This window comes from Odocoileus virginianus, chromosome 7 (genome assembly GCF_023699985.2).
Source record: "Odocoileus virginianus isolate 20LAN1187 ecotype Illinois chromosome 7, Ovbor_1.2, whole genome shotgun sequence".
NCBI classification, from domain to species: domain Eukaryota; kingdom Metazoa; phylum Chordata; class Mammalia; order Artiodactyla; family Cervidae; genus Odocoileus; species Odocoileus virginianus.
The window spans coordinates 25,862,614-26,277,289 of record NC_069680.1 but is presented as its reverse complement, the minus strand read 5'-3'; the positions used below and the strand labels follow the sequence as shown (position 1 = coordinate 26,277,289).

Here is a 414,676-nt window from a genome sequence, read left to right as displayed (position 1 = left end):
TCTGGAAAATTCAGAGAAGGAAGTATTAGGAGGGCAGAACTAACCTAACCAGGTATTAAAGTGTATTACAAAACTAGTAATTCTAATAATTTGTTTATGAGGCTGTGAGCTCATTGACTGAAGGGTTGATTCATCTCTGTGCACAGTGCCATCCTGGTGAGAACAGGGACTTGGTAAATGTTTGTTGAATGACTAACTGAATGAATGAATGAGTGACATGATTAGGAGAGATGAAAGAAATGTTGTCAAGAGCCTCCTCTGTCTCAGGTGCTTTACATGTGTTCTCCTTTTATCTCCCGTTTTTTTTTGTTTGTTTGTTTGTTTGTTTTTTTTACTGCCAGTCTACTCCTGAGCAAATAGGCTCAGAATTGTTGGGCCAGGATACTCAGCTGGTAATGAGGGGTGAAGCTAAGATTTGGGCTTGATTGATCACCCACCAAGCTCCCCAGAGCCTTGGAGAGGCCTCCCCTGTGGTTTCTGCTAGTCTGGCCCAGGCCTAACTAAAGCCAGGGCCTGTTTGAGGCTGGGTCTGCACCTCCAAGGGCTTCCCCGATGGCCCAATAGTAAAGAATCTGCCTGCAATGCAGGAGATGCAGGGGATTCCAGTTCAGTCCCTGGATGGGGAAGATCTCCTGGAGGAGGAAATGGCAACCCACTCCAGTATTCTTGCCTGGAGAATCCACATGGACAGAGGAGCCTGGCGGGCTCCAGTCCATGGGGTCTCGAAGAGTCAGACAGGACCGGGCGGGCAGGCAGGCAGGCAGACCCCACCTCCAAAGGTGCTGCAGAGTGTGACTTGGGCAAACTCTGCTGACAGACAGGGACTGGATCCTCACCCAGGAGCCTGAGGCCCCAGCTGTCAAGGGGAGTAGTGGCCATGACCCGGGTGTGTGTACATGCCAAGTCACTTCCATCGTCTCCAACTCTTTGCGACACTATGGACTGTAGCCCGCCAGGCTCCTCTGTCCATGGGATTCTCCAGGCAAAAATACTGGAGAGGGTTGCCATGCCCTCCTCCAGGGGATCTTCCCGACCCAGGGATTGTACCCACATCCCTTACGTCTCCTGTGTTGGCAGGCAGGTTCTCTACCACTAGCGCCACCTGGAAAGTTCCATGCCCCAAGAGGACTCAGGAATTTCTGTGGCTGCACAGAAACCTCATGGGTCAGTTCTGGGAGTCACAAGACACCAGGTCTCACATGGGCATGGACTAGGGCTAGGCAGGTGGGGTTCTAACCCAAGCCCAACTGCCGTGCGTCTCGAGCAAACCTTTACCCTCTCTGAGCCTCATCTATACACTGGGGATGTTTTCCTTTATTGAGGTAAAATTTACAAACTGTTGAGACTTAGAAAACCTGTGGTTAGACTTAGAACTTATGGTTACTGGTTGGGGGGGCCTGGGGGGAAGGGATAGTTGGGGAGTTTGGGAGCAACATATACACACTGCTACATTTAAAATGCATAACCAACTAGGACCTACTGTATAGCACAGGGAACTTTGCTCAATGTTATGTGGCAGCCTGCATGGGAGGGGAGTTTTGAGAAGAATGGATTAGTGTATATATATTGCTGAGTCCCTTTGCTGTCCACCTGAAACTATCACAACATGGTTTATCGACTATACTCCAATACAAAATAAGAAGTTAAAAAATTTTTACAAACTAGGAAATGCACAGACTTTTCAGCACAGTTCCGTGAGTTTTGATTAAGTAGAACCAAAACCTGAATCAAGATACAGGACATTTCCATCACTGCAGAGAATTCTCTGAGTCAGTTCCTTGACCCTCAACCCCTCAGTGCCTTCTTGGACTTCCTATTAATGAAATCATGTAATTTGTACTCTTTTGTGTCTGGATTCTTTCAGCATAACACATTTTCCAGATTCACCCATGTTGTTGCATGCGTCAGACCTATCGTGTGAACATACCACCCATATTCACCCATCTACCCAACTATGGACCCCTGCGTTGTTTCTCAGTGGTGATTATGTTGAAGTTTTGGAGGATACATATTTCCTTTTCTGTTGCTTAAACACTTATGTGATGCAGAAATACGCTGCTCATCCCTCCTGGGAGAGAACGCGTTGCTGGGGGCCCAGAAGGCTGACACCCCAGGGCTGCCCCTCTGAACCCACCTCCCCCAGCTGCTCCCAGCCAGTGACCGGGCACAGAAGGTGAGGGGTGATTCGTGCCTGCCCGTTCCTGCAGGGTGCGGGGCTCCCCTTCAGCCTGGCCCAGCCTCTTCGAAAGCTGCACAAGGTCCGAGGCTTTTCTGAGCTCTTACGGGCTTCAGTGTGTGCCCTCAAATCCGTACGTTGGAGTCCTGACCCCTGTACCCCATAATGTGACTGCATTTGGCGACGGGGCTTTCAAGAGGTGATTAAGTTAAAATCAGGTTATTAACCTGGACTCTAATCCGATCTGCCTGGTACCTTCATAAGAAGAGGCGATTAGGACACAGATACACACGCACACAGGAAAAACCCTGTGAGGACAGAGCAAAAGGGGGCCACCTGCAAGCCAAGGAGAAGGCTCAGAAGGAACCCGGACTGCCCACACACTGAGCGTGGACTTGCAGCCTCCAGACCTGGCCGCTGAGTTCTGCTGTTGAGCCCCGCGGGCTGTGGCATTTGGTCTGGACAGCCCGAGCAGACCAAGACGCCACCCAACCTTCCTCCCGGCCCCACTCCGGGCTCAAGGCGGCAGGCTTCCTCCCCCTCATCCTTGCAATAAATTTCTGCAGGTCTGACCCTGTCCTGGGTCTGCTTCTGACACAACCTGCCGAAGCGCCACCCACGTCTGGGGGAGGTCGAGGAGCGAGGCAGAGCCTGGCAGGGTCAGCGAGGTTCTGGACCAGCAGGTCGGGGAGGTGGGCCCTGATGCTCCCTTGCAGACTGGAGATGAGGCCAGATCCCTCCTCTGGGGCTGAGGCAGGGCGCCCCGCGGAGGGGCAAGAAGGCCCTGATTGGGGTGGGGGGGTTGTCTCCTCCCCTCTGCCGGGATTTGCCCTGGCAGCCAACCAAGAGAAGCAATTCCTGAGCGGGGAGGGGCCTTCGGGGGGAGTCTCTGAAACGTGGGGAAACTGAGGCCAGGGTGGCGGCTCTGTGATCTAGGTCGTCAGGCACACGCCCCCCGCCCCCGTCCAGCCTTGATTGACATGCGGTCAGACGGAATACCCCCAGCGGCACTGCCAGCTTGAATCTGAGACGCCCCGTAGGTGTGTTCAGCTCTGTGCCCACGGCCGGGCTGCTTGAGCGAGGCCTCACCCTCACCCGCCGGCCTGGACCCTGAAGGCTGGGGGTGGGTTGGGGTCGGGGGGCTTGTCTCGAGGCAGGAAGGGGAGGTGGCGGGTGGGCGCCGACCAGCGGGCTCTGCGGGGCTGGCGAGCGGGGAGGGAAGGGGAGAAGCAGCCGCCGCCCCCAGCGGGGTCCTCAGGGGCCTCCTCTCAGGAGGACCCGGCAGGCAGGAGGGGCGAGGTCTGGGGGGCTTCGTGGGAGAGAGGAAGGAAGCAGGAGGAGAGGAGGGAGGAAACGCTGACAAACCACCGTGCTCGTTACAGGCCGTAAAGCGCGTTCCCACACCTTCGCTTTTTGATCTCCCAGCCGCCCGGTGAAGAAGGCAGATGATTATCCCTGTTTAGCCGGGCCCCCGCGAGGGAAGGCTCGGCAGCCTGTGCGGTCACAGGGCGTCCCCTCAGGCCGTCAGGCCTCCGCCTGGCCCGGTTCCGACCCGGCCTCCGTCACACGCACCCCGCCCGCACCCCCATGTGGCCGCTGCTCACCCCTGCGGGCTTGACGGGAGCCCCCAGTCCCTACGGGCCAAGTTTATCGGCCGGGCTTCGCAACCCGGGGGTCCCGGGCCGGCCCCAGCTTGACAGAGGAGCCCGGAACACCTCGGGCACTGAGACATTTCTGAGCTGGTTTGCAGCCAGCATCCTGCAGCCGCTCCGGGGGGCCGTGGTTTCCAGGGCTGTGGCCCAGCGTCCGGCCCCGGCCCCTGGTTCAATCACCCCTCTTGAGTCCCCACTATGCACCAGGTGTTCTGCCGGGTCCTAGGAGCCTGTGGAGATCAAGACTGGGTCCTGCTGTGCGCGAGGCCCAGGGTCACCACATGGATCCCCCACTGGGCAGTCTTATCCAGACAGACTGCCCTGGTTGACCCTTGAACAACATGGGTTTGAATTGCAAGAGTCCAGTACATGCAGATTCTTTTCAATAAATTGGCAACTTTTCTGGAGCTGTGCAACAATTTGAAAAAACTTAGACAAACAGCCTAGCCTAGAAATATTTTTAAAATTAAGAAAAAGTTAGCTGAGTCATGAATGCATAACATGTATGTAGATATTAGTCTATCCTTACATAGGGTAAGTGATATTTCATAGAAGATTAATACTGTTAGTTTTCTTACTATTTTATAGCTTGACTTTTCAAGAATTACCTTATCCTGCAGTATGCCTCACTTGTAATTGGAGAAACTGTTTACCATCCTGTTGTCTCAGATAAGTGGTTTTTTAAAAAACATGTAACAATGTTTCCAATATTATATTATGAATGTCACTGTCATACTGCATGCTCTAAAAATTTTATAAGTCATTCGTTAGTGTATAATCTAGGCTACTGTGGACCAATCATATTGCTGCATTTTTATTATCAGTGCAGGAACTGTTGTACCTCTAAATAAATTTGAAGTTCTTTTTCATAGTATCTTTTCACTTTTGATGTCTAGTATTAGTAACATGTGGAATGTCTGCCTTGTTTTGTATCATATAAGACAATTTTGATGTAGGTACTGATCCAGCTTATAAACAGATGACATAAACCTAAATGTCAATAAATACACTACAGTGCTGCAAATGTATTTTCTTTCATGATTTTCTCAATATTTACTTTCCTCTAGCTTACTTTATTGTAAGAATACAATATATGACCCATTGGTGACAGCAGACATGCATCTCATTCATGTCCAACTCTTTGAGACCCCATGGACATAACTCTTCAGGTTCCCTTGTCCGTGGAATTTTCCAGAATACTGGAATGGGTTGCCATTTCCTACTGCAGGGGGTCTTTTATTTTTTCATTTTTATTTTTTTGCAGGGGGTCTTTTAGACCCAGGGACCAAATCTGAGTCTCTTGTTTCTCCTGCATTGGCAGGTAGATTCTTTACAACTGCATCATCTTGGAAGCCCATATAATCCATATAACATACAAAATATATGTTAATTGGCTGTTTATGTTATCAGTAAGATTTCTGATCAGTAGCAGGCTATTAGTTAAGTTTGGAAGGAGTCCAAATTTATATGTGGGCTTCCCCGATGGCTCAGCTGGTAAAGCAGGTAAAGAATCTGCCTGCAATGCAGGAGGCACAGGAGAGGTGGGTTCGATACCTGGGTCAGAAGATCCTCTGGAGAAGGAAAGGAAATGGCAAACTACTCCAGTATTCTTGCCGGAAAAATCCCGTGGTGTGGACTTTTGACTGAGGGGGTGGGAAGGGTCAGTGCCCCTAACACCTGCATTTTTCCAGAGTTGACTGTATTTTGACAGATACTGTCACTGCCTTGAGACAAAGGACCAAGCAGGCTTAGACCCCCAAGCAGGTGGGAGGGAAACACTCTGAGGCATCATCTTTTCCAGCCTGTTCCAAGTCCTGCCACCTAGGAGCCTGACCAGGCACTTCTGCAGATAGAGGAGAGGTGCCATCTATAGAGACCAGACCGGACCTTACCCTCCCTGTCCCTCCTAACCAAGGTTAATAGTGGTCATGTGGTTATGCTGACACCAAGGATTCCCAAATCTAGAATTAAGGACTAAGAGGAAATGCACGAGCATATTAAGAGTGTTTGTTTTGGGAAGAATCTAGAAATGATTTCTTTTCTATTCCTTTGAATTTTTCTAATTTAATGCATGTGTATTTCTTTTATCATGAAAAAGCTTAAAGCTATATTCTCTTAAAGCTATATGACATTAGAAACATGATTTTCCAACTTTTCTCCTTTTATCTCTATATTCTACCAGTGTTTAGCTGATGTAGTTTTTAACCAACTAGTCATACCACGTTTGTTTCATTTGCTGATATTCTTTAGGAAGTGTTCTTAAGCTCCTCATCTTTTATTTAGCAATCTTTAAAAGCTTCATTTATCAAAATGACACATGTTTATTATTTTAAAAAATAAAGAAACATTCCAAGAAGAATGTAGGAATTGTTCCAAAATTCCAGAGATAACCTCAATGATCATTTTGGCAAATATCTTTGGTTTGAATAAACCCAATCATTTTAAAATTTATTTTTATTATCTTTTAGTGAGTTGTTTTTTTAATTGGTTTTATAGTCACAAAGTTCAAACTCAAATTTCAAAATATGCAAAAGAAGGTAGGTGCGAAACATAAAAGGTATATCTTTGTTAACAATAGATCTTACTGCATTTCAGTAAGTACATGGTATTTCTGGTTCTTTAGAAAGGTGGGACCATATTCCCCAGCATGGAGGTACCATAATTTATTTAATGCATCCTGGCTGAAGGTCATTTTGCTGAAATAGCTTTACCACTCCCTGTGACAGCCCACAGCAGAAGAGGAACTCTCTGAAGTACGCCTTGAAGCCTTTGCTTTTATTTTTCTATTTTTTGGCTGCACCATGGGGCTTGCGGGATTCCAGCTCCCGGATCAGGAATTGAACCCGTGTCCCCTGCTGTGAAAGAGCAGTGGCCTAACCACTGGATCAACAGGGAAGTCCCAGAGGCTTTTGCTTTTAAACTGACCTGAATGGTAACTTCTCTCGGTCCAATTCAGCCCCCACTTTGCTTCATCAAGCCTGGCCTCCTGCATTTTAATGAAATGCGATCTTTTACAGGACCTTGATATCTGTTTTCCAATGTTTGAGAAATAAGTTGGCAAGGAAGAAAAAGTTCAGGGTCTACACATATCAAAGGTTTTTTCCTTTCCCAGTGCCTTGCCTCCCCATGAGGTCATGGCCCTTACCCTGTAAGACCCAAAGAGCAGCCCCTCTCACTGGCCTTGCAGATGGTAAGAGACAGTTGCATCTTGCAGGTTCATGACAAATGAGATGGGGAAAAAAATTTACCTGGGCCTGTGTATGCCTGAAATTGTTCAGACATCTAACACATTAGTAATGACCTTCTTTGGAATGCTGGCTCCTCTTTTTCAAAAAGAGTTGGCATGTGATGCTGTAGTTTTGTCTTTCTTTACCACCACCCACTCCCGGAAGTAGCAATCTCAAGCCTGTTTCCTTTCTTCCTCAGGGGCACATGTATCCACACACATTTGTATTCTGGGGCTACTCCCACGCTGGGGCTGGATTGATTGGGGTTTGTTTGTTGCTCAGTTGCTAAGTTGCGTCTCTCTGCAATCCCATGGACTGCAGCACCCGAGCCTTCCCTGTCCTTCACTATCTCCCCAAGTTTGCTCAAACTCATGTCCATTGAGTCAGTGATTCCATTTAACCATCTCATCCTCTGTCGCCCCCTTCTAGTCCTGCCCTCAATCTTTCCCAGCATCAGGGTCTTTTCCAATGAGGTGGCTCTTCAAATCAGGTGGCCAGAGTATTGGAGCTTTAGCTTCAGCATCAGTCCTTGCAATGAATATTCAGGATTGATTTCCTTGAGGATTGACTGGTTTGATCTTGCTGTCCAAGGGACTCTCAAGAGTCTTCTCCAACACCACAGTTCAAAAGCATCAGTTCTTCGGCACTCAGCCTTCTTTATTATCCAACTCTCACATCCGTACATGACTACTGGAAAAACCATAGTTTTGATTAGACGGAGCTTTGTCGGTAAAGTGACGTCTCTGCTTTTTAATATGCTGTCTAGGTCTGTCAGAGCTCTTCTTTCAAGGAGCAAGCGTCTTTTAATTTCATGTCTGCAGTCACCCTTCACAGTGATTTGGGAGCCCAAGAAAATAAAATCTGCCACTGTTTCCATTTCCACCCCTGTCATTTTGCCCTGAAGTGATGGGACCAAATTGGGATTCGGAAAGATCCAATGAGAAAATAAGAATGATAATGTGAACAAAGATTTCTTGAACTTTCTGGAGCTGATAGGAGAACTGAAGGGGACTTGGATGCCAAACAAGTTCTCCCACGAGGCTGGCAGGGGAGGGGTACCCTCAAGTCCATGGACAAGACGAAGGGCAGGGATACAGTTCAGCAACAAGGGCCCAGCCGAGGGATAGGAGGCGGTAGCCACACATCCACGCTGCCAACACCAGCGATGTACTCATGATCCCATCACTCACACTTCCCATCCAGGCAGTGGGCATTTTTCAGAACAATCTCTTTCAGAGTCACAAGGAGAAGGACAGTGCATGGGTGATCCACCCATTTTAGAAGGAACTGAATGCTCAGGGCACACGTTTCAGGAAGGCAGTGAAGCAGGACTCAGGGGATACCTGGTCTGGGGAGGGGACAGCGTGCTGCTCTGGGGAATGTCATTTCCCAGCTTGAATCACCTTGTGTTTCTCAGGGCGGCCCCATGATTTGGACTGAACAACAGAGTGGTTAACGACACAGGCTTAGAGCCAAGCTGTCAAGTTCAAGTCCTGACTCCACCCTCCACTTAGAAGTCCTATAGCCTGAATTCATACCAGTTACCTAATCTCTTGGTTTCCTTAGCTGTGCAGAGAGCTAATGATGGGCTTCCCAGGTGGCTCAGAGGTAAAGAATCTACCTGCCAATGCAGGAGATGCCAGAAATGCAGGTTTGATCCCTGGGTCAGGAAAAGCCTCTGGAGGAGGGCATAGCAACCTGCTCCAGTATTCTTGCCTGGGAAATCCCATGGACAGAGGAGCCTGGCAGGCTACACACACACAGAGCCAATAATAGTAGTTGCCTCCTCGGCTATTCTGAGGGTTAAATGAGAAAACCGCGTGCAGCCCGCATGCAGCTCCCCATAAGGGATGTTAGCTGTGGCTGTCATCTGGAGCACACCCGGGGCCGGCCAGACTTGTCGTCCTCACAGCATGGCAGGCTCTGAAGGGGGCACGGATCTCAGGTCAGGGTGCTCTGCAGTCCGGAGTGCTTCGCTATCCCTCCAGACACAGAATGTCGGAGCTAGAGGGCCTTGGTAGCCAGCTGGCCAGGAGATCAGAAGAGACTGAAGAGTGTAAAAGGCCAACAGATCCACACACTCCCAAGGTGCTCCTGATGGGTGGCCAGGCTCATGGGTGACAACTTCAATCCCCTCCCTTCACAGCCGGGGGACTGAAGGGGCAGGGCAGGGCAGCAGCCAGTCCCAGGTCCCGTGGCCGGTCAGTGGCCAGGCTGGGGCTGCGATCCTGTCCTCAGAGTCCCCAGATCTCTCCTTTCCCTCGGGGGCTCCCAGCAGCCGTGAGGCCACGTGGGAAAACCAACAAAGAACGCCTCGAGTTTGTCTTTGAAGCCTGTTTTTTAAGCCCAGAAGGTAGACTAGTGCATTTCCTGTCAATATATTTAAACACAATGTATTGAAAGCAAGGATTTTCCTGGCGGTCCAGCAGTTAAGACTCCATGCTTCCACTGCAGGGGGCATGGGTTCAGTCCCCGGTTGGGCAGGTCCTGCATGCCATATGGTGCGGCCAAATAAAAGATTAAAAGAAAGCAAACTTCATGATGGTCAGTGTGCCTGAGTCTGAGTGGGATCCTTCACCTGACTCATGGACGGAGGACTCACCAGTCAGTGGGCTGCATAGAGAACTGTTTAATTTAGAGGACCCTTTCTCTGCTAATCAAGAGGATGTGTGTTCAGCCGTCTGTTTAAGAATTCACTCTTTTCAGAGGATAAATATCAGTCTGTCGTTTTGAAAGGGAACATATGGGCGTCAAATGACCACCATTTTCTTTTAATGGCAGACATGTGTTCATGAATATGTAAACGTCCAGAGGTGAGGCTGGAAAACTCCGCTCTCACTGGGCAGGATTTTGTAGAAATAGTTTTTGCAGGAGGACCAGATGGCGTTTGGGCTTCCAGAGACTGAGGGTCAGAGGAACAGTATTCCTTTCCCTCTCCTCGCCCTCCAGGGGCCGCCCCAGGGAGGGGCCTTGTTGTCTGACTTCTGTGCTCGTGGGCCTCCCCAGGAGGAGAGGTCAGGGAGACTCATGCAGGCCTTGGTGTGGGGATGTTCCTCACCCATGTTGTTGTTAAGTCACTAAGTTCTGTCCGACTCCTTGCGACCCTATGGGCAGCAGCATGCCAGGCTTTCCTGCCCATTTCTACTAGCTCCTGGAGTTTGCTTAAATTCATGTCCATTGAGTCGATGTCATCCAAATATTGTCTGACTCTTTGCAACCCCATGGACGGAAGCATGCCAGGCTTCCCTGCCCATCACTACTTAGCTCCTGGAGTTTGCTGCAGCAGCAGCAACATGTCCATTCAGTTGGTGATGCCATCCAACCATCTCATCCTCTGTCGTCCCCTTCTTCTCCTGCCCTCAATCCTTCTCAGCATCAGGGTCATTTCCAACCAGTCAGCTCTTGGTATCAGGCAGCCAAAGTACTGGAGCTTCAGCTCAGCCACGTGGGCCTCAGTGTCATCACCATGGAGTGTAGATGATGCCACCGGTGTGACATGGGTAAAGTGCCCAGACCCTGGCAGACCCTGAGCATGCCATGGGTGACAGTGGCTGTGGGCACCCAGCCTGGACTCCGCCCACCATCCTGACCTGGTGTGGGTGGAGATGCTGGCTCACTGCCACGCTGTGCTCTACAGGGGGGATGCAGGGTCGGGTCACACCGCAGAGTGGCCAGGCTCCCCGTCTGCCACCGCATCCTTACCCACACAGGTGTTTCTCCCAGCCTGGACCAAGGTGCCCTGGGCCCTTTGGCCTCAGTGGGCCGCACACACGGACTGCTTGCTATGATCACCAGCTGTGCTCTTTAACTCTGCCAGTGGCCCCAGCCCCACTCCAGGCCAGTTAGATGAGAGCCCCAGCAGTGGGGCCTGGGTATAACTGATACCCCCAGGAGATTCTACAGTGCCACCAGGGTGGAGAAGCACTGATACAGTTGATGTGGAAACATATGCTAAGATCATGGCATCCGGTCCCATTACTTGATGGCAAATAGACGGGGAAAAAAATGGAAACAGTGACAGATTTTATTTTCTTGGGCTCCAAAACCACTGGGGACAGTGACTGCAGCCATGAAATTAAAAGACGCTTGCTCCTTGCAAGAAAAGCTATGACAAACCTAGACAGTGTTTTAAAAAGCAGAGACATCACTTTGCTGACAAAGGTCTGCAAGGAGTGGGACGTGATTGAGTGACTTAATAACAAATATGTAAAACAGAAAGCCAGCAGGAATTTGCCCTGTGACTCAGGGAGCTCAAACTGAGGCTCTGTGACAACCTAGAGGATGGAGTGGGAGGTGGAAGGGAGGGTCAAGAGGGAGGGGACATATGCATACCTATGGCTGATTCATGTAGATGTATAGCAGAAATCAACACAATATTGTAAAACAATTATCTTTCAATTAAAAATAAATAATAATAAAAAAAGAGTTGATAGTCTGGACTCACAAGTCCAAGGCCAATGGTGTTTAGGTGTGAATTCAGCAGAGCTGTGCCAACTAGTGCCGCTGCTGCCACAGGGCCAAGTTACTGGCTGTTACAAAGGTGGGACTTCAAAGCCCAGACAGCAGCACCGCTACCTGGAGTGGACCAGGTGGGACACTGGCCCAGGTGCCTGTTGGGGTCAGAGGTCACGCGTAGCCTGGGCTGTGATCCTGGTGTGATCCTGGCACAGGCCCACACCCACAGGCTGCCTCTGAAAGGATCCTGGTCCAACAGCACATCTGCCCATGGCCCAGGAAGGGCATCACCCTGGGGGATGGGACCAGCCTCTTTCTGGCAGAGGGGGCCAGCCAGGCAGCAGCCTCACCCCTTCTAGGCCCTTGGAAGTCTGCGAAATGCTAAGGACTGAGGCTCGGGCATTTGAATGATAACAATAGCAACTTCATTACCATCTGTTTCTTGAGGGCTGCCTCAGGCTCTGGCTCATTCTACCCACTTTGCATGCATTGTGTATGCTCATTCAGTCATGTCCAACTCTTTGCAACCCTGTGGACTGTAGCCTGCCAGGCTCCTCTGTCCATTGGGTTTCCCAGGCAAGAAGACTGGAGTGGGTTGCCATGCCATCCTCCAGAGGATCTTCCCAACCCAGGGATCGAACCCTAGTCTCCTGCATTACAGGCAGATTCTTTGCCACTGAACCACCAGGGAAGCCCTTCACTATTTCATAGATAGAGAAGTAAACTTGGTAACTAGCTTGAGGTCTAACCAAGAGTAAGCTTGCTGAGATAGAATTCACACCCTTGTCTGATGGGCCCAATTGCCCTAGATCCTTCTGCCAAATCCCCTGCCCCCTGCTCCGCGGGGGAGCTGAGACTTCCGGGTAGACAAGCCCACTGCTCAGACTTGCGTCTTGACAGTACACGTGAGGCTGGGGTTCAGGCTCTTCACATTTCATTCACTCAGTCACTTGAGCAAAGCTCAGTTTGAGAGACTGACAGAGAATTCTGCTTCCAGCCACAAGGCAGGAGCATTTTCTCCACTGAAAACAACTAGAAAAACTGGGTAAATTTCTCTTTCTCTCTCTCTCTCTCTCCAGGAACATGTGGCTTCACCAGAGAATTCTCTCAAACAATTTAGGAAAAAGTAACTCCAGTCTTACAAAAAACAAAAAACAGCACTCTTGCAGAGAATAGAAATAAATGGAACACTGCCCAACTCATCTTGTAGAGCCAACACGACCTTGATTTAAAAACCGGATGAGGATATGGCAAGATAGGAAAATTACCAGAGAGTCTCTTTCATGAACACTGATGCAAAAATCCCTTAGTAAACTAAGTCCAGTGATATATGAAAAGGATAAGACAAGAATGTTTGCTCTATAAATGATTGTTTTAACATGCAAAAAAGAAATCAAGATATTTTACTACATTAAACTTAACAAGGGGTAAAATCATACACTTTAGATAATATCCAGTAGTCATTCATAGTAATAGAAAGAAACTCTCAGAAGACTAGGAAAGAAGGTTATAGAAAGGTAAGAAAACTCCCTCAATCTGATGGAATATCTGCAAAAGGGCCTCTTCCTAATTGTGAAATATTGAAAGCCTTCTCCTTGAAATCAGGAATAAGACAAGATGTACTTTATCACCGCTTGTATTTAACATTATATCATTATACTGAGCAAGAGCAAAATGTCAAAAGAGGAGCAACTGGTGCAAAGAATGGAAAGGAGGAAATAAGACTGTCATTATTTATAGAAAACATGATTGTATGCATAGAAAGTCAAAGTAATATGTAGATAAACTCTTAGAATGAATAAGTGATTAAGCTAGATTGCTGAGTACAAGGTCTATATCAATGAACACTGGGTTCCCATATACTAATGACAAACCAGTGAATAGGAAATTTATAAATATTACTATTTATAATAATATATGTGTTCTTTCACACACCTCTCTACATGTACACACAACCCAGATTAAACTCTTTGGAATAAAGCTAAATGAAAGATATGAGAGATCTCAACACAGAACACAAAGTTTTGAAGGAAATAAATAGAGCCTTAAATAAGTGGACAGATATAACTGGCTTATGGATTGGAAAACTCAATATTGTAAAGATGTCAATTCTTCCCAATTGATCTATGGATTCAAAGCAATCAAAATCTCAGGAAGATTATTTGGAGAATGTGGAAACTGGCGATCTGATTCTGAAGTCTGCATGGAAATGCAAAGAGCCAAAAATGGGCCACTCGCAAAGCTCGAGGAGTCATACTACCAGATATCAGCAGTTATAGTAAACCTTTGTCTCAAAAAATCAGCCACTAGAACAAAAGAGAATTCAGAAACAGACCTGGCTTCCATTTATGACAAATGTGACAATGGGATGCTATGGGGAAAAGGATTATCTTTAATAACTGGTGCTGAGTCAACTGGATAGTCATAGAAAAAAGACAATATTGATCCTTAGGTCATATACAAAAATTTTGACAGTTTATTTATACTATATGCAAAAATAAAAAATGAAATGTAAAATAATAAAGCTTCTAGAGAAAACTGAGTAGAAACTTTTCATGACGTTTTAACAGGGAAAGACTTCTTGGGTCTTCCCTGGCATCCCAGCGGTTAGGACTCCATGCTTTAATTGCCAAGAACTTGGGTTCAATCCCTGGTCTGAGAACTAAGATTCCATAAGCCAAGTGGTGTGACCAAAAAAGAAAAAAGATTTCTTAAACCAAATGCAAGAAGAACTACAAGGGAAAACAATTGATAAGATAGATTAAAATTTTAAATTTCTGTTCAGCAAAAAACACCTTTAAGAGAGTAAGAAGCCTTTGAGTTGGGAAAAGAATATCTGCTGGTTACACACATATGTGTGTGTGCACGCATATAATATAGGCCTTCCAGGTGGCTCAGAGGTAAAGAATCTGCTTGTCAAGCAGGAGACACAGAGTCAGTCTCTGGGTGGGGAAAATCTCCTGGAGAAGGAAATGGCAACCCACTCCAGAATTCCTGCCTGGGAAATGCCATGGATAGAGGAACCTGGCAGGCTACAGTCTCACGAAGAGTCAGACACAACTTAGTGACTAAATAGCAACACACAGCATCCATACAACATACATACATGTGTATGTACACACACACACACACACACACACACACACACACATATGTATTTCACTACTATGTGGAATCCCTGGAGAAAAAAATGGTAACTCACTCCAATACTCTTGTCTGAAAAATCCTATAGACAGAGGAGACTTGCAGGCTACAGTTCATGGGGTCACGAAGAATTGGACACGACTGAGTAACTAAACCACCACTATATGGAATACATATGAACTCTTAGACAAGTCAAAGAGAAAAAGGCAGACAACATAACAGAAAAATGGGCTCAAACAAGAGCTTCACAAAAGGAATTATTCCAATGGCCAAAAACCAAAGAAAGGTGCTCAACATCACTAATTTGCAGGCAAGTGAGACTTCAGTTAGCAATAATCTCGCCTTGGATAAACCTCGTTGACTAGACACTGTCACTGTGCAAAGCTTAGGGGCTTTAAACCACCATGATCGCCACTCACACTAACCAGAATTGCTAAGACATTCTAAACTGACCTTACCAAGCGTGGGTGAGGATGAAGCCCCTGCATTCTCATACCTGGCTGTTGGGAGTATGAACTGAGGTGACAACACAGAAAAAGTGTTGGCTCTATCTACCAAAGCTGAACAATTACACACCCTATGGCTAGCAATTCACTCAGATATGTCCCCAAAAGAAATATGGACGTAGGTCTACCAAAGCACATGATGAGAATCTTCCACCCTGCATCATCTGCTGCCCAACCCCCAGGAAAGTCTCAAACACTTATCCACAGTCAGACAATTGCTTTTGTTGCCCTCAACAACATAGATGACTCACAAACATAATGCTGAGTGAAAAAAGCAGAGGCGTTTATAAATAGAAAAAATTAATTTATGGTGTGTGTCTTAGCTTGGGCTGCTGTACAGAACACCATAGACTGCATGGTCTATAAACCACAGAAACACATTCCTCATAGTTCTGGAGGCTTATGTCTGAGATCCTCTTTCTGGTTTGCAAACTCTCGCGGCTCCTTTTCGAAGGACCCTAATTCCATCATGAAGGTTCCACCCTCATGACCTGATCTAACCCTGATTGCTTCTTAAAGGCCCCACCTCTAAATACCATCCCACTGGGGGTAAGAGTTTCAACATATGAATTCTGAGAGGACACAAACATTCAGTCCATATAGTAAGTCAGGACCATGAGAGTGACATGGAAAGGGGACTTGAAGGGGCGTTCTAAGGCATGTTTTTTAAATTGAGGTGTAATTGACCTATCACACTATATGAGTTTCAACTGTTCACCATCATGATTCACTATATATACATACTGGAAAATGATCACCCCAATATGAGTATTTCTTGACCTTTGTGTTGATTTCACGGTACATTTGCTTTGTGAAAATTCAACAACCACACATTTATAATTGTGTCCTTTTCTGTGTATACGTTGTTGTTCCGTCACTTAGTCTTGTCTGACTCTTTGTGACCCCATGAACTGCAGCACTCCAGGCTTCCGTGTCCTTCACCATCTCCTGGAGCTTGCTCAAGCTCGTCTCCATTGAGTGGGTGATACCATCCAACCGACTGGTCCTCTGTTGTCCCCTTTGGTTAAAAATGTAGTCAAACAATAGAGAAGGGAAGGGGAAAGAGGGAGGGGGTGGAGAATAGAGAACTAGAGACGGAGGGAGGAGAGAAGAGGCCGCAGTCCTCCCCCAAGGAAATGGGGCTGACAATTGGTCCCACCAGGTCTCCAGGAGCCTAGAGCACAATTTCCCAACATCGGCTGTGGCAAAGCACACTCAGGCTGGATCTGGTGAGGAACAGATGGTGCAAGAAAGGTGCCAGCGATCTTGCACCATCCCCCTTCTCCTGGGGGCTTGGATGTCACTCAGCCTCACTCGTCACTCTGTGCCCACTCTCCCTGGGTGGGTGGAGAATTGAGTGCCAAATGCCGGATAAAGAACAGAGATTAATTTGATCCTCCACCTGGGTACCTCTGAGTCGGCAGGCCTAGGGTACAGGCAAACGGGGTGTGCGCGTGAGCTCCGGAGATGTGGCTGGCTGACCTCCACACCTTGATCCAACCTTCCAGTCCGAGCTGGGGCAGGGAAGGGGCGCGTGAGGATCAGGAAAGGGCCGCTGGGATGGCAACTGCACAGGAGATGTCCCCGGACCCCTGCCCGGCTTTGATCGGGACACCGCAAAGGGCACTGCAGGCTGAGCCGAGGACAGCCAAGCTTCCTGAGCTGGGTGCCAAGCCCCACGGGGGCTCCGGAGTGAATGCTCGTCTGTTCTTTGTTTCCTTCAATCTGGGACAAACCTTGCCCGAGATCATCTCTTCTGGCTGACATTCAGAGTCTGCGAAGGTCTGGAGCAGACAAGGCTGAAGGAGGAGGCAGGAGTCCCGGGCTCTGGTTCTTTCAGGGGCTTTGTGGCTGGGGGCATGTCACAGGGCTGCCCTTGCCCCAGTTCCCTCTCCGTAAGGGCTGAGCGTCCATTGCTGCCCAGAATGGCAGCTGCTGATCACGCAGCATGTGGCTGTTTAAATCTAGACTTCTATTAGTTAAAATTGAACAACCTTTAAAACTCAGTCTCTTTATGGTGTCAGCCCACAATGTGGCGAGTGGCTGCTGTATTGAACAGCGGGGGTGTAGAACGTTTTCATCGTCACAGAAAGTTCTATCAGACAGGGTTGGGAGAGAGCAAAGAACCCGCCTGCAATGCAGGAGACTCAGATTTGATCCCCAAGTTGGGAAGATCCCCTGGAGGAGGACATGGCAACCCACTCCAGTATTCTTGCCTGGAGAATCGCGTGGACAGAGGAGCCTGGGTTATTCCACAGGGTCACAAAGAGTCGGACATGGCTGAAGTGACTGATCATGCTTGGGTGAGACCAATGTGTGACTTCATGACCTTTTTTATTACCCAAAGATCACTCTGAAAGTGAAAGTTGCTCAGTCGTCTCTGACCCTGTGACCCTGTGGACTTCTCCGTGGAATTCTCCAGGCCAGAATACTGGAGTGGGTAGCCTTTCCCTTCTCCAGGGGATCTTCCCAAGCCAGGGATCGAACCCAGGACTCCCAAATTGCAGGCAGGTCCTTTACCAACTCAGCCACCAAAGGATAAACTGAGGAAGAGGGAATCAGAGGCCCCCGAGGTTCTTCATATCCCACAGTGGTTCCCAGGCTCTTCCATAGGGCCCGTCTGTGCAAAAGCACCCAGCACCAGTGCCTGTAAAACTGTGTATCAGGTACTGCTATATGTTAAATGGATCACCAACAAGGTCCTACTGTATAACACAGGGAACTCGGCCTAATGTTATGTATCCAGAATGGGTACATATATATGTATGGCGGAGTCCTTCCATAAACTATCACGACATCGTTAACCAGCTGTTTTTGTTTAATTGCTAAGTCGCGATGGACCCTTTGCAAGCCCATGGACTATAGCTTGCCAGGCTCCTCCGTCCATGGGATTTCCCATACAAGAATACTGGAGTGGACTGCCCTTTCCTTCTCCAGGGGATCTTCCCGACCCAGGGATCCAACCCGAATCTTCTTGCACTGGCAGGCGGTTTCTTTATCACTGAGCTACCAGGGAAGACTTGTTAATTGGCTATATCCCAATACAAAACAAAAAGTTAAAAAAAAAAAAAAACTGCATGTCTGGGATGAAGATGTAGTTTGAGACAGTAATTGCCACAAGGTTATCAGTATTTGCTGCTTCCTAGGCTTTGTTTTCTGCATGTCGTATATTCTACCTCACTATCTTCCCCAAAACGCTATGAAAAGGTATTACCATTCATCTCCATCCACAAGTGAGGCTCAGAGAGGTGGAGTAACTCGCCCTAGAGCACATGGTTAAGGAATTCAAATGCCAGGTGATTCTGATTCCAAAGACCACCTCATAGCGCTGCTTTCAGCTGCCTTCCAGGCCTCGGAGAGGTGGGCAGAAAGTCCCTGAGTTCATTGCTCCATGGCAGCGGGTGGGGAGGTGGGATGGGGGTGGTGGTGGAGGTCCCTCCAAGGGGGGCTGGGGGTCCCTCCATCACCACCGGGCAGGGAGCGAGTTTGTGCCGAAAGCCCCAGTGCTTCCCTGGGACAGCTGGTGTGCTGAGGGAGGGGGCTCAGGAGAGAAGCCAGGACTGAATGGACGGGAAATCCTTCCAGCTGGACCAGAGCTGATGGCCTGGACAGGTGGTGGGGAAGCGGGCAGCAAAGGGTGCAGTGCAGAGATAAAGGCTCTGCTCTGAAAGGGACAGGAAGGTAGGGGTCATTCTGGAAGAGCACCCCTCGGCAGGTGGGGCGGCCCTGATGACCTGGAGGGCCCATGGATATGAGGCACCCCATGGAGGCCAGGGCTGTGCACCTTCCTCCCACCCACCCCCAGTGCCTCTCTCACCTTTGGTCTTTCTTTAGCCCTAGGTCACTCTTCATCCAGACATGCTTGTTTCTTCTCATCTATATAGCCTACACATGAATATGTTCAACGTGGAGTTTTTACAAGCCTTGATTGGTCCAGGATGCAAACAGGCTTTGCCAATTTTCCCCAGCAGGATCACACTGTTTAAGTAGGTTGAGGAAATCACTAGGGATTTGTAGGGATTGGTGACCCTACAAAATCACCAGCTCTTAAAGTCATTTGGATCCTTGAGTTCAGTTTAGAAACTAGGGAACTAGATCCCACATGCTGCAACTAAGACTTGGTGCAGCCAAACAAATAAATATTTAGAAAACAAAAAATGAACAAAAAAACAAGTCCACTGAAATACAAAAGTGTCTTTTTGGAAAATTTATAAATGAAGGCAATAACATTGTAATCTTTATTGATGAACTTCCATATCTTATATATAGAAATATCTTGATAGTTTACCTCAAAGTGAAATCTAAGATTTCAATATTTAGTGGTTTTCCTTGCTTCCTGGAACAATGTTTGGAGTAACATACTGAGCTTTAGTTTTTATGCTCAAGAAAAATTATTCTGCTGAGAAGACTTTACAAGTAAACATGATTGATTTTGTGTGGATGGTGTCCATGTAATGCTAGTTAAGAAGATCTAAAATTCTGGCCAAAGATTAGAAGATTTTCTGGATGACTTAATTTGATACTTAGTGGATATATTCAGTTATACTGTGAATTATGCAATAAAAGATGTGAAATAAATAAACTTTAAATCTCTTTTTAAAAAAGCATCCTATTTACAACCACATCAAATATATAACATAAAATGAAATAATATATCTTAGGAGCTGAGAAAATTGAAAGTCAGGAGAATGTTTGGATCTCAGTGAGGTGCTGGAGCTACAAGGGTAATCTGGAAATTGAATTGAGCCTTCAATATTATCTTTATTAGAAATTATAAAATAGTAGCAGTTAACATTTGGAAACTGAAAATACTTAAAGAGATTTCAACAAATGATATTTTAACAGAGGTGTGAATACTTTAGTTCTGCAAGAAAGACATATTTTGGTTCTCGAAGCTGATAAAGTATTTGACATATAAAACTGATAATGGAAACCATGAAAAGAATCAGAAAATATTAGAGAAGCAAAGAAATATGATATATCTTATGAAACAACAAAGTGATAATTCCTAGAAAAACCTACTAAATTAATAAATTATATGAGAACACATTTGCTGTTTTATGATAAAAGTAAACAAACAGAATAGACTTTAATGTCTTTTATTTGATCCTGAAATTGGGCCAACTGACATTTGCAAAGCTATGTGGATTCTTGTTTTTTGTTTTTTAATCTCTGGATTTTAAGTAAACAATAATTAATAAAATTCAGCCATCTTATACCACACTCTAACAAAAAATTTTCAAGACAGTTAATAATAGAGAAACTGGCTATCTAAAAATGTTCCTACCATAAAAGCTAGAAAAATTCCAAATGTAGATCCTTTGGGTTTAGCTGAGAGAGATTCCAGTGTGCAGAGTAAGTTGTTGATGAGAGAAGTGATTCTCTATCCAGGCCGTGTATCACTCAACGTTATGAGAAACCCATTGGAAAAGAAGTTTGATGTAATTCCTAAGTCAGACTGTGGCCCAGATAGGGGCGCCATTTAGCTAGTGATGGCTGTGCTCAACAAAAGATCACACTAAAACTTTCTAAAGATCAAAAAATAATTTGGAAATTATTAGACTAAAGGGGTGAATTATGTAAAGTACAATCATACCCTTCCATTTTATATATATGAAATAGCTTTATATATTTTAGGTTTTTTCAAGAATAAAGGGAAATACATTAATTTTTTATTTCTGTATTAATTTATATTCCATATCAGCCATTGAATATTTTTAATATCATCCTGCCTGTGAAAGAGTGAAGTAGGAGTTATCATCAGCCCTGTTTTATTTTCATTTCCTCCCAGCTTTTATATTATGTGAACTTTCAGGCACACAGAAGAGTAGAAAGAATAGTGCAAGGAACACTCACATACCCATCCCCTAGATTCAGCAATTGTTAACCTTTACCATATTGTCTTTCTCTGTGTATGTGGGTTTTGAGCTCATTTGGGGCTCCCTAGTAGCTCAGATGGAGAAGGAAATGGCACCCCGCTCCAGTACTCTTGCATGTGAAATCCCATGGATGGAGGAGCCTGGTGGGCTGCAGTCCATGGGGTCACAAAGAGTCGGACACGACTGAGCGACTTCACTTTCACTTTTCACTTTCATGCATTGGAGAAGGAAATGGCAGCCCACTGCAGTGTTCTTGCCTGGAGAATCCCAGGGACGGGGGAGCCTGGCGGGCTACAGTCCATGGGGTCACAGAGAGTCAGACATGACTGAGCAACTAGCACTTTCACTTGAGACATTTGCTTGTGAGCTGCAGACATCGTGATTTTTCACCTCTAAACATACAGATTGAATTTCCTAAAACCCAGGAGATTCTCTTACCTAACCATGATATTATTGTGTCTAAGAAAACCCACATAAATTTGTAATATCATCTAACTTAGTTCCTATTTAAATTTCTACTAATGTATAGTTTTTTAATTTTTTACTTTATATTGTAGTATATTTGATTATATTGGAGTATAGTATTGGAGTATACTGGAGTATAGTTGATTTAAATGTTGTGTTAGGAAACTGTCCATCAGTAAATTCCTCATAACAACAGCAGCTGGACGTTTTACTAGTAACCTCTCCAGAGAATAATCTCTGTCTTCCTGTCTAATTCTTCAGGAACTGGTATCTCTATGGGCAGTTTTATTTGGGTCCCTCTCTTTTCAGTCAACATTCCAGCAACAAATATTTATTGACCCCCACTCTGGCATCATCGGCTCAATGGACATAACTGTGAGCAAACTCCAGAAGATAGTGAAAGACAGGGAAGGACACTAAATCACACAATTTAGTGACTGAACAACTTTTTGCCAAGCTCTTCTGGTGCCAGGAATTCTGAGATGCCTCAGTCCTTTTCCCGCCCCTGAGGGCCACACATCCTACTGGAGAGTCAGACACACAACTTATAACACCATACAATGTCTATCCCCAAACATGTGCTATCCCCAAACATGTGCTATCCCCAAACATGTGCAAGGCAGCGAACAGAGGTGTGAACAAGGTACTCAGGTTGCACAATCCTCCCAGGTAAGTCCGAAAGGTTTCCTAAAGGGGGTAACATTTGAGTTGGGCCTTAAGCAGTGAGTAGGATTTTGATAGACTGAGAAGATGCAGAACTTTTTTAAGGATTCACATTGCACAAAGTTGGTCCCACTTTCCATCTCACATGAGCCAGGGATGGTCCTTGGATTCACTACAGTCATCCCTCAGTATCTGCAAGGGATGTCTTGGTGTCTCCCACCCCCCCACACCTACACCTGAGGATGCTCAAGTCTCTTATATAAAGTGGAGGAGGCGGGTATTTGTACATAACCTGCACACATCTTCTCCTGTACTTCAAATCATGACAGAATTCCAGTTGAGTTATTTAAAATTCTAAAAGATAATGCAATTAAAGTGGTGCACTCAATATGTCAGCAAATTTGAAAAACTCAGCAGTGGCCACTGGACTGGAAAAGTCAGTTTTCATTCCAATCCCAAAGAAAGGCAGTGCCAAAGAATGTTCAAACTACGGTTGCACTCATTTCACATGCTAGGAGGTAAAGCTCAAAATCTTTTAAGCTAGACCTCATTAGTATGTGAACTGAGAAATTCCACATGTGCAAGCTGGGTTTTGAAGAGGCAGAGGAACCAGAGATCAAATTGCCAACATTCACTGGATCATGGAGAAAACAAGCAGATTGCAGAAAAACATCTGTTTCTGCTTCATTGACTATGCTAAAGCCTTTGACTGTGTGGATCACAATGAACTGTGGAAAATTCTTCAAGAGATGGGAATACCAGACCACCTGACCTGCCTCCTGAGAAATCTTTATGTGGGTCAAGAAACAACAGTTAGAATTGAAAATGAGCAATGGACTGGTTCAAAATTGGGGAAGGAGTACAACAAGGCTGTATATTGTCATCCTGTTTATTCATCCTGTTTATTTAACTTACATGTAGAGTACATCATGTGAAATGCCAGGCTGGATGAATAACAAGCTGGAATCAAGACTGCCGAGAGAAATATCAACAACCTCAGATACACAAATGATACCACTCTAATAGCTGAAAGTGAAGAGGAATTAAATAGTCTTTTAATGAGGTTGAAAGCAGAGTGAAAAAGCTGACTTGAAATTCAACACTCAAAAAACCAAGATCATAGCATTTAGTGCCATCACTTCACAGCATATAGAAGGGACAGAAGTGGAAGCGGTGACATAAATTTTATTTTCTTGGGCTCCAAAATCATTGTGGACATTGACAGACAAAAAGTTATGACAAACGTAGACAGCATATTAAAAAGCAGAAACATCCCTTTGCCAACAAAGGCCTGTATAGTCAAAGCTAGTTTATCCAGTAGTCATATGCACATGTGAGAGTTGGACCACAAGGAAGGCTGAGTACCGAAGAGCTGGTGCTTTCGAACTGTGGTGCTGGAGAAGACTCTTGAGAGTCCCTTAAACAGCAAGGAGATCAAACCAGTCCACCCTAAAGGAACTCAAACCTGAATATTCATTGGAAGGACTGTTGCTGAAGTTCCAACACTTTGGCCACCTGATGCAAAGAGCCGACTCATTGGAAAAAACCTTGTTGCTGGGAAAGACTGAAGGCAATAGGAGAAAGGGGCGGCAGAGGATGAGATGGTTGGATGGCATCACCACCTCAGTGGACATGAGTTTGAGCAAACTGCGGGAGACAGTGAAGGACAGAGGGGCCTGGTGTGCTACAGTCCATGAAGATGTAAAGAGTTGGACACGACCTAGTGACTGAGCAACAACAAAGTTTACTTACGATACCTAATGTAATGTAAAGATGATGTAAATAGCTGCCAGTGCATGGCAAATTCAAGTTCTCCTAGAACTTTCTAAAAGTTGTTTCTCTGATGATTTTTCAATCTGAGTTTGGTTGAATCCAGAGATGCAAAACCCACAGATATGGAGGGCTGACAGTACTTCTAAAGACTGGTTACTTCTTGTCCCCAAATTTCCCCAACACACCCTCTGAAACTGTCTGAAAGGTACTGTGGATGATTCACATCTTAGCACAAACCAACCACATGTGTTTGTAATCAGTCAAGAAAAATGACTAATGCCCCTGAGGTCTATAAAGCAGTACCCACAGCCGGCCAGCCACGGCTAATGTCCCAAGCAAGCACATATTTGCTTTGGAATCAAACACCTCTCAGTCTTGTATGTGAATTGACTATCACGGGGCTACACCTCCTAACAGGTAACATGATCTAAGGCTCCCACTGCAGGTAGTGCACCATACTAAAGAATAACCACAAGCAGGCTACACGAACCCTGCAGAGAGTTATCTGCAAGATCTAGGAAATCATTCTTCCATACTAAGGCTCCAAATATCCACTTTGTAGTGAGCACTTAAGCCTTAGAGAAATATTATTAGTAAGTGCTCTAGTTTTGAGTCAGTTTCAATCTCAGAAAGCATTTCTTAAATGCTTCTTGGTTATTTGGGAAATGGATTCCGAGCTAAGACAAGTGGAATTGGTTCTGAATTGATTAGGGAAAAAAAAAATCATTGTCAATGCAAAACAAAGCATAAATACAGGATTTCATCTGGGAATAAAAGTTGAATGCAGGGAAGTCAGCAGCATCAACAAGGCTGACCTTACATTGGCCACAAATCTAAAAAATTGAAGTGTGGTGGTGAAGAGACAGGGAGTCAAGAATGTCTCCAGAAGTACCTCGTGGGTGGCGTGCATGAAATAATTCATGTAGCCAATGACCCCACATTTCTGAAGTCTTTTATTAAACACTTAATGCAGAAATATGAGAAAACGCAGTAAGTGAAGGATGGAAGACCTGCCACAATCTATGGTCAACACTTGTACTTGGTGACTATCCTTCTAGATTATTTTCTATCAATAGGAGTATTGCATAAAAACTTCTCCCCCACAAAAACCAAGTCATACCTACAATACTATTTGGAAACCTGACTTTCTGCATTTATCTAGAAACATTTCCATGTCAAGAAATCTTTTTGATCTCTACCTTTAGTAGTGCTGGACCATTTCTTCTGTGGGTGTACCAAAACTTAACCATTCCACTGTCATTAGCATTAATTTACAGCTTTTTGCTATTGAGAAATGCTTCAGTGAACTACCTTTTGCTAAATCTGCATGAACAGAAGGCCACTTCCAAGCGCAGAATTCTGGACCATGTGTAGCACATGGCATCCAAGGGCACATCTCCCTGTTGATGTACCAAGGCTAGAGGGGCCCCTCCCCCAACCTTCAGGGGTCAGAGCAAGCCCAGAATAACCCAGTAGATGGACACTACATCCGGATTCTTCTGCCTGACTTAGGACATCACAAAAATCACTAAAAAAGAAGGCAGCTGAGCTAAATCCCAGGATTTGTCCCAAGTCTGTTTGTCATCAAGTTGAAAAGTAAACATTTTCCATTATTTATTAGCACCACATTTACAGAAACAGTTGCCTCAGGCTCCGTGTCTAGTGGAATTCAGGTTTGCCGTGGGAAACGATGAAGCAGAACCTTTTAAGAGTGAAGATCTTTCAGTGACTGAAGTGAAACCTACAGTCAGGGCAAATCAGACCCAGAACACAGTTAATAACCATCACTTCTTTCTATTGTATCTTAATTTTATATTCCTCAACTCCTTTAACTTCCTTAAAATACAGATTCACAAGAAGGTCCATTTAAATGTTTTTATTAAAGCAGTTATGGTTACTGTCCCACTGTGTCTAGAATTTTAAAGTATATATCCTAAAAAAATAAATAAATAAAATATATATCCTTAGGGTTTGAATGTTTGGGGATGAAATTTCTGTTTTTATGTTTTGATCTTTCTCCACAAAAGCCAATTACAGCATGTTATTAAGCATTTCCAGACTTCCAAGCAAGTTAAAAAAATCCAGTCTTCTTTTCTCTAAATTAGTTGGAAGAAACTAAAAGCTTACAGACCACATTTTTAAAATCCTACTGAAAACAGACTGTCACCTTGGATGCTGGAAGAGATAATAATAGCACTAAACTGGGATGGCCCCCACAGAATCCAGAATAAACTTTTTAGCCAACAGGCACTCATTCTAGGTGATTCTAATTCCAAAGACACTCTAGGAGCCCCCAATCCTATAGCATCTCAATTGTTATGTGACTTGGCTGAGGTGTCTCTTCAAACAAAATTAATTATGTGAAAGGTGTCTTTTGGGAACTAAGGTCCAATTTTCTACTCAACTGATACTCAGATCTCTTGATAACCTGATATTCAACACATTCTTGAAATCAACAGAAACCTTTTAGTAAATTGTATTTTTGGATTTCCCCTGAAACCAGCCTGATCAATTTAAAAAAAAAAAAAAAGTATGGAGATGAGTTTTCATGACTTTTAAAAAAACTGTATGAAGCCAACTAAGAACGGCCAGGATGGGTAAACTGAGGCAAGACCCTGCCGGGTGTTGAGACATACATTAAAACAATGGTACCATGATTAAATAAGTTTTTATTGTCACATTTAACTGCTTTGTCAGATATACATTGTAGGTTTCAGTATGGCATAAAAATAAAAATATTTTCCTGAATGTCAAAATCTGAACAGAGGAGATGGTGATGGCACTTAAAAAAAAAATCCACACTGGTGCTGAAGCTGCTAGAAGGTAGCTGATAAACACTGGAACACATTTGCAGATAAAGCGGTCTGCAACATTTCCAATCAAACGGCAGTGGTATAAGGCCAACAAAACTGGAGAGTAGGAAGATACAGACCCCGCTGAGTAGCTATCTGAAGGACGGCAGTCTGAGCACTTAGTTTCCAGTCAGACTAAACTTCTTGCCTACAAAATGATACTACTTTTTCAGAACCTGGATTTTAAGCCTCCTTAACAACTTCCTTATTCTTACAGGTCGCAACTAGTCCAAAGAAAGGCAGTTATAATCCATGGCATTAGCTTCGTGGGCTGACCCTGCCGTAAATGGGGGAGGAGGGGTCTTGTCATTTCCAAACCAGGAGCCTGTCATGCTCTTGAACATCTGTAGTGGTTTCACACATCCTGGGCAAAACTAGAAAACAAGCAGTAATTAAATAAAAATGTTAAGTGCATCCCCAAGGAAAGTCTACACACATTCCACAGCTATATGCCGAATGGTAACTTAAAAAGTATGGTTATTCCGATTGAAAATGAATCTCTATTCAATAACCAGGCTTCCCAAACAGTTTATTAAATGTCTTTCTTCCACAAATAAAACTAACACTAGGATTTGTCAGAAGATCTACATGAATTATCTCCCTTACGTACGAACTTGGCTAAATCCGCTGTGTCTGGAGTCTGTTCCTCATAAAACTCAGGTCTGGAACATAACTCCTTTCTGTTATACTGCTGTGTGTCCTTCATTTAAGACTCCAGAACAGAGACCGTAAATGTGGCTAGTGCAACATAGCAGTCACTGGAATTCCCCGAAAGAAAAATAAGTAATTTATTTTATGACGTACTTATTTGGATGATTACTTACTGGTAATTAGTATTTCTACTTTTTTTTTTAAAGGCAACCATTTTAAGTGACAATACATATCAGGCTAGTAGAAAAAAGTGGAAACAAAGCCCTCTCTTTTGATCTCACAAAGTCATGCAGACAAAAGAAGGTACATCTGATTTGTTCCAATCTTGGAAATTATCAAAATTTCTTTTCTGGCAAAGATGAATTTGGCTCATCATAGAAAGAAGGTTCTTTGAAGGCTGCTGCTTAACTAGTTTCCCTTTGAAAAAGTAAATTCCAAGGCATGATAGTGCAAGAGGTAAAGTTTTGATTTATAGAACATTTATAGACTAATTGTGCTTAGTCTCTAATTTCCAAATTATTTTAAAGAACAGAAACTATGTTGATAAGTTTATCTTTGCCTAAATTTACCAGTACATCCATGAATCGCACCAGAATTCGGACAATTTGATTATCTTAATGACTCTGTTGTGAGCCCTGCACACTGCGTTCGCAGGTGAGGACCCCCCGCATGTGAGGCTCCTCCAAGGTCTGTGCCCAAAAACTCTTGTCTTGGGGAGTCCAGGGGCCTGAGAAAGCAGTTCTCTCCACCAGAGGAAGTCCTCAAACACTCTCTCAATGAGCGATTAAGAAAAACAGTGCTAACTGGAGAGTCCCTTGCGTTCAGTTAAATCTGGGAGGTCTGAGTGTTCCTGGAGCCCCCATCGGGGTGTGTCATGGGGCGAGAATCCCTTGAATGTGAGTATTCGCTGTTAGGGGGCTCTGTAGGGTCAATCAGATTTTCATAATCACTGTCGTCTGACTCCTCAGCACTGTCTCCAGCTGCTCTGTGGGAAGGAGGGGCGTCCGCTCCACTTCCAGGGTATTTCAGTCCAGCACTGGTGGAGGCATAACTGGAGGAGCCCACAGCTTGAGGTCGAGGCATAAAGACGCTGGTCTCCATGCGAGAATGGCTCAGAGTACTTTCTTGATTATTTGGGTGAAGATCAGAATAAGGCGGAGGCGGGTCCGAGGCCTCTGCGTCTCCAAGAGTACTTCGGCCTTCCGCTGTGAACCCTGGATAGGGCATCCGAGGGCTGAAGGTGGGGTCCACGCTCTCAGATGGCATCTGTCGGCTCACCATTGCCTGCTGCAGTCCTGGGTGGGAAGAGGAAGGAAACTGTCACACACTCCATACTGTCACAGCTTTGCATGTCAACATGTTCAATGGTCGACCTGACTGCTCTGAAAATGGCAACAAAGCAGTGTAATTTACCATTACTGTGAATTACTGTACATTTGCACAGCATTTCATAATTTTCAAAAGCCTCAGAACAGCTCTCTGAAGTACTACCATCATCATTAATATTACCATCTGTTATGCAGGCAAAGGACCAGAGGTCAGAAAGATCAGGTGACTTCACTAAGAGGACAGCTAGAAGTGGGGGCTCTGATACCCAAACACAGGTCTCTTAACTCCAGATCCAGTGCTATGACCCTCACCTGCTGCTCACTGTGCCCGGAGACCGTGGGGACAGAGGACGAAACTGATCACTGTCCCTACCCCTGGCGGTCATCTGAATGTGAGTTTTTTCTTAATAGACCTCACATCAAAAAAAAAAAAAACCAAAAAAAAAAAAACTTCTCAACAACTACTTGTCACAATATTCTTAAACATCTCTTCTCCTTGAAAGTTCAAAGCCCTGTGACTTCCCTGGTGGTCTACTGGCCAAGATGCTGCACTTCCAATGCTGGGGGCCAGAGTTCAATCCCTGTCCAGGAACTAGATCCCACATGCTGCAACTAAGAGTTTGCATATCGCATGAAGACTGCATCTCCTGCACGCCACAACAAAGACATGGCCCAACCAAAGAAACAAATATTAAGAAAAAAAAAGTTCAGAAGCCAATACAACACTGTAAAACTTTTTTTAAAAATTCGTATTAAAAAACAGGGAGTTCAAAGCCCTGTGTTAGGTACTAGGCCATAATTTTACTGCATTTTTATGGTGGTAAAACTGAAACAGCCACACATCTATGAGTCTATGGCCTTTAAATTGTTTTCAAGTACATTTAAAAATATAAAAATGATTTATACAAAATCTAGAAAAGAAAAAGAAATCACCCACAATTCTATCACTCAGATAAAACTGCTAAAATTTTGATGAAAAAAGCGAAAGATTTGGGTTAAAAGACACACACCTCAGGTGTCAACTGAGGTGACCCCACTTCTCCAAATGCCAGCTCTATCACCCAGCTCTGTGTGTGTCCATGTTTTTTATCTTATTTATTTGGCTGCACTGTGCAGCAAGCAGGACCTTAGTTCACCAAACAGGGATGGAATCTGTGCCCCCAGCAAGGGAAGGAGCCAAAGTCTTAACCTCTAGTTAAATCTAGTGGGTTTCATAAAAAAGAATGAAATAATGCCATTTCCAGCAACATGGATGGATCTACAGATTATCATACCAAGTGAAGTCAGACAAATACCACTGATATTACTTACACATGGAAAAAAAACAAAAACAAAAACGGTACAAATGACCTTACTTACAAAACAGAAATAGGCTCACAGTCATAGAAAGCAAATATGGTTACCAAAGGGTTGGCAGGGAGGATAAATCAGGAGTCTGGGATTAACAGATACACACTACTGTACGTAAGACCGATAAACCACAAGTCCTACTGGATAGCACAGTGAGCTATAGTCAACATCTTGTAATAACCTATAATGGAAAATAATCTGAAAAAAAAAAAAAATATATATATACACATGCACACACACAGCTGAATTACCATGCTGTACTGAAACTAACATGACATTGTAAATCAACTGTACTTCAATAAAAATAATATTTTAAAAAATCTGGTGGTATTATAGCATATGTGTCTGTCACCATGCTGGAGTTAATAGATTCTTGGGCCTAATTCTCATTTAACCAGCTGGTTCCTTAACATAATGGTATCTGGCCACCCACTGCTATCAAAAACTCGACATTTAAAGTCTTTGCCGAGACCCTGCCCCGTGAATCAAATATAAAGTTAACATAATTTTAGGTAGCTCTTTTATGAGGCCCCAGTGAACACAGGACACAGTTCCTATGTCCTAGGCATGCCAGGGTTAACTTGGTAAGAAACATCACATCTACTGTACACAGATCATATCACTTCTTGGGAATTATTCTAACTTGCGTCAGCCTTTCTACCATTGGTCTTTTTTCTTCCACTATGAGACTTGAGAAGGATACCATGAAAAACAGTACTGCGCTTCTGGAAAAGTCTAAAGACAAGGGAATGCCCTGTCCCAAGCAGCCTAACTTGGGGCCTGATGAGTGTAGAAGAATGCATGTAATTTATCATATAATTCGAAGTTTAAGACCAGACATTTCCCTGATACTCAGGAGTAAAATGAATAGGAAGCTCACGTCTTTCTTGTTCCTTTTCATTCTTCCTCTGAGTGATCTGTCTTCTTAATTTGTTCACTTCTGCCTGACAAGATTCAACAACTCGCTCACTCTTTTCCACGTCTGCACACACTGCCTGAGGGAAAAATGACAACAAGAACAATTAGTTTCACATCCAAGTATGAGGCATTTCATAAAGACAGCATCGATTATGACCCTAGGAAAAATCTGTATACTTTATTACGTTAAAAAATAGACATTTCCCTGAGGTACAGAACAAAATCATGAAGGCCCAAGAGACCAGTACTGCTGTTACTCACTGAACTGCTTTCTTAGTTATGTTAAGATGATTATACTACTTAGCTTATACATTCTTGAATATGAATCTTTCTCTTGCTTACTCATCTTTATTTATATGAAAAGGGAATTTTTGGTATCAGTCTAGCATAGGGTTTCCTAGGTGTTCTGGTAAAGGACCTGAGTGCCAGTGCAGGAGACCTAAGAGACTTGGGTTTGATCGCTGGTTGGAAAGATCCCCTGGAGGAGGGCATGGCAACCCACTGCAGTATTCCTGCCTGGAGAATGCTATGGACAGAGGAACCTGGCCGGCTACAGTCCACAGGGTTACAAAGAGTCGGACACGACTGAAGTGACTTAGCACAGCACAGTCTAGCATAGGAGGATGAACAAAAGAAAGGAATGAGATGCTTTCAACTTTTATTTATAATCAACAATTAAGCCTCAGATCACACAGATTTATTTAACAGAAACTACAACTAGGAAAAGTTGAAAAAGAACTTGACTTTGAAACTTATTTTCTTTTCCAACTTCCCCTCGTCAATGTACTTTAACCATTGCTATCAGGGCATGGACGTGACACTGGCGTTTGCAGAGCAGGCCTTAATCAATAGGCAATGAAATGTCTAATACATGCCACTTTGAAGTCTGTGAGGCGGCACTGACAGTCTGCAAAGAGCATGGTCATGAATTCCCGATAAAAAGCTGCTTTTCACTGAACGTTCCTTCCATAGCAGAAATACCAGAAATCTCCAGAAAGTGGGCCAGTCAGCAGTGAGCGAGGCTGGATTAAGTTCCCTGGGCTGCTATGGGGACTGTGACCCGGATTTGGAGCCTGACACTGGGATCTGCCCACTGCATGCCTCCCCTTGGCCGCAGGCTGAACACAGACTGCTCTCCTCTTTCTCAGCAGCTGCCCGTGCCCCTCCATTCCCTGGGCCCTTCCTCCAGGCCCGGACGGCCCCTTCAGCCCTGCCCCTCTTCTTCCGGTCCTCTAAGGCACTTTTGTTCTCAGGGGTTCAGAGCGAATTTCCCCTAAGAACACTCGGGCTGATGACAAGAACGTGGGAAAGTACTGCTAGCACCTAGCTCAGAGTTGGGCTTGCAGGAGATATTTCCACAGATATTTGTTGCATGACTGCCTAGGAATGAACAGGCTCCACTGCACCCTCCCATCAGTGGAGGCAGCTGCGGGCAGAGGAGAGAATGAGAATCCGGAGGCCGAGCAGTCCTCAGTCACCACGGGTGCCTGCGGGCGCGGCCTCTACTTAGAGGCCAAGGGATGCGCCAGCTGTGTCCTGAGCGGCCCCCCCTAAACTGGGCATGCGCCCCTCTATGGAGAATGCTCTCATTAAGGAGGTCGCAAGTATGTAAGAGAGCGACATCGAAACCCCACCTCAGTCTCCGTGGCGGACTCACAGTGAGTGAGGCAGGCTTCCGTAGGCTGGCGTGAGCAACTACTCCACACATCTGATATCGTTTGGGAACTGACTTTTGGGCCACAATTCATTCGTCAGTTAGGAGATTATTAAAAATTAAAGTAGAATTTAAAAAGCGTTTGGGAAATATAAATATGATGAAAACTAGTAAATGCATCAGTTACCTGCACTTTCTCCTGAAGCGCATTATAAACCTGATAAATCGCCCTGATGTCTTTCATTACTCCGTCCTTGTCAAAAAAGTCAGTACTAGAAGACAGACAGAAACAAGATTCACAAAGCGATTAGAATTACAGTGGACTGGAAGGCACTTTCCCGTCATTTCTACCTTAATCTGTTAATTACTTGAATGCTGCAACCCCAGGGTGACAGTGTTTCAGCAACAATGCCCATGTCCCTAGGGTTACAGAAGAGAAAGAAGAGAGAACCCCTGTTGCCAAGACCACTGAGAAACAGTAGTTATTTTTTCCCTTACCCTATACATTTTTCAGGGACCACAGTTAGCTTTCAGAACCTCAGATACATACATAATCTACTCACATTTTTGCATCAGTTGCAAAAAAAGAAAAGAAATTGTGGCAAGTGATTAAAAAATAAATCTTGATAAAAGTAAATTTTCTTTTCAATAAGCATTCAGATTTTGGTATACAGTAGTGGTAGTCTAGAGAAAGAGAACTGCCTTATTGGATTTTTCAGTGTTAATCATATCAAATGATGTCACATTTCTCCACAAGCATAGTTAGCAAAAGAAAGGAAACACATTCATTTTACCTTTCAACTTACCCATGTTCTTTAATAACTTTGGCATAACTCTGAGAAGTATTTGGCACTGAAGACACTTTATACTCTTGTTGGCTAGTATTGCCTAGATTGGGAATAGCAAGGGATATCCTTTGATTATACCTGTGGGGGATTGAGAGAGAGACAGAGATCATGTTGAAAGCACTCCTCTACTTAAGGAATGGGTCTTGCCAGCAGGAGCTCGAGTCGCTGCACTGAGAACTAACAGAAGATCTCACAGAGAACCCACTTCCACAGACAACCTAGGGTTATGTTAATTAGAAAAGTTTTCACTTCCCTTAAAGTAGAACTCAATTGTAAACTCCCGAAGGCAGAGGTTAGCTCTTCTACATTTTCACAGCAACTGACAAGAGTGCTCAGGTGGTTTTAGGTGCTCAAAAACCTACTGAATAATTAATGAAATCTTAGGAGTGGCTATTTAACAACTAATAATTATTTTTCACTGATGCTGATTTAATTTATTCTACTATAAATGAACTTCTGTAGGAAACCTTTCGGTTGTTTACCGACATACAATGATCTTTCTTTTTGCTTTAACAAGTTCCTAATGCAAAACCCTCATTAGCCAGTAGGTGGATCAATTTTACAATTTTGTCCTTGAAATCTAGGTTTTAAAATTATAATCAGATTTACAGCACAATAGAACTATATTTGTATATAATGGATTATGGAGAATCAAATGATGATATCCAGCTGTTTATTTCTGTAAGAACTGATGCATCATGAATGTCTTCCTAATGCTTCTTGACTCAAAAACTATTTTAATTTATATAATTAACTGACAGGAAAATACCTTCTCTATCACAAAGAAAACCAGCTACAGGACAGTTGTAAACACTCTTCTTGAAAGATGCTATAAAATGCTTATTTTCAAAGGCACAAATCTCAAGTACTTGTATCAACATCTTGCCTCTTTACATGCGGCTGAAGGGAATGCTTTCTTTACCTTCGATTTGGTCTAAAGAGAACATATTCTAAAGCATGGGTGGAGTTGTTGGCGGTGGAGATGAAGCTGAACAGGAGGAAGACGAGGTCGGGCGCTCCGAGGATGCGGGTGAGCTGCTTGTGGATCACCTGCTCTCGGTACGACATCTGCTGCTGCGTGTTTCGCCGGAATCGGTACCACCCGATCACTTTCTGCAATGGACACAGAAGAAGGAAGTATTAAAAGTTGCATGAAATCCCACAAATTTCATTCTGAAAGCATCCGCACAATCATTCATACCAAATTTATGCGCAACAGCTCAAAAGCGAAAACCACTCAATTGTCCCATCAACAGGCGAATGGATAAATAAAAACGTGGTGTATGCACACACTGGACTTCTGCTCAGTGACACAAAGGAAGAAACACCGACATACGCAACACACATGAATCCCAGTAATTACACTGAGGGAGAGAAGCCAGAACAATAACAACAAAAATTATCATCATCATAATAGCATAGGCTACACGATTCTTTTGGGTTTTTTTATTTTTTTGGCCACGCTGCACGGCTTGTAGGATCTTAGTCCCCCAACCAGGACCGAGCCTGGGCCACAGTGGTAAAAGTGCCAAGTCCTAATCACTGGACTGCCAGGGAATTCTCAATCTAACATCCGAAGGCATGTAAAATTCTAGAAAATGAAAATGACATAAAGCAGATCAGTGGATGACTGGGGCAGAGGTGAGAAGGAGGGATCAGAAAAGACCATGAGACTTTGGCAGGGACAGATATGTTCATTATCTTACTCTGATGGTGGTTTCATGCATATATACATATATCAAAACTTATCAAAGTATATGCTCTAAATATACACAGTTTACTACATGTTAATTATACTTTAATACAACAATTTTAAAAGGTTAGCTTTGTCAGTGCTGACTATACCAGAACTTAACTTGGTATGTAATTTAAACTGACAGGCTCTTTGGAAGAACATTTTCACAATGTGATCTGCTGGATGTATGGAAGATGGAAGGCCTAAGGGACACCTGGGAACTTGCTGGGCCCAATCCAAACCTGCAGAATAGGAGCTTCTAAAGCTGAATTTAAGATAAATTCTTAAGTTTTTTCTTATGTATAACTAAAGTTTGAAAACCTCTGTTGTGGAGACACTAATTCTTTATAGGAAGAATAATCTTCCACAGCTTCTTTCTTTAAAACAAACTCTTTGAGTGAAAATCCTGTTTTAAGAAATGAAACTAGTTTAAAGTTGTTAGTGTCGTATTAAAATTAACGGTAAATTTAGATTACATTTTGGAAACTTTCACAAAGGAAGGAAGTCAGTCAACCTTTACTGTTACAATTATTTTCACTAATTATCACAACAACCCTGAGAGGTGAGTAATGTTCTCTGCACAGAGTTCATATCACATGCAAAGAACTACAGGGAGCAAATAACACTGCCTGCTCTTAAGGAGTACTACTGAAAACAAAGCACAATTCTAATTATATTGAGGCAATTAATTCTGGTATTCTTTAAATGTAAAGAAAACTCAAACACCTCGGACAGTATAAATCTTTACAACAGAGTGAAAAGTAGTTTTCCTTAAAAAAAAAAAAAAAAAAAAGCAAGTAAGAAAAATTATCAACTGGCTAGAGCTACTAGTATCGAAGAACATGGCATATTTTACTCTGTGTCTCGGCACTTTGAATTTAACTTGGGATTAGCTCCTCTGCAGGACTGGGTCATGTCTCACACCCTCTGCACCCCTGCAGAGGTCTGAGCAGCGGTCAGCACACGGCCGTTCTCATGGAATACTTGCTGATTAAAGAATCAAGCCAAGTGGTGACTGATGGATACCAACACTTTACATTTACACTGACTCTACTTGTTTGATTCCATTTGTACTTTCTGAGAAGCAGAAAGCCTTGTAAATTTACTGTGGATATCAATTTATTCATTTGATATTTGCTAAAAAGATAACCCTCTTCATTCTGATCAATGAGAGATAAGACGCCAAAATAATTCACACTGGTGACAGGTACGATTGTACCTTTCACAGCTAATAAGCTGGTTGCAAGGCTATTGAGAACCAAGGTTACTGATGTGGAAGAGCACATTTTTGATAGCTATTTTTGGGCCATGATAAAAAATTATGAATGTCTTTCCCTAAAACCTTATCTCTGCTGAAGCTTCAGACAATATTTCACAAAGACTCTCCTCTCTACTCTCCATGCTAGACATTCACTTACATTTTCTGGAGCCAAACAATTATCCCCAATACTGAGCACATTTGTCATCTTTAACCTGTGTTCTTTTTGGCCTTATGATAATATTAAGATGGCAGTTATGTTTATCATTATCTGTTTCAGAGCAGATGCTTTGAGGAAGGCAGAAATCCTCCTCTCACTTGCTTTTTTTGGCCTGAGCCCAAAACCTGAGGCTGGTGGAAACTTTGTAAACATAATATGGCTTCTGCCAGGGCAGTAATTGAGCAGGCAACCAGGCTGCACCTACAGGGGAATTTCTCATATGAAAAAACATAGGCCTCTATCTTAAATCCAACTTTTTTTAAAATTTAGCAATGTTGTAAGGTTCCTATATTTGAGAGCCACATGTTTCCAGTAAACATTTTTCTATATATTTTATATATTAATTGGTATTGTGACAAAAATCTTTATTAGGTTGTGTATTCTAATGGATTGTTTTAGGACTCAAGAAACTTTTAAAATTACTACATACTTATTTTATGAGTTCAAATCACTTAACTTTCCTTTGTAGGATTTTTCTTTCTATTTTTCGGTGTGGGGGGGGTGCTCCCCTGCTCCACTCGTAGGATTTTGGCTCCCCCACCAGGGACTGAACTCTGGCAGCCCTCAGGGCCCGTGACAGTGAGAGCGCAGAGTCCCAACCACTGGACCACCAGAGAACTCTCAGTTCAGTTCAGTTCAGTTGCTCAGTCGTGTCCAACTCTTTGCAACCCCATGGACTGCAGCATGCCAGGCTTCCCTGTTTATCACCAACTCTCGGAGCTGGCCATCGAGTCATGCCCATCGAGTCGGTGATGCTATAAAAACATCTCCTCCTCTGACATCCCCTTCTCCTCCTGTCTTCAGTCTTTCCCGGCATTAGGCTCTTTTCCAATAAGTCAGTTTTTCACATCAGGTGGCCAAAGTACTGGGGCTTTATTTAGCTTCAGCATCAGTCCTTCCAAAGAACATTCAGGATTGATTTCCTTTAGGATTGACTCGTTTGATCTCCTTGCAGTCCAAGGGACTCTCGAGAGTCTTCTCCAACACCACAGTTCAAAAGCACCAATTTTTTGGTGCTCAGCTTGCTTTATGGTCCAGCTCTCACATCCATACATGACTAGGGAAAAAACCACAGCTTTGACTAGATGGACCTTTGTTGCCAAAGTGATGTCTCTGCTTTAAATATGCTGTCAAGGTTGGTCATAGCTTTTCTTCCAAAGAGCAAGCATCTTTTAATTTCATGGCTGCAGTCACCATCTGCCATGATTTTGGAGCTCAAGAAAATATAGTCTGTCACTGTTTCCCCATCTATTTGCCATAAAGTGATAGGACCAGACGCCATGATCTTAGTTTTTTGAATGTTGAGTTTTAGACCAGCTTTTTCGCTCTTATTTTCAGTTTCATCAAGAGGCTCTTTAGTTCCTCTTCACTTTCTGCCATAAGGGTGGTGTCATCTGCATATCTGAGGTTAATGATATTTCTCCCGGCAATCTTGATTCCAGCTTGTGCTTCATCCAGGCCAGCATTTCACATGATGTACTCTGCATATAAGTTAAATAAGCAATGTGACAGTATGCAGCCTTGACATACTGCTTTCCCAATTTGGAACCAGTCTGTTGTTCCATGTCCAGTTCTAACTGTTGCTTCTTGACCTGCATACAGATTTCTCAGGAAACAAGTCAGGTAGTCTGTTTTTCCCATCTCGGAGAATTTTCTGCAGTTTGTTGTGATCCACACAGTCAAAGGCTTTGGTGTAGTCAATAAAGCAGATGTTTTTCTGGAACTCTCTTGCTTTTTCGATGATCCAAAGGATGTTGGCAATTTGATCTCTGGTTCCTCTGCCTTTTCTAAGTCCACCTTGAACATCTGGAAGTTCTTGGCTTATGTACTGTTGAGGCCTAGCTTGGAGAATTTTGAGCATTACTTTGCTAGCATGTGAGATGAGTGCAATTGTGTGGTGGTTTGAACATTCTCCGGCATTGCCTTTCTTTGGGATTGGAATGAAAACTGATCTTTTCCAGTCCTGTGGCCATTGCTGAGTTTTCCATATTTGCTGGCATATTGAGTGCAGCACTTTCACAGCATTATCTTTTAGGATTTCAAATAGCTCAACTGGAATTCCATCACTTCCACTAGCTTTGTTTGTAGTGATGCTTCCTAAGGCCCACCTGACTTCGGACTCCAGGATGTCTGGTCTAGGTGAGTGATCATACCATCATGGTTATCTGGGTCATGATGATCTTTTTTTGTATAGTTCTGTGTATTCTTGCCACCTCTTCTTAATATCTTTTGCTTCTGTTAGGTCCATACTGTTTCTGTCCTTTATTGTGCCCATCTTTGCATGAATTGTTCCCTTGGTATCTCTAATTTTCTTGAGGAGATCTCTAGTTGTTCCCATTCTGTTGCCTTCCTCTATCTCTTTGGAAGGCTTTCTTATCTCTCCTTGCTATTCTTTGGAACTTTGCATTCAGATGGGTGTACCTTTCCTTTTCTCCTTTGCCTTTAGCTTCTCATCTTTTCTCAGCTATTTGTAAGACCCCCTCTGACAACCATTTTGCATTTTTGCATTTCTTTTTCTTGGGGATGGTCTTGATCTCTGCCTCCTATATAATGTCACGAACCTCTGTCCATAGTTCTTCAGGCACTCTATCAGATCTAATCCCTTGCATCTATTTGTCACTTCCACTGTATAGTCGTAAGGGATTTGATTTAGGTCATACCTGAATGGTCTAGTGGTTTTCCCTACTTTCTTCAATTTAAGTCTGAATTTTGCAATAAGGAGTTCATGATCTGAGCCACAGTCAGCTCCCGGTTTTTGCTGACTGTGTAGAGCTTCTCCATCTTTGGCTGCAAAGAATATAATCAGTCGGATTTTGGTGTTGACCATCTGGTGATGTCCATGTATAGAGTCTTCTCTTGTGTTATTGGAAGATGGTGTTTGCTATGACCAGTGTGTTCTCTTGGTAAAACTCTATTAGCCTTTGCCCTGCTTCATTCTGTACTCTAAGGCCAAGCTTGCCTGTTACTCCAGGTATCCCTTGATTTCCTACTTTTGCATCCCAGTCCTCTATAATGAAAAAGACATCTTTTTTTGGTGTTAGTTCTAGAAGGTCTTGTAGGCCATCATAGAACTGCTCAACTTCACCTTCTTTGGCATTAGTGCTTGGGGCATAGACTTGGATTACTGTGATATTGAATTGTTTGCCTTTGAAATGAACAGAGATCATTCTGTTATTTTTTAGACTGCACCCAATTACTGCATTTTGGACTCTTGTTGACTATGATGGCTACTCCATTTCTTCTAAAGGATTCTTGCCCACAGTAGTAGATATAATGGTCATCTGAGTTAAATTCACCCATTCCAGTAAACTTTAGTTCACTGATTCTTAAAATGTCGGTTTGCCATCTCCTGACCACTTCCAATCTGCCTTGATTTATGGACGTAACATTCCAGGTTCCTATGCAGTATTGCTCCTTACAGCATGGGAGTTCACTTCCGTCACCCGTCACACCCACAGCTGGGCGCTGTTTTTGCTTTGGCTCCATCTCTTCATTCTTTGGAGTCACTTATCCACTGATCTCCAGTAGCATGTTGGGCACTTACCGAGCTGGGGAGTTCATCTTTCAGAGTCCTATCTTTTCGCCTTTTCATACTTTTCATGGGGCTCTCAAGGCAAGAATACTGAAGTGGTTTGCCATTCCCTTCTCCAGTGGACCACGTTTTGTCAGAACTCTCTCTCAAGGAACTCCCAGGGCTTTTCAATTAAACATTAGATTTGAAGCCTGCCTAGCAGAGAATCAACTTTTGAAATGCTTCCATTAGTACTTTCTTGAGGAGTTGATGTTAATTAAAAATAATTTTTTATATCAGATACTGTTTAAAGTACATATGTATTTTTAAGCCGAACATTTTAAATTTAACTGTGTAGGTACTACTATAACCCCTTTGAAGTGAAAATGTAACTTTGTACCATTTCTGGGGAAAAATCCTCATACTAGAGTCAACTATACAGCTTTTCAGTCTAAACATTAAGTATCATCTTTTGTTTGGAGGCTAGAAATTTGGCTTCTTGAAAAAAAAACCTCCAAGAGTTTATATTATGTATAAGGTGTCATAGGAAATACAATGAACATAAAATACAGTCCCTGTCTTTAACAAATTCCATGGAAAATAAAACCTAATTTCCAAGTAAATTGAAGAAACAAATTCCTGTCTTTTAATTGCAAAAGAAAATATAATCGTTAGTTTTAGCACAAAACTTTAGAAAATCAAAGCTGAAGATCAGCTTTTTGAGAATCTGGGCCCCAAGAAAAGCAAAGATAATTCCAGGTAACAATCTATATTGTTCTTCTGTGTCACAAAAGACCAAATCTGATTTTATTTATTATTTTTTAAAATACAATATGACTATATTTTAATACATACTGAAATACAAAATACCATAGTAAATTAGCAAATCCAATTTAAAATCCCCAAATTAACTAAGAAAAGTGTCTCTGTTTACTACTGAAAATGCTACATGGTAGAGTTCATTTCTTTTTTTCAATTAATTTCAATATAAAATATAATGTAAAAAACTTTATTACATAAACTTTCCCCTCCTCAGCAACATCTTTGCTCCCTTTACTCAGAGTAACCACTTCTAGGTGTGGCTGGCTTCCTTCTGGATCTTTCTCTGTATATCCTCAGACTTTTGTTTTTATAAAAAGCAGGCTCAATTTCACTTAACTTCAAGAACTTTCTAAGTCATTCATAAGAACCTCCCTTATCTTTTTAATGGCTGCTTCATATCCCATGGGCTTCCCCGGTGGAGCAGTGGTAAAGAATCCACCTGCCAATGCAGGAGACACAAGAGACATGGGTTCAATCCCTGGGTCAGGAAGATGACCTGGAGGAGGAAACGGAAACCCACTCCAATATTATTGCCTGGCAAATTCCATGGAGAGAAGAACCTGGCAGGCTATAAACCATAGGGTGGTCAAGAGTCGGACACAACTGAGCACACACAAACTGTCATATTCCATAGTATGGAGGCACCAACAAAATTTACTTAACCATTCCTCACTGGTGGACATTTAGATTGCTTTCAAAATTCTCACTGTTAAGCAAAGATGCAACAGACATCTTTGTTTGCTGCATTCAAAGGCCAGACTGCTGGGTTTAAATCTTGGCACCAACATTCCTGCTTATAACCTTAACCAAGATATTTATCCTTAGTTGTCTCAACTGTACAATGGGGGTGATGATAACAGCCTTATGTGGTGGGTGCAAGGATTAAATGTGTCAGTACCTGGAAAGTGCTTAGTATATGGTCTGGCACAGAGCTAAAGTGTTCAATAACACAAGTTAACACACCTTTGTGCCTATTTGTCTCTGTTTCCTTGGGCCAGACTTCTGAGATGGAACTCTATATTTAAAATTCTGTTATTGCAAAACTCTCTCCCTAAATGTCTATATCAACTTACATTCCCATCAGCTGCAGCTTCCCCACTCCCACAACCTTGCCGACACTGGATATTAGCAATCCTTTTATGCTTTTGCCAACTGGATGGACAGCAACAAAAACAACAACAGTATTATGTGTTCCAATTTGCATTTCCTGATGAGAATGAACATTTTTTCCATTTATTTCTTGACCATTTATAGATTTCTTTTTTCTTTTGTGAACTTCCTGTTCATATTCTTTATTTCTTTTTTCTACTTCAAATATTTTTCCTCTACTGAAAAAAAAATCCTGGTTATTTAATTATAGTGAGGGTTCTAGATAAGTGCTTCAGTAAGGATCTTCATGAAATAAATTTTAGTTTTAGAGAGTATATAAAGCTTCATTATTCAAAATGTGAAAATAAATGGAATGAGGAGGTAAGGCGGTGGCTGGAGAATGAAGATGCTCCAGATACCAGAATGTACGCTTCAGGGAAATCACTGAGAATGGAGGAGTTGGACTGGGATCCCTGGGCTGCACTCACCCACTTCCCCGCACCTGGGCAGGCGACCGTGTTAAGACTCTCTGCCAACACTGTGCCCTTCCTGAGTCTGTCATCACCCACAAAACCTTGTCCCTTCCCCAGACCTATCCCCACACTTTCTATGTTTCCTTTCCCCTTACCTGATTCTCTTTCGACCTGTGCACAGACGGTGGTTCTGAGAGAGCCCCGACACTGGAAAGGCTGCTCATCTACTCTAACTGCTTCTGAGGCCCTTCTTCGAACACCTGAGATGTCCCACACTGATTATTTTTATGCACAGGTAATCTGTTAAAGGCTTTTTAATAATACATGCTTCTAAAGAATGGCATTTTATTTTCTCTTTAACAAGTTTTCACTTTCACTGGTACTTTTCCTCTTCCCGTGGTGTTTTAGTGGCTGATCTATTTTTCGGGAATCAATATACCAAGGTAAAAAAGTAAACCCAACACATGGTACAACAGACCAAATTATGAATGAGACCATCACATAGCACTGCAGCAATAAAACCTTGGCTCATTTTCAATTCTATTCAGACTTGTTTACCACATATATACACAAGCAGAACATCATATGCATATGCTTACAGAAACAATAAACATATGACCTTTTGGGAAAACATCTATGTTCAATGTGAACTGAACTTGAAAGAGCAACACATCAAAAGATATTTGACTGCAATCTACATTCTTTAGGAATATTTTCCCTCATTATAAAATTAATGCAAGTGTAGTAAACGTTGACAAAATTATTTTTTAAATTACCAAATAGGAAAATTAGAACCACCCAGAAGGAACTATTGTCAACTTTCTGGATTACAGTTCATGTTCTTTTTTCTCCTTCTGACTTTTACATAATGGAATCATACTCTAAATATCTAAATTTTGTTTTATTTACATACTGTAAACATTGTTTCATATCTACCGTTTACCTTTAAAATCTACTTAACAGAATTCTTACATATTAATAACAAATCTGTTTCATTTTACATTCCTTTCTGGTTTTAAGTTTGGGTGTTAAAGATTGATTTCCAAATCAGACTGGGTGACAAACAGAACATACCTTTCTCCGATCTTTAAGAATCCTGTCCAAGCTCTCTTCATTAACTTTGCTTGCATAGTCATAAAAACTGTTTTTTTAAAGAGGAAAAATAGTTTATTAAAATTACATAGTATTTTGACAAAAATATGCTTAGCAATTTGTGTCTATGTGTCACCTAATCCTAAAAGTTGGCAACAAAGCTAAAACTGCTTATCTGCAATAGGTATATAATGGCACAGTGGTAAAGAACCCGCCAGTCTATGCAGAAGGTGCAAGAGATGCAAGTTCAATCCCTTGGTCGTGAAGATCCCCTGTGGGAGGAAATGGCAACTGACTCCAGTATTCTTGCCTGGAGAATGCCATGGACAGGGAAGCCTAGAGGGCTACAGTCCATGGAGTTGCAAAGAGTCAGACACAACTGAATGACTGAGCACACACACACAATAAGTATATAAAGAAAAAATAATCTAAATGTTTTGCTGGTATGAGGTATATTTTGCATCAAAGATTACTCAAGAGACTGCTACATTCAAAAGGTATTACTTCCATAAGTGGAAGTGCTGATACCAAGTAATCACAAAATGTGTGGTTTCAAATGACCGTGACATCTTTTCCTTGTTTCTAAGTGTCAATTATCTATGGGGGGAAAAAAGAACACAGAAGCGCATATTCTGAGAAATGAAGAAGGGAAATGAATATTTGTTGAATCCGCAGTAAGACACTCAGCTGCCTGCTTACTCATGTTAATTCATTTCATTTCTGTCTCACTGCTGGGAGGTGTTCAGCCCAACAAGTCAACACTTTTTTTCCTCCCTTTTTGTAGATAAAGATACTGAGGTTAAGTGACTTGCCCCAAATCATAGAACTGGTGGACTGAACAGCTGGAATTTGGATCTATGTCTGGCCAGCTTCAAGTTGAAGGCACTCACCTTTAAAAGAGATCCATCTGACCAGGACCCTGTGAAGAGCAGTTCAGGCATAATGATGTATGACCTTTTCTATCACTGGTCCTGGTTTCAGGAATCCCACATCCCTCTTCCCCCCACCACAAGCCCAGGCCTGACAGGCAGGAAGGAGTTCAGGTTACAGCAAAAACACTGAACTGGAAGTCAGGAGATACCAGCTCCAGCTCTGCGCTGCTCCTCTCTGTATGATTGTGGGCAAGTCACTTGAACCTCGCTGGCCTCCACTTTTTTTCTTGTAAAATAAAGAGTTTGGAGCAGACATATGATTTCCATGGTTTCTTTCAGTCCTACGAATGATGAGTCTATGATTTCAATTATGAGTCTGTGGGTCTACGTCCCGGGTATTACTTTACTGACAGTGGTTTAAGGAACTCCTGAGAAAGACAAGGCAGGGCACATCCAGCAAAGTCTGAGATGGTCAGGGCCAAACGACAGGACCCTCTCCAGTCCAGAGCAAGCCTGTGCGTGGCCCAGGGCCTGAGCCACTCACTGACTGCCGCATCAGCAGCCATCGATCTCACTGCTCTGAGATGCCTTTCAGAGCAGCTGCTGACTCCTGGTCTGCTTTCTGCTCCTCTTCAGTTACATGTGAAGCCAAGAGTGAGGTTCGCAGCTATCGTGGGGCTTTGTTCACAGGTAACAATCCTCTGAAAAAGGGGGAAGTCTGTGTGGGAGGGGTGGGGATATGATGGGTAGTGAACACAGTGTAAGTCTCCAGGGTTCTTGGGTGCAGACGGGTTGGAAGTTTAGGTCAGCTGAGGATGCGAGTGGAGTCAGGGTGAAAGCTTCCGCGAACACACGGCAGGAACAACCTGGCACAAGGGGCTGGCAGTGTCAAGGCAGGAGGTGCCGACCCAGAACGCTGAGGCCAATTGGCATGGGCAGAAGTGCAAGGACGGGACTGGCCTGGCTTTTCACAAAGGAGAAGAACAGGGCCTCAGGGAGTTTTAAGAAACACAAGAGTGGAGGTCATCATATCTGTCAACAGGTGGAAGGGCTAGGGGCTCCGGACAGAGGCAGAGGCCTGGACTGCAGCTTGGGGAGCAGAGGTCTGGTGGAGGTGACATGCTGGTCACTTTCTCGCTCACCTTTGCCTCCATGGGTGTCCCTGTCACTTACTTTCTCCCTTTGAATGTCTCTCCTCCTGTTTCTTTCTTTCTGTCCTTTAGTTGGTCATAACATGCAACTGGTATATATTAAACTCAAAAAAATAAGCTTTATGTTCCCTTTCCTTACATTTTAAAGTTGTACACTGAACAGTTTTTATCCCTCTTACAATATGCTTTTATCTCTATGTGATCCGTGATGAACTGCTTTCTATATGGTTGATGAGTCCGTGCCAGAAAGGCTGGCAGGAAGGCTTCCATTTTAAACCACTGAGGCCAAGATTTATCTGCCCTCCCTTCCCCTTTTCCTAACTTAACACAGTGCTATACACACACATCTGGCACTCAGTAAATCAGTGAACTTGGACCCCCTCAGTTATACTTAAAACACTACAGCCATAATCAGATACATGTCTGAGTTCATTAGTTTTCAATCAATTAATCTTTTAGTAAGGATGAAAAGCTACAAAGAAGGATGTGGCTTACCTAAAAAGTTTTGAACAAGGCTGATGGTTATGGATTTCTGTAATCAGAAAGAGGAAATACATCTCAGTTAATCATGTAAGATACAGACAACTATAAAATAGCTCAGGATTTAAAAGAAACTTTAAACCCAAATCTCAGACAATAAAAAGACAGTTTTCCTCTCCCAAAGAGTGTATACACTAGTGAAGGCAGTGTGTCTCCTTAACACTTAAACTCAGGGACACCCTCTCAGGACAAAGTAAAACGGCAAATGACGGTTCTGGGTCCATCTGTCGGCGTGCGATAAGCACACGCCTGAAAGCTTTTATTCAGGATCACACAGCTATTGTGTGCTCCTAGTCAATCTTACCTTTTTCCAAGAGGAAAAAGGAACCACTGATTCAAAGTATTTAATCGAGGTGGATAAAAGCTGTCAGGACAGCTTGAGGAAAGGAGGGCCTTAACCACTCTGCCATCAGTAACCCACTAACAATGCAGGACAACTGGGCCAAGTGTTTTGAAGGGGAAGGGTGAAAACTCTGGAAGTTTATTAGCCCTTTCAAAGCTTTTCAGCACAAGGGAAACAGCCATTTATAAGGCAGAGCCAAACAACTTCTGAAAAGATTGCTGTGATTTACTGTAGTGAACCATTTCTTCATCAGGGGGCTTAGGGTCTGGGTTGACGTACAAGACCATGGGACTAATTAACCACTCAATTCTATTAACAACATTCTCCTGGCCAGCGACTCATCACCTGCTGCTTATAAAGCCACAGCCACAGAGTTCCAGGCTGCAATTTTAACTCAATTAAAATGAAACCACAACCCTGAAGGACACTGGGCTATGCCCATTAGCTTCTGTACCGATGAGTGCTGCCAAAACACAAAAATGCCAGTACTTCCACAGGGAAGAAAAGATTATTTGCCGAGTATAACTGTCAACATAGTGATGCAAACTGGAAAATCTCATCTAGAAATCCTCTCTTTTTATTACCAAAAGTGATACAGTATACCATCAGAAGTTATTTCAGAGATACTGTCAGTAAAGTAATTAGACTGCAGAACATCTGTAGTAAAAATGTTAACTAGAGTTCAGGGGAATGAAAAAAAAAGTCCTCATCTTCTACTTGAAAGCAAAGAATATTTTGTTTAAAAGAAATCCCTAGAGTAAATTCTGAACTCTGAAGACACACTCCTGTCATCAATCCACCCCAGCAGACTTCCTTCATGATTTACAACCTGGATGAGAAGCATACTGAAGATATGCTCTAGATACCACACTGTATTTTCTACAGGGTCAGAGCTTTCTCCTACAAGATTCTGCAATGCCTAACTAAGCACTCCGTGGAGAAAGCAGGGTGATGCTTTCAAACACGATTAAGCTGCAGACTGGTGTGACGCTGGCGGCCGTGACAGCTGCTAGGCAGACTTCTGGAAGCAGGGGAGCCAGGGCAGCCTGGCCTGGGATTGCAGAGTTCTGGAGGCCTCCAGAGCTTGTCCGCCTGGTGGAGCCCTCTTCATACGTGCACGGTGCTTTCTGCACCTCTGTGAACATCCCCACAGGGACGCATTGCTGGGCCGGCTCATCTTCCTGTCGCTGCTTCTCCTGCTGGTGGGTGGGTCGAACAGCCCCTCTCATCCCCGCTTCCATCTTTCCAGGAACTGCTGCTGCCCTCACCTCGTTAGCTAAGGGAGCTCTCGCGTTGCTCTCTCCTCCCGGCCACTCCTGGCCACTCCCGGCACGAGGGGTGGATAGATGCACTTCAAGTCTGTGAGCACCGCTTTAAAAATGAATGTGTTCAAGACGGGTGCTCCCTCAAAGCATGGCATTTCATATCAAGTCCTCCTTATTGTGCAGAGTCAGGGAAAGGTGTCCATGCGTGGATTCAGGCATTTTCAACAAATACGAAATTGGGTCAATTTATTATTTTAAAATATGCTGGAGGTTAAACTATCCAGAAAATTTCTTTGCACTAGTGGTTTGAAATACCTCTCCTGGTACGTTCGTTATCTAACGCTTGGTCCTTTAATCCAGGTTTTCCAGGGTCCCGGTTTACATTTTCTAATATTGATATGTGTTTATTTTTAAATGAAAAACACCACTAAAAAAAGAGAAAAAGACTACAATGATAACCATACATTTAATACTAGCAAATACTCTTGAGACCCATGACTGTTTCAAACAATAAACTGAATGTAGCTAATAAATTAAACATTGTACAGCAAAAGAAGGTCGTCATCATGGCCCTGTATTACCTGGGTCTCTCTAGCCGCTGGCACGTCTCTCTATCTGTAATACCATGGGAACTGGCATTTATGAATCAAAGATAAGAGTACACTATGCTGGAGAATTTAAATTACTTTACTATTCTGTTTCCTCAAAGATAAATAAACAGCCAGAACACTCACCAGAAATGCTACTTTTGTGATCATGCCAGGCAAAAGCTCTTTCTTGCATGGTGTGCCGTCAGGTCTTTCTGGCAAACCCTCATACACCACATTAGTTTTGAAAACCCAAGTGCAAACAATGAATAATTGCACAGATGGCCAATGAAACTGAGTTCTCTATTTTAGGGTTTTTTAAAGAGTTAAGCAAGACAAAACACAAAAATAAAACCTCCGTGAAAGAGCAGCTACACCACAGCATGTCAAATATCAAGTATTTATTTACCAAGTCAGTATTGTGGGGAGTGGGTTTCATAGTTTTGGATCTTTAGGAGACAGCTATCTCTTGTGTTCCCTGACCCTCACCACCTGAGTCCTCACCCTGGCCCCAGCCCAGGTACTAGAAGGCTACGAGAACAGGCCGAAATCAATGCTTTGGCCTCAGCATGACCTAACCTCCTAGCAGTATATCAAAACACAAGCCACTCACCTTCACAGAGTCTGTGTTCTAGTCACACAGAAACAGGCCAGGCTCCCTGCATGTTTTATGCACTCCCTGCCCTGAGGTGCCCTGGACATACCACTCACTGGCCCTCAGCTCATCTCCCTCATGGTGTCGTTACTGATTTAACCCAATGGCATTTTTCCCCCCAACTCAGGAGATTGTCTTTGTTCCCCTCTGACAGCACTCAGCCTGCATGCGCGGTATTTCTGTAAACCTGTCTTCCTCTTCTCACAGTCCTGGAAGGCAGAGACGCACTGGACATTCCTCTCACTGCCCAGCACACGTCTCATGCACTGACGTTTTTCAGTGATTGTTGGTGGCATAAATGAATGAAACAGCCCTTGCTCTGTTTTCAGTATCAGGATATGCTGTTTGGTGATGCGCATCAGGTGCAGTTGCAAAACAGTATGATCCTTATTTATCAAAAGGAGACTGATCCAAAGAGCCATGCACCCACAAAACACCTTCCTTTTCCCCAGTAAGCTCCCCCAAATTGACTGGCTTATTCCTCAGAAAGCTGTGTGGGTCTGACAAATATCTTCTCTAAACAAGTGTAAACATCTTTGCCAGATCCCTCTAGGAAGGACAGGCACAACACGTGCTTTCATTATAGTATGAGGTGATGCTGACAATGGGCACAGCCCAAGGTGCACACTCGGGGTTCACCATGGCTGTGAAGAGACGTGTGTAATTCCACACAGCCATTCACAGGTCAGACCACTTGGGTCAGGGACAGTGTCACAAAACACCTGAACTTACAGACTCACACTGTGGGTTTACGCTGACTTACAAAAGACATTTCATATCATTCCTAGTGAAAATAATTGGCTTTGTAATATGAGTGGCTTTCTATGTACTCTTTAAGTCTATTGTTAGGTTACAATCAGTCAATGGCCAAAGAACAAAACAGGGCGCATATATACAAGAACAGTATTTCTCAGGTTCGTGATAAGCTCTCTTACCGATTACTTGCAGAAATTCTGTGTTGCTGATTTGGGAGTCACTGATGCTGAAGGTTTCTTCTTGCCTTACCTCTCCCAGCAAAAATCCTTCCTGAAAGCAATGGAAGAAGAGAGTTGCAGCTAAAAATAAAAATGATTTTTACTGGAATTAAGAGGAATTGAGGATATTACAATTTTATAATAATTTTAACAATAATCCAAATAAGCTTGTCATGTAAACTACCATTCCACAAACCAACAGGTATACGGCTAAAGTACTTTGAGACACAGCTATTAACTGAATCGTTTGAATACAGGATTCCATGCAAGATGAAATATTATTTTAACCCCTTCCCCTAAAACCCTGTTTTTCTGAAGTGAAAATAAGTAGAGTGATTTCATCACCTAAATCCCACTAAGTGTAGCAAGCAACATCAAAAAGCTCAGGAAGCAGAAATATTCTAGGCTGCTTTCTTGAAACAGCATGTAATTTATTTCATTGTTTTAAAAACTCTGCTAATGACAACAGGGTAAAGAAAGAAGTTAATACAATGCACAGCTGCTCCTGTACGGGATGGCAGGAGAAATTGGGATTCCAGCAAATGAATTTTTCACTAGGTCAAAGTTTTTCCCTAATAAATGCTGAGATAAAGTGATTTACTCCTTTGAGAACACACACCACCATCGATTCTGGATTACTCAGCACATAACCTACTGCTTGGGCATTTGCTATAGAGTTCAGCACAAGCACTGCTGGAGGAGAATGTACACTCTAAACGTCAAACAGAATCCCTGCGGGTGGTGAACTAAGAGGCTGTCCCAGACTTCCCCTCCCTAGGCATCCAACACGGCTTACTCCTTCCCTCCATTTGGCTCCTCACTCAAATGGCACCTTATCAGAGAGGCCTTCCCTGGAGAGTGGAACAGAATCAAGAGTCGGCCACACTCTGTTCCCTTTACCCTGCATCCTTTCTCTTCTCATATTTTTCTCGTATTTCATATTTACACGTACTGACGAATGCCTGCTCTGACTAAAACATGAGCTCCCTAAGAGCTGGGATTCTATGTTCACTGTGTACTTCAGCACCCCGCACGGTGCCCAGCACACAAGAGTTGCTCAGCAAAGAGTGGCTGAAGACATTTGGGGAAACAATGTCCTTTCTATTGTAGGTTGATTCTTCGAATAAATTTCTTAGTTTAAAAAGTCCCAGTTGGAATCTGTGGGGGTGAGGATGGAGAGATAGAGGCTTTTCAGCATAGCTGAATACATACATAACTCGATACAAAATATTGAGTTAGAGGAGTGGAGTGTCATAAAAATCCCAAATCAGGCTTCGCTGGTGGCTCAGTGGTAAAGAATCTGCCTGCCAATGCAGGAGACACGGATTCAATCTCTGGTTCAGAAAGATCCCACGTGCCGCAGAGCAACGAAGCCTGTGCGCCGTTAAGCACTGAGCCCGGGCTCTAGAGTCTGGGAGCTGCAACTCCTGAGACCATGGGCCACAACTACTGAGGCCCAAGCACCTAGAGCCTGTGTTCTGCGACGAGAAGCCATTGCAATGAGAAGCCTGTACACTTCAACTAGAGAGTAGTCCCCGCTCACCACAACTGCAGAAAAGCCCATTCAGCAATGAAAATACAGTAAAAAAAAAAAAAATTATATATGTACTAGAGAATCCATGACTAGTAGTCTGGAAAACATGGACTAAAGAAGCTTGTTTTATCCTAGTTTCATTATGAGTTCTTACTACAAAAGACAAGCTGTGCCTTTGTAACAGGTTAGAAACATTTTTCTTTAGTCAAAGTGGAAAATAAAATTGAAGATTCCTACACAACTTTAGACTTTAATATCTACATATTCCTAGTGTTCCATGGTCCAAGGTTGCCAAATTTAGCGAATAAAAATGCAGGATACCCAGTTAAATTTGAATTTCAGATAAATGATGGATAATTTTAACGTAAGAAATGGGATATATTTATACTAAAAAATTATTTACTATTTATTTAAAATTCAGATTTAACTGGGTGCCTTGTATTTTATCTGGCAGGTCTTAGTTTGAAAAAGTCAACAATGACATCAAAACATTCTAAAGCCAAGTATAACACGGATGCTTATTTATCTATTGGTTGGATTATCTGAACAACTGTTCCTTTATAAGAGTAGGCAAACTATAGTGTGTGGGCTAAATCCAGCCTAATGGCCGTTACTGTATGGCCTACAAGCTTAGAATAAGTTTCTACACTTTTAAATTGCTGAAATAAAAGAGAAAATGGGAGTAATATTTCATGATGTGTGAAACATTATATCAAGTTCAGCTTTGCGTCCACAAGTAAAGCTTTACTGGAAGCAGTCATTCTAATTTATTTGTCTATGGCTGCTTTCTCCCTACAACTGCAGGGCTGAGTAGTTGCTACAGAGGCCACAAGGCTCAGGAAGCCGAAAATAATCACTGTCTGGCCCTTCACAGAAAAAGTCTGCTAACTCCAGCACTACAGAAAAATGAGTGGCTTTAAACTAATTTCTTGCCAGGACAAAACAAGAATATACTACAAAAACAAATTCTTGGCTCTTCAACTTAAAATTATGTGAAATTGAAATTCTTTTAAAGTAGTCTACATATGAAACTGTGGCAAGGTTAATATAAACAGGTATCCTTGTAGAGTATAAGATACAAGTTGCAAACTATTGCCATTGGTAAAAATTTCTATGAAGTCTGGCACCATGCCTGGCATAGTGCAGACACTAGAGAAATATCTCTTGAATCAAGTTAGTAACAATCTAAGTAACATGGCCATCTCACTGTAGACTGTAAAAAAAAAACCTAAAATTATTCACTTTTCAACAGGTTGCTTAGAGTAATTTTGCTTTATACATAAACTGCGATATTACTAGGCACTCCAAAACTAGAAAGGTTAAGAAAAAGGACTGAAACCATATTTAACACTTCCATGGGACACGAGCAGGATCACAAATTACCTGTACAAGGAAATGCATTACATTACTAAAGAGCTGGCTGCAGTATCAACGGCCTTAGTGTCCAGAGACAGGAGCTGCCTCTGGAAAAACCCATGTTGTGTATATTTCTATAGTTGATCTCTACCACCCATGTTGTGTATATTTCTATAGTTGATCTCTGCTACTGAACTAAAGCAATGGACGGTACAACACTTTAATGCCATCCAATTTACTGATGAAATCACCTCTCTACGAAATCAGTTTTATTGATGGAAGCTAGGATCGCAGACATCAAACCAAACCCAGTTCCCTCTTCTGCAGTCTTCTCATTTTGCTTTGTAATGACAACACCCTCCCTCCCACTACATTTATTTAGTGAACTTAAATCATTCACTACTCAAATCATTTTAACACAATCTCAACTTGGTGGGCAAACACGTAAAGATAAAAATTATCTAATGTCATAAAAGAATTTCCATCCAGAAGCCAGGGACATTAAAAATGCACTTCCGATCACTCATACGTAAAGGCCTGTCACTTCCCTATTTTCACTAAGACTAGTTCCCGGGTCTTAGAACATTCGCCAGGGAACTAAACGTGCAACGGCAAGGCCAAAGTAGACCCTACACCGAACACTCCTGGTTACATCTGCAATTTTCATCGAGGCGAAGAAAACACACACTCGCATCTAACAAGTAAAGAGTAGTGATAGCCATGGTAACCCTCGTCGCACCCGACAACAACCTGTCAGACCAGAGGGCGCGGCTGGGAGCCTCCGCTCCTAAACTGAAGCGGGGGTCTCTCGGTTCCTTCCCGACCCTGGACAACCCTCACTAGTCTCGAAGCCTGACTCAGGGAGGGGCAGGCGCTGGGTTTCCAGGACTAAGCGACTCCTGACACTGTCGGTGGCCGGCCGGGAAAGCCCTCCCCACCGGGAGACTGCCGTCCCGGGACGGCCCTGCCGAAGAAAGGCACCGACTGAGGGGACGCCTATCTCGGGGCGGGGGGCGGAGGAGACCCGGGCAGCGAGAGTTCGCCGGCGGCGGGAGCCTCCCGGGTCATCAGTTCCTACGGCCAGCCCAGGGGGCGAGGGGCAAAGGATCCCGGCTTGGCCACAGGCGTTGGCCTGAGACCGAGGCCGGAGGTCCGAGCAGCCGCGGCGGGTTGCGGGGAGCGGTGGGGGGCCCAACACCTACGTGGTCGGCGTTGCTGTTGGCGCTGTGGAAACACACAGCGCTGAAGGTGTAGCCCGAAATGGAAGCCGCCATGATGGAAAGCTCCAACTCCCCCATCATGCTCCGCGGCGGGCACGGAGCCTTCCGGCCAGCGAGCCCCTTGGCATGCTGGGAAATGAAGTCTTCGACCGGTGAGGCCAAGGGGCCCGAGAGCCCCCGGAGTGAGGGGTGAGAGGTGCAAGGTGTGTCGCCTTCACCACCGATTCCAGCACTGCATCTTCCGCGTGCAGTCTGGCGCTCTGCACATCCCAGACACGGCGCCTTCTGGTCTTGGTCGTTCCTCATACAGATTTTTCTCTTTGCAAGCGAAACTTTTTAGTATTAAAAGCCAGCATTTGCCATGCTCAAGGATAAAGGAGGGAGTTGATTTAGGCACTTGTACGGTTTGGGGTTGACGCAGAAGTAACATGATGTGACTTCAGTTTCCACGTGACCCCTCTGGCTGCAATGTCCAGGACATAGTGGCCGGGGAAGGGCGCCGTTACAGTCCAGACGCTGGGTGCTGGTTTGGGGGTGGTTAGAAGTGAGATGCTGGTGGCACTGGAGGTGTTAAGAAGCAATTGGATTCTGGGTATGAAAGAAGACAAATATAATGAAAAATCCATGGGAATAGGATAAAATCAGCATAAATAATAAATAACAGTGAAAATGAACTACAACTAACCTCGGGGAAGAAAGTAAACTTTCTAATCATTATTCTTCAGTTTGTTCAGTCTTGTGGGTTCAAAACTGAGATTGTAATCTCTCACAGAGCTCCTCCTAGCACACTTCTTTCAAACTCAGCAAACTGAACTGTTTTCTGACAGTTGCACAGGCCAGCAACCTTGGAACATTCCTGATGCTCCCCTTTGATCAGTCAACATAGTTTTCAAAAACATATTGAGAATCCTACAACTTGCCACCAGCATACCCATCACAGTGGTCCAAGCTATCCCAGATCACTGTGCTGCTTCTGCTAAGTCGCTTCAGTCGTGTCCGACTCTGTGCAACCCCATAGACGGCAGCCCACCAGGCTCTCCGTCCCTGGAATTCTCCAGGCAAGAACACTGGAGTGGGTTGCCATTGCCTTCTCCAATGCTTGAAAGTGAAAAGTGAAAGTGAAGTCAGTGGTGTCAGACTCTTAGCGACCCCATGGATTGTAGCCTACCAGGCTCCTCCGTCCATGGGATTTTCCAGGGGAGACTACTGGAGTGGGTTGCCATTGCCTTCTCCCCCGGATCACTGTAACAGCCCCTAATTCAAGGGGTCTGAACTGGAGGCAGTTTTGCCCCACGGGACACCTGACAAAAATGAGACATTTTTGGATGTTATAACTGATGGGGGTGGGCTGGGGAGGGGGTGTGGGGTGCCACCTGCATTTAGTGGTGAGAGGTCAAGGAGGCCGCTAAATATCCTACAACGCATAGGACAGACCCTCACAACAGAAAATGATCCTACCCCAGTGTCCTTTGAATGAGGATGAAAAAGGCAGTGTGCTCCCACTTCTGCCTTTAACCCTCTCCCAACCAAATCTGTTCTCAGCATTATCAGTCAAAACTGTCACACCAAAGCTTAAATTTAAGTTTTGTTGCTTCTTGGTTAAATCCCAAACCTTACAGTGATCTGACTCCTTCATTTCTTGCTGCTGTCTCCTTTGTTCCCTCTGCTACAGCTGCACTAGACTTCTTTCTGCTTCCTGGATAATCAGGGCCTTTGCACTCACTGCTCTGTTCACCTGGAATGCTCTTCTCCCAGAAAGCTGCAAGCTTACTCCATAGTCTCTGCTCTAGATGTGGTGATGTGTGACCCAAACGTCCCCTTGTAAGACTGATTGAATTATTCTTCCAGGTGCTGACAGCTCTTTCTTGGATTTATCCTTCGTGGAATTCTCATTGTCCAAGCTCAGTCCTCTTTTCCTGGGCAAAAAAGCATTCGAGGTCTGGTCAGTGTATCCACAGATGAATAAAGGCCCACATCCTTTAATCCAACCTGAAAATTCCAAAGGATCATCCCAGCTTCACAGTGTCCTGTCAAGGGAGAGGGTGTTAGCCAAGGCTCCGTTGTGATGGTACCCCAGCCTGACTACTTCCTCTGTCCAACCCTGCTTCTCTCTTTTCCCCAATAGGTGGTGATCTTGAGAGCAGTCCCTAATTTCTTCCATGTTCATCTCAGTCTTATAGTCTGCTTCCCTGGGGACACAGCCTGTGGCAAACTCTTTTAGCTTTTCACTCAGTGCTACCCTCTCAGAGAATCCATCCCTTCTGACCCTAACCAGGATCATCTGGAATCTGACTGTTGTTTTGTCAGTTGGGCAGCATTTGAGAACTCCTGAAAGCACAGTTTCAGAGAAGCTGTAGGTAAGCAGGGGTCCAGCTGCAGGGACTGGCAGAGTGAGAGGGCCACAGGCAACCCAAAGTACACTCAAGGCCTCCCTCCTGTCTTGTGTAACTTGCACCTGGCAGAAGGAACTGTGTTCCTTGGCACATTCCAGTTTCTCCCTGGTGATGGGCAGCTCTGCTCTGATCCAGCTTCTCCATCCCCCCACCAAGAACGTTGTCCTGGGAGATCAGAGGTGGTGCCCCACTCAGGACTCAACACTCAGAGTAAGCCTGGAGCCAAAGAATGAACTCTGTATAAATCGTGGTTTTTTTTCCAGGGCTCCATACTAACAACTGTTTACAGCATTCATCACACAGAGCAAAAACATCTTAAGTGTTGGCAAGACATCAGATTGAAGAAAGCCTTATCTTTCATGGGCGTTTCTTAATTAGAACCTAAAACCTTTTAAGACCCACTCAGTCACATTCAAGCTCACTCTCTCCAGCATTGAGCATCAAGTTTAGAAAAGATCAAAACAACCATTCACTCAGGGTAGCCCTAATTGACTGTGGCATCTGGTGGTTTTATTACTCTGTAATAAGGTTACTTATGCACTTTCTTGAGTTCTTTAATCACTATACACATAGATTCCCATCTGTCTTTTACTGTATTCTACCACCAGCACTTGCCTGAAGATCTTGGGATGTCTTGCGTCACAGGGTATGCACATGCGGTCCTAACTGGGATTTCTGTGAGCTGGAAAAGCAACTGTTGATGCCGCTCACCTCCAGGGACTTGTTAACAGGCTTCTGTCTGCCAGGTCAACAGAAACGTGGCCTAGGAAACAGGCATTCTGCTTGGAAGGCAGCCTTGCTAGGAGCCTTTGAGATTCTTGCTTAGGATATAGGACTAGCAGTATTTCATGGCTGCTACAGGTGTGCCCCCAGACCTTTGGCCCACAGGATCTCTGGCATTATGCTGCAAAATCCCAAAGGAGCCTTTGAAATTCTTGCTTAGGATATCAGATTAGCAGTATTTTGTGGCTGCTACAGGTGTGTCCCTAGACCTTTGGCCCACCGGATCTCTGGCATTATGCTGCAATATCCCAGCATCCGTCCCACCAGGAGGTGGCTGAATCTCAGATTCACTGGTTAGGAGCAGTCTTTCCCCAGTGATGTGCTCCTGCGGAAGCTGAAGCACACGGAGGTTAGGGGTCTTGGAAAGGGCCGGGTGCCTGTTTAGCAGCAGAGCAGAGACAGCATCTTGACTTCACTTAGAGCTTTCTTCTCACTCAGCTCTCCTGATACCCGTAGTTGGCTTACTTGGGCGGGAGGGAAAGGGTGGGGGTGGGGTACCCTAGGGCATTCATTTCACCTGGCATAAAGTCCTTCCTCCACCAATGACGTCAAGTCAGAAGAGGCCAGAATGCTAATTTTCAAGGCAGGATGCCAGCCACAAATGGAATTAGCCTTGGGCAGGAATGCCAAATACTGCGTGGTTCGTCCCACCCATTTCTCAGATATGCCCACGACGTGGAGAGATGAGGTGATCTGTACATGTGGGTTGTTGAACAGCGTCAGCTTAGTTATCTGGTGTGGCTTCCCCACCGCCGGGCTTTTTCCAAATTGCAATCGCTTGAACAGTCCCTCACAAACAGCCGTCCCCATATCTAACGTGCACATAACGCCGGGCACCCAGAAGCAGTGGGTGAGCCTGACGCTGGCTGGAGCGAGGGGGGACGGGGGCGAGGCCTAGCCCCATGTACTCCTGGGCTAGGGTCCGAGGCGGAGTCAGGAGGAGCGCAAGACAGCCGACCCCGCGGGGGCCGGGAGCAGTAGAGAGGGCGGCCTCCCGCCTCCTAGAGGCGCCAGCCCGCCCGTCCGCTCTGCCCGCGCCGCATCTCTATGGCGGCCCCAACGGCCGTCCGGGGCGCGGAGCGCGATGAACGAGGGAGCGGACGACGGCGGCGGCGGCGGCGGCGCGGAAGGCGCGGCGCGGTCCCTAGGGTGCGGCCGCGGAGGGGATGGCTTTGTCCCGTCTGCGCTGGGAACCCGAGAGCAGTGAGTGTGGCGCGGGACAGGGGAGGATGAGCGTGGCTGTCTGGCCCGGGCCCCGGGAGCGGGGACGGAGACATGGAGCCCTGACGTGGTGTTGGTGGTGGTGGTGGGGGTCCCGGAAGATGGGGAGAGCCTGAGGGGGACGTGATGGGTGGAAGCCGCAAGGGCCACCTTGGGAGAGAATCAGGGGGACGTTAGGGATGGAGTCCGGAGGGCCACACTGTGAACAGACCTTTCAAAGACTTGGACGTCTAAGGGGCCCGTGGGGGTGCGGGGCGGGCCTTAAAGCTCCTGGGTGGGCTTTTTTAGGGGGTCTTAAGCTTTTGGGGGTAGGCTCGAGGAAAGGGTGGTGGTGGAGAAGACTCTTGAGAGTCCCTTGGACAGCAAGGAGATACAACCAGTCCATCCTAAAGGAAATCAGTCCTGAATATTCATTGGAAGGACTGAGGCTGAAACTCCAATACTTTGGCCACCTGTTGCTAATAACTGACTAACTGGAAAAGACCCTGACGCTGGGAAAGATTGAGGGCAGGAGGAGAAGGGGACGACAGAGGATGCGATGGCTGGATGGCATCACCGACTCGATGGACATAAGTTTGAGCCACCTCCGGGAATTGGTGATGGACAGGGACGTCTGGTGTGCTGCGGTTCATGGGGTCGCAAAGAGTTGGACACGACTGAGCGACTGAACTGAACTGAACTGAGGAAAGGGAAAGAGCTTGGGTCTGAGAAGTAGGGCTGGTGGGCAAGGGTAGGAGGCTGGGCGACAACTGCCCGGCTAGGGACCTGGGAAGGTTCAGTGGAGGAGGGCAAGGACGTGGAAGCTGGGAAGGTTGGAATCGAGGATGGTCTAAGGAGGAAGCGAGGAGACAGTGGGCATCTTGGGGTAGGAGAAAGCCATCTGACCCAAGCGGACGCTCAGTAATCGTTTAGTGGGTTAGTAGATGGATGAATGAGTGACCCTGGGGAAAGGTAAGGATGCGAGGTAACTGGGAGGCACACCAGGCATTCTAGAGACAGGAAGTGGGAAGAGGCGGCCATCTATGGGGAGGAGTCCTTAAAAGGAGTAAGATAAGTTTTAAACTTAAAGCTAACTTTGAAGCGGAGCTTATCTTTGATGCATTACATTGTGAGTAATCACCTCTAATTCTTGTATCTCTACACCTGAGACTGAAATGCACTGTAATGACACTGCCTGTACAGTTTTGGACTTGTGTTTGGGACTTACGGATCCTTGGACGGATACTCCTTTGTATTTTTTAAGCTAAACCACCGTTTTTAATGTTAGGCATTGTTGTAAGTGCTTTGCATGTATACATTTAAACAGGAGAATGTTAAGAGATTGAGCGATGTGCACATGTCAACACTAATAATGTTTTAAATTTGTCATAACTATCCCAGTAATGTATGAGAAATATACATTGAATTCATAATACAGTTTAATTCAATAGTTTGCATTGCATTTGATTATTTATATAGTTGGGATGCTGTCTATAAGAGAGAACTGCAAACTTTCCAAGAATACGGAGATACAGGAGAAATCTGGTGAGTCTGAAAAAGTACTGGGATTATGATCCAGAAGGTTATGTCGGTGTGTGCGTGTATCTTTTAAGTGCTTATCCCAGAGAAAGTAAAAATCTTGGGAACCTTGGACTGAGTCTGGCTTAAATGGGTAGATTTAAAGAATCACTCTCTTTTCTTTTTTAATGGCCTAGGTATAAATTTGATGACAGTCTTAGGAAATGACCCTGATTCTATAATTGTCTGTTTTCAATAAGCAATGCAGTTTTGAGCCAACAACATGTACAAATGTTAATGCTGATGTAGAGAAATGTTGATAAGTAACACATCAACCTTATCCATTCTGTTCTGTTCTTGGGGGTGTTTTCTGCTTAATAATAGAGATGAAGATTAAGTTTACAGATAGTATTTCTTTCAAAAAAAACCTTAATTGAGCATATTGAATAAGCTGTGTAGGTGGGATATAGCTGTAACCTTTGTTCTCTAGCCCTTGGTAGTTTGACTGATTCTCTCTTTCTAATAGGTTTGGAGAAGAGAGTATGACTCGACTAATAAGGTGGATGCAGAAACACAAGATTCCATTGGATGCTTCAGTGCTTGATATTGGAACTGGAAATGGTGTTTTCCTGGTTGAACTTGTTGGTACTATTAATATTCATGTGTTAGAGCCAAATTTAACAATGAAATTAGGAAGAAAAATCTTGCAACTAGGGATACTAGCAGGCTAAGTCTAAAGTAGTAAAGCTGTCATGCCACGTAGTCTGAGAGTCGCATAGTGTGAAACGAGACTGAATGGGTTGTTAGAGAGCACTAAATGAGAATCCGGGGGGTCTGAGTTCTAGTCTTGGTCCTTGCTGTAGTCTCGACCTTGAACAAGCTCTTTTTTTCTTTTCTCAGCTTTAGTTCTTTCTTAAAGATTTTACCTATGGGTTTACTCTATGGGTTTCTTCTAGCTCAAAACTCTGGAAATCTGTATGTATTGCAATATAAAAGGAAGATGATTTTTTGCACTTCCAGTAGAACATGTATCCCTCTTCTCAGGTGAGCACATGGTTTGAAGGGTGTTTTGCATATGGTTTGAAAAGAGCATTTTGTCCATGGAACTAAGTTTTGGTGCAGGGTCTGCTCCTAGCTAAACTGTCGCGGTTACATGCCTCTAGTGCCAAGTGCTGTGGAGGAAGTGTAAGACAGGCTTCATCTTTGACGGTTTTACTGTCTTAGTTTATAAGGATATATACATAACAGTCAAACGTATTAAGTGACTGCTACCTGCCAAGCCTTGTGCTGAGCACTGGAAACATGAAAATTTAGACCTTGGTGCTTGAGTTGTTCACAGTACAGTAGAGGATAGACTGATATAGATATAAATAACTAATGCTACAGCTTGGTCTGTGCAATAATATATATGCTGAGTACAGGAAAGAGAGTGATTAAAGGGAGTGATTTGGGGAAGAGGGAAGAGAAAGGGTCTTAGAGGAGCTAATATCCAAGATTGGTGGAAATTGTGTGTTGAGTGTGAGTAGAGTGTGAAGAGGGAGAGAATTTTGAGAAGTGAAAACAGTATCTAAAGCCATGAAGGTTTGAAACAGCATAACATGTTCTGGCCCTCTAAATAATTTGGTAAATTAGATTATAAAGTGTATTGTGGGATAGACAGAACAGAGGATTAGATTAAAAGTAGGAACCATATCATATGCCATGCATAAGAGCTTGGATTTTGCTTTTAGGCTATGGGGAGCCATTCAAATGTTTGAAGCCATGAAATACGATTAGAAAAATTTGTAATAATTTTTTTGAAACGTTGGGGTGTTGCATATGTACATTAAAGTGTGCAAACCAAATGAGTATGGCTCAGTGCATTATCACAGTGAATAGATCTATCATGCTAATTAAGATGTAGAATATTACAGACTCTAGAAACCCCCCTTGAATTCCCTACTAATCCTCTCAGAGTTATTCCTTCTTCCTCTCTAAAGGTTATCACAGCATAGACTAATTTGCCTATTTTGGATATATAAATGCAAGTCTTCAGTGTGTTCTTTCCAGTGTCTTTCACTCAGCAGTCTGTGAGAGTCACTCAACTTGTTGCTCGTAGTAGTTCATTCATTTTTGTTGCTGTATATGATTATTTGTATGATTATATCACAGTTTTACTTATTCATTCTGTTGTTTACCTGTGGATTATTTGGATTTTAGTAGCTTACATGTAGAGGCTAATGATTTATCCTTTGAGACTGATAATTTAACTATAGGTTCTGTTATAGACTGAAAGACTAACACACACACACACATATAATTGTGCAAACTTTAAATAATGGTAGTTTTAATCTTTTCTTTCCAATCCTTTGTAATTTTTCCCCCTTGTTACACTGGTTGGGATCTTTGGGAGAATATAAAAAATTAGTTGTGACAGAAGACATCCTTGTCTTTTTTTGCCCCTTTCAGAGAATACATTTGGTGTTTCACTGTTAGGTATGATGTATCTTATAAGTTAGTTTTGTAGATAACTCTGTTATCAGACCAAAGCTTCCTCCTATTTCTCCTTTGCTAAGTATGTGTGTGTGTTGTTGTTGTTTAAATGTTTTTCCTGTATCTATTGAGAAAATCATGTGAATTTTTTCCTTTATTCTGTTCAGTTTAAATGCATTTAGAGAATAAATCCAACTGATATATAGTAGATCAGTTTGAGAAGGATTTACATCTTTATAATGTTGAGTCTCTGAATCCATGAACTGATGAATTCGTCCATTTATTTAGTCCTTAATTTTCTCTCAGTAGTATTTTATTGTTTTCTCTGTATAGATCTTGTGTATTTTTCCTTGATTGATTCCTAGATTTTTTGTCATTGTAATTGCTATTGTTACGCTTTTAAAATTTCATTTTCTAATAGTTTATTGCTATTACGTATAAGTACAACAGATTTTTATATTGATCTTGTATCCAGTGATTTATACATTCATTCCAATAGTTGGTTTATAGATTCTTTTTTAAATTAAAAAAAAATTAAACTTTTTATTTTATATTGGAGTAAAGTTTCAGGTGTACAGCAGAGTGATTCAGTTATGCCTATACATGTATGTATTCTTTTTCAAATTCTTTCCCCATTTAGGTTGTTACATAATATTGAGTAGAGTTCCCATAGGGATACAGTAGGTCCTATAGATTCTTTTGGATTTTCCATAAAGACTGTAATGTCATGTGTAAATAATAGTGGTATTTCTTCTGTTCCATTCTTAATGTTTTATTTATTAAAATGCTGTGTATTCTTCAGGTCATCGTTGAATAGAAATCATGAAGGCAGATAGCCCTCTAACACTGCCTGTTATAAGAGGAAAGCATCTAATATTTCACTGTTAAATATGATGTTCAATTCAGTTCAGTCGCTCAGGCGTGTCTGATTCTTTGCGACCCCATGAACCATAGCACGCCAGGCCTCCCTGTCCATCACCAACTCACGGAGTTTACCCAAACTCATGTCCATTGAGTCAGTGATGCCATCCAACCATCTCATCCTCTGTTAGCCCCTTCTCCTCCCGCCCTCAATCTTTCCCAACATCAGGGTCTTTTCAAATGAGTCAGCTCTTTGCATCAGGTGGCCAAAGTATTAGCATTTCAGCTTCAACATCATTTCTTCAATGAACACCCAAGTCTGATCTCCTTTAGGATGGACTGGTTGGATCTCCTTGCAGTCCAAGGGACTCTCAAGAGTCTTCTCCAACACCACAGTTCAAAAGCATCAATTCTTCAGCACTCAGGTTTCTTTATTGTCCAACTCTCACAGCCATACATGACTACTGGAAAAACCATAGCGTTGACTAGATGGACCTTTGTTGACAAAGTAATGTCTCTGCTTTTTAATATGCTGTCTAGGTTGGTCATAACTTTACTTCCAAGGAGTAAGCGTCTTTTAATTTCATGGCTCCAATCACCAAATACAGTGATTTTGGAGCCCAAAAAAATAAAGTCTTTCACTGTTTCCCCATCTATTTGCCATGAAGTGATGGGGCCAGATGCCATGATCTTAGTTTTCTGAATGTTGAGCTTTAAGCCAGCCTTTTCACTCTCCTCTTTGACTTTGATCAAGAGGCTCTTTAGTTCCTCTTCACTTTGTGCCATAAGGGTGATGTCATCTGCATATCTGAGGTTATTGATATTTCTCCCAGCTGTCTTGATTCCAGCTTGTGCTTCTTCCAGCCCAGCGTTTCTCATGATGTACTCTGCATATAAGTTAAATAAGCAGGGTGACAATATACAGCCTTGACGTACTCCTTTTCCTATTTGGAACCAGTCTGTTGGTCCATGTCCAGTTCTAACTGTTGCTTCCTCACCTGCATACAGGTTTCTTAAGAGGCAGGTCAGGTGGTCTGGTATTCCCATCTCCTTCAGAATTTTCCACAGTTTATTGTGATCCACACAGTCAAAGGCTTTGGCATAGTCAATAAAGCAGAAATAGATGTTTTTCTGGAACTCTCTTGCTTTTTTGATGATCCAGTGGATATTGGCAATTTGATCTCTGGTTCCTCTACCTTTTCTAAAACCAGCGTGAACATTTGGCAGTTCACAGTTCACGTATTGCTAAAGCCTGGCTTGGAGAATTTTGAGCATTACTTTACTAGCTTGTGAGATGAGTGCAGTTGTGCGGTGTTTTGAGCATTCTTTGGGATTGCCTTCCTTTGGGATTGGAATAAAAACTGACCTTTTCCAGTCCTGTGGCCACTGCTGAGTTTTCCAAATTTGCTGACATATTGAGTACAGCACTTTCACAGCATCATCTCCAAGTGTTTCTTGACTTCCTACTTTTGCATTCCAGTCCCCTATAATGAAAAGGACATCATTTTTGGGTGTTAGTTCTAGAAGGTCTTGTAGGTCTTCATAGAACCGTTCAACTTCAGCTTCTTTAGCGTTACTGGTTGGGGCATAGACTTGATTACCGGGATATTGAGGGTGCCCAGAAGGTGCTTTGGAAAGGAACAGAGATCATTGTCGTTTTTGAGATTGCATCCAAGTACTGCATTTTGGACTCTCTTGTTGACTATGATGGTTACTGTATTTCTTCTAAGGGATTCCTGTGCACAGTAGTGGATATAATGGCCATCTGAGTTAAATTCACCCATTCCAGTCCATCTTAGTTTGCTGATTCCTGGAATGTCAGTGTTTACTCTTGCCATCTCCTGTTTGACCACTTCCAATTTGCCTTTAGGTCTGCCATTTTTATTATTTTTTTCCTCTTTGTTACCTCTGTTTTTCATTCTTCCTTTCTGCTTCCCTGCTTATTTTGGTTAATTTGACCATTTTTTAGTATTCCATTTTAATTAGATATATCGATGTAAATGTCTCTGTATAGTTTCTTAAGTGGTTGCTCTAAGGATTTGACTATATCTCTGGCTTTTTTAGTGGTTGCTGTGGGTTGGGAAGATCCCCTGGGGAAGGAAATGGCAACCCATGCCAGTATTCTTGCCTGAGAAATCCCATGGATAAAGAAGCCTGGCACGCTGCAGTCCATGAGATTGCAAAAGAATCAGTCACGACTTAGTGACTAAACAATATTTAATGTGTTTGGAGCTTTTTTAGTACAGATTTTAATATACATTATTTACACAATCTTCTTAGAATCAGTGTTTTACTGTTTCAAGTGGAATGTGGAAAACCTTACAACATTTGAGTTTTTTAATCTCCCTTCCTTTATATTGTAGTTGTGTTAAACATTATTGTTACATATGTTGGAAATCCTGTTGGATAATGCTGTAATTATCCTTTGTGTTCTCCTTTCAAAGGAGAATAGTAGTTAGTAGTAGTTAAGTAAGTAAGGATACTTTTGCAGTTTTTTCTTCATTCCTGATCTTCTGAGTGTGTGTATTTGTTTGTTCTGGTATTAATATTGTTTACTTTCTGTCTAAAGAACTTCCTTCAGGGATGATTTTTAGAGTAGCTTTGGTGGCTAGAAACTTTCTTAGTGTTCCTTCATCTGAGAATGTCTTCATTTCACCTTCATTCCTGAGGGATGTTTTTGCTTAATATAGAATTCTGAATTAATTGTTCTTTCAGCACTTTAAAAATGTTGTGTCACTTCTTTCTGACCTCCATAGCTTGTTTTTTTGGCTGTGCCGGCTCTTCGTTGTGGCCCGTGGGATCTTTGATCTTCCTTGTGGCGTGCAAGATCTTTAGTTGTGGTGTGTGGGATCTAGTTCCCTGACCAGGGAGATGAAACCCAGGCCTCCTGCATTGGGAGCATGTAGTGTTAGCCACTGGACCACGAGGGAGGTCCCCGAACCTCCATAGTTTTTTATGAAAATTCTGCAGTTGTCTGAATTGTTGTGTTCCTATAAGTAATGCATCATTTTTCTGGATGCTTTCAAGATTTTTTCCATTTTCTTTTTGCTTTAGCAGTTTAATTATGATGTACTGTGGCTTAGATTTCTTTCTGCTTATCCTGTTTGGAGTTCACTGATCTTTTTGAATCTAAGAACTTATGTCTTTTGTCAAATTTGGGATGTTTTCAGGCTCTATGTGTTAAAATCTTTTTCCCCCTCAATAACATTCTTCCCTTTTGAGAGTCTGTAATTATCAGTTAGGCTTCTATATTTATTGTCCCACAGGTCCCTGAAGCGCTGTTCATTTCTTTCCAATTATTTTTCTCTCTGTGGATCAGATTTGATAACTAGCATGATGTGTCTTCAAGTTCATTGACTTTTCTTCTGTCATTTCCATTCTGCTGTTGAGTCCATATTTTGCAGTTGGTTGATAGTCTCCTAAGGCTCTTTTAAATTCTCTGTATATTGTTTGTTTATTTAACTTGGTGATTTATTTGTTGTAGAAGGTAGTTGATTAATCCCAATGATTTTCCATGGTGTGGACTTTCTAATTGCATCTTTTTTTTTTTAATTAGAAAATGAATTTATTAGATATAAGGCCAGAGGTTGAAGCCACAAACAAATATGCAACATCACTGTGGGGCAAGGGGGCTTCTTTACTGAAAAGATTTCTGCCACCACTAATGCTCAGGGCTGGACCACAAATTTCCCCGCTGTCCCCTCCAAGGAGAGCAGTGACGTTGGGGAGCGGGGTGAGGGTGAGGTTGCAGTGAAGAGAGAGGCAGGGTTCTGCTGAGGAGGGTAGGCTTGAGAAGGAAGCAGAGGAGACTCAACTCGCTCAGAAGCAGCCACAGCGAAGCCCCGTGTGGGGCCTCCTAGGGCTTCAGCATCTCAGGGAGCACAGTTGCCGGACTCTCCTGGGCCCTGTTGCGGCCACCACAGGTGCTGATACACTCCTTCTCATTCAGGAAGTTGTTCTGCTTCCTTCTGCATCCGCCGTAAGTAAAGGTCTGGCAGAGCCCGGACACGGTGTTGTGGAAGTACCTGGTGAGCATGACCGTGCAGGGACCGGTGTGTGGAGGCTGCAGACAGAAGGCAGGGCGCAGGCTGTCCTTGTTGCTGTCGTCACCCTCTGGGTGACCGGCCACCAGGGTGCCCAGAAGGACAAGAAGGGCTGCGGAGAGGCAGAGCCGGCTCATCTTTGTGGCCTTGCAGGAGGGCTCCTCTAATTGCATCTTTATAGTACCATTTAAACATATTTTTTGTCTCCTGTGTTTTCTGTAGTTTGGAAGTTAGATCCAGAATAAGACTCAGCAAACTATATAATTTATGAGTCAAATCTAGGATTCCCCTGTTTTCATAACGGGGGTACAGCTATATTCATTTATTTACATGTTGTCTATAGTTGTTTCTTTGCTACAGTAGTAGAGTTCAGTAGGTGTGACGGACTGTGTGAGAGGCCAAGCCTAAAATGTTTATGCTCTGTACCTTTAAAGAAAAGGTTGGTTTACCTCTGATCCACAGATTTTATCAAATTCAGTTTTTAAATAAGTAAATTTAATAGGTGGTATGTAATGTTTGGTTTCCTGTATTTTTGTGATGCTAATAATCATTGCTCATATTTGGTGCTCTTTGCAGTGATCACCTACCTTTCTGATGGAGATATGTACGTGTGTGTGTGTGTGTATACACACATACTTTTTTTTTGCTGGGTATGTTATTTTAGATTGGCATTTTCCTTTCACTGTTTTCTGGCTTCCATTCTTTGACTTATTGTTAGCTTATCAGTCTTATTGTTAGTCTTTAGAAGGTGATCTGTCATACTGTATCCCCCACCCCACTCCCTGAATGATTGTGAGATTTTTCTGTTTTATATATCAGATATATTATACTATTTGTATATAATATAAATTATATATTGTGTCAGATATATATTATACTGTATTATCTTTGTCTTTATCTTCCCTTGAGTTTATAGTGCTTCTTGAATCTGTGGTTTCAGATACTTTGTCAGAATTAGGAAATTCTCAGTCATATGTCATTTTCTCTTCTGCCCTATTTTTATTTCCTCCTTTTCTAAGACTCCTATCATATATATTTAGATCTTAATACTCTGTGCCATATTGTATCTTTTATGTTCTTTCCTATTTTTAATTGTCCATCCTTCTGTCATTCTGTGCCTAACAGTGGTATTTTCTTCTGACCTTTCTTCCACTTCAGTATTTTTTGTGTTTGTGTCCAGTCTGCCATCTATCCCACCCTTGAATTTCTTAATTATTTCATTTTAAATTTCTCTTATTTGTATGGCTCTTTGTTATAGGTTTCAGTTCTGTTACAATCCCCCAGATTGTCATTTATTTCAGTGTTTTAAGGATTTGTTTCATTCTTTTTTGTTTTTTGCTTTTGACTGTGGCATGCGGGATCTTAGTTCCCCTACCAGGGCTTCCGCCTGCAGTGGATGTGCAGAGTCTTAACCACTGTACTGATAGGGAAGTTGCATTAAGTATCTGTTTCTGATCATTCTTTTATTTGAATCTCCTTTGGGCCTTTTCCTAATATAAGTTTTTCCCTCTTAGTTTTTGGTCATTTATTATTTCCTTGAATGTCTGCTTATTTCTCACTGAGTGCCAGAAATTGAATGTGAAAAATGTTGGCAATAGTTTGAGAGTGAATGTTCTCAAAACTTAAAATGTCTTTGTATGGTTCTTATAAAGTCTAAAGGAAGAGTAAACAAGTGTGGAGAAGAAGGAACTGGTTAGATTCAGTTGATGGAATCATCCTGCATTCTAGGTCTGATAGAGAAGGAAATGAGGGAAACTGGGAGAAAATGAAGCTGTTAAAGAATATGGATTGAGATCACTGAAAAAATAGGAGGTTGGCATCAAAGAAGGGATATTAGATTCTTTTGTTTTTGATATTAGATCTTAAGACTGAAAATAAAAGTGATCAAAGAGGAAAAAAGTGCTCTGTGGAAAATAATTGTTGGATTGAGTTTAGACTAGGAATTAGTCACTTAGGGTTGAAAAGTCTACGTAAGTCTTAAATGACTGGTAAAGAGCAGGAAGAGAATTTCAGGCTACACTTTACTTTGCAACTTCTTTTCTTCTTCAGATTTCCTTTGAAATTGCCTTTAGCCTGAATGGTCTGACAATGTTCAGCATAGTTAGGGCTGAAGACCAGAGGCTATCATGCTTTTTCTGCCTTAGGCTTCTCACAACTCGCACCCTTACATGGGTTAATGTGGTTAGTAAACAGCTGGATTGCAGGTTCAGTTTCAAAACTCTTTAGTTCACTGAGCTTTCTTTAACTCTTTGGGGGTATTAATACCTGCCCGGTATACCACAGGTTTTTTGTAAAAGTCTATTGGAAAGTGTGAACTATTTTAAAAATGAAAAACAATGTACAAATGGAAGGTGGTTAATAATCACATGGTTGGTGGAGAATTACATGATTTATAATTGCACTCAAGGAAATATTTTAAAAGCAAGGACTTACTACGTATGCATTTAATTTATTCATGTAACTTAATTGTGTTAAGAAAAATTTATGACAGATTTTTGTGTGAATTGGAGCATATCAGCATTGGAAATTAATACTACCTTTTTCTGCTTTAGGACAGAAATGTACATATATTCTCATTGTCTTTGAGAAAATGAATTTCTTTTGAATAAGAAATCAAATATTATAAAAGCAAATAAATTGTCACATTATATGAATTTAAACTTTTAGTTTCTATTTAGATTCTATAATAAAATTTAAACATGTTATACTATTAGAGGGCATATGTCATTTGATATATTAATAAAAGAAAACAGTCTGGGTCCTAACAGAATATTTTAACTCATAGGTAAAACAGTATTTAAAATTTTAGAAAACTAAAGTATAAAATTATCTGTCTCCAGGCAAAATTTGGTTTCTCTGATGTTACTGGAATTGATTACTCTCCATCTGCAATTCAGCTTTCTGGAAGTATTATAGAAAAAGAAGGTTTATCTAACATTAAGTTGAAGGTAATTATTATTTATATTGCTGTTATTTTTATTTATAAAAAGTTATAAAGTTTAAATGTTTCTGATGTGTTAATTTTCTGACATCCTTAAACTCATAAATTAAGGATCAATCATAAATAATCCAAAATGATAACTTTTTAAGTAACAGTAATAAAATTTTCAGTCTAGTCAGTTTGGGGAAGTTATTTTCTCCTCTTCCTCTTGTGTTCAGGTATGTTTATTTTGCCTTTCCGTCTCTCTTTTTTTACAAATACACACAAATAATAGCTAACTTTGGATAAACCAGATCAATTTGTAAATGCATAAAATGGTATAATGCCCCAAAGATTACTTATTTTGCCTTCTGATCTGTGAGGAGATGATGCCACTTGCATTTACATTTTTATCCCAGGCTTCTCCTCTGAACTCTGGAATTATAGAAATGCTGCATATTCTATAGTTCCACTTAGATAGTTAATAGCCTATTAATTAGTCCAAAATGAAACTCTTGGCTTCTCCCTTAGCCTTCCCACTCACTCCGATCCCCACCCCACTCTTTCCTTTTTATTTAATAGCCAGGAATTCCCTGGGGGTTCGTTGGTTAGGACTTAGTGCTCCCCTGGGTTCAGTCCCTGATTGGGAAACTAAGATCTCAAAAGCTGTGAGGTGCTGCTGAAAAAATAATCCTAGAGCCAATTTTGTTGGTTTTATCTTTAGAATAATTGAGAAAATGTGTCATTCCTTGATATTTCCATTGCTGCCTCCTAGATCCAAGCCACCATCAGCAACCTCTTACTTAGCCTTCCCATTTCCACTCTTGCCACTCTGCTGCCCGTTACCACAAGGCATCCAGAGTTATTTTATATATATATATATATATATATATATATATATATATATTAAGTTTATTTTATTTTTAATTGAAGGATAATTGCTTTACAATATTGTGTTGGTTTCTGCCAGACATCAGCATGAATCAACCCTAGGTATACATATGTTCCTTCCCTCTTGAACCTCCCTCCTACCTCCCTCCCCATCCCACCACTCTAGGTTGTTACAGAGCCCCAGTTCTGAGTTATTTTTATTAAATGTAAATCAGCCTCCAAGCATTTCCCCATTGCATTTAGAATGGAATCTGAACCCCCACCCAGCCTTACAGAGCCCCTTGGTTTTTACCCCTTTCCTTCTTTATCACCAATACTCTAGTCACTCTGACTTTCTTTCTGCTCCTGATACGTTTCAGCCTTTTTTTTCTCCAGTCTTTATTCCTGCTGCTCTCTGCCTAGAATGTTCTTGCCCCAGATGTTAGTTTGTTTGGCTCATTCTCATCTTTCTGATCTCTTCTCAAATATCACCTTCTTAAAGAGGTCTTGCCTGCTACTTTTTCAAAACATTTTTCTTCCTAATCACTCACTGTATTTTTTCTCTTCATAGCACTTTATCTGAAATAATTTGGTTAACTTATTTATTGTTTGTCTCGTCTTTTAGAGAATATGAGATATATTCTCATACAGAGATCTTTTGATTTGTTTGCAGTTATAGTCCCAGGGCCCGAAATGTTCCTATATGTCATAGGTGTCTATGAACTATTTGTTGTATACATGAATAATTTTATACAGGCATTTAGGATAGAAACTTGTCCAGACTTGACTCTTATGAGTGGTAGTCATTATTTTGCCTCAGGTGTAATGATGTGGGGTGGGAGTGGGAAACCTATGTTTGAGTGTATGAAAACATACAATACACATTTTAAAATCAAACAATAACGAAGTTTTAGATAATACACCATTTATAATTATTTTGTTAAGTTTATATGAATAATCACAAACTAACTGCTTAATTTTTCAAAGTAGCTTTTCAGAATTAATATTGTTGGCAAATTGTTTTGAATATTTTATGAAATTGAGGCAGATCACTATCCCAGATGCTTCTGAAGTATCAGTAAGTTATTGAAAATGAATGAGATGAATGATACATGACTTTCAAAATCTGAAATGCGTGATATTTGAAAAGTTAGGTAATTGCAGTTTAAACAGTCCTTTAATTTCTTAAGCTTTGTACTATTTGTTGTAGCTGCTTTGCAAGCTGCTGAGTCAAGGCAATACATCTTTTGATTTACCATGTTTACTTCAGGTCAGACAACTAGTAATATCAGCTAAAAATCATCATATTTCCAGTGACCTATTTGAGTTCAAGATATTTTTTTGTCATTTAAAAAAATATGTCAAATAGTCTGCTTTTCAACAGAAATAACTTTTTCATAAACCGGGCTTGTGACCTCCATTATGTGCTGGTATTATTAGGCAGTACACCTGGCTTTGATTTGTTTCCAAATTTGTAGAGATTTGGAATGTCCAGGAAACACTGTCAGTCTTGCTTACTAATCTTAGCTTTAATGATATTGGAATGAAGCACATAAAAGTTAGCTGTGAAGTTGAAAATATGTTTATTATATGTAAAATGCCATTGTAATTAATTGCTCCTTTTATCTATCACTTTTTATAGATTGTTACTTAAATTCAGTAAAGATTGTGTGTGGATTGTTTCACATAGACGTTGATTTTTAATATAGGTAGAAGACTTTTTGAACCCTTCCACAAAGTTGTTTGGATTTCATATTTGTATTGACAAAGGGACTTTTGATGCCATAAGCCTTAATCCTGACAATGCAGTTGAGAAGAGGAAACAGTATGTGAAATCTCTCTCCAGAGTATTGAAAGTGAAAGGCTTTTTTCTAATAACCTCATGTAATTGGACCAAGGAAGAGTTGCTAGATGAATTCAGTGAAGGTAAATGGCTGTATATTGTTTAAATGTGTTCTAACCTCATGTTGAATGCACTCAAATAGGTTTTTTTCCTGGTGTTACATTGTTTTACTTTTCTGTTTGTGGGAGTTGCCTGCTTTTCTTCTTTGTTAATAACCATGGCAGTACTTTTAACTGTATATTCAAAGAACAAGGAAATAATATTGGTTGAGATCCAGAGTCCTTTGTAAAATTTTCCAAGAAATTCTGGCAGTTAAGTACTAAAATTTATGAGTCTGTAAAAATTCTTTATTTAAGCTGTATAATCTCTTATTTAGAGAATCAAAACAAAGAAAGCACATATATTGTGCTTCTGAATTCAGTGCACTGATATACCAGTAATTAGTGATAATAGTAATAATGCAGGTGGTATTAGTGTTTTTTAAAGTCTTATATGGTGAGAGTTTCAATTCTGTGGATGCTAGTGGTCATTTACGTGTATAGGATTTTTCTTCTTGTTTTCAGTGTATATTTTTTTTTTTGACATTGCATAGAAGCAAAACATAGGCATTTAGAAGAATTACTGCATATTAATTCTTGAGGAAATCTCTACTTTTTTGCAAGATTTTGGTGCCAAGATAGGAACTTTTCCCCCCACCCCTCGATTAGCAAAGTATAATTAGTACTCTGTCTACTAAATGGGAATCTTGTGAGAATCTTTAATCCATACGCAAATACTTTGAGCTTTGGCAGACTGTTCCTTGCATGGTTGAAGGATTATTTCACCTGTCACTTACTCATGCAGTACACAGGCCTTTCTGGAAAGTACCTTGAGACTTTATAGCTAGATGTTTGCTTGTTTTTTCCTTACACTCCATTTCAGGTTAGTATTAAGGGTTTTTTTTTAAGGAATGGGACGAATTTTCAGGATGGAGTATGAATAAGTGACATGGTAGTAACCTTGTGGTTAAATTTTGAACTGCAGTTGTCACAAGCTAGAGGGAAATGGATTTATAACTGTACTGCATGTGCTTCGTCTCAGAGTTTGTTTTCTTTTTGGTAGTGAGGGAATAGGCAGCAGGAGGGAGAACACTTAACACATGTCCTCTGTGTGCGTTCGATGGCTTTGGCAGGTTATATAATGTAAAACTTGAAGTGTTTGAGGCTTGAAATGTGAGCTTGAGGCTTCATTACTGCTGCCTCTGGAAAACAAGAATGATGTGATTTATTGTCTTTTATTTCATGTCATTAATTTTATTATCTTCTATGTTAGATTTGTTTCCTTTAGAACTGTTGAGGCCCTGTACCAATAGTCTTTTTTCCTGAAGCTTGACAGTTTTAATAAATGCTCAGCACTACACTGTGTAGGGCAAGTTACTTTCCTGGTTTTTAAATACAGGTGTTCTCTTTTACCCTTGAAACCACCAGACAAAAACATATTTGTCTGTCTTTGATAATGAGGAACAGACTTTAGCCTGGTAAAGAGTGCTTAAAAATCTGTCTCTGAGAACCACTAAGTAAATTCTTTAGCTTATGTTCAGTTTCAGAACTTAATGCAGAATTTAAATAAGCGAAATGCTGCCACAGGAAATGTTAAAGAAATAATTATATATACTGAAAACATTTTTCTTCTCTTAGAAAATGGTTTTTGGAGTTAGACACAGAACACTGCCATGCATCGCTGCCGAGGGGCTTCTCACTGGGGTTTAAGATTGGCTTCTGTGGTCCTTTCGCACAGAATAAAGCTTGTTTCACTAATTTTTTCAGGTTCTTTGCTTCTTTCCTAATTTGAAATGTAAATGTTCGTAAATCTGTTAAAATGAATTTTTCCTTTATAGCCCTATTATATAAATATTTGGTGGTGGTATTTGTTTTGGTTAAGATTGCTTAATCATTTGCCAGACACTAGGATATTCTAATTTGATGTCCAAGGAACTTGACTTTCTTACAACTAGGGAATTAAAACTCGGAAACCTATCTTACAACAAAAGTAACCCAGATTTATTATGAAAAACATTTGAAAATATCAGTAACCCCAACACATAAGTATATAGATTAAAACAATTACAATTCATTTTCTCTGGTATTCAGCCACTTTTAACACTTTGATGTATTATCTACTGAAATATAACAGCTTAAATTCTGTAGTGTTAGTCCAGGGAGTTAAAAGATTAGTTTTAGAAAATTTACACAGAGAGCTCCATTTTCTTTTGAAAATTTTTTTTATGAAGTATTTGAAACACAAAATGTCAGAAAACAGATAGGGTCGTGTCCACATGTACCCACCACAGTGGCTCCATTTTTTAGCATTAAAATATATTATTTAAAAGGCCTGACCTTCTTTGGGAAAGTTTTCTTATGGTTAGTTTTTTTTTTTTAATAGTTAGTTATTAATTAGCATTTTAATATCTAGTTATTAAGATTTGGTGACTTTTGGTTAAGAATATGAACTATGAAGAAAAGTATAAAAAACCAATTAATACAATAGTATATATCCTTTTAAACATTTTTTTCTGTTTACAAGAGTTATATGAGCTTTAGCTCAGGCATGGAAACTTAGAAAATATAGGCATCTCCTTCCCCAAAAGAAAAAAAAAGTTCTCCCAAACTGCTAGTCTCATCGTGAGAGGAAACTATGGTAAACTGCCACCTACCCTTATTTGTCTTAGTTTTTAAAAACAGAATAATAACACATTAAATTTCTGTTTTGTTTTATAGTTTAGGAGAACACCACATTATCTTATTTTGATCTTCACAAAATCACTGGGAGTTAGGTAAGGCAGTGATACCTATAACCTCCTTGTGTAGAAATTGAGGATTCTGGGTGAGGTAAATTGACCTTAACCTAATAACCTGCCATCTAGTAAGTGGTGGAGGTGGGACTTGAACCAGGATGTTTGAATCCACGTTAAGTGAGGGAAAAAAAGAATGACCCTGCACTACTTTGGCAGTCACTACTTCCTTGTCTTCCCAAGTTGAGTTCAGTTTGGGTCTGGATCTTGGGTTCCGAACCGTTTTTTTTACTGTTGTAAAATATATATGACATAGAATTTACCATTTAACCATCTTTAAGTTTACAGTTCTATGGCCTTAAGTACATGGTCATTGTTGTGCATCGCTGTCACCCCCATCCATCTTCAGAACTTTGTCATTTTTATTTCCTCATTATTTAACTTTTCTATATTAAAGTGCTTTTATATATCTGACATGGATTAACTGAATTATATGTAGAAAGCACTCAAAACAGTACCTGATGCATGGTAAGACCTCAGCGCATGATAAGCTGCCTACAGCTGGATGGTAAAGGAGGCTGGTGGAGGGGCAGGGTTTGTGCGCTTAATGGATGCGGTGCGTGAATGCTTCGTCACTCGGTCCTGTTAAAAGCTTTGTGACCCCATGGGCTGTACCCACCAGGCTTCTCTGTGGGACTTCCCAGCCAAGAACCCTGGAGCGGGCTTCTATTTCCTCCTTCAGGGCATCTCCCCAGTCCAGGGGTTGAACGCGCGTCTCCTGTGTCTCCTGTATTGCAAGCAGGTTCTTGACCTGCTGAGCCATCGAGGAAGCGCTATGCGTAGTTGAAGGGATGATGAAAAGGAAGTGGAGGAAATGAGGGATGGATGGAAAGCTGCTTTTCTCCAGTTTAATTTTGTCTGTTGCTTGTTGATGTCAGTGTTTTGGAGTGTATATACGTATACACATAGAGTAGAATTGAAAATCATAAAGTGAAGTTTAGTCACAATTCAGTTTGGAATCATGTAGCTTTATGAAAGGTTCAAACGTACTTTGTTAATACAAACATCCCTTCACTGTGGGAGTCAGTCCCTAATGAAAGTGTTTTAACTTTGGCAGGATTTGAACTTTTTGAAGAGCTGCCCACACCCAAGTTCAGCTTTGGAGGCCGATCTGGAAACAGTGTAGCAGCGTTGGTTTTCCAAAAAACATGAGACTTTTCACCGGACAGATTCAGTTAGTGTCTTTTTAAGAAGCTCTGCATCAAAGTAAACCTGACACAGAAAATGCAAGTGCAGGTAAATGTTTAGTAAGTACACAGGAGGCACATTTCGAGTAGAAATAATGGGTTGGTTAAAAATAAAATCATGAGCATGTAAGTGGTTGGGTTTTAGAGATCAACCAAGAATAATTTTAAATTTTTCTTTTGTATTTGAGATGTAAATATTTCTCTTTCAGATTAAAAAAATAATTCCTGTAACTGCTGAACAGTTAAAACTTTAAAGCAGTAAATGAATTTACAGAAAGCTTGCATCCTTGATTTTTGTGCCTCGGTAAAGATGAACTGAATATAGCTATTTATGAAGATTTGATCAAGCTATTCCAGGGTCAGAATAATAAGCCAAATGATTTTCTTAATTTTTTATTAGACTATTATAAAACATAATAAGTATGATATTTTGGGTTGAATGGTGATTAAAAAAAAAGATTTAATATCAGAAAATGTCTCAGCCCTTATGTGTGTAATTAAAATCAGATAAATGTATCAGTTGATCAAGAAATATTTACTGAACTTTTTTTTTGGCTGATGGTTTTCTGTACACTGTGGTGGACAAACAGTATAAGGAAAGACATCTAAGAGACACTGTTATATGCTGGCACTGTGTTTAGTTGTATTATCTTACTGAGTCATTGAATTCCCTCAGTATCTTCTCCAGGCGTATATCACTTATTCCTGTTTGCACACATCAGACAGCTAGTGCAGGATGGAGCCAGGGCTCCTCTCTGGGTCCGCCTCTGAAATCTTGTCTCTCGTCGTTTACTTCCCAGGTTGAAGCCCTGCCATAATGGCATTTACGGTTCACTGGGGGGACTAGGCCTGGGCACCGAAAATTCTGTCAGAGGAGCTGGGCAGTTATTTTTAGGGGTCTGCAGCTCCTTGTTAGTGACTGTTGGTTGGTGGACTGTGAGAATAGTGAGTCATCCGTCATTTATTTTCACTGTCTCCCTGCTTGTCTTACAAGACTTGCCTAATCAAGAACTGAATTGTGTCATTCTTTTGTCAAAGGTGGTGTAAGTTTTATATATATATACATCCTCAGGGCTCTGGGGACAAAGATGTTCTAGTTAGGCACTGATCAGCAAGAGAAACAGTTTATTTATGATCATTTTTGAAAAAATAAGTTTTATTAATCCTCACTGCCATTTTGTCTTTGGGCTGATGTTTTAATGTTGGCATCATAATACAGGTTTTTAAAAAGTGATAGTAGTTTTTATGATTTGCAGCTTTTGGGTCCTGTTGGGTTATAAAACAAACAGAATTTTTGTTTAGCAAATGCTTTTCCAGTACTGAGCAAGTCTAGCATTACGCCCTTTCTCTTTTCATTTTTGTCCGGAGGGAGACAAGGGGAAGAGAAGAGTAGTTTGGTTTAGATCAACATTAATCAATCATTAAGATAACTATCTGCCTTGCACCGGATAACTGAAGACATTTCCATAAACTTTCAACACAAATAACCCTTTTGGAAAAGCTTTAATTTTTAACATGAAAAAGTGAGAAATAAAATAAAATTTTATTATTAAAAATTAAAATTTAATTTTAAGAATATGTGTGAAAATGAAAATTTAAAATTTAAAAATTTTAATTAGAAAAATTAAAATATATGTGATTTAAACATGTAAAATTAATTGTGTTGATGTTATAAACTAGACTCGGGATCTTAAACCATAAAAATAGTGTTATATAATTTACTGAGGTGATCTTGTCTTTGTTGTCTTCCACATTACTATTAATATGTAGGTACTCTTTTAGAATTCTGAGTTGTTAAGTTTATGCTATTGTGAAGCATCAGTGGAGCAAAACAGGCTTTCTGTGAAAACCAGACTAAGACATTGAGTTTGATTCACTGATAGTTGGAGAGCGCCTTTGTTGAAAAGCTCCTTGAGTCACTATTGTGGGGGTATGTGTGTTCTGTTTGCAGAGATGTAGGATTTTTGGCAGGAGAATCATGGAACTGTTCATAAGGTTAGGAAAGGGGAGTTGTCATCTCTTCTTAGAAGTTTAATCCTGCTGGAAGCCAGCCTCTCAGAGATTGAAATCAGGACAAATGGAAGGTCCAAAGATGCTAACAATAAATTATTAATATTTTCAGATAATACCACACTTTCAAAACCAGGCCAGTAAATGTCCCCAAGTTATTGAAACAAGTCATAAACACGTTATTATCAAACTTAGTTTTGATATGTCATACAGATATGTGGGTAATTGCAAAGGAAATCATGCAGTTCTAAAAGGGAGCAGTAGCTTATGTAGTGAATGCTGTTTTATTTGGACAAGAAGTTGGAATTGTAATTTTATTTCATCAAAAGACACCCGTATTTTGAGAAAACTTGTTTGAAATGCAAACGAGATTGCTCTCTGGAGCCTGCACAGAATTGTTGCTTTTCATGATGATGTTATTGCTGCGTAACAGTCCACTTCTGTGTGTAGGAAGCGCGTGCAAGTCCAAAGGGATTGGAGGCCTGAGTGGGTGAGCTACACCAATTAACAAAGGGAAAGTTTTCAGCACGTTTTGTTTTAAGCCAGGTGCACACGTTAGAGTTGCTTTTTGGGCCTATAGCGTTTATGTATCTGAGAATCAAACCTGACACTACTCTTGGCAGCTAGACTAAAGCCATTTTAAAATAAGTACAAACTGTCCTTGAATGATTTTTTTCCTTTATAGTGGCAGTGTGTTTGCCTTTTCTTCATCTGTGACATGTGTGCGATTTTCTGTTTATTTTGGGGGAAGGAGGGAGGTAAACATACATGAAAGACTTTTTTATTCTTTATATAAATAGTGTATTTCAATTCATTTATTTTTAAATTTTCTTGATACTGTAACACATTACCTATATGTTGACTTTCATTCACATTCATCCAGAGTATAAATAGGAACCTTAATTTTAAAGAACCCAAATGAGTAATTAGGTTTTATGTGGCTTTGAGATAATTTTTCTTAAACTGATATGCAAAGAAATAGAGTATCCCAGCCAATGTGAATAGACTTTGATTTATGTTCTCTTAAATAATTTTATTTATTTATTTGTGTGTGTGTGTCTGGAAGCCTACAATGAAAAAGTATATGAATGTGAAAATTAGCTGCTCTCTGGATCAGCATTCTACCCCTGTGGGGACACTTGGGTTTGAGTCCCTGTTGTTAGCCCTGTGAGCTAGATAGAAGGTATGTGCTCCAGAGACAGCCTTCTGCACTGAGAGCAAGAGACCAAGTGTCTTGTGTTCCACTGTAGTAACCTCTTTAGCTAATTGTGTGTGTGTGTGGAGGAGGAGGGGTGCCGAGGGGGTGTTGCTGGGGTCTGAAAGCAGTCTTGTCTAGTCCACTTCACAGGAAGGAGGCTGCCTGTGACCTGGAGTCTGATTGTGGGAGGTGAGGAGCTTGGTAGGTTGAAGGACAATTGAATCGTTGGGAAAAAAATTGGAAAACCCTGTCATTTCTCTTGGCTAGGCAGAAAACAGAGATGTCCTTAAAGAAGGGGGGAGCACATGAGCATGTTTTATTAACAGTTAATAGAAGAAAATTAATGCTAATTTATTCTTCATACATACCATGCAATTTGTTAGAAAAGTAAAAGAATAGTTTGAAATTCTTTGGTCAATTGATAGATTCCTATGTTAGGGGCATAGAAATGAAACTCAACATTAAGCAGACAAATACCCAAGCCCACAGGCTACATAAATGCTGAATAAAACGAGCTCTACAATGGAACTCTGAAAAGCGAGGGGTAAGAAGCCTAATGAATGATTGAATATGACCTTAGCAAAATCCCTGGAGTGTTGTTGAAAGATCATTCATTTCCAGCTTAGATGTCAAGATGGGCTCCAGTAACCAGAAAAAAAAAGAGAGCTTGAGTCGGTACTTACTGAGTTTTAAAAATCTTTACAACACAGTGCATTAGACTAATCATTAAAAGGACTACTTCTCTAACTGCATTTTAAGCTGTCACTGTATGGACCTGTGGTTTAGGCCCAGGGAAACCAAATTAAAAAGACAGGAATAATTCTCAAGACTTGAATGTATCTCTGTCCTGCTTTTATGGAGTAGAACTTCAAAAACTGGGGCGTAGAGGCAGGCAGAATGTACTTTTGTCATGCTGATACCATTGTAAGAAAGACTCGACCAAGAGATCAATTGTGCCTTAAAGTATTTGCCAGTTACTTGCCTAGTTTATTGGAGTATGATATAGAAAAACGAATGAACTTACTTTTTTCATTTTTTTGTTTACTTTTTTCATTTTTAAGTGATCCTTCCCAAAGAAGTGATAAATTCTTATATTTACATTTTTAAATATACTTAAATATATTTATATTTAAAATATGTATTTTACTGCATCAGGAAATGGTATGTTATTGAGTGAGCTTCATTTTGCATGCTATCCAGAAGCTTTTTAAGAAAAGTGAATCTGACAATATATTTGTTTTCCCAAATACCTAAAAATTTTCACATGAGCCAGCAATTAGCATACTCTGGATATTATCTGAGGAGCTTAGAAATATGAAATACTCTGGTTGAATAAGAGGGCCAGGAAGTGTATTTATCACTCTTCGTTAACAGAGATGAAGCAGTGTATCATGATGTGATTGTAGCAGAATGGAAGCGCTGTTGGGGTGGCTGGTGGCTCCCCTCCTCTTTCATTCTTTGCTGCTTCAGAGTCGGGGGAATAGTCAGGACAAAGAGGCTAAATGTAGGAGAGAGTGGGTGCTGCACGTTCACATTTTTCTCCTAACCCCTCCTCTAATATGAAAATGTCAGTCCTTTGTTCCCATCTAATTTTAGTACATCCTGGCTAAAAAAAATGTTAGGATGATTTCCAACCATGGAACTTGGAGGGGCGGGGTAGGAGAGGGGCAGAGTGGAGGAAAGAGCCGTTTACATTCCACATCCGTCTGCCGTTCTGTGACAGCATCTCGCCCCTACTCTGTGGATTTTCATGATGAAATAAATTTACATGCACTGGAGCAGCACTAATTGGGTTTTCCTTCCATGTCCTCAGTAAGAAGTCTCATTGGAGTCTGAATGGGGAAAATCCTAATATGGTATTTAATAAAACATACTGAGCTGAATTAAAGAGCTTTTTGCAAATTTTGGGAGACAGGCCCGAAATTGTGAGTAAAAACTACATGTTGTGTGATTTATAAATAGAACCTTCGTGATTCAGTGAAACTGCTTGTATGCTATTTTTTGAAAGGGAATAATATTTGTTGATTTTTGAGAATCAGTCATAAGCAAGTCAGAGTTTATTCCCTCTGGATTATGTTCCACAGTGGATTCCATATATTGAAACTCACATTGGAATAAGCCTGACCTTTCCAAAAGTTTGCTCATTTAGTGAGCTAAGGTTTCCTTGTGAAATCTTTGTATGATAAGGACACCACATAGCCAGAATTGAGAGATCATTTTGTTAAGTGTTCTTTGAACTCGAAATTTGTTTTTGTTTTCATTTTACAATAGCATATAATTTGTCTTTAAAATCTATTAACTAGTGGAATAACTATCAGAAATGATTTTTTTGTAATACTAAATTTTGGGGGGGGGAAAGTGAGTGGAACCTAGGCAAGTCACTTTCCTTTTCTGGGCTTCAGTTTTTCTTTTTGTGAAAGAGGGGTGTTCAGTACGTGATATTTAGTTCCTCTCTACCTCTGTAATAGCTGGGATTGCCATGGACTGGGTGGCTCAAACAACAGGAATTTATTTTTCATAGTCTGAAGACTGGAAATTCCAACATCAAGGTGCCGACAAGGTAGGTTTCTTTCTGAGGTCTCTTCTCTTGGCTTGGCAGCTGCCATCTCCCTGTTACATTCATGTGTTCTCTTTGTGCGTGCTTGTGGGGAGAGAATGTGTGCAGTGAACCAACTCCCTGCTGGTTCTTAGGAAGTTCTTGAGTGTTTCTTCTTGTAAGTGCACTAATCCGAAGGTGAGAGCCCCACCCTCATAACTTCATCTAACCCTAATTACTTCTCAAAGGCCCCACTGCCACATACTGTTTCTTTGGTGTAAGAGCTTCAACATAAATTTCTGGGGGACACACATTCAGTCCATAATAACTTCTGAAATTGATCTAAGGTTTAGAGAAAAGTTAACAAAATAGATTACCACTATGTATGGGGAGTTTAAATACTCCATTAGCTAAATATCAGTTGTTAGGTCACTTTATGCTTCTTTAAACCGAAATAGCTATTCATGTATCTGAAAAAATATGTGTACATATACTAAAACAGTTGAAGCCATCACATGATTTTCAGTCTAAAAATGTCTGTTCATTCATGGGTAAACTTTAGATTTGAGTATTGATTGCCCCTGATATTCAGTTTTTGTTCACTTGACACAGATGTTTTATATGAGAAGCTCAGAAGTTTACATCTAATTTTTTTACTCCTACCTTAATTTTATTATCTTTTAAACTTTCTTAATTTTTAAAACTTTTGGGCTGTGCTGGGTCTTTGTTGCTTCAAGTGGGCTCTCTTTGGTTGTGGTGAAAGGGCTTCTCCTTGCAGACGGCTTCTCCAGCCAAGGGCTTCGGTGGCTGTGGCTCCTGGGCTCGGCGGTGGCCGCCCTCAGCTTCCAGAGCTCGCTGCGCTGTGCGTAGCCACCCAGTCGTGTCCGACTGTCTGCGACCCCTGGGCTGTAGCTCACCAGGCTGCTCTGTCCATGGGATTCTCCAGGCGAGAGCACTGGAGTGGGTGGCCACGCCCTCCTCCAGGGGGTCTTCCCAGCCCAGGGATGGAGCCTGGGTCTCCCGCATCGCAGGCAGATTCTTTACCTTCTGAGCCACCAGGGAAGCCCCTGGAGCTCGAAGCCTCAGTATGTAATAGTTGTGGCATGAGGGCTTAGTTGCCGAGCGGCATGTAGAATCTTCCCAGGCCAGGGGTTCAACCCCTGCGTTGGCAGGCAGACTCCTAACAACTAGACCTAACAACCAGACCATGAGGGAATTTCCCCACCTTAATTTTGATAAGGTGATAAATAATTTGATAAAATTATGATAACCTCAAGAATCTCCCTAATTTGATTCTTCCCTATTTCAAACACACACACTACACACTCAGAGATGACTGTTTATCACTTGAAAGCCCTGGGTTTTTGAGATTTCTACATTCTCATGCTATACAGAGTGTAGTTCATGGGTCTGCCCTTCTGCACTTTGTACCTCTTTGAGGCACTGTCAGTCTGTTCTGTAACTGCTTATCCCCGTCAGTGAAATTGAGCTATTTTAAGGTACTGGCAAAGTGCCTAGTGTATAGTAGATACTTATTTCGAGTTGGTTACCCTTCAGTACATTTCTTTGAAGCAGTTTGATATAGTGGAGAGAGAAGCAGTTGTGTAGACTATACATGATAGGGTAGTGAATATTAAGTGAGAAAAATAAATGTAAATCATCTTAGCATGATTCCTAGCACACACCAATGCCAAATAAATATTCTTTTCTCCAAGGAAACCTTCTTCCCATTGGAGCTAATGTATTGAATGCTTCAGGATTTTAACCCTCAGTGCCACTGAGTTAATATATTTGGCTCCATCCTAAGGCATTGGTGTTCCAGGAGGGATGAGATGAGTGAGGAGAGGAGGATGAGGGGTAGACACGTAAGAGGGAAAGACTGGGATAGGTGGGGGCCTTTCCAGATATCTTAGATCGTACTGCATAGCTCCCTCTTCAGTCTTTAGATGGGGCTGGTGCTAAAAGCACCTTTTTATTTAATAAGAAATGGAGACCGGATATCGTAATGCTGGATTTTCACGAAATGCCCTTTATAATGTGTTTCAGCAGGAATCCCCCTCAGGATTCTGATCGTTATCTGTTTCAGAGGTCAGTAGGTAGTAATAAGTGTAGGTGTTGTGGGGAAAAGGTTACTGTGGATGCTTCTGAATTGAAAACAAATGGCCACAGATATGGTACATTTTCCTCAGGTTTGAACTCCAAGACTTTGTTTCCAGTGACCACTAACGAGGGACCAGACCAGGGTCCCCCATGTGACCTTGTGTGTGTGTGTCAGTCTCTCAGCTGCGTCCGACTCTTCGCGGAGACCCCACGGTCTGTAGCCTGCCAGGCTCCTCTGTCCATGGAATTTCTCCCAGGCAAGAATACTGGAGTGGGTTGCCATTTGCCTCTGTAGGAGGAGATCTTTTCAACCCGACTAGGCCACCTGGAAAACTGGACTAAGATTTTTATCATTGATTTCCACCTTTCATTATCTAGGTTTGATTTCTTTGATCAGTGAATCATGTTTATTTTCTTTGCTGTAAGTTAGCAGCTATTCACAATGGCATTTTAAAGTTTGATGTTGGGCAGTACTTTAAGCAGTTTATATGATTTGACCTTGGTTTATATTAGAACTAACAGTATAAAGTACAGTGAATCAGTTGTTTAGTGCTAGTGTAGAAAACGCTTGGTTTGCAGATTTGTTTACTTATTTAACCTTTTTATTAGTGGTTAAATGAGTAATGCTTAGAGTGCTTAATATTACTATAGAAATGCTGGCCAGAGGAGTGTCACTTTCTCTAGGTAACTAACCTCTAAGAGTTTTTAAGTCTGAACCATTTTAGAAGAAGCTCTACAGAGATGAGGTGAATACAATATGATGTATGTCATCAGGATAGAACATAATCAGTTTCACTACTTTCAATTAGGTAAACATTACAGTGGTTGAATAACTTGGTTTGATCAAGGTGTTTTTTGTTTCTATGTGAAAATTAAAAGGAGATGTAAAGTAGTATTTAAAATTGCAAGCCAGCTTCTCATTCATATCAGTTCTGTTTCAGGTCGGCTGCAGGGCATGCTAGGACAAAATAGGCAAGGCTGGCCGGCTCTCTGACAACAGTAATGGGTAGGGTAAAACGAAATGTCTCTGCTTTTGGTTAATAGAGAAGACAGAGAGCTGAGTAAGGACATTCACAGGCTGGTAGAATGCGTGCGGCAAATTTTCCTTTCATACGGTGCCCAGGGGTGTTCTTCCACTGGAACCAGAGACCAGACTTTTTTTTCTTGATATTTTATTTTATTTATTTATTTAATTTTTTTTCTTCTTCTTCTTTTTTTTTTCTCTCTTGATATTTTAAATCCAAAGGATTTAGTCTTAAGATTGGGTATTTAAACTCTATGAAATCACAAGCTGTATCTTTCAGTTTCCTGTATACCTAATGAAAATGAAATTCACTCATTTCATTTTCATGGGTAATAGGCAGATAGTGGTAGCTTTGCGCATATCACTAGGGATGAGTTAAAAATAGATTTTTCTTGAGGCAGTGACTTATATGACGGATAGAGTTGATAGAAAAATTAAGTTAAATTTTGGGCTGAATATCATACTAAATCTGAATTCCACTACAGAATATTTGAAGCAAAAAGTTGAAATGATTTTCATTTAAAGATGACATAAACATTGAGTGTGCTGTTGAGATATTTTCTAGATTAAATTCAATGTGTAGCAATATGAAAATACTATAACTTGTTTTTAGCTATGATTTTGGTAGCATGTACTGAGTGAGGTAGACTAGGTTATAGGTGACTAACCATGTTATAGTGATACTAGTTAGTGTCTGTTTCAGCTGAGATCATATATAGATCAGGGAAAGGCCAGGAATTGATTATGCTTTTAAATCTTAGTATTAAAATAGTTTAAGTAGGTTTGGTAAGGTTTACATATGTCAGTAACTTTGAATGTAGATTTACTTTGCCATATTTTTACTTATTTACCATGCATAAACTTTGCAGTGTCTGTTTTTCCATGCTTGAGTTTTCTTTTAGCACATAATACTATTAATTTTGCAAAGAAAAAGTAATATCAAATTGAAATAAGTTTTAACTGTTGCTCTGTTCTTTTTAGCTTCCTTTACTCAGAGCCCTTCCATGCAGTGAGTTGCAAGCGTGACATTTGCTGTGTTTTCAGCACCTGCCAACTTGGAAACCAGGGTTTGTGCTCAGGACTTAGGCTTACAACCCACACTTTGTGGTGCACAATGCCGTCCCAGCTGGCATGCTTCGTACCTCAATGGTGCTAGACGTTCAGTTACAAAGCTGTGCAGATTCACATGCGCTGATTTCAATAGGCAGTCCCCTTCAAGCTGCTTTCAACTCTTATTTTGTATCAAAAGAGTTAGATTGGTATCATTAAATTCACTGCTGTGCTTATTTTTCAATGAAAATAAATTCATTTTCTTTAGCTCCTGAATAAAAAAATGACTGTCTTCGAGAACCAAAGTTCCTCTTAAAAAAAAGGTGGATGTCTGCAGATACGGGGGATAGATTTATATATCTATATGAGACTCCAGCCCGGGCTATAACTCATTGTCATCAGTGGAAAGGTTTCAGAACAAAAGATAAAAAGAATAGAAAGGAAAGAACAGAAGGATTAGTGTGTTGTAACATGCTTATGTAGGTAGGGCTGTTAGTTGAAGCTGGATCATAGGCATGGGGACGATTATAGAGCTTATTTTTCTGAATAAGAAAATCGCCCTCACAGTAGGCTCAGATTTTGGCTTCCACTGATAACCAGAAACTTTCCATCATTTCAGAGCAGTGTAGTTTGCTAATAACTTGCTTTCAGTAGCCAGTCTCTGAAAATGTTTCAGGTGGACTTGGTGATGTCTATCTTCCCATCATCTATTATAAGCGATTTTAAAAGGTTCTGCTTTTATAAAGATCTTTTCAAGTGTAGAAAAGACAGTGTGAAATGTGAATGACTGGCTTTTAATACAGCACTTGTGACAAAGAAGCAGTGGCTTTGGGAAGCTGAATAAAGGGGTTAATACACATGCATCTGCATACTGCTGTTGGTTCCAATGTATAACACGTCTGATGTTTGTTTCACTCCCATTATTAGTCTAAAAAGAGTGTTATTCTCAGAGACAAACCAGTTTACCATCTTTCAGTGGTCACCACTCTTTTTACAGTCGTAGGTACGGATAAACTTAATGGGAAAAACTGAACAGTATTGACTGCTACTTACTGAAATATCAAAAGCTTAGCTCCCTGTTGTTTGAACATCATATTTATCTGGTTCTAAAGACACAAACATAGAACACCCACTAACTATCAAGGACATTTCTTAGTACTTAATCAGAACCCAGTCTTTACCCTCCTCTGCACAAATGTGCTTAGGTGAATAGTTTTATTAGCTTGTTGATACAAGTTATAGTTGGTTACACCCTTTCTTAGTAAAATACACCCTTATTGTCTCCTGTTGCTTAAGAGCTTTAAACTTGGAATGGGAGAACTGTCTAGTATAGAAAGCCACTCAGTTTCTATCTCCCCAGCAGTGCTGAGTGGACATGTCATGCATACCACACACACAGGCATTCCTTCATTTGCAAGTTCTGCTTTGAGGGGAGCCAGGAGAGCCAGTATTGACTGTGCTTTTTCCCTGGGCTTCATATGTTGGTCTTGGAGTGAGACTGCATGTAATCCCTACAGTTTATATTTCCCAGGGTGTTCTGTGCCTTAACCAGGTTAGTGTTGGTTGGAAAAGTTACAAGTGATCATTTTTGGATTATTTTATGGATTTATTCCTAAATTGGCCCATGAATTTGCATTTAGGTTTCTGGTTGTATTCTAAATCTGGTTTTGATTTGGTTTTGACCTTTAAGGACTGAACAAAGGTAGACAGCTTAGCCCTCCTACCCCCTTCCCCTGACTGCAGCTTACATTGTTTTAAATCCAGTTTGACTGAGTTTATATTTACTCTTTTGAATTAAGAAACTCTAATATACAAACTTTTGGGTAGGACTTTTTATAATAAAGGACTGTGTAGTATGGCCCTAAAAAGCGGGACATCATTCTATTCTATAGTCCTATTTATAGGACTTTATTACATGATGTGGGACAGTCCATAGTATGGAAGACTAGTGACACAGGCCTTAATGTATGTATTTTTAGTCCTTAGACATTCAAATTAAGTAAATAAGAAATAGCTATTCATTGGTTAGTAGCACAACCCCTGAAGCAGATAGTTTTTAGTTCTCTACACTTTTAAGAAAGCCTCAAAACCAGAAAAACAGGCTGCTTCAGGCTGGAAAGGAGGCGCTACAGCAAAGGAGCTTGCCATAAGCACAGTCCTTGGAGTTTCGGGGACTAAAATCATCCCGAAAGCAACAAGAATAGTGGTTGCAGTAATCGTTTCCAGGCTTGGGACCCCTGAATTTTGTTTTTTAAGTTGACCCCATGAACTAGTAATTGCAGGAATAAACTGAATGTTTGCCAGCAGGAGTCACTCTAGGCCTCCTAATAAAAAGTAAATTAAACTATATCCGTAAAGCTCTCAAAGGCTGAGGTGACACTGCATGCATACGATGGCTTGAGGGCAGTGTCGCAGCATTCTCACATTATCCCTGTGCCTTTCTTGGTTCAATCTAGGAAGACTTGGTTTTTGCTTCTTTCAAAATTGGCCCTTGATAACTTTTCTTAAAGCAAAGTTTATAGGTAAGGATATCAGTACCATATTCTACATATTAATTCGGTTTGGCTTGGATGAATTGATTGTATCCCACATCATCTACTTGAATGAATACTCACATCCTTCTGGTTGTGCCTCTCAGTCTTGCAGCAGAAGTCACTGGCGTGAACTGTAGTTAGTGTGAAAGGAGATGTTAACTCGTGGTTTTCTGCAAAAGAATGGGTCCAGTGTGATGGGAAACTGAAATATGTTAGCAATAGCCATGAAATATAATAGTTTCCCAAGTGCACACAAGCTCAAGAAGTTAATTGTTCATTTATGTTTGATACTGGGATTGAAACATTGGATTAAAACCAATTAAATGTTCCTAGAAGCAACAGAAAAAGTTTCCTGATTTATGAATAGAACCATTGAAATGGCGCAGACACAATCCATGTAAAGTAATGAGGTGTTTTGTTTTTTTGGCAAAGGAGAACACAAAACAGGCATAGGGAGTTCTTTTAAAAAACCTTCTCTTTAAAAACATCTCTTTTTGGATACAAGGTCAATAAAATAACACACCAGTAGGAAGGCCTAATGGGAAATCTAGGGCTTCACTTCAGAAGGAAAACAATCCCCCTCCCCCAGGTGAGCGGCACAATGAAAATACTCTGCTTATTCTATCAGGGTTACATTCCTGAACTTAAGTCAACATCCTAAGTTACAGAACTAAACATGCTCCGCTTCTGCTTAGCAACCACAAGTCCTTCCTTCACCAGTTGCATACATTTTGGATGTGGCTCCCGAAGTGCACATTCCTTTATTTCGATCAGCGCCCCGAGTTAGGAAAGGAGCGCTTTATTTTCCAAAAGCGCGACAGACGACACTCACACGGCTCCCCCCGTCCCCTGCCGCCCAGCACGCCACTGAAGCGATGGTTTCTTTAAAACCTAAAAAAAAAAAAGAAAACCACCCCAACAACCCGGAAGCTGGACGTCTGAAGTCCACGCGGCCCGGGGTTTTCATCCCGGCTCGTGCGGGGGGCGGCCCCGGGGTCTCTGGCTCGGGGCCCGGGCGGCGGCGGTGCGGCCCGGGCCCGGGGCCACTTCCCGCGTTCCGGGGCCTCCCAGGCGCGAGCGCGGCGAGCGGCGCGCGGCTCGGCTCGCAGGACGCCCTCTAGCCCCGCCGGCGGCGCGCCGCGACCCCCCCGCCCCACTCCCCGCCCACCGGCGGCTGCGCGCAGTGCACCCTCGCCCGCTGCAGCCGCCGCCGCCGCCGCCGCCGCCGCACGCCGCCCGGCTCCTGCACGCCGCCGCCGCCGCGCCGAGCGCCCGGGCCCGCGACGCCGCCGGCAGAGCGCCGGACCCAGCGACGAGCAGCCGCGGTCGGGCGGCCCCGCGGCGGCGGCGGGCGCGGGCGGGCGCGGGCGGCCTGGCCGGGGCCGGTTAAAGGGACGAGTTGCAAACAGTTCAGGAAGTGACAAGTCGATTTCCTCCTCCCCGGGAGCAGCTCCGTACAAAGCGCTCGGCGCCGGCAGGAGAGCGTGCGCGCGGCGGCCGCGCGGCGGGCAGTCCGGACGACTCGGCGAGCGCCGGCGGCGACTGCGCGGGGGCCCGCGGCCGGAGCGTCCCGCCGCGCACAGTAAGCGATCCCGGGCCGGGCGGCGGCGGCGGCGACCGGGGGGCCAGTCCCGAGTGGAGGTCCCTGGCGAGTGCGCCCCGGCCGCCGGCGGTAGGGAGCCCGGCTCGCGGGGTGCACTGGCCTTAGCCCCCCCTTTTTTTCTCAATATTTGTGTGGCTGATTTCCTTTTGGTCCGCCTGCCTGGTTTCGTGTGGGGCCGGGCGGTTTCTCGGGGCGCTGAGTGCCGCCGCTGGTGCATGCGTGAGACTTGTCAGAGCGCAGCCAGGGGAGAGAGCCAGCACGGCCCCTGCGGAAAAGTCTGCGCTTCCCCGGGGCGGGCGCGGGCACTGCTGCGCCCTGGGGTGTCCCCCCCTCTCCACGTCTCAACTTGAGCCCCGGCGAAGGCGCCAGGGACCCGGGCGTCCCCGCGCACCCCGAAGTTCCCGCATCGTTTTGCAGACAACTCTTTTGTTCGCGGAAGTTTGCGTCCGCCACCCCCGGGATGCGGGCGCGCAGCGGCGGGCTCCGCGGCGGCGGGGCCGGCCGGAGAGGTCACGCTGGGGGTTGGAGAGTGTTCTGTCTGCGGCGGGGGAAAGCCCCCGCGGAGGCCGCGGCCGCGGGGACTTGCGGAATGGGGTGGGGGTGGAGGGCCGTGCCGGCGTGGCTTTTGCACATGGCGAGAAGGGCCGTCCAGCACAGGGCACCCTGGCCGAGTCCCATCTTTGCCAGTCTTTGATTTGCAAGCCCGTGGGAGTCGGCTTCCCCGCTCGGGCTTTCTCTTGGTGGGGCGGGCACGAAGAAGGGGAGGGCGCCCAGAGTCCGGGGAGGCCCTGGGTTTGCATTGCCCCAAGTGCTTTCTCGGCCACCCCCCCACCCCAGCTCCCCACCGCCGCCCGCAGACTTGAGGAACAATGCTTGTGGCTCAGTACCGGGTGGCGGAGCCCTGTCGACTGTCGAGAGCCGGGTCCCTCGCTCCCGGACGCCCCCTGAAGCCAGGCTCCCTAAATCCGAACGCCGGGGTTCATTCACACGTACTGTACTTCGTACGACGGTGAACAAAGAACAGCTCTTTGCAGCATTTGATGAATGGGATTCTGCCTCCTATAGGCCACACTCCGAGTCTTCCATACGTTACAGCCTCCGGACTCGGGGGGGTGTTGGGCAAGTGGCCCCCCGCGCTGGGCTGCGCCCGGGGCTCGGGGACCTGGGCCGGGCGTTTATGCCGCCGCCTCCGCCAGCTCGCCTTGCCGGAGCGGGTGCAGATGGAGCCAGGCTGACGGTTGTTCAACAGGACCAAATGTTTGTTGAATTGTTGGATGGTGGAGACAAGGGACTGTTTTCTATTGACTGCTGCAGGAGTTGGAATGGCATTGTTTATTGGCCTGGGAAGCCAGGCAAGCGTCTTGTGCAGCTTACAACATATTAGCAGACTTCCAAATGACATACTAGCATATGTGTTCCCAGCAGTTCCCACCGGCTGGAGGGGGATCCTTCCTTGATCCAGAATCCTGGACTCTGGGTTATTACAGTAAGACGCTACTAGGTTTGAGGACTTGGAAAGGAATGGAGTTGGTAGACAGGGTGAAACTCAGTGATTCTGCAGTTGGCCAGGTTTTGGTTTCATTTTAATTTATTCACTTAACAGTAACTTGTCTCAGTTACAGTTTTGATACTGAATTGCCGATCTGTAGTTCTCCCCCCCCCCCCCCCCCCCCATTTTCCTTAGCTAGGGACAGCTCGATAAACTGCAAATAGCTACTTGTCCCAGTTGATAGGCCCATGTTAGTGGGAGAAGGTTTGGGTCTTAAGTTCAGGCTTGGTAACCCTTGACCCAGTGTCTGTTCTTGGCAAGGGCCAGGATGCTGCCAGCCATGGTCCAGACCGAGGAGCCAGCTCCCAGGGTGCTGCTGCAGTCCAGAAAATGAAAGAGGCTTGGGGCAGGTCTGCTGCTTTCTCCCAAATGCCCCCCTCCAGAGAACAAGGCAGTTTGAAGACCAGTTCCAATAATTCTGCCCAAGGACTTCTTTTCCCCTGAGACGTGATTATTGCAGTGCAGTCATTTTAACATGGAAAGCAAGTTTTAAATAAAAGCTCGCAGCATAGCATGCAGAAGTGGGCTTGCATGTCCTCAGGCTCGCAGGAGGAGTAGAGCATTCCACTGTTTTGATTGATGATGATGTTTTTAGTCAGTTTCTCCCTCCTGTTTTCAGCTCAGGGTAAGTCGCATGTAGCAGTAGTGTTTTTGGAAGTGCGTAAAATTCTTGGAGGAAACACGGCTTTAAGATACCGTATTGTAATCGTGGCTGCTGCACTTAATTGGCATTTTATGGGAGAAAGCCCTGTGGTTACCTCTTAGGCTCTTTCCCACCACGCCTTTTAGCCTTTATTCCCCTGTTAATTCCTTCACTATCGCCCAGCCCCTCCATCTCCCCTGTTCTCTGGGAGCCTAGTGGGTTGGGTGTCCTTTAAATGGGTCCAGGGAGCAGGCGCCTGATCCGTGATGGAAGCTCAGTAAAGGCCAGCCAGCTTTCTTCCCTCTGTGGGAGGCTGGAGAGAAGAGCCTTGCGTAGACTCTGGCATCTGACAGCAGAGGGCGCTGCGGAGCAACGTGGTGTATCTTTGCATTGCTCTTTGAGAAAGCACGCCCTTCTTTACCCACTGCTGGATGCAGTGGGCGCTCAAGACTGTGCCTCGGACCCACTGTTGGATTGTTGCGTTGATGTTTTACCCAGGCAGTGTGACTTTTTTTTTTTGGATTGCATAAAGTGTGTGGAAAACTTTGTTCTTGCCCTTAAAAAAAAAAAAAGGACTGAAATAAGCAAATACTCAGATCAGCACAACTCCCATCATTACCACCACTCCACACACCTCTCTGATGTGTAATAAAAGAAACTTGCGGGCGTAATTTGTTATGTAATACGCTGATAATACAAGTTTCGGTTTTCGATGGAAACCAGATGTGGAGGGTCTCTCTTTAATTGATCCAGCAAGGGGGACACTTTAGTAGATTCACTAGCCTTTGTAAACCGCAGAGGTGATTTTTTTTTTTGGGGACTTGAGAGGAGAATCCCAAACACGGGACTTGTTCGAGCTTTTTGCCTCTTGGCTTCTCATCTTGCCGCAGCTGTCCTTTTCGTCAGACTCTTCCTCTCTTGAAAGAACCGGTTTGTTGCCAGCATGAAGCACATGGCCGGGTCTGGCAGGGCTCAGCTTGGCTTAATTCTGCTGGGCTCCACTCTCCTCTTAGCCTGGTCCAGCTGCCGGCCTGCCCTCCACCCTCCACAGCAGAGCCTGGCCGAGGGACTTGGGTGCTGTGAGGAATGCTGACTGCTTTCCCCCAGCTCTTTTCTGCAATGTCTGATCATCCAGGGAGAGCTGCTGTTTAAACTTGCCCAACGAACAAACTTTCCAAAATCATTGACTCTCCTCTGATTAATTTCTGTGTTTGTTTCCTGCCTAACTTTATGAGGGTTCTTTCTACACGACTGAGTCACCTTTATTATGGCCCAAGGTCGGGGACTGCACTGTAATAGCTGACCCCATTAACAGCAGTTTCATTGCGTGCCGGGGATGTGAACTTTGGAAACAAACCCAGAGGCTTAGATATGCTGATGTGCCCGGAGACTTGCTTAGAAAATTTTTGTTTTAGCTCAGTTTACATTAACATGATTAATGACCCCAGCCACTGAAAAGTCTATATTCAAAAGCAATTTTACCATTCCCGAGGGTTCTTCTTATGGCGAAGTAATTTTCTTGGCCAAACAACTTTGTTGTAAGGTAACTTCTTCTTTGATGTTTAATCCAAACCTCCTGTGCACACGGTTTTGGATCAAGGTTTGGGCTTCGAAAATTGCGGGTTGTGGTTTTGGTGGTGCCGGTCTTAACCCTCCCGAACTCTGGTCAGGAGGCACCCCGGTTCTTGTCTCGGGAAAGTTCTCTGAGATCCGGAGCATCAGCAGAGAGGGGAGGAAACCTTCCAGAGGAAACTTGGCTTCGGGGTGTCCTGGAGGAGGGATACAGGAGGCTGGAGCGGAGGACAAGCTTTCTTTTTCTTTTTCTTTTCCCCGTTGCAGCGATGGAAGATACTTGAGCGTTTTCAAAAAACAGAGACGTCTTTGCTACAGCTGCCTCCTGTTCCTCCTCCTGCTGCTTTTTCCTCCTCTTCTTCTTCCTTTTTTTTTTTTTTTGTTGTTAAGTGTGGGTTGATTGAGAGGGGAAATGCTGATGGGTGGGTCTGAAAGCAGCCTTAGGAACCCAAGAAAAGAAAAACACGTTTGAAGGACTCTGGAAGATTTTGCATTTCAAAGCGTCTACCTTGTAGAATTTCACATCACGTCAGGGAGAAGTGTGACAGGCACCCGGCTTCTTTTCGGTTCTCCTCTCCTGCTGCGGGGTGGGGTGGGGGGGTTGCTGCACGGGACGCTGCTTTTTGCAGGGGGGAGGGGGGCAGCCTGGCCAGACTGTGCAGGAATATCTCACAGCCCCACCACCCTGCCCCCCTATAAGCAGCTGTAGTCTCTGGAGGGACTTTTTCCACCCGGCTCCCTGCTCAGGAGGTGAAAGCAAATCATGTTGGTAAAAAGCCCATTTGACCCCGGAACGCAGGAGCAGGCCAACTCCTGGCTGTTCTGACTCTCCCACTAAACAAAGAAACAGATTCTCCTCCTGCGGTGATATCATGGGGTTCCCAAGATGCAGGCCCGTGCAAAAGTTGGGTGCAGCGGGATTTAGCTGAAATGGGTGTGGGCTCTTTCAGAAATAATAGTGCCCACTGGTTGTGGAGGCTCACCCTTGCCCAGGGGCTCTGCATCCACTGTCTCTCAACTCTCAAAGCAGTCCTGCAGTTACGGCTGAAGAAACTGAGGCTCAGGGAGGCCCCGGGACACACAGCTGGAGAAACGAGCGTGTGGGGCTCTGTTCCATTCTCTCTGCTCCACAAGCCTGCCCGTGCTCTATACACTGTGCCGTCTATCAGTTTGATCATAAGATGTGGAGGCACCGAGTTCTGTTTTATCTCAAAGCATAAATTTTGTTTAGTCTTGTTAACACCACAGGGAAACATAGAAATTTTAACTGGCTCTTTCCCTTGCCCCTCTGTTTTCTGCAGTTTTTTTTTATTTCTTCCCCCTTTAAAGGAGTGATTGAATTCTATTGCTGTATCTGCCATAGGACCAAAGGCAGTGCCTCAGTTGGGGAGACTGAAATGTTTTGCTTTGTTTTTTACAAAAGACAGATTTACAGGAAAATATGATTATTCCCAGTGACCTTCTGGGGGAAATGGGAAATAAATCTGGCAGCCCATTAGAACCATCACCATGTATGCAGATCCCATTTTCCACTCAAAGAGATTGTTAAAAGGATTTCCAGCATTTTTCTCCTTTTTTTTGTAGCTGAGTGAGATGTTTCAGAGTAAATCATTTTGTTGTGCTTGCCACCCCAGGTTTGCACAATATCACGTTCTGTTTACATGCCCAAAGTAATCGAATAACTCAGCACAATTGTCCATCCTCCAGTGTGTGGGCACTTGGTATGCTCCAGCCGGGGCTGGACAGAGGCCCTGCGTTCTGTCTCAGACAGATGGCTCTTTGCAGGTTGATCCTGGTTTGTGTGTGGGGGTGGAGGCGGGGAGGGGGCAGGGTGAGGACACCCATCTCCAGCAAGGGCTGCCTGACTGGGTCTTCTGGCCTTTCTGCTCCTCAGGGCTTTGTGGGAGAGGCCTGGGACCTCCATTGACTGAGTTTTTAGCATCCACAGAGGTGGTCCTCAACCTTAGCTACATGTTAGAATCACCTGGGGAGGTTTTAAAAAAAAAACTCTGGATGCCCAGACAGCATCTCGGACCAGTTACATCAGGATCTTGGAGAGAAGGGGTGGGACTCAGTGTTGGTATTTTTAAAGCTTCTGAGTTGATTCCGTTGCGCATCTAAGACTGAGGCATGAGGACTGGAATAGACCCTGCATATACCTCCGTCTTCTTCGTAGGGGATTAGGGCCTTCCTGTTCAGGAGTGGAATAAACCTATTGGAATTTTCCATTGCTGCCGCCATGTCTCAGCGAAGGAGAATCTGAGAGGTACCCACCCCTGGGCCCCGTGCCTGCTGCAGGCATCATCCAGGTAGTTCCTGTTTCAGCCCGGCCCGGTGTTCGATGCGCTGCCCCTCACAGAATTTGGTGCAGCCCCTCTGAGCCACCTCCTTTCTGGAGGGAAGAGGCCAGGTTTTATTGAGTCTGTTGTCACGAAGGCCCCGCGTTCCTTCTGGAGGTTGGGCACATGGTGTCTATGTGGGGCCCAGGGGCGGGAGGGAGCAGTTTTGTCCATTGGTGATTCTCAGCCGCTGGTCCTTTTCATCTTGGTTTGCAGTGAGTGTCATAGTGACAGCCACCTAAGGGATCCTGACTGCCCGGAACCTGTCCTTCCACATACTTGGGATCACGTTTTTCGTAGAGCTCCATTTCGGGTGACCAGGGGCTGGGAGAGCAGGAGCTGCCGTGGCCCGCTGATGGAATCTTACGGAAGGTGAATCCCACCACCAGAGACGGGGTGACTTTTTGCCTGGTCATGTGGGCCAGTGCACAGAGAGACCAGAACCTGTGCCCCCCTCTCCCGCCCCCGGGTCCCCTACTTGAGCGCTGCGTCCTCTCCCGTGAGACCTCGGGACACTGTCTTGTTCGCGGGACAGCGTGGTCCTCGTCCAGCGCTCTTGAGCCTGGTGAAACACGCCCTCTGACACCCTCAGTCCACTTGGGCCGTCCATCCCAGTTTTCACTTCCTCCCCGATGTGGGGGCAGCAGGCCTGCCTTCGGTCGTTGAGGTTGTATAGGGTCATGAAGTCCACTGCTGCCCACCAGGGAAACTGAGACCCAAGCGGAAGTGCCGAAACCTCGGGCTTGATCAAAAGGCCTTTGGTTGCCTTGGCAAAGGTTTGTCCATCTGCTCTTCTGGGCGCTGATGGTGGCGCATAAATAAGGGCTCTTTCTCCTCCACTAGGAGTTGGGTTCGGGCCTAATGAGTTGGTCGGGCGGGGGCGGGGTGTAGGCTGTTCGTCCTGCCTTCATTTAGCAGACACTGATTGGACACCTGCCGGGCATCTCTCACGGGGCTGGCTACTTTACTTCATTCATTCACTGAGTTCTCAAAACAGCCTGTGGCTGAGGGACTCGCTCCGTTGCTTGCTGAAAACGCCGCTGCTTAGAGAAATGACTTGGCCTTGGGTTCGAGGGACAGTGACCACCCAGCTCTTCGGGATGGCCTCCATCCTGTCCGCGCCACCAGTCTCCCTCTTGGCCCAGTGGCTGTCCCCGGGGCAGCAGAGATGCGCTTCCTGCCATGAGCAGGGGGCGTCGTCAGGGGTTGGTCCCTGGCGATTAGAGACTGGGCACGGAGCTGCCACCTCTAGGAGGGGCCCAGGTGGCCGCGCGCCAGGGCCGGCCGCGGGGCCCTGGGGGCAGGGTCTCTCCAGGCCTCTGTGTGTCCCCGCAGTTGGAGCAGTTCCCCCGGGGGGAGGGTGTGGCTTGCCTGGAGAGGCCACCCTCCTTCCCGCTGCCCTCTGGCTCAAGTGCCCTGACGGTCCGGCCGGGAGAGGCCTGCGCCGCGCCTGGAATTCCCCTTGCTCTGGCCTTCAGGCTGGCCTGGGGCCTGGGAGCTCAGGGAGGTCCCGGGTGCCGCCTGCGAGCTGCCTCTCTGCTGGTTTGGAGGTGGAAGGACACAGGTCTCCACGGCCAGCTGCCTCTGCACTCAGGATGGGGGGTGGGGTGGGCGTGGGGGTGTCTGTGGTTCTGAGACTCCAGGCGGGGTCTGGGATGCAGGCCCCCCCCCCCCCCCCGAAGGCGCAGAAGCAGTCAGACGGTGGGATTCCCCGGAGGAGGGTGGCGGGCCCGCGACGGCTCACTTGTGGGACCTGGTTTGCTGTGAGACCCCTGTGGCCCCGCTCTCCTCTCGCCCGCCCTGCCTCCCAGCGCTTTCAGGGTTGGGTTGGGGGCCTGTCCAGGAAGCCCCCCCTGTGAAGGGTGTGGTGCTGCCCATGGGATGTAAGCTGGACTGGGTGGGCAGAAGTTCTGCCAGCCAGACAACTACAGAGGAACTTGGGCAGGGAGGAGGGGAAACCCAAGGGCAGTTTTCAGCTCTGGCATCAGTGCCCAGGGTTTGAATCCCAGGTGTGCCCTCTGCTGACCGACTGCTCTTAGGCACGACTGCTGCCTGGGTTGTCTCATCTGGAGTGTGGCCAGGCCGACGGCACCCAGCCCCTGGGTTGGGGGGAAACCGAGGGAAAACCACAGTTAGGGACACTCAGCCCTGTGGACGTCGGGGTGCTGGCAGGCACGTGCTGTTGGGGGGACAGATGAGGGGAAGGACCGGGGCCACTGTCCCTGTGGCCAGTGGGCGACTGGACGAGGCACAGAGCAGTGGGGACTTAGCTTAGAGCTGGACCTGGCTGGCCAGATGAGACTAGGTCAGGTAGAGAGCCTTTCTTCACCCACAGGCCCCCTTGGTGGATGTCTCATGATTTAGGGGGAAGAAGGGTTGAAAGCCCATGTTATGATTTAGTTTGCAGTGTGTCTCTCTAAGAGTTAAGATGGGCGAAATCTTTTAAGCTTTTTTGCTTGGGAAACAAAATCTCTTGTTTACCAAAGGTGATTGAATTTGGTCCTGAGCATAGAACATTGGATGCGTGTCATGGTGTGGCTGCAGCATCTTGGCTCCGCCCTCACCACCGTCTGGGAAGGAATTCTGTGGCCACCTCCTGGCCCCACCCCTCTCAGGACTGAGGGCGGCCGGTCCTTCACTGTCTTTAAGGTCCTTTGCAGACTCTCCACCACTGATGTCTTTACTTTGCCCCTCCCTTCAACTTGCCGAGCTGCCTTTCATAACTGCCTGTGTCCTCTTGGGTCAGGTGAAGTGGTTGGAGCTGGGGCATTTGCTGGGGCACCTTTCACCAACTCCTGGGGTGCGAGTCCACTGCCTCCAGAACCCCTCTGGCCCTCCCGGATGTAGCAGCAGTTTCTCCAGCAAGAGCTCATCTAAGCTCATCGGAGCTTTTGAAACGAGTCCTTGACTGGGATGATGGAAGGGCTGTCCCCTCCCCAGTGATTGTAGGCCAGTGGTCCCTGGCGGTCTCTACTCCCCACGTCTTCTTATTTTTATCTTTCTGCTTTGGCCACTCTGCGCAGCCTGCGGGATCTTCGTTTCCGGCCCAGGGATTGAACCTGCGCCACCCACAGTGGACGCATGGTGTCTTAACCCCTGGACTGCCAGGGAAGCCTTCCTGGTGTCTTCTGAGTGTCCCCTCGTCAGCCCCAGCCTGGCCCTCCTGTGGGGTGAGCAGGGTGGACAGTCTTAGCCAGAGAGGTCGGTGCTCTGCTTCGGACAGCTTTGGGGAGACCCTTTCCTGGGGAGACCCTCTCCTTTGGGGAGACCCTTTCCTGCAGGGGTGTGCAGACTATTGACTGAGTCTGGGCAGGTGTCCCGACGCTGGGCTGAAGCCACCCCTGCCCTCAGTCTGGCTTGGGTGGCTGGGGCTGGCTTTAGAGAGCTCTCCTCGTAGAGAACCCACCAAGGTGGCCAGCCTGGGGTGACCTCGAGACAGACCCTTTTCCTCGACATCACAAAGCTGGGTGACTGAGGGGCAGTGTGAGGGGGTGACCAAGACATCCGGGCTGCCTCTGCCCTTGCTGGACACGACAGAGCCTGTCATCCCTGCCCTGTGTGCCTCTTCAGATGTATGGCTCCTTCTCTGGTGACCACAGAACACTCTGCATGCTGGTTCCTCCCTGCCCCGCCCCACCCTGCCACAGCGCTGTTCAGTCAGTGGCTAGGAAGCGCCTACGGTGCGAGTCAGCGTCTCTGAAGAATCCTGAGATGAGTGAGCCGAATCCCTGCCTTTGAGGAACTTGTGGACTTGAGCCGCAGTCAGACTGCACTTGGGTTCACGCACTTCCCACCACGTGCCTGGGCAGTCGGTGTAGTGGACGTGTGGGTCCATGGGGCGCTGGTGAGCCCCCAGTCCCGTGGGAGTCACGGGGGGGGGGTGGTCATTTAAACCGAGCCCAAGGGAGCAGGGCTGAGCAGGAGGCTTGAGGAAGGAGCAGGGGTTTGGATGGACGCAGACTGCAGGGGGGAAGGATGCGTGGAGGCGTGGCAGCCGGAGACCACCCCACGTGGTGGACGACGACCTTGGCTCGAGGGTGGGAAGCGCACCCCTGGGCCCGATGCTCAGCCGTGAGTCAGGATGGCGCGGGTGCCTGACGGAGGCGTCCGGACTTTATTCTGGTGGGCTGGGAGCTGGAGGCACTTGCTGATGCTTCTCTCTCTGGGAGGCTTGGCGCTTGGGGAGCGGCACTGCAGAGTGGGCTTGGAGCAGACACCTGGGAGACCACAGAGGGACCCAGGAGAGAAGGCAGGGGTCAGGGCCAAAAGAGGTAGCGATTGGTTAGTTGGACACTTGCTGGAAGCTGGCGAGGAGGCAGCTGGGAGGAGGCGATGGGAACAGCCTGCTCTTTACCCGGGGGCCCCTTCTGGGAAGACTGCTCAGGGGGCCCATCCGTTTGACCTCTGAGTGACCTTCCAGGAGAGCCCAAGACTAGCCCCCTACACTGGGAATTGTCACCAAGTGGCATCTCCTTGCCCAGAGGCATGTGGTTTGTGTTGATTTTAGTTGCAGCTCTTGCTTTCAGTGGGGGCACTTGGGATTCCCAAGACCTTCCAGAGTTCCTTGCCTGCACCTGCAGTGGAACTAAAGGAATCAAAATGAACAAAGCCTTTTGGCATTGCATGAGCTGGAAAAGTCTGATTTAGTGTAAACCTGCCTTTTTTTTTCCTTTTTCTTTTCCCCTTAAAGGAAAAGAAAGTAACCACATTGGTGTGATGGAAAAAAGAGTCTGGGTGCCCTTTGGGCTCTGCTGTAGCGTGTTCTCGCTGGTGATCTCAAAGGGTGGGGAGTCGCTGACACAAACTCGCGAGAATGTTCTGCATGGGTCACCTGGCGCCTGGCACTCCTGTGGACTCCACACCCTCAGATGCCAGCCAGGATTCCAGGCCCCGGTGGCTGCATGGCACGTGACTCAGGCCCTGAGGACGATAATGAAGGAAAAGAGTGAACCCCCGAGGCTGGGCCTTGCAGCAGCCCGTCGCGGCTTTCGGGGTGTGTTTTCCAAGCCCTGTGGGGTGTTTTGTACATCAGCATTTAGTCTCGAGGAGAGAAGTTAAGTAAGCTGGCTACTCCTGTTCATCTGATTCCCAGGCCAGTTAGCAAACGCCCTCACCTGTTAGAAAGAAAAGTAAGAGAGTGGTCAGGCCCGGTGGAGGCCAAAAGGGACCCCAAAGGTGAGCTGCGGAGCAGAGGGGAAGCCACGCCCGTCAGGTACCTGGGCTGCCGGCTGAGGCATGTAGGGGACGGCCTGTCGCAGGTGATTGGGTTCTAACTTGCTTAAATGGAAAGTGTCCGCTTTTTAAACCTTTTGTAAAATTCAGGCATGTCCTTGAGGGCTGCAGAAAAGACCCCAGGACGTTTCTGCTCTAGTGTGTGGCCCAGAATCCTCGACTCAGCCTTGGAGGATCAGAGCCAGCCTGGCACGGGCTCTGGGGCGGCCCGACGGCCCCTGGCCTGCTTGTGCCCCCCTTGGCTTTGAACCTGTGTGTGGATGCCTGGCCGGCCCTTCGCCTGCACCTGCTGAGAAAGAGCAGGCTGGCTGCTTCTGCACAGGGTCTGGGTGAAGCTGTGGGGAGACCAGGTGAGGGCACGGGAGGTGGTGGGTGTAGACCGTATGGTCTGCAGAGCTCAAGATGTTTGCTGTCCAGCTTTTTACAGAAAAATAACAAACTGACCCACTCCCTGTAAGGATGGGTCTGTATGCCAAACCTGTGCCTTTCAGCGTGGTAGCCTCTAGCCACGGGTAGCTGCTTAAAAGTTTTTTCCAACTTCATTGAGGGAAAATTGACACAATTATGATGGTTTAAATTTAAAACACAGTGGAACTAAGAATTCACTTCTTCACCTGCACTAACCACTGATCACGTGCTCAGTAGCCACGTGCGGCTGTTCACGGTCACGTTGGAAGGCACAGATATGAAACAGCCCAGTTGCACAGAACATTCTGGGGGCAGAAGTGCACTAGACCTAGTCTCTTGTACATGTGTTAAATTGTGTCTGACGCTTGCAACCCCGTGGACTGTAGCCCACAGGATCCTCTGTGCATGGGATTTTCCAGGCAAGAATACTGGAGTGGGTTGCCATTTCCTTCTCCAGTGGATCTTCCCGACCCAGGGATCGAACCTGAGTCTCCTGCGTCTCCCGTGTTGGGAGGTGGATTCTTTTCCCCTGAGCCACCCGGGAAGCCCATACCGTCTCCAGTCTGTGAGGGAAACGGAAATATAGAGGAGGCACTCCAGCGAAAGAAAGGACACAGACTTCCCTGGCTCTAAAACACAGGGTGCAGAGTTCATTGACTCGGAGATGATGGAGACGTGTGTGATGCGACAGAGGGGGCCTCGGCCTGGAATGGAGAAGCTGCCCCCAGACCTTCCTTCTGTGTGACTGTGGGCAAGCCCCTCACCCCGCAGGCCATGGTGCCCAACTCCAAGTGAGCAGTGGCTGCTCGAGGATCCCCGTCAGTCCTGCTGCTCCAGCCTGCGACCCCAGCTCCTCTACCCCCGGCTGCTGGCTCACCTGGGCCGGGGCCACGTCAGCTCTGCAGTGCCCAGCACTTTCCCCCGCTTGTGTGTGTGTATGCACATGTGCAGGGTGTGTGTACACACGCGGGTGCACACACACACACACACACTGGGCTGTGTGGAAGTCCACAGAAACCCTCCCCTGCCTGTGTTCTGATCACCCTCTGCTCCAGAGCATCTAGACCCGATGGGTCGTACCACTGTTCCTTCTGGGCTGGGCTGGGCACATTTTTGTCTTGATGGAATGGCCATGTTTTGCATGGGCAACAGGTAAGGAACTACTTTATTCATTCAGAATGGTGGCTTCTATGTAGCATGAGGAAGGAAGAGACGTTCCAGGCCCCGCCACTAGCCAGCATCACATGGCTTTCTCCTTAAGATGCCATCAGCTGCAGCGCTGGGGCAGTCTGTTGACTAGCTGGGAGCTGGGCAGAACTGTAGCTCTTGTCTTGCTTGGTCCCCACATTCACTGACTCCCAGCCCCTTTGGAAGCTAGTTAGGGGTAGAGTCCTTCCGAGGTGGATCAGCAAATGTGGAGCACGTGGATGTGAGTTCTGTGCGTGGGCCCGACTGTAAATGCATCGCTGCTGGAGCCGTTTCCCCGCATTGCTGGGCGCTGGTGGGATCTGAAGGTGGAGAAACGCCGTGGGGTTGAACACTGCTGAGCTGTCCTGGGCGGGGGCTCACTGCTCACGAGATGCTGCATTTTGTCGGGAGTCCGGGCCACGTGTACCCTCGGGAGCGGCTGGGCCTGCCCACATTGGGTTTCCGTGAGTCCAGTGTGCTCGTGTCACCCAGCTTGGTGCTTACTCCTGTTGCGTCAGGATGAAAACATCTCCAAAATGGAAGTCTGAGATATCAGGAGAAGCTTCCTGGACTCTGGGCAAGAGTGCAAAAGGGAGAAAACCAGAGAAGCCTGGTGAGTTTAGCCATGAAAGAAGTGCTTGGTGAGGAGGAAGTTGGGGTTAAGAGGACACGTAGCAAGAACCCTGGAAGCCCAGACTTGATGCGTGCCTGCCTCTGACACCCCGCTTGCCTCCAGGCAGCCACTCAGGATGGTCTCCGGTGCCGGAACTCTGTAGCATGTCGGGGCCCGAGAGCATTGGCAGATTGGGCTGCGCCCAGGATTGCTCAGTGCTGGTCTCACCACCCAGCAAGGGACAGTTTATGTGCCCCCAAAGAACCCTGGCACAGCACGTTCACCGTGGAAGTGGCTCATTACCTGGGGAGCTGGCGTTGGGTGACCACCTGCTGTGTGCCAGCCCTGTGCCTGGATTTTGTGTGATGGTCACCCAGGCAATTGGCTGTTGGCTAATGAGCCCCGCTCCACAGGAGGGAACTGAGCGCTGGTAATATCTCTGAGTGCAGGCCCATCCTCACAGGCTGGACCCCAGTTCTCCTGTTCTAAAGCCTGTCTCTCCTCCACACCCCTGTCACCCCCATCGTGGACCGTGCCACCATTTGCAAGAGGAGTCTCTTCCTTCTCTGGACAGCAGCCCCGCCCCCCCCCCCAACCATGGTCTTATCACGGCCTGCGGGCAGAGAAGTAGGTTGCTCTGTGGGTTGACATTTAAGAAAGCCTACTTGATGGAGCTGTCCCTCCGAATGTGTGGTTGTGGTACAAGAAGGCTTCGTTTGTCCCAGGCTGTTTTGAAATCAGAGGCAGGAAACCCCCGTCTCATTTCTGTATCTTGCATAGATGTCATCAAAACAGAATCCTGTGTTCTGTGCGGGAGTCGTGATCGAGGAAGCCAGCCATGTGTAGGTGTCAGGGCTCCAGAATCGTCTCTTCCGTCTGCTGGCTTTACTTGGATTTGTTTAAAGAACTTGGCGTGGAAGCTCCCCTTCCCTGATGCCCCACTGTGGGAGAGGCTGGAAGGGAGCCCTCCTGGTGAGGGTGGGGCAGACCCGGGCCGTCCTCTGCTCCCAGTAAGGCCGCAGCTCGCCCACCTCTCCGAGCACGCGGGTGGGAAGGCAGGCCTCTGCCGTTAGGGATTGCAGGCGTCACAGTGCTACCCTGGTGTGCTCAGGATTTCAGATAGACTGCGCTTTCTAGTCCTTTTTAGGGCTTCCTCTAACTCAGAACCAGCCAGGAGGGATACAGATGGATATGCGTGACTGTGGGGTGCTCAGGCGAAGCCGCCGGGCTCTTCAAACCGAGATGAAGTATAGTTGTCTTGAGTAGTCAGCATCCTTTAGAGCAGAGGCTGTGTGCCCACCGTCTGGGGGCCAGATGTGGCCCCCTGGCAAAGTTTGTTTGACCCCCAGGGAGCTCTAGGCACTTCTGCATTTCTTGACAACATTTAAAAGCTGGGATTGTACAAAGAAGTCTAGATTGTCAGCTTTTTCTGACACATCAGAAGATCTTTAGTATTATCCTGGGTCCTCTTCCCCCCTCTCCCCTCCACAGCCAGGCAAGGGTAGCCAGTCATCCAGCCCCCTGGGGGCTCCCTGCTTGGCATCACAGTTCCTGCCCATTGGGCTTCACTTGTTTCTGTTCTCTGCTTAGCTCTGGAAGATGTTTGAGATCGCTGGAGCGGACATGCCGTGCAGAAGACAGATTTAGGGTTTCTGGTCCCCCGGGTTGTGTGGTTCAAGGTGCGCAGTGGTGGAAATGCCAAGCGCACAGTCATTCCCTCCATTAACTGGCTGCTTGTGCCACCTGCAAGGAAGCCGACAGAGATGAGCCGGGGAAGTGCTTTGTTCATCCCCGTGGGGCCTCCCTCTGGCTGCTCCCGCTGAAACTGCCCGCTCGACCCCCAATCAGCTCCGTGAAAAATGACCCTTGACTCTTGGAAGCCAGTCTCCACCCTGGGGTTCCCTCCGGTTGCCCTGCAGATCGTTTCTGTCCCCCCCCCCCCAACCCCCTACAGTCACACTCAGTTGCTTCACCCAGTTTAATCTTCTTAGTTCAAAAGTGCTCCCATGATTTTAACAGATGATGTAGGATTTTCTTTTTTTAAACAAAGATTTAATCTCTAAATTATCTTGACAGGCAGTCTAGCTGCCATGTATCAAGTAGATAACTTCTGCTGGTGGTCGAAAGAGAAAAAATTTCTCAGGGTAAATGAGAACACGCTTCTCAAGAGTCTCTCAGCTTATTCTTTTCGACAGAGACTCAATGAACCAAGTGGAAGCAGAGAGCCTCCAAATGGCAATTTCTATTCTTTTTTTCCCCAGGAATTGAGTTTTTCTTCTCTTATTCCTCCAGGTATTTAGTATCAGTCACTCCTTTCATTTACTCTTTTTTCTTCAACCCCATTTTTTTCCTCCTGTTGTGGCAAATATTCTGCCTCCTCCTCCCCTCCCAGCCAGTCCATTCCATGCCTGTGGGCTTTGTCCAACCCTTGACCCCCCCAGGGCCAAGACTCCTGAGAAGGACACCGAAGGCCCTGCCCCCCCTGGAGTTCTTGAGAGCATTCTAGGGGCTGCTAGGAACTCATCAAGGACAAGCAGTGGGTCGTCATTATCTAAAGTCCCCAGGTTCTGTCCCAGATGAGCTGCTGGGGGTGGGACCTAGACCTTCTACCCTTCTGACCTCATGGACATTTGCATGAGACTCAAACCAGTCCATCCTAGAGGAAATCAACCCTGAATATTCATTGCAAGGACTGATGCTGAAGCTCCAATACTTGGCCTCTTGATGAGCCGCCTCATTGGAAAAGACCCTGATGCTGGGGAAGATTGAAGGCAAAAGGAGGAGAGAGCAGCAGAGGATGAGATGGTTGGATGGCATCACTGACGCAATGGACATGAGTTTGAGCAAACTCTGAGAGATAGTGGGCTTCCCAGGTGACGCTAGTAGTAAAAAACCTACCTGCCAGTGCAGGAGACATAAGAGACACGGGTTTGACCCCTGGGTCAGGAAGATCCCCTGGCGAAGGGCATGGCAGCCAACTCCAGTATTCTTGCCTGGAGAATCCCATGGACAGAGGAGCCTGGCAGGCTACAGACCATAGGGTTGCAAGAGTCTGACTGGTCTGAAATGAGCTAGCATGCATGCTAGGAGATAGTGAAGGATAGGGAGGCCTGGCGTGGGCTGCAGTCCGTGGAGTCACAGGGTCACATGACTTAGGGACTGAACAGCAACTTTGATGGACCCCATTTTTTTCATCTGCAGAATTGTCCTCCCCTCCCAAGTATCAGGGTTCTAAGGACCAAATCAAGTAGAACATTGGTTTCCAAATTTTCAAGGAGCATCAGACTCACCTGGAGGGCTTGTTAAAGCCCTGATTGCTGGCCTCTGCTCAGAGTGCCTTTGTTTTACTCGGGGTGGGGAGTGAAACTTAGCATCTCTAACAAGTTCCCAGGTGGAGCAACTTGCTGCTGGTTCCGGGACCACGACTTTGAGAACCACTGCTCTGGTAACCATGTTGTTGAAGGAGGCTCCAGCGTCCACCCCAGGAGGGGTGTGGTTCCCAGCCAGCGACTCCGATGCCTGCCCTGCTTGCGATTCTGATCCCCCTCTTACTTTTTTGCTTTGCAGAGGTACACACAAAGCTTTGTATCTTTAAAAAAAAAAATTGATTTATTTTGCGGCTAGATCTTAGCTAGTCGTGGCACATGGGATCTTTTGAGTTTTGGTTCCCCAGGTGGGTTTATTTTACCCTCTCTCATCAAGGAAAGGCCATGCTTGGGTTGAGCTCACATCTGCACGGAGACGCCGGGTAACCTGCCTCCTCGCGGGTTGTTCCCTTCACGGTGCGTGTGCTCGGCACCTGCTTCCCATGACTTTGCAGGTATCAGTCTTGAGGCGGAGGCGCCCTTTGACTCAGGTGTCCTGAAATCAGTCTTGTTGTCAGTGGCAGCTGCCTGCCTGCGAAGATGGATCTCATCTCATTTTTGGTTTTCAGTTGTCCTGAGTGAAATCTGAAATCACTGCCTGTCTCCCAACTTTAGCCGCAGATGGAGTAGCTGGAAGTGATGGCAGTCACCAATCTTGCCTCACTTTGCGGTTTTCCATGCAGTTTTGTTCTGCAAAGGAGTGTCCACTCCCCCCGCCTCCGCTTCCACCCCTCGAGGACCAGGGGGACAATAAAGCAGTCATGGTTTTGAATGAAGCGTTTCTGTGCTGTGTCTGGGACTCGCTTCTTGCTGCCCCGTCCTTGGCTGTCCCCGGACCCAGTCCCCCAGCAGCTGAAGCACATGGGCCCTTGTGCTTTTGTGCTTTCATAGGCACGCAAACACGTGGTGAGCGCGTGCTCGGCACATGCCTTGATCACATATTTGTGACTCGGGAGTCCGGGACGGTCGTGATATTCTCACATGGGGCAGGACGTGGCCGCTCCCCCTCCCCCGGGAGCAAGCACAATTGCCGTATTGTCTGTGGGCGGCCGGGCTAGCCGCATGGGTCGGTGCCGGGCTGCCAGTGTGCTGGGAGAGGGGAGTAGCTGTTTTGCCCTGTGTACCTTCCTGCTGCCGTTTTATGGAAGGGGGTGGCATGGGATGCCCTGCCCGGCGGGTGCCCCTCGTGGCTCAGCTGCTGGCCTGGTGTTCCCACCCGCCTAGAGCTGGAGGGGTGGGGCCAGGCCAGGGGTGGGGAGGCCAATGTGGCTGAGGCCACCCCTGGATAGCGGAGCCCCCACCCTCCAGGGGCTTCAGAGGGCTGCAAGCATCAGCTGTGCCCATTTGGGCAGCATGGGGCTCCTGCTGCCCCCAGCGCCCTGACATATTGGATGTGTCACCAGTTGGTCACCTGTCTCCTTGAAGCCTGACTCCTGCCGTCGCCTCTAGGACACCTGCCCAGACTTGGACCTCCCTCTCTGGGGCCACAGCTCACTCATGTCCTGCAGCGTGTGTCTGCCGCGGCACTCAGCGTTGTTGTCCAGTCACTTAGTTGTGTTTGACTCTTTGCGAACCAGTGGGCTGCAGCACACCAAGCTTCCCTGCCCTTCACTATCTCCCGGAGCTTGCTCAAACTCGCGTCCATTGAGTCAGTGATGCCATCCAACCATCTCATCCTCTGTCGTCCCCTTCTCCTCCTGCCTTCAATCTTTCCCAGCATCAGGGTCTTTTCCAATGAGTTGGCTCTTGGCATCAGGTGGCCAGAGTATTGGAGCTTCAGCTTCATCATCAGTTCTTCCAATGAATATTCAGGGTTTATTTCCTTTAGGATGGGCTGGTTTGATCTTGCACTCCAAGGGACTCTCAGAAGTCTTCTCTAGCACCACAGTTGGAAAGAATCAGTTGTTCGGCGCTTAGCCTTCTTTATGGTCCAACTCTCACAACCATACCTGACTCTTGGGAAAACTGTAGCTTTGATGAGATGGATCTTTGCCAACAAAGGGATGTCTCTGCTTTTCAATACACAGTCCTAGGCACTGTGTATTGTCATAGGTTTTCTTCCAAGGTGTGCCTTGCGGTATACCTCTGAGTACCGGGTGGTGTGTGAGGGCTTGGCTGGGTCCCTCCGCCTTCCTCTCTCAGCCCCTGGCACGGCCAGCCCCTGCAGCGTGGGACGGGGGACGCGGCTCCTGTTCCAGGAGGAGGAGGCACAGCGCAGGGTGTGTGTAGGACCTGCCTGTTGAATCAGCCCCTCAGAAGCTGCCCTTTGTTCAAGGGCACAGCGTCACGTGCACGTCTGACTTCTCCCCGGCGGTCCTGCCCCTTGGCCCTCCTCTCTCACTGTGCAGGCTCCCGGGCCTCAGGCCTCCAACTTCTCAAGGGACGCCGGCATTTGGGGGTGCTGCCTCCCTGCTAGCCCTGAGTGCACTCAGGTGCTTTCTCCTAAAAGCTGAACTTGGGGGAAAAAAAAACCACAGGGAAGGACCCTGGGCTGAGGTTTTCCTGGGATTGGGTGTGTGAAGGGCCGCCTGCCAATCTGCTGGCCCGCCCAGGGAGCCTCCTACTGGGTATTTGCAAGCTTCCAGGAGGTGAGTGGTATCAGAGAGAGTGATTCTGTTCCGACCACATGCTCAGCTCCTGCTCTGCTGTCGTGGAACCCAGACAGCTTTAAGCCTAGCCTCTCCACGGACCAGGAGAACGTTGGTGCAATGCTTCGAATTAGTGTCAACAGCCCAATTTTGAGAGCTGCAGGGAAACCCCACGAACAAGAGAGGTGTCAATAGCTTTTGGCATCAGGAAAGTCGTAGACACCGACTTAACGGAGCAAATGTGTGTTTTTGGTTTAGCAAACGTTTCCCTGAGCAGCTGTCCGTGCAAGGTCCTACGACTCGGGGGACCGTGGTGTGTCCTCGCCCTCCCGAAGCTCACAGTCCACAGGGCAGACGGGCACGCTGCCTGTTCATTTCATGCTCCTTTGATTCTCCGTCTATGGGGTGGGCGAGGCCTTCCTGGAGGAGGAGACACCTGAACTGAGTCTTAAGAGCGGAGGGTTGTGAGGTCAGCTGGAGGTGGACGAGGCGAAGAGGCGAGCAACCAGAGAGCCCAGCGTGAGCAAAGCTGGGAACACGTGGAACCATGGGGGGTGTTTGGGTAACTACTGGCAGCTGTGTGTGTGTGTAATTTTTAGGAATGGACAATATATACACTTGGTACAAACTCAGCTGTGTAAAGGAGCTCTCCCCTCCTCCATCCCTGTCTCCCTGGTCTGCCTCTCCTCTCTCTGGAAGAGCTTCTGTTGCCTTCTTCTTGTTTATTCTCCCAGAGGTATTCCATTGATATGCAACCATATGTAAATATATACAGAATTTTGATTTTAAACATTTTTTTTTTTTGCATAGGACACACCTTCAAAGTTCAAAACATGCAAAATGGTATTCCTTGAAGAGCCTCCTCCCCACTCTGTTCTCAGCCGCCCTCTTGCTCTCCCTGAGGGTCCCTGATATAGTTTCTTTTGCATCCTTCTATCTTATGATTACATTTATTTAGTTTTGCTCAGAAAGGAGCTTGCTGTGTCCACTGTCTTTGCTTTTTCACTTAGCACTAGACTGGAAGATGGTTTCCTCTTGGTACCTATCAAGTCTTTTGAAAAGCTGCGTATTGTCCCTAGCATGGATGTCTGGGCAGCTGTTTATCCTGTCGTTACTGTTAGGCAGTTAAGTTGCTTTCTGTCCCATCTATGCTGAAGATGCATGTTTTTTGCACCTGAGCAGGACTAGTCTGTAGGGCAGATTAATTTGGCGTCTGAGGCTCAAGGGGAAAGACCGCCTTGTTGACAGTAGCATGGCACAGATGTTTGCCCAAGTTATGTTTTTGCTCTTGTTCCGCTTTGTGGAAGGCAGGTGACTTTTAAATTGGGTTGTGCTGAAAGTTTGGGGGAGAAACTTTGATTCTGTTGGTGCCTCCCGTATCTGACCCCTCTGAGAAGCGGGACCCACTGTGGGTGTGTGAATGCCACTGACCCCCGGGTGAGGCCACACCAGGGGCCCGCAGAGCGGCTCTGCCAGCCCTGGCTACTGGGGCCTGGGGGGTGTGAATGCCACTCTGGGCATGCGATGGGCTTTGTGCTTCATGAGCATCATTGCTCTAGCGAATGTTCTGTTGATTTATTAATAACTGATGTAAACAAGAATCTGCTCAGGAAGAAAACCTCCCCCCGCCCAGGGGTGAGAGGGGGGAGACGCCAGCATGGCTTTGCATGCACCCCATAAAGGTTGTGATGCCCAGTTTTGAACTCTGGAAGGCCCAGTTACGTTATCTTGTCTTAGGGGTGAGGGGGGGAGACCCCAGCACAGCTTTGCATGCACCCCATAAAGGTTGTGATGCCCAGTTTTGAACGTACCCAGGTATGTTATCATGTCATTTGTCTTTTAAAATGTACTCCGCCTCTTAGTGCGTTTTACTTTCTATTTCACTCATGCATCAGTTAATAATATTTACTTCTCTGGACAGAGGGCCTGTGGCTTACATATGTTTTTGTCTTCAATGCCTGCAGACACCAAGCAATCACTGGACAAGGGCTTGTGGAGTGCAAGAGCACAACCCTGTCCCAGCCGGCTTTCCCAGGAGGACTGCCTGCTGTTAGCCATGCACCCAGCGCACCTGAAACTTGGTTTTGGTGTCCAAACGCTGACCTCTGACCAAGGACCTGTTAAATTTCATCCAGTCTCATCTTGTCCTCTTACTCAGTCTGACAACTTTTTTTTTAAAAAAAACAAAAGCTCTATTATTGTTATTTATAACTGAGCACATTGATGATTTACCCTCACCTCCCCGGGGATTCCTCCTGGCCTAGGAGATGGGCATTGCCCCTTCCTGCTCTTGCCCGCTTGGCATCTCCTCCAGAGGAGGCTCCTGAGCAGGGCCAGGCCCCTTCTATGTGGGGCGAAGGCCAGCCCGCCCGCTGGTGGGTGTGGGAGGTGCTCCGAGGCCTGGCTGTGGAGTTTAGCTGCTGACTTAGTGAAATGCGCTTCCTGAGGGTCAGACAAGCCTGCACCAAAGCCTGGTTCCGCTGGCCCCGATAGGGGATGAAGACAGTAATGTGACAAGGACAGCAGCTGCTGGCTTGTCTGGGGGTTTTCAGGTACTTTAAGTGTATGTTGTGGACAAATGTGGAACGAACCTGTGTTTCTTCCCGGGCCCAAGCCATTTCTGACAAAGGAGGTGGTCTCGTCACCTCTGGAGGTTGGGTTAAGTCTCTCAGGGCTATTGGAGTCGCCCTTAGAGCTGTCAGGATACCCCAGAGGCCCTGCAAGAGTTCAGCAGGGCTTCTTGAATCGGGTTGGCCCTGCCGCTTCCTCTTTAACCCCCTCGAGGACTGTGCTCTTGAGGCTGGTGGTCACATCCACCCAGGCGCTTAGAGGAAGTGGAGATGGGTTTGCAAATGAGGCGCCCCTCCCTTCCCCTGCCCCACGCCCTGCCGGAAGGTGAAGCAGGAGCCGAGACCAAGGCGCCTTGCCTTTGGTCCCTGAGCCATTCTAAATCACTCAGAACCGAATCTCTGGGCTCTGCTGTGAATTCGGACCTCAGCCCTTCTCCCACCTCCTCGAGAGTCTGGTGTTGCCTGTGCCGACCAGTGGCTGTTGTTCACAGGCAGTGGCTCTCTCCGCCTCGTGCTGATGTCAGCTTCATCTTGGTGGAGTTGGGCCTGCCCTTCGGAAGCCCCCCCGGAGGCACCAGAGGCACGGCTTGGAGAATGTGACTGCGAGGTGCCCCGAAGTTCAAGGGTACCTGTCGCGACGATGGACCCGGAAGAGTTTTGTCTTGGCCGCTGACGGCGTTCTCGAACGTGTGGTGGCGCCCTGCAGCACTGGGGGAGAGGGGAGGGCGGCAGCCTCAGGGTAGATCGGTCAGCCAGGCTGATTCATTTCTGCACCACACCCTGTATCACCGGTGGGTTCAGGAGGGTGGGGCCCCTGGTCCTCGAGATGAGGTCAGGGTGTGACCTCTCGAGCGGGCGGCAGATGGGAGACATGGTTCTCACGTCCCTAGCAGTCCTTTCCCGTTGCGTCACCTCCCGTGTTCCGGGGTGACACTTGTGATACCGCAGGGGGCCCCTGAGATCGAGAGGGGCTGCCTCTCAGCTGTGGCCCCAGTGCCGGCTGCTGGGGGCGGGGGGGGTGGACTCTGTGTGCCCCGCTCGGCAGCCGGCGATTCTGTGAGGGCAGGGCTGGTGTGGCTGGAGCGGGTCAGGACCGCTTCTCCCTGCCCCAGCCAGTCCTGGGCCGCGCCAGCTTGGAGGTGTGCATGCAGCCTGGCTGGGGGCGGGTCCTCCAATCCCCCCCAAAATCCACAAATATTTTGCTGAGGGGGAGACTATTTCTTTGCAGAAGGTAAGAGACCAAGGTGTGAAAACTGGTGAGTGACTTAACTTCCTGGCCTGCCAAGAAACTTCCTTTATCCCCGAATGTTGTTAACGTCACTGAAAAACACCAGGTGCCCCCACTGTGCTTAAGGACGGAGCTTGGAAAATGCGCTTGTGCAAACACCCCGGTTTGTACCCGTAGATCCGGAAGGGTGGGACCAACCCCCCCTCCCCAGCCCCAGAACCCAGGCGTCACTGGCCCCTCAGGGAGTATTGGGGTGGCTTCCTGCTCCCCATTCAGCCATGCAGAAGGTCACGGCTCAGCCTTGCAATGGCAGTGAGTGAGAATTCGGCCTTTGCTGTTGTCTGGGTTTCCCAGGATCTTGAACGCTGGAGGTCGGGTCCCAGCAGGACTGGAAAGGCCGGCCAAGGCCCGGCTGCCAGAGCGTGACTGCAGGGCAGGTGTCAGCCCTTCCCGCCTGCCCCCAGCTCACAACGCACCTTCAGCTTCCCTGATCGAGTCACGCACTCCCCTGGGCTCCCGTTTTCATGATGCGGGGGAGGAAACTGAGGCTCAGAGAGGTCGCGGGACCTGGCTGAACCACACAGCTGGGGCTCACTGGGCAGACACGGAGCCCGCGTGGCCCAGGCTTCCAGGCGAGAGGACCAGGGCCACGCAGGGGAAGTGAGTTGGCAAACGGGCTGGGCTAGAGGCCAGGCCGGAGCCCACGGCGCCCGAGCCCCGCCGCCTTCAGGAAGAGGCCACACTGCTTGGGCCACTCTGTTCTTGTTTCATTTTTTCTTTCTTTCTTCTTAACCCCTCCTCTCTCGTTTCCTTAACCGTGGTTTGATTACATTCACTGTACTTGTAAATAGGTCTGAGCAAAGAACAGGTCATGTTCGTCTTAGGCTAAGTGGCTTAACATGCAGTAGCTTATCTCGGGGGCTCCGGCTCTGTCTCCCTGTCCTCTGTTCTCTGCCTCGCCCTGGTCTGGAGGAGAAGGCGGTGTCTAGTCCGTGCTCCCTCAGTAAGTGCTGCTCCTCCACCCCCTCCCCCGCCTCACCCAGCCTTCCTTTTCTTCCTTTTGAGTTTGCTCCTCGGACTCTAGTCCATAGGTCTCTCTCTCTCTCTCTCTCTCTCTCTCTCTCTCTCTCTCTCTCTCTCTGTCTCTCTCTCTCCCTCTCTCTCGGGCTTGGCGGGTTAGAATGACTCCAGCAGTAGTGAGGATTGCGGGAGTGCTTATAGGAGACTGGCCTGTCAGTTATTTCTCATGATGAATGAGCTCTTGACAGGTCACGCATGCAGCTGGCTTCAGTTTCAAGAAGCAACTCAGGCTGTCTCGTTCCCATGTTCAGATTTGTTTTGGCTCCGGGTCTCAACACTTTCATGTCCCTGAATAATGTTCTTCCTCCCCCTCCTCTTGAAATGCTATTTGCTTAAAACAAAACAAAACAAGAAAAACAGCAGATCCCTCCAGCGCAGTGAGAGTGACTGTGTGCAGTCCCAGGGAACGGAGTCCCAGTTTGGTTCACCAGCTCATTCAACCAAAGCAAGGGTTTTGCTTGCTCTCCATGAAGACAGCCTCACGAGGGGGCCTGGGCTGCTTTGCTCAGCGCAGGGCACGGGGTGGGTCCCTCTCCCGCTGGGTGGCGTGGTTGCCCATCCTTCCCCCAAGACTAGGCCTTTGGCGGCTTTTGACTACCTGGAGGTCTAGTTCAGGGAATGTTAATCACCCTAGTTACTGCAGAAAACACCCCCAAGGACACACCTTACTCTGGGAGGAGGGATCAGAGATGGGGCGAGCATGCTGTCTCTAAGGACAGGAGGTGCTTTATTCTCGCTGCTCAGCCCCCAGGAGCCCCGGGCAGCCATGAGTCAGCCGTGTGGTGTGTAGCCAGGCCGTGCTGCCTCTCTGAGCCGAGTTTCCTCACCTGCCACAGGTGGATGGGAGCCGGAGGGACCCTGAGACTCAGTCATGGATTCGATTATCCGGCCACTGCACCTCCCAGCGAGGTGAGCCTGTTCTGTGACCTGGTAGCCAGTTTCCACGCGTTGGAGGAGGGCCCCCTCTGTGTGTGAACCGTGCTCACCTGGGAACCTTGGTCCTCGGGGCCCCTCTTCAGGGGCCCCACCGTGCAGACCCTTCCTTCCTTAATTCCCCACTCGAGGGGGCCAACTTCTTACAGATCACAAAGCTTAGCAAAGTCATACGCACGTCCCGGGTGCCACGGCCTGCCTGGGACTGAGCCGGGAGTGATTCTGGACCTTGCGTCCAGCACTCGTCCCCCAGCGTGTTACTGCCTCCACGAACACTGATCAGGTTCCTGCTGTCGGAGGCGCTCTGCTGAGACCAGAGGAGGCCACAGGCAGGTCCACACCTGGACGACGCGCCTGGAGGGGAGGGCTCCCCGGAGCAAAATGGACTTGGAGAGAAGGGCAGGGTGGGCCATGGGAGCCTAGGGAGATGGGGGCCGATGGACTCAGAATCTGATGTAGCAAGGAGCTGGCACCACTCCTCCAGACCTGGGAGCACCCTGGCTTTCCCCAAAGGCTCTTCACCTCCGCCTGGCACCCGGCACTGCTGCACCTCCATCCGTTTAGGGCGGGGAAGCAGTGCCTGTATGCTTTCACCCCCACCTTCCCGCCTCCCCACTCCCTGCCTCAGTGGGACCCCCAGTGCCAGTTCCAGCGTTAATTCCAGAAGGTTGAGGTATGGCCTGGGGCACCTCGGGAAGAGCTTATGGAGAAGGGATGTCTTGCCAATCCAGCGTCTGTGCGTCAGTATCTGGTCCGTTTGAGAAATCAAATATTTGTGGGATAATCATGATAAATGTTAACAGATCCTGGAGTAGAAGCCTCGGTGGTTAAGACAGAGATTTTGGAATCCATCAGATGTGCTGGAGTCCTTGTTTCACCCTTCACAGCTGGGTGACCCTGGGCCTCAGCTTGTCTCTCTGTAAAATGGGAGTGCCCACTCAAAGGGCTGCTCTGAGGACGTGGTAAGCCTGGGGGCCTGACTGCTCTGGTGGTTCAGACGACAAAAGACTCCACCTGCAGTGCAGGAGACGTGGGTGTTTCCTGGGTTGGGAAGATCCCCTGGATGCGGGCATGGCAACCCACTCCAGCATTCTTGCCTGGAGAATCCCATGGACAGAGGAGCCTGGTGGGCTACAGTCCATGGCGTCTCAAAGAGTCAGACAGGACTGAGCGATTAACATTTTATTCATGCTCTGTTAGAGGTAGACCCCACGTCACCTGTTAATTTCCACAAACACAGACCAGGAAGCCACTGGGAAGATGGTGGATAAAAGGTTATTTTTTTGCTGTCTGTTCCCTCTGCTGTGGAGTTGCCTTAAATCAGTGATGTTTGGTGTCGAGCATGTCCTTGGTGTTCAAGTATTGACGTAAGAGGTTTCATCTGTCTCTGTTTTTCTGTCAGCACATTGCAGGTGGTGAAGGCCTTGCTCTTTGATCGGTCATTTTTCAGTAGGACCTGAAGACTTGGGAACCTAGGCCAAGGGAGTTAGTTTAAGCGTTCCACCAGCGTCTGGGAAACACATTCTCTGGGCATGTCCTCTTATTGAAACTGCAGACTCTCTTTCCAGTATCAGCTTGGTCTGGGAAAGTATAGGCTCTTGATAAAAGTTCCTAGGCAGCTTTTAACTTTTTTTTTTGCTTTTAACTTTTTATCCTTAAACTCAGATGCCTTTGCTACACAAGCCGCAAGCGAAAGGCCTCCCCAGGCAGATTTAATTCCCTTCTCTTGGCAGAGGTGGACCGTGACTGCGACCACAGGATTCAGTCTCTCCTCTCCACCCTTCCAGGAGTTTGTCATGGGATCTGGCAAAAGGCCGCATGGCCCCCCTGAAAGATGCACTTCCTCAAACGTTCATAAATTTGCTTCCAGAGCCTGCCCACAGATTGCTTCTGTCATACCAGCAGCTGAGAAGTCACCGGAGTTGAGAAGAGCACGCAGCCTTCTCCAGGGCCTTGCACAATTGCTGTTTCTCTCCCGTTTCCTTTGGTTAACGGGAGGGGGAGGGACATGGAGCTGTGAGAGGAACGACTTGCTCAGGCCATCAGGAAAATCACTGTCAGCGGCCAAGGTTATGTTTAGGTTTTGCTCCGAGTCCTGTGTTTGGGGTGGTGAGATATTCTCCTGCTATAAAACTAACTTGTACATGTAGTAAACACAGGATAAGGATGTTAAAAGAAGGAAACATTTAATTGGGCGAGTTCCAGTGTGGTCAGTTTCTTTTCAAAGGGCAGCTCTTCAAAACGCATTACAGAAGCATTTGGTAAACTCCTATAATCTTCTGAAGAGTTATATAGAATTTGAGAGTTTACAGAACTTTGTGCGTGTGGAAAGGAATTTGGTGTGCACCGGGCGGGGCTCCCACTCCCCAGAAGCTTAGCGTCTCCAACCACAGTGACATCAGACAGCTGGGTTCAGGGGCTTGCAGACGCACAAAGGCACATCGCAGGTTGCAGAACAAAACCAAGAGAGTTGCTTGTTAGGAAAGGTTCATGTGACAAAGCCAACTCATCCCCTGTCCGTGAAGCGTCCTGAGGAGGCAGACCTGGATTCACATCTCGCCATCACCCCTTCTAGGCTGCAGGATCTTGGGCAACTGCCTGATTTATTTTCCCAGAGCCTTGGTCTTCTCATCTGGGAAATGGGAATCATTTCCCTAACAGGCAGCAACAGCTGTTTGTGGCAATTAGATGAGATGAGAAGCGCCCAGCCTGTCGTGGTGCTCTGGGAGCTGGAGGCGGGAAGCACAGCGGTGAAGGAGTAGGTGGAGGAGGATCTGTTTGAGGCCTCTTGTGGACTCCAGGCAAAGTCACTGGGTGCCCGTTGACCACCCGTGGGTACCCTGGGCAGTGGGCACCGATGTCTGGGGTCCTTCTCTGTGCTGCGCTCTGTTATGTGCCTTTGCTTAACCTAATTCTCCCGGCAGCGCAGAGCAAAGGTGTTCTCACTTTGGTTTTAGAGATGCGGAAACTGGAGTCAGGTGACTTGCAGGGTGATGGCGAGGCGTGCCCAGTCCCTCAGCACACGTCCTGGCCCCACCCTGCACATGTCCTGTGCAGGGGCCACGTGGGCCCCTTAAAAAAATTTTTTTTTATATGCCTGTGCAGTGTAACTCACTCTTTGGTGTTTGGTTTTATGAGTTTTGATAAATGCGTCGATGGAGTGGGCTTTTTACATTTGAAAGTGTGACACCAGGAAGGGACTTCCCTGACTGTCCTGTGGTTGAGGCTTGGCCTTCCAATGCAGGGGTTGTGGATTTGATGCCTGATCGGGGAACAAAGGTCCCACGTGCTTCATGGCCAAAAAACCAAAACAGAAGCAATAACAGATTCAATAAAGACTTTAAAAAAATGGTCCACATTTTAAAAAAAAGCCTTTAAAGAAATAAAATTTTGACACAAGAAAACATTTCTTTTTCTTCTTTCATTTTGTATCTCTACGAGATGATGGATGTCTTCACTAAACTTGTGGTTGTCATTTCATGATGTATATAGGTCAGACCATAATGCTGTACATCTGAAATATACACAGTGCCGTGTACCAATTTATATCAATAAAACTGGAAGGAAACATTTCTTTTTAAAATTTGAGATCATTGTAAATTCACATGTAGCTGTAAGAAATGGTAGAAAATGCTGTGTATCATTCACTCAGTTTCCCCCAGCAGTTAACATGTTGCAAAACTGCAGTGCAAATCGCAAACAGGAAGTCGATACGGATGCAGTTGAGATGCAGAACATTTTCATCACCTCGAGGGTCTCCACCCTTTTCATAAGCACATCCTCCTCCCTCTCCCACCCGCCTTCCCAAGCGCCCATCCTGACTACCAGCAGCAACTAAAGCTAGCCTTCCATTCTGTCCCTTTGTCATTTCAAGACTGTTACATAAATAGAGTCGGGCAGTAATTAACCTGTGGGGACTGGGATTGTTCATGCAGCATAATTCCCTGGAGATTCATCCAAGTAGGTATCAATAGTTCGTCCCTTTCCAGTGCAGAGGGGCATGTCTGTTCCGCAGTCTGTTTAGCAGTCACCCGTTGAAGGACATCTGGGTTGTTTCCTGGTTTTGGCTGTTATGAATAAAGCTGTTATAGGCACTCATGTGCAGGGCTTTGTGTGAACATAAGCTTGCATTTCTCTGGGTTACGTGCCAAGGAGTGCGCTCGCTAGGTTGTATGGGCGTTACTCGACGGGGCTTTGAAGGATGCATTTGGGATGGAGAGGCAGGTCGGGTGGGGCTTTGCTGCAGGCGGGCTCCAGTGGGACACACAGGCTCGGGAGCTCACCCCTGAGACCCTGGGTGGGTTACTTCATCTGTCTGTAAACTGTTATTAGTTACATCTGTCGTGTAACTGGTGAATACAAAGCACCTGGTACTCAGTCAGTGCTCAGTAGATAGAAGCTGTTCTTGATATGGGCTCAGAGAAGACCGAGCAGGCCAGGGTAGGATCTGTGCCCCACAGATGAGCTCAGCAGGTCTTTCCCTTGTCGCTGGACTCCGGGGCACCTCCTCCTTACCTCGGGTGGAGCTGTGCACCCTGTGGTCCCTCAAAGGTCAAGTTCCTGGCCCCTTTCTCAGACTGGGCTCTGAGTCCCTGGACAGGCATTGGCATTCCCCAGTGAGCTTGGCCAGGCCCATGCCACGGATCAAAGGAATCCCAGGGAATTCCACATGGTGCCAGGCTCTGCTGGTCTGGATTTGCCTCACAGGGTCTGAGAATGTGCCCAGATTATTTCAAAAGTTGCTACGATTCAGCCTGGTTCCAGAAACGTGTGAAGCTCTTGGTGTAGTCAAGACACCCTGCTAGGTGTTGCAAAGGGTTCAAGAAAGCAAACAAAATGACTGTTTCAACAGATCAACCACATCAACTCCCAACTCCTTGGGGACCCTCCCCTGGCTGCAAGATGGAGCCTGGCATCAGCGCGTTTGGTCTGGTGTGACTCTTGTCTTTCCAGCCCCTTGTCCCACTGCTGCCCTTCCCCACATACCCTGTGTGCCACCAGTGGGCTCATGGCCCCCGCCCCCACATGCAGGCCAGGCTGCCAGGCTTCCGCCATACTTCCCTCTTCCCAGTTGCCTCCTCCCTTCCTCTTGAAGTCATACCTGTTCTTTTTAATCAAGAAGGTGTTAATAGGCTTACATGCACTGGATGAAATACACAAACAGCACATGCGTGTGCGTGTGTGAGGCTATACACTCAAAGAGTGGCTTCTCCCCCTCCAGGACCACGTGGTTATGGGACCACACTGTACTCCTCTCCTTGCTGTTTTCGTTTACAGTGAGTCTTGGAGGGAGTGTCATGTCGGCACCACTAGAGTCGCCTCGTTAAAGCTGCGGTGCAGGTGACGTGGTGGTGTTCGTTTACATCGCGGCCCTGTGATCTCTCTTACCGGCCGCCTGCTGGTGACCGTCTGGGTTGTCCCCACTCCTGGCTCCTCCAGCTGTGCTGCCGTTGGCCCCTGTGCAGAGGGGTCTGTTTATGACTCAGCCCTGCCCCCTCCGCTCCCCGCTTCCTCCTGTCTGCCTCTGGTAGCTGTGCTGCCTGTGTTCCCAGTACTGTCTTTCCACGACTCCTCTGAGGACAGGGCTTGTGCAAGACCTTTTTCAGCCTTCCAGCGCCTGCTGTGTTTACTGACTGCCCTAGTTTCCAGGAATACACGGTCCTCTGGTATTCACCGACCCTGCTGCCTCTGTGTGCTCCGGCCTTCTGTAGGGGCTCTGCTGGGAGCAGAGACACGAGAGCCAGGGTACCTGTACCACCACCTCTGTCCAGCTTTGTGCTTCGTACATAGTAGCGGCATCAGATGGGGTCGCTTGTTTCCATGGTGATAAGACTTCCACAGCATCTTTCTTACTGTTTTCACCACAGGGATCGACCATCATATAGCCAGTCCCCTCGAGATGGAACATTAGCTTTGAAAAGTTTTAGCTGTAAAATTCTGCCTTAAAAAATTTTTTTGAGAGGACAGATGGTTGGGTGTCCATTGCTGAGAAGAGATCAGGACTCACGGGCTCCCACATGAAACTAGTGGCTGTGGCTACTGTTTATCGAGTCGTTCTTCAAACGAGCCAGGGCTTCTCACCACGCAAACGGCTTGAGTTCGCATTTTCTCCTGGTGCAGCCGTCTTCTGAGGCAAGCTCTGGTGGCAGTCTTCTATGGCGAGAGGAAATCGAGGTTCAGAAAGGAAGTAACTTGGCCAAGGGCACTCAGCACATTTTAAGAGGTGGGATTCCGGGCTCAGGTGTGCTCGGTTCAGGACTTGAGCTTATAGCCAGTGAACCCTCTTGCCTTGCTAGGAAGAAGGGCCTGGGGAGGGCGGGTCACCCTGGGCCTGGGGTGATGGTTGGCGGCCCCAGAGCCGAACTGAGGTTGCACCCGGAGAGGAGTCGGCTGCCATCAGGCCGGGTCTCCGACTCTGAGCTACACAAAGGGTCCCTTTGACGGGGGGTGGGGGGGTCCAGGGCACCCTCCGGGTGCTCTCCTGCACACATGCCCCCCCCGCCACCAGCTCCCAAGCCAAGTGTCCCGGGGGCTGGCGGGCATTCCTGGCTCGGCTTCCTGGCCAGACTCGGAGGAGTGATCTGAAATTCTTTGCTGGGCCAGATGATACTTGGTCAGAACGTGTGTCACTTCTAGATGGATGTGGCTTTGAAATAGGTCTCCTGGTGTGACCTGGGGACCCCGCCGGGCCTCCCTCCCCAACAGTCAACCCTTTGAAAATGTATTGATTTCCCCCCTCCCCTTCCCTGCTTTTGCACTTTGGATGAACCTTGTTTTCGAAGAACAGTAGAAGGTAATTTTCCCATGCTTGCCAGCTGGCCCGTAATTGAGCAATTTCAATAACACCCACTGTAAAGTCTAATCGAAGTAAACAGGAAAATATGATTTACGATCTGGACAGCAAGTAAATACCAGGGTGCAATTAATTTTTACACAGAGCAGCAGATTCTAAAACATTTTCCTGCGCTGACCAGTTTGTTTTTAATTATAGATTGGAGCTGCTTTTTATGTATTTATTTTGATTTTTATTGGGTTTTTTTTTTTTTTAACTTTTTGATGGTGATCTCTTTTTGCTTTGATGGTGATGGTTCCATGGATCTCTGTGACTTTCTCTGAAGGTATAATCTTCAGAGGGGTGGGATGGAGACAGGATCAGAGGAATTAATTTGTAAGGAGTGATTCTCCCAACGTGGCTGCAGGCTGCACCCTTTGGGTGTTTGCTTGGTGGGAGATGAGACTGAGTCGGAGAGATATTCTGGGCTGTGTAGAATGATGATGAGAGAGGGTCCCGCACCGCTGGGAGCTCAGAGGGGTGTGTGCAGACCTCCCCCCGCCCCCCATCCAGGGCTGTGGCGTGTTCTGGCTCATTCTGTGGAAGGAGACAGGTACAGAGGCGCCTGTGCTGCCCACATGTCACTGTGGAAACGTGATGCTTCCAAGGACGGGAAGCACGTGCCCTCGTAGTTCTTCCAGTAGCTTCTGTCCTGGGTGGAAAACAGGAGTCACTGCTGGCTGCCCAAGGGCCAGTGGCATGGGCTTTGACTGTGGGCTGGGTGTGCATCTGACATCAGTCAACCTCGGGCTCTCTGTTGGGCCAGCTCCGCCTAGGAGGTCACAGGGCTTGAGCACACTTTGGGGGTGCAGCCCTGTGACCAGCCAGACCCCGAGGTCTGTCTTAAAAAGGTGCCACAGCTGAGCTGAGTCACTGCTGTGCCCACCAGGGTGTTGGCTTTAGGGACGCTCCAGGGCCGGCATGGGGACTCCCAGGAAGCTGATTCTGGCCTTCGTGTCCCTCCACCGACCCCCCCCAGAAAGCATCTCAGTTCAGTGGTGAGGCAGTTCCGTTCCCCAGCAGGGTCCCCACTTGGAGGGGAGGGGCTGTGTTTCTTGGGCCCCCCGTCTAACGTGGTCCTGAGTCTCTCTGCCTTTCTTTTATCTTCCCAGAGAGCTGACCTCACTCTGCTGTTTCCTGGAGGATCCCCACCCCGATGGGGAGCAGCCTCTGCTGACGTCATTGCCCGGGAGACGCCCCAGGAGGTCGCCTCTGCCCCCCTCCGTCTGCCCACCTGAAGATGGCTCGTGCCCACCCTGGGCTGGTGCCCAGCGCCTGAGGTCCTTACCATGGTGATGATCCTGAGTCAAAGCCTCGACAAGCAGGGAGCCGACCCCGTGGCCTGCAGGACCTTCAACCCTGAGCCGGTAAGGACCTGGTGGCCTCGTTTGGAAGCCCGCTGTCCCGGTGGGGCTGTGGACTGAGCAAGCAGGCTTGGCAGACTGAGTCCAGAGGGCCCGCAAGCAGAGCTCTGGGAGATGTGGCCACTGGGGCGGCGGGGTTGGCTCACCCAGAGCCCGGCTTTGTCCTCGCCAGAAGTAAGTATCTGGCCCAGGTGGAGTCCTCCGGCGAGCGGTGAGGGGAGGCCATCCCCTCACCCCCCGGTGAATAGTGCCAAGCGGGGCTTTGCCGCCCCTGCCAGGCCAAGACCCACATCCCTCCTGGTCTCCACCCGCTAAGTAGGTGGTTTCCAGCAGGTGGGGGGGGGGCAGCAGGATCAGGCCAGACCTCCAAAGTGCGGCTGGAGTAAGAGCTGCCATCTCAGAGATGTCAGGAGCGGGAGCTGGTGGAGAAGGAGAGTGTGGCCTGGGGGCCCAGGTGGTGGGCCCAGTGCTGGCCAGCCTGCGCAAGGTTCTTCTCTGACCAAGAGAGCGGATGAGCTGGAGCAGAGAGGCAGGGAGCCCGGCCTTCTTAGACCAGGAGCAGCACGGCCTCCTGGGCCTCTTTCCTGCCCGGCTTCCTCAGAAGCGGGTGGGCTGCACCGTGCCGAGGAAGCAGGAAGCAGTCCCACTCGGGCATGAACACTCTTGCAGTGGTGGGCTTTGCAGGTGGTCCGTCCCCAGGCCTCTCTGCCGCTTCTGTGGGCAGGGCTTGGGGACACCCCTCCTGGCGCCTTCACAGCCCCCTGTGAGACCCCGCATTAGCGCCTCTCGTGGTCGTCCTCCCCCGTTACGTCCCCAGCACCCACTTCGAGAGCGGGCAGGTGGGTCTCAGGTCCTTGTAGCAGCTTGTGAAAGCCACCAAGACCCGCATCCACCCCGCAGGGCTTCACTGGGCACTGTGGCCGGAGGAACTCCGCAGGATGAGCCGATGTCCATCCGTCACCCCTGCCTTTTCCACTTTGCTTTGAACGTGTCTCTCCATAGACTCGCTCCCATCATTCCCGCCGCTTTGCCTCTGGTCCCGCCTGCGTCCTCTCTTGCCCGGACTCTCATGGGAGCTGGCCCCTGCTTCTGGCTCCTGCAGCCTCTTCAGCAGCAGCAGCAGCTGCAGGAGATGCAGGTCAGAGAGGCCCTCCTCCACTCAGACAGAGCCTTCCACCAGCTTCCCTCCTCTCTGGCCGAGCAACATGCCAGACCTTCACTTGGATGGATGGGGCTGGAGTACCCTGGCCCCCGTGGCCCCGGGGATCTCTCCGCCACTTCCCCCCCCTCAGTCTACACACGCCTCTCTGGGCTACGTGCCTTGGGGCCCGTGCGCTTCTTCTGTGGCCTGGAACACCCCCCCGAGCAGGGCTCCTTCCCTTCTTCCCGCCTTTTCTTGGGCCACTGCTCCCCTCCCTTCCCACGTGGCCTATGTCCCCTTTCCTGGGGCTTTTCCCTTCCTGGGCACCACCCATCTTCTTCACGTTTTGATCTTGCTCACTGAGTTGACTCCTGCCCCAGAATGCGAGCTTCGCCAGGCAAGGACTTGTGTCTCTTTGGCTCCTTGTCGACTACCCCAGTGCCGGGACCTGGGCATGGTCGGTGGTCAGTGCTCCAGGGACCTTGGCGGAGGGAGGGGATGTGGGTTCATGCAGCCAGGTTCTCAACTCAGCTTTGTTGAGTCCCTTCTCCGGCATTCAGCTTCCTAGCTCGTGGGGTGCAGGTATGCGTTGCTCCGTTTTCTGCTCTGGGTGCGTGTTTTCCTGGTGAAATGAAAGCACCGTGTGTGGAGTAGCTGTACCCGAGATGAGACGGCTCTCAGGGTGCAGGCCTCCTCGAGGTCCCTGGGGACCCCCGTTCCTCCCCCCGTTCCTCCCCCCTGTTCTGGTTCCCGCTGTGCTGTTACTTCAATCGCCGCTGAACTTCGTTCCATCTGGAGGTGGGCCGGCCTGGGCTTGGCTGTGGAGTGGGTTCCGGGGCCCATGGGCCTGTGGTCAGCTGGGCTGCTCTTCCAAGAGACAGGGCCCGAGCCCCCGCCAAGGAGGAGGGCGGCCTCCCAGCCCTGGGCTGGGGAAGGAAAAAAAAACTCTTCTCAGAAAAAGAAAAAGGAGCGACGAGCCAAGGGGAGCAAACGGCCACTGAAGGGGGCCCAGCAGTCGCTTTTGCAGAGGGGCCTCCCGTGTGTGAGCCCGCGGGTGCATCACGGGCCTGCCGGCTTCTGCCCTCACGGTGGGGTGGAGGCACAGTGAAGGCGAGGGGGCCAGGGCCTGGTCTGTGCGGGGCGCCCGCTGAGGTGCCCTGCTGCAGGGTGGGGGCTTGTCTGGCCTCCACTTCCCCGACCGACAGGGAAACAGGGGGCCCAGGGGCAACAGGCGAGCAGGACGCAGGCTTCAGGTGCAGGCCCCATCCACCATCAAGGCCTGCACACCTCCCCGCTGCCCGCCCCCGGAGCTGCCGCTGGCCTGGACGTCCTTGGGAAGAAGCATGGGCCGTAAACAACCCAAGAACCCCCCAGATAAGACCAGCCGAGCGATGACAGCCTCAGAACGTGAGATCAACTGATTAGAATCCACTCTGCCCAGCCTGCCAGGGCGAGAGGATGATGGGGGGTTTTAGCTCCGACTTCCTAAACAGGTCTCATCATCCTCGGGCAAATACCATCAAGATAAGGACAGGAAAGAGGGAAAGGCTTTCCTCTTTTGTTTTCTAATCAGACTAAGAAGATACCAGAAGTTGGGGTTTCAGATTTAAAAAAAAAAAAAGGAATCATGAATCACCCCCAGGCAGCTTCAGAATTAGGGAAGCAAGACGCCCTGCAGTGAGGTCTGAGCCTAAAAAAATAGCTGTAGGTGAACGTCGCCTGGGGGCTTGGAGACAGTGGGAGAGGAGAGGCTTGGGCGCCCCCCGCCACCCCCACAACCAGTCCCCGACCTGCTTGCTTAGAGGGTCCCCGACACGGTTTTCTGGTTCTCCTTTTTTCTAAAAACTAAAATACTGGTGACAACGTGACCGCCCTACTCCCCAGGGAGGTGGGAAGACAGAAGAGGGACTGAGCATCACGGTCTCTCCTATCCTCCACCCCCCGGGGCTGGGGGGCGGTGCAATGACTAGGTTCCCCTTTCCCCCACTCCGCCCGGTTGCCTTCCTTTCCCCCGTGAGTGGCCCTTCCTCCAAGTGTGCTAACATTAGCTGCTGCCGCTGGAAGGCCGCCCAGACATCTGACCTCGGGGCCGACGTTCCCCGAGCTCCTTCCCGCCCGCCCACGCTCCGGCCGAGGGCTTGTGGTCCCTCCTCCCGGGGCAAGCCTCCCGGCCCCCTTCTCGAGTCTGGAGACCAGAGGGAACTTGGGGTGCCCTGCTCCCAGCAGGATGGGGCCGCGGAGCAGTGGGGTTGCAGGGGGACAGAGGCTAGAGGGGGGCTCCAGGCCACCTCACTTTCCTCAGCCTGGAGGTATTTCCGGCCACAAGAGACACTTGATGTTTTTGGAGCAGGTCCTTGCTTCCACGCTGGTCAGATTAGGACGCCGAGGGCCTTGCCCAGGGGCCACGTCAGCTTCCTCGGGCACCCAGGCTCTTCCCCCGTCCTGCTCACCTGGAGTCGGCATCAGGCCCCGACGGGGCCCCAGCCAGGGTCCTGAAATGCGCGGAGCCCGAGGCAGTCCCAATCTGCAGCCCCACCGTCCTGGGCAGCAGCGACCACCCCCACCCCACCATGGCTGACCTGCAGCCTGGGAAGCCGGGGCGCCCACCCCGTGTCCATCAGCCTCCACCCCAGGGTGCCTCTCCCTTCTCAGCTTCTCTTTCCTCCTCGGCCTGGCTCGGCCTCCTGCTTTCCGCCCCCCAAGGCCTCACCCTGTTCCCTTCTGGAGGCGGGAGCGCTGCCCTTGTCCCCCCGCCCCAGGCACGTGAGCATGGCCCATCCGCGTCGCCCCGAGGCGGCATCAGCAGAAGGAAGAGTGACGTCATTGCCCTAGTCAGTAGTCTGCAGAAGGAAGCCACGGAGACGCGTGGTGATGGCCAGAGAGGAGCTCGGCCGCTTACTGAGCTGGCTCCTCATTAAGTGATGACCTGAATTGTGTCTTATTTAAGTCAGGGCTTCTCAGTCAGACGGGTGGCCCCTGGAGCCTCCGTTTGGTCTCCAGCTTCTGTCTTTCCTCTGGAAGATGTAGTTCCAAGCCTTCTGGGCTGATGCAGACCCCAGACGGTGCCCTGGGGGGTCAGGGGGGCCCAGGAACAGAGAGTTCGGAGGAACAGCCCCGGGAGCAGGGCTCGTCCTCCTGTGGACACAGCCAGGGCCCCGGGCATGAACTTGTTTGCGAACCCTTGGTGTCTTGTTAAACCTCAGATGGTGAGCACTACCCCCCCCCACCCTGGGGGTCTCTTGGGCCTCACCACATCATTGTCCCCAGAGCAATGGGCTCATCAGCCTTCGCACAGCGGGTACAGAGGGCTTCTGGGGGTCGGGGAGGCTCGCTGCAGAAGAGCACCAAGCAGTGGGGAACAGACCAGCCCTGGACACCCTGGAGTCCAGGGGGGAGCCTTGGTGCTGGGCCAGGGAGCGTGGCCAGCGGTCGGTGTGTGCACGGGGCCTTGGGAAGCGGTGGGTTATGTGATGTCCTGGCCTGCCCGCGCAGCCTTGTGGACGGGGCTCAGAAAGCGAGTTGGGGGCCCTGATTTTTTTTTTTTCCTTTTTTTCTTTACCCTGACAGGAGGCAGAAGCCCAGGGGGGAGGTAGTTAGCTCATACCTTAAAATTGCCAGCGTCCTGTTAGTCAGCATTTCTCTACTGCTACTTTGATGGGGTTTGTCTCCACGCACAAACCAGTTTGAAATGTGCATCACGCAAAGGATGAAGGGAAAGAAAGACAGAAAAGCTGCATTTTAGGTGGGATGGGAGGGCAGGGAAACTCCATTGCCCTCTACGTATTTTGGCCAGTTTCCTTGTATCGTTTTAGTGAAGCAGGTTTCACTGACAAAGTATGCTTCCTTGTAGTACTGGAAGCCTCTGCCCAAACACCGCTTTGAGCAGTTGCGTGATATCCCTTCAAGTGGCCGAGCCTACTTCCCCCATTAGCCTTCTTGAAGACCCCCATGAAATCGGCCAGGGTTCCTCGGATGTAAGCAGCTGGGGCCACCTCCCGCTGATGCACACACCAGAAGAGAATCCACTGGCACGATCGAGAGAAACATGGGAGAAGAACTGGTGACTGAAGTCCCCGACAAGGGCAAGGACAGGCCAGCTGGGAGGATTGTGGAGGCGGGCGGGGGGCTCCCCACCTGGAGGACTGGCCCAGCACCCCTTCGGTCCGGGGATCAGAGCCCCAGAGCAGGCATGTCTGGTCAGCCAGGCCCACCCTGTGCGGTGCATGGGGTGGGGTGGGGGTGACATCCCACCAAGTCACTGCCCAGTGGGGAGGGGAGGAGCCCCAGTGCCAAATTGGGGTGCTGTTAGCAGAAAGAAGGGCATGCATCCCCTGCCATGCCGTTTCACACTCAGCATGGCGGGGAGCGGCAGTGGGGGTTGTCCCCGGATGGGACCCGGAGAAGGTGTCCCTTCTTGTCAGCTCTCCACGCAAGTGGTGGCCGATCCCCCTGAACCCCAGGCACAGAGTCAGAGGCTGTGTGTGTGGGGGGGAGCCAGGCGGCCCGGGGTGGGGGGATTGCCCCCGACTTTATCCAGCTGATGCTGTCCCTCCCCCTCCCCCGCCGAGTTGCGACTTGGCAGGAGGGCAGTGATTTGGGAGGGTAGTGGGTTGCATCCAGGGAGAGTCTGTTTCCGTCGGCCCTGTGTTCGCCAGGCATGTGGCAGCAAGGGCAGGCTCGGGCTGACCACGGGCCGCAGTGGCAGGGCGGCAGAGAAGTCCCGGGGCGCCCGCTCTGGGCGGGAGATGCCGTGGACCGGACCGCGGCCTCAGGGAGGCTCGATCTGAGGGGCGAGTGGAGTGTGAGCCCAGAAACAAAGCAAACTGATGCGCCCGGGGTGGAGGGGGGCAGCTTTCAGCAAGGTCCCGTGGAGAAGAGCGCGGGTGGGCCAGGCGCCTTTCGGCCGGGGAAGGCCGCCAGGGAGGCCACGTGACAGGAACCAGCCGCAGAGCCAAAGGCCTGGGGCGGCAGCGAGCTGGACTGTCCCCGAGCGGCGTGAGTGAGGCCGGGGTGGACACAGGCTTGGCTCACAGGCATCTGGTGGGCGGCAGGGAGGGGGACACAGCCGGATTTTATCCAGGTTGTTGTGAGTGGGGCAGCCACATGGGCTGGGCTCCCTGGGTCTGCGTGGAGGATGGATGGCGCTTGACGAGCCCAGGGCTGGGTCAGGGGCTCATCTGGTCCCTTGGTGGATGACGGTGGGGCTTGAGCCAGGTGGCATGAGGAGCCAGAAGCAGTCATATCGCTAGTGTGTGCGCCCCCCAACCCAGCAAGCAGGTCCTCGCTGGGTGAGTGAATGAATGACTGAATGAATGAATTTCGAGGGCCAGGGGTGCCCTGTGTGCTAACCCAGTGGCGCCTCTCTGGTGCCCGCTAGCAGGCCACATTCCCGGGGGAGGGGACCCAGGTGCCCCTCTGCCTGAAACACGCATGCTGAGCGAGAGGCCAGTGAGTGGGCAGGGCACCCCTGACGGTCCGCAGTCAGAGTGCCTCCCACCGCATCTGTAAACCCAGGCCGCTGGTGGCCCCGGCGTGTGCCAGGGTGGTGACACACGACTCCCGCCTCCTTGCACCACCCAGCTCTCTGTGGCCCGCCCTGCTCCGGGTTTCTGTGGGCCTCCAGCCTGCGTTAGGGCCCCATCCCTGCCCTGCATGGGGGTGCGCTGAGGTGGGTGGGGCCGTGGTTCCCCGTGGGCGTTGGCTCTGTGCTCTTAGGGCTCCTGCCGCGTCGGGGCCTCAGCCAGGCCCGCTTCTCTCTCCCCTGAACCTTCCCTGGGTGCAGGGCCTGCCTGGCTTCCACAGGTGCGCTGCCTGGAGGCAGGGCTCTGAACGTCTGTCACTCACTTTCTGCTCAGTGACTCTGGGCTGAGCCGGACGGAGGCAGAGGCAGCCCATCTTTAACTTTTTCCAGGTATTTCCCTGGAGGGCTGTCGATGGGGTGGACCCTGAGGAGGGAGACCTATCCTGAAAACATAAGGATTGTCTTTAATCCAAGGTGGGGGACTGGAGGAGGACAGCCCAGCCTCCCTTTGCGCTCACCCCCCCCACCCCATAAGTTCCTTCAGGACCATCTCCCTTTCCCCCAGGAAGCCCGCCCTGACCTCCAGCTCCCAGCACCCGTGGCCTGGCCCGGCTGCCTCCAGTCCTGCTCTCTGTCTGGACTGGTTGTGTGACCTCTAGAAAAACATGAGCTTCCGTGGGGCCGAGGCCGCGTTCTTCACCTCTGTGTTCCAGGCTGGTCAGGACGGATGGACCCTTAAGAACCTGATCAGCAAACACATTGCTGACCGAGGGCAAAGGTCCCCGACTCGGGCAAGCTGAGGACAGGGGTGGGGAGCCCCTGCCAGACGCCTGCTCCCCTCTTATCTGGGGGGGCCAGGTGTTCACTGGTGGCCGCACCCTCCCTGTCCAGGCTTGAAAAGAGCCAGGGCCTGCGTTTCCTGCCCCCCCCCCCCCCAACTCCTGGGACCAACAGCCAGGCACGCGTCCCTGTTGCTTGGGGCTCAGCTCAGAAGTGAGAGCCCCCTGTGACCGCTGACCCCTCCAGAGCCGAGAGCTGCTTTCACCGTCGCGCGCTCCACCCCAGCACAAGCCTGCACGTGACTTGTTGCCGGTACACGTTTGTTGAGCGAGTGGATGAATGAATGAGTGAAGGGAGGGATGAGTGAGACCCTGCTTCCTGGGGCCCCGACGGGCGTGGAGGGTCCCCTCCTCGGAGGTCAGAACCGGCCTCTTGGTGTGGGCCTCGGCTAGCGCACGAAGCCCCGGAATGTTCCAGGCCCAGGTTACCACGGCGCCGTGGAGCGAGTGCCTGGATGCAGGGTTCTTCTGGGCGCCCCCCACCCCGCCTTTAACCCCGTGACCACAGCGGGGCGAGGTGTGGGGTGAGAGGGGAGGTGTGCAGTGTTTACAGGGGACAAACCCTTGTGGAGATGTGGCGCCAGGGAGTTCAGAAGCCAGCGCTGTGTGTTGAGACCAGACCCAACCCCTGAGTTTCTGTTTCAGTTCTCGAGGGTGTCTGGGGTGGGAGGGGGCCCTCCTGGCTGCAAAACAGCTTCCGAGCCAGGGCCACCCTCTCGAGCTTCTTCACAGAGATGGGAGAGCCGTTCTCCTTGCATCCGGGAGGGAGGGCTGGGGTGGGCCTCTGCCCGCTGCTGGAGGCTTGTCCTGTCCCTGGGGATAGGAAGCAGTCCTCTGCCCTCCTCCCTGCCCCGGGCTGTGGGGAGGCCACTCTCCAGCCCCTCCCGCGCCCTGACTCCGCATCACTCGCGTGGACGATTCCCCTAGCGTCAGGAGTCACGAGGCTCCCTGTGTGTTTTTAAAGCCCGTTAACTTGATGGACTCCATACTCACCCGAGGCTCCAGACAAGAGCCCAGACCTAATTATGGGCAGATGTCTCTTTTAGTACTTTTTTTTTTCCCCTCCTTTCCCTGATCTGACGTTTCTCACCACCGCCCCCCCCCGCCCCCCTCCACTCCCCCCCCCCCACTTAATTGTGACTTTAGCAAGGGAATCAGTGCAGAGTCATATGCAGACGTGCTTCTTATGACTTGAAGAGTGATAGCTTTTCTGGTTGTTTGCAGCACACGCCAAAGAAGATGAGTCAAGGACCGACACTTTTCTCTTGTGGAATCATGGGTGAGTAACCAGGTGGCTGTGAACAGTCCTCCTCCAGTGCCTTCCCCCAGGGCCCGAGTCCTCCAGGGGGAGACGCTCGAAGCCCTTTCTGGACGCAGGCACGAGGAGCGCCCGTGGGGACTGTCTCCTCCGTGCTGGAACTGCCTTGGTCTCAGTGGCTCTGGAGCAGGGCAGGGGCTATGGGGGCTGAGTGAGAGGCCGGGCGCAGGTGCGTGGTTTATGAACGTCATTTCCAGCAGCTGACACCGTAAGTTGGTGTCTGATCATTGAAGTGACCATGTTCATTTCTTTTTTTTTTTTTAATTCAGAAAAATGCACCATAGTGTGAAGTACAAAAATAACAATCTCTCACAGCCCCAGGACCCAGTTATAACTACTGTCAATATCTTGGTGTAGTGTATGTCCTTTGCAGTTTTGACACAGCCAAGCCCTTGATGAACGTATGATTATACAAAATTATTTATTAAAACTTTTGTTTTTGCTTTTTTTTTTTGCATACTAATAATGACCCATCATTTCCCTGCAGCATGAAAATTGCCCATCCCATACGTTGTAATAAGCCTATAATATTGCCTTGTGAGGATGATTCAAAATGTCTTCTAAGGAGGGAACTCGTTTCTCGGTTGTTGGGTAGGACTGTTCTGTTGCTCTTGTGACTGACGGTGCCTCAGTGTCTGAATCTCCTCTGCCTTTCGATTATTCCTTAGGGTGGTTCCCAGGAGTGGAGTAGAGAGGCTGGGGGCAGGCACATTTTCATTCTTAAGGCTCTTGCTTTGTGTTTCTGACTTGCTTTCCAGAAAGGTTGCCCGGGAGCCCTGTTCCCACGCGAACGTTAATTACCGTTGTCCGTAAGGTGGCCGAAAGGACGACTGTATTGACCGTATTGATTCCTCTCTGCTCCCGGCGATCGGGCTGTTCTCCTTGCGCCCTCTCCCCTGGACTCCTGCCCGCTTCCAGGACATGGCTCCTGATGAGTTTCTGTAAGCCGGGCTTCCGTGGCAGGTCCCCTCTTTGGGGGTTTCAGGTTTGCCTCCGCAGGACTGTGTTCAGTGTCTGTGGCCATCTGTCCTGGCCCTTTTCCCTGGGCACAGCGTTTTCTTCTGCAGGCTCAGTTCCCGTAGGTGGAAGGTGGGGGTGGTCCTGGGGGGGGGGGGTCCTCACGTGTCACAGTGAGCGTGGTGCCATGCCGGGTACCTGAGGTGCAGGGTCTCCTTGGACTCCACAGCTGCTCCAGGCAGCAGGTGGGAGCGCTCCGCTCACATCTGGGGTGGCGCGCCAAGGCCCCTCCGTGGGCAGAGCTGGACCCCGGGGGCGGGGAACGACTGTTTGCTTCTCACTCTCAAGCCGCAGCTGTGTGGGAGAGCCCCCGGCGGCCTCCTTGGTACTTGCCTCCGGGGAAGTGGAACCAGGGAGCTCACCTGGCCTCGGTTTACCCGTGTGATACACTTCTGAGGCCTGTCCCCACAGGAGGCTTGGGTGCACACCTTGGTTGTGGTTAACGGCTTTCAGCAAACCCTCTGTGCCTGATCTACGGGGCCCAGAAGCCCTCCTCCCCGCCCTCTTCCTGGGCCAGACCCACAGTTGGGCTGCAGCTGGGCCCTCTTCCTCTGTCATGTCCAGGAAGGGGAGTGAGCAGGGCTCCTGGGCATACCCACCCCTCTGCCCAGCTGCCCCGCCCCAGATAGCTCAGAATTGGGCCGGACTGGTGACCTGGATGGTGGAACCCTTGGTCTTTATTTCAAGACCCTAACCGTCAGGCCTCCTCGGCCTTCACTGCGAGCGCATCGTAATAAGTTGGAGCTCTTGAGGGTTCCTGATGGTGCTGCTGGCCCTCACACAGTCACTGTGAACTGTTTCCCTTTTCCAAGCCTCAGTTTCCTCATCTGTGAAATGGGTGTTGGGACAGCACCTGCCTTGCTGTGAGAACTCCAAGACACTCGGAAGGAGCTTGGCGCAGTGTGAGCGTTGTACGTGACAGGTGGAGAAGCCTGAGCTTAGAGTGAGAATCCTGCTCCTGCGAGAGGCCTCCACGCCCCCAGGGACCACCTTGGTTTCCTTGGTGGGCGTTGGTGGGGGGGGTGCAGGTGCAAGTCACCCTTGTGGGGAAGGTGCTCAGGCCTGGGGACCGAGGCAGAGGCGAGCGGGGGCGGTCTCTTCCCAGAGTCCCAGCGGAGTCCACCTGAGCCCGCCAAACCCAGCAGTCTGCCTTCTGCGGGGGGTGCCCGGGGCTCCAGGACTGTGCTGCTGCCCCTCGGGGCTCTGGTGCGCAGGGCGGCCCCTCAGGAAGGGCGCCCTGGCCCATGGCTCTTCCCCTCCACGAGGTCTGTGCCCTTCTGCTCTGCCAGCTGGCGCCAGAGCCCTGCCAGGCAGTGGAGGACCGTGGGGTCCGTGCAGTTACCCCCATTGCCCCCGCCGTGGCTTCTCTCTCTGTCTCCCTTGTCTTCATCTTCCTGCCGCCCTCAGCCCTTCCTCTGATTCGGGAGATCCTGACCTGCCTGATATCACGCACTCTCAGGGCGTTTAGAAAAGTCAGCCCCAGGTCGGTTCAGCATGCCTTGCTCTGGTCGGTGTTTATTGAGTACCTGCTCCGTGCCCGGCGGTGGGGGCGGGGATAGAGCCAGGCAGCCCCTGCCCTCGAGGGGGCGTCTGTCTAGTGGAGGAACAAGGCCAGGGAGCATGGGTTTCCCCTGGATCCACGCTGTGGGCACTCAGCCCATCCTTCTGGGCCTCACTGTCCGCATCCTGCACCTCGTGGTGTCTGTGGGATTTAAGGAGACAGCAGCGCCCGGGAGGCGCTGGCTTGCACCCCACCTCCGTCCCTTCCCCGCACTTGCTGAGGTGGGTGTCAGGCGTCCGAGGCCCTCCCCAGGCTGTGTGCTCATGGAGGCTCTGGCCCGGGATTTTATCTCGCAGTGCCTGGTTTTCTGTAGGAAAGAAGAGGACCCCCGGGGGGTGGGGGCACGGCCCTCAGCAACCTCACAGCATCATAATCACCAAAACCCCCTGCCTGTCTCCCGAGACAGAGGACTCCGGTTCTGGCCCTGATTAGTAGAATTCTCCCATGAGAGCTGGGGACAGCGTGGCCCTGGGACTCAGGGCATTTCCCTCTCAAGCCCCCATGCAGGGGTCCTCGCTGGACACTGGGATGAGCTGGGGGGTTTCGTGAGTGTTCTTAAGAAAACCCAGGCAAGTGTGTTTGGGTGGGAAGGGCCCCGCTGGCTCCCTTTGGAGAAGCCACCCTCGCTAGGAGCTCAGCCTCCCCTGCACCCAGGGAGATAAAATGCATTACTAACATCATCAGCATTCGCAACAGTGTTTTGGCTTTTAAATACTTCCCACTCAGTTATGGTGAGCTGGATTGCAGGCCCCCCGCCCCGTGCGGGTGGTTCCCTCCCTCCAAGTTTGGGAACTTGATACAAAGAAGTAGTTTTGTCCTTTTCCAGTGTGGGGGTGGGGAGACACAGGCAGTGTGACTGTGGACAGGAGAAGCAGGGTGGAGGGGAGCCAGGCCACGGCAGGCCTGCCCTGCCAGGGCTGAGTGCCCGGCCATCCTGGGCGCCACAGGGCTCCTTCTGTAGCAGAGGCAATGCCGTGCCTCTGGGTTTCTCTTCTTGCCTCCCAGACCATCCTCAGCACGCCTCCTGGGCCGAACCGGAGCTGTCTCTGCAAACGGCTTCTCTGGGGAGAGCCGTGTCTGCCCAGGGAATTGTGTTCTTGACACAGGAAACCTTGGTCAGGTGGCAGTTTCAGGGGTGTGGCCCGCCCACCGGTCAGCTGGGCTGACTGGCAAGCCAGCCCCGTTCCTGGCCGTGATTGCTCATGGGTGCACACGGGGGCCTGGCTGCGCCTGAGAGGACATCTCCGAGCCAGGGCAGGGTGGGGGCAGCGCCAGGGAATCCTCGGCCCTTGGCTCCCTCCCCGTGGCTCCCCCACCGATGGCCCGGGAGGTGCTTCTTCTCGCTGACCCAGGGTCATGTGTGGACGGGTCAAATCTCTTTCCGTGAAACAGGATAAGTTGGTGAGAGGGGCTTCCATTCACCACCCTGGGCTCGGCCCCTTGCGCTCCCTTGCACGAGTTCCATGTTGCAAGGACCCTGGGCTCTGCCCGCTCCTCTCTCCTCAGCCCTCGGGTGAGCAGGAGACCAGGAAATCAAACAACGTGAGCAGGCACGTGCAACACCAGCTACTTCCGGAAGGTCGCTAGGAGAAGGTGTGTGAATACAAGTCCGTGGACGGGGAGCAAAACAATTCAGATGCTAAAAAAAAAAAAAATGGGGTGGAAACCCATAGTTACTTTGGGAGTTATGGTAATAAATTATTTATTAATGTAAATTATCTCACAGGCAAAGAGCGTAGAGGAAACTTGAGCAGAAAGATCATACATTATGTATAAAAAGGAATTGTAAAAATATTATAGCAGCCCTCCTTGTGCCACTGTGGTTTGGGTTTGTCAGCATTTTAGTTATCAGCCCTCACTTTCCATGTTTAATTACTCGGCTGCCAAAGTCTGCTCTGTACACAGAAGGCTTGCTCCCGGGGGCACCCCCTGTGTTAGTTTCTGCAGGGTACTACAGTCGGCTGCGCTGAGCCAGGCAGGAGGAAGGGGCTGCACTTTGAGATCGGGTAGCTTTTGGTCTTTTCACCCTCCCACCATCTGTCGCTGAAAGTGGACTGTGATTGCAGCAAGCGGGGAAAAAGCCAGCATTTGGAGTTTGAGCATTTCAGGTTTCCAAGAGCAAACAAACACACGACTGAAACAAAATGAGCCATAGTGATAACGAAGCCAGAATTTCTGGCCTCTGCCGCTTTTTCAGTCTCTCCGAGATAGCCACGCCGCACATCATCCTTGGACCCAGGGCCTCCTATAGGAACTGATTATTAGCCAAAATAAGCTAGTACAAAAAAAAAAAAATCCATAAAGAATGCCTATGCTTGATTTTTGAAAACTCAGCTTTTAATGACTGCTTTTATTTATTGTGGTCATTGGTGTGGTTTGCCCGTCTCTAAAGCGATATAAGGTTTGTCCATGCAGAATGCTTTCAGTTTTTCCTTTCACCACTTACTGGTTTCAGACAATGTTTCTGGGATAAGGTACAGACAGGATGGGATGTAGGTACAAAGTGTAGTTGGCACATGATGGCCATTGACCGTTGAAAACGGAGCCTCCCAGGCCACCTTCTCACCCAGGCTGGCCTGACATGATGGGAGGGGCAGGGGAGCGCCAGAGGTGCCAGAGGGCGGGAAATGGCAGCTGCCAGGCCGGCCGTGGGCACACACGCCCCCGCCCCCCACCGTGTGGTGCCTTGCCAGGCTGCTTCCATGTGGAGAGATGGTCGTTAGGAGGTAGCCTGGCCCCGCCGCAGGAGCACGGCCTCAGGACTGCAGACTGCTGTTGGCGAGCGGCGTGTCCCCAGGCGAGACGTGAGGCCATCCTGTCCTGGAGTTGGTCTCCCCAGCTGTCACGTGGGGGAGCTCTCTGCTGCCCTGCAGGATGAGAACTGTGCTTGGGGTACGCACTGAGGCTTTCACTCAACTTCAACAAGGATCCCACTGCGGCGTGGTGGGGTGGTGGTGTTTAGCTAATTAACAGTTCATGCAACTATATTGATAGTTCCCTGAAAACCTCCCGCAGTGGCCAGTTTCCTGGTCTGAGTCTCGGTGCCCCGCTTTGCTGTGCACGTGCGTTTGGAGTTGAGTCCCTGGCCACTGCCCATGTCCTGTGCCCTGTGCAAACACGCAGCCAGGGTGGGAAGCCGAGGGCGACGGATGGAACGGACTGCTCTGTCGCTTCAGAGTTTTCGTGGCCCTCGTCTTTTTCTGTTTGTTTCATCTTTGGCCCACGCTGTGCAGCACATGTGGGATCTCGGTTCCCCGAGCAGGAATGGAGCTCTGTGGCCCCTGCAGGGGAAGCCCAAGAGTCCCAACCACTGGGCCGCCCAGGGGGCGTCCTGCCACGTGAGTACCAGTTTTCCCTACAGATTACTGGAGGTTGGGGTGCAACAGGAGGTCCCTTCAGGGCGGGAAGGGCCATCACAGGGCCCCAGCCCATGCTTCCTCCTACAGATGGGAGACTAGCCCACGCTCCCAGCGCCCAGTCTGCAGGGGTTTACACCTCTTCACTGCCTGGGGGTCCCCACTGGGCCTCTTTCTGTCAGAGAAAGACCCCCCACAAGCAGTGGCCGCTGCCACGGGCCACCCTCACCTGGCTGGTGACGGCAGGAGCCCAGGGACCCCTTGCACCCACTGGCCTGTCAGATGTCTCCCCGGTGCCCTTCCAGCCAGCCTGCCCTGGGTGGGGCCAGGGGAGCGTTGTCTCCAGCCGTCCTGGCCCTTTGTCCTTGGGCCCTAAGCTGAGTTGCTTGGCATCCTGTGTCATCCCTGAACCTAAGATGCATGGACATTCTGATTTATTGCAGGTGAGGGGGGGCCATCCCCAGAGGCTGAGGCTTGGGCAGGCAAAGCCCAGGAGCCTTTTCTTCCTGGGCCAGCTCTGTGTTGAGTCTCCATCCTGGTGATTCAGGGAAAGAGGTGCTCCCGTGGGCCAGGGACTCCTGAGTCCATTTAAAAGTGCACGATACTGTGTGTGTGTGTGTGTTTCCACCTGTGTGTGCTCTTTTCATAAGACCGATGTAATAAAGCAGGCTCCAGAAAGACAGCTCGGTTCTCCTGAGTTTCCCACTGAAAGGGTTGGTGAGCTTCTCCTCGCCCCAGATCAGGCAGACAGTCCTTGCAGCCTGGAGGCCAAGCTAACACAGCCCCAGCCCCCAGGGCAGGGGAAGGGAGGCTGGTGTCAGCACTAGCAGACAGGTGTGAAATCCGAGAATGAGTCAGCCTGCCCGATCCCACTGAGGCCTGCTCGCTCGGCCCCGGGCGGCTGCAAGAACCTTCCGTATCTTGGGGTCTGTGCTTCAGGTGTCTAACCTCGTCTAGAAACCACATTTTGTTGTGGTTATGTCACCGTAGAGTGGCCTCCAAACACGGCATGAAGATATCCCAGGCTGTCCTGTGAACATAATATGAAGGCTTGTAGTCCACTAAGAATCCGGGCCCCCTGGGAATTTCCCTCCCAAGTTTAAGGGCAGAAATGGAAACAAGAACATTTGAGGTCACATGCTATTTGTGTTCCTCTGGGTGTTTTCTTTCTCTGAGCTAGGAGAGCTGTGCACGCAGCAGCCTCTGCCCTCCCCAGTCAAGGGCTTCCCAGACCAAAGCCTGGGAGTGTGTGTGTGCGTTGAAGGGTTGCGGGGGGCGGGCAGATCTGAGCTCCTATCCCCCAGGTGTGGCCATCAACTACTTCTGTGCTTCCCAGAAACTTCAGGCTCAGTCGTGGAGCCTCAGCTTGGGAAGGTCCCTTGGAGGTCAGCTGATCAAGTCTGTCTGTGAGGGAGCTAGATGGCTTGTGTGATTTGTGTGTTTGCGTGGTTGGCCCCCACCCTCCGTAGAAAAAGCCCCGGGTGTGTGTATCCTGCACACACACCCACACACTCACTCCCGTATATAAACCTCAAGCTTGTGAAGATTGGCCCAGCGGGGAGATGGAGAAAGCTGAGCTGCCCCTGAAGATTGCTGGGGCCACCGAGAGCTTAAGCGGCCGGGGCCCCTGTCCTCGGCCCATACCGTGTCCGCTGGGGGCTTGGTGCTTGGACCATCCCTAAGAAGCCGCAGGCCACAGCGCGTCTCGGCGGGGTGGGGGGCCCTCCCACTAGTCCCGTCACGTGAACGGTCAGCCTCTCAGGCCTTTCCCACTGGCTCTCCATCCAGAACACCCTGTGCAACTCGGGATCCCCACACCCGTCCTGTGAAAAGGGGACCTCAAGGTACTCTTAAGGACAAAGTCATCCTTCTCCATAATTCTGCCTTCTCTTGTTGCCCCAAACAAAGCCAGTGTTCAGTGATGTTCTGAACACAGGCTTGTAGAGACCGGCATGGTCCACCCTGCAGAAGCTTCCTGGTGTGGCTGGATGGTCTGACTGGGCCTCCATGGCGATGTTTGAAAGACACCCAGGCCCCTGTGCAGCCTGCAGTCTCAAAGAGTGGTTCTCAACCCCTTCACATGAAAATAACCCGAGGAGTTTATTAAAAGGCAGGTTCCTGCCCCGAGAGGTTCTGTGTATCACAGCGGGGACTGGGCCTGGGAATCTGCATTTTAACATGCCCAGCAGATACCCCTCTGCTGCTCCCGAAACCCCTCTTTGAGAACACCCAGGTCCCCGTTCCAGACACACCCCATGCGGGAGGGCTGGGGCTCCACTTCCCGAGCTGCCTCCAGTGTGGTCGTGGTCACACTGCTGTCTCGCGAGCCTGTCCTGTCCTCGCGGGCCCTGTGCGAGCCGACGGTTCCATTCTCAGGGGAGCTGTGTGCAGAGGTTACAATCAGTCCCCTCATTCTATAGATGAAGAAACCGAGACTCGGAGAGGTGAAGTCACCTGCAGATCTGAGGCTCGAACCCAGGTCCACAGCCTTCCCACCACACCAAGTCCTCCAGCTCAGCGGACTCCCCGTGGCCACGGCCACCGTCACTGTTGAAAGAGTTACAGTTGTTTGTGCAGAGACGGTGTTGAATGGAGGGGCGGGGGCGTCCGGTGTCCTCTCCTTGGAGCCTTCCCGAGGCCTTCTGTACAACGTGACAGCGTGCCCAGCGCTCAGGGCGGTTTGCCATTAAAAATTAGCTTCTATTCCTGTTTCTTTTGTTTGGTGACCTGACCCAGCAAATCGCCTTCTGTTCCCTGAGCAAAGGGGGAAAACACATGGGCTAAACATAGCCTTGATTGTTTTTACTTTTCTTTATGTTGTACTTCTTGAAGTGATAAAGATAGAAACAATTAAAATATTATCTGCGCCGCAGACAGAACAAGTAGCCACCTGGCTGGTGTTGACGCACAGAAGCAAGAGCTCAGACTTGGGCAGGGCTTTGTCTTTTCAAAGCGCCATGGCCGCTGCCGGGCCAGCCAGCGTCCCGGTCAGTTCCATGCACGACCATCCCTGGCCCCAGTGGGGTGGGGAATTCATGGCACAGCCCAGGTCGGACCTGCTCGGCCAAGGGACAGTTGGTTCCCTGTGCCAGGGACAAGGGATAAGCGAGACCAAGTGAGCACCCACGGTGTACCGTGTAGCGTTTATCTGCCCTGTATCACCCTTCCCTCCCTCCGCACCACACCAGCTGAGGTCTGCTGTGTGCCAAGCCCTGTGCTGGGCGCGGGAACGTCAGGCGGGGACCGCCCTCTGGAACTTGTAGCTCAGCAGATGAAACAGACACGTAAACAGATAACTGAGGTTCAGTTGCCGCGAGACCCGTGACTGAAAGTTTAGGCAAGGCGATGCGGGTGCCCATAGGCTTGTGTGGGAAGGGGTGGACTGCAGAGGAGGCAATGTTTGAGTTGGCTCTACCATGGGGAGTAAGAGGCTGGTGGGAGGATACAGGCAGGAGAATAACATCCTGGGTCTCCTCCCTCCTTGGAGGAGGAGCTGCAGATCCATGGTGGTCACGTGGCACCCACATTTCACCAGTGGACTGATCTGAGAACTGATTCTGTAAATCCTCCCTACAAGAGACATTTTATGTGTTAAGGTCCTATAGAGGCTTACTGTTTAAAACAGGAGTAGTGCCTGTGGGGGGCGGGGTGGTAGGAACGTGTTTGAATTAACCACCCAACGCCAGTTCCCACTGGGGATTTGAGAGTTAAATTCAAAACAAATCATATGGGGGACTTCCCTGGTGGTCCAGTGGTTAGGAGTCTGCCTTCCAATGCAGGGGACACGGGTTCGATCCCTGGTCAGGGAACTACGATCCCACATGCCGCGGGGCAGCTGAGCCCCATGCACCACGATTGCTGAGCCTGCACACCTCAGTGAAGACCCAGCACAGCCAAAGATAAATAACAAAACAGCGACAACCACAAAAATCATGTGCATACCCCTCTGTACATAGACGTTAGTTGCGCTCATTCCTGCAATCATTCTATTCAGTTCAGTTCAGTCGCTCAGTCCTGTCCGGCTCTGCAACCCCATGGACCGCAGCACGCCAGGCCTCCCTGTCCATCACCAACTCCCGGAGTCCACCCAAACCCATGTCCATTGAGTTGGTGATGCCATCCAACCATCTCATCCTCTGTTGTCCCCTTTTCCTCCTGCCTTCAGTCTTTCCCAGCATCAGGGTCTTTTCAAATGAGTCAGCTCTTCACATCAAGTGGCCAAAATATTGGAGTTTCAACGCTTCAACATCAGTCCTTCCAATGAACACCCAGGACAGATCTTTAAGCTGTAGTTTTATTGGCTCTTCAGGGCTGTGGACATGAAACCAGGAGGAGTGGGCCTCAAGGGCTGTTTGAGGGATTTTCAAGGAATGCCTTGGTCTCCCTGATTCCTGTCTGACTTGTGCCGTGATGGGAGGTTTGGCGCCTGCAGTGCGGGCCTCCTGGGGAGAACACACGCAGGCGGAGCCTGGACGCCAGGCTGGGGTGTTTGCCACGGGAAGCCGCTGCAGGGGATGGACCGTGAACACGTGTGGGCCTCAGAGAGCTCTCCGGAGAGAGAGAGAGAGGAGATGGGACTGGACTCGGGAGGCCCCGGGGTCCAGGAAGCAGCGAGATCACAGGCGGTCCCTGCAGAGCCGAGGGCCCCGATGGGCGAGAGAGACCGGCTGTCCACGCCTAGCTGGCTCCTCTGCCTTCCCCTTCTCTCGTGGTTTCCCAGAGATGGGAAATTTCAGGCTGGTGAAGTGAAAGGGGAGCAGAACGTGGTGTCTTCTGAGGACAGAATCCCTCTCCTTGACTTCCCGGGTCTCCCAGGGCCTGTGTGAGAGACCGTCTCTTGTGGGCTCCTGGCTCCTCAAGTTGAGGCCATGGTGGCGCCATCTTGGAGTCCTCACCACCCTTGGTCGGCTCCTCGGTTCCCTCCTTAGCCGGCCACTGGCCCGCCTGGCACCTCGCTGCCTTGTCCCGAAAGAGAAGTCCGTGGCAAGCATTGTTCGGTGAGGACTTCCTGAAAGACTGAAGGAACGAACCCAAAGGAGGATGGGGGTCCTAGGCCCCGGCCCTCCACGTATTTGTCCTCACAGAAAATGTAGAAACTCCAAGAAACGAAAAGGAGAAAAATCAACCAGCTCTCTGCCAATTGACTGTGAACGTGTTGGCATGTTTTCCTTTTCATCTTCCCGTATAACGTATGTGTTTTACTAAAGAGGAGTCATGCTATCTCTATGGTTTTATGTCCTCTTTCTTTATGTTTAGTATTACATCATTAACATTTCCCCACATCATTAATATTCTTTGAAACCTCTTTTTTCACGTTCCATGTTATTCCTTGATGCTTTATTTAACCATCCCTCTCCCCCATAAGACCTTTTTAGTTGTGTTTATCATTTTGCTATCACTCATGTAATTTTGCGGAGAAGGCAATGGCACCCCACTCCAGTACTCTTGCCTGGAAAATCCCATGGACGGAGGAGCCTGATAGTCTGCAGTCCCTGGGGTTGCGAAAAGTCGGACACGACTGAGCGACTTCACTTTCACTTTTCACTTTCATGCATTGGAGAAGGAAATGGCAGCCCACTCCAGTGCTCTTGCCTGAAGAATCCCAGGGACGGGGGAGCCTGGTGGGCTGCCGTCTATGGGGTCGCACAGAGTTGGACACGACTGAAGCGACTTAGCAGCAGCAGCAGCGTGTCATTTTGAAGAACATCATCATAGAAATCGCCACTCTTTTTTGGAGGAAAAGTTTTCTTCTTCTCAATCAGGGATGATCATGACTCAGTCAATGTTTGTACTTTTTTTTAAAATTTTACTACTAGTTTACTGAACTTTAAACTGTTGATAAATGCCAAATTGAACTTTTTTTAAAAGAATGGTGACTACTTGAGGAATAGTGTATAATGAAGACCTATTTTGAACAATGCATGCATGCTAAGTTGCTTCAGTTGTGTCCGACTCTTTGCGACCCTGTGATCTACAGCCCTCCAGACTCCTTTGTCCAAGGAATTCTCTAGGCAAGAATACTGGAGTGGGTTGCCATTTCCTTCTCCAGGGGATCTTTCTGACCCAGGGATCGAACCTATTTCTCTTTATGTCTCCTGCATTGTCATGCGGTTCTTTACCACTAGCACCACCTGGGAAGCCCATTTGGAACAAAGTAAATGCTATTTGCAAAAAGGTAAATTTTGGTAATGCTCTGTCAACTTGGTTTAAAGTAACATGTATCGAGACTGGTCATGCACCAGGGTCCAGGCAGACTTCAGAGGTGAGATGAATTGGACAGTTAGCATCGGTCCTGCTTTGTTCCCAGTTGGTCTGACTAGGCAGGTCTCTCTCCTGCATCTCTAACTTCTAAGCACCATGGCCCCTCCCACACATGGGAATAGCCTCTGGACAACTTATGCATGTCCCCTGCCCTGGGTCCCAGCCCCTCAGGCTCTGAGTCCTGTGGCTGCATAAGGGGTTCTCAAGGAAAGAGCACACACTGAACCCCTTTGGCTTTTCCCCGGCTCGTGACGCTTCCCCAACAAGCAGCTGCTGGTCGTGACATTCAACGTGGGCTCAGTCCCTGCCTCGGGTGCGTCTCTCGGGCCCTTTGAGGAGACGGTCCTCCAGTCCTTGCCGCACTCCTGTAGGTGATGTCACAGTTTCCTGAGCGGTGGCTGATCTTGCACGACTGGTAGACTCCTTGAGGGCAGGGCCGAGGTGGGATTCCCTGCGGGTGCCTCAGTGCCACTGTGCAGTGAAGAGGGCAGAGGGCTTTGGGTCGGGCCAGCCTGAGTGTGCATCTCTTCACCTGTTAGCTGTGGCTTTGGGGCCACTTACCCCCCCTCCCCAAGCCTGGGTGCCCCCAACTGGGCAGCGATGGTAGCCATCGCTGGTTACACCCACCACCCACCACCCACGGGGTTTGCACAGTAGTTGATTGCAGTGCTGAGAATCGGCGTGCGTGAAATACCTGCTGACTGTCATTTCAGGTTTTACTTCTTCTACCGATTGACTGACTCAAACCATACTTTTCTCTGTGTTCACCTTTGCAGAGTTTATGAAGATGTGGAGATTAGAGAAAAACAGAAACATGTTAACACGTTGATTCCCAGCAGCACAGCATATTTCTTAACTCTGCTTTTGTATTGTTAGCCTGAATACGAGAACTATGTCAGATTTGTCTTCGAGCTCCTCAAATTCTCAGCACAGGGCCTGATTCCATAGTTCCTAGCAGGGTTGGCTTGTTTGTCCATGTGTTCTAGGAGAGACCCAACACGTAGGTTTAAATTGTACACTTAGGTCTCTCTGCACCCCAAAACTTGCTTCTATGGACTTTAGCAACCTTGTCCTGGATTTTAGCAAGTGAACACTGGCAGAGTCCTCAGTGATTGGCAGCTGTTGTTGTGGTTGGCTGTGGGGCATTTTGGTGGAGGGGATGTAAATCAATAAATATCCCGTTTCTATCGTCTGCCTTGATTTTAAAGATGGAGCTCACGTCAACTAACCTGGCAGTACCTCCAGCCACCAGCCACTCTGGGGGTCCCAACAGCCTCAGCTTTGGTCATGGTCTTCCCCCAGGCCTTCGAGTCCCAGCCCCGGAGCAGAGAACCCTGGGACGGGACGTAGCAGGCAACGTTATCCCTGCTCTGCTGCTGGCCAGGGCAGGGGCCGGGCAAGTTGGTTTCCCTTCTAGACGATGAGAGGCCTTTGGGGCGAACAGTAGTGCTTCAGGCTGTCCTGGGAGCCTAGGGCTTCCCTGGCTCAGTGGTAAAAAATCCGCCTGCAATGCAGGAGCCGCAGGAGACGTGGGTTCGATCCCTGGGTTGGGAAGACCCCCTGAAGGAGGGCATGGCGACGCTCCTCTGTATCCTTGCCTGGAGAATCCCAGGGACAGAGGAGCCTGGCAGGCTACGGGTCCATGGGGCGGCAAAGAGTCGGCCGCCGACTGAAGTGACTTAGCGCGGGAGGCAGTGCGATATGTTGGAAAGAAAAGCATGTCAGGAATCCTGGGGCTGCCCCGCTTTTGACTCAGCACCTCGGGACTCATGTCCGTCCCTCTGAGCCTAAGCTTCTCATCTGTAAAGCGAGGCCGGACTGGATGGCTTTTTTAAGGGCCTATCTCTACCTCCTGTTTAAAACAGGTTCTCGGTGAGGTGAGAGAGGACCGGTGCAAAGGCCCTTCTCAAAGCCCCGTTTCTCTCTCTCTCTCTTTTTTTTTTTGTCATTTCCGAACCAGAAAATGACAGATGGCGAGACCTGGACAGGAAGTGCCCCCTTCAGATTGAACAGCCGAGCGCCAGCATCTGGGAGTGCCTGCCGGACAAGTGCCAGGACAGCGCCCTGTGGCACCGGGAGGCGGCCACCGCCTGCGCAGTCACCAACCTGATCAAAGACCTCAGCCTCAGCGACCACAACGGGCACCCGTCCGCGCCCCCCAGCAAGCGCCAGTGCCGGTCACTGTCCTTCTCGGACGAGATGGCCAGCTGCCGGACGTCGTGGAGGCCCCTGGGGTCCAAAGTCTGGACGCCGGTGGAGAAGAGGCGCTGCTACAGCGGGGGCAGCGTGCAGCGCTATTCCAACGGGTTCAGCACGATGCAGCGGAGCTCCAGCTTCAGCCTCCCGTCCCGCGCCAACGCGCTCTCCTCGCCCTACGACCCGGCGGGACTTCACCCACGGCCTGGTGGCCCGCCTGGCCCGGGGGCGCCAGGCCCGGCTACCTGCGGACAGGCGGGCGACCTCTGGGGCCCCGCGGCGAGCCCCGTGGGCGGCGGCCGGCTGGACATGCAGCGCTCCCTGTCCTGCTCGCATGAGCAGTTCTCCTTCGCGGAATACTGCCCGCCCTCAGCCAGCAGCACCCCAGCCTCGACGCCGGAGCCAGCCAGGCGCTCGGGGGGGCTGGCCCGCAGCCGCTCCCAGCCCTGCGTCCTTAATGACAAGAAGGTGGGCATCAAGCGGCGGCGCCCCGAGGAGGCGCAGGAGCAGAGGCCCTCCCTGGACCTTGCCAAGATGGCACAGGTAAGAGCTCCCCTCCCCATGCACCCGCCCCGGGGAGGCACTGCAGAAGCCGCCAGGGGCGTCTCGGAGCCTCCTCGGCTCCCGGTCCAGCCCGGGCAAGGGCAGGGTGCCCGCGTTGAAGAGGGCCAGAAAGCGGGTTCATTCGCTTGTTCTTAAAATCTGATGCGATGAAAGATGAAATCAAACCTCCCTTTTAAAGCCATCTTCATGTCACAGCAGAAATGCTCTCTCCCGGCGCTAGCAGTGCTAGTGGTGCAGGAGCAGAGAGCTGGGAAGAGGCAGGCGCAGGCTCACAGACGCTGGGGGTACTCCTGGCCCTCCTGGCCCTTCTCAGGGGCCTCCCCCAGGAGCCCCCGTCCCCACAGCTGCCGTAGGAACTGCCCGCACAGGCAGGGGTTGAGTGTCACTCGGATCATGCTGATCCCGAGGTCAGGGCCGTGAGTGACGGTTTCAGAGGACGAGAGAACAGGGGAGGCACGCACTCTTGTGACTGAGCTGCCGAAAGCATGTGTCCAGCCAGAACTGGCGATCGTCCTCGCTGTCCCTGTAGGTGCGGCCTCTGGCCACGCATCCTGTCGCTTGTGCGTCATCCTCTGTGTCTCAGAGCCCTGGCCACCCTCATGCTTGGTCTTGGGTGTTGGTTTGAGTGAGTGAACTTGGAGTTAATACGCCATCGTCAGAACAGTCTCCAAGCCTGAGAGCTGCCTGCGTCGGTCCTCACTGGGGAGTCCCAAGGGTTAGAGTGTGAGGGTGAGGCCCAGGAGCAGGGCTGGCCCCTCAAGGACAGATGCGTACGGTGAGTTCTGTGTCCAGGGGGTGCTCAGAGCCACGGTCGGAGCCTCATCTTTTCTAGTCTTATTATGTGAGCATCAGTTGTGGCTGGGCTTGAGGGAATGGAGACCAGCTTGGTGGTGAGAGGTTGGCCTTGCTCGTGAGCATGTGGCCACGTCCAGACGGGCAGGCTTGACGTGTCCACACCTTTCCAGGCGGGCCTCACTGCCTTCCTTCAGTGGCCAGCGCTGCCTTTTCACCAGGCCTCCTTTCAGCTGAGAATGAAAAATACAGCTTCTGCTGATGGCGTTTCCTCCTCTCTCCCTTAGTCCTCCGTCCCAACCTACAGATCCCCACCCCCCGCAAAAAAGAAGAGAGGCAGGTATCTCTGATCCAGAGCCCCCACCTGGCCCCCGGGTCCAGTCTTTCTGGCCACCTTTGTCTGAGAGCCCAGGCCCTGGCTCTGGATCAGCGGGCAGTGCCCCCCTTTCTCTGTGCCCATGAGGATCGCTTGGGGAAGACCCGAGGGGAGGACCCGGCGGGACCCCTGCCCCAGCCCTCCCATCGCCATTTCCCTTCCTCCCTATCGCCGCTCCAGGTGTGTCCGAGCTGATCAGCGGTCTAACACGTTTGTTCAGGTTGGACAGGCAAGTGGAATTTTCCTTCCTGGAGAAACGTAAATAGGTAAAAATGCTGGAAAGGTGACAGATTTGGGCAAAGAAAACTTCTGAAGAAAATCCAGAGCCATGAGTTCTGGGTGCGATAAAACAGCTTCAGTTAAAATTTTTAATGCTGAGCTTATTTTATTAGCTAATAAGCTAGATAGGTAATAAAAACAATATACACGTATTATTATATTTTACTGGCCACAACTTGGAATAACACCACGGGCATCGTTGGAGACATTTCCCGCCCTCACTTGGGTAAAACCGTTTAAAAATACATTGCTCAGTTGGGCTGTGCCCAGATGTATAGATTGCTTCATTGGCTCCAGGCAGGCCTCCAAGATCCTGAGGAGGCTGCCCTCTGTCCTCCTGTCTTTCCCCAGCCAAGGCCTGGGGAGGGCAGAGTCCGGGGAGAGCAGAGAAGGGGCCCCTGGGAGGCATGTGGGCCTAAGGGCTGCGGCCAGAGGCCTGGAGACTGCTGGGCCCGAGCCGCCCCCCGCCAAGCCCCTGGACCCAGCCGGCCCTCTTCCCATGGGGCGGCGCCTGCTGTGACTCCCCGACCAGATGATTCGTGGCCCTGGAAAATGGGCTTTGCTCCTCCGGGAGCCTCAAAAAGCCAGGCCCAGCCTCAGACAGCCACCTCTGTGCATCTGAAGAGCCTTGGATGCAGTCTGGAGCCTGTAGGACCCAGTGTCCTGTACCCTGGGGGCCTTCCTGCCCCCAGACCCTGTCCTCCGCGTGGGCTTCCCCACACCAGTAGCCCCCGGGGTGTGAGCAGGTCTGCGCGGTGGTGGGGAGGGCGTCCTGTGCCAAGGGTCGGCATGTCCTGCTGTCGTTCCCTCCACTGGACCTCAGACCCTCTTGTGGGCCTTTGGATCTTGGCTTGTACGTTCGTCTGCCTGGCGGGAGGGATTCCAGGTGAGCACCGTCCTCCAGGAGCCCCTATGTATGTGGGCTCTGGGCCCAGGAGCCTGAGAGACTCGGTCTACAGGTGCAAAGCGAATGCGCTTCGGTCGGAATCTCTGGGATGACGGGCAGCTCTGAGAAGCCATGGCCCCCCCAGCAGCACTGACCGGGGCTGGGACTTCCCCAGGGGTCTGTGTGTAAGCCCCCAGGGGCACCCCGGAGCCTCTCCAGGCTGCTGGTGGAAAAAGGACCAGGGAGAGACCCCGAGAGAGGCAGGCGGGTGGAGAGACCAAACGCTCTGAGGTCCCGGGCTGCCTTGTGCCCACAGGGAGCCAGGGAGCTGTTGGGTGGGCCCCACTCTGAGGGGCAGGCTCTCAGCTGGAAGCCTAGGGCGTGAGGGTAGGTGTGATCTCGGGCCAGGACCCTCCCAGGCCCCCCTGGAAACAGGCCCTTCTGGAGTGTGATGTTCACCTTTAGGTCCTCACTGGGGTGGGGGTTGGGGGGGCGGACAGTGACAAATCAGACAGTGTCACAGATGGGACAGGAGGCTGGCGGCCCCGGGAAAAGCGCTTCACATTTCTGTATAGCAAATAAATACCATGCTGACCCCCCACCATCAACGTAGGACTGCTGGGAGGGACAGGAAATCACCTGTGTGCGCATGTGTGTGTGTGTGTGTATGTGTGTTGAGTAGATGTGTCCGCGTATATGTTTGTGTGTAGTTTATGCATGGAGGTCTGTGTATAAAGGTCTGTGTGTTTCTGATTATCTGTTGACACACGTGTGTGTCTCCATCTACACGTCCATCACCTGTGCTCCGGCACCCCCCCGCCCCGGGGAGCTAACGGATGCTGACCACCGTCATGGGGGTCCCAGGGCTTGCTCTGGGCATCTCCAGGGGCAGAAACCGGCCCCGAGGGTGATGTCCTGCAGACTCCCCTCTTCATTCTTCCATCTCGTTCCTTCTGTTTTCACCCCCACCTTCCGTCCTGGCCACTCCCCTCTTCTTGTCGGTTCCTCTTCTTGCCTCATCCTCGGCTTCTGGAAATGGGAAGGAGGCCTGGCCTGCAGCTGCGCTCCGCCTGCAGTGACTCCGCGAGGGGGGCCAGGGGTCGTGAGATGGGGGCGGAGTCCGAATCTCCACCTGCCCGAGGAGGCGGGTAGTCGTGAGCATCCTCGTCTCACCTCTGTCACCCGTGGAACCAGGGTGCAGGGGACTGCGGGAGCCCGCCAGGCGCCCTGCCCGCCCAGCCGGGGTCCGGGCACAGCCATCCAGCTGTTGGCAACGGTGGCTTGGCTCCCACAGCGGTGGGGGCCGGTGGGGGGTGCAGGGGGGTTAGCAATTGCTTTCAGACTGTCTTTGCTGCTCCTTTTTTAAAAATTCTGAATATAATTTTTTTCACTCTTTATTTTGCATTGGAGTCTCACTGATTAACAGCGCTGTGCTCATCTCCTGCGCACGGCAAGGTGACTCACCCATACATATCCACGTGTCTCTGCTGCTTAAAACCTACATGTCCCGCTCTTGGGCAGGGGAGCTGGTCCCGAGTGGGGGAGGGTGACTGCGGGGAGGAGGCCCTGGGGGGAGGATGACGCAAGGACCTGGCCCCGACAGGCCCTCGCTCCCTGGAACTGCAATTGCAGCTCGGTCCACAGAGCAAGACGCTCGGAAGCGGCCCAAGGGTCAGTCCTGCCTTGTCCGAGCCAGGTCTGACCCTTTCCTTGACCTCCCTGAGCTGCTTTACCTACCACCCCCTTCCGCCCGGTGTTTTATATGAAGCCTCAGCCTCCCTTTTGCAAAATGGCAGCGTGTGCCAAGGAGGGCAGGGCCCAGCCTGAACACATGAGTTGTTTATTAGCGGGACTTTCGCTGACATGATTCTTAGCTCTTTTTGAAACCTAGTTTGACCGCCCAGCATTGGTTGACTCCCAGCAAGCCCTGGGCTTCACGTGGCCACTCAGACCTGGACCACGTACGCAAGCGTGCTTAGTCGCTTCCGTCGTGTCCGACTCTCTGCGACCCCACTGACCGTGGCCTGCCAGGCTCCTCTGTCCATGGGATTCTCCAGGCAAGAATCTGGGAGCGGGGTTGCCTTTTAAAAGCAACAGTTAAAGATTACCCGCTGAACGCCGTGCCCTGGGTGGGTCTGCCGTGTTTTTTAAGTCCAAGCTGGTCATCTTGAAAGAACAACAAATTATATTTCTCACAGTGCCTCCGACAGAAGGGAGACGCTTGTGAGGAGGGGTCTGGGGGTTGGAACAGAGCTTTGATTGATCGCAGCTGCCCACACACTGCGGCCCCACACCTCCCAGCGCAGGCCTCTGAACAGGCAGCAACTGTTGTGTTAGCAGATGTTGGAGGGGCCTGTGAAAGCTGGCCAGGGGGCAGTTTGGGGTAAGAAAGAAGCCTGAGTTGGAAGCTATGCTGAGAGCCGTGGCCCACAGACGGGTCCAGGAGGGGCGGGTCGGCCAGGGCCACGTGGGCTCTGGCGGGGGAGGGCTTGATGCGGGAAGTCGCTGGAAGGGTCATCTCAGAGGTGCGTCGATAGCTCGTGCCACTCTGCCGGCAGGGTCCCTGGGCGAGGCGGCTCCTGGCTGGCCCCCTGCCTGTCCTCTGTGTGCGGCAGGACCGCCTTCCCCGAGGGGTGGCCCTCACCCCACCAGCCGCACTCCTTTCTTGCTCGGGCCGCCTGGCAGCTGCAGGCCAGCTGTGCTTTCTCTTGGCAGGGTCCCTGGGCCCAGGCCTGGTTGTCCAGGCCTTTGCGGCCCTCTGTCCCCTTCTGCCAGGGTTGGCCACCTCCCCGGCTCCAGCTTCCTGCCACATTGCACCCTCAGCACCCTTCCCGACAGCCTGGGGAACCCTGCGGATGGCAGGCAGAGGGATTCAGAGGTGGGTCACCCTCTGCAACGCGGAACGCGAACAGGTGCGAAGATCTTAGGGGAACAGTCATGGGAAGCCCTGGGATTCCAACTGAGATGAAATAAACGCTAAATAAGAGTTAAGGCCTGGGAATTCCCTGGCAGTCCAGTGGTTAGGATTTGGTGCTTTCTCTGCCATGGCCTAGGTTCAATCCCTGGCCAGGGAGCTAAGATCCTGTCAGCCGCATGGCATGGCCAATTTTTTTTTTTTTTAAGCCAAGCCAAAAGGCACTGTGGATACATGGGAATGGTTGCTTCTGATGAGGGAACAGCCTGGGTCTGAACAGAGGAAGAGGGTCCTTGAGACCTGGGCCGTCAGAGCCATGGATGCCCAGGGTGGCAGCCCCTTCTGTGCCCAGGACGGGCATCACCAGCCCCGCAGGCAGTCCGTCTGGTTGAACTCACAGGCTGTCTAGAATCTTCCCCCGCAGCAGTCTTCGCAGCCACTGCTAGTTGGTACGCCACCTCTGCCCTTGTCCACCCCTCGCTTGAGAGTCAGGGAAGAGTTGATGAGTTGCCCAAGGCCGCGTGGCGCTCTGGAGGAGGCTGGGAAGGCCGGGTTCGGGGCTCTTCCTGTGCGGCCATCCACCCCCGCGTGCCCTTCTCAGGTGGCGCACGCTCGCGGGACTCAGAGGGCATGGAGGTGAAGCGATGAGCTCTGGGGTCAGGGGGGGCTCGGCTCCCCATTCTGCCCCTTGTTTGAGCTCTTGGTGCCCTTGGGCGGGTCACCTCCGTAAGCCTCCGTTTTGGTTTCTGGAAAGCGTGGGAATGACCGTTTCCCACGGGTCTGGACGGGACTCTGGTGGTGTGGGTCCAGCCAGGGCGATGCTGTAACAGCGGAGCCTCTCCCCACGGCCTGCCTCCTGGCTCCAGCCGTGAGCCAGGCTCGTCACCCCTGGCACAGGGGTGCTGTGACCCCGCGGCCTGGAGCAGGGTGAGGCCAGGGCAGGCGACCAGTTTCAGCTCTCTCTAGTCCTTCTTTTCTCTCCGTAACACTGCAGTCCTTCTTTTCTCTCTGAAAATACCCAAAAGGGGTTCTCAGAATTTGAGGAAACCCCTTGGATCCCTCCTGTGTCCCCAGGCACAGCCACCAGGTTGCATAAGCAATCTGCTTAAGGTCACTCGGATCAGGGCCGAGTGTTGACACAATGGCTTTGATCTCCCAGGGAAAAGAAAAATAGAAGGAGTTCAACTGGGGACATGCCAGGGAGGCAGCTTCTAATGCCACTTGGTGATTTTCCATGCTTTAATCAAGAGCCTCGCCGAGCCGAAGGGTGTTTGAGGCGACAAAGCTCTGGGGGGTTCTCAGGAGTTGGGGGGCCCCTGCTGCATAAGCTAGGGGCCCAGATGAGCCAGATGCACTCAGGGTGCCCTCGACTCGCCAGGCCCTACTCTGGTGCCAAGCACAGAGGCGGCCGCCCCGCCCTCAGGAGGTCAGAGCCTGTGGGCAGGTAGAAAGCACATCCAAGGACATCTCCCCATCCTGCTCCGTGAGAAACGTCTGGACAGCGTCTCATATGTAGTGCTGGGCGTTTCCCAGGCAAGTCCTTGTGCACGGTTGTTCTGCGTCCTTGCTCAGTGGTCCGAGTCCTGTGTCGGGCAGCAGGGTGAAAGACCAGAAGCCCAGCGTGGCGGTCGGCGCCCTGTCCAGGTTAACTGCGTGTGCGGGGCTGTCTCTGGGGGCATTTAAAGGGGCTAGGCTTCTTGCGTGTTCTCTCAGCGCCTTGGAATCATGTGAGCAGGACCGTAAGCCATGAGGCGGTTCTTGAAGTGGGTGCACGGGGGATACTGGCGGAAGCGCGCGTGCAAAGGTTGGAGTCAGGAAGGGGCGGGGAGGAGCCCAGTGCGGCTGGAGCAGGACCAGGCGGGCAGAGGACCTGAGCACAGGGGGCCTTCTTGGTAGGTCCTCTGAAGACGCTTGTCTGTTATTCCGAGTGCAGTGGGGGGAGCCTTAGAGAGTTTTAAGCGGGGGAGTAACAGCACCCCCCCACGCTCCTGGTGGCAAGGAGCAGCGTGGACTTAAGGGTGGGGCCGGCTGTTGGCAGGCATGCCAGCGTGGACCAGCGTGGACACACTCAGCCTTGTTAGGGGCTCAGACATCCTGGAGGTGCGGCCAACAGGCCCAGTCAGGGGATTGATCTTGCGTTAGTGTCCAAGTCACCGTGATCACACACCTCACCCACTGGGCCGAGCATCCATCACCCTAATCCCCAAAGATGACGTTCTTTAAGCTGCTGTGTTCAGATTTGGCTGGCGGTAAGGCCCTGGTGTTGTCTCGCCTGGAGCCCTCACGTTGCCCGTATTTCTCCGTGATCTTCCCTCAGTAGCAGTGACGTGTAGCTGATCCCCGTGATTCACTTTGTTTCCACACATGTCCTTGGAGCCATCCCGCCTGAAACCCTTTATGCATCAGTGCTTTGCCGGCCCAGGCTCCCTCTACCATCCCCAGAAGCTCGGTTCCTACCCTTCCAGTCACCCCTGCCTCCAGCCTCCAACTCCTTTGCTGAAGTGTCCCTGCTCTTGTCCACTTGAACCTTGGTCTCCTCTCCTGGCCTCGGCTGGGAGACTCAGGGCCACAGGAGGCTGTGCCCACAGCCCTGCAGGCTCATCCCACTGGGTTGCATCACATGGGTGCCACGTTGTGTCTGTTTACCTTGGCTAGAGCAGCATCTCCGGAAAATGAGAACCTACTAATACAGCCCAGGGACCCCCTCCCAGCCTGGAAGGATGCAGGGGAAGGGGCCGCTTGACAGAAACCCGAAAGCATTTCAGCACTCCCATCCTATTCCTGCCTCCTCATCAGGGATGTTGGGGTCATGCCTCCCGGGAAGGCGTTCTACGCCCTTGGGGAGCCTGTGGGTCAGCCCCTGGGAGGGCCAGAGACCAGGAAGCATGGAGCCATGTCCCTGAGACAGACGTGATTAATGACAAGCCGATGTGCCTGCTGCCTGCCCTTGCCTTCATCCTGTACAGGCTGCTGGCTTACGTGCGGACTTGGGTCAGGTGAAGTTAGGCCCTTTGGTAACACAGTCCTCGGTTGTCCTCGAGCATGGCATCAACCTAGACTCCCTCTAACATTTTTGCGGAATCAGCTCTCCTGAATTCCTGCCCTCTTCTTGCAGCCTCAGGCCCCCGTCGAGAACTTCAGAAAGCAAATGCCACACAAGAGGGCCAGCCCTGCACTGTGTTCCCGAGCCGGCAGGAACTGGGTTTTGCCTGCACTCGGGAGTGGGTGTTAATTGCCTATTTATGGCAAGAAGATTAACAATGCCTCCTTTGAAAGTTAGGCATAGTAGAACTCTTGGATAATTCCTGCTGGGGAGGGAGAAGGGTGACTTTTTTTTTTTTTTCCCCTGCCTTGGAAAACAAAAGGAATGGTTGGTTCCAAAATATAACAAGTCACCACGAGCTTCATCTGTGAGCAGTAGCAGTGAGCTCACGTCGTCATATGTCACTGAAGGTCACCAGGCCCAGCCCCCTTCGCTGAAACAGTGTAGGGGCCTGTCCTATGTGTAATCTCCGTGGACTGGGTGGTGGCTATGGCGGGGGTGGGGTGAGGGGGGCAGGGAACGCTGCAGCTGTTTCCTTTCCAGAGCCCTGTGTCTGGCTGCCTGGATTAGCTGGGACCCTCTGCAGGGGGCGGAAACCATCCCGTGGGTTGGAGAGTTCGGTGTGGACGACGGTTAGGCAGGTTCCTGAAGATCGAGAAGGGGAGATGCTCCCACGGGTGAAGGCCACAGCGGAAGGGAACTGCCCTTAGTAAGGGAGGGCTTGGCAGTGTGGGGTCCGCAGGCCCACCAGGGCTGAGGACAGGGTGGGCCGTGAAGTGGGTTCTGTGAATGTTGGAAAAGCTGCAAACTGCAAGCAAGTGCTGTGCATGGATCAGACTGCTCCCGAGGGGTGAGGAGCAGAGGCAGCCGTAGGAAGCAGGCGAGATGGTACTCCCTCCTCCAGTCAAGAGGGCTCCCCCAGCCCTCCCGTGGGCACAGCCTCTGGGGTGCAGGCACAGATGGCAGAGCCCCACCCCCAGGGCAGAGTGCAGAATGGGAGAGGGCCTGGAGCTGACCCTTGATGCGGGGGGGTGCTCTTCATCCTAGGGCCCGGCCGTGGGCGGGCTGTGCAGACCCGGGCAAGCCCTGTGCCCTCGGTACCACCCGGCGACCTTGGCCAGGGGAGCGCAGGGCCTGCCCCATTCTCTTCTTCACTCCGCACCACCCTGTCTGTGCTCAGAGATGCTTCCCTGGGAACCGCTGGGCGCCTGGCACTCAGGATGCAGTCCAGGGGTGTTTTCTGCAAGACACACACCATTGTCCCTTTTGTAGCAGATACTGTCAGGAAAGGGGTGGATAATACGCAAGCAGCTTAGCACCGACTCCCTGGATGTGAGTTTGAGCAAGCTCCAGGAGACAGTGTAGGACAGAGGAGCCTGGCGTGCCGCAGTCCGTGGTGTCGCAAAGAGTTGGACACGGCTGAGCAACAACAATAATAAACCAGCACACAACAGGCAAGAAAATTTCCGATGGTGATGCGTGCTACCAAGAAACTCGAGCAGGCCGGTGTGGTTTAGAACACCAGGTGGGAGAGAGGAGGTGGAAGGGACCGCCTCTGGTTGGAGGGATGGGGAGGCCCCCCCTCTGAGGAGGTGACCGAATGAGGGGACGCCTTCAGCCTCCACATTTTCACCTACCAGCCTGGCTGAGGCCCTGGGGAGCGGGGTCCTTAGTCCTCATTGGACCGGCCTGCGTCCGTAGCAGGAATAGGAGGGAATTGGTCGTTCTGACCCTCCACCACCAACCACCCTCCCCATCCAGGGTGTGGACCCTTTTCCACCCAGAAGGGTTCCTCTCCTTCACCTTCAGGGAAGAAAATTGAGTGGGCTCCCTGCTCACCTGCTGAGTTGGGAGACCACTGACAGATGCCCTGGTTACTCCTCGGCCCCCACGACCCATGGGCAAGACCTCCCCGAAGGGCCCCTGCCAGAGTGGGTCCTGCAGCCCTTGCCAGCCAGGGGCATGGGCGAGGCCGGGACGCAGGCTAGGCTTTAGGTTCCCTGCAGGTGAGGTGGGGGTGGTGACATCTGGCCCAGGGCCTCAGGACGTTCTCAGGAAGCATGGCTGTTCCTTGTCTAATCCACTAGGCTCACATATGGATGGAGGTTCCTCCTCAATGTTCTAATGTCATCCCGTCTAAACAGACTCATCCTCCCAGCCCTTGGGCAGACAGGCTTTGCATTTCTTTCTTTCTTTTTTTACTTTTGCTCATACCATACAGGCAAAAGGGGTAAACTCTCCTGGAGTTTGCTCCAACTCTTGTCCGTCGAGTCTGTGTTAAGTCGCTTGCGTATTATCCACCCCCTTTCTCGACAGTAGCTGATACGAAAGTGACAGTGGTGTGTGTGGGATCTTAGTTCCCAACCAGGGATTGAACCCTCATCCCCTGAGTTGGAAACGCAGTCTTAACCACTGGACCACCAGGAATGTCCCAGCTTTGCCTTTCTCAAGTTGTGAGTTTTCTGGCTGGAAAACCAGGACACTGAGGTTTCAGCACCAGGGCCTCCCTCGGAGGCTATTTCCGCTCTGCCCGAGGACTGCAGCACAGCTGTCGTGATTCTTCCACAGTATCGGGATCCAGATCCTTCCTCCGTGCGGGGCTGGAGCACACAGGAAACGGGCCTTCGGTCTGGCGCTGCCATGCCCAGGGGAGGTCCATGAGGTCCTCCGACTGTCCATGATGTCCCACAGGTGGACCCATCCCTAGTCTGAAAGCGTCCTCCTAGCGCCCGAAGCAGAGCCTTCGTTATGCGTTCCTGACATTTGCTGGGGGATCTCTGAGCCCTTGGCCATCGCCATCCCCTCGTCCCCAGAGTGACTCGTCTCCTGGGAGGGGCAGGCGTGGCAGCCAGTCCTGCACTTGCCCCAGCCTCTGGCCTGGCCGGCCTGCCCTCTGACCCCCAGCCAGGCTGTCCTGGACACAGGCCCCTGGCCACTCCTCTTCCGTCCCTCTTGGAGTCTCACTCACCCTCTGACACAGTGGGCAGGCCTGGGCGTGGGGAGAAGGGGCCTGAGAAATTGGCCTTCTGTGTCCCAGAAGGGAGGTTCCTGGCAAACTCCTTCCTGAAATGACTTGGCCAACCAGGTGCAAGGTGGCGTTGAGGGTTTGCTGTGCCGACGGCCCGGCCCGGCCAGGGCTGTGCTCACACTAACAGGAGGGGCCCTTCTCGCCCCATCACCCCGATTCCTTGTCTGCCCCTTCCTCCTGTGGGCACCCCGGGAAGATCCCGAGACCAGGGCAGGGCCCTCATGGGCCGCCTGGGTCTTCTGTCACAGGTCTCCTGTGGAAGGTCGAATCCTCGCTGGGACACAGGTCTAGTCTCACAGACACTGGGTCCACCTCTGGGCCTGCACACCCTCCTGCAAACCCTCGGTAGTTGGGACCAGCTTTAAACAGGCCTAATCCACCTGGAGAAGTTCCGGCTCACGTTAATCTGGAACAGTCTTGAACAATGCAAGTTTCCAAGTATTGATGGCAAATAGAAGCGGGAACAAGTATGCAGGCCGGGGAGCCAGCAACAGAGAAGACCCCTTTTTGTTGGGTTTAGAACTAGCCCGGGCAGGCGTGGCACAGCGTAGTATGTTGGGGGCGAGAGTTTCAGCAGAGATAGGCTGATTATGCAGCATCAACTGTTTGGCGAGAGGAGGGACATGGCATCTGAAAACATGTGAGGTTGGTTGTGTCACGCAGGAGAGATACCAGAACTTCAGCGTGATGCACGTGGGGAGCCCGTGAGCAAAGACTGTGCCCACATTCCCCCCCCCCCCAGGCCAGGGGGCGGTGGAAGGGTGGGTCCTGGACCTGGCGGGGCATGTTGGGGCAACCCTTGCCAGCTGGGGGGCCCAGGGCACGTCACAGTCTGGCTCTGGGCCTCCATGACCTCTGCTGTGTGCTGCAGGCTTTGAAATTGTGGGGACACCGGGAGCTGGCTGGATGCACAGACACCCTCCAGAGGTGCTGGCCCCGGATCGGTGTGGTCACCCCTGTCATCGCTGTTATTTCTTTGACTTGTTACTGCTTGTGACCTTGAAGTCGTCACCATTAGCTTGATGGGCAGCCCAGAGAAGGAAGCAGCAGGCTGCCAGGAGGCCTGAGAGGGGCCAGGAGGCTGGAGTGGAGGGCGGGGAGGGCAGGGCGGGTGCTTGTGGGTTACCTGCTGACTCTGGGCAGGTGAGGTGGGAGCAGGTGTGCAGGAGAAACTCACCCATCTAACGTTCTCCTCAAGACATCCCCGTGAAGTCGACACATCTTATCCAATTTAGAGGCTGTAACTGAGTCTCAGCTCCAGTGCAGTGGAAACAGAATATGAGCTGCAGAGATTATTTTAATTTTCAGGTTATTGTTCAGTCGCTAAGATGTGTCTGACTCTGCCTACCCATGAACTGCAGCACACCAGGCTTCCATGTCCTTCACCGTCTCCTTGAAGTTTGCTCAAGCTCATGTCCTTTGAGTCGGTGATACCATCCAACCATCTCGTCCTCTGTCGTCCCCTTCTCCTGCCTTCAATCTTTCCCAACATCAGGGTCTTTTCTAGTGAGTCAGCTGTTTGCATCGGGTGGCCAAAGTATTGGAGCTTCAGCTTGCATCAGTCCTTCCAATGAACATTCAGGACTGATCTCCTTTAGGATGGACTGGTTGGATCTCCTTGCAGTCCAAGGGACTCTCAAGAGTCTTCTCCAACACCACAGTTTGAAAGCATCAATTCTTTGGCACTCAGCCTTCTTTATGGTCCAAGTCTCAACTTGCTAGTATCCACAGTTAAAAAGAAAAAAAGAACAGGTAAAATTAATAAAATCTTTTATTTAACTCAGTGTATCTAAAACAGTGTCATTTCAACATGCGGTCAGTAGAAATCAGTCATTGGTAGAGATGTGTGCTCATTTTCTGTACACTGAGTTTCCAAGCTCAGGACGTGTGTTACGTTTGCGACACATCTTGGCTTGACTGGCCACATGTCCAGTGCTTGGTGGCCACAGGTGACTGGTGCTTCCTGTAGCAGACAGGGCACTTGGAAGGGGCCCACCTGACCCCCCAGTACTCAGGCCGGGGGGTACAAGGGCAGGTGTGGACCGGCCCAGGGGCAGAGTGTGGGTCTCCTGACCACATTCTTCCTAGCAAATTATATTTGTGGTTCTAGTTTGCATCCCCCTGCCAGGAAGGACCTATAGGAAGGTGGGGCCTGTAGCTTCAGCAGCCTGGGAACTTCAGAGAGGGTCCCGCCCACCATGGGAACCTTCTGGGCCCTCAGGCTCCAGGCAGCAACAACCCTGTGAGCTGATTCCAGTCAGCATGCACTGAGTGGGTGCCAGTTCTGTACAAGCGTCTGGAGCAGGGGCTCAGGGGAGACCAGCGTGCATAAGACCCCGGCCTTACCTTTAAGGGGCTTGCAGGCTACAGAAGGGTTAGGTGGCAGCAACTGTGTCTAGGCAGCCACCTGCAAGCTGGTGAGGTAGTTGTGTCCTCAGGGGGTTTGGATTCAAGTTCTGGACTCATCTCTTCATTCAGCCACCACTGACCAAGCTCCTGCTGTGTGTTGGGCCCCTGGAGACTCTAGGACTGCAATAGGAGAAAGGGACCCTCTGCCCCAGCCTTCTGGAAGTCACAGCATCAACACTTGATCATGTAGAAACCTGGAAGGTTTGACCGGCGCTCGTAGCTCTGCCCTCTGTGAAAGTGAAAGTCGTTTAGTCCTGTCTGACTCTTTGTGACCCCATGGGCTGTATAGTTCATGGGATTCTCCAGGTCATAATACTGGAGTGGGTAGCCTTTCCCTTCTCCAGGGGATCTTCCCAACCCAGGGATCGAGCCCAGGTCTCCCGCATTGCAGGCGGATTCTTTACTAGCTGAGCCACAAGGGAAGCCCAAGAATACTGGAGTGTGTAGCCTATCCCTTCTCTAGAGGATCTTCCCGACCCAGGAATCGAACCGAGGTCTCCTGCATTGCAGGTGGATACTTTACTAGCTGAGCCACAAGGGAAGCCCAAGAATACTGGAGTGGGTAGCCTACCGCTTCTCCAGCAGATCTTCCCGACCCAGAAATTGAACCGGGGTCTCCTGCATTGCAGGCGGATTCTTTACCAGCTGAGCTATGAGGGAAGCCCAGCCCTCTGTGCCTTGGTCTTTTTTTCTGGTTAAATAGGATCTGTAGTGGCTGTTGCTGGGCTTAAACAGGACAATGACCACTGGACAGACCCTCTCTGGCACCTGATGTGCTCATCAGCGTGCTCTGGGAATCTAGCAGTCAGGACCAGGGGCGCCTGGTGGGCTTGCCGTGACACGTGCAGGGCTCTCTGCTCCTTCGCAGGGGAGCCGCGATGCTCCCTGGTGGGCCTAGGCCTGGCACCCGAGCCCCTCCTCAGAGCGTGGCTCTGCTGGAGGCAGAGCAGAGATGGGGCCCCGAGATGCTCCCTTGACCGGAAACCGACCCGTGTGGCTGGAGCTGCCGTTGGGATAGTGTGTGGAGGGTTGGGACCTTGTTCTGCGTGCCGTCGGGAGCCAAGGATGTTTCTGAACAGGACGGTGAGGTTTTGAGGCTGTGTCTGGCTGGGGGTAGTTTTGCAGGGAGCCCCCAGGGCAGACAGAGAAGGCTGGTGCCTGTGTATTTAGTGGCCCTCATGGAGATGGGGGGCTGTTGGAGTCCCAGTCATGCAGAGTGAACTGCTTTGGGCCCAGGGCCTTTCGGGGAATTCCTTGCCTGGCTCCTCTAGGCCTGAGTGTCCAGGGCCTGGAGGAGACAGGGGAGTCACTGGCTGAGTTAACCTCTGCAAGGCCACCCAGTGAGCACTTCCTCCCCCGCCCCCGCCAGACAGGGAAGTTCATCAGGGAAAAAGGAGGATGACCTAGTGTGTCCTTCGGGAAGTGAACTGAGTCAGAAAGGGCTTCCCTGTCCTCTCAGGAGCCGAGGGGGCCAGAGGCGCCCCTCCTGAGCCGTGAGATGCTGGGACCTCCTGCCTCGGTTTGGGCCACCTGTCTGGTCAGACTGCAGTTCCTGCCGTCCCTTCGTGTTGAGACCCATTAGCCGGAGCCCTGCTTGTGTGGCCTGAGCCCCGCCCCTGGAAACTTGGGTCCACACGCTGATAACTCGCTGTGTGCCGCAGGGTGCTTGCACTCTGCCCTGGGTTCCCGTGCTCCGCGGACCAGCAGGAGGCGTGTGTTCATGTAGTCACGTGGTGTCGTGATTATAGTTCCAGAAAGGGAAGATGGCTGTGCCCATTTTGCAGAAGAAAAAACTGAGGTTCAGAGTGGCAGCCAAGCTCACACGGTTAGACGTGGCGGAGCTGTGCGGCCCAGGCTTGTCTCACGTACTGGGGGGCCCAGGCAGGACTCGGGGTACAAGGCCCGTTCCATCATCTCAGATGTCCACGGCAGGGTCAGGGCCAGCAGAGACTGCAGCTAGGCCTGAGTCTTTCCTCCTTGGCTGTGGTGGGCCCATGGGGGGACAGCCTGGCCCTGGGCGCTTGGGGCTCTGCTTAAGGACAGGGCAGTGGCCAGGCCCCGGGGTCAGGGCCCAGTTTTGGGGCGGCAGGTGGGATCTCACGTGGCGTCTTGAGTGAAGCCTGACCTGGTCCTGATGTGCCAGCTGTTGGAACTGTCTAGACAGACTAAGGTGACAGTTGTCACCATCCTAGAAGAAGTAGGCTAAAATTGGAATGTCACCGAAATCTGAAACTTCAGATCGAAGTCATGGCTCTGAGCAAGTCCCTAGGCGTGGACACTAGTGGTGGCCTTGATGAAGCCCATGGGCCTGCAAGAGGAGCCCCAGGCTTTTTTTTTGGCTGCACTGTCCAGCATGTGGGATCTTAGTTCCCTGGCCAGGGATCGAACCTGCCCCCTCTGCACTGGAAGCGCGAAGTGCTAACCACTGGACCACAGGGAAGCCCCAGCGCTAGGCTTCTGAAGAGGTACCTAAGGCTTAGTGTGAGAGGCTAGTGTGGGGGGAAAAAGACAGGCCCCCCGGTTCCCTGTGCCTTCCTGACTGCCAGGGCCCTTGAGCTTCCCCGCAGTGCAGGCTGGTGCCGGTGAGACCCGTCCAGAGCCGGCCAGCGGGGACGAGGGGCGATGCGGGTGGAGTCGGTCCTTGACCCGGGTCTCAGGATTCCCCGCAGGGCACCTGTGGAGGCCGGGTGTCCAGGGCAGGGGGCCTCCCCTTCGTCCCCAGCCTGCCTGGGTTTCTCTTCTTTCTGTGGTTCCAGGGGGGCAGAGGGCGGTCCTGAGCACCTCTCCGCCTGGGCCTTCCCGACCCTCAGCCTTTGACCCTGTGCCAGGGTGTTCTGAAGGGACCACCTTTGTCCCAGAGCGGGACCTCAGGGGATTGGAGGCCCAGTGTCTGTCGAGTCCTGTGTGGGATGTGACTTAATGCTGCTGCTGCTGCTGCTAAGTCACTTCAGTCGTGTCCGGCTCTGTGTGACCCCATAGACAGCAGCCCACCAGGCTCCCCCGTCCCTGGGATTCTCCAGGCAAGAACACTGGAGTGGGCTGCCATTTCCTCCTCCAGGGATGTGACTTAACGGTTTATAATAATAGATTTGCTGTTCTAACTAGCGCTCTGCCGAGAGCACCCCTGGGATGCTGAGGATTCAGTGGTGCCCCGCAGTTAACGGCCAATGCCTCCGGAGTGCTAGCAGCCGTCACCTCCAACCGTGAAGGCCGAGGTCAGCAAACCACCATTACCCACTTTTGCAAATTGAGTTTGAAGGGCGCACAGTCATGCCTGCGGCCTGTGGCTGCTTTCACGTCACAAGAGAGACCACATGGTTCTCAAAGCCAGCAGCATCCACTGTCTGGCCCTTGCTGAGACTGTTAACAGCCCCTAACGGAGATGACCCCATGCCTCAGTTTCCCCATTTGGAAAGCTCGACTAGCGTTTGTTTGGCAGCTTCTCGCGAGAGCAGGTTCCCCGGGAGGGCCCGGCGCTGTGATCGCGGTGGTCAGGAATGTGAGGGGTGATGTCAGGCGGCCCGCCCCGATTGTCTCAGGCCCTGCTGGCTGCAGACTTGGCCCCTGTGGGGCCCCTTCCTGTGCCACTCACAGGCCATGAGAAGGAGCCGCTGGGAATCTCCTGGTGGTCCAGCGGTTAGGACTCTGTGCTTCCACTGCTGGAGCCCGGGTTCAATCCCTCTATGGGGAGCTAAGATCCAAAATCCACGCATGGCTGAAAAAAAAACCAACAAAAAAGGAGGTGCTGGCAAGGGAGTTGCCAGAGCTGGTTGTTTCTGGCTCCCCAGGGCCCTGCCGTCAGGACGAGCCATCGGGAGTATCTCAGTGCACAAAAGCATGATACCTTTTTAAGAAAATGCCTCCTCCCAGCAGTGGCCTGGCTCTGGAGGCTCTGGCTGGGTCCAGTCCCCAGCGCTCCCGTCTCATCTCCTCCAGGCTGCCCTCCCGTCTCTGCTTAGAGAGCGTGGGGCTGCGGGGAGGCTGGTTCACTTTCTCCCGCTTTCACTCCCTCCCCCAGCTCTGTTCTCGTCATCCCTTGAACGATTTTGGGTGAGGCCTTTCTGCCCAGGTTGGTAGGACACAACTCAAGATGCAAGGGGTTCTCGTCCCTGAGGACAAACCCCTGGATAGTTCATGCCGGCTGGGGACACAGCAGCCTCCCCGTTACCAGATGTGTCCCGGCCCCCGAGGCAGATAACCAGCTCAGAAGTTGCTAGAGGATATTAGCTCTGTGGCGACAGAACTTGGCCCGGTGAGGTGGGGTCTGGAACGGCATTGTGAAAATAAGGGCGGGAAGGCTGGCTCTGACGTTTAAGGGCCTCAGACGGCCGCGGTTTCCATCCTGCCCACTACCCCCCCCCCCCACACACACAGGCTCAGTCAACAGAGGCCGGCCTGTCCCGGGGCCGCCCCGCGCCTGAGAAATCCGAAGGCGGCCCTCGGAGCCAAGAGGCCGCGGCCGGGGCTGGAGTGCCTTCGGGGACTGGGAATGTGGTCGGAAAGTTCTTAGCGCGACCAAGAGCCACTTCCACCACCACGGCGGCTGGCATCGGCCCTGCTGTGAAGCCAGCCGGGCACGAGCAGATGGGGAGAGGCAATTTCGGCAGAGGCGCTCATCTCCCTGAAGAAGCCGCTCTCTGAAAGTCCCCTCGTCCCCCAGCTTGTCCGCAGGGGCTACCGTGCAGTGAGCAGCTCGCCTGGACTTGGAGGGGATCCCTGGTCGAGAAGCAGGAAGACCGGGGTAGGGGTGGAGGGGGCTCGCGATTTTTCCCAAGAGTTGAGCTTCACACACTACAAATTCTGAGTCTCAGCCCCCTGAGCTGAGCTGCTGCTGTGTCCGGGATGCTGGGGAAGGGTGTGCATGTGGCCAGCAAGTGCAGCCCCTGCCGGGGAGAGACAGACACATCCGCAGTCAGCCGGCATGAGGTACCTGCTAAACTGAGGTCCCAGGAGCATCCCGGGCTCCTCCCTGGGAAGCGCTGGGTGGCAGTAAAGAAATGACTTCATCAGTCTCTGTGTGCCGGGCTTGGCTCTGGATGCTGTCGGGGTAGGAGCTCCCTCCCTGCTCACCCCAGCTCTGGAGGTGGATGCTCTTAGCATCATGTCCGGTACTGCCAGGGACCCAGGAGCAGAGACCCGAGGAGTGACTTGCCCCAGGCCACAGAGCCAGCCAACCCCCCCACTCGCCCCCACCCCGCCAGGTGTGGGGTTTGAACCCAGGTGGTTTGGCGGGGAGTGTGAGCTGAGCTAGTGTGCGCCCCGACTCCGGAGGTGCAGGGAGGGGTCCGAAGGCTGGAGGTTTTCTAGGTGGAGCCAAGCAGCGGGGCGTGGAAGGGGAGGAATGCAGCCCTGGAGTCCTGCATAGGCGGCCCGTGCCCTTGCCTCCCTGTCCCGCAGCCTCTGAGGAGCACGTGCGAGCACCTTCGTGCCTGTCTCCTGGTGGGCCCGCGTGGACTCTCGTCCTGCCAGGCTTGTGCAGGAGGTTTTCAGAGGTCCAGCACTTTTGGACAGGTCTCACGACAGGGAGCGTCTTCCATCCTGAGCTTGTATCTCCAGGAGGTAGAGAAGGCAGCCGTGTGGAGCCAACCCCCTGTAGAGCAGCCTCGAGAAGCACCGTTACTGTGTGATCAGGGCTGGACATACGGCAGCGGGCAGGAGGGGACCCGCTGACGTCTCTTCCAGGGTCAGTGCCCTGGGACCCCAGCAGAGTGACCCTTGGTTCTGGTCCTGAGCCTTCCCGGGGTGGCACATTGTCAGGCAGCACAGAAGATGACCAGGCCTCCCTGCTTGCCCAGTAGGAACCCCCATCTCCAAACACTCCAGTGTTTTCTGCAGTTTAATGTCTAGCAAAGCCCTCTCCCCAGACTTGTGCCGACCTGCCCCTTTCCCTTGCTCTGGACAGTCTGTGATTGAGGGTGGGCGCTGACCTGGTTCTTTTCAGACACCTCCAGAGTGCCCACCCAGTCCTGTGGTCTCGAGATTAGTGATTAGAATGGCAGCTGCTTTCAGTGGCCAGGCAGAAAAAGGGGCAGGTGGGAAGGAATCCTAAAGTCTGCCAGAGAGCTGTGGAGCAGGCTGGCTGTGAGCGAGGCCTTTGGAAGTAGACAGAGAGCTGGGTGTGGGTCTATCTATGGGACCCTGAGCCTGTCTCCTCATCTGTAAAATGGGTGAGGTAATAGGGAGTTCACCGAGATGATGTCTGTCTTGCACTGAGGACGTAATGGCACGTAACACTCAGTTCATGTCACTTAGCAATATTCCTGTTGGAATGGGGGTAAACAGTTGTCTATCAACTCAAGTAATTTCCAGATTCATTATTTATTGTTTCTTGTGGTTACAGAATTGATGTGTGCATGTATTCCAAGTTGTTTCAGTTGTGTCCCGACTCTGTGCAACCCTATGGACTGTAGCCCACCAGGCTCCTCCATCCATGGGATTCTCCAGGCAAGAATACTGGAGTGGGTTGCCATGCCCTCCTCTAGAAGATCTTCCCAATCCAAGGATCGAATCCACATCTCTAGATGATGTATACATGTAAAAAAAATTGCAAGTTGAGAAGGTAAAAAAATTACAGTCTAGAAATGTAAACACACAGAAAGTGAAATTCCTCCAACATCTACCCTCAGAGATACCATCATTGAGTGTAGGGTGTAGATCCTTGCAGTCCCTTTTCTAAACAGCCGTAACACTGAATGGAGACCCTCGAGGCCCCTTCCAGCCCAGGAGTCCATGGATTCCACGGGTTCACATACGCTGCCTATGCAGTGATGACAGGAAGTGAGCATGTGTTCCTTTAAAAGAGAGAAGTGAAAGGGATAGTACTTACTGAAACAGAAAATCCACGTGCCTCGTACTAGTTTTTCACTCTGTCCAATAAGAAAAGCAGACATGGTCTCCAAAGGAAAACAGAACTGAATCCTTACCAGGGCTGTTTGATCCAAACCCCGTGGCCAGCGTGTTGATTCTCTCGTGCCACGCATCGGTGGTGATGCCACTCTCTGTCTAACATTGCTGTGACAATGTTAGACGTGCGCTGGGACACCACGCCTTGTGTGATTTAATCAGCCCCGTCGTCCATACCGGGGGCCCACTGTCTTGGCTGCCCTGAGTGCAGCGTGGCCAGCTGGTTTCCAGCCCGTCCAAGGCCAAGAGTCACTTCCAACATCAGCCCCGCACCGCAGACTTGGAGCCGGCCTGCCAGTGGGCCGGGGCCCTGCCGTTGTCTTGGTCTTGCTCCTCGTGAATAGTTCGTACATGAGCCCAGGGAGCTGGTTCGACTGTGTAACGTTGTCTAACTGAACCATTCCATTCTGGGGCCGCGGTGCCGAGAAACGCCCGCACCACAGCCGTGCTCCTGGGAGCCCCCCTGCCACCGCCACGCTCATTCGGGACACACTTCTTTGTGGGGCCTGTGGTGCATCTTCCGTGCCGGCCCTGCAAGGTGAGGGTGTGCATTTGATGTGCAGAAAACCCCAAAGCGCTGCGTTCCTTGTGTCTGCGTCTCCCCACCTATGCCCCCACCCACGGGAGAAGCTGGCCTCCTCCTCCTCAGTTGGTTTTTGCTCCCCGTGTAGGACCTACGTTCAAGGGGATCTGTCACCATCTGTTCCGTCCAACACCTCTCTCGGGGGACCTGCCGTATTCAGGGTGCTGTGCTGGTGCTGCGGAGTAGGAAAACTAGAAGCAGGACCCCCATTCCCTTCAGACGGATCCCATGCATTCTGGGCCTGTTGCTGGGTGCTGTGCACCGGCACTGCTTTCCAGAAACTTCCCCTTACGTGGGCAGATGGTCAGCAGGAGCAGAGAGACCACGTCAGAGCCAGTGCTCAAGCCCGAAAGCATGCGTAGCAGGGCAGAGACGGCTGGGCAGAGAGGCAGGATGTTGCAGGGGGGTGGTGGCACAAATGGCCACCCCTGCCCCCCTGAGGCTGGCTGTGTCGGCCGGAGCCGGGGGGCAGGGGCAGGCACTCGCGCCCGGCCCAGCCCCAGCTCTGCCAGCGCCGGCTCTCATCTCCTGGAGTGGCCGTCTCCCCGAATCCCTGCTAAGCTTCTCGCCACTCCCCTTTCCCCAGCACCTCTGTCCCGTATGGGCCTCGAAGTGCCCGGGGATGGAATGTCTCGGTGGGGAAAGGTGTCCAGTTCAAGGAGCCCCTGGTTTTCCTACAGACATCCAAGGCGGGCTGTGACCCTGGGGTTCCTCAGCAGCCCAGCGAGTCTTGGCGCAAACCCTGAACTCACGTGGAAACACCCCGCTTCAGAATGGGCTGCCTGCCATGAGGTGGGGCATCGCCCATGGGGTGGTCCTGGAGTGTGGCTGGGAGATGGGGGCTGACTGTGTCCTTGAGCTGCTCGCAGCCCTGTCAACCCACACATGGCAAGACACGGGGACCGGTCTAGTTGGGAGTGTCCAACGTGGTGGTGAAGTTATGAATGGGCCGCTGGACCGAGGGTCTGGGGAAGCAGTCCTGGGCCCCGGAGCTCATCTTCTGTGTCACCATCAGCAACCAAAAGATTTCCAAAAAAGCTATGACCGCTGTGCGCCTTGGGCTCATGTAACCCGGGCTGTCTGGGGACCTGTGGCTCATGTCAGTCTTGACTGTTGGCAGACAGATCTCTGTGCCCCTTCCTGTGTGTCTGACTTTTAAGAGCAGCCAGTATGACCCTGGTGTGAGCCCGCTTGCAGGGCTCCTCAGGACAAACATGGGTACATGGGTGGGCATACCGGGCTGCCCTCTGGAGCGGCTGGCCAGCAAACCCGGGATTCAGAGCAGACAGCATCATGTCAGAGCCGCAGGCAGACCGAGTCACCTGTGGCCCCAGCCACAATGCATGCTCCTCCGGCCCTGACCCTGCTGGTAACCGGGGGCCATGGGTTCAAGCCACCCTTCTTTGAAGGCTGGAAAGGCGGCCGCTCCTGCATATGGCAGGACTTGGGCTTTCTCCCCCAGCACGTGCGTCACGTGGGGCGGCGGGGCGGGGCGGGGTGGGGGGGCCCTCGGGGCAGATGAATCAGAGTCTGCCTTCCAGTAACTCACTTCTGTTTGTTCTGCTGCAAGTGGAAAATGCACTCTCACCGCTGCGTTGCCCTGGCCGCCATCCCCACGCCCTTCCCCGGGGACCAGAAGCCTGTCTGCAGGAGCGCCCCTTCCTTCCCACCAATCCCTGCAAGGCCGTCGACCAGACACGCCCCTCTCCCTGAGACCCAGCGCCCCTGCGATCCTTTGGGGGTTACACTGTGGAGGGCACATTACTGCGGAGACCCAGGACTTGGGAGGGCCGGGCACCCCAAGACAGTCCCTTCCAAGATCTTTCTCTGAGCACCTTAGCGCTGGGTGCCAGGCACAGCGTCTAGCTCCCAGCGTGTTTTTATCTTTGAATGCTTCGTAAATATTTCCTTTGGTCACGATAATGAGCCTTCTGTTTTAGGATCCACACCCCAGAGTTTCCTTCTTTCCAAATGAGGGAGACGTGGCAGCCAAGCTAGTGCCTGGGGTCCCAGGGGTTCCTTAGAGTCTCTGAGCGCCCGTGTCTGCTGCGTCCACAAGGTGACCCAGCACGCTTCGGTCTGGGATGGGTATTGACGACAGGAACAGCAAAGAGAGCCTGCCAGGTGGAACCCAGCCCCTGTGGTTTACCAGCCAAGCCTCAGGCCCCACTGCTGGTCAGAAACACAAGCTGAAGGATCCACTGGCACGGGCACTGACCAGATGACAGGCGTTCCAGACCTGCCTGCTCTGGTCCCCTCCCGCCCAGCCCTTGAGAGCCAGACTGCACCTTCATGCATCTTGCCTGTCTCTTCCTCGTGGGTCCCTCTGAGGTGGGTTCTGCTCGCCCCGCTGAGGGGTGGGGAGGGTGGGGCTCAGGTGGTGGGCCTGCCCACGGCCACACGGAGTGGGGGGTGCCCAGGTCTCCCTGGCTCCCTGCCTGATGCCGCTGCCCCAGTGGCCCCCTAGTGCCAGACCCACAACCCATCCCCGCCCTGGCCATCGGCCGAGCCACTCCTGTGGCTCAGATGGTAAAAGAATCCGCCTGCAAGGCAGGAGACCCGGGTTCCATCCCTGGGTCGGGAAGATCCCCTGGAGAAGGAAATGGCAATGCAACTCCAGTATCCTTGCCTGGGGAGTCCCACAGACAGAGGAGCCTGGTGGGCTACAGTCCACGGGGTCGCAAGGAGTCGGACACGACTGAGCGACCAACACTTGAAACCAGAGGGCAGGGAGGGAGGCCTGGCTGCGGGGGCCCCGGCAGTGCCCAGCCAGTTTTGGTTCCGCTGATGCCCCGTTCAGTCAGCATCGGGGCCTTCTTGCCGCCCCAGCCTTCCCAGCTGTAGGCATGCTCTTCCTGAAATCTGGAAGACATCCCTTCCTGGCCTTGAGTGTGGGTCTTCAGAGAAACTCATCAAAACCTGTGTGATCCAGAAGACGCCTCTGCTCCCAAAGCGGGCATAGCGATCATCAACCTAAGTAGTTTCAAGGAGCAAAACAGGACCTTGTACGTGGGATATTTCAGGTGCAGACAGGCGGCCTGTGAGACTCTTTCTAGCTGAGTTCTCTGCAGGGCCCCAGGGGACCTGGTTGGAAAGTGCTGTCCTGGCCTCATTTGTGGGCCCATGGCTCCTCCCTCTTAGAGCTGCCGAGGCAGTGGGTCCCCCCAGGAAGGATGAGCCCTGTTGCCCACAGTCCCTTGGAAGCACCGGGTTGGGGGAGCCCACGCTCACCTAGGGCACCCATGCCTGTCTGTGGGCCCTTGAGGGTTGGAGGGACACGGGAGGGGCCCGGGGATTCATCCTGCAAGTCTCAGCTGGGAAGGGCATGACTCCTTTCAGAGCTGCTCCCCCGCCAGACCCCTGCTGCTCCCCGCATGGAAGAACTCGGGGCCTCAAGTTGGGAACCAGAGAGGCCGGGGGATGCTGCTGCTTCAGCCCTGCGCCCCAGTCCTTCCTTGTGGCTGTGTGGACACACACCGCTCTTCCCCACAGCCCCGGACTCCTGGACACCAGACCTCGCCCCCGCCTTCAATCCCGTGACTCTGTAGGCAAAGCCACGGAGGCCCCGGGGAGGGAAGCGACTGTTGCCACAGTCACCCAGCGGCCCGTCGCCAGGGCTGAGAGGCTGGGACCGGAGCCCGCGGCGGAGAGGCATGGCCACAGCCTCTGCCACCGGGCGGTGGTGGGCACTGGGTGCGTCCTCCTCCGCCCTGGGCAGGATGTGGACGTGCCGTGCGAGCGGTACACCCCCAAGCACTGTCATGGCTCCGACTGCTGAGCAGAAACATCTTGGGAAACTGACGCTTTCCCCCTCTGCAGGGACAAACGGGCAAGTCTCGGGACCTCGGTGGAAGAGAGGGCTGGAAGAGAACTTAGAAAAGAGTTGTTCAGCCTTAAAAAGAGTTCTCATTCGTACTGTGCTTTGAGTCCAGATTGTGCTGGGTTTGAATTCTCTTGGGAGAGGGATCCTGGCCGGGGGTGGGGGGTAGGGACCTGCCCGGCCAGGCCTTCAGTCCCTGGAGCTCAGGACAGCGCCCGGCACATGGTGGGTGCTCCACGGATGGGGAGGAAGAAAGGAACCGGCGAGCGAAGACCCCCTGGGTTGAGGGATGTTCCCCACGCTCAGGTCATCCTGACACCGGGGCTGGCGTGAACGTTCTGGGCTGGGTTGGCAGGGACCGTGTGAGTCCAGCACTGGGGAAGCTGGGGTGCGGTCTGCCGACCTGGGGCCGGAGACCCGTGTCCACGTCAGGGCTCACCAGGGTCTCCGTGGCCTCGCTTCTCCAGGGCGGTCAGGCCATGGGGCAGGAAGTCAGCTGACTGTCTGCACCGCGCTGCCCTGAGGAGGAAGCAAAGGGGCTGCTGCTGGGCTAGGTTGTCTGTCGGGAGCCCAGCCGAAGAGGTGGTGAAAATCAGGGTCTGGGCCCCAGGGCCTGTCGGGGGGTCTGTGCCTTCATCCAGCAGCTGGACCTCCCGTCGTGGTGCCCTTGGGTTGGGAGCGAGACTGGGGTGCAAGCTTCCGCCTCTCCCTGTGGCCGTCCTCCTCAGCTCCACCCCTGCCTGTCCTGTGCAGCTTGGAGGCTGAAGGAGACCCAGAAGGACCCCAGGCCCAGCCTCCAGCACCAGAGGAAGCAGAACACGGGGCTGTGAGCTGGGCTCAGACCTTGACTCCGGGTCGCAGGCTGACCGAGGCCGTCAGAGGCTCCCGGCGTGGATTGAAGGCTGGCCTTGCGGCCTCTTCCTGTAGCGCAGACGCAGAGCCAGGCCAGCAGGGACACAGGCTTGCTCGGCCTCTCCGCCTCCTTCGCTGCCACGGCATTGACTTTGGGGTCATTTGAGGCCGGGGCAGGGGGCCCTTGGGGAAGGGAGGGGCGTGCCCCCCAGCGCTCCCAGCCCCCCAGAAGGCCCCAGAGCCCTTCCTTCCCCGGCGCGCTTACTGCCAAGGGCGGGAGAGGGCTTGGGGTCTGGCGCACACAAGGTCCCCTCTGGGACAGGTCCGCTCCTTTCAGATAAGCCTCCCTCTCCGAAAACACATGCCGGCAGCTAAGGGAGCTTGGCTTGATAGGGAGATGGGGGACTTTTATTCTGGGGAGAGAGGCTGGAAAGTGGTCATCAGCAGAAGAAACGGTTTCTCATCCGGACTCGATCCCTTGGGGAGGGATGAGGTAGACGCGGCGCCGTGCCTGTGGAGGTCTGTGGGTGAATCCTGGCCTCACCACTCTCTAGCCAGGTGACCCCTCTGAGCCTTGGGTTCTTCAGCTGGCAAACGGGGTGCATCACTCACCTCACAGGGCTGGTGTGAAGATAATCACGTAAGCCACAGGGTGTAGAGCATCTCACACATCCGGCCCCTGTAGTGGCTGTCGACAGTATCACCATCATTGCCGTTACCTTCGTCCTCACCCCTGGTGTTGCCACCATCCGTATCGGCACCACGACCACCATCACCTTCATCACCACCCCCGTATCACCGCAGGCATCATCAGCATAGTCTTCATCACCACCCCCTCTGACACCTGCATGTCTCCACCGTCACCATCTCCATCACCTTCATCACCACCTTCAGCATCACCACCCTTGCCTTATCACCACGATCATCCCTTTCTTCATCCCCATCTAGGAGGCAGAGTCCAATCAGAGCCCTTAGAAGATTCGGCCTCGTGCCTGGCTCTCTGAATCGTAGTGGAACGCACTTTTCATCTCTTGGGTCCTGCAGTGACCCGGGTTTCTCTCCCTCTTCAAGATGGCTCTTTCACCTTTGGCCCCTTCCCACTGGGAGAAAGTTCTTCCTTGTCAGGAGAGGTCCCAGGGTTAGTTGCTGTCTTCTTAGGACATACTCTGGGAGCAGGGCAGAGCCTACAGTATCTTACAGTTATCCCGTACTTAATTATATTAGTCAGAATAAGATATTCTGGCTCCATTAGGGAGAAAACTCGTCTGGTGGATAATTATGTCATCTGTGCGTGTCACCAAGGCATCATGTTATGACTTGAGCTCTTAATGCTTTTACTATCTCATGTGACTAGAGCTCTCAATGCACATGGCGGGGGAGCTCGGCCAGGAGGAGGGTCTAGAGGTCAGCCCCACCTCTGTCATTCACTAGGCGCAGAATCCTGTTCAAGGGACTTTGTTTGAGCCACAGGGGTTTTTTGGTTTTGTTTTGGTTTTGGGTTTGCCTTTCCTGAAAAATGGGGCTAACAATACTGTGCTTTGTGGAGGCATTGTGAGGACCAGAGATGTACGGCATCGTTTGTGGGACAATTAAGCATCCAGTCCCTGATTGCTCCTTTGGAGCCTGAAGGACTAGCAGGGGTGGAGTGCACACTTTCCAGCACGTGTCAGGGTGCACACGGCACCGTGAGACCACGCTCTGGGGGGCAGCTCCCTGGCCCCCAGTCCTGCCACCTTGCAGCCGGGCACCTCACGCAGCAGGCGTCCTGCACACAGTGGGGCACACGCAGACTCGGAGTTACTCGGGAAGTTTGTTTAGAACTGGCGTTGGCCACATCTGTGCAGTTGTTGGGAGTTTGGCAAGACTGCCTGGTGTGCAGTGGAGAAAAAAGTCCGCTGACTCACACGGAGGCGGGGCCGCTCGTGGGCCGCCTCCTGCTTCCTGCCGCGGCCTCTGTGCCTGGGTCCACGTGCCGGGCGGCACCCTCTCCACCCACCCCCTGTCTTGGTTGGTCAGGCGGGTGGTCCGAGGGTGCCAAGCTGGTCCCAGAAACAACTCGCAGGCCTCCGTCCAGGTCGGTGTGCTGGGGTCCACTGAGACAACAGCATCTTCCTCTAGGAAAACGGCGTGCAAACTTCTAGTCCCCAGGACTGGTTTCTCTGCTCCCAGCTTTGAGGATAAAGAGATGCAGGCAGTGCTAGTTGGCACCCATCATCCTCTGAGCCTGAAGGGACCTCCGTCTGATAGTGTCTGTGCCTCTGGGGGTAAAAGCAGGCCCCAGGGAGCGAGGCCCCTTGCCCAGGGTCACACAGTGAGCCGGCTGCCCCTCCCCGGACTCGGTCACCAGCCCTGGCCCTTCCCCCAGCTTGGCACCTTCCCCAGCAGGCCTGCAGCTGCTCCTGCACATTGGCAGGATGGGGCTCTCCTCTCCCGCTGGCTTCCTCCTGACTCCCCGGCGCCTCCCCGTGCCTCTCCTGTTGTGGCAGGCACTTCCCACTGCCTCCAGTGACGCGGCACATTCCTCCGGGGCCTGGGGTGCTGTGCTGCCTTCCCAGGGCATTTCTTCCCACGATCGCTAATCCTAGCCAGGCCCTCTGAGCGGCCAGAGGAGCCCGGAGCAGGCCGGGCGGGCGCTCGCACCCGCGTTCCGGTGGCGGGACCACGGGCAAGCCGCCGAGCCTCTCTCTCGAGTCCGCTTGCTCGTCTGCTCAGTGAAAACAAGAAGGGCATCTCAGGACTTGCTGCTGCAGGGGGTGTAGGCGCGACCTGCTGCTGCTGTTTCTGCGGGTCCTCCCCTCCCGAGCCTCAGGAAGACCATCATCCTTGAGGTCTGGTGGTCATCCCGTCAGGCGAGCTAACTGGAGAGAGACCTATGATTGCCATTTCCAGACGGGGCGATGGAGGCTCTGGGGAGAGAAGGTGATGGGGATGGCTTTATGGCAGGCTAGGTGTAGAGCTCGGCCAGAACCCAGCAGGCTGGCACTCACCCACCCTCCCCCAGGTACCACCCCTGCTCCCCGCCTTCCTCTCCATAGAGACTGTGGGCTCACGGCTGCTGGGCATGCTGGTCTGAGGGCAGCCATGTTATCCGTCCCCCTCATACTTGGGGGCTTCCCGCAAAGGCTTCCAGAGCCTTCCGCATCTTTGCTTCTTGGAAGCTTCGATGCCCCTGGTGCCCCCAGAAAGAGGGCCTTCTCAGGAGGCAGGAAGAGTGCACCATTTGGCCCTGAAGAGGCAAGCGGGTTTTTCAGTATCCGAAGGAGAACCGAGAAGGCAGGAGTCCAGGGGAGGCAGCCGCTCACGGGCACGTTCCGCGTGTTTCCTGTTGACGCTGCCTTACCCACACCCATTTCCTCTCCAGCCCTCACCCCCCACCCCGATACCCGGCCGGCTGACTGGTAGCCGAGCCCAGCTACCAGCCTGCTCCGTCGTTGGCCTCCCTGGTGGTCTGGGCGCTGGCGGGGAACCGTGGTCCCAGCACAGTGCCATGAGCCTGAAAGCTCCTCCTTCGCGTCTCTCTGGAAGCCTGAGGCCTGCACTTCCTTGGCTCATCCCGGGTCTGCCCTCAATGCCTGCAGCCTGGTGCCCGGGTTCTGCTGTGCCCCGGCTGGGACACCGGGCAGGTGCCCTCGGCCCACCGCCGTGTGTCCGGGCACTCACTCGTCCTCTCGTAGCTGGCTCGGGACTCGGCTCAGTCCCTGATGGGCTTTCAGTTGGCCACCTTCCCTTCCTTCTCTGGCCCGCTCGCCCGAAGGGGCACCCACCCTGTTAACTCCCCCCACCCCCGCCGGCCTCATGAACAAATTGGCATCCAGCTTGAGGCTCTGAAGCGCTGGGTTGTCAGGGGTGGGGTTAGGATCAGGAGAAATGGCCAAGGCCTGGCGGTGGGGGTGGGCCAGGGCAGCTGCTTGGAGGGGGTAGCCAGCTGTGGCTTTCCGCCAGCCATTCATTCCCGTTACCAGGGCTCCGAGTCCCCATTTATAATAATAAAGTCGAGTCTCTCGGGGAAATGGACATTAAATGAGATGGTATTTCAAAGGTGCTTGGTAGATCGCCCGGGCCCAGCCAGGTGCTCAGCAAACGCTGAGCCTGGCTCCTCCATCCCTTACCAGCCTCGGCCTGCCCCAACTGGACTCCTCAGAGGCCAGGCTGCTCTCCTCCTGCTCTGCTGGGCCTGATGCTGGCCAGGAGGTAGACCGTGTCATCCTGCCACAAGCCCTGGGGCACCTTAGACCCAGAGAGAACCGTGTCTGTGCCCTGGCTCTTTGGTTCTATGCTTATCACAGGCCCTCCTCCCATGGTGGGGAAGAGACATTGGCCGTTCGCCCCAGTACCTGCTTCCAGCCTCCTGTAACCGTAGGAGTCACCCCATGACAATTCAGAAAGAAATCAGGTTACTTGAGGGGAGCGGGTGCAGACTGGTCTCCCTGAAGCAGGAGGAGATTTGGAGGAAAGGGCCGTAGAGTGACCGTGGCCCACCTGGGCTGGAGGGCAGGGGTGAGAGTCCCCATAAACCCCTGTGTCCCTGGTGGGCCCAACCTCGTGCCTTCAGCCCTGGGCCTGACATCCCAAAGGCCCCGGGCCTGTAGCAGAAGGGCTGAGGGAGGAGATGGAGATGGTGGCGTGTCAGTGGGAGAGCCCCGGCTGGGGCAGCTGTTTGTCCTCGGAGTCCTTCTCTGCATGGCTGGAGGATGTGTGTACTTCCTCGCCTCTCCCGTCAGGCACCGAAGATCTGGGGACGAGGTTTGAACCCCGTTTCAGGGGCCAGAGCAGATTTAGCTCATCTGCCTGGAAGCCAAAGTGGGAATCATTCTTTAAGGTGCCGAGCGGATGCCTCAGAGGAAGAACGCCAAGCGTCCCGAACAGGGAGAGATGCTGTGCTTCCCTAGGGCTGTGTGTCCCAGCTCCGGCCGCGTCACCTCTGGGACTCGATCGTTCTCCCGTGGAGGGGGCGGGTGGGGGGGGGTGCCGTTCTGCGCTGGAGAAGCCCTATCTGCCCACAGGTGCCCACGGGTTCCCCCCTTCCCTCCGCTCCAGCTGGGATGGTCCTCTAGAGGTGACATTGTTCAGGGGAGGCTGCCGACCGCAGTGAAAGAAAAGACCTTGCCCTCCCAGGTGGCTGCAGCCCTGGGGGCCGTGGTACACGCTCTAGCCGCAGCTGGGAAATCTGATCCCTCTGGACCAGGCAGTGGCACAGGAGAGGTGCCTTTCCGGTGCCCACTCGGGTCAGGTGCCCTGCAGGGCGGGTGCGGCTGGGCAGCAGGCGTCCGGTTACTGGAAGACATAGGCAGCACGGGCCTGCCTCCCCCCGCTCGCCCCCAGGACGGGTTCATCTGCTTTGTTCTTCCCATCCCCGGGGAGATGGCCCAGGAGCTGTGAAGGACGGTGACCCTGTCTGATGGCTTCTTGGCCCACGTCTCCTGCTGGCTCCCGGACGATGCCAGGGTCTCTCTCCACCTCCCGCTACCTCCGATCCCCTCCAGGGAGTCCAGGCAGACGGGCACTTCGCCAGACAGCCGCCCGCAGTGTGCGTCGCTGCTTTTCATCAGAAAAGGCGCCTGAGTCCCCTGCCAAAGCCTGAGCCATCTCGCCCATTAATCAGGATTTCAGGATTCTCAGGGAGATCTTAGCAACTGCCTGGCACAAGCCCGACTCGATTTACCATCACCTGTCTGCCCTCGGAGCTGGCCCTGTCCACCACCACACCAGGGCCACCCCTGGCCCTGGAGCCTGTCTCAGAGGCCAAGACTGAACTCTCAGCAGGGCCTGAGGAGCTGCTGGGTTAGAATTAATGTTACTTTTATGCTAATTCTCAAAGTTCCTTTTTTTTTTTTTAACTTGAAAGAGAGGAAGCCAGACCGTTGTCCCAGATATCCCCAGATATCTCCAGGTTGAGGCCTGGAGAGGAGAGGCCACCCAGTCCGCGTGCGTGGAAGCCTCTGGAGCCCGGGGATGGCCCACCCAGCGACCTCTTCCTGCACTGAGGGTTTCGCCTGGCTGCTTACAAGGCCACCCTAGGGCTCCCCTGGTGAGACCGGGCCTCCTCCTCGTTCTGCAGCTGCCCCTGGGGGCTGACTTCTGCATGCAGACCACCCACCCACACAGCTCCTTGCCTTCTCATTCGGGGAAGAGCATGAGGGACCGGCCCCAGGGTTCCACCTGGAGACAGATGCTCTGGGCCTGTTGGGTCTGCCGCCGAGGGGCTGCACTCTCCACACCCTCTGTCTCCAGCCCCTCAACCAAAGGCGGCTCTGGCTAGAAAGGCCGGCCAGGCTGCCCTCCCCAGCAGCCCCCCGCCCCACCATTCCCATCACCGCCACCTGCCCTCTCAGGTCACTTTCTTGGGCCTCGGGGGTCTCTCCAGGTGCCCCCTCCCACCACCACCCCCATCTGGGAAACCACAGCTCCCCTGAGCATCCCTGGGAGGTCGCCCCTGGCCTCTGTCTATGCCAGAAACCTCTGAACGGGGCCTCTTGGAGACATTCCCGGGGGGGAGGACCTCGCTCAGCCACCAGGATACCCGGGTAATTTAGAGAAGGGTTGCTGAGTGCCACGCAGGTCAGCTGGAATTAACGCGCATTTCGTTGAGCGCGTTGAGACTTGCCACCCACATCTTCCTCCACTGCTGGGCTGGGAGCTGTCCTGGAACTCTCAAGGGCACTGGAGAAGGAGGGAGGGGGCAGGGAGGAGCCCCTGCCCCACTGCTGGGGGTTCTGATCTTGCCCTCGTGGAGCCAAAGTTCCCTGTCTTGCTGGCAGAAGTTCCGAGGGGGTGGTGGTGGGCACTTGGTCGTGTGTGGTTAGTGGTCACAATGCTGGCTGTCCCCGGGGGCGGCTCCGTGTGGGCCCCCCGCTGTGCTCGCGCCTCAGCTCTGCAGGGTAGCCTCCGTTGTCACCGCTTTCAGCTGAAACAGGCCCAGAGGGGTGGAGAGGCCAGGCCTTGGATAAACAGCTAGAAGGTGATTAAACCCGGGTCCCTTCTTCCCCTGACGATGACTGTCTGCATAGTCAGTGACCCCAGGCCGGCCAGCTTACAGGCATGGGGGTTGAATTTACCCCTGAGCAGAGCTGTGCAAGCTGCCCAGTTCCACCCACACCAGGTTCCTCCTGCGCAGATTGGAGGGGGGGGCCCTCTGGTACATATAGGGAATGCTGGAAGGTTCCAGAGGCCCCAGGGGCCAGGCTTTTCTGGGGGCTGGTGCCCAGGTGGGCCCTATTCCTTCCAGAGGCCCTCTGCCCCTGAGGGTGGGGTGATGGTCTGAAGAGGACCAGTCCTTGCAGACTGCCAGCCGCCCCCGGAAGAGTCCAGCATTCACAGTCAGGCCTTGTCTTCCGAGGCCTCCCTCTCCCTCAGGAGCAGCCTGGGAGGGACTCTGCTTTTAATTAGCCTCGTTTGGGAATGGCAGCTCTCAAACCCTGGGAGGCGAATGCGGCCGCCTCGCTTTTGGAACCTGCTGCCAGTGGACACAGTTGTAGCTGCAGGAATGAAAACGAGGAGGAGAAAGGTCCATGGGCTTGGGTTTTTAATTGGCAACCCCCCCTCGCGGCCCCGCGCCCTCCCGCCAGCCCTCCCGGGGCTCTGTTTGGGCGGCCAGGCCCGGCCTTCGAGTGATGGAGCCTTTCACAGCTTCAGACTGGTTTAAGTGGCCCCGTGTGGGTTCCTGCAGCCCTCACTGAAAGAGCATGGCACGATCTCCACGCTGATAAACCCTGGGAAATTGATCGGCCACCTGCGAGTGGTGAATAGTGGTCACCGCCGGGAGCCCTGCAAGGCGGCCGGGCCGCCCAGGGCCCCAGGGTCCTGCTGGAGAGAAAGGATATTTCTAAAGCTGCAATTTATTTTTTTTTTTCCTGAATCACTTGGAAGTTGCTCCCTTGTTTGGAGCTGGGAAAGTGGGGTGCTGGGTTCTGTGCTTCTGTGTTAACCCGAGTGCTTGACCGTTGGTGGCTCCTCTCCCTCTCCGCCAAGCACAGCTTTCTTTCTCATCAGCCATCGAGGAAGGGACTTTTTTGTTTGTGTTTTGTACATGTCTTTCTGTCGTTTTTCTTTCTCTGAGATCATCTCAAGCTAACAGTGAGAAGAAAAAAAAAGGGGCATATGTGAGCGATTCCGCCTCGACAGGTCCCACAATACCTTCAGGAATGTCAATTTTTCTTGCTTTCACGAAAACACTATGAGGTCTCACTTCGAGGGGACAATGGTGGAGATTAAAGCGGGAGGCAGCGTGAGGGCAAAGGGCAAAGGAGAAAGGCAGTTGGGCTGCCTCTCGGGAAATTTGTGCTGCAGTTGAGAGGGTTTATTCTGGATCCCCCCCTCTGCCGGGACAATTTGGAGGTGGGGGGCAGAATTCCTAGCTCATATTTAGTTTTGCAGTGAGGCCCCCGTTTTAAGTGCAAAAGACAAAGAAGGCCGCCCTGGTCCCAGGTTTCTGTGAGCGTACATTGTGTGTGTGTCTGTGGGGCTGCCAATGTACAGGGCTTCGGGGCCCTTGTCCCCTTGGGGGCTTGGTGACCACGGGGCGTCGGCCTGGTGGGCATCATGCAGTGGGGGAGGCCTGTGAGCCTGCCCGAGTGCTTGTCTGTTGGGCTGCCAGGGGTCCCCCACCCCAGGCCGGTTCTCCTGCAGAGAGGACGTGCCAGGCTTGAGGAGGTGGCCTCTAGGGCCATCTGGGCTCTGCTGGGCAGCCCTTCTGTCAAGGCAGAATCTCTCTGCCCCCTCCAGCCCCCCTTGAAGCTGGCCTGCTTTTGCCTCAATGGCCAGGAGTGGTGTTGGCACGAGGGATCACCCGTCACCGTGGGTTTGTCCACATATGCAGTTCTGACTCTCACCCCTTCTCGTCTGGAGCCCCAGCCTCGTTAGCGCCCCTGGCCTGCTTGCCTGGCAGATTGCGAATGAGCCCAGGCAGGGTCCGTGTCCTCAAGATGGAGAAGAATGACCGCTCTGTGCCCTGAGCCCACCGGCACCGCCCCCGGCTGCAGCCATCATGACCTGCTGGTCGGGCCCCCCGAGCTCGTTTTCCCTCCTAGTGTGCAGGGCTCTGTGTGTATGCACTTGAGCACGTTGCACACGCGTGTGATCGCCTGCACGTGCCTATGCCATTTTGTCCAGAGAGCAGCCCAGGGCGCCCCATCACTGGGTGACCTCGGCAGGCTCCTCAGGCCTCATTTTCTTCCTCTCTGCCGCGGGAGCCCTGACACTTGCCTGCGAGGGGTTCTGGAGAAACGTGTAGAAGGCAGGCGCCCAGGCCAGGGGCATATGTTATCAGCTGTCTTTTCGGTAGTATGTATCCCAGGTGGTGCTCGTGATGAAGAATGCACCTGCCAATGCAGGAGACCAAGGAGATGCAGGTTCGATCCCTGGGTCGGGACGATCCCCTGGAGAAGGAAATGGCAACACATTCCTGTATTCTTGCCTGGAGAATCCCGTGGACAGAGGAGCCTGGGGGGCTACAGCCCATGGGGTCTCTGAATCGGACACAACTGAGCGACTGAGCACACACGCACACTTTGGTAATAAGCCCTGCCCATCTGCTTGAAAGACAGAGGGTGGAGAAGGGGCCTTCATCCTGGGTCCACGGGGCAGGGATTCAGCCTGCTCGTGGCCAGCCGGCCCCAGGGCTGCTTTTCTTTGAAGGCCCTTGGGGCGTCTCCCGTGGGGATTTGAGAACCTCCTCTCCCAAAGCTCTGCTTTCTGAGTGAACTCGGGCTTCAGCTGATGACCCACAGCGTCTGGCAGCTCCTTTTGGCAGTAGCCACTTGCAGATGGAAAGTTAGGGACTTCCCCATGGGTTCTGTGCTTTTTCCAAGTCATCAGACACTTTTACAAGAGAGAAGTAGGCTCATTTCCTGACTTGGGCTCAGCCAATGATGGTCTTAAGCTCGAGGCTGGGGCCCAGACCCGGAAGCTGAGGTCTCCTTTGCCCCTCTCGCCCACCTGGCTCTGGGCCTGGCCCCACATGGGGTCAGCCTGGGCATACCCTCCCTCTCGCCCCTGGCGGGTACCTGGAGGGCACCTCGCCTCCCATAGGGGCTCCGTCACAGCTCACCTCAGCCACTTGGACCAGGACAGACACAGAGAGTTTCGAGTCCCATTGACTCCATGAATCATCAGTCATTGTTGGAATTGAAGCAGCTTGGAGTGCGGTGTGCACACACTTACATGTGCATGAATTTATATCTAAAGGGAAGAAGCGAGTGAGGGCCAAGCCGGGACCCTCAAAAGATGCCGGATGTTGTGTGCACCCAGGAGTTGTCTCCGGGCATTGACTGGTTTCTCCTGCTTTGTCGTCCTTGGTGCTGTCAGCATTTCCCCTGACGCACCATTCGTCACCCGGGGCTGACTCCAAGGAAGAGTAACATGCTTGCGGCCTTTGCCCCTCTCTCCCATCTGGCTCTGGGCCTGGCCCCACATGGGGTCAGCCTGGGCATGCCCTCCCTCTCGCCCTTGGTGAGACTGCTGCCCCGATGGCATCCGCCCCATGGAGACCCCAGTCCTTTCCCGCTGTCTCTCCTTCCTGCACTCAGGCCTGTGGTCCCAGAGTCAGATGCCAGGGGTTCAGATCCTCCCCACTTGCTCCCTGGGTGGCCTTGGCAATTCCTGAGCCTCCAGGGACGATCAAACCCCCGTCCACATGTAGGGGCTTGTGCAGTGGGACAGCTCCGGGAAGCTCAGGGAGTGGGCTTAGTGGACATTGGTCCTGCATTCGTCAGAGGCTGCACAGATGTGCGGACATGAGCATGCACCCCCAGAGACGCCCTGACTTTGTTCCTGGAACAAGGCAGGATTCCAGGGATGACGGGTGGAATTTACGGTAGCTCAGCCTCGTGGGTCGGCTCTCTTTATGTGAAGGAGCATCTGGATTGGAGAGTGATTTAGGGCTGCTCCAAGCCCTGCACATTCCTCGGGGGGCCATCCCGGAGCCCTTGTGGTCATAAGGGTCTTCAGCCATCGTGGTTGGGAATCTTCACCAAGTCGTAGGCGAGACTGGCCGGGGGTGCCTGTAGGGTAGAAATCGGGGTGGGTTTCCACTGTCGATTCATGCATTTCTGGCGGCTGTGAGGTGCAGGGGTGATGAGTACGGGTGCAGACAGAGCTGGGGGTGAACCTGGCCCAGCACGGGTCCCCTGGATCTCTCCACCTGTGCGTGGAAGTGCTGGCTGAGCCGCCTCTTGGGGTTAGATGCTGAGACGATGGAGCAAGAGGTTCACCCCGTGTCCCCTTCAGGTGTGTTCGCTTGGACATTGAGGGCTTTGGGGTGCTTTGGGATGCCAGTGCTGAATTTGCATGTCCCGTCCAACGATGAAACAGTGATGAACAAAAGGGAAAAAATAGAAAAGGAAGAAAATAAGCCCATGGGGACATTCACAGTTGTATTGAGGTGTGTCCCTGGGAAAAGCAAAGAGACAGGGACCCGCCCTGGCCGGCCCTTCCCTAGCCTGTAGTCCGGCCTCTAAGCGGGGAGTGTGTTCTGTTAGTTCACTGGGGCTCCGAGCTGGGTCTTCCACGCGGTTGGCATTGGGCTCCCAAGGGGGTGAGACTGTAGCTCACCCCAGGGCACTGGGGCGGAGCTGGGACTCCAGGGCTCCTGGCCGTGTGCTGGGCTCCCATCCTGGTGCTCAGGTCCCCCCCCGCCCCCGACACGTGGGCCCTACCCTGCTGCAGTGATGGATGTGACCGGAGAGACGTGACTTATATGGGTGAGAATACAGGCCATCCCAGGAAAAGTGCCTGGTGGGCAAGAGCCCAGGGTGAGTCTCTGCCCAACCCTTCCCGTAACTAAGCGTCCTGTCTGCCTATGAGACGATGCCCCCAGGACAGGAGGTCCTCTAGCAGGGCCTTCAGGGCTCAGGAGCACCAGGGGCCCATACAGCGTCCCTGCCACTCAGCCTGGGCTCTGCAGGGGGACAAGGCAGGGGGCGGCCAGGCCCACAGGGGCGGAATGTGCCCAGGAATGTCCTGCCGTACCCGCTGCCAGCGGGCATGTCTGTGGCCACCTGCCCTGCCCCGGGCATGCTGGGACACGCTGGCCGAGTCCCACTGGCCACCACCTGCCCTCGCCCCCACGGGGCCCGGTATCAGGGACGGGCCAGCGCGGTCTCGTGTTTCCCAGCACTCCTGGGAGCTCTGCTCTCCCGATCACCTCCGGGCAGGATGGAGGCAGCTGCACGGCTGTCTGTCCACCGCGCCTGCCCGAGCCCCGGGGCCAGGGCTGGCCCTCTGCCCCCCGTCCTGCTGCACTTGGGCACCACGAAGAGGTGGGGGCGGTCCTGCTGAGCCCCGTTACCGCCCCACACGGGCAGCTGTATTTCTCCATTTTGCAGACAGGGAAGAGCAACTCAGGTTGCACAGGGAGGCCCTCGGGGAACAGCAGTCGGTCATGGCCGAGGCGAGGCTCCGCCTCACGTGGGTGCCCCTTCTGAGCCCTCCATTCAGCCTCTGCCCTCGTTCCCTTGCAGACATCAGGCCCGCAGCGAGCAGACTTGTTCCCTGGCCGAGCCCCCCCAGAACGCTGCCCGCCAGTCCGTGGGTCGGGGCCGGGTGTCTCCACCAGGGCTTTGTAGGGGGGCGGGGAGGGGAGAGAGGTTTCTCCAGCGGGGCGATCTTGACTGAGGTGGGGGTCACCCCCCCCCCCGGAGAGCTTGGTGCATACAGTTAGCCTGAATGGGCGGGGCAGGGCAGCCAGGTTCACGCAGGACCAACGCCTCCCTCGTTGTGGACACGGGCCCAGGACCTCCCCGGGACACGCCCGGTGTGCGACAGGCTGGGGCCAGGTGTCCACACCCTCGGGGCGTCCTGGACGCCACACAGCCCTTGGGGCTTGCCCGTCGCCTCCCGCCTTCTGCAGGCTGGCGCTGCACCCGGAGCCTGTGGGGCTCACCGTCCCTCAGGCACGGCACCTCCGGGGCGGAGGGGAACCGTTGCCCTTGGACCCTAATCTTAGACCTGGTCGCAGAGCAAGGGAGTGGGCCTTGCGGCTTGTGACACGGCCAGCTCTGTGGCCGGTGAGGTGCCCCTCTGGGCTTGGCCAGGGAACCCTCACCTGATGCCATTAGAAGCGAAGGCAGTCAGACACTGTCTCCTGGCCTTCTGGGACTTCTTCCCAGCAGCCCTGCTGTGCCCAGCTCAGGGACGTGGGCAGACCAGGGTGCCGAGTGGGTGGTCCGGTCAGCGGGGACAAACCCCCTCCCCGGGGCCCTGGAGCCACCCCATTCCCCGAGCCTGCCCTCCCAGCCTGGTGACATCCACGGGCGCCGAGTGCGCGGTGAATGAATAGTGGTGTCTGGGACCAGCTGGGGTCCTGGCTCCCTGGAGTTGAGGGGTACTGGGACGACCCTAAGGTGGTTGGCGTGGGCTCCCTTGGCCTCAGGTTTGCCTGGAGTTCAGCCCGGCAGTAGCAAGTTTTTTTTGGATTTTCCAATATTTGGCCTCGGGAGATGGCCACAGGAACAGACAGCAGACACGGGGCGTGCGTTTCTTTTTCCTCCGCGGCCCTCTGGCCTGGGCCCGTTAGCTGGGGGTCAGTGCCACGTGGCCGTTGCTGTGAAGTCCAGTCTTCCTCCAGGGCCGTTGGTGTCAGTGCGGACACCGCCGGAGCCCATGGTGTGGGATGGATCCTGGCTATACAGGTGGCCTCTGGGCCCTACTCGGACACCGTCCTTCCTTAAGTTGGGAGCCAGGGGCCTGGAGCTGCAGAGCTTGGAACGGAGCCAGAACCAAACCAGAGAGGGTGGGAGTGTGAGCCCAGGGCATCCTCTGGGGGTCCTTCCAGTGGGAGGGGTGCACTTGGTCCAGTCTGTAGAGGGCATGGCGGCGGCTCACTTCTGGAGTTTTCCACGCCGAGGCCTGTTGGAACAAATAAACCAGCCAGTTGTGTTTCCGCAGGGTTTGCCTGCCTTTCTTTATGATTTATATTTTATTGTTGAGGAGGAGATCTCGAAGAGAGCCTCCCCTCTCCCCACCAAAGAGAAAGGAAATCCAGCCAAATCAGACACTTTGAACTTAATCTGTGCTTCTCATCTCTTTGCCAGGTGTGGAAATACGACGACAGGTGGCGGGGTGGCGGGGGGGGGGTTCCGTGTTCACACGCGCCGCAGCTCCCGACCCCTGGCCCACACGTCCATCCTCAGCGTGTGTCCTAACCCTCCGTGGGGACCCAGGCTGTCGCGGACCCCAGGGGCCTCCTGCCCTCGAACCACTTCTGATGGACAAGCAGCTTCCTTCCCGCCCTGCCTCAGGGCGGGACCGGGCAGCCACTCTGAATGGCCGACACTGGCCCATTTGGACAAGGCTGGCGCAGGCTAAGAGACGGGCCTTGTCCGGGGAAAGCTGGGCTTGGGGCACAAAGCTGCCCCAGTCGCGGCCTGAGGTCACCCACAAAGCCGGGCAGTGTTCTCCCACAGAGCGAGAGGAGCCCCCCAGGCCAGTCCCCACCTCCAGGCGGGCGGAGAGCCCTGCAAAGCTCTAGAACAACAAGATACTTTCCAAGGGGTTCCCCCAGCCTGCGTCTGTGAGCGCACCCACCAGCCCCGGGAAAAGGCCCGCACGGCTGACCGCCCACGTGCAGATGGCTGGCACATGTGTGGGCTGTTTGCCACTCGAGGGGCGGCCTTCCTGATGTGTTCCCGTCATGAGCTTGTGAGAAACTCAGATTTAATTTGGTGATTATTAAGTGTAGGAACCCTGTATGGGTTTTTTTTTTTTTTTCATCTGCACAAAGTACCATTTTTTGGTAATGCATAAGCCTTGTTTCTGCCAATAAGAGAGAAGGAAAATCAAAAAGAACTTTGGTGGAGAAACTGGAGATTGTTGCAGCCCGTGGGGAGGGTCTTTTTTTTTTTTTTTGAAAATCAGAGTGACCATTCCAGTAAGATTTTTTTTGGCCTGTGAGTCATCCTTTTTCTTCATTCCTAATTTAGAGTGTCCCTTCCTCTTAAAATAAGCACACACATATTTTGTTTTTTGATGGTATTTTCACATGTTCAGAAATTAAAACAACACACAGGGGAAGTCTTGCTCCCATCCCCCGTGGCCTCAGGTTAACGCCTTGATTGTTTCTTGTGATCCTTCCAGAATTCCTTTATGCAAGTACCAGCAAATAATAGCATTCTTGTTTCATTCTCCTTTCTTGTACGGAAGACAGCAGGCTAACATCTAGCCTTCTGCACCTCGCTGTCTTAAATCATAGACCCTGGAAGTGTTTCTGAGTCAGAGCCCAAGTGTTGGCTGCCTTTTTCCAGCACAGGAGGGTCTGTTGTGTGGCCCTGCCCCACTTTCTTTTTCCCAGACCCTGGCTGCGAACCCCCGGGGCCGTGAGCAGCCTTCTCAGCATTGCTCGGGTCCTTTCAGACGTGTGCAGGTGTGTCCTCTGTGGGTGCATCCTCGTCCGGGAGCCTGTTGCCTAGGTGACGCCAAGGGGGCTGCGCTCCCCGACGGATGCAGCAGGTGGTCCGTTTCCCCGCTGCCGCCCCAACAGATCCTGCTCACACGTGGGTTTTGCCAACCAGAGCAGTGAAAAGTGGTTTCCCTGTGTCATTTTAGTTTCTAGTCAGTTGAGCATCTTATAAAGGTCACTCGTGTGTCCTCCACTGTATTCATGTGCCCTTAAAAGAAAATGGAGGTGTTGCTCTTTTTCTTGAGTGTACAGAAGTATGTTAGTCACTAAGTCATGCCCAACTCTTTGCAATGCCCTGGACTGTAGCCCACCAGGCTCCTCTGTCCATGAGATTCTCAAGGCAGGAATGCTGGAGTGGGTAGCCATTTCCTTCTCCAGGGGATCTTCCCAACCCAGGGATCAAACCTGGGTTTTCTGCATTGCAGGCAGATTCTTTACCATCTGAGCCACCAGGGAAGCCCCAATTGTCCGTTAGAGAGGTTAGTTTTGCGTGTGCTGTGAACTGCAAATGTTTGTTTCTGATTTGTTCTTTGTCTTTTGACATTCTTTAACAGCTTTATTGGGATAGAATCCACATTATACAGTTCACCCGTTTAAAGCGAACAGTCTTAGTGGTTTTCCGTGGGCTCACAGAACTGTGTGGCCATCACCACAGTAAATTTTAGAATAGCTTCATCACTCCCCCCCAAAAAACCTCATACCCATTGGCAGTCACTGTTCGCCCTCAGCCACCCACTAATCCGCTTTCCGTCTTCCTGGATCTGCCGGTTCTGGGTCTCTCATATAAATGGGATCATACAATAATGCTGTCTCTCGTTGACGGGTTTCTTTGACCGAGCAACGTGGTGATTTCAAAGATCGTCCTTGCTGCAGCGTGTCGGTACTTCGTTCCTTTTTATGGCCGAAAAATACCCCTACCACATTTTATTTATCCAGCTGCTAATTGATGGACATTGGGGCGGTTTCCTCTTTTTGGATATTATGAATAACACTGCTGTGAACATTGATGTGCGCGTTTTTGTACGGGCATATGTTTTCATTTCTCTTGGCTATATACCTGGGGTGGAATTACTGTGTCCTGTTAACTCTGTGTTTTAACATTTTGAGAAGCTGCCAGTCTCTGTTCCAAAGCGAGTACACAGTCTTATGTTCCCACCAGTGCTTTTGGCATTTTTTGACGTGTATACTTTTTTATCAAATTTATTATTTATTTTATGGCTCTGAATTTTGGATTTCAGAAAGACCTTTCTATCCCAAGACTATAAGAGTTCTCCTGTATTTCCTTTTAGTGTTTTTATGGTTTTATATTGCAATATTTGTTCTCTGTGGAGTTCATCCTGTATATAGTCTGAATATGGAGCCAACTTTTTTTCTCTCTTTTTTAATATGTCTACCCATTGGTCTCAATACCCGCTATTGAAAATTCCATCTTTTCCTTTCTGCCTTGAGATTCCATCTTTATGACATGCTAACCTGGGCCTAGTTCAAAACATTCTCTATTTCATTAGTCTCTGTGTGTCCTCACGTAGTAATATACTCCTAATTATTGAGGCTCTGCCATATGTTTTAGCATCTGGTGGGACTAAGTCTCAGGGTTTCCCTGGTAGCTCAGCTGGTAAAGAATCCACCTGCAATGCAGGAGACCTTGGTTGAATCCTTGGGTCAGGAAGATCTCCTGGAGAAGGGAAAGGCTACCCACTCCAGTATTCTGGCCTGGAGAATCCCATGGACAGAGGAGCCTGGCAGGCTACAGTCCATGGAGTGGCAAAGAGTCGGACACGACTGAGCAATTAAGCACAGCCCAGGACGAGGTGCTCCTAATTGTTCTTCACAGAAGCTTCCTGATCATCCTCACCTGTTTATTTTTCAGTTAAAAGCTCGAGAATCTGCTTACTTTGAGATTGGAGGGGGTGTCGAGGACTGCTGTTGACATTGCAGGTTGAGATTGTGTTAGATTTATGATATAACTTGGGGAGAATTCACACCTTTTTGAGGTCAGGTCTTCCTGTCCACAAGACAGGATGTCTGTTTGTTCAAATCCACTCTTACGTTCTATGAAGTTTTCTTCCTATCTCTCTTGCCAATTCTTACATTTTTATTCCTAGGGATTTTACTTTTTGTGTAACTGCCGTGTCCTCTTGCAGAATTCTGAGAGCAAGTTTTGGTGAAAAAGGACAGTGGGTTTGACCGTCTGTATTATAGGTTCTGTTCCCAAAGCCGAGCCCCCTGACTGCTGGGCCATGCAGTGCTGACCCCTGATGCCTTGGTCATGCATTGCTCTCCACACAGAGCTACGTCCCCCCCCCCCCCCCCCCGGCCTGAACACAGCGTGGTGGGCGGAGGAGGGACAGGGGAGATCACGGTTTGCCAAGCGCCTCCTTGGCCTCCTGCATGGTCTCGATGTAATTAACCCTCCAGACAATTCTGTGACTGTTGGGTGCGGTACCATCTGGGGCACGTCTCTTCCCTTCTTCCAGCCTCAATCCTCCGAATCTGCAGGTGAGGCTGCTCGACTGATTGGTGATCTGCTCATTTTCCCAGAAAGCCTCGCCTTTCTCTGGAAGCCAATATCTGAACTGGTGGGACTGGTCTCGCCTGATTGTTATTCACTGAGGCTTCCTGATTATTCTCACCTGTTTTAATTTTCCGTTTAAAAACTTGAGAACCAGCCTCTCTTGAGATGGGAGGGGGCAGACGTGGAGCTCCTGGAGCGGGGCTGAGCCGGCCCTGGCGCTCCGCAGTCCTGTCGCCCTCTGCGTTGGTGTGGCCGTGGGGGGCGCCCAGCTCCCAGCAGCGGCACGGAACCTGGGGGCCCACCGTCGGCTCTGGGCTTTGGACCCACCTTCAGCGCCCCCCGCGTCCGGGGCAGAAGCCACCCCTGGAGTCCCCATGTGTCCCTGAGCGTCCCGGCCGCACGCTGACCTCGGCCCCCCGCCAGCGTCCTGTGTGCTTTGGAAAGATCTCTTGACTTTTGTCAGGCGAAGAATCCTCTCCACGCCAAGCTGAGAGTGAGGTGGTTTCACAAGTCCTGTCCTGAGTGTGTGCTGGCCGGAACACACACCCCAGAAACAGAATGTTTTGTTTCCCAGTTGTGAGCATGCCGGCCACTTGGCGTCAGCATCCACACCTCTGTGTCCAGGCGGTCCGTCTGCTGCCCCCGACCCCAGGACCTGGTGCAGAAACGGCATTCATTGGACTTCCCTGGTGGTCCAGTGGCTAAGACTCTGAGCTCCCATTGCAGGGGCCCAGGTTCAATTCCTGGTCAGGGAACTAGATCCCACATAACACAGTGAAGATTGAAGATCCTGTGTGCCATAACCCAGGGGAGCCAACTAAATAAATAAAAAGGAACGGTGTTCACCACAGTGTGGCCTGGGCAGGGGGTGGGGCTCCTGTGTGGGGCTTCAGACCCTGCAGGGCTAGCCACCACTCGGAGGACACGACCTCCAGGCTACATGGATGCACAAGCTGAGCTCCCAGGGGCCAACCGAGTGGGGTCCTTCCTTCCCACCCCACCAGGCTGCTCTCGCACGTTCCGTGACCTGGGCCCCAAGCCAGGCGGTGGGGTGCGGGTCAGGGCCATGGCGGCCCAGCAGGGTCCAGCGGGCTCAGGCTGGCTCCTGCAGGGACGACACAGACTGGGCTCTAGCGACAAAGAGGAGCCGGCAGGGCTTGGGTGCTCAGGAGACGTTTCATGGCCTCTGCAGGGGAGGAGCTGGGGAAATGACCCAGGAAGGCAGGGCTTCCCAGTAACTGCCAGGGCCGTCCATGTACCCCCACAGATAGTCCCTGCCCATCGCCGGCTGCCCAATTCTAGAGCCTATGGTCTGGGAAGAACTTTTGAGTGTCCAGGGCTGAATCCATGGTGCTCCCTGGGGCCTAGCACCTCCCCCCTGCAGGCAGCTTCATTCTCCACTCTCAGACCTCGGTGACCTGGCCTCCCTCTCTGGGTTGCATGGCCGGCGTTTCCTGTGTTCCCAAGGGCAGGGGAGCAGTCCGGGCTCGAGGGGGCTGCCTCTTGTGGGGGTCCCGTAGGTGAGCGTGTGACAGGGACAGACTGGGCCCGATGAGCAGGAAGTGGTGCTGGGCTCTGCGTCCTGAGCCCAGAGATGAGACGCCCCGAGCGAGGGACTGGCCGCATCCACCGCCCTCGGCCACCTCCAGCCAGACCTACAGCTCTGACCTGGGGCAGCCCCACCACCTGACCTGTCGGGCTCCGGGGCTTCCTGTGAGCGACAGTCTAGCCTTCATGCAAAATTCAGATTTACCAAAGATGGATTAAAGATAGGCCTCAAGTAAGCCAGTGTCTTTTTTTTTCCTCTTATCTGAGATAATTAAAAAAAAAACAAAACAGCACCACCCCAGGAAACTGCATGCCTCACCACCGCCTCAGTTGTCTCTATGCCAGCCTCCAGCATAAATGAGACTTAGAAAATTTCCAGGCCGCTAGCCATCCTCACGGCCTGGTGTTTTCCCGACACTTGGAGATTCTGCTCTCGAGAAGGCGTCTGTTTGGGGAGGAAGTGCCCGGAGTCTGCCAGCGCCCAAGCCCAGCTGCTTCAGCAGAAGGGGCCCCCGAGGCTCCAGGAACCCGGGCAGGGCAGGGACCTGGTCTGGCTGAACTGACCGGCTGGTCAGGCTTGTTGGGATGCCCCTGTTTTCGAGGTGGTTCCCTCAAAATCAGTCACACAAAGAGAGCCAGGAAATCAGATGACCAGGAGGAGCTGGCATAAGGAAAAAGCAAACGTGCCAGGCTGGAAGGCTGGTGCGGAAGAGGGAAGTTGGGGCACTCTGACACCCTGCTGTCTGAAAAGGGGGAGGCCCCCCTGTGCCTTGGGGGACCCAGGTCCTGTCCCAGCACCGTTCAGAGAGGACATTTTACCTGGGCCCAGGGTGAGGACGCGGGCTGACCCAAGGAGAGGTGCCCTCCCCACAGCCACTGCTCCCCGGAGATCACGAGGCAGGCTGGTCCCGATGCGTGGACCTGATGGGCCACCTCGGAGCACGCCTATTCAGAAAGAACGGCGCTGTGGGTGAGCCGTGGAGAGCAGAGCGCATCCATCTCCCGTCTGAGGTCAGTCCCATGGAAGCAGGGCTGGAGTGCAGAATCTGGTCCCGGAGACCCGGCAGCTCCTAGGAGGAACCTGTAGGAAGTGCAGGAAGCAGCCAGGCTGGCCTCAGCCCGACCCCGGGGAGCACCGCCGTGTGAAGAGGACCTGGGGTTGGACGCCCCACTCCCCCCACGCCCCCACACCCGGCCCGGGGCTGCTCTGAGACCCGTGTCAGCCTGTCACTGGCCCGGGGGGGCTGCCTCGGGAGGATGGGCCCGGGGGGCCTGTGCCGGCCAGCACATCGGCACTAGGGAGCTGGCTTCCATGGTCGGGGGGATGCCAGCAGCCCCCCTTTGCACCCTTTTTCTGGTAGGACCCTTGTGATGGCTCAGTGGTCAGGCCAGCAAGGACTGTTCCATTTCTGGAGCAAACGAGGCGACTCCAGAGTCGAGTCCGGGTTCTCTGACCCCATCTGCAGCTCCTCCTTCGGGCCATGTGTACCTGAGGCCTTCCTGGTTCCAGGGGTTCAAGAGCAAGTTGGGGCCCAGGAAGACAGGAGGGAGGGAAATAGCTGGTCCTTCTCAGGGCACTGTCTGCTTCGGGCCACCCCATGGCCCGCCTTGCCCTTGGGCCCACGCTGCTGCAGGCTGGCACAGGAAGCCCTGGTCCCTGCGGACAGGATGGGGCTCACGGCCTGAGGCTCGGCTGGGCAGGGGGGCAGGAGGCGTGTGCAGGGAGATCGGGCATCTGTTGAGTTCAGGTGAGTCTCCCAAGGGATGGGGGTTTGGTTTTCAGCTGGCAGCTCAAGGAGGAGTTGCCCTGAGCTGGCGAGGGGCTATGACCTCTTCGCCCCTTGGCATGGTGGGCACTTGGGGCTGGGTGTGGCTGGAAGCGCCTTGGGGTGCTCTCCGCCACCCAGGTCTGGTGGGCCTCTGCCTGCAGTGAGGGCTGCCTGGAGTTCCCTAGAGGTATCCAGCAAAGATCTGCACCAGAGAAGGGGGCCCTTGCTCCTGACTGCAGAGCCTTGGGGAGACGGGGTGGGTGGGTGGGCTGCAACACGGCTGGATAGACCCGAGATCCGGCAGGTCTGATGGAAGCAGCTTGGCTTGCTGGGGCTCCACTCCAAAGCCACTCCAGACTCTTGGACTGGGGTGCTGACAAATGTCTCCAGCCTCTAGCCTGAGGCCACATGGATGGTTCTCTCTGGAGTTTTGTTACCTAGGCAGGCTTGTGCCTAAGTAGGCGGCCCAGCCTACTGGCCCAGGGCTGGGCTTCAGGAGAACAGAGTTTGGCGTAGGGGGACTGTCTGTCCCCGAGCAACCACTTCACGCTGGAATGATGTGTTCACATGGTGCTTTGAACTTGTCCTCGGCTTTGCCGCTTTCCTCAGAGGGGCGCCCAGGCCTCCGGCAGGCCCGTGCAACATTCTTCCTTGGGCGCAGAGATCTCGGGGAGCGTGAGCTGCCGGGAGAGGCTGGGTGGGACCCGGCCCCCAGAGCCTGGTAGGCGCAGCACCACGCCCTGGATGTTGGCATAGGACGGGGTCTGCTGGGTTGGAGCCTGGGCAGGACCCATAACTGCCCCATTGTGACGGTCACATTCCTCCCCAGCAGGTGGGGCTGGGACGCTCTGCAGAGGGGTCTTGGTTTTCACCGTGGCTGCAGCAGCTGAATTTTGTCAACAATGTTTTCAAGGTGACACTGGCTCTGTGGCCAAGGAGGAGGTGCCTTTGAGGACTTTCAGAGGGTGGGGTCGGGGCATCCCGGGGTTTGCTGTGACAACAGTCACCAACCAAACCTTGCAGCTTCTTGTCCTGCCTCAAAGCAGAAAGGAGCCAGTTATTCCAGACAGCCGGGATGGCGGGTGGGGGTGGGGGGGCAAGTAGCTCTCATGCCCTTGGACCACCCCTCGTTTGGCCCAGAGGTTGGAGGGCCTTGTCTGAAGTCGTCAGGCCTGTGTGTGGCAGAACCTAGGACTGTAACAGCTGCCTCTCTGACCTCAGTCCTCTCCCGCACACACTCGAGGCAGAAGCCGCGTCTCAGAAAGGCCCCAGCAAACCAGGGTCCCCGGCACCCTGCTGCTGGTGTGGCTGCTGCGTAACACGATTCGTGCCAGACGCACCGGCACCGCTGCTGTGAAGTCAGGCACCCCACCCCCCCATCTCCCCCCACACCCCCGCCTCCTGCACCTCCGTCAGCACCTGGGGTCTGGCTGCTTGGCAGGCTGGACGCTCGGGAGGAGTTCCGGAAGACCCTGCTCTCGTGGTACAGCTCCCAGGAAGCAGGGAGGCCCGCTCAGGTCCTACACACGGAGGGGAGCGTCGTGGCGTTCCCCCAGGGCTGCGAGCCCCAGGATCTCAGCCTCACCTGTGACCCACTCACAGCACACCGGGCTCACACGCGATGCCACTGTCTACCTGGACTCAATGGCCACTCACCGCCACGCCTCCGCTCCGCCGCGTCCACGGGGCGACAGACCGTCCGGCCGCGCGGGCGTTTAGATCTGGCTCTCCTGGGGGCAGGAGACCGCCCGGCCGCGCGGGGGGTTTAGATCTGGCTCTCCTGGGGGCAAGAGACCGCCCGGCCGTGCGGGAGGTTTAGATCTGGCTCTCCTGGGCCTCCCTGCGGAGTCTGGGGCCCGATGTCCCTGCCTGGGCTGGGCCAGCTTCCGTCCCTTCTCCTGCCCCCACCTGGTTCTCCTCTTGTCCCGGCTCAGGTCTGGGCCCGTTCAGAGGGTGGCTGGGAGGTGGAGAGGCCTCAAGGACCTCCCAGCTGGGGCTTCTCCCCAGGTTTGTGTTCTGACCCCGGGGACATGAAGGATCTCGGGTGCCGTTTTGCACAAGGAGCTGTCTCCCAGCAGCAGAGCAAGCATGCCCGGTGAGGACGAGGGCCCTCTGAGCTCCACGCAGCCCAGCAGGGGCACTGTGTCCCTAGGCTGGCTCCTACCGTGGTCAGGGCCAGCATCGCAGGTGTAATGGGTGGCCTGGCTCTTCTCTCCTCAATCCCCCCGCACCCCCCAGCCTGCCTTTCTCAGTTAATCAAAAGATCCCAGGGCAAGCAGACCTACCAGAACGGGTTGCTCCACGGTGTGGGCGGGAGCAAGGTGAGTGCGCACAGCAGGCCTGCCACCTTCCTCCAAAGAGAGTGCCTTTTCTTTTCCGTTTGCCCAGCCTGCTTCAGCAGCTCGTGCGCCGAGACAGCCGGTGGTCGTCTTTATTTCAAAGCGACACACAAACACTGCTGTCTGAGAATGGACCGGGGCCCTCGGGGACGGGCTTGTGACCTCGGCATCTGCTGGCGGGCAGTGCTCCCCACGCCCCCCACCTCCCAAAGCCCGGGTTCCCCCCCACTACTGCCTCCGACGCACCTCTGTTTCTGAAAGGGTCTGGGTTGCCTCTGGTCCTGTGCGGGTCTCGTGCTCAGCTGTGAAAGCAGGCATGTAGCTGAGCCCACTCGTGTGTGGTGCCGGCTGCCCCCTCTTGTGAGTGAGTGGGGTCACATCCAATCTGTGCTTGCCTCGGGCGGGCCCTAAGCTGCCTCCTCCAGGCCGGCCACACGCAGAGGCAGAGCTTGGTGGGCGCGGAGCTCTTGGCTCTTGCTGGGGCCTCAGATGGCCCTGCGGGACAGCTAGGGACCTCCTCTCACAGAGGAGGCTGCTGAGGCCTAAGGGTGGCTGGGGGGAGGTCTGCCCGTGACCCCCAGCTGTAAGCCCGACCCTGCCCCCAGCGGGGCTGCAACATCCACCACCTGAGGGCCCGGGAGCCCAGGGCCCCGTGTAGAACTGGCCCCCTGGGCGACCGCCACGTGCCCCACGTGAATGTCAACCCCACCCTCCCGGCCCATGTCCCATCCCCGCCACGGCGAGAAGGCGGTATGGCCCCCCGCACCGCCTGGCAGCGTCTCCCTCTGCGTCAGTGGACCCACTCCTGCCGGGTTCTTCCAACGGCTCAAGAGCCTCCCTTGGCCCCAGAAGACACGCTTTACGGAACCAGCCTCACAGGGAATTTGGTCACTCCCTTCTTTTCAGTGTAACGGTGTGACGAGGCACATTTGTGTCGCTGCATCCAAACTGTTTCCTTTCGATACAAATCCTAGAGGTGAAACTGCCACTTTGGTTTTTCAGGAAGGTTGTGCTGAAGGCCTCTGAGCCTGCCCCCCACACTCCCTACTGCAGCACCACCATCCCACCGCCCCTGCCCCCACCCCGAGAACTGGATGTTAGGCAGTTTGTGCTCTTTGCCAGTTTGTAGATGAATAACTGCACTTTGCGACTTCCCTGGTGGCTCATGACAGTAAAGCGTCTGCCTACAATGCGGGAGGCCCGGATTCACTCCCTGGGTCGGGGAGATCTCCTGGAGGAGGAAATGGCAACCCGCTCTGGTACTCTTGCCTGTAAAATCCATGGACGGAGGAGCTTGGTGGGCTACAGTCCATGGGATCTCAAAGAATCGGACACGACTGAGCAACTTCACTCACTCACTCACTCAACTGCATTTTGTGTCTCTTGATTAACACGGTGTTCACTGACCAGGGGTAGTTCTCCATGAGTTACTAACAGCACCTCTGTCCTTGCCCATGTTGGGGAGGGCCTTCCATCGCCTGGTGGGCCCACCACCAGGTGGCCCCCCAGGGGTCTCGGCCGGGCTGGGTGGGGCGTTCGGTCCTTGGATTCCGCAGGACTGCGACCCCGAGTGACCTGTGTCTGTCTCCCCCACAGAACTGTCAGACCTTCAGCAGTCTCAGCTGCCTGAACACGGGGATGGAGGACCGGAGCGCCCACAGCCCCTTCACCCTGCACATTGGCACCACCAGGTCCTGGGCCGCCCTGCTCTCGGCCCCCAGCGCAGGGGGCAGGACGCCTGCTGGGACCCCGGTCCCCGAGCCTCTGCCCTCCTCCCTGGACGACCCGCTGGCCTGCCAGGAGGAGCCGTGCTGCGAGGAGCCGGGCACAGCCTGGCGGGACCGCGGGGCCCGCAGCAGCCCCTGTTCCCTGGATGGCGAGCTGGACATCGAGCAGATAGAGAACAACTGAGGGGCGGCGGGCCCTGACCTGGGGCAGGGGGCGGGAGGGCACGTTCGAATCAATGGGCCTCCTCCTGCCCACCCCCAGGTGCAGCGGCGGGCCCTCTGGGGAGCCCCACCCCTGGGCCTGATCCGAGCTTCCTGCGAGGCAGATGTCAGGGCCCAGGAGCGAGCCCACCGCCTCCCCGAGACGCTGTCCTGCCCGCGGGGGTCGGGGCTGCCCCCCACTCCCCGCCCCGCAGTGCAGCATCTCAGCCTTTCACCAGCATGGCAGCCCACGGAACCGCGGGGGCCAGGATGGAAGCTTCTCAGCTTCGGTCTCTTGCACCCCGTTCACTTGTGGCACATCGATGGGCACGGCGCCCCAGCCTTGCCCGCTGGGCAGTCTCTCGGCGTCTGCGCAGGCCCAGGGTTTCCGCCTGAGGTCTGCACACTGGCGTCACGGGCCTGTCCACCCTCCCGCTCTCAGGTTCGGGCCGGGGGCCAGCCCTGCGGCGCCCTCCTCCCCTCGAGTGTGTATTCCGTGCCTTCTCTCCCAGGTCTCCCGCTCAGGCTCCGGAAGGTGGGGGAGGCTTCATCGGTCATTAACACCAGAACCGTTCGGCCTTAATTCCTGGTGCGGGCGATGGGGCCCTGCTTGCTGGGTAGACTCCTGGGGTCCAGGGAACACCTCGGCGGGGGTTGCTCATTAGAGGCCCATCCAGTGGGGCAGAGGTGGCAGCGCCGTGAGCCCATCCCGCGGCATGGAGGTCCCAGCCCCGGGCTCTTGGCTGCTCCTGGGGGAGGCTGAAGTTGGCAGGGTCGGCAGCTGGCAGCTGCTGTCCATGACTGCCCTGCCGCTGAGCAATGAGCTCAGTAGACTCCGGCGAGTGGAGAGACATCCCCAGAGGAGGACGGCCTCAGGGACAAGGGTCCTGTGCAGGTGCGCACATGCAGGCCCTGCACACGTTCCGGGGCCAGAGGGTGCCTGCAGGCCGTTCTGAGCCTGGCCATCTACCAAGCACAGCCTCGTTGGTTGGGGGGGTTTGGGGGGGTGTCACCTCCCTGCTGCCGCCCCAACCACAAGCACAGAGTGGGGTGCCCACACGCCCTCCTTGGCTCCCAGCGCCCCAGCAGAGCACCCACCCCGGTCCACGAGGAGCCCTGACCCCTTGAGGCTTCCCTCCTGGTCCGCTCCTCTCCAGCCCCACTTTGCAGACGCACCCCGCGGGCTCTGGCTCCCCCAGAATCTGGCTTTCAGCAGCTCGGCATCTTCCGCAGACAGCAGCAGTGGGGTCAACTTATGAGCAAAGTGGCTCCTTTTCCCACAAGGCTCAGTCCATCCACGCCTTCCCCTGCAGTCCGCTGCCACGCAACAGAGGCACCCCGGGGGTCCCTTTGGTCCTGCTCACCTTCTGCTGACAGCAGAACCCTCAGGGCTTGCAGGGGCCGAGGGCACGTTCTTTCTCTTTCCGCTGAAGAGAGACCAGGTTTAGGAAAACTTCTGGACATCTGGAGTGTGGTGGCTCAAGTTCTCATTTAGAGTTGGCTCTTCTTAAAACTCAGCTGTTAAGATGCTTGCAGAAAACCCCAACTCCATCCCCTGCCCCGAGATGGTGTCAGAAGCCACAGGTTGTAGAGCATTGCGGGTGTCTGGGCACTGAGCAGGTCCCGCCAAAGGGACAGCTCCCCTGGGGAGCCAAACCAGGCGGCTCGTCATCTTTGAGCCGATCCAGGGGACCCCGAGGCGTCCAGCAGCCGGTGCGTGGACGGGAGAGGACGTGCTGGCACCTCCTGGCCTCAGGGAGCCTGGGTGGGAGGCATGACACTTGACCCACACCAAGAGTGGCCACAGCAGGCATGTAACCTGGACAGCAGTCCTTCCCCCAGATGTCTTTCCTCCAGGCCGGGAGGGGAGGCATGTGGTGGTGGGTGTCGCAGGGCTGTAGTCTGTGTGGCCCCCTCGGACCCTGCCAGCCACCCCCGACCCCTTCTCAGGCCTGGTGGCAGGGAAGGATGAGCTGTGGCCCCACTCACCCGTCTCCCTGTGGGCTGGTCTCAGGACCCACACGGCAGAAGGGCTCACAGCCCAGAGCAGGGTTTAGCCCTTCCCAGCCTTCTCAGGCCTCTCTTGGCCAAACCTGCCCCCACAGAAGCTCCCCGCCCAAGCCCACGACAGCAGCAAGGAGGGGAGAGGATGACCAGTGACCCCTCAGAGAAAGAGGCAGCTGTGGGGTGGCTTCATGTCCATCTTCCCATCGAAGAGAGCAACCCCCGTCTGTCTGTAGGAGGTGCCGCCCGAGGCCAGTCTCTGGGCTCTGCTCCCCTGACAACAGGACTCCTGGTCTTGAAGGGGGACTCCTTCTGACCATCCTGGGGTGCGGGGTGGGGGACTGTCCCTAGGAGGGGCAGCAGGCCGGCTGGTGCCACCTACCCGGCCCCAAACCTCACTTCTGCCAGGACCCTGCCTTGTGCAGCCCATGAACTCCTGCCTGTAAGGGGGAAACCGAGGAAATTCAGAGCCAGGGGGGAGGGCTGTGCCAGGCTGTCCGCCTGCCCTGGGGGCCCGGAAGGACAAGAGCAGGGTCGTGCATTTGCAGGGTGGGGGGGCTTCCTGTCGGGACGGCCCCCGCTAAAGCCACGGGACTAATGGGGGCCGCTGCCCGTCGGGGCCGGGCCGGGCGTCGGGGCGGCAGCCTCAGCGTTTACATTACCGCAAACCCTCTTGCCTTACTCGCAGTGGAGGCCAGGGCTGGTGCAGAGCCCGCGGGCAGACGCGACTCCCAGGCCCCTGGAGAGCTCGTGCGGATTTTCACTCTCAGAAAGCCTTACTTTTCAACAAAATTTTTGTAGCGGAAAAGTTTTGTGAATTTGTATACACCGAAAGAAATTTTAAAACAAAGTGAAAAGTCCACCTTAGAAAGCAAACGAACCCATCATCCACAGGGGGCCCCAGAGCCAGGTGGGGGGTGGAGGCGGCCTGTGCATCTCCCCACATTCCGGCTGGCGCTGCTCAAGCCTCCAGCCCACGCGCTGGACGGATGCCCCGCCACAGGCTCAAGTCTCATGCACCCTGGCCTGGAGGCGGGTCATCTGCACGATGACCGCATCTGGTGGTACCCGCACCCCAGCTCTGGGAGCAGCAGCTTGCTGCAGCCTCATGGGTGGCCGGACCCCTCCCACTGGCGCCTCTTTAAAGAGAAAAGAAGAGAAAAAGATTAAAAAAAAAAAAAAAAAACCCCAGACCGCAGCAGAGATCTTATACCTAGCTAGAATAGCCCGACCTTCTAGCATAGTCTCTTTGGCAAAGAAATTGTGTCCCAGTGTGGGGGCCCACGTCCCCGGGGCAGGTGCCTGCGGGTCGGCCGTCTCCAGGGTCACGTGTGCTTTCCCAGCAACACCCATCGGCGCCCAGGAGCTTCAGGAAGCGTGGTGGCCGGAACACGGGCCGTGTCGGGCCTGGCCCCTGACCAGGCAAAGCGCTGTGCGGGGACGGTGCTGGGTCTGCCCCCCATTGCCACCCACCGCAGCCTGCCCTCCACGCAGGCCACGGCTGTCTTGCACTAGGGCCGCTCTAGTCTCTCAGGAATCTGCTTGTTACTTTTACTGTGTAAATAAAGCTTCCTGGTTCAGTACCCAGCTGTTGGGAGCCGGCTATGTGCTTTCTGTTGGCGGGGTGGTGACGGGTCAGAGGATCGTGCCTCGGCTCTGGGCTGGCACAGGCAGAGCCTGGGGCCTTTCTGTCCCCTCCGAGCCCCAGGGTCAGATCTGTAAAGTGGGGGAAAGCTGACATCTCAATGCTCTCAAAAGCCTCCAGTGCAGGAGGCTGTGAGCGACTGTGACGAGAGGGCTGGCCACGGCCACGGTTGTGATTCTGGGCACCGTACCCCCCTGCTCCGGGGCAGTTATTAGAGTACGTGTGTGTTCCAGGCGGACCCCTGCTCCTCGCTCCAGCCAGGAGCCAGGGACCCCCCCCCACCCTCTTTAATCCCCAAGTCAGGAGCAGTGAGGGACCCCTGCTTGTCACAGGGCTGTCGTGAGCATGTCAGCTCAGCCCCCAGCGGCACCCAGGCCAGGCCATGCGGCCCGGACACTAGAGGGGGCCTGGCCTGGAAGTCCTGCTGGGTGCAGGGCCCCCTGCCCACGAGGGTACCCTGGGAGGCGACACAGGCCGGGCCCTCCCTGCCCGCAAAGGACACATAGCTCAGATCTGCACTGCTCGTGCCAGGGGGTCAGCAGTGCACACAGCTCAGCCCAGAGTGGGCTCCTGTGCCTGGCCCCCAAGAGACCCTTTGCTCACCAAGCTCAGGAGACCATGATGCTTGCAGCCTTGAGTTCAGGCTGACGGAGGCTTGTGTAATTTCTGAGAAGCCAGGGTTGGCCCACGTCCTCTGAATGCAGAGGCTGTGCCTAGAGATCTGTTAGGTCCTAAGAACGCCCCCCACCCTGGGAATGAGCCACCGGAGCATCCCACTCAGACTCGCCTTGCTTTCTGTTTAGCCGCTCTTCCTTTTTCAAACAGGCCCATGTCGTGCCGTTCACAAAGCAGGTGAGGCAAGGCTGGGGGTGGGAGGACCCCCATGTCCTCCCCCGGCAGCCTGTAGCCCCGAGGCCAGGGAACCGGGGACCCTGCCTCATGACTGGCAGAGGAGGCTCCCCCAGAGTGGCCCTGGACGGACCTATGGCCCTAAGAGCTCCTTACCTGCCCAGCTTAGGCCACGTCTGTGGCAGGGCTCGGGTCTGGTTGCAGCATATCCCAGCTCAGCAGCCCCCACGGAGCCTCCCCGGGGGCGGGGGCGGTGGGGGACACTGCCTCGAGCACAAGCTCCGGGGCATGCGGCTCAAATGCCCTGTTGTTGGGTCTGGCCCCGCAGAGGGCCACCCGTGGCCAACAGGGGCACCGTCCGTGGGCCACCAGGACGTAGGTTGCCTCTGAGCAGCCTCCTCACCTGCAGACAGGGCTTCTAACACTCCTGGGGCTTAAAACCCCAGGACCACCCTCCACGTACAGTGCGATCCCAACTGTTCAAACATTTATCTTCATGTGGAGCAGGGTGGAAGGAAAAGCACCCTAATGTTAACAGCGGTCAGGCTCTGAGAGGCTCTGGTTCCTGTCTGAACTTTTCTGTTGATGTTCCTACAATGACACATGTTGCTTTTATCATCTTATGTGTTAATTGCTCAGTGTGTCCGACTGTTTGCGACCCAATGGACTGTAGCCCTCCAGGCTCCTCTATCCATGGTATTCTCCAGTCAAGAATACTGGAGTGGGTTGCCATTTCTGACTCCAGGGGATCTTCCTGACCCAGGGATGGAACTTGGGTCTCCCACATTGCAGGCAGATTCTTTACCATCTCTTCAGTTCACTCAGTCATGTCCGACTCTTTGCGACCCCATGGATTGCAGCACGCCAGGCCTCCCTGTCCATCTCCAACTCCCAGAGTTTACTCAAACTCACGTCCATGAGTCGGTGATGCCATCCAACCATCTCATCCTCTGTCGTCCCCTTCTCCTCCTGCCCTCAATCTTTCCCAGCATCAGGGTCTTGGACTTCCCTGGTGGCTCAGCTAGTAAAGAATCTGCCTCAGTTTCCTTACCTGTAAAAGGGGGAGGTGACATTGTCTGCTTCGCTGAACCCACAACTCGGGGTGGGGGGTGGTATGTTCTCTGCCCAAAGCAGTGGTCTGCGGCTGCTGTCCCTCTGACACCCTCTACGTCCCACTCCTGGGCAGTGGCTTGCAAAGCGGGAACCACCAGCCGCCTTCCTCCAGAGCCCCATTACCCTGGCTGCAGGCCCCTGCCAAGGACAGCGGGCAAGGGTGGCCCATGAAAAAGGGCAAGATGAAAAAAGTGAACAAGCTGAAAGGGAGGCTGCGGGCCTGCTCCCTCACAGTCACCCTCCGAGCCCCGGTGAATCGCAGCCACCTCGTGCCTGCCTACGGCCCCCAGGTCATCGCCTAAAGAGCTGGAATTAGGGGACCCCCTCCAGGGGCAGGGCATCTGCATATTTCCCAGCTAATAGGCCAAATGCCCCACCTCCCTCACAAGCCAACACCACCAGCCTGACCAGTGGCCTCTCATTTCCATGAGAAGACCCAGCACCATCTTTCTTTCTAATCCTGATTTAACAGGCCAGGGGACTCGGATTCAGGCAGAGCGTTTTATCATCACCTGCCTTTGTTTAATGGGAGTCCTGTTCTGGAGGATTCGTGAGTTCTTTTATGAAAAATCTCCCAAGATTTGTCAGTGGCTTCTGGATGGATTTGGGGAGAAACAGAGCAATCAAGTTATCCGTCCTGCTGACTGATTCTGCAACCTGAAACCTGGGCAGTGGGTGAATTCAGAAAGCCTGCAGCTCACCACCCTGGGTGGAGGCCCACACTTGCCCCATCCACCTGGTCCCCATGGGGCCTCAGTGTCCCCCCTCCACTGAATGAAGGGCTTGAGGCAGGCAAGGTGTCTCGGGGTGCTGGCCCTCTGACATATAGGGGTTCAAGTTCAGGGTGGGATCAGGGATGGTCCCCCCAGCCCCGAGCAGTCAGAGCCTGAGTCCCTGCAGGTCAGGGCAGAGTTTATTTCACCGTTAATTTCCTGGGGTGACAAGTCTACAGAGTTGAGGCTCCAGAAGTTACCTTCCACCCACAACCTGGCGTCCAGAGGTTAGAATTCTCACGCTGAAGGACAGCAGAGTGGCCCTGGGAGCCACTCTGTTGTGGCTCCAGAGGTGATGGGATGGGAAGGGGGGCTGCATGGTTTGGGAGGTGCGCGGTGAGCGCTGAGCGCCCACTCTGACACCAGGTGGGGGCCGGAGCCACTGGGGTGGCTGGCTCCACTCTGCCTACAAGGACAGTGCCCGGGAGACCCCCGCTTCCTCCAGGCACCTCCCTAAAGCGCAGGGACTATTCACTAAAAGACAGTGGGAAAACGCCTGAGTCCAATCAGGTAACACATCTAAAGGACGTGGTGTGAATGGGGAGAGGGTGGGTGTGAGCATTCAACAAGTCTGCCCACCTCTCGACTTCCAGAGGGACAAATAGGGGACGGGCCATCAGTGGGGATCAAACTCCCCCCAGGAGGCTAGGAGATGTGTCTGGGGAGGGCGAGGGGAGAAGAGGGTCGGTAGAGGGAGACAGAGCAGGGGCTGGTGGCTCAGGGGCCCAGAACTGCCTGGCTGGCACCCTCTCGCCTGCCCGTCCAGGGCCGAGGGCAGCACCCTGGGCGGCCCGGGCACGGGGCAGGGTGGCAGGAGGGCCCGTCACTTGTCCGCGTGCTGCAGCAGCAGGTCCACGGCCTCCGCGAGGTTGTCCACGTATCCATCAGCCTTGACTTCCGGATGGTGCTCGTCGCTGGGCCTGGAGGGCAGGACGGTGGGTTAGCCGGTCAGTAACCCCGAGGTGACCCTCTGCGGCCACTGCCTTCCCAGCATCCAGCGCAGCCCTGGCCTTGCCCTCGGGAGGCTTCCAGGCCCTTCTGCACGTCCCATCAGGCCAGGCTGGCCTTGGCTGGTGCAGTCCCCGTCCCGTGCCCCAGTCCCGGCCGCCCCCACTCAGAAGCACCCAGGCCTCCCTCCACCCGGACCCTGAGCCCCTCCTGTGGGCAGCTTGCTCAGAGCCCCGTGGCAGAGTGGCGAGGTACAGGAAAGACAGTGAGTTCGGTGGGTGAGTGGGGGGGGGGCAGCATCGCAGTGGGGGGCCAGAGGGTGGGGGTGGCAGGCAGGCAGGACCCGCAGGGATGTCCCCAGCCCTGCTGGCCCCTGGGCTGGCCTCGTGCTTGGCCGGCGTGCATGAGGCTACAGCTCTGCCCCGCACGGAAGCGCCCTTATGGGTTTCCCTCGGCAGAGGGCGGCCCCAAGGCCTGGCTCACCGGGGGGTGCCCAGCCCCGACCAGGGAGGAGGCTGTCGGGGGAGGGGGATGTCTTCAGGCCATGCCGCCCAGGTGCCGACACCCTGTGTGCCCTCTTTGTACACCCTCCCCCAAGGTCAGATCCCTGACCTTTCTCTCCCCGCGATGGGGGGTGGGCAGGGCATCCTCAAAGCAGAGCAGAACCTCTCCCGGCAAACACCACCCTGAGTCTTCATCCCCAATCCTCACCGGGGCAGCTACCCCAGGACTGCCCACCTCGGACCTTCGCCAGCCCCCAGGCCAGGTTCACTATACAGTCGAAACAACTCCACCCCGAGGGGGAACAAGAAATTGGCCCATGAAAGAAGATGCTTCCTAATGAGATCTTAGGCGGGCCCACGCAGCATACGGTACAAGCCGAGATGGGTACGCGGCTAATTATGCTTAATTACATATCATTTGAATTCAAGAATCCATTAAAAGAAAGGATTGCATTAGCAGCTGGCCGCTGTTTGCCAACACACAGAGTAAATCGTGGACTTTCATGTCGTAATTACGTGATGCTGCCGTGGGCTGCGGCTGGCTCTTGGGGGGCCCCCACTCCAGGCCCGCCCACCCTGAGGCCCCTGAGGCTGCTACGCCTGGCCGAACTGGTCTGGAGAAGACTGCGGGCCATGCCGGCTGGTGACCTGTGACCCTCGGGGCCTCAAAGAGGTCACACTACAGAAGCTGAACCAAGAAGCCCAGCAGAGACGTGCCCTTTGGCAGAGGGAACAGAAGCGGAGGGTGATGGACAAAGGGGCCGAGAGACACCCCTGACCTCTGAGCAGGCCCTGCTCGGACAGGGCTGGATGTGCCGGGGAGGAAGAGGGGAGGTAGGAGGATGGAGAGGGGGGAGGACAGGGAGGCGGGAGGACTGAGACGGGAGTGGAGAAGAGACTGACAGGCAGACAGAGGGACACACTTACCCAGGAAAAGAGGACGAGGAGGGAGGAAAGAGAAACCGAGTCAGAGAGAGAGAGAAAACAGAGGAAAGAAGGGGGAGGCAGCAGGGGGCAGAGAGACCCTCGGGGTGGGGAGCAGAGACAGATGGAGGGAGGAACCTAAGAAAGAGAAACAGAACTCAGAAACACGGGGGAGCAGACACCAGTCTCCCTGAGCACCGCCCCCCACGGGGATGTGGGAGAGGTCCCCTCTGTACCTCAAGGCTCGGCTGGGGCCCCCATAGGGGTCACGACTGCAACAACCCTCCCACCAACAACCTCCTCCCGAGTGGGAGCAGCCCCAGGCCCGCGGAGGGCGGGCTCCCTGCTCTGTCCCCAACCAGTGTCTCCTCACTTCCTGAAGCCTCGGTTTCCTCATCTGTAAGGTGGGCGTGTGGCCTGGCGCTCAGGGTCACTGAGAATGAAGCGCCTGGCACCTCGCCTGCACGTGGGGGGCCCTCGAGGGGAGGCGGTCTTTGGCCGCTCGACCTTTGCCCTCTGCCCTCCCAGGGCTCATAGTCCAGTCCCACATTCAAAGTCGTGACCAGGGCTGAGAACGCAAGAACAGGGTGTGGGGTCTGAGGGAATTTAGGAGGGGATATGTAAACTGCCTGCCAATGCAGGAGACGTTAAGAGACGCGGGTTCGATCCCTGGGTCACGAATATCCCCTGGAGGAGGGCATGGCAACTCGCCCCAGTATTCTTGCCTGCAGAATCCCATGGACAGAGGAGCCTGGCGGGCTACAGTCCGTAGAGTCTCAAAGAGTCGGACACGACTGAAGCGACTTAGCACAGCACAGAATGGGGGATCAGGGAAGCTTCTAGAAGCAGGGGCATTAGGCTAGATCCGGGCTCCTTCCATCCACATGAGCGTGGCCCTCAGGTCCTTCTCTGAAGTTGGAGGCAGGGGGAGGTTCCCTGGGTGGCCGTGTGACTCAGGGGAGAGGGTGCCTCTGTCCTCCCGGGCTCCTGTGTGGGGGCAGCGGCCAGGAGTCTCTGGTTGAGTGTGAGCCTGGGGACCCGAGCAGATCCTTTCTCTCCTCGCCAGCTCCCACCTCTCTCTGGGTAAACTCCGCTGTGGCTCCCTACTGCCCACGTCACAGCCCAGCTCCTCAGCAGAGCAGACAAGTCTGTCCTAACGGGGTGTCCTGTCAGTCACCTGGCATCCAGGGCCCACCCCTCTTCAGACAGTCCATGCTCCCCCGCACCTCTGTCCACACTACGTCCCGGGATGGCATGATCACCAAGTCCTGCTCCACCCTCAAACTCCTACTCATCCTTCAAAGCCTCACCCACCTGCTCCCATCTCCAAATCTATGCTTGGTAGCAAGCTGCCCTCTTTTCTGAGCACCCAGAACTTGCCCCCCGCCCCCAACTCCCATACCATGCTGGCCGAGCCCCAGTGGACCTGGGCTTTCTAGAAGGAGGCGCCGGGCTTCCTGCCCCAGTGACCACCCACATGGGCCACTCATGCCCCCAGGAAGTGTCTGCCGACCAGTAGATGAACAAAGGCCCCCACCCAGCGGGGCACTGCCTGTTAAGTTATTCCGCCCCCTCACGCCCCGTGAGCGAGGGAAGGAGGCAACGACAGAGGCCGAGAACAAGGCTAATCTGTGTCGGCCTGGACAGCATCACACGGCCCATCTTTGTACCGGCCCACCGAAAATGGCAGCTGGATGCCCAGCAGAGGAGCCCAGCATGGAGAAGTCGCCATGTTCCCCTCCCCTCCTCCCTTGCTCCACTGGCCAAGGGGACCTCCCTGCGACATTCTTGAGGACACAGGGCCACCCGCCCCCATCCTCCCTCCGCCCCAGCCCGGGTCTGCTCCAGGACAGGGCCGGGCAGAGACTAGAGGCCATGGTGCTGCCAGTACGGGGCACAGTGTGCGTCCTGCTCCGGATGGTTTTGGAAGCGCCGGCTACACCCTGGGTGGCCAAGGGCCGAGCGCTGGGGTGGGCCGGCCGGCCACGTGGATTCAGGGAACCGGGCCCTGGCTCCAGGGCGAGTGACCCAGCCGAGGCTGACGCCAACTCGGGTCTGTGCTGACGAAGTTGGAAGGAAAGGGCAGAGAGGGCTTCAATCTGTGGGCCGGAGGTGACGAGGCAGGGCTAAGGGTGTCTTTCCAGCTGAGCCTCTGGAGTCCAAGACCCAGGGGCATGAGTGCCTGTTCCTGAGATGGTACAGGCCAGCACATGGCCTCCTGCAGACGCCCGGGGATAGATGCCGGGACCTGCTTCCACCTGCCCTTGTCCACTCTCTTCTGAGGGTGATGAGATTCCCATCACCGGCCATGGTCGAAAGATGGATGGGGCTTCCCGCAGTCCACCTGCTGACCCAGGACGCTTGCTGTCCAGACGGTAGTTTGCTAGGACCCAGAGGGGCAAGCCAGTGATCCCCTGTCTGCGCCAGCTGCTGGCATGTGTGACCTCATGGTAAGGTGGCCTGGGAGGGTGCTCCTGGCCACAGATCTCAGAGGTGGGGTGGGGCGGGTGGGGCAGGCCCAGACCCAGGCTGTTACCCCAGGCACCTCCGGGAACCTCTGGTTTAGTCCTGCTGCAGATGGAGACACCTAGGCAGGAGCTGGTCTCTGCCAAGCCCTGCCTCACACGGGAAGTCTGACCCCAGTCCCTGCTTGCAAGGAAGCCACCTTGGAGACGAGGACCCCAGCCCTCCGTCGTCCTGCCTGGACTGGTCATGGGCTCCAGGTGTGGATCCCTGGCCTCACTTGGAAACCTGCCTCAGGCCTGCGTCCCAGAGCCCCCACCCACCAGACAGACCCTCGGCCCCCCACTACCCGCCCTCCGTCTCACTTGTTTGGGTCCAGCCTCGGTGGATCAGGGCAGCCTGGAGCCCCCGAGCCCCTCCTCCCGCCCCTCCCTTCATCACCCAACCCGCTCATGCAAACGGGGGGGGGGGTGCGGGGGAGCCCTCTGGACACCTTAAAATCACATGGTGGGTAAAATACTGAAATAAAAACCCAGGCCGAAGCCAGTTCTGGCCTCAGGCCGGGCCCTCTGAGGACCTCCGGGGCTCCCTGGCCTGGAAGGGGACGAGGACACACTTCTACTGGCTGAGCCTCCCCGGAGGTCAGAGATCTGCTGGGGGGGGTGGGGGAGGCACGCCCCAGGGGCTCCCTTTCCTGGCAGGCGCCTGGGCCTCCGCAGTACGTCTGGCTGTCTGCTCCTCTGTAACGGGCAATAGGGGGACAGGGGAGGGAAAGCTTCCCCCTGGTATCCCCTCCTCAAGAAGGCTTTGTGCAAATGAGAAAAGAGGTGGCCCAGGTGAGCTGACATCACGGGGGGAGGGGCAGGGGCACAGCAGGGTGGCTGCCTCCCCTCCCCCTCCCTGCAGCCTCTGCTTGTAGGAGGATCTAAGGATGGGGGAGGGTCCTGGGCCCACCAGCTGGGAGACGCACCCTCTGTGCGTGTGCACAGGTGGGCCAGGGCGGCGGGGGCAGGGGGAGGCGCAGGAAAAAAGAGAGGGTCACATCTGTGTCTAGCACCTTGAAGCCTCGGCCATTCCCCGGACCCCCGTCTCCTTCAGGCAGGTGGCGCCCCAGTGCCCAGAACCCCACTCAGGATGGCCGAGCCATCCTCCAGCTGGGAAGGACCAGGAGTCTCTCCCACCAGGAGGAGGCACTTGCTGGACCCGGTGTGTGAACTGAGGCCGCAGAGGAACCTGCCGCTGACTCGAGGGCCCACCCCACCTGCAGGCAGGCTCCGGGACGCAGGCAAAGCTCACCGGGCTGGGGGGATGGGTGAGCCACAGACACTGCACCACACGGCCCGGGGGACAGCCGGGCACCCGACCTGCGGCTGCTGCGGGCGGGCTTCGAGGAGTGTCTCCCACGTTCCCTGCACAATGCCCCACGGTGGGCACCGGGATGGCCTGTTCTAGAGATGACCACACAGACCCGTGATGGGGGGGAGCCTGCCCACAGTCACAGGCAGTGAATGGCAGCACTCGGACCTCAATCCTGTGCGTCCAGATTTAAACCCGGGCTCTCTCTCTAGTGATTCTGCCCTTGGCACACGGGACAGACTGTGCATCTGGGAATCACTGATGTGCTGGCTGACCTCCGGCCAGGCCGAGAGCCCCGTGGGCAGGGGTACACCCCTGCCTCTGGGTCAGCCCCTGGCTGGAGGCAGGCCCCGGGAAGTGTCTGCTACCTTTGACTAATGCTCGGAGGAGAGCAGGGTGTTTGTGAGACACCAAAGAGGGAAAGAAAGACACGGTCCAGCCTGGAGCTGAAGAGCACCTCCCCCTCCCCCCACCCCCCACGGCAGACCCCCGGAACACCTGATCTGGGCCCTGGGGGCCCCGGCACCCAGGCCAGGTGTGTTTCACCCAGGAGGAACCAGGCAGAGGGCAGCGGGGGCCCAAGCCGTGGACCCTGGCATCCGCTCTGGCGCTCCTCTGCCCGCAGGAAGGAAATGGGCCTGTTTATGCGTGTTTCAGCCTGGTGGCACCTTGTCAACCAGAACTGACCCGATACGCTGTTTCCTGCGAGGTTCTCCCTGCCCGTCGGCTGTGGGCACCTGGGGTGCTGAGAACCGAGTTGGGGCATGCAGACAGGAGTGGGCAATGCCACATGGCCGCCCACCTGGCCCATTCGCAGACTCGAGAGACTTCCTCACGCTGACGAACGAGGTCCCTTGAACCTCCAACCCTGGTCGGAGCCCCTGCCTCGGCCTTTGCCCGATGCATATGCTCAGCGAGGCCAGAGTCACAAACCGGGGAACCGCTGGATGTGTCTGGGTGGGGCCCACATAAGAGTTTTTTGAGAACAGGAGCTGGAAATTTGACTATGTTTGAAAATCTGAAAGATTCAGTAACACTGGGCTGGGGATTCCACAGGCAAAAGCCAGCAGATACCGTGGGGCAGCCACTCCGTCGAATGGGGCAAGCGGCTTCTACTTTACCACACTCCCCACCGTTCTCTATCATCTCCCCATTCTTAGACCAGGCCCAATCCCCTCCACCACATTTCCTGCCTGCCCCTGCGGGTCTCTGAATTTGCGGCCCTGCCCCAGGACATCATTGGCTTTCCGGGACTCATTTCTCAGGGAGTAAGCCACCTCCTCCAGGAAGCCTTCCCTGAAGCCTTGCCCCTGGCCCTCACCTCAGTGAGGTGCCCTTTCGGCGCTCTGTGGTCAACCTGTGTTGACCCCACTGGAGCACTGGTCACTCTGCTGCACTTGGCTGGTTGCCTGGGTGACGCTCCCTCCAAATCATGAACTCCCTGAGGTCAGGGGCATCCCCATGGTGGCTGTCTGCTGGGACCTGGCAGAGACAAGGAACAATCAGCCAACTGCCCGAGCAGACGAGCAAGGGGCCTCCTTCCTTCTGACCATCGGGAGCTGCGTGTCCTCGCCGGGCATCTGGCTCCCTGTGAGCCTGAGCTGCCTAGAAACCTGGGCGTGGGGGCCAGTCCGTCCCCAAGGCCATGGGGAAGGAAGGCAGGTGTCTGAGGCTCTGGGCCCGGAAGCCCCGCCTGGCCTCACTGTCCTGCCCCTCCCGTGGGGCACATGCAGTCTGGATCCTCACCCTGATGGGGAGGCCCACTGCCCAGCCCCGAGCACCAAGCCATTGAGAGCTCCTTTCTGGAGAACTGCTCACCAGAATGAAACCCTCGCCCGCAAACCCAGGCTCTCAGAAGCATGAACGCGTTACCATGAACGCAACACTGCTTGTGGCCAGGATCACTGAACCCGAAGGGGCAAGCCCCCTGCGCCCACCCAGGCCTGCGGGGCTCTGTGCCTTCATGCTCAGCAGGCTCCAACACCCGAGGGCAGTGTCCACACTGCAGGCGTGTGTGTCGGACGCAGAGGCTCACAGAAGCTGGGCGCTGCACCCACGAGGGGTCCGAGGCATCGGGCAGGCACCATCGCCCTGTACTTCCCCACTCCCAGCAAGTCTAAATCCAGTCTCCTTCACGTGGCCCATGAGGTCGCCCCAGAGCCCGGCAGCCACCCCCCCATAAACCCCCATCTCGGGTGTCCATACGCTCACGTTCCCCAGATGTCCATGTCACTGCCTAGAACACCCTCTCACGCCCCCTCCTCTTTGTAAGGCCTGACTCAGAAAGAACCCCCCCGCCACCCGCCACCATGGTCTCCAGGACCCATCCCACCCCTTGGATGAATGAATGAACCCACACAGCCTCAGAGACACAGGGAACCCAGTTGGGACCTTTGAGAGTCATGGGAAGAGCACCCCAAAGTGGGTGGCTCTGTCAGCTGAGCAGGCAGAGCTCCTTGGGACACAGGGAACCCCCAGGGCACCCCAAGTTAGGCCTGAGCGGTTAGCCATCACACACACCCCCTGCGGCTCCCACACGTTATCAAAGAGCAAGGGTGGTTTCTCTCTGCTTTCCCCTTTTCTGTTCTAGGTCTGGCCCTAGAGGCCCCTAATTCACAACCACACCCAGGCCAGGGAAGGGGAGCGCCGGGGGGTGCCTGCTGGGCTGGGCAGAGGGTGCCTGACCCAGGTGTTTGGGCTGGCCCGGACTGCTGTGTGGCCTTGAGGAAAGACCCCCTCCCAGGGCCATGGGGGAGAGGCAGGGGGAAGACGCATGGAGGGTGGGCACAGCGCACGCGTGATCTGGGTGGGTGGCTGGCCGGCAGGCACTGGACGGGGCTGGGTGAAGAGCCCTCACGGGCTGCTCTGACCCGAGGGAAGGTGGGTGCGAGATGCTCATGTTGGGCTCGGTGTCTTGAGAGCAGGTGCCAGCTGCGGAGAAGGTCCCAAGGACCACGGATCTCGAGGTGGGGGGCTTCCCCAAGGCGCAGCCAGGCCGCAGGGGATAAGCGCCGCACTCCTGCTCGGCGGGGCCGAGGCCAAGCTTGCAGAGACGCTGGGTGACTGTGCCCGGGGACCCTAGGACTCCTCGGGGAGGGAAGGGGGAGCCCCTGGGGGAGGATGAACCAGCCAGTGCCCGGAAGCCCTGCCCTCGGGGCCCACGTCTCCAAGCTGACGGGATGCTCGTTCATAATATTGTTCACAATAGTGACAGTCACTGAGGCCCTCTCCCCTGGGGCCCTCGCGTGGGAACGGGCAGCGCTGCAGCTGCTGTGGTCTGCGCGGCGGCCTGGGAGGCAGGCACTGCTGCCCCTACCTTGCAGCTGACACAGTGCAGGCTCAGAGAGGGTAAGTGGCCTGCCCGGGGCCACACAGTGGTGCTGGGAGGGCCCCGCTGCCTTCCTTCCCAACCTGCCGGAAGCACTGTCCGAGCCCCACCAGGAGCCACGGGGCTGGGCTAGCAGGTGGTGGGCAGGGGGCCCACCCCTCAGCAGAGGAGACCCTGGCAGCTGTTCAGAGGGTTTTGATAACAACATGGGCAACACCTGGTGCGTGTTCAGATTAAAGCCAGCTGGCCCAGCCCCTTCGATGGGCTCTCCGACGGCTGAATCTCCCGAGAGGTCACTCTGTGCCCCAGGGGCACACGCAGGGGTACTTACTCCCTGCCTCCCCCCGACACACGCCGCCCGTCCCCTCCTCCGGAGGCGAGACTGGGCCAGGGAGACCCACGGCGGGCACAGCTGGCCCTTGGCCTGCACCACCCGGGCTCTGGTTCCCACGAGGTGGTCCTTGACGGATGGCGCCCATACCCCACTCCCCTTGAAAGGTGAGGATATCGAGACTTGGGATGGGTGAGGGGGAACTTGCCCAGGGCCCATGCAGGAGCAGGGCTTGAACCCGGAAGCCCTGTCCTGTCCGTTAGCTTGGGAGGGAAGTCTTCGCAGGCGATGGGCCGGGCTGAGCCTCCTGGGTGCTCTTTAGGGACCAGCGTGCAGAGCGCTCCCTCCGTAGAGCGTGAAGTCTCATCAGCTCCATGCGCATCCCCACTCTGGGGGCTCACATGGGAGACTTCACCTACTTTGTTGCGTGCGTGCCACTTCAAAGGGTTAAAACTGGAACCTCACAAACCAGGAGGCCCAGCGGCCAAAGGCAGCTCGAGGTGCTCATGAGCATCAAAGCCAGCAGGGTTAGGTGAATTCAGGGCAGGACACCCCGCACGCCCACCAGAATGGCCAGAGGGACAGAGGGAGGGTTGGCGGGACACGAGCAGGGGGTGCTTCTCACCAGCAAGGGAACGTATGAACGGGTGCGGCATCCAGAAAACGCTTGGCAGACACAGCATCTCCTAACGCTAAACACACGAATTCCACCGTGGGTGTGTGCCTGAGGGAAATGAGCCCACGTCCACCAAGAGACGTGGACACGAATGTTCCATCGGCCCCGTGCAGAGCGACCCCGAGCAAGAAACAACCCGAGTGTCCCTCAATCGCAGAATGAAGAACTGTGGGCCAATCATACAGTGAAACAACACACACCAGTGAGAAAGACCAGGCTCCTGAAACACAGGACATGTATGAAATAGTGTTGGGTTTTTTTTTTTTTTTTAATTGTCCCAGGTAGACTAGAAATGCACACAGCGACGTTTAGGACAGCGCCAGAAACCGAGCTTGAACCAAAAAATGTAGGGACTTCCCGGATGGTCCAGAGGCTAAGACGCTCCCAGTGCAGGGGGCCCAGGTTCAATCCCTGGTCAGAGAACCAGATACCACATGCTGCAACCAGAGTTCACATGCCACGCTAAAGATCATGTGTGCCACCAAGTAGGACCCGGTGCGGCCGTATAAATAAATAATATTTTTAAAACGTACCCTTGAGTTCCCAGGCAGCCAAGGCAAAGAGGGAACTCAAGTTTACAGAGAAGCAGATGACTGTTCATGAGAGACAACCGTTCCAGCGGCAGCGACCAGGAGGGTCTTGGCCCTGCCCATGTGGGGGCTTGTGTGGCCTCAAGCACAGCAGGGACGCAGCAGTGGGTGGGGAGGCGGGGGTCTGCCGGAGCTCAGAAGGCCTTCTTCCCTGGTGAGCGGACCTCCGGCCACCTCCCTCCAAGTGGCTGTTGCGCGGCTCCAAGACTGGCTCGACCTGGTCCCCTGACTTCCTAATGTCCTGCTCCGTGGGTTGCGGCTTGTTCAGCCAAGGTTTTCCCAAACTAGTCCCACTTGCTCCCGAGTTCCCACCCGGACACCCCGAGTTCAGAGAAGTCCCTTCTCTTTGGACTCTGGATTCTCCACGCATAAAACCTGGGGGCTTCAGCTGACCCTCCCGGCTCTCCAGCTCCTTCCTCCCATATGGGGGTGGACGTCCCACCTCAGGGGCTGACAGGTGCCGAGGCAGATGTTGACCTGGGACAGATGAGGTGGGGGGTGGGGTGAGCAGGCTGGTGCAGGACAGGCAGCTGGGGACGGTCCCAGGAGCCAAGTGAAGCTTTAGAGCCTGCAGTTATTCACGGGGCTTCCCTGGTGGCCCAGACTATAAAGCGTTTGCCTGCAGTGTGGGAGACCTGGGTTCGATCCCTGGGTCAGGAAGATTCCCTGGAGAAGGCAATGGCAACCCACTCCAGTGTTCTTGCCTGGAAAATCCCGTGGATGGAGAAGCCTGGTGGGCTGCAGTCCATGGGGTTGCAAAGAGTCGGACACGACTGAGGGACTTCACTGTCACTTTTCACTTTATTACTGAGCCCCATGTATGGATTTTCCTGCTTAGTTCCAATCGTGCACATTATGGGTCTCGCAGGGCGTCTGCAGGGTGGGGTGGCAGTCACTCCCTCTCTGGGCAGCCTGCTGTGTGCCCTCCCCGTTCACTCAGCCCACCTGGGATCCCTGCGTGCATGGGATGTCCCTCCAAGCTGGCAAAGGGGGACCCTGAGGCCTCACACGCAAAGGACTCGCTCCATCGTGAGGTGACAGCCAGCCCCATTAAATGAAATGGTAAATGAAACATGGAATGCTGGCTCTGAGGGCCCCGAGTCAATCGCCCGTCACCTTCTAACCACAATCAGGAGCCTCCAGCACGAACAGGGTGGAAGGAGGACCTGCCTCCAGCTCGCTCAGGACCTGCTCCTGGGGTCAGCTGCCCATCTGCGCCTTGGCCTGGTCTCCCCCCGCCCCTGAACTTGGAGTGTGGGCTGCTCCTATGAAAAGTAGGGGGAAGGAGACCCTCCCGGTCCCAAGGCTGGCAGGGGCCACAGTGGGGAGCGCTCCTGTGTGCTCCTGGAGGGAGCATTTTGCACAGGGGCCCTGGGCAACAGTTCACATCTACCAGGGTCGGACAGGACATGGTGTGCTGGGCAGTGGAAGTCAGCGTGGGCTCGGGGTGACAAGGCAGAGTGACGGCCACCACGGACAATTGCTGGGAGGTACTGAAAGGGACAAATTGTCCCAGGCGGTCGTCACAAAATGCTTCCAGGGGCTGCTTGCTGAGACGGATGCGTCTGTTCACGAGGACTGTCCCCCGTGGGGGCAGTTCAGGGGTGCTCATGGATGGCAGCCCTGTCTCTGGGACAGCCCCCCGTCCCCCCCATCCCCCTGCATGTGGTGGGTGTGCGGTCCCTCCGTTTGTTCTGACGCATCCTTCCTGGGGCACATATACTCTACTTGGCTGTCCTCCTCCCCAGGGACGCAAACTGACAGCCCTCTGTTGGAGGTAATGTGGCTGAAGATGTTAAGATCCGTAAAAAGGATTGAGGGCTTCAGTCCCATTCCTGGAAACCTTCCCTAAGAACTTCATCCCCAAGGGACCTCATACAGAGTCTGGCACGTGGACGGTTTTCAGAAAAAGTGAGCTGAATCGAAGGACAAAAGCTACAGGTACGAGAGGAACCAGTCCAAACCAGTCAAACTGCAGGGGGTGGGGGAGTACTTAAGTCTAGTATGGTTGATCTGCTCCATAAAATAAGATGCTGCTGCAGACAACAGTCAGGGGAGGGGAGAGGGATGTATGCACGTGACCACAGTTACCGAGGGGGCTGGCGGGAACCCAGAGAAGATAAACAGCTGTCTGAGCATGGTGGGATGATGGCTGGGACCGTTCCTCCCAGTTCCCTTGGAGCCTACAGTAAGCTGTCTTAATAAAGCTCATAATAAAAAAGCAAATGTTCTAGTTTGGTCTTGTCACCGCTTCACCAGTGGTATTATGGAGGCTGGATAGTCAAGGTTATGCTCCAGACCAGCCAGATATAATAAGAGGCGCAGCGACTCGCCTGGGTCCAGCGGCTCACCCGCCGTGGGAGGACAGTCCCGGCCAGCCCTGATCTCGGGGCCAGAGCCAGGCATGGCAAATGCCACCAGCTCTGTAGCTCATATCCATTCACTGCAGAGGACCTCCAGGCGGGCCGAGGTAACCTTGGGGCCAGAAGTACCTGCAACAGCCAACGGATGCCACCTGGAGACCACTCGGGGCTGGCCTTACCCCAGAGCCTCTGCCCACCTGCCCACAGTGTCAGAGAGGCCTGAACCCACTGCCCTGGGGAGAGGGAGCCCTCGGGGTCTGCCCAGCACACCCACGGTGGCACCTCCTTGAGGTCCAGCTGGTGAAGACGTCACATCTCACACCCCGGAGACGGGGACACGGGAGAATAAGGGTTTTGCTTCAGGCCACGTGGTCAGCACGTGGTGGGGCCCCCTCAGATTCTGCCTCCAACGCTGGTGTCTTCCTGTACCCAGTGGATGGAACAAGCCCGAAACATGGTGAATCCACCCCGAGCCCTGGAGCTGGAAGGACTTTAGGGTACAGCCCCTTCATTTCTCAGGCGAGGAAAACTGCACCGAGGTGGGATGGGCTGTCCTTCCAGAGAGTTGCGCCAGCTCCCCCCGCACCCCCAGTCCCAGGCAGATGGGGGTCCTGGGCTCCCTTCCTGCCAAGACTCTCACGTGCCTACACTTACAGGGCAGGGGCCGGGCATCAGGGAGTGGACACTGATGGGGAAACTGAGGCCTGGGCTGGCGCGGGCCAGGAGTGAACCAGTGGGTAGCTGGGCACCCCTCGCCCATGTTGATTTAGCACCTTCCACCCCGGCCGGGTTCCCCGAAAAAGCTGACAGATGCCACTTATTCATCACAGTCCAGACAGCACCTCGTAAACGGGCGAAGCCGCCCAGTGAGGGGGGCCATTCATTCTGGCCCTCGGGGACGCCAGCCTGCCGGGGGTGGCATGCCCCACACTGGGCCGATTGTGCAGGCAGGGACCCCGTCCAAGCTGCCCCGGCTCCTGGCGGGCCGCCGAGCCCTGGACGATTCCTAGATGGAACCCTGTTTTCTTCAGATTCATCTCCAGCCCCAGAGGGCGAGGGGCTCATCCAGAACACCATTCAACACTGCTCTGATGTCCCTCAGACCCTGGTCCTGCCCCAGAATTTACTGGAAGGCCATAAACCAGCCCGAATAAGACAGCCCTTTGGCCTGGGAGCTTCCCCGGTGGCTCAGATGATAAAGAATCCGCCTGCAATGCAAAGGTGGAGACCTGGGTTTGATCCCTGGGTTGGGAAGATCCCCTGGAGAAGGGAAAGGCTGCCCACTCCAGTATTCTGGCCTGGAGAATTCCATGGACTATATAGTCCATGGGGTCGCAAAAAGTCGGACACGACTGAGTGGCTTGCACTCACTCACTCGGCCTTGGAGAAGCTCCCACCTGGCTGTGGGCAGGGATGGTGCAGTCCTCCAGAACACTGGCTCAGGGATCTTCAAGGGGGCACTGTCTCCATTAAGGATGGTGGGGGGGACCTGGCCAAGGACAGCGGTTTAGGCTCAGGATTCAGGGGCCGCGGTGCTCCCCGAGTTTGGCGAAGCCCCAGTGAACTGTCCTCTCCCTTAGCCCTCTCAGCCTCGGCTCCCCCTCCAGTGGCCTTGGGGACTGGAACCTTGGGCTTTGGTGTGAAGGGCTCAGGTATGCCAGGATCAGATCGTGGGCAGGCTGGCCCGGTGGCGAGGGGAAGGAAGGTAAGAGGACCCACCTCCCCTGGGTGCCGTGTGGGACTAAGATTGCATGGAAGGCAGTGTCCGGGGTGCCATCTGCCATGCTGCTCCTTCCTGGGTAACGCTCTCTGGCCTGGGCCGGGTACCACAGGAACACCATCCCTCACCCGTCCCTCGGCCCAGGTGTGTCCTACGCAGCCCCAGGGATGGAGGCGCTACACTATGTTTAACATCTCACAGAGCCCCTCCCCCTCCTCTCCCCTCCTCCATGTCTCCTCCTTGCTTACTGTCATACAAACTTAAGAATTAACTTGTCCACTGTGTGACCAAGTTATGACCAACCTAGACAGCATATTAAAAAGCAGAGACATAACTTTGCCAACAAAGGTCCATCTAGTCAAGGCTATGATTTTCTCAATAGTCATGTATGGATGTGAGAGTTGGACTATAAAGAAAGCTGAGCGCCGAGGAACTGATGCTTTTGAACTGTGGTGTTGGAGAAGACTTAAGAGTCCCTTGGACTGCAAGGAGACCCAACCAGTCCATCCTAAAGGAAATCAGTCCTGAATGTTCATTGGAAGGACTGATGTTGAAGCTGAAACTCCAATACTTTGGCCACCTGACGCGAAGAGCTGACTCATTGGAAAAGACCCTGATGCTGGGAAAGATTGAAGGCAGGAGGAGAAGGGGACAACAGAGGATGAGATGGTTGGATGGCATCACTGACTCGACGGACATGGGTTTGGGCGGACTCTGGGAGTTGGTGATGGACAGGGAGGCCTGGCTTGCTGCAGTCCATGGGGTCGCAAAGAGTCGGACATGACTGAGTGACTGAACGACTGACTGACTGTGTGACCAGGTGGAGGAAGGGGGTCTTACCTTGTCCCTCAACGAGGTTCTTCAGCAGGAAAAGCCTGACTTCTTCCTCAGAAACTGAGGGTACTGTCAGTTCCCTTTCTAGCCCGACATTGGACAGGAGATAAGAACTCAGGTTCTCAGATCCAGCTGCTTATCAGAATCACCTGGGGCGCTTTAGAACAGTGACGATCATGGGTGATACCCGAGCTGTGGGGTGCAGCTAAATCAGGACCCAGAGGCAAATCTCTAGCTCTAGAATCCTTACATGGGAGGAAAGTTCTCAAATCCACCATCTAAGCTTCCACCTTAAGAAGAGCAAGAGAAACCCAAGGCAAGCAGAGTGAGGAAATAATAAAGATCAGAGCAGAAAACAATGAGATTGAACACAGAAAAACAATAGGGAAAAATCACTCAAACAAAGAGCCAGGTCTTTGACAAGATCAATTAGAGATGCTAATGCTTGAACCCCACCCTTCTCCCCACCCCCAGAGAGGACCCGTTGCTGGCCCGGGGTAGGCGCAGAGGCTGGCTGGTCTGATCGCCCCGATGACTCAATGGGCAGTGAGGACCACTCGGAGTGGTCCTTGCTGCCACACGCAGACCACCTGCCCAGCAATAAGAAAGAGCCGCCTGCCACAGATGCTGGCTCAGGCTCCACCCCTGTAAACCGAGGGCGGCAGCACAATGCCAGCCACTGGCCGAGGCTGGCAGGTCTGTTTCGCATCTGGGCTTCCATCTCCACGCCAGACTCTGTCCTAGACCTGACCTGCTCCGCCTCTGCTTCCCGGAGGTCCCCGGGGTAGCGCGGTGACAATCAGGTGGCTGGTCCTCAGGAGCCTTGCCTCCTGCCATTTCCCACTGCAGCTGGGATGGACTCCACCCTGCACCGCAGGCCCTGGGCCTGTGAATGAGACCCCCCAACCCCAGCTTTGCTCAGCAATCAGGAACCTCCATCCTTCTGGGCTGCGATGGCCTAAACGGCCCTTACCAACCGTGGTGGCCAAATTCACCTCCTCCCACAATTCTGCATGGACTGCCCCCCCCCCCCCCAGGCTTTTCTCCCAGTAAGCTGATGCCCCACATGGACACTTGCCCGCCAGGATGCTAACAGGATGCCTGCTGACAGGCAGGCCATCCTTCCTGCCCCACCTCTCCTTTACTCACAAGCCCGGGCCCCGGAAGAGTGCTGAACACGACACCCACCTTGACGCTGCTTTGACTGTTTCTGCAAAGCTCCACACCCTCCCTAAGGGGCTTCTGTGTTCCCCGCACAGAGAGCGTGGAGACAGGAATGCCTCACGCCCAGGTCAGGTGGAAACATCATGAAAGAGCAGTGAATTTGGGCCTCAGGAAAGCCCAGATCTTTTCTTTAAAAAACAAAACAAAACAAAACTTTTCATTTATTTTTATTATGTATTTTTGGCTGCACTGGGTCTTTGTGGCTGCACACGGGCTTTCTCTAGTTGCAGCATGTGGGGGCTATTCTTTGATGGGGTGTGTGGGCTTCTCATTGCGGTGGTTTCTCTTATTGTGAAGCACCAGCTCTAGGGCGCGAGGGCTCAATAGTTGGCGGTGCTCGGGTTTAGCTGCTCCACAGCATGTAGGATCTTCCCGGACCAAGGACTGAACCTATGTTCCCTGCATTGGCAGATGAATTATTAACCACTGGACCACCAGGGAAGTCCAGACAGGATCTTTTCTATCCGGGACACGAATCCCATTTTCTGGAAAGAGGCAGGCAATGAGCTCAGTTGTTTCAGTCCTGTCCGACTCTTTGCGACCCCATGGACTGTAGCCCACCAGGCTCCTCTGTCCATGGGATTCTCCAGGCAAGAATACTGGAGAGGGTTGCCATGCCTTCCCCCAGGGGATCTTCCCGACCCAGGGATCGAACCCACATCTCTTGTGGCTCCTGCGTTGCAGGCAGTTTCTTCACCGCTGAGCCACCGGGGAAGCCCAGGTGGGTGACAGTACTAAGCACCACGGCGCTTCCGTGGGCCCTCCAGGGGACAGCCAGCACCACAGGCCCATCCTGCCCCTTAAGCTGTGCAGGCTTACGGCCCGGCCTCTGTTCCACAGACGAGAAAGGGGCTGTGAGCCCCTCGGCCCCACAGCAGGCAAGTGGCCGCGGCCCACACTGTCCCCCTTTCCAGCCAAGTCATTGGGTGCGTCTCACGGGGCAGACCCCACCCCGTGCAGACGTGGGGGAGCCCTGGGCAGAGGAGATGGATGCCACCCCGTCCTCCTACAGCTCCCAGCCTGGGGCCAAGCCCCACTCCCAGCACGGTGGCGAGAGGGAGGGAGCCACTGACCCCAAGCACAGAGTAGCTGTCTCAGGCAAGGCCTGGGTGTGCTCGCTGTTGCCAAAGTCCACATCACACCTTGACTCAGGATGCTGGGCCAGGAAAAGTTCCCTTGGCTCTGATGGCTCCTTCAGAGCGCAAGAAAGACACCCCCCTGCCGGTGTGTGTCCTTCATGCCTGCATGGCGCCGCCCCTCCCGCTGCGGGGAAGCAGTGGGTGTACAAATATGCAGATGGGTTATTAATTAGGCCCTGGCCACCCATGGGCAGCTCCATTCCCTGGCGGCCCCGGGGCTCTTTCCTTTGCACAGCCCACAGCCGGTGCTTGATCTGTAGCCCCCATCCCCGAAACCCTCGGGGTCCACACTCTGCCAGCTCCATTTCATGTGCATTTGGAAGGAGAGGGACATTGGGACAGAGGAAGACGGAGAGAAGGGGAAGCACATGAACAAATGAGCTGTTAGTGCTATTCTTTGGAAAGGATGAAGCTTAACAACTTGCAAAGCCAGTCAATTGCACATCTATTTTTCTAAGGGAGGAGGGCTGGGACGGAGAGAGCTTTCTTGAAAGGACTTGGCTTTGAAACATTAAGTCAAACAACTGGACTTGGCAGTGGCCAGCTTCCGAGCACCGCCAACCTGGAGAAACTGGCGGCCCAGCACGGCGCGTCAGGGCTGGGAATAATGAACTCATTCCGAGCCAGGCCCAGGGGCTGGAGAGGCTGGGCACGCAGGGGGCCCCGCAGATTAGAGGGGCTGCGGTACCAGGGACCCCCAGGTCTGCACAGAGAGGCTGACCTCAGTTTTGTAGCCGCAGACCAAGGCTGCCCAGAGGGGAACCCCATAATCTGACCCCACAGATGCGGGAGCGTCAACGGTCTGTCCAGATGGACAGGAAAAGGCATGGTTCTGTGCTATTAACACAGGAAGGAAGTCCCAGCGGATGAAAATTACGGGGGCCAATCCCTAACTGGCGACTAAAGTTCACGGGGTGAGTGCCCCAGCACGGCGGCCTCCCCTGGAGGGCCTCTCACGTGATTTAGCAGTCCAGCTCCTCCGACCTGGGACAAGGGTCGTGCAGAGCCTGTGTGGCCACTGCCTACACCTTCTCTCATCTGCCAACCCGCCCAGGCCCGTGGAACGGCGACTCTGTGGCTGAGCCCACGTCCCAGTTTTGAAGCTGAATTTTAATTTTTGTTGGTTGGCCTGTCTTTGGAGGCAGCTGAGAAGCCAGAATGGTGGACCCAGCATCTGGCAGCTTTCGGAACAGAAGAAAAAAAAAAAAAATTAGGATCTGAGAAGTGTGCTCTGCGCAAGTGTGGCTGCCACCAAGGAGGCGCTGTCTCTAGACTCTGGGCCACCTTTCTCAGTAGAAGGTGCCGGCCGCACAGCCCTCCTCCCCGTGTGCCCGCGTGCACGGAGCGGCCCCGGTGACGTCTGCACGGAATTCCTGTGCGCACCAGCCGGCGGCGGCACGGAAACCCCGTGGCACGCGGGAACGAGGTTCGGCACAGGTCTACACGAGGTTCGGGAGAAGCCTTGGGTCCTTGCAGGCGTGGCCTGTTTCTCTCCGACGGTTCTGCAGAAGGGGCGCCCTGGGATCATTTCAGAGCCCTCATTAGCTGTGCTGCTGGGGAAAGCCTTGATTTATGGCCGCTCCACCGTCTCACAAATAACCGCTGTGCTGGCAACACGGCTGCTCCGGAGAGGGAGGTCTGGTTTTCCCTAACCTCTGCTCCTGCGTCCTCGGCTCCCAGAGCCCAAGGCAACCTGCAGGGCGGGCCCTGGGTGAGGCGGGGCTGGTGTCTCCTGACCCCACTCCTGCAGGCCTCGGGGTGTCCCCCCCTTGGAAGGCAGGCCTAACCCCTCCAAGCTGCTGCCGTGGCGGGTCCTGCAAGCACCCACCCATACAGATGTTTCTGTGCAGATATTTCTAAAAACTTCTTTTTTAAAAAATTAAAAAGGCTAGCTTGCTGTGCTCTAGACAGCAGTGCTTCAGGCTGGCTGGGCCCGTGGTCACCCTGGAGGCAAGGCCCTGGCTGACGCTCCTAGCCCCTGACTCCTCTGGGATGGAAAGCACGGAGCCCCTGAACCCCAACACACGCCTGTCCAGAGTTCCGTGTTTTCTCAGCCTTCGGCGCCCCGCCCACAGAGCACTTATGGGTGTGGCTTGCTGGGGGGTGGGGCAGTCGGGGTGGGGAGCAGGACTTCCCCTTGAAGGCAGGGTGGGGCGGCTTTGCTGGTGCTCATCCTTACTGAGCCCGGGGGCCCCGTCCCCACCCCACACCTGTGCTCAGCGGGGCTTTGACTGTGCAAGGTCAATGCCACACCCCGGAACGTCTCTGGGGTTTTCTTTTTTTTTTTAAACTCAGGGTGGGTTCTGGCCACTTGAGAAGAAACGGCTAGAGCAAACGCCCTGGAAGCAGGATCGGGGGACAGAGGTGATGGCAGAGGAAGGGGCAGAGCAGGACCCAGTGGGGCTGGGGGGATATCTCATGCACTGGGGCAGCAGGCACGACCAGGGCGCTGGCTGTGACTGTCAGGGTCACCTGGCATCAGGCTTGAAGCGAGGGATGGAGAAGAGACTGGTCAGTAAGGGGGACACAGATATTCAGACCGAATTGGGAGCAGATATGAAATTACCGGAGCGGGTGTGAGAGAAAGAAGACGGTTTGGGCCAGAATGACAGGTCAGGGTGTCCTGGGGGGGGGTGGGGGGGATTGCCCTGCCATGACGAACTGAGTCGGGGGAGCCTCACTCTTCTGTGGGGGTCCATCTCCTGACACCTGGGGTCCTGGCCCCTGCCCCGGCTCCCACACACTCTGGGCCTACCTCCCCACCCCCTGACTCGCACGCAGGAAGGAAGGACAAGGCGGGGGCTGCCTGGGTGCCCACATAAAGCTGCGAAGGCCCCGAGGGGGCCACTTCGGGGCCCTCCGCTCCCAGGCTCGAGGAGAGACAGCGAGAACGGGCAGTTTGCACGCCAGCTCCAATGCAGCTCCAGCCAGGGCTGTGTCCTGGGGGCGCCGCTGGATGGGACCAGGGTCAGAGGTCAGGGGCACAGGTGTGTGGCTGTTTTTCCAGACCTGGATGGTGCAGGAGTCAGACCCTTGCACGGTCTCCTGCTCGGCAGCGTGTCTTAGCCCTTTCCTCTTCCCTTCTCCACTGCTCCCCCGGAACCCCTCGGCTCCATTCACATTCACCGCTGGCTGCTCTGTGCTGTGCAGTTTACACACACAGTCTCCTCTCTGCATAAGCCCCACCCACCCGTCCGTCAGTCCTTTTTCCCACGCTACATCAACCCGGCACACTGGGGATGCAGTCAGCTAATGTCTACATTGCTGACAGCAGTTTCACCCCAGAGGGAGTCGTGGGACTGCATTTTCTTTAAGAGAACATTAGTTAAGTGGGTTGCACACAACCGTATGCTGCTCGGGTCTGTATGGACCTGCACGTGTCTTTCCAACTCCACGTTCAGTGACATCATGTCGGCGGCTCAAAATCGGCTGTGATGGGAGTATTTACACTATGGGAAGTGGCAAGCACTACCAATCAGGGCTCAATCCCACCACCGAAGAGCTAGCTGTCACATGTAAGCAACTAGCTTGAACTTGTTAATCCCCCAAATTCCTCATTGTTTAAAACAATTCCATGAGATAATGATGTATATGCTCATCTATAACTAAGCCTGCATAGTAGGGCAATTACCAAGATAATGATGGTAAAACTTCATGACTATTAACCCAGGCAAGGCTTTTTGAGATGAGAAACCCTGTAGTTTATAACATTTTTTTAGTCATTTAATTTTATATTAACAAGGCGGAGGGCCACAGGAGAGCTGTGGCCTGTTTCCCATCTGTGGGCCTCTGTGCAGATCATTTCCTCTGCTAGAAAGCCTTATCCTCATTGCCTGCCAGAGAATCTGCCCTTTCTGAGACTCAGCTCAAACGTCACCTCCTCCAAGAAGCCTTCCCGGACTTTTGCAGACATTTCTGGATATGCCATTCACTAGGCAAACTCAGCCCTCGGCATGAAAATGAAAATGTTACTTGCTCAGTCATGTCCGAGTCTGTGTGACCCCATAGACTCTAGCCTGCCAGGCTCCTCTCTCCATGGGATTTTCCAGGCAAGCATACTGGAGTGGGTAGCCTTTCCCTTCTCCAGAGGATCTTCCCAAGCCAGGGGTCGAACCCAGGTCTCCCATATTGCAGGCAGATTCTTTACCAGCTGAGCCACAGGGAAGCCCAAGAATACTGGAGTGGGTTGCCATTCCCTCCCCCAGGGGATCTTCCTGACTCAGGGATTGAACTGGGGTCTCCTGCATTGCAGGCAGATTCTTTACCATCTGAGCCACCAGGGAAGCCCAGGCAAACTCAGCGCTCGGCAAAGCGGTGTCCCTAAGCCAGACTTTCCATTCTGAGTTGAGATCGTGTTCTCTTCCTCACAAACCTGGGGGAGCCTCCCAGGCAGGCGCCTGTCTCATCCACATTTGTGACTGACCACCATCCACACTGGATCAGGTTGGGAGGGTGAGGGCGATCTCCCTTGACCCTCTGCTCCCCTGCCAGGACAGATGGAACACTGAAGGAACATTTCAGACCTTTCTCTCCCATCAGCCCCACCTCTAGAGGGAGGACTGATTAAGCTCAGTGGCTCCCAACCCCTCACCCACCACCTTCTGCATCTCATTTAGACGGAAAGGAGACAAGACAGAGACTCATCCACAACATGTGGAGCAGCTGCGAGGCTAGGTGAGGGGACCGGCGAGGTCCTTCATGACTCACCTGCTTCGTTATCTGGGACCTTCAGTTTGTTAGCCTTCCGCTTAAGAAAAATTCACTCTAAAATGCTTGCTGAATAACACAGCGAGAGACTTCCCTGGTGATCCACTGGTTAAGAATCTGCCTTGCAATGCAGGGGATGAGGGTTTGATCCCTGATCAAGGAACTATGATCTCACGTGCCCCGGGGCAGCTATGCCTGTGAGCCACAACTGGAGAGCCTGAGAGCCGAAGTGAGGCTCCTACATACAGAAACTAAGACTTATGCAGGCAAATAAATGAGTATTTCAAAAAACACACATCTAACCAGAATGCAATTTCAGTTACAAAAGCGTCAAAAACAATAAAATACTTTGGAGTAAATGTGACAACAAATGCAAAACTTACACTCTGAAAGCTACAAAATATTGTTAAAGAAATTAAAGTTATACATAAATGGAAAAGTATCCCATGTTCATGGAATGGAAGACTCAACATGGTTAAGATGGTGAAGTTCCCAGAACTACAGGCTCAATGCAATCCCTGTCAGATCCCAGTTGACTTCTTTGGAGAAACTGATGAGTTGATTCTAAAATTCATACAAAATTGCAAAGGACCTCTAATAGCCAAAAACAATCTTGAAAAAGAGAACAAAGTAGGATTCACACTTCCCTTTCTCAAAATGTACCACAAGGCAGCCGTAAAAGTCAGCGTGGTACAAGAACGGACACACAGCTCAATGGAATAGAACTGAGAGTCCGGAAATAAAACTGTGTGTGAAGGTTAACTGATTTTCAACAGGGTGCCAAGACCTTTTAAAGAGGAAAGAATAATCTTTTCAACAAATAGTGCTGGGACGACTGATAGCCACATGCAAAAGAATAAAGTTTTACCCTTACCTCACATCACAGGCAAAAATGAACTCAAAATGGCTCAAAGATCTAAATGTAAGAGCTAAAAAAAAAAAAAAAAAAACTTCTAGAAGAAAGCACAAGGGTACATCCTCATGGCATCAGATTTGCCAAAGGATTCTTAGATATGACCCAAAAAGCAGGAGCAGCAGAAGAAAAAATAGAGAATTTAGACTTCATCAAAATTAAAAACTTTTGTGCTTCAGAGGACATCATCAAGAAAATGCAAAGACAACCCAGAAAATGAGAGAAAATATTTGTAAATTGTCTATTTGATAAAGGCCTATACTCTAGAATATCCCACATTGCAGGCAGATTCTTTACCAGCTGAGCCACAAGGGAAGCCCAAGAATACTGGAGTGGGTAGACTTATCCCTTCTCCAGGGGATCTTCCCGACTCAGGAATCAAGCTGGGGTCTCCTGCATTGCAGGCGGATTTTCTACCAACTGAGTTACCAGGGAAGCCTGATGAAAGGACAATCCAATTTAAATATGAGCAACAGAGATGAGAGATATTCTTCCAAGGAAGACACATGAATGGCCAATAAGTACATGATGAGATGCCTGACATCATCAGTCATTAAGGAACTGCAAATGAAAACAATGATGGTACCACTTTACCACCCACCGAGATGGCCAGAGTCTAAAAGTCGAGAATAACAAGTGTAGGCAGGGGTGTTGAAGTAATCAATGCTCACATGATGCTGGTGAGAATGTAAAATGGGGCAGCTGCTTTGGAAAAAAGGACCTAGCAATTCTACTCTTAGGTGAAAAAAGTGAAAAAAAAAAAGCCAGTCAAAAACGAGCACATATGGTTTCATTCACATAGTTCCAGAATAGGGAAATCTATATAGGGAGAAAGTAGGTTAGGGGCTGCTCAGGGCTGGGAAGATGGGAGGAGGTGGCTTGGTGATAAAGAATCTGCCGACCAATGCTGGAGACATGGGTTTGATCCCTGGGTCAGGAAGACCCCCTGGAAAAAGAAATGGCTACCCACTCCAGGATTCTTGCCTGGAGAATCCCATGGACAGAGGAGACTGGCTGTCCATGGAGTCACCAAGAGGTGGGCATGGCTGAGTGACTGAGCATGCACACAGCCGATGGCGAGGGTGGTACATGGTCTCTTTCAGAGAATACGCAAATGCTCTCAAATTGACTGATGATGCTGGTATGTGACTATACTAACATCACTGAATTATACACTTAAATGGGTGAATTGCATGGCTGTGGATTATATCTCAACATAGCTATTTTTATGTTTATTTTTACAATTTTTTTAGCCACAGCACACAACTTGTGGGATCTTAGTTTCCCGGCCAGGTATCGAACCCCGTGCCCCCTGCGGTGGAAGCTTGGAGTCTTAACCACTGGACCATCAGGGAAGTCTCTCAGTACAGTTGTTTTTAAAAAGCCTTCCCTGGCGGCCCAGAGGTTGAGACGCTGCGCTTTCAGTGCCAAACAGTGCAGGTTCTGTATCCCACAAGCCGTGTGATTAAGCCTAAAAGAAAGAAAACACCACCACACCACCAAAAAACACGTTCAAGGAGAATGATGAAAGCAAATACGGAAAGCTGACACAGGACAGAAGTGGCATTACAGGTCACTGGGGAAAGGGTGGGCTATTAAAAGAAGGTTCTGGAACAGCTGGCTGTCCACACAGAAAATAAAGTGAAATCTCCTGCCTCACACTGCATACACGGCCGATTCAAGCGTATTTAGATTCTGAATGTGCAAAACAAAACTTTAAAACCTCTGGAGAAAAATATAGAAATCTGGTATTCTGACTGGGAAAAGGAGAATGTCTTACACAAGATACAAAATGCGGAGACCATAACAAAATGAAAATGGATCTGATTAAGAAATCTGATCATAGTTCCATTTTAATACTTGTCAACAAAACACCATAAGCAAGGTGAAAAGACAGAATAAACTAGACATAAGTGTTTTCAGTACAGATAACGGACAAAGGAGCAGAATGCGTGAAAGATGATTACAGGCTGACTTTAAAAAAGCATTCCACGGCGAAGCACAAAAAGGACATGAATGGGTAATTCACAGAAAGGGAACCTGAATGGTCATTGAACACTGAAAACATGCTCAACCACACCAAACAGACAGGGAATGCAAACTACATTAATTTAAGATATTATTACACCCCCTTCAGAGTTGGAAAAGTTTCTCTAAAAAAAGCAAAACAGAACCTCACAGTATGGAGAATTGGCAAGAACGTGGAGAAATGGGGTTCTTTTCCACTGCTGGAGGGCACAGAATTGGGCACGTCCCTTTTGGAGTGATTGGTATAGCTAATTAGTACACTGTGACCCGTGTTCACTGAGTCAGTTCTGCTTTGGGACTAAACTGCCCTGATAACAGGAATCACTGAAGTCCGGCTCAAAGAAAGAAAAGATTCCTGGACCTTAAAAACTCAGACCCGCCAAGGGATAGACCTGGTAATATGTATATTTAACAAGCTCTCCAAGGCGATGCTTACTGCCCGGCAAGCGCAGAGGGGGGAAGACTGTTCTGAAGAAAGCCTAGCCCATTTCCACAGGAGGTGCGCCAACACGGCTCGCCACAGCGTGATTTATAATCGTGAAAAACACTGGAAACCATCTACACGTCCATCAACAGGAGCCTGGAATATGAATTGTGGGACAGCCATACATTGAAAGGCTCCCACGTAACTCCAGCCTCTTTCCTGGCCAACTCTGCAACGCTCATTTCCAGAGGCTGGCCGGGCCTCTAAGTAAATAGGTCCTATGTGCGATTTTCCCCGCCGGTGCCATGCTGCGTGAATACAGTTGAGGGGGACTGGAAGGAGCTTGGTGCTGGGGGTTCTTGTGGCTTTCCACTGGCTGATTCTTTCCATCGGGAGGTGGAAGGGGGGATCACACTCGCCAGCTCCGCGGTGGTGGCGGGCTGCCTAGCGCGGGAAGGCAGAGGGCACCCCACACCCTGGTGTGAGAGATGCCCCTGGAAAGAAGGGTTCTGTGGTCCAGCCTGGGTTAGGAGATGTGGGCTTACCCCACCCTCCTCTGCCAGTCACCGTGCCTGTCTCCTGACTTGGGGCCCCCGGGGGAGACCCGCCTGACAGTCGGGACACTTGGGGAGACGTGCTGGGGCCGTCAGCGCATTAGCCTAAAGCGATCCAGCTTGGCCCAGATGACTTGCCCACGGCTCCTTTTCCACGTGATCCCCTTTCCTAGAAATCCCTCTGGCCCCTACTGGGGCCTCAGAGCAGCCAGACATGGGTGGGACCAAAAATAAGTGATGCAAAGAACTCTTTTTTCCAAAGGCCAAAACCTAAGTGTGTGAGCCAGGAGTGGGTGGCCCTGGCGGCCAGGCTGCCCAGGCGGTGGGGGTGGCGGGGGTGCTGGGGCGGCGGGCAGGGGCCCAGCTCTCTAGGCGCTGCTCAGACCTACACATTCAGACACAGCAGAGTGTGAGCTGCCCGTGACCAGCGGCCGTGTCTGGGTCCCCCGGGGCCTGTGCCCACTCAGCACCCAGACACAGTTCACAAGTGGGACACACGAATGTCCTTCCTGACCACGTTCCCTCCTCACCACACCAGGTGGGGGTTTGACACTGTCCTGCCAACTCCTCAGCCCCCCGGGACCCCAGGCCATGCCTTCGGCTCGCCCGTCGGGAGAGGGCCTGGCAGGATGTGGGTGAGGCCCTTGGTCCCCTGCAGCCAGCAGCCCCATGTGGAGATGTGCCCCAGGAACCAGGGCAGAGGTCGACAGGGAGGGGCCTGTTGGGGGTTCCTGGGGGTGGCCATCTAGGGGGCCTGGAAGAGCACTGCTCCTGGACACAAGGCCGTGGGAGGTAGAGTGGCTTGGTGTGCCTGTCAATCGGCTCCTGCCCGGAGGCCAGGGGCCGGGGGCCAGGCAAGGGCCACTGGAGTAAAGACTCCAGGCCCCTCAGCTGCCCCCACACAGGCACCCAGGACAGGCTCCGTCCAGCAGCAGCACCAGGGCAGAGACAAGTGGCCTGATCCACTGACTCCTGGGGCACCGTCACTTCCCCAGCTGGACAGGTGCTGGGGGGCCCGCGGACTGTGACGGCATGGCCTCATCTCCGGAGCTCATGCCTGGGTGGGAGGTGAGGAGACACACACGAACGGGTGATCACAGGAGCTGGAGCAGCTGCTCACAGCCTGAGGGGGCCACGAGGGAGGAAGTGCTGGTGGCTGGGAAGACGGACAGGAGGGTGAGTACACGTGTGGGGGTAAGAGTGCATGTGTGGGCCTGTGTGCAGGTGTGTGCGGGTGGCATGTGTGTGCATGTGTGTGCATGTGTGGGCATGTGTGCAGGTGTGTGCGGGGGGCATGTGTGTGCATGTGTGTGGAGGCGTGTGGGCATGTGTGCAGGTGTGTGCGGGGGGCATGTGTGTGCATGTGTGTGTGTGGGCATGTGTGCAGGTGTGTGCGGGGGGCATGTGTGTTGAGGCGTGTGGGCGTGTGCGCAGGTGTGTGCGGGGGGCATGTGTGTGCATGTGTGTGGTGGTGTGTGGGCATGTGTGCAGGTGTGTGCGGCGGGCAAGTGTGTGCATGTGTGTGGAGGCGTGTGGGCATGTGTGCAGGTGTGTGCGGGGGGGCATGTGTGTGCATGTGTGTGGAGGCGTGTGGGCATGTGTGCAGGTGTGTGCGGGGGGCATGTGTGTGCATGTGTGTGGAGGCGTGTGGGCGTGTGTGCAGGTGTGTGCGGGGGGCATGTGTGTGCATGTGTGTGGAGGCGTGTGGGCGTGTGTGCAGGTGTGTGCGGGGGGCATGTGTGTGCATGTGTGTGGAGGCGTGTGGGCGTGTGTGCAGGTGTGTGCGGGGGGCATGTGTGTGCATGTGTGTGGAGGCGTGTGGGCATGTGTGCAGGTGTGTGCGGGGGGCATGTGTGTGCATGTGTGTGGAGGCGTGTGGGCGTGTGTGCAGGTGTGTGCGGGGGGCATGTGTGTGCATGTGTGTGGAGGTGTGTGGGCATGTGTGCAGGTGTGTGCGGGGGGGGCATGTGTGTGCATGTGTGTGGAGGCGTGTGGGCATGTGTGCAGGTGTGTGCGGGGGGCATGTGTGTGCATGTGTGTGGAGGTGTGTGGGCGTGTGTGCAGGTGTGTGCGGGGGGCATGTGTGTGCATGTGTGTGGAGGCGTGTGGGCGTGTGTGCAGGTGTGTGCGGGGGGCATGTGTGTGCATGTGTGTGGAGGCGTGTGGGCATGTGTGCAGGTGTGTGCGGGGGGCATGTGTGTGCATGTGTGTGGAGGCGTGTGGGCGTGTGTGCAGGTGTGTGCGGGGGGCATGTGTGTGCATGTGTGTGGAGGTGTGTGGGCATGTGTGCAGGTGTGTGCGGGGGGGCATGTGTGTGCATGTGTGTGGAGGCGTGTGGGCATGTGTGGAGGCGTGTGCGGGGGGCATGTGTGTGCATGTGTGTGGAGGCGTGTGGGCGTGTGTGCAGGTGTGTGCGGGGGGCATGTGTGTGCATGTGTGTGGAGGCGTGTGGGCGTGTGTGCAGGTGTGTGCGGGGGGCATGTGTGTGCATGTGTGTGGAGGCGTGTGGGCATGTGTGCAGGTGTGTGCGGGGGGCATGTGTGTGCATGTGTGTGGAGGCGTGTGGGCATGTGTGCAGGTGTGTGAGTGTGGGGGGGCATGTGTGTGCATGTGTGTGGAGGTGTGTGGGCATGTGTGCAGGTGTGTGCGGGGGGCATGTGTGTGCATGTGTGTGGAGGCGTGTGGGCATGTGTGCACTGCAGGGTGTGTACATGTGTGGGTATGTGCATGTGTGTGCCTGTATGTGGGCACCTGTGTGCATGTGTGTGGAGGCGTGTGGGCGTGTGTGCAGGTGTGTGCGGGGGGCATGTGTGTGCATGTGTGTGGAGGCGTGTGGGCGTGTGTGCAGGTGTGTGCGGGGGGCATGTGTGTGCATGTGTGTGGAGGCGTGTGGGCGTGTGTGCAGGTGTGTGCGGGGGGCATGTGTGTGCATGTGTGTGGAGGCGTGTGGGCATGTGTGCAGGTGTGTGCGGGGGGCATGTGTGTGCATGTGTGTGGAGGCGTGTGGGCATGTGTGCAGGTGTGTGAGTGTGGGGGGGCATGTGTGTGCATGTGTGTGGAGGTGTGTGGGCATGTGTGCAGGTGTGTGCGGGGGGCATGTGTGTGCATGTGTGTGGAGGCGTGTGGGCATGTGTGCACTGCAGGGTGTGTACATGTGTGGGTGTGTGCATGTGTGTGCCTGTATGTGGGCACCTGTGTGCATGTGTGTGGAGGCATGTGGGCATGTGTGCAGGTGCATGCATGTGAACGTGTATGGGCATGTGTGTATGTGTGTATGGAGGCGTGTAGGTATGTGTGCATTGCAGGGTGTGTACCTGTGTGTGGGTGTGTGCATGTGTGTGCCTGTGTGTGGGGGCATGGGTGCCGGTGTGCACATGTGTGTTTGTGGGCATGTGTGTACGCATGTATGAGGCGGAGCAGAGCCCATCCCAGCCTCACCATGAGGGAGGGGGGGAGAGGCGACCCAGCACCAGGTTTCACGGTGGGCAAGGCAGGGCCAGGCAGGGTTCGAAGGCCACCTGGCATCGCCTGAAGAGGGGAGGGCACAGTCCTGCCTCAAGGCCTTGGGCTCCCTGGGGCCCTGGAAACCGGAGGCGGGCCTCTGGAGAGTGTCAAGAGTGACAGTTTATGAACCTAATTAAGTTTCTTTTTTTGGATCAATAAAATTTCCGGTGGGCTCATTCCAGGGCACGCCTTGCTCTGGAGACAAGGTTAGCTGGAGGACGAGGCCATGTGGGTTGGCTATGTGGGAGCACCCCCTCCCAGGCACAGGAGGCTGGGGGTGCTGGGGCCAGCCGTCTCTGGCTGACTAGAGCCTGGTGACCCACCCTGGCCTTGGGCCTCGAGGTGCCCACTCCCACCCTGGGAGCCAGGGCAGCCAGCCCTACTTGGGTTCATCTCCTGGTCAACCACACCGGACAGGTTGGCACCTCTCTGGGCCTTGTCCCCCTGCTGTAAGTGATAGTGGGGGGTGATAATGCTACCAACTTCCTGGGAGCAATAAAGAGTCAGCATCAGGCCTACCAACAGTAAGCACACAAGGGGCACCGTTATTCTTATTCCATTTCCCAGTCGTGACAACGCAAAGAACAGCACATGCGCTGTCTCCTTTAGAGGCTGCTGGGTGGGCAGACACACACCTGAGGGCTCAGGATGACAAGCAGTCACCTGGATGCTGGCAGATGGACTTGGCCTGGCATACAGCAGCTCACCTGGGGCACAAGCCAGACGGGGCGCGGGTGGGAGGCAGGGCCTGGGGGATTGTTGGCTGTGCAAGGAGGGTGGGCGGCAGGGCTCCCCCTGGACAGCACAGACACTAACCAAGGTGCATCATCTAGGACAGGCCTTGCACTGGCGCCCCACCCTGGAGAGGCTCTCCCCGGTCCTCCAGCCCTGCTCACTTGGGGAGGAAGAAGGTTTGCGTGTGCGTGCAGGGGGGCCTGGGAGACCGCTGTGCCCACGTTCCTGGCAGGCCTGGGGGCAGGCTGTGGAGAGGGTCAGCCCACCACCTTGGCCTAAGCATCCCCTGGATGCCTCACACTTCAAACTAGCACTTTACATCCTGCTGGGTTCTTAACGGGTTTTTTTTCTTTAAACATATTTCTGGGAAAGCTGTATTTTTACTTTTTTTTTACTTTTGTCCTGTGAGGTTTGTTTTTCTAAAATATGTGTGCACTCTATTAGGCGATAAAATCTCCGCATGAAGTCATCCTCAGCAGCTCATAATCAAAACCCCGGGTGTCCGGAGAACAAAGCGATTGAGAAAACCAGGACTGAGCCCCTGCGGACAAGTGCAGTGACGGGCAGCTGACGTTTCCCTTTGGCTCAGACCTCTGCTTTACGAGCCGCTGACGGCTGAGCGCTGCAGCGGACACCCAAGGGCTGTGAGCCTGTCCACGGGCCGGAAGGTCGCCTGGAGTCCTGGTTCCGCCCAGGGCCCTGCCATCCAGACGGGTCACAGCTCCTGTTCACACGCCCACGGCATCAACAGGATGGAACACTTACTCCTTCTGGGAGAACTGTACTCCCTCATCCACGCACATGATGGTTTTGGAGACCAGAGTGTGGACAAAGAAGCCCGGTCCCTGTCCCTGCCCACCATGCCCCCCGCCACACACACACACACCCCCCGAGCAGGTGACATGCTGGCAGCGGGTCTAGGGGAAGCTGGTGCAGGGAGAAGAGTGGACAAAGCGGACCAGGGACACAGGGGAAAGATGGACGCGAGAGCTGGCACCTTCTTCATCATTTTTCCCACAGAAGCCAACGCCTTAACCTTGGCCTCCCAGCCTCCGGAAGTACGAGAAGACACGTGTCTGTTGCGTAAGCGCCCTGGTCTCTGTGGCCCGAGCAGACTAACACGTGTCATCTGAGCAGGGGAAGGGAAGGGCCCACGTGTTATGTCCCCGGGAGAACGGGGACCATTTTGTAGCATGTCACTCACTTTGTTTTTTAACAGGCCTCCCAGGGGGCCCAGTGTTAGAGACCGCCTGCCAATGCAGGAGACGCAGGAGACACGGATTTGATCCCTTGATCTGGAAGATCCCCTGAAGAAGGAAATGGCAACCCACTCCAGTATTCTTGCCTGGAGAATCCCATGGACAGAGGAGCCTGGCGGGCTACAGTCCATGGGGTCACAAAGAGTCAGACACGACTGAGCAACTGAGGACACAAACATTGAGATACAATTCACATACCATATCATTCACTTATTGAAAGTACAGAAATCAGTGGGTTTTGGGGTACTGCATAACTGATTTTTCTAAATCGCGGTAAAACATATAGAACACAGAACTTGCTACTGTAACCATTTTTAATGGCACAATCCAGTGGCATTCACGACATTCACAGAGCGGTGCAACCGCGATCACTATCAAGCCCCAGCAGGTTTAAAACCAGAAACAGAAAACACCCCAAACAGGGACTCTGTCCCCAGTAAGCAGTAACTCAGCCCCTGGCAACCATTATTTGACTTCCTGTCTCTATGAATTTGCCTCTTCCGGATATTTCACACAAGTGGAAACATACAATAAGTCGTCCTTTTGTGTCCGCTTATTTCACTGAGCGTACTCTTCAGGGTCCATCTACGTTGTAACATGTGTCAGGAACGCATTCCTTTCTGCAGCTGAATAATATTCCATCATAAAGAAAAGACCACATTTCACGTCTCCATTCACCGGCTGGGGGACATCTGGGTTGTTTCCGCCTTTCTGCTACTGTGAAGAACAGCGCTGTGAACATTTGTGCATGGGGTCTGTTCGTCTTTGCTTTCGGCTCCCTCCTCACTGTGGTACGTCTGAGTTTCCCCACGTTTACGGGGAAGGGCACCCAGGGCTGTGATCCCATTCTCAGATTTCTCACTGCAGGTGATGACTGCCCTGATGACTTGGCTAAGGTGAGTCTTCCGGGCTCCACTGTAAAGTCCCTGTTTTTCCTTCTATAACTGTTAAATATTGAGAGAGGGGTAGTTTAAGGCTATGTAAATATTCTGTTCTTGCTTAAACTTCCAAAGGGCTTTCTGTTTGGAACGTGCCAGGCTGGAGATGTCTACTGATGCGCAAGGGCAGAGGTCACAAGGTTACTGATGCCAGAGCTCGGGAGGGTCGGCTGTAGGCCGGGGTTAAAGAAGCATCCCCGGCGGGGTTTGTGGCCACAGGCCTGGGCTGGTCACCTGCAGGGAGACCGGAGGAGAGTGGGTGGCTTCGGTCAGGCCACCTGCAGCCTGCAGCATCTTTAGACCAGGAAAGAGAGCAGGCTAAGAAGGAGCCCTGGTAATGACTGAGTGCTGAGGGCTGAGAGGAGAGCGTGGCCTCGGCCGGCTAAACCTGGGAATCCGTCCTTCGTTTTCTGAGACAACAGGCTGGCGGGGTCGCCCTCTGCATCTCTGCCCACACCCTCCTCTTGGCTTGCCTCCCATCCCCGCCTCACCCCGGTTCCTACACATCCTCCCTCTCACCCTTCAACCCAGAACTTTCATGGCAAGACTGTTCAAAGCAGTGAAAACGTAGAAACAGCAGTGTCTGCGACTCTGGGAATTATCAGGCATATAACAGCACGACTGTGTCATACTTGCCTGGCAGCTGCAAAAGAGGAGGTGGCTCCACACACACGGCAGACACACAGGGCATATTAAGGGGAAAACAAGATGAACTTTATACTTAGGGTGTAATCCCATTAAAGGTAAAAAACGTATGTGTTTATATACACATAAAAGAGTCCCAGGGGACCTACGTCCGACTGCAACAGGGACAATTATTTCCCGGAGCACAGCGATGAGGCAGCATCCAGTGGACCTGTTTCCATGTTATTGGAACAGAGTATTTCCTTAACAGTGGGTGTCTATTACTGGATATGCTTGACCACCACCTCTCTGTGGACTTTCTGCAGAGGCGTCCGAAGGGGTCTCACTGCTTCTGCCCTCCCCTCCCCCATCATCTCTCAACCCAGCAGCCAGAGGGACCCCTTGCAAGCCTGAGGTCAGCCCTGGTCCTCTGTGCACACCCCGAAACGGGCCACCAGGCAGAATAAAAGCAGAAGCCCTGACCCCTCTGACCCTCTCTACTGCTGCACCCCTGGCGCCCGGCACCCGGCTGGTGGTCCGCGGCCCCTCTGGTCTCCTCCCGCAGAATACGACCTGGCTGGTCACCTGCTGCATCGCCCGCCCGCCCTGCTAGCACGTGAGCCCTCGTGGCAAAGACGTAGTCTCTCCAGCGTTCTGATGGCTCCCGAACGCCCACCCCATGAGAATGGGTTCAAAGAGTGAACTCAACAGAAAAACCATGAAAACACTTGCATTTATTATAAGTTCTTCGATCTCCCTGATGAGCTGGACTGTATTATCATCAACACCGCGACGGCCCCTCTACCTTCCAAGGGTCTTCCTCCCCGGCACGTGGGGACATTTGGGGGCTGTTTGCACCAAGGATCTAAATGTTCATGTTTACCGTGTTATTTATTTTCTTGAATGAAAGTGAATGCACTTAATCTCTTCCTGACATATGCTTACTCAGTCTTTAAAAGTGGCTGCTTATTCCTCAAACTGACATGGGGTCAATCATTTGACCCAGAAATTTCATAACCTATAACCTACCCCAGGGTGAGGTAGGTTATATCCAAGACAACGGAAAATACATGTCTACCAAAAACTTGCACATGGAATTTCATAGCAGCAACTATTCACAATAGCTGAAAAGTAGAAACAACCCCAGTGTCCATTATTTGACGAATGGATAAATAACAGATGGTATATTCATGTGATGAAATGGTATTCGGTGGTGAGAAGGACTTCAGTTCTCAGACATGTTACATATGTGCTCCAGCCATGTTCACAGGCTGCCATGAGCTCCACGTCCCCGCGTGCTCCGGAAACCCTGACTCTCACCTGGCAGGTGTGTCCCCCTCACCTGCCGATGATCATGAAGAGAGTCAGACGCGGGGCTCCCGGGGCCAAGCACATGCCCAGCAGAAATAGGTCTCACGGGCGCACAGGACACGTAGTGATGTGCCAGCGCCCCATTTCCGTTCCTAACAGCCCCCAGGGCCCACATCACTGTCATGGAAAAAGACAGCAGAAACTGTCCGGCAGTGAGTATATGATCCAGCCCACACACCGTTACAGGAGGATCTCACAAAGTCAGTGCTGAGCAGAAGCCGAGACACAATGGAGCACGCACTGCGTGGCTCCAGCTCATAAACTAAAGACACGGGAGTCTGGAAGGTGGTCGTCCCAGCGGTGGGGGGGTGGGGCAGGAGAAGGCACGTGGCGGTTGGGCCCTGGAAACATCCTGATTCTTGTCCTGGGTAGCGGGCAGTGTTTACTGGATATATTTCACTCTGTGAATATATATCAAGCTGTGTGCTTATGATACACGCCCTTTTGTTACTTTCAATGAAGTTAAGGAAATTTAAGGAAGAACCACAGAGCATTACCTAGACGGAATAGTAAAAAGCAGAGACATTACTTTGTCAACAAAGGTCCGTTTAGTTAAAGCTACGGTTTTTCCAGTAGTCATGTATGGATGTGAGAGTTGGACTATAAGGAAAGCTGAGCACCGAAGGATTGATGCTTTTGAACTGTGGTGTTGGAGAAGACTCTTGAGAGTCCCTTGGACAGCAAGGAGATCCAACCAGTCTATCCTAAAGGCAATCAGTCCTGAATATTCATTGGAAGGACTGATGTTGAAGTTGAAACTCCAATACTTTGGCTACTTGATTCGAAGAACTGACTCATTGGAAAAGACCCTGATGCTGGAAAAGATTGAAGGCGGGAGGAGAAGGGGACAGTAGAGGATGAGATGATCAGATGGCATACCAACGTGATGGACATGAGTTTGAGTAAACTCCAGGAGTTGGTGATGGACAGGGAGGCCTGGCGTGCTGCAGTCCATGGGGTCACAAAGAGTCGGACATGAATGAGCGACTGAACTCAACACAACATATACAGCTACAGAAACCACGTGTTACAGTCGATCACAGGGAGCAGCTGTGTGTGCGCGCACATGTGTGTACACAAGTGTGTGCTGGTGTGTATGAGTATGCACACATTTAGTGCATGTGTGTGTGTGTCCTGGTGTGCATGTGTGGCTATGTAGTGCCTGAGTGCATGCATGTGTGTGCATGGTTATCTATGCATGCACGTGCATGGGCGTGCACACAGACATATAACCCAGGAGAAGGACGCTCCTTCAACCACAGGAGGTTACAGTCCACAGCTGGTAAGGCAAGTGGTCATCGGAGGCTGATCCGGGATATTAACCAACAGTACCAACCTAGGTCAGCCAGCATGCTGCTTCGTGGTCATCTGGGGATACTAAAGGAGGAGCCCATAAAGGACCTTCTATGAGGAGCAGTAATACTAGTTACTACATTCCAAAGCAGTGTGAGGAGCCAGGCAGTACTAGTGTTTTCCATTCTATTACTTATGGCCACTCACGAGCGCAGAGACCAAGGCTGAGGGGACAGCAGGTGGGCTGGGATCTGAGCCCACTGGTGCCTCTGGGCACCCACAAGCTGGGCTCACTCCCTGCTGCGTGTGCGCGCTCTCCTTTAAGGAACATTTATCACGTCCTGCTCTGCCCAGGCCTCTGGACACGGAGCTGACCCAGCCCACTGTGGGGACAGACCCAAGAACATTTAGCCCCAGCAGAGGCTGTGACAAAGGGCTGGGTGTCCAGAGGGTGAAGGTGCAGGGTCCACACCCTCTGGGACTCTGAGACCAGGGCTGGAGCTCCAGCTCTGAGCTTCCGGGGGTCCCAGGGAACTCCCCTTTGCCCTCCTCCTCCCCTATCAGGAGTTTGTCTGCTGGATAAGCGAGTATAGCCTGGAGCCCTCACTCTAAGAACTGGAGTAGGGCTGGTAGCAGTGGCTGAGGTTGGCGCTGCTCCAGGGCAAAGTGAGGCTGCCTGGGGAATCCACTGGAAATGGCTGGGGAGCCGAGATGAACAAACTGTCCCCAGACACCACTGCTGACCCTCAGACCCTCGGAATTCATGGCTGAGGTGAACAGCTCAGCTGCCAACCCAACCCCCACCCCAAAAGCCTCACGGTGACCTGGCCGTGATTCTGCTGGGATCCCATGAACTCTGCACAGAGGACCCCAGAAGATAGAGGTGGGCTGGTTAACCTCCAGGTGCCGGGGTTAAGGGATAAATCCTGTTCGTATTGTTGCCGATCGTCAACACGTCCACCCTGGTTGCTTCAAGCTACCGACACGACACGGCTGATTGTGGCTGAGAAGGTCGTGCATGACTGACTCACGCAAGCTGGGTCCCGAGGGCCCAGCACTTCAAAGGCTTAAGCTATAGTTAACACTCGGCACCTGCACCAAAGCGCTTAGTGTCCATGTGGGGAAAACTGGAGGGACGCGGCCCCGAAGCAGTGGCCGGTACCCGAGTCTCTCAGCTTACTGCCCCTCCCCAGGGGACAAGCAGCAGAGTGTCCTCGGGGGGGCAAGGACAGCCCTTCCGAGAGTGGTATCCCTGAGGACCCAGTGATGCTAACCAGACTCTGGGTACCAGGAAGGCGCCCAGGCATGCGGAGGGGATATGATACGCCGAGTGTCCCAGGTCCAGGATCAGGCCCCTAAGAGACACTGGAGAAGGTGCCACCCTCACCCCCCCAGGCCAGGCGGGCTGGGGAAGCACCTGTCTGGGGGCCTCCCCTGCTGAGCGTGGCATGGCGACTGCCCACAACAAACAGGGCATGCCAGCCAAGCCTGGCTCTGCAGACAGCCCAGGGGCGGAGCAGGCCACACGGAGCCCAGCACCTAGAGGCCCTCTGAGGACAGCAGGGGTTCTCACCCCCTGATGCCTTTGCTTGGTCAGGTTTCTGAAGGCGCGAAGTCCAATTTTCTCCACCATGCACAAACGCAGAGGGGCAGCAGTGGTCTTCCAAACCGGCGGGACCCGGTGTAACCCGATCCCTGGGCTGACGCAGGGAGCTGGCGGCCACGGTCTCCACTGTTTGCCAACCTCTTCAGCTGCTGCCCGGTGACCTTGAGCAAGGACAGATGCCCCCAGGCCTGCGGCCGCACGCTGAGACAGTGGGAGCTTCCTCCCTGCCTGACAGAGCCAGACATGCGGAGAACGGACACCGGAAAAGACCTTGAAGTCCCTGGATGAAGACGGCCACCAGGAAGCAAGGCAAGGGGCCGCCTCACTCTGGGTCAGACCTCGGAGCACTGGGCCCCTCACGACGCTGCTCCTAAGGACAGCGGGTCAGAAGGAGACTCAGTGGGTGGCTCTCGATTTTTACCCTTTCTAGAAAGAGGTGCAAAACCTGGAAACCCAGCTCAACGGGTCCTGCTCCCCCCAGATGAAACCATCACCCCATATCTAAAGGCACGTCAGCAAAGACCCACGAGTGACTTCTCGGGGACAGTAACCTGCACTGTGAGCCAGCGGCATCTGTGTTCTTCACCGACTTCAGTAAAGGATGCGGCAGCGACTAGACCTTACTTCCTGCCCGAGATCCAAGGACAAACCAACAAAACCCTCTGCCTCAACCAAAAATTATTCCCAAGGGAGGAAAAATGCCCTCTTCACTCACACTTGCCGCTCAGTGCTACGGGATGCTGCTGGAAGGGCCAGCTTGTCCAGGAGAGCCTCGAGCAGCTCAGGGGGGTCCCGCCTGTCACCTAGGGCACGGTCTGTGCGCATCTAAGCAAAAAGTGAAAAAGTGAAGTTGCTCAGTGGTGTCCGGCTCTGCGACCCCAGGGACTGGGGGTTCCCCCAGGTTCCCCCATCCATGGGATTTTCCAGGCAAGAGTACTGGAGTGGGCTGCCATTTCCTGCTCCAGGGGATCTTCCCAACCCAGGGATCGAACCCAGGTCTCCTGCACTGCAGACAGATGCTTTACCATCTGAGTCACCAAGGAAGCCCTCATCTGAGCAGAGCGTGTGTGAAGAAGGCATGGAGCTTCCGGTGCCAAGAAATTCTCCCCCACCAGCTGGCGGTCCTACAGTCCAAGTCAGTTTTCATACTGTCCACCTGGAGAGAGTGTCAAGGGCTCAGGCCTCCAGACTGTTCCCCATCCAACTTCAGAGGCCAAGGTCCAAGGACCGCTGTGCCTCTGATCTACCAGGTATCAATCAGAGGTCCCCAAGATCCCCTCCACCCGGTCAATTCATTTGCTAGGAAAGCAGCTCTCAGAACTCAGAGAAACATTTACCCACGTGTGTGAGTTTATTTTAAAGGATATTATAAATAATACAGAGCGAGGTAGGACTCTCCCAGCATCTCCACCTGCTCACCAGTTCAGAAGCTTCCAGAAGCCCATCCTTCTTGGTTTCTATGGAGTCTTCATCACGCAGCCATGATTGACTAAGTCATTGGCAGTTGGTGACTTGACCTCAAACCCCAGCACCTCTCCCCTCTGCTGGGGTGTTGGGGGGAAATGAAAGTACCAACCTTCTAATCACTGGGTGGGTTCCCCTGGCAACTAGCACCATCTCAGGGGCTTTCCAAAGTCACCTCATTAACATAAACTCAGCAGCCTGCTGAAAGGGGTTTGTCATGCATATGAGATACTTCTGGCGCTCTTATCACTTAGGAAATTCCAGAGGTTCTAAGGAGCTCTGTGCCAGAAACAGATGAAGACCAAACACATTTCTTACTATAAAGTCACAGTATCACAGAACCCGGTGGGGGACATGTTTCAGTGAGGACATCACCACCGAACCGAGACATGGGCTCCTGGGACAGTCCCTGCTCCCCTTGCTGCCTGGAGACTGCCTTCTGGCTTTATGGCTTTGTGGGAGAACAGGTGTGTCTGGTCCTCGAGGCCCACTGGTAGCCGTGTGGTTCTGGGATGCGCCTGTATGAAGCAGGTGCAGGGGAAGCCAGAGCAGTGAAGGGCTCAGAGCAAAGCCCACCCTCCCTCCCCCTGACCCCTCACCCCCATCCCCCGTCCCTAGAACTCAGAGCTGCTGTCAGATGGCTGTTCCATAACCCAGTGCATGCCACCAGCTCCCTGAGAACACTCTGCTTTTGCTCGTGTGGTTTCCTTTTTTAATATATAACCTCTTCCATCATAAAAAGTTAATGAAAAAAAAAGTTAATGTAGCCATATCACATGTTTGGAACTCAGAGATAAGAAGAAAACATAACCCATAACTCCAAGCAGAATGCACATACCCACCCCAGACTCAGCACCCCACATTGCAACCACCCCCTTCCTCATCTGTCTCCCACTAGGGAGCCCAGAAGGACCAAAGGGGACCGGTGTTCAGAAGACAGGGAGAAAGAGGTTGATCTCAATTCTCTAACTGAAACCTCCATGAGTAGCTGGGGACGTGGCCTTTCAGTCTCGTTCCCCCAACAATCATGCCTGGGAGGGGGGACCGGGATAGGGAGTACATGTAAATCCAAGGCTAATTCATTTCAATGTATGACAAAAACCACTGCAATGATGTAAAGTAATTAGCCTCCAACTAATAAAAATAAATGGAAAAAAAAAAAAGAACTGGGGGAGGTGAATGGGTTTTGGAAGTTTGAGGAGAAGAAGGATGAGAATTGCTGTGGTCCTGGAACCTAGAAAGAAATGGAAGAAATGGACTTGGGCAATATGATGACTGCCAGTGGCACAAGGGTCACCTTGATGAAAGCAAGGGGGGCTAGTCAGCCACTGTGGCCTAAATACTGAGAGAAAGTGTGAGTCCAGTAAACAAAATCTGAACTAGCCATCAAAAAAAAACAAAAAGCAATCATGCCTACTCCAGAACTGTCACTACTCTGAAATAAGAAAATTTCGTCATCAGCTCCTATCACTTCAGATTACTCATAGGCATTTTTCCGGGTTGCTACATACAGAGGGGTTCCCCCACACACACTATTTCGTTGTTTTCGCAGTAAACCTTTTATTCTGAGATAACTATTGATTCGCATGTGGTTTTCCCCAATAATAATATCTTGCAAAAACTATAGGGTAATATCAAAACCAAAATATTGACATTCTTACAGTCAAAACACCGAGGATTTCCATGACCATCAGGATCCCTCCTGTTGCCCTTTATAACCACACCCACCTCCCTCCTAGCCAACACACGTCTTGATCCCTGCCAACCACTAATCTGCTTTACATCACTATAAACTTATTGGGGCTTCCCAAGTGGTGCTAGTGGTAAAGAATCCGCCTGCCAATGCAGGAGATGCAAGAGACGCAGGTCAGGACAATCTCCTGGAGGAGGGAATGGCAGCCCACTCCAGTATTCTGGCCAGGAAAATCCCATGGACAGAGGAACCTGGCCAACTATTTTAATAATGTTATATACAAGGATTGAGATAGCACAGAATCTTCCGGGATAGGATTATTCACTGCATTAACAGTTTCTTTTCCTTGCTAAGTAGTATTTTATGCAATGGATATGTAGTTAAACTATTCAACCACTGATGAGCATCTGGGTTGTTTCCAGTTTGGGGCTTGGAGAAAAACTGCTATGAACATTCACGGACAGGTTTTTGTATGAATATCTGTTTTCACTTCTCTGTGATAAATGCCCAGGAGTGCCATTGCCAAATCATATGACAGCTGCATGCCTATTTATTTATTTTTGGCCATACTGTGCAGCTTGCAGGATCTTAGTTCCCCAATTAGGGACTGAATCTGCACCCTTGGCAGTGAAAGCATGGAGTCCTAACCACTAGACTGCCAGGAAATTTCTGATAGTTACACGTTTAGATGTTTAAAAAATTGCCGAACTATTTTCCCAAGTGGTTGCACCATTTTATATTGCCACCAGCCATGTCTAAGTGATCAGACTCTCAGCATTCACGTCAGCATTAGCCGTTGTCATTATTTTTAATTTTAGCCATTCTGATAGGTATGTAGTGATAGCCTCTGGTGGTTTTTTGCATTTCCCTAATGACTAGTCATGTTGAACATCTTTTTTGAGTTTATTTGCTACTTGGTGAAATGTCTGTTCACTTTTTTTCCATCTATTTTTTTCTCTTCTCTTTGGGTTACCTCTATTTCTCTATCTACATGTTTTGAGACTGTTTCCACTGTCCCCCACTCCCAACCCCACAAGAAACTAACAAGCCCATCCAACGAGTTTTAAATTTTGGCTACTGTAGTTTTCAGTTCTAAAATTTTCGTTGGTTCTTTTTTATGTCTTCTATTTCTTTGCTGAGCCTGTTTACATCTTTGTTGAGCTCTTCTACTTTCACTCGTTTGCAAATATGCTTGCTGAAGCATTTTTAAAGTAGCTGTTTTAATAACCTTTGTCCTAACATCTGTGTCATCTCATTGCTGGTGTCTGTCGATTGACTTTTCTCATTCAAGTTGAGATTTTCTTGGTTCTGGGTAAGACAAGTGATTTTGTATTGCAACGTGGACATGTTGGGTACCAGACTCTGGGTCTCATGTAAACCTTTTTTAGCTGACTTCTTTGGGAACACGACTCTGGAAGGTGAAGAAGGTAGAGCTGCTTCATTACTGCCAGATGGGGCACAAGTCCAGGCTCTCGAGTCGGTCTCTGCTGACACTGAGGTGGGGGAGGGGCACTGATCACTGCTGGTCGGAGGGCAGGGAAGAGGGGGAGTTCCACCCTGCTTGGAGGAACAGGAATGCCTCACAACTGCTTCCCATGAGGCCTCCACTGACCACATGGAGAGTATCGGGCGGGAGTCACCTAACTACTGCTGTTGGGGGGAGAGTCACAGAATCTCCATGTCATCACCAGGGACACCCCAGCTGAGGAGCCCTCTTTATCACCCACCTCCTGGCTCCCTATCTACTTGGCCTTCTCTGACACCTGCCAGCCCAGAGGTGAGGGGTTCACGACAGCTTCAAGAAGGTGGGATTCTAGGCTCATCGCTGGGTCCTTGCCGGCATGGAGGGAACAGACCACAGTTTACTCTGTGGCATTTGGCTGGTACAGAGTGGTTATTGTCTACAAGTTCCTGTCTCACTGGGCTGCCTAGGAGGACAGGCTTCTGTGGGGCTTTTTGTCTGCGCCCCCTTGGCGTTTCCAGGCTGCTGGCTTCTTCAGCTCCAAGTCTGGGATCCACCAGACAAAACGAAAACCCAGGGAAAGGACCACTGTGTCACTCCTCAGGTCCAGTGGTCCCTGGCCGGCCTGACCTCTTCTCTCCACCCTTCAGAGCCTTCTTAGTGTGTTTCATAGCTACATTCCAGGGTTTAGTTGCACTGAGCAGGAGGAATATAGAAAGGATTTCAACTCCATCTTGTCCAAAGCAGAAGTTTCTCCATGTGCTCTTGGTTGAGTTCATTTTTTTTTTTTTTTGCTTCTTGTAACCAGGGTGGGCCTTGGGAGAAGCAGCAGCTGGTGTCTGACAGAAGACCCCTCAGCTCCCTGTCAAATGTCTGCTTTGCAGAAGACCCTGGAGAACTCTCGAGGGGCTCCTCAGGAGGGTGTGCTGGGCTCAGCAGCCCCCACCGCCATGACAGGCCCTTCCTTGTCCTCGGTCTTGACTAAGAGCAGAGCCTGCACTCTGCGACCATAATCGCCAAGCGCGCATTGGTTGGGGTCGGGGGTCACTCGTGTGGCTACTTGGGCCTTTATTTTACTAGAAGGAAAACGTGAGGCCATGGTGTTCCTTGTGCAAAGCCAACAAGCAGGATATTTTTGGACTTCCTCCTTCCCCGGCTTCAGCTAAACTTCGGCAATCTGGTCTTCTCCCTGCGGCCCATATTGAAAATGCAGATGAGCCTCTTTCAAAGTCGACTAGTACAGGCTGTAAAACTGCACATAAAACACAATTTCAATTATGTTTAAAAATACTTTAAGAAGGAGGGGTCTGGAAGGAAATATGTCATAATGTTAATTGATGTTATTGGTGGATTACAAAAGGGTTCTTTTAGAGCTGCTTCTTTCAGATGGTTTATGATTTCCAAATTTTCCAATATGAACATATTACACTCATAAAATTAAAAACAAATTCTTAAACCAACATAAAATGTCTCCCGTGAAAAACTAACTAGTGAGTATATGAAACCATCACTGGCTGCTTGGCACATCTAGACCTGGGTTTATATCTTCAGACCACAAGTTGTGGTCAAGCCGGGACTCTGAGCTGCTGCACAAGACGCCAGCCAGATCCAGGACCTGGAAAGTGGATATGATGCCTCTTCCCTGCATGCCTGAAGCTGCTGTCTTGCCAGCCCTGAGGCTTCCAGTTTTGCTGGCCCCTGGTGTAGCAACACTCCTGCAAAGAGTCACTGCACAGCTCTGACCGGAGAGAAACCCCATGGAACCTACTCTCCGTGGGCCCCAGAGCCAGCGGCACATACTCCACACAGACCCCCTCAAGCCCCACAACGGTCAGTGCCACCAAAGGAGCAAACGGGCAGCGAAACCCAGCACCACCAAGGCTCGACCTCTCGGCACGACGGTCGAGACCAGGCTTGCTGGAGGATATCCTCCAGGACGAAGACAGAGAACTGCTCATTACCCTGCCTGAAATAATTCCCCCCACAAGGCGGCCTCCAGCCCGGCCCCCCGCCCCAACCCCGAGGGTGGGGGCGGCACTGACATGTACCATCTTCCCCAGCAGATACACCCGTGGCCCCACTGCCAAATCCCCTCTGTGGCCTTGGTGGGTGGTCTTCATTTCGGCAGGCAGCTCAGGTCCTGGCTGCCCTGGAAGGGTGTGGGCCCCGGGGAAGCCAGCCAGCCAGCCCCCTGGCCGGGAGCCTGGGACCCACAGGCAGGCGAGTGCCGGAGACTGAACTCAGTTGGGGCCAGCTGGGGCGCATCACCGGCAGGTGCCCTCGGACCCGCCCAGATTCCTCGCGCAGATGGTCAGCGCCAGCAGAGAACCAGGGGGCGGTAAGGAACCAACACGTCCCAGCTCCCGGACAGACTGAGCGAGCACTCTCAGTCACGTCTTCCGAGCGCACCGTCTAGGGGCAGCCCACCCGCTGGGGCCTCCCGGGCCGTGTCCTCCGCTGCCCCCCTCTCTCCTTAGGCCGCTCCTCTCTTGGCTGTTCTAGGGTGTGGAAACCTTGCTCTGGGTCCCTCCGCTATCTGGAAACGATCATTAACTTCCTCTGGCAGAGGCGGGGCCACCTCGGGGCCCAGTGGGTTCAGTAACAGCTGCAGGGAAGCCCGGTCGCTGGCCAGTTGGGAGAGCAGGCCAGGCCTGGCCATTGGCTGCCTCTTTATTTATAACTTCTTTTACTTCCAGTGTTAAGGCCCCGCAATTTCAACCGGAAAGGTCGAGAGAAAAATGAACGCCTTGACATTTTTTTCCAAACATCCTCCCAGAGGGCGCTTGGCAAGGGAGCCCGTGGTTTCGCTGAGAGCATGAGAATGTCTGCGGCCCCGCACAGCCCTCCTTGGAGTGGATCTATTTTTGTTTGCTGAGACATCTGTGCTCTGCGAGAGGCTCGACGCTGGGGACTGGGAAGGAAAAACAAAACATGTAAATGGGGGCTGAACGCTCTACCGAAATACAAGGGGGTCGCGAGTCGTTTCGCCACCTTGTCGGGTGGGCACTGGGGGATCGGTGGCGGCGTGAGGTGTGTCCCCTGCCCGCTAATCGCCGGCTTCCTCCGGCCAGCCTTCCCAGGAGGCTCCGGGTCTGAACTGGGCAAATCCCAAGCAAAGCGCAGCCACCCAAAACTGCCTAGGGATGAACCTGTCCGCCTCCCACCGGTTGGGACCTTGGGCAAGTGGCTTACTCCTCCTGCCCCGCCCACCTCGTCCCGCCCCCTCCCGCTCTCCTAGCCCCGCCCACGCCATCTTCGCCCCGCCCACACCCCGCCCTCCTCTGGAAGGTGGGCCCCCCACCCCGCACAGCAGCGCATGCGCAGCACAAGCCTGAGCAGCACGCAGGCCGCAGTCGTGAGTGCAGGCGGGCTGCAGCTCCCTGGGGACAGGGAGCCACGGGAGGATGTCCGCTCAGGGAGGACTCGGGCAGCCCTCCAGCCACTCCTTGATAGCAGGATCAGATTGCAGAAGGGTCACTGTGTCCCCCGGAAAGGCTCTGAGAACACTCCCTGGAAGCCGCGGGGGCAACAGTCCCCCAGGCCAGGTGGCCCAGCAGCTGCAGGGCGGACCCCGGGGCGGCGGAGGCAGCTGTCTCTCCAGTTGCGGCGTGAGAACGCAGGGCCGCGTGGTTGCTGGTGTCTTGCAGCCTTTGGCGCCCTCGACTGTCACCCAGAGTCCTTAGGGCACCTGTCTCCCGTGAGCCCGAAGCGGCAGGCCGACAGGACAGTCAGGACAGGGAAGAAGCAGGTACCAGAGGACAGGCTCCAGGTGCGCTTCCCGGGTGTCGGGACACAGGGACGCGAAGGGCCGAGACCACACCCCTCGGCGCCCGCTGTGCTTCCCCTCTCCCACCCCACCCCTCCCTAAGCTCCCTGGACCCCCCAAGGTCTTACAGGTTGTGCCCACCTGCTCCACCACTCAGCCCCAGACTACCAGCTGGGCCCCGCCCCGGTCACCCCCAGTCCACTCCTACATAGCTTCCTGAGCCAGCCTCTTTTGCCCCCTTCCCTGGCTAGCCTGGCCTAGCATCGCTGCCATGGAGGGGTCCATCTGGCCCCACATGGCCTCCCCAGCTGAGCAGCTGGGTGATAACAAAGTCACACCTCAAAACCAGCACCCCAATCCTCCTCTGGGAAATGGATTTTTCAAATGGGCTGTGACTGACTCCAAGACAGACATCAGGGTTTTACACATTCTTGTCTCTCCGACTCCTGGGGACACAGAGGTGTGAATACAAAGTAAAGTTCAGTTCAGTTCAGTCACTCAGTCGTGTCAGACTCTTTGAGACCCCATGGACTGCAGCACGCCAGGCCTCCCTGTTCATCACCAACTCCCAGAGTTTTACTTTATGAAGTAAAGCACATGAAGCTATTTGTCAATTACAAACACAAACAATGGGCAAGTATACCTGCGCTATGGTTTTCACAGTAGTCATGTACAGATGTGACAGTTGGACCATAAAGAAAGCTGAGCACCAAAGAACTGATGCTTTCAAACTGTGGTGCTGGAGAAGACTCTTGAGAGCCCCTTGGACAGCAAAGAGATCAAACCATTCAATCCTAAAGGAGATCAACCCTGAATATCCACTGGAATATCCAAGGATTGATGCTGAGGTTCCCATACTTTGGCCACCAGATGCAAAGAGCTGATTCACTGGAAAAACCCTGATGCTGGGAAAGATTGAAGGCAAAAGGAGAAGGAGGTGGCAGAGGAGGAGATGGTTAGATAGCATGACTGACTCAGTGGACATGAATTTGAGTAAACTGTGAGAAACAGTGAAGGACAGGGAAGCCTGGCATGCAGGAGTCCATGGGGTCCCAATGGAACCTAAACCCTCCCTGGGTGGAAGCCACCTACTCATCATGTCCCCTGAATCAGACCCTGTTGACACCTATGATGCCCTACATGGCCTCTCCAGTCTGATGGGGTCTGACCCCCACTGCACACAGAATGAGAAGCAGGTGGGGGAGGCTCTTGCTGTGCACAGACCTCAAGGAGCTTTCGCTCAAGACCATGTCGAGAAGAAGTTACAGTCCTGGCCGGGCCACTCCCCAGCTGCACTGACTCAGGCAGTCTTCCTCTCTGAGCCTCAGTTTCCTCATCTGCAAAGTTGGGATAAGGCAGCATTCACCTTATTGCTCAATAAATACTAGTGATAATGACGAGACAGCTGGCAGCAAATTCCCACACTCCATCACTCAGTTGCAGGATTTCTCTAGTCTTCCTTCTCCCTGCCATGCCTCGGAACACCCAAGGCGCCTGCTGGCTTTTATCACTCCTGATCTAATCAGCACACTGCTGCCCCCACAGTGCTGGGACCCCAGCCCCTTTAAGGTCAGTTATTCAAGCATTTCATCCTTCTGTCACTTGCCTGACCATTCACGGCATCAGGAGCAGGGCCTGACTCGGCACCAAAAACCCCCCTCCTTTCCCAGGTGTCGGGCGTAGCGCCAGGCCCATCACATCCACCCAGAGCTCATGTGACCCAGAGGGCAACCGCAGCGATCCCCATGCTACAGTCCAGAGAGCGGAGGAGTATTCACAGGTCACGGTGCTTGGAAAGGGCCGAGCAGGGATTGTAGCCCCAGTCACTGTGACCCCATGTGCCTCTCAACTTTGAGCAACGGGGATTTAAGTGTCGCTTTTTCAGCCAGGATCCTCACACACACTGACTCTCAGTCTCACATGCTGGAAATTAATTTGCCAGAATCTTTTCGCTCGGTATCTGATTGGATTAGAGAAACAAAAAAGAAATGTTGTCTCCAGAGAATAAATGACTCAGACTGAGTCCATCTTTGATGAAATGCAGGTTCCTCATTAAAGGAAAGTCTTGGTTTAAAAATATACAGTAAAAAATAGGAAAGAATATGCAATTCACACAAGGAAAAATATCAGTGTCCAAGGAAGATGAAAAAAAAAAACACCTTTAGTCTTCCTAGCAATCAAAGATGGTACCTTTTTCATATACCCAGAGAAAAGCATAATTCCAAGAGATACATGCCAATATTCCCAGTGTTCAAAGCAGCACTATTCACAATAGCCAGGACATGGAAGCAAGCTAAATTCCCACCAATAGAGGACTGTATAAAGACGATGTGGGACATATATACAATGGAATATTACTCAGCCATAAAAAGGAAAGAATCCGCCTGCAATACATGAGAACTGGGATCAATCCCTGGCTTGGGAAGTTCCCCTGGAGAGGGGACAGGCTACCCACTCCAGTGTTCTTGGGCTCCCCTGGTGTCTCAGACAGTAAAGAAAAAAAAGAATCTGCCTGAGATTCGGGAGACCTGGGTTCGATCCCTGGGTTGGGAAGATCCCCTGGAGGAGGGCATGGCAACCACTCCAGTGTTGTTGCCTGGAGAATCCCACGGACAGAGGAGCCTGGCGGGCTACAGTCCATGGGGTCGCAGGATCGGACACAGCTGAGTGACTAAGCACACATAAAAAGGAATGAAACTGTGCCATTTACAGACACGGATGGAACTAGAGACTCAAACAGAGTGAATTAAGTCAGGAAGAGAAAAACAAATGTATATTAACACATATATGTGGAATCTAGAAAAATAGTACAAATGAATCTATTTGCAAAGCAGAAACTGAGACACAAATATCTGGACACCAAGAGAGGAAAGGGAGAGGGTGGGATGAATTGGGAGGTTGGGATTGACATATATACACTGCTATGTATAAAATGGGCTTCCCTGATGGTTCAGCAAGAATCTGCCCACAATGCAGAAGACGCGGGACACACAGGAGACGTGGGTTTGATCCCTAAGTGAGGAAGATCCCCTGGAGGAGGAAATGGTAACCCACTCCAGTATTCTTGCCTGGAAAAATCCCATGGACAGAGGAGCCTAACTGGCTACAGTCCATGGGGTTGCAAAGAGTCGGACAAGACTGAGCATTCACACATGTATAAAATAGACACCTAATGAGAACCTACTGTATAGTACAGGGTGGGGGAAGAAAAGAAGGTACAATTTACTTGTAGGACACATATTCTTAACCTTAAAAATGCATTTCAATATACAGTAGGTGCAGACAAATACTGTTTGATTCCACTTATACACGATACCTAGAATCATCAAATCAGTCAGAAAATACATTGGTAGATCCAGGGACTGAGGTGGGGTGTTGGGGGGAGGGGGAGTTAGTGTTCAATGGGGACAGAGTTTCAGTTTAGGAAGGTGAAAAATTCCAGAGCTGGATGATGGTGAGAGCTGCACAACTGTAACATTTCCATGTGGTTAAATAGTATGCTTTATACTATGTGACTTTTACCACAATTAAAAAAAAAAAGTTAAAAAAAGGATGGTGCCTTTTTTTCTATCAATGGAGACAATGTTTTCAAATGATGATACAATTTTCGCTGGTATTTTCTGTTGGCAAGAATGTAAAGTACAGAGGTTGTCCATAGTGCAAAGGGGAACACAACTAGAAGTAGGGAGGAAGAATTCCACAGAAATACTACAGCCCTCAGAATTCTGCACATCCTTTGATCCAACAATGTCATATTCGAGAATTTGTTTTAATGCAAAAAAAAAAAAAATCACAAGTAAGTGCAAGGCCCTGCTCAAGAATGTTCCGTGCAGCCCTGGTTACACTAAGGTAGAGCTGCAGACAAGGGGCTTTCTCTAGCAACACGGTGGGTCCCCAAGGAGCCATTGAAACAGGGACGCAGGAGGATGGTGTGACGTGCCACGGTGTTCTCGAACTGGTCGCTAAAGAGAGGACTGCAAAAACAGCACGCACTCCTAATCTCACTTTTGGGTGGAATACATAACCCATGTCCTCCACACGGAAGGTCTGGAAGGGGGACCCCCGCATGTTATCAGAAGTCACCCCTGGGGGGTGGGGTTGACAAGGTTTACTTTCTTTTTTCACTTCTCAGGTTCTCCTAAACTTTGAGTGGTGAACATGAGCACGGGCTAGGGAGCTGGGTGGCCTGAGTTTGAGTCCTGCTGCGGCCACCCCACAGTGGTGGCCTTTGGAGGTGGCGGGACAGAAGGAGCAAGTGTATGTGAGCAGTGGTGACGTGCTGGGTGACCTTGGGCTTAAGTCATCCATAAGGGGGATAACAACAGCACCCATGTCATGGACCACTTGGCACGGGGATCGGCGAGGCAACATCCTGAACGGTTCAGAGCAGAGCTGGGCCAGAACAGGAGCTCACGAAGGCCCCTGATTTCATCAAAGGACCAGAAAAAATATAAACTATTATACTGAATTTTAGAGGGGAAAAAGTGGCTAATAGTCATGAGAGAGACCCCAGGCTGGATCTCCAGTTTCTCACCCTCCTAGAGAGGGTGGCTCCCTCCTCCCTCTGGCCCAGCCAGGGACCACCCACATGGCTCCAAGCCCCCTGCAGCATAGCCCAGTCCTGCCTGCTCCTGCCCACCCTCCACACATGCCCACCCCTCCCCCTGCCCCACCAGCCCAGCCAGGAGAGCGCGAGGGTCTGGGGCTCCCTTTGGGAGGGGGAGAACACGGTGATGATGAGAATGGCTCTGTTCAAACCCTGGTCCAAAGCCACCTCCTTACTGGATGAAGTCAGATCAGTCACTCAACCTCTCTGAGCCTCAATTACCTCATCCATGAAATGGGCTAAAATGCCAACTGCATCCAGCTGCGGTCACGGTCAGTGAATGGCTCTGTGCAGCGCTTAGCTCAGAGCCTGGCACACAGTAGGTGCTTAAGAAATGACAACTGTCACCGGGATTTTCATTTCCTCTCCTGATGTGGGTGTGCTGCCCCCTGAACCATCACCTAGCCCCTGTGGAGGCTAGGTGGCCCCATCTAGGCCCCCCCCAGATGCCATGGAGACATCCCTGACACCTGTCTGTCTCACTCCTATCCGGACATTTCTGCCAGATTCGCAGTCTCTGGGCAGAGACAGGACAGTGTGCAGAAAGGAAGGGAGAAGAGCCAGTGTTGGGGCCACCAGGTACCCCAGGCCCAGACACACGTGCTACAGAAAGCAGAGACATGGGCCCCCCCCTTTTTTTTTTTTTTGTAACTCATTCCCTCTCTCTCTTTATTTATTTATTTTTTTTTAAATTTTTATTAGTTGGAGGCTAATTACTTTACATCATTACAGTAGTTTTTGTTATACATTGATATGAATTAGCCATGGATTTACATGTATTCCCCATCCCAGTCCCCCCTCCCACCTCCCTCTCCACCCGATCCCTCTGGGTCTTCCCAGTGCACCAGGCCCGAGCACTTGTCTCATGTACCCAACCTGAGCTGGTGATCCGTTTCACCCTAGATAATACACATGTTTCAATGCTGTTCTCCTGAAACATCCCACCCTTGCCTTCTCCCAGAGTCCACAAGTCTGTTCCATACATCTGAGTCTCCTTTCCTGTTTTGCATATAGAGTTATCGTTACCATCTTTCTAAAGTCCATATATATGTGTTAGTATACTGTAATGGTCTTTATCTTTCTGGCTTACTTCGCTCTGTATAATGGGCTCCAGTTTCATCCATCTCATTAGAAGTGATTCAAATGAATTCTTTTTAATGGCTGAGTAATATTCCATGGTGTATATGTACCACAGCTTCCTCATCCATTCGTCTGCTGATGGGCATCTGGGTTGCTTCCATGTCCTGGCTATTATAAACAGTGCTGCGATGAACATTGGGGTGCATGTGGCTCTTTCAGATCTGGTTTCCTTGGTGTGTATGATGGGCCCCCCTTAAGAGCCCACCTGGCTCACCCCTCTCCAGGGTCCTGTTCCTCCACCGCTCCCGGCAACCACAGTGATGACAACAACAGTGGCAGCAGCATTCACTGAGCACTTACTGTATACTAGGCACTCTGCTAAGACTGAACACCGAAGAATTGATGCTTGCGAAGACTCTTGAGAGTCCCTTGGACTGCAAGGAGATCCAACCAGTCCATCCTAAAGGAAATCCGTCCTGAATAGTCATTTCAGCTTATGCTGAAGCTGAAACTTCAATACTCTGGCCATCTGATGCGAAGAGTCGACTCATTTGCAAAAGACCCTGATGCTGGGAAAGATTGAAGGCGGGAGAAGGGGACGAGAGAGGATGAGATGGTTGGATAGCATCACCAACTTAATGGACATGACTTAGAGCAAGCTATGGGAGCTGGTGATGGACAGGGAAGGCTGGTGTGCTGTAGCCCACAGGGTTGCAAAAAATCAGACACGCCTTAGTGACTAAACAATAATTTAATTCAGTCATCGCATCCCAATTATACAAACTGAGTCAAAGTGGTTAAGTAACTTCTACCCAGCCAAGGTCATACCAGCTGAGTGGCAGAGGCTGCCGGGTCTAACCAGGGCCCCGCCACACTCCCTTCTATCTATGCCAGCATCCCTCCCAAAGGATGCACGTGGTGCTGTCTAAAGAAGCACCTGGTTCCTGAAGCACGGGGTGGCGAGGAGAACAGGACATCCCTGCACCTCCCAGAGCGCCGCCACTTTCCCGAGCAGGAAGAGAACAGATTCCAAACAGATTAGCCTGCAGTAATCCTGGCGTGGACGCGGCCTGCTGGGGGCTGCCTCTTATCTCCTGCTCCGGATGGGGTGGGGGCTGGCGGGTGGGCCTCTGTGGGGTTCGCCAAGCTGACAGCCTGACGAGGAACCAGGCAGCACACCGGAACAGGCGCCGTCCTGGCTGGCCCTAGCCTGCAGCTGTTGGACTTTTCCTGGGGTTGGGCCAGGGTGGGGGGTGGCTGGGGGGGAGAGGGGTGCGGTCTGGAACACGCTGTATTAGAGGGGGGTTCTGTTTTCCTGGATGCACACATTTGGAGGCCGCGCACAAGCCACGGACGATCAAGGGCATCTGGATTTCCTGGCTGGCTCCCCACGGCACAGGCCCAGGATGCAGCCCTGGGCTCTGTCTGTGCCCCCTGACCTCTGCACGGCGTCCCCCCAACACCACCTGCAGCCCCATACCTGCCCACCAGGCCCAACTCCTCCTCCCTGGCTGGACTGGACCCCGGGGAGGGCCCATGGGGACAGAACGCGGGCACAGCCAGGCCAGCGCTCAGGGCAGTCTTGACCCGACCCCACCAGGGCAGTACTCCCCAGGGAGCACAGGTGACGCCTGGCTGCAGGGGGTGGGGCAGGAGGAAACCGCAGGGAGACCTTCCCAACCGTGCGGGGGGCTCAGCACCACCGCGGGCAGAGCTGGCGAGAAGGCGCCCCGTTCCCGGGAGTCTGGGGGCTCGCCTCAAGTTCAACAGGTGGGTTTCTCCCTCTCTTTCTGCGAGACCTGTGTTGTCAGGCTGCGTCTATTGAGCCAGAACACAAACTGGGCACTGGGGACAGCTCAGTTCTATGGACCCGGTCCCCCTGGGGCCGCCGGCATCAGCTGGGTGCCTGTCCCAGGGCCCTGGGGTGGTAACGGCGGCTGGCAGGGCTGACCCCGCCCCGTGAAGTGAGGCGCGGGCGCTTGGTACCCGAGTCCCCCCGAGTGTGGCATCCAAGAGCCCTAGGAGGCCATGCGGGAGCGCGGGCCCGGCCTTGTGATCAGCTCGGAAGGCCAGCTTAAAGGATATCCCCGTAATGGCGAGGGTTTTTGTAAATGTTAATTACAGTTGCCTTAATTAGCTCCGAACCCACTGATCTATGGATTATATTAGGTTTATAAGTGTAATTACCTTGACAGGCATATGGATTACAATGATGCTCCAATTAAACCCCAAGCATATGGCATATAAATCAGCAGCAGGGTCCTCCTCATTCTTGGGGTCAGCCTATTAAAAGGCGGGAGCGTCAAGGCCCTTACAGGGAGCAGGCCCTTCACGGACTCAGGGGCACTGGGAGATGGGAGGGGGCGGGGAAGGGTCGTCTACACGGTCTCTGGTGTTGCCCCCAAGGATGGGGCCACAAGTCCGGGCACAGTGGGGTGGGGGTGGCGGGATGGCAGGGCCTGGTCTGCGGGGCTGAGAGCTGTGCCCAGCTCAGCCGATCCTCTGTGGGCATGGCCCGGGACCCCCTTCTCTTCCCCCAAGGGGATCAGGACACTGGTCAGCCTGTTAATTATGACTTAGCCCCTCGGGGCCAAAGAGGCGTTAAATCCTTATCTCTAGGGTGAGCAGGGTGAGTAGTATTAACCCACTTTCCAGGGTGGAGGGTGGGGTGGCTGCAGGGACTGCTGGGCCTGATGTGGGATGGGGAGGGAGGCAGGGCCCCCTCTTCTGAACCCCACTGACAGCCTGGAGGATGGAGGCGGTGAGCAAGGGGCCAGCAAGGGAAGGTTGGAACATTCAGCCTGGGGGAGCAGGGGAGAGGACAGGAAGTGCCTGCAGTGGGCGGGGGGAGGCCTTGGGATGATGGGGTTGCTCAGTTCAATTCAGTTCAGTCGCTCGGTCATGTCCAACTCTTTGCGACACCATGGACTGCTGCACGCCAGGCCTCCCTGTCCATCACCAACTCCCGGAGTTGACCCAATCTCATGTCCATCGAGTCGGTGATGCCATCCAACCATCTCACCCACTGTCGTCCCCTTCTCCTCCCGCCTTCAATCTTTCTCAGCATCGGGGCCTTTTCTAACGAGTTGCTCAGGGTCCCTTGGAAAACCTGCTCTCAGGACGCTGGCCCCAAGACTGCAGTGCCCACAGCCCGGCACGCTCCTTGGACGTCCTTTCTGTGTCAGCAGTGAGCCCAGCCTCCAGGGAGGCCAGAGGTGGTAACCACCTCCTGGGCCGAGCTGCCCTGCCCCCGAGGAGGCCTACAGGGGCCCCCAGGCTGGAGTGGAGGGGCTTCGGGCCCCTCACAGCAGCAGGCTTTCTCCCACAGAGCCCAGCCCAGCCTGGGGGACCAGGGGCATTAGAACCCCAGAGGCTGCGGCCCTCCTGTCTCCAGGGCCCCCTTCCTGCCTTGGTTCCTGCCGTTCTGACAGCCTCGATCAGGATGCTCCCCATCTACCTGGCCTTCACCTCTCTGTGGTCAGGACAAGGCTCCGCCCGTCTAGGGCAGGGCCAGCTGGGCAGCTGCAGAACCTGCCCTCCCCTCCGCCTGCTCTTGGAAGCCGGGGGGTGTTGAGGCCGGGGAGGAGCAGGGTGGGGGTTGGATTGCCTCCTCAGGCACCCTGGAGGGCAGTCGGGTGGTGACACAGGCAGGCATGACAACGATGACAGCAGACGCCCTCTCTGGGGGAGACTGGACGTCGCGGGAGGTGGTAGCTCCTGTGGGCCCCATCGTAGAGCTGGGTTATGAGACGGAGGCACAGCAAGGCTCACACCGGGAACCCGGGACGGCGCGGCTACTCAGGGGTGAACCAGGCTGTCGGGCTCCAGAAAGGTTCCAGATCCCACGCAGGCCAGCCCTCTGTGGGGAGCAGAGCCGCCAAAGCCAGCTCCGAGCGCAGAGGTCACCCTCTGGGCACAGAGCAGGCGGCAGGACCGCGGGCAGGGCCCAGGGCCATGGCCGTTTCAGACCTCTGTGGCCGACGGGGCCCTCCCCTGGGCCACGGGTTCCTCACCAGCAACTGGCATTCCAGAGCCCTTTCCCAGAACCGGGGCCTAGAGAGCGGAAGCACGCACTCGCCACAATCAGTGGATGTGGGGAGAAGCCAGGCGCATGCACCTGTGCGCACACACCTGTGCACACGCGTTCACACCAGCACGGGAGGGCCCTGTGCACACAGACACGGTGTGCCTGAGCCGGGCACGCCCAGCACGTGGAACACGCACCTGTCCCCCCGCCCGCACATGTGTCTAGGAATCCTACAGACACAAGCGGCTGCACTGAGCACGAATACCACACAGACAGTGGAGACAAGGCCTCTCTCCTGACAGCACAAGGCGGGGTGCGTCACGGGGGGCAATTATCCTCAGGCGAGGGCTCAACCACCAAGAGCGGGGTCACCCCCAGCCCCCTGCTCCCCAGCTACCTGGGGGCAGAGGCCACCAGGCAAGGGGGGGACAGGTTACAGGAAGGTGTTAGCAGGAGACCAGGCTCCCCGTGGTCAGGAGTGAGCCCCCCGTCGCAGGGGGTGTTCAAGCTGAGGGGGCAAGCAGGAAGAAGGAGAGGAGTTCCACCAGCCCCCGGGTCTCTGAGGGGCTGGGAGCCAGGCCATCAGCCTTGCACGCCAAGGTGTGGACATCTGGGCCACCCTGCGAGGCCAGCACTGTCCTTGCGGCCAGCAGGTACCCTGCCGGACAGTTTACAAACACAGCGTGATTTCGTTTCATCCTCATAACACCTGACAAAGTAGGCATTACCATCCCCACTTACAGACAGAAAAAGCGAGGCTCAGAGAGCTTGTTACTTGCCCCCGCGTGGCCGGTCAGGCGGTGACTGAGTCAGGATTCCAATCCGGGCCTTTCCATTCCAGAAACCCCGCCCCTCGAGGCAGCCAGAGGCCGGCCTGCCTGGCAGACTGTTCCAAGCGCAGAAGTGCCCATTCCTGCCAATCACACCACTGGCCACCATACAAGTCCATGTCCTCTGCCCCAATTAAGGGAACAGAGCACCACATGGCTTCTTCTATGAATTCTTAAGGCTTTACAAATAAGACTGGCACTCAAAAAAGTCTTTTTTTCTTCTTCCACAGAACTAGGGATTAGAAGCTGAGTTCCCTCCTTTCCCTTAAACTTCTGAATTTAGCAGATAAGATTCATTCATCAAGGGGCTTTCATGTCCATGATGCTGAGAAATTGTTTTGAGGCAAAATCTAATTAGACTAGATTTTCATATTGGAAATACTAGCTCCCATTCAGGTCTAAATACAATAATCACCATCACTACTTAAAAGTAGAGTCAAGAGAAGCCATATGTTTTAAAAATGTGCATTTTATTCTAAAATGTCCCCCTTCTCTGTTCTTTTCAGGTCAAGGAGGCTTCGAGGCCATGACCTTGACCAGTGAGAAGGCCACAGCAGAAAGCCCTGGACTGTGAGGTCAGCTTCCTGTATGGCAGGCAGCAGGGGCCGTGGAATAGTTCCGGGCGGGAGAGTGAACACAGATTTGAACGTCCGGAAGACAAGCCCAGCGGCTATTTGAAGAATGGAGCGGGGCTGTCACGGAGGCAGAAAGGCTGTTTTTCTGGCGACCTTAACCCCAATTTTGTCTGAGGCAGTCATGGACGCCCATTCTTAGGCAGAGAATTATGGTTGGCTGAGTCGGCTGTGACAATTTCACTGCCTTTTGCCGGTACTTCCTTCTTGAGAAGCCCTCATCAGGCATGTTCGTGTGACCCAGTTCCAAAGATACAACTGAAGTCTGGAAGTCAGGGAAGGTGGGCACACTGGGAGAGCCATTTAAAGGGCCGCTCATGGGAGGAAAGCTCACTGGCACTGCCTTGAAGGTGGCCGCGACACCCGGTGCCACAACAGCCATCTTTGACCCTTAGGCGACAGACAGAATGAAAAGCCAACGTACTAAGCAGGGGTGAATTTACCACGAAGCTAATGAGTCTTTGGTTTCATGCCCCTCAACAGCATAGGCACCTTGCAGGGCCCTAGAAACATGTTCACACAGTCGTTTTTCTAATTGAAGTCAAATTGACATAACATGCGAAAGTTGCTCAGTCGTGTCTGATTCTTTGCGATCCATGGAATTCTCCAGACCAGAATACTGGAGTGGGTAGCCGTTCCCTTCCCCAGGGGATCTTCCTAACCCAGGGATCAAACCCAGGTCTCCCGCACTGCAGGCAGATTCTTTGTCACCTGAGCCACAAGGGAAGCCCTTACATAAAATTTACCACTTTAAAGTGTACTTCAATAGCTTTTACTGCATTCACAATATTATACAACCTTCACCACTATCTAATTTCAGAACATTTCTGAAAAAAAATACTAAACATGTCAAGCAGTTTAACCTAAAAAATCCTAAACATGTCAATTGCCCTTCACCATTCCTGGCTCCCCTGCAGCCCCCTGGCAACCACTCATGTACCTTCTATCTCCACAGACTCGCCTGTTCTGGACATTTCCTACAAACGGAACCGCACAGCACGTGGCTTCCATGTGTGTGGCTTCTTTCATTCAGCAGAACGCTTCCAAGGCTCATCCTCGTCAAAGCGTGAATCAGTACCTCATTCTCCTCCACGGTTGAATAACACTCCGCTGCTTGCAGAGAGGCCCCACTTTGCCTGTCCGTTCGTCAGTGGATGGACATCTGGGCTGCTTCCACTTTGGGGATGTTACGAATAATGCTGCTCTTAACCCTCGTGTGCATGTTTGTGTACACTCATGGACATATGTGTGGACATATGTTTTCAATTCTTTCCAACTTAATTTTACATTCATTAATCTACAGTATTCTTTTTCTTAAAATGCCCCTCTCCTCCAAGTTGCCTAAACTTCAGGCCTCTGTCTGGATTTACCCTGATAGTAAGTCTGGTAGATCAAAGAAGACGGATGAGCCAGCCTGTGTTGAAGGGCAGCACCAACCCTGGCTCTGAGGATCTCCGGCTGCTTTCTTCAGAAAATAACCATCCCGATGGCTGAAGCCACTGGCAGCTGGGGTCCAGCAGCTGCAGCCACGGTGATCCTGACGGGGCCCAGAGGTGACTGCAGGGGTCAGCGCAAGACACAAGAGATGAAGCCTTCGGGATGACCCTGGACTTCTCCCGGTGACTTCTCGGGCACAAGTGTGATGAAGTCTTTCACTGTCTTATTATTTAGCTAAGAATATGAGTGAATACTTGCCAGGTACATCCCAGTGCCTGGCAGGGGCCTTCGATACGTAACATGTGAGCGGCTGACCACCATCCTGATGGGCACAGCGCCCGGCATGGCTCCTGGCACAGCTGGCACAAGGTGACCCTCCCCTCCCCGTCCATTGTCCAAGGTCAGGATAGGATGGCGGTGTAGCAGCGCCCCCTGCCCCACAGTGCTCCCACGGTCCCCGAGGCCCTCAGAGAGTCAGGCACACCCCGGACCTTCCCGATGGCGTGGCTGGGAGGACAGCCTGGCGACCCCCAGTCCAGCCGCACTTGCTGAAACGGAGCCCAGCCCTCCCCCTCTTCCTGAAGCTCATCCTGAGCTGCGACGATCAGGGTCCAGAGCTGGACCAACGAGCATCTAATGGCAGCAGGCGGCTGCGTTTTCTCTGTGACTGAACTTCCCACCTCACTCGGGGCAGAACGACAGTGTCAGCCTTACAGACACAAACTGCACTGGAAGATTCTGTACTGATTTTCAGAAACAGGAAAATCGAAAACCACAGTTATCCTCCAAGTGCACACTTACACACACACTCATGCATTCTTGCAGTCATGCTCACATATACCCCGCATACACACACACACACCCTCTCACATAGACGCGTGTGCACACACGCCCTCTCACACATACACATGTGTGCACATATGCCCTCACACACACGTGCACACACACACCCTCTCACACACACGTGTGCGCACACACCCTCTCACACACGTGTGCACACACGCCCTCTCACACACACATACACGCATGTGCACACACGCCCTGTTGAGTCTTGCATGCTGCCTGTGGATTTTGGGTCCTCCTCTTGGCTCTCCGGGAGCAGCCGTGAGCTGCTTACATTTCCAGGCTCCACAAAGATCTCGAGACCCCCTGCCCGTGAACTAAGGACCAGAGAGTCAGGACCAGACAGGTGGCCTGGCCACTAAGGGCCTCAGAGTGGGCAGTGGGTGCACTGCCAGGGTCACCAGTGGTAAGCAACAGAGGGGAGACATAGGGCTCCCACCCTGGAGGCTGAGAAGGCCCCCCAACTCCCCAGGAGAAGAGCTGGAGGCTGACACCAGACTGTGAGCCGCCCCAAGCAGTGAGCTATAATAACGATCGTGGAGGCAGTGGGGCCGCCTGTGGAGCTTCCAACTTGGGCTGGGTGTGACTCAACCGCGGGAGAAGCATGCTCTCATTCAATCCTGCCACACCCGTGAAGTCCAGATAGTGCTCCACTCCCATTTCCAGGTGAGGACACAGGTGCTGCGGAGAAGGGCCAGGTTCACACCTGGAGCATCGCCCGCCCGAGGGCGCCCTGCAGGTACTGGATGGAGCTGGGCGGGTCGCTGAGGGGAGCTGCAGATGCGTGACAAAGGTCTTTGGTAACTCAGGCTCCAGGCCTGCAGGGCCTTCCGGTTCCAGGAGTGTCATCAGGAGGGGTGTCTCAGCAGAGCCTCTCAGAGGCCCCTGCCATGATGCTCCTGTTCCTTCCAGGCAGGGGCCCAGTGTGGGCACGGGCCGCCCCTATGCAGATGGCAGCATCTTGCCTGCTCCTCGGGGAGGTGGCACCCCTTCCAGGTGGGAATCCAAGGAGAAGGGGACCACCCTCTCTGCCCTCCAGCATCACAAAGTCTGCAGATAACATCAGAAGCCCCCCGGCCCCCAGTGTGTTCTAGGAAGCCCTTGCCACGTGTACTGAGGGATACGTTCACAGGGGCTCTGGCTGACGGGACCACAATGCCCTGACCCCACAGGAGGCCCCGTCCTGGGTCCACACTGCTGTGTTGCAAGACGTGTGAAGCTGTCTACTGTTGGAGCTGCTGCATGGAGTCCACTGGGGTGGCCGTGGTACCCCTAACAGTTCAGGGGCTGAGCCCCGGAGTTCAGAAGTTCATCCCACTTGGAGCCAAAGGCCACATTCCTGCCGACCGGAGAGCCTTGCCCCACTCTCCCCACCAAGCAGCTCAGGATACAAGTCCACCCGATGGAGCCAGGCTCAGACCTCATCCACCATCTGCGCCCAGGAGGACGTGAGCCTTCGTCTTGCAACAGACGCCTCCTGGTCCACGGTACTCGGGGACCCGGGCCCACTGAGGGGGCGTGCAGGCTCTCACATGGCAAGGTGGCACGCCCGGTGCTCAACGACTTTAGCGGCCTCCTTTTCCAGAATAAGAATGTAAGTAATTTAACAGATTTCTGTGAGCCTTGAAATAATTTAACAGATTTCTGCGAGCCTCCAAAGTATCATGTATTTCTGACATGAGAAAAAAAAAAGATTTTTTTTTAACAGTTTCTTTGACCTTAAAAGTTTGAGGGGTTTTTTCCCTTCTAATTAAAAAAAAAATTAAACACCTTCATGAACCCCTTAAGGTATTAGGGGGCCCCATGCGCTGTGACTCCTGGCTCCAGTTCCTGGGGGGTCTGGAGCCCTGCCTGAGCCAGAACCCAGGAGTGGGCTCGAGGGCCAGGAGAGGGGACGAGTGTCCACTCTAAGCCACCAGGCACTCTGACCCACGGGTCTCGGCACCCCAGCTGTGCAGACCGGGGCTGCTGGAGAAGATGTCCGGGTCCCCACAGCCCTCAGGCCCCGAAGGAAAACTCCGCTCCAACTGCCAATGGCAGGCAGAGTACACAGCTCGGGCTGCAAGTGGGGGGCCAGGCCGATGGGGTCAGAGGGCCTGGGGGAAGGAGCCAGCGTCCCAGGCTCCGAGCCTGTGTGGGCAACGTGCCTCGGGATGCTGTGAGCAACTCCAGATGCCCACGGGCTCTGGATTCTGGTGAAAGACCCCTCCTGCAGGGGGACCCCGGGGGACAGGGGGCAGCCGCGGACCTGCGCTGCAGTCCCGGCTCAGGTGGGGACCCCTGTCTCTGGAGGCCCGAGGGCCCAGGCACACCTGCCCACCCACCTGGAGCGCCTCTGCAGACCCCGCGGACAGTGGAGCCGCAGGGATGCTATCCCTCCCCGCCAGGGTTCACCCACGCCTGCGCCCCCCATCATCACACTGATGGGGACACCAGCAAAAATGACAACAGCCAGAGCTTGCCACTCGCTCACCATGTGCGGGAAATGTGCTGAATGCTCTCTGCACAAAAACTGAGGTCTCAAGTGACTGAACTCAGGCAGGTGGTTCTGACTGGGAAGGCTTCGCTGCCTCTCTTTGGGGGACTCAGGAAACGAAGGGGGCATTTTAGTTTTAAGGGCTGAAGAGCCAGAGGAGACCCTTGGGGGGCTCCCGGTACACCTCAGGGGCACCCCACATTTCCTCCAACCATCCAAGATCCAAGTCCCCCCAGAAAGAGGCCCTGAACAACCATCCTACACTTAAAGTCCACCTGCCCAAGTGGCAGCAAGAGTACGCCCCAGGCCGCGCGAGGACGGGCTAAAAATAATCCAATCCCTGTAGTATTTGAGAAGCAAAGTGCCTTGCACTATCTCAGGAGGGAGCACAACTTCTCAGAAAGCACCTCCCTCCTTTGCCACGCAGGATTTAAGAGGCGGTGAGAGCCTGCGCTGTGAACAGAACTTGAGTCAGCTTCCAGAAAGCAGGGTGACCCATGCAAGTCAGCAGCCAAGCTGGGCTTCCTTTCCTGCAGGACTGGGTGGGAGGGACGCACCTGAACAATCAGCCCCCGAGGGTTCCTAGATGTGCGTGCCTCTCAAGAAATGGAAGGTCTGCCCATAACCTCATCACCGCCAGTCTCCTCAGGAGCTGAGCGGCAAATGCCCAGCAGTCACCTGCCTGGTCCAGAGCGAACGTAGGCAGCCTCTGTCTCAGGGAAAGGAGGCCTGTCCGCACCTTCCCTTTGGCCTGAGCAGTGGCCCGCTCTCCCGAAGCGGCTGGATGTGCGTGGACCGGAGCCTCGGGGCAGCGGGCCTCTCTTCCTCACCGAGAACAGTGACGGGGGTGAGCAGAGACGGCAGGCAGGGGCTCCCGCAGCCGGGAAGGCAGCTCCAGGAGCTGGCTGAGCTCACGGCGGCGGGACCTGCAGACAGCGGGACCTGCAGACACGGGGAGCCCCTGCAAAGAGCCACGTCCTGGACACCAGGGTGGGAGGTTCTGGCAGGTCACCCAGTAAAGGGGCAACTGGAACAGGGGCGCCAGAAAGAGAGTCCAGTCAGGGCCAGAGAGTCAGGACCCCGAGTCCTAGGAGGTCTTTTCTCACCGTGGCCTGGGGGCCACACCTTCCTGCATCAAATCACTGCTTGGTGGCTGGACAAACCCACACACACTTATCCAGGCAGCCCGGCAGCTCCTGTTTACAACACAGCCTGCATTACTCACACCTGGCTGAGACCTCCAGCGTGTTGGGTAACCTTGGGCTCCACTTTGCCCAGGGCGCTGGGCACAGAGATGGGGGGCTCAGCGGGGCAGAAGCTGGGGAGCCCGGCCCTTGGGGCAGGCCCTCATGCCAGCCACCTGCCTCTGCGGCCTCAGTTTCCTCATCTGTGAAATGGGGGCAGGGTGGCGAGTGAACTGTTATCTCTGATGGGAACGGCCTTCAGTTGCATCTCTGGATGGACCAGTGAAAGGGCTCAGGGAGCTCTGGTCTCCCAGCATCTGATTCAGGCCTGGGGCTGGGCTAAGGTCGGGGGTGGGGGGGGTGCAGAAGAGGCTCCGAGCACCAGTGCCAACAGCCGTCAACAGGTCCTGGCCTCCCCGCCTCACCCAATTTCCCGACGGGCTCCAGCAGGCTGGGCACGCCTGCCACCCACTCCTGGCAGCCTGATTCACGCTGCCCGGAGCCTCCCACCTGCATCCCCATTTCTGAACAACAACGAGAAACCCCCACCACAAGGGCAGACACCTGGCACCCCAACATCTCCCGGGAGCCCCATGACACCCCGAGCACCGTGTTCCCAGGACCCGTCATGGCAGCACGCAGACAGAGGCGGCAGGTGGGGAAGCTGAGTCCAGGCGAGCAGGGTGGGGCTGTGGTCAGGGCTCCGCACTCAGACATACCTGGTTCTACCCCCGGGTCCCACCAGGTTGTTGCTAAATGTTTCTGCCGCTCAGAACCCGGAGATGCTGTATTTACCTTACAGCTTGCTGTGCAAGGGCCCGGACCACAGTCCGCACCCAGATCCTCACAGCTCAGCCCATCCAGCTCCCGGCGGTGGAGGAGCATCGAACAGCTTCCAACAGAATCCATCAAGGCCCACTGTCCTAAACCAGTCTTCACTGGGCCCGTCTGATTCTCCTGGGCTCAGAGATGCCGCTGGAGAAAGCAATGGCACCCACTCCAGTGTTCTTGCCTGGAAAATCCCATGGACGGAGGAGCCTGGTGGGCTGCGGTCCACGGGGTCGCTACGAGTCAGACATGACTGAGCGACTTCACTTTCACTTTTCACTTTCACGCATTGGAGAAGGAAATAGCAGCCCACTCCAGTGTTCTTGCCTGGAGAATCCCAGGGACGGGGAGCCTGGTGGGCTGCCGTCTCTGGGGTCGCACAGAGTCGGACACGACTGAAGCGACTTAGCAGCAGCAGCGGCAGAGCTGCCACACAGATCGGCTCTTAAATAACTCAGGTTCCCAATGGTCTCCAGTCAAGTGGGACCCTGGCCTGCTTCCTGCCTTCTGAAGGTCCCTGACAAACTGACCCCAAAGTTTCTCTGCCCTTCTCCTCTCCACTCCCTTAGCCTCAGCAGCCCCGGGCTCACGGGACCTCAGGGAGACGTACATGCGGGCTCCGGGACGCACCAGCTGGTCACCTGGAAGCCTGGGCCCTTGGCCAGCGGCCCGAGTCCTGCCCACCACCCATGCGGGCTCACCCAGGCCTGCAGAGAGGAGCTCGGACACTAGGAGGTGCTCGTGAACCGCCGCCCTGCCCTGGCAAGATCCGTCTGGGGGGGCCTCAGCGGGGCTGGAGTGGAGTTTGTGTTAAACCATTTCATGTGGAAGCACTGAGGTTTCCTCTTTACTGGTGGGTTCCAAGAAGGCTAACCCCTTCCTCCCCCTCCTGGCTGTCGCTGGCCAGAATGGACAAGAATGACACGGACGCGTTGCCAGGATCCTGCTGGGCCCCAGACGCAGCATCCGTGAGACCCATGAGGCCTGGGGGGGTCGAAACGGTCAGGAACGAGCGAGGGAGAGGTCTGAGCCTGTTCTTCTTGGGCCAGAGCTGGTGCCAGCCCCGGACTAGGCCAGCCTCGGCCTCCACACCTGCGAAAGGCCGTGGTGGTGGCGGGTGGGGGTAGTCTGGAGATCCAGCTTCTCAAGCTCCTGCTGCTGCTAAGTTGCTGCAGTCGTCCGGCTCTGTGACCCCATAGACGGCAGCCCACCAGGCCCCTCTGTCCCTGGGATTCTCCAGGCAAGAACACTGGAGTGGGTTGCCATTTCCTTATCTCAAGCTCCTAAATGCTTTCAAAGCAGAACTTCCACCCCAGCCCAGTAGAATCTGAGGGAGCCCCAACACAGACAAGACAGCTGCTCAGGCTGAATTAGGAGCAGGGTCTGGAAGTGCCCCCAATTGGTCCCTTGAAGGACCAGAGCCAAACTGGGGCTTGGGCCCTGGCCTGAGGACAGAACCTGAGCCCCTGGGCCCTGAGCTCCTTTGGCAGCAGGGAGCAGCTCCACAAAGTCCTGGCCCCCTCCGCCTGCCCAGCCAGACTTCACAGCCTGTACCCCTGGAGGGTAACAAACTCCACTGGACTAATCTAGAATGGTCCAGAAAGAAGTGGACCGTACTCACAAGGTAACACTGCACATGGTGGGGGATTCAGAGCACTGGTGATGGAGACGACTCCAGGGTTCAGATGGGCTCTCATCTGCTCCGTGACCTTAAGTGAAGGTCCCGTGTCTGTCCTTGTCACAATTAGGGTTTTCCCAACAACAGTAAGGAGGAGACACATCCACAGTGAGGAAGCTAAGGCACAGAGAGGTTAAGTAACCAGCCCATAGCCACACAGCTGAGCACACGGGGAGCATTAGGTCCCAGGGCCTGTGTGTGTAACCGCCAGGTTCCAAGGACCAAGGCACATGAGACAATAGCCAGACCCTATGAAAGTCTTTTAGTTCATTTCAGTCACTCACTCGTGTCCAACTCTTAGCAACCCCATGGACTGCAGCATGCCAGGCCTCCCTGTCCATCACCAACTCCCAGAGTTCACCCAAACCCATGTCCATTGAGTCGGTGATGCCATCCAACCATCTCATCTTCTGTCATCCCCTTCTCCTCCTGCCCTCAATCTTTCCCAGCATCAGGGTCTTTTCAAATGAGTCAGTTCTTCGCACCAGGTGGCCAAAGTATTGGACTTCAGCTTCAGCATCAGTCCTTCCAATGAATACCTACGTGCAACTATTTGTACATCCTGACGGCTGATTTCCACAGCTGCGTTAGTGAGCTCTTCCCGGCCCTGCGTAAGGCAGAGCCAAGCTACCGATGAGGCCAGAAACCACGAGAGATCTGTCAGGAGCCCGAGAGGGAGGGGACAAGCTCACCACGGCCTCACCTGTACCCGCCCGGCTCCCCTGGACCTCATGGCGTCCTACGAGAGCCGCAGCAGCATCCGTCCTCGCAGACGGGGATGAAGCTCAGGGAGGTAAAGTGGCCCGTGCAGGGTCACATGAGGGCCAGGTGGAGGCTCAGAAATGTCACTCCCTGCCACAAGCCCCAAAACTCAGGCCCTTCCACCAGCCTGTCCCCGTCTGAGCCCTGGGCCAGAGCTGGTCAGGCTGGGAGCCGACCCCTGGCTTTCTCCCCACGTGGCTGTGGTTTCTGACAAGCCACTGTTGCCCCCTCCTGCCACTGGTTGCCTCTACAAACTCATATTTGGGAGACCCTAAAAAATGAAAGAAAACCCTCGGGTGCTATGGTGGAGGAAGAAATCCAGCCCCCGAGTGCCCAGCCCCCGAGTGCCCAGCCCCCGAGCACCCAGCCCCTGAGTATAGAGCCCCTGCGTGCCCAGCACCCGAGGGCCTAGCACCGGGGCAAAGAGGCGCTACCAGTCTCCCAAGGGGCATCTGCTCCCGAAATACCACAGCCACACTGCAGGGCTCCCTCCTGCAGCCCACCCACCACTTGATCACGTTCCGGGGCCTTGAGGGGACTCCAGCCACCCAGCACCTCCGGGCCCCCCGCCCAGGCCCCTGTGTCCTGAGCCCCATCCCCATACCCTGTTACTCCAGGGAGACAGACAGGACACTCAGCAGGGTGGATGCTGTCCCTGCTGAGCCCATATCCTGAGCACCACCCCCAGCCCACAGCCCCCTCCCCCAGCACTCTGTGTCTCACGGAGTCCTCCTCAGGGGACCCCAAGTCCCCAGGACACACACTCCATGCCCATCACTGGGCTGGGGACCCTCCAGGCCGCTTAGTCTCCCCATGCAGTGCTGAGTGCATGATGGTGCCTCAAAGCTGAGCTGCCCTCTGGGCGCCCTCTGGGTGGCAGGAGACGGCCTGGCAAGGATGGGGCATGTCTGCGTGCATGGGGGTGCAGGGTTGGGTAGGGTAGGAGCTTGCCCCTCCTCCCCGAGTATTAAGCCTGGATACAGCCACCTGCACCCTGTTTAAAGAAAAGTCAGCCTTCGTAATCAAGCACCTGTCAGCTCACGATGGGTGGCCCCGTGGTGTGCCTGGCCCCGCCCGGCTGCCACAAGGTCACGAACGGCAAGAGAACTGGCACATGGTTGTACTGGATTCTTCCCTTCCGCCATCCACGTACGTCAGCTTGTGCAAGCTGCTAACCGTTCCCCACACGGAGGGGGAGGCTGGGAGCCCATTTGGGAGAGCGCTTGGAGATCTGAGGATGAGGGGGGTGAATTTTCAAAGCAGCGCCTGAACACCCCAGCGGATGACCCCCGTGATTCTACCCAGGGGCGCGGGTCTGGTTGGGCCCACCCTCAGGAACGCCCGGGTGTCTGGGGGGTCAGGCGGCAGCCTCAGACCTCTATGCTGTGCACACCCGCGGTTTCACAGACCCACTACCTCCTGCGCTTGTTGGCTCCTTCGGCTCCTCCTGTGCTGAAGGTGCTGACGCTACTGCCTCCAATCTCCCATTTTACAGATGAGAAAACTGAGGCTCAGCTGGGAGGCAGCGGAGCTGGGATTTGAGCCTGGGGTTCTTCTCCGTCTTCAGAGCATGTGATTGCTGCAGCGGTGGCGGCAGCAGCAGCCCCAGTGACACTCCTAACACAACTAGGCTTTCATGGGAGCAAAGGGAGAAGCCTCGACAGGCAGGCTGGCAACCAGCCCTGGAACGCCCTCTCTCCAGCCGGGTGACCCTGGGCGGGTCGGCATCTTCCCCAGAAAGCCAGACTTCCCCTGCCCACCCGCGGGGCTAGGGTGAGAACCACGACCCCCCCCAAAAAAAAATGGTCTGGGAGGTTGAAAGGCCTCTTCCAACGGGGAAGATCCTGGTTGCCCAGTTACACAGACCAGGGTGTCCTCCATGCGCAAGGCATGTGGGGATGAAGAAATTGGCAAAAACCCAGTCCTATTCGCTCAAGGAACAGGAAGGGCGAGAGGAGGGAGACGGATGAAGGTCTGGGGTCTTCCTCCCTGGTGGCAAGGCAGCTGGGTGCCCTGGCATGGGAGGGGGCGTGGGAGGGGCAGAGCCCCTCATGCAGAGAGCGTTGTTGGGGGCAGTGAGAAGGACATAGTCCAGCCAGGCCAGGGGTTGGTCAGGCGGATACAGGGCGACAGAGCAATTAACTAAACAAGAATGACAGACGCCAGCTTCTTCCTGTCAGGGGACAAAGGTACAGACGTGCAAAGGCAGCAGGCTGGGATGGCCTGCTGGGGCTGGAGCGGAATCAGAGGTGTCGGTGTGAACCCACGTCTTCTATGGGCTCAGGTAGGAACAGACACATGCGTGGTTGGACGTGTGAATTGCCCACGCACACATGTCTCCCTCTGCCCAAGGAGAGGGCCTGAGAGAAGGGATGCTCAGAGGCAATTGAACATCCAGTGTCCCGGTCATTGCTTCTAAATGTCACTTCCCACTCAAAGGCACTGGGGCTCCCAGGAGACACGACTGACTCTGGCACTGAGGCAGAGAGAGAACATGATGACCCCGAAACAGTTTTTCTGCCAGAAAGTAAGAAAGGGCTGGAGAACTGGGTGTCAAAGGGACACAGAACCAGCCTGAAGAGGCTGTTGCTGGCCACACTGGGGACCACTTGAGCATCCAAATCAATTATGATGCTTATAGATGGTCACCTAGTGGGTTACACAGGAGTCTGTGAGTCCACACAGATAAAAATAAGTAAGTGGGGAGAGAAGAACATTCTTCTGTACAACAGAGCATCAATCAGAAATGTTAAGAATGAATGATGGAATTACTTGGTGGCCATTACAGAAACAGCTCAAGGAGCAAGAGCAGAGATTAAAATTAGTGGAATGGGGCTTCCCTGGTGGCTCAGAGGGAAAGAATCCTCCTGCCAATGCAGGAGACACGGTTCGATCCCTGGTCGGGAAGCCTCCATGTGCCATGGAGCAACTGAGCCCGTGAGCCACAGTCGCTGAGCCTGGGCTCTGGAACCTGGGAGCCGCAACTCTGAGTCCATGAGCAGCAACTACTGAAGTCTGAGCACCTAGAACCCCTGCTCCACACCAGAAGCCTGAGCACCGCGACTGGAGAGCAGCCCCTGCTCCCCGAAACTAGAGAAAAAGTCCTCGCGGCAATGAAGTTCCAGCACAGCCAAAAAAAAAAACAACTAGTGGATGAAAGTAGGCTGAGGAACAGGATTCTTACGCAAAGTGTCTCCCCACGAATACTTATTCATTACAAAGGGGAAAAAACCCAACACCTCACATAACTTTACAGCGGTCACCACCTTAATCAGAGGCTAAAACACCACTGTTGTTGGCAAACCGACACTGCACGCTTCCTAACATGATGCACTGAGACGCACGCGGCTTCGCTTCTGTGATACTCTGGCCACAAGTGCGTAGCCTTGGTCGTATCATGAGGGAGTATCAGACGAGATGACTGTCCTGGGATCTTCAAGACCGTCAGTGTCAAGACATGCGAGGCCTCGGTGCCCCAGATGGGAGTCCAGAGACAGGACTTGCCCTCCCAGGCTGAAGCATCCTCTCTATAAAGGAGGCAATGGAATTACCAGGAAGATCTGGACAGGGTCTGGCTCTGGGAGAAGGGTCTGTGGCATTTGTCTTTTCTGGAAATCTCCAAAAGGTTTGGAAATTATCAGGCCGTGTAAACTCAAGGGAGTGCCAGGTAATCCCCCCAGGGTGAGGGGTGTTTGGGGTACAAGAGAAACGGCCTGGAGTGGGAGCCCACACTCCCCTTGACCTTGAGATGGCCCCTCTGCCACTCACAGGCCCATACGGAGCTGGGGGGGGTCCCCTAAGGCCCTTCCAGGTGGGAGGACCCCGGGAATCCGTCATCATAGAAGGCCTTAAAGACAGTAGGATTCAGGCCAGCAGAAGACAGGGCGTGGCGATGGATAGAAGGGAGCCTTCTCCGTGGAGCCCGTCTCCCCAGCGAGCTCACAGGGATGCCGGGGGGCGGGGGGTGCCCCTTGGCCAAGAACCCTGGGTTCTCAGGCCCCCTCCCCTGAGCAGATGGGAGGGGAGCTGAAGAAGGGCACGGGAGAGGCCTGGGATCCCGCTGCCAGGGGGTCTCTCCGCAGCCAGGCCTAGCACCTCTGGGTTCTCCTCGAGGGCCGGCAGAGGAGGCGTGAGGGCCCGGGGTGGAGGGGTGGGTGGGCTGCAGGAGCCCGTGCGCGCGTGCGGGAGCGTGCGGGCGTACCCCCTGCCCTCGACGCCCCTGCTCGCTGGCAGCAAGGCGCCCTCTACTGGCCCCAGCTGAAAGCGGCGTGCCGACCCGGCAAGACCGCAGGGCGGGGGGTGGGCAGCGAAGCCGGGGGTGGAGGTGGCGGCAGGAGCGGGCACAGGAGGAGGGGCCCGGGGGCGGAGCACCTGGAGGGCAGCGCAGGGTCCCCTGCGCTCCCCGGGACCCTCCCAGGGCACAGCGCGGCTCGGAGGCTGGCCCCTGCCCACCCTCTGGGGTCTTCTCCACCAGGCCCCTCCCCGCCCTGGGTCAGAGGCGTCGTCCCTGGTGCCAAGGGGCAGGTGGGCTTGGACTGGACACATCAAGGCAGTGGGCGGTGGGGGGGGGGGGGGGGGGCGCGCCTGGGCCTTCAGCAAGGGGAACCTTGACCGCGCCTTCTGACCCCGTCTGTCCAGGGAGGGCTGACTCAGGCCCCCTCTGCCTGACGTACTGTCACCTGCCGCCCCTGGCCTGGGGTCTACAGTCTGCAAGTGCAGACTCAACGTCCTGGGCACCCACTCCGTGCTGGGGCGGCTGGGAGCCCACCCTCGGGGTCCAAATCTGTGTGTGTGTGAGTGTGTGTGTGTGTGAGTGTGTGTGTGTTTGAGTGTGTGTGTGTGAGTGTGAGAGTGTGTATGTGTGAGCGTGTGTGTTTGTGTGAGCATGCGTGTGTGTGTGTGAGTGCATGTGTGAGTGTGTGTCTGTGTGTGAGTGTGTATGTGTCTGTGTGTGAAAGTGTGTGAGAGAGTGTGTGTGTGTGTGTGAGCCAGGGTATGGGACCTTGGGGGGTGGGGGCTGCTGCGGGGAGGTCAAAGACGGCAGCGTGTGTGTGGTGGCCCAGAGAAGGCATTGGTTTTGGTCACAGGGACCAGCGTCCCCACCCTGCCCCTTGCTGGATGAAGGAACTCAGAGGGTGCACAGAGCACCCCCAACCCACGGGCCAAGTCCTGGCACCAGACATGGAGGCAGAGGAGCTGGAGCGCCCGCTCACTGGCCAGGAACGGAATCTGCCTTGCGAGGAGGCCTGTGCCCAGCACCCCAGTGTATGAGCTGTGTATGAGTGGGGGGCCTGGCTAGGCCCTGGGGCTCAGGGCAGAGCCAAGCACCGGCTCAGGAGCATCACGGTTGCTCCGTTTTTAAACTAACCAAGTTGCCCTTTCAGGTGGTCTTTCTTCTTAATTCCCCCAATTCACAAACCTATAGGAGGGTGGCACAAATGCACTTTAAAAAATAACTGCTGCTCTGATAAGAATGCTGCACTTCCATTATAAAATATTTAGAAGACACGCGGATTCTTTACCAATTGAGCTATCAGGGCAGCCCTTAGAAGACACCCAAAGATGCAAAGGGCTCCCTGGGTGGCGCTCCTGGTAAAGGACCCGCCTGCCAATGCAGGAGACACGAGAGACTCGGTTCGATCCCTGGGTTGGGAGATCCCCTGGAGGAGGGCATGGCAACCCACTCCAGTATTTTTGCCTAGAGAATCCCATGGTCGGAGGAGCCTGGTAGGCTATGGTCCATGGGGTCGCAAAGAGTCAGATGTGACTGAATCAATTTAGCATGCACACACACAAGGATGCAAAGACACAACCAAACCCTCTGTAACAAGGAGATGCCTTTCCTTTCCATCTCTGCTGCTCATGCGCCTACACACCTGCATCCATATCTGTGGCTTTAACCCCAGGGCTCAGCTCTGATGCTAACAGCCCATGACCGAGAGGAAGAAGTCACAGGTTGGTTGGTGGATCAGGCATGAATGACGGGCCCGGCTGGGATAACCGAGCCCCAGGGCCCCCCACCTGCCTGGGCAGCAGTTTCCGCACCTCCAAGTGGGAGGTGGTAACGCTGCCATCCCAGGGCTGGCAGTGGGAGAGTGGGACTGGAAGGACAGAAACGTCCTGACGCCCATGGGTGCCTGTTACAGGGCCGGAGACTCAGGGCGCGTGTGTGGCTTTACTGAGCCCCGGGCTCTGGCCCCGGCGGGAGGTCTGCCAGCCTCCACAGCTGTCTCCAGGGATGAGGACTCACCGCTCTCCAGGCTGCCCGTTCTATTCTGGGACCGCTCGGATACACCTTTAGGGGCAGCCCCCTCTGAGGTTAAACGAGGATCCTTCCAGCGCTTTCCAGAGCAGAGAGAGAGCCAGCAGGGCTGTGAGCTGAAGGCCACTGTCGAGGTCTCTCTTGGCCCCTCAGAAAGGGCAGTGTGGGAAAATCTAACATATTTTTAGCATAGGGACCACACTTTACTGGGGAGATTTTTTTTTGTTTTTTGCAGGTCTGGTAGTTTTCAAATACTGTGGGTTACGATGGAGTATTATAGATACTATATTGAAGATGCTCTGGATTCTGTTTTTTAAAATTTTGGAAATAAAATGGTAGGGAGAAGTGGAAAGAAACATAGATTATAATGAAAGAATTTACTCTATCTAAATGCTAACATTGCAAGAAATATTAAAAGTGGGGGGGAGGGCAGCATGGAGACCGGGGCTTGCACACCACACAAGCAGAAAAGGAGAGTCTGCAGAGAGAAGGAAGACTCCCAATTGACTGAGCACACCGCGTCATCTGCCTGCCTGAGGCAGCAGCACCCTGGGGTGGAACACCCAGTGGTCACACGTCATGGTCGGCCTGCCCGGGGAGACCTCAGTGGCTTTCTGGACCACCCCTGTGGTACCACACTGCTCCTGGGGCATCGCTAACCAAAACGCTAATTCACTGGCCTGCTCAACTTCAAAGGCCAGAGGTGGGACCAGCTTCAGGCAGAGCTAGATCCAGGTGTTCCAGCAACTGGGACTCTCTCTTCCTTTTTCTGTGTCTCCAGGCTCTCCTTTCCTGCCTGTCAGCTTCACCCTTAGGCAAGGCTTTCCCCTGGAATGACACAGACAGCCACTGGTACTTCTCAGCTTCTGTTTCACTGGCGACTTTCCTAGGGCTTCTCGAAAATCCTAGGCCCAGCTCGGATCACATACCCATCGCTTTGGTCAGGAGCTCTGCATGCTCCAGACTGACCCAGCCTGAGGCTGCCTGCTGGGCTGACCACTGGTCCACTGATATCCCACGGCGGGGTTGTCCCCAGACCCTCCCCCACCTGGCAGCCAGGACAGAGCCCGCGGGACCCAGGGCTGAGCCCCCAAGCCCGGCATTAGCTGGTTCTCCACAGCTGGGCAGGGCCGGGCTGCAGCCGGGCAGTAGCTGGCTGTGTCCAGTCTCTGTGCCCGGCCTGCAGTCCGACCTGAAGCTACGTGGAGCCCCCTCCCCGGCCGGGAGCGTCTCCCAGGGGCCCAAGGCTCAGGAGTGCTCACTCAACAAGGCAGAGTGTCCTGTCTGGAGCACACATGCTCCACAGTGGGACCAGGGTTGGTGAGCTCCCGACCCCTGGGTCTGCCAGGTGGGCCACCACCCACAACCCTGGCCTCTAAGAGTCTCATGGTGACAACTGTGACTGCTGGAAAGCCAACGCCCAGGTTTACTCACTTCCTTCAAATACCACCTGGCCCTAGAAGAAAACTCCATCTCATTCCAAAGAGAAACCAGAGCCTCCTCTTAAGGAAACTTTGAAGTCAGTGGCTGCAAAGTGATGGCAGACAGGGTCCAGGGCCAGGCTCGGGCAGCCGCTGTGTCAGGGCCGAGTCGGGCCTGGCTGGTTCCATCCAGCCTCTGGTTCCACCGCCAGATCCTCTGCACCCCACATACTCCAACCTTGTGCAAAGTGGCTGGAATCTGCCTGCCCCCGCAACCCCTGGCTGAGTGAACAGCGAGCATGGGCACCCTAGCCCCAGCCAAGCTTCAGTGTGGACGGAGTGCCAGCCCCAGGCGAGGGCCCTTCCCAAGTCCAAAAGGGCAAACTGCTTGTCAAGAACCTTCTGGGCTCATAAAACATCATCCAGCCGTGAGTAAATAGCAAGTAAGAGGACACCCAGAGCAGGCTCCACGCAGCCGAGTTATCGACACAGCACGACCAGCGTGGGCCCTGCAGTGTGACGCCTGCTGTGCCAGCGTGGAAGGCAGAGCCGTCCAGGTGTCCTCGCTCCCTTCCTGGCGTGTGCCCAGGAGGAGGGGTCGGGGGGGGGGGGCTGTAAGGAGGTGTGAAGGGTCAGTGAGATGTCCTGAGGGCCTCCTCCTCCACTGGGGAGACGGCATCTCGCTGCCGGGAAGGAGGTCTCTGGCCTGAATTTGTCAAAATAAGGGTCCACAGGGCCCCGCTCCCATGGAAGATGAGGCTTGTCCTGAGGTGAGAAGAAGCGGGCCATGGTGCCTGGGGCGGGGGGGGCAGCTCTCCCAGCCCAGCCCCCCATCACTCAGCCACCGAGCCCTGCCTGCGCCCTGAAATGTAGCCGGGACCATATGACTCCTGCAGCTCCTGGAATCTGACCGCAAGGTCTAGATGTTCCCAGGAAGAAAACAGGGCAGAAGCAGCCACCTGGGGGCGGAGCAACCAGGCTCAGCCCAGCGTCTGCCAAACCTCGCCAGGTGGCCTGGGGCAAGGCTGCAGCCAACTCAACTGGGAAGGCCTCTGGTGGGGAGGGGGGAGCCTGCACCCCTGGTCTCCAGGACTCACTGGAACCGTGAGGTCCTGCCGCCGAGGGGCTCAGGGCCCCGGGGGAGCTGGGATGGGATCTTAAGGGGCTGGAGGAGCAGAGGCTTCTGGCTTCAGGCTGGAAGGTTCTGCCGGCAGTTCTGGTGCGTGTCACGTCACACACGCCAGGAAGGGGCAAGCGGGGAGAACGCCCGAAGGGCCTTTACCTGCCGGCCGGGTGAGGACCACACCCTGGCTGGGCTGGACTTCCAGGCAGAGCAGGTATGATCAGCAAGCTTTGTGTGGTTTCAGCCACGACTCTGCTGCCCTGCTGGGCGGGTTGTGTTTGCACGCTGTCTGCCCCAGGAGCTTCTCTGGCTCCAGAGACTGGGGTGGCCGGACAGGTTCCGGCCCACTTCCTGTGGGGCCTGAGCCTTCCTGCTGGTTCCAGTAGGGGCAGGCCCTGTGAAGCCCTCCTTCCAAAGCTCAGGCCCCCAACCTCTCCCCACTCTGAAACCACTCTTTTCTCTTTGGGCCATTTTGCGATAAAAGCAGGAAGGAGAGAGGAGGATGAAGACATGGAAGGTCACAGGGAGGCCTCTTAGCCACAGGCAAGTCCAAATCCCACGCCCCCAGCAGTGCCGTGGCCGGACACACAACCTCGTACGTGCACGTGTGTGTGCGTGCATGCGTGCACAACCAGAAGACACTGGCCTGAGTGGCACCTGCAGTGGGGCTGTCCAGAGGCCACCAGTGCCGCCCCCACGCCAGTCCCAGAGAGAGGCCGGACCCCTGTCGAGATTCACACGTGTTCAGCTTCCCCACATGGCCCTCGGCCCCCAGCCAGTGGAGAAACCACGTGGCCCGGCGTGGGCACCAGGCTCCTCACGGCAGGGCTCTCTGTCACCTGTGCCCTGGGACAAGGCCAACCTCCACCCACCTCGATCCCCCAGTGCAGTCAGGGCTGGGCCAGGGCCACCGGCAGGGGACACAGCACACCCACTCGGGCCACTCAGAGGAGAGGCCCGGCGCACAGTAAGGACGCCTCAGTGTCCCCGTCCAGCTCCTGTCTGGTGCAGACATGGGCCACGATGACCTTCAGACCTAGTGTGGCCAGCTCGCAGAGGTGGCCAGAGGGGTGGAGAGCTCCAGGGGGCAGGCAGGCCACCCTAGAGGGGGAAGTTGGGTGCTTCCCCAGGGGGTTGGAGGGTTGGAATGCTGGCCTGGTCCCCAGGGTGCCAAAGTGCTGAGGCTGCTCACTGGCCCCAAGCCAGCTACAGGGCCTGCCGTGAGCTCCAAGCAAGTGCCACGCAGGCCTCGTGCACCAAGACTGCCATCTGCAGGGAGAAGGCGGCCGTGCAGGGGCCCCGCTGTCCACCAGAAAGGCACCCGGATGGATGTGAGCAGAGAGGGGAGCCAGGACCCTCTAGTAGCCGTGTCGCCAAGAATGAGAACAAGCAGGCGAAATTAACATAAGGCATCGGGATTGCAACACACGATCAGTATGAAACATTACGAATGGGCCTTTTCACGTTCTTCTCCCAGTGAGTCCTTGAATTCTCGTGTACGCCCACTTTTAACCCAGCTTCATCTCCAGGGCTCCCTGGCACCTGCGGCTCGTGGCCACTGCATTAGACAGCGAGGCACTGGAGAGTGGAGACACCACAAAACGTGGCTCGAGAAGAAGGCAGGTGGCGAAATAATACAACCCTGGTTTTGTAAAATATCCAGATGTTACCAGAATATCCATATGTCATCAATTAGGCCGACTGTTGACCAGTTTCTCTCTCCAGGAGACGGGACGACAGGGGCCTCAGAAAAGTGCCGACCCCAGTGGTGTGCGGTGGGACACAGCCGCCTGCATGTCCACCGGCCCACTGGTGGGCTTCCTGACCACATGTGTGGACCTTCCTCAGGGACCGAGTGATCTAGGGGCACATGTGGGGCCTGGGACAAAGGCAAGACCTTCTCGGTCACAGGGGCACAGCTCACGGTGGCCAGAAGACCCCAACCGTGGCTGTATTTAATCCCAGTAGACATGTTTTTCTAAGAAATCAGAATTAGCCCAGTACAAAAAAAAAAAAAAAAAACACGACATGGTTCTCAGTCTTCACCCCGCTCTGAGCCTCAGTACCGTGTTCTCAGCAAGGAGGCCCCGCTCTTGTGCCCAGGCTCACAGGGGCTCCCTGGGCCGGCCCGGCTCCGGACAGGGTGGCACCACGGACCTGGCACCGCCATCCAGCAGAGCATCAGGGCGCCAAGTCCTCCTGCCCAGCAGCTTGGAGTGGGGGGGACAGGGGACCGCGGGGCTCCAGGCTGGCCTCTGGGAGAGAATGTGGACAAGGCTTGGAGTCGGACACACGCTGGACATAGCCAAGGAGACCCAGGAAATCCTGGAAACCCTTGTTTGAGGACGTGGGGGAGAAAGGAGGTCCAAGTTTCAAGGCATGCTGGGCTTCAGGGGGGCCTCTGACACCCTGGGAGGGCCAGGAAGAGGCTGGAAGGGGCTTCTTGGCCCCAGACCCCCAGGGACGCTGAGACTTGCTCACTCACCTGGTGTCCGCCCACCCGTCCCAAACCTGAAGGCCCCCTGGGTCTCTCACACAGGAAACGGGCCTCAGAGTGAGGGTTAGGCCCTCGAATCAAATCATCTGACCCAGTCTAAGCAGATCGCTCAGAGCTGATGTAGTCCATCGCCACCACCCCCACCCCACATCCAAATACCCAAGGCAGCCACGTTTTAAGTCTCTGCAGCATCCACAAAACGGTACACCCTCTGAATGGCCACAGTCAAAACCACCTAGAGTCAGGCAGAACGACACTCTGATATCTGAGATGGCCTAGAGAGCCACACCTGGACACTGCAGGGCACCTCCACGCACAGCACATGCCTAGATCCCGACAGGCGCCCGACGGCGACCCGTGTGAGGCCAGGCTGACCTCCCGGCAGAGAAGAGACTCTGGAGACGGAGGCTCAGCTCCCAAGTGTCCCTGACTCATCCCTGACAACACACCTGCCATCTTTAGGTGAGAGAGACAGACAGGTGGAGGAAAAGGACGGGCAGTGACCAGAGGAGTCGATCACACCGCAGCTGTAACCTCCGGGCAGACTGACCCATCTGCCAAGCGGCCAAGAGGCACGAGGCCCAGGCTTTGCGGGCAGCGGGCTCAGTGGCCGGCCAGGGCCTTTAGTGCATGGTCTCCGCACGGCACCCTTCTCCAACCCCCGGTCTGAAACTCAGACCCCGTATCGAAAGCTGCTTTCCCCACCGCTCTCTGCTACTAACACGCACCCAGGCCTGTCCAGGGGGCAGTTAACAAAAAGTCACCGGATCCCCACAATCTGCTCTTCCATCTGGAAGGAGGAATGCCCTTTATTTCGGAGACGAAAAACGATACCCTGGAATCCACGAGGCAGGCAGGCCGGCAGGGGCAGGCTCCCACGGGGCGCTTACCTGAACTTCCCGGTCCGCACCTGCAGAGCTCTCATCCCGTACTGCTGGGCACCGCCCACGTCGCCCACGATGTCGTCCCCGATCATGATGGCCTGTGGGGCAGATGGCGAAAGGCGCAGAGAAGCGGTGTCAGGACGGCTTTCTTCCTGCACTCCCTCATCGTTTCTGACATCGTAAACCTCTTGATTTGATGTTTCAAACCACCATCGTACACATTAAACAAGGTAACACTGTCGTCATATTGACTAAAAGTCAACCCGCTTGAATATATCTCCCACTGCCCACCATGGGCTGCAGCTCTGAATGGTGCATGTTTGGGCAATGTAAAATCAACCGACAGGTATCAAAGTGATACGAGGTGGGCTTCCCTGGTGGCTGAACAGTAAAGGATCTGCCTGCCAATGCAGGGCACACAGGTTCAATCCCAGATCTGGGAAGATCCCTCATGCCAAGGAGCCTGTGCCCCGCAACTACTGAGCCTGGGCTTGAGCGCTGAGGGGTCACAACTACTGAAGCCCTAGAGGCCTAGAGCCCGTGTCCACAACAAGAGAAGCCACCACAATGAGAAGCCCACGCTCCACAACCAGAGAGCAGCCCCTGCTCCCCACAACTAGGGACAAGCCCGCGCAGCAGTGAAGACCCAGCACAGCCAGAAATAAACAAACAGGCGCCACAGGGACACATGGGGGGTTGAAACTGTCTCACCTCTGCTCGAATACAGGCTGAATTTTACCGTCATCCTAAAACTCTATGGAAACAGTGGCTGACTTTATTTCTTGGGGCTCCAAAATCACTGCAAATGGTGATTGCAGCTATGAAATTAAAAGATGCTTACTCCTTGGAAGGAAAGTTATGACCAACCTAGACAACATATTAAAAAGTAGAGATACTACTTTGTCAACAAAGGTCTGTCTAGTCAAGGCTATGGTTTTTCCAGCAGTCATGTATGAATGTGAGAGTTGCACTATAAAGAAAGCTGAGCGCCGAAGAATTGATGCTTTTGAACTGTGGTATTGCAGAAGACTCCTGAGAGTCCCTTGGACTGCAAGGAGATCCAACCCTAAAGCAGCCCATCCTAAAGGAAATCAGTCCTGGGTGTTCATTGGAAGGACTGAAGTTGAAGCTGAAACTCCAATATTTTGGCTACTTAATGAGAAAAGCTGACTCTTTTGAAAAGACCCTAATGTTGGGAAAGATTGAAGGCAGGAGGAGAAGGGGACGACAGAGGATGAGAATGGTTAGATGGCATCACCGACTCAATGGACACAAGATTGGGTCAACTCTGGGAGTTGGTGATGGACAGTGAGGCCTGGCGTGCTGCAGTTCACGGGGTCGCAAAGAGTCAGACACGACTGAGCGACTGAACTAATACTGAAAAACTCTGTAGAGCTTCCCTTGGGGCTCAGCTGGTAAAGAATCCTCCTGCAATGCAGGAGATAGCCAGAGGCTCGATCCCTGGGTTGGGAAGATCCCCTGGAGGAGGGAAAGGCTACCCAGTCCAGTATTCTGGCCTGGAGAATTCCATGGACAGGGGAGCCTGGTGGGCTACAGTCTGTGGGGTCACAAAGAATCTGACATGACTGAAACGACTTAGCACACACACAAAAATATCCAGCACTCAAAAAGGTAAGATTTAATAAAAATAAATCCCATCCAATTAAAAGAACGATCAGAGATGCAAAGATGGCAAAAAATCACAATGAAGAGGAAAATCAACCAAAACTGAACTGGAACTGACCCAGATGTAAGAATTAGCAGACAAGGGCATTGAAGCAGTTGTTATAACTGTATTCCATATGTTCCCAAGGTTAAATAGAGACAAATATCTAAATCATGCTTCTAGAAGGGAAAACTACAATGTCTGCAATGAAACGCAAAAACACTCGATGAGATTAAACCCAGGTAAGACAATGAGGAAAAATAGATTAATGAACTTGAAGACACAGAAATAGAAACGATCTCAAATGAAACACAGAGAGGGAAAAAAATATATTTTTAAGAAAATGAACAGAGAGAGTGAACTATGATGAAACTTCAAGAGGCCTGGTGTAACTGGAATCCCTGAAAGCAAGATGTTCAGAGAGGAGACGGAAACAATATTTGGAGAAGTAATGTCTGAAAAATTTCCAAACTCAACAAAAATGATAAGTCCACAGCTCCAAGATCCCAATCAATACCAAGCACAAGAAACATGAAGAAAGTTACATCGAAGCACAACATAATCAAATTGCTCAAAACCAATGACAAGGAGAAAAACTTAAAAACAGCTGCAAGACTTGGAGAATGAACTTAGGGTTGCCGGGAGGAAGGACTGGGAGGAGGGACAGAGAGTTTGGGATGAACAGATACACACTGCTATATTTAAAATGGATAACCGACAAGGACAGTTAAGAGGCCCAGACCACAGAACTGCTGAACAGTTACCAACTGAAAGAGTCGGGGATGAGTGGCACAGTCAGCATTCGTGTTGCTGAAACCTCAGTCGTCACTGGTAGGTGTCCTTTCAACACACCAACCTGCGTGATGAATATTACCATTTAAATGGATTCATATTCTTTAAGTGAAAGTGGCTCAGTCGTGTCTGACTCTTTGCGACCCCATGGACTCTAAAGTGCATGGAATTCTCCAGGCCAGAATACTGGAGTGGGTAGCCGTTCCCTTCTCCAGGGGATCTTCCCAACCCAGGGATCAAACCCAGGTCTCCCGCATTGCAGGCGGATTCTTTACCAGGTGAGCCACAAGGGAAGCCCAAGAATACTGGAGTGGGCAGCCTATCCCTTCTCCAGTGGGTCTTCCTGACCCAGGGATCGAACCAGGGTCAATTCTTTACATAAATAAATGTATTTTTAAAGAAGAAAAAGGGCAGCCTCCCTCACTCAACTACCGCGCTGATAAAAAGCTTCAAAATATTTTCAGGAAACGATTCTGCTAGTGCAAGTGAAGTCTAACACGTCAGACACCAAACGCATTCCAGATACGTTCCCAAGTCTGATCAGAAATGTCCTTGGTCGGAGGTCAGCCAGGCCCAAGGAACCAGGCTCCCGGGACACGGTGAGTGTCCCGATGTTGACAGGGAGAGAGGCTTTGAAACTGACAATTATCCCACAAGTTTCTCTGAAATTCAGATGCTGGGTAGGGCCAACCAGAGAACAAATGTAGAAACCAAAACCAAGAAAAGTAAAAGTGATGACCGTGAAGCAGTCACAAATGAGGGGACTTGTACCCATCTATCTGAACTCTGCCTGTGAGGAGTCCAGACGGAATGTCCCTTCCATCTCCGAGTGGGAGGGGTGGAGACAGGGAATACAGAGGCTGGCCCTATGCGACCAGCAGACTAGTCAGACTGAGCTCAAGGTTCAGATGGAGCCAGAGAAAGTCGGCCGGGGTCCCAGCTATGTGATATGCTAGCCCTGCAATCTCATGATCCACTTCAGTCTGTACAATGGGTACAACTAATGTGATGTTTAAACAGAAACACGGAAGTTAAGCATCCAGGGCAGTGCCTGGACACAGTAAGTTATCGGCACATGTTTAAAAGGAAAATATATTAGGAAACGTTTTACTGAGGAAACTCCTAATCTAACCCTGTTAGAGACAGACCACAGTCCTCACGATGGGCCTCCAGCGCCCCAGCCCGTCTGTATCGGGTCCTCTATGGGCCGGGCAGTCGGGACACAGTGACTTAGAAACACAGCCCCCACCCTTGTGAAGCTCGCAGTGGAAGGCAGAAGACAGATGTTCGTGAGGTAATTTCACAGACACATAGCCAGGACCTGCGATAAAGCGCAGGGGGGGACAAAACGCAGGATGTGGTCAAACCTGACCTCATGGGGCTCGCAGTGGTCAGGGAAGGCTTCCTGGAGGAGGTGAGGTTTTGAGCTTCAATCTGAAGGGCAACAGGTGTCCACCAGGCTAGGGGGTACAGAAGGAGGAAGGGCGAGAGCCTTCCCCGAAGGAGACACCACATGTGTGTCAGCCACAGGTCAATAAACGTGAAGCGAATGTCCTTGGAAGCGTCTCCCAAATGGGCCTTCAAATAATGAGGAGTCATGAAGAGCTTGTGGCCAAGGGGACAGGGGCTGGGCTGGTGCTGCCCCAGGCGCCAGGAAGGCAGTTTCAGGTGAACACAAGGGTTTTCTAACAATTAGCGTGGACTGCCTCAGAGGTACCAGACCCTGGTCACTTAATCATATTCCAGCAGAGACCAGAGGGGCCTCCATCAGAGAAGCTACTGCAGGACACGGGCCCTAGGGAGCTTGAGCAGGTGGCTGATGCCCGCGAGGGCTGAGAATTCCGCGGACCGCTTGGAGCTGCGCCCCCTGCGGGACATAAGAGGTACCTGAAATAAACTGCATTTCGTCCCAGTAATGTTCTCAATTTCATACTCCTCTGGGCTTTCCTCCACCCAAACTCTTGTTCGCCAGTGTGTGTTACACGTACAGTTGAAGCACGATTTGATTTTAGGTAGAACAGGATGTACATTTTTAATACAATCGTTTGTATTTATTTTTAGAGTAATCTATGTGTGGTGAGTGATTCTGGTTTCCCATTTAGAGTAGGGATCAAAAGCTTCTTTTAGAATACACTTAAGTTTATAGAATGAATCAATTTAGAGAAACATTAAGTTAATAATAGTGCCAGGGGGCAAGTATACAGATATGGTAAAGCTGGAATTTTTTTTTTTTTCCCTAGAAAGTGATGCTGGGGAAAACACTGTCAAATCCAGATGGGTTCATTTTCGGGCCTACAAGTTCCCATGCAGCTGTGTGGAAATCATCCATCACCCAAGAAGAAACAGCCAGTGACAACCCGTGTTCCCTGAAGTGGGACCCACCCCAGAGACGCTACACACACATGTGAGTCTAAGGTTACCTGCAAAGCCAGGTCACCTGGGCAACCACACAGCTCACCTGGCAAGAGAGGGCTAGGGCAGGTGGGCACCCGGCCGAGGCAGCAGGCCGGCCATAAGCTCCAGTGGGAGGTTCTATTTTGACTTCTCAGGGAGCTGTCCTGACACTGTCAGGTCAGCCTCTAAACACCCACTGTGGTTCCAGCTTAGGACCCTGTCCACTGCTGCCAGGGGTCCCGGGGGCCACCTTGCTAGAAGGCTCCTTGGAAATGAAATGGTCTTCCAATTATTAAATGTCATGCCTGGACTCTTTCATGCTCTGGGGAAAATACCATTTTGTGCACACACACACACACACACACATGTGTGCATGTGGCAGAAATTCCTCCCCGCTCAGAACAGAGGCTCTGGGCCTTTCTGGGTGAGAACGTTTGCGGTGGGACCCATGGAGGCAGAACTGGGGAAACCTGGGCCGTTGGAGGAAGCACTCCGAGGAGCAGCAGCTATGGTTCTGCCTGATAACCCAACGGCTAAGCCCTGGCAGAGCCCGGAGCCATGGGTGGGCGGCGGGGAGGGGCAGGGTGCGGGACCCCCTGGGTACGTGGCTGCTGGCGCAGCGAGGCCTATCTGGGCCAGCTTGTGGGCTCCGCATACCAAATCGTGCTCTGGCCCCTGGGGAATCTCACAGATTTACTATCGGTGAAGGGCAATAACCACGCAAGGAGGAGCAATTATTGCCAAATCATTTAGGATTTAAAAAATCATTGGCAAGAAGATAGAGGTCAAGAGGTGCGCTGTCGGGGGAAATAAAAAAACCCTACCTGTCAGGCCTGGATTGCACTTCCTTTCTGACTGCAATATGGTGCTGGGAAGATGGAGACACGGTCGGCTCCCACGGAACAGAGATCCGGGAGCCGGAGGCAGCACCAGAGCCCTTGAGGCAGGCTTCCGGGTCTGGGTTCAAGATGCAGATTCATTTGTCCTTCTTAAACATCCATCTGCCCACCATGGACTCCTCTTCCCGCCACCATTCCAACAGATGGCAATGTCTGGAACACAAGTTCCAATGAACGCCAAAGAGTTTTCCCAAGAAAGTTCGCTTCTCGTGAAATGTCTAGTGATCCCCAGGCTCTACCAGGAGGAACACTGCTCCCCGCCATGGGGTACCAAACAGCAGGGCTGGTGGTGAAGAAGCAGTGGGCTCAGCCTGCACCCCAGCCCCGCGGGACCCGGACCCCTACTCAGAGCGGCCTTGAGAAAACACCTAGCTGTGGGGGCAGCCCCAGACCCTCAGCCTGCAGGCTCACATCTGGGGGCCGGTCATCGCTGAGGCATCTCCCCCACCGTCTGACACATTCGTGAGGGATACATCGACGCTATTTCATATAAAGTAAGAAACAACGATACTGGTGAGGATGTTGGGAAATGAGCACTTGCAAGTACAGCTGGTGAGGAAGCTGAGCCGCTATGGCGTTTGTGAAATAGAAATGAACAGTGTGCATCATGGCAAGGCAGCCACACCCCCAGGATTTCTCGGAAAACAATTTAAAATGTACCAAAGGAATACGAGGGTGTTCACGAGGCTTATGTGCAAGAGGGAAACCGGAAACAACCTAAATGTCCAACCACAGGGGACTGCGAACGCATGGTACGGTAGCAAGGGGATGGGAGGACAGACCCGTGCTTAAGAACATTACGGTAGTCCCTGTGACAGAATGCTCTGGAGTCACAAAAGTTACCGTGTGGAAGTGCCTGCATCTGCATAAAGGAAACTGTTACTGATGTTACGGGGCAGGGACAGGAATCAGGTTTCAAACAGCAGATGGAGAATTATCCAACTTTGTGTTAAAAATGTGTGCATGCATGCATGCTAAGTTGCTTCAGTCATGTCCGGCTCTGCGACCCCATGGACTGCAGCCCGCCAGGCTCCTCTGTCCATGGGATTCTCCAAGCAAGAAAACTGCAGTGGGTTGCCATGCCCTTCTCCAGGGGATCTTCCCAACCCAGGAACAAACCCATGTCCCTTATGTCTTCTGTAATGATAAGCAGGTTCTCTACCACTAGCATCAGCTGGGATGCCAGAAGCCCCCAAAAGTGTGTGCACAGATTCCCCCTCCCCCCGCCAAAAAAAAATTGGAAATATTAAGCATGATTTGTGTTATTCCAGGTTAGGGGATGAACTTTTTTTTTCCCTTGTACTTTCTGAACTTTATCTACCTCCTTTAACAAATATGAGTTACCTCATAATCAGACTTTTTATTTTAAATTGTGTTTTGAGGAGAAGGAAAGCAAAATCTACTTTAAAAGGCGTTAGGGGAGGAAACGTCTTAGGAAGAAGCTGAGACGGGAGGTTTTAAAGGTTCCTGACGTCTGAGAAAAAGCACAAAGGCAATCCCAGGGCTGGCATTTCCTGGAACCTCCCACCCAGGGCTGGAGGCAGAGCCAAGTTCAAAGCTGGGCTGCAGCCCTGTCTCTCCTGGTGCTCCCACCGCCCCAGCAAGTGGTCCCCAAGCTAACACCCAAAGACCACGCACCCCTCTGGTGGGGAGGATGGGCTGGAGGAGGGCTCGGCTGACAAAGGGGGAAGACAGGCCTTCCATGTGGATGTTCATGCCATACCCACGGGCCTCCCCGCCCCGGGCACAGACTGTCCCCATGGCCCACACCTTGAATGAACGCCCTGAGAACCAGGGAACACAATGATGCAGTGAAGTCCATGTCTTATGCCTGGCTCTCTTTGGATAAGCCCACAAACCTTGTCCCCGTTTTTTATTTTTCTTTTTGGACGTGCCGGGTCTTGGTTGCAGTATGTGGGATCTATCTAGTTCCCTGACCAGGGATCGAACCAGGGCCCCTGCCTTGGGAGGACAGAGTCTTTACCACCGGACCACCAGGGAAGTCCCCTCACCCCCACTGTCGACAGGCTGTCTTCAGAGTACTCACCCTTACCACCTGCAATCTTGTCTAACTTTATATTTTCTACATTCTGCCAACAAGACATATTTTAACATTTTTTTCAAAATGGAATATATGGCACTCCTAAATACACCTTTTCAAAGCTAAGCGTTCTGACATGTCGCTGCTACCACCCCGAGAACTGGGGAGCAGCAGAGACCTGGAGGGACTGGGGGCCTCACTCCGTCTGCAGAGGAATCCTGGCTTCAACAGCAGGCTTTGATGTGACCACTCCCCAGTGCCCCGGTTCTCAACTGGGGGCGATTGTGCTCCCCTGGGACCTCTGGCAACGTCTGGGAACACCTGTGGTTTCACAATTGGGGGATGATGGGGGTTGAAAAAAGAAGTGAAAATGAAGTTGCTCAGTTGTGTCCGACTTTTCATGACCCCATGGACTATAGCCCACCAGGCTCCTCTGTCCATGGGATTTTCCAGGCAAGAATACTGGAGTGGGTTACCGTTTCCTTCTCCAGGGGATCTTACCGACCCAGGGATCGCACTCAGGTCTCCTCCATTGTAGGCAGACGCTTTACCGTTTACCAGGGAAGTTGGGGGACGATGGGGGTTACCCTCATCACAAGGATCTGGCCCCAAAATGTCAACAGTGCCAAGGCTGAGAAACCCTGCCTTAACCTTAAGATGGGAACGCAAGCGCACGATGGGGGGACTGGAGTAAGGATTTCACGAAGTACGCGGGAACGTGACAGGTCCCGGGGGTGCCCGGCACACGTGCGGCTCAAGCCTCACGTTCCTCATCTGTGAAATGGGTGTCCTCAGCTTCCAGGCTGCCGATCACTGGGTGCCAAGCACTGTGGTCTAAACGGTCCCCATTTCCATTAAACACGCACAGTTTGCAGGCGACGGAGTTTCTTAGGATCATGGAAAACTGCCAAAACCATTGCATCATTTGGGATTTGGTATGCAGCAATACAACCACCCACTGATTCAGAAGCCTTCAACTATGAGAATCAGGTATTTCTAGAAGTAACCTTTAAGGTATGTTATTCTTGCCTTATTAGCGAATCCCAGAAAGGCCCTGGTTACCTCGAAGACGCTGGCCTTTCCAATCTATTAGAGTAATCCCGGCAATCTGTTATTTCTAGGCTATCGAGGAAAGGTTAAAATGAAAATTGGATTTGGGGAGTTATAGCCATTCCGAGTGCAGGTGGAAAACTCCTCGGCAGCGAGAGGCGGGTCTGGGCCTGGGAAGAAGCAGTTATCAAGGGAAATGACTGGTGATCACTTTATTGATTAAAGCAGCTTGAAAAATATAAGGTTCGCCACAGCCTGGCACTTGAGCAGCAAGATAGCCCCTCGCGGGCATTTCTCATTAAAAATAGAGAAGCAGGAGCAGGCAATTATTACCCTGTGCAAAAGACACAGTTCATTCAAAATGGCCTTGTTTGGCCATACTGCTTTAAAATGTCTACAAATCCTGAGGCTTGAATAACATTAATGGACAGTTCAGAAAAAGGATCAACTGTCTGTCAAGAGGGGGAGACAGAGAGGATGATAAGAGGAGCGAAGTAAGATTCAGCTTTGTCACCTGTGCCCGGAGCCCCCAGAGAAAACAACTCCCTAGCGACCCAGGGCCACAGAGGCTCACAAAGCTTGGACGGCACAGGGACCCCGGCCACAGCAGCCACGCCAGGAACTCAAAACCCCTAGCCCGCCTCCCCGGACCCCACGGCCCTGGCATCCGCCAAATGAGAAGTCTGATCAACCTGCACCCCCAAAGGGCCTCGGTGCCTCGTCGGGGGGTGTGGGGAGGGCAGTTTCTCATTCAGAATGTGAAAGATGCTGACCTTGAAAGTAACTGGGAAACAGTAAACAAACAAAAGGTGGGAGGGAAGGGGATTAGCCAAGGTCAGCTCTGCAAAGACAACCAAGATATTATCAAGTCTTAACACTCTGGTGTTCTTAACACTCTGGTGTTCTTCTGGTCTTCACTTCTGGGCAGTGACGGTCTGCTGTTTTGCTGGTTGGAGGTGGTGGGAGGTGGGGGAGACTGTTGGAGATGGCTGTGACCATGGTGCTGACATAGTAATTCTAAATACTGATTGTTTTAACTCAGATTACAACAGCAACCTTTCTCCCACTCTATAAAAAAAAAATGATCTTAAGAAATGTATTATTTCAAATTCCCTATGAGCAGGATACAAATATCATGTAGTTGCTTATATTTAAGAAATGGAAAGCCAAGCTATAATATTTATAAAAAAGGACTAGGTGACGAGAGATGGGTGGGAAGAGAGGGAAAGGCCAGAAGCTAGCGGTCCTCGAAAGTACCTTGTTTCGTGGATTTGACTGCAGAACCATGTGAATTTTTATGTAACTGTAAAACAAATTTAAACGTTGGAAAACAAATCCCTTAAAAATTGGAAATACAGTGAGTTTGAGGGTCCTGTTGGTGACACACACACACACACACCCAGTGAAATAATGGTGGCTTTAAAAAAACAGTTTTGGGGGACTTCCCGGGTGGTTCAGTGGTTTAAGAATCTGCTTTCCAAAGCAGGGGACAAAGTTGGATCCCTGGTCAGGGAATTAAAGTCCCATATGCCTCTCTCGGGCAAGCAACTAAGCCCACCAGCCGCAACTACTGAAGCCGGTGAGCTGAGATCCCACGCTCCGCAGCAAGAGAAGCCGCTGCGATGAGAAGCCGGCGCGCTACACGTAGAGGCAGAGGCAGCTTGTACAGGCTCCTGCCTGTCAAAGATGGGATCCTTTGAACACGAGTAACTGCAACGGAACAGAACACATCGACTATGCTTTTATCTATTTATAGTGATACAAAGTTTTAAATCCCCAAGGTACTGGGAGAGTGCTAGAGAGCCAACTCACTTTGAAAGCTCATAAATAATAGGAAAGAAACAGGCATTTGTCTGGAATTTCGTACATACGGGGGATCAGATGACGGGTGGGGAGTTCTCCTATATAGAAGTCATCCAGAGAAAAAGAGAAGCAGGAATGACACAGGATTCAAGCATCACCATTTCGCAGAACTCAGTGGATACCTGGGGTCACAGCCGATCACTCACAGCTGCTAACACCACAGGAGACACCTAGACGCTGGAGGAGGACGCACCATCACCCGTAGAGCAGTCGTCGGAAAACCGAAACAGACTCTCAGGAAGCCTCCAGGTCTAACTATCGACACACAGGAAACCAGGGCAGCATGGGACAGGACAGCGCTGAGGCGCAATCCACAAAATCTGGACCGTGGGGAACTTCACAACATTGCAAAGAATCCAAGAGGGAGACGGGGAAGGCGTGGGAATGGACAGATGAGCAAACACTTGAGAATCACACCAACCAATCACAGTGCAAGGATCTCATTTGGGTCCTGATTCAAACAAATTGCAAGCGACGCAACAATTATATGACAATCAGGGAAATGTGAATAATGGCTGGACATTTAAAGATAATAAGGAATTATTAGTATTATTAATACTTAGATGTGATAATGACACTGCATGTTTTTAAAAGATTTCCTATCCTAGAGACACATGGAGATATTTGCAGATGAAGTGATGATTTGCATCTGAAGGATGATTCAAAATAAATAGGGGAGAGGAGAGATAAGGGTATAGATTAAACGAGCACCTGAGTGAAAGAAAGTAAAAGTGTTAGTCACTCAGTCGTGTCTGACTCTTTGTGACCTCATGGACTGTAGCCTGCTAGGCTCCTGTGTCCATGGAATTTTCCAGGCAAGAATACTGGAGTGGATAGCCATTCCCTTCTCCAGGGAATCTTCCTGACCCAGGGATCAAACTCTGGTCTCCTGCATCGCAGGCAGATTCTTTACCATCTAAGCCACCACGGAAGTCCTAAACAAGCGGCTACTCATCTCCAAAGGGATCCCAATGGTCAAATATGGGACAATCTGGGCAAGAAAATGACAGGAGGAATGGACTGTGACTCATGGAATAAAACAGAGATCCTTGAGTCCATGTTGCAATAAATTAAAAGGCAAACGGGAGGAAAAGGAAAGTTCTTCCTTACAGTAAATTCTAACGAATACAGAGGAACCACAGAGACGGAAAATCACCATTTGGCAAACACCATGGTAACAACTGTTACAAGTACAAGTTGTCCACGGATGCTGAAATTAGGAGAGGAAAAGAATGACTTGTAAGAGGATGTTCACATGGGATTAAAATACTCCCCCGCCCCAAGACACTTCCTAGTCACAAAGGGACACCGTAACTTTTAAGCGGAGAGCAGGGCCCCTCCGATGGGGGTCTAAGTGACAGCTACCAACAAAGGGCGGAGTGCCCGCCTGAGCCTCCTGAACAGACGCACCCCTGGGGCCAGCACTGCGTCCGTGAAACACACGACCAGGATTAAATACACCAGAAATGCAAAACCTACATTTAAATCGTGAGGAAACAACAGGGACATTCTATGAAAAAACTGACCAGTACTCTTCCAAAGGGCTTTCCAGGTGGCGTGAGTGGTAAAGAACCCACCTGCCAATGCAGGAGACATAAGAGAAGTGGGTTTGATCCCTGGGTTGGGAAGATCTCCTGAAAGAGGGCTTGGCAACCCACTCCAGTATTCTTGCCTGGAGAATCTCATGGACAGGGGAGCCTGGCGGGCTACAGTCCAGGGGTCTGCAAAGAGTCAGACTTGACGGAAGTGACTTAGCATGCATGCACTCTTCCAAAACTGCCAGGGTGCTGAAGGACAAAGACAGACAGGAACAGCTCACAGTAAAGGGTGTGGGGTGGTGGGGGGGTGTGACACCAACACAGCATGTCCAGAAAGAGGGTCCCTGGGCTAGTCAGCACTGGAGTCAAGGCGGATTTCCCTCTTTTATAATCGTTGGGTTCTCGCTATGTAAGATGTTGGCCTTTGGGAAAGCTCTACGGACACATGGGAATTCTCCACACTATTTTTGCAACCTCTCTGTAAGTGGGAAACTGCTTCAGAATGAACAGTTAAACACAGTTTTTAAAAGTGCACCCCAGTGTTCATCGCAGCACTGTTTATAACAGCCAGGACATGGAAGCAACCTAGATGCCCATCAGCAGATGAATGGATGAGGAAGCTGTGGTACATATACACCATGGAATATTACTCAGCCATTAAAAAGAATTCATTTGAATCAGTTCTAATGAGATGGATGAAACTGGAGCCCATTATACAGAGTGAAGTAAGCCAGAAAGATAAAGACCATTACAGTATACTAACACATATATATGGAATTTAGAAAGATGGTAAATATAATCCTATATGCAAAACAGAAAAAGAGACTCAGATTTATAGAACAGACTTGTGGACTCTGGGAGAAGGCGAGGGTGGGATGTTTCAAGAGAACAGCATTGAAACATGTATATTATCTAGGGTGAAACAGATCACCAGCCCAGGTTGGGTGCATGAGACAAGTGCTCGGGCCTGGTGCACTGGGAAGACCCAGAGGGATCGGGTGGAGAGGGAGGTGGGAGGGGGGACCGGGATGGGGAATACATGTAAATCCATGGCTAATTCATTTCAATGTATGACAAAAACCACTGCAATGTTGTAAAGTAATTAGCCTCCAACTAATAAAAATAAATGGAAAAAAAAAAAGTGCTTATTAGCTGATAATTACTGATGGATACCTGAGGTTTCATTATGTTCCTCTCTGTCAACAGATACTTGAAACATTCCATGATAGAAAGTCAAAAAGAGACTGGTTTAAAAGACAAAACCACCTTATTTGGATTCAATTCAAAGAAATCTACATAAAAGACACTCATTTGAAAAGACCCTGATGCTGAGAAAGGTTGAGGGCAGGGGGAGAAGGGGACAACAGAGGATGAGGTGGTTGAATGGCATCACCAACTCAATGGACAGGAGTTTTCATAAACTCCAGGAGTTGGTGATGGACAGGGAGGCCTGGCGTGCTGCAGTTCATGGGGTTGCAAAGAGTCAGACACGACAGAGCGACTGAACTGACTGAGAGAGCCAGGGAAATTTAAATATGAGCTGGTATTAGATAATACTAAGGAATTACTACTGATTTTGTTAGGGAGGGTTTTTTTCTTTTAGGTAGGGTTTTTTTTTTTTTTTTACAACATGAAAAAAATAACATAAAAGTTACCAATGTAGCCATTTTAAAGTGTACAAATCAGTGGCATTAAGTACATTCACCATGTTGTGAAACCACACCACCCCTGAGTTTCAGACACTTTTATCACCCCAAAAGGAGACCTCATACCCACTGGCAGTCACTCCCCGTTCCTCCATACTCCCAGCCCTGGCAGCCGCTCATCTATGAATATTTTATGTCTCTGCGGATTTGCCTATTCTGGACATTGGGCTTCCCTGGTGGTTCAGCAGTAAAGAATCTGCCTGCCAGTGCAGAAGACCTGGGTTCGATCCCTGGGTCAGGAAGATTCCCCTGGAGAAGGAAATGGCAACCCAACTCCAGTATTCTTGCCTGAGAAATCCCTCACGGAGAGGAGCCTAGCTTTCTGCAGTCCTTGGGGTCACAAAGAGTTGGATACAACTTAGCAACTGAACAACAATAATTCTGGACACTGCATATAGTATACAAATGTTAAATATGTACAATGTGGCCTTTTGTGACTGGCTTCTTTCACTTACCATCATGTTTTCAAAGTTCATCCACACTGCAATATTTTTCAGTATTTAATTCTATTTACCACTGACATATTCTACTGGGACAACAGACCACATTTCCTTCACCCATTCACTTGATGAACACTTGCATTATTTCCACCTTTTGACTATTGTGAACAGTGCTGCTCTGTACATTTATGTATAAGTTTTTGTTTGAATACTAGTTTTTAATTGTTTTGGATATATACCTAGAAGTGGAATGGCTAAGGTCATACAATAATTCCACATTCAACTTATCATGGAACTGTTTTCCATAGCGGCTCTTTTCATAGTGGGTGCTCCACTGTACATCCAGGATTCCTATATTAGGGTTCCAATTTCTCCACATCCTCCCAACGCTTGTTATTTTTCTTTTAAAACTATTATGGTAGTCCAAGCGGGTGTGAGGTGGGATCTCACTGTGGTTTTGACTTGCATTTCCTGAATGAGTAATAATGCTGAACACCTTTTTGTGTTTTTACATTACTGTTAAACGTCTTAACGCATTGTAAGGTCAAAAACAACCATCTCTTTTTGAAAGGCATACTATGATCTGAAAGCATATAACATTAAGTGTTGGATTTGCTTTATAATACAACAGCAAAACAAAAAAGTAAATTTCTAAAAAGAACAAAAAGGGATAGAAGAAGGGAATGTGATATCATCTTTTAAATGTTGCATCTGCGTGATAGACAGATGAGGAGAATCACAGAGTTGTTCTGCTTTTGTGCATGTTTGAAATTTGCCATAATAAAACAAATCTTAACATTTGTCAATATGAACTGAAAAAACCAGGTTATTCATTCCTGTCACCTTTACCAAATAAATTCCCGCTCTACCAACCTCACAGGGTACTTCCTGTGAGGGACCTCTGAGACCTGCGTTTTCCGACTTTCAGGCGAGGTTTGGGTGCAGGGAGTCCAGACTTCCATGCTGTGTGCTCTTTTCCTAGGTATCGTGAGAGACCAGCGCTCCAGACTGGAACAGGCATGGGAAATTCCGGTCCAACAGGGCGGGAGCAGCAAGGGGACCCAGGGGGCACCAGCCTTGCCATAGGATGCTGACATGGTCCCCTGGTGCCCTGTCCAAAACGGACAGCAGGACAGCCTGGCTGTCTGCAGACGCACACCCACTGTTCCTTCAACAACGCTGTCAGGACCCCACCAGCCGGAGGGGACCAACTCACTCCACCTGGGAAGTGGGGTGGGAAGACACTAAAATCATAACTGCTCTTTTTTCCTTCAGAGATGTATGTTTGGAACGCAACATGTGTCAAAAGCAGTTATAATGTGGGACTTCCCTGGTGGTCCAATGATTAAGACTCTGCACTCCCAACGCAGGAAGCATGGGTTCGATCCCTGATCGGGGAACTAAGATCCTGCAGGCTGCCTGGTGTGGTCAGAAAAACAAGCTGTAATGTAATGGTGGCCAGGTGCATGATTTTATTCCTGCATATTCTTTTCATCTTGCTGGACGCTGTCTTTCCAATGAAATAATTTCAGTACACTGACCGGACTCGTTAATTCCGATCCTTCCAAAGAGGCAGCAAAAATCTTAGGAAAAGCCACAGGCGTTTCTCTTTCTCACTCTGGTCATTTAGTCGTGAAGTCCTATCTGACTCTTTGTGACCCTGTGGACTGTAGCCCACCAGGCTTCTCTGTCCCTGGGATTTCTCAGGCAAGAATACTGGAGTGGGTTGCCATTTCCTTCTCCAGGTGATCCTCCCAACTCAAGGACCAAATCCTTACACAGACACTGATTCGATAGGTTGAGAACGTTCAGTGGGCCTCCTTTGCTGTTTTTCCCCGACATCCCAGTCAGATCAGCTCTCATGCCTGGGGATGGAGGAGGAAGGGGTATACCAGCTTGGCTGCCTGGCAACCTCCCCGGGGGTGCCTGAGCCCCCAGACTCATCTCAGGCACCCAGGCTGCCCCTGGGGAGCACGCTGGCCTCCCCCGACAGCTGCCTCTGTGTACACACTTCGGGGGGAGCCGGCTTACCTCGTGGGCTTCCACGCCCATCTCTTGCAGGGCGGACTTGAAAAACTCGGGGGAAGGCTTTCCCACCACCTCAGCTTCAATACCACAGGCATACTAGGGGAGAGAGAAGGACACAGCGTGGGTTGGGGACCAAGGGACGCGGAGGGGGGAACCCTGGCCTGGTGAAATCCTCCCCCCAGGGAATCAAAAAGAAACCCCCCAGTGTGTACCCAGGGGCCTCCAAGGGGCAAGACACGCGGGCCCAGAGGCACGCCTTGTGGGTGAGTGTCACAACCAGGCTGTCCAGGGTGCTGGGGGCACCCCCCACCAGGCCCCTGCCACCTGCCCCAGGGCCAGACGACCTCCGACCTCCGGGACCTCCGACCTCCTGGGTGTTAGGGCGTTAGGGCGTTAGGGACGTTTCTCTGCATTCCTGCTTCCCCTCCCTTCCTCTCTCCCTTTCCCCAGCTCTGTCTCAGGTCCTCCAGTGGATAAAAGGCCCAGGGCCCCGCTATTGCAGGGAGGCAGGCGCCAAGGCGGCAGTGACCCAGGGCTGGCCTTAGCGGGGAGCCCAGCTGAGCCCGGCCCTGGAAACTGGAGGAGGGGACTGGGAAGGAGTCCAGGCAGCACACAGGAGTCTGAGGAGCTGCAGAAAGGCAGGCTGAGGCACGAGGCAGGTGCGCAGGGATCCAGGAGCCAAGAACCCGGAGGAGAGGCGCAGAGCATGCTGGGAGGGCCAGCGGGCAGAGGCCCGGGGTGCGGGGACGGGGTCCCGGGAGTGGGGCAGGGAAGGAGTGACAGGGAGCAAGGGGATGACCAGTGCAGCTGAGGGGCCAAGCTCCAGAGGAGGCGAAGGGCCGGGCTTAAAGCCATGAACACAGCGTCCAACTTGGAAAACATAAAGGCACTTGGGATGCCGAGCACCCCATCTTCTCCAGGAAGACTGGGACATCCGGGAAGGCCCTGAGACCAGAAGAGGGTCGGGCGGACCCAGGCAGGTACCTCAAGCGCCTTCATGTAGGGACCGACGTCCAGCATCAGACCAGAGGTCTCCTTGTAGTAGCGTCTAGAAAAGAGCCGAGGGGGACAGGGTGAGCTGAGCCCAGGAACCTGGGAAGCGCCGAGGATAAACTGCCCTGTCCTGGTTCTGGGCCAGCCCAAGAGGGCTGAGTCACAGGCCGGGGGTGAGGGCAGACGCCACGCTGAGAGTGACCGACGGAGGTCAGCACAAGAGCCCAGCAGTGGCCAGCATGCTGGGGCGTGGGGGGGGGGGGCGGCTGGAGGAGGGGAGAGATGGGGGGCCAGCAGCTCTCAGAAAGCTCCCTGTTGCCAGCCGCGTGGGGACCACACCACAGTGATGAATGGGGGACCCTGGAGGCAGCTGGGTCCAATTGCTAACACAGAGAAACACAAGTAACCTGTGTTCTGGGAAAGGGCAGCCGGTCCACAGAGCATGTGGTGAACCCCTAATTGCTAATAATTAACCCCTAATTGCTGCCTGGAGAAGAAAACTCCATTAGTTCCACAGCATCTCCTAGCAGCTGGAGGGTCAGGAGAGGTGCCAGGCCTCACGGGCGCCAGATGCTTCTGAGACGACAACTGTTTCTTCCCTGTCTCACTGGAGGCCGAGACGGCTTGGCTCCTGGCATCGCCTCCTAAGCCGACCTCACCTCTTCCCTCCTGCCAGCGCTGTGCCCAGGCCGCACGCAGACCCCTCGGGGCACACACACACAGGTCCAGCTCTCTCGGAGCACAGCTCTTTGACTATCAAGTGGGGAGAAGGTAGTTTGTTTGCTCTGTGCTGCTCTGAAGGGAGGGTTAAACGGGACCCCAGGACTGTTAAACGTTTTAAGACCCATCACACCAGTTACCCTTCCCCGTTCCCATGACTGTCGAATCTGGGAGGCATGACACAACATGGACATGACCTAAATGCCCTCGGACAGATGAATGGAGAAGACGTGACACACACACGCAATGGGATATTAGTTAGCCATAAAGACAGAGAGAAAGAACGCCATTTGCAGCAATGTGCATGGGCCTAGAGATTATCACACCAAGCAAAGGAGTCAGAGAGACAAACACCGTATGATATCACTTATATGTGCAATCTAAAAGAATGACGAAGATAAACAGCATGTATGTGGAAAAGCAAAGAGAAGACTAGTGAAGCCTGCTGACTTCAGGGCTCAAATCCTCTTCTGACTTGCCTTCAACTGTGGGACTCTGGGTTGCATACGCCCTCTGGGCCTCAGTCTCCTACCCTGTAAAATGGGCCAAAAGAAGCCCCAGTGCCTACCCTCATGGGCTGCTGTGAGGCGTGAGCAAAACAATGCCGGAGAATTTCCTAACGTGATGCCTGGGGTGAAGAAACCGCTCCAAAAATGTAGCCACCCAGACAGATGGGCAATAAGATATGAGCCAGGGAAGAAAGAATGAACGCAGGTCTTTCCAGTTTGTGGGGGCCGGACCCTGTCCTGTGTCTGCTGGAAATGGTATGACCGAGCTCCCAGAAGTTGCCTCCAGCAGCTTCCTTCCTCTAGCCCTGCAGCACCCAGGGACTCTGCCTGCCTCTCTGGGCCCCACCCGAGGCCTCCAAGGCTGCAGGAGCCGGGCCGCCCGCAGCGATCACCCCGACCCTCGGGTGGAAGAGGCGCTCAGACACTCTGCATCCTCACTACCTGCCCCGGAACCTTCTGTCCAGACACAGGCTGGGCTGCAGCCAAACTCTTGTCCTTGGCAAGGGCTGGTCCCCTGCCACTGACCAGGCAGATCAGAGCCTGACTGCTGAAGCCATGGGGGCCTCTCCCATCACGAACGGACCCCTCTCCAAGTCAACTCGGGCCTCAAGGTCAGGGTCCAAGGCTCTGCACGCTAGGGGTCGTGCTGTGTGGACGTGACCCGGCTGGGAAGCTGCACATATGTAGGAAGGTGCCTAGGAGCCAGGAGAGAGCCACTGGTGCTCATGGAGCTGGGACCTGCCAACGCTCCCCTTCTTAAGGGAAGTGAAAGTGTCAGTTGTTCAGTCATGTCTGACTCTTTGCGATCCCGTGGGCTGTATAGTCTGCCAGGCTCCTCTGTCCACAGAATTCTCCAGGCAAAAAATACTGGAGTGGAGAGCCATTCTCTTTTCCAGGGGATCTTGCCGACCCAGGGACCAAACTCAGGTCTCCTGCATCTGCAGGCGGATTCTTTACTGAGCCACCAGGGGAGCCCCCCTTTTAAAAGAGTGACCCCAAAACCTAGGCTTAACTGTCTTTAAGTCTGGACTCTAGACATCTATCCTGTGTTTATACAGTCTCAAAACAGTGTTTGCTTTTATTTTTCCCCAGTTCCACAAGAAACTACTTGGGTATGATTCCCTCAGTTGGGTCCAGGGTTAGAAGGAGTGGCCAAGTAAAGCCAAACGTGGCCAAGAGGCAGAGGGGGACACCAGAAGCTAGGGCCTTGGCTCTTGGGGGGGCCGCTGGCATCCGCTAACTCAGTCCCCCAAGCATGTAGGACGAAGCTGTCCCACATCCCTTTGCAGGGGACACTCTCAGACCCAGGCTGCTCCCCAGGGACTCCCCATCTGGTGGGGAAGTGGACAGGTCCACAGACAAATATGAAAGAGCAGGACCTGGGTGACGGCAAGGGGAACCCTGTGCACTGCGCGCTCTGCTTGGGGAGGGCCGGGCATGTTGGGGACGGGGCGGCAGGGAGGCGTCCCAGAGGAGGAAGCACCAAAGCCAAGGCCTGAAGGTCAAGGGGGGCGAGTGGAGGGGTCTAGACCTGGGGGCTCTCAGACTTGGGACCTTCCTGAGGGCCCCGAGTGCCAGATGCTGCTCCAGGTGCACGGGAGTCCGTCAGATGCTCAGAGCCACCCACTTGTCCCCTCCCCTCCAGGAAATGCCCAGCCAGGGTGAGACGGGAGGGAGTGGGTCGGCGGGGGGTGGGGGGGTGGTTCTCCGAGGGCGGGGCACATTGAAGAGAGCTGGGGCACCGAGGACAGAACCCAGGAAAGAATGCAGCCAGCCCAGGAGAGGACAACCCAGGCGCCGAGGAAAAAATTATAAAACAAGGCTGCTCTGTTACAGCACACACAGCTCTGTCTGGAGCCGAGGATCCTCGGAGCCTCTGGCCCAGGACAGGCTCAGCTCCGAGCCGGCTGCAGGAGGCGGGAGCTGGCGGCACCTCCCCGTGGAAGGGCCTCCCAAGGACACCCATGCCGCACTGCTTCTGCCCGATGCATCCTCCCCCGAGTCTTCCTTCCAGAGTGACACCTTCTGACTGCACCTTCTTCAGTTTAAATTTAGTCCCGGTGGGAGGAAGAGTCAGAACATGCGGCTGAAAAGATCCAATCAAAACCCTCTCTTTGCCACACTGATTTTTGGAACCTAAAGAAAAAAACTGACTTCCATAAATCAAAATGAGAAACCTTAATATTTCTTTTTAAACTAAATGTGGACTCGCTTTCACAGGGTCGAGAACTTGTCTTTCTTATTCATCCGGGGAAACAAAAAGGCATCTTGAAGGCCATCTGTTGGCCCAAAACATTTTTAGAGATACAGTAAACACTAGTACCCAAGTTAATTTTTCTTATCCCCCAAACACAAGAGATTTGATATATTTATTTTCTGTTACTGGCATAACAAAAGCCACAGCAGGTCTGGCTTGAACCTGAGTACTCAAGCCACAAAGAAGAGTCCGTGGATTCCGGAAAGACAGGAAAAACCCGGAGAGCAGCAGTCAGGTAGATTTTATGCTTTATTCCTCGGCCCTCCCTTCCGATTATTCGGCACAGCCTCCCTTCAAAATGACCACCTGACCTTTCCCACAAGAGCCATTAACCTTCCGTAGCCGGTCGCGTAAACAGCTTAATTTTCTGATGGAGGCATGACAGAAGAAATTACAAAGGCAATTCCCACTCTTGGTCCAAACAGATGCCAAATGTAAATCACTCCGTTTCCAGGACGAGGACATTCTGCCCCAGTGAATCCACCACCCTGCCTCCTTGGGGGCACCTCGCGGCCCCACTCGGGTGAAGGATGGCCCCTCATCACCGGTGACCCTCACCTGGATGTGACAGCAGCTCTTCCTGGGTCCTTGGGTTGTCCCAGGGGGCTATGACCTAAGCCCAGAAGCTGTTGGCTCCTTTCTCTGATTTCTGAGCACCCAACCCATAGCCCAAGTCAGAACCTCTAGCAGCTAGAGAACCCCTCGCTAGCTGCTTACTTGGAAAACAAATCTTTGCCTACTACTGAATTTGTTATAGAAGTACAAAGCTAAAAGAAACTGATTTCATTTTTTTTCTTTCTTTTTCAACCACATACCTATTTTGCCTACTATCCCTGATCTGGAAAAATAACTTAATAATTAAAGATAATTTTGAAGAAAAAAGTTTTAATGTAAATGAGTAATAACAAAGCTTCTTAATTGTGCTGTTCTTTAGCGAGGGGTAACTTTAGGGATGCCTACAGGACCAAGCCAGGAACGTAAAAGAGTCAAGCTGGCCAGCTTCTGTGGTTTGCAGTGACCTAAACCACAGACGGTAAAGATCAGCAAGGAACTCTGGCAGCTAATTTTATGTCAACGTGGCTGAGCCAAGCTGCCCAGATATTTGGTCTAATGGTATTCTGGATGCTTCTGAGAAGACGTTTCTTGGATGACATTCACATTTAAATCAGTGGACTCTGAGTAAAGCAGATTGCCCTCCATAATGTGGTGGGCCTCGTCCAATCAGTTGAAGGCCCACCAAAACAAAGTCTGACCTCTCCAAACAAGAAGGAGCCTGCCGGTGGACAGCCTTGGCACTCAGACGGCAGCTCTTCCCTAAGTCTCCAGCCTGCTGGCCTAAGTGGGAAAAACCTAGCCTCCACAATTTCTCTTTATATACCCATCTTCCTCAACCTATGACAGGGTTATGTTCTGATAAACGCATTACAAGCTGAAAATATCATTAAGTCAAAAATGCATTTTAAAAATATGCATTTAATAAACCCAGCCTACCTTAAATATGCTCAGAACACTTATATTAGCCTATAGTTGGGCAGAGTCATCTAACACAAAGTCTATTTTATAATAAAGCACTGAATATCTCATGTAATTTGTTGAACACTGTACTGAAAGCGAAACTCAGAATGGTGGTCTGGGTACAGAATGTTCCTACGTGTATTAGCTGTTGACCCTCGCAATTATGTGGCTGCCTGGGAGCGGTCAGTGCCCAGCACCTGCCCAGCATCACCAGAGAGGACTGCACTGCCTGTGGGAAAGGATCAGAATTCGAAATTCGAAGTACGGTTTTTCTGAATGTGCATAGCTTTCACACCATAGCAAAATCGAAAAGTTATCATTTGAACCACTGCTCAGTCAAGAACTGTCTGTATATACGTCACCACAGCCTGTTAGTTCTGTTTCTCTGGAGACCGCTGACTAACACAGGACACACTTTTTTGCATGATAAACACACTGGAATATTTGCAGCAGGACAAAGGTCCATATAGTCAGGGCTACGTTCTTTCCAGTAGTCATTATGGATGTGAGTGTGGACCATAAAGAAAGCTGAGCGCCGAAGAATTGATGCTTTTGAACTGTGGTGTTGCAGAAGACTCTTGAGGGTCCCTTGGACTGCAAGGAGATCCAACCAGTCCATCCTGAAGGAAATCAGTCCTGAATATTCACTGGAAGGACTGATGCTGAAGCTGAAACTAAAATACTTTGGCTACCTGATGTGAAAGAACTGACTCACTTGAAAAGACCCTGATGCTGGGAAAGAGTGAGGGCAGGAGGAGAAGGGACGACAGAGGATGAGATGGTTGGATGGCATCACCGACTCAATGGACGTGAGTTTGAGCAAGATCCGAGGGATGGTGAAGGACAGGGAAGCCTGGCGTGCTGCAGTCCGTGGGGTCACAAAGAGTTGGACATGACTTAGCAACTGAACAACAACAAAAGAAACATATCCTCTCTTCTCTTTCTTTAAATCTCTTTCACTTGCCTATTTAAAAAAAAAAAAAAAGCACAGCCATGAGAAAATATTTCTCTACTATGAGAAAAGCAACCGCCAGTACAAGCCGACCCTGGAGCCTGGAGATGGGCAGGAGGACGTGGTGGGGTCTCCGCTGCACCAGAGCTGAGGGACCAGTGGCTCCAGCCAAGTGGCAGCACATTCGGGAATGTGGGGCAAGTACCCTCAGATCTTCTGATTTTTCAAGAGAATCCAGAAATCCAGTTATTTTAGGTAAAGTCTCCCAATTTTTAAAATGGCCTCAAAAAAGTTTAAGATCTTGCGTGGACCCAATACCTGCTCTCGAATGGAGCCTAAAGGTGGCAGAGCACAGGCTCTGGGGGGCACTCCTGGCCACGCCCGCAATGACTGATGGGGCGACCGTGGCTCCCCTCACCTCCCTAGTCTTGATATACCCATCTGTAAAATGGCAATGACGCTGCCTACAGCTCACAGGGTTGTGGTCAGAATTAGGCATGGTGAACTACAGAATGCTTCACAATGGCCAGCGGCCAGATAAAACGTCCCCCTCGTGTCTACTGGAATAGCAACCCCCGTCCGGCAGGCAGAGGTGGGAACTCCCCAGTCACCAGAAGCACCTAAGTTTGGAAAAGGCTTCCCCAGGGGTGGCCACAGAATTCCTGCCCTGCGCGCGAAGCTGGGGTCGGGTTCCACAGCACCCTTGTGACTCTAAAACCCTAGTGCTGCTTCCACGGAGGACAGAATAAACCTGCACTGCTTTCTGGGAAGCAACTTGACAACACGCACCAAGAACCTCAAAAAATACACATCACCCGAAATGCCAGAAAGAGGCTGGTCACGGCCTTACTCGGAGAAAATCAGAAACAACCTACAGCTACAGGAGAGCCTGTAAGAAAAGTGATGGGAATAAGCTCACCACGGAGACGTCTACTTCTTATATGGAAGTGTTGGTCACTCAGTCACATGGGCCCCTTCGCGACCCCGTGGACTGTCGCCCCCCAGGCTCCTCTGTCCACAGGATTCTCCAGGCGAGAACACTGGAGTGGGTAGCCATTCCCTTCTCCAGGGGATCTTCCCAACCCAGGGATCGAACTCGGGGCTCCCACATTGCAGGCAGACTGTCTACCCTGAGCCACCAGGGAAGCCCTATTGTATGGAAAGTGGTTCACAAAATATTCGGTGAACGACTAAAATCAGGTGACGGAACTATGTCGAGTTAGATTCTGAAGCAGTGAACACACCCATGTGTAATGATTTCTGCAAAGAAAACTGCTTGGAAGGACACACACCAAAATGCCGACTGCTGTTTCCTCCTGCGGTGGAACTGAAAACGCTGTTTTCCTCTTTTCACTCATCTGTATTCAACAGTTTTTCTTCAATAAAGATGCATTGTCTTGGTGATAAAAGAGGTTAAGAGAAATAATCAACACAGTGTTTTAAAAGAGGCGGTGAGGCCCAGGCTGCAGACTCGGACAAACATGCTGGTGAGAAAATGACAAGTTGACAGACTGCTCCACAACCAGAGGTGTGGGGCCCAGACGCGAGCCCAGGCCCTCTCGAGCCTGCTTTCACTGCTCGGGCGTCCGTCTCCTCGGCACAGCCCATCAGCCCTGGGCCGTGTCCTGTGACAATGACCGAAACTCGGCACGGCCACCCTGATCTCCAGGGGTCTCCTCTGTAGTGACCCACCCCTGCCCCCGGCCACTCCCAGCCACTCACAAGGAAGCTTGACCAACCAGCTGAAGACCAGGTCTCTGCTCAAAAATTATCAAAAGACAGGGATGACGAAACAAAGGAAGAAAGCAAGAAAAGGAGAGGGAAGGAAGAAGGAGCCACACTGCGTCCACCCCATGCCCACCCTTCCCAGCTTCTCTGCTGATTCCTTAAGCCAGAGAGACCCACGGAACACTGCCCGGAGTGGCTGGAAACGACTCCCCCCCAGCCGACTTACCCTTTTCCCAGTGAGAAAAGCACGGGGTTTTCCAGCTCCATGAGCACCTGGAAAGCTTTATTCATGTTTCGATAAGAAAAGTCTTCTCCGGCGTCTGCAATTACGACACAGTTTGGGTTGGACGTGTCGATCTGATCAAATTCCGAACGGACTCCTGGAAAGAGGGAGAGAGAAGGGTTCGATCCCTGGGTCAGGAAGATCCCCTGGGGGAGGGCATGGCAATCCACTCCAGTATTCTTGCCTGGGAAATCCCATGGACAGAGGAGCCTGGTGGGTTACAGTCCATGGGGTCACAAAAGAGTTGGATATAACCGAACAGCTTAGGAATAACCACCACCACCAAAGTCTGCAAGTGACTTTGAGATGCATCAAAAAGATAAAGATGGATAGATGGATGCAGGGATGGGGAGACGTATAATGAAGAAAACATAGCAAAATGTCATTGGTAAAGTCAAGGTGAAGGGCAAACAAATATTCCAAATAAAATTCTTTCAGCTTTGCCATCTGTTTGAAAATCCTTATAACAAAAGTTGGGAGGGGGGGTTGGAATTCATCAACAATAAAACCTGAAAAAGATTCAAGGTCTGAAAAGACAGGGACACCTGTGCAAAACACAGATGCAAGAGTACAGGTGACGAAGGGCATCTGGCTTCTCCCACAGCTTCTCGAGTGCCAACATCTGCCTGTTGGACTCACTGATGAAAGACGTCTTCAAGGGGAACACTGAGTTTCCCTCTCATCTCTGGTAGGTACACCCCAACCCGTCCCTCTGCCCCTGCCCCGGGGAGGGGAGGATTTTCTCTCTTAAATCTTTCTGTTACTTTAAGGACCTGTTCTAAAGACACTGGCAAGGATCCCAGATCACAGAGGAAGCATTTCGAGAAAAACAATTTCTAAAGGCTGGGCATCTCGCCCTCGACTGGCGCCAGAGCTGTGGACTTGGCCTCCAGACCTTCAGGGAGCTCTCTCCATTTCTGGGAGGCCCCTACCCCTGTCCGGGGGAAGAAAAGCGTGCTTGCCTCTGCCACAGGTTTGTAAATGACAACGTTGTTTCTGTGCAACGACAGAAAAGTGTCCTAAATTCCGAAGCATGTACTGTCTCTTCTTTTTAAATATTCAGGAGGCACCAGGTAATACTGTTCTTTCTTCTTCATTTCAGCAAAACTCCCAGCTGAGGGTCAAAGGGACTCTGTCCTTGCCTTCAGACTGATGTTAGCAAGTAAACCTGTGCCATTAGCCAGAGCATGGGGCTGGTTTTCACAAATACAGTTCCGAAACCTACAGACCTAGCTTTGCATCTATTCTGTTTGTCTGTCTGTCTGTCTCTCTCTCTCTCACACACATAGACACAGACCCCAGAGGCTAACATCTTGCCCCACTTGACAATTTCCTGCCACCTTGCTCCAACCTGGATCACAGAAAACAGACTCAGAGTTTTCCTGCCTCCAAGGAGACATATAGACCCTGCCTCTGACCACCACCCCACCCGACCCCAATCCCCAGGCCCGGGATGATGCCAGGATGGATGGGGCCAGGGTCCCAGCAGGGAGCCCCTGGGTTCCACCCCAAGGCCCACAGGTCTAAGAAGGGCCAGGTGCCCCCTCTGTGTCCTCCCCAGCCCCCAGCTGGAAAGGGGGTGCCTTCACCCCGCCTCTGAGGCCTAGGGGGCCTACCGTCATGGACGAGCAGGTGTGGCCGCAGGCCTCGCTGTTTCAGGATCAGGCAGGCGGCGGGGGCCGGGGCGGTCACCTCGCCCTCGGAGACGTCGAAGCCCAGCCGTCGCAGCAGCCCCACCAGGTCCGCCCGTGACTTCTGTGACTCGTTGGTGCAGAACCTGACCTTCAGTCGGGACCGCTTCAGTCTGCAGAGGGGAGAGAGGCGGTGGGGGGCTGTCAGCAGGCAGCCCGGCCGCCTGGGGAAGGGCCTAGACGGGTGCTTCTCTGGGGGAAAACAGTCCAGAGCAAGCCGGGTCTCCACGGGCCCCTGAGCTGGGCCTCAACAGCCTCGCCGGACCCTGGGGTTTCCGAGCTGAAGACCCTTCTCATCCTCGCTGAGCTCGGCACACCTGAGACGCCCCGAGTTCCCATGTGACCTCCGCTTCTGCCTGGGACGGGGCCATGCCGCTTCACCCGGGACACATCTCCTCTTCACACGAGCCAATCCGCCCACCTCCTGGGGCCCACTCGACACCTCCCCGCCCCACCCCGCACCGCTCAGCCTGGTGGAGTTCCCCTCTGAGCAGCCCGGCCACCCCTCTGGGCCCTCCCGCCACAGTGAGCATCTCCACTGAGCATCTGAGCTGACCCGAGTATCCACGTTTCCCCAAAATGCAAAGGCCGAGGGGTCACAGGCCGACGTGTGCCATCACGCCGCTGTCACTGAAGACAGGCCTGCCAGACGGAGTCATCGGGCGCACGGGTGAGCTAACGGGACGGGAGCCGAGGATGCCCGCGGCGTCGGCCGCTCCGAGAGCCCGTCCGGGCCCACAGGAGGCCCTGCAGCCCCGCTGCACCCGGGCCAGCTCTGCGAAGGCAAAGTCACAAAAGCGGGTGCCCAGAGAGAACCCAGGGAAATAACACCGAGCCCTTCGCCGACAGCGACTGAGCCCCTACTCACGGGCCGGCGGGGCTGGGCACTTGGACACGCCGCGGTGCCCGCGGGCGGGCCCTCTGACCCCGGAGTCCTCGGCCGGTGCGTGAGGCAGGAGACCGCACACAGGAGGGGCACAGGGGTCAGGACGAGAGAGGGGACGGGAAGGACCAAAGAGGTGAGGACACAGGACGGCCAGGGAGCGTGGGCAGGTCAGGCGGCCTCCCCGCAGAGGAGACGGCTCTGGAGCTGAGACTGGAAGGGAAGCCAAGAGACAAAGGAGCAGGGACCCCCAGGAGGAGGGGGCCCTGCAACAGTTGGCGCTGCGGGCGAGGCCAGGCCTCGAGCGAGGGGGTCAATGGGCCGGCTACCCGGCCTGGTCCTGAGCACACGGCCCTCCCTGGATGAACCCCGGGCCATGGCGTGGGGGCCCTCAGATTTGGCATCTGCTGAGAGCGTGGGATGGGCCGTGGAAGACACCAGGCCGCCAGTCAGGAGGTCCAAGAAACCCCAGGGAAAAGGGGAAGGGCCTGTCCAGCGTCCCCTTCTCCGACCCTCTGGGTGGTGCTGCCCGACTCTGCCTGTAGCCTGCTTTTCTTTCTGACGCTAACCCGTATCTCCAATCATTGCATGTTTGCGTTTGTTCAGCGTCTCTCTCCCGGACTCACGAGCTCCATGAGGTTAGGAATGAGGTCTGAAGGGTGGGCCCACGGCAGGCCCCTGACAAGCCTTTGCTGAATGACTGGGTGATGGCAAGTCCAGATGACGTCTGGTGAGGGGCACCCTGCCTTGGGACCACACCTACTACATCCCCTGAGGGCGTCCCGAGCCTGCAGCCGCCTCACTTCACCCCACTCGGTGGTGAAGACACGCATTCCCACATTACGGTGAGCCTCCAGACCCGCCAAGCGCCGGAGCCGACAGGCGAGACCTGGGAAGAAATGTTTGGTCTTACTGATCGCGGGGCGAACAAATGCAGACGGAGAGGCTGACAATGTCGTATGATCAGCAGCCCAGCTTTCAGTCCTTTCTCAGTATTTGTCTTTCCTAATCAGGGGGTTATGAATTATCAATTACGCTTAGTGGTTAATTGCCCTTCATAAAGACAGCTTTTGTATTTTTAAATTAGGCAGTTAATATATTGTAACTAATAGCATCACCTTGTATATTATGGGCAGATCTTCCACTGATTGGCGCCTGGAATGTGTGATCTGCACCCAAGTTAATGGAGCAGTTGAGGGAAGAAGGTGGCGGGTGCCGGGGGACTAATTATTGCTAATGGATTACGATGTGACCTTCTCAGAACAGTGAGCAATTGGTGTGACGGTGAGATGACAGGACCTCGCAGCTGCTATTCCAAACACAGCTCTGATGCCCATGAAACACAGGTAAACAACAGAACTCACTGCAGACAGTTCTCCGCCGACACACGACGTACGTTTACTGAAGACGCACTGCTTTAAAATCAAAAGTACTCAAATGGAGAAAGTAACATGGAAACCTCTACACTACCATATGTAAAACAGATAGCCAGTGGGAATCTGCTATATGACTCAGAGAGCTCAACCCGGGACTCTGTGACCACCTAGAGGGGTGGGACGGTGCAGGAGGTGGGAGAGAGGTCAGACGGAGCGGACACGTGTACACCTGTGGCTGATTCACGTTGTTGTATGGCAGAAACCAAAATGATATTGTAGTTATCCTCCAATTAAAAATAAAATGAAATTACTAGTTTGGGGACTGAATCAGCCCCCGGACGTCGGTGGGAAACGCTTGGGGAAGGCCCCTCACTGCTGGTCTGTCCTGTCCCTGACCACACCCTCTTTTCACTTTCTGGTATGAGCCCCAGGTCCTCTCTTCATTTTTCTTAATTACTAAGAGTAACAAAAGTACTGGTTGGATGGATGCGTGCATGCTGAGTCGTGTCTGACTCTTCGCAACCCTTCGGACTGTAGCCTGCCAGGCTCCTCGGTCCATGGGATTCTCCAGGCAAGAATACCAGTGTGGGTTGCCATTTTCTCCTCCAGGGGATCTTCCTGACCCAGGGATAGAACCATCGTCTCCTGTGTCTTCTGCATTGTAGGTGCATTTCTTTTTTTTTTACCACTGAACCATCAAGGAAGCCCTAAAGTATTATTCATTATTATTAAAAATAGTAAAGGATGAATATGTTACGTTCAGCCTTGCCTTGGGGGTAAGTATCAGGGACCTGATGTCATCCTCACCCCTTGAGGGCAGAGCCCCCTATGGACACCCTGTATCCCCCGAATGCACCCCCAGGGCCAGGAGCCTGGAGTGCAGAAGGCTCTAAGCACCTGCCATATTGAGTCTGTGAGCTATGGAGGCAAGAACCAGGAGCCCAGTCCCAGGGATGAGAAAACAGGAGCTCCGGGAGGCAGACACCTGAGAAGGTCACCCCGCCCTCCATCTCGTAGGCTGACCCCCTCAGGAGGTAAATGAAGGTTAGGAGAGGATGGAAGGGTGGGGCTGTGATGCGACAGGATCACAGCCACAGATGCCAGGGATGCCTCTGCGACCACAGAGAGAAGGCCACGTCAGGGCACAGCTGAAGGGGGCCGCCTAGCAAGCTGGGAAGAGGGCTCCCCCCCCACCAGAAACCCAGCCTAGAGGCGCCTTGATCTCAGACGCCCAGACTTCAGGACTGGGGGCAGATAAACCTCTGTCGCTGAGCCCCCCACGCTTGTGGTACTCCGGTTCCGGCAGACTAAGGCCGTGGGGGAACCAAAGCCTTGGCGACTCTTGGAGGGGTTGCTGCTAATATCAGATTCAGCCTTGGACGGCCTGGAACACACGAACCCAAAGTCAGGAGAGCGGGAGCCAGGTGTAGCTTCAGGGCCGCGAGCCCCAGGGACGCTGGCACCGGGCTGGGCCTGGCTCCAGGACAGGCCAGGCCATCCCCGACCCCCAACACCCCAGGACCCTGAGGACAGAGGGCCTACCGCAGGGCCCCGGCAGCCAGAGTGGGGCTCCGGCCGGACGTCCCCTCTGAGACCACAGCCACGTCCTCAGTCTGCTGCGCCTCCCCGGACCCCCCCCGCCCCGAGCAGGTGGGGACTTGCCCCTACTTCCCATGGGCGCACCGGCTCTTTGAACTGACCTTTACCTCCTCCGAGAGGCCGGACAAGCTCTGAGTGACAGCGTCGCCTGATGCCATTACCGAGCATCACATGAGCGGGTCCCTTGCAAATCACCTTGGACCTCACACATCTGCTAGCTGTCGGCATCTGCCAGGGGCGCTCACCCGAAAATAATGGAAACCCTCTCATTATCGCTCGGGAGCAGGTACAGCGCTGGGACGATTACTGGACATCCTGGCTGACCTTGGCACAGCTCCACCGCCCAGTGCCCTCCGGGCTCACCAGAGAGGAGCTGGACAGCGGCAAGGAGGCTGCCCTGGGTAAGGCCCCTCCAAGCTCAGTCCCCACCCAGCCCCCGCCACCTCTCACCTTCATCTGACCCCGAAGGCCCTCGCATCACCCTGAGTCTTTGCTGTCACCCACCCCCTATAGCAAATCCTACGCGTCCTTCAAAGCCTGGTTCGTATGTCCCTTCCTCCAGGAAGGCCCCCAGACTTCTCTCCCCGCCCAGGCGGAGTCTGTCCTCTTTCCTCTCGCCTTTCACAGCTCCAGAAGCACAGCAGAGCTTTTCTGTGAGACCCACTTAAGGGACCCAAATTCTCATGGAACCAACTCATTTTAGCACCCAGAGAACCTCGGGAGGGCTCACTGCCAATCCTGCCCATGGGCAGCACTGCTTCAGCGTCTGTTAGGTTTACGGTTGGGGCTGGGGTTGGGGTTAGGGTTAGGGTTAGGGTTAGGGAAAGCACAGTGGAGCCTGATGAGTCCAGATGGGTAGATGGGAGGACGGGCCTTTGCACAGGGATGCAGGGCAAGTCATGCCTTCCTGCAGCCAAGGGACAAACGCATGAGACGCTCTAATGCTGAGCGGGAGGCCAGGAGGTCAAGGAGCGACCCAGAGGGGCTCCAGGGTCTGATGACTATGGGCTGTGGCACCTCCACAAGCTACTTCTTCTCCCTGGGGCCCAGTTTCCTCATCCAGAAGATGGGATGATAACAGCCTCACGTGCTGAACCTCCAGGGAGATATTCGAGGTGCCAGCTTGGGCCTGGCCCATGGTCAGAGCTCGCTCAGGGTGTGCGGAGAACATCGGCCAGTAAGTGGCCAGCAGACAGGCTCCCCAATCTCGTTCCCGGCCCCGCTCCCTGCCCCCACTGCCCAGAGCAGGCGGGCCCTCCCCCACCACACTCTAGCCACCCCATCACCAAGCAGAGAGGCCCCCCATGGCGGGCAGGCCCTCCCGTCTGCTGCTCCTACCACCTGGGCCTCCCAGGAGCAAGGGCTGGGTCCTACTGATGGTGGAGGGGTGGGGGGTGTGGGTGGGGTCTGGAAGACCAGGCTGATGGTGACTCCAAACCTTACTCCCACCCCAAGGAGAAGGACTCCTCACAGGATGGTGAAGGAGAGAAGGCCTCAAGCTGGGTGGGCTCCTGGGTGGGTAGGGAAGGCAGCAGGCTGGCAGGTCAAACCTGAAGCGATAAACGAGGGTAGAGGATGGTGACTCCTCCCGACCACAGAGAAAGCAGGGTCCACGTCCTCTGATTTACATGCCCCTGGGCTGGTCTTCATGGAACAACAGACTGGTTCCAAATCGGGAAAGGAGTACATCAAGGCTATACACTGTCACCCTGCTTATTTAACTTACATGCAGAGTACATCATGAGAAACGCTGGGCTGGAGGAAGCACAAGCTGGAATCAAGATTGCCAAGAGAAATATCAATAACCTCAGATATGCAGATGACACCATCCTTATGGCAGAAAGTGAAGAAGAACTTAAGAGCCTTTTGATGAAAGTGAAAGAGGAGAGTGAAAAAGTTGACTTAAAATGAAACATTCAGAAAACTAAGATCATGGCATCCGGTCCCATCACTTCATGGGAAATAGATGGGAAAACAGTGGTAACTTTCTTTTTGGGGCTCCAAAATCACTGCAGATGGTGTTGCAGCCATGAAATTAAAAGACGCTTCCTCCTTGGAAGGAAAGTTATGACCAACCTAGGCAACATATTAAAAAGAGAGATATTACTTTGTCAACAAAGATCTGTCTAGTCAAGGCTATGGTTTTTCCAGGTTTCATGTATGGATGTGACAGTTGGATTATAAAGAAAGCTGAGCACCGAAGAATTGATGCTTTTGAACTGTGGTGTTGGAGAAGACTCTTCAGAGTCCCTTGGACTGCAAGGAGATCCAACCAGTCCATCCTAAAGGAGATCAGTCCTGGGTGTTCATTGGAAGGAGTGATGCTGAAGCTGAAACTCCAATACTTTGGCCCACCTGATGCAAAGAGCTGACTCATTTGAAAAGACCCTGATGCTGGGAAAGATTGAGGGCAGGAGGAGAAGGGGACGACAGAGGATGAGATGGTTGGATGGTATCACCAACTCAATGGACATGAGTTTGCATAAGCTTCGGGACTTGGTGATGGACAGGGAGGCCTGGTGTGCCATGCGGTTCATGGGGTCACAAAGAGTTGGACATGACTGAGCGACTGAACTGAACTGAACTGGGCTGGTCTTCACAAGAGCTGTGTGAGGTCCACAGGCCCACCCCGGGCTGAAGTCTCTACCAGGGACCATCTCCACATCCAGTGACCTGGAGCCCTGCCCTGAGACAGGAGAAACAGACCAGAAGGGAAGGAAGGTGGGGGAGGAGAAGAGCATGTCCCCCACATCCCCGCCTCCCTGACCCACACTGCCTGCTCTGTGCCCCCATCCCAGGGGCCACAACTCAAGACACTATTTGGTGGAGAGAAGCCCCTGTTTCTATCAAAAATGGCCACAGCTGCAGATAAATGAATCTCTGTGGTTCGGTTTTCCAAGAGAAGGAAAAGACAACCACAACACCCTGGGGGACACTCATTATGAATTGAAACCTGGGCGGCAGTGCCCAATCAAGACCCTCAGAGAATAGGAGTCCCCATTGCCCCATCTCTCGGCATTCAGATCTTTGTTACGTGGCGGGGCTCCGCGGCAGTGCCAGCCACTGTCTGACATTGAGATCTGTGGCTGCTTCCCTTTTAGAAAGCCACGGAGACGGACCGCACACATTCGGAAAACTGAAACATGCAAAGGGCCTATTTGTTCTAAGGACTCGCTATTTTATCATAGGGAGTTTTTATATTTTCATATTTTATCATGTTTTATCATGGGAGCCCAAGCGCAGAGCAGGGGCAGTCCTGCAGCAGAGAAATCCAGTCATTTAAAAAAAAAGAAAGGAAAGGAGGGAGGTGGTGGGGAGAGGGAGTAAGAAAGAGAAAGAATGAGGGAGGGAAGAAGGAAGGAAGAAGGGGGAAAAAAAGAAAAACACCGTCATCCTAGCACACCAAGGGGCAGCCGCCGTTGATTCTGGAGGAGCCCGACCCAGCTCCCCATGTGCCCAGATGAACGGGCATCAGCTCGGGGCCAGGCAGCTGCCCTCCAGCTGCAGCACTGACAGAAGGGCTTCTGCCTCTTGAGAAGGGGGTCTGGCTTCCCAGCTGGGGTCCCGGACCTGCACTACGCACATGCCCCTGGCCCAGGCATCCCTGGGCCAGACTCAGGGGTCTGAAATCCCAGCCATGAAATGGGGTCACACCCAGCCTTCCAGGTCTTCGGGGGGGAGGGGCACAGCGGGCCCAAGAGGAGCCCTACCGCGTGCTGACATCGCCAGGGCGCCGTGAACACAGGGGCGCCGGGAAGGCCTTTGCCAGGAGCACTAGCTGGGCCAGCTGCAACTCCCCCTTCTGTCCACCAGAGCAGGCCTTTCGGCCAGCCTGTGACGACCAGCTGCAGGGTCCCTGGAGGTCCCTACCCACTCTCCAGCTGGCCCTCTGCTGAGCACAGTGTCGTTAAGAGTCCAGGCAAGAAGCGGGAGTCCAAAGTCTGGACGGAGAGAAGAGAGAACACAGAGGCGGTGACGCATGCAGGTGGCCCTGGCTGAGCCTCAGTGTGGGCCAGCCAGCCACTGACCTCAGGGGGACAGCGGAGAAGGAGGGGGACAGTCAAACAGATGTCGGGCAAGCCCAGAGCCAGGGTCCTTACGAAACAAGTGGCACACCTTCCCCGCCCGGGGCTGGGGCTGGGGCTGCCCCCCCCCCCCCAGCCCCGGCCCCCCTTGCCATCCAGTGAGTTCTCGCTCTGACTTGCCTGAGCCTCTGAGCTCTGATCAGAGAGCCACTCCGAGCTCACGGCATCGCTTTACTAGTTACTGATAAATGAAACTTAGAATCAGATGCATGGGAATCCGCAAAGCAGAGAAGACTTGGAGACTGTCCAGTCTAGTGGTTCCTTTCACTGAGGGGGGAGACCGAGGCCCAGAGGGACACGAGCTGCTTAAAGGACATGTTTTCAGGAGCCAAGGGGTCTGTGGACCACTCCCTAGCCTCGCACGGCCAGCCGCCAGTCAGCTCTCCCCTGATGTGGCCACTGGCTGGGCACAGGCTGGGCGCTGCAGGGAACAGCAGCCGGGTATTCTTGGGTAAGGGGGCCTCAGCTCGGGAAGCAGACACATCCACAGCACCTCCACCAGCCCGTCCCTGTGTGAAGCCAAGGCTTGCCACCTAACCCTCTCCCACCTCAGTGTCCGCCTCTGTAAAATGGGCCACCGGCAGAAGCCACTTGACAGGACTGTTCTGAAGCACATTGCAAAAGCTCCATGAGTGACGATAACAAAGACAACCTCACCTCTGGCAGGCCTAGGGCTGGGTACCGGGGACATTCAGGCCCTCGAGGCAGGCAGCTGGACAGGAAGCCAGATGCTCAGGGCACCTGGGACTGCAGATGGAGACAGCAGGTGAGCTGGGGCAACTGATAAGAAAGAGGGCAAAGGTCAACCAGCCAAGGGAGCTGGGAGTGAACTGGGGCTGGCTGTCCTGCCAGATGTCCCGTGACACCCAGGCTGGACAGCCCCAAGGGCAGTTACAACAGCTCCCAGGAATGAAACGGGACGCACAGAAAGCCTAAGGAAATTGCCGGAGGCCACATTACAGCCACACGCTGGGCTGGGACTTGGACCTAGGTCCCCACCCGCCAGAGCGAACTCCAACCTTCTTGGGGGGTGTGGCACCTGCCCGGGCAGGGGTGCTGATCCCCGCTCTCGGAGCAAGTCCCAGCCCCGCCCCCCTCCATTCAGGCGCTGAGCGGGACTGTTCACAAGAAGGAAGCCCCTCTGGCTCAGGAAGATTAAACTGTAGACGTTATGCAACAAGCATTGGGCCTGGGAGGGGAGCACTGTGCGCTCAGTCCCCCAGGGCCCCCAGCTCTGAAGTCAGCCCGTGACATCAGCAGCACGGCCACGGGGCATTCCGGACAAACGCCCCTGTCCAAGGTCCAGGCTGACTCAGCGGAGCTGTTTCTGGCGTAAATGAACTCAGAACAAGTGGCCTGTCCCCTCTGAGAGCCTCAAGAGCCCCTCCGGCAGATGCTGGGCTACACCTCGGGGATGGGGCAAGGAGACACAGGGAGCCACCTCCACTTGGCTGAGGGTCTGATGGAGCGAGTGGGGTGGGGTGGTGCTGACCCTCAAGGAAGCCGAGCTGCAGACAAGCCCCCTGGCCCTGGTCCTCGGGCCCTAAGGCCTGCGGGGCGGGGCCTGACTTTTACAGGGTCGCAGGGCTGGTGTGCGCATTTGGGAGCACTGGCCACGGGTCTCTGAGTCCTGGGTGGCAATTGCTTTATGAGGCTGCCCAGCCAAGGCGGCCCTGCTTCCTTCCGCCGCAGCCGAAAAGGCTGGGTTGAGGGGGGACCTCGCAGCTGTGCTTTAGTGCCCGAGACAGGATGCAGTAAACGCCCCCCTCCCCAGCTTTCACATGCAGATGCCTCGGGGCTCCCTTTGTGCGGCGCAGCCCCTGCTGTGCCACGCCCTGCCTCTGAATGGCTCCCCTCGGGGAGCCCAGCTGCCCAAGAATGGACTCCAATAAAGGGCCTGCTGGGGGCCCCAGGCCGGTTACAGATGTCCCGGGACCACGCCCACCACAAGCCCCGGGGCGGTGAGCGGGCCCCACCTGGCCCACCCTGCAGCTCCAGGAGGCCTGGACCTCCTGCTCTCCCATCTGGGATGCCACTGGCCCAGAGGACAGACCCAGAGCCCAGCTTACACGTCACTGGTTCCACGTGGCTGGGCTCCCCGACCTCGGCTCCCATCTCCCTGTTGGTTCAGTCTCTCTTCCCCACACTTGCCTTCTGGGCACTGGGAGCAGGGACTTCCATCTGCCCCACTCACTGCCCCTTTCCCAGGGCCTCCAGCTGTGTTTCTAGCATGAAAGAACGTGAAAGGGAAAGTGTGGGTCGCTCAGTTGCATCTGACTCTTTGTGACCCCATTTGCTCCTCTGTCCATGGAATTCTGCAGGCAAGAATACTGGAGTGAGTAGCCTTTCCCTTCTCCAGGGGATTTTCCCAACCCAGGGATTGAACCGAGGTCTCCTGCATCTGCAGGCGGATTCTTTACCAACTGAACCACCAGGGAAGCCTAGTATAAAGAAAAGTGAGAAGTGAAAGTCGCTCAGTCGTGTCTGACTCTTTGCGATCCCATGGAGTATATAGTCCATGGAATTCTCCAGGCCAGAATACTGGAGCGAATAGCCATTCCCTTCTCCAGCGGATCTTCCCCACCCAGGGATCGAACCCATGTCTCCCACATTGCAGGCAGATTCTTTACCAGCTGAGCTACCAAAAAGAGCACTTGACAAATATGTGAAGGAAGAAATGAACAAGTGCATCTTTGATGAGAAGCCATGAAGTACTGCAGGGAAAACTGGGGCTTGGAGTCGGGTGGATGGGGCTTCGGGGATGCGGAGGAGGTAGTCCTGGCTCAACGACTTTTTCCATTTGTGCCAGTTTCTGAAACTCTCTGAGCCTCAGGCTCTGCTTTGGAATGGGCTGATTGTGAAGGTAGCTTGTGTGGTCAAACGTCCACCTGGGACATCGCAGGCCTCCCGTCCATCACCGGTGATGCTATTATTGTGGTCCATATTGTCTTAAAAGGACTTCCCTGGTGGCTCAGTGGTAAAGAATCTGCCTGCCAATGCAGAAGACTCAGGTTCCAACCCATGGCAACCCACTCTAGCATTCTTGCCTGGAGAATCTCACAGAGAGAGAAGCCTGGCAGGCTAAAGTCCATGGGGATGCAGAGTCGGACACAACTTAGCGACTAAACAACATCATCTTACAAAGCAGAGCCGATACTCCCCATGTGCTCTGTGTCCCCCAAAAGGTGGGAATTTTTTCAAAAGCTGAGGACACCTGTCACCACCGACAGCTAGGAAGAGGAGTGGCGAGTTGCTTCCCCCGCTCCGGGGTTTCCAGACAGAAGGTGCTGTTTGGGGACCCATGGCTCCACCGTCAGGGAGGCAAACACCCCCCAGGGTCCCGGGGACCCCATCACTGCTGGGGCTCTGCTCTCACCCCAGGAACTTCCTCTGAGCTCCCTGTGACTTCAAAGCCAGCCTCGCATATCAAGGAGCCCAGAGAAGGCAGGGTATGGCTGCAAAACAACTACAAAAAGTGATGCAAGCCCAGCGGTCTCCACCGAGGTCAGCAGGGCAGGGCCCACTCACCTGGAGAGCCAGTTCTTGGCTCAGGCACTACGAGAGGAAAAGAGTGTCCCCAAGTCTGACATCCCCAGGGACACTCCAGGAGTCAGCAGGTTTTACTGGGGAGAGGATCCACACACACTCGCCGCCAGGAGGGTCTGGACACGGGGCTTCGGCAGCCCCCATAGGAGGACAGGGGCCGCTCCCTTGGGCCTGAGTGTGACCAGCTGGCCATGGGAGGTCTCGGCCTGAGTGGAGGGGCCTAGTCTTTAGAGAGAAAAGGATCTCGAGCCAGAGGGTGCTGCAGTGTGGGGTGGGGGAGCCAGGTTCTGTGGATGCTGGGCTGCTAAGGGGCTGGCCAGGGGAAAACCCAACCAAAGTCTGTGTAACTGGGAGCACGGGGGTGAGGTGGGCGGAGGGAGAGAAGGGGCCGCACAGGTCCCTTGGGAAGGCCCTGGTGGGTGGGGAAGAGTTGTGGGGATGTGGTGTGGTCCTATGCCAGGGGGCCGCAGGGTGGTTCAGATCTCCAGGCCTCTTTCTCCAGGCCCCTGGGCAGCAGGATGGTCAATTGCACGAAACAATCCTGTGCTCTATGGGGAAGGCACTTCCCTCTTGCAGCTGGGATGCATTTGAGGACTATTTGTATAGCCTGTTATCATATGGCTGCTAGATTGATACAGTGTCACTGCTACCAAAGACACTCCAGTTAGACAAATCAGTTGAATTAAAGCAGGCCAAGACAAAAGGAGGCTTCCCTGGTGGCTCAGATGGTAAAGCGTCTGCCTGCAATGTGGGAGACCTGGGTTCGATCCCTGGGTCAGGAAGATCCCCTGAAGAAGGAAATGGCAACCCACTCCAGTACTCCTGCCTGGAAAATACCATGGACGGAGGAGCCTGGTAGGCTACAGTCCATGGGGTTGCAAAGAGTTGGACACAACTGTGGGACATCACTTTCCTTTCCTTTAAGACAAAAACCTCCCGGAGGTCTGTTGGGGGAGACACTAGTCCAAACCCTCCGTGGTTAACGGAGCAGGGATCAACCCCCTTAGAGTCATACCCGGGGGGTGGGAGGCAGACTGTGGGACAGTGCCTCGGGGGAGGGGAGCATCACCCAGGGAGGCTGCTGGAGAGAAGACCCCGTCCTTTTCCAATACCCATGTCTCCCTCAGAGGACCCTACGCTCAGGTCCAGCACAGAGAGTAGGAGTGGAGCAGACCTAGGTTCCCGTGGTCCCTGGGCCATCCCAGCAGAGACCTGGCGAGCCCTGAGCCACAGTGGCTTCAGCTGATCGAGGGAGATAACAGCCGCCTCCCAGCAGTAGGGGATAGAGCAACACGGACACGGACGCCCAGCACAGAGGAAGCGCTCCCTGAAGGATCCCTGGAGCCACTGACCCAGGAAGGGTGCACCCAGACCCACGCTACTGGCTGGAAAGCAAGGGCTCACAATCAGCCCGACCTCCTCCAAGGCCGCTGCTGAAGCCACTCTGTGCTCCCTGGCAGACGGTGGATGGATGGGACTGAGGCTCTCTCCATATCCTTGACCTCCTTTACATCTCAGGTTTCTAGAAGCAAAAACGACCTTGCGAAGATGCCAAGGACTCAAAAACCCATGTGTTTGTAAGGATTGGAGCCACAGGGACTCTCACATACACCACTTTGGGAAATGGCCCGACAGCATCTTCTAGCGACGATTATAGGCCTATCTCAGGGTCAGCAATTCCACCCCCGGGTCTGTACCCAGCATAAACGCATCCATGCATTCACCAAAGACATGTTCTAGAATGTTCGTGGCAGCACTATTGAAAATAACTGAAAATGGGAAACTATACCCACCTCAGGAGAAGAGATGAGTATTTTTCTTTAATGTAAAGATGCTTTTAAGTGGTCCTGATTTTAAAATAATTAAAAGCACATACAACCGGAATTCCTATATGAACGTGGGAAGTGAGATTTAAATGGCACACTCCTGGGGTCTATTGAGAGCTAAGCACTGCATCAAGAGCCATCATGGCACCTGCCTGCACCCCACTCTGGCCCCTCTCCATCCCATCAGGTGCTGCAGTCCAACACCGGAGTTGTTCTCCACTTCATCTTCTCCCTGGACCCCACAATACCCCATACATCCAGTGGTCCAAGGTCCCATTGGTCCTGCTCCCAGAAGGTCTCTTGAGTTCACCCCCCTACTCTTCATCTCCACCCGCTAGCCCACACCCCTTCATGTCTCCCTGGACCTCACAAGGATCTCGCAGCAGCCTGCTTCCCTGTTTCCTCTGGAGCCCTGCCGTCTGCCCCACCAACACCTACTTCTGCACTTTGCAGACAGAGTTCTTCTTAAAAGAGTTGGTGGGGGTGGGGGTAAGGAAATGTGGCTTTTTTTCCAGCTTTATTGAGACAAAATTCAGAAAATACTCTTTTTTTTTGGTATCCTGAACAAGAAAATACATCCACGTGGTTCAAAAATGTGTAAAAATGTTTCTATACCAAGTTAGCCAGGGAAGAGTCTTGTTCCCACCCCCTTCCTACAACCACCCCAGCTCTTCACATAGTGAAGTTTTTCCCTCCAGCTTCTTTATGCAAACCTACCAGCAGGAATACATGCTTGCATTCCTACCTTTTCTACCCTAAAGACAGCACAGAGCACGTCCTGTCTACATGGGACCCCTACATGGCAGGGGTGCTCATTCTTTTTTATACAGCACAGAACTTCACTGATAGACTGAGGCTGTCACATTCCCCTTGTGATGGACAGCTGAGATGTTTCGAGTCTTTTGCTATCTCACAAGGCACTGCCACAAGCGCCCTCCCACCCATCTCATTTCTCATGTATAAGGCAGATGCTAATAGATAATGCCAAATGCATCTTCACAAGCAATGTAAGATAAAGAGTCTAGATTTTGAGGCAGAGCTAGAAAGTTCTTCTCCCACTCCAAGAGTTCAAAGGGAATCTCTCCTGTTTTCACTTGGTACTTGTATAAAACTAAACTGTTAGTTGCTCAGCCGTGTTCGACTCTGCAACCCCATGTTCTGTACCCTGCTAGGATCTGCCTGTAGTCTGCCAGGCAAGAATATCAGAATGGGTTGCCATTTCCTTCTCCAGGGTATCGTCCTGACCCAGAGATTGAAGCCGGGTCTCCTGCTCTGCAGGCAGATTCTTCACCATCTGAGCCACCAGGCAACCGGTACTTTCACTTTTTATATTTTAATTTCTTTAAAACATAAATCAGATCCCATGATACTCTTGCCTAAAATCTTCAGTGACTTTCCCCTGCACTCAGGATGGAATCCAAACAGCTCTGCCCGACTCTCCAGGCCTGCTGCAACCAGGCTCTGCCACCCACCAGTCCTCGCCCGTCAGTTCTGTGAATGGGAACCTGCCACGCTCTCTTCTTCAGGTTCTGAAGCCACTGTTCCCCCCAGCTGGAAGGCACTTCCTCCCTCCTTTCACCCTGATGACCCCTCTCACTTTCTGGTTCTGAGACGCCAACGGCGATTACAAAGCCCGGGGTCCAGAGGTGCCATCAGCAGTCCTGGCAGTGTCCTCGGTGCACAAGATTAACAGGCAAGATGCCCTCCTGCCATCTAAGCAGACGGTCAGTGCAGTCCAACCGAATCATAATACCGGCCACAAATGTAATTTAAAGTTTTCTGGTAACCATAATAACAAAGATCAAAAGAAGCAGGTGGAATTATTAAATATATTTTATTTAGCCTAACATATTCAAATTACTATAATTTCAAACATGTAACCAATACAAAATGATATAATGAACTTTTTACATTTTTCTCACTAAGTCTCTTTCTCACTTATATGCAAAGTATATCATGAGAAGTGCTGGGCTGGATGAAGCACAAGCCGGAATCAAGATTGCCTGAAGAGATATCAATAACCTCAGATACGCAGATGACACCACCCCTATGGCAGAAAGTGAAGAAGAACTAAAGAGCCTCTTGATGAAAGTGAAAGAGGAGAGTGAAAAAGTTGGCTTAAAACGAAACATTCAGAAAAGTAAGATCATGGCATCTGGTCCCATCACTTTATAGCAAATAGATGGGGAAACAATGGAAACAGTGACAGACTTTATTTTGGGGGGGGTTCCAAAATCACTGCAGATGGTGTTGCAGCCATGAAATTAAAAGACACTTCCTCCTTGGAAGGAAAGTTATGACCAACCTAGACAGAATATTAAAAAGCAGAGACATTACTTTGCCAACAAAGGTCCATCTAGCCAAAGCTATGGTTTTTCCAGTAGTCATGTATGGATGTGAGAGTTGGACTATAAAGAAAGCTGAGCACCGAAGAATTGATGCTTTTGAACTGTGGTGTTGGAGAAGACTCTTCAGAGTCCCTTGGACTGCAAGGAGATCCAACCAGTCCATTCTAAAGGAGATCAGTCCTGGGTGTTCATTGGAAGGACAGATGTTGAAGCTGAAACTCGAATACTTTGGCCGCCTGATGCGAAGAACTGACTCATTTGAAAAGACCCTGATGCTGGGTAAGACTGAAGGCGGGAGGAGAAGGGGACGACAGAGGATGAGATGGTTGGATGGCATCACCGACTCAATGGACATGAGTTTGGGTAAACTCTGGAGTTGGTGATGGACAGGGAGGCCTGGCATGCTGCAGTTCATGGGGTCGCAAAGAGTCGGACACGACTGAGCGACTGAACAGAACACTAAGTCTTTGAAATCCGTGTAGACTACACACTTAGCATATCTTAACTCAGACTAGCCCCATTCCAAGGACTCAGCAGCAAGCAGCAGGGGCTGCCCTGCTGGACAGTGGAGCAACTCTAACCAGCAGAGCCCCACGATCGCCCAGGGCCCGAAATGCCTCAGGGTTCTCCAGGTGCACGCAGTGGGGTCCTGGGGCCGGCCCTCTGCCTGCCCAGCGGGGCGGGGCCAGAGCAGCAGCAGGAGCTCCGCCCCGTCCCCCGCCCGCCCCCGGCCCGCTGCCCTCGGGACCCGGCTGAGCACAGCGCCCGGCGCCCAGCGGGACCCACTCACCTCGCCACCGCCTCCACGGAACCGGCGATCGCCGCACCACCGCCCTCACCACCGTCGTATAACACCCCAGAGATGTCCAGCAGCACCCCGCGCACGCCGGCCAGCCGCTCGCTCCACGCGGCCATCTCGGCCCTCCCCCGCTGCAGGTCGGGCCCTCGCGTCCCAACCGGCTGCGGACGCTGCGGCCGCGCTGGCCGCGCAAGGGCTCCTGGGAAGTGTAGTCCCAGTCCCTGCAGGGTGGGGGCGGGGCTACGCTGGAGGGGTGGGGCTACGGCTGGAGGGGTGGGGCTACGGCTGGAGGGGTGGGGCTACGGCTGGAGGGGTGTGGGAGGGGTGGGGCTGGCATGGGGCTGGGGTGGGCGAGGACCGGGGGAAAGCCAGGAAGACAAGTGCGCTTACTCCCCACTCCTGAAACAAGAGCCTTTTAACTGGAGATCCGCGGACAAAGGTCAGCAAGAGCCGAAAAGCAACCCCCCCGCCCCGGGAAATAGCCAACCCCCCTGAGAATTAGAGCAATGCAAGTTGGGACAAGGAGGCACCTATATAAAAGGTGAATGAGAACAGGAAAAGACTCTGGACGGTATTCCCACCCTCTGGCCAGACCGTAGTTCTAAAAGCAATGGCGATACTTGGGCGCATTGACTGGACAATCCTGTGCCCCTGAGAAACAGTGGTAAGGAAGTGAACCTAAAAGCATGTCTGCAGTATGAACTGTGATGCCAAAACAAGCTGGAAGACAGGGACCAGAATTGCTCAAGAAGTAAAATGGCTGCTGAAAGAAATAATGTGCCATCAAAAGGAAGACTAGGTTACAACATGGAACATGCTTGTGTTATAGCATTATATGAAAAAGCAGAATGCGAAACTGAATGTAGGGACTTCCCTGGTGGCCCAGTGGTAAAGAATCTGCCTTGCAAGGCGTGGGACACAGGTTCGATCTCTGGTTAGGGAGATAACATTCCCACATTCCGGGGAGCAACTAAGCCCATTTACCACGATGAGAGTTTGTGCACCCCCTCTGTGTGCCCTTTCGTGACACAATGAAGACCTCACATGCTGCAACAAAGATCTAACACAGCCAAAGTAATAAATTAATTAATTAGAAAAAAAGCTGATTGTAGACCCCTGCCTGCAAAAATAAGGATGCATAGGAATAAGGCTGAAAAGGAAATGGGAATATTGCAACATGTTTGCCCAGTTAGATTTTTGGATGAATTTTTACATTCTATTTAATGTTACATCATTTTTGTAGTAAGTAAAAGTTGACAGAAAAGGGGAAGAATTTCCTGGACCACGCACGCCTCTGACTTAAGTGTTTAAACTGAAACTTGAAAAAATTTGACTTCTCTTGGCTTGAGTTAGCTTTAAGGTTTCAAAAGAAGACCATATTTGGATGGCCACTTTGTTTCAGTCTCTGGAGTTACAGAGAGGATGAAGAATTCATCAGAATCTTAGAACTTGAACCCAGTTCAGTGAATCATGCATGTCATGTTGGTAAGTTTACTGGGGAGACTGTAGTCTGCTGACCTTACAGGAGGAGTATCCTTCCTGCTCTTTGGGAATTCACATTCTGATTGAGGGAGAAATGAATATGAGACCTTGGGTTTCAGTTGGTAAAGAATCTGCCTGCAATGTAGGAGACCCCGGTTAGATTCCTGGGGTGGGAAGATCTGCTGGAGAAGGGATAGGCTACCCATTCCAGTATTCTTGGGCTTCCCTTGTGGCTCAGCTGGTAAAGAATCCACCTGCAATGCGGGAGACCTGGGTTTGATCCCTGGGTTGGGAAGATCCCCTGGAGAAGGGAACGGCTACCCACTCCAGTATTCTGGCCTGGAGAATTCCATGCACTATACAGTCCATGGGATTGCAGAGAGTTGGACACAACCGAGCGACTTTCACTTTCACGGTTCTTAGTTGCAGACAGTAGAAACCACTCCAGCTAGAAGGGCATGTTCACACAGGGCATTGAGGAGCTTACAGATTTCCAAGGGGACTGGGGAACCAAGCTCAAGCCCTGCATAGCAGAGAGCTATGCAGCTCTGAGAAATGCCCAGTCACGTGGTTCTTAAGATGACAGGGACTGACAGTACTGCCCCCAAAGAACCAAACCTATGCACTTTTCCCTCAGAAGATTCTCTCTTTTCATCTGTTGGCTCCATTTCACTTTCACCATGTCTGGCTTGGTGGAACCTAGTCAACCTGCAAGGGAGTCTGGGAAATGTAGTTTTCACCTTCCTGATTCTGGGGTACAGGAACTGAATGATCTGGATAATCTACCAGGACCATAATGAGCCATGCATCATCCACATGTTGAACTTCAACTCTCTTGGCTCAGAGGGTCCCACGGGTCCACGAGTGCCTGCATGTGTCTCCTAAGTCGCTTCAGTCCTGTCTGACTCTTTGCAACCCTATGGACCGTAGCCAGCCAGGCTTCTCTGTCCATGGGATTCTTCAAGCCAAGAATTCTGGAGACGGTTACCATGCCCACGTCCAGGGAATCTTCCTGACCTAGGGATTGAACCCACGTCTCTTACCTCTCCTGCATTGGGAGGTGGGGTCTTTACTACTACTGCCATCTGGAAGTCCACCCCCGCCCCACTCCACAGGTGCAAAAGGGTCTAAAGTATGATATTTACCTTTGAGTTAAGACTGGGCAGAGAACAAGAGGGACACTTTTAAGGCTACGGATCAAACATGTGGCCAGTACCAGTGAGTGACAGACACAGCCAAGAGGATGGACTCTGTGGGCAGTGGAGGGCAGCAGTGGTTTCTGAGCGGCGGGGCAGCCTGAAGCCTGACTTGGCTTTAGCTTCATGCCAAATAAGGAGGCAGGAAAAGGGCACTTCTGCCTGTGGGGGTGAGCCCACACATACTTCTCCCTCTCCCACTGGCTGGGCATGACCTTGGGCAAATAGCTTTCTGTATCTGAGATTATGGAGACAGAATAATGGCTACTTGAAGATGCCCACCTGCTACTGCCCAGGACCTGTGAATGTGTTTCCTTACATGGCAAAGGGGACTTTTTAGATGTGATTAAGCCAAAGATCTTAAAATGAGAGATTATCCTAGATGATCCACATGGGCTCAATCTAATCACAAGAGTCCTTGTAAAGGATAGAGGAGGCAGGAGAAGAGTCAGAGAAGACATGACAACAGAAGTGGAGGTGAGAGAGAGAGAGATTCGAAAATGCTGCACTGCTGGGCTTGAATATGAAGGGGCCATGAGCCAAGAAATGCAGGCAGCCTCTGGCAGTTGGAAAAGGTGAAGAAAAAGAGTCTCCCCTACAGGCTCGTTTTTTAAAATATTTTATTTTATCTATATTTGCCCTACTCCTACTTCTCAAATATCTTTTTAAACTTTTTTAATTTAACTTTTTTAATGTTTTAAATTTTAATTTTAAAAAGTTTAAAAAGTTTTGACTTTTTAATTAGCTTTTAATATCTGTTTTAACTTTTAACCAACACAATATCATGTTGGTTTCTGCTGTGTATCAACGTGAATCCACTGTAAGTATACATGTATCCCCCACCTCCTGAGCCTTCCTCCCACACCCCACCTTTTCACCCCTCTAGCTCATCACAGGGCAGCAGGCTGAGCTCCCTCTGTTATTCAGCAGCTTCCCACTAGCTATCTGTTTTACACATGATAGTGTGTATATGTACTACTCTCTTTAATTCATCCCACCCTCTCCTTCCCCCAAAACACCTTGATTTTAGGACAGCTTGCCTCTAGAACTGTAAGAGAACAGATTTGTGGTTTTTAAGCCCCTAAATTTATGGTAATTTGTTACAGCAATGATAGGAAATGAATACAGGGACCCAAGTCACTCACCTGAAGGATGACATGTCGGTCCAAAGCAGCAGGTCTCTAAGTGTGGGCTCAGACCTGACCCAAAAGTCCATGACCTTTCTTTGGATGTGATTTTTGTTGTTGTTCAGTCACTCAGTTGTGTCTGACTCTGCGACCCCATGGACTGCAACAGGCCAGGCTTCTCTGTCCTTCACTATCTCCCAGAGTTTGCTCAAACTCATGTCTAGGCATCATATAAGTTAGAGTTGTTTTCACTGCATATAACAAAAACCCACCTGCAGTTGCTCAACCAGATTGAGTTGTTTTTTTCTCATAGATCAAGAAGCCAAGAGGTAGGCAGTCCTGGGCAGGTACAACAGCTCCCAGAATTGTCAGGAAATAGACCACTTCCATCTTTCTGCTAGACCATCCTCAGCGTATGGCTTCTTTCTCATGCTCTCAAGGTGACTGCTGTTGCCCCAGGCATCACATCTGCATTTCAGGCAAAGGGGAAGGAAAAGGAGAAAGGGCCTGTGACAATTGAGTCTTGGCCTTTATACCAGGAGAAAAAAGCTGCCCCAGAATCCTGACTCAATAGACTCTTGTTTATATGTTTTGGGCCAAAGCTAGTGAAGTGGCACATTAACCCTCCAGCGTCCAGGGAGGCATATTTCATCCACAGAACTTGGCCTCTTACATTTCCAATAACAAGTCTACAAATCATGTCTGAATTTCAGCTTAAATATGAATCCTTCCAATCCTCTATTGCTGAATAGATGTGTGTTTAATCCTTCCAGATTTGCTTGTATTAACTAGGACTCTTTGGTTGCCAGTGACAGAAACCCAATTTCAAATGGCTTAAATTGAGGAATCTATTGGCTCATGTAAATGGTCTAGTCATTGATGGCTTCAGGTGTGTCTGGTTCCAAGGCATGAATGGAGGCATTCTGGGCTCCCTGACTCTCCATTTCCTGACTCTGCCCCTTTCTCTTGCTCCTTGGAAGAAATGCTATGACCAACATAGACAGCATATTAAAAAACAGAGACATTACTTTGCCAACAAAATTCTGTCTAGTCAAAGCTATGGTTTTTCCAGTGGTTATGTATGGATATGAAAGTTGGACTATAAAGAAAGCTGAGCACTGAAGAATTGATGGTTTTGAACTGTGGTGTTGGAGAAGCCTCTTGAGAGTCCCTTGGACTGCAAGGAGATCCAACCAGTCCATCCTAAAGTAGATCAGTCCTGGGTGTTCACTGGAAGGACTGACACTGAAGCTGAAACTCCAGTACTTTGGCCACCTGATGCAAAGAACTGAGTCATCAGGAAAAAAAACCCTGATGCTGGGAGGGACTGGGGGCAGAAAGAGAAGGGAATGACAGAGGATGAGATGGCATCACCGACTCAATGGGCATGAGTTTGCACAAACTCCAGGAGATAGTGAAGGACGGGGAAGCCTGGCATGCTGTAGTCCATGGGGTCACAGAGTCGGACACGACTGAGCGACTGAACTGACTGACTGACTGCCCCCTTCTCTGGATTCCTTCTCTTGTGGCCTGGCCAGGCTCTCTCTAGCAGTGGGATCAGGGTAAGGGAGAACTCCAGCAGTTCCAGCCCCACAGAGCCCTGGGTGAACCACCCGATGAAGAACTTTTCCTCAAGTTGGTCTGAGAGTTGCAGAAAGAACTCTGACTGGCCCTCATGTCTGTGTTCAGAGGGGAGTGGTCCTGTGGTGGTCCAGCCTGACTTAGGGGCTGGGGAGAGGCGCTTGTGTATAATATCCCCATGGCCACATAGAATGCAGTTGGGGGTGGGGGAGAGATGCCCCCAGCAAAAAGAGGGCATTGTAACAAGATTGTTGTAGTCGGAAAGTTTATGTTCTCATAGTCGCGTGTTGCAATCCTAACCCCTAAGGTGATGGTATTAGGGGGCAGGCTTTTGGGAGGTGTGTAGGTCGTGAGGCTGAAGACTATACCCACCTAAAACCTATAGCCAAGAGAGCTGTGGGCTTCACACAGGAATGTGGCCACTGCTGACCTGCAGCTGGGTGGAGGGGGATATAAATAAACTCTTTTCTCCATTCTCTTCTGTCCCAGCAGTTTTCTTCTGCAAAGAGCATAATTGCCCAGCATAAAAGCATAAGGTTATTCCACAGGCCTGTGGAATTTCCCCTAAAGAAGTTGGATTGGAGGAGGAAATGGCAACCCACTCCAGTATTCTTGCCTGGAAAAGTCCATGGACAGAGGAGCCTGGCGGGCTGCAGTCCATGGGGTTACATGGCTGAGCACGTGTGCACGAGGGTGGAGGGAGATGGGTTGGTAGCAATAAACTGGTAGAACTAAAAAAAAAAAAGAAGTAGGATCTACTATAAAACCCTACCCATAGCTAATCATGTCTGGATTTCATTCTGGTTTTCAGCTGAGCCTGTACCCCTTCTTAAGGCGTAGGGTTTCCAATCTTCTTTTTTTTTAAATTTTGGTTTATTTCTTTTTGGCTGTGCTGGGTCCTCATTGCTGGGTGTGGGCTTTCTCTGGCTGCAGCAGCTGGGGCTATTCCTCCTTTTGGTGTGCAGGCTTCTCACTGCAGTAGCTTCTCTCGTTGCAGAGCACCAGCTCTAGAGCTTCAGTTACAGCTTGTGGGCTTACCTGCCCCATTGCATGTGGAATCTTCTCAGACCAGGGATCGAACCCATGTTCCCTGCATTAGCAGGTGAATTCTTCACCACTGGACCACCAGAGAAGTCCCCACTCCATCTCAATCAAGCTGAGGAGCCCTGGGTTTATGCTATTGGGCCACAGTTTATTCCTTTCAGCTCTTTGATCTGCTAAGCGCCAGGTGCTAACAAGCACAAAGACAAATGCACAAAGCCTCTGGCTTCAGGTCAGCCCAAGGAACAAGCAGTTTGTATCCCATACAGTGGGGTAAAGGCTGTCCTGGTCAGGGCTCTCTGACCCCAGCTAATTGAATTCCAAAATGGGGGCAGGGGGAGGGGAGAATGGGGAAGGCTTTAAGACAATTTACAGAAAACGAAATGCTCAACCAGACCTCAGACAGTACCAGAACCATCCTTTCCAGGTGTGCAAAATAATAGGCATTGCTGCTAGGATGCAGCAGCCTCAGGTCAGTGTCAGTCACTCTGCTTCAGATTCCCAGGGGAGAGAGCCTGATTTTGGAGGGGAGGTCCTACCGGAGGCTGTTCCTACCCTGGGACCCTCGATTGGCAGTCCACCACTACTACATACGTGGATTGGGATACCTGAGCAAAGTCAAACTACCAGCACTAGAAAACGGGGTGAGGATGCTCATCTGACAAAGCAAGAGACGTCCAGCCAGGCTGGATCCGGGGCAGGCCAGCATCTCTGAGAAGGTAGCACGCGTGGGCAGGGAACCCACACACATCTTACCCAGAGCATAGCCTGTCCAGGGACCAACGCTGAATCTCCTGCATTGCTGGCGGGTTCTTTACCACTGAACTACTGCAGAAACCCTGTGAATTGTTCACTAGCATTTAACACTTTGGGAATGTCACATAAAAATTCAGATTTCCAGTTTCTTTGAGGCAATATGCAGATCTGGCCACACTGGTCAGCCTTTCTGTAAGGGCCAGATGAGTAGCAGCAGCCCCTCGATGTGGCACGCGGGCACTCTAACCTGCCAGGCTCCTCGCCCAGCTAGATTGGTCATGGGGGCCAGGGGCTGGTCCTCCGAGGGTTGGACTTTGCACACTCTTGTGAGGTGAACACCGTGTGGGGGCAGCAAGGCTGGAGGCAAGGAGACCAGGAAAAAGAATATTAAAGGCATAATAACAAAGACGGAAATAGTGCTGTTTGCAGCAACATGGATGGACCTGGAGATGATCATACTAAATTAAGTCAGAGAAAGACAAATACCATATGATGTCATCTATGTGTGACACCTACAATATGAGACAAATGGGATTTCCCTGGCGCTCCAGTGCTTAGGACTCCACACTTCCACTGCAGGGAGCAAGGGGTTTTCCGCTCTGGTTGAAGAACTAATATCCCACAAGCCAAATAGTGCAGCCAAAAGTAAAATATGATACAAATAAGCTTATTTACAAAACAGAAACAGACTCAAAGACATGGAAAACAAACTTATGGTTACCAAGAAGAAAGGGAGTGTAGGAGGGATAAACTAGGAATTTGACAGCAGCAGATGCAGACTGAACTGGACATAGAGCAAGTTTGTATCTGTATCTCAAGAGGCCCTGGGACGGCAAGGAGATCCAACCAGTCCATCCTAGAGGAGATCAGTCCTGGGTGTTCACTGGAAGGACTGATGCTGAAGCTGAAACTCCAATACTTTGGCCACCTAATGTGTAGAGCTGACTTATTTGAAAAGACCCTGATGCTGGGCAAGATTGAAGGCAGGAGGAGAAGGGGACGACAGAGGATGAGAGGGTTGGATGGCATCACCAACTCAATGGACATAAGTCGGGGTAAACTCCGGGAGTTAGTAATGGACAGGGAGGCCTGGCGTGCTGCAGTCCATGGGGTCACAAAGAGTTGGACACGACTGAGCGACTGAACTGAATTGAACTGAGATACAAACTATTTTTTTTTCTTTTTTTATTTTTCTTTTTTTTTTCCATTTATTTTTATTAGGAGACACAAACTATTAATACATATGTAAAATAGGTAACAAGTTCCTACCATACAGCTCAGGGAATTACCTTCAATATCCTGTAATATCTCACAATGGAAAAGAATATGAAGGCATGTATATACATATAGATCTGATTCACTTTGCAAATTACATTCAATATCCTATAATACATCACAATGGAAGATAATATGAAAACAGTATATGTATACACATATATCTGAATCACTTTACTGTCCACCAGACACTAACACAACATTGTAAATCAGCTATATTTCAATTTTAAAAAAAGACTGGAGGTATGAAATTTGGGCACAGGTGTGGGTAACAGAGGACTTTGTCCCCTGCCTTGCAGGAGACCTCCAAGAATGATCACAGGGGTCTCCGTTCAACCAGGAAGCAGGTGCTGCGCATGCCTGCCAAGCCCTACTTTGCTCCCCGTCTGTACTCTGCACGCGCCTCTCTTCCACATGGTAGGACAGTGACACATGATGCTCACCATCAAAAGAGCCCAGAAAGAGCCTCCTGCACTGTGTCCCTGCTCCCCTGGCCCTGTCCTTCCCCAATTCTCTCCTCATATGTTCTCATATTATCACTTGGCATTTCCCGCCCCGCCCCCCCCCCCCCCCCCCCAGCCCCATTCTCTTTCTCCCAGTGACATGTCTCTCCACTTCCAGATGTCCAGCGCAATTTGGCTAGCCTGGGAGTTTCCTTCTCTTGGGCTCCTCCTGGGAATATCTTAAAACATTAGAAAACAGTAGCTGAAAGAGCGTCCAAAACTGGATCCCAAACCTGCACCACCCTATCCTCCCAGGCAGTGCTTGGGTTCAGTTACTTCTCAGAGGTCCTCTTCTATATCTCAGATCGCGTGTCACCTTGAGAGAAAGCCATTTGATAAATGTCTGCAGTTGGATTTCACCCTGGGGCAGGAATGTGGCTTCCTCTAAGAGAAGAATGTTACTGAATCAGGCTCTAAAAATCTAACTACCCTGGTTCAAATCTCAGCTTCCTTACTTCCTAGCTCTGGGTTCATGGCAAAAGTCACTCTGAAGCTCTCTAAGCTTGGTTTTCTCGACTGTAAACTGGGGGTATAACAGTGCCTGCTTCGTGGGGTCGTGGCTAGGGTTAAATGAAATAACCCAAAATAAGCAAAAAGCTCAGCCCAGTGCCTGGTCCATAGAAAGTGCCCAAGAAAGAAGAGCTATTATTGCAAATGCTTGCTGTCGTTACCAGGACAATACCCTCCTCCCACTGCCTTCACACCTCCTTTGATGCTTCCTCCACAATTTCTGAAATAAAGGAGTTGATTGTTTTTTAAACTTGTTGATTTCCAACATGAAACACTGATTTCTTAAAGCAAAACATACTGAGTAAACATTTTTATTTTGGTTGCAGTCTGGGGATGGGTGGCCGCTCTTTAAGAGCTTTCACAAATCAAAGCTTCTTCTTTTTTTTTTTTTAAGGAACACTTGCTCTACTTGGCTGTCAGAGTTCAAAGCCCTGGTGGGAAATGGGAAATGCTAGCCTTTAATTGTAAATGAACTCTCCACCAACAAGGGCTATGGAGTCAAGTAAACAAGTAACAACTGATTTTGCTGCTATGGGTTAGTTTCTTTTTAAAGTCCAGCACCTCCCCCTCCCATTTTGCAGCCGGATTGGAGTTGAAGACACTTCTCCCCCTTTGTTACCACATCGTGCCTTATGAAGCTGTCTCTTTGGCATAATGACCTATCCCATGGGCTGGCCCAAACTGCAGGGTTTTTTTACTTAGAGAATTTAAGGTGTATTTTATCTCAGAAACATCAGATTTTATCTCAGGTGCTTTGACACAGCTCCTAAGATTGCTCTCCCTCTGCACATACTGCAAATTCTTTCCATTGTTAACACTGTTCACGGCTCAGGCTGCAGCTTCTCAAGGCTGTGCTGGAGGTATAGGCCACTTTGTGGAATCGCTCGGGAAGCTTGGCATCATTGATTTGCATCAGTGCCTCTGGAATAGCCTTTGCCTTCTCCTTAAAGATACTATCTAAACTGTGAAATTCATTAAATAGCCCCAGAAATGGATCAGGTTATTTAACACAACATCCCTAATGGCGCAATATCTCAGCTGTCTGCGCTGATAGTGAACATTGTCTTGGCGAGTGTTATCAGCCCGGGACACCCGCTATGAATATTGATCCCGAGCTTGTTACAGCCATCACTTGCCATCAGGACAGGTCAGGGATGGATCCCGCCTAGCATCAAAGCAATTTAAAGACAGCACTCAGGCAGAATTTTAATGCCCACGCTGAAAACACAAATCAGGTCTGAGCACAGGGAGAAGGTGGCTTGCTGGATACCAATGTACTTATTACATAGGAACATCTCACATATAAATACATGTGTGAGGACGTGAGCAAGTCAGCACATCTCCAGATTGTTCCTCTAGGAAGTTCACTGCCTTTCTGGTCATTTACAAAGCAGGTGGCCAGGAAAGCAATTCCCCCAGACACCCCCACCCCTTACCAAATTGAAGAATTTAGTCTGTTCTCTGGGTGCGGGGTCTCTTTTTAAGTTGGGTAAGAGGGAGCATTTTCTATTCCTGCATTGTTGATGGGAGACACCATGCTATTTCTTTTCTTTTCTTTTTTTTTAATTATTTATTTGGTTGTGCCGGGTCTTAGCTGTGACATGGGAGATAGTCAGTCTTCCTTGTGGCATGCAGGATTTTTCAGCTGTGGTATGTGAACTCTCGACTGTGTCACGTGAGATCTAGTTCCCTGACCAGGGGTCAAACCTGGTTCCCCTGCATTGGGAACGCAGAGTCTTAACCGCTGGACCACCAGGAAATCCCACATCATGCTGTTTCTTGTGCACCTGTCTCCAGAAGCCAAGTCCTGAATGCAAGAGTTCACATAACTTCATACAGCACTGAACACATATATCAGAAATATAGGAGAAATAAAGGGCAAGGGAAATAAGATAACTAAATAACTACTTAGAGTTCTTAAAGATGCACAGTCGTATAGCACATGGCCTTTATGTGTTCTTGACATTCCAATTTGTTGCTTCTCCTTTTTCTTATCCTTTTCTATATTTAACACCTGCAGAACTCAAAGGAAAGATGATTCAAATTAGTTGAACAAAAATTTTTGGAGACAGTTGATTAAGTGAAAAGAATATGACTGGGTTTGGCCTGCCCTGGCTTCTGTACCTTCCAGGTCCCTCTGGTTGGGGGCATGGGGTGCCCTCTGGAATGGCAGCCCACGTTCCCCTGAAAGTGACCTCAGAATTTCTCAGAGGAGAACAGAGAAGGAGAGGGACCATGGGGAGCCAGAAATGTCCATTCTGGAGGTCCCTTAAAAAGACCTATTTTTAGCTACCATGGAGAACCTAAATATGAAAAAACATAAATGTGAGTGGAAAAATGTAAAAGGGGAGTGGGATCAGTGGGGAAGGGGAAAGAAAGAGAAGATTTTAAAAAAATTTTGTTTTATAGACGTATACTTGATTTCAATATTTAAATGTATTGAAGTATACTTGATTTGGGTCTTCCCTGGTGGCTCAGATGGTGAAGAATCTGCCTGCAGTGCAGGAGACCTGGGTTCGATCCCTGGGTCAGGAAGATCCCCGGGTGAAGGGAATCACCCACTCCAGTATTCTTGCCTGGAAAATCCCATGGACAGAGGAGCCTGGTGGGCTACAGTCCACGGGGTCGCAAAGAGTCGGACACGACTGAGTGACTAACACACACACACACCCATTTACAATGTGTTAATTTCAGCTGTACAGCCAAGTGATTCACTTAAACATGTACCTGCATTCTTTTTCATATTCTTTTCCATTATGGTTTATCACAGGGTATTGGATGTAGTTCCCTCTGCTATACAGTAGGACCTTGTTGTTTAAGAAAGATTTTTTTTGTTTTTAATCAGGTGAGAATTGGGTGAGAAAGAGTTGTCAAAACAAAAACCAAACTACCCTATCGGAGACCTGGAAGGTTCTGTGATTGGCAATCCAGGTTCCTGGGCACCACGGTTTAGAGCCGTGGCCATCTTTCTTTGGTTTCCCTAGGCGTGCATTCCCTCTGACGGAAGGTGGTCCGGCGGGCTTGGCCAGGGCACTTCCTTCCCTGATTTCCTTTGAAAGCACAATTCATCTCAGCTTTGGGACTGGAGATGGCTCGAATTTCGGCAGGGCTTTAAAGTCCCCAGGGAATACGGTGACCGCCTCTGGGAGGGGCCATGAGCTTTGAATGAGAAAAGCTCCAAGAAGCTGGCCTGTAAGATCTCCTCTTCAATAACAGATGGAATTAGCAGCAGCCCCCCCACCCCCTGCCCCCACTGCACTTTAGTGGAAGGTTTCTCCTCCCCTTCCTACTCCTACCTGCTCAGACAATCTTAATTGCCAAGTCATTGTTCAAAAACCCCATGGGGCAAGGAAGAAAGGGACAGCAGCCTTAGAGGTAGCTCTGGGCTGAGGGGTCGGAGAAGCCTCAGAAATTGCCGCTGAGATAAATACTTAGAGCTCAGACTGTTCCCCAAGCAACAAAAGAAGGGGAATTTAAGAAGGGCGTGGCTGGTGGAAGCTCCCCCAAGGACTGCTGTGCCCCATCCCCGTGGGACTTGGTGGGTTAGATGCAAGCTTTTTATCTGTTTTCTGACCTTTAAGTCCAAATCAGGCAAAACATCTTTTAACCTTTTTCTTCTTGGGACAGTTGGGAGGATGGGGGGTTAAAGATGCAACCTGCCTCCCAGACAGGCAATAACTGTGCAAATGATCAAACCTGTGACTGTGAAGAAGGCCTGAAGGGTATCAGGGGTCGTGCCTGGAGTCTCCACAGCTCAGGACAGCCGCCTGCGCCTAGCTCACCTGTCCTCACCAGAGCATCTTGGCTGGGGCTCAGACATCTCTCCGAGCCCCCTGCTGCTCCCTAACCTGGCTAGGCTCCAGGTTGGAAGGGACAGCCTCTGTCACAACCTGGGTTTTGTCGAGTCCACAACCTGGACTTTACTAGAGAAATAACAGGACTTACTGTAAAGAATCGTGGTTCAGGAAAGCAGACCCGGGTTCAAATCCAGACTCTGTCACCAACGAACAGTGGCCCTGGGCAACATCACTTCTCACCTTTGAACCTCATTCTGTTGGGATAAAGACTTGCCAGGCCACGCCCACCGCACAGGGCTGCTCAGAAGATCAAACGAGATCGCGCACGTGGAAGGGCTTTGTAAACTGTAAACTGTGAGAACATGAAAGCTTTTAAATCAGAGGTGGTCAGGTCCGAGGCCATTACTGTGATGCATTGGCGAAGCAGGCGATGTGCTGAGCGTTGCCTTCGTGTAATCAGTTCTGGACTCAACTGCGTCCCCAACTCAAAGGCGGGTGCCCTGGAGCAAGGGTGCAAACCCAAGCCCGAGTCGGAGTGGGTGTATTGGGAGGACCTCCGGGACGAAAGCTTCCGAGGGTCCCTCCCTCGCTCACCCGGAGTCCCCGCAGGTTGGGCGGAGGCGCGCTGAGCCCGCGGCTCTGTCCAGGCGGGCGCGCGCACCGGACGCACCGAGGCGCCCCCTCGCCGAGGCTGGAGGTCCGGGCAAAGCTCGGGGTAGTCTTGGGGACTCCTGCTAGCGCGCCTTGCACGTGGCGGGGGCCTGGGGCAGCCCAAGTGCCAATCCGCGCGCAACCTCCGGCCACTCTCTCCCCGCCCCGCCTCCGCGCCCCCCTCCCCAGCTTCACTTGGCTGCCTCGACCCTCCTACCGGCAGAGAGCGGCGGCCAAGCCACAGCCTAAAGCAAGCCCGAGCACTCCCACCCCGGACCCCGCGCCGCCGGCCTCTGGGGCATGCTGGCATGGCAGGACGGCGGGGCCAAGGCGGCTCCCTCCCATCACAAGATCTCCTTCTCGGTTCTGGACATCTTGGACCCGCAGAAATTCACCCGGGCTGCGCTCCCAGCCGTGCGTCCGGCTCTCCGGGAAGCCAAGAAAAGTTTGGCAGAGGCCGAAGCAAGGAAGGACGCCAGCCGGGACCCGGTTCCGCAGCGAGAGGCGCCTGGTAAGGAATCGAGGCGGCCTCGGGCCCCGGAAAACCCCAGCTTAGATGCTGCGATGGGAAGGTGGGAGGGACGGCCCGGGTTCAGGTGAGCAGACCTTGGCGGCGTCTTCCCCAAAGGACAGAAGGCGCACAGGGAGAGGACTGAAAAAAGTGGAGGAGCAGTGAAAGTGTTAGGCGCTCAGTCGTGTCCGACTCCCTGCGACCCCATGGACTGTAGCCCACCAGGCTCCTCTGTCCATGGGATTCTCCGGGCAAGAATACTGGAGTGAGTTGCCATTCCCGTCTCCAGGAGATCTTTCCGACCCAGGAATCGAACCTGGGTCTCCCCCAATGCGGGCAGATTCTCTACGATCTGAGCCAGCAGGGAAGCCGCAGGAAGATGCATATAGGGGGACACCGGGGGGGGGACACCCCCCCCCCCACTCCCCGCAGCATCCCAGGTCAGAGATTTGCCACCGAAGCTTATCCCTGCTCACCTGCCAAGTGAGTAAGCACCTCAGCTCTGATTGACCGGCAGTGGAAACTAATACTTACCCAGCACCCAGTTTAGCCAGGCTTGTTCACTTACTGGGCATTTAATGCTCCCACCATGTGCCAGGACCTGGGCTAGAGACTGGGATGCAAGTTAGGGAAACTCCAAAACCTGTGCGGCAGACAGGGTCGTTAAGGAGGTCGGCAGCATCTTCCCTCCATTTTCTGGGTGAGGAGCTGAGGCTGGTGAACGAAGTGTCTGAAGTCTTTGCAGGTGGGGAGGTCCGGTAGAGCACACAGGGGCCCCTTCCAGCCCTCCAGAGACAACTGCAAAGAATCCCGTGCCCACACACTCAGTCTCCCCAGACCCAGTGGTTGACTGGACTGGGGTCCAGGTGGCTTGCGGTGATGGGAGACTCTTTTGTCCTTTCTCTCCAAACCCTGTTTGACTTAACTCCTAACTCTGGTGGACACCTGATGAGGAGTCCAGGAAAGTTTGTGTCTGAAATGAAAGACCAAGGACAGCAGGACCAGAGCTGGGTGAGGCCTGGGCACGAGGTTCCCTTGGAGGGACGCCAAAGTTCAGGGGCGCAGCACAGGGAGAGGCTTGAAGTCTGGCAGTCTCCCCCCTGCCCACCACCGCTTTCCCTCCCCCAAGTTTAGCGGTGATGGTCTGGGGCTCTGGGCGCCTCTGGCAGCCGCGCTTGGGCTTGGGCGGCAGGCCGGGTAATTGTTCCGATCGCCCCTCGCAGGGACCGCTCTCCCCTTGCCCCACCTCTCTGATCGATATTCTATTACTGGAGCCTGCATATCTCCTGCCCGCAGCTTGCAGGTACCGACTTCAAACCCCCTTTCCCTGTCTGATCCTAATATTGTTCGATTAAAACTTACCTTTAATAGATGACATCTATCGATCCGGCCCCGCACAAATCTGAAACTCTATTAACACGGCAGCAGAGAGAAGATGGGAAAGAGGGAATTTCACTTTAAAAGGGAGGAGAGGGGCGCCTAATAATTTCTTTTTTTAATTGCTAGGGGTTCCAGACCCAAACAGGATTCTAGAGACAGGGGGAGAGAGCCCTAAAAGCACTTGACATCTCGATGTCGTAATATGTAATACAACGCTCTTATAAGGTTGTCCAATGAGCTCGTTATTTTCTCTTAATGCAGGGTGTCATCCATTGATTCCAAATACACTTCTTGGACACCTACTAGGTTGTAGATGAGTAGAGAGGAGGCACCGCAACCCTAACTCCCACCTCCTGGGAAGAGCTGGGCACTCTGCATGGGGGGCCGTGGGGTGGTGGCAGGGAACGCAGTCTCGGAGAGGGGCAGGATAGGGCTCTGAATTGGGGAGATTGCCTCCTACTCTGGGGAGGACGAGAAGCAGATCCGGAGACCAGGACGGGCTGGGTGGTTCCCGGCTTCTGATCACCGTCCCCTTCTCTTCCAGATGCTGCGGGCCGCGGCGCCGGCTTGGCGTCCCCCCTGGAGGGGTCGGAGGCGGAGGAGGCGGAAGAGGAGGACGAGGATGTGGAGGACGCGAGGCGGCGGCGGGGGAAGCCGGCGGCGCACCTGCAGGCGGGCCTGACACTCTCCCCCGAGGCCCGGGCCGCGGCGTCGGCGGCAGGGGAGAGCGGCGCGGGCGGCCTCGCGGGCTCTCCCGGCTCCCCGCGGCCCAGGCGCCGGCGCGCGGAGCCCAGCGGCTCCAAGCCGCGGCGCGCGCGCACCGCCTTCACCTACGAGCAGCTAGTGGCTCTGGAGAACAAGTTCCGGGCCACGCGCTATCTGTCCGTGTGCGAGCGCCTGAACCTCGCGCTCTCGCTCAGCCTCACTGAGACGCAGGTCAAAATTTGGTTCCAGAACCGCAGGACCAAGTGGAAGAAGCAGAACCCCGGCGCCGAAGGTGCGGCGCAGGCGGGAGGTGGCGCGCCCCAGCCCGGGGCTGCGGCGGCGAGCGGCGGCGGCGGCGCAGGGGGCAGCCCAGGTCCGCCGGGCCCGGGCGCGCATCCTTTCCAGACTTTCCCCTCCTACTCGGCGGCCAACGTCCTTTTCCCGGCCGCCGCCTCCTTCCCGCTGACGGCCGCCGGGGGCTCCTTCGCGCCCTTCCTCGGGCCTTCCTACTTGACCCCTTTCTACGCCCCGCATCTATGAACCCCCGAACCCCTTGGACCCCTCTTCGTCTGGACTCACGAGTGATTGGCGTGGACTTGTGGTCCCCACCCTACTGAGGGGCGCCGATGTGCAGGGGCCGCCCCCTCCTGGTGCGCGCGTGTCTGTGCGCCCCGTCCCTGCAGGCTGCCTGGAGGCGCCGCCAGAGGGCAGGGAGAGGCCGCCTGCGGCTCCCAGGTGCGCGCCTTCCCGCCGCGCGGAACCCCGGGATCCACACGGTCCACTAAGGGGAATCCAGGACCTGCCACGTTTCAGAGTATCCGGAGACGGAAGCCGTCCTTAAAACTCCCCGTGTCTGGACCTGCTGTTCGCCGTGGGTCAGGCTTCGTTCAGTTCAGGGCTCTTTCTGAGGGTCTGGGTGTTCGGAGGCGCGCGGCTGGCCCAGCGGCGGGCTTGGAGTCCGGAGAGAGCCAAGATCCGCCCTCCAGCGGCTCCCGAGGATGGAATCTGCGAAGATTTTGGCTGTCTCAGAGCCAAATTGTTTTTGTTTCCCTTTTCGGAGCCGATTGTTTCCCATTTCATACTTGGTTACTGGCCCCAGTCCAGCGGTTCCTTCCAAACACTGCACGAAGTTGGAGAGAATTGAGTCTGTGAGCGCACACTGCCGCCTTGAGATGGACCAATTTTTAAAGGCGTAACGCTCTATGTTTTTACATCTTTCATTTAAGATTAGGACTTGAGAGCAACTCTTATTCCAGACAGTCGCTCCACGGGCTATTGCTGAGAAAATGGGTACCTAAGTTTTCGGAGACCAGAAGTTCGTGCTGGGAAATTCAGGGGCTTTACAGACAGCTCGACTTGCCTCCTTAGGTAGAGCGCAGTTCCCCGTTACCGGCTACCGCAAGTTTTGAGAACAGCTTTCACAAACCATGGCTATGGCCCCAAAGGCATAACAATAAGCAAGGGACCAGTGGCACGACTGAAATCTTGAGGACTATACATGAGACTGCCCGTTATGATTTGCAGTGTTTGATATTGTAAAACTTCAGTCTTGGCTTATACGTTCCCAGCAAATCCTAAACTCTCAATAGTGACCAAGGCGAGTTCTCTCCTTCAGCACACACCGCAGTTATGAACTAGACTATTTTTTTTTTAAAAACAGTCTCAACATTTTTAGAGCTTCACCTAGATACTGACTTGAGAGATATTCAGTTCCACACAGACTCTCCGTGGTGGCATGGTAAACAAGCAAAAGGTTGTTAAGAGCAGTAAAAGAAATAATTATTGGGCACATCACTGTCGCAAAAGGCGTGCATGTGATGGATTCAACTGCAGGAACTTAATATAGGGACACGCATTCTAACTGCTGCTTTTATCATCTCTCTTAAGAATTAGCCCTGTAAAATTCTCTTGCTGGCTTTGTCTGGAATACTCTTCTTCAATTTTTTATGTAACATAATTTGTAGCCCCTATTTCCAATACCCAGACCTCCCTGACTAGGTCATGTTATCTTTCACTCTCACCTTTATTGGATGACTCGAGGCTGGGGAGTATCTGTATGGATACCATATTCCTTGCTATTTCTTGGTAGCCTATATCATTAATAAACTTAAAGATCAATGGCTTCTTATAAAATAAAAGCACATTATTTGGTTTTAGGAACACAGGATATTACAACCTTGGGATATCTACTTCTGTTCTTATCAAGAATGAGAAAATATACCCCCTTCTTCCAAATTAAATGAAGATTTCACATTCATGTGAATCTCATCAGATTTGAGTGTATGTATTATTTAATTATAATTTATTAATTAGACTCTTTCCCTCCTATGCTGAAGAAGAAATGTGTCCCCAAACAATGCATTAAACTTTCTGAAAGATAAGGGTGCCAGATGATATTAAAAATGCAGTTACTGTAATAGAGAATATTATTTTATTAACTTTACTTGTTGATAAACACTCCCTCAGTAACTATTCGTGGGTTTCTGAAGAGCAACATTCCATGTATCAGCAGCAGGCATGCACAGAAGTAGGATCTGTAACAAAGAAACTGAATTTCTGTAAGACCTGGGAAACATTACTTTCCTCTCAGGTATGGGAAGATTCCAGTTGAAGAGAGGGACTGGGGAGGGAGCAGGGGAGGCTTGTCTGTTTGTGGACCAGGAGTGCTGTGTTTCCTGACCTTTCATGTTTCTACACATTTTAACAGAGTAATGCTCGAAGTGTGTGACTTTGGACATCTGCTGCTTTAAAAGGGCCAGTGAGTTCCCAACCAAATCCTGAAACTCAATCTATTGATGTGTTTGTCTAATAAATTTTGTTTGTAATAATTTCTTTCTAATTATTTCTTGTTTATTAGCAAAGCTTTTAAATAATTCTATAACTATCAGAGGTTGTATATCTTCCCATCCTCACCCTTCACCATCTGGCATTCACCAGTAGAGAGTATTTCTACCCTAACATGACTTTTTCTTAAGCCATCCTTTTCAGATTTTTGCTAGATACATACATAGTGGCTCCACTTGTAGGCAGTATACACAAACACACATTTAAGGCCATTTTCATAGCGATAGCAAAGCATCTTTACAGAATATTAATTAGTGGCTGCAAATTAAATTAATACCAGATTTCTAGGACATTAGTTTCCTCGCCTGCTTTACAACTTCTGAATAACCCATAAAGAGTCTGGGAGATAGCTTTTCAGACTTGGGCCATCCACTTGTCATAAATTTCTGATGTTAAAAATGACCATTTAAAAATGATCTTATTTACAAATCAGAAAGATACCCACAGACATAGAAAATAAACATGGTTGCTAAAGGGGGAGGGATAAATTAGGAGTTTGAGATTAGTGTATACAAACTGCTCTATATAAAAAAACATAACAACAAGCACAGGGAACCATATGCAAAATCCCATAATAAACCATTATGGAAAAGAATATGAAAAAATATATATCCCTCGATACAGCTGAATCACTTTGCTGTACACGAGAATCTAACACAATGCTATAAATCAGCTATACTGTTCCAAGTTCCCGTGTGAGACCATGTAGCCAGGGAGTGTTATTTAAAGGAGTGACTAGAGAGCACTTCTTCCACCGAGAGACCCCCATCCATTTTATGGGCACAGCTCAGCTTAGTGTGTATATGTTGAAGACGCTGAAGTTGAATGGTTCTATGAAGACCTACAAGACCTTCTAGAACTAATACCCTGAAAAGATGTCCTTTTCACTATAAGGGACTGGAATGCAAAAGTAGGAAGTCAAGAAACACCTGGAGTAACAGGCAAATTTGGCCTTGGAGTACAGAATGAAGCAGGGCAAAGGCTAATAGAGTTTTGCCAAGAGAACGCACTGGTCATAGCAAACACCCTCTTCCAACAACACAAGAGAAGACTCTATACATGGACATCACCAGATGGTCAACACCAAAATCAGATTGATTATGTTCTTTGCAGCCAAAGATGGAGAAGCTCTATACAGTCAGCAAAAACAGGGCCAGGAGCAGACTGTGGCTCAGATCGTGAACTCCTGATTGCTCCATATTCAGACTTAAAACGAAGAAACTAGGGAAAACCACCAGACCATTCAGGTATGACCTAAACTAAATCCCTTATGACTATACAGTGGAAGTGAGAAATAGATTCAAGGGATTTGATCTGATAAAGTGTATGAAGAGCTACGGACAGAGGTTCATGATATTGTACAGGAGGCAGGGATCAAGACCATCCCCAAGAAAAAGAAATGCAAAAAGGCAAAATGGTTGTCTGAGGAGGCCTTACAAATAGCTGAGAAAAGAAGAGAAGTGAAAGGCAAAGGAGAAAAGGAAAGATTTGAATACAGAGTTACAAAGAATAGCAAGGAGAGATAAGAAAGCCTTTATCAGTGATGAATGCAAAGAAATAGAGGAAAACAAGAGACTGGGAAAGACTAGAGATCTCTTCAAGAAAATCAGATACCAAGGGAATATTTCATGCAAAGATGGACTCAATAAAGGACAGAAATGGTAGGGACCTAACAGAAGCAGAAGATATTAAGAACAGGTGGCAAGAATACATAGAGGAACTGTACAAAAAAGATCTTCATGACCCAGGTAACCATGATGGTGTGATCACTCACCTAGAGCCAGACATCCTGGAATGGGAAGTCAAGTGGGCCTTAGGAAGCATCACTACGAACAAAGCTAGTGGAGGTGATGGAATTCCAGCTGAGCTATTTCAAATCCTGAAAGATGATGCTGTGAAAGTGCTGCACTCAATATGCCAGCAAATTTGGAAAGCTCAGCAGTGGCCACAGGACTGGAAAAGGTCAGTTTTCATTCCAATCCCAAAGAAAGGCAATGCCAAAGAATGCTCAAACTACTGCACAATTGCACTCATCTCACACACTAGCAAAGTGATGCTTAAAATTCTCCAAGTCAGGCTCAATAGTACCTGAACTGTGAGCTTCCAGATGTTCAAGCTGGATTTAGAAAAGGCAGAGGAACCAGAGATCAAATTGCCAACATCTGTTGGATGATCGAAAAAGCAAGAGAGTTCCAGAAAAGCATCTACTTTTGCTTTATTGACTATGCCAAAGCCTTTGACTGTGTGGATCACAACAAACTGTGGAAAATTCTTAAAGAGATGGGAATACCAGACCACCAGACCTGCCTCCTGAGAAATCTGTATGCAGGTCAGGAAGCAACAGTTAGAACTGGACATGGAACAACAGACTGGTTCCAAATTGGGAAAGGAGTACATCAAGGCTATACATTGTCACCCTGCTTATTTAACTTATATGCAAAGTACATCATGAGAAATGCTGGGCTGGAGGAAGCACAAGCTGGAATCAAGATTGCCAGGAGAAATATCAATAACCTCAGATAGGCAGATGACACCACCTTTATGGCAGAAAGTGAAGAAGAACTAAAGAACCTCTTGATGAAAGTGAAAGAGAAGAGTGAAAAAGTTGGCTTAAAACTCAACATTCAGAAAACTAAGATCATGGCATCTGGTCCCATCATTTCATGGCAAATAGGGAAACAACGGAAACAGTGACAGACTATTTTTTGGGGGCTCCAAAATCACTGCAGATGGTGATTGCAGCCATGAAATTAAAAGACACTTCCTTCTTGGAAGGAAAGTTATGACCAATCTAGACAGGATATTAAAAAGCAGAGACATTACTTTGCCAACAAAGGTCCATGTAGTCAAGGCTATGGTTTTTCCAGTGGTCATGTATGGATGTGAAATTTGGACTATAAAGAAAGCTGAGCACCGAAGAATTGATGTTTTTGAACTGTGGTGTTGGAGAAGATTCTTGGGAATCCCTTGGACTGCAAGGAGATCCTACCAGTCCACCCTAAAGGAGATCAGTCCTGGGTGTTCATTGGAAGGACTGATGCTGAAGCTGAAACTTGAATACTTTGGCCACCTTGTGCAAAGAACTGACTCATTTGAAAAGACCCTGATGCTGGGAAAGATTGAAGGCAGGAGGAGAAGGGGAGGACAGAGGATGAGATGGCTGGATGGCATCACTGACTCAGTGGACATGAGTTTGAGCAAGCTTTGGGAGTTGATGGACAGGGAGGCCTGGTGTGCTGCAGTCCATGGGGTTGCAAAGACTTGGACAGGACTGAGCGACTGAACTGAACTGAGCAGCTTAATTTGTCTTTTTAGAACTAACTCTTAAGAACTTATTTAACAGGCTGTTAGAATTTTGAGCTAGCTAACATAGAAATAATCAATACATTTAGAAACCTAATTCTATCTTATGGTCAGTTGAAGGAAAGCATCTAAGAGTTTAAGAGGAGGTGGGAAAACACAGATCCACGGAAAGAAAAACAGGGAAATAGAAAAGGCCCCCTCCTCCCACCAGCAGAAGAAAAACTCAGAAGGAGTCAGGTTATGGAGACAAAGGGGGTGACACCCAGTAGGGTTGCTCTGGCCACAACTAATGCCTCCTGGTTCCCTTGGGCTGTGCTTGTCAAGGACTGCATGTAAGGCCTTGACCTTTGAGTGGCCGGGTTCAGAGCCACTGCCATCCTCAGTCGATATGTGAGCTCGGCAGGTATCATGTCTCTGGGCCTCAGTTTCCTCACCACGGTGCCCAGCTCAGAAGACTAAAGAGAGGACGACGCAGGAGTTTATGTGGAAGGCACTTGGCTTAGTGCCTGACACAGTGAGATAGTTATACCCCAGCTGAAGCCGTAAAGGACATAAAAGGTGCCCATTCCCCTCTTCTACAAAATTTTCTTGCAGTATAATAAACACAGAAACCTGAGTATATCAGATGTGTGTAGCTGGGTGCATCTTCTCAAACAGAACACCTTTATCATTAGTACCTAGATCAAGAATAGAATACTGTGAACACCCCAGGGCCCCCTTGGATCACCTTCTCATACCCCTCCCCAAAGGTGACCACTATCCTACTTCTAATAGCATGGATTAGTTGTACCTGTTTTTTCCTTTTAAATATGTGGAATGTACTATTTTGTATCTGTCTTTGTTCAGTATTTTTTAGTTTTTTTCTTTGCTCAATATTATTTGTGAGTTCCATCCGTGTTGTGTACAACTGTAAATTATTTATTCCTATTTCTATTGGCATATTACTATACACTCTTGCTACAATTCATCCTTTACACTTTTTGTTTTTTTGGGCCTTGCTGTGTGGCATGTGGGATCTTAGATATGGGACCAGGTATTGAACCCATGGCCCCCTGCATTGGGAATGTGGAATCTTAACCACTGGACTGTCAGCGGAGTCCCTAGCCAGTCTACTGTTGATAGGGAATCAAATGCTTTTTGGCCATTTTGATTAAGCAGTCTTAACCATATCTTTTGAGGCTTCCCAGGTGGCTCAATTGGTGAAGAATCTGCCTGCAACATGGGAGACCCGGGTTATATCCCTGGGTCGGTAAGATTCCCCGGAGAAGGAAATGGCAACCCACTCCAGTGTTCTTGCCTGGGAAATCCCATGGACAGAGGAGCCTGGTGGGCTACAGTCCATGGGGTCACAAAGGGTTGGACACGACTGACTAACTAACACTTCTTTCTTTCTTTTTTACATACCTTTTGGTAAATACATCTTGACATTTCCTTTGGGGATACAGCTAGGAGTGAGGTCTAGCTTCAGGAAATACTGCTGATCCGTTTTCCAGTGGTTCTCACAGTTCACATTCTCACCTGCAACGAATAAGCATTCCAGGTATTTCACATCCTTCCATCATTCAGGATCAACCAATCACCTTTTTCGGTCCTGTGATTCCAGAAGGTATGTAGTAGTATCACGTTTGTGCTTCATTTTCATTTGCTGATGGGTGATAATGTTGACTCTGTCTCCACATGCCTGTTGGCGATTTGGTATCTCTCTTGGTGACATGTCTAATCAGATCTTCTGCTCACTGGTTAACCATCTTATTTACTGGTAAAACAAACTGAGTCTTGGGGACTTCCCTAGCAGTCCAGTGGTTAGGACCTCACCTTCCAATGCAGAGGGTTCACGTTTATTCCCTGGTTGGGGAGTTAAGATCCCACATGCATCATGGCCAAAAAACCAAAATATAAAACAGAAGCAGTATTGTAACTATTTCAATAAATACTTTTAAAATAGTGGTGGTTCAGAGTCTGAGTCATGTCTCACTCTTTCGACCTCATGGACTGTAGCCCACCAGGCTCCTCTGTCCATGGGATTTCCCAGGCAAGAACACTGGAGTGGGTTGCCATTTCCTACTCTAGGGGATCTTCCCAGCCACGGGGTCGAACCTGAGTCGCCTGCATTACAGGCAGATTCTTTACCACTAGGCCACCAGGGAAGTTCTCTTTAAAAATGGTCCACATCAAAAATAAATAAATAAACAAACAAACCGAGGCTTAGAGAGGAGGTGACTTGACTCACTGAGGTTATGTGGCTTGCCGAAGGTCACACAGCTAGTTAGAGAAAAGCAGAGACTCATAACAGTTATTCAGCTATTAAGCAGGGCCTAGTAAAGTGAAGGTGATTTAAATTGTACAAGGGGCCAGCGAGTATATAAAATATTTGGTAAAAAAGTTTTTTTAATTATATGAGAGCTATTTGGCCTTTTGCAGTTACAGGTCAAGAGTCCAGTTTTGACAGGGTTTCTGTCCATTGTTCCTCCCTCCCTCCTTCCTTCCTGCTGCTCCATGAACTGAACACCCATTCTGGGCCAACGGCTGTTCCGGATGACGGGAATTTATTCAGGCAAAGGAGTTCCCCCACCCAGGGACAGTTAGCGTCAGCGCATTCCCTTTCCTACGACTAGAGTGGCTTCTCGAGTCAAAAGAGGAAGGTCCTTTACTTCCTCCTCTACCACTTACTAGACTTACCAGCCCTGCCATCTGGGGTTCTTTTCCTGATTTTTTTCTTTTTTGACCACACCCCGAGGTTTCTGGGATCTTAGTTCCCCAGTTCAGTTCAGTTGCTCAGTTGTGTCCGACTCTTTGCGTCCCCATGGACTGCAGCACGCCAGGCCTCCCTGTCCATCACCAACTCCCAGAGTTTGCTCAAACTCATGTCCATTGAGTCGGTGATGCCATCGACCCATCTCATCCTCTGGCGTCCCATTCTCCTCCCGCCTTCAATTTTTCCCAGCATCAGGGTCTTTTCCAATGAGTCACTTCTTCCAATCAGGTGGCCACAGTATTGGAGCTTCAGCTTCAGCACCAGTACTTCCAAGAATATTCAGGACTGATTTCCTTTAGGATGGACTGGCTGGATCTCCTTGCTGTCCAAGGGACTCTCAAGAGTCTTCTCGAACACCACAGTTCAAAAGCATCGATTCTTCTGCGCTCAGCTTTCTTTATAGTCCAACTCTCACATCCATACATGACCACTGGAAAAACCATAGCTTTGACTAGACAGACTTTTTATCTGCTTTTTAATATTCTGTCTAGGTTGGTCATAACTTTCCTTCCAAGAAGGAAGTGTCTTTTAATTTCATGGCTGCAATCACCATCTGCAGTGATTTTCCAGCCTAAAAAAATAGTCTGCCACTGTTTCCACTGTTTTCCCATCTATTTGCCATGAAGTGATGGGACTGGATGCCATGATCTTAGTTTTCTGAATGTTGAGTTTTAAGCCAACTTTTTCACTCTCCTCTTTCACTTTCATCAAGAGGTTCTTTAGTTCTTCTTCACTTTCTGCCGTAAAGGTGGTGTCATCTGCCTATCTGAGGTTATTGATATTTCTACTGGCAATCTTGATTCCAGCTTGTGCTTCCTCCAGCCCAGCATTTCTCATGATGTACTCTGCATATAAGTTAAATAAGCAGGGTGACAATGTATAGCCTTGATGTACTCCTTTCCCAATTTGGAACCAGTCTGTTGTTCCATGTCCAGTTCTAACTGTTCTTGACCTGCGTACAGATTTCTCAGGAGGCAGGTCAGGTAGTCTGGTATTCCCTTCTCTTTCAGAATTTTCCGCAGTTTGCTGTGATCCACACAGTCAAAGGCTTTGACATAGTAAATAAAGCAGAAGTAGATGCTTTTCTGGAACTCTCTTACTTTTTTGATGATCCAACAGATGCTGACAATTTGATCTCTGATTCCTCTGCCTCTTCTAAATCCAGCTTGAACATCTGGAAGTTCACAGTTCACGGACTGTTGAAGCCTGGCTTGGAGAATTTTGAGCATTACTTTGCTAGCGTGTGAGATGAGTGCAATTGTGCAGTAGTTTGAGCATTCTTTGCCATTGCCTTTCTTTGGGGCAATGAGAGGGAGTTTCAGGAGGGAGGGGACATATGTATACCTGTGGCTTATTCATGTTGATATTTGGCAGAAAACAACAAAATTCTGTAAAGCAATTATCCTTCAATTAAAAGTAATTTAAAAAAAAGTCAGACACGACTTAGTGACTAAACAGCAACAACAAATAACTGATGATATTGAGTATCTTTTCAAGTGCATGCTGCCATTTGTGTATCTTCGTTGGAGAAATGTCCATTGGAATTCTTTGTTCTTTTTTATTTTTTTCTGAAAAAAATGTTTATTACTTATTTACTTGGCTGCATTGGGTCTTAGTTGTTGTAGGCGTAATCTTTAGTTGCAGCATGTGGGATCTAGTTCTCTGATCACAGACTGAACCTGGGCCCTCTGCATTGGGAGCTCGGAGTCTTAGCTGCTGGACCACCAGGGAAGTCCCTCATTTTGTTCTTTTTTAAAAAATTTGATTTATTTATGGCTGTGCTGGATCTTCATTGCTGCTTTCAGGCTTTTCTCTAGTTGAGGCGAGCAGGGGCTCCCTTCTATCAATACTCGTGATGCTGGAGCTTCTCATTGTGGTGGCTTCTCTCATTGTAGATCAGGGGCTCTTGGGTGTGCGGGCTTTAGTAGTTGCAGCGAGAAGTCTCAGAAGTTGTGGTTCCCAGGATCTAGCGCACAGGCTCCATAGTTGTGGCACACGGGCTTTGTTGCTCCGTGGCATGTGGGATCTTCCCACATGAGGGATCGAACCTGTGTCTCCCACCTTGGCAGATGACTCTTCACCACTGAGTTGCCAGGGAAGCCCCCAATTTGTTCTTTTTAATTCAGATACTTGTCTTTTTGTTGTTGAGTTTCAAGAATTCTTAATGTATTTAAAACACTTTTATCCTTCTCCCTTTATTTATTTAGTACATTATAATAAATACATGGTCCAAAGAATAAATACACGGTCCCTTCCTCTGCAAAAACACATACTGGATACTAGCTGTGTGTCAGGCAATACCCTAAACTCTGGCAATGCAACAGGGAGGCTCTAGCCGGCCATGGCAGAGAGGAACACGTGCGTGAAAGTCACAGACAGGTATGCAGTTGGTGCAATAGGGTGTAGAAATGCCGTGACCTTCTTGTCAGCGATTTCTGTACAAAGAAACAGTCTTAGCATTGACGTCACTTGGACTTCAGGCTGGAAATGTCACTAATTTCACCTTTGCTATGCTTGTGTTGTACAGATCTGGTTTGTGTTTTTGAAAGGTCTTCCCAGGCATTTATAGCTTCCAGCACTCAGCAAAACACAACTAACAAAAAAGTTAATGATATTACTGAGAGAAGTTCAAAGGACCAGAGTTATTTGTTTTCCTGAGATGAACCATAACCACTTTTCCCCCATATGACGTTGTTAGTTTCCATCATGGTTTTCTAAAATAAGTTGAAGTAAAATGACCTTTAGTAGTTTAGTGAAATCCATGCCTTCTTAATAGCAAGATTCCATCTGTTGATGAAGTACATACCCATGTAATTTGATCTTCGAGCTGATTTCTAATTTTTCTTTCAACTCTACAGGGCAAAAATACTACATTTGAACATATATGTCCTTCATGGTAGGACAGGTATAAGATGTTTGGTTCTCTCTATTTCTCATTGGAAGCTTAAATATTTAGCTTCCACACCTGCAGAAGCATCTGGGCACTTATAGTGAAGTGAAAGTCGCTCAGTTGTGTCTGACTCTTTGCGACCCTGTGGACTATACAGTCCGTGAAATTCTCCAGGCCAGAATACTGGAGTGGGTAGCCTATCCCTTCTCCAGCATATCTTCCCGACCCAGGAATTGAACTGGGGTCTCTGGCATTGCAGGTGGACTCTTTACCAACTGAGCTATGAGGGAAGCTCTGGGCACTTGAGGGAGGTACTTAAGTCCAAGGTTGAGTCAGAGTTTACATAATTCCTTTTTGCTCTCTCTGCATCAGGAGTTGCAATGGTGCAACACATCAGATCCTTGCCCTCCAGGGCTACATTTTTACTGCAATAGTCTTGCTGATCTTTTGATCTCATATTTTTCGGAGTAAAAATTACTGAGCCTGTATGTCCAATATACATATTTAACTGGTATATGCATTCTGCCCTGGTAATAGATTATTTACTTTGCAAAATAAAAGGATTTAAAAGGATAAGATGAGACTTTCCTGGTGATCCAGTGGCTAAGACTATGCGCTGTCAGCATAGAGGGCCCGGGTTCAATCCCTGGTCAGGGAACAAGATCCCACATGCTGTGCTAATAGTTTACATGCTGCAAGTAAAGATCCTGTGCGCTGCAACTAAGGCCTGGAGCAGCTAAATAAATAAATAAATAAATATGCATTTTAAAAATAAAGAGTAAAAGGATAAGGTAATGAATATTTAAAAAGATGAGAAAATAGAATTAGATAGAATTTATAACATTTTATTCCTGAATATCTGTATTTCATGTTACACCTTCTTTCCACTTTTTGGAGATCAGTATCCTGGCAGATAAGGTGAGTCCTGACACCCTGCTTTTCTGCCTGAGTGCCCAGATCCCACTGAAAACAGGTGAAAGTGAGTGTTAGTTGCTCAGTCGTGTCCGACTTTGTGATCCTGCGCTGTAGCCCACCAGGCTTCTCTGTCCATGGAATTCTGAATACTGGAGTGGGTAGCCGTTCCCATATTACTTAGTACCTACTCCATTTTGTATTGTATCATTATCTACTTGGGGCTTTCCTGGTCAGTCAGTCAGTTCAGTCGCTCAGTTGTGTCTGACTCTTTGCGACCGCATGAACCGCAGCATGCCAGGCCTCCCTGTTCATCACCAACTCCCGGAGTCCACCCAAACCCATGTCCATTGAGTTGGTGATGCCATCCAATCATCTCATCCTCTGTTGTCCCCTTCTCCTCCTGCCCTCAATCTCTCCCAGCATCAGGGTCTTTTCCAATGAGTCGGCTCTTCGCCTTAGGTGGCCAAAGTATTGGAGTTTCAGCTTCAGCATCAGTCCCTCCAATGAACACCCAGGACTGATCTCCTTTAGGATGGACTGGTTGGATCTCCTTGCTGTCCAAGGGACTCTTAAGAGTCTTCTCGAACACCACAGTTCAAAAGCATCGATTCTTCTGCGCTCAGCTTTCTTTATAGTCCAACTCTCACATCCATACATGACCACTGGAAAAACCATAGCCTTGACTACATGGACCTTTATCGGCAAAGTAATGTCTCTGCTTTTTAATATTATGTCTAGGTTGGTCATAACTTTCCTTCCAAGAAGGAAGTGTCTTTTAATTTCATGGCTGCAATCACCATCTGCAGTGATTTTGGAGCCCAGAAAAATAAAGTCAGCCACTGTATCCACTGTTTCCCCATCTATTTGCCATGAAGTGATGGGACCAGATGCCATGATCTTAGTTTTCTGAATGTTGAGTTTTAAGCCAACTTTTTCACTCTTCTCTTTCACTTTCATCAAGAGGCTCTTTAGTTCTTCTTCACTTTCTGCCATAAAGGTGGTGTCATCTGCCTATCTGAGGTTATTGATATTTCTCCTGGCAATCTTGATTCCAGCTTGTGCTTCCTCCAGCCCAGCATTTCTCATGATGTACTCTGCATATAAGTTAAATATGTAGGGTGACAATATACAGCCTTGACTTACTCCTTTTCCTATTTGGAACCAGTCTGTTGTTTCACGTTCAGTTCTAACTTCTTGACCTGCATACAGATTTCTCAGGAGGCAGGTCAGGTGGTCTGGTATTCCCATCTCTTTAAGAATTTTCCACAGTTTGTTGTGATCCACACAATCAAAGGCTTTGACATAGTCAATAAAGCAGAAATAGATGTTTTCTGGAACTCTCCTGTTTTTTCGATGATCCAGCGGATATTGGCAATTTGGTCTCTGGTTCCTCTGCCTTTTGTAAATCCAGCTTGAACATCTGGAAGCTCACAGTTCAGGTACTATTGAAGCCTGGCTTGGAGAATTTTAAGCATCACTTTGCTAGTGTGTGAGATGAGTGCAATTGTGCAGTAGTTTGAGCATTCTTTGGCATTGCCTTTCTTTGGGATTGGAATGAAAACTGACCTTTTCCAGTCCTGTGGCCACTGCTGAGCTTTCCAAATTTGCTGGCATATTGAGTACAGCACTTTCACAGCATCATCTTTCAGGATTTGAAATAGCTCAGCTGGAATTCCATCACCTCCACTAGCTTTGTTCGTAGTGATGCTTCCTAAGGTCCACTTGACTTCCCATTCCAGGATGTCTGGCTCTAGGTGAGTGATCACACCATCATGGTTACCTGGGTCATGAAGATCTTTTTTGTACAGTTTCTATATGTATTCTTGCCACCTCTTCTTAATATCTTCTGCTTCTGTTAGGTCCCTACCATTTCTGTCCTTTATTGAGTCCATCTTTGCATGAAATGTTCCCTTGGTATCTGATTTTCTTGAAGAGATCTCTAGTCTTTCCCATTCTATTGTTTTCCTCTATTTCTTTGCATTGTTTGCTGAGGAAGGCTTTCTTTCTTTCTTTCTTTTTTTTTTTTTTTTGAGGAAGGCTTTCTTATCTCTCCTTGCTATTCTTTGGAACTCTGCATTCCTGGTAGTTTAGTGGTAAAGAATCCGCCAGCAACACAAGAGCTGAGGAGATGTGGATTTGATTCCTGGGTGGGGAAGATTCCCTGGAGAATGGAATGGCAACTCACTCCAGTATTCTTGCTTGGAGAATCCCACGGACAGAGAACTATGGCAGGCTACAGTCCATGGGGTTGCTAAGTCGGACATGACTGAACCACTTAGCACACACACATTATCTACTTGTTTCACGTGGGAGAGCACTTCCCCCACCCCACCTTCTGCCCCTTTCCATGGCATTTCTTCCTTGTATTTTGTGGATCTTATATTTCTCAAATTGGAATATGTTGGTATTCCACCAATTGCTATATGCAGTTACGGTAGCCTGTTCCCAGAGGAAAAGAACCAGATACAGCTTTGTGATGTAAGAAAAGCTATTTTGACCTAAGCCATTTTGTCATATAAGCCTGGCAGCAATGTTTGTCCTTTAACAGGTCTTTGTAATTAAAGCTTAGTAATTAACTAAGTGCTTGCTCCTTGGAAGAAAAACTATGACCAACCTAGACAGCATATCAAAAAGCAGACACATTACTTTGCCTACAAAGTTCCATATAGTCAAAGCTATGGTTTTTCCAATAGTCATGTGTGGATGTGAGAGTTGGACCATAAAGAAGTCTGAGTGCTGAATAACTGATGCCTTTGAACTGTGGTGTTGGAGAAGACTCTTGTGAGTCCCTTGGACAGCAAGGAGGTCAAACCAGTGAATCCTAAAGGTGATCAATCCTGAATATTCATTGGAAGGACTGATGCTGAAGCTGAAACTCCAATATAGAACTGACTCCTTGGAAAAGACCCTAATGCTGAGAAAGATTGAAGGCAGGAGGAGAAGGGGATGACAGAGGATGAGATGGTGGGATGGCATCACCGACTCAATGGACACGAATTTGAGCAAACTCTGGGAGATGGTGAAGGACAGGGAAGACTAGAGAGCTGCAGTTCATGGGGTCACAAAGAGTTGGACAGGACTGAGCGACTGAACAAGACTCCAGACTGGCTGGAAGCTAGGCAATGGTGATGCTGACCTTTTCTAACCTTCTTGACTGTGGTTTGCATTCTGCCTGCCTTTGTTCCAATTCTATGCTGAATTCTCCTCTACTCCAGCCCGTTAATGAATATGCATACATGACCCAAGTCCCTTCATGAATATGCTTGTACCCTTAGCTTAAAACTTCCCCAATTTTGCTGTTGGGGAGACACTGCTTTGCGAAAGGTCCCCCTTGTTCCTCTTTGCTGCAAGTAGTAAGTCCTTCTTTCTTCCAATCTTCAGCTTCAGTAGGTCTTTTTGTTTGACACCCACCAAGAGGTGAGCCAATTTTCTGGTCGAACTGCTGTTGAATGATTAAACTATGTTTTCACTTTTAAAAAAAATTTTGGCTGCACTGGGTTTTCATTGCAGCATACAGGCTTCTCTAGTTGCGGTGGGAGGGGGTGGTTGCCCTGTGGTAGGTAGGATCTTACTTCCCTAACCAGGATCAAACCCGAGTCCCCTGCATTGCAAGTCAGATTTTTGAAAAATTTAATTAAGTTTATTAATCTAAATTTATTTATTTAGTGCACAGGCTTCAGTAGTTGCAGCCTATGGCCTCTAGAGCTCAGGCTCAGTAGTTTCTGGACACCAATTTACTTGCCCTGAGGCATGTGGAATCTTTCCAGACCAGGGATTGAACCCTTGTCCTCTGCACTGGCAGGAGGACTCTCATCCACTGTACCAGCAAGGAGGTTCAAAAATCGAATTCTTAACCACTAGACCACCAAAGAATTCCCTGTTTTCACTTTTGAATTATTCTAATTTTGTTTTACTCTTTCATGTTTCGAGATGGTGCCATTTTTCAACTTTTTTCAGAAGTTTCCATAACAAACGTGGCAGAATTTAAAATGATATGAAGGAAAATCTCATCTTCCTAAAAAAGCTGTTGGTGATTTTGCATAGTCACAGAAGTCATTTTCTCAGGAGTTACATGGATACCATCAGTAAAAATCAACAATTTCTAAAAATGACCACGTGCTTGGATGTCACAGCAATGAAAAATCACTCCAAGTTTTCTCAGCACTCTCGATTTCTCTACCATCTCATTGCAGAGACTGGCGCCAGCCCAAGGAATGGACTGAATGGCCTGCTTCACTCTCCTCCGAGCCCTGGAATTGGAAATCTTAGCCTTGAAACTGGAAATGTAGGCCGCCAGTCCTTTGACCCAACTCCTAGGACTTCATCCTACAAGCATATTTTCACAAAATGTCAGAAACGAGGTTATCTGTTGTGACACTGTAATAGCAAAAGATTGGAATAATCCACGTGTCCAGCAATATGGGGCCATTAACACAGCTATAAACAAAAGAATGAGGGCTGCCTCTCCATATTGACACAGGTAGAGCTCCAGGGCATGTGAAGAGGCAAGGTACAAAGAGCACGTGTAATCTGCTGTCTCAGGTGTTATAAAGTAGTGGAAATAATGACATGTATTTATTGACCTCTATTGCAAGAAGAACCATTGGAAGGATAAACAGGATGTTAATGTGAAGGGCTATCCTAGGTGGTGACAAGGGCTAGCTGGGCTTGGGGCAGACTGAGGCCTCTCAGAGTGCACACTTTAATTTGCTTTGATTTGTAAATGAAGTAAATGTATTAACTATTTACAAAACAAAAAGAAACTCCTTCAGGGAGAAAATGTCAGAGAGGCAAGTAGTTCTATAGATACTTCCTGTAATTTGAAAGTTTCCAAACTTCTTTGACTAGACGGACATTTGTTGGCAAAGTAATGTCTCTGCTTTTTAATATGCTGTCTTGGTTGGTTAAAGTTTTCTTTCAAGGAGCAAGTGTTTTTTAATTTCATGGCAGTCACCATCTGCAGTGATTTTGGAGCCCCCCAAAAATAAAGTCTGTCATTGTTTCCATTGTTTCCCCATCTATTTGCTATGAAGTGATGGGACTGGATGCCATGATCTTAGTTTTCTGAATGTTGTTTTAAGCTATGGTTTTCCCAGTAGTCATCTATGGATGTGAGAGTTGAACTATAAAGAAAGCTGAGATCTGAAGAATTGATGCTTTTGAACTGTGGTGTTGGAGAAGACTCTTGAGAGTCCCTTGGACTGCAGGGAGATCCAACCAGTTCATCCTAAAGGAAATCAGTTCTGAATATTCATTGGAAGGGCTGATGCTGAAACTCCAATACTTTGGCCACTTGATTGAAAGAAGTGACTCATTGGAAAAGACCCTGATTCTGGGAGACTGAAGGCAGGAGGAGAAGGGGACAACAAGGGGATGAGATGGGTGGATGGCATCACTGACTCAATGGACATGAGTTTGAGTAAACTCCAGGAGTTGGTGATGTACACGGAAGCCTGGCGTGCTTAAGTCCACAGGGTCGCAAAGAGTTGGACACAACTGAGTGACTGAACTGAACTGAAAGTTTCTTCTATTATCAATCTTTGGATTTTTTTTCTTTTGGCAGTGCTGTGAGGCATGCAGGATCCTAGTTCCCTGACCAGGAATCAAAACTGTGTCACCTGAAGTGGAAATGCAGACTCCTAACCCCTGGACCACCAGGGAATTACCTCAGTCTTTGGAAATTAAGGGGAGAATCTGACCAGTGGAAAGCTGGGTTACCTACTTACCTGGATTTATCTCAAGCTTCCTTTAGAAAATTAACACATGTGGGAAGGTGGTACCAAGACTTGTTTATCTACTAAAAGGCGGCCAGTTCAGAGTGAGGTTCATAACAAAAAAAATTTCTTTTACTAAAAGTTAGAATAAAATTTACTTTAGATCCCAGGGGTAAAATATTCTTGCATTTTCCATCAATACTTTTCTAGCCTTCTAAGTGTAATAAATAATTTACTTAGATTTCAGTAGGAATCTGTAGAAGAGGGAAGATTCAAGGCCAGATGATGATCACATTGACTTGGAAAAGAACATTTACTCATCATTGCAAATAAAAATAACAATGCTACCAGATATTGAGCGGCTGTGTGACTTAGAAGCGACTGTGTATTTTAGAGTATCACATCTACTGGTGATTCTCTGGGTAACCCATTTTAACAAGATAGATAAGTGGGCCCGCAGGGTCTCAGGTTATCCAGGTAAGATCAGTGGAGTCAGGACTGACTTCTGGGTGTTCTGATTCCAAAGCCTGCATCTTAGCCACCATGGTGACCTGGATGTTGGATGCTCTAACACATTTACTAGACCACTGACCATTGTCAGATTCACATCCCTGAAGTCAGGAGTTGCAATTTATTCAATCCCTAGATTCTCTCAGAGCTTTGCACAGCTTTTTTTGTGAATTGTTGTTTAGTTGTATAGTCTCTAAGTTGTATTTGACTCTTTTGCAACCCCATGAATTGTAGCCTACCAGGCTCCTCCATCCATGGGATTTCCCAGGCCTGAATACTGGAGTGGGTGGCCATTTCCTCCTCCAGGGGATCTTCCCAGCCCAGGGATAGAACCTGAATCTCCTGCATTGGCTGGTTGATTCTTTACCACTGAGACACCTGGGAAGCCCCTTTTTGTGAATTAGAAGGCACAATATAAATAGTTCAAGCTGAATTATTCATAAAAATGGGAAGACCAAGGTAGCGGAGATCTCTTGGTGTTTTAATCTATATTTAAATTAATACAGATGGGACTTTCCTGGTGGTCCAGTAGTCAAGAATCTGCCTCGCAATGCAAGGAATGTGGGATCAATCCCTGGTAGGGGAACTAAGGTCACACATGCCTTGGGGCAACTAAGCCTGCAAGATGCAACTAGTGAGCCCACGTGCCACAACTAGAGAACATGTACGCCCCAAGGAAAAGTCCCACGTGACACAGTGAAGATCCAGTGGGCCACAACTAAGACTCCGCACAGCCAAACAAATAAATATTTAAAAAGAAATCAATACAGATAGCAGAACACAAAAGTAAGTTTGTTCAGTCAATGAAGTAAGTCAAACTTCAGGTGTCAGGGTAGAGTATAATTTCTCATCCCTAATTTAAAGACTTAATTCATCTTTACCACTAAAATCCTTTTGGAGGAGAATCCAAGTCAAAAGAAAAGAGAAGGGCCACATACCACTATTAGGGATGTATTAGCCACAAAGAGACAGTGCGCTGGAGACTCAAACACAAGAACGGCATTGCTGTCTGTGACTTGACTTTCCAGTATGTGAACAACTCTTGGCAGAAAATAGAGCAAAACAGTGTCTTCAACAAAGATGAAATGATGTTTATAATATATTTTATATGTTTGTTTAATAGCATTTAACTTTGAAATTTAAAGTCTTAAAAATCACATCTAACTCAACAATGTTAGCAGAAAGTATGAATTATTTTCAGTGAATGTATCAGGTTTTCTGGGAGGGATGGGGGTTGTCATTGTTCTTGTTTTCTATAGTCCAACTAAAAAGAGTTAAAATTAAAGTTCTCAAAAGAAAAGTAATAAATGTTATCAAGGCTCACACTCAGTTAGCCTTCATGGAATCAATAATAAAAAAAAAATCATTGCAAAATACACTGAACCTCTTAGTATCAGAATAGATAAGGATGTAAATATTTAACTAGCACTTGAGGTTTCTATTTTTTAATTAATGAGCAGTGTATTTTCCAAATAAATGCTGCTACTAATTCACTACTTATTTTTGTAGTTACTTATTTCATTACTTATTTTTGTAACTTTTTTATTCTTAGTTAAAAGTCTTACTTCTGATTAAGTATCTGAAATACAACACATGATGAGGTGAACACCTAGTTTTCTTGGCTGTCCTATCACTTGTCACCTATGTTGTAACTGGCTTCAGCCCTTTACCTTGGAATCTTGGCTTTCTCTGTCCTTTAAAGTGCTAGATTAGATCTTTAAGGCTTTTCAGCTCTAAATCTAGTACGTACTTATATCTCTAATTCATATATTCAAAATAAAATATTTATTATGTTTCAGTATTGAGACTTGGCTGACTTTTCAGCTCCACGAGTTGAGTCTCTTATAAAATATTTGCTACTGAACAGATGTAAATAGCCTTCACTTGGCCTGGTTCACCTCCAACCCTCTTCTGGTATTTTCTGTTCTCGTTTCTGATTCAGGCTTAGCGGCACACAGTGTTCCTCATCTGTGGTCCCTGACCCCAGAGACTCTCTCACAGCCTCCTCTCTGAACCCAGCTCTGTTCCAGATCTCAAGCTTCACTTGACTTAAGATGTAGTCTATCACCTTTTCTCTAGCACATAACTTTATAAGCTTACCAGGCCCCAGTGACAACCCTTCAGCACTTGGCAAGCTGTTAATGGACAATAATTTTTTTTGTAGAGCTCATGTTTTATTGGCACATTTAAAGTATGATTTGGTTGTCATTTGTTTAACTTGGGATTCTTTTTCTTTTGTACAATAATGGCTTGAAGTATTCTTCTTTCAACCCAAGCTTTTGGGGTTTTACTATTCTAGGAGTGGGGAGGGCTTTGGGCCACTAGCTGTTTAGAATCCCAAGATCATAGTCCAATGTCTTATTCTGCCTCTAATTTCTGCCCAGGGGAATAAAGATAAGTTGGAGCAAGTGTAGAATACTATTCCTACTAAAAGCAACACAGAGATGGTTTCTGGAAGGCTCTAAAGGTCCTGTAAGACAGACTCTACCTTTAAGAATGTATTGTCTGGGGACTTCCCTGGTGATCGAGTGGTTGGGACTCTGTGCTTCCATGGCAGAAGGCACAGCTTCTATCCTTGGTTGGGGAACTAAGATCTCAGGTTCCATGTGGCATGGCCAAAAAAAAAAAAAAAAAAAAAAAAAAAATTATAGTCTGGTTGGGAAGATAAGACATACACAGAGCTAGAGATACACAGTGGTCAAGCAATGAGTGCGGGCAGTTCTATGACAAGTGGGCAGAGTGCTGAGGGTGAGGGGTACTCTTTCGACTGGAGAGTCAGGAAAGGCATCATACGGGGAAGGACAGAAGCTGTAGTTCGAGGTTTCAGGTGGAATTCAGCTAAGGAGGAGAGAAATGAAGCGCCCCTAGTGGGCATATCCTTATAGCAGAACCAATATTTTGACTGCAATATTTCTGAATCTCTGCCTATTGTCCCCAGTTCAGATTTTTTTTTTAATTGGAGTATAGCTGATTAATAATGTAATAGCTTCAGGAGCACAGCAGAGTGAGTCAGCCATTAATGTACATGCATCCATCCTCTCCCAAACTCCCCTCCCATCCAGGCTGCCTGGTAACATGGAGCAGAGTTCCCTGTGCTATACAGTAGGTCTTTGTTGGTTACCCATTTTATTTTATTTTTTTTATTTATTTTGGTTACCCATTTTAAATACAGCAGTGTGTACGTGTCCATCTCCAAATCTCTAACTATTCCTTCCCCTTCCAGTTCAGAACATTTACCAGCTATATCCTTCTTTAACCTTTCTCACTGTTCTGCTTATGTTGCCTCTACCAGACCCCTGCCATTCTGGACGTAAGGGACGTAAGGAGGTTTACTCTCCTCCAGATATAAACGCCTGCCCCCTGCTCAGTGCAGAAGCAGCAGGAGGCATGAGTTAAGCATACTGCCAAGTCTTCTGCTGGAAGATATCTTTTAGGACGAACATAATCAGGGGAAATTTTTTCTCCTGCTGGGTAAACCTCACCAAATGTTTTCTGCATCTCATTACGAGACTTTCTCCTTGACTGTCAGTGTGGATTTTCCTTTACAATCATTTCAAGTCCACATATATGTAGGCTATCCTAATAATGAGTAACAAAACCGGGCAATAGAGGAAGTAATGGAAAGCAGGAGGCTGGCATAATCCGTCAGCTACTTCTCCGGTCACAAAATCATTGAGAGTTGCGTGTATAAGAAAATGAAGAATTCTTTCCTTTTCTTGTGTAGCTGCAGCTTTTTCAGATGGTCAGAGTTGCAAGACTTCAACTCTTGAAGGAGCATTTCCTGAACTTCTCTCTCCCAATAGAGAGGCCCACCTGCTTTTGCATGATGGGAAAGCCTTTGCAGGGTCAGGCACGTAGGCACTCAAAGGACATTTGTTGAGTGAAGTAAAGAAATGAATGCAGGTGTTGGATATATGTGATCAGGTCCGTCTTCTTCTTTTTTTTGCTTGCACTGGGTCTTTTTTGCTGAGTGGGCTTTTCTCTAGTTGTGGTCAGCCGGGGCTGCTCTCCAGTTACAGAATACGGGCTTCTCATTGTGGAGGCTTCTCTTGTTGCTAAGCAAGGCCTCCAGGCACTGGGCCTTCAGTAGTTATGGTAGACAGGCTCAGTAGTTGTGGCCCATGGAGCTTCGTTGCCCTGCAGCTGGTGGGTTCCTCTAAGACAAGGAATCATCCCACGTCCACTGCATTGGCAGGCTGATTCTTAACCCCTGGATTACCAGGCAAGTTCTGTGTGTGTGTGTATGTGTTAAGTCCTGGGGTCAGTCTTTATATTGTCCAGTTTTATGGTTCCCATTTAGTCAATTACTTGAATCTATGAGTAGTTTTAGAGGCTCAAAAATCTTTCCAATGTATGCTCTGTCCTTACACGCTACATGTTGACAATAAATAAAGTGCATAAAAACTGAGCAGCTCTGTTTCCTGTTTGAAAACAAGCTGCTTTCAAATCTAGGTCTCCCAGGGCATATTAAGTTGAAAAAACAACTGCTAGTTATTTTTCAACTAGCTAGAAAAACCATAAAATATTTCTCTCTGTACCTGTTTCGTTTTTCTGATAAGAGAGGAGATAAGACCCAGACATTCTCAGCAGTTTCTGACCTATGAAAAGATTTTAGTTCAAGAGGACCTTAACTGTAAGTCCAAAAGGCATTGCAACACCTTTTTGATGTTACTCAGATCTTGGGTGTCATGCCCGCTTCATGAACTGAGAAACACCTGTTCCTACTTGCCAATGCTGAATTGGGGATTCCTGGGCTCTGTAAGTGTTCCCAGAGCTGGGCCTGGCGTGACACACCTGCTCAGATTTGTAAGGAAGGACCACAGAGAAACAGTTCCTCTCTGAATGACCTAACTTCCAAGAGATTGATCATTGTTTTCAGTGTTAAGAAGTCACATCAAAAAAAAAAAATAAATAAAAAGCAGAGTCCTGCTCTCAATGCACTCTAGAGAGGGCACAGCTGTAACAAGGAGAATAACTGACCTTGGTCTAAGACAGATGGAACCACGAGGACTGAATCCCTTTTCGGTGTCTAGCTCTGGACATCAGCAGACGCAGGCTCTGCTGTTTACAGCTTGGCCTGTGTGCGCACACGTTTCGCAGCCCTTACCAGATAGCTTTGACTTTTCTTTCCACTTGGCTAAGGTTTAATCTTAGCTGGCCGTCTGTGCTGAATGAGTTCCAGTTGTCCTCTTGCCCATGTAGTCTCCGCCCTTCCCCACCCAGCCTGTCTGCCAGGAGGCTGCCCTTCGAGGACTGCTCTCACTCGGCTCCCTAGGTCTCTGGCTTCCTAACGCGCTCAGTCCATGGAAAGCCCTGGAAGGAGATGGGAGGACAGGATCCTGCTTACCCCAGCTTCTTTCCTAGGAGGTCACTGAAGATCTCTGCCCAGGAAGGTGGCCTTCCCTTTCTTTTTGTCTTTGGATGCTGGAAACAGCCCCTTTAGGCCTAGGGCTGACCATGACGCTCCCTGGTGCAGTAGCCCTAGGTTACTCCTCTGCCCCTTGTGGTTTATGTGTTCACATTTAAATGATTCCTTTAACAAATACACCTCAGTTTTCCATTTTGGAGTGTGCCACCTGTTTCCAGATGGGACCCTGCCTGATTAGGGCAGTCTAAGGGAACCCAGGGTGAGGTGCAGTCCGATTTCTGGGGGCTCTCTGCAACCGCCATTAGAGAGGGGCGACCGGCACGCAGGAGTGGTCTGTCCAAGTGTGGGATAACCCTGGGTAAGCTGCCTTTTCACTCCCAGCTCTGTTTCCCAATATGTAACAAAAATGGTGTAGACTAGACGACGGCATGTTCTCTCCTGGATCTAACATGAGGTGGCCTGCGTGCTCCTGTCTGACTCTTCGGGACCCCGTGGACTGCAGCCCACCAGGCTCCTCTGTCCAGGGGATTTCCCAGGCAAGAGTACTGGAGTGGGGTGCCATTTTCTTCTCTGAGGATCTTCCCCATCCGGGGATGGAACTTGCGTCTCCTGCATCTCCCGCATTGGCAGGCATATTCTTTTACCCCAGAGCCTATTACCCTGTGGAGAAGGCAATGGCAACCCACTCCAGTACTCTTGCCTGGAGAATCCCAGGAACGGGGGAGCCTGGTGGGCTGCCGTCCCTGGGGTCGCAGAGTCAGACACGACTGAAGCGACTTAGCAGCAGCAGCAATTACTCTGGCCTGGGCATTCCCACTTCTCGGTTTTCTAACGGATTGTGCAGGGCGCCGCAGACAAATTTACATATCGTTTTGCCCTCATTTCAGTATCCACCAGCAGCCACGAGGAGGTGGCAGTGGGCTTTCCGCTGCAGTGGAGACTTAAGCGCTGCAGCACAGCAGAGTTCAAGGGCACGGCGGCCGCATCTCCTGCCCCGGGCCAGTACAGGCGGGCGGCCTGCACACACGGAAGGTTCCGCGAGGCAAAGGCCTGGAAGCGCAACCCCGGGAAGAACGCAGGTCTGGAGGTCCAGTCCCGCGTTTTAACCCTTCGGACCTTGTTTTCTCGCCAGCAATGGGAGGAGGGTGAGGGGAATCGATGAAAAGGCACGGATCCAGGCAGGCGCCCGAACTCAGGTACCTACCCCGACCTCCGCCCGGAATTGCCGGGCGCGGAAGGCGCGGGAGAGCGGCTCGAACGGCGCCGCGTCCGAGTCCGGGATGCGCGGCGCCGGGGCGAGGGGCGGGCCCACGGCGATTGGTGGCCAGTCCTCCGCCGCGGGCCAATGGGCGGCAAGGGCGTCCGCGGGGGGCGGGGCAGCAGGCGCATCTTAAGCTCTGTGACGCGTCGCCGTCGCCGCAGCTGCTCCGTGGACGCCGCGTGTCCCCGGTCTGGTCTTGGAGGTGCCGCCAGGTATCCGTGCGGGGAGCCGCGGGGTCGGGGTCGGGGCCGGAGCTCGGGCAGGGGCCGGGCGCCCTGGGCCGCGGCGGGGCGGGGCGAGGCGGGCGTGAGCGGCTCGGGTCCCAGGTTGCGGGGAGCGTGTGGAGGGGGTGCGTTGGGCCTCCACCCGGAGGGCAGGCTCCTCCTGCGCTGCGGCTTTGCGCAGCGGGCCCGGACTCCCGGGGCATCTGGGGCGCGGGGAGGGGGTTGGCCCGGAGAGCCGCCGGCCCGCGCCCAATCCGGGAGGGCAGGACGGCGCATCCCGGCCCGGAGGCAGGAGGACGAAGAGGGAGGCTGTGGATGTGGCACCTCCGCCTGCCAGAGCGGGCGGAGCCGGGCGGCCCGGCGCTCCGCCTCCGCCCTCCCCGGCCTGCAGTCCCCCTATCCCGCGCCGGCGCCCCAGGCGCTCCAGGGTCCCTGCGCCTCGGCCTGGAGCCTCTCGGGCGCCTTGGGGGTTTCCGGGAGGAGGCCTTTTAGGGCGCCGGCGCGCGGGGCGGGACGCATTTTGGATACGCGGGACTGCTCGGTAAACCCATGGATTTTTACCTACGAGAGTGGGGCGCGCCGACTCTTTACTGAGAAGGGGTCCGAGCCCACCCGGGCGGGTCTGCCCATCTCTTCCCCTCCCATAACCTATCTCCTTTTCTCCTCCAGTCTTTGTTCAAATAAACCATCAGGCAGGTAGAGCCTTACCGTGGCGTTCAGGTTAACTACGCGATGTCAAGGGGTTGGGGTCCACAGAACTTTGAGCACGAAGACGTCATCGTTCGCGTTTCTTCGCCAACAGTGCTACGTTCTGGTTGAATTGCGTGGACACCTGTACTCAGTTACTACCGTCTCCTCCCTGTGTTACCGTATCTCTTACCTTCTTGAGGTTCAGTTTTCACCTCTGATAAGGTGATAAATTAAGGGGGGGGAGGGGAAGTGACTTTGGAATGAAGTGGCTTTAAGAAATTCCTTCCTTCCCAATTCTCAGTCTCTCCTTCAGAGTTCTAAGAGTTTCTATAGGGAAACTGGTTCTCTCCGTTGGAACCTGGAACTGTTCTTTAGGTATGTAATCTGCGCTCTTCATCTTAATCCGCTGGAAACAATAGCCTTCTTTCATTAGAATATCCTGGTTCTGTCTTCAGAAAATCTAGTTCCTGACTGTAGCATCCTGGTGGGAAAGTAAAATCTTTTAGTGAGGTTTAAATAGTAAAGCTTACTGTTTTGGGATTGCAGTTTTTCATGGTGCTCAAGATTAGTTTTCTGCTTCCCAAAAGACCCAGTATAACTTGGAAAGGTAAAAATTCTGAAAAAGACTTTTTTTTTCCCCCCCTCAAAGAGGCTGTATTTGTATTTCCACCCATACTCTGCCTTTATTATTGTGGGCATATTTTATGCCCTTTACTGAGTTCCCAGGAATGGGTGAAATCCACATTTAAAGATAGTGGTGAGTGGATTTTGGAGGGATGGGTGAAATCCACATTTAAAGATAGTGGTGAGTGGATTTTGGAGGTGTGTGGAGGGTTTGACCTAACTGAGCCAGTACTTTTTCAGTAGTAATGCTTAAGGTGTTTGCCAGTGACGCACTTGAGTTGACTCTGAGCCAGATTACGTAAAAAAAAAAAAAAAAAAAAAAACAAAAACGGGACAAACCCCTAAACTTTTGTTGGCAGAACTTTCCAAAAAGGACTGTATTTGTGAATGGTTGCCTCAAGAAAAGTAAATATTTGACAAAGGTAGTAAAACCAAACTCTGTTCCTCCAGTGGAATATTTTAAGTGGCTTTCTGATGCATTCATGCTGGTTTTTCTTTTAGAATGATCTTAAAAAATAGTACTTCATAGTGTATGCTAAATTAACTCTTCAGAATGCAGCCTTTTATGGAATTCTATTTTAGGTATGTTCTAGTGTAGATAGGATGGATTGGACTGGTCTAATAATAGCTTGAAGAAGGACCTTGTTAATTATGTGTTTTACTGAAAATATTCAGTATTAAAATTTTTGCTGTCAGTAACTCTTTGTCCTCTTCTCCAGGAGCCTAGGTTAAATGCACAGCCTGGAGTGAACTGATCTAATGAAGGGAACTCTTGATGAAAAAATTTTTCTTGGTGATGTCATACTAGCCTCCTCTTTGACTCTACTCCGTCCTTTAGGAGTGATTTAACGATCTCCTGGAGGGCCTTGCTATTTATCTGTCTTGATTCGCTCTTAAGTCTGTTTAGGAATGACCTCATTCACTCGACAGATAAGGAATGCCCAAACCTGGGCTAGGTTCTGGGGATGCAGAGTGAATTTTAAGACATAGTTACTGTCTTTTTAAGGAGTACAGGCATGAAAGGAGTACTGTCTTTTTAGGTGGACAGGCATGTGAGTGTCTTGAGGTGTTAGAACCTGTGACAAAAATCTGTGCAGAGGTCCTGGGAGTCATAGAAGGTCTGATGTGGTAAATTCAGTAGGGAAGTGTGAAAGGGAGCTAAGATTATAGTATTTATTCATAGAAACAAGATAAAAATGTTAGTGATTATCGTGGAAGTATGGAATTTCAGGTAATTTTCTTGTGTTCCTTATTTTTTATCAATAGAAACAAATTTTTAGAAGAAAAAAGCTCTAGTTTAAAAAAAGAAACCCTGGCACTGTTGACTTTTTTTTTTTTATATATTGCAGAGATTAACTAATTTCCTTGTGAATTTAAGGCAAGAAGGAACTATTAATAATTGGTCATTTTGTGCTAGGTTTGGTGCTTTAACATTATCTCATGTAATCCTTAGTAATGGCCTTGAGTGGCTTCAACTTCATTTTGCAAGTAGGGACATTGAAGCTAAAAAAAAACGGACAAAATCATCCAAATAAAGTTACTCTAACAGCCCCAGCTAGAATTTAAGTCCTGATTTTCAAACTCTGAGGACCTTATGGTCCACTCTTCTGATTTTCCAAGCCTTTTTGGAAGAGGAAATTGTTGATGCTGGCTATTTTTAAGCCCATCTTAATTCTCCTCTAATATTTCTTACATTGTGCCAACCACAGTAACTTGAACACCGAAGGCTTTTTAATAGAAATGTGCTTACAGGATCCTAGTACATTTAATGCATTGAACAGCAGAACTTTTACCAGGTGAATTAAATATTCAGAGTTCATCTTTAAAAACCTTAAGCATGAACATTAGTAATGTTTTGGATGTTAATGTTAGTAAGTTGTAGTTATGAACTCGGCATATTTTGTTCCATTTCTTTTGCGAATGAGCTGAACAAAATGACTTGTATAAAAGGAAAATGTTCAATTCAAATAATTTCAAGGATTCCTTTCTCGAAATATTCTTGTTTAGAGAGGTTTTAGTATTTTTTTAAAATTAGCCCCCCCCCCCCCCCCCCCCCCCATAGACAGACACACACACCTGGCTTCTCAGGTGGCTCTAGTGTAAAGAACCCTCCTAATGATGCAGGAGATGTGAGTTCAATCCCTGGGTCAGGAAGATCCCCTGGAGGAGGGCTCAGCAACCCACTCCAGTATTCTTGCCTGGAGAATCCCATGGATAGAGGAGCCTGGTGGGGCTTCAGTCCATGGGGTGGCAAAGAGTTGGACGCTGAAGTGACTTAGCAAGCAGCTTTTTTTTTTGGTGGGGGGGAGTGTCTTCTGCCTTCTTTTTGGGGGCCCTACCTGTGCCGCATGCAGTAATCCTTGTTCCTTGACCAGGGGTTGAACCCATGCCCCCTGCATTGGGAGGGCAGAGTCTTAGCCACTGGACCACCAGGGAAGTCCTTATAAACGTAATTCTTGATCGTTAGGAAACATGGAAAATATAGAGCAGTGGAAAGGTAACCATAGTGAACTTCCTTGGGTATATTTTTTGGTAGAGTTGAACACTGTATATGTGATTGTATTTTTTTTTCACTTAAACATATCATAAAAATCTCCATGTCATCAAAAACTAATTATTTTCAATAGCAATATGTTATTATGTGATTATGTCGAACTATTCTCATATTGTTGAACATCTTTATTAATGAATATTTCAGTACATTCCTGAGTGTTGCTTTAGGATCTAATCTTGAGAGTGAAATTAGTGGTCTAAGAGCACAAACACTTTTATTTTAGTTGCAGTTCTTTTCAGAAAGTGTTCCAGTTAAAAGTATATCTGAGTAGCACTGTGTTTTTTGGTTAGTTTGATCAAGGTAGAAGTTAACGTGTTGCTCTTTAAAAAAAAAAAAAATTATTTATCTGGCTGCATTGGCTCTTAGTTTCGGCGTGTGAGTGCTTTAGTCTTGGCATGCAAACTTTGAGTTGTAGCCTGTGGCTCCATGACTAGGGATCAAACCCAGGCCTCCTGCTTTGGGAGCACAGAGTCTTACCCTGGATCATTAGGAAAGTACCTCGTTTTGACTTTTTAGTTGGTCAAACAGAGCACTAATTCTGAGTCTCTACTCAAGCAATAGAGTTAAAAATCAATGCTTTATAAAGACTTAGCATTTTGGGGAATTTCTCTGTCTAGTGTAACTAGAATTTTTGCTTTTTTGGCTAATGCCTATCTCCCATGAGTGATTCTTTTTTTTTTTTTTCATGAGTGATTCTTATACAGTTGTTTTATTGTTGTTAACACGTATTTCTTTGAAATAAGATCTGGTAGAAATTAGGGATCTTTTCCTTAAAAAAAAAATGCACTTATGCTTACAACTCTGCCTTTTATTTCAGGAGTCATTGGACCTTCTGAAGACATCCCTGGATCTCGGGTTAAAAATTCTTGCTGGAATCTCAACTGTGGGAAGAAGGGCTAGTTGGTGAGTCTTGGCACGTAAAGTGCTGGATTTTCTTTTAGTACATTCCTGAACATAACGGATTTAACAGCTAGTGCCAAGTGGAAAGCAAAGCAAGCCAAGTTCCAAGTATTAGCTTTTGCTAATTGGGCAGCTCCAACTGAATGCTGGAGATGTGCATGGCCTGACTTGTCATTAATAGCTTCTGTTGAAATGTGAGTTAATTGGTCATTTTAATAAAGCATAGGCGTATTAAGTATGCCTAGTGTTGGCAACTTTCCATTAATCTTGAAATGTATCTTTAAAAAGCATGGCCCCCTCCCCTGACGTGATTGCTCTGGATTGTCCCCAATTTCCTTGTTGTTATTCTTAGTTACTTCTACGGCTCCGTCTGTACGTCTGTACGTTGCGGCTTGTCATGACTGTTAATGATACAGTTGGCTACAAAGCCGGCTGCAGCGCTGTGGTGGGGGCTGGTTTTAGGGTTGGTGCTGTGGGCTGAGAGCAGCGATGACATTGGAATATATAAATAGATGGTCAGTAAATGTCAGTTTGCTCGTGATATTTAGGATTTATCACTAAACTTCTCAGCTTGTAGTTTCAGGTGTTCTCGCTCCTGGTTGCCTTTTTCTCCTTTCAACAGTTGCTTCTGGGGGGTTAATTTCACAGAAGCAATCATCCGAGCGAGTAGATGGTTTCTTTGGGAGCTGTAACTTTTCCTCTCATACTTGGTTTTGCTGTGCTTTTGGTCTGTTCCTCTTACTGTAAAAGCTCTTCAAAGGCTGTTTGTTAGAAATTGCAAAACTTTTCCCCCATCTTTATGATTATTTTAACCCAGAGACGATGTAGATAATTGTGGCTAAATAATAGATTTTACCTTTTTTTTGGTCATGCCACGAAGTGTATGGGATCTTAGTTCCCTGAGCAGGGATCAGACCCTCGCCCCCTGAGTCCCTGTATTTATTGGGAGTGTGGGGTTTTAACCACTGGAGTGTTTTTAGCCACTGTACCGCCTGTGAAGTCCCACAGATTTTACCTTTTGTAGTTTCTGACTTTCCTGCATTAAACTTAGACGGCCCTTCCCTTCCCTTCCCCTAAGGAATCATTTTTCCACCCCACTGCATTTACTTTTACTTTAGGATGTGTCTGGTCCCTTTGTGGAAACCGAGTTCTTCCCTAATTTCCTCACTCCTTACGGGAGGACCAAGTTGATAGGCAAAGTAGTTCTCAGTGCCTCTGCCCCTGCCCCTGCCCCCGTGATCTCTAGCGTCCCCCACCCCCCGCCCCAGGGCAGCCAGCATCTCTGATTTGGCTTGTGCCTTTGGGCTCTAATCTGAGATCCATCTGAGTCTCACACCCCCGCATAAATACCTTTCAAATGGTTGTTCAGCTCTTTGCTTGTGCCTGTGCTGTTGGCCCTGCCTGACCGCCTGACCGCCCCGAGCTTGTCAGGTGGTGCAGGCGGCTGTTTGGGGAAAGTCGAAGCAGGTCTGCTTTGCATGGCCTTCTGGCCTCCGGGGCTTATTTACATGTTTATCCGCATGTTTACCCTGTTGCCCTTTAGGTTCCCCAAAGGCAGGAGTCGGGTGTGTGTTCTCTTTTTTTTTTGGTGGTTTTTGTTTTTTTCATTTCATTTTTTCAATTAAAAAATTTTATACACTTTTTAAATGTTGCTTTCCATTTGCAGTTAAGACCCCTGTTGTTCTCTCTTATTTTCCTGATTCTTTGGTGAGTGCTCCATGTATAGTTGATGAGTAGACATTCACCCACCCTGTGAAGTTCCTTACCCTTTATGCCTTCTCTTTTCTTTGGACAGGTCGGTGATATTCCCACTTGAAGGACATCATGCTTTCCAAACTAGCACGTTTGCAGACTGTTGCTGGCCTTGGGCGTGGAGTTCATTCTTCAGCGGCTTCTGCTACATCTGTTGCAACTAAGAAAACCGTTCAAGGCCCTCCGTCCTCTGATTACATTTTTGAACGGGAATCTAAATATGGTGCCCACAACTACCATCCTTTACCTGTAGCCCTGGAGAGAGGGAAGGGTATGTTTTCACCCTGTCCACCAGCCCCGATTATTTGCTTTACCTTTTTGTAAAGCTTGCTATTATATTTTCTCACTGTACATTTTTCCAGAGGCATTTAATTTCTGTACTGCAGGCATGATTAATTCAACATCTATTGAGTGGTGCTTGCTGTGTTAGGTGCTGTGGGGAATGCGTGGTCATGATGGACTTGCCATGAGGGAATGTATAATACATGAGTAAAGTATTATTATATTGTTGTCACTTTTTTTCCCTTTAACTTTTATTTTGGTGTGAAAAGCTGCCACAATAGCACTAGAATTTCTCTTTTATTGATCTTCACCCAGATTTCCCAAGTCCTTTTTTTCTTTTAATTGCACTTGCATAATCATCTTTGTCCAGAAACACACATACATTTTTTTTCCTTGAACCGTTTGAGAGGAAGTTGCAGACATGCCTCTTTACCCCCAAATATTTGTGCCTTTCCTGAAACACAAAGACTGTCTTACATAACAGAGTGTAATTATCAAAATCAGGAAATTCACACTGGCACAGCACTGCTCTCTAATCTACAGGCCTGATTCAGATCTCGCTTGCTGTCCTGTGTAGCAAAAGAAAACCTCAGACCATGGGTTGCATTCAGTTTTCAGGGCTGTTTAGTCTAATCCAGAATAATTCCTCAGACTTTGGCTTCTTGACCTTGATATTTTTGAAGAGTACAGGCCAATAATTTTTAGCATGAACCTCCATTTGGGGATGACTGGTAAGGTGTAAAAAGCTTTTGCTCCCACTTTTAGCATCCGTTAATGATTCTTGTCTGAATAAATGATTACTGATTGTTGCCAAATGGTGATTTAATCCATATTTTGAAATAGCAACCATTATCAAATCAAGCTGAAGTTTATCACTTATCTCTGGGCCAGAAGATAATACAGTCATTTGCCTATATATATTTTTTGACTTGGGACCAGTACTGTAATAAATAAAGCTCCTTCTGAACAGATGAAAATCTAGGTTTATATTTTACTGATTTGTAAAAATGTTCCTTACTTACAGTAGCAGAACATGTGTCTAGAATCTGACTGGGTTCAAGTCCTGGTTGCATGCATACCAGCTTGGGCTAGTTATAATCTGAGCATCTACTTCTTACCTCTGTAGTGTAAGGATGGTACTCATAGAGTGTTTTTGATGAGATAAAGGACATAGTACCTTTAAGTATGTTAAGTACACGGCAGAAATTAGGTGAGCCCCTAATACATTTAAATATCTATGGTTAGCTTAAAAAAAATTGTTGTAAAATGTACATAGCATAAAATTTACTGTTAACCAGTGTTTAATTTAGTGGCATTGAGTACATTTATAATGTCCAACTGTCACCGCTACCTCGTTCTAGAACATTTTTCATTATCCCCAAAGGCAGCCCCATACTCATTAAACAGTCACTCCCCACTCTTTCCTCGCCTAGAACCTGGCAGCTACTCGTCTGCTTTTTGTTGCTACAGACTTGGCTATTCTAGATGTTTCATGTAAATGGGGACAGACAATATGTGACCGATTTCACTTAGCTCCATGTTTTCAAGATTTCTTCCATGCTGTAGCATGAGTTAGTATGCATCCCTGTTTATGGTTGAATTAAGTTCTCCGTTTTATGGAGATACCACGTGTGTGTCCATTTATCAGTTGATGGACATTTGGGTTGTTTCCGCCTTTTGGCTATTTAAAATAACACATTCTGTTTGAACACCTGTCTTCCACTTCTAGGCGTTTGGTTGCTGGGCCATACAGTATTTTATGTTTCACCTTAACTTATGAGGAACCCCGAAACTATTTTCAACAGCTCTTGTACTACTTTACATTCCAACTAGTTATATAAGAGTTTCAGTTTCTCCAATCCTTGCCAGTTCTTGCTTTCCTTTTTAAGACAGTGATAGCCAAAAAAAAAAAAAAAAAAAGAAAGAAAGTGATAGCCATCCTGGTGAAAGTAAATGCTACCACTGTGGTTTCGGTTTGCATTTTTCTCTGAAGACTAATGATAGCATCTTTTCATGTGCTTGTTGGTCATTTGTATATCTTGTTTGGAGAAATGGCCATTCAAGTTCTTTGCCTTTTTTTTGGCTGTGCTATGCAGTTTGTGGGATCTTAGTTCCTCCACCAGGGATTGAACCTGGGGCTCTTGGCAGTGAAAGTGTGGAGTTCTTACCATGGGACTGCCAGGCAGTTCCATTTGCTATTTTTTAATTGGCTTATATACCTTGTTGAGTTGTAGGAGTTCTGGATAGTAGATCCTTACTAAATAGATGTGTGATTTGGAAGTATTTATTTTCATTTTGTTGGTTTTTACAGTCAATCGCAATTTTTATGTTTTATGTAACTTCTTCCTTTAAATTCCAACTTTAAGGAGTTCTCTAGTGGCCTAGTGGTTAAGATTTTGGGCTTCAGTGATGTGACCTGGGTTTAATCCCTGCTCAGGGAACTGAGAATGCCACAAGCCTCGTGCATGGCAAAGAAAAAAAAAAGGAAGAAAAATAAAACTCCAGCCTTAAATGATAAACAGGTTTCTAGGAATAAAGGTTTTACTCTAGAATTTATAAAAATCTCTTCATGTTACTGCTTTTTTTTTATTAAATGTGTAATTTGATGCTGGACAGATAAAATATAATTCCATATAAATCAAAGTTTATTATGCTTGAGTAAAACTATGCCTTAACCACAATTCTCTGTTAACTAGAGGTCCATACATAGGTATTCAGAGGGCTGGCTAGCAGTCTTAATCTTTGAAGGTTATGTAATTTAGTGATTTTTCTAAAATTATTTTCCTTATGTTTTAGGTATTTACGTATGGGATGTTGAAGGCAGAAAATATTTTGACTTTCTGAGTGCTTACAGTGCTGTCAACCAGGGGCATTGTCATCCAAAGATTGTGGATGCTTTGAAAAGTCAGGTGGACAAGTTGACCTTAACATCTAGGGCTTTCTACAACAATGTGCTTGGTGAATACGAAGAGTATGTTACTAAACTTTTCAACTACCACAAAGTTCTTCCAATGAATACAGGTAAAATATTTCCTTTTTTTTTTTTTTTTTTTGGTTAAAAAGCCAAGAAAATCTTATTATTTTCTGGTAACTTGAAACATTTTTTAAAACTGATATTTTAAAATGTTCCCTTGGGTAGGAGTGGAGGCTGGAGAGACTGCTTGCAAGCTTGCTCGTAAATGGGGGTATACCGTCAAGGGGATCCCAAAATACAAGGCAAAGATTGTTTTTGCAGGTATGTGAAATTCAGTGTTAGCTGCTATGATTGAAACATACAATTGTTAGTTTCCATTTTAACTTATGATGAGATATTGCAAATGTATTTGTCTCATATATGTTATATCGAGGCTTCCCAGGTGGTACTAGTGGTAAAGAACCCGCCTGTTGCATGAGACCTAAGAGGTGTGGTTTCCCTTCTTGGGTTGGGAAGATCCCCTGGAGAAGGAAATGGCATAGACACAGGAGCCTGGGGGGCTACAGTCCAGAGTCTCGAAGAGTCGACATGACAAGTGACTGAGCCACGCATGATGCATTGAATGTTGCATAAAAATTGAGAGATTTCCTTCTCTTGGGTTCATTTCCAAGTATTTCTTGGATGCTCCTAATAACTCCCTACCTCTCCCTCCCTAGAGGGAGTGACTGTGTGGTTTATTTCCCATCTGCTTATCTGATTTTTTTCATAGCAGTTTTCTGGTTAATGAGACAGTTTTGCTGATGCGAGCATCATACAAAAATGTTGCAGCAGTTTTGTGAGGTTATTGAGGTTGGGTTATGTTCATGTAGGGTCACGTCCTAGGTATGATACGAAGTTTGAACCTTAGTGTATCTCAAACACTATGAGATTTTATTGTGCCAAGTTGTTAAAAGCTGTTGGACGAGGAGGGCTGGCATTGCCCCCGGTATATTTCTGTGAATGGTTGAGAGGAATGACTCGTGTACTGAGTAGGGAGACCAACAGTTAATTTAGATTATTGATTTAGTCTGAGTTTGGGATAGGTTCTGACTTCTTCTTTTCTAAAACTTTGATTTTAATTTTTAAAAACATATGGAGAAATTTGTCACTGCACACGGTCGAGATTCTTTCTTGTGATGGTTGAAATTGTGAAATACTTTGCCTTATGAACACAGGTAGCTAAATTATACGCCCCATAATACAGTAGAATCTAGAGTCATCTGATGGCCAGCCGAAGTTGGTGTCTGGGGAGGGGGCGGCGACTGATTCCTGTTTCCGAAGAAGAAATAGTCTCTGCCCAGGTCTCTGATCTGCCATTTTGGAATCTCGTGCCTTTAGTTGTAAGGCAACATAACTGTCTCTTACAAACAAAAATGGCCTTTCTGGTGACTTTCCTCCTTACAGACCATGGCTGGTCTCTCTCATATTAGCACAGGGCACAAAGATGTTTCTCCCAGGTGCTGAGAGAAGTCAGTAGGAAGAGACAGAGGACTGTCTGTCCCCAGGTGCAATCCCTGATTCAGCAGGGTCAGCTCGGGGCGTGAGCCTGCTGAGGCCGATGGCGGAGAGCAAGTAGGCTGTTGGCATACTTTGTCTTAAACGAGCCTGGGCAGAATCAATAATGCTGTTGCTTGTAGACAAGTCAAGTAGGGATTACTCATAGCTGAGAGAGGCTCTGCAGGGGTTGTACTGAAGGATGCTATAGGGCCAACTTGGAATAATTCAGTTCAGTCACTCAGTCGTGTCTGACTCTTTGCTATCCATGGACCGCAGCACACCAGGCCTCTCTGTCCATCTCAACTCCCAGAGTTTATTCAAACTCGTGTCCATTGACTCGGTGATGTCATCCAACCATCTCTGTTGTCCCCTTCTCCTCCTGCCCTCAATCTTTCCCAGCATCAGGGTTTTTTCAACTGAGTCAGTTCTTCACATCAGGTGGCCAAATTATTAGAGTTTCAGCTTCAGCATCAATCCTTCCAATGAATATTCTGGACTGATCTCCTTTAGGATGAACTGGTTGGATCTCCTTGTAGTCCAAGGGACTCTCAAGAGTTTTCTCCAGTGCCACAGTTCAAAAGCATAATTCAGCACTGGGTTAGCTGAGTTGCTGCTGGCAGAGGGGATGAGAAGATATCTTTTTAAAAAGTGGGAGACTCTCCAAGCCTCTCTTACTCTAGTCTGTTTCTTTTCTTCCTTGAATTTAACCACGTTGAAGTTACCTTGTACGTTTGCTTTATCGGTTTGTCATGGTGTGTCTTCCCTAATAGCATAGAAGCTCCTTGGGGGCAGGGACCTTGCCAGTCATCATTCTGTGCCCAGCACCTAGAGCAGTGTCTGACATTATTAATCAGTCCTCAGATTACTAATGAAACAAACTAATGGGTAAAAATTGTTCCTGAATAAAGGTCAATGTCTGTCTTCTAGCACATAATAGCTTATGACACCACGGAAGGCAAATTGAAAGTGTTCAGACTGCCTGAGGAAATTTTATCCAAATGAAATGTAAAACTCATTCTGTAGAATAGTTAGCCTATAGTGTTGGATTTTTAAAAGGAAAACTGCAAATTCTCTATGAAGGATAGTCATTTTCTCATGTCATTATCATAAATGTGTCTAGAAAAACCGTCTCTAGAAAAACATGTGTTGAATGCTTCAGTTTTTAGGGTTTGGGATTATTGAAAGAAAAGACAAATCTCTCTCCTCAGGGGCCTTGCTGTGTATTATAGTTGGGAGACTCGGTAGAGCGGTCCTAAAAGAGTAATCACAAGGCCAGACCTCAGCGGGCACATGAACCGGGGGTGTTTAGTACCCAGCATTGTTTAAACAGATCAGCTCACTGGAGGCTCTCTAAAGCGAACCCTTGCTTTTTTTTTTTTTTTTTTAAATTTTTATTAGTTGGAGGCTAATTACTTTACATCATTACAGTAGTTTTTGTTATACATTGATATGAATTAGCCCTGGATTTACATGTATTCCCCATCCCAGTCCCCCCTCCCACCTCCCTCTCCACCCGATCCCTCTGGGTCTTCCCAGTGCACCAGGCCTGAACACTTGTCTCATGTACCCAACCTGAGCTGGTTATCCGTTTCACCCTAGATAATATACATGTTTCAATGCTGTTCTCCTGAAACATCCCACCCTCTCCTTCTCCCAGAGTCCACAAGTCTGTTCCATACATCTGAGTCTCTTTTTCTGTTTTGCATATAGGGTTATCATTACCATCTTTCTAAAGTCCATATATATGTGTTAGTATATTGTAATGGTCTTTATCTTTCTGGCTTACTTGGCTCTGTATAATGGGCTCCAGTTTCATCCATCTCATTAGAACTGATTCAAATGAATTCTTTTTAATGGCTGAGTAGTATTCCATGGTGTATATGTACCACAGCTTCCTCATCCATTCGTCTGCTGATGGGCATCTGGGTTGCTTCCATGTCCTGGCTATTATAAACAGTGCTGCGATGAACATTGGGGTGCACGTGTCACTTTCAGATCTGGTTTCCTTGGTGTGTATGCCCAGAAGTGGGATTGCTGGGTCATATGGCAGTTCTATTTCCAGCTTTTTAAGAAATCTCCACACTGTTTTCCATAGTGGCTGTACTAATTTGCATTCCCACCAACAGTGTAAGAGGGTTCCCTTTTCTCCACACCCTCTCCAGCATTTATTGCTTGTAGACTTTTGGATAGCAGCCGTCCTGACTGGCGTATAATGGTACCTCATTGTGGTTTTGATTTGCATTTCTCTGATAATGAGTGATGTTGAGCATCTTTTCATGTGTTTGTTAGCCATCTGTATGTCTTCCTTGGAGAAATGTCTGTTGAGTTCTTTGGCCCATTTTTTGATTGGGTCATTTATTTTTCTGGAGTTGAGCTGGAGGAGTTGTTTGTATATTTTTGAGATTAATCCTTTGTCTGTTGCTTCATTTGCTATTATTTTCTCCCAATCTGAGGGCTGTCTTTTCACCTTGCTTATAGTTTCCTTTGTTGTGCAAAAGCTTTTAAGTTTCATTAGGTCCCATTTGTTTATTTTTGCTTTTATTTCTGAAATTCTGGGATGTGGGTCATAGAGGATCCTGCTGTGATTTATGTCGGAGAGTGTTTTGCCTATGTTCTCCTCTAGGAGTCTTATAGTTTCTGGTCTTACATTTAGATCTTTAATCCATTTTGAGTTTATTTTTGTGTATGGTGTTAGAAAGTGTTCTAGTTTCATTCTTTTACAGGTGGTTGACCAGTTTTCCCAGCACCACTTGTTAAAGAGGTTATCTTTTTTCCATTGTATATCCTTGCCTCCTTTGTCGAAGATAAGGTGACCATAGGTTCGTGGACTTATCTCTGGGCTTTCTATTCTGTTCCATTGATCTATATTTCTGTCTTTGTGCCAGTACCATACTGTCTTGATGACTGTGGCTTTGTAGTAGAGTCTGAAGTCAGGCAGATTGATTCCTCCAGTTCCATTCTTCTTTCTCAGGATTACTTTGGCTATTCGAGGTTTTTTGTATTTCCATACAAATTGTGAAATTATTTGATCTAGTTCTGTGAAAAATACTGTTGGTAGTTTGATAGGGATTGCATTGAATCTATAGATTACTTTGGGTAGTATAGCCATTTTGACAATATTGATTCTTCCAATCCATGAACACGGTATATTTCTCCATCTGCTTGTGTCCTCTTTGATTTCTTTCATCAGTGTTTTTATAGTTTTCTATGTATAGGTCTTTTGTTTCTTTAGGTAGATATACTCCTAAGTATTTTATTCTTTTTGTTGCAATGGTGAATGGTATTGTTTCCTTAATTTCTCTTTCTGTTTTCTCATTGTTAGTGTATAGGAATGCAAGAGATTTCTGTGTGTTAATTTTATATCCTGCAACTTGACTGTATTCGTTGATTAGTAATTTTCTGGTAGAGTCTTTAGGGTTTTCTATGTAGAGGATCATGTCATCTGCAAACAGCGAGAGTTTCACTTCTTCTTTTCCTATCTGGATTCCTTTTACTTCTTTTTCTGCCCTGATTGCTGTGGCCAAAACTTCCAAAACTATGTTGAATAGTAGTGGTGAGAGTGGGCACCCTTGTCTTGTTCCTGATTTCAGGGGAAATGCTTTCAATTTTTCACCATTGAGGGTGATGCTTGCTGTGGGTTTGTCATATATAGCTTTTATTACGTTGAGGTATGTTCCTTCTATTCCTGCTTTCTGGAGAGTTTTAATCATAAATGGATGTTGAATTTTGTCAAAGGCTTTTTCTGCATCTATTGAGATAATCATATGGTTTTTATCTTTCAATTTGTTAATGTGGTGTATTACATTGATTGATTTGCGGATATTAAAGAATCCTTGCATTCCTGGGATAAAGCCCACTTGGTCATGATGAATGATTTTTTTAATATGTTGTTGGATTCTGTTTGCTAGAATTTTGTTAAGGATTTTTGCATCTATGTTCATCAGTGATATTGGCCTGTAGTTTTCTTTTTTTGTGGCATCTTTGTCTGGTTTTGGAATTAGGGTGATGGTGGCCTCATAGAATGAGTTTGGAAGTCTACCTTCTTCTGCAATTTTCTGGAAGAGTTTGAGTAAGATAGGTGTTAGCTCTTCTCTAAATTTTTGGTAGAATTCAGCTGTGAAGCCATCTGGTCCTGGGCTTTTGTTTGCTGGAAGATTTCTTATACAGTTTCGATTTCCTTGCTTGTGATCATTTTGTTAAGATCTTCTATTTCTTCCTGGTTCAGTTTTGGAAAGTTATACTTCTCTAAGAACTTGTCCATTTCTTCCAAGTTGTCCATTTTATTGGCATAGAGCTGCTGGTAGTAGTCTCTTATGATCCTTTGTATTTCAGTGTTGTCTGTTGTGATCTCTCCATTTTCATTTCTAATTTTGTTAATTTGGTTCTTCTCCCTTTGTTTCTTAATGAGTCTTGCTAATGGTTTGTCAATTTTGTTAATTTTTTCAAAAAACCAGCTTTTAGCTTTGTTAATTTTTGCTATGGTCTCTTTAGTTTCTTTTGCATTTATTTCTGCCCTAATTTTTAAGATTTCTTTCCTTCTACTAACCCTGGGGTTCTTCATTTCTTCTTCCTCTAGTTGCTTTAGGTGTAGAGTTAGGTTATTTATTTGACTTTTTTCTTGTTTCTTGAGGTAGGCCTGTAATGCTATGAATCTTCCCCTTAGCACTGCTTTTACAGTGTCCCATAGGTTTTGGAACCCTTGCTTTTTGAAAAAAAAAAAATCAAGCTTCTGGGAATTCTGTGGTTATCTAGAGGTTAGGACTTCTCTACTTCTCTTGCAGTGGGTAGGAGTTTGATCCCTCATCCAGGAACTAAGATCCCACAAGTAGTGGATTGTGACCAGGATTAAAAAAAAAGCTTTCTGGAGTATTTTTGGGGAACTGTGATATTAAATTGGATGGTTTGTTTGAAAAAAAAAATGACTGTTTATTTCTTCTTTCTAGCTGGAAACTTTTGGGGTAGAACATTGTCTGCTATCTCCAGTTCCACTGACCCAACCAGTTATGATGGTTTTGGACCATTTATGCCAGGTTTCGAAATCATTCCATATAATGATCTGCCTGCCCTTGAGGTACTTCACCTAGTGTCACGGTACTTTAGCTCATAGTACATAGAACCTGCGTTTGTTGAATGTATGAATTAAAAACGGACATCTGATTGTACTGAGAGTCACATATCTCATAACTTACATTTAAGTTAGGCCAGGATTCACACTTATTCTCTGTAACGGTCAGTTAGTTTATAACATGTGGAAACCAGGTTCCGTGGTCTATTCCTGACCACCAACCAACCACTTCAGATTTGTTTCCTACGTAAGTATTAACTTGAGTATTACCTGTTAATTACTTTAATAGACAAGATTAGTCAGTTTTCAGCCAGGTTTTTAAAATTATGAAGTGGAAGACTTCCAAAATAAAAAGATACACTTCTAATGTATCTATTTAATGGCGTTTTTAAAGGCCACTTTCACTAGTTTTTATTGACAGTACATTTGAGTATTATATTAGAAAATACAGGATGGAGTAGCTTAAAGCTGAGATATTTTTAGCTTTTGGTAATTGATTGTCAGAAAAGTTGTACTTGGAAGTCAGAATATAAGTTAGTGTAAAAACTTAATTTGCGTACTTACTCTTACGGGAAAATATGTGCATTGTGTGACTTCAGATTTCCAAATAGATTGGAAAGGAAGTTACTAAGAGCATACTCATGCTGTTTCCATAGCGTGCGCTTCAGGACCCAAACGTCGCCGCATTCATGGTGGAACCAATCCAGGGTGAAGCAGGCGTTGTTGTTCCGGATCCAGGCTACCTCGTGGGAGTCCGCGAGCTGTGCACCCAGCACCAGGTCAAAGCCGCCCACTTGCCTGCCGTGCTTAGGGTTTGGCCGATAGGAAAGCTCCAAGGTTGCATCACTTTTCCACTAGAAGGAGGCTTCATTCTAAGAGCCTCCAAACTTTCTAGGGCTGATAGAACTTTCTAGCAGCAGGCTGCAGAGAAGCTGACTTTACTGGCAGGGCCCTGGTGGACCCTCTGCCTGGCTCCTTCCTCTCTGCCCCAGCAGCCTCTGCTTGGATTCTTCTCAAAGCCTTTGTCGCATCCCTTTGCTCCAGAATTTAACCTCTCTCCCCCTCTTCTTCCACCAAACTGGTAAATGTTAATAAGATGTACATATTAACAAATGGTTGTGAAATAAACAGAAATCTGTTCCCAGAGAGTAGTTCTGTTCAGAAACCCCCCCCAAAACCCTCACTTTGCATACCTGCCCTTCCACTGTGGGCCTCTGGGGACAGGGTGGCCTGACACAGGAAATAACTGTGTGTCCCGCACCATTGAAGTCACGTGGACAATTAAAATGTTTTCACGAATCTGAGGGGATGCCAGAATGACGCATTCGTGCAGGAAAGAGTAAAATAAAGATAAGTATTTCGCTATGAAAATAATTTATTATTTTCATATGCTATTTTCATTTATGCTATTTTGTTGTTTTCCAATAGGTTCTGTTTATTGCTGATGAAATACAGACAGGCTTGGCCAGAACTGGGAGATGGCTGGCTATTGACCACGAAAATGTCCGACCTGATATTGTCCTTCTAGGAAAGGCACTTTCTGGTGGTTTATACCCTGTAAGTTGAATGCTCAACCGCTCTTTGTATTTTCCCTGTTCTCATGAATCCCTGAGATATTTTTACATTACCGACTGCCTTTCTGAGGGTTTGGTTTTACTTAGTGTGGTTTATATACATAGGTCACCTGGAATACGTGTGATAAAAACATTTCAGAGTTCCATGGTTAGCCCCACTTAGTTTAACTGATGAATTGAGTGTCCCTTGGGTTTGCTCCACTGCATTTATTTTGGATGGGACCATTTTATCTCCAGAGTACTCCTGTAGATGTCTAGGCTTTTCCCCCATAGTTCAGAAACATACTAATTGTTTAAAACCATTGACTGATTAATGCAGAGATTGAAAAAAATTAACGTTTAGTTGTTAATCCTTTTCTCGGGTTTGCTATTCAGAGCCAACAGTTGGTATGGATTAAAGAGCTCTGAATGTGTAGTGCAGAACATTGTTTTCTAAACAATTAAAGCATTTCACCCTGAGAGTGGAAAGAATTTTAAATATATCACTGCAGAAATAGCTTTGTTTTAGTTCTGAAAGATGACTTGGTACCGCTGAAGCGTGCCCAGTGTGCTTGGAGCATGTTCGGGCAGTCCTCGTTTTGTCACCGGCGGTCAGGGAGGCTGGCTTGTGGCCCTGGTTGGTTGAAGCTTCGTGTCAGATTTAACATCTGCTTCGTAAATACCTGTGTTTCCATAAGAGTAAGAGTGGTCCATCTGAGAAGAGACTTGGTCTGCGCCTAATTCTCTTTTTTGTCTTCTAGGTGTCCGCAGTGTTGTGTGATGATGAAATAATGCTGACCATTAAGCCGGGGGAGCATGGTTCTACGTACGGAGGCAATCCGCTGGGCTGCCGAGTGGCCATCGCAGCCCTGGAGGTAAAGCTGATGGCAGCTCTCAGGAGAGCCGACCGGCCCATCCTAAGGGAAATCAGTCCTGACATTCGTCGGGAGGACTGATGCTGACGCTGACACTTCAGTACTGTGGCCACCTGATGCAAAGAGCTGACTCATTGGAAAAGACCCTGATGCTGGGAAAGATTGAGGGCAGGAGGAGAAGGGGACAACAGAGGATGAGAGGGTTGGATGGCATCACTGACTCAATGGACATGAGTTTGAGTGAACTCTGAGTTGGTGATGGACAGGGAGGCCTGGCATGCTGCAGTTCATGGGGTCGCAGAGTCAGACACGACTGAGCGATTGAACTGAACTATATGGTAGCCAGTATCCTGGAAGTGGTGCTGAAGTGACTCTTAAGTCTGAGCTCACTGGTGTAATAAGAAATGTTACAAGATTGCAGTGTATTACAGAACGTGAAGTATAGAGAAGGATTGCGTGGGTTTCCCAAGTTTTCAGTCTCCCAGGGCTTTGGGCCTGCAGGTCCTGGCCTGTCCACCTAGAGCTCTCCCTCTGTGGCCAGGCTGGCCTATGAAGCCTCTGGCTTGGCCCACGTGGTTTCTTATTATTGTCGTTAAAGCGAGGATTTGAATGCTTTCAGACTTACTCCTCAAGTGCCTACAAAAGGCATAAAATTATTATGTAATCTCTGAGGATGGACTTTTTAGGAGGAAAAAGAAGCCAAAGGAAGTTCTGTTGCAATTAAAAAATTAAAATGTGTTCAGTCCATTGATTTATTTACCTAAGAAGAAAATTTATCAATTGCATTAAACAAATTTAATCCTTATTTTGCTACAGAACAGATTAATGGTGGGTTTTTGCATAAAGCAAGGCTTTGTCTAAGCGAGTGTCTGTTACATGATGAGAAATCAAACTGGTATAAGCTTTGAAAAATAGAAGTGAAAGTTAAGTTACTCTGGTCTTTATCTGATCCTCTTCTTCCTTTGCTTGTAGTTCACATTCCCCTCCAAAGAGCAACATTAAAAAAAAAAAGGCAGTCTTTAATATATGTATAATTTCTCTTGAAACATAGGTTTTGGAAGAAGAAAACCTTGCTGAAAATGCAGAGAAAATGGGTATCATCTTGAGAAATGAACTCATGAAGCTGCCTTCTGATGTTGTAACGACTGTAAGAGGAAAAGGATTACTAAATGCTATTGTTATCAGAGAAACCAAAGGTATGGAGACACAATATTTTACAAGGTACTATTCTTATAGGAAAAGCTCAAAATGCAAATGGTATTTTCTTTGGTCGTTGGGTTCCTCTGTTTGAAACTGTTGACTGGCCTCCTATCGACCAAGTCGTTGGCTCTGCCTGATACTCTTCTGGGCTTCCCAAGTAGTGCTAGTGGTAAAGAACCTGCCTGCCAGTCCTGGAGAGCCAGAGACACGGATTCGACCCCTGGGTCGGGAAGATCCCCTGGAGGAGGGCATGGCAAACCACTCCAGTATTCTTGCCTGGAGAATCCCATGGACAGAGGAGCCTGGTGGGTTACAGTCCATGGTGTTGCAGAGAGCCGGGACACGACTGAGGCAACTTAGCACATACACATGCAGTACTCTTATTACCTGATTTATATTAATGGTCTTAAAAATACAGCTGTTTCCTACAAGAAGGCATATTTGACTAATTTCACCCGTTTGTATTCCTTCAAGTCATTTGTTATTCCGTCATCAAGTTATTTGTTATGCAAGGTTATTTATACAGTACTTGGAGAGTTCAGTTTGTTTTCCGTTAGGAAGACTGCCCAGAGCACTTTGCAGTTTCCTGCCTGCTCTCCTTTCCTCCCTCACTTTGCAGATCAGCAGAGATAGTAGGAGCAGCAGTAATAATAGGAATGATAACGGTGATGTTGGTAATAAAAATAACCCCAGGTGCCACTTAACTGAGCGTTTGGTGTTTAACACATCATTTGTAACCCATAAGCGTTCCTGGTTGGATTTTCTTGCCATAACCCTTCCTTTTCAAAGCAATGGTTTTAACCTTGACTGCATTTTAGAATCACCTAGGGAGCTTTTTAACAAATTAATCCAAGCCTAGCCTCATGGCAAAGACTCTGATTTGATGGGTCTAGAGCGGGGCTCAGGCACTGGCCGCGGCCCCTTCGGTGTTTCTGTTGCACTCAGGGTTTTGAGGATCCCGAGAGTCTAATTCTACCAGCTTAGGAAGCAAATCCAGGTTAGAAACCTGTAATGGTCACTGGGTTTGAATGTTGCTTATTCTGTGCCTGTTAGTTATCTGTATCATACCCTAGTTCTTGTATGCATTGGTTCCTCATATAATTAATTATATCTGCCTTAGCATGTGATTTTTATGCTAGGTCAAAAACCAGACAAAAACCATATCTGCTCATAGCATTCAAACCATTGCTGAAAAGTAAGTTCATTTTTAAGAGTGAAAGCCAGAAGTGAGCTTGCAGCTCAGAGCTGCCTTTCTTGAGTGACAGTGACAGTGATGTCGCTCAGTCAAGGCCAACTCTGTGCGACCCCGTGGACTGCAGCCCGCCAGGCTCCTCCATCCATGGGATTTTCCAGGCAGGAGTACTGGAGTGGGTTGCCATTTCCTTCTCCAGGGGATCTTCCCGACCCAGAGATGGAACCTGGGTCTCCCGCATTTCAGGCAGACACTTGACCTATTGGGAATTCTGTTCTTGCCAGGCCGCCCCCACCCCTGCAGGCTCCTTATCATTGATCAGCATACACTTGACGGTTTTTCTTTAGATTGTGATGCTTGGAAGGTGTGTCTGCGACTTCGAGATAATGGACTTCTGGCCAAGCCAACCCACGGCGACATCATCAGGTTTGCGCCCCCGCTTGTGATCAAGGAGGATGAGATTCTAGAGGCGGTGGAGATCATTAACAAGACCATCCTGTCTTTCTGAGGGTGGTGACAGTTTTCAGTGGTGCCTGGGGAGCCAGCTGGAGACATGTGGTTCATAAAGCTCTGAGTTTCTGTGCTTAATGCAGGCATATTCCACTCCTCCATATCAAGGGCTTTAAAAATATATATATATATATATGTTTTTCAGTTCATGTATAACAGAATGACTTTTATAGACATGCAGTTTGCTATGTAACATAATTAAGAGAATGTCCTGGTATCTTATATTTGATTAAGTTGTTTTTGTGCTTATATTCTTTCTAAGATGAGGTGCCTTTCTATATAGACAGCCTTTTAATCAAGCCCCTCAGCATAATTTATATATGTTTTAATAATTTCCTTGCTGGTACAAATGTTTGTATTTGAGAAAGTTATATTAGTATTGCCTGGAAGACTTGCTTAACCTTATAAAGTTGAATCATAATCATTGAATTTTAGCAAGGATGAATGGTTAAGCTGACACAAGTCAACTCCATATTGGCTGGCATCAAGACGTATTCTGTGAATGTCATTACTTTGAATTAAGAATTAATGTTCAACATTCCTAGATTATGTTTTAAATGTTCCATATAATTTGTAAAAAGTGTTTGTTTTCAGTATATCTTTAAAATAAATCTCATGTCTGAAATGTCTATGTTAGGGACCAGTGTGTGGTTACTGCAGTGTTATCGGTTACCTCACATTTTAAGCTCTCTGAGAATGTTTTTATTTGCTTTGTTTCTTGTGTTCTCTAAGAACATTTCAGTTTGTTTGGTAATCTCTAGAAAAAGAGAAATTATAAAAAGAAAGTTTCTTTTAGTACTCCTTCTCTGCTTTCAAAATAACCGCTCTTTTCCCATGTGTATACTAGTACTTGGCATTTTTATTAAAGCATCCTTGTTATGCCTGGAATTGTGCAACTTCTTATTTGTTTATTTTTTCACCTGTGCAGGGTATTTGGGATGTTTTTCTATGTCGGTAAGTTTTATCTCGTTCTCTTTGAGTTGATCTAAGAAAGAAATGGAAAAATTTATTCAAGCCAAACTGAGGATTATAACCTGGGAACAGCCTCTCAGAAAGCCCTGAGAACTATTCCTCCCATTAGAAGTCAAAACACAGTTTTGCCTAAGTTTTTTGAGACTTGATGACGCATTATTGACAGCTTACACAATCGGTGAGTTATGGGTCATGGGTCATCTTGGCCCTTACAAGATTAAGAAGGAATGTGGGACTTCCTGGCGGTCCAGTGATTTAAGACTCTGCCCTTCCACTGCAGGGGGCATGGGTTCCAGTAAGCCCAGTGGCATGACAAAAATAAAAGGGAAGGAATGTTGTCTTAAAGGAGTTGTCTTTTTGGTGCTAGAAAGTGTTGCTCTTTATGGTTGAGCAGGTATTTCTGCCAATGGGCAGGTTTGGTTGCTGCTTAACTGAGACACACACTACACAGTAGAAGGGAGAGAGGAGGCCAAAAGGGCAGAGAGAATCTGTTTAAATTTCTCTTGTCTTGCCACAAAACATGAATTTTATTTTCACACTCTATGTCCATAGTATTTTATCTTAAGTGGGTATATTATAATTTTGTATCAGAAAACATGAATTTTATGTCACACTCTATGACTATAGTATTTTATCTTAAGTGGGTATATTATAATTTTGTATCAGAAAGCATGAATTTTATGTTCACACTCTATGACGATAGTATTTTATCTTAAATGGGCATGTTAGACTTCTGTAGTAGAAAACATTTGGTTATCTTCAGTTTTTTACTTTTTTGTCTTTTAGAAGTGGAATGTAATTTTAATAGTTGTTTTTAATACATTAGACGTCACCGTGTAAAAATCTAAGGCATATAGCACGATGGTGTGATATCGTGATCAGTTTTTCACTCTTTAAAAGGCTGGTTGTGACCACTTTGTATCTTGTGTGTGAGTGTCTCAGTGGAGTAGATCCTTCTGGGTGAGTCGCTGCGTCAAAGGGAACAGCTTGTCATCAGTAGTGACACATTGCTCCCTGCACCCCCTCCCTCCCCCGCAAGAAGCTCGCAAGTCACCTCTTAGCAGCTTGGACGTTAGAGATCAAATTTGATCAAATTTGGGGTCTGCTCATACCAGTGGCAGTGCTTACTGGCCTGACTGGGGGGTTCTGGCTTGGACCTGCCTGGCCCCCTGCAGTCTGTATAGGACACACAGCTGAAGTAAGGGTCTTCCTAAACGGTCAGAGGCTGCTAGTTCTCTGCCCTGGCTGGGACTGTAAGACCGGGGTTAAGGTTGGTGCTGCTTCCAATCAGACTTCTGTGGTGGCTCAGACAGTGGCTTATTGTCTGCCTACAATGTGGGAGACCTGGGTTCCATCCCTAGGTCTGGAAGATCCCCTGGAGAAGGAAATGGCAACCCACTCCAGTATTCTTGTCTGGAGAATCCCATGGACAGAGGAGCGTGGTGGGCTACTGTCCACGGGGCCCAGAGAGTCTGACAACTGAGCGACGTCACTTTGACTGCTTCCAATCAGATCACCTTTTGCACATCAAAGGCACCGGGGTTTCTCAGGCCTTACCCCAGGCTGGACTCTCTGGGGCTGCACTCAGGCCTCAGTAACTTTAAAGGTCCTCAGGTGACTGTGTGCCCTCAGGGCTGAGAACTTGCTTTAGGAATCTCACCTAACTGCAGATTCTGATTCGGTGAGATTCTGCCTCTCCTGTAAGCTCCCAGTAGATGGAGGTGCTGATGCTGCCTTGAGGCATAAGATCCTGATCAAGAGTAAGTTACATTCCGCCGTTCTCAGCCTTGGGAAAAGGCCTAAAGGCAAGGTGAATTTAACAAAACAACAAACTTCCTGCTGAATTCTTTGAGGGTCTTAATGGTTTGATGGTTTCCCTGGTGGCTCAGATGGTTAAAGAATCTGCCTGCATGCAGGAGATCCCTGGGTTGGAAAGATCCCCTGGAGGAGGGAATGGCTGCCCACCTCAGTATTCCTGCCCAGAGAATTCCATGGAAAGAGGAGCCGGGAGGGCTACACAGTCCTTGGGATCTCAGAGAGTCAGATGAGACTGGGCAGCTAACACTTTCATATTGGATTAAGGTCCACCCTAATGACCTCATTTTAACTTAATTGTCACTTTAAAGACTTGATCTCTGAATGCAGTCATATTCTGAGGTTCTAGAGATTAGTACTTCACCACAGGAGTGTGGGAAGGGGGAAATAATTCAGCCCCAAACCCCAACAATGTAGTGTTCTTTGGATCCTGACCTTTTAGGACACCTCATCTAAATTCGGGCTTCCCTGTTAGCTCAGAATCCACCTGTAATGCAGAATACACTGGTTTGATTCCTGGGTCCGGAAGATCCTCTGGAGAAGGGATAGGCTACCCGCTCCAGTATTCTTGGGCTTCCCTTGTGGCTCAGCTGGTAAAGAATCCACCTGTGATGTGGGAGACCTGGGTTGGGAAGATCCCCTGGAGAAGGGGAAGGCTACCCACTCCAGTATTCTGGCCTGGAGAATTACATGGACTGGATAGTCCATGTGGTCTCAAAGAGTCGACTTTCACTTTCATCTAAATTAATCATTGCACACACAAACTAAGCTTGGGACAGGATGTCTGATTTACCCTGGATGAAGCAGAATTATAAAGGTGAAATTACAATGTGTTTCAGGCACTGGGAATTTAAAGATCCCAGCTTCCTCCCAACAGGAAGGGGACCACCATGTGGGGACCACTTGTAGGTTTAGATCTCTGCTTCTCAACACTGGCTGCCTATTGAGGTCACCTGGAGTGCATAAGAATTAATGTCAATGTTCAGGCCCCACCTCAAATCAATTCCATCACAATCTCTGGGGATAGGACCTAGGCATCTGTATATTAAATGCTCCCCAGTGGAGTCTAGTGTGCAGCCTTTGCAAAATGGGTATTGAATGTGGAGGTGTGAGTGACTACTGATTGTGCAAGATGTCATTCACTCAACCTACCACGCCAGGCACCGACAGAGGAGCCTGTCTACAGTCCGTGGGGTCTACAGAGGAGCCTGTCTATAGTCTGTGGGGTCACAGAAGAGTTGGACATGACTTAGTGACTAAATAACACGAACAAGTTACAAGTACAGTTATTTGAAAACTATTATGTACCGTGTGGAGAGGAGAGGCAGTGCTTCCAAGAAATAACATTTATTAGTATGTGCTAGGTGCTATTCCAAATGTGATAGGTTTCATCACAGGTGCTAACACCCCCGTTATTTTACAGAGGAGAAAACCAAGGCTTAGAGAGACAAACTGGCCTTGGGTCACTGGAATAGTAAGAGGCGGAGCCCTGGAGTCCTGAGTGGGCTGGACCAGACTTCTGCAGGGAGGCAGGAGATAGTCCAGGTGCTCCTGTGGCCGGAGGGACAGGGGCCAGCTCCTCCATTTGGCTCTGGAGCATGGCTGAGAGGCCCCAGGTGTACGGAAAAGCATTTCAATCAGTTTCTAACTTGGGGGATGGATTCTTAAAAATACTAGCAGGAGCCATTCAAATAAATAATAGATACACAAAAGCAGCTTAGTCCCTTTAGGAAAAACCCTTTAAAATATATTTCAGGCCTTACTCTACTGTTCGGTGCATGTTTAATGGTTTGGAGGAGTTTTATTAGCTCCCAGCCTTTATTTTGATTACCGTGGAAATGAGATTTCTCCCCCATGCCTTGGTCCAGTCCCTCAAATCGTTAATGAAATATCAGAGCTAATATGGTTTTTATAATTTGTATCACAATACTTAAGTGCAGAGCAGATGGCAGCTAAAGATGAATGGGAGTAAGGCAGAAACTGGCTCAAAGCCTTCTGTTCAGTAGGACTGTTTATGATTCTGGTTCCTGAATAAATGGGCCGTGGCTGGCCGGAGTGCCTTCTGATCTTGGTGGCTTTCCCCCCAGGCCATTGGGGTACATCTTCCCCTCTGCAGTGAGAAGTGAAGGATGCTAGTAAGTTCTGTCAGTCTCCTGTCATCTTTTTATCACAAAGCACTTTGATTTAGGGGTTTCTAAGGGCCTCAAGAATGGATCCAACCAGTCTATCCTAAAGCTCACTGGAAGGACTGATGTTGAAGCTGAAACTCCAATACTTTGGCCACCTGCTGCGAAGAGCTGACTCATTGGAAAAAACCCTGATGCTGGGAAAGATTGAAGGCAGGAGAAGATGGTTGGATGACATCACCGACTCAATGGACATGAGTTTGGGTAAACTCCTGGGGGTTGGTGGTGGACAGGGACGCCTGGCGTGCTGCAGTCAATGGGGTTGCAAAGAGTCAGACACGACTGAGCGACTGAACTAAACTGAAAGGCCTAAAGTGAAAGTGAAAGTCACTCAGTCATGTCTGACTCTTTGCAACCCCAATGAACTATACAGTCCATGGAATTCTCCAGGCAAGAATACTGGAGTGGGTAGCCTATCCCTTCTCCAGGGGATCTTCCCGACCCAGGAATTGAACCGGGGTCTCCTGCATTGCAGGTGGGTTCTTTACCAATGGAACTCTCAGGGAAGCCCACTAAGGGCCTAACTATGTACTTATTAATGATCTGGGAGTAATGATTCCTGGGAGTAGTTTATAAATAGTCATGAAAAGAGCACACAAAGCCACAGGAGCTCACACGGTGATCTAGGAGCTCAAACCTGGATGAAAGTGTGCTTCTGGGAATTCTAGAACCATGGAGGGAACTTTGCCCACCGCTTTGTGCTACGACACAGACCTGGGAGATGCAGAGAGGGGAAGGGACTTGCTATAGCGCACACAGCCGTGGTGGCAGAACTGGGACTGAACCTCGTGACAGCTTCCTGGTTTCTCTAACTGGGGGATGGAGGTACAGGTGGTAGCTGGGTTGCCAGAGCTTCTGTTTTGCACAACCATCCAAGGAGCTGTGATCTTAGGCAAATCACTACCTGCCTGTCCTTCATGAAATGAGGGGATCAAATGAAGCCAATATTTCTTAGAGTGGTTCTGCCTGAGTTGGTGTCTGGAGGTGGGGCCTAGGATTACCCCAGGTCGCCTGAACCTTCAACCATTGAGCACTGGTTCAACTGGTCCCTCAGACCACCTTGTAAAACCAAGGTCTGTGGCCTCCAGGCAGAAGATTTCGAACAGGGACAGTCTGACAGCCACCACACTTTGTGCATTCCCTGTATCGGGTTTTTCCAGTAGTCATGTAAGGATGTGAGAGCTGGACCAGAAAGAAGGCTGAGCGCCAGAGAATTGATGCTTTTGAACTCTGGTGCTGAAGAAGACTCTTGAAAGTTCCTTGGACTGCAAGGGGAAATCAGTCCTAAAGGAAATCAACCCTGAATACTCATTGGAAAGACTGATGAAGCTCCAATACTTTGGCCACCTGATGTGAAGAGCTGGCTCAAAGACCCTGATGCTGGGAAAGACTGAAGGCAAAATTAGAAGAGGGTGGGAGAAGATGAGATGGTTAAAATAGGATCACCGGCTGAATGGACATGAATCTGAGCAAACTCAGGGAAATAAAGACAGGGAAGCCTGGCATAGCACAGTCCATGGGGTCTCAAAGAATCAGATACGACTTAGCGACTGAACAACAATAGTCACTTCAGTTCACTTCAGTTGCTGAGTTGTGTCCGACTCTTTGTGACCCCATGGACTTCACGCCAGGCTTCCCTGTCCATCACCAACTCCTGGAGTTTACTCAAACTCATGTCCATTGAGTCGGTGATGCCATCCAACCATCTCATCCTCTGTCGCCCCTTCTCCTCCCGCCTTCAATCTTTCCAGCATCAGGGTCTTTTCCAACGAGTGGTGGCCAAAGTGTTGGAGTTTCAGTTTCAGCCGTCCAGTGGGGTCTCAAAGAGTTGGACACGGCTTAGTGACTGAACAACAGCTACTTAGTTTCCCCCAAAGTCAGTTCCTGGGGCGTAGAGAGGGGGCTTCGGGTTCTGGGTGGAGGGAAGGGCTTTGGAGAGGTGTCCCCTCACCTCCAAGATCCAGTATTCCCCAGTCATCTCAGCCTAAGGAGTCGGGTTTGGCGGGACCCGCTCCCGGGCACAGGGCGCCTGGGGACGGCAGGAGGCGCTGTCCGCAAGGCTTTGGTTCCAGGGTCCGCTCTCCGAGTCGGCAGCCGCGCGTGCGCAGTAGCCGGGCGGGGACGGGGGATGTTCCGCAGGCCGGAGCCCGGCTTGCGCCCGGAAAGGCGGGTGGTCAAGGGAGCTCGCGCTGCAGAGCCGGGAGCGGACGGGCGGTGCAGAAGGCCCGGGGGCCGCGGTCGGGCCCGGAGCCTCTCAACCGCGCGCCGAATGCAGTGAACTTTGGCAAAAGTTGTTTCATTATTATTAACTGTGCTCCTGTAGGAAAATTGTGAGCGTAGACACAAATCTCCCACGGCCACTCCCTGCAGAGAGGGGCGCTGCTGCCTGGCGGTAGGGGGGGTGTTCAGACCTCTCCCGCCTACCCGGGGGTCTCTGTGAGTCGCTTTTCAGTTCACTGCAGAGAGAATCAACCCCCGCGCCCGGGATGGGGAGCTCTGAAGAGCATCGTGACCAACAGGACCAGTGAGGGGCGCTTGTGCGTCCGCCGGCAGGGAGCGCTGCGACCCCATGGGAAGGGCCTCCCCGGACCTTCCTGAAAGCTTCTTGGACGGCTGCGACTGGAGGGACTTGCAGCCTGAGGTCCTGCAAGGACAGGGGCGTTGGGCTGGAGTTGGGGGAGTGCAAGGAGGGAGAGAAAGGGGAGGAAAGGCGAGTCCTTTGGCTTCGCGGGAGCTCAATGTTCAATGGGGTTACTAATAGTTGCCCTGCTGGTGGGGGGAGGAGGGCGGCTAGGTGTGCAATGAGTGAGGGTCATGACTCAGGCACCTGGTTGCTGAGATCGCGACAGTCCTGCCCACCAGCGAGATCGGCAGCCCTGGGTGTGCGAGTGCCAAGGGCAAGGTCAGTACCTGTGCCCAGAGTGATACTCAACTGTGGTCTTCCTGGGGGAGGGGATCAGGGAGGGACGATTTTCCTCCCCACTCCTGGCTGTGGTCCAGCGCTACCCACTGCCCACCCCCTTGGCTTCTGGTCCTTAAAGGCTAGTCACCAGCTCTGTAACTTCAGTCCAGCGTTGGAACCTCTGCAGTCGTAGTTTCCTCATTTAGAAATTGGAAGCTGGCTGCTGGTGAGGGCAGTGTTAGGTCCTTGGTTCTGCCCCCAATCCCTCGACCTTCTTTGGGAATTCGCAAGCTCCGAAGGGTGCTGGGATGACCTGAGACTTGATAAACGTCCAGGCACCCTGGGCTCTCCTCCGACAGGTAGGTGCTGTAGATCTGGGTGGCACAAGTTTCCTTGGACCTTCCTGGGAACACATGTCCTGGGGTCTGGTTGAGGACCCCACTGACCCCTGGCCCTGGGAAGGGAAGTGCCAGGGTAGTGGGGTGCGGGGCAGGATCCATCCCAGACTCATTAACCTGCGAGGCTATGCAGAGAGGGAGGGATTTTAGTGGTTTTGTTTGGGCAGGACCCTGAGCTGATGTTTCCCTTAGGAGGTGTCATTGCTCCTAGGATGTGAGGATACTCCTGGACTTGGATAGCCTGGGGGGGTCAGGTCCTAACCTGAGTTCACTTTCCCAAGGCCTGGGTTCTGACCTGGGTTCACTTGCCGGGTGCCTGCCTCTCCCCACGGGTCTTAACTTTGACGAGTGAATAGTGATAACGATCGCACCTTTCCTTCCCAGTTGAGGGCCAGTTCATGTTCTAGTTCCTTCATCCCCATAGCAGGCCTGCAAAGCTGGTGGCACTCAGACCCACTCCCGGGAGACAGCTCGTAGGCTCCTCAGGTGGGAGGTGAGGCTTCACCCCCTGGAGCCTGGTGCCCAGACAGCCCCGTCCGTGCTGGGGAGGGAACTGAAACTGCAGACCCCGCTCACGACGACAGTGACCGAGGTCTCCAGCCAGGTGTCTGGGCCGTCTGGGTGGGCCTGGGTGCAGCCTGTTCTAGAGGCCAGGGGTCGGGAGTGGCTGTGTCCACCCCTGGTTCCACGCCCCTCCCTGTCCCCCACTGGGGCCTGGCCCTCTGCGGAGGCTCTGTCTGTTTGCCCTTTAGTATAACCAGGGCTTTCTCCTGAGGTCTGGAGGAAGGTCCACCTCAAGGAAGGAGGTTCTGCATCTTTGGGTGGAGGGCAGATGGGGTGTGGGGAGCATCGGGGTAGCAGGAGCTGTGCCCGGCCCTACTGGCCAGAACTCTGTCTCCCAGGCCTGAGCTGTTTGCGCTTCTCACCTCCAGAGCGCGTCTGGGTCCCCCGCCCCCCTCAAGCAGCCAGTCCAGGGCTTGTCTGGGACACCAGACCCCGCCCGTGGCCAGCCACTTTTCCAGAGGAAAGCACGGCCCCACAGGAGGCCCCACACTGCCCCGTCACAGCTTTGAAGGTGGGAGCCAGGAGGCCAAGTCGAAATGGCATGGAGGGTAAACAGCTGAGGACCCAGTTTGGCCTGGTCAGGAGGCTGGCTGGCTACAAAGGGACACTGTGAGGGATGCCCGGCTGCAGAAGGGACCCATTCAGCTCCCCCTGAACGGGACTTGCCTGCTAATTAGGTGGGGAGGACCCTAGCAGTGGGTGGGCTGCAGGGAAAGGGTGGGATGGGTAAGGGGGGAGGTGAGTGACCCCGTCTGGGAAGAGCTGCTGTTTCCGAATAGCTAGAGCTGAAAGTCCAAGCCTGGTCCTGCCCACCCGCCACCCCAGAGCTGTGTGAGGCGCTGTTAAAAATGGGGATGTGCCAGCCCTGTCCCAGATGTCCCTCCTGCGCTGGGTGGGGGGGGGCTAAAATGGGGATGTGCCAGCCCTGTCCCAGATGCCCCTCCTGCGCTGGGTGGCGGGCTTGCACTCATCATACCTTTGCTGGTGCTTGTCAGGGATCAGGCCTTTGGCACGCTGCCCCTCCATCTGCTGCTGTCTGGGAGGTGGCACCCCCTCCAGCTCTGGGGCACCTGGTGGGGCTCAGGGCAGGAGAACTCCCACACTTGTTCCTCTACTCAGCGGGCTCTGCAAGTATTTCCATGTTCTCCGTATGCTCTGCTGGGGGAGAGGGTGGGAAGCTCCAGTTCTGTCTTTTTGTCTCACAGTAGGATGGTGCGGTATTATCCCACTTCACAGATGAGAAAACTGAGGCTCCACCAGGCTGATGACTTGCTCAAGGTCACACCGTGTGGTGCCCCTGTGGTTCTGCCTTCCTGTGGGGGTGGATGGAGGCTGGGAAGGTGATGTCAATTTCCGTGTGCAGCCGGGTTGGAGCCACAGCCCCCATAACCTCTTAATACCACTCCACGTGGCCTCACTGCACGTGAGACACACTTCAGGGCCGCCCAAGGCTCTGGGTGGTGAGGGAGACTCTCCTATAATTGCTGGTGGACAGCATGCCCGGGTGGGGGGGCCCGGGCTTCCTGGGAAAGGGGCCCTCTTCTCTTCCGGGATGCCCACCATGCCCACAGCCCACTTCTGTGGTCCACGTGGCAGTGGTGGCACTGAGATTCATCTCTAGACCCTTCCGGGCACGTTTGCTGTTCCTGGGACGGCACCGACCTGTTGATTAAAGGTGGTTTCAGTGACTCTTGGTGGGCATCTGGTGGCTCAGTCGGGGTCACTTGGCTTTGTGCCCCCTGCCTGTGCTGAGGGCACTCGTTCAGGACTTGGTAGGAGTGGGGTTAATGGATCCCAAAGGTGAGACCAAGTGGGGTGTGAGCAGGGGGCTGAAAAGGACGTTGTAGTCCCACTAGAAGTAGTGAGTGGATCAGACAGGCCCGAGGCGGCCTGAGCAAGAGGGTCCTGGGTGACCCCCTGCCCTACTCTTGGGTCCGTGGTATGGTGGTTCAGAGGCCAGGTAGGAGGCAGTGATGGACAGACAGTGGCTGGGGCTCCAGCCAGGTGACTCCTGGCTAGGGTGGTCAGGGCAGCAGTTGGTCTTCGGTGCTCCCTGACTGCACAGGCACACCCTAAATCCCAGCCTCCCCCTGACCCGTAGCTGATGGGGGTCACTGGGGAGGGAGGCCTGGGGATGCCCCTGCCACAGGCTTCTGTGCTCCTGGGCAGACCCTTGCACAGAAGCCAGGGGCTCAGTGAATTTCCGTGTGAATTACTCCTTGATTGAGTGAAGCAGAGTGAAAGCAGAGCTGCCATTCCATTGTTCTCTCTCCAGGCTCAGAAGAATGTGCTCAGACAGGTAAAAAAAATGGGCAAGGTTTGCTTAGCTAGCAGACTGTTCCCAGAGCAATGCACAGCTTGGATTGAAAAGCGAGTTGCTGTTTCTTAGGCTGTGCCTTGAAGTCTGAAAGGTTTTTCATTCCAGAGTCTCTGGGGAAGCTGACTTCTGTGTCTGTTTCATCCCCTCCCGCCCCACCCTCCCAACCCCCACAGTTTCAAATGGAGGATCAATGGGAGGATAGAATTGAAGAGAGAATCTGGAAGTAAATGTGACCTCCTTAACTCTAAGATCTTACCCTTGAAACTCCAGACTCTGAATTTCAGCGCTAGAAGACCCGAAAGGGCGCCAAGCAGCTGACACTTGCTCAAGGACAGACAACGGGCTAGTAGCAGGAGCTGAACCTGAACCCAGGTCTTTGGACTTCCAACTTTCTGGAGCTGGGAATCAGAGCAGACCGTCCTGGTTTGTGTCTCTCCCTTTTACACCCAGACCCTCATGTACTGCCTGACATCTTCCTCTCAACATGATGAAACAGGAAAGAAATTGAATTTGTTTTCTATTGCCTTGTGACAGATTACCAGATTTGTTAACAAATTTGGCAGATTAAAACACATGCATTGATTATCTGACAATTTCTGTGGGTGTGGAGGCTGGGAGGGCTTAGCTGGGTCCTCTGCTCAGGGTTGAGCAGAATCGCGGTGCCCGGAAGACAGTCAGGAGTCCGCTGGGAGAGTGACTGCATGAATGTGGAGGGAGGGCACGGGGCTGGACGCCGGGGTCTGTGACACCAGGCACAGTAGCTTGAGGCCCTGTGGCCAAGCTCACGGTCAGTATAGCAAAGGTGCGGTGGGAGTGATCCACAGCTGACTAATACAGGGCCTCTCTGCTGTGGCCGGGGTGTATTCACAGCTGAATCTTTGGTGGGGGCGGAGGGAGGGCCCAGTGTTACTATTTCTGGTCTAATTCACCCTGGTGATGAGGTGCTGGGGAAAGCCCTAGGCCTCCTAAATTTGAAGGTTGAGAGGCAATGTTTTACTCCCAAGTTGGGAGTACAATCTAGCCCAGAGACCAGGTGCTGGGGGGTGAAGTTCGAAAGAGGAAAAATAAGGTAGGTTTTTCAAAACTCACAGACCTTGAGCTCTGTCTGTGCCTTATCAGAATCGCAGGGTCTCAGGGTGATGGCTGGCGATACCACAGGCTGGCTTGAGGGGGCTTGCTGCAAGTTCGAGGTGTTGGCTGGGATCAGCCATGCATGGGATGTGCCTGAGTCAACACTGTGGCACTCAGCCAGGTCAGTCCTGGGCTGGCACGCCAGGTGGCCAGGTCGGGGTTTGTCATGTGCCTCAGCTAGGTTTAATTTTATGTAGAAAAATGATCAAATAAGATGGTTCTCAAATTTGAGTGTCGTGGAGCAAAGCCATGCTTATTACATAAATAAAAGAATATTCTAGCAGGTAGCTGCTTTATAAGGTCTGCAAATGGGTTCCTATGCCTTGGTGGGCCTATGTAGTCAGAGGGGCACAGGTTTTTTTAAAAAAATTATTTATTTTTAAATGAAGCAACTTAATTGCTTTACAAGCAACATGAATCAGCCACAGGTATACATATTTCCCCTCCCTCTTGAACTTACCTCCCACCCCATCTTGCCCCTCTAGGTTGTCACAGAGCCCCAGTTTGAGTTCCCTGAGTCATATAGCAAATTCCCACTGGCTATCTATTTTACATCTGGTAATGTATATGTTTCCATGATACATTCTCCATTCATCTCACTCCCTCTCCCTCCCTCCCCTCAGGTCCACAGGTGTGTTCTCTAAGTCTGTGTCTCCATTGCTGCCCTGCAAATAGATTCGTCAGTACCGTCTTTCTAGATTCCATGTGTATGCATTGATATAGGATATTTGTTTTTCTCTTCCTGATTTACTTCACTCTGTATAGTAGGCTCTAGTTTCATCCACCTCATTAGCACTGACTCAAATGTGTTCTTTTATATAGCTGAGTAATATTCCATTGTATATATGTACCACAGCTTCTTTATCCATTCATCTGTTGATGGACGTCTAGGTTGCTTCCATGTCCTAGCTATTGCAAATAGTGCTGCAGTAAACTCTGGGGGACACGTGTCTTTCTCAGTTATGGTTTTCTCAGGGTATAGGGCATAGGGTTTTATTACATCTATTTTACAGATGAGGAAGCTGAGATTCTGAAAAGAGTTTCTGTGAAGGGCCCGGCAGTAACTTCAGAGGGTTCCAGTGGCAGAGTTGGGACAGTGTCCCCTGGCCCCTCTGGGAACTCAGTGGTCCTCTGTCTTTGGAGCCCCACTGGAGAAACATGAGAGAAGACTTCACAGCATCTCCGCCCAGTTTGGGTGGGTCCACCACCTGCATCTTTATAACAGTCTTCCAGATGCCTCTGATGTACTGGGTTGAGATCCGTTGGAACACAATTTCGATGATCAGACCCAGAAGTTTGGGTCAGTGATGAGATGCAGAGAAGCATCGTCCACTCCCCGAGTAATGAATGATTTCATCCACGGCAGCTGCTGACACGCTAGTTTTCCAGGGACTGAATCAGACCGTGCGGTTGTGATTATGTGTTCTGTGGCTGACCCACTGCCAATGCTGGAAGTTTAGAATCCACAATTCAGCCAACTTAATCACGTACCTACCGTGAGAGAGGCAGGGAATGCTGAGCCGGGGACCACAGAAAGCAAGCCTTGAGGCCAGGATGCTGCCCTTAGCTCTGCGCTGTCTGTCTGTTCTGCTTAGAGGTGCCCAGCGCGAGTAGAAAGCGGATTAGGCTTCTGCTTCTTTGCAGCACGCAGACAGCGACAGGCTTGGGGGCTGCGGGAAGGGTGGGGCGGGTGCTGCTGCCGTGCTGCTGATCTCAGCAGGACTGGCCTTCTCCACCCTCGGCTGCCTGTCTGCTCTGACACCGCTGGTCGTGTGACCCACAGCGTCTTTAGGTCTCTCCAGTCTGCATCCATCACAGCCCTCATCCCATGCATGCAAGTACATCCATTAAACAGTCTCCTCAATGGGAAAAGCTTCGATTTCCCCAGGGGCTGTGACGGGTGGCATTACTGGTGTCGATACCTTTCTGATAGAGCTTGCGGAAGCAGCCCCTGCCTTCCAGCGCGAGAGGTGTCTCTTGTTTCTAATGATTTACGGTGCTCACAACATTGATGTTCACAAGCAAATGCATATTTATCCAGGTTCAGAAATCTGCTCCCCCACAGTATGCACATGTGTGAGAAAAAAGCAGAAGAATCAGAGTCTGGCAGGATTTCAGAGGAAGGAGAGAGGCTGGATTCCTTGATTTCCTCTGCACACCTGCCACCTCCCCAGCTGGGCACCTTGAACCAATTTACAGATGACTGCCGAGAAAAGCTTGAGTTGGATTAATTTCAGGCATTGACCAGAAATTTCTTTTTCAACCAGAGTTTGTAGGGTGCTTACAGTGCCACGCACAGTGCATGGGGTCAGAGGGCAGGAGCTGAGAGGAGACAGATGGCCTCTCAAGGTCAGGGGAAGGGAGAGACCAAAACAATAAAACTCATGACAATCAGGATGGAAGAGGAGCTAGCTGGAGTATCAGGCAAGGGGCCATGGAGGAGCTGTGATGTCGGGAGAGGAGCACCGAGGATCTAGGGCATCAGGGAGGAGACTAGAGCAGCTGGGGCGCGGGGTGACTGCATGGAGAAGGTGGTGTTTAAATGGGATCTTGGAGGAACTTCTCTGGTGGTCCAGGGGCCAAGCTCTGCACCTTCAATGCAGGGGGGCTGGGTTTGATCCCTGGTTGGTGAACCAGATCCCATATCCTGCAATGAAGATCAAAACCTACGTGCTGCTACTAATACCCGATGCAGCCAAATAAATAAATAAGATATTAAAAAGATAAATGGGACACTGTAGTCTATGCAGGAGTGTGCGTGGCCTGGAGGCTTGGTGGTGGGATGTGGGTGCTGCTTCCTGGCCACAGAGTGGGAATAGCTGATTGAAGGGCACATTGGCTGACAGCGGCCCAGGTCACCCATCTAAAGGGCACAACGGCCTCCCAGAAAATAAACCTGACTGGCAAAATGTACGCTTGGGTTCGGGAATTGGAGAGAAGTGAGTAGTTTCTTCTTGCCTCCAAGGCAGAGCCTGGGGGTGCAAAGTCACCTGCAAAGACATTTTTATTTTGCATACCATGTAGGAAGTGTTGGCTCCTTCCCTGCACTCAACAGATAAATGTGAACACATATGCCAAGGATATCAGGACTTCCCTGATGACTGAGTGGTAAAGAGTCTGCCTACCAGTGCAGGGGACAAGGGTTCAATCCCTGGTCTGGAAAGATCCCACATGCCTCAGGGCAGCTGAGCCCGAGAGCCACAACTACTGACCCCACATGTTGCAATGACTGCAGCCCACATGCCCTGGAGCTCCGTGCCCTGCAACAAGAAAAGCCACCCCAATGGGAAGCCCCTGCATTGCAACTAAAGAGCAACTCTTGCTTGCTGCAAGCAATGAAGACCCAACAGCCAAAAATTAAAATAAATAAAACGATTTTTAAAAAGAGTATCAATTAGAAGGTACTAAAAATCATCAGCCTTCATGGGTACCTTTTGCTTCTCTGGCCCTTAGAGTTGAGCACGCACTCTGAGCTACAGGAAAACCAAGCCTGGCCCTTGAACAACAGGTGCCCAGCCGTGTGTGGCTCTGCATCCATGCCGTGAGGTGGTCCAGCACTGCTCTCCCAGGTGGGGTTTGAAGTTAGACTGACCAGGAGAGAACCTGGAGTAAACCTCTGATGCTCTTGGCTGGTATCTGGCTCCTTGGGCAAGCCCTTCGCTCTTTGCAAGGCTTTCTCATCAGCTTTCATTCCATTGAAACAGTCTTTCTGTTGGGCTAGGACTCCTGCCATCCTTGAAAGAGCCAAGGAGTTGATCACACACACCTGGATTTTTTTAAAAAAACTGTATTTTTGGCTGCACTGGGCTTTCACTGCTGCTCGGGCTTTGCTCTGGTTGCCGTGAGCTGGGAGCTACCCTTCATGCTGTGTGTGGGCTTCTCACTGCGGTGGCTTCTCTTGCGGAGCACAGGCTCTGGGGCTGGCAGGCTTCAGGAGTTGCAGCTCATGGACTCTCGAGCACAGGCTCAACAGCCAGGGTGCACAGGCTTAGCTGCTCCGCGGCACGTGGAATCTTCCCAGACCAGGGATCAAACCCATGTCCTCCACACATGGGGGACATTCTCATCCACTGTGCCACCAGGAAAGTCCACCTGGGATGTTTTGATACTTACAGGGGGTGAGGAGAGAGGGACTTGGCCCTTCTCGCCTGCCTGAGGACACCTGCCCATCAGCTCCCTGCCCTGGGACTTCTGCTGACCATGGGAAGCTGTTGGGACACCAGAGAGAGATGACTGGACCTGGTTAGTTTCATGCCCCAGGTATGCCCTTGGTGTCTGAGAGGCTGAGAAGTGGCCTTTCTTGGCCATAGGACGTTTCCATTTCTACAGTGCCAGGCAGGCAGCATGCATGTGGCTCAGATCTGCCCCAAGCTCTCCTGGCTGTTGCACCTGTTAACTAAGTGGATCTGCTGTGTGGACGAAGGAAGGAAAACCTGACTACAGTATATTTGTTCTTTTTTATTATAAAAGTCATATGTGTTCATTGAAATTCAATATAGGGTGGAAAAAAAAAAACCACAACCCAGGCGGGCAGAAGAACCATCTCTAATGCCAGCTCTCAGAGGGAACTGCTAGTGATGCATCAGCACCTTATCTTGTAGGTTTTCTTTCTCTACCCTCACAGAACTATTCCTTCGAGAATTGCAATACCGTAGGAAGCACAGCCTCTGGAAGGTTCATCTGCTGACTATGTTTACCTGAAGAATCCCCTCTGCGGTCTCCCTTAGACATGCAGATATAGAGCAGGCTGGCACCCAGCTGGGCATGAACCTTGAGCCTCCCAGAGAGGAGGCATATAGGGAGCCAGGGATCTCTGGGAGGAGGCTGGGCCCCAAGTCCCCAATCCCAGATGCCCATGATTAGAAGTTAGGGAGAACTGTGGGGCCCCAGTGTGGCCTCAGTCTGGTTTTAGGTTTGGGGGTAGTTTCATTATGGGCTTCCCTGGTGACTCAGATGGTAAAGAATATGCCTGCAATGCCAGAAACCCAGGTTCAGTCCTTGGGTTGGGAAGATTTCCTGGAGAAGGGGAGGTCTACTCACTCCAGTATTCTGGCCTGAAGAATTCCATAGACAGAGGATACAGGCCAAGGGGTTGCAAAGAGTTGGACATGACTGAGCAACTAATGCTTTCACTTTCAGTTTCATTATGTCTACGAGCAAACCTATCTTGAGGAAAGGGACATCTAGACTGGAGAGCTGGGCTCCATGCTGGGGCAGAGTGTCCCTGTGGCCCCCTCTGGTCACTCTTGTCCACCAGGACAATGCTACGGTGTTCCAGGTGACTTGAGGTCTCCGAGGGTATGGAATTCCCTTCCCTACATAGGTCCAGGTTAGTGTGGGCCGGTGGCAAGAGATGCTTGGCATGAGATAATGAAGGCAGAAGTGACGTAGCAGCTGTATCCCATCCACTGGGAGACTGGAGCACAGGACACCTGGCCGCTTGCAGACGTCACTGCTCACTGGTGGGCTCACCTGGCGGGCAGGGGCTGCCATGACCCCCCTTCATTGAGCCTCTGCAGCTCCAGGTCAGGCGGGCAGGGGCTGCCATGATCCCCCCTTCATTCAGCCTCTGCAGCTCCGGGCCAGGCGGGCAGGGGCTGCCATGACCCCCACTTCATTCAGCCTCTGCAGCTCCAGGCCAGGCGGGCAGGGGCTGCCATGACCCCTCTTCATTGAGCCTCTGCAGCTCCAGGCCAGGCGGGCAGGGGCTGCCATGACCCCTCTTCATTCAGCCTCTGCAGCTCCGGGCCAGGCGGGCAGGGGCTGCCATGACCCCCACTTCATTCAGCCTCTGCAGCTCCGGGCCAGGCGGGTGTGTTGCCATAACCCCCCCTTCATTGAGCCTACTGCAGCTCGGGCCAGGCGGGCAGGGGCTGCCATGACCCCTGCTTCATTCAGCCTCTGCAGCTCCGGGCCAGGCGGGTGTTAGCTCTGTGATGAAGGGCATCAGAGTGCAGGCCGCCCCCATCACCTAAGCTCGTTCTAGTCCATCCTGTAGGTCTGCTCATCCTGCTTCCCCTGACCTGCTCCACCTCACATCCACCTTCCCTTCTCCACAGCTGACTTCAGGCTATGGTGCCAGATGTAGAAGCAACAGCTCCCAGAGACGGTTTAATCAGGTCCCACAACTGGGCAACACCCAATCCTATGTGTATAATACATATATGTATGATATGTATTTATATAATGACCATGTGATTTTATGATAATAAATCTTACATTCATTTTTATTATATAATTCTTGCGCCCATTCTAGAGACACAGAAGCAGAGGCCTGGGGCTCCACCAGGCCACCATCATGCCTGTGGAATGCCCACTCAGCTCTGGGCACGAGGGGCCCACAAACCACTGACAAGGATGCTCTCCTCCTCCAGCCAGGAGTCTCTGGTCTCTTCAGGGGAGAAGCAGGAGAGGTAGGGCGCTCCTCACTGCCATCTTCTTACCCACTCTCCTTTCTCCATTTCCTCAAAACTGTCAGTTCCCTGAGCCAGAGCTGGACCTTGGGCCAACTGCTATGAACACTCAGCAGATTAAGGAGAAGGGAGGAGAGTGGCGCCCTGGAGGAAAAACCGGGAGAAAAGAACTCAGATAGGAAAGGATGTCAGGAGGAGAGGTTCTAGAGACTAAAGGGCTCCCCTGTGTGGTCTTCACTCCAAACGAGGGTGCAGCATTGGTGCGCTACTTGATGCTGACTGCTGGGCCCTCCGCAAGCACACAGCTTGTCCCCGGAGAGCCTGAGCTGTCTCAGAGAGGGGCGGAGCCGCAGGCATCCCAGAGAGAGGGGGCGGAGCCACGGACGTCCCAGAGAGAGGGGGCGGAGCCACGGGCATCCCAGACAGAGAGGGCAGAGTTAACAGGCATCCCAGAGAGAGGGGGTGGAGTTACAGGCGCCTAGGGCAGGTCTCTAGGGGGTTCGTGATTGAGAGAAAACGCATGTGTTACCTCTGAAGAATCTCTACAGAGGTTTAGGGGACTGGGAAAGACACTGGCTTCCCACCTCTCAAAAGTGGGTGGGAGCTGGAGCATGTGGAATAATAAGAAAAGTTCCTTTATACCCAGGTTCACAGGTCTGTAACATCATACGAGATAACGGGTAGAGGGAGAAAGGCCGGGGTCTCACTTTCCGCTAGCGGTTAGCTCATGTGAGCTCGGAAATGGGCACTGTGACATCCGTCTTGTAAGACGTAGCCTCTCAGTTTCCCACTCAGGAGGAAGGAACTGGGCTGTTTCAGGAAGGTGAGCACTAGGGAGGATGAGGAAATCGTTTTGTTAACAATGTGAACACTAGCAGATGCAGGGTGTTTGCCCCAAATTAAGAAACTCAGGGTATCACTTGGGGGTCAGTCTTCTCCATGTCCTGGGTTAGAGGGAGGGAGGAGCCAGCGAATGGGTGCTGGTAGTTCCTGGTTTCACCAGTCGTGGGTGGCAGAGCGCGGGCACAAGCCATCTGCCTCGGCTCTATCCAGGGTTCTCCCCACTCAGAACTGCCTGCCTTCAATTGGCCCAGGAAATGGGCTGTCCCCCAGGGGAATACAGGTCTTTAGGCTGCTAAGTCCCACTCTTCCCCACAGCATCTGACTTTTCAGACCCCCTACCTCCAATGCTGAAGCTAAAACTCCAGTATTTTGGTCATCTGACGTGAATAACTGACTTGTTGGAGAAGTCCCTGATGCTGGAAAAGATTGAGGGCAGAAGGCGAAGAGGGCGTCAGAGGGTGATATGGCTGGATGTCATCACCGGTGCAAAGGACACGAACTGGGGCAAACTTTGGGAGATGGTTGGGGACAGGGAGGCTGGAGGTGCTGCAGTCCATGAGGTTGCAAAGAGTCTGACACGACTGGACGACTGAACACCTACACTCACCCTGGGTCCCCTTCTTCACCGATGCCTTTAGCATCTCAGCATGCCGGCCTTCTTCCTCTCAGGGTCCCTCTTCAGCCACACCAGCTGCGGCACCTGGCACAGGCCCCCATTTCCCCACAGGCCTTTCATTGAAGAGTTTCATGCTGGGCACTCCAGGAACAGGAGTGACAAGTCCAACTCCCAAACACGAGTTCCAGAACTGTTCTGAGTCCTTGGGGTCACTGCCTGGTCTGAGCTTCCTATACCCACCCCCACCCCACCCCCTTCTGATATAGCTGCCAAAATCCCCAGAAGCTCAATGCCCTCTGAGTCCTGATGGGAGCTTTTAAGCTCAGCATACTTAGCACCTGTCTTCCCCTGATCTTGCCCCAGGAAGGGACCCAGCAGTGCCATTGAATGGGCTGTGAGTGCCCAGGGTGTTGCTCTGTTGAGTTGGTAGGTAATTTGCTTCTCCAAGACCCCAGATTAAGAGATGCTCCATTCATGGGACTTCTTGTCCCACACAGGACCTTTCCTCATAGGTACTGCAACTCTGCTTCCTTTAGAAAGAGTCTTCAAGTAGCCAACCCTGATGATCTTAAAATGTAACCTGCATGATGCAGGGTCCAAAGTAATTTAGAATGTGTTTCTGGCAGGATATTTCATGGTGTAACACAGGAAATGTCCAGGCACCAGCAGGGGAATTATTTTCAGGTAGGACTCCCAGCAGGAAGAGACCCCTCCCTCCCAAAAGAGTTTCGTGGCTGAACAGCCTAGGATTTAGAGTCAGACCAACCCAGAGCACATCCTGCCTCCATCCTTTTGAGCTCTGCTGCTTCTGGCAAGTTGCAAACCTTCTCTGAGCCTCAGTTTCCTAATTTATAAAACCAGGCAATAAACTTATCTAGGCAATAGAGTTGTTATAAAGAAGAAAAGCACATAGAATGCTTACCAGGGCAGTTTGCCCACAGGGATTGGTGCTGGCCCACTCCCAAAGCCTCCCACCAGAATCCCAGAGCCAGAATGGTTGCAAGCAAAAGCTGAAAGAGCTGTGTGCATGAAATTGCATCAGTCATGGAGCTCGACGGCAAGCAGCTGAAGCTAATTCTGCTTATTAAGGCAAAACAAATGCATTGAAGGGTGTGAGCAGCTCACAGGATCTCTGTATGGGTCAGACAAGTAGTTTTGGAGGCCGTGCAGCCAGGAAAAATGTTCAGAATCACTCGGCAGGGCTGCCCCTGGGGAGACATCTGAGACCTCTATGGGAACCGACACCTCTGCGGGCGCTGGTGATCCCAGAGTGAATGAGCTGGCCATTGCTGCTTGAGCCCAACTCTGGAAGCCTCTAGAACATGTGGCTATCTCTGGTGCCCCCAACCTCCCCAGCATGGTGTCCACACAGTCTCAGACTCTTTCTGTCACTGGCTCCCATGGGTGCCTAATGGACAGAACGCTTATCAAATGCCTGCAAAGGAGGCTGGGAAGGCAGGTCTCTGGCATTTCAGCATCTGTA

The 414,676-nt window shown here is 51.3% G+C and overlaps 6 protein-coding genes, 2 long non-coding RNA genes and 1 other non-coding gene across 16 annotated transcripts; 5 read left to right on the top strand and 4 right to left on the bottom strand.

Moving 5' to 3' along the window:
• The first annotated feature begins 3,071 nt into the window (after positions 1 to 3,071).
• LOC139035909 (uncharacterized) lies at positions 3,072 to 4,852 on the top strand. The gene is made up of 2 exons (XR_011488560.1): positions 3,072 to 3,216; positions 3,559 to 4,852. It is a non-coding gene; the product is annotated as an uncharacterized lncRNA (long non-coding RNA).
• A 21,737-nt stretch (positions 4,853 to 26,589) lies between these two features.
• On the bottom strand, positions 26,590 to 54,331 carry ABRAXAS2 (abraxas 2, BRISC complex subunit). Its single transcript, XM_070470386.1, has 9 exons — positions 54,221 to 54,331; positions 50,090 to 50,180; positions 46,260 to 46,296; positions 43,724 to 43,790; positions 34,464 to 34,654; positions 33,500 to 33,619; positions 32,881 to 32,965; positions 31,002 to 31,116; positions 26,590 to 28,738 (listed from the first exon to the last, which is right to left on the bottom strand). The coding sequence occupies exons 1-9, from the start codon at positions 54,317 to 54,319 to the stop codon at positions 28,269 to 28,271; spliced, it is 1,275 nt and encodes a 424-aa protein (XP_070326487.1). The 5' UTR covers positions 54,320 to 54,331; the 3' UTR covers positions 26,590 to 28,268.
• Positions 54,332 to 58,437: 4,106 nt separating this feature from the next.
• Positions 58,438 to 77,690, top strand: EEF1AKMT2 (EEF1A lysine methyltransferase 2). 2 transcript variants are annotated; one of them, XM_020912864.2, is made up of 6 exons: positions 58,438 to 58,617; positions 60,094 to 60,159; positions 60,659 to 60,773; positions 70,349 to 70,456; positions 73,008 to 73,224; positions 77,029 to 77,690. In XM_020912864.2, the coding sequence occupies exons 1-6, from the start codon at positions 58,499 to 58,501 to the stop codon at positions 77,121 to 77,123; spliced, it is 720 nt and encodes a 239-aa protein (XP_020768523.2). In that variant the 5' UTR covers positions 58,438 to 58,498; the 3' UTR covers positions 77,124 to 77,690. The 2 variants fall into 2 exon arrangements, with proteins under 2 accessions (XP_020768523.2, XP_020768524.1); XM_020912865.2 differs by lacking the exon at positions 58,438 to 58,617 and having other exon boundaries at positions 60,659 to 60,777.
• FAM53B (family with sequence similarity 53 member B) lies at positions 77,118 to 203,457 on the top strand. 3 transcript variants are annotated; one of them, XM_070470383.1, is made up of 5 exons: positions 77,118 to 77,207; positions 124,466 to 124,720; positions 133,443 to 133,497; positions 147,692 to 148,470; positions 199,535 to 203,457. In XM_070470383.1, the coding sequence occupies exons 2-5, from the start codon at positions 124,643 to 124,645 to the stop codon at positions 199,847 to 199,849; spliced, it is 1,227 nt and encodes a 408-aa protein (XP_070326484.1). In that variant the 5' UTR covers positions 77,118 to 77,207; positions 124,466 to 124,642; the 3' UTR covers positions 199,850 to 203,457. The 3 variants fall into 3 exon arrangements, with proteins under 3 accessions (XP_070326484.1, XP_070326483.1, XP_070326485.1); XM_070470382.1 differs by lacking the exon at positions 77,118 to 77,207 and adding an exon at positions 90,882 to 91,192; XM_070470384.1 differs by lacking the exons at positions 77,118 to 77,207; positions 124,466 to 124,720 and adding an exon at positions 132,693 to 132,822.
• Positions 203,458 to 206,372: 2,915 nt separating this feature from the next.
• Positions 206,373 to 329,287, bottom strand: LHPP (phospholysine phosphohistidine inorganic pyrophosphate phosphatase). Of its 3 annotated transcripts, none has more exons than XM_020900713.2 (7): positions 329,079 to 329,284; positions 312,551 to 312,738; positions 310,878 to 311,031; positions 302,962 to 303,025; positions 301,981 to 302,073; positions 285,567 to 285,658; positions 206,373 to 207,170 (listed from the first exon to the last, which is right to left on the bottom strand). In XM_020900713.2, exons 1-7 carry the CDS (start codon positions 329,201 to 329,203, stop codon positions 207,074 to 207,076), a joined length of 813 nt encoding a protein of 270 aa, XP_020756372.2. In that variant the 5' UTR covers positions 329,204 to 329,284; the 3' UTR covers positions 206,373 to 207,073. The 3 variants fall into 3 exon arrangements, with proteins under 3 accessions (XP_020756372.2, XP_020756373.2, XP_020756371.2); XM_020900714.2 differs by lacking the exon at positions 206,373 to 207,170 and adding an exon at positions 239,070 to 239,945 and having other exon boundaries at positions 329,079 to 329,285; XM_020900712.2 differs by lacking the exon at positions 206,373 to 207,170 and adding an exon at positions 251,846 to 252,135 and having other exon boundaries at positions 329,079 to 329,287.
• On the bottom strand, positions 293,241 to 293,312 carry TRNAG-CCC (transfer RNA glycine (anticodon CCC)). Its single transcript has one exon. It is a non-coding gene; the product is annotated as a tRNA-Gly (tRNA).
• Positions 329,288 to 343,056: 13,769 nt separating the features above from the next.
• On the top strand, positions 343,057 to 347,962 carry NKX1-2 (NK1 homeobox 2). The gene is made up of 2 exons (XM_020900715.2): positions 343,057 to 343,517; positions 345,442 to 347,962. The coding sequence occupies exons 1-2, from the start codon at positions 343,307 to 343,309 to the stop codon at positions 346,140 to 346,142; spliced, it is 912 nt and encodes a 303-aa protein (XP_020756374.2). The 5' UTR covers positions 343,057 to 343,306; the 3' UTR covers positions 346,143 to 347,962.
• Positions 347,963 to 348,014: 52 nt separating this feature from the next.
• LOC110141741 (uncharacterized) lies at positions 348,015 to 372,178 on the bottom strand. Its single transcript, XR_002315124.2, has 3 exons — positions 372,095 to 372,178; positions 353,154 to 353,267; positions 348,015 to 348,136 (listed from the first exon to the last, which is right to left on the bottom strand). It is a non-coding gene; the product is annotated as an uncharacterized lncRNA (long non-coding RNA).
• OAT (ornithine aminotransferase) lies at positions 371,270 to 393,921 on the top strand. Of its 3 annotated transcripts, XM_020900711.2 has the most exons (12): positions 372,210 to 372,298; positions 372,378 to 372,451; positions 376,072 to 376,157; positions 377,950 to 378,177; positions 380,985 to 381,209; positions 381,328 to 381,423; positions 387,582 to 387,709; positions 388,360 to 388,482; positions 389,132 to 389,260; positions 390,018 to 390,131; positions 391,183 to 391,327; positions 392,871 to 393,921. In XM_020900711.2, exons 4-12 carry the CDS (start codon positions 377,979 to 377,981, stop codon positions 393,029 to 393,031), a joined length of 1,320 nt encoding a protein of 439 aa, XP_020756370.1. In that variant the 5' UTR covers positions 372,210 to 372,298; positions 372,378 to 372,451; positions 376,072 to 376,157; positions 377,950 to 377,978; the 3' UTR covers positions 393,032 to 393,921. The 3 variants fall into 3 exon arrangements, with proteins under 3 accessions (XP_020756369.1, XP_070326482.1, XP_020756370.1); XM_020900710.2 differs by lacking the exons at positions 372,210 to 372,298; positions 372,378 to 372,451 and adding an exon at positions 371,270 to 371,374; XM_070470381.1 differs by lacking the exons at positions 372,210 to 372,298; positions 372,378 to 372,451 and adding an exon at positions 371,856 to 371,927.
• Positions 393,922 to 414,676: the final 20,755 nt, after the last annotated feature.

Excerpts from the sequence above, each read along its gene's own strand:
- ABRAXAS2 (XM_070470386.1), bottom strand. The coding sequence starts at position 54,319 with ATGATGGGGGAGTTGGAGCTTTCCATCATGGCGGCTTCCATTTCGGGC. Across the intron at positions 32,966-33,499 it reads AAAGTTATTAAAGAACATGG|TACTGACTTTTTTGACAAGG; the intron begins GTAAGTTGAAAG and ends TCTGTCTTCTAG. Across the intron at positions 28,739-31,001 it reads TGAAAAGGAACAAGAAAGAC|GACTGCAGCAGGCAATGGTG; the intron begins GTGAGCTTCCTA and ends CTTCCCACCCAG.
- EEF1AKMT2 (XM_020912864.2), top strand. The coding sequence starts at position 58,499 with ATGAACGAGGGAGCGGACGACGGCGGCGGCGGCGGCGGCGCGGAAGGC. Across the intron at positions 58,618-60,093 it reads GCGCTGGGAACCCGAGAGCA|TTGGGATGCTGTCTATAAGA; the intron begins GTGAGTGTGGCG and ends TTATTTATATAG. Across the intron at positions 73,225-77,028 it reads GCTAGATGAATTCAGTGAAG|GATTTGAACTTTTTGAAGAG; the intron begins GTAAATGGCTGT and ends TAACTTTGGCAG.
- FAM53B (XM_070470383.1), top strand. The coding sequence starts at position 124,643 with ATGGTGATGATCCTGAGTCAAAGCCTCGACAAGCAGGGAGCCGACCCC. Across the intron at positions 124,721-133,442 it reads GGACCTTCAACCCTGAGCCG|CACACGCCAAAGAAGATGAG; the intron begins GTAAGGACCTGG and ends GGTTGTTTGCAG. Across the intron at positions 133,498-147,691 it reads TTTCTCTTGTGGAATCATGG|AAAATGACAGATGGCGAGAC; the intron begins GTGAGTAACCAG and ends TTTCCGAACCAG.
- LHPP (XM_020900712.2), bottom strand. The coding sequence starts at position 329,203 with ATGGCCGCGTGGAGCGAGCGGCTGGCCGGCGTGCGCGGGGTGCTGCTG. Across the intron at positions 311,032-312,550 it reads ACACCTGCTCGTCCATGACG|GAGTCCGTTCGGAATTTGAT; the intron begins GTAGGCCCCCTA and ends CCCTCTTTCCAG. Across the intron at positions 285,659-301,980 it reads TGGGCGTGGAAGCCCACGAG|GCCATCATGATCGGGGACGA; the intron begins GTAAGCCGGCTC and ends TCTGCCCCACAG.
- NKX1-2 (XM_020900715.2), top strand. The coding sequence starts at position 343,307 with ATGCTGGCATGGCAGGACGGCGGGGCCAAGGCGGCTCCCTCCCATCAC. Across the intron at positions 343,518-345,441 it reads TCCGCAGCGAGAGGCGCCTG|ATGCTGCGGGCCGCGGCGCC; the intron begins GTAAGGAATCGA and ends CTTCTCTTCCAG.
- OAT (XM_020900710.2), top strand. The coding sequence starts at position 377,979 with ATGCTTTCCAAACTAGCACGTTTGCAGACTGTTGCTGGCCTTGGGCGT. Across the intron at positions 381,210-381,327 it reads AGTTCTTCCAATGAATACAG|GAGTGGAGGCTGGAGAGACT; the intron begins GTAAAATATTTC and ends TCCCTTGGGTAG. Across the intron at positions 388,483-389,131 it reads AGCTGTGCACCCAGCACCAG|GTTCTGTTTATTGCTGATGA; the intron begins GTCAAAGCCGCC and ends GTTTTCCAATAG.